The sequence below is a fragment of the Nuphar pumila genome, chromosome 10 (assembly GCF_984573655.1).
Source record: "Nuphar pumila chromosome 10, dmNupPumi1.hap1.1, whole genome shotgun sequence".
Lineage (NCBI taxonomy): Eukaryota > Viridiplantae > Streptophyta > Magnoliopsida > Nymphaeales > Nymphaeaceae > Nuphar > Nuphar pumila.
The window spans coordinates 117,461,602-118,005,152 of NC_143258.1; the positions used below are offsets into that span (position 1 = coordinate 117,461,602).

The window sequence follows — 543,551 nt, forward strand, 5'->3', positions numbered from 1 at the left end:
GGGATGGTTTAGTAGATAAGATTATTTAGAACCTCTCTCTCTCTCTCTCTCTCTCTCTCTATATATATATATATATATATATATATATGTTATGGATCGACATGGATCCTATTCTTTTTGTTTGGATCGATCAGATTCATTTCTTATCATTTGGATCCGTGTGTTTCTAGATCAGGTATTTGGTTAGATTTTAGACTTGTTTGCTTTGGTTTGATTTGCTTAAGACATGGGATTCATCTTGGACCGATCCATATTTTTTTTTTGATCTATTTGTACAAGATTAGATTCACATAGGACCCGATCTGTCCCAAGACTATACATTGGGGACTTAACCAAAATGGAGCATCTTGAACATTTTTTGAGAAATTCTCTCTTCTAAGATCACATTTTTCTTTCTTGCATCTCTTTTGTTTTTTGAAGGTACACTCATCGGGATTGAGGATTTCCTTTTGGTTGAGCCCATTGCCTTTGGAAAATGTGTTTCTCCCTTTGATAGTGACATCTTTTTGACACTTTCTATGATTCTATTTTTATGCCACGTGAAATTCATTCCCAATTTGACTTTTATTTTGAGAGAAATTATTCACTCTCCAAGAGTCTATCAGAAACATAGCAGAATCCAATTCTAGGATAAACCTAGAACTTTTCGTAATTTTATCTATGCAACCTCAACTTCCCTGAACCTAAAATTTTAATGCAAGCTTCCCTAACGTATCCTAAGCCACCTCCTAATTTCTTAGCATTTATTATGTTGTATTTTAGGAGAACCTGAATTGTCTTTGAATCCTGTCAGACCTTACCCTAATTTGTTCAATTAACTTTGACCAAATCCAACCCAAGCTCACATAAACCCTAAAATATGAACTTAAGCCCACTGAAATGCATAAGTATTGGTGGACATTTTCCCAATTAAAAGAAAAAAATGCCCCTTAAATGGTGTTAGATTCTAGGAAGGACTTGGGTGCCCTTAATAATTAAAAAAATCCTAGATTCTCCTTCTTTGGACTTAATTACTATATTGCCCTCTTACTAACCCCAATTCCCCCCTACACCCATATGGAACAATAGATCTAGTTCCTATGAGGGTAAATCCATATCCAAATAAACAAAAACACTAAATAACAATACACACATATGAACAACAAGAATGTCCTAGGTTGGGTTGCTATCAAGGTAATTTGAGAACAAAATAATAATTGATATTTTTTTACATATAAATGCTTTAACCGGTGTCATATTGGATCAAATTATGAAAGTTTATCAAAAAATTATAGATTTTAGCCCTGAATATGGATCTCAAAGTGGATCCAATTGCAAAAAAATGTTTAAATTTTGTATAATTTGAAAAGGATAAGAATTCATATTTTTTATATACAAATGAAAATAACATAAATAAATCGTAAAACCCTAAAGTGCAAGAAAATAAATCATAAATAAACTAAAAATCCTTAAACTACAAGAAAAAAACTATAAAATTAAATATAAAATGCCCTAATTTGAACCCTAATCAAATTAACTATAAGAAGCATAATTAAAGAATTTTGATTCAAAACCGTGATAAAAGAAAATCAAAGAAAAAGCCTTAATCAAACCAAAGAAAGCCCCTAATCAAATTAAATATCAGAAACACTAATTAAAGAAATTTGGTTCAAAGCCCTAGTCAAAGAAATTCAAAGAAAAAAAGCCTTAATCAAATCCAAAGAAAGCCCTAATCAAATTAAATATCAAAACCTTAATTAAAGATATTTGATTCAAAACCCTAATCAAAGAAAAAAAGACTTAATCAAATCAAAGGCAAACTCTAATCAAATTAAATATCAAAAGCCCTAATTAAATATATTTGACTTAAAGCCCTAATCAAAGAAAAAAATCTAATCAAACTAAATATAAAAAATCCTAATTAAAAAGATTGATTCAAAACCTTAATAAAAAAATTTCTTATTCAAATCCCTACTCAGAGAAGAAGGAAAATGAGAGAGAGCAGGCCTTTAGCCGCCGACCGCTGCACATGGGAGAGAGCGGGGTTGAGTTTTTCTTTTTTAAGCAGTGTACCCCGCTTCCCAATTCCCAGCGTAACAGGGGGGGGGTGTGCATTCCAAGGACGCGCCACATCCAGGGTTTGATGGTGATGTCGTTCCGCAGGCTATCAAACACCCCAATATTGTCAACATTATTAATCCAGGGTTGACGTGCAAATACCAGTCAACCCAAGTTTCCAACTGGCCTAGATTACAAGGTCCTTTTCTTGATGACAATGAGGACTCCAGGAGGACAAGGTCAAGTTTTGGGCAGTTGTTAGAATCAAATCTCCAGAATTGGCTCAATGAATGAGCCATCTTAGTTTAAGTTGGTTCACACCTTAACAACAAGCATCACTTATGTCTGTCATGGTCAGCACCCCACTTATTTCCAACCCAGGATGTAGTGCATATACAACCAAGGTAGCAACCAGAATATCAATTAGTGATGACACACAAAGTTATTGACCTCTCTGGACGTTGACAATGCAACCAATGAGATTAGTTGTATGGATAGTTTTGTGGAAAATAAAACGAGTCAAGATTGGTGGTGAGATCATGAGATGACATTGATCCCATACTTGATCGCATGATTCGGTTCCCAAATAGCTTTTTTCTCAAATTTTCTTTCTTTTTGATAGACAAGTTGACGATAATCCTGTGGGATTCAAAACCGAGACTCAACGTCACCTTGTGTTGAGAGTCACGTTGCACGTTCAAAACCCAATGATATAGTTGTATAACTGGTAGGGGTCTGCCAGCTAGACTATCCAAAAAAAAGTTTTTAGGCCCTGTTTAGATGACAAGGGGCAGAACCTGGTTTACCAAAAACCAGGTCTTTTACTTCTTTGGGTGATCAAAAACCTGAAATTCAGGTGTTTGGTCCTTAAAAACCTAATAAAAAACAAAAAACAAAAAAAAATTATGACTGGCTATTTTCCGGCTAGCCACCATCCGGGATGGCGCTGCCCTCACTGTGCAGCACCATCCTAGCCGGTGGCTGACCGGAAAATAGCTAGAATGACAAAAATAAAAGGAAGGAAAAAATAAAAGTCCAGCCATTTTCCAGCCACCACAGGCTGGAAAATGGTCTAATGGTGTCACCTTGCATGGGCGACACCATCCCGGCCATTTTCCAGTCAGTGGGTGGTTGGATGTCTTAAAACCATAAAAATAAAAAATAAAATGAAAATTTGACCCTTAAAATAATGAAATCATGTAAGATTCCAAATATACCTTTACCTGAATATGGATTTCAGTAAGTGCTGAATCGTTCAGATTTTTTTGCTTGAAAGTAGCCTCCTATTTTGACGGTTGTCTTCACTTTCCATAGAGGCCACTTGCTCCACATTAATTGACTTGCTCAGCCTATTTTGAAAAGAGACGCCCACTCATGCTAAAGGTATACAAGCGTACAAGGGATGAAAAGTGTGCAATAGTAGAAAACATCCCTTTCTTTGATTATGCACTATATGTTTTTTCTGTGCATTGCAGATGAAGTTGAAATCTAAGCTGTAGCACAGTAGCAGCAATGATTTCTACTTGGCTGATCATATTGTTTAGATCATACCTAATAACATAACAGAGAAGGATCAGGAACAAAGAAAATTTGGAGATATTGTGGTTAGGATGATACCTAGTTTTTTTTTTTTTTTTGATAGACAAGCTGGGGTTAGGCAGATCCCCACCAGCTATACATCAATACCCTTGGGATTTGAATTTGCAACGTCCCAACACAAGACGTGCAGTAAAAGCTCCTACCAAACAAGTGGAGCCCCGTTGGTTAGCTAGTTTGTTAGAACCTTACCAGCATAGACCAAGGGTCCGGAGGCCTCAAGGTTATATCCCAGATTGCCTAACCAAAAGCAAAAAGAGAAAGAAAAATGTAATACTAAACCAATGCAATAAACCAAGAATCCTGTCTTAAACATAACAAAGGTTCGTGAATAATAGGGCATAAGCATGCATTAAAGGAAAACCTGTAGTGAAGATGGAGACTACGAAACCTCTCCAGCCAAGAAAGTTTGGGTTTTTTTGGGGCCCATTGTAATTTGTACCTTTTGTCCATAATGCAATCATAGGATCAATCAACACCGCAGTAGGCAAAGCTCCGTGTTTGTGACAGAAATAATTGTAAGAATGTCCCTAAAAGTAACAAGAAAATTGTAAGGTTTCTGCCAATTTTCAGCACTTCATCTGTTTCATGTGACCTTGATGGACCCGGGTTGGCCCAGTTTGGTTTGACTCTATTAGATTGGGCTTAGTTGTTTATTGCTTTGTCCAGTTGGAAGCATATGATATATAAACCCCAAAAATTTTACCACCGCCTTTTGCAAATTATTCTCTTTTTATGTCATGGAAGGGAGTGTTTGGACACATACAGAAAAAAGGGAATGGGGTGTGATTGAGAAAAACATAAACACAAAGAAAACTATTGCAGAAAGACAAACAATATAAAGTGTACTTCCATGAATCCTCACTCAAAATTACTTTCTCTTTAGTAGGTTGGATACTTTCAACTATATTTGGAATCTTGATGATAACAGATTTTCTGGATCTACTTTTTGTAAGATCTACTTGGTTTCCTTCTTTATCTATCAAGTTGGATATATCTTTCTCATTCTCAACGACTCCACATTTGGTAGGACTCCACGATTCTTGAGAGTCTTGACTTGATCGGCCTCCTTGCCGATCTTCATGATCGTCACGGTTCCTGTTCACCTTGTTATCCTTATCTTCTCTAACAGCTCCCTTCAAGCTCAACGGGGCTAGATTCATATTGAGCTTGTTGCAAAGAATTTTAAATCGATATGTAATAGTGGTACAATTCTTTAGCCAACAAAATGAATGTATGTTTATTTCAATGTTCTGTTATGGAACATTGGATGAGCTGCAAGGTACGAGGCTCCAATATTATTGCACCACGGTGTCGGAGGACATGAAGAGGTAATTCTTGAAGAAGATGTATCCACATTACTTTAGTTGCAACATTAGCCAAAGCCCTGTAATTTGACTCAGTACTTGACCTTGAAACGGTGGTTTGTTATTTCGAACTCCATGAGATCAGACTTTTTCGACCATAATAGAGTATCCTCCCATAGATTTCCTGTCATCTGAATATCCCACCCAGTTTGCATCTGAATAAGCAGAGATGTTCATATCTTTAGATGCTAGACATAAAATACCATGATCAAGGGTTTCCTTTAGATAGTGAAGAATACGTTTTCCTGCACTCCAATGAATGTCTGTAGGAGTATGCATGAATTGACATACTTTGTTTTCTGCAAATAAAATATTTGGCTGAGTCATAATGGCATGCTGTAAAGCACCTACAATACTTCTGTATAGAGTATGATCCTTGAAAGATGAGTCATTATCGGTTGTGAGAGGAGGAGAGGTAGCCATGGGCGTAGAAACTGGCTTAGCTGCTTGTAAGGATACTCTTTGTATTAGATTTAAAATATACTTTTGTTGACATAGAACCAAAGTATCATTTGTTTGAGTAGTTTCAATCCCCAAGAAGTAATGAGTAGGCCCTAGATCCTTTAGAGCAAATTATGTCCCCAATTTTGGGATGAGCTTTTCAACATGAGAAGATTAGTTCCCTGTGATAATTATATCATCAATATAAACAGATATGAACACAATTATCTCTTTTGATTTATATATAAATAATGATGTATCTCTTGACACCAATGAATTTCAAGAAAAATATGAATGAACTCAATCTAGAGAACAAAGCTCGTGAAGCTTGTTTTAAGCCATAAAGAGCTCTTTGTAACTTATAGACACAATTTGGATGTTCTGAGTCTTAAAACCCTTGAGGTTGATCTATGTAAACCTCTTATGTAAGGAAACCATGCAGGAAAGCATTATGAACATCTAACTCTTTTATGACCCATTGACGACTGATAGCTATAATCAGGATGATTCAAATAGTTGTTGGCTTCACAACTGGACTAAAAGCTTCAAAATAGTCTAAGCTTCAAGCTAACTATATCCTTTTGCCACTAATATGGCTTTGTACCTCTCCAAACTTTTATCTGCCCTGCGCTTGATTTTGTATACTCATTTACATCCAACAACATGAATTGTTGTTTATGGAGGGACAAGAGTTCAAGTGTGATTTTTTGATAAAGCTTGGTATTCAATATTCATAGCCACATCATTTAGGGTTTTGATTAGCTTCCTTGAAGGATATAGGCTCATGATCATGCATTAATATAGAAAGTAGAACTTCAAGAATAGGGTATCGAGTGGACTACTAGATTTTTGGTTTAAGGGTTTCATCTTAAAATCTGGTTACCATGAGATGAGGCCAAACTGGAGGATTAGGAGTGGTCCTCTGATCAATAACATATGGCTCCGTGGATGTCTCTTCTCCAAAGATGAAATCACTATTGGTGAAATCATTTCTTGGTTCTAATTGATCATTGGAGTTTGGTTGAGGTTCAGGAGGGGCAACAAGATTAGATGATTCTATGAGAACAAGAGTGGATATGGGAATGGATACCTGACATGAATGATTTTGTTCAACTAAAGAATGAAAATTATTTTTGAAGGGAAAGTACGAATCATCAAATATAACATGACGTGAGGTATAAACTTTTTCAATTTGCTAATACATATAACAATATCCATGATGTTGTAAAGCATACCCAAGGAATACACACTTGAAAAATTTGTATTCAAGTTTATGTTGCCTATAAGTATGTAAACATGGATAGCAGGCACTTTCAAAAACTTTCAAGAAGTGATAAATTGGTTTTCTTTTGAAAAAAACTTCTATGGGAGTTTTAAAATCCAAGAGTTTTGTTGGGGTACGATTAATCAAATATATTACCATGGAGAAGGCATAAGACTAGAATTTTAATGGAATTCCAGCTTGAGCCATCATAGCCAGTTTTGAGTCAACCATATGCCTATGTTTGCGTTGCAGATACATTTTGCTCATGCACGTGAGGACAAGAGATTCTATGTCCAATTCCACACTCTCATAGATATTTGAACAAGCCTTGAAACTCTCCTCCCCAGTCAAAATGCAAAAATTTGATTTTGAAACCCGTAACATTTTTAACATGGGTTTTAAAGACTTTAAAAGCCTGATTAGCATTTGACTTGGTTTTCAAACAACAAACCCACACATATTTGGAATGAGCATCAATAAAGATGATATAACGTCTAAAGTCATTTGAACTCATAATAGGGGCCGGTCCCGACACAACATAATAAATAACACTAAGTAGCTAATGAACATGACTAGATTTATCAGAAAAGGAAAGCTTATGACTCTTCCCTTATTGACACGCTTCACACACATTATTCAAATAAATACTATGATATTCAAAATAATTTAAAATATGCTGAACTATTTTTGTAGCAAGATGACATAATCTATGATGCCAAATATCAATAGACACTTGTTCACTACTTAGAGTTTCTTTATTCTCGAGTTACCTGACTGATCCATCTTCAATTGTTAGAGCTCATCACGGCTCGCTCCTTTCTGCATAATCTTCCCTCTATGTCGATCCTCTACACACCAAGAGTTAGTAGAGAACTCAAAAACTATATTATTATCCCGTATAAGCTTTTGAACTGATATCAATTTTTTTGTTATCTTAGGGACATGTAAGACAACTTTCATAAGCAATTGATTTGAAATTTTTTAAAAACCAATGTGATTAATAGCCAAAGCTGACCCATCTTCGATCCTGACACCATCTAGTCCCATGTATTTTGAATGAGATGAGAGGTTATTGATGTCATTTGTGAAGTGGTGCGTTACGCCCAAATCTGAGTAAGAATTATCATCGAAGAATTGCTGCCCTTTACCGTTCCCTTGAGTGGTCATGTATTCTTATGGAGAACTCGGATTAGTCTGGAGAAGGTTGGTGTACTGATAGCAAGATTTTGCGAGATGCCCATGCTTATCACATATTTGGCATACGGGATGGGGTCAATTGAAATTAAAGTTTCCATTTGATCTCCCTCGACCACGATATCACCCTTGGAATCCTCCACGATCATCTTTTTCTCAATTATTAAAATTTCTATTTTGATTGGAATTTGACCTTATTGCCATATTCACTGCAGGGCTAATATTTTTCGATCCATTTTTTTCATATTTGGTGAATCTGGCCTCTTGAATTAACATCATTCTATGAAGTTCATTTAGCGAGACCGAATAAACCCTAGTCTCGATCAAAGTCTTGAATGTCATTTATTCATTTGGCAAACCTTTTAATATTTGCACAATCATATCATCCGGTTTCTATGATATAGCCAGTTGATGGGCTATTGACTTTATTTTTTGAAAATATTCATCTATCGATTTTGACCCTTTTTTGATATCTTGGAGTTGAGATTTTAATTGCACCACTTCAGATCTTCAGTGAGGAACATACGATGTCTTTAGGGCTGACCATACTTCAAGCGATGAAGACAAACCAACTATTTGACTGAATTTGCTCAGTCAAAGATTACAGGATCCAACTCCACAGGGTTTGGTCTATATAATCTGGGTTGAGTTCAGTATAATTTTTCTTAAATTTTGGTGGAGCAGGCTTGCTTCCATCAACGAAACTCATAAGATCAAACAAGATCAATATGGGGGTAAATTGTGATTCCCTGATTAAGTAGTACTCTGCATTCAGTTTTATTGACAAAAGATGATGCAGAGTATTCAGAAATTGAAGCATGGGTTGAGAATAATTCATATCGCTAACACCAGAGCTGGAAACGATGCATGATGATGAGGAATTGGCCATTGCTAGAGCACGAGATGAAGAAGAAACTTGAACAAGAACACCATAAGAGGGAGACGATGCTGCAAAACTGATCTGCACATGATGAATGAATCAAACCAGTGATGCTGCACACAGTGGACAATCTGGAATAGAATTGTATGAGAGAAGCTTGAAGGTTGACTAATTACAAATTCTAATACCATGAGAAAAACACAAACACAAAGAAAACTATTGCAAAAAGACAAACAATATAACATAGTTCCGATGACCTGTGTCCATGAATCCTCACTTAGAATTAATTTCTCTCTTGAGTGAGTTTGTAAATGTACATGACAAGATTTTCATCAATCTTTTCTTGCCTATTTTCTATACTTTCAGCTATATTTGGACTCTTAATGATAGCGGATTTTCTGGATCGACTTTTGGTAAGATCTACTCGGTTTCCTTCTTTATCTGTGAAGCTGGATATATCTTTTTCATTCTCAATGACTCCACATTTAGTAAGACTCTACAATTCTTGAGAGTCTTGACTTGATCAGTCTCCTTGTTGATCTTCATGATTCCTGTCGACCTTGTTAACCTTATCTTCGCTAACCTTGATGTGGCAGTGTGCACCACCAATGAGTGTTGTTTGCAAAAAGGTGATGAACAATTTTGGACTTTCCTCTTTTAGGGTTCCTAAAACTGAAGTTGATCCCATTTAAAAAGTTCTTGTTTTAGGTGTGGGAAACCCAACTTTTGGTGCCAATTTGGTAATCTTCTTTACTAGAAGGTGTACCGGCTGAGTGTCTGCGAGGAGATGTCTCTTGTTCCCTTGTCGTGATGTGGAGCTATGGAGATGGGGGCACGCATGCATCATCATATACCTATAATCTGGGGTGGTGGTTGTGTCTCTTCTCACGTGAAAGAAAATAGACTAGCCTGTTCCTTCAAAAGAAAAAATAGACTAGACTGGCTATGTGAGAGGGATGTCTCCTTTGTGTCGCAGTCTCATTCCTTCCTTGCAGTGGCCGCAACAGCTGATGTGCATTTACAAATCAGACACCTTCGGTGTGTAATACATACAGTGGTAATTTTGGGTTTACCCTCGTGGTAAGGAACTCTTTGTTGAAAAAAAAATGTAATGTTTTTTTTAGATTTTTTTTTTGTTTTTTACATCTAACTTTATTGATGCGATCTACTTATTAAGATAATTAGCAACTGATGTTTGAATCATGTTTTCTTTTGAATATATCAGGTTTTACGAGGGTTGAAAAAATCAATAGTTGCAATGTAATAAAATTTCAAACTCAATATATATATATATATATATATAGAGAGAGAGAGAGAGAGAGATTTACATTAAAAACTATAATTCAAGGGTTAATTCTTATTATTTTGACCATGTTGAACACAGGTCAAATTTGGTCAAAACAACCTCTCTCTCTCAGTTTCTTACCCACATGAGTAGCAAATGCTATCACATACACACTAAACAAATTAAATCATCCGTTCTAACAGATGGTCAAAAAAGATTTCAAGACTATATAGTTGAAAAAGCTTTGCATTTCACAAAAAATAACATCTTTTTATCCGCCACATTTAAGAGAAAACTCAAGATGCCTATCTGCATTGAATATATAGATTTAATATATAGAAAAAAACTTCTACACCTTAAAACTGTGGAAAAACTATACTTCATTGTCATGTTAAGAAGTGATTGCATTACATTTTTAATAATCATGTCTGATCAATCTAAACAATTTCAAAAATCAATACAATTTATAAGCATATTTACATTATAAAAAACTTTCGGCCTTAATCAAGGCCCAGTTCAGAATACCATTGCTCATCAAGGACATGAGCAGTTTTCTTGCACCACGTCAATGCAGGTTCCGAAGAGAAATCAGATGACGAGAGAGAGAAACTCTTAAACAATCTTATCTCAGACATCTTAAATAGTTTTAAAAGACAATTTCAGGTCTTTGCATATTCCAAACTTACAAACGTACTTTTAATAACTTAGTTAGTGGAAAGCATGTATTAAATTAAGTATTTTCGGTGTTTAATTGCATATTTAGAGTAATAAAAATTTGACAACTCATATTGCTTGAAAACTTGGTCAAATGCAAATTAAGGTTACTTATCAAATCAATTCAATTTAAAGCATGATTCTTAATGAATAAGCAAAGATGAACAAATCTACAAGCTAGGTTTAAGCAAAAAATTGATCCAATTATATCTTTTTAGAAGCTTTTAAGATGTTTTAGGACATAAATATGAGCTATTCATTACTCCATATATATATCTATATATATCTATATCTCTATATATATATATATAGAGAGAGAGAGAGAGAGAAATGGGTGTAATGTCGAACAACAAGAGTGGACAAAACTCCAGCATTGATTGCAAGCACAATCAATGGTGGAGTTCTTTTTTCCACAAAATGGGCCTTTAGTAGTGGCAAAGACAACCACTAAAGGCCTTTCAGGTGACCACCTGTGTGATGCTATTTTAGCGTTCTATAATACTCTTTCATATATATATATATATATATATATATATATATATATATATATATATATATATATGTGTGTGTGTGTGTGTGTGTGTGTGTGTGTGGAGAGAGAGATGGGGATACTTAGTACATTGGTGCATCTATTACAATACTTGCTTGTAAACACCTCAAATTTTCCTCATTCATTCCCAGACACCCCTTTCAACACATGTCAATCCCCTTAGGTCAGTCCACCCCTATGTCCAGTTTAGTTTAAGTGTTATTTCACCCTTTTTGACAGCAAAATTATCAGTTTACTCCTAGGTCACCTTAGATCTCCGTCAGTCAGAGTCAACCAAACTCATTTTTATTTCAGAACAGTTAGAATGTCTGTCATTTTTAGCTTTCTTGAGCTCACGATGAGTGAATCATGTTCATTTCTGACCATTTCAGCTAAAATCGATTTATTTTCTTAGAAATGAGCTCAATTTTAGCTCAAATCCTAGTGAATTATTCTTGAGTCAGTCGATTCCAGTCAATCTTGTTTTCCTGAGTCTAACTTGAGCTCACCAGAAATTTAAGTGATCCAATTACAATTCAAATTCATTTGTTATAGTCTTAGAGTCTATTTCAGCTCATTCCAACTGAAATTGAGCTAAGTCCAACCAGTCTAGCTAGTGTTTGAGCTCCAAATTTAGTTCATCTCATCATGATTGGTCTCCATTTTATCTCAAAGCCAGTATGTTTCGTAATTCACTTCATTCCAGTGTTCATTTCTCACCATTTCTCTGAGAATTGGCCATCTCTCGATCATCCAGTTTAGGAGTTTAGTTGAGTCAGTATCTTTTTAGTTCATCTGAGTTTAGAAACCCCATGATTCAGTTTAAACTAGTTCAAACCCCATTTTTCAATGTCACTCTCTGCCCTGCAGGGGCAAAATCATTTCTTAGGGCATTTTGTCCAAAAACATCATTCCTATCATTTTTCAAGCTGATACAACTGTCAATATGGGCTTGGATCAATTTCTTTCTGAAAAAATTTAGCTATATCTGAGACCCAATTCATATTTGGATCGGATCCAATGCCGGATCTGATATCCAATTATCAATTATCATCCTCTGACAGGAATTTCCAATTCCTCGTCTTTGCCAGGGGTCCAGGACTTCAAATCTCTCACCCAAGGATTGTATTTGGCATGCCATTTTATATCATTTCATCTCATTTCATATCATTTTATTGTATTTCATGTCATTGCATATCATTTTCGAGATCCAGCACTCTTGTTTTCAAAATATTAAATCGAGATTCAATTTTAAAACCTCTTTTTTAAAATTAATTTAAAAAAGCTGGGTTTTAAATCGACATTTGCCATTTGGCCAATCCTCAGGACTTTATATTTCTTCATTTAAAAGTATCTTCCTTAAAAAAATTATATGGATTCGCTTTGAACTCGCTTTTTAAATCAATTTTCAATTTTCTTATTTTTCTTCAAGTGAGGCCCGCCCTATAGAGGCGCCAACCCTAATTTTTCCATCTTTATTCAATTTCATTTTATTTCACGCCTTACTTATTTCAAATATATATAAAAGCTTCATAGATATAGGTGTTCCTTTTTAAAGCTTTTTGAAAATCTCGTTTTTAAACCCCTTTATTTTTACTTTTTTTTTAAATCATTTTTTAAGATCAAATGAGGTCCACATTAGGTGGCACCACATTTTAAGGTGTTTAGGTTAGTTTAGGTTTAGTTAGAGTTTTAATTAAGTTAGAAGTTTGAAAAGTCAAAAGTCTAATTGATTTTAAAACTCCATTATTATTTTGGCGTTTTAACCATTGTTTTTAAACTTCTATTTAGGGTTTTAAAAACCAAATGTGGGCCCACATAAGTGGTGCCACATTTGATTTTTTTCAGAGTTTAATTAGAAGTCAATTAGGTTTAATTAGTTAGTGTTTCATTTAGGTTAAAACTCCCCAAAGAAAAATTGCCCATTTAGGTTTTAGTTTTTTTTTAACTCTTTAAAACAAATCCAACTATTTAATTAAGAGTTTTGAAAAACTACAAATACCCACCAATAAAGGGTCGACCAAGGCATCTCTCTCTCACCTTCTCTCATCTCCTTCTTTCTCCTCAAGCTCCAAACCCTAGTAGCCTCCATTAATCCCAAGCTAAACTTCTATTTCTTTTTAATTTTTATTGCTTTGTTTATTTTATTTTATTTTATGTTTTTTCATTGAGTACCCCATTGCTGCCTCTTCTTATTGGATCTTCCTTTTTTTTTTCATTCAAAGAAATATGTATATGATTCAAAAAGATGATTCACTGATCATCTAATGTATTTTACACATTTTTGATCCATCAATCATGCTCATATTCTATTTATTTTGTTAAATGCTCGAAAAAGATCGAGATTTGACCTCTCTGTCGGTCTAATCCCTCTTTTAATGGCTAAATCAAATCTGATCCATGCTCCAGTATTTTTTTATTTAGTTTCCATATTATGTTTACGTTATTTTCATCATCTACATGTTCAATCATGATCAAGATCTCTTGATCTCATATTTTTATAATTTTACATACATAAATCAGAATATATCATGATTAGGGTTTTATCTCTAAGATCTATAATTCTGGTCGTCTGATAATGTTGTTGTTTCACCTATTTATGTTCGCAGTTTAAATAAAAAATTGTTATGATAGAATCATGCATCTGTGTATGGTTTCTAATAAAAAAATAGATTTTTTTAACCTCTATAAATCTATGTTCAAAAATCAAAACCGAAGCCTATTTTCTGAACCGTGAAAACACTGTGTAAATCCAAGGTCATTTTGTCGGAGGTATATCTCCCTCATCGAAGATCACTTTTTTGATCTGTAAAAAGCAACGTGCTTGTCAGAGTGTCTAGTTTATTCTGTGAAATTTTTATAATTTTTCATGGTCAGTTACCATTATGTTTTAGCCCAAATCCAAACTTGATTTTTCCTAAATCATCAGGCAGGTGTAAACCCTAGGCCATTTTGCCGGAGCGATCTCTCCCTAACCGAAGATGTTCTTTCCGATCTAAAAAAAGGATTGTTTTCGTCTGAATCTCTAGTTTATTCTATATAATTTTCATAATTTTTTATGGTAGATTGCTATTTTATTTTAGTTAAAAATTAAAGTTTGTGTTTTTGCAACTGTCAGTCGTTACCTAGAATCAAAGTCAACTTACGAGGGTTATCTCTCTAACCAAAAATCCTATCTCCAATCCGTAAAAAGTGACATGTTTGTCTGCATGTCTAGTTTCTCCAGTATGATTTTTATAATTTCTGAAGTTTGTTTGTTATATTTCTTTAACCCAAAATCAAAATTGTTTTTTCTTGAATCGTTATATGTTAGCCAGAATCTAGTTCAACTTGCTAGAGTGATTTCTCCCTAACCAAAGATTGCATTTCTGATCCAGAAAAATGGTTATTTTTTTATCTTTTTAGTTTCTCTTTATTAAATTTAATAAATTTTTATTATTGTTTGATATGTGATTCTGGTCTGACACCATGATAGGTACGAAACTGTAGGTAAAATAACATATATTTCTTTTTTTATTTAATATTTATTGCTTAAATAATCCCCAAAATATATTTTTGGATTGCATTTTATTTTTAAGGTTATTAAAAGTGTCCATGTTGATTTTTATGATTTTTTAAATTCATTTGATGTGTTATTTAGTTATATCATAAAAACAGGATCCCGTGGAGTTTCGAGTCAACCGGAACACGTGCAAATTTTACTCTTTTTGCATATTTCATTTTTTTCATCCATTATTTTCATATTTTTAGAGTTTAATCATCTTCATAATCATGTTAGGGTGTTCTCCATTCAATTTGGCATCGTTTGGAATTCGTTTGATCCCCGAATCTAGCGTATTATACAGATTTTTTATGAGAAACCCTGTTTTAACCCTATTTTACAAATAACATCAGTTTTTTAGGGTATTTTAGTTATTTTTCTCTAAATTCTGAATTTTTAATTTATTTATTTTTATTACTTATTCGGTTATGCATCATCCATTATGTTATTTGGTTGGTTTTATTTTACAGAAGTATGAAAAAGGTTTATATCCTGATAAATTCATCAATTTCCAAATATTATTGGATAAATCCCCATAAGCTGACATTTGTCCACTAACAAGTTTTCTAATTTTGCAGGGAAGCACAAGATTGTATTTTTCTTTATTTTTTTTTTCTTTCTTCAGTTTATTATTAATGTAAATTTTAATATTGAAATAAAAATTTACTTTCCTGCCTAGCTTAGGCTGCATTTGCATATAATTTAATTTTGATATATAACTGCTATATTTGATTATTCATATGCATATTTTAAATTCATAATGGTCAACACGAATGGTACGTGCACCTACTTCTAGAAAGTCGATAAACTTGGCAGAGTTCGTATTCGTGGCCATAGTCAGAATACTAACGATACTCAGATTTATCATCTTCTTTTAAGTCACAAATAACTTACACTCTTGGGCTATTTTCAAAAGCATTGCATATATTCAAAAGCTTTTTCATGTATTTTTCTCTTTTAGAATCAGATGAGACATATTCAATATGTATTCATGGCCTTAGTCAGTGATATAAAATGAATTTATTTCATCTAAATTATATAAGGCACATAAATTCTTTTACAAATAATCTTCTAACATTCTTCAAAAAATCTTTCCACAAACTACATTGAAGCATCATCTCGGTTAGATTGCGTCATGAAAAGAGTTTGACAGAGCCACACGCCCATCCTTTTAACCTATTTCAAAAAAAATGATTTTCTTAAAGTTATTCTAAGCCTTTTTCTTAAAATCGATTTTCTCAAAATCCTTAGCTTTCAAGAAATTTTCAAATCTTTTCTAAGTTCAATTCACGCTTTTTCAAGCTTTCTTTTCTTCAAAAAAATAATTTTCAAGTGTGAAAAATGATTTTCCAAGTATCCCCTTTTTCAAGTATTTTTAAAAATACTCCAAGCATATATCATGATTTTAGTAAAAAAAATTTAAAGTTCATAGCACATGCCTGATTCTTCATGCATTTAAGAATAAAACAACGATTTAGACAGTTGAGCAAAGCAAAGCATAAGATTGATCCTTGGTTCAATTATCCTCTGGTTACGACACCAGGAATGATTGAACCTCGTACCGACAGGCGAGTCTCATTCTACAAATTTTTTTGTATTTGCAAAACGGAGGTGAGTTATTTTCAAAACTTTTTCAAAAAATCAGTTTGACTTACAAAAGTAAAATTTTGCAATGATAACATTGTCATAATTTATTCTTGTACATTCTACATGATTTTGATATTCACAAGCAAAAGGTAACCTTTGTTAGGTTTACCATTTTCATGTGTTGAATTGACTCCAGTATAATGTTTTGGATTATTTCTAAACGATCTCTATCTTCATGATTTGTGACACATCACTCTTACATCATTTTAAAAATTAATTCTTATCGCATATTAAATATAATTAAACTTTGACAGTGGATATATAGACATTAGGTGCCTGCTACCCCTAATAAAGGTTTTTGATATATATATATATATATAGATAGATAGATAGAGAGAGAGAGAGAGAGAGAGAGAGAGAGAGAGAGAGAGAGAGAGAGAGAGAGAGAGAGAGAGAGAGAGAGATGGGGAGACTGTCATTGGTGCACGAGATTTGCTACCTTGGTCATTGACTGAAAAAAAGAACAAGTAAGCCAAAGAAATGATGGTATCGTAGTAACCACCATCAAGGGCAGATGGGGTGCAATGTGATTTACACTTTTAGTGTTGTACTGAAACATTATCATCCTTGCGCTCCAGTCTGTTGAGAGAGAAGGTGTCAATTAAGAGAGATGGGGGAGGCTATCATGAGTGCAAGAGATTTGCTAACTTGGTCATTGATAAAAATGTTAAAAAACAAGTGAAAGAAATGATTGCACATATTAACCACCATTCAATCAAGGGCGGACCAAGTGCAATGTGGTTGCACACTTTTAGTTCTGCTGTATTGAAATATTTGTTATTTTTGCGATACATATTGTCCGTTTTGGGGCAGTGGACCAGGGAAAAATGAGACCCTGCCCCCACCTCGTTCAGTTTGGATCGAGGATGAACATGAAATGGGGATGGAGGCGGGAATGAATGAAAACCCATGTGGAGATAGCGAAGCAAGTTATATGTTCCCCCCCGAAGAAGACGATGACAAAGGCTGCTCCTGTGGCAGCAAACTACGATAAAGGTGTGTGGTCAAAGGGAGCTCCTGTTACAACAGATGATGTAAAAGTCAGAATGTTTGGACTTTGAACAATTAATATCATCCTCGACTTTCTGAATGAAAGACATTTTTGTCCTTTTCTTGAATCGTCGTTCTCCTTTTTTTGAATAGAGGACATTTTTGTCATTTTCTCGAACTATCATTTCATGGCGAGAGTAGCAGGAAAGGATAATTAAGTCTTTGCAACCGCTCTAGACTCTGATGCTAAGTGATGCCGACACACATGGGAATATGAGCCTCACGTGGTGCTCAATCGGACCCCAAACACACACTATAGCAAACAATGCATCTTCGGGGAAGAACACACAACACCCTCTCCATTTTACGATGCCAACTGAATTTTTTCTTGCTCATGAAAACAATTGAAAATAGAATGACCTATCGTCCACTGCCAAAACCAATTAAGATCAATGCCCTGTCTAGGCTTATTCGTACTATGGTCGCAACAACCTTCGATTTTATGTGCATACGTTTAATGTGCTTTGCCACGTTTAAGATGGCTTAATGATTCATACATGTTAAACAGGAAAAATAGAACCAAGGAACATGGCCCATGTGACCATCTCCAGTCATATTGGGTAATACATGGTGAATGATGATGACATTGTTGGTTTAGGTGTTCCATGATTTCTTGAATTCTTTACCTTTTTTTTTTTTTGAAAAAGGCACGATAAAAATAAGTTGGTTGTAAAATAACATAATTTTCTTATTTTTTGTGTATCCCGTTAAGTTTTGCAATTAAAGTCGAGACAATTTTGAGGGGCCTTGACCCCACCACTATAATCAGGCAGCAGAAAAAAGCATTAAAAAAGTTGCAGGTCCATAACTGCCGTTGGTGTAGGACAGTAGGAGTGTCCTATAGAATCACGAGCAGCATCAATGTGCATGGGTCTACTTTACACAAACAGCGCCGGCTATTAAGTTTAACTTGACATGATCCGAGGAAGTGAAGCAGTGCAAACAGGTGACATGAAAAACAGCATTCCAACATTGAAAAAAAGGAGAAGATGACAATCAAAACCTAACGTTGTATAGAAATTTTAAAATAATAAGAAATTGGCAGATCAATTGCACAGTTTTGAGAGACGTCTCTCTCTCTCTCTCTCTCTCTCTCTCTCTCTCTCTCTCTCTTTTGTAAGTTGGTTCGTTTGAAGTGAAGGGAGAAGGATCAAGTCACTTGTCGAAACGGACAAGAGAAGTCTAGCACTACAAGTAAAACCACAAAAAAGAGGAAACACATTAACAAGACAATAACGTTCAACTTCCCCCCGACTACTGGAAAGGCAACAAAGCGTTCCAGAAATAACGCCATGAAATAATTGGTATGGATATCTACCAGAGACATTGATCTAATAATGGTGATATTGAATCTGATGATGATGATGATGGCTTTCTTTAATATCACCACTATTGAGGGACTATTATTAGTCTATTTCTCAGGTATTAGGAAAGGACAGTGCATCCCGAGCATGCATATATTACTCAAATACTAATAACTGTTATGAGAGTATATATTGATGACTCAATTGCTACTATTAATGGAGAGAGGAAGAGAGAGAGAGAGAGAGAGATGGAGTTTTTGGAAGTTAAACATGGCTGTTATTTAAAGGAGAGAGAAGAAAAGTGACATGAAAATTAATATACCAAACACACATCATTTCAAATTGATACGAATGTTTTCCTCCTCTCTTGCTTATTTAAATGGATCATAGAGACAAATACTTGCGTCGGCACGATTCGGTGCTTGGAGAAGTGGATTTTCCTTGTGTCTTTTAGCACCCTTCCTTTGACTACGGGTTTAAATCTCTAATCTGGATCAGCAAATATCCCTTTGACGCTTTCAAATTCAGAGTGTATGGTTGATTTAGTGGTACATCTAATGTACCTTGATGACGTGCATTCCTTGACGAGAAGAAAGACTACTCGTTTTGTTTTTACAAAGTTAATCTTGAGATTGATCAGGGAAATATTTCCTTCCTGCAATTTCCTGCTCTAGTTTTTTAAATGTACAGGCATTACATACTGTTATTGTCCACGAGGTAAAAAAAAACTTGTGAAGTCCTACTGAATAAGCGGTAGAGGAGTGTAAAAGTGTGGTTCCTTTCGTGTTGTCAAAGGAATTTCTACCAATATTGCCAATGGTAGCATATAATCAGAGATTTGGAAGCTTAGTAGTCTTTGTCGGCAGCATGAGCATTTGACCAACATTACGAACCGTGTGGGAAGTTTTGTTTGTGTCCTCAGCACTAAAACTGAATCTCAATTGCTTAATTTCTTGAGCTTTGTCAGAAAAATTATTTTTTCTGTACTGCCATTATGATAGTTGAGATCGTTTATTTTGAGGGACAATGATTATCACTGGGGATTAAATTATTAAGGCGTTTGTTCACAACTTCATGTGCTATATGTGGCCTTGGTTGAATAAATCAATTGTAGGAGGAAGGTCAATGCATACAAGTTTTATCCCAAAGCATTCTTTGCTAAATTTATCACTTCCAACCATCCTAGCAGGCATGGTTTTGGTAAACATGGTCATTTAAACAGCAAGTGTTTTTTTTATAAGATAACAAAATTTGAACCATATATTTAGTGAGTGGGAGCATACGATGGCCATTTTTTTAGGGAAAAAGAAAAGAAGGCGAAACAGAAGTACTTGAATTAGGAACAACAATACGATTAAACATTCCATCACTTCCAAGTATATACAACAAAACCCAATTAACGTCCACCCTTGAACAACCAAACTGTTTGTTGTTGAGAAAAGAAAAGAAAAGAAAAATAAACACCCAAAAAGGGAAAAAAAAACCCTAACCTACATATTGGAGAAGCGCCTCTTCACATCAACCAAACATGCACTTTGGTTGGTAGCCAACTAGCTGTACATTGCTTCTGTATGGTTCATAAATCTAACTTGCCACTTGTCCTGGTTTTATGAAAGGGAAAAAAACAGGAGAAAATATGTGAAACCATAATATCACGCATACATGGAATGCTCATCATGGCATCATGCTCATCGGCAGATAATCGGTTGCCATTAAGTTTTAGCGCGCAAGCCGTGTCATCCCGTTAAATTTTCTACGTAATGCGCCACGTAAATGCACCTGAAACTTCCCATGAAGATCACGAACGTCCTCCAATCTTTTACTATCATTATCATTGAGATAAATGATGATGAGTGTGATGAACCAAAAAGTTTACCTACTCCCCTCTTTTCATAATTTGGATTTTTCTACCGACTTTAGTCGACTTGCAATGACCATAATGTCCTCAATTACTTTCGACGCTTTTGGATTAGAAATTTATTTACTTGACTGGAGCTGCTACTGTTTACTTGCCTTAGAAAACAGCACGCCTCCTTAAGGCCTTACATGCCACTGATTCAATCTGGTCAATAAACTGAGCTTTGAACCAGCGAACTTAGTTCAAGTGATTGGCAACCAAGAGCCATGGGGGCAGTGGGCACTAAATACAGAGGCATTTTAGTCATTTCAACAGCTTGAGTTTAATCAGTCCAGTGGTACCATCGACATTTAGCTGAGAAAAGAGGTTTTGATGGAAAGTCATTCACTGTATCATTTTTATGCATCGTTCCCCGTGACTCTCTCTCTCTCTGTGTTAGCGTTTGTTCGTCTTCCCTCCATTCCTCTCTCGTTCCCTCACCCGATCTGGAACTTAGGGTTTCTAATACGATCCGTTTTTTCCCTAATTAATCGCATTGTATGTATTCTTCTTCTCATATCATCTTCTCATTCTCTTGTGTCTCTGTCTTGTTTTGTTCTATTACGATTTTTTTTGTACCCATTTTCAACGTAGCTGCCGTTTGTTTCAATGCGGGAAGGTTTTCGTTTGTGTTTCCTTTTTTCGGTGATTATTTTTTTCTTTGTTGGTACGAATATTTCGGCTTTGTATTCGGTGACTAGTGACAAATATCGGCGATGGTTTAGATTCAAAACCGTCTAACCCAAGTAAACTTGGGATATATTTCATAGTATCACTTGTTTTTAGAAAAAAATCTGATAATGCCGTGATACTACCATCTTTTTAATATTTTTAACATTTTTGTATATATATATATATATATTTGTCTCACTTATTTTTTTAGTTGTATCTACGCCAAGTTTTTCTCAAAAATCCTTTTCTTTTAAATATCACGAGTTTTTTCTCTCACGGAGAAGTCCCGGAGACCAAGATTTCTTATACTGGTTCAAGGTTGACCGGTTTTATTTTCTGCAAAATTTCGTCAGAATTTTTTGTTCAAGCCGAGATCCTTTTTTTTTGGTTCGATTGGCGTCCGCCCTAATCTAAAAGCATTGTTTTTAGCTGGGTTTGAAAATTGATGCTGAGAATATTTCTGTTGGCAGATGCATAGCGGAGGCGGGAGGCAAGTGTTTTTAACTCGTTTGAATCGATAGGCTTTGATTCGTGCATTTCTTTCGATTTTGTTGGGTTTTGGATCGGGATATTCGGCTGAAATTGAGAGCTACGGCAGTGGTGAAAAGCACTGGTTTTAGTTCCGGGTCTTTTTCTGTTGTGATTTCTGGTGCATTCGATGAGAAAATGCTTGTTGTTGTTTTTTTGTTCGCTAGCTTAGGGCTTGAATTGGAGGGAATGACGGTGGACTCGCCCTCCGTGACGTCGCAAAGCATGGGAATCAGAAGGCCATTGCTGAGTTCTAGTGAAGGGACTCCTTCGCACAATGGAGATGCTGTTTCCAACGGGGATGAGTATGACAGTGATTGTTCTAATTGTTCTAATTTAGCTCCGTGAGTCCCCCCACATTTCAACTCTCTTTCATTTATTAATTTCAAACCTCTGCTTCTTGGTGGACGTTATGTGCTTCCTACTCCTTGATGGATTGACGCATGTTAAATCTTTAGCAGCTTGGTTACCCACTTTTGTAGCTCTGTTAATATGCTCTTGTTTTGAATAGAATTCAAGATTCTAAATTTCTACCGAATATGCCCTAGTTTGACCACAACGCTAACATGCCCTCAGTTCCAATAGTTTGCAGCTCTAGCAACAAAAGATTGTGGGAAATGATTCTGGGTGCATAGGCACACAATCTAGGAGCGCCTTCTTCAGGACGTTGGGTGCCTCCTCTATGGGTAAGCCCAATGTGATACACTGGCAATTGACCTGATCATGCCTGCAACATTCTTCTGATCTCTGTAAGGTTAAAACCGTATTAGGGAAACTACTCGAGGCTAGCCGCTTATCTGACCCACATAATTGGGGTGGATGTCAAACCTATGTGATACTTTGGGATGTGTATAAGCAAATTCTGTCCCTCATATGGTCTTATTTCCATAAACACCAATGATGCTCAGATCACAAGAGTTGCGTGTTGAGGCCTTTCCGTAGACGACACATGGGTTGATTGTAGCCTATGATGTATCCATTGTCAATTATGATATCATGACATTATTCATACATGTTATAACTTGTAAATTGAAAGGGCGTATGCAATTCCAAGAGTGGAGCTGGAATTATGGGGCAGATCTACCAATGAGATGTATACGTGCTAACTCTACTCATGCAACTAATGACTTGCATCAAAATCCTACTGCATCTATGTGCAGGAAGTTTACTGATAAGTACAACAAAAGATTGAAAGTTATATGATACCATATGTGGTGACGGCAGTGCAGAAAAGGTTTGGTGGAAAGTTTTGCTCATTTCTTTCGAGATCTGTTGGAAAGTGGAAGTTTGATGTAATAAGTTCTAATTTGACAATCAACATATGTGATGCATGATGCACCCTCCACTAGTGGATCGTTGAGTTTTCAAGATTGTGATAGACAATAGGTATCAATGTTGTGCAAAGTGTTGAGTCCGTGTGACATAGGAAAGAAGAAAGAAGGGAGTTAGAAGCAGAAGAACAGAAGAAGGGAAGAAGAAAAAGAAGGATGAATGAAGAAGAAGAACAAAAGAATGAGAATGAGAATGAAAATGAGAAGGAGAAGGAGAAGGAGAAGGAGAAGGAGAAGGAGAAGGAGAAGGAGAAAAGAAGAACAAGAACAAGAACGAAGAAGATAATGAAGGAGGGAAGAAGGAAAAAAAAGGAAGAAGAAGAAGAAAAGAGAGAGAGAGAGAGAGAGAGAGAGAGAGAGAGAGAGAGAGAGAGAGAGAGAGAGAGAGAGAGAGAGAGACTTAACCCATCGGGCCTCCCCCCTTCCCCCCTTTTTTATTTTTTATTTTTTTAAAGTATTATATTTGGGTCAAATGGGTTTTTTGACTCCCATTTGACCCAATCAATGCGGCATGCCTCGCCTCGAGGCATACGCCTCAAGGCCTATGAGGTGCATGCCTCGGGCCTTTTGCGCTACACATGCACGCCTCAAGACACAAAGGCCCTTGCCTTGAGGCGAGGCATACTTTTTGCACCTTGAGGTATGTTTTTAACAACATGATAAATAAGTTTGGTTGTTTGGAGGCACAAGAAGAAGAGTTCTGCTGCTTGATGTTGGTTGTCTGTTGTTAAATATTTTAGCTTAACAACCATCCATTTTGTATATGTTCAAGCTAGAGCTTTGATGTCCAATGGTGGTAAATATTTATCTTGAGGCTTAGCTGTTTTAACAGTTAGTGGCTGTGCATATAGATGGGAGTCACATGCCTCAGGACATGCAGCCAATCTTTGAATATTTGAATCCATGCGAAGGGATAGATACTTGAGCTTCTCATGGTTGTTACTTGAGACATATACAGGATAAAAACCTCTTTTGAAATAACAAACACCATAAACATAACTCAATATGATGACAGCTCTTCTGTAAAGCCAGTGGCAGAGGGGGGCGTCGAAGCAAATAAAAGCACATGTAAACATGAAACTTACTTGATACAAAGCATGTTTTCTACTAACTAATTTTTATTGAATACATCTGTAAGTTCAGATCAAACAAACACCAAGCATATGCCTTGTTATGCCATTTAGGATGGTTTAGGACCTACACATTTGTGTGTGTGTCTCTCTCTCTGTATATATATACCTGCATGTATGTATGTATTGCATGCATGTATCTACGTATATATTTATGTGTTATCAATCCCTCAAGTAAAGAATTCTGGCTTTGCTCTGTGAAGTTATGGGTATAGCTTGTACAGTGGTCCAAAGTTGTGGACCAAGCTGTATAAACTTCCACAGATACAACCTGATTCTAAATCAGATCCAAGTCCAAGAACACATACATACTCTTATGCTTCCAACATGCTTTTGTTTTAGCCTTAAGGTCAAAGCAGCCATTTTGAATTTTGGAAATACTATCATGCTTAGGGATGCTAATTGGGAGGATTTGGATAACTTGGATTAATAAGCCGTGCAAATGTAATAAGTTGTTCTCCTTAACACTTCTATGTCTGTTGTTACTTGGTCATGTAAGACTTGTATACCTGTACTAGCATTTGCCAAGCTAATAAAAATCTGATAGGATCAATTTGAACCTCATGTGGTGATTAACTCCAAACTTGTAAATGTATTTTATGTTAGAGTTTGACACATGCATTGTGCATGCTTGAGTTATTGGTTTCCGTACCTGCTGTTGGTCTGTACGTTTACCTTCTTTCCACTTCCTTGTTTGACACATTGCATTTCCCACTGCATGGTGGCAGAAGCCTGTTGATCATACTATCATGTTACCAAGCCTAAATATGCACTCCTTATAACATGAGAAATGATGCTATGCTAGTTTTGATCCTTGTTGCAGTACTCCGAGGTGTCTATCAATGTCCGTACCAGCTGAGCTGGCAGATGCAGTACCTCTTTTAGAGAGGTTTCAGGTGGGTTTTTTTGGCTTGAAGTAAACTAAAGATGACATTTTCTCTCCTTTAGCTTGAAAATATATACTTTTGTTTCCTTGGTAATTAGTCAGATGAGAAGATCAATAATTGAGTCTTAGGTTTAACAATCAATGCAAACCACAGTTGTGTCTCTTAATTTAATTTATTTTATTTAGCCCTGGTTTTGTGATGCTGATGGAAACCACAGTATGGAATTATCAAATGTGTTTGGTTTTACTAGAGAAAGATGTAGTTTTTTTGTGTCTACAGTAAAACTTTTTATTCCTTTCCTTTTTGTAAAACTTGAAGAATCATTTCCTTGTGTTATGCATGTTGACTGATCTCTTTCATACAAATGAAATGACATTTATTTGGAATATGCTATCATTGTGAGCTTTTATTGATGCACATGCTTCTATAGTTCTATTGCTAAGTTAATGCGTGAATTCTGTAGATGCTTTTGTTCCTTGTTTTAGATGGCTTTTTTACATTAGTAATTTCATATGAAAGTTCTAAAAGCCATTATGGAACACATGCCTTGGTGCATGGTTAAGGTTAGCCTCTGGGGGGATAGGGCCTACTAGAATAGTGTTCCATCATAGACAGCAGGAAGAATCAAGATTATAATGTTGCAGTGGCATTAAAAGTTTTGCTCATTATAACATTTGGTAGTGTGACTAGTGTCCTATAATAGGCTGTGAGAAGAATCAAGGTTATAATGTATCAATGACATTGCATGCTTTGCTCATTACGCCACAAATTTTGTGCTGTTATATCATAGTTGGTAATGTTGTTTTGTCATTTTCAAATAGAAGATGGTGTTTGGAATATATCACAACAGTATATTCTGTTGATTTTTTTTATCCAATTTTATGCAAAGTTTTCTCTTAATTGTTCTCAATATTACTTCAAAATTATTCACAAAAGATCCATTCTTGGAACCTTTAGTTCATATCTAGACAAACCTATGCTTCAATTAATTCAGAGGTTTAATTATGGCAGGATGACTAGATCTCTTGAAAGATGTGAGGCGTGCTAGTTATAGTGAGAAATTTATTCCAAAACTGGCTATATTTCATGAAGGATTTTTTGGTTTGCTTGAAACTAAACTTTTGTAGTTCGGAGCCATGTACTTGATTTTGTATGAACTTACTGGAACATGGATTTTTTAATCAGCCAGTTGAGCAATGTGTTTATGATTATTTAGGCCATTGCATTAAATGAACTTTTGCTAATCAACATGAAAATGCTTTTTACTTTTCAAAAGAAAAAGGAAATCAAAATGGTCCTTATGTAGTTATGTTGAAAATGTCCTGGCTGGCCTATTTTTCCTTGAAAAATTCTTTTTAACTTTCTGAAATTGTCACTGCAAAAATGATGTTATGAAATCTCACTAAATTTTATATACAGTGGTCACTCTTTTCCTGAACTCAGTCTGGTTCTTGGCCTATGTGAATGAGAAGTCCCTTATTACTGGTTCTATCATACTCAATGTTAGCTGCCACACAAATGTTTATATTGAAATCTGAAAGATTCTTGAGTTTGGTCTCTTAAATTGGATTTGTATGGTATCTCATCTGTATGATCCCATGTTGATTCAACCTAGCTGCCAAGGTTTGTCTTGAGTATGCTTGCTTTGCTCCTTTGGTTGCATTCAAATGACACCATTATCTTGGAAATACAACATGAACCAAAGACTCATGAAACAACCCCAACTAATCCTCGTAAAATAATGATTTTTTTATTTTTTTTAAACAATTGCAGAAACAAACCCAAGGATCCGGGGTCTCACATATTTAATATACCAAACTACAAACATATAATGCATTGAATCAAAGGAGAATAATCAACTTTATTAATCAATTGAGTAATCTAAAAATTAAAATAGAAAAGAAATAACATAAACCAAATTCATGCATAATTTCAAAAGAATATCACAATAACAATTTATCATAATCAACTTACCATTCAAGTATTTAAACAAGGATGATGCAATAATAAATGTCATGCAAAACATAATAAATATGAATGCATGAACTAATGCGAAATAGTAAAGATGCATGATTCAATGCACATATATGCGTGAATAACTTATTAAATTATTTATCAGAGTTGCTTTTGTATGCATGTTCTTATTAAATACACAAATTGTAGTTTTCACTTTTCTTTAAATACACATATACTCAGACATAATTTCCCGAAGTCCAAGTTAAGTTTTCAGTTGTAGCTTAACACACAATTTGTATTTTATTACTGATTTCCACACTCGTTCCTCGACCGATATCAAGAATCAACACCATCCATTAGAACATTAGAAGTCATCATCTAATGCCGAGACATCAGAAAAATCAACATTCACTGATGTCACTTTTTTGGTATATCAATAACTGCAATTAAATCAATAACACCACTCCTAGGCAAAGTGGCTGAATCTTTCTAAAATCGTGGTTAGGCGGTGAACAACCATATCGGGTTTAGAGACACAATCCCACATGAAGTTTTAGTATCCTCACGGTTTCTCCAAAACCGCCATCCAAGATTCCTACACCTTGAAATGGACATCAAGGAATAAATTAATTACACTATTTGGTCTCTTTTACTTTTTTAAACAAATTCAGGTTCTTTACGTAAGAACCGTTTTACAAATCAACATGCAAAACCCATCTCGGTCTTTGACCCGCCACATTTTAATAGTGCAATTAATTTTGGAAAAACCAATAATTTACAAAAATAAATTTTGCAATGCATAAATAAAATCAATAACATTGGAGCAACACATGCTCCTGCGGGGTTCACATCTGACCACAAAAACATCTTAAAATGATTTATGCATCTTTTTACAAAATTTTAGTGAACATGCAATAAATACCTTTTTCCAAAACATATCCACAATGCACATTCAATCACACTACATGAATGCATATAAATTCCAATGCATACGCATGCGAACAGATGCTTGCAACATACATTGTGATGATCCATTTCATACATAAATACCAACATGCATATGATCATATTTATGCAAACATCAAAATGACTTTAGAATTTTCATGCGTATGATATACACATTTGCAACATAGTATTTGAATGCATAAACATGCACAATCAAATCCAAAACATATATAACACCCTGTGTGCAGGTCTGAACATGACAACATTGTTTAAAAATAACATCCAACACATTGCCAATCTGATCTGGATTTACAAGCACACGATCTATCAAATCTGATCAGATTGCACGTAAAGCACTACTCGACAATTTGATCACATTAAACATGTGCAATCAGTGTCAAATTCGATCAAATTGCATATGCACCAACAATGCCCAAATCTGGTCAGATTGTACACCGTATCTAGCTCGGCAGAAAAATTTGATTTTTCAATGCATAATCCTGCTCAACGACAACAATGACATGCTGTCAAAAGTATGTCGTTGCTGCAGCAATACACACAACAACATGCTGTGAACAAGTTATTGCTGCACAATTGTGCAACACTGTGCTGCCCATATCCGCTCACAAAATCTCATATAAATGCAGCCAAAACAGTCCATACTTTATCAAATAATCAAATTTGCTGATAGACAAATAAACAAGTATATACAAGTCCGATAACAGTTAACATAACTGCATAATTTCAGGTCTGAAAACAGTTACCAAAATAACATAAGATCAGGTCTTATCACAACAACAAAAACACAACATGAAATCTGATTTGATTGCAGCCAACATGATGCCATATACTCAAGTTTGATGACAATCAACATAACATCAAAACAGCTTTGGTGCCCATCAACAAAAACTGCATCAAAACAGTTTCAAAATAGTGTTGACAACAATCAACATAACATCAAAAAAGGGTTTATGACAATCAACGTGACAACATCAAAACAATTTATAATCACTCCACTAACAGTCAAGACAGTAACAAAGAAACAAATTTTTTTCTATAACAGTCCACCGATATAACATGTACGCAACTCGACAAACTATTATCAAATTTATATAATCAGTTTCAATAACAGTCCACCAAAAACACGTGTAATCAAATCAGCAGACTATCATTACATATACAAGATCATGTTGCAAGTCTGATCAGATTTGTACTAAAAAAGAGTCAGCAAATCCAAGTCTGATCAGATTTGCACACCAAGATCAACAACCCGAAATAATTCCTGCAACATGACAAACACAATAAAATGTAACATAGTAAAATGTGATAAGCCATCACATATCCAATATTATATATATATATATATTTATAATCATAAGCATAACAGGAAAATTGTTAACCCATGCTCTCAACAATTCAAGAAAATCGACATGTATTACATAGGTATTTTCAGGATTTGGTACTTTAGGTGTAACGACCTCAACTCATCTCCGTTGAAAAGTGATTTTTTTTAAACAATTGTGGAAACCAAATCCCAAGGATCCGGGGCCTCACAAGCTTAACAACTTCCAAACCACAAGGGATTTATGCATTGAACCATCCAAACAAAATAATTAACTTTATTAATAAAAAATCAAACTTCGAGAACAAAAATAACTTAGAGTTTAAAATCATAGAGTCACATTGTCTAAAAAATAACAAAAGGTAAATCACACAGTCTCGTAGGCTTCTTGTGGTAGTCATTCTCATCACTGAGCTTCAGGTCTTGTGAAAAACATAAGAAGTACTTTGTAAGAATTAAAGATCCTTTGTACGAATTCTTCTAAAAATCCAAATAAGCAAGAAAAATCATAAATCAAATTCATGTAAGTATTAATTAAAAATATAACAACAATAATCTCATAATTCAATTATCATTCAAGCATTTACAAGCAACTATCATGCAATAACAATACCTCACATGAAACAGATCAAGTAAGAATGCATGAACTAATGCAAAACAATAAATATGCATGATTTCAATGCACATTCATGAATAATTTATTAAGTAATTATCAGAGTTCTCTTTTGCATGCATACAACAACAACAACAACAACAACTACGCCTTCATCCCAAAACAATTGGGATCAGTGATATGAACCAAAAAAGAAAATCATTCTGGGTCCTCCACATGAATCCTTCTTCTCCAATCATTTCTATCCAATGCCATGTCCTCGGTGAGGTTCAAAGCATTCATATCCTTTCCTATCATCTCCATCCAAGTCTTCTTAGGCCTACCTCGACTTCTTTTGACTAATATATTTTTCCATTTGTCCATCCTTCTAACTGGATCATCATTGGGCCTTCGTCGAATATGTCCAAACCACCGTAAACGATTCTCTCATCTTATTTTCAATGGATGCAATGCCTACCTTCTTACATATCTCCTCGTTTCGAATCTTATCTTTTATTGTATTTTCACACATCCATCGAAACATACGCATCTCAGCTACACTCATTTTGCATGCATATCTCTTTTAAATGAACACTAGTTTAGTTTAACTTTTCATTAAAACCCACAGATACTCAAAACAGGCGCAACAAATGTTCGAAGTTCAAAATAGGTTTCTAGTTGTATCTTAACACACAATTTGTTTTTTATTACTAGGTTTCACACTTGTTTTTCGAACGATATTAAGCATCAACACCATCCATTAGAACATTAGAAATCAACATCTAATGTTGGAACACCAGGGAAACAACTGTCTCTACAACACCACCACTGACAAAGTAGCGGGAAACTCTTTAAAACTGTGGCCGGGAGGCGAACCACCATATCGGGTTCAGGGGCATGATCGAGTTTTAATATCCTCACGTTTTTTTCAAAACCGCCATCCAGGATTCCCACACTGTGAAAGGGACATTCAGGAAGAAAAATATTAATTACACTATTTTTATCTTTTTATCAAAAATCAAATTATTTACAAAAGAATCATTTTGCAAATCAACATGCAAAACACAACACAAGACCTTGGTTCGTTACAATATTCAACTTTAGAAAGCCAATAAATTTCAAAATGGATTTCGCAATGCATATACACAAATTTTAGAGCAACACGTGCTCGTGGCCCACACGGCCTACAATGGTTCACATCTGACCACTGATGCATCTTATGCAAAAATCCTCACATGTAACCACACAATCATTCAAACATGTCCACAAAGCACGTTCATTCATACACAACAAGAATGTACACATAAAACAAATTGCATATGCACATAAACAGATTTTTGTTTTATGATTCATCTCATGCTTAACATTCAAACATGCACATGATTATGCTAATGCAATATTAATATAACTTCAAAAATTACGTGTTCATGATATGCATATTTATGCCAACATAATATTCAATTTTATGAGCATATGTAAACAATAAACATTTTTGCCAATTCGGGTATGCTCGGGGTACATAACGTAACTACCGAGCCCAAAGCTATGTTGCCCCCGTACACGAGACTATTGGCTCTCATGCATAAGCATCCAGCCAAAGCAGTGGACAACGGGCAGTCTTGCACATAAGTGTGCAACACTACTCTTTCCTATAGCAACCCACATGACACATTCATATAGCACATTTATCAGCATAATAATAGATCATATGGCAGCAATAAGAACACATTAATACTCAGTCAAATCAGCACAGCATACAGTTTTTTTTTTAAACATAATGCTAACATAGATACAAAATCGAAATCTCAAGATTGTTTCGATGTCCGCCCATATGGCAATATCAAACAACTTCATGACGGTCATATCATAGGTGCACGACAGATCTGGACCAGATCTGTGTGTACCACTACTTGGCGGATTCAAATAATAAATTTCATATGTATTTAGACCTGAACACGCTTTCTTAATGAATACAATACATGATAAAATCAGAAACTGCATAAGCATGTGAATCTGAACATGCATAGTTAATTAGAAACGATATATGTTAAACAGAAACAACATATGCATTAAATCTGAATTTGCATACTTAATTAGGAACGATATATGTTAAACAGAAATAACATATGTAAACAAATTTTAACACAGTCCAATCAGCCGTGACAACATGCTGGAAATTGCCTCAGGTCTGGATCTGATCCAAACCAGTCTTTGCATGGTCAGTCCCACGCGCTAACACACATACATATAAATATATATAGTCAGCGCTTGCGGCAAACCTGGTTTGGGGTCAGATCCGATCTCAAACCAGGGTCGTGATGCAGCCAGCCTAACAAAAAAATATATATATATATATATATATACACATGTGTGTGTTCAGGCCATGTGCGTGAACCCCAAATCTATCAACAACCCACAATTTTTAGTATCTACAGGAAAAATTTATTTTTTAATGGTAGTCTTACGCACAGTTTGATAACGATTAAAAATCAGCAGATCTGGACCAGATCTGCACGTATGTGAATATCGACAGATCTATCCATGTGCATAACGGGACAGATCTGTCCACCGGTACTGCCGGACAGATCTGTCTACATGTACTGTTGGACAGATATGTCAACATGTACTGTTGAACAGATCTGTCCAAACTTGTCCACATGTACATATGGCAGATCCGAACTTAATAACATGTACATTATATTCTTTTGTCCTTTTTCTATGCATATACAGGAAAAAAATTTATCACACATCAAATCTGTACATGACAGCAAAACCTCTACATGTTCGATGCATTGGGAAAATCGTCCTTCATAAGTGCAAATCGGCACATATATATATATATATATTCGAAGCTATGAATTTCCACAAGTATATATGTATGTATACTCATAAAAATCAGGTTTCTTTCTTTCTATTTCCACCAAAAGCATCACATAAGTTTAACTTAGGCCGTTTCTCCCCGTTTGAATCGATAGAGGAACCTGTACCTTTGTTTGAAAACGAAACAACAACAACAACAACAACAACAACAACAACAACAACAACAACTACGCCTTCATCCCAAAACAATTGGGGTCGGCGATATGAACCAAAAAAGAAAATCGTTCTGGGTCTTCCACATGAATCCTTCTCCTCCAATCATTTCTATCCAATGACATGTCCTCGGTGAGGTTCAAAGCATTCATATATTTCCTATCATCTCCATCCAAGTTTTCTTAGGCCTACCCTGACCTCTTTTAACTAATATATTTTCCCATTTCTCTATCCTTCTAACTGGAGCATCATTAGGCCTTCGCCGAATATGTCCAAACCACCTTAAACGATTCTCTCTCATCTTATTTTCAATGGATGCAACACCTACCTTCTTACGTATCTCTTCGTTCCGAATCTTATCTTTTATTGTATTTTCACACATCCATTTAAGCATACACATCTCAGCTACACTCATTTTTTGAATATGATGTCTCTTGGCAGCCCAACATTTCGTACCATATAGTAAAGCGGGCCTAATTGTCGTCTTATAAAACTTTTCCTTCAACCGCAATGGCATTCTACGATCGCACAACACTCCAGTTGCACTTTTCCATTTCATCCACCCAACTTTCATCCTATGATCGGAAAGGTTGAAGGGAAAGTTTCATCCACCCAACTTTTCATTTCATCCACACAACACTCCAGTTGAAAACGGAAAAGAACAAAAAATAATGTCGAATGATCGGAAAGGCAAAAATCCTCTTCCTTTTCTTGCTCTTTTTCCTTTCTCTCTCCTCTCCCATGATTTTCTTTCTCTCTTCCTCATTTTCTCTTTTCCTCTTTCTTGCTCTCTTTTTTTTTGAACCTTTTGTAGAGTTGGTTTCCTCTAGAGGGTGGCGCCCCTCTGGAGTGCACATTGGGCTTGGAGATAAAGTTCTCCCCTTGTGGAACTCTATCTCCAACTCTTTCGTAATTTTTCTCAACTAATTAGTTGGCTCTTATTATTATTATTAGTTTATTTTTTAATTATCATATCTACATTTGAGTCCTTCTAGAGGGTGACGCCCCCTCTAGAATCCCTTTTTAATAGGTAATTGTCATATCTAAAATAATTTTTGGAATTAAATAGTTATTAATATTTAATTAATTTTTTATTAAATAATACATTTTTAGAAAGTTCTAGAGGGTCTCTCACCTTTTTGGGAGTCTTTTTAACTTCAAAGTTAATTTAATTTAACCTTTATATTGAATATACAACTTTAAATTGATTGGAATTGGACTTTTGATCTGGATCTAGATCAAAGATTCAAATCCATATCCAATACCCATATGGATCTCAGTATGGACCAGATCCTAATTAATATGGGTATTGGACTGAGTCCAGATCCATATTAGCTTGGGTCAAACGGATCCGATCCGATCCGATCCAATTCCGAATCGGTCACATCGAAGTGGGTCTTCTTTAAAAAATGTGATTTTCAGGCCAATCGTTGCCCGAGTTCAGAAAAATAAAATATCGTTGTTTTCAGAATTTTGAAACACATCTAATGATATATTACTTGAATTTTGCCTCTGAATTTTGCCTGAATTTCGCTCGATTTTAAAGGTAAAAAATAAAAAGTTTTACTACATCTTAATTGGCTCATTTAGGTCTTCTTAATGAGACCTGGGCCAAACCTAAACTCAACTGACGCCACCTAAAATTGAGGATTTATCGATTTTACTACAACACAACCAATTTTTCAGAAACCGCAGAATTTTAACGAAGGAAAAGTACACGATATTATATTAGGAAAATAAAATTTCTTAAGAAATAATCATATATATGTTTATATACTTGAAATCGTTATTATATATATATATATTGAATCCAATTTCCCTATTTCCATCTAAACTTATTCATAAACCAAATTTAAAACTACTTCTGCACGTACGAATCTAGAGAGGAACCTGTACCTAAGATCGGATGCGGGAAAAGATGAAAAAATGGCGGCCGATCGGGGAGAAAGATGGATCTCTTCCTCTCCTTCCTCCTCTTCTTCTTCTTCCATCTTTGCTTTTCCTCTTTCTCTTTTCTCTCTCTCTCTCTCTAGAGTATGATTCTAGAGAGAGATGAGTCCATCATGCTCTTTATATAATGTTTCTAATTTTTTTTCCTTATCTTATTATTTTATTTAAATTTTATCTTAAGAGGTCTCTCTAGAGGGTGATGTCCCCTCTAGTGTTCTCTCCTTTAGAGAATAGAGTTCTACTAAAGGTAGAACTTCATCTCTTCTAGAGGTTGTCCTCTTAATTTATTACATTTTATTTTTATTTATTTTTTTATTAAAGGGTTATCTAGAGGGTGACACCCCCCTCTAGGGAACTCATTTAGGTAGAGTTCTACTTCATGTAAATCTCCACTTTATCTATTAAATAAATTCAGAATTTATTTAATTATTTTATTTTTATTAATTATTAAATAATATATTCTAAGAATATTTAAAAGGGTGTCGCCTCCCTCTAGAAGTCCTCTCATGGTGGAGTTCTACTTCAGGTAGAACTCTACCTATTCATTTTAACTTTTAAATTGATTTTAAAGTTTTAAATTGGTCATATTTGGATTTTGGATTAAAATCCAAATCCAAGATCCATATCCAAAATCTATATGGATCCTACATGGACTAGATCTTAGTTAATATAGGTCTTGGACTGAGTCCAAATCCATATCAACTTGGATCAAACGGAGCGGATCCAATCCGATCCAATCTAGAGAAAGGTAAAAATAGAGGCGGGTCATTTTTGAAAAACACAATTTTCGGGCCAACCGTAACTCGATTTCAGAAAATCAAAGCACCAACATTTTCAGAATTACGAGACACATCTAACAATATACTTATCTGATTTCTGCCTTTGAATTTCGCCTAAATTTAACTTGAATTTTGCTTGATTTTTGCTCTAATTTAAAGGTTAAAAAACAAAATTTTCTCAAATATTAATTGTCTCATCTCGGTCTTGTCAGTGGGCTCTGGGCCATGCCCAAACCTAAATGACGTCACCCACATTTTAATATATTTTCCATGATTTCTAACTTTTTCATTAAATACTTAGTTAAAAATTCAGAATTTTCGAAATTAAAATCATGGAGAAACACACGATATTACACCGCAAATGCCACAAACACGCATATCATCTTCTGTACTTTAGATTTGTATTTGTAGCTTTGTACTATTGCTTGCTGCGATGTGCTGATTCTAGATCTTCAGTTTGTTTGAGTGTGGTTCTTTCATTGCTTTTAGTACCGCTGGTCATGCTTTTGGAGAAAGTATGGTTGTATTTTTATATTGATATTAGAAAAAGTGCCAACATCAACAATATAGATGAACTTCACATATTAAAGAAAGTGCAACCACCAGGACTGTACAATGCCAAAAAATATAATTTTGGTAGATAAGGGATGAAATGAAAAAGATAAGATGTCTATGAATACTATGAAATATGTGCAAGATAGGTACATGAAACTTACATTATATGCATCTTCTACCATGTTTAACAACTGCTTGATTTATTGCATTGTCTAGTAAGTCATGTTATAGTATGCTTTCTCATGCCTTCATAGTTATTTTGGATATATATATATATATATAGATATTTATGTATTTATTTATTTTGACAACTACACCTGCTTTGCTCTAGGTGGAAGGGTTCTTAAGATCCATGCAGAAGCAGATACAATCAGCAGGAAAGCGTGGGTTCTTTTCCAAAAAGTCTGTGGGCTTCCAAACTCGGGAAAAGTTTACATTGGAGGATATGCTTTGTTTCCAAAAGGTACTTCTGATATTCACAAGAACAGCCTCTTTATCAAAATGCCATCATCTGCTGTGATGTTCAAAGTTACTTTCTGTATTTAGATTATTCCAATTTGGCTTTGCATTATTTTTCATTTAGTTTCTTTTATTATTTTCTCATACATGTCAGGATCTTAGCAGGATCCCATTCCAACTTCTTTGCTTAAGATCAATAGCGATTTGGTAAGCCGTGCAGTTAAACTATTTCAAGTAGTTTTGAAGTATATGGAAGTTGATGCATCTGATAGAGCGAGTCCTTTGAGCATGGAAGAAAGAATTGAACTTGTTGGAAAACTTTACAAGCAGACCTTAAAACGTTCTGAGCTCCGTGATGAGCTTTTTGCACAGCTACTAAAGCAGACACGAAATAATCATGATCGGTGAGTATATTCTCTGAACAATTGCGTATTTTTTATAAGATATGATGTTTAAGATATTGGTTAGTTGTTTTGATATTATTTTCTATTAAAAAGTGGTTCTTCCGTGTTTTTGATGATAAGGAATAGTATCTCTACTGTAAAATTCTCCATGTAACAGGGGTACTTTGTTATTTTCTTCTCTGCTTCTGCACTCGCTGGAAAGAAACCCTTTAATGAGTTTTGCATCAAGAGTCTAATTTTGGGAGCTCTCTTGGTACTAAGTCTGCTTACCCCTGAAAAAACATATTGTGAAAAAACATGAGGATATTGCAGGCAATTATTTTTCATTTTGTGGTTCTCATTGATTTGTCAATAGTCCTTGCTGTACTTGGTTTCCAGGACAGCTATTGGCTCTTAATCATTAGTATTATGATTGGACAGTTTATGAAAACTAATTAGCAGGGCATAGTAGTTTTGTGAAGTGTTCTGTTTCCTTTTCTTATGGATTATTCAAATGACTTCTATTAACTTTGGAGACAATCCTTTTCGAAATGAGTAGGAACCATCAACTCTTATTGATTCAGAACCTTTCTCATGTCACTTTTATGTGAAGCTTCCATATATTTTTCTCTTTTGATGAAATGCAGTCAACTCAGATGTGTGTGGATATGTGCAGTCAACTCATGTGTGTGGATATGTGACATATGGATTATGCTATTTGCTTTTGTGATTCATTGGAAGCTTGTGAGTGCCTGCATTTAAATGCTTTCTAATTCTACTGTTATCCTTCTCTGCAGGCACTGCTTGATAAAAGCTTGGGAACTGATGTATCTATGTGTTTCTGTGATGCCTCCTAGCAAGGATATTGGTGGATATCTATCAGAATATGTTCATAATATAGCTTATGGAGGAAATACAGATCATAAAGTTCAGAATTTAGCCTTAAACACATTGAATGCTTTAAAACGTTCTGTGAAAGCAGGTCCTAGGTATACAATTCCTGCAAGGGAAGAGATTGTTGCACTTTTGACCGGTAAAAAATTGACAACCATTGTATTTTTTTTGGATGAGACATTTGAAGAAATCACATATGACATGACAACGACTGTGGCTGATGCTGTTGAGGTATCCTAATGTTTTTTTTCCTCCTTCCTACTTCATTCTTTTTGCTTTCCATATTATATATTATGGTTTAGTGGTTAAGATTTCATGATATCTTGTTATTTAAGCATTTAGAGGGTACTTCATGTCTTTTGTTTTTATAGAGTTGACTAGATGCACTTGGACATCAACTAATCTAGACCACTCTCTCACCTCTCAGTTTTCTGGAATTAGGCGGCTGGATGCTGCTTAATGTTTTGCCAATTTGTTGGCTGGCAATTGCATCTTGGTTACTTGAATTGTTATGTTGGCTTGGGTGGGCTTTGTTGATTATAGCAACTGGGTGAAGGATGTATCTGTAAAACTTAAGAGATATCTGATACGGGTCCGCCTATCCCCAGCTTGCCTTTAAAAAAAAAACTTTGAAAAATATTAAACAGAAATTCTCAAAAAGGCACCTAACTATTGAGTGATATGGTTTAAACCAAAGTTATAAGTATCTTATTGTAACCTGGTTGGACAACTTACTGTTTTATTGACATTTTTAACCTTGTAGTGCACTCTCTCTCTCTCCCCCCCCCCGCCCCCACCATCACCTTCTCCATGTGAAGAGGAGCTTGAGACTCTCAAGCCTTGCATTTACAAAGGGGAACACTCCTATATATACACCACAAAGGGAAGCCACCTTTGGGGCTCCCAAAGGAGTCGTTGGGAGCCCCCAACGACTCTTTTGGGGAGCTTTCCCAAGGTGGCACGAAAAACCCAAAAAAAAAAAGAAAAAAGGAAAAAAGGAAAAAGAGAAAGAATTAAAAAATAAAAAAGAATACAATCATATTCCTAAGTGGAATATGCGTAAAATGGAAAAATACAGAAGTACCCTCTTCGGGTATTATGATCAAAATAAAAAAACTATATATATATATATATATATTAGTATATATGTATAGAGATATGTATACATGTATATAATATATATGTATACGTATCTTTATATATATATACTAATATATATACGTACGTAAGAATCACATTTTTAATGCCCCCCTCAAACTTACGGTGCGATAACTGCAAGTTTGCCCAAAAGAAAATGAAACCGAGGGGAGCAAAGCGCCTTAGTGAAGAAGTCCGCTAGTTGATACTCCGATGTCACATATGGAAGATCGATAATTTTTTTCAAATATTCTTCCCGAACATAATGGCAGTCCATCTCTATGTGTTTCGTGCACTCATGGAAGGTATGATTTTTGGCAATGTATATCGCACTTTTATTGTCGGTTCTAGAATATGAACTCCCATATATTCTAGCAGACACCGAATCCATATTATTTCCATGGTTGTGAATTCCATGGCTCTATACTCAAATTCGGTGGAGGACAAAAAGACTTTCTGTTGCTTCTTACACCTCCAAGAGACCAACGATTTACCTAAAAAGATACAGAAACCAGTGGTGGAGTGACTATTATTAGGGTCACTTCTCCAATCAGAGTCAGTATACACAATTAAATTTAATTCAGAGGATGAAGAAAGAAACTCTCTTATTTGTTGTTCTCTTTATATATCTGATGATTCGAAGTACTGCACTCATGTGAACCGATGTAGGAGCATGTTGGAATTGACTTGCAATGTGAACTGCATGAGATATATCAAGCCTAGTGATGCTAAGATACATCAATGACCCAACCAGTTGTCTGTAAGGAGTAGGATTATCCAAAATAATCCCATCATCGATCCTCATCTTGGATCCAACAACTTCGGGTGTTTCACAAATTTTGTCATAAGTAATGCCTAACCTGTCAATTATCTCACAAGCAAGCTTAGTTTGGGATAAAAAAATATTCTCTATGAGAGAAAGCAACTTCAATGCCCAGAAAGTATGTCAGAAAACCTAAGTCTGACATCTCAGATTTTTCAGTTAGCGTAGACTTAATTTTTTTAATTCCCTTGATATCATCATCTGTAATTAACATGTCATCAACATATAGCAACAAGATTACAATTCGTGCATCAGATTTCTTTACAAATAAGGCAGTGTTAGTATAGCATGAGACAAATCCATTTTCTATCATTAAACTGTCAAATCGGTCATACCAAGCTTTGGGGTCTTGTTTTAGACCATAAAGAGCTTTTCGTAAACTGAGAACTTTACCATTAGGGCAATTCATTCCAGGAGGAGCAGTCATATAAACTTCTTCATTTAAATCTCCATTTAAGAAAGCATTTTTAACGCTCATTTGATAAATGTTTTATTTTTTAATTGATGCGATGGTAATAAGACATCTAACTGTAACCATTCGAGCAACGGGGGCAATACACATACAAGCACTAATACTTCACAAAAGATGTGCACAAAGGCACTCAAACAACACTTGAACAAATACGCACAAAGGTGTAAAATATTGCAAACATGCACAAATGCATGTAACGAGAATATATTGAATGAAAAAGAGGAGCTTGAGACTCTCAAGCCTTGCATTTACAAGGGGGAACACTCCTATATATACACCACAAAGGGGAGCCACCTTGGCGGGCTCCCAAAGGAGTTGTTGGGAGCCCCAAACGACTCTTTTGGGGAGCCTTCCCAAGGTGGCACGAAAAACGACAAAAAAAGAAAAAAAGGAAAAAGAGAAAAAAATAAAAAAGAATACAATCATATTCCTAAGTGGAATATGCGTAACATGGGAAGACACAGAAATACCCTTTTCGGGTATTATGATCAAAATAAATAAATATATATATATATATATATATGTTCTAATATATATACATACATAAGAATTACATTTTTAACACTCCATTCTTTCAGTACAAACTCAATAATACCAACCATTATCACTTCTTCTTTTGCCTATCATGGATCTCTCTGTCTCTGCAAAATTTCCCCTTTTTTCCGATCCATCACCATCTTGTTCTTCACTCTCGTTGCTGACATATCACCACCACCTAACATTCCTCTTTCATGTATTATTGCCCACCAAACACAGCCTTTTTTTTCTTTTCATTTTTTCTCTTATTACTCACATATATTTCGTTCTTTTAGACCTCCCAACCACCCATCAATCTCCATTTTTGCTTCTTCCATTGCCATCACAACCACCTTCACCGTCATTTTTTTCCTTCTACCACATCCATCTTTGCTATTTCCTTTAACTTTCTTTTTCTTTTTCAAAATAAACCTAATGGCTGCAAAAGGACTCCAATAGCTGATAATGTAGGGAGAAAGGCTATGCTGACAGCTGTTGCTTGTTGGAAGTTGGAACAATAAAATTTGGTTATGAGAGAGAGAGAGAGAGAGTGATAATCTATCAAACAGATCATTTTGATTTGGTTAGGTGTGTTTTTTATTATTGCTCTTTAGTTAGATGTTATTTTGAATTTTTCCCTATGTGAAAAGAAAGCATTGGCAATGCTAAGTGTATTCCTATGACAATGATTGCTGAACAAACTGATATGGTCTATGTCACATAAGTGTGGGTGTGAATGTGGGTGCAACACAACAGTTTAAAAAAACTTGTGTGCTGGGGTGTGGATATATATATATATATATATATTTGTGTGTTTGTGCATATACGTATTTATGTATATATTATTAGACAAAACTGGACTTAGATCAAGTTGATTGAGTCTAGTTTTGGACAAAAATGGGTTCCAGTTCTGTTGACAACACCTGACATTGTGTAAGCTGTGTCCAAGTGTCACACCTGCATAGATGCAGGTGCAACACAGGTGCATTGACCTTTTAGAAAAATCTGTGTTACATATGATGTGGTTGAATTCACAAGTGCGATGTCTTTTTGAAAAAGTTGCCATTATTCCTTTAGTCATCTTAAATAAAACTAATGCAAAATCAAGTTCTGGTTATTGTCTTCTCCATATTTTTTAGCAGATTTTGGCATTTTGGTTATTTGTCTTGCTCATTCCTGTGAAATTAAAATTTTGGATTTCAGGAGCTTGCTGGGATTATAAAACTATCAGCCTACTCCACTTTTAGCTTATTTGAATGTCGAAAAACTGTTACTGGTTCTAAGTCACCAGACCCTGGAAGCGGTACTTACTTTTTATTATGTATATATGTAATTAATTTGTTTTTATATGAAATATATTATATTTATTAATTATTTTCATGGCTAATTTTGCATACTGATTTTGTGTTTTTGTTTATAACAGAGGAATACATTGCACTGGATGACAATAAATATATTGGAGATTTGCTTGCGGAGTTCAAGGCAGTGAAAGATCGCAGTAAAGGAGAGATTTTGCATTGCAAATTGTCTTTCAAAAAACGGCTGTTTCGTGAATCAGATGATGCAATAGCAGATCCAATGTTTGTTCAGTTATCATATGTGCAGGTTTGGTACCTTTGTTATTTATGTACTTGAATAAATGTGTATTCTTTGTAATAATAGTTTTAATGCTATACTTATGCCCACTAATTAGGGTATTTTTTGGTAGTTGCAACATGATTATATGTTGGGGAATTATCCAGTTGGGCGGGAAGATGCTGCTCAGATGTCTGCATTACAAATTCTTGCAGAGAATGGATATGTTAGCTCCCCAGAATCATGCACGTTAGTATCCCTTTATAGTGGTTACAGATACTTCTTATAATGGATGTTTCACTGAAAAATCAGTGTTTTTCTGAGGCAAAATCCTTTTTGTAGGGACTGGACATCTCTTCTTGAAAGATTCTTGCCAAGACAAATTGCAATTACTCGAGCTAGGAAAGAATGGGAGCTGGATATTCTTTCACGTTATCGTTCAATGGTAAGTCCCAATTTTTTTTTTTTGCAGAATCATCCAAATTCATAAGTTGGCTGCACCAATTTATGTTGGCTGGTAAGAATGGTGCTCTTGATAACATCTCCTCTAGTGGTTTTGCTTGCAAGAATCTGAAAATCTTGCGTTGTAGATCTGCAAGAACAATGGTGAGAAGAGGGTGCACATGATTAGCTTCTAACAATTCTCTGAGATGAGAGGCAGCATCTCTATATTTTAACAATGTATGAGTGTCTTAATTGATGAATGTTGCGAGGGTGACATTCCAAAATGCAGAAAAAAATTATAATAGTGACAACTTGATTGCCTAAAAACATTAGAAGGCTAGCCTCATGTTGGCCGTATGATATCTCTAACAGAATCTTTCCCTTTTAGACATCCCAATTTCAGAAATTGGTGTCACCAATTTATGTTATAGAATGACTAATGAGGCTAGTAAAGTGTCAAGAAGTGACACGTAATCCAAGACTCAAAATAAAAATAAAAATAATACTGAACAAATGAAATTCAAATGCATTATCAGTGTATTTGATTAAAATCAACAAACATATCGTGGCCATGAATAAGAACCAAGAAGTTAATTTTATTAATAAAAAATATACACAATAATTGCAAGGGAACCTCACTACAATCACACCTATGTCACATTGGTGCGGGGGTGCGGCACTTTCAAAAAACTTGGGTGCGGGGGTGCGGAAAAAATATAAAAAATTATATATATATATATATATATATATATAAAGTTCAAAAGTTGGACATAAATGACCCTGGGTGCGTTGACTGCACCCAGGGTCAGGTTGACCGCATTGGGTGCGGGTGCGGCACCTAGTTGAAGAGTCCCTGTGACATAGAATCACACTCATATCCCCCCCCCCCCCCCCCCCCCATCACTCTCTCACTCTACAAATGCTCACACCCACCAATAAGAGAGAAAGAGAGGGACTATCCCAACTGGCCGTTGGGCTAGTCCAATTGCTAGATTGGTCAACATAAATTGACCAAGACAAAAAATAAAAATCAAAATAAATAAAAGATACAAAATTTTTCATTTAAATAATGACTAAATTAAACAAATTAAAATTCTTAATCTATCCTAATACTATATATTAAGTATACTCGATCCATACAATACCTACTAATGACTAAACACCCAATAGGTACACCAAAGATATACTTAGAATATAGAAAGAAATACAAAAAATATACCAAGTACACCTAAGTATATTTATACATACTGGATAACACATATCTTAATAGTAAATATGGATTGCTGCCCTTGATAACCTAAGATGAAGTACTTCTTTTCCGGTAACTTTACTTGCAAATTGTCTTTCTTCTTGTTTGTATTAGAAATTATATTGCAATATATTGAACTTTTTGTGCCAAGGAACTTTGAGTCTTATGTCAATAGCATTCTCTGCACCATATTCTTCTTTTTGTTCTAGATTATTTCTGGCTGACAGGTAGTCTTGTTGCTGGAAGACGAGATCTTCAACATGAACTCATTTTAATGTTGAATTCTAAGACTTTGGTTTTCGTTATTTTGCAAAATCATTGCCCCGGTTTGGTAATTTTAGATGCAACCATTTAGGTTGATCAGCTTTATCTTTTGTTGAATTTTCATATTTGAAAGATTTTTTGTATCTTATCTGTATGGATGTAGCTGCTTCATAAAATAAAATTCGAAGAATTGGGGGTTTTGTCACGATATTATCTTTTTTAGGGTCTTCTGATATTCAAACGTTCATGCCAAGATCAGATGCTAATCATTGGTTGAATTGTCATAATGTTTTTCAAGAACCAGATCCATAGAAATGGTAATGTGGAGTTGGTGATGGGAGCAATTTGCCCTCTATAGAACAACTGTAGAGCACCTTTATACTATTTTTCTTTAGTTTTTTAAACTTTGGTGCTAATTTAGATTAGCATTCTTTTTGTTTTGAGTCATCCATGTGGTTTTTTTAAAACTTTGTTTCTTTGTTTGTCCTTTAAGTGAATACATGGTCATTGTTTATTCATTCTACATTATTCATTTACAAATTTATCCTTTTGTGGTCCACTAGATCTCCTTGCTCTTTTGCAAGGAGCATAATTATTCCTTTTCTGCATGTAGTTCTTCTAATATGAATACTGTGCTTAACAGATAGAACAAAATAAGTGAATTGGGATTGGCATTGCTTTTGTGATTAGATGTGTAACTCAATTGTTTTATACTATAGGCATGTTTTGTTTGCATCTCATGATTTGAGATCACAAGTTATTTCATTCCATGTGATTTGAATCACTTGAAAAGTGAACAAAATCGCCTCAAATGTGACTTTGAATCTCATTGCACCATTTTCTCACGTTTGCTTGCACATGAAAGTAGAGCAAATTTGAATCTCTTTCTCACAACCATGAGACATTCATTTGCTTCATGCCCTTGATATTTTTCTTTGTTATGCTGCTACATGTTTTTTTAGTCTCAATTCAGAGATTGTCCTATTGCTAGTTTCCCAGATAATTATCTTAAAGGCTTCATTTGCTTGTTTGACAAACAGTTTTACCCATTGCTTAGCCAATTACAATTAATCATCCTTCGGAAACTGGAAAGGAATTGCAATTCGTTATCAGAATAGGTTCTATATGCTTTACATTTTCTAGTCTTTTTTTTTTCTGTAATAGATGCATTCTTTCAGTGGGGAGTGTATCAATTTAACTACGGACATGGAATTGGTAAAATCTGGTGCTTTATTGTTCTCTTTTTTCTTTTTGTTTCTAATCTTACTTTTCACCAGATTAGTCCTATCTTGTTCGTGTATTCTTGCATGACCTATGCCACATATAAATGGCTGTGGATAAGGGGTTATGACCATTTTTATGAATTTTCTCTTATGATGTATAGAAGGGGACATAGCACAGGGGCTAAAATGGAGTATCCAGGTCACATACTACATAACTTTCCAAACTAGGGGCAATAATTTGTGCCTTGGTCACTCTTGATTTGATTCAGCTTTATGATACTATTAGATAGTCATTGGATATTGTTGAACAATGTTTACCGCACACCTTTTCTTGTTATGTTTAAAGTGCATGTATTGAAACACTATTGTGACCGTGTAGGAGCACATGTCAAAAGATGATGCAAGGCAGCAGTTCCTTCGAATCTTAAAAGTTCTTCCTTATGGAAACTCAATTTTCTTTGTCGTTCACAAGATTGATGATCCCATAGGGCTTCTTCCTGGCCGCATCATACTAGGCATCAATAAGCGCGGGGTTTGTCATTACCTTGTGTGCTTTTGATTACTATAATCCTTTTAATGTATTGGCTAAGTGCTTAACATTCTGATTAATTGCATAAATATTTCAGGTTCATTTCTTCCGGCCAGTTCCGAAAGAATATTTGCACTCTGCTGAGTTGAGGGACATTATGCAATTTGGTAGTAGCAACACCGCTGTGTTCTTTAAGATGAGAGTTGCTGGTGTGCTTCACATTTTCCAATTTGAGACTAAGCAGGTAATCATTTGCCTTTATATTTTGTTCTATATGATTCTATATGTTTCCTAGAAATATAAACTCATTATTGTCTATTCTAAATCCAATACATGGCTGTTGTCTTATAGGGGGAGGAAATATGTGTAGCCCTTCAGACACACATAAATGACGTAATGTTGCGTAGGTACTCGAAGGCCCGCTCTGCTGCCAGTGCCTCTATGCAGGGAGATATCTCACAATCAACTAGGCCTCCTGCTGTGGATGTATATGAAAAATGCTTGCAAGATTTGACAAAAGCAGTTGAAGAATCTCAAAGAAAAGCTGATCGGGTAAGTTGGTACTCAAGTCGTTTCTTCAAATCCTTTCAAGGGTTTCAGCATGCTTTAGATCATTAAGTGAATTTTGAGAAAAAGGGTATTTCTGTCCTATAAGCTATTCATAACCACAACAAATGTGCAAGTATATGGAAAACACCAATATATTAGTGAAATATTTATTTGTCACTATATTTTTTGTTGTGGCTTCCTGATCTCCCATTTAATGTAGAATATTGATTTTTAAATTGTTATCTTGCTAGTTCACTTCATATTGTTTAATAAATCAATATGACATGCTTGAATTCCGTGTTTAGTTGCTGAATTCATTTATTGGTTGTTGGCTTGATGAAGAATGACTGCATTTTGGAAGTTGGTGAATCCATCTGATTTATTTTTAGGCAACAAGTAATGATGACCACTTGGAGCACGACCCTATCTATTCATGCTTGTACTATATACCAGAGAATAAATTCATTTTGTTATAGAAAAGTGCACAAATTATGTCTACAATGTATGTTGGAACACCATATGGGATCTGGATAGTGTTGGGTCTGTGATCCAGATCCAATACAAGGTTATGTTTATATTTTTAACTGTTTTATGTTATTGCCCTTTTAATGTATATGGATGTTGTAATTTAGTAAGGGCAAATCTGTAACATCAATTATTGTAACTGCTTTCGTTATATGAAGGAGAATTGACTCACGATTTCCCTGCTTGAGGAAACGTGAGATTGCAGCCTCATTTTGGTCTTCTGTATTTTCTGCTAAAATAACATGGCATCAGAGCATCAGAGGGATCGAGCTGTGCTCGTTGAGATTGGCCTGAAAGCTTAGCTCCTTATTCTTTCTTCTTCCCTTTTCAGTTTTCCTAAACACAATACTCTGATTATATCAGATCAGGGTACGTTTCTTCTGATCCCTAACCCTAATCTCTCTCTCTCTCTCTTTCAGTTGTTTTTACCGCAGATCTGATCATGTCAGATCTGGGCATGTCTCCTCTCAACCAGATACAATTTGACTTCTTGATTTTCTTGGTTAATCAATTTCTCTTTTTCTTGATTTTCTCTACCCCGATATTCAGATCACGTCTTTGATCTGATTTTCTGCCTCTGCCTTTTCTTTTCATATCGTCTCCATCCTCATTTTTTTCAAACACCTACGTCTCCTTTGATTCATATTTTATCTTATCTGGATTTATCTACATCCATATTGTTTGAAGCTTAGATTGCTTCTGTAAGTATTGTTACCTGTTATCAGCCAAAAAAAAACATGGTTGAGTAATTAAAAAAAATGCAGAATATATATATATATATATATATATTTTAATATGGATGCAAACTTCTCTCAGTTCATCTTATCTTCCAATTTCCTTAATCAGTTTGTGTCTGAAAAATTGACCAACTCTTCCGATGTGGAATCCCTTTATTCAGAGCATCTCGATGGGTCTGTTCCAATCCCCCAGAATACCTTATGCAGGAAAAGAAAGATGAGAATGGGGCTGTGCTGTCTACCACTATAGTAAGAATTCTAGAATGTGTTTTTTGATGAGAAGGGATCAAGCCTTAGTGGTGTACATCATATCTACATTGTCTCAGGAGGTCTTTGCTATTCCTGATGATTGCACTGCTGGATAACTGTGGTCGCATCTAGCACACACTTACTCACATATCTCGGAGTCCGGAATCATGGACTATGAATATTATGGAATACCTAAACAAAGCAAAGTCAGTTACAAATCAGCTGGCTTTGGTGGGGTCAGAAGTTCAGGAGAAGGAGATGTGCGACATATCTTTGGATTGGGACCTGAGTATCATGTGTTGTCTACTACCATACATGACCTTCCTGCATTTCCCTCTCTGGACAATATAAGGGCAAAACCATGGTTGTCAGTCGAGGAAGCAGGAGCGGGAAGAGAGGCACTTTCAAAATTTTAGGAAGCGGGAAGCATGGGACGACTTAGAAGCTATTCACGATCCGTCTCGGATGCGAACCAGAAGCGACCTAGGAAGCGAGGGGAAAGCAAAAAAAGAGGGGAAAAATAAATAAAAAAAATGAAAAAAGGGGGAAGCGCGCTTCCCATAAAAGGGAAGTGTGCTTCCCATTTAAGGGAAGCACACTTCTTCAAAAAGGGAAACACTTCCCTGCACGTTTCAGAAGCATGACATTTCGCGCTTCCGAAACACGCTTCGGGGAAGCACGCTTCCCCATACGCTTAGGCGCTTCCGGTAACTCTGGGCAAAACTTCTCAATTATGAGAACACCCGTAGGAGTTTAGCAGAAGAGACAAATCTTGGAGATTCATATGATGTAACACCCTGAAACTTTAACCCAAAATTTTGACAATTTTTTTTTAACACAACTGGAATAATGAATTTCACTTTGGGTTAAACGTCTCAGGTGCATCACCGACATTCATACCAAAGATATCATTCTACATATTTAATAAAATCTAACATAAGATAAAATTATAAGTGCATTACAGGAGTTTAAATGAAAATAATTAAACTATCTAAAAGTTGTCTTGAGAATATCAAAAAATTCATGCATAAGGCCCCTACAACATCCCTCAACCGCTCCGCACCATCTATTTCTCTCCTGAAATGTTTAAATAGTAAAGTCAGACTCGAACCAATCTAAAGAGTCGGATTAGTATGACTATGCATGCGTATAAGGTAACAAGGATGTATAATTCTACGTATATTAGCATATATAAGACATTTCTATATCATGGCATGACTAGATGAATACCACATGAGGCAATTAATTTCATAAATCACATTCAAGTCATATAGATAATCATAGATCAACATCTACATTTTCTGGCATAGTACAACACAAGTTCCACATTAAATAAAATGCACAAATATAATTATTGTATTTCTTTGTTTAGTATCTTGCAGGTACTCGCAAGCCAAGGCAACCATAACAGAAGATATCATTCGGGGGTTTGTTATGCAATGTATTTTGTTAACTCGAATGACTAACTGAAACTGAAATCCAAAGAGAGCGGTATAATCTTCTAAAGAAACTCTTAAAGGCCAAACCAAAAATAGGATGCATCCTTAACTTCTTCCGAACAACTTGGATCTACCACATAGGACAAATTGGTAGTCCAACTCCCTAACTTTGAGGATTGAGGACCAACGAGTCATTGCCACTAGAAGCATGATAACACAATTGTCCTCAGAGTTTTGTACCAACTTATCCTTTCCAAGGTAAGCCCAAGTGTTAATGGTTTTTTTTTTTTTTTAATTTCATGATTAAGGGTTTTATTACCTGATCCTACCATTGCCCAGTAAGTATTGCACCCAATGACTTAATGGTCCAAGTACCCACATAGAAAACGAACCACACTGCTATAGTGGCATGAGCCCAAAGATTCCCACCTCAGGTAGGACACTAAAATTTTCATTTATTTATGTTTACCCATCTAGTGTACTCAAGTACCTTTAAACTAGTAGAGCAACAAGCGCCCTAGTGCCTTTAAATCAGTCAGGCAATATCTCAAATTATGTGTGGAAGTTCCTAAATTTTATAAGGTAGTGCCATTACAACACCCCACTAGTTTGTTTTAAACTCATGCCCAATCCCTGACAATTCCGTATAGGTCATAAAATACAGTCACATCACAACCTGTGCACATAAGACACCACATTGGTACCTTTGAACCCACGCTCACTCACCAGCCAAAACCTGTACAAGCACAATTTATTCGTAGCCACAGGTGTATAGACCAACATAGATGTCACACATAATTATCATGTCATTATCATGTTGCCAATAAAAGTAGCAGACATTCACAACCCCTAACAGGGGTACACTGTAACGCCTCGAAATCATAACCCAAAATTTTTGGAGGATTTTTTTCTTGAGCAGCAGAAACAAATAATAATTCCAAAGTTAGGCATTTCGGAACGATACATGAAGGTAAGAGCAAACCGTACCATTTATTTTTATTTCAATAATAGTGGAATTAAACATCAGAGTTTCCACATTATGAGTCTCAAACAAAATCAAATCTGAAAGTGAGTAGGATCGCCCAGGAACAAGTAAATCAAGTCTCGATCGAAGCCTCATCCCGCAGTCACTCATAAATTCTATTCTTCACCTGAAAAATGATAAATTATAGAAATTAGACTACAACTGTCAAAGTAGGAATTCTTGTAACTTTTCTTGCAGATATATCATGTGTGCCGTGGGTGATTTTCAGCATATACAAGATCAAATAAAAAAATTATACAGCAACAGTAACATGTATATCATTTAACCAACAACCATAACATTTAGCTACACATCAACATGATTCAAACATCTCACATGTTACAATTTCTAAAGTATGCTGCAAGTTTCAATCATCCTACTTAGTGTGATACCTAAAATGTTCTAATTAATATTTATCTTTATTTATCCTGCGGGTACACGTGGGCCGAATCACCCGTAACGAAAGAGAACATTCAGGGGTTTATTATTCATAGGCGTTTTATTAACCCAAACGTTCTAATCGAAACTGTAAATCCTAAGGGAGCGGCCAATGATCGATAGAACCTCCCAAAGGCCAAAACCAAAATAGGATGCATCCCTAACTTCTGCAGAAGAACAAAGACCTACCATCTAGGACATATTGGTAGTCCGGGTCCCCCCCCTCCCCCCAAACTTCGTGGACTGGGGACCAAGGAGTTATTTTAGCTCGAAACAAATAAACACGTCCCCGGAGTTTTTTACCACCTACCCTCTCCAAGGTAAGCCCGAATCTGAGCGAGTTAATCTTTTCATTTATTTGAATTACCCAAAGTACAAGGGCAATTCCCCAAACTACTTCCTACCATCGTAATAGTAGGTCTTCAACCTTAGTCATTTTACCAAGGTACACATACATCCCAATTTTTCTTTTCATATTGATTGCACAAACCCACTCGGAGTGCTCTGGTACCTTTAAACCAGTCAAGCACACACACTCCGGTACCTTTAAACCAGTCAGGTAGGAATATTAAGTTTATGTTTCATATTTATATGAGATCTACAAATTTGAGAGATCCACTCGAGGTTCTCAAGCACCAAACTTGGTATTTTCATGCTCATGTTAACCCAAAACTTTAGCCATTCAATTATGCAGACCCACTCGGCTATTGTAATATGAAATGTTGATCCATGGTAAAATGTACAGTTTCAAGTTTTATTCAGCAATATTTTGAAACACGGTAAGTATTTACAGATCCTTCTGTGATTAGCGCACAAGGACTCTTAAAAGCAACCCAATGGAAATTCATAGAATCTGATTGCATTCCAACCCCGAACACTTAAACAGATAACTCTTTCTTTCGCATAATGGACATCTCACATGCCCTTTTACAAGTAAAACAGAAGTGTTCAATGTTCATACTTACAGAAATTAACATTCAGGACCTTTTTTTTTTTTTAAAGGTTTAAGATATTAACACAAAATTTAGTCCCTCTATTATAATGACTCAGATGAAGGTCTGTCTCTCTCTCTCTCTCTCTCTCTCTATATATATATATATATATATATATAGGGGTACCTTGTCAGTTCAGACCCATCAGTAAAAAGGGAAACACCCCTGTAAAACTATTAAATCAAATGTATGTTGAAAAAAAAGAATTAATATAATTTGCTAACCAAAGTACTTTGCAGAATTCATAAATTAAATTATAACTTTATTTACTATTTCCTAGTCCAAATTTTCATCATGTACTCACTACAAATTCACAACAGGTGACATGCTAATCTGTAATGCATAACTTAATGCACAGGTCAGTGTATTTTGCTAGGTTGAGCTAAGCACATCAAATTTTGAATGGGCTCTAGGGTACATCCCACTCACACACCACAATCGTAGATCTGATAATATCTCTAAAGACCAAAATGCAAGCAGAGTGGAATAAACCTTATAACAAAACAAGCAGATCAGATAACATACATTCTGATTATATTCACATTATGTGTATCCGGAAATCAGATTTACTTCAGAATATTCCCCTGGTCATTTCAAATCTAATTGGACATGCCTATCGTAAACAACCAACGTATACTGGAACATAGAAGAAAAGAGCAAGGTTTTAAAACCCGTGACTCGGAACTTGACTCGTTCTTTATTGACTCGTGACTCGGCGGGTCAACTTGGTGACTCGGACCGGGTTTTGTTAACTTTTGATTTTAAAAGAAAAACAATATATAATTTGTCTGAAACCATGTTTTTGAGTAAACATAGTCTCCAAATGTCTTTAAGAATATAAAAACAACTGCAAAGAGCTATAGAGGTTTGCTTGAATAATTGAATTTGATATCTATACAAGCACTTTGACTAATTCATGACTTGAATTAGAGGATTTGGTCACCATGAGTTCAGTCTTCTACTACCTAAGGTTCCTAAAATGGCCAATCATATATGCTAGCTTGTTTTAAAAGTTTTAATTCCCTCTCTAACAAATCCATAAATGTAAAACAGGGATATATGTGCATATTGAAAGTTTACAGAATGCCCAATATCAACATAAATAAGCAATTTTCTCATGTATAAAACTATGCAGGAAATATATTAATGGCACAACTATAAAAAGACTACTAATATTTGAATATGTACAATGCTTGTTCACATAACAAATGGATGATGAAACCTAAATGTGACTTCCCATAGGCACAGTTGACCCACCATATATAGTGAGAATCATTTCTTTAAAATATTTTGCTAGAATAAGTTGATAACACAGGGTGAACAGTAGTTCGAACAACATGGCGATTTTATTCTATGGATTTAAATGCTTATTTATCTTTAAATGATTTTTATTTTCTTTTTTATACAAAATCTGGGGGTAACCCTTGTTAAAATATATGTACTTATATATTTCGAAACTGTAATTTGAAACTCAAAAAACAAATTTAAAACATCCCAAAACTCGGCCGAGTCAAGCCGAGTCAGGCCGAGTCAAGCCCGAGTCAAGCCCGAGTTTTGGCAAACCGAGTTTGCCTTGCCGGGTTGACTCGCTGGAGGGGCGAGCCGAGCCGAGTCAGCCGAGTCAACGAGTTGACTCGGCGAGTTTTAAAACACTGGAAAAGAGTAAGTTCGGAATCTGGCAAATACCCAAAGTCTACCCTAAACAACAACAAAAAAATCTAATTTCATGTGGATTTGCATCCCACCGTGTCCTACCCATTCAGGTTAGGCAAGTAGGTGGTTCAATACTAACTTCCTAAAACCACAATATCAATTCCCTAATCGGTAGCACAAGGCCAAATGTTTGGCCATGTAGATGAACTGAGTAACACTAAAGCATTTTGAGAGAGTCACAATGCAGAAAAATAGTAAAGCCTACCGCATGAAAAAGAAAGAAAATTTTTACCGCCTCCCTTTCCTTTATTAGAAATCGAAAGCCCCCACTCTAAGCAAGAATCTGAAACCCAAACCCCTCCCACATATTAAAAATCCGAAACCCCCAAATCACGGATTTGGGGTTTTCAATTTAGGGTTTGAGAGCACCCTTCATCGGTATAACAATCTGAAGAACAAAAAAAAAACTTCTTCCGATTTGGGGTTCTTGGACTCCCACCCGCATACATGCACACTCAATCACCCGAAAGCAAAGGCACAAAATCCTACCTTTTTCGGTGAAGAGACTGCGGTAACCACGAGGGAAGGTCTGTAACGCCCCAAAAATCCAGGACTTGTAAGTTTTAGAATAGTTTAGAAAGCTTTGAAATCATACAAAAATCAGAGTTTAAATGATACTTCAGCAGAAAATGATATTTTTGAAAACCACAAGTCAATGGACCTTGAGCGCATTACAGCGTAAACTTTCCTTTGTCAAATCCCGCACAACCATTGAAATCAAATGGTTTAGAAATGAAGTTTCAATAATTGAGAATTCGCTTGTTGAAACCAAGAAGAAGCTTACCAAAACAGTTTTATTAACTCACGGTTTAAAAAGAGAAATTTTGAAACACACTTTATACCAAATTTACCAACATGTCCTCAGGAGCGAAACGTCAGGGAAAGAACTCTATCTTGACCTCATCACGCCATCGTGCCATCGCAGACTGTATTACCTATCCATTACCTGCCCATAAAATGGGTCAGTTTCACTAAAAACTGGTAGGTGCACAGACAGGTCAATATTGAACATAATTAAGCAGAATAATTTAATATGTCAAGCAGACAGACAATTCTATAGCAATTTAATTTCAACAGATTCACAGAGCAACTATCATGAGCACAATGCTAAAATTATTATAAGCATTTTACTGGCACAAGTAGGCGAACTATTACAAGCAAAGCACTGCACAAGAAAGTTAACTAGCAAAATAAAATGCTTCATCAACCACACACACAATTCCATAAGTATTGAACCTGTTGTACCCTATAACTTTCATACGTGCATAACTGAACACATTGTGTGATCGGATTTAAATTATGTTTCAATATTAACTGGCCAAGCGGGTACGCACAAGGCACGACTTTAGAAACAACCTGGACTGATCCGGGGGTTTATTATGCTATGTATTTTATGATAACCCGGATAGCTGACTGAGTCCGCATCTAAGGAGACGGTCGGTGACCAAGAGAGAAATCCCCAAAGCAGCATAAACAATGGATGCATCCCAAACATGGAGAGCTACCACCTAGGATAATTATGGTAGTCCCATTCCCCTAACTCCGATGACTAGGGAAGCCGTGTCTTTTGCTTGTAACTGCCATTAATGGCCTGTCCATCGAAGTTTTGTACCTTCCTCTCCTCTCTCCTGACAGGAGTCAGCGATTCGAATGAGTACATCAGGGGTAGTTAACTGAAGACCCATTCTACATACTCGGGTCTTTCGACCAACTCGAGTATCTTGCCGGTGAAGGCGAAAACATCACTTATTTAGGTGATCACAACATTTTGTTATTTGCACTCATCGAGGTTGTCACAACCTACTCATCCAATCATCGCAACGTAAGAAGACGTACTTGTCAAAAAGTACGGTCGTACTTGTCAAAAGTATGACTACGATGAAAGGGAAATGGTTCCAAAAAAGAAACCCCAACAGATATTATCTGCAAAAGAATTAATACCACACAGCCTGGCAAGATAAGTCTTGAATTCACTTCAACATCATTTTTCATCTTTCATGATGCAAGGGCATCTCGGATCTCTCGTTTGATCAACAAAGTACTTAACATGTTGTGCATGTCTAAAAGTACGTTATACTGAACCAGGGAGGTGTGTGGGCTTCTCAAAAGGAACACCCAACACACAACTTCATAACGATCTAAAGAATAAAGGAGTGCTCATTTGACACGATTCATCCTTAAAAGCCACAATGCCACATTAAGTCATTCACGCAAGGCATAACACTCTCAATCTTGCATCCAAAATTTATCTTAGTATCGACATGTGACACTAGATTGATAAATAAAGAATGGGTCCTTTAACATAACCCCACTCATTCATATGTTCATGCCCCTGATCGGGGTTATTCGAATTGGGTCGCAACACGAATCTGGGTTATAAAATATTTCTCTCAAGTGTGTGGACCTGGGAGGGCCTATATGTGACTTCGAAATCCGACAGGACTTAAAACTCAACTTTGCAAAAGCTGTGCACTTTGAAGAGCCCTGGGTTTGCAGAAGGAAATCCTCTTTAAAAGAACTATAGCGCACAAGTGCAACTTCTAGTGTTTTGAAAACAAGTGATAACAGGAAAGACACAAGACTACATTTATGTAAGTACATATTTACCATGAGTGTGAGCATATGCAGGTTATAACATGTCAACAAACAATTCTCGACTTGCGATGCCGCACATCGAGGGAAAAACACATAAGTAACACACGAGGTGCCAACCCATGCCTTGACCACTTAGATAGGCAGGCACATAAGGTCATAAGTAATACATGAGACACGAAGTCGTACCTCACTCAAAGGAAACGTGCAGACAAAAATATATGCAAGCAAACGAGAGCATAGGTATTGCACGAAATACGAAACCACACCTCAAACTCATAAGCAACTATGCAAAATAGTGATCGAAGAATGAAATTGTACCTCGACCCATGAGCATACAAACATGATAATACGCAATGCAGAAGCAATGTAACTCTAAGCATATCTAGCATGGCATCTTAATCATTTCAACTTAAATACATTCATCAATTTCCCTTTGTGCGACTTTACCCTACCTCAAAATGTTGTGTATTTGCGTATGTCTATGCGTGAGGATAATACGAGGGTCGGGCCACGGAGCACGAACGGAGCCTGTTGCGTAAGCTGCAAAGGTACGTTATTAGTATGCATTTAAATGAATAGGGAAAACGACAATAAAGGACTGGGGTTTCGGCTTCTCTGCAAAACAAGGCAGGCATCAACGGTTCCTGCCGACTCGAAACAGAGCGGGGTAGGGTCCAATGACCCATGCCGGCAAAGGAAACAGGTGCAGGGGCCATCGGCCCCTGCCAGATATTTAAAGAGGGGCAGGGGCCATCGGCCCCTGCCAGACGAATAAGAGAGGGGCCGGGGCCATCGGCCCCTGCTGGGTTTCCGAAAAGGGAGGCAAGAGCCGAAGGCTCTTGCTGGCTGGAAAGGAAGGGTAGGGGCCATAGGCCCCTACCAAAAAGAGGAATGGCAGGGGCCGATGGCCCCTGCCAAAAAAATGAGCAGAGAGAGGGGAGTGCAGGGGCAAAGGCCCCCTGCGGCTTTAAAAGAGGAGGCAGGGGCCAATGGCCCCTGTCGTTCATGGAGAGAAAGGGCAGGGGCCATCGGCCCCTGCTGGTCTTTAAAAGAGGTGGAGGGCAGGGGCCAAAGGCCCCTGTCAGTCTTGGAAAAAAAAATGGCAGAGGCCATCGACCCCTGTCGGGTTTTAAAAGAAGAGGGGCAGGGGCCGATGGCCCCTGCCGGAAGGTAAGAGCGAGAGAGAGAGATCGGGGCGGCAGGAGCCACCAGCCTCCTGCCGACCCCCCTATGCAGGTCAAGGAAGAGGGGAGGGCGATAGGGGGACGACCGACCTCCTGTCGGTCGCCCGATCTCCCACGGGGAAGAGAAGGGGGTCCGCAGGGCCATTGGCCCCTGCCGGCACTCCGACGCACCCCAAAAGAGAGAAGGGGGCGACAGGGGCCCTTTAGGCCCCCTATCGGGTCTTCGATGGGCACAGAGGGAGGTGGGAGAGCGCGGCAGGGGCCGTGCGCCGCCTGCCGGCATCCTGGCGAGGTGACAGAGGGAGATGGGAGGGGGAGGAGGAGAAGGTGGAGGCTGCATACCTGGAAGGAGAGGAGGCGAGGTGGCTGGCGGCTCTGGAGGCGTGCGCAGGGAAGAAGGAGACGCACAGGGGGGGCGAAGGGTTGTGTGCCTTCCCCCGCCCCCTGGAATGCTTTTAAAAGACTCCGGGGGGGTGACGAATGGGGAAACCCCGATGGGTTTCCCCAATCCTTCCGAAAACGAAGGTGGAAGGGGGGGCGGCGCTCGGGAAGAGGATTTAAAATCCTCTTCCTGAGTCGTGTTATTAAAACCCTAATGAAGAGGGGCCCGGGTCCGTCCGGACCCGACTCGGGTCCAATAATTTTTTTTTTAAAGCGGGTTTTACAAGGTCGACCGACCTTGACAGCACCACCACTGGAGAAGAGGTCAACGTCTTCGGTATGGGCTTCGAGCAGTAGGCCGTAGCTCGGAGGGCGATCCAAAGGGTAGAGAGGAGTCAAGGGGGAGATGTAGACCGAGGGTGAGATACAGAGAGAGGAGATGCAGAGGGCGGACGAGGGGCGAACCCCCCTTCCTCCCCCCTTTTTGAAAAGGAGCGACCCCTTCCCCCTCCTTCCAAAAAGGGAGGGCAAGATTTTCCCCCGGCGGCTCCACACCGCACCCCTTTGCTAAAATCGTGTTGGGGTTCTTTTAGAACCCTAACCCCAATTTCCCTCTTTATCGCTACCCATACGCAGCCCGGGTCCGAAACCCGCGACCCGCAACTCGGGATTCAACCGTATGCTGGATCCGGGTCTAGTTTAAAACGTGGATCCACTGTTAGATCCAAAATCCCTACCTAAATATATATATATATATCTTGTATAAGAGGTTTCACTTAGGTGTGGGTTCTGGATCCAGAAATTTGGATCCATGCCCAAATCACCCAATTTATGCCTGAAATCTTAAAATTTTTAAATGGAAAAAATGTGGTTATTACATACACACATCGCTTGCATGATTCACGTAACATTGATAGGTACAAACCATTTATATGCAAGTATCCCAGACACGTTTCACATCGTACACCTGGTACCGTATGCAATGCATATACTTATGACTTGAGTCTTAGCATTGTCTGTAAAACCCGAGATTTCTTATTTGAAATATCTCAAAAAAAAAAAAATTTCAATTTGGGCCTAGACCCACATTACGGATCCAGGACCCATAAAGGGGAGGGGGTAATTAGGATTGATTATTTGAAATCTTGATTTAAAGGGTAATAATAAATAAATGAATTTTTTTTCTAATTTAAATTTTTTATTTTAATTCGAGGATCCACAGTGGATCCATATGGATCCACTTGTGGACCCATTTCGTTTTGGGGCTGGGTTGCGGGTCCCGGGTTCGGACCCGAGCCCCACCCCAAACTAATAGCCTTTTTAAAACAGAAAGGGGCAACCCGATAAGGGTTGCCCGATACGCCCTAGCAGGAAAGGAAAGGGGGGATTACGCAAGGCGTAACCGACCTCCCCCTTCCATCTCGGCGAGGAAGGAGGGGGCCTGGGGTCGATAAAAGGGGGGTGAAGAGAGGGTTATGCCCTCTTCACTCGGGCTCTCTCTTCCCCATCGTTCCCTATCTCTCTCTCTCTCGCGCTCGGTGTGCGCACGCCGGAGGGCAAAACCACCATCGTCAGGCAGCGTGGGCTACCGGCTGCCATTGAGGGTCGCGGCAAGCAGCATCCACCCTCCCTTCTTCACGACAGCAGCCTCCAGCCACCGGGAAACCACCGTGAAAAAGGTACAGGTACCTCTTTTTGATTTCAAATGGGGCATCGGTGGAGGTTTGATTCCATGTAGCAGCCGATGGAAAATCTTGGAGAACAGTTCCACTGTTGCTCCCTTGCACCTTCTGTGCTTTGTTGTATATAAGAACAAAAAAAAAGAAAAAGAAAATTTAGTTGTGCAAATAGAGTATGCTGTTGATTGCTGGCAGCATACACAGGCCCACACTGGGCCTGTGTATATGCTGCTAAGCCCCAACCAACAAGATCGGCTGGGCTGGGGCAGGTGTGTGTATGCTTTTGGACCCAGCTGACAGGGTCGGCTGGGCTGGGTTTCTTCTCCTTTTCAAAAAAAAAATCAGTTCCTTGTCGCAGGTATGCTGTTCTTTTTGACAGCACACACAGGCCCAAACTGGGCCTGTGCACATGCTGGTGGACCCAGCCGACAGGGTCGGCTGGGTTGGGCTGGGTGTTTTCATCTATATAAAAAAAATATATATATAATAACAAAGATGCTTAAGCTGTTGGATTATGTTATGGTCAGTAAGAGAAGGATGGGATTTAAGTTATAAGCCCTTTTGGGCTGATTTGTGTTTTCATGTATCGATATGATAATCATGTTTAATCATGTTTTTTTTTTATAGATAACAAGTCTCAAGTTGTATTTTTCCTTATACATGAATATATCACTATGATGCATCTGTGAATCATACAGTGTATGTTCTCTTTCAAACCAAATCAAGTGAACTCTCTTTGTGATCCATCCTAATCTTCCATTATGAATATAAATATTTTCTTAGCTTCTGATCCATCCTTGTTGACCCATTTTGCGTTTTCATATATCGATATGAAATTTTATGGAAAAACATTTAGATTTATCATGCTGTTAGGCATTCTTATTTTAATTTGAATGGTTGGACAATATTAATATTGTTAAATGAATCGACATTAGATTTATTATGCTGTTAGGCATTCCTACTTTAATTTGAATGATTGGAAAATATTGATGTTGTTTAAATGAATTGGCATCAGATTTATTATGCTGTTAGGCATTCCTACTTTAATTTGAATGATTGGAAAATATTGATGTTGTTTAAATGAATTGGCATCAGATTTATTATGCTGTTAGGCATTCCTACTTTAATTTGAATGATTGGAAAATATTGATGTTGTTTAAATGAATTGGCATCGGATTTATCATGCTGTTAGGCATTCTTATTTTAATTTGAATGGTTAGAATGAGATGATACTTCATCCATGGTTTAATTCTGATATGTCTTAGAAATTAAAGATGGTATTGCATTTGTGATCCCTGTATTAGTGTTCCGGTGATCAAAATGAATCATCGAGGGTTTGGTTAACTCGAGCTGTGGGAATATTTTCCCTTACTCATTTCAATGCATTTCAAAGATCATGCTTCATAAATATTTCAGCTTTATTGCACTGTTCTATATGTTTCCACAGGTCGGAGTCCTGTGATGGCTCTCGCGAGGTAGTTGCGAGCTTTTATTCTTTCTTTTTGCATGTGATGTTGCAAAACTTAAGAAATTAAAATTTAAATAAAAGAAATAATAAAGTACAGTGTAATATACCTTCTGGGATCACCCATCTGGAGAATGGGGATCTTAGAAATCCGGTCTTGGGGAGACTGTGAGGATACAAAACTCCGTGTGCTTAATTTTGGTCCCCTGAACCCGATATTGAGGTTCCTTCTCCTGGCCACGGTTTTAGGGAGAGTCTGCCACTTTACCCGGGAGTGGTGTGTTTGACACAACTGTTGTTTTTGGTACCAAGGAAGTGGCACTTGTGGGCGTGGGGTGTCCCTTGTGTCCCCGACATTAGATGTGGAGGTCTAATGTTCCGAAGGCGATTCGGTCGAGGGCTAAGTTGGAACCCAGTATTAAAATATAAATTGCGTGCTAAGCTACCCTGGGAATCTAACTTAACCTCGGGTTTTGTACCCGTTTGGTGTATCCGCGGGCAACGGTAATTAAAAACAGAAACTTAAAGTTGTATGCATTTAATAGGGCATGCATAAGGAAACAAAAGACTTAAATGAAAGATAATAAAATGATTCATGCATTGCATAAAAGACATGCATTTTTCCTGTTATGCATTAGATCATGCATACTTTAATGGTTTCCTTACTCAGTACATGAGGGTAGATGTTGAATGTTAAATTCTTGTTGCATGCTGAAATTTTAGTAGATGCTACTGCTTTACTGTCTTTGCTTGCTTAGCAATTATGATTGTTGCATGAATAAATTCTCAATCACTATAAACTGTCTTGTATGTATTTCCATTAATTGTTGCATGATATCTCATCTTCATTCTTTATCTCACTTGTTTCATTAAGAAGTAGCTGTGCTCAGGATTTCGATTCTAACACCCTACTTCGTTGGTTTTTCGCAGAAACAGGTGATCAGTGAAGTCGACAGCTACTGCGAGGGCGCGAGAGTCACAACGAGTTTTGACAGTCTTCTTTGTGGACAGAGTGGCTCTTTGTTTTGGTTTTTCAATCTAGTGTTCTTGTTATTTGCTTATTGTTATCAGTAGTTACTTGAGTCAGACACTTTATTTTTTTGGGATTAGTTTTTAATTCGTGAATAAAGGTAATGGTTAGTTATGGATGTTAATTGAAGTTCCTTTGTGGGTTGTGGCTATCCAGTTGGAATTGGAACTGTGAGGACCCCCGGTCTCTGGGAAGTTTTCCGCACTGTTTTAGAAAAAAAAAAATTTCCGCATTTTCGAAGGGGATGAGTTGGGGTCGTTACATTGTCGGCATTAAAATCTCGTATGTGCAAGAATCATAGGTAGCATAAATTTCACACATACTAAACATTAATGCAACCTAATTGTGATAATTTAAACCAACTTCTAACCAAGAAAACAAATACAATATCCAACCCCATTATGACAGAAAAACAAATATCAGTGGAACATTATCTCCGTGGGTGCAGTGAACTCATACTACATATATTTCGCATGTATCAATTCAGTCTAATTGTATTACTTTAAACGCTTTTGATACCCGATAAGAGAGCTACCGAAGCAACCCCATGATAATGTAAAAGTTAGATCAGATTAGGGTGCATAGTGCTTACATGCTGTGCATTCTTGACCGATATTGCCATGGGTTTTAAAGAAACAGCAAGACTTTACACGTCAAGGAATTTGCAGAGTTTTAGGCAGTTTTAAAAATGCATTAACAACCTCGTGTGTTTGGTTTATGAAAGTTCCGATATAAATTGCCTATGCTGAACAAAACCTATCTCGACCATATTACAACAATGAAGGAAAATATATGCTCTAAAGTGTAAAACATGAACTCTTCTAGACTCAATGTGTAACGACCCTAATTGTCCCTCGAAAAATGCAGATTTTTTTTTAAACAATTCCAGAAAACCTCCTAAGGACCAGGGCCACGTTACAAATTATATATTCCCAATCCGTCAGCCATTTCAAACATAGAGACAATTTAAATTATGAATTGAACTTCATTTATTTAATCAAATAAGTCAAGAGAGTTCATAAATTCAAAATCAACTCTATTTCATCCCATGCACATCAGAACCCGACCCACCAGGTCACAAGCCTCTAGTCCTCCAACCGGCAAGTCCCTCTCATCATAGAGACTGAGTGCGTAAAAAACATTTTAGAAAATGGGTAAGAACCAAAGTTCCCATACGAGATCCTTAACTTTTCAATAGTAAGAAAAATAAAATAAAATAAATCAAGCACAAGTTTAAGAGAAATCACATACAACAAATTATCAAGACAACTTACCATATAAGCAATTCAAGCAATCATTCAACAATTTCATGCTAAATCCAATATATCCAACAATTTAGAGATGCATGAAATTAATGTTAAACATCTAAGGATGCACGAATCAATGCAACATGCATGAATAACTTTTCAAGTTAATTATTAGAATTGCTTTTACATGCATGCCCCTATTTAAATGCACACAAATTTAATTTTTACTTTCTTACCAACCCGTAGATACTCAAAACGGATAAAGTTTCTGAGATTCAAGGCAGTTCCCAGTCATAGCTCAACACACAATTTGTATTTTAATTACTGGGTTATACACTTGTTCTCTGACCGATATCAGGAATCATCACCATCACATCCATTGATGCCACTTTCTTAGTATACCAATAACTATAGCTGAGTCAACATCACTTCTATGCAAAGTGGTTGAAAGTCACCTACAACTGTGACTAGGAACATGAACCACATATCGGGTTTTTGGGGAAAACAATTGCACATAGTGTTTAGTATTCTCACGGCCCCCACAACTGACATCTAAGGTTGCCACTCTTTCAAAGTGACACCAGGGAATAAATTATTACACTATTTGGTATCTTTTACTATCTTAATTAATTAAGACTTCATTACACATGAACAATTATGCAAATCAACATGCAATAACAAATTCGGGCCCTTGCCCCATCAAGTTCAACAATGTAATTAATTCAGGAAAATCAATTTCAAATAAAATCATTTTGCAATGCAAAAATCACAATCTAAGATTTCATAAGTAATAAATGCTCACAACCCTCAATGGCTGTCACTGGATCAAACATTACCAAAATAATTTAGCATTGCAAGATTTTTCAATAAACATGAAACACACAAAGAATTAACTTTTCATGTTCCTTACATAATTCATGGCACAATCACCGCAATTTAATGAATGCATATTGAACCATGTATAACAATTTTACCATACTGTCAGAGAAGTCTAAACTGTTAAAATATCACATATTGAATAACTGTTCATGATATATTCTTGCTGCAAACTCTATCAAGATCGCAGACATGCGTATATATATTTTTGTTGTAAGTGTTATCAAGATTGTAAACAACTATATATATACTCTCAAAATCGCAAGGACATATATATATATATATATATATATATATATATATATATATATATATATATGTTGTGAACATTGTAATTATCGCAGCCTGTTGTATATGGATATATGTTGAGATTATTATCAAAATATGCAAACACACACACATATATATATAGATATGTGTGTATCTACCTTGCGATGACTAACAAGATCGCAGACAGACATATTCATGTATGTTGCATTCACTATCAAGGTTGAAGGCTGATGTATTATAATATCTCATATTTTTTCATGATTTTTAAAATTGAAAAATATAATTTTTAAATAATATATTAATATAAATTTGATAAAATCATGGGGAAATAATGAAAATATAGGTGACATCAGCAGGGTCTAGGCGTGGCCTAGATCCCACTTACAACACCTAATTGCGCTAAGAATAATTTGAGAAATTTTCAGTTTTTAACCTTTAAATTCGAGCAACATTCGAGCAAGAATCAGGTTAATATCAAGCGAAGTTCGAAAGCAAAACTCAGGTATGACCACCGTTAGATTTGTCTTAGAATGTAGATCGCGTTGGCGACCTGTTTTTCTGAAATTGGGTTATGGTTGGCCCAAAAAATGCATTTTTAAAAAATGACCGACTTCTATTTTGGAACTTTTTCTGGATTGGATCAGACTGGATCCCCTCCATTTGATCCAAGTTAATATGTATCTGGACCTAGACGAGGATCCATATTGACTAGGATCTGGTCAAAGTTGGATCTATATGGATTTGAATTTGGACCCAAATTTGCATTCAAAATCCATCCATGACAATTTTAAAACGTTAAAATCAACTTTTAAATTAAAGTAAGGATGAGGTAAAGTTCTACCCAGAGTTACCAGTCGAGGAAGCGGGAGCGGGGAAGCGTGAGACTACTTAGAAGAAAATTCTGAACCGTCTCGGAAGCGACCTAGGAAGCGAACTGGAAGCGAAAAAATGGAAAAAATGGGGAAGCGTGGGGGAAGCATGGGGGAAGCACGCTTCCCATAAATGGGAAGCACACTTCCGATAAATGGGAAGCGCGCTTCCCAAAAAGGGGGCGCTTCCCCTCACGCTTCGGAAGCGCGACGTTTTGCGCTTCCCTTTTTACCTAGGCGCTTCCGGTAACTCTGGTTCTACCTTGGGTAGAACTCTACCCCATAGAGATTTCAGAGGGGGGGCGTCTCCCTCTTGAATATTCTTTTGGAATATTAAATTAAATAGTAAAAAATAAAATATTTAATATAATATCTAGAAATTAAGATAGAGTAGACCCAATAAAGATAATCATTTAGAGGGTATAATATCTAGAAGATAAGATAGAGTAGACCCGATATAGATAATCATCCAGAGGGGAAGTGACCACCCTTCTAGATTAAAACACATAATATATATAAAGTGGGTTTTAGAACCTCTCTCTAGAACTCGAGTTCCAGAGAGAGAAAATGAGATAGAGAGAGAGGGAGAAAAAGTGTGAGAATAAAAAAACGTGTGGGAGAGAAAAAAGAAAGGAAATTGAAAGAAAAGAAAGAAAAGAAAGAAAAGAAAGATGAAAAACGAAGAGGGAAAAGAAGAAAAAAATTTATTTTTTTCAAATCATCCATCGATTTTCTAATCTTTTTCACGCTACGATTCAAGGTACGAGTTTCTCTCTAATTTCTCACGAGAAGGAATACAAATAAATCGATTTGGGCATAGGTTTAGAGGGGAAAAAGGAAAACCTGATCTTATATATGTATATATATAGATTTATTTTATTAGAATGTCGATTTCCCGTGTGCATCAAATATAAAAATATGCATGATTTTGATTTCATATATGTCGATTTTCTTGTTCTTGCTTATGAATATTCATGTAGTACATGTTAATGATTTTCTTTGCTTATGCATATTGAATATATATATATATATATATATATATATATTCAGTTTTGTTGATTTTTTTTTGTTTTTGCATAATAAATATATACATATATTTGCATATTGATTTTTGTTGTGTTCTTGCTCACGCAAGTCTTTATATATATACATATATATATAGTTTTTTTCTTCAGGTTGTCGGGTTTCATGCTTCTGCAATATGAATATTTGTTCATGTATATATTTTCAGATCTGTTTATTTCCCTGTTCATGCATCTAAATATACATATCCGATTCAAATTTATCTGTTGTCCATGCATCTGAACATATCTTGTTTGATTCAGATTTGTCGAGTTTTATATACATGCATCCAAACATATTTTCTTTGATTCGGATTTGCCGAGTTATATAATCATGCATCTGAATACATTTTTTATTCGGATTTGTCGAGTTTCATATAAATGCTGATTATATATTTCTTTGATTCAGATTTGTTGAGTTAGATACCCATGAATCCGAATATATCTTTTTGATTCAGATTTGTCAAGTTACATGCTCATGCACCTGAATATATTCAGTTTTTATCGAGCTTTGTACTTATGCATATGTGCAGCCATCATGCTATACACGTGTACACAAGTCTAACTGAGTCATGTACATGATTACGATCTTGTACATGGATAAACCAGTGTGCTGTCCATGTGTGTACATAGGTCTGGCCGATTTATGTACATGATTATGATCAGGTACATTGAGCAGCCTGTGTGCTGTCCATATGAGTTCACAGGTCTGACCGACCCATGTAACGCCCCGAAATCTTAACCCAAATTTTGAGTATTTTTTTTTTCAATACAGCGGAAACCAGTCATACCGTATGACTAAGCATTCCAGAACATTACAGATGGAGCAAGCCCAAAACATTCTTTTCATTTCAATATCAATGAAAATTAAGATCAGAGTTCTCACACTATCCTTGGAACAGTAAATCCAAAATCCTAATCGAAGCCTCATCCCGCAGCCGCTCTTAAGTCCAACTCTTCGCCTGAAAATTTTTAGGAATTAGACTACAACTGTCTAAGTAGGAATTACTGTAATTTTTCTTGCAGGTATATCATGTGTCAAGTATGTGGTGTGGGTGCCGAATGTGATTTTCAACCCATACAACAATAACTAAAGGACTACGCTACAATAGTTAACAATTTATTAGAAGCTAACAGACAAGTAACATCAATAGCAGCATTTAAATATCCGATTACCACATATACAATTTCATGCAACAATTCAGTGGAATGCAATTATGACAATTACATAATTCAAGTAAGCATTCATACCCCATGATACATTCATTAGGCATAAACGAACATCAATCAATATCATGAATTACAAATCAAGTAGAACAGGGCATTTAACATGCATTAGAAGTTAAACATGTATCCATCATACATATAGCAATTAAAGGAACAAATAACATATGCATGTTCTAATGCATAACATGAATATGCACGATTTATGAGCAATGCATGATTTCTTTATTATATTTCCTTAAGGTCTTCTTTTTCCATATGCATGCCCTATTAAATGCATACAATTTAAGTTTCTCTTTTTAATTATCGTTGCTCGGCGGTACACCAAACGGGTACAAACCCCAAGGTCAAGTAGGTTCCCAGGATAGCTTAACACACAATTTGTATTTTATAACTGAGTTTCAACTTAGCCCTCGACCGATATCAGGAAACAACACCATCCATCGGAACATTAGACCTCCACATCTAATGTCGGGGATACAAGGGACACCCCACGCTCACAAGTGCCACTTCTTTGGTACCATAAACAACAGCTGTGTCAAACACACCACTCCCAGGTAAAGCGGCAGACTCTCCCTAAAACCGTGGCCAGAAGAAAGAACCTCAATATCGGGTTCAAGGGACCAAATTTCAGCATACAAAGTTTTTGTATCCTCAAAGTCTCCCCAAGACCGGATCTCTAAGATTCTCATACTCCAGATGAGATATCCCAGAACGTACATTACACTGTTCTTCTTTATTATATTTTTATTAAAGTCAGTTCTTTAAGTTTGCAACACCATATGCAAAAGTAAAATGAAAACTCGCATCCTCCCTTGCGGGGACCCTTACGGGACTCCAGCCTGTATAAACAACTAGAACAGTGTAGTAATGTGCCAAACCATCTTATGTGGTTTAAGTGATGCAGTTAAAAACATATGTGAAGGAGAACCAAACTCACGACTCTCCATGCCGATGATGATTCATTTAGACCATCGATGCATCGCATGCAAAAAGCATGACAATATGCAATGTATGCAATGAGGTCAACATGCTTCCAAATGTACATCCATTCAAACCAATTTAACAATGTGCATGAGTTACCACAATCATATGCATGTGTTCACCATCCATGTGCGAGTGCTTTTACGTAATCACTTAACACATGCATTCATCCATAATTCATAAGTACATGAGGACATTTATGCACGATTGTGCATGCCAAATACACATCGATTTCATGTATGCACACGTACTTGAAAACTGATTCATAAGTGCACGATAATCAAACACGTCGCATAAATGTAGGCACATAAAACTTTTCATTCATAACATATGTTAACATCCACCCACATGTACATAACCCGGACCTAGGAATTGAATTTCAGGGTTGCAGACATTCGTGTCATGTATACACCTGTACCAAAAACCCCAAAGTTTCTCCACAACTTTATTTTCATTACACCCAAGTTAACAACCCCAATACCCGCATCGAGTGTTCAATCAATATCGCCCATTAGGCAAATTTTCCCAAGTGACTGCCTCACGGAAAGGCACATATCCATGTCTCTAAGTGCACCGCCATATATTTAACTCAATGTGACAATCTTAAGCATATGCAGGCTTCTGTATACATTCATAAATGGTGGATTTCATATTAAGTAACGTGTTCTTAAAACAAGCATCATTTTGCTAACAATCTAAATTATGCATGCTATATTTCACGGACTTTGCTAAAATGCACAGACAATCATAATAACATGGCTAGGAACCCTATGCCGAAAAGAACTACATGAATTTCCAATGCAGCTCGGCTACCACACAACATGCTTTGTTTCACAGAAAATAACGGGCACTATTTCAGCAAACATAGCCTAAAATAAGCATGCTGTATTTTCCAGACTCATGCTAAAAATACATGGTCAATAATAGAACATGATCATACCATGCCTAAAAGAAATACATAAATTTCTAATTCAAGATAAACTTCCCAATTTTTTTTTGAAACAAAATATTTGTCAAAGATTTGTTTTATATACATCTAATCCATCACATTCAGTTATACTAGTTTTGCAGGCATTCTCAATACAATATAATATTCATTTGTTGAAACAACATCTACCTGCAGAACATTCACGATTCATTGATTGAAGCATCTACCAGCTGAACATTCAGAGTCATAACAATCACAAGTAATCGCAGACAACGAGCAGCATGTATCATAAATCACCTAACAAGTATTATAACTGTAAACACAACTAAAGGATATACACGGATTAAAACATTAGTAAGGTCAAATCACAACTATAGAGAGAGACTGTTCTCTGACATTTGCTTCAACAAGCTTGAACTTGCCAAAACAAGTACATAAGAAGAAACTGCATCGTCCAAAATGTATTGGCATTGAGAGATGTGATCAGTATTCACTGAAAATAACTTTAATGTACTCTTGGCATGAGCCCCTTTCAGTTGAATCCTGCGAATTTCACAGCTTTCCGCATAGTGCTTTAAGTTGTGCTAAGCCCTCCATTGATTGGAAAATAGAGGATTTCCCTTCAGTTAAGTAATTAAGAACCTACCATTTGAACATTGTCGAGCTTAACATTTTCCCATAATCAAGTTATAGAAAAAGAAAGCTGAAAGATTTCACAAATCGTTGTTAAATTTTTTTTTATTAGAAAAGGATTTCGTAATTTTCTCCAGCTCAAATTCAGTCTATCACATTTGCCGACCAAGGTGAAGAGCTGATGTGAATATAACTACCACAAGAGATGTTGCATTATATACAAAATTAGGTGACAGTAGGTTCCAGTACAAAGGCATGTTCACTATTTCACTATCATTGTTCAGAACATGAACAAACTGATCAACATTAGCCAGTAGGCTGAAAACCTACAACACATCAAGGACTAAATACCTTTGTTTATAAATTTAAGATTTTCATTAAAGACAACAATCTCAATAATAACTGTAACTTCTACCATGGATCATGAGTTCTGAACATTTATTCATTAGAAAATCATACGAGGTTTACATGCGGGAACAAACTGAAATGCTTTTACAAAGAATTTCTGTAAGGTAATCCTTTAACTGTCATTATAGATTTTCATGTATAAAATGTTGATCACACACATTCAGCAGCAAAAAGAAATTAATACAAGAAACACATGCATGTCAAGTCCATCTCCAGGCACAAATCAAATAAATCAACAGTCACAATGTCATCAATTTACCAGAATGTAACAGTAAACTGGTCCAATAATGATATGTATGATAAAACACACAAAATCGTCATATTGCTTTGGTACCAACAGTGTACCCAACAGCGACCCAGTCGGCATGAATCGAAGGGTACCCATTAACAGCAAGGAAAAGAAAATTAATAGGTTATTAGGGATCCGAGAATCCCATAACAGAACTCAACAAAATTTTTTCAATATTCAAAGCCCCCCTTTTCATTACACGAACACACCATAATGTATTTGGACTTTCACCGTGGCCGAAATCGAAAATCCCCTTTGAGGCATTTGTTCTTGTGCGATTTCGGGACTGTATAACAGCCGACATCCCACCCGATTTGCAAATCTCGAAGGATACCCACTACAAATCGATTGATTTGGGGTTTCGGACCACCCACACCCCACACGAGCCGACAATCAACCAGTAGGAGAAAGCACAGAATCCCTACCCGTCCGGTGTTCTCAAGGTGGCTGTCGCGATTTGGATGCAATCACACACCCTTTGTCACTGCGAGAGGAGCCGGTGTCGATGGTCCCGTTGCCGCACACGAGAACGAGAAATCGGGGTGAGAGAAGGACGAGAGGGTGGAAGAGAGGGAGAAAGCCAACGAGAGTGGGAGATGAGGGTTTCGGGGCTCCTTTTTGTAGAGGGGAGCCCGAAAAGGGAGGGTTGTTACCCTCACCTCCAACGGATGCGCATACCTCACCTCCCCTCTTACGAGTTTGCAAGTGTTAGGGTTTTGAACCCTAACATGCCCCTTTTATCGGGCAGCCCCTTATCAGGCTCCTTTTTTTTCGCTTTATAGGGTGCAGGTTGGGTCCCGTGACCCGCTATGCCGGATCCACCTTTTGCGTGGATCCGGGTTAGCCCCTTTAGTGCTAGATCCATAATGAAGTACCGGGTTTTGGGTCCATATGTTGGATCCATTTAGGTCCAACCATGAATCCAAACCCAAATAATTAAATTTTTTTATACTAATTTTATTTTCTTAAAAATACTTTTATTTATTTATTAAATATTGTTATTATACATATATATATATATTGTAATACTCATATATATATATTCTCTTTTTGGATCTGGGTAACAGATCTCGGGTCCAAATGGATAAAACTACTCATCGAATTTTTACGGGTATTACATCCTTCCCCCCTAAAAAGAATTTCATCCCCGAAATTTCTAAGAGACTCTTTATCCTGAATAACTTTCACTTATTCTTATTTCTCGAAATGGCTTTATCCTTTCATAGAAGACCCAACATAACCTCAAATCAAGGTCTAAAATCTCCTACGAAGTGGCCCTTCTATCTACAAAACACACAAACATGTCATTATATCAAGATTTAAAATCAATAATGATCAGATTCTGCTATGACTAAAGGCAAAAGCTATTGATTCATGACAAACTATCTCCATCAATATTGGCAAATCCTCACAATTTACCCTGACTCTTTATTAATTAAAGATTAACAAGATCCGCGTCGGGTCACCTGGTTTGGAAAATGTACAACCTCACACGGAATTACCGCTCTAGAGGGTATACCTGATCTTGGAGAATACACTACATCACATGAATTCACCGTCTTTGCGGCTACCCGCTCTTGGACAATGCACTTCCTCACAGATAATCCTTTGTAGAAAAGGATCCTCAACAGGTGCCAAAATAGTGATACATACAAATGATCGCTTTCAAGGTCGATAGCCACCAATATTGGCACAAACATACATATCCTTAATAGGCATCATCACTTCATATGGCACACAAGTCATAAAATCCCACCTTTCTCCAATAAGGTTCCATGAATCCTAGTTCACTATCGAACTTAAACATATATCACATGCTTTCAAAAATTTCAATTCATGTGGCATTTCAATCCTATCATACAGAAGCATATTATCCTATGCATCATATCATTGCCACCAGAAACATCGTATTTCCAAATTTAACCTCGAAGCATGTGTAACCTGTAGAAGGGAGCAGCCACCTGTGTAGAGAGAGAGAGAGAGAGAGAGAGAGAGAGAGAGAGAGAGAGAGAGAGAGAGAGAGAGAGAGAGAGAGAGAGAGACGGCTGCATAGAAAACTAAATCACGTTAACTTAGATTAGGCCTTCTCTCTATATTAAATAGAGAGAGGCAAAAAGGAAAAATTACATCTAAGTCCTTATGAGAACAAAATTTCAGAAAACCTCTAATATAAGAGAACTTAACCTAAAACCACCTATTCTCAACACTCCCCCTCAAGCTGGACATAGATATCAATCATGCTCAGCTTGTCACAACATTTTGAGAAATTTGGCCTAGCAAGAGGCTTTGTAAACATATCTGCAACTTGGTCTTCCGACTTTAGGTATTTGGTTGTGATATGACCAGCTTGAATCATATCTCTTACATAGTGGCAATCAACCTCAATGTGCTTTGTTCTTTCATGAAAGACAGAATTGTTTGCTATATATGTTGCCGCTTTGTTATCGCACATCATGGTCATTGGAGAGGAAACCTTCACTTGGAGATCATGAAGAACAGTGCGAACCCATTACCAATTCAGCAGCTGTTTGGGCCATAGCCCGATAATTTGATTCTGCACTCGACCTGAAAACCACATTTTGTTTCTTACTTCTCCATGAAATCAAGTTGTCTCCCAAAAACACACAGAATCCTGTGGTAGACTTTCTATCTACTACAGATCCAACATAGTCAGCATCAGAATAGGCTACTATCTCCAGAGTTCCACCTTTCCTGAACAATAACCCATTTACAGGAGAGGATTTTAGATATCTCAGAATCATTATGGTTGCATTCTAGTGTACCTCAGTTGGTTTGTCCATAAACTGGCTAACTTCGCTTACTGCTAAAGCAATATCCGGCCTAGTCACAGTTACATATAATAACTTCCCTACTAGGGAGCGATAACTTTTGCTATCAACTGGTTTTGACCCTTCTTCAAACAATTGAACTTTATGGTCCATGGGAATATTTGTTGGTTTAGCTCCCAACATGCCCGTTTCCTTTAATAAGTCAAGAACATACTTCCGTTGAGACAAAACCATCCCTTCACGGCTTTTAGCAACTTCTATACCAAGAAAATACCTGAGTGAACCAATCTCGAATCCTGGAGGTTGTTGCATGTAAACGGTCTCAGATAGATCCTCATATAGAAATGCATTTTTCACATCTAATTGGCACAAGCTCCAACCATGCTGAACAGCTACTGAGAGAACAAGACGGATGGTACCCATCCGTGCAACAGGAGAAAAAGTTTCAAAGAAGTCAATTCCATACGTCTGAGTATACCCTTTCGCGACTAATCTGGCCTTGTACCTTTCAATAGAACCATCAGATTTGTACTTTATTGTATATACCCATTTACATTCAACAATGTCAGCATCTGCTGGGGAATCAACTAGATCCCAGGTATGCTGAGATACTAAAGCTGTCATTTCTTCTTGCATAGCCAGCTTCCAGCATGTATCAAGTTCTGCCTATTGATAGTTCAGAGGAATAGTTTCAGCAGATAAGGCTGAAATAAAAGACTTCATCTGATGTCCAATTCTGGCATGGGTGACAAAATGAGATATGGGATATAAGGTACATTGTCTTGTCCCCTTTCGTAGAGCAATAGGCCTGTTATCATCATCCTGAAGATCACGATTGTCAGTAGAACTTACCTCAGGAGAAGAAGAAGATGAAGGCTCTTGCGGAAGTGGAGCTCTACGCACATATACCAATGGAGGATTATTAAATCTGGAAGAGGATGAAGTTTGGTTCGGTAATGAGGGCACAGATTCCAAAGGAAAAGGAGGTATAGGTAATGGAAAAGACTCAGCTGGATCAACCTGCAGCGGGGAACCGGAAATAGAGTAATATGGAGAGGATTCCAGGAAAGATACATCCGCATTGACATACTCTCGGCGAAAATTAGGATCATAACATCGATAGCCCTTTTGATTTTTTGGATAACCGATAAATATGCATTTTGTAGCTTGAGCGGCTAATTTATCACGGTCAGGGCCAAGTTTGTGTACAAAGCAAACACATCCAAATATTTTTGGTGATAAAGAAAAAAGGGGAGCATTAGGTTTTAGGATATGTAATGGAATTTGATCACCCACAGAAGACGAAGACATGCGGTTGATCAGATAGCAAGCAGTGGTAATCGCATCACCCCAGTATAACGCAGGAACATTGGATTGAATCATAATGGTCCTGGCAACATCAAGGAGGTGCCGATGTTTTCGCTCAGCCACCCCATTTTGTTGAGATAAATAGGCACAGGAAGTTTGGGGTTGGATGCCATGATCTTGGTAAAATTGTAACAGACCTTTTGATTTAAACTCGAGAGCATTATCAGTGCGAACAATCTTGACAATAGATTCAAACTGAGTTTTTATTTCAAGAATTAGGGATTTGATAATACTTGGAACTTCAGATCGTTCTTTTATTAAAAATACCCATGACAACTTAGAAAAATCATCAACAATAAGATAATAACGACACTGAGTCCTAGTAGGAATCTTACTAGGACCCCATACATCTGCATGAAGAAGTTCAAAAACTTTATTACTAGACTGACTCTGACTCGAAGGGAACGAACTTCGATGATGCTTGCCCAACTGACATGCTTCACATTGAAATGATGTGGTGGAAGGAATCTGAGGGAAGACCGACCGAAGCGGGTTGGGTCCCGCGACCCGCTATGCCGGATCCACCTTTTGTGTGGATCCGGGTTAGCCCCTTTAGTGCTAGATCCACAATGAATGTGGATCCATACCGGATTTTGAGTCCATATGTTGGATCCAACCCCAAATAATTAAAAATTTTTTATACTAATTTTATTCTTAAAAATACTTTTATTTATTTATTAAATATTGTTATTATACATATATATATATATATATTTATTAGAATTTTGGAGACAAACATTGGAAGTTAAAATTGTTTTGATTGATGAGTCTAGAGCTGGGGTTAATGATAAGTTAGAATTATGGAGACAGACATTGGAAGCAAGAGGTTTTAAGTTCAGTAAGAGTAAGACAGAATACATGGAATGTCGATTTAGTAAGCAACGAAATAGAGATGGGAGTGTAGTGAAGCTTGGTGAGCAAGAAATACCGGTGGATGATTCTTTCAAGTATTTGGTATCTATCATTCAAAAGTATAGAGAAATTGATGGAGATGTAAATCATAAGATAAAGGTTGGGTGGATGAAATGGAAGAGTGCAACTGGAGTGTTGTGCGATCGTAGAATGCCATTGCGGTTGAAGGGAAAGTTTTATAGGACGACTATTAGGCCCGCTTTACTATATGGTACAGAATGTTGGGCTGCCAAGAGACATCATATTCAAAAAATGAGTGTAGCTGAGATGCGTATGCTGAGATGGATGTGTGGAAATACAATAAAAGATAAGATTCAAAACGAGGAGATACATAAGAAGGTAGGTGTTGCACCCATTGAAAATAAGATGAGAGAGAATCGTTTACGGTGGTTTGGACATATTCGACGAAGGCCTAATGTTGCTCCAGATAGAAGGATGGAGAAATGAGAAAATATATTAGTTAAAAGAGGTCGGGGTAGGCCTAGGAAGACATGGATGGAGGTGATAGGAAAGGATATGAATGCTTTGAACCTCACCGAGGACATGGCATTGGATAGAATTTAATGGAGGAGAAGGATTCATGTGGAAGACCCAGAATGATTTTCTTTGTTGGTTCATATCGCCGACCCCAATTGTTTTGGGATGAAGGCGTAGTTGTTGTTGTTGTTGTATACATATATATATTGTAATACTCATATATATATATATATATATATATATATATATATTCTCCTTTTGGATCTGGGTAACAGATCTCGGGTCCAAATGGATAAAACTACTCTTCGAATTTTTACGGGTATTACAGATCAGCCAGTGTGCTGTCCAAGTGTGTACAGGTCTGGCCGACCCATGCACATGAATGTGAACATGTACCTGCATAAGCCAACATGCTATATACATGTGTGCTTTGGTCTGGTTGACCCATGTTTGTGGTATGACTGACATATATACCTGATTTTGATCATGTACCAATATGCTGTTAACATGTATATTTTCAGTAACCCCTGTACATGATTTTGATCATGTACATGGATCATCTCCAACTATTGGCTTGATAATCAGACTAGCTATGATATGTTTATGGTTGAGTGGTCGATTCATGTACATGAATCTGATCCGTGGATTGCACTTCTCTTGCTATGGTCGATACATGTACATGATTCTGAGTATGAACATGAACCAGACCATCTCTTGTCAATTTGTTGCATAGTTGATTTGAGTATATGAAATTGGTCATGTAAATAATTATGATTGGAATATATATTCTTTTTGAGATGATACATAAATCTGATCCTAAATGGATCAATTTGCAATTGTGCATGTCATACGCATGTGTCTTAAAATAATTTGATGTTTGCATAACTGTGATCATATGCATGTTTGGTTGATTATATGCATGAAATTGATCATAAATGCATGCATATTTGCTTGGCTTAATGTTCCTTCATATTTTGTATTTTGAATGTGCATTGTAAACATGTTTGGAAACTGTGTTGCATGTTTAATGAAATTTTGCACACTTGCAGAAATCACTTTTGAGATGTGTTGATGGTCAGATGTGAACCACTGTGGGCCGTGTAGGCCAGGCCGTGTAGGCCAGGAGCATGTGTTGCTCCAATTGTTGTTAATTTAATTTATGCATTGCAAAATTTATGTCTGAAAATTATTGGTTTTCCAAATTTAATTACATTCTTGAAATTGTGAGGGCCGGGGCTCGAAATGGTGTTTGCATATTGATTTGCAAAACGGTTCTTGTGTAAAAAACTTGAAATTTATTTGAAATATTTAAAGAGACCAAACAGTGTAATTAATCTCTTCCTTGATTTTCCTTCTACAGTGTGAGAATCTTTGATGGCGGTCTTAGGGGACCATGAGGATAATAAAACTTCGTGTTTAATTGTGCCCTTGAACCGATATAGTGGTTCACCTCCTAGCCACAGTTTTAGAGATATTTCAACCATTTTGCTTAGGGGTGTTGTTGTTGACTCAACTGTAGTTATTTCAAAAATAACTTTTGAGTTGGTGAATTCGGATGTATTAGGACCTTCTCCGGTAAAGGGTGGTTACTCTTATCATGTTGTTTTCCTTGATGACTTCACAAGATATGCATGGGTTTACTTTCTTAATTTAAAATCAAATGTTTTTTTTTTGAATAATTCCGTGTGATGGTCAAAAATCAATTTCAAAGTAATATTTATATCCTTAGATCCGACTCGAGTAGGGAATACATGTCAAATGAGTTTCAAAATTATTTAAAAAAAATATGTCATTAAAGATTGCACCTTAGAACTCCTCAACAAAATGGGTTGGAAGAAAGAAAGCTTAGGCATATCATGGAAACCATTAGAATATTACTTGTTTATAAAAATGTTCCTAAAAGGTTTTGGGCCAAAGTTATTTTAACTTCAATATATTTAATAAATAGAATGCCTTCTTTGGTTTTGCAAAATATTTCTCCATTTGAAAAGTTATTCAAAATTACACCCGATTTCAAAAGATTACGTATTCTTGCTTGTAAATGCTTTGTACTTTCTTATAAGAATGATAATGTCTTCAAAAGCAATTGAACGTGTCTTTATTGGATATGGAGAAACACAAAAAGGATATAGATGTTTCGATTCTAAGTATAACAAACTTTTTTTGTCCAAAGATTTGGATTTCTTATAAAAAGAAAATGATTTTGATAAAGAAAGTAACAAAGAAATAGACTATGTGTAACGTCCCAAAATTTTAACCTAAATTTTGAAGAATTTTTTTTTCATGATAGCGGAAACAACCATGTCATTGGGTTAAGCATTCAGGTACATTACATGAGTAATCAAAACAATAACATTCATTTTATTCCAAATAGATTTATGACATCAGAGTTTCAAATAACATGAATACTAATAAATTGAAATTTAATATGAGATATTCCGGGAACACAATAAATCAATATTTCGATCAACACCCCATCCCGCAGCCGCTCATTGTACCCTACTCTTTATCTGAAAAACAGTAAGATAATTGGAATTTACTACTGTCTGTTTAGGTAAATACTGTGATTTTTCTTGCAGGTATATCATGTGTGAAGTATATGATGTGGGCGTCGTGCGATATTTTCAGCATATACAAAGAAAAAGAGTGAAGATCTACACTACGACAACAATTATTAAAAAACTAACTAACAGGTGTAATCAATAGCAGAATTCAATATCTCACATCCATACAAAGTTATTGCATGATAATGTAAATGACTACATATTAAAAGTAACAGTTTAAGTGTAAAATTGCAATCCTGTCATTATCTATTCAAATGTGATACCTAGGATGTTCTAATTTAATGTTTTTCTTTAATTATTCTGCGGGTACACGCGGGCCAAGGCAACCGTAACAGAAGAGAACTTATAGGGGTTTATTATTCATAAATGTTTTATTAACCCGAATGTTCTAACTGAAACTGTAATCCTATGGGAGCGGTTAGTAACCGAGAGAACCTCTCAAAGGCCCAAATAAACAGGATGCATCTCTAACTTCTACAGAAGAACGTGGAGCTACCGCCTAGGGCAAATTTGGTAGTCTGAGTCCCTTAACTCCGAGAACTGGGGATCAATGAGCCGTTGCCGCTCGAAGCAAGAACACATGTCCCCTGAGTTTTGTACCACCTACCCTCTCCAAGGTAAGCCCGAAAACTGAGTGAGTTGATCTTTTTATTTATTTATTTTTCAAATTAATGGAGTATTTCTCCAAAATTGATGTCCTACCACCAGTAGACTCAACTTTTTTTACCATACAAAGGTATACAAACCAATTTCTTTTTATTTGATTGTGCAGACCCACTCAGAGTGCTCTGATACCTTTAAACCATCAAGCACGGTTGTCCCGATACCTTTAAACCAGCCAGACTCATAAGAATTAACATTTAATTTTCTCACCAGTGTAATTTAGCCCGCCCAAGTACCCGCATCAGGTATTCAACTTATATCACCCATTAGGCAAGGTTTCCCGAAAAACCCACTTACAGAAGGGGATAACAATGACTAACTTGATCATCTACCCATTTAGGTTACCACTGTATATAGTTTTTTTTTCAGTTGAACTCTAACATTACTGGTGTGTGATTACAGTCCTAACTGCAAAGGAAGGCACATATCTAAATGTCACTTTGTGCACAGTAATGTGTGCTGAGTGTGTTTGAAACCCATGTAACAACCTTAAGCATAAACATACTTTTGTGTATGCTCAGCAATGGTTTATATGGTCAGTTGTCACGTGTAAATATGCCATAAAATAGGAAATTGGAAAAGCACAACAATGTATATGCATCAATTACAAAGTTGGCTTCTTCAAGGTAATGTCATATTCAGCTAGTGCTACTCTTAATATGCTACATCAGATTAAACAATATACTTCAACGTCGACTATTCATATGATAACCAAATGAATATGCACGGAACCTAATCATGCATCTAACATTGATTAATCAGATAACAAGAATTATCACTAGACTAATACAAAACTCAAGCATGGCCATATGTTCTCTTTAGATTTAACTGGACCCTCATCTTCCCACTATTTACCGCATCATAGCTAATTGATAAAAATAAGACACCCACAAGTTAACATACAAGTAGATACAATAATAAAACAAAGAATCCCCTTTTTTTTAAAAAAAAACTACAGGCTTTACACTTACGAAGTGTAGAATCTATTTAAGCTAGTTTGCATATAAAAATCCCAAATGAAATCCCACTGAGAGAGTAAACAGTATCCTGTAATACACACAGACATAGGCTTCGTGTTTAGGCAAGCACAAAAGAGTCCATTTAAGATATCTATTCTACCTTGGCATGTAACATAATTAGAAAAGGAACGAACTACTCAACCATCAATATATTTACTCAAGTTATTGAACATGGTATTGAAACAGAAGAAGAATCAAACAAAACAAAACTTGATGTACAGAAATATCATGAAGACAACATGCTGTATTTCCCTCAGGCTGCCTGAATTCAAACCCCCATGTTGCATCAAAACCTAGAATCGGGATGTTGCATACTACCAAACACTAAAGCAGTCTGTGTACACAATAGGGTCAATCGAACCACAACCACCGATGCATGAGTAACACCATACATCCCACAATAGAGTACCCCCAGCCCATGCTCGACCCATAGAATACCCAAAAGAAAAAAAACAGAAAACCTACCTGTTCGGTGCTTCTCCTCTGAGATGCCATGGTTGGAGGTGCAGCCGACCACTCCTGCTCCTCTAGAAGTTCGTCGGCGACGGTAGTCGAACGCAGGGAGAGAGAGAGAGAGAGAGAGAGAGAGAGAGAGAGAGAGAGCAGGGGAAACCGAGAGGGAAAGAGAGAGCGTGAGAGGAAGAGGAGTGTGGGAGGAGTCTTTGTAGGAGGGTGCCGCGAAACGGAAGGAGGTCGGTTACCTCCCTTCACCTGGTGGCTACGCACATACACCCCCCCCCCCTCTCTTTCCCCTTTCGACTGCTCAGAACCCTAACGCCGCTTTTATCGGGCCAACACAACTTTAGTGTTGTGTTTTTTTTTTTTTGCTTTTAACGTACCTCTTAACACTGGGTGCTGCCAGGATCCGAGACCCGGGATCCAACCGCGTGTTGGATCCACGTCTCTCCTGCGATGTGGATCCACTTGATAAAAATTTATATATTTATTATATACTTATTATTATATTGCTATTATTATTATTCCTTTTTCTAATATATATATATATATATATATATATATATATATATATATATATATATATATATATATATATGAACCCTAGTTGATATGGATCCTTGATTCGGAACATGGATTCCAGGCCCAAATTTCGAAAATTATGTATCATGTTTAACATAAATTCAAATAATTAACAAAAAAATTAAGGTTATTACACTATGCTTTCTTGTTTTATTTCTTGCCAAGTCATAAAATTGATTCTCATGATTCAAATGATCATGAATTAAGTCATGATATCTCTTTGAATGATACTTGTTTGTATGATCAAAATCCCGATAGTGGTAATTTGAAATTATTCCACAATAATGATAATTTCATTGAGAACCCCTCAAAATATTCAAGTTTATACCCATCGTATACTTTCAGGACCTTTCGTTAAATGAAACCCTTAGTCAAGATTTGTCAAATAGAGATACGACTCTTAGAAAATCCGATGGAACTTCCGTTCCACTTAATAGGTTTGTATCCTACGAATCTTTCTCACCAAACTACAAGACATGCCTTCTAACTATTCATTCATATCATGAACCCTCTCATTTTAGTGAAGCCAAAGATTGTCCTCATTGGATTGGAGCTATGAATTTAGAGTTTGAAGCACTTTGTAGGACCCATAGTTGGGAAATAGTGAATTTACTTGTAGGAAAGAAATCTATAGGATGCAGATGGGTTTTTAAAGTTAAACTAAAAGTGACGGAACCTTAGAGCGATACAAAGCTAAGTTAGTTGCTAAAGGCTATTCACAAGAATATTAAATTGATTATGAAAAGACATTTGCCCATGTAGGATGAATACTGTTAGAATTCTCTTAATTGTTGTATCCACCCAAAATTGACCTATTTACCAATTATATGTGAAAAATGCATTTCTCAATGATGATCTTAGTGAGCAAGTCTACATAGATCCTCCGCCGGGTTTTAAGGCTGAACAAGGAAAATTTTTAAAATAAAAAAATGCTTTATATGGTCTTTAACAAGCTCCTAAGGCTTGGTATGACTGATTTAGTACTGTTATGTAAAATTCAGATTTTCGATCATGTTATATTGACATTGCTCTCTTTGTTAAGAATATAAGTATAGATATTGTGATATTATTGTTATATGTTGACAACATGATAATTACAAGAAGTGATAAAAAGGGAGTTAGTTAAATTAATTGATTTTCCAGTTGTGTAGTATCATCGTAGACTCGTAGTGTAGTTTTATGAATTTGTTGCCAGATTTGCATTAGATATCCAACCGACTTGAAGTCAGGCTTGGCAAAAAAATTCAGATCCGATTGTTAAGCGGGTTGGATTTCAGCATGGCATCATAGAATTCAATCAGATTTAGCTCTGGATTCTGTATTTGCATTAAGACATTGATATTTGGTTTAAACTGCACATGTGCGCCTGGATTGACTTTGAAAAAAAGTGGTAACCGTCATCCTCCTTGTAACTGAGCAGCATTAAATAGTGCTTGACAACATCAAATAGTAGATTAAGTTTTAAGCACTAAAATAATAATAATCCACTAACCCGACTTCATGAGTACCCCTCATCCTCCTTGAACTGACATCAGCATTAAATAGTGCCTTGACACCATTAATTAGTACCTTAATTTTAAATGCTAAAATAATAATAACAACCTGCTAACTCGACTTCAAAGTAACCGTTGGAGCAGTAGTAACTCGATTTCACATGTAATGAATCTAATCCAATCTGATTACAGTCAAATAGCTGTTTCCATTCTTATTTTCAATCTCGTATTTAGTTGAAGGAATTCTGTGTTTGACTCCAATTAAGGCGTAGTAGATTAAGTTTTAAGCACTAAAATAATAATAATCCACTAATCCGACTTCAGGAGTACCCCTCATCCTCCTTTAACTGTCAACATCATTAAATAGTGCCTTGACACCATCAATTAGTACCTTAATTTTAAATGTTAAAATAATAATAACAACCTGCTAACTTGACTTTGAAGTAACCGTCGGAGCAGTAGTAACTCGATTTCACATGTAATGAATCTAATCCAATCTGATTACAGTCAAATAGCTGTTTCCGGTTCTTATTTTCAATCTTGTATTTAGGTGAAGGAATTTTGCGTTTGACTCAATATCTGATTAGTTGGATTTAATAATGTATACATCCTAACTGGATCCAACCCGTTTACATCCTACCATGGGTTCATGTGAGCTGGTTGAGTCAGTTGTGGTGCTTATTTTTTTCCATGTCTACTCAAACTATTTTGCATCCTGCTTCCATCACTACTCTGTCTGTTACTGACATCATCATCATCATCATCATCGTCATCATCATAATTCATAACACTTGATAAATGTGCCACCATCATCATTGGTGTTTTGCTTATGTGAGTATCTAGTTATTGATGCATTAACATCATTGTTCAATAATATTGATAGGGACACCGCCATTGCAGCCATACTCTATTTTATATGACTTTTTTAAACATGCCACTTAATCAATTTTATAATGTGTTTTACTGTTTTTGGATTTTGTCTGATTAGATAGTGCCTGTCCTTATGTCCTTCCCTTCAATTTGGTAGTTTCTTGAAGAACTACAAGAAAAGCAAAAGAACGAACTAGAAATGAAAGAGGAGTTGGAGGGATTGAAAGATTCTCTACAGTCAGAGAGTCAAAACCTCAGGGATGTTATGGCTGAGCGTGATAGATACAGAATTCTCTGTGAAGAAAAGGATTCTGCATTGCAGGTAATTTGGGTTCTAGCACCTAAGCATAGGCTTGACTATTATGTACATTTATCTTGTCATGACAGTTTCTTTTATACTTGAGAAACTATGGTTTATATTTTATGTTCTATGTTCTTTTCACATGATGTTTTGACCATGAAGAATAACATGCAGCTGAGGGTAGAAATGGATTTTTGCAATGATTCAGTTTCAAAGAACAATGATGGTGTAGTTTTGCCTGAAACTCATGGCCGTGTTGGTGAAACTCTTTTGTTGTACGAGGGACGTGGGAAGAAAAACAGATGTGACTTGCAGGTATATCAATGCTGATATGTCATTTTAGTATTGACGCTTTTATCATTGTATTTGATTTGCAACTAAAATTGATTGTTTGACTGATCTTGGTCTTGAAATTCAGATGCATACAAAACTGGAAGAGGAATTGAGGGCACAATCCAACCATCTGCATACTGCTGAGGAGATGGCTAAGAAAATAGAAAATGAAAAACAGTTGCTGGAACAAAAAAATTGTAGGCTAGAAAAGAAGAAATCTGAGGTAGCCATCCACTGCTTTGTGGCTTGTCATGGAACTGATTTTTCATGCCTTGAGAGACTGACGTGGTATTCTAAGAAAAGTTATTTATTGTGCTTCTATAGGATTGTAGTCATTGATGTGTCTACATATATGTGATTTTGTATACCTTATCGAAAGAGAAATGCAATTATCCTTTAGCTTTGTTTCTTTTCTAGCAGTCCAAATCTGTTTTGCTTATTCTATCAAAGCTCTCTGTTGGAATTGCAGTATATATATATCTTATGGTTATTCAATTACAGATGGAAATTCTTGAGAAGAAATTTGAGCAAGAACGAGGGGAACTTAAACTTCAAATATCTGAATTGGAGAAGAAATTGACTGTGGCTACACAGGAGCTGGGTGTTGCAGAATCAATGCTAACAATGAGGAATGATGAGTTAGATACACTACAAAGTAGTTTAAAAGAATTGGAAGAACTTAGAGAGATGAAAGAGGTATTGATCTTTTTTGTTCATATTGCATGATACTGAGTGCAGATGCTAGTATGTGAATCCTGATTTCTATTCCTTCACATATTAAAGACATTTTCTTTCTATCAGGACATTGATAGAAAGAATGCACAGACTGCTGAAATTTTGAAGAAACAAGGTGCACAACTCGTTGAATTGGAAGCACTTTACAAGGAGGAACAAATATTAAGAAAGCGTTATTTCAATGCAATCGAAGGTTAGTTCTTATTTGTGAAATGCATTCTTTGTAGAGGAATCATATTTGTCTGCTTGCTATATAGCTGAAGGACTTTTATATTATTTTTTGGGCTCTTTGTGTCCAAATTCAAACAGATATGAAGGGAAAGATACGTGTCTATTGTCGCTTGCGTCCCCTCAGTGACAAGGAAATTGCAGATAAAGAAAGATGTATTCTTACAAGTCTTGATGAATTTACTGTTGAACATCCCTGGAAAGATGAAAAAGCAAAGCAACACATTTATGATCATGTTTTTGATAGCCATGCCTCTCAAGAGGATGTTTTTGATGATACGAAGGTCTGCTTTTGACATTTATTTTATCCTCTCAAAATATCTAATTTTGGTGTCATTTTTGGCTGTTATCCACCTTTTTTTTTGTAGTTTTTTGTTCTTAAGCCACTTTTTGCTCTTGGTGACTTACCCGTAGTTCCTGTCCTGTCTGAGCAGTATCTGGTGCAGTCAGCTGTTGATGGATATAACGTGTGCATTTTTGCTTATGGTCAAACTGGTTCAGGAAAGACATTTACAATATATGGGTCTGATGATAATACAGGCCTGACCCCTAGAGCTACTGCTGAATTATTCAAGATTTTGAAGCGTGATGGTAAAAAGTTTCTGTTTTCTCTAAAGGTAAATTTTTTAGTCTGATTTAGAAAGTGGTTAACAGCACAAGCCTCTTTTCATTCAGTTGTAGTAGCATTCTGCATCATCCATTTTCTTGAAATGGATCAAGAGCTGCATGCCCGTACTAGTCAGCAGAGAAATGTTTTAGAAATAATCTAACAGAACTCAAATAAAGAGAAAAAAAGTTGAGTCAGCTATATCTGGTGAGCCAAATGTAAGTAAAAAAATGTGGATAGGAAAACCTATAAGTAAAACCCTCCTCCCATTTCATCCCAGAGGGCTTCCCTGTGTTTGCTGAAATTTTCCTGATACCCACATTGTGTAACACAACAAACTTCCCCAACACCTCCAACCCACAAACAAAGAAAGAGATGCCAAGGGCGGGCTGTGCTCTCATGAGAGCGATAACTCACCAAACTAGAAGCAAAAAATGATAAAAAATGGGACCCATGCTAATTCTGACAAAAATTATATACATTCACCTGTATTCAGAAATCCAATGGATACAGTTCATGGAAGACAAATGCATTGGAGCTTGTAAAAATCAGCTCTCCAGCAGCTTCGGTTGTTATGAACCTGGCCATAATTGATTGGATCAAACCCCATGGATGAATGGACCTGACCATGATGACAGACACAAAGACCAAACTTTGGAGCATTATCGACCATTTTGTGATTTGAACAGAACAGATCATGGGGTCCAAAAAATGTAAAGGGGTTTAAGTCCATTTTGAGAAAAGCAAATACGGATCCTTATTTTGTAAACTGGGCAATATCAGGATTAGTCTTAGGTTTGATCTTTAGTAGGTCAATATCTAGGGTCGATAGATAGATTGGATGTCTTGAATCTTGAACAGTATAAGAAGTTGTACCAATGAGTAAGTGGTTTTGGGTCTTTGGGTTTCGATCACCTCTCTAGATCCCCAACCCGAACTACAACCATTATTTCTATCGGGTTTAGCATGTGGATTGGATCCGACAAATCCAATCCAATGAGCCAAGAGTGGCTCAAGATTAGTATGCTTCACTCGTGGAAAGTGTAGTCCATGAAGGTTATATGGAAATTAGCTAAATGCATGGGGAATGAGTCATGAATGCCATGCACATGAAGAGATGAAATAAGATGAACATGCATGAAGATGGCAAGAATAGAAGACTTCTATGGGAACAATTGACATGAATTCTCTAAAGGGATGCTTGGAAAGGAAGTCAAGATAGGTTCATAGGGAAACACTAGGCATTAATTGTGCGCACTTATGCTTGTTTGGGGCATAAGCTATGGAGGTCTATAAAATGAGAACTACTCCCCTTATGTGTATGTTTTTTGAAATCAAGAAGAGCCTAAGGGCTTAAGGAGGCTGGCCTCTTGAAGTGGCTTGCTCTCTCTCTCTCTCTCAACCTTTAACCTTCCCTCACTCATTCTTGGCCTTACCTCATCACCATCACTACCTCCTTAGCCTCTCACATCTCATCCCTCTCTCAAATCAAGTCCTACTACATTGCTCTCTTACTACTCTCACCTACACTTCCCTCACATACACATATCAAAATTACTGGAAGCTTCTTAGATTGGTGGGAAACGTGCTTTTCGTAAACTCATTTCAAAAGCATGATCCTTGTTTTCGAAACTTGTTAAGAATCTCAGTTCTCCCATGCTTATATGTTTTTCACATGCTTTGTTTTCTACTTCCTATATGTTCTCTCGCTTCTTTTCATGTTTTCTGTTACGACATGATATTCAAGAGACGCCTCAACGCCACCTCATGCCCATAAGAGACGATTTCAGCTTCTGTATGGGGTTCATTATGTTGATGTAAAAGCTTATGTGACTGAATATAGTGTGAAAAAGTCAAGAGGCACATGTCCTTACCAGAAGAAAGGAGAGTTTGACACATGTTTCACATTAGAACCAAGGAGAGCCACCTGGAGGGCATCTAATTAGAGGAAGAATGTGGGACATCCCCCCCTCCCCCCAACTCTCTAGATGTGTCTCAACTTAATTAGGTAGAGTCTAATTAGGTTTTATTTCTTAATTAATTATGATTTTAAATTTGGAGTCATGATTGAGGTAAGACTCTAGAATCCTCTCTTTACTCTAGTTCTTGTTTCAAAGTAGGACTCTTTTGTGGCTTATGGATTAGTTGTTTAGTTAATACTTTACTTCAGACCTTCATGCTATAAATAAAGGTCTGAAGAACCCCTTTGGATTATGGATTGAACCTGTCTAGCCGTCTCCCTCTCTTACCTCTCTTCAGATGTCTATGCCCCCATTGACATCTCTTTCTCTCTCCTCTCTCACGTCTTTGAGCTCACGTGTGGATTAGAGTCGTGGATCTGATCGCTCATCTCTACTAAGGGCCTAGACCTTTCTCGTATCCCTGAAGTGCGGCAAAGTGCCTCCTTGCCTGTGAAATCTAGCGTTGGAAGCCTGTCAGCCATGGTTCTGATGATCAATCATCCTCCCTACTTTGTTTAGGTATTTATACCAAAGTTACTGGAAGCTTCTTAGATCGGTGGGAAGCCCGCTTCTTGGAGAATCACTTTGGAAGTGTGATACTCACTTTCGAAACTTGATGGGAATCTCGATTCTCTCATGCTTCCCCTATGCTTTTCACGCACTTCATATATTCTTCTTATATGTTATCTCACTCTATTTTTCATGTTCTTATGTGTTTTCTCTCTTGCTTCTCACTCACTTCTATATGCTTTCTCTAAATTGGCAATCGTCATTTTTAAATTTTGTTAAAAATTTACTCTTATACTAAAAAATCATGAAATTTAAGAATAATCACTTTTGTTTTAGTTTTTATTTTTGAATCCCATTCAATTCTTTTATTTCTTTTTTTATTCCTCGTTTCTCGCTTCCTATACATTTTAAAAATATATCGCTTATGTAACTACCCTATCTTATCCTCATGAAAAGTAGATTTTTTTTAAACATTTGCGGAAACCAAACCCAAAGATTCGAGGTCTCACAGATTTAATAATTACCAAACCACAAGAGATAGTGCATTGAATCAATCGAAGGAATAATTAATTTTATTAACCAATACAATGAATGTCATAAAAAGATAAATAAATAAAGTTTGTATTATAGAGTCACTCTGTCAAGAACATCAGAATCATGTCATGCAAACTCGCAGGCTTCTTTGCACAAATTCTTCTAAAGATTCAAACAGAAAGGAAAGAACATAAACCAATTTCTTGCATAAATTCAGAGGAATATAACAACAATTTCATAATCAATTTACCATTTAAGCATTTAAAATAAGTATCTTACAATAACAATTTTCAATCGAGACAGGATAAGTATGAATGCATGAACTAATGCAGAACAGTAAAGATACATGATTCAATGCACATGCATGAATAACTTATTAAGTTATTATCAAAGTTTATTTTGTATGCATGCCTCTATTAAATGTACACAAGGTTAGTTCCACTTTTCATTAAATTGGCGGATACTCAGAATGGGCACAACAATTCTCGAAGTCTAAGTTAGGTTCACAGTGGTAGCTTAACACACAATTTATTATTTATTACTGGGTTTCACACTTGTTCCTTAACTGATATCAAGAATTAGCACCATCCATCGGAACATTAGAAATCAACATTTAATATTGGGACATTAGAAAAATTAGCATACAATGATGTCACTTTTTTAGTATACCAATAACAATAGTTGTGTCAACACACCACCCCCAGTGTAATAGCATGCATTTTTATACTTAGTCAAATTTAAACACTTCTAAAAATTTGCCTAAGTGTCGAAGAAAAATCGATAAACCTTCGATATTCGGATTGTGATATTGGAGTCTGGGCTTGACCCCAAGTCTCATCAACAAGACCTAAACAAGCCAATTGAAAGGTGATAAAAAGTTTTTTTTTTTACTATTAAATTCGAGCGAAATTCGGGCAAATTTTGAAGGTGAAATTCAATATATATACTGTTAGATGCGGCTGAAAATTCTGAGTTCAACGTTGTTTTACTTTTTCGAATTCGGGCTACGGTTGGCCCAAAAATCGTAATTAAAAAAAAAAGCTTGCTTCGACGGTTTGGGTCCGAATTTGGATCGGACTGGATCCAATCCATATGATCCAAATTAATATGGATCTGGACTCAGTCCAAGACCCATATTACTTAGGATCTAATCTAACTTAAAATCTAAATGGATTTTGGATACGAATTTGGATCTTAGATTCAGATCCAAAATCCAGATCCAACTAAATTACAGTTTTAAATTTAAAATACAGGTCTAATTTGAAGATATTTAAGGTTAAAAAGACTCCTAGAGAAATAAGACACCCTCTGGAAGGTTTTGGATATTTAATTATTAATAACTAATTAATAATTAATTTAATTAATATTAAATAGTAATTAATTTCGAATTTCAGAAGTTACCTAATGGTGGGTCTCTAGAAGAGTCTACTATAACCATAAGATAAGGAGAGCCACACAAATATGTTGGACCGATGTGTTCATACATGTGCAGATCTGGCCCAAATCTACTATAGTGTTGTGTTAAAAAAAATGTGTAACAGATGTACATGGGGGACCCATCCAACTGCTGGCTGGGCAACCTCATGTTTGGTGAAGCCCAACCGACTGCTGGCTTATCATCATCATCATCAAATGATGGCCAGGGCGAGCCCAACCGACATCTGGCTGGGCAGTCGCATGATTGGTAAAGCCCAACCACTGTCGGCTGGGCAAAACTGAGTTTGCAAAAAAAAAATAATGTAAAGTTGATTTTCCTTTCTCTTTTCTCTCTCCCACGAGTTTTACTCTTTCTCCTCTCTCTCCCCTTCTTCTTTCCTTTCCTTTTTCCTTTCTCTTTTCTCTTCCCACGAGTTTTACTCTTTCTCCTCTCTCTCCCTCTCTCTAGAATATTGATTCTAGAGAGAGGGGAAAAATCTAGCCCTTAAATAAACTTTCTAAATTTTATTTTATTTTCCTTTTTTTTGTTTTATAACTAATTTGGGATCCATCTAGAGGGTGACAATAAATAAAGGAAAGGAAATAAAATGTAGAGTTCTACCAAATAAAGGAAATAAAATGTAGAGTTCTACCAAATAAAGGAAATAAAATGTAGAGTTCTACCCCCTCTAGAACCCTTTACTAGGTAGAGTTCTACCAAATATAGAACTCCACCTTATCTAAATAAATAAAATTTTGAAATTCATTAATTAATATATTTTTATTAATTATTTAATATTTAATTATTAAATAATAAAATTTAAGAATATTCCAAAGGGTGTCGCCCCCCTTTGGAAGTCCTCTCTACGTAGAATTCTTACTCAATTTAACCTTTAGATTGAATTTAAAGTTTAAATTGGTCACTTTTGGATTTGAGATTCGGACTCAGATCGAAGATCCAAATCCATATGGATTCTAACCTAGATCAGATCTTAGTTAATATGAGTCTTAAACTGGGTCCAAATCCATATCAATGAAATATCAATGTTCTCAGAATTACGAGACACATCTAATGTATGCTTACCTGGGTTTTGCCTTCGAATTTCGCATGAATTTAACATTAATTTTGCCTGATTTTTGCTTGATTTAAAAAGTTAAAAACAAAAAGTTTTTCAAATATTATTCGCTTTGTTTTGGTCTTGTCAGTGGGCGGCCACGCCCAGACCCAGCTAACATCACCTATAATCCAAGTTATTTTCCATGATTTTTACCAACTTTATAAAACACAACCAAATTTCACAGCTTTCAAATTTAAAAAGCAATGGAAAAATACACGATATTACAACTTGTCTCTTTTGCTTCTCGTATCGTTTTTCGCTTTTGCTTCCTAGTTTGGCAACCTTGATTTATACACTCCCTGAACCTCTATCATACCTTAGGACCAATCCCTAACCTTCCCTAATGTAATATCGTGTATTTTTTCAAGATTTTTAAAATAAATAAATATAATTTTAAATTGTATAATTATTTTAAATTGATAAAATCATGGAAAAATAGTTGATTTTATAGGTGACGTGAGCTGGGTCTGGTCGTGGCGCATAGCCAACTGACAAGACCTAGTTGAGCTAATCATAATTTCAGAAATTTTCCGTTTTTAACCTTTAAATTCAAGCAAATTTCGGAAGCAAAATTTAGGTATGAACATCATTAGATCTGCCTCAAAATACTGATCGCGTTGGCGACCTGTTTTTCCCAAATCAGATTACGGTTGCCCCGAAAATCATACAACAACTACGCCTTCATCCCAAAACAATTGGGGTCGGCGATATGAACCAAAAAAGAAAATCATTCTGGGTCTTCCACATGAATCCTTCTCCTCCAATCATTTCTATCCAATGCCATGTCCTCGGTGAGGTTCAAAGCATTCATATCCTTTTTTATCACCTCCATCCATGTCTTCCTAGGCCTACCCAGACCTCTTTTAACTAATATATTTTCCCATTTCTCCATCCTTCTAACTGGAGCATCATTAGGCCTTCGCCGAATATGTCCAAACCACCGTAAACGATTCTCTTATCTTATTTTCATTGGGTGCAACGCCTACCTTCTTACGTATCTCCTCATTCCGAATCTTATCTTTTATTGTATTTCCACACATCCATCTCAGCATACGCATCTCAGTTACACTCATTTTTTGAATATGATGTCTCTTGGCAGCCCAACATTCCGTACCATATAGTAAAGCGGGCCTAATAGTCGTCCTATAAAACTTTTCCTTCAATCACAATGGCATTCTACGATCGCACAATACTCCAGTTGCACTTTTTTATTTCATCCACCCAACCTTTATCCTATGATTTACATCTCCATCAATTTTTCCATACTTTTGAATGATAGATTCCAAATATTTGAAACAATCATCCACCGGTATTTCTTGCTCACCAAGCTTCACTACACTCCCATCACTACTTCGTTGCTTACTAAACCGACATTCCATGTATTTTGTCTTACTATTACTCAACTTAAAACCTCTTGCTTCCAATGTCTGTCTCCATAATTCTAACTTAGCATTAACCCCAACTCTAGACTCATCAATCAAAACAATATCATTAGTAAACAACATACACCACGGCACATTTTCTTGAATTGATCTCGTAAGCTCATCCATCACTATAACAAATAGGAAAGGGCTTAAAGCAGATCCTTGATGTAACCCAACCGTTATAGGAAAATTGGTTGTCACCCCTCCACAAGTGCGGACATTGGTTACTACTCCTTCATACATATCCTTAATTATACGAATGTACTTGAGAGGAACACCTTTTTTCATCATTGTCCACCAGAGAACGTCCCTAGGTACTCTATCGTATGCCTTATCCAAATCAATAAAAACCATATGCAAATCTTTGTTCCTCTCTCTATTTCTCTCAATAAGTTGTCTAAGAAGATATATAGCTTCCATAGTTGATCTTCCAGGCATAAAACCAAATTGATTCTCCGATATCATTCCTCAACCTAGACTCAAGCATCCTCTCCCAAAGTTTCATAGTATGACTCATGAGTTTTATACCACGATAGTTTATGCAATCTTGTATATCACCCTTATTCTTATATAGAGGCACCAAAGTACTCTTCCTCCACTCATTAGGCATCTTATTTGTCCCTCAAATCTTGTTAAAAAGATTTGTCAACCATTTTAAACCTTTCTCTCCCAAGCATTTCCAAGCCTCGATAGGTATACCATCTGGGCCAATTGCCCTTCTTGATTTCATTTTCTTCAAAGCCTCTGCAATTTCTTTCTTTTGAATCTTGCGCATGAAGTCACGATTCATCTCATGAAAAGGAATGGACAAGTCTCCAAGATCTTGCGCATGACTTTCATTAAATAGCTTATCAAAATAATCTTTACATCTCTCCTTAATCTCCTCATCTTTGACTAAAACCCTTTGCGTTTCATCTTTGATACATCTAACCATACCCAGATCCCTCGATTTCCTATCTCTCATCTTTGCAAGCCTATAAATATCCTTTTCGCTCTCTTTGGTATCCAACTTGTCATAAACCTCCTTATATACCTTATCCCTCGCGTTCCGAACTACTTTTTTAGCTTTCTTCTTTGCTATCATATACTTCTTCAAATTCTCATTATCACGACTCTTACTTAGATTTCTATAACACTCTCTTTTAACCTTAATAGCTAATTTGACATCCTCATTCCACCACGATGTATCCTTTCCTAGCCGTGCACGGCCTTTAGACTCACCCAATACCTTCTTAGCCACCTTTCTCGTGCCACCCGCTATCTTATTCCACATTGATTTTTATTCCTCCTCGAGACACCAATCAGCTTTCTTAACTACCTGCTCTACAAACATTCCTTGTTTTGCTTCTTTTAGTGCCCACCACTTAATTCTAGGATCTATCCTATGTCTATCCCTTTTGTGACATTGTCTAATTCTAAGATCTAAAATTAAGATTCTATGTTGTGTAGCTACACTTTCTCTCGGTATAACCTTACAATCGATGCAACAACCCCTATCTCTCTTTCTAAGTAGGAAAAGATCTATCTGATTTGTATTAACCCCACTTTTAAATGTTACTAGGTGAGACTCTCTCTTCCTAAACTAAGTGTTTGCTAAGATCAGGACAAACCAAAATCTAAAATCCTTTCTCCACTTTCGTTTCTTTCTCCTATACCATAGCTTCCATGGATACTCTCAAATCCATCCCTATTAATGCCTACATGCCCATTAAGGTCACCGCCGATGAAAAGCCTTTCTCCATAAGATATCCCTTGTACTACTCCATCTAAATCTTCCCAAAATTGACGTTTAATGAAATCATCTAAACCTACTTGAGGTGCATAAACACTAATAATATTAATAATCTCAGAGCCTAATACTAATTTAATAAGTAAAATCCTATCACCCTTCCTACGGACCTCAACTACATTATCTATAAACTCACGACTCATAACAATCCCTACTCCATTCCTATTCCTATTTTTTCCTATATACCAAATCTTATATCCCCAAGGTTCTCACTTTTGCTTTCTCGCCTACCCATTTGGTCTCTTGTAAACATAAAATATCAATCTTTCTCCTACACATAACATTTACTAACTCTACCAACTTACCAGTTAATGATCCTATGTTTCAAGTGGCTAACCTAATTTTATGGTCTTGGACTAAGTTCTTTACCCCCACCTGTCCAATAAAGTGAGGGAACCCTTGCTTATTTGACACCACACCCGGGCGCCGGTGTGACGCGTCGCTTCCGGGCGACGACCTAGCAACCCTTGCCCATTTATCACTGCCTCTGGGCCTATAGAGTACATCGCGTCGCTCAGTAGGGAACGCCCCAACGAAATTCTCATATTGGTTCATATTCATAGGGTATGACTAAGTTTTTTTGCTGGCTGTCACAGGCCTACTACAACCCTCCTCCTTTATCTGGGCTTGGGACCGACAGTGGATAACTAAACAGTTATACACAGGCGGAGTTTGCCCCGAAAATCATATTTTAAAAAAAAATGACCTGCCTTTATTTTTTACTTTTTTGGATTAGATCCGACTGAATTTGCTCCGTTAGATTTAAGTTAATATGGATTTGGATCTAGTTCAAGATCCGTATTGACTGGTATCTAGTCTAGGTAGGATTCATGTGGATTTGGATATGGATTTGGATCTTGGATCCAAATCCAAAATCCACCCATGGTTATTTTAAAACTTTAAAATCACCTTTAATTTAATGCTTTCCAAAGGGGGTAGCACTCTTTGAATATTCCTTTGGTATAATTAATAAATTAATAAAATAATTAATGAAAATAAATAAATAATTTTTTAATTAATGAGATATCTAGGAGAAGTAGAGTTCTACGTTAAGTAGAACTCTACTCTCTAAGGCTTTCTAGAGGGGATGTCACCTCCTTCTAGATTAGATCAACTTAGAAACAAAATAAATAAATAAATAAATTATTAAAACATTATTAAAAGGGGTTGGTCTCTTTTCTCTAGAACTCGTGTTCTAGAGCGAGAATTAGAGAGAGAGAGAGATGAAAAAAAAAGAAAACCCCAAACTCGTGTGAGGTGAGAGAGAAAAAAAAGAGAAAATGAAAGAAAGAAAGAATGAGAAGAAAAAAAATAGTTTTTCATACATCCATCAAATTTTTTTCCGATCTTTTTTCGCTTTCCGATCAAGGTACAAGTTTCTCTCTAAGTTCTTTTAGGAAGAAATACATATAAATCAATTTATGTATACGTATTAGATGGAAAAGGGAAATCTAATTAAAAAATAATGTATATATTATTATATAAAGTGACGATTATATATATACATATATATGTTTATTTCTTGAGTTTGTCGATTTCCCTAGAGTATCGAATCCTGAAAATATGTATGATTTCGATTCCATAGGTGTCAATTTTCTTGTTTTGAAACTGAATATGCATGTAATACATTACATGTTAACGATTCTTCCTGAGCATATATATATATATATATATATATATATATATATATATATATATATATATATATATAATGTGTGTGTGTGTAGGTCGATTTTCGTGGGTTTTCAATGCTCATGCGAATCTCTCTATTTATATATATTCAGGATGGTTGATTTTTTTAAAGCTGGACCTATATGCATGTTATGGAATTTGCCTGTTCGAATCAAATTTGTGAGTTATATACATATTCAAAAAAGCTGATTGTATTTAGTTGATTTAGGCTGTCGAGCTCACATGCATACAGCTGATCTTGTTTTGTTGTGTTAGATTTGTTTGCTTCGCTTGCACGTGCATTTGAATTTTTTTTTTCTATTTCATATTTGTTGAATTGCATATTTGTGTACCTAAACATTTTTTTTTATCTATCAGCATGTTGTTTAGTATCAGATCTACCGAACAACATGCATATGCTGTTTCGAATCAGATCTGCTGAAGAACATTCATATGCTGTTCTGGACATGTGCCAAGTGCACATATTGACAGATCTGGTCCAGATCTGCTGTATGCATAAGTTCATAAATCTGGTCAGATCTGATGTACATTTGAACACGCAGATCTGGTTCAGATCTGTCGAGTGGATACTCGGGCAGATCTAGTCTAGATCTGTCGAGTACATGTCCTTTTAGTGTTTGATTTAGACCTGTCCTGTTACTTGCCTATACATCTGAATATTTTGGGTCTCGATTTAGATTTGGTTAATTATATGCTCATGCATCTAATGCAATGATTTGATCAGCTAAACTACATGCTCATGCATCAGAATGCTATGTTTTGAATTACATGCTCATGCATCTGCATATTATTATTGGTTTTAGTTGTATTGTTGTATATATGAGGCCAGCATGTTGTGCAGGCTGATATATGCATGCTTGATGGTCTGGCCGACCTATGTACATGATCTTAAACATGTACCTGAATCATCCAATACATGTTATAGGCTGTAATGAGCATAGTTATGGGTTTGGCCGACTCATGCACATGATTTTAATCATGTACATGGATCAGCCATCATGTTGAAAACATGTATTTTCAACATTGGCCGACCCATGTACATGGATCAGCTTAGTAAGTGGTTCGACAGAAATTTCTGCATAGTTGATTTATTACATGAATTTGGTCATGTACATGTTTAAGATTGATGTATGCATTCTTTTTGAAATGATACAAAAACATGATTTTGATTTGATCGACTTGCATTTTTGCATATCATGCACATGAATTTGGAATTTTATTTGATGTTTGCATAACGGTGATCATATGCATGTTTGGTTGTTTATGCATGATGCACATGCGTTTGGCTTCATGTGCATTCATTTTATGATTTTGAATGTGCATTGTGAACATGTTTTGAAACAACTAGTATGTTGCATGTTCACTGAAATTTTGCAAAGATGCATAAATCACTTTTGAGTTTTGCTGGTGGTCATATGTGAACCACTACAGGCCGTGTAGGGAGCATGTGTTGCTCCACCTATTGTCTTTAGAAATTATTGGGTTTTCCAAAATTAATTTCACTCTTAAAAATGTGTCGGGCCAAGGCTCGAGATGGGTTTTGCATGTTGATTTGTTAAATGGTTCTTGTGTAAAAAACCTGAATTTGTTTAAAAATGTAAAAGAGACCAAACAGTGTAATTAATCTCTTTCTTCATGTCCCTTTCACAGTGTGAGAATCCTGGATGGCGGTTTTTAGAAAATCGTGATGATACTAAAACTCTGTGTGATTGTGCCTCCTGAACCCGATATGGTGGCTCACCTCTCGACCACGATTTTAGAGAGATGTAGCCATTTTGTCTGGGGGTGGTATTGTAAACTCAACTGTAGTTATTGGTATACCAAAAAAGTGGCGTCAGTGGATGTTGATTTTCATGATGTCTCGACATTAGATGTTTTCTAATGTTCCGATAGATGATACTTATTCCTGATATCAGTTGAGGAACAAATATGAAACCTAGTAATAAAATACAAATTGTGTGGTAAACTACAACTGAAAACCTAACTTAGACTTCGGGATTCTGTGTCCGTTTAAGAAAAAGTGAAAATTAAATTTGTGTATATTTAATAGGGACATTCATACAAAAGCAAATATGATAAATAACTTAATAAGTTATTCATGCATGTGCATTGAATCATGCATCTTTACTGTTTAGCATTAGTTCATGCATTTATGCATATTGGTTTTTTACATAATATTTGATTTTGCATGATATTTTCTTTAAATGCTTGAATGGTAAGTTGATTGTGTTAAATTCTTGTTTGTGATATTCTTTTGAATTTTATGCATGAATTTGTTTGTACTATTTCCTTGAGTGTTTGGATTTTTAGAGAATTCGTACAAAGAACTTCGGTTCTTACCCATTTTCTTAAAATTGTTTTACAACCACGAACACTAAGTGATGTCCTGATTGTTAAATTGTATCTCGTCTTATTGTACACACATATTTATATATATATATATATATATATATATATATAAAGAGATACATATATATATGTATATATATATATCATTTTCACATCATGTAAACCCCAAGGGGTATTTTTGTATTTTCCTCTTTTTTCGCATATCCACGTTAGTGTATGTGTTTGTAATTTTTTTTCTTTCTTTTCCTTTTTCTTTTTCTTTCTTTCTTTTTTTTTCTTTGTTGACTATAGTCAACTTGGAGGGGTTCCAAACTATACGTTGGACCCCTCCAACGGTTAAGATTTCTAACCGTTGGAGGGGCTCCAACGTCTAGTGGGAGCCCCTCCAAGGTTCTCTCTTCTTATAAATAGGGGTGAACCCCCTTCTTAAATGTCATTCAATGCTTGGAGCATTGTTCTCCATTGTTCAATAAAATTCTTTATATTTTTGCATTTGTGTTCTCTTTTTGTACCTTAAGTACATCTTGTTCTAAGTGTTCTTGTGCCTTTGTGCACATTTCCCTTTGTGGTGGTTGTGCTTTTTATGCATGTTATCTCTTTTGAGATATTTTCACATGGTATCTGAGCAAGGTTAAAGCTTGAAGATCGTGTTATTCCTCGTATTTGCAAGTGCCTCGAAAAGCATGCCTTTGTTGTCTTGGTGAAAGGCTTGGGGGCTTCTCTTCCTTCAATATTTTGGAAGTTTTTTGCGTCAAGTAAGATTTGAAAGACCCATAGTGGTACGTATTTTTTCTCCACTCTTCCCTCTCTAATGGGTGAAAAAGAGTCTCATTTTTCACTTGGTTTTAAATTAAATGACTCCAACTACCATGTTTGGGCCGGGAATATGGAAGATCACATTAAGGGGAAAGGTCTTTGGGGATACGTCAAAGGAACCATTCCTGAATCCGAACCTAAGATCACCATTATTGAGAAGGGTGAAATAAAAGTTCTTGATGGTGAAGAGAGAGAAAAAGCCTTTGAAGAATACAACAAAAAGCATGAAGAATGAGAGATGAAGAACGGCAAAATTCTTTCATGGTTCTTTTCTTCCGTTGAAACGAAAATAAATGCCAATATTTTGAAGTTCAGAAAAGCCTTTCAAGTATGGGAGTATCTTGAAAGAATGTATACTTCAAGAGATTTGTCTCATAAATATTATTTCCAAAAGAAGGCTTTAACCCTTCAACAAGGAGAAATGTTCGTTAGAGAATATTTTGCTGAGCTATCTACTATTTGGGATGAACTTGGTCTCCAAGAACCTAAATGGAGTGGAGAGGCTATTGAATTGAGGGCCAAACAATTAGAAGATCATTTTTTCAACTTTTTAAATGGGCTTAGACCCGAGTTCGAACAAACTAGATACTCCCTCTTGTCTTCTTTCTCTTATCCTCCGTTGGAAGATGTGCTTACCAAATTAAGTTAAAAAGAAACTAGATTGGGGATGAATAAAACCAATCTAAGTGTGTTGGCCGTTCTCTCTAAGGATGAGGATGAGGGTGCTTATGCCGTCTCAAGACCGGGGAATGTTAAAACTTATAAACCCCTCATTTCAACAAAAATCAAGAAGGAAGAGAAAATGGTGGGCATTATGGAAGAAGAGATTATAGTAAAATCATATGCCACTTTTGCAAAGAACAGGTATACATTTAACCGGTATGCCCTAAATAGAAAAAGATGGTGGCTATGTCTACAACTTTCCAACCAACCAAGGAGGAGGGACCATCAACTTCCAACAATGCTACTTTGTCTCTAAATCAAATCATGGAAGCTCTTCAACCTCTACTCAAGGGATCCGTTTCCGGAGTTGCCATGACCACCTTCTCTCATCCCGGTAAGACTCTTTGGCTCTTAGACTCGGGTGCATCCTTTCATATGACTCCAAATGTTTTTGCACTTTCTAATTACTCAAAAAATTTGTCACCCTCTTTTTCTCTACCGCGGATGGGGCTTCTCTTGAAATAAAAGGAATTGGTGATTTTGAAAGACAGTTTTTTTATTCCTAAAGTTAGATTTATCCCAAAACTAAATTTAAGTTTGCTTTCCGTCTCTCAACTATCGAATAATGGGTGTGATATCAAATTCTCATCAAATAAATGTTGGATACAGGATCGCCGGTCGTGGAACTTGATTGGGAAAGGCTCTAGGAAGGGAGATCTTTATCTTATGGAATTTCTTCAAATTTCAAAACCCTCTTTTTGTAATGTTGCCCAACATAAAGATATAAATGTTTGACACAAACGCCTTGAGCATCCAAATATTGTCAAGCTTTCTTATTTACATATTGCTAAAACTTTATGTAAAGACAAAGAACTGTGTTTTCAACTAAGCCTTTTGAAATTGTGCATTTGGATGTTTAGGGACCGGCACCCGTAGTGTCTAAGGGAGGATTTTCGTATTATGTTATTTATGTTGATTTCTCAAGATATAGTTGGATATACTTCCTCAAACATAAACATGAGGTCTTCTCTACTTTTTAGGTCTTTCATATGATGATACAAAATTGATTCAATAGTAAATTACAAATTCTTAGAACCAATTCTAGGGGAGAATATCTCTCAAATGATTTCAAAAGTTATATTGAAAATAATGGGATTGTTCATCAAAGGTCTTGCCCCAAAACACCTCAACAAAATAGGTTAGTCGAACGAAAACATAGACATATAATAGAAACTACAAGGACTTTGCTCATTTCTCAAAAAATTCCAAAAAGATTTTGGGCCGAAGCGGCTCTTGCATTGGTTTACTTCATAAACCGACTTTCATCCAAAAAATTGAATCAAATATCTCCATATGAAACCTTGTATAAAAAAGAACCCGATTATAATAGGTTAAGAATTTTTGGTTGTAAATGTTTTGTCCTCACCGACAAGAATGATAAACTATCTCCTAAAGCTATTCCTTGTGCGTTTTTAGGATATTCGAAAATACAAAAATGTTTTAGGTGTTATGATATTAAAAATGATAAACTATATATTTCAAGAAACGTAACCTTTTTAGAAAACATCAGTGGTTTTTAAGAACACAAAACTCATGAAGATAATGCCGATTACTCTTTCTTGTTTGAACTACTATCTAGAAATGAGGACTTTTTTAGCGATGATGAATTGAATGAGAATGAGGATATAAGTGGAAGTATTCCTCAACCCATCCAACATGAAGAAGAAATGATTGTTGAACCAATTACCTATACACATAGAGATAAAAGCACTTTTAAAAGTGCGATAGAGAAATATAGTGACCCTAGTGAACCTTCTAACCACTCTCGAAGAACTGAAAGATCTAGGAAAAATCCTTCTAGATTTATATCCCATGAGTCTTTTTCTCCAAAACATAGGTTATGTCTTAGTGTCATTCACTCGTATCAAGAACCTAGAAATTTTGAAGAAGCTAAGGAAGTGATAGAGTGGAGGGATGCCATGGACAACGAACTTAAAGCTCTCAACAAAGCCAAAACTTGGGTCTTTCAATGTCTTCCAAAAGGAAAGAAAACAATAGGATGTACATGGGTTTTTAAAGTCAAAACCAAGAGTGTTGACACTCTTGAAAGATATAAAGCCCGCCTTGTCGCAAAAGGATATAGTCAAGAATACGACATTGATTACGAAGAAACCTTTGCCTCTGTTGCACGGATGGTCACTGTAAGATGTTTGATCATCATTGCATCTATTAAAAAATAGAACATTTACCAAATGGATGTTAAAAATGCTTTTTTGAATGGGGACCTTATTGAAAAAGTTTACATGAATGCTCCTCCTGGCATGGTCGTGCCAAAGGAAAAAGTTCTTCGCTTGCGAAAACCGCTCTATGGTTTAAAACAAGCTCCTAAGGCTTGGTATGATCGATTTAATGAAGTAATGGTTCAAGATGGTTTTACATCTTGCTACACTGACACTACTCTGTTTGTCAAAAAGTCTGATGCAGGTATTGTGATTTTACTGTTGTATGTTGATGATATGTTGATAACAGGCAGTGGCATAAAAGACATCAAAAGTATTAAAAACACTTTAAAAGAAAGGTTTGAAATGTCAGATATGGGATATCTGAAATACTTTCTTGGTATCGAGGTAGCCTGCTCTCATAGAGGCTATTTTTTGTCTCAAACTAAACTTGCATGTGAGATTTTTGACAAATCAGGTATTATGATAAAATCTGTGAGACCCCTGAAATGGTGAGATAAAAAATGAAGATCGATGATGGGACACTTTTGGAGGATCCCACTCCTTACCAACAACTTGTGGTGTCCCTAATGTACCTTAACATCACAAGGCCAGACATCTCACATGCCGTGCACACTGCAAGCCAATTCCAGCATGCCCCTACATCCGTCCATATGGGCGCCGTTCTACGCATTGTCAGATACATAAGGAGAACTTCAAACAAGGGAGTTTTTCTTTCCTCACCTTTTGAGTTAAATTTAATTGCATATACTGACTCTGATTAGGGAAGTGACCCAAATAATCGTCACTCCACTATAGGTTTATGTATTTTTTTAGGTGAATCCCTGATCTCATGAAGATGCAAGAAACAACAGAAGATGTCTCTATCATCCACAGAAGCAGAATATCGAGCCATGGCTTCAACAACCATATAAATTGTGTGGATTCATCAACTACTACAAGACCTGGGGATTCAAGTCCAATGACCCACAAAGTTATCTTGTGATAATAAGAGTGCAATCTATATTACTAAAAATCACAGGTTTCATGAATGCACAAAGCATGTTGAGATGGGCTGCCACTACGTTAGAGAAGCATATTTGCAAAATGTTATAAATCTTCCTTACGTCACCTCAGAATATCGGTTGGCAGACTTCTTCACCAAAGCGCTTTGCTCACCACGATTCAACTTTCCTCTCGGCAAACTCTCGGTCATTGCGCCCTAAGTTTGAGGGAGGGTGTTAAATTTTATCTCGTTTTATTGTATATATATATATATATATCATTTTCACATCATGTAAACCCCAAGGGGTATTTTTGTCTTTTCCTCTTTTTACGCACATCCACATTATTGTATATGTTTGTAACTTTTTTTTTTCTTTTTTCTTTTTCTTTCTTTCTTTTCTTTTCTTTGTTGACTAAATTCAACTTGGAGGGGGTCCAAACTAGACGTTGGACCCCTCCAACGATTAGATTTCTAACCGTTGGAGGGGCTCCAACGTCTAGTGGGAGCCCCTCCAAGGTTCTCTCTTCTTATAAATAGGGGTGAACCCCCTTCTTAAATGTCATTCAATGCTTGGAGCATTGTTCTCCATTGTTCAATAAAATTCTTTATATTTTTGCATTTGTGTTCTCTTTTTGTACCTTAAGTACATCTTGTTCTAAGTGTTCTTGTGCCTTTGTGCACATTTCCCTTTGTGGTGGTTGTGCTTTTTATGCATGTTATCTCTTTTGAGATATTTTCACACTAACTAGCTGGCTGGAGACTGCGAGCCTTGTGACTGGTTTCTGGGTTTTGACAAGGTGGCTCTACTGAGTTAGACGATTTTTGTGTCTTAGACTATTTGATATTTCATTAAATTAATAAAGTTTGATCTATTCATCAATTGATTTAATGCACAGATGGTTTGTAGTTTGATATATTAAATTTGTGATGCCTCGGATCCTGGGGTTAGTTTCCGCAATTGTTTTTAAAAAAAATCACTATTTTTACGAGGGTCAGTTGGGATCATTACACCTAAAACCGCTTAAGGTGTCTAGACCAGGACCGCATCCGTAGAAGTAGTGTAGTCTCATTTTTTAATGCTTCAAAATTTTAACCCAAAAATTTGGCCATTTTTTAATGTGAGGTTTCATTGATGGCATTGCTTAAACCGAACTATGCTCTAAGGAGTCAGCTTGTACGCAAGTTCTAGCGTTTAATAATCCCTTATAACAATTTTCGACAGAAGACGACCAATGACAAGTCCAAACAAGTTTAGGGAATTAAATGTTCCAAAATGTCAAACTAATTTCTAAGGCTAAATAAGGAATTCTAAAATCTTGGTTCGCTGGCACCACCATCACATCCCTCGATCGTTGTTTCTCTGGTCTTTTGCACGTTACCTGACCACACTTGAATGTTTTGACCCCTTTAAGACCTCCCTAGACCTACTACACTACCTCTTGAACGGATCCCAACCTTAGCTATGACCTTACTCATATCGAGGACCCAAAACACCAAAACTGCACCCTGCCTATTCGACAAAACATGTAGTTTTGCCGGTTTGACCTCATCAACCTTTTGAATGACCCAACCTGACCTCTCTAACCCCTAGCATCTATATCAGACTCTCAATACACGACCTAGGTCCCTCTAGAAGCCCTGAACCTTTATGATCTGAACGAGAATCCCTTTTTGATTCACATATCGGGCCTAGTTTTGACCTACCCGATTTAGCCGTTCTGACCCGACATCATTAGAGGCCTTACACCCCTACTACATCGTGTCAACTAGGGTACAACCCCCCAGACACGTCAGCCACAGGTGCAAAGGGGCCGAAACTGTTAAGATATATATATATATGGGTATTTCGGTCATTTTATTATAATAGGCGTTAGCCCATTAGGGGCTGACCACCTTTTATTTTCTTTATTTTTTTCTTTGTACTTTTCTCCTTTTTTTTTACTTTTCTCTCCAACTAGTTGTTGGAGCTGCTCCCAACGCAGTTGGGAGCAGCCCAAGAGCTACTTTGGGCTGCTCCCTTAAGGGCTCTTGTATTATAAATAGGCCATTAAGGCCTATGTATTTCTTACTCTCTTGAAGAGGTTTTCCCATGCAATAACAAATATATTTTGACCCTTGTGAGGGTGGTGTGACTTATTCAATCAAGAGCTATGTCACATGGGTGCGGGTACGGGTATTTGACACTTCCAAAAAACCCGGGTGCGGGGGTGCGGCAGGGGCAAAAATGTATATATATATATATATAATTTTGAAGTTTTAACAGTTAACATTGTCATAATATCATTCATCATGCATGGAATATATCAACCTAAATATCAATCAAATAAGTAACGCAATTAAATAAATCAACCTAAGTATCAATCAAATAAGTAAAACAAAAAAGAACTAAATTACATACCAAAGTATATCCTGATGAAGTAATTAATCTTAATAATTTTCTTTATCATCAAATGCGTCATTAGAAGGAATACTGGGCTCAGCTAAATCCATGTTTGTTATGTTGAAATCATGCTCTCCCTCGAAGTCACACTCTTCTTGGTTTACATCCTAAAATTTGGATGTTCCTTGTCTGCGTTACAAACCCAATTTGAAAATGTTAAATACAATACAAGTATATTTAAATGAAAAACTAAGAAATAATCAAATAACTAAGAGAGCAAATTATTGGTTCGCGAAAGTAATCGAAGATTTGAATGCACATATACTAAATCCTTTGCACGCTTGCTGGTGAGTTTGTTTTTCTTCATGTTGTGGATTTGAGAATATATGCTCCAATTTCTTTTACAACAAGATGAACTAGCAGGTTGTGATAGCAATCTTAATGCAAGACGTTAAAGAAAAGGTGTTTCTGATCGAAATGTTGACCACCTTGTGATATGATCTATATTATCTTCTTCTCTCGCGGATAATGTCGGTCCATATAATCTCGAACATGAAAATTTTTCAAACTCTTGTGTGACTTGATGTAGAAGATATGCTTCTGGAAAAAGTCTTGTCATACACATATTTCTATGTCTTGATAACTTTGGGTCTAAATTTGGAGGGACACGACCAATACCACCAATCCGCCACTTATTTGCATAATATTTTGGATTAAGAGAATGTGCCATGCAATGCAAATGAGTGTTGCTCTTATCCCATCTTCTGACTAAAATTGAATGAATATGATTAAAAAAATTTTAATCATCCAATACAGGATTTTTTTCTTCATGCTTGAAAACTATAGCTTGTATTTTTTCAATCATATTATCCCACATTTCATAAACTCTGTGAAGCATAGGCTTATCCTTATCAACTTTTCTTAACATTTTCCAAATAGGTTGCGTAAATTGAAGAAAGTATACCACTCTGTCCCAAAACTCATCATTAAAAATGAATTTTTTAATTTCTTGAGCCTTGATATCATCATCAGCACAATAAAATGTCCAATTTTCATCGGTCACCATGTTAATCAAAGCATTCTGTACTCTTTTAATCCTCTTCACCATCACAATGATGGACGCAAAACGTGTTTCAGCGACCTTCAACAATTTCAAGTCAGAATGCCTATTAAATATAGCATTAGCACGATGGTGGTTAACAATAAAATTCCTAATGCTTTTGACATTTCTTTCTAAATCTTCAATCCATGAACATAAAGCATATGCTTGTGAATTTTCTTCTTCTTTGGGGTTGCAAATGCTCTTTAGGGTCAGATTTAAGCTGTGTGCTACACAAGGAGTCCAAAAAATATGAGGGTACTCACTCTCCAAATTCAATGCTGCACTTTTACAAACTGGAGCGTTCTCTGTAATGATTTGTACCACTTTCTGATCACCCACTTCTTTTATGACTTCTATAGACAATCTCTTCAAATACTTTGCATTTTTATATTCCTTAGATGCATTATATTGGGTCACTAAGCGAACAAGCAATAAAATTGATCAGTAAACACCTTTCAATATCTATCCATCCATCAGACACAATAGAAACTTCATTTTGCTTCCATGAATATTTTTTAATCTCTAACAACCTATCCACATTTGCCCTCTCTTCTGCAAGAAGTGTGGTTCGTATTTTTTCTGAACTTGGAGGCACATAACCACTCAAATTACAATTTGCCAAGGATGTTACTAAATCCTTCCAATAAGGATTTCTAGCCGCATTAAATGGGAGTGAACCAAAATAAAAATACCTCGCAACTTTTCTATCCAATTTTTCTCTTCCATATATATTGAATGTTGCTTGTATCGTTTCTCTACCTCCTACATTGACTTTTCTTTTTTTTTCAGCATCTTCTTGGTGGCTTGCAAATGACACACTAACTGCACAAGAATCGGCCATTGCCTTTCGCTTCTCATATTCGTCTTGTATTTTCTTGTATTGTCTTCGCATTGCCTCATCAACTTTTCTGCATCCTGAGATGTCATGTCCTGGTATCTTCAACAAATAAGCCTTCACTCTTGTGTAAGACCCAACAAAATTTCTTTCGCAGAGCTTGCATCGAAATCTCTTATTTCCAACACCTCCTTCTCTAATTTTTGCAAGTTTATATACATGTACCCATAGTGGGCCCACATCATCAATCCCACTGCAACCATAAGCAAAACTAGCAGCAGAACTCACATGTTGGGATGAGGATGACGCAAGTCCTTTCTCTTTATCCGTCATTTTTATTCTAAAAACACAAAAAAAAAATACATTCAAAATTTTAAATCAATTATACTCGACCCCCTCCCCTACCGAAAACAGAGGGAGCAGGGGGGGGGCTGAAATGAAATGGGGATCTTCGAAACACGAGCTTTGATTAACAAGAGCAAGTGTCAAGAATGACACTAAAGCATAACCCTTAAAAAGGGTATAACTGGAAACAAAATAAAAATAAAAATGTATTCTTTATTGATATGAAAAACCAATTGCTTAAGAAGCATTGGAGTGAAATACAAGAGGGGCTGCACCCCTTTATATACACAGCTGAAAGAGGACTCAATAGAGCTGTTGGGCACAGTCCAACAGCTCTATTTAGAGCTGTTGGAATGTGTCAGTCCAACAGCTCTATTGCTAGTCAAGTCTGGACAGGACTTGACTAGCAACAGTCATTCTAGTTCAAACTGAACTAGATGACATAAAGACAAAAAATAAAAATAAAGAAAAAAAAAATACAGAAAAGAAAGAAATTAAAAAATGTATTTATATATATATATAATAATATAATATTATTATATATACATATATGTACAGTTTTACATTTTAACACTCCCCCTCAAACTTACGGTACAATGAGCGAAAGTTTGTCTAAGAGAAAGTGAAATCGGGGAGCAGCGAGAGGCTTTGTAAAGAGGTCTGCTAACTGATATTCTGAAGTGACATATGGCAGATCAATTATCCCGTGTAGATATTCCTCTCTGACGTAGTGACAATCCATTTCGATGTGTTTGGTGCGTTCGTGGAATGTTCTGTTACTGGCAATGTAGATCGCACTTTTGTTGTCACAACACATTTGTGAAGCCTTTGTTGCTTCAACTCCCATGTCAGCAAGCAGTCGTCGGAGCCAAACTACTTCCATGGTCGTGGTTGCCATGGCTCTGTATTCAGCTTCGGTGGATGAGAGAGATACCTTCTGCTGCTTTTTACACCTCCACGAGATTAATGATTCCCCTAAAAAGACACAAAAGCCAGTGGTTGAGTGTCTGTTATTGGGATCACCTCCCCAATCAGCATCAGTATATGCAATTAAATCAAGAGAAGAGGAGGAAGATAAGAAAAGTCCTCGTGAAAGAGAGGACTTGATGTATCTGATAATACGCATGACTGCTCCCATATGAACAGAAGTAGGAGCATGTTGAAATTGACTTGCTGTATGAACAGCATGTGCTATATCTGGTCTGGTAATGGATAGATAGGAAAGTGCCCCGACAAGCTGTCTGTAAGGAGTAGGGTCTGCAAGAAGTTCTCCATCATCAATCTTCATTTTAACATTAACAACTTCTGGAGTGTCAACTTTCTTATCATCAGTAATACCAGACCTGAAAACAATATCAAAAGCAAATTTAGTCTGAGATAATAAATATCCTCTAGGAGAATAAGCAACTTCAATGCCTAAAAAATATCTCAACAAGCCTAAATCAGTCATTTCAAAATGAGATTTAAGAAGTGTTTTGATTGTTTCAACTCCCTGTTTATCGCTTCCGGTGATGATCATATCATCCACATAGAGAAGAAGCACAATGATCCCTGCATCAGAATTCTTAATAAACAAAGCAGTGTCAGTTAAACAGAATTGAAAACCAATATCAATCATAACACGACTAAACCTATCATACCAAGCTTTTGGTGCTTGTTTAAGTCCATAAAGAGCTTTTTCTAAGCGAAGGACTTTACCCTTAGGAATACTTAGACCAGGAGGGGGTTCCATATATACTTCTTCAACTAGCTTTCCATTTAAAAAAGCATTTTTGACATCCATTTGAAAAATAGACCATTTTTTGATAGAAGCTAAGGCAATTAAGGTTCGGACAGTAGTCATACGAGCCACCGGAGCAAAGGTTTCTTCATAATCAATCCCATATTCTTGGGCATAACCTTTGGCTACTAAATGGGCTTTATATCTTTCAAGAGTACCATCACTCTTGGTTTTAATTTTATAAACCCATCGACATCCTATAGTTTTCTTCCCTGGAGGAAGATCTTGAATATTCCATGTAGAAGCCTTTTCAAGTGCATCTAATTCAACTTTCATGGCTTCTATCCATTTGATATCATTTTTTGCTTGAAAATATGTGGATGGTTCTTCATATGAGTGAATTAATGCAATAACTGCCCTATATGTGGGTGAGAAAGACTCGTATGATACAAACTTTTCTGGAGGCCTCGAGATTCGGGATGATTGTCTAGTTGGAATGTTAGAATATTTCTCAAGTGCACATGGAGTATTAGACTCTTGTCGCCTGGAATATTGAATACTAGTATCTCTATGAACTTCTTCATTTTCAACATTAAGATCAATAATTCTTGGATCATCATCAAAGTTACAATCAAGGTCATATTCATCAGATGTTGATGTTAGATCTAGCAAAAAGGAGTACTCAGTGACGTCTTTTAATTTTCTAAAATCAAAGAAGCTCTCCTTTTCAAGAAAGGAAACATTTCTAGACACATATAGTTTATTATTTTTGAAGTCAAAACATCTATAACCTTTTTGGTTTTCAGCATATCCTAAAAAAGCACAGGGAATCGCACGAGGGGAAAGTTTATGATTTTTGTCAGTAAATATGAAACATTTGCACCCAAATATTCTTAATCTAGAGTAGTCTGGAGAAATGTTCATAAGTTTTTCAATGGGAGTGATATTTTGTAACGAAGAAGATGGCATCCTATTAATGAGATAGGTGGCAGTTAAGGCAGCTTCTGCCCAAAAGTCTTTAGGGACTTGATTTGCTATTAATAAAGTTCTAGTGGTTTCTATAATATGACGATGTTTTCGTTCTGCCAGTCCATTTTGTTGAGGTGTATAAGGACAAGATCTTTGATGTGTGATGCCATGCAATTTAAGATAATTTTGAAAATCTGTGGATAAAAACTCTCCCCCTGAATCTGTGCGAAAAATAGTAATATCATTTTGAAATTTGTTTTTAACCATATTATGAAAAGTTTGAAAGTATGAAAATACTTCAGACTTATGTTTGAGAAAGTACATCCACGTATGTCGGGAGAAATCATCGACAAAAATAACATAGTAAACAAATCCTCCTTTAGAAATTACTGGTGCAGGACCCCAAACATCCGAGTGTATTAATTCAAGTGGTCTTGAAGAGAAAAAGGTTCTGTTCTGAAATGGTAATCTTTTCATTTTGCCGAGAATACAATCTTTACAATCAAATGATTCAGAGTTACAAAATTTCCCTAGATTTGGAAAATGTTGGATTTTGGCTATATGTGGGTGACCAAGTCTCTTATGCCACAGTTCCAACTCTATTTTTTGAATATTATAACAAAAAGCTTTCTTCGGCATTTCCAAAAAATCCATGTAATAGAGTCCTCCTTCTCTATGGCCTTCCCCAATCAGCTTGCCTGACTGGCGATCCTGTACCCAACAACCATGAGAAGAAAAAGAAATATTACACCCATAATCAGAAATTTGAGATACAGATAAAAGATTTAAATTTAATTTGGGAACATGTCTAATTTCTGGAATAAAAAATTTTTTTGTTTTATAAATTTTTTCAAAATCTCCTATTCCTTCTATTTCAAGAGAAGTCCCATCAGCAGTAAAGACCTTTGACACACTTGTTTTATTTTTAACACATTTGGATAGACTTTGATTATTTGGGGTCATATGAAAAGATGCACCAGAGTCAAGAAGCCAAGAAATTTTACCTAAATCAGAAAAAGATGAGGCTGCTGCGCCGGTTGAAGCTTCAGATGAGGAAGAGGCACCTTTGATGAGAGGCTGAAGGATCTCCATTAGTTGGGCCAGGGAAACTGGTGCATCCTGATCTTTAGGCTCCGATCCAGCAATTGCAGCTCTTTTTTCTCTCAGCTCCTTAAGTTTGGGACATTGTGGCCTGTAGTGTCCCGGTTCATGACAGTGATGACAAATAACTTTCTTCTTATCATAGTCACCATTTTGTCGGTTAAAGTGAGGAGGCCTATATGATCGAACATGATTCCCTGGTCTAGACACGGCTAAAACAGAATCATCTTCAATTTTTGAAGAACCTTTCCGGAGACGATTTTCTTCCATTGTTAACTCTTCAATAGTTTCAACAATAGAAGGAATTTTTCCCCGGTGAAGTAGGGCCGATTTAGTGGTTTCAAATTCCGGCCTTAATCCAGTGATAAACTGGTAAAAATGTTCAACATCGAGTTGTTTCTGACGAAGCTCGATGTCTTCGGCACAATGCCACTTTGGTTCTAAAAGGGAAAGTTCTTCCCAAAGTTCGGACAACCCATTGTAATATTCACGAATAGTTTTGTCTCCTTGTGTCATCATTCGAACTTTTTCTTGGAGGTTGCACACGTGTGCAATATCTTTAAGGGAATACATATTCTTAAGGTATTCCCATGCCTTATCGGCATGATCAAATTTGGCAAGACTTGAGCATTTTTTAATGTCAACGCTATTGATAAGCCATGACATTATCTTCGCATGAGATATTCTCCATTCTTTCCATTTCTTCTCGTATGAGGCAATAGCCTTGATTTTCTCTTCTTCCGATAGAGGAACGTCTTTATCTCCCTCCTTTTTAGTAAGAGATAGCTTAGGTTCCGAATCGGAACCATCCACAATCCCCCATAAGCCTTTTCCCCATATATGGTGCTTCATGATTGAAGCCCATGTTACATAGTTCGTATCGCTTAGTTTCATAGGCATGATGGTGACTTTATCATTGTCATCCATCGATTACAAGGAGAGAAAGAATAGGGATAGAAGAGAAACAAGAAGGAAAATGAGAAAGAAAGAAAAAAAAACAATACAACAAGATGTGAAATCTTTTCCAATGAAGTGATAAAACACTTCTCTTCAAGTGGCGAACACTTTTGCAAACGGGCACGGAAACCGAGGCAGCTTTTCCTCAAGATTTAGTACTTCCGCGGCTCTGATACCATGAAATGAAATGGGGATCTTCGAAACACGAGCTTTGATTAACAAGAGCAAGTGTCAAGAATGACACTAAAGCATAACCCTTAAAAAGGGTATAACTGGAAACAAAATAAAAATAAAAATGTATTCTTTATTGATATGAAAAACCAATTGCTTAAGAAGCATTGGAGTGAAATACAAGAGGGGCTGCACCCCTTTATATACACAGCTGAAAGAGGACTCAATAGAGCTGTTGGGCACAGTCCAACAACTCTATTTAGAGCTGTTGGAATGTGTCAGTCCAACAGCTCTATTGCTAGTCAAGTCTGGACAGGACTTGACTAGCAACAGTCATTCTAGTTCAAACTGAACTAGATGACATAAAGACAAAAAATAAAAATAAAGAAAAAAAAAATACAGAAAAGAAAGAAATTAAAAAATGTATTTATATATATATATAATAATATAATATTATTATATATACATATATGTACAGTTTTACATTTTAACAGGGGCTCAGCCCCTCTCCTGCCGACCCAACAAGAGAGCGAGAGGGGGGAGCCTGTCTACCCAAAAAGAGAGCGTGAGGGGGGGCTCGGCCCCTCCCGTGCCGAAAACAGAGGGAGCAGGGGGGGCTCAGCCCCTCCCCTACCGACCCAACAAGAGAGCGAGAGAGGGGGGGGGGGCTTGGTCCCTTCCCTATCGACCCAACAAGAGAGCGAGAAGGGAAGGGGGGGCTCGGCCCCTCCCCTACCGACACAAGAAGAGAGCGAGAGAGGGTACGTACCTGCGAAAGGAGAGGAGGAGCCTAGGAGGTGGAGCTGGGGCATCGGTAGGAGAGAGCTCCAGCTGAGGGGGAGAGAGGAGAGATTAGGGGCAAAAAAATGTTTTTGCCCTAATCCTCCTTTTCATTGGGGATTTTTTTTAAAGCCAAAAAGTGGACGAAAATGACCCTGGGTGTGTTGACCGCACCCAAGGTCATGCTGACCGCACCCAAGGTCATGCTGACCGCACCCGGTGCCGCACTCGCATTGCGTCACGTCGACGCGGGTGCGGCACCTGTTTTGCCTAGTCCCTGTGACTTAGATCAAGAGCTTTTCTTGATTGTGAGTGTTCTTGCAAGTCCATAAGTGACGTCTCTTTGGATTTAATCCAACCATAGACCCGACCCTTTCGCTTCCGCCGGGCTCCCTTGAGGTCCAAGTTCATAATCTTTTCCTCTTTCTTCCCTCTTGGCGTTTCAAGCTAGTAGGCATTAGGCTTAGGCCCTGCCTTGTTGCCACATTCCAAGTTTCGTCCTTTGTTACCGTTTTGAGTTGAAAACAGTAGGTTGTGTGTTCATGTTGATCGAAACGTTCAAGCACGAAGCTTTGTTGTGATCCATCTAATGGCGTAACTATCTGGAATTAAAGCTCTTGAGTAGTACAACCCCATGGTGTTAGTCGAATGTTGCCAAGTGGGTTGTGTGGACAAGAGCTGCAATCACATTGACCTCTAACCACTGACCCCAAAATTGAAAAGCACACCCTCCATCAGGCGTGACTCTCGCAATTGTGGTTTGACTATGCTCAGATCTACTCTCAAACAGAACCTTGAGTAGCGCCTCCCAGAGGTCATGCTAACCTCTGTTTGAGTGGAGTTACCGACCACTGAGCATGAAAAAAATGCCATGACCTAAGCTCAAACCGGTTTCCTCAAACCAGCTGACCACTAAAAATGGGGGTTGCCTTTATTTAATCTCTTTTTCACATTCTATTTCGTATCTGATTAGCATAGTTTGCTCCTTCGTTTTCCTCTTTTATTCATTTCAGTCAAGGGTGTTAAGGAGTTCAGTGCACATGCAAATTGAACTTTTTCTTCTCAATGATGCAGAATATAGATTTTATCTGCTTTAAACTGACATAAGCATCCAAATTCTCATCTCAGCTTGTTTAGAGCTCTATTTTGTTGGATAACATTAAACTGACATAAGCATCCAAATCCTCATCTCAGCTTGTTTAGAGCTCTATTCTGTTGGATAACATATGTCCAGACTGCACAGACTATATCTTTTTTCTTTTTGCAGGCTGTGGGTGTCGTGGTTTCAGTGGCTAACCATGGAGAACTGTCTGAAATTGCAGAAATTCAAGCCAAGAATCTCTAGATCTTTCCATCTGCAGATCCCCACAAAAACAAAGAGTGTCATGAAGATCAATGCATAAAAACTAGGGCAAAAATGGGAAAGAGTACTGGTAGCGTCTCAGAATAGAACCCAAATTCAACTTCCTATCATGTGACGTTGCTTCTACAAAATAATAGATATTTGGGGACAACAATAAACACAAATACGGTTCTGCAGAGAACTCTTGATAACTTACAGGTCGCTGCAGTAAACTGTTAGAATTTATTTTTCAAACGCATGACCTGGTCAAGAAATCATTCAGTGACGGAGCAGAGGCCTTTGTATGATGTATTGATAGGCATGATGATCAAAAGATAATTATGATTTCAGGGTATTGGTTCTGGCTGACATCTTGTTCCATAAGCCCTTCCACATTGGATAAGCTAAATGACTGAATCTGGTTTCAGATCTTCATACCATACCCCTACTGGAACCTGACGTATACTCCATTTCTAGTTATGGTAAAATGCTAAGCCCTATCTGTTTTGGGGTTTGAATTTGAATCTGATTTTTTCAGACACATCAGTACTTATTTCAAACTCTTTATACTGCTGGGAAAATTTTCAGAAGTTATTTGGAAACACCCTTCAACTGTGTGTGTGTGTGTGTGTGTGAATCAGCCCTACTGTGCCAACCACGAAACACTTGCAGAAGCTCTAAGTGGGAAACAACAACTGCATTCCCCTTGGCCTTTGTTTCCCATAAATGATTTCATTCCATTCAAAGTCAGTTCTTATGACAACTGAGAAATGTTGTTTTAATTGTTGAATTCAATGACCTAAAAAAGCTGTTTACAGATTTCCCTTCGCCATCTTGAATGGAATCATAAGGATCCCGGCCTCAAAATAAAGGGGGATATGACAAAATTGGTAGATGCTATGGACTTGATTGAATTGAGACTTGGTATGGAAACCTACCAAGTGGTAAACTTCCAAATTCAAAGAAACCCTGGAATTAAAAATGGGCAATCCTGAGCCAATTCCTGTTTACAGAAAACAGGGATTCCTTTTCCTAGAAAGAGAGAATAAAAAAAGGATAAGTGCAGACTGAATGGAAGCTGTTCCAACGAATGAATGGAGTTGAGTTCTTTATTCTTGTAAAAGGACGTGTTCTATTGAGGTCTTGTGTATTATTCAGCAATCTCTCCCTGTGTGGCTTGGTCACAATCTCTGTTCTCACAAGTTCTAGTTTTCCAGGTTCTGTGCACCTCACCCCTTACCTTTCTTGATGACTTAACAATGAAGCTCAAGCACTTAGATTTCACAATCCATGGTAGCCCCCAATTAAAATTGGGCAACGTTCTTTAGAAGCAACTACACCAAAAGACTTAACATGTTAAGAGTCAGTTTCCCTTGTACTATGACTAAATAATACACAAAGTGCAACTATATATATGCACAAAGACACACTATACATAAATGGTAGAATAATGTGAGAGTAGAAGAACGCTCTTAATACATGCTAATACAGAAATTGCTCAATGGCCAAGCTAACAATTTTGCACATGAAATAGCGTGTAAATGGCTGCTTCTGTTATTTATGATATGTTTTTTTGCTATATACATCATCTACTATCAAACTGTTTGATGAGATTCCAATTTGATTTATTCTTTTATTCCTGCCTACAGTACTGGAGATAACATATTGATCAAATGTTGCAGGCATACATGGTTGAACTATATCAGGATACGCTCATAGACCTCCTTTTGCCAAGAAATGCGAAACGTATGAAACTTGAGATTAAGAAGGATTCTAAAGTAATGTTCATATCCCCTTCTATGTTCTGCATGTTTTGGTGGCACATTTGAAGTCTACTTTTTTTCCTTTATACTACAAGAAATTAGTTTCAAAAGACTGCTGTTTTCCAACAGAAGAAGAGCACTTTATTCTCAAAAAATAAATGAATTTTTTGAAGGATTCTTTTCTTCTTTCCCATATTGAATTACGATATTCACTGTTCCTATCTTTACAGGGGATGGTTGTGGTAGAAAATGTGACAATTATTGCAATCTCAAGTCTCGAGGAGTTGAACACAATTATTTCTAAGGGATTTGAGCAGCGGCATACATCTGGAACACAGATGAATGATGAGAGCTCAAGATCACATTTAATATTTTCAGTTGTTATTGAAAGTACTAATCTGCAAACCCAATCTCAAGCAAGGGGAAAGGTAGGCATTTGTGCTTGGCTTTTGATCAATTCAGGTTCATTTCAAGTCAACTGATGATTAATTTGTTATAGTAGACAGATTTCTGTTGCAAGCTGCTTTTGAATCTGATAATGCTTTTTTGTTTTGAAAATTCAATAAAATATTATATTAGGTGAAATGTCAAACGTGAACTGACTACTATGTGTTAGTAAAGCTATATTCATTCAACGTCAATATAAGACATGCTTGTTGTTTTTGTTTCTTAAAAGCATGGAAATTTATAAGTAATTTTTATTTAGTAATATTGTTCTTTACTGGATATTATAACTTGGTGACACAATCTTCTTCCACCAATTTCACCTGTATTTTCATTGTTTTGTTTAAAGATGCTGAATTTGATTGTCTGTTCATGTTGTTTCTTCTCTTTAGGCATTTGAACAGATTTTTGTTTTCAAGTGGAAACATTGTGGTCACATTTAAATATTGCAAATAGGACACTTGGACCTATGTGGGAGATATTCTCCACTTCTATGGCTGCTAAGAAGGTTTTATTATTATTTTTCTAATGTAACTGAGAGAGAGCTTATTTTGCTATAAATTGAAGTTGATGAATTGGATAGTTTCACATTTTTCTTGTAGCACTACAGAATTTGATTGGTAAGACTCGTTCATTTTATTCATTCTTCTGTATGATAATATTCCCTATATCATTTTAATAACCTAATAATTTTTTACTTTTATTGAATTGTTTTATTGTGCAGTTAAGCTTTGTAGATCTTGCTGGTTCTGAAAGGGTGAAGAAATCTGGGTCTTCTGGCCATCAACTCAAAGAAGCACAGAGCATAAATCGGTCACTTTCAGCCCTTGGAGATGTGATCAGTGCATTATCTTCAGAAGGGCAGCACATTCCTTACAGGAACCACAAGTTGACAATGCTTATGAGTGACTCTCTTGGTGGCAATGCTAAAACCTTGATGTTTGTAAATGTTTCTCCTTCTGAATCCAACTTAGACGAGACCCATAATTCTCTCATGTATGTGTGCCTGCTGTCTTCTTTTGAAATAGTTTCCCATTAATTTGACATTTGTGGTTTGCTTTATGTGTTCGTTTATTTTATATCTATTCCAATAACCAATTTGTGATTGTCAAAATAACAAAGAAGGCTCCTTTATTTCTAGGTTAATTTTAAATGTCACTTTTATTTACTGCTTCATATTGGTCTAGTATAGGTTATTTCTGACTCCACACCATGGTTGTGAGGATGCCCATATCTTTTCATATCTTGAATTTGAGAGAAGGAATATGCTTATTTTTCACTAAAAATCCTCCACATTAGATTTCATATGCATATAGTTGAACTTGAAATCATGCATGCTTACAAAATCTGTGTTTAGTAACTGGATCCCCTGATATAGATGATATCACCAGTCCCAATCTGTGCCTTGTTGATGGTGGAAAAATTTTATGATCATTTTCACCAAGACCATAGATGAGGCAAAAGAGGAGTGCCTTTATAATAATGTGGTTCTCCTCTTCAATGGATACAATTCTCACAATGATAGGGCTATAAACCAACATGGTTGGTGTCTTGTTGGAGGTTAGCATATGCCTGTGTTTTGTTATGCTGGAAAAGTGAGATAAATATTCACACAGACACGTGCGCTGCAGACAGCACATATGATTTTAAGTATAAGACCTTTATATTGATGTTTGGTTGTTTACTTGGCATAAAATTACCAAGCATGGCATTCTTTAAGATTTATTGTTGCTTTCAGGTGTAAAACGAATTCAATTTTAGTGAACTAAAGTTATTAAACTAAACTGTGGTACATTTTGTATATCTTATTTCTCTTTTACTTTTTCCTCTCAAAGAAGATCTAGTGTTCCAATAAAAGCAACAATATTAATTTCAAAATTGCTACACCTTCGAGGTAGTTTGGTAATTCTATGTTGGATGTATGGTTTTTTATTAAGAGCCACGGTTAGCATGAATTCTTCTTGTTTTTTTTTTTACTGTTATGTGTTATGCTGTTGCAGGTATGCCTCAAGGGTTCGCTCTATTGTGAACGATCCAAGCAAAAATGTCTCCTCCAGGGAAGTTGCTAGACTGAAGAAGCTAGTAGCCTACTGGAAGGATCAGGCAGGCAGGAAGGGAGACGAAGATGAATTGGAAGAAATCCAGGAAGAGCGACCTGCTTCAGCAAAAGAGCACCCTGACAACCGGTTCTCCATGTAGAAATCATGCTTGATGGTACAACTCTAGTCAGCGAGACATTAGCTTCTTTTTAGGCATGCCTCTTAGGCGTGTTCATTTATTGGATGGATTCTGCTTCTCTTTGCATCAGCATTGGTCCTTCTTGGTGCCATATGAGAAGATCAACACAAACTGGAGATCCGGACCTGTGGGTGGTGGTTGTCATCTGAGTGCATCCACAAAGTCCCATACTTGTATATTTGAAAGGTATCTACTTATCTGCTTATTAGTTATTGTAATTTTGTTAGTCCTTGTATTTTTTTCAGGTGGTTATTTTATGCAAAATGCATAATTTGTAAATAAATGCAATATCTTTCTTTCACTATTTCGTTTTTTGTCTGGTGCTTAACCAGCCTTGGAATTTCAATGTATTTGAAATTCTACTGTGGTCTACTTGTATTGGTCTGTAAAAGGGTTTTTTGTTGCTATTTTACTTTTTAAATGAAAAATTCAGTTAGATGAGAAGTATTGCGCCGAGTCCTTCAGGACTTGGTCTAGCTTGACCTAGTCAAAAATAAAATCCTTGTGTCTGAGAGAGAGAGAGAGAGAGAGAGAGAGAGATCCCACACACTCTTATCGATTCTAATGGTAACTTGTTTACAGGTCTTATTCATTTTAAAATCTCCATTTTTTTGGAAGGATTCAGAAAATCAGACTGAACTGAATCGGGATGAATTGTTCCAACCGCTCTCTTTGGGAACTGGTAGCTGGGATGGAAGCTTATGCATTTGGTAGAAACTTGGTCAAATTGCCTTGGTGGTGGCCATTCATTTGGGAGAATCACGTTGGGAGTCGTTTATGCATTTGGGAAAGGTCTCCCTTTTGTATTGCACTAAAAACTGGATTTGGTAACTACCACCTTCCGGTGGTAGTAGCTGCCAAATTCAAGAATTGGAAGCTGGCGCTTTCCAAATGCATAAACTCCCTCCCACTGCCAGTTCACAAACAAAGTATTCAATGGTGCTAATAACCAAACAGTTAAATAATTCATGCTTCATGAAGATTAGAAGTATAAAGCATATGTGCACGAAGATTTGAAAACCCCACTGGATGAGATGAAAGGAAACGCTACACGAGAGAGAGAAGCAAAGATTTTCAGGTTTAGATCGTGAAGAGCACGAGATCTATGTCCTTGCTGTCAACTTGCCCATTTCCCACATAATTCAGAAAATGATTGCTTCGCCTGAAGAAAAGCTGCTTTTGGGGGCCTCTCAAGGCCTGGGTCCCACTGAGCATTGACCTTCACAGATACGAGGGGCATCTCTTAGGTGAGTCCCACTTAATTCTTCAGAGCTGAGCTGCTGAGGTGGTGCCTCAGGTTTCTTGGAGTTTAGATCTGGGTCAATAGGAATTGAGTCCATATCAAATGCTTGGACCTCTGAACTTGGGTCTGGGTCTTTCTCAATTGGGTCTGCATAGAAACACTAAAACTTAACATCCCTAAATGAAACTGTAGAGATTGTGATTCAGCGAACGGCCAAAGAAAAAGGAAAGAAAACGAGTGAATACCATGACCAAGTGGGGCATTTGGAGATGAGATTGTCAGCGATGATGAATTCCTAGACATTGAGCACACCCTTCTCCTTGAAAGCCAAGATCTTCCTCGACCCCTTGATCCTTTCCACGGTTCCCTAGAATGCCTCATGGATCTTCTACGACAACACCATTGGCTTGATCAAGAAAGAGCTTTAAGCAGATGAGTAGAGAAGATTTTTGAGATGAGATGGGCTTGATCAATTTGCATGTATTTGGATCGCTCTCAGAATCTTTCCCTTCTCGTTTGATTTGCTTCTCGTCTCATCTCACTCATTCGAGTTACGACATCGTAGATCTAAGGTTGATCACAGTGCTGCTTGCTTGGGGATGATAAGAGAGATCACGAGCTGCCTCCTCAATGATAGGAGAGCTTTCTCCTTAACGATTAGAGTAAAAAATGTAATCAACAACCATCTTGATGCTTCCTCTATGCGAGAGAACGAATGAGAGTACTCAGAGCGAGTGAACGAGAGGGAATGAGTGGGAGAGACCTTAACGTGAGATAGGGTATTTTGTTGGGTCGGATCTCTCGTCTCACTTCTCTAATATGACTTGTATCGTCCTGTTTTTGTTTTATTTTGGTAGAACCTACAGCGACGTGCAATGACGTCTCTATTGTTCAACAATGAGTGGAGACGCGTCACTACTTCCCCCTTTTCTTGCAGTGTGTCAGGTGCGGCAGCACACTAAAAGTGTGAAATCACATTGCATCTGATCCTCCCTCTACTTACTGTAAAAATACCAACTCACAGCCTGACACGTGTGTTGTAAGGAGTTTAACGGTCCCACTACACAATACAGGTGTTGCTTCTAGGCTAGGTTGATGCTTTACATAAGGTGTTCTGCCTGATCTGTTCCCTACTGTTCACAAAATACTCTTTTATGTAGCACGGAGGTGCAAGTTGAGATGCAAATCATCTCCAACTTTTATGGAGTTAAGAATACCTCTCTCTCTCTCTCTCTCTCTCTCTCTCTCTCTCTCTCTCTCTCTCTCTTGGGCTAAGGCGAGGCCCCAGGTGTAATGTGATTGCACATTTTTTGTGTGCTGCTGCACCTTCTCATCCTTCATCTTTTGTTGGGCCCCACAGCTGACAGGCTGTGACCCAAACATGGAGGGTGATCAGGTGCAGCAGCCAATAAAAGTGTGCAATCACATTGCACCTGATCCTCCCTCTGTTTTAATTGCCATTTGTTCTTCTAATCTAATCATCTCATGTAGGAAACGAGGTAGAGTTTATAAGCAAATCTCCATTTGCATGTACAAATCCCGCAGCAGCAGCTGGCACGCCACCGGATGAACTTTCGTCATAAAACAAACGGGGCAAAACGAAGCCACCTTCTTCAGGACAAACTGTGACAACTCTGAATATGCTTCGGTAGAGGGGCTCATTAAAACGTAAAGAATGGGCCTCCAGGCTGGCTTTTTTAGCTTGAAGAAAAGGCATGATCTTGTTCGAGTATAGGCACCCAACTAGGCCAACTTGACTACTTTGCTCACCAATTCCCAAACCATGAATTAATGTGTGATGCCTTTTGGAAAGTTTGTAGGGTCCACACCTTATCTGGAGCAAAAGGCATGAACTTTACTTGCATATTAATGACTTCAAAGGCTCCATGAACGCACGATTTCCTCATGAAAAGTGGCCACTGCAACTCTCTCTCTCTCTCTTTCTCAAAAATTACAACTTAGTCAAGAGTCACAAGACATGATGAGCAAAAGAGAGGTTCCACCCCAATGTTTGAAGGAGATATCCAACCTACTTCACCTAAAAGGTTGTCCCTACTCTGAGCCTGGATCGACCTAATCACCTGGAAAGATGTACTGCAGGTTTACTAACAGTTGATGCTAAGCGTCCAAGGAGACCCTTGTTTTGGCTCATTGATTACGATAGGAAACAGAAATTTTTTAAGTTTCAAGTACCGTGCACAGAATATCCTGCAAGTTCAACTCTAGGGCGAGTCTGCTGACGAGACAAGGGTTGATAATGATGATGATGACAAGCAGAAATCTATATAAGAACGTATACTTCCTTGACAAGTTTCATTGTGCATTTAGGCACTCCACAATGTGTTCGTTGTTGGCCACTTGTATACCTGCAAGACCAGGAGTTCAAGGGTGTTTAAATCATACAGTTTAAAAGTCTACAGTTATTGAAAAAGACAATGGAACAACCTGACTCCAACCACCAGCCATAAAAAAATTGACCCAATGACCCTAAAGTCCATTACTACTAGGGGCTTCTTAAAACTTTGGAAACTCGCTCCGGGAAGCATGGAACCATGCGCTCCCTTCGTGATTCCAAAATTTTATAAAAAAACTCTGGAAAACTTTAAACCTTTTTTTTTCCAATATGAAAAATGAACTTCCTTGATATAGTAAAAATCTTTCACGACCAGAATAAAAAATAGCTCTAAATCAATATTCACGAGGAAAGGTAAAATTGGACCATAAGGACAAAAAGTCACACCTATTATTAAATATCAACTGGTAAAAATATCGCATAACGTACTTTTCCCTTATCCACGGCCCTTCATTTTATTGGATATCAAGTACTTCTATCCAAAAACCATTGGTTGTAAATCTTACATAATTCCAACTTGGTGCAGAAGATGAAGATTTTCATTTCACATTCTCAAAATGAAAGTAAACATACGAGCAAGTTATATATATATATATATATATATATATATATATGGGAAATAATATAAGGTGGTTCTATATCATGATACCATACAGTGACACACTCTTGTTTCCATGGATCTAGCCACCAAATTGTAGATCTAACCGTATAGATGTGTTTAGCATGGTTTATTTACCATGCTAGAAGGTTTATCATGCCTAATACAAAATAAGATCTTATTTTTTAGACTGTGAAAATCAATGGATCACAATTCATGAAAATAAGGGTGGTTTAAAAATAGTATAAAACATCATATTTCAGTCAATATATATCCTTATATCCTTATTTTCTTGAAAAATGATGGCCCACGAAAATGTGGAAAATCAAGGCCTCAAGAATCGTAAAGATCAGATGGCTAACATCACAAGCTCATTTATTAATGCGCATTAAAAGCATGCTCATCCATGTGAACATAGTCCTTTTTATATGAGACATTAGTTTGTTTCAAAAAAAAAAAGCATTAGTTGAGGCAGCATAAAGTCCCTGTGGGATAATAATAAGAAGACGACAGGTCTGTCACTTTATCCGTTGCACACCAATCATGTGAATGCATGAAAACTCCATGTAACTTAAAATCGAGGCATTGTAAAATCATTCCCCCTCCAAATGCATGATAAATTCGAGCACAGCAAAATTACCATTAATTAATTTGCATTCGAAAAGTTTCTAATTAATTTTGCAAGCACGTGATGGATGTAGTCATGTGTTTTCAAAACTTAATTAAGTTGGGATGAATTGAAACGTGGAGCATAATCAACATCACCTAGATGACTCGAAAATTGCAATATGTTCAGAACATAAGCTATTTAGAAAATATTATGATTTATAGTCCTATTACAATGAAAAAAAAACTTTTGATATTTAATTTCCTGCATTTTGTAGATTCATATGTATTTCTATATTTTTTAAGTTTTTACTTTGTGCCCTCTATGCATTCAAGGTTGCATGTGTGCTTATCAACATTTTCAAGAAATTAAGACAGATTTTTAATTATCATGTGAAGTTCCTCACGCCAAATATTTTTCGAGATTGAGATTTATGATATTGACAATTATCTAACCTTAATAAAATACGAGAGTGGAGAAGCTCAATCTTTTTTTTTTTTTACATATTTTCCCTAACATGATTTTTTTGCTTTTATGGAAACTTAAATTACTAGAGACCACATGATCCCTGCTACTTCAGAGTTTTAGAGGACCACATACAGTTGCATCATGCAAAAAACCAAGCCTAGATAGTCACTATTCACCGCGCGCGACAATGAACCATGAGAAGAGCAGATGGAGCACTCGGCCGAGTACCTTTAGCCGAATGCCTGAATGTCATGCGTCTGAGGATGTGCAGCATCCAGTCACCGAGCCCAGTACCTTACGACGTACTCAGCCTGATCACTGGATCTCCTCTCCTTGATCAGTGATAGAGCATGCATAATAATAGATAGGGCTGAAAAACAAGCTGAGCTGCTCATCGCGTGTCTCATGTTCGGTTCATAAAGAGCTCGTTCAAACTCTTAAAATAAGCTCAAGAAGATAATAGGCATTCAATTCAGCTCCATTCGTATGTGTTCGTTTAGTAAAAAGATATATTTTGCTGTAGAACATATGATTGAACTATTTGGCTTGCAAAAAATAGGTTGCTTATTACTCCTATCTATGAAACAATGCATTTTAATTGGAAAACGATGTGTTTTCTTAAAAACCTCACAATTTGCTAAAATTGGCTCGATGACCTAAACCGCAAATAGCCAACTTCGTTAGGACCTTTTTATCATTTGCATGTACGAAACTCATGAAGTTTGCGTGATATATCGCTTCACTCGTTGAGTATCGCAAACACCCACTTAAAAGGAGGTCCACACATTTTTGTTTTTGACCTCGTGAAGCACGCAAAAATTTGTGTTATTTATGTGATCTTCTCTATTAATCTTAAAATCACAAATACCTTAGTAAAATCCCATATTTTATACCAAAGTCACAAAAAACGGTGTGACTTTATCCTTTTTTAACATTCATTTAATTAATGTATGTTAACACATTATTTTAGGGTCTTTACAAAGCATGTAAAAAAAAGTTTAGCAAACCTCCTTATGATAGTAACTTTGCAAATAGCTTAGCAAAACCGCATATATCTGGTACCTATAGAATGTGATTTTTTGTGATATAAAAAGCTATTATCTAGACCCAGGGTTATTTTCATATTTTCTTGGGTTTTTGTGTGGTCCCCAACTTGCTTGATCTTCTGCAAACAAAATCCATTGATTTTTTTGGCAACTCTTTTCTGGTGATTCATCGATGACACTTCATTGTTATGTTTTGATGAGGTTGCGGCCCTGGTTAGGTCAAAATATGAGTTTTATACAAATAATATATATGCATATTATTTTGTTTTCATTTTGAACTTTTTTCTTTTTTGTAGAAATGAGCATTATCTAGGCCCATGTGTATATGTGATTATTTGCTTGTCCTGTGTTTTATTTAATTTTTTTTACGTGATTTATCATTTAGGATTTACTATGTTTGTGTTGTAAATGATTTATGTATGTTTGTTTGTCCTTTATTTAATTTTCGATGTTTCTTTGTTGGTGTAATAGGGCTATGGTTGACTATGTTGGTGTAATGTGTATTTTTTCTATGTAGGTATTTAATGATGTTTTGTCATCTATGTATATCTTAGGTAGTTTACGATGAATAGTTATAAACCATTCCAGAGACGTCAAAACAAAAATTCATTCAAACCCCCATCCCCAGCCCCAAGCAATGAAGCAATTGTGGTGCTCGAGATATTTGTAAAGGTTGGTAAGGAAAGTCAAAATATATCAAAAGAGTATGAATTTTATGAAGATACTTTGATGGCAAGTGATGCAAGTATTAGGTTTGCACATTTATTTGTTTTTTCTTTTGTTATGTTTTTATGTATACTCAAATTAATCTAATATGAATGTACCACATGTGTAACATTTAGCAAGATTCATATAAACACTTGAAAAAGCTCACAACCGAGACATGGAAAAAGGATATAATCTTCTCAAAACCGTTTACCTTACTCTTTATTTCTTTATAAGTCTGAAAATCAATGTTTATGTTGTTTTACTACCGATTAACAAAAACTAACTTGTAAACATTGATTGATCAGAATAAATGCCCACAACTAAAGGACAGAAAGAGGGGTTGTTGGATGATTGGATATTGACGACAACATGCCCTATGTTTGGTCAAGGTATTCATTGGACAATGTTGTGTATGTAGCAAACATAAATTTGGGTATCCAAAGTGACCTTAAACTCAATTTTTGTTTCTGGTCTTATTTCATGTCAATTGGGGCAACGAGTACTGAGTTGTTTGGGAAATAAACCTGAAGGCGAAGGAGTTCAAGTTGTACAAGTCAATTTGTAGCATAGCTTGCGACATAAGAACATCTACAACATAGTAAGTTAAGATTACTTATTGAAACATGATTTTATTGCTCCATTGTACTCAACAAGTTTAATGTTTTCTTGCAGACTTAATATAGCGTGGATGGGCTACAACTATTACTCTGAGTGGATGGTCTCACTTGTGGATGATATTACTCAGTAAGAAAATGAATAATTGCTTTGCTTATATATTTGTCAATTCAATTAATGCTCTATATATGTTGTTGACAAGAATGGTTACAACTATGATTGTGGTATATTTGTCTTTTTGTACATGCAATAATTAGGCAGAAACAAAGAATTGACCTACACCCAGGTACTTGTTTATATGTCCTTATTTATGATATTTATGGGAGCTAAGCTATATTTGTTGTTTGCTAATAATCTTTTTTTTCAGAATTATGTCACAAACTGCAAGAATCGTATGATCTTATTCTATAAGAAAATGAGAAATAATGCTAAGGCACAAAAAAAAGACCGCAGCCAAAAACAACAGATAACAAAAAGGTCAAGGCTGCAGTGACGGATGTTGTGAAGACAAAATATACAGAGATGGAGACTGCAATAACAAATGCTACATAGATGAAGGCTACAGAATTGTGGTGAATTATGGGGACTATCTATTGATTAATATCTAATTTATGAATTGTTAAACTTTAAGGATGTAAATTACAAGTTTAAATATATTCTCTAAATATTTTATGTTTAATTGGGGCCAAAATAGCTTACTAAATTTTTTATATTTTTTTTATAGTCTCAATTTTTCATGTTTAATGAGTATAAATTTGTCAAACTTTAAAGATGTAAATTATAAGTTCCGTTATTGTTCTTTAAATATTTTAGGTTTAATATTTTGCAAATTTTGTATGTTTATAAAGGATGTGCAAAACATAGAAAATTAGCATAATCATCATTGTTTGCATATATTCATCATTTTTTACAAAATTTTATCGTGAAAGTTTTGAAATTACTTATATTGGCAAAATCGCATAGGAGGAAAAATACTTATTTAGTGATGTGAATGTCTCCAACTCTTTGTTCACGAAACTATTTTTTGAAAGTCGCAAAATTTCTTTTGTTCACAAAACTTTTTTGCAAAGATTCGCATCCTTGCATTATCCTTGCTATGAAAAACTTTGGTTAAAATCACATATCTTGTATTGAATTGCATATGAAAAAAATGCTTATTTTGTATTGTGGATGTCCCAAACTTCTTTTAAATCACATATATTCATTATTGTTAGCAATAATTTATTGCAAATTTTTCAAAAAATCACAACTCTTTCTTCACAAAACTTTTTCCTGAAAGTTGCAAAATTCCTTATGTTTGCAAAATTTTTGGTGAAGTTTCGGATCCTTGCATCATCCTTGTTGTGAAACACTTAGGTTAAAATCACATATCTTGTATTGAAATCACATATGAGAAAAAATGCTTATTTTGTGTTGCAGATATCCCAAATTTCTTTCAAATCGTATATATTTGTCATTGTTCAAAATAATTTTTTAAGGATTTCCTAAAAAATCATAACCCTTTGTTCACAAAACTTTTTTTTCCAAAGTCGTGAAATTCCTTATGCTTGCAAAACGTTTTTGCAAAGTTTTACATCCTCACTCCATCCTTGTTGCAAAACTACATATTTGGTATTTAAATCACATATGGGAAAAAGTGCTTATTTTATGTTGCAAATGTCCCAAACTTCTTTCAAATTGCATATAATCGTCATTGTGCGCAATAATTTATTACAGATTTTCCAAAAACTTGCAGTTCTTTATTTGCAATACTATTTTTTGAAAGTCGTGAAATTTCTTATGGTTTTTTTTGAAAGGCAAGATGGGTTTAGCAAGACCCCTACCAGATTACTCTTAATCCCCATGTGGCAGAGGGATTCGAACCTAAGCCTTCAGCTTGGCACAAGACCCTGCTTACCACATGAGATACCACCTCGGTGGTATGAATTTTTTTATGTTCACATAAGTTTTTTGCGAAGTTCTGCATTCTTGTACCATCCTTATTGTGAAACACTTAGGTTAAAATCGCTTGTCTTGAATTGAAATCGCATATGAGGAAAAACACTTATTTTGTGTTGCAAATGTCTCGAATTTCTTTCAAATTGCATATATTCGTCATTGTTCATAATAATTTGTTGCAGATTTTTCAAAAAAACATAATTTTTTGTTGTAAAACTTTTTTTCTAGGTTCTGCATCCTCGTATCATCCTTGTCACGAAACAATAAGAAAAAACACTTATTTTGTGTTACGAATGTCCTGAATTTCTTTTAAATCGCATATATTCATCGTTGTTCACAATAATTTGTTACAGATTTCTCAAAAATTGCAACTCTTGATTATAATTTACAATAATTATTTGTGAAGTTCCCCAAAAAGAATAAGCTCTTTCATACTCATACGTATATTCATTCGTTCATTCATTCATTCATTTAAAACGGAATCTGTTCATACATTCATTCATTTGAAATGAACCTACTTATTCATTCATTCATTCTAAAATAAACATGCTCAATCATTCATTCTAAAATGAACCTACTCTTATATATAATCATCGATTTATTAAAAAATGAACCTACTCATACATACATTCAATCATTTATTAAAAAATAAACCTGCATATTCATTCATTTATTTAAAAATGAACATGTTCTTACATACATTCAGTCATTTATTCAAAAATAAATATGTTCTTACATACATTTATTCATTTATTAAAAATAAACATACTCTTACATACATTCAATCATTTATTAAAAAATGAACCTACTTATACATACATTCATTTATTAAAAAATGAACATGTTCTTACATATATTCATTTATTTATTAAAAAATGAACATGCTCTTACATACCTTCATTCATTTATTAAAAAATGAACTTACTCATACATACATTCACTCATTTATTCAAAAATAAACTTGCTCATGCATATATTATTCATTTTTTCAAAAATAAACTTATTCATACATATATTTATTCATTCAAAAATAAACCTGCTCTTACATATATTCATTCATTTATTCAAAAATGAATATGTGCATACATACATTCATTCATTTATTCAAAAATGAACCTGCTCATACAAACATTTATTCATTTATTAAAAAATAAAATGTCTCATATATACATTCATTCATTTATTCAAAAATGAAAATACTCACTTATAGCTCCTCATGCATGCTTGTTGCTCCGCGATAACCCTAGCATAGTTATCGATAAGCTCAACTTGATTTTATATAATAAAATCTTTCGCAACAAGCATAGCCTTCAACATGCGGTTTTCGTCCAGTGCAAGAGCCAACTCTGTAGTTGCTCCACTTGCAGTTCTTCTGTGCTTTTGACTCTTATTAGAGGGACTACTTATAAAATGTTTGGATTGAGCAGTCCCATCCTCATTATCGCTGACAAGTACCATAGAGGACAAGCCGATGTATTCACCATCGTTGCACCAGTTTTCAAGTTCAGAGAAGAATAGGTTGGGTAATCTTGTGCCCTATCCTTTATTGTCAGCGATATAGTTTTGCTAACTGCACCAAGACGACCGGTTGGTTGTTCAACATAGCGAAATTGCTGGACCACTCAGTTGGTCTTTTGATACTCAACTTTATTAATGTTGTGCAACCAAATGTCCATTCTCGTGATGACCATTGCTTGCACAACTGAATCATGATTCTCCTCCTCCTTTGCGACTTCATAGGGGCACCACTTTACCTACATGATGAGCATTCATTCATGGTTAGTCCTATATTGCATTACTTATAAACAAGTATGATGTATTATAAAAATTAATTATATTTTCCTTGGTCATTATTTGTAATAAGTTAATATAACGGAAAATAATTATACTATATGACAAATATGATATATTTTCCAAAAAAAACTTATAATTTTCCAAAATTCGCCTATTGACCAAAGCCACGAATGTTGGGTGTTAAAATGAATATTTTAACCTTCGTATGTGTGAACCTCCTGAGGATATGCAAATTTTTTATGTGATAGACTTTACTACTGATTTTTGACCCAAAAATTTAAGGATTCTAGAGAAACACAAAAAAAAAACTAAACAAAAAAATATTTTTAACGATGTTTGAATCACTGAAAAGTGATAAACAGGAGCTGAGTTACAACCCTGACATTGTTCCAAAAAAAAGATGATGAACTAGCGTGATTGCGCCAAGCCTGATTATTATATGCTATTTTTTGGTTACTTGCACTAAAAATCTGTAAAAATAATAAAAAGGACAGACAGATTGGCGTATTAGCTTTCCAACACCATCAAGATTGACTTGATCTGATGAGCAGTTTGGGAGAAATGTCTTCTGAAAGATAAACTTTTTGGATTTATCACACCCTATAACTAAAAGGTAGATTCACATAATTTTTTTTTGCAAACCTAATGAAGTGTGCATAAAATATAGGCAAAATGACCAATATTTGTGATGACAAGGATGTTCGCATAAAATATAAGTGAGGATGTGTAAGTCCATATATTTTATGCAAGGCTGAGAAAGTCCACATATATTTTATACAAACTTTGTGAGGTCTTCCTCATAAAATATATGCTGACTTACTGATCCTTGCATAAAATATAGACAAACTTTCTCTTCCTCGCAAGAAATATATGCGAACTTTCTCATACTCGCAAAAAAATATGCAAACTTCCTCATCCTTGCACAAAATATATACGAACTTCCTCGTCCTCACAAAAAATATATGTAAACTTCTTTATCCTCACACAAAACATATGTGAACTTCCTCATCCTTGCATAAAACATATGAGGATTTCCTTATCCTCGCACAAAATATATGCGGACTTCTTTATCCTCACACAAAATATATGCGAACTTTCTTATCCTTGCAAATATTGGTCAATTTTTGCTTATATTTTATACAGACTTCCTCATCCTTGCTTATGTTTCATGTGGACTTCGTGAGGTCCGCAAAAAAATTTGTGTGAATCTATCTTTTAGTTATATGGTGCAATACATCTGAAAAGTCTATCTTTCAAAGATCATTTCTTCCAAACACTCATCAGATCAAGGCGATCTTGGTGGCATTAGAAAGCTAACATGTTGATCTGTCTGTCCTTTTTATTATTTTTGGTGCAAATCATCGAAAATAGCATACAATAACCGTGCTTGGTGCAATTGCACATGTTCATCATCTTTTTTTGTAACACTATTAGGGTTGTATCTTAGCACCCGTTTATCATTTTTCAATGATTCATATGTCATTGAAAAGATATTTTTGTCTAGTTTTTTTTGTGTTTCTCCAGAATTCTTAAATCTTTTTTTTGACCAGATGCTCTTCAATCAGCCCCCTCTTTGTTGCTTGACCGACTCCATATTGCAACACATAAAAATTCAGGAGTGTGACATCTCAAAGGCCTTTCAATAGATATGTGCTCTCATATCCTTGCAAGAATTTATAAAATGATTAACACATTAATATACAAAATATTACATAAAAATATTAAATAATATTTTAGTTTAAATCAATAATTTAGGTACAAATGATGGAATAATTATCTTTAACAACACCAACATGTCAATGATGTTTATTTTTTTAGTCACGCTACACAGACTTCCACATAGTTGTACAAGTGGGATAGTTTCCTATGCGTATTACTCAGCGTGATTCAAGTCTCTTACCAATTCAATATACATATTATGGATCGACTTCTCACCAGTGTCGATGAATACGCATATGCCAAAGAAGTAGAGTAAGAATGATCTCAGTTCATCATCTAAGATATTACCAGTGTCGGCCTTCCCTCCAACCCACGGTAGTTTCTCCTCCATTCTCCTCGCCCAGCTAGTGTCAAAGTAATTTCTCAACCATGATAACTTCAGTCTTTCTCCTAGGAACACATCATCCTTTGCTCCCAAATAAATATCACACATATTTTTCAAATCTCTCCACCGATGTCCACTCACTGGCTCCCCATGACACTTAAATCTAATGATTCATGTCATGTCCGACATGATGGTTATCTCAGTATCTCTGAACTAGAATGTGTTGGTTGCCACATTCCAGAATTGCACAACGACCTCTATAAGGGGATGACAGATGTTTTATGGTGTGATCTTCAAGAATTTTCAAAAATGCATACAGTCAAGCATATCATTCACATCATTCGATAGAGATAGAAACCACTATTGTTCTTGGAACCAGTAGAATCAGTGCATGTGGCTTGTACGATCAGTCTCCATGCCTTGCATCTTCTATAATATATATATATATATATAATAATTGAATATAAAATAGAAAATAATTGCAAACATTTTAGAAACATTTATATACAAAATAGCAAATGACCAATATACTTGTCCAAGAGTACTTGACCTTTTTTCCTGCTTCAATCTCTTCCTCGAAGCTTGCAATTTCTTCTCTTCATCCTTTTCTTGTTGAGGTGTCCTTTTCTTTTTTACAGAGTTTCTCTTTATCTTGCTGAGGTGCCTTCTCTCATTCCCCTTGTTGAGGTGTCTTCTGCCCTTGGTAAGGTTTCTCCTCTTTTTGTTGAGGAGCCTTCTCCTATTCTTATTATTGAGGTGCCTCTTCTGCCCCTCTATCATCCATATTCTCCATGGTTATATCTCTATCTTCATCTATCCAGTCATTGAGGTTAGCAACAACCTCAAAGTGAGTGCATTGATCAAACTTCGTGTTTGCTGAGTCTCCCTCCACCTCCCCCCTCCTTATATGCTTTCAAAATGATATACATGATTGTAGCAGCAAACTCTTAATCCTTTTTTGCACATTTTGCTTCAGTTTTGTGCCACTCATGAGTTGTTAACTATAATTTGGACAATATTTCAGGTGTTTTGTGCTGCTCCTTTTGGGTCAGCTCATAACTGTGGCTGCATTTTTTATGGTAAGTATCAGATAACCAGTAATTTGGCCACATAGCAGGTTCCCTCTCTATCTGCCCATCAAGTTGATGAAGTACATCATAGTAGATAGGATTACTTAGTACATAGTTTTTCTTGATATTTTTTTTTGTTCTCCAATATTAGTAGATGATGTGGGTGTGGGATCCTCAAACACAGACTTCTCAATCACCATATTGTATCAAACTTTGCAAACTCAATATTAAAGTATATACAACACTAAGAAGTATAAAATTTATTCATCAATGAGAATAAATTATTAGTTGTAGCTACCATTACTACACCAGTTACAACAACACTATATACAAAACAACTTAAAGGAAATTAAGCAGGGAACTAAGTTAAAAACATGAGCCTTAAGCCACTAGGATTTTGAAGATAAAAGTGCTCATAGCCATCAAACAATGTTTGTATGTAATCCAAAAAAGCTAAACTAAAAAACATGCTTAAAAATCGTGAAACAATGTTTATTTATCAAATAAAAAAATTTGCAATGCCTCTAATATTGCTATGGTTTACAAGAAAACTCATAAAGAAAGGTACAAGATAGAAGATGCAACAACTTAAGGAAAAGGGTTACTGAAAAACTTATCGAAAATACTATACTTACTAAAAAAATTCATCGTTAAGAATGTGCTTACCAAAAAACTCATCGTCGATGAATCTAGAAAACTCAACGATGAAGTGATGCCGATGAATCACCGAAAAAAAGTGGCTGAAAATAGTTGCTGAAAAAGTCAACCAATTTTTGTGGAAGATCATGAAGGGGATCACAAAGAAATCCTAGAATATGCAAAAATAGGCTTGGGGTGCGGACAATCGCTTTTTATACCCTTGAAGAGTCTCATTTATTCTATGTTAGTTTGCACGGTTTTCAGTGACTTTGGTGTCAGAAATATGTGATTTTGCTAAGGTATTTATGAAGTTATTATCATAAGGAGGTTCACAAAACTTGTTTTTGCACACTTCATAAAGACTAAAAGCAAATGTGTGAACATACATTTAAGTGAGAGTTAAAGAAAGGAGAAAGGATGTTTGCACAGTTTCTTAGAACTTTGGTATAAAATATATGATTTTACTAAGTTACTTATGATTTTACGATTAACAAAGAAGACTACATAAATAACATATTTTTTATGAGCTTCATGAGGTCCATAAAAAAAAGTGCAGACCTCATTTTAACTGAAAGTTTGCAATACTCGATGAGCAAAGTGATATATCGCATGAACTTCATGAGTTTCGCACATGCAAAGGGTAAAAATGTCCTAATGAAGTTGGTTATTTATGTTTTGGTCATTGAGCAGATTTAGCAAATTGTGGGATTTTTAAGAAAACACATATATTTTACCGTACAGTGTGGTCATCTTCCATTTTTTAATTCTATTTTTTTAAGGATTTTTTAAATTCTGTTTCTTTCAACTCTAAAATATTATAGTTTTTTGCAAACAAATATGCTTAAACTTGTAACACAACGATAAGAATCAGTAGCGATGACTTTTCTCTTTGCTATTGCCCTATTTATCACCGCTATAGGTATATAATGAGGACAAAAAATGGCTGCCAATTTTTGGCCTCAATTGAGTAATGATTGTGACATTTATAGGTCATCGTTAATGTGTGACCCAACATCGGTGAAGAATCTTCGTGGAACTAAGAACACCAATAGCGACAACCCAACATATAACTGGGACATTTTGTGTTGCCTTTATAGCCTGTAACAGGAATAATTAATTCATTGTTATAGTTAATAACAGTGAGAAGTAAGTTACCATTATAGGCTATGAAGGCAATAACTAAGTCATCGTTATAGGTTGCAACAATGACATAAGGTTAAGGCCAATAACGACAACACAGGAATGTTACTTTTATAGGCCTTAAACTTGTAAAAATAAATTTTTTATATTAGTTTAAATGTTTCACATATACACTTCAAACATACATCTATTCAAATATAAACATATACTTCAAACAATAATTCAAATATAAACATACACTAGTGTTTATACATCCTAAAACATACATTCAAATATAAACATACATTTCTCCAACCTCTTCAAATATTCATCCTCTCCAACCTCCTCAAACATCCAACTTCAAACATACATTCAAATATAAACCATCCAATATTTGAAGAATAGTTTGAAAATTTATTTACTCTAAAAATTTAAATATTTATTTACTTATAAATATATATCCAATATTTACAGTCCAATAGTCTCCGATAAAAAAGTTGCAAATCCCTTTCCACACTTCAAAGTCGTCTCTCTAGGGAGGATGTTTTATTACTTCATCATGGTTTTCAAACATCTTGTAATGTTCATAAAAGCCTTCTCATACCCTTGAGTATGATAGTTGAAGTTGTTTGTCTACGATAGCACGATGTTCAGTTATATCCTTATTTAAATCAAACTCGGTTTGCACCAAATTATCAAAATATAGTTAGTAACATTTTTTTATGGATTAATTTATTTATCAAAATATAGTTAGACAATATACTTACATAAACTATTACAACACCATCTTTTTGTTCTTTGCGACATTTATCTATGACTTGTGAGTAATGTTAGCTCGCTCCCTGACGATGCATGAAAGCCTCCCAGAGAATACAGAGGCACCCTCGCTCATGACTCCTTGTGTCTCAGGATTGATAGTTACTGAAGCCTTTTGTTGCTTGATTTGCTTTCGGTGGGCTATACATTTGTTTTTCTTATGTTTGTGCTTAGAAGATTCTGCAATTGCTAATTTATTGTAAGAAACAAATATTAATATGAATGACAGTAATAATTTATAATTATACTAAAAAAATACTGGATTAATATTTACATGAGGCCGTTGTAGATGACTCTAGAGTTGCAGTGGCCTTTGGTGTGTGGGGGGATCTCCTCTTCTTCCTTTGAAGTATCATTCACCTGTGATTTGAAGTCGATCCTGTCTAGGTGTTCACCTTGGCTGGTAGGTGGTGAACTGATCCACGGGGAGGAAGAATGCCCACCTTCTCATCGTAAATGATATGTCGACATCTGTTAATTTTATGCAAACAATATTAGCTCAGACTGCACTATATAGAATTGAATCATACAAGAATATTCATTATCATACAAGAACAACATTAAATCAAATGAACAACAACAAGATCATGGTGTTAAGATAGTACATAATTATGAAATATAAACAAGGGTCATTTTCCTTTTTTGAACTCATTTTTAAGTGAAAAGAAGAACACACAGGCACTTACATTACACTTCATTTTGTGACCATAGATGCTTTGTCAACTCTTTAATAGGTAGATATCCAATTGTACTTATATCAATTTTTGGGTCTAGCCATGTGTCCAACCAATTAGGACTTTCAGGCAACATCTGCATGGTAAGAATTAAAAAAAACTATAATTAGATTATGATGATTGGCATGCCATCAACTATATCTTCTATATAACATATTCTACAGTCCAATCTTATATAAATGGGTAAAGTTGAGCCACACATTAGGTTTAGAATACTCAGATAGATCCAAACAACTATAGGTCACATCACCATGTCATAAGAAGATTAATATATTACACACACTACTATTGGTAAATCATGAATGTAATACTCAGATTCACAAAATTTGGTGTAACATGAAGTTGTCTTGATACAAAAAATATGTACATGATCATAAGAATGTCCATAATAATCCTCATAATAAAGTGATGTTCAACGCATCAAAATATTTTTCAATCATCCTCTGATAGGTATTTGTCCTTACGTATGCGTCTATTATCAAACCATTGAGTTTGGATATAGGCAGTTTGCTCACACACACACACACACACACACACACACTATATATATATATATATATATATATATATATATATATATATATATATATATATATAACCACCTGCAACACACACACACTGTATATAACCCCCAACTTCCACCAAATGACAATTTCCAAAATGATATGCACTTCAAATATAACTTGCAACACATGTGATTATGCATTAGCATCATTTCTCATGCATTAACATCACTTGAAATATAATTAGAAAATTCTTCATTCCAAGAAAGCATCAGCCAATGAAGTTGCGAGCTATATTTAAAGTGCATCTCATTATCTAACCATTTAGAGATTCAGTTGCGAAAAGCCAGGACTATACCAAAAATGATTAAAGGATGCACAACTTGTCTGGTATTCTAGAAACATCGGCCAATGAAGGTTTTATTTGGTTTAGTGACACCAAAAAGATGAACGTAACAACCTTGGACAAACTTTTTTTTTCTCCAACACTGGTAAATTTCTAATCACTCTTTAATTGTTTGCTTCTAGCGGCTTTCTTGATCAGTCTGTTGAGTTTGTCCTCTAAGGTGAGCAAGATCGGGGTTTCTAGCTCATTTAGTGTTTTACTTGTAAATTGAAGGCATCAGCAGGAGCTTCACCTTCTAAGCACTACATATCTATGCATTTTATGTAAGAATGAATTAAAATGACCCATTGGCTCACTTTGTGTGTCCTTCATGAGACTGGCAAGTATTAGAACATAGACCTCAGAAAAATGGTTTAGACAATGAGCTAGGGAAATTGAATCACAAGACAAAGAAAACTGGAAAAAAAAATAGGTTGAATACCTCACTGGCCATGGGGGACTAACTTTGACCCCTTTTATCCTTTCCCTCCACCTACAGATTTTTCTTTACACTTACTGATCATTCTGAGATCTCTTCTGAAACTAAGATTCTTAAATTTGCTTATGTTGCCATAACACTGGAACCAAAACATCTGTAAATTCTAGTCCATTATTTGGTCTCTGAGTAACACCTTTTGCATGTTGATTAATCACAAACTTGCAATTGTTATACATCCTTTATTTGTTTTTTTCTCTAAATAAAGAAATTGTTTCTGTCACAAACCAAGAAAAATTCTAGGAACATCTTTGGAATTTTTCAGTTGAACGCTAAACAATAAAATAGACAAATAGAAAAGTTTTGCATATAGCTAACAATTTTTGTTGAATTAACATGTGAGTTGATTTCTCTAAGAAAGTTATATGAAGATTCACCTAGGAGAATTGGAAACTTGTTTCAGCAAGCAGTTTCCTCATGTATAATGGATGAGTCTAAATTTTAAGCAGGTCTTGTAAAATTTGGGAGCTATAGAGCCGAACCCAACCCTTTGAGCTGGGTTCCACACCTGCGACAACGACGAGAGGAGGAGGAAGGAGGAGGAGGAGAAGAAGATGAAAGAGAAAAGGAGGGGGAAGAAGAGAGAGAGATAATTTGCGCTTGCAGTCGGGGGAGGAGAGGAGGGTTGATCAACATTTGGAGATCGCAAAGAAAGAGGAGGGAGCAGTCACTCCGATGGCGACGGTGTTACCCAAGCCGAAAGGAGAGAGTAGGCACTCTGACAGCGGCCGACGGTGGTTCGGCGAGAGTGCGGAGAGATCGCAAAGAGAGAGACAAATAGAGAGAAGGAAAAAGAAAAAGGATTCATTGAGCCCTTTTAAAATACTATGCTATAACGGTGACATAAATGTCACCATTATAGAGAAAAGTAAAGGTTATAAAAGTGACTGACGTGTCGTCGTTATAGAGAAAGGCTATAACTATGAGTTTTTTTATCTCGCCATTATATATCAATAGCGGCGATATTATATGCATGTTAAATATTGCCATAAAAGTATTTTAACGATCATATAATGTTGTTGTTATAGAGAAAGGCTATAGCGATGAGATTCATATCTCACCATTATATATCAACAGCATCAATATTATATGTCCATTAAATATTGCCATAAAAGTTTTTTAACTATAATAATTATCAGCCATATAATGTTGCCATTATAAGCAAACCTATAACGATGATATCTAAAGTTGTCATTATAAATATTTTAGTAACAGTGACATACTTAACGGCCAATTTTAACATGATTTGGTCCTCTTCTCGTAACTGGAAGAGTTCTGCCTAACCCCAGCCTACCTATAAAAAAAAACGTGCAGTTTCGACTCCTTTACCAGTCTTAAGATAATGTCAATAGGGTTGTGTTTGAGAACATCGTATCGGAGTCCATGGTTGCTTTTTTCGGAATCACCAATGCACTCCAATGTTTGGGAACACCATTTCGGCAAATCTTGGGTGATGGGGAGGGTTTTGGCATCCAATGTTTGGGAACACCATCTCGGCAAATCTTGGGTGATGGGGAGGGTTTTGGAGTGCAGTGGTCTGACACCAACTTGGAGAGGCTAGTTTTGTCGATTCCATGTGTGAATTCCCTGCTCGATTCCCTAGGCAACCATCTACCGTCTCCTTGCAATCTCATCCCCTCCCCCACCTGGAAAAGTTTGCATGGCCATTTTTCGGCTGGTTACTGGCCGAAAATGACCAGAACTTTTTTTATTTTTCAGCTTTTAGTGCAGAGCCGGCCATTTTCTGACTACCCACTGGCCCAGATGGTGTTGCCCGGCCATTTCTCGGCTGGTGGGTGGCTAGGAAATGGCCAATTGAAGGCTTCTTTTTTTCATTTTTTGGGTGGCCTGCCGTTTTCGGTTAGAAAATGGTCGGGCCGGTGTCCCCCGACATGGACGGCGCTGGCCCAGCCATTTTTCAGCCTGTGACTGGCCCAAAAATGATCAACCTTTTTTTTTTCTCAAGTTTTTTTTTCTAGGTTTTTTCTTTGGTAGATACAATAAAGATGAGAGGCGGAAAAGCTTGTTAGGTAGCCAATACCAATTCCTTGTATTGGCAAAACCACATGACAAATAAAGAGAGTTCCCAAACAATTTATGGAATTGGCACTACCATAATTTTTCAAAAACATGTTTTACTAACCACTTCTCCCCTCTCCATGCAGCCTAATGGCAACCACGCATGGCGTTATGTTATGCTGATCCGTCTATATTGCCCTCGTCGTGTAGACTTAGACGAACAAGCATTGCGGGCCCAGCACAGAAGAAGTGGTTTGAGGAGTTTCTGCAGACACGTTTCACGTGGATGAGATAGACGCCCATGGTAGCAAACATGCCACGTTGCAGGATCATCCGCACGAGGGAGACGCGCTTTGGGCCTATTGTTTTCGCTGTAGAAGGGACGAGAACATTTCGGAAAAGTAACTCCAGTACAATAGGAGCGCAGTTAATAATTACGAGATCTTTTTTTTTAGTATTTGAATGAGTTACGAAAAGCAGCCCAACTACTTCCATATTACACAAAAGCATAACCACGGGGAAAATAAGCAGCAGTTAAAAGCAATAACTAACAAGTTGGGGGTGCATGTAATTTACGCTTTCTTTTAATTCGCAGAAGAAATATTCTCCGACAAAAATTAATGAAAAAACTTTGAAGACGGTGAAAAAAAGTCACACTTTTGTGCTCCCGTGGAAAACGACCGCACGGCACCAATGTCAAGAGGGGCGTCCAATTGGAAAGACGAAATGTCAAAACTGCCCAAGACCACAAGTAAGGTGCTAGTGGTGGCGAGTCGATTTGGTTCGTCCAAACTCGGTTCCGCAGTTGCACTAGTTTACCTGAAAAAAAAAAACTTCACTTTATTGCCATCAACATATTGTTAATGGAAAGCCCATTTCATGAACATGAAAGACGGGAATTCATTTGCCAATCCAAGGCAAGTTATTTATGAAAGTGTTGATAAAAGTGTGAATTAAATCCAACAATATCTTTGAGATGTTCTTTGACTACCATATTCCTAATACATTATCATATAACTGTATACAATAGTTAATCTTATATGTACTTTCTTCTCATGTATTACATATAAGGTGATTAAATATTTTAGTAAAGCATTGCTAGTAATAGCGTATTGTTGAGCTTTCTCTTTAAAAAAAAAATGTTGAGCTTTCTCTTTCAAAAAAAAAAAGAAAAGATATTGTTCAGCTTTGGGATGTTTGGTGGCCTTAGATGTCACAAGTGAAATTCCCTTGGGGGCAAACTTGTGACAATTGTAGAGCAGCACTGCAGGGCCGGTCTACTCTTCATAGGTTTGCTTACTATAGGAAATGACTAAAAAAACAGAAAATGACCATATTGTCTTTTCAAAATGACACATTTCCTAAAATGACCCACAATTTGCAAAATTGGTTACATGTCCAAAATTATGGATGCCCAACTTTTTAGGACATTTTTATCCTTCACACTAGCAAACCTCATGAGGTTCGCACAAATATAGGTATGCTACCTAGATATCGCGAACTCTCACTAAAAAGTAGATTTGCATGATGCGGACCTCACAAATTTAACATAAACAAATTTATGAATATATATAGTTTTTATCCCAACAAAGTAGATTTGCACATCAAACATGTGCATCTTCTCTGTTTCGCAACACCCATGCGAACTTGCTCTGATTGAAATGTTCTACTTCAAAAAGTTTGCCCCATGCATTTGCAGATCTAGAAATTCAAGCATAGGTCATGCAAAACTCCTGTAACTGAAAACCTGTGCAGATTCGCAAATATAATACGACATTCGCATATATAATATGACTTTTGTGAACCACTATGTGAAAAACTCTTAAGTAACTAATCCTCTAGGAGATTTGCAAATGTGTGGCAACATTTTCTTATAGATGTTGCAAAAGTCCATGAATGTCGCACTCTAAAACGAACTTTGCAAACAATGTGATAACCTCACATATAATGTATGACCTTCGCAAATCGTTCTTGCGAATCTCACTAGATGAAATTCACCTATTGTTGCGGTTGTCGTCATGACTTTTGCATTTTTCATTGTGGATATGCTCTGTATATGTGAAACTACTAACTAAAATGTAGAATTGTCGAACATTTGCAAAACTTAAGACTGACTGCAATACAATTTTTTTTTGCTTTTGCAAAATTTTGTACGAGTATTAAATGTGATCTTTTGATTAAAATTGATGGCTTGCACCTCAGGACAATTTCACTAGAATTTTGTAGGCAAATTGTAAACACCCCAAATTTTTCTCGTTCATCCTTAGACACTCTCTTTCAGCGGATGCCAATCCCCTTAGGAGTCAAACCCAAAGTTTGTCCTCGTTTAGGTGTCATTTTGTCAGTAAAATTCCTATTTTACCCCTAAGCCACAGTCAATCAAAGTCAACCAAGCTCATTTTAAGTTCAAAACAGTTAGAATGTCTATCATTTCTAGCTCCCTTGAGCCCACGATGAGTAGACATTGTTCATTTCTGACCATTTCAACTAAAATCGGTCTATTTCTTAAGAAATGAGCTCATTTTTAGCTTGAATTCTAGCCAATTATTTTTTAGTAAGTCAATACTATTCTCTTGAGTCTAACTTGGGCTCACCATAAGTTCAAGTGGCTCGGTTATAGTTCAAATCCATTTTTCATGCTGTTAGAGTCCATTTTAGCCTATTTCAGCACATTTCAGCTGAAATTAAGCTAACCCTTGTCAGTTGAGCTAGTGTTTGAGCTTTAGAATTAGTGACCTTCATTCGAGCTCAAACTTGATACATTATCGTGACCCACTTCACTCCAGTGTTCATTTCTCACCATTTCTCTAAGAATTGCACCATTTCTCAATCATTCAATCAGGGAGTTTGTTTGAGTCAATGTCATTTTAGTTAACCTGAGTTCAAAAACCTTAGGGTTCAGTTTAAACCAGTTCAAACTTTATCTTTTAGTGTCACTCTATGCCTTCAGACATGAATTTCTAATTCCTTGTCTCTGTTAGAGGTCTAGAACTTCAAATCCCTCACTCAGAGTTTACATTTTGTAATCATTTCGTATCATTTCATGTCATTTCATATCATTTCTTGTCATTTCATGTTATTTCATTGCATTGCATGTTATTGAATGTCATCTTCGAGATTCCGTACTCTGGTTTTTCAAAATCTCTAATCCAAATTCAAGTTTTAAAACCTTTATTTCAAAATCAATTTCAAAAACCTGGGTTTTAAATCGACATTTGTCATTTGGCCAACTCTCTAGGGCTTTATATTCGTTTATTTCAAAGTATTTTCCTTAGAAAAATGTTCTGGATTTGTTTCAAACTCGCTTTTTAAGCCAATTTTCATTTTTATCAACTTTCTTTAGGTGGGGCCTACCTTGCAGGGGTGCAAACCCTAATTTTTTCATTTCTATTCCAATTCATATCATTTTCATGTCTTACATATTTCAAAAATAAAAAAATATTAGTGAGTCTAGTTGTCCTTTTGAAGTTTTTCAAAAAAAAATGTTTTTAACCCTTTTATTTTTAAGTTTTTTAAATCATTTTCTGAAAAATCAAATGGGGCCCACAATAGGTGGTGCCACATTTGAGGTTTTTTCAAAACAATTAGGAGTCAATTAGGTTAGCTAATTAGTGTTTGGTTTAGGTTAGATGTCCATGTAGAAATCACCTCCCTTAATAAAATCAATTAAGAAGAGTTTTGAAAAAACCAAAACTCTCTAATTAACCCTAATTAATGTTTTTTTTAAATCTATAAATAGGACCCTGTAAACACCCCAAAATTTTCTCATCCATTCTCAGATACACCCCCTCGTGTAGTGCCAACCTTCGTAGGTTAGTGTAGGAGTCCAACCCTGAGTCTGTCACAGAGAATTATCATTTTATCCCTTTTATTAGAAAATTTACCATTTTACCCCTAGGTAATCCTAGAACCCAGTCAGACAGAGTCAACCGAGCTCATTCTCCAGCTCAGAACAATTAGAATGTTAGTCATTTCTAGCTTACCTGAGCTCAAAGTGAGCAGCCCAATTTCATTTTTGACAATTCCTGCCAAAACGGGATCGTTTCTTTAGAAATAAGCTCATTTCTCACTCAAACCCAAGTCAATTGTCTCTGAGTCAATCATTCGTATTCCTCTGAGTCTAGCTTGAGCTCACCAGGAGTTTAAGCACTCCAGTTTTAGTTCAAATCCACTTCGAAGTGTCTAAGAGCCCAATTTAGCCCATTTCAGCTCTTTCAGCTGAAATTAAGCAGAGTCAAGCCAGTTGAGCTAGTGTTCGAGCTTTAATTTTAGTTCATTTCAGTGTTACTGATCTTTGTTTCAGCTCAAACTCAACCCTGGTCTGTAATTCACTTCACTCTAGTGACTATTTCTCGCCATTTCTTTAAAAATGGCAGTTTTTCTTGATAATTCAGTCTGGCAGTTCAGTTGAGTGAGTGTCTTGTGAGTCTAATTGAGTTCTGAAACCCTAATACCCAGCTCAATATAGTTCAGTTCAGTTCAAACCCTAATTTTCAGTGTCATTCTGGCCCGATAGAGCCCGAAAACCATTTCTCAAACCATTTTGCGATTTTTATCAAAAATATCACTTTTTGAACTGGTACAATTGTCAATCGGAGTCTAATATCCAAAATTCTTCGTTCATCGCTAGCATTTCGCATGGCATTTTATATCATTTCTCATCATTTTTTATCATTTCATAACATTTCATTTCATTTTCGAGGTCCAGAACTCCAGTTTTGAAAATTTCAATCCAGATTCGAGTTTTAAAGTCTTCAAAAATCAATTTCAAACCTTGGGTTTCCAAAATTGATATTTTTACCCCCAGGATTCTAAATTTGGAAATATTTTCTCAAGAAAAACAATCTGGATTTCTTTCAAACTCAAATTTTCAAATTCTAAACTGGATTTGCTTCGCACGGGGTATGAAATTTCAAATTCGGAGCTTGTTTCAAAAACTGCCAAAAATAGCCCATTTCATCCAAAGAATTTTTTGATAAACCATTTCACCCCTTTGGTTTCCAACATTGGCTTTCAAAATAATAAATGGGACCCACTCTAAGTGGTGTCACACTGAAACCTTTTTGGGTTTTAAAGTTTTTTTTTTTTTAGAAATCGTGTGGGCCCACTCCAAAGTGGTGCTCACTTTGAAACCATTCTTGAAAAAACCATGTGAGCTCACCCCAAGGTGGTGCCACATGTAAAAATATATATATATATATATAAAATAAAAAATAAAAATAAAAATCCAGATTTTTCCTTTCCCTCTTCCTTTTTTCTCCCTTTTTCCTTTCCTTTTCCCCTTTTCCTTTCTTCTTTCCCCTCTTCTTTCCTTCTTTCTTTTTCTTCTGCCCTCTCTTCCTTCTTTCTTTCCTTTTCCCTTTTTTCCTTCTTTCCTTTCTTTCTTCCCTTTCTTTCCTTCTTCCTTTCCCTCCCTTCTTTTTTTCCCCTTTCCTTGGTCCATCCCATTCACGTACACCCCTCCTCTCTATCATTAGCTATTCTCAACCTTAGCCCTAATGCTATTAACACCTAAGTTTTTTATTTTTGAAAGAGAGCATCCAACCCTATCACACGGCTGCCCCCCCCCCCTTGGGCTCTCTCTCTCATCTTCTCTCTCCCTCTCTTGGCTACCTCCATCTTCAACTCCAGCACCATTAACAGCAACCATTGCTGACACTGGTCCCTTGCCTTCTCAAACTACAATCCAACTTGCATAACAGCCACCACAGTCGGCACCTACCTCCAGCTTACTCTAGCCACAGCAAGCTGGTGCCATGGCTGAAGCCACCTCCTCCACCTTGAAGCAACACCCCAGCTCCATCAAAGTAGCAGCACGTTCTCCATTTCCTTGAAGCAACCACCTTGAAGCCGCCTCCAACAAGTAACTGCAGCATCCCCAACCGGTGCAACCTTTTCCAATAACATCTTCAGTTGCAGCTTCCCCCATTGCAACAGCTCTTGTGGCCACAATAGCGTACCAAGATTCATCCCCTCCACTGGGCAGCAATCTTCATCCTCAATCGTGGTGATTGTATCCCTAAGGCACGATTCTTATTTACGTTTTTTTTTATCAATCTTTAGATAGTTTTCTTTTGATCGTATCATGGTAAAAGGCTACATAAAGCGGTGATTCATCCTTTCGATGGATTGAATCCCTCCTTACAATGGTCAATACTAAATCCAAGTTGTACCTCTGATCATTTCTTTTAGTTGGATCATTGTTTCTAATAAACTCCTCTATCATCTCCCAGAATTTTAGAATTTTTAAAATTCAGATTCCTATTTTTCCATATTTTCCAAATTTATTATTAAATTTCCTATTAGTTAGATTTTATCAGAATTAGAGGTCTGATAACCCTCTGCGTCCATCCAATCCATAGGTCCAATGCAAAAATTATCAAAATAGAAACTATTTCTCTGTGTGTCAAGGATATTTGCTCATAAATTCAAAGGTTTTGGCCTCTGTTTTATATTTTCCCCATAATTTTTCCCGAAACCTGTCAGTCTGTCATAAGTTCTAGAGTCACCGGATTCCGATCTGACTTGCCGGAGCTGTCAAGCTCCGACCATGGGTGAAATCCCAAAACTGTAAAAGTAAAAAATCTTTGCCTAACTGTCCTCTATCACCCCATAAAATTTGGGGAATTTCAATGGTAGGCTATTACCCAAAATTCAATTTTTATTAGGTTAGATTTAGAATTTTAGGCAAAAATCAGGATTTTCTAGAATTTTTAATTAATTTCTATATTTAAAAATGACAAAAATATTAGTTTTAGAGTTCCATTCTGTTTTTAGGGTTAGTCTAGGTGTACATGCCAAATTTGAGCTAATTCCAAGCTCATTTGCCTTTTGAGTTAATTTATTTTTAAAATCAAAGGCGAAATTCAGCAATTTTATGATATTTTTGCATTTTAGGGTTTTTAATATGCATTTCATCATTTAATATCATGTTATATTTGATTTCCATATCATTTTCATTCATTTGAATTTTAAAACTTGCACTTTTACAAAAATTATTTCAAAAAACCCTGATTTCAAGGCCATAGTCTTGCAATCAGAGACATTTTGGTCATTTTACCTCAATTTTGAATTTCCAAACTTTGATTTTCATATTTTCAATCATATCATATCATATCATATCATATTATGTTTGATTTATTTTTATTTGAATTTCAAAATCCCATTTTTACAAAATATCTTTCTCAAACACCCTAATTTCAAGGCCATAGTCTTGTTATCAAGGACATTTTGGTCATTTTCATCCCAATTTCGAATTTCGAAATCTTATTTTTGAATTTTAATCATTTATTTCTCATGTTTATATCAGGGAGGTATGAATTGGGTTTATATCTGGATAATATCCGATAATTTCTAATATTTTTGGATAAATCCAGATAAACCTACATTTTTGTGCTAACTTGTTTTCTAGTTTTGCAAGAATATTCAAGAAGAAGACTTAGCTATTTTATTTTGTTTTCTTTTATTCAATTCAAATGTAATATCAGATGTAATAATTTGGAATAAGAGTTACATTTCCTGCATAGAATAGGACTGCATTGCATATAGTTTAATCCTGCAATTTCAATATCTGATGTATGATGCATGCATATTTCTTTCAAATTCACTATGGTTGACACGAATGACATGTGCACAAGCTCTTATGGAGTTGACAAACTCGGTGGAATTTGTATTTTTGGCCATAGTCAGAATACGAATGAAACCCAGATTTGTGATCGTCGTATTAACCACATTCAGCCTACACTCTTAGGCTAACTTCAAAAATGCACTGCATTTCTCAAAACTCGAAAGGATTTTTCCAATTCCTCAAAAAAATATCTTTCAAATTCATTCATTCATTCAATTTACATTATTTTCTAAGTCATTTTCTAATTCTATTTCTATTTCAGAGAAATTGATTTTCTTAGAATTTTCTAAGACTTTCTCAAAAATTGATTTTCTCAAAAACTCTGAGTTTTCGAGTGATATTTCAAGTATTTCCCAAGTTCAAATCATGATTTCCATATTCTTAATTTCAATTTCAAATCCCAAAATTTATTTTCCCAAAGTCCTTGAATTACTTATGAAATTGATTTTTCTCAGAATTCTCAAATCCATTTTATCAGAAAAGTAGTCCAAATCTCAAAATCGATTTTCTCAAAGTTCAATTTTTTCTGAGAATCCATTTTTCATTCAAGATTCATTTTCCAATACAATTTCTAATTTTCAATGAAATTCAATTACCTCTAGTAGAGGCGCCAAGAACGGTTGAATCTCGTACCGACAGGCGGATCCCATTCCACAGAATTTTCTTGCAAATTTTCAAAATGGAGGCGAGTAATTTTTAAAAACCATTTTCAAAACTTTGGTCGAGTTTGACTCGCAGAATCGTTTCTCTTTCTTGTAGAGGGAGGGAAAATTTTGTGATGATAACAGACCCTCTAGGATTTTGACCCACACAACATCTTATTTCCCTCTCTCATTGCTCTTTCTTCCTCCTCAAGTCCATTAGCCTCCATTGTTGCAGCCCAAGGTAAGCATCCCTTTTTCTTTTTCTTTTTCTTTTTTTATTGTTTTTCAATTATTTCCACCATTGTCACCCCCTTTTATGCATGTGTTTCTCTTTTTTTCATTCAAGGCCAATGCTCACGACCCAAGATGATGATCTAAAGATCATCCATGGTGTTTTACATGATTTTGATCCGTTAAAATCATTGATAATACATTGATTATGCTAAATGCTCGAAAAGGATCGAGATTTGACCTTTCTATAATTTGAATACCTCTTTTAACAGCTAAATCAAATTCTCAATCGTGCTTCCCTTATTTTTTTTGTTTATTTCATCATATTCATATTTATTTTAGTTGTTCAAACATCAAATCATGATTTATTGCATTATTTACATATTTTTTAATGTTTTTAGCATGAATAATCATTTTTTTTTCATTCTAGGGTTTTAGACTCATTATTTATAAATCTGGCAATCTATTAATGTATTTATTTTGCCAGTTTATAATTGTTAATAAAATCTAAATTTTTTATGGTGAAATTATGCATGTGTCAACGATTTTCAATAAAAAATTAGGGTTTTTAGTGGTCTGTAACCCTGTGTTCAAAAATCAAAGTCGAAACCTATTTTTTTAGTTGGGAAAACGCTATGAAAATTCAAGAGCATCTTTCCGACGTCATATCTCCCTCGTTTGAGATCTGATCGACGATCCATAAAAAAAAGCATACTCCTCATGATGTCTACTGCAATATTTAATATTTTTATAAATTTCTATGTTAGATTTCTATGCTTTTTTTATCCAACAACAGTGTTTGTATTTCTTGAACTGACAGACCAGATTCAGGGCCTGGGTCAACTTACCAGAACAATTTCATCCTAACTGGAGATTGTATCGATAATTCGTAAAAAGCCACAGATTCATCTGCATGTATACTTTTAGTGGTATAAATTTCAGAAATTTTCACTATAGATCTCTATTTTCTTGAGGCTTGCAATCATAGTCTATACTTCTTGAGTGAAAATCTTGATTTGAATAGTGGTTCAACTTGCAGGAATGATCTCTACCTCACCGGTGATCATTTTTCTGATCCATAAAAAGGGTTTTTTCTCTTTAATCTTGGCTTTGTATTAAAAAAAATTTAAAAATTTTGAAGACTATTTGCTATATTTCTTTGCACCCGAAACTAAATCATTCTGTTTCACATTGTTACGTATAGGCCAGAATCAGGTACGTATTGCCAGAATCATATCTCCCTAACCAAAGATGTTTTTTCCAATCTTTAAAAAGAATTATTTATGTTCATCTATATAGTTTTCATCTGTCAAATTCTATAAATTTTTATGGTCATTTGATATCTGATTTGAGCCTGACACAGTGACAGGTACGTGACCGCAGGTAAAATCATATATTTTTGTCTTTTTATTTAATTTTTATATCAAAAAAATCACAAAAATTATATTTTTCGATTGCATTTTAATTTTAGGTTTATTAGAAGTATCCATGTCAATTTTTATGAATTTTGGAATTCATTTGATGCATTATTTATCTATTTCATAAAAATAGGATGCCTGTGAAGTCGTGATTTAACTGAAATACGGGCAAAAACTGATTCTTTTTCTAATATTTCAATTTTTTCATGAAAAGATTTATATTTTTAAGATTTGATCATATTCATAATCATATCAGGGTGCTTTTCATCCGATTTGGATTTCTTTTGAATCCGTTTGATCCCCGGTTTAATCAAATTACAAAAATCTTTTCTGAAAAAAAAAACCTTGTTTTTAACCCTGTTTTGCAATAAGGATCAATTTTTAAGGGTATTTTGGTCATTTTTATCAAAATTATGAATTTTAAAGCTTTTTATTTTCATTATTTATTCAGTTATGCATCATCCTTTATTGTGTTTTCATTATTTCGATTGTATGTGTCTATGGTTTTCAATAAAAAAATCCAGGTTTTTAGAGGTCTGTAACCCTGTGTTCAAAAATCAAAGTCGAAACCTATTTTCTGAGTTGAGAAAATGTTATGGAAATTCAAGAGCATCTTTCCGAGGTCAAATCTCTCTCGTTTGAGATCCGATCGACAATCCGTAAAAATAAGCATACTGCTCATGATGTCTACTGCAATATTTAATATTTTTATAAATTTCTATGGTAGATTTCTATGCTTCTTTGATCCAACAACAGTGTCTGTATTTCTTGAACTGACAGACTCGATTCAGGGTCTGAGTCAACTTACCAAAACAGATTCTCCCATACCAAAGATTGTATCGATGATCCAAAAGAAGCCACTGATTCATCTGCATGTATACTTTCAGTGGTATAAATTTCATAATTTTCACTATGGATCTCTATTTTCTTGAGGCTCGCAATCATAGTCTATACTTTTTGAGTGAAAATCTTGATTCGAATAATGGTTCAACTTGCCGGAATGATCTCTACCTCACCAGAGATCATTTTTCTGATACTTAAAAAGGGCTCTTCTGTTTGTAATCTCTAGTTTGTCTTTGTAAAATTTTATAATTTTTGAAGATTGTTTGCTATATTTCCTTGCACCCGAAACTGGATTTGTCTGTTTCACATCGTTATATATAGTTCGGAATCAGGTACGTATTGCCGGAATCATATCCCCTAATCGGAGATTTTTTTTAATCTATAGACAAGATTATTTCTGTTCATCTCTCTAGTTTTCCTTAGACAAATTCTATATATTTTTATGGTTACTTGATATCTAATTCGAGCCTGACATTGTGATAGGTACGTGACCGCAACTAAAATCACATATTTTCATCTTTTTATTTACTTTTTATATCAAAATAATCCCAAAAAGTATATTTTTCGACTGCATTTTAATTTTAGGGTTATTGGAAGTGTCTATGTCAATTTTTATGAATTTTGGAATTCATTTGATGCATTATTTAGCTATTTCATAAAAATAGGATGCCCGTGGAGTCCTGATTTAACTGAAATACGGAAAAAAAAATTGATTCTTTTTCTAGTATTTCAAATTTTTCATGAAAAGTTTTATATTTTTAAGATTTGATCATATTCCTAATCATATTAGGGTGCTCTTCACCCGATTTGGCTTTCTTTTGAATCTGTTTGATCCCCAGTTTAAACAAATTACAAAAAAAAATTCTGAAAAAACAAATTTTTAACCCTATTTTGCAATAAAGATCAATTTCCAAGGGTATTTTGGCCATTTTCCCCAAAATTCTGAATTTTAAAGTTTTTTATTTTCATTATTTATTCAGTTATGCATCATCGTTTATTATGTTTATTTCAGGGAATAATGGGAAAAGGCATATATCCGGATAAATACCTTAATTTCCAATATTATTGGATAAATCCTAAAAAACTGACATTTGTCCACTAACAAGTTTGCTAATTTTGCAGGGACACTCTTGATTAGATTTTTCCTTTTCCTTTTCTTTATTTTATTCCAATTATTGATATAAATGTAAACCTTGGAATAAGAATTTACTTTTCCTGGTTAGATTAGGGTTGCATTGCATATAGTTTATTTTTAATAAATATTAATTGTGTGATGAATGATGATTCATGCATATTCAAATCCACCATGATCTACACTAATGACACATGCGCTCGCTTCTAAGGAGTTAATAAACTCGATTGAGTTTATATTTGTGGCCATAGTCAGAACACGAATAATATCCAGATTTATGATCTTCTTTTAAGCCACAAATGACCTACACTCTTAGGCTATTTTCAGAAATCATTGCATATTTTTAAAGTTTTTTTCTAAGTATTATCCCCTTTTAGAATCAAATAAACTATACTCAATACATATTTGTGGTTATAGTCAGAGATCTGTGGCAAATATACTTCATTTAAATTCTATAAGGCACAAAAAATTCTTTTTATCAATGATTTTCCATAAATTCTTCAAAAAATATTTTCTCAAAATTATATTCATGCATCATCTAGGTTTAGACTGCATCATGAAAAAATTTCACAGAGCCACACACCCATTCTTTTGATCAATTCAAAAATCCTATCTTAGAAAAATCGATTTTCTCAGTCACCTGAGTTTTTCTCAAAATCGATTTTCTCAAAACCCTTGGTTTTCAAGAAATTTTTAATCTTTCTAAGTTCATTTCATGATTCTCCAAACTTTCAATACTTCTCAATTTCAGAATTCAAGTTCAGAGAAATCAACTTTCTCAGAGACATTTGAATTTCCTTCACGATCGATTTCCTCAAAACATCAGGATTTCTTCATAAATCGATTCTTTTTTCTTTAAAATACTTTCCCAATGGGATTCACAATTTTTAAAGTATCTTTTTTCAAGAATTTCCAAGCATACATCATGTTTTTAGTCAAAAAATTTCAAAGTTCATAGCACATGTCTGATTCTTTGTGCATTTAGGAATAGAACAAACGATTTAGACAAGTTGAGCAAAGCAAAGAAAAGCATAAGATTGATCGTTGGTTCAATTATCCCTGGTTATGGTGCTAGGAACGGTTGAACCTCGTACCGACACACGAGTCCCATTCCTCAAAATTTTCTCGCATTTTAAAATAGAGGTGAGTTGTTTTCAAAATCTTTTTCAAAGGTTAGTTTAACTTGCAAAAGTAAAATTTTGCAATGATAACAGGCTTGGCGACGGAGATGGGACCTGTCTTCGCCTGATCAATCTAGTGTTTTGCTCTATTCAACTTGTTAAAATTGTGTTCTATAATGTCAGCTCTATTTCATGCGAACCTAGAAGCCTAAATCAAACTCAGTTGACATGGATTGCATGTAGACTTATGCATGATTTGGTAGGACCGATTAAGGAGACATTATTTATGCTCACTTAGACCTAAGCCAAATACAATCCTCCTCAATCTAGGATCTAATTGAAAACAATATTTGCTTCTCATAATTTTTCAAAAACTCTACTTTTTTTAGGTTATTAGAGCCTTCTGCTTTCTTGCATGTTGATCATATTTCAAAAACAATCCCACCTACTTTTACCCGGCCACCACATTGCTGGGCGTTCTTCCAAAACTATAGTTTGGGACAAAGTCTCATAATTGGGCCACCTATTTGGGTTGATCTTCCCTGCCACGTATCGAGGGTCATAGTCCAAAGTTTATCGGCAGGCGCTCAAGAATGCTAGAAAACATGAGCCTAGAATTAGAGAAAACTCTTTTTATGACATGTATATCGAGCCTCGACTCGAGTATATTTGCATAGCATGATTGGACACAGATGAACAGAACCTTAGAGTTAGGATTAGGGTCCTACAGCCATTTCAAAATTTTGTGCATTTAGAATCAGCCTTTTAGGGAATGTTGTATGCGCATACTTGATTATGCAGGATGTGATTAAATGTATTTTAGTTATTTTCTTTTATTCCTTTTATTTTCTTATATTTTTCCATAATTATCTAAAAATTCTGGATGATTTTTCAAAAATACTCTATTTTCCTTCAAAACTCTAGGTGATTTTCCATCCTTCCTTTTCTTTGGATCTCGAATTTCCAGCTTTATTTTGATCCTACCTGCTATTTTTCTTAAGAAAAATCATGTGTTTTTCTCATGGATCTCAATCCTGGTTTTAAAATTTATTCACCTTATTTTTCAGTAAATTTCATGATCATGGCAGTGGGAAATTATCTCTTTGCCTTCCCTTTTGGGTTTATTTTAGTTGCATACTTCTTTTATTGAAGTAACACCACAATTATCACAATTCCAGTGATGACCCAATCCCTGGTAATGGGATATCCTTTTAGAATTGCCAACCTGATCTCATCAGATTTTCCTCTTCTCCTTTTCATTCAAATTGTTGCCCTCAAAAAATTTTTTCCATCCTGTCTGAGCTTTTTCTCAATCATTCAAGAAACTGACAATGCGCCAATGCTTTCCCAGTTTTCATCTTGCTTTTGTCATTTTGAAGGGATGATGTAGTCCCATTTTTTTTCCTTGATTTATCATTATTCTTTCAATGCATCAATAAATTTATCAATTTTCCCCATGGCTTGGCGCCACCTTTTGTATTTCTCCATCTTTGCAAAATGTCTAATGTCTTCTTGTGAGGAGTGATCTCTTTCAGGGTGCCTCTCGAATCAATTAAGAAGTGTATCACCTTGCTACCTTCAGAGAGCGTTCTTCAAATATCAATTATTTATCCGTTTGTTCAATATCTTATTCCCTAGTTACATTGGGGCATCTTTTGAAAATTTATTTTTACCTCAAAATGTCTTGTATGCAAGCAGGATCAAACAAAATCTCTCACCATTCATTTACATTCATTTGCCTCTATTTGCATTCATTAGCATCAGTTTGCATCAAATTCATATACCCATTCAGGATAAGGGAAAATCCTGAGACTCCTGACAGTTGTCCAAGTCTTTGCGAGGGTGAAAATTAAAAATCTCTTATCACAATCACTAAGCACTTGTAGAGTACTGGTCTTCTCAAAATCAACCCTCGGGTTGAGTATCCTTTCAAATCACCAATCTTTTCAAATTTGACTCTACGGCCTAGTGTTTTTCTCAAAAACTAGGCTTACCGCTTCCTTGTGATTGATTTCTTTTTAAAACCGGTCTCCTTTTCAAAACTCAACCCTCGGGTTGAAATCTTCTTCAAAAACCAACCTTATGCTGGACTTACCTTCAAAATCCAACTTTCGAGTTGGTTTAGTTTTCCTTTGAGATTCGGGTCCCGACTCAAACTTTCCAATTTTCCTTTGAAGATTCAAGTTTCGACTTGAGTTTTCTCTTCTTCAAATCCAAAGAATTGGTCTAGTTTTTCCTTCAGAGATTCGAGTTTCGACTCAAATTTTCTTTTCTTAAAACCGAATTGGTTTAGTTTTTCCTTCAGAGATTCAAGTTCTGACTAGAATTTTCTTTCCTTAAAATTTGAATTGGTCTAGTTTTCCTTCGAAGATTTGAGTTTCAACTCGAATTTTCCAATTTTCTTTGATATTTGAGTTCCAACTCAAATTTTCTTTCCTTAAAATTTGAATTGTTCTAGTTTTCCTTCGAAGATTTGAATTTCGACTTGAATTTTCCAGTTTCCTTTGACAATTTGAGTTCCAACTTGAATTTTCTTTCAAATCCAAGAATCATTTTAGTTTTCCTTTGAAGGTTTGAGTTCTGACTCAAACTTTCTAACTTTTCTTTAGAGATTCGAGTTTCGACTCAAACTTCCTAAATTTCCTTCAAAAATTCGAGTCCCTACTCAAACTTTTCAGTTTTCCTTTGGAGATTCGAGTTTCAATTTGAACTTTCAGTTTTCTTTTGGAGATCCAAGTTCTAACTCGGACTTTCTTTCCAAAATTAGACTTTCAAAGTTGATCTTTTATCAAATACTGAGTCTTTTCAGGGCTCAGTCTAGTCACATATGTGTCAATTGGATATCATGCAATTTCTTTCACCAAAGATTTCAAGAATATTTTGCCAATTTGAAATAAAAACTAGTTGTTGATCTCAAAACTTTATAGCACAAAATCTTACCTCAAATTACCTTCAGTATTTTTTCTAAAAGAACAAGGCTCTTGCAAAGAAAGAAGAAAATTCAAGCTTTTTTTGTTGGTCAACCAAAAGGATGAAGAAAAATCCTTGATATGACTAACAAAGGAAAAAATCAATATTGTTGAAAAGACATAAGTGAACTGATATTGATTATAGATATGACACATTTTTAAAGACCATTCTTCTTGTAATAGGGCAATGGAAATATCCTGAGCATAAAAAGAATCCACTCAATTTCAATATCTCTTCAATCAATCAAGCTGCAATTAACTATCTGCAAAAGGGATCTCTCACCTATCGTCAAGTTGAAGATGGATGGATGAACTAGACCCCCAGGGCCAAAGAAGACACGGATCATCTTCGAGTTGAAAGAGCATGTGATGTGTCCTTCCAGGGAAAGTTTAAATCATCGCCAAGTTGAAGGCTGATGTGATGAACCTCCTGACAATCCCTAAAAGATATTTGATTTATCATAAAAAGATTTTCAATTCAAGAAACAATATAATCAATCTAATTCTTGAGACTAAAGAAGACTCGGATCATCTCCAAGTTGAAGGAATATGTGACACATCCTTCTAGGAAAAATCATAACATTATCGAGTTGAAGGTTGATGTGATGAAATTCTTGCCAAACCGTAGGAAAAGCTCAATCCATGTGTCTCAAAAGAGTGCAAAAAGATCATCATGGGTAAACCTTAGATATCAAACTACCAAAACTACCAAGAATCTTCTTACTTGTGTGAAATTCTTTTATCAATATCTTTTCATAAAACGCTTTTATGAAACTAAGAATATCTTCCTTTCTTTTCATATCAAGAAAATGGATAGCTTCCTTAAAGAAACTCAACAACAATAATTTGATCTTGCTTTTGTATTCTATGGAGTTAGCCTAGTTGGAGGTAATACTCTAGGTAGAAGAGGGAATATCTTTCAAACAAATGTGCTTACTCTCAATTACTTTGAATCAACTATAACTTTTATCATTTTGGCAAAATTTTTTAGCTATCCTGACATGAAGCGAGAGCTCGATGTCCATTTTGACACATCCTGGCATCACCTTATACCTCTTCAAAAGAGTCACCCTATTTGTCTTTCGCATTGTCAAAAGAATCACCCTACTCATCTCTAAAAGGATTGCCCTACTCATCTTTCATGTTGTCAAAAGAATTGCCTCACTCCTCTTCGAAAGGATTGCCCTACTCGTCTTTCGTGTTGTCGAAAGAATCGCCTCACTCCTCTCTGAAAGGATTGGCTTACTCATCTTTCATAATGTCGAAAGAATTGCTCTACTCTTCTTCGAAAGGATTTCCCTATTCATCTTTCGCATTATCGAAAGAATTACCTCACTCCTTTCTGAAAGGATTACCCTATTCATCTTTCGCGTTGTCGATAGAATCACCCTACTCCTCTCTGAAAGGATTGCCCTACTCATCTTTCACGTTGTCGAAAGAATTCCCTCACTTCTCTCCGAAAGGATTGCCCTATTCATCTTTCACGTTATTGAAAGAATTGCCTTTGTAATGCCACAAAATCCCAACTTGGAAAATCCTTAGATTTTTAGAGATTTTTTTTTAAATATTGTGCAAGCGAAAAAAACCATAAGGAAAATCAGTTGCAAATTTTGAGCAAGTTACAGAATGAACAGTAAAAAGAAACATTTCATTCCACATTTGATTTATAAAATGAGACCAATAAAAAAGTACATCAATTCATTTACAAAAAAGTCGCTCGAACCAGAAATAGAAGATTTTTCCCAAACCATCTGCCAAGACTGTGTACGTCCAAAGTATGGGTCTAAAGCCTCTGTCGTGCAGCCAGCGTGATTGCACCTCTATCAATCATCACTTGTATCCCCATGAAACAGGGTTAGTACTCTTGCGAGTTGGTGAGATAATATCCACTATCCATTTATGCAAAACATAAGCAGTAATATCATGGTGTGCAATAACTAACATGGCTATTTAAATTAAAAGCACAAGTAAATCTAACATGATGAAAAAGTTAGAAAGATTTGCACTAATAAACAAGTACAACTATAAGCAATTAAAGAACAGTAAGCAAGATAAGCAATAGGCGATAATATTAATTAGCTAGCATGGTAAGACAACTAAATTAAACATTCAATCAATTAAGCAATTTAAACAACTAAGAACTAGACTATGACATAAGCATCAACTCATAAGTCAATAGTTAGCAAGTTAGTTTAATTGTTCTATCTTGATTACACATTTGGGTACATGAAGGAACCTCGTATTCTGTAAAAAATACAGTCAATGTTTATTATTCTATGTTATGTGATAACCGGGTACCTACAGACTAAGTAAAATTTCATGCGGGTGGCCCGTGGCCAAGAGAAAACCTCACATAGGTGACGGATTGCAATCCACACTACTGCAGTAGTTGAGGCACCTCAATAGGTCACCTTGACCTCCCTAACTCTGAGTGACTGGAGGTCAAAGGACGCCTTTGCTCCTTAAAATATGTCACAAAATCGATCGGTCACTCAAGGTTATACCATCCACCCTCTCCAAGGTGAACCGTTCTGTGAATAGGCAACCAGACGATTTATCTTTTTAAGGCTCTAGTTAGTCAACATTTCCCTCATTTTGAGGTACTTAAGCCCATTTGGCCTTGTGTTTCCCGCAGGACAACACAAACAACACACACAAAGGTCTAGCACGCCCATTCACTAAGATGAGCACTTCGCTGGTGAAGGCGCCATCATCATCATTCATTTTAGGAGTGTAAGCCATATCTTGAACACGTGAACTCAACTCACGAAGTGGGTCCATCACCCACACACGACTCGCTGTGGAGTTTTCAACATTCAAACAAGTCTCAAAAGATAAGATTACCCCTACATTGTGCCCCAAGTCCCTTTTGCATATTTCGAGATAAATCAAGTGTCAAGTGTGCATCATGTGTCAAGTGATAATGCACATGAAATTATTCAAGCATGCATTGCATGCTAAGAAACACCTTTAAGCATAAGACACTTGATTTATAAACATGCTCAATTCAACACTTTTAGTTTAGTGACATAATGTGCCAAAGTGCATGAGAACTATCAACATCATCAATCATGTTGTCATACATTTCCATTGTTTTAATGCATGCACTACATCAATTTTGAGCAAGTCATATCCATTTTACGTATGCCTTTATGGCCAATGCGTATCTGTATCATGCTTGTGCGAGAAATGCGACATGCTGTGAAAATTAAACATCATGCTCATAAGGTAGAATTCACAACAGTGACAAGTAGTGTACTTCATTAAGCATAATGTGAAACATACAAGTGTTCATTCGAGACATTTATGCAAGCAGTAACATTGCACATTCATAGCTCGACTATACGCATAAGGCACTTGACTATAAGCATGATTTGTTTAATCCAGTTGAGTTCAGTAACATGATGTGCAAGTGGCAAGTTTTCATTCATGCTATAACATTGATATTTTCATGTCATATGTTCATTTGTATACTTGAAATCGTGTCAAGATGTGCGACAAGTGCACGTGACATGGCACAATTTATTAAGCAAAATGAGAAATTATTGATACTTAAACATCTTGCTCATAATGGAAATTCATGGTCGTGCCCAGTAGTGTCTGTTTTGTCACATTCAAGCATGCTACAATTAACAACTTTATTAATTTCGAATTAAGACATTCTAACTTCCAAACTTGAATCTTATGCGGAGAGTTTGACAATAGTAATGTGTTGTCCGAACTATCCTCAACTTGCTGCCATAGCGGCAGCCGAAGGGCATGCTCAACTATGCCAGACGGGTGCCAAAAGCATAGGTGAAAATGCAGCAAACATTCTGCTATCGTGCATGCACATCTTTGCGATGTAGTGGCAGCATCCTTTCCAGCATGATGATAAAGTGGCAGCAAGCATGTGCAGCCAACCAACAAAATTTTTGCATGTACTTGGCAAAAACTATGTGTTGTTGTCCTGCACAAATGGTTGAAGACAATGTGTCTGTGCAAGTTGTTCGGGCCTATGCGGCTGGAACACCCAGCAGTTGAACTTGACAACTATGAGTTGTTGTCGCAAGGGGGGGCTGACACAGTCTGGTCAGCTTGCTGACCATCTAGTCCTGACTCACTCGATCAGCCCACAAACAAGGCAAAAATCGAAGTAGAGTCTATGCGGTTTATATTCTCATTTCTTTATCTTATTATATATTTTTTGAAACAGTCGATTGCAGCCTACTTCACTGGTAGGCCTGCGAACTGAGCTCATCCTCAAGCCATTGGTCTGGCCTAGGACCAGCATGTTGGTGCACCCAACTCAGCCCGACCGAGTGGTGCATCTGCCAAGTAGCAGCTACCCAAACTGAGACAACTAGGCACCCTGATCTGAACCGAAAGGATTCAGACATGGGTTGTGCTAGTTCAAATGGTTCAGACCCTGGTCTAAGCCTCCCAACTAAACCCTAAGGTCTGAGAACAACGGAAATGAGGCTACCGAAGGCACATGCATATCTTTTCTTTTTTGAAGAAATGGTTTGACTTGGTTATGATGTGCTTTATAATTCATTATATTCTTTTTTTTTCATATGCAAGTAGGTTTGTTCCTGGGCAAACCCCAGGTTGTTGGGTTGCCTCAAGGTCCACCTGGGCTGCACCCAACTCGGCCTAACCGAGAGAGTGCACCTAGCAAGTAGCCGCTTGGTCAGTGGCTAAAGGGGTTCAGTTGGACAAGAGGACGCCCAGGTCTGTTCCACAGTGGACTTAGACTTGGGACATGTTCAGTTCTGAACAACATCAGGGTACTGGGTTGCTCCAGAATGCACCTAGGCTACACCCAACTCGGCCTAGTCGAGTGGGTGCGCCTGCCAAGGGGCAGCCACCCAGTGGTTAGGTGAGGATGCGGCAGAGCAAATAAGCGCCTAGGTCTGATCCAAATGGACCAGACCAAGGGTTTGCAAGCCTGAGTTGGCTAACTAGGTCCGAACCAATTGGTTCATACACTGGTCAAGGTCCTCTAACAACAATCGAAAAATTACTAAAAGAGAAAAAAAGGACAGGAGCCATATGCTTTTTTTTTAATGTAGGGTGTTGGAATGGAACCCCTTGCATCCATGGCTGAAGGAGGTGCGGTCCAGCCACCATGATGTTAAGTTCCCTAGGATTGGGGTCCATACGACCATGAAGAGGTCGTGGGTCACCCAGCCAAGGTGTTAGCCGAACTACAAGGCACACAAAAACAAATATCACATTATGTGGTGTGTGCAACAAGCTTGGTGTAGCATGCAAGGAAAAACTTAAAACAAGATGCCATTTACATTCTAATCCACCGAGTCACCCATGCATTTCATAAAATGCCTTATGGGACTCAATTTCATGATATAACATTGAACTTAAATATTTTCAACATGGAGTTCGAATAAAATCTCACCTTGAACCACACGGTTTCGAAAGAGTGGAGGAGATGGTATCCTCCTTGGCTTAGAGTGTAGGGAATAGTTCCAACATTGGCACCCTCTCCTACACAATAGCAGCAAGGAGCATTTCGGTCCTCACACAAGGCTCACGAATTTGGTTGGGAGAGAGTGAAGAGAGAGAGAGAGAGTATAAAAAAAATCCTCTATAGTTCTCTCTCTTTCCTCTCAAATGCTTAAGTAGGGTTTTTTAGATGTGTGGCTGAGATTTGATTTTAGAAAAGGAGTGGCTAGGATGTGTTTCACACCCACCCATGCAATGGCATACTTGAAATATCTCAAGTATGCCTCCCACGCCCCCTATAGGATGCTCTCATTTGAATTCTTTGAAAAGCTTTTCAAATATACCATTGACTAAGGTCCTTTATGCCCTTCATGGTTTTAAATTTTTTCAAAACATGTCACAGAGTTGTCACCCCTTGTGACCAATAGGCTTTCATCCTACATTCTTCTTTGTTTTTCTTTCAAAATTGCCATAGGGTTGCTACCCCTATGGCCAATGAGCTACTAGCTCCTTTATAAAACTCTGAGTTATTTACAAATGGGCCACCGCTCAGCTGGTCAAACTCGCCTAGCTAGGGTCTAGGTTCGAGCTCTCCGAGTCGAGCTTAACCAAACCCTAAAAAAAAATTGGTTCTTTTTGTATTAAAAATTACACCGGAGATATATATATTTGAAATGCATAATTTAAATTTTGATAAAACTTAAGAATTCCTCAAACCTCAATTCTTTGTCAATTTACGTAAAATGAATGGGTTTTTAATCATTTAAAAGTCTTGACGGTGAAATTCAACTAATTTTATGTAATTTGAATGAAATTTAGGGTTTCGATGAAAAATACATTTCAATATGTATACATATATATTGATTTCAATATATATATATGTGTGTGTGTGTGTGTGTGTGTGTGTGTGTGTGTGTGTGTGTGTGTGTGTGTGTGTGTGTGTGTGTGTGTGTGTGTGTTCGTATTAGGGTTTCTCATATATATATATATATATATATATATATATATATATATATATATATATATATATATATATATATATATATAGATCACACACACACACATATATATATATATATATATTTATTTATTTATTTTTAAATTTCATCGTGTATTAAAATTTTTTTCTTAAAAAATTTATGGTCCTTACAGCCTCACTCCTCTCTGAAAGGATTGCCCTATTCGTCTTTTGCATTGTCAAAAGAATTGCCTCACTCCTCTCTGAAAGGATTTCCCTACTCATCTTTCGCATTGTCGAAAGAATTGCCTCACTCCTCTCTGAAAGGATTGCCCTATTCGTCTTTCGTGTTGTCAAAAGAATTGCCCTACTTCTCTCCAAAAGGATTGCCCTATTCATCTTTTGTGTTGTCAAAAGAATTGCCTCACTCCTCTCCAAAAGGATTGCCCTACTCATCTTTTGCATTGTTGAAAGAATTACTTCGCTCCTCTCCAAAAGGATTGCCTTATTTGTCTTTCACGTTGCCAAAAGAATTGCCTTGCTCCTCTCTGAAAGGATTGCCTTATTCATCTTTCGTGTTGCTAAAAGAATTGTCTTGCTCCTTTCCAAAAGGATTGCCTTATTCGTCTTTCACGTTATCGAAAGAATTGCCTTGTTCCTCTTCAAAAGAGTCACCTCATTCATCTGTCGTGTTGTCGAAAGAATCACCTTTTCCCCTCTTTGAGAGAGTTGCCTCATTCGTCTTTTACACTAAAAAAAAATCCTTATACTTCTTCGAAAGAATTTCCTTATTCATCTTTTGATTTGCCTTCTGCAATCTTATTTTTCTTAACTTTTGCAAACCCCTCTCGAATCTATTGTGCAAAATCTGAAGGTTCCATCATGGTTTCTTTATTTGAGGATTCCATATTATCCATGCCCGTTCAGGTTAAGGGTTACACCTGAGCCTCATTTCATGAGGTATTATCTTCTTCCCATTCAAGGGCCAAGCCTCAGCCTCATTCTGATGAGGTGAATCTTCTTCTCTGTTCTTCATTCCATGTCTACCATCCCGTAATATTTCTTTAGAGCTAATTCTTTTACATCCAGTCATATTTTTCCAACTGGGGCATTTTATAGCCCAAATTTGGTGTGTTTTTTTTGCCATTAAGCTCAGCTTTCAATAGGCTTAGTAGCAAAGAAGGGCATCTGTAAACACCTTAGATTTTCTTTGTTCATCCTCAGACACCCCCTTTCAGCGGATGCCAATCTCCTTAGGAGTCAAAGCCTAAGTTTGTCCTCGTTTAGGTGTTATTTTGCCTTTTTGTCAGTAAAATTCCTATTTTACCCTTAGGCCACTATCAATCAGAGTCAACCATGCTTATTTTAAGTTCATAACAGTTAGAATGTCTATCATTTCTAGCTCCCCTGAGCCCATGATGAGTAGACATTGTTCATTTATGACCATTTCAGCTAAAATTGATCCATTTCTAAAGAAATGAGCTCATTTTTAGCTTAAAATCTAGCCAATTATTCTCGAGTCAGTCAATATTTTTCTCTTGAGTCTAACTTGGGCTCACTAGAAGTTCAAGTGGCTCGATTCTAGTTCAAATTCATTTTTCATACTGTTGGAGTCTATTTTAGCCCATTTCAGCTGAAATTGAACTAACCCATGTCAGTTGAGCTAGTGTTTGAGCTTCAAATTTAGTTCATCTCAATATTACTGGCCTTCATTTTAGCTCAAACTCTATACATTGTCGTGACCCACTTCACTCCAGTGTTCATTTCTCATCATTTCTCTGAGAATTGCACAATTTCTCAATCATTTAATCGGAGAGTTTGTTTGAGTCAGTGTCATTTTAGTTCACTAGAGTTTAAAAACCTTAGAATTCAGTTTAAACCAGTTCAAACCTCATCTTTCAGTGTCATTCTATGCCTTCAAACAAGAATTTCTAATTCCTTGTCTTTGTTAGAGGTTCGGGTCTTCAAATCCCTTGCTCAGGATTTACATTTTATAATCATTTCATATCATTTCTTGTCATTTCATCGCATTGCATGTTATTGCATGTCACTCCATGCCGTGCAGGGACAAAATTATTCCTCGGATCATTTTGTCTGTAACAATATTTTATCATTCCCCTAGCTAGTATAATCACTAATCGGAGCTTGGATTGGTTCCTTTCCTAAAAATCTTAGATATATTCATGACCCAATTCACATTTGGATCGGATCCAATATCGAATTTGAGGTTCAATCATCAATTTTTGCCTTCGGACATTAATTTTTATTTTCTTGTCTCTGTCATAGGTCTGTGACTTCAAATCCTTCACTCAGAGTTTATATTTTATAATCATTTCATATCATTTTATATCATTTCATTGCATTGCATGTTATTACATGTCATCTTCGAGATCCCGCACTTTGGTTTTTTAAAATCTCCAATCCAGATTCAAGTTTTAAAACCTTTATTTTGAAATCAATTTTAAAAATCTGGGTTTTAAACCGACATTTGCCATTTGGTCAACTCCCCAGGGCTTTATATTCCTTTATTTCAAAGTATTTTCCTTAGAAAAATGATCTGGATTTGTTTTGAACTCGCTTTTTAAACCAAATTCTATTTTTATCAACTTTCTTCAAGTGGGGCCCACCCTGCAAGGGTGCAAACCCTAATTTTTTCATTTTTATTCCAATTCATATCATTTTCATGTCTTATATATTTCAAAAATACAAAAATATTAGTGAGTCTAGGTGTCCGTTTGAAGTTTTTCAAAAAAAAAATCATTTTTAACCCCTTTATTTTCAAGTTTTTAAAATCATTTTCTGAAAAAAACAAATGGGGCCCACAATAGGTGGTGCCATATTTGAGGTTCTTTCAAATAAATTAGGAGTCAATTAGGTTAGCTAATTAGTGTTTAGTTTAGGTTAGAAGTCCGTGTAGAAATCGCCCCCCTTAATTAAATCAATTAAGAAGAGTTTTGAAAAAACCAAAACTCTCTAATTAACCCTAATTAATGTTTTTTTTTTAAAATTTATAAATAGGACCCTCTAGGATTTCGACCCACACCAACTTTTCTCCCTCTCTTGTTGCTCTTTCTTCCTCCTCAAGTCCAACAACCTCTATTGTTGCATCCCAAGGTGCGCATCCCTTCCACTTTTTATTCTTTTTATTTTTTTATTGTTTTTCTATTATTTCCACCATTGCTGCCCCCTTTTGTGCATGTGTTTCTTTTTTTTCATTCAAGGCCAAAGCTCACGACCCAAGATGATGATCTACTGATCATCCATGGTATTTTATACGATTTCGATCCTTGGGAATCATTGATAATGCTTTTATTATGCTAAATGCCCGAAAAAGATTGAGATTCAACCTTTCTATAGGTCGAATCCCTCTTTTAACGGCTAAATTAAATTCTCAATAGTGCTTCTCTAATTTTTTTTGTTTATTTTTATCATATTCATATTTATTTTAGTTGTTTAAGCATCAAATCATGATTCATTGCATTAATTGCACATTTTTTTTATGTTTTTAGCATGAATAATCAATTTTATTTCATTCTAGGGTTTTAGATTTGTTATTTACAAATCTGGCCGTCTGTTAATTTATTTTTTTCCAGTTTATAATCATTAATAAAATCTAAATTTTTTATGGTGAAATTATGCATGTCTCTACGGTTAAAAAAATTAAGGTTTTTAGAGGTCTATAACTCTGTGTACAAAAATCAAAGTCGAAACCTATTTTCTGAGTTGGGAAAATGCTATGGAAATCCAAGAGCATCTTTTCGAGGTCATATCTCCCTCGTTCGAGATTCGATCAATGATCCGTAAAAAAAAGCATACTCCTCATGATGTCTACTGTAATATTTAATATTTTTATAAATTTCTATGATAGATTTTTATGCTTTTTTTATCCAACAATAGTGTCTGTATTTCATGAACTGACAGACCAGATTCAGGGCCTGAGTCAACTTACTAGAAAAATTTCTCCCTAACCAGAGATTGTATCGATGATCCATAAAAAGCCATGGATTTATCTGCATATATACCTTCAGTGGTATAAATTTCATAAATTTTCACTATAAATCTCTATTTTCTTGAGGCTCACAATCATAGTCTATACTTTTTGAGTGAAAATCTTGATTTGAATAATGGTTTAACTTGCAAGAATGATCTCTACTTCACCGAAGATTATTTTTCTGATCCGTAAAAAGGGTTCTTCTTTCTGTAATCTCGAGTTTATATTTGTAAAATTTTATAAATTTTTAAGACTGTTTGCTATATTTTCTTGCACCCGAAATTGGATCTGTCTGTTTCGCATCGTTATGTATAGGCCGAAATCAGGTACGTATTGCCAGAATCATATCTCCCTAACCGAAGATGTTTTTTCCAATCTTTAAAAAGGATTATTTTTGTTCATCTGTATAGTTTTCCTCTGTCAAATTCTATAATTTTTTATGGTCTTTTAATATCTGATTTGGGCCTGACACTGTGACAGGTACATGACTGCATGTAAAATCATATATTTTTATCTTTTTATTTAGTTTTTATATCAAAATAATCACAAAAATTATATTTTTCAATTGCATTTTAATTTTAGGGTTATTAGAAGTATCCATGTCAATTTTTATGAATTTTAAAATTCATTTGTTGCATTATTTATCTATTTCATAAAAACAGGATGTCTGCAAAGTCTTGATTTAACTGAAATACGGGCAAAAATTGATTATTTTTATAATATTTTTATTTTTTCATAAAAAGTTTTAGCTTTTTAAGATTTGATCATGTTCATAATCATATCAGGTTGCTCTTCACCCGATTTGACTTTCTTTTGAATCTGTTTGATCCCCGGTTTAAACAAATTACAAAAATCTTTTCTGAAAAAAAAAAAACCTATTTTAACCTTGTTTTGCAATAAAGATCAATTTCCAATGGTATATTGGCCATTTTTCCCAAAATTCTGAATTTTAAAGTTTTTTATTTTAATTATTTATTCAATTATGCATCATTTTTTATTGTGTTCATTTCAGGGAAGCATTGGAAAAGGCTTATATCTAGAGAAATACCTTAATTTCTAATATTATTGGATAAATCCTGAAAAGCTAACATTTGTCCACTAACAAGTTTGATAATTTTGCAGAGACACTCAAGATTAGATTTTCCCTTTTTCTTTTCTTTATTTTATTCCAATTATTGATGTAAATGTAAACCCTAGAATAAGAATTTACTTTTCCTGCTTAGATTAGGGTTGCATTGCATATAGTTTATTTTTAATAAATATCAATTGTGTGATGAATGATGATTCATGCATATTCAAATCTGCCATGGTCTTCACGAATGGCACGTGCACTTGCTTCTAAGGAGTTAATAAACTCGATTGAGTTCATATTTGTGGCCATAGTCAGAATATGAATAATATCTAGATTTACCATTTTCTTTTAAGCCACAAACGGCCTACACTCTTAGGCTATTTTTAGAAATCATTGCATATTTTTAAAGTTTTTTTCTAAGTATTTTCCTTTTTTAGAATCAAATGAACTATACTCAATACATATTTGTGGCCATAGTCTGGGATATGTGGCAAATATATTTCATCTAAATTCTATAAGGCATAAAAAATTCTTTTTATCAATGTTTTTCCATAAATTCTTCAGAAAATATTTTCTCAAAATTACATTCATGCATCATCAAGGTTTAGACTGCATCATGAAAAAATTTCACACGGACACACACCCATTCTTTTGATCAATTCAAAAATCCTATCTCAGAAAAATTAATGAGAAGGGAAGAGAGCTAATGCAAAATCGTGAATGAGAAAATTGGAAAGGTGTGAGGGTCTTAAGGTGTGGACTGGACCAAGGAGGGAAAGAGAGGAAGGAGGGAAAGAAAGGAAGGAAGAAGGGAAAAAAGAAAAAGAAAGAAAGGAAGGGAAGAGAGGAAGAAAAGGGAGAAGGCTGGTCGACCAAGGGGGAGAAGGAAGGAGGAAGGAAGGAAAGAAGAAAAGAAAAGAAAGAAAGGAAAGAAAGAAGAAGAAGAAAAGGAAGAAAAAAAGAAAAGAAGAAAGGAAAGAAAAAGAGGAAGGAAAAAGGAGAAAGGAAAGAAAATGAAAGAAGAAAAGGAAAGAAGGGGAGAGGGGGGTCGACCCCTCTTGTGGGTCCCACATCTCCTAGGTGGAATAAATAAAGAAAATAAAAATAAGATAAAATAAATAAATAAAAAAAATATTTTTTATTTTTTATTTTTGCTTTTTTGAAGACTTGAAGTATGACACCATCTTAGAAGTGGGTCCATATTCAATTTTAAAATTCAGTTTGAAAGCCATAAGGGTAAAATGGTCTCTTAGAAAATTTCTAGACGAAATGAGCTATTTTTGGCAGTTTTTATAATGAGCTCAGAATTTGAAGTTTTGTACCTCATTGCGAAGCAAATCTAGTTTAGGATTTGAAAAACCAAGTTTGAAAAGAATCCAGATTGTTTTCTTGGGAAAATATTTCTAAATTTAGAATCTTGAGAGTAAAAATGTCAATTTTAGAAACCCAGGGTTTGAATTTGATTTTGAAAAGCTTTAAAACTCGAAACTGGATTGAAATTTTCAAAACTGGAGTTCTGGATCTCGAAAATAAAATGAAATGTTATGAAATGATGGAAAATGATAAGAAATAATGAGAAATGATATGAAATGCCATGCAAAATGCTAACTCTAGATATTGGATCCCGATTGATACTTGTACCAATTCAGAAAGTTGTAAAATTGATAAACTTGGGCAAAATGGTTCAAGAAATGATTTTTGTCCCTGTCGGACCTGGAGTGACACTAAAAATTTCGGGTTTGAGCTGGATTGAACTGAGATAAACTGGATTGATCTAGATTTTAGAGTTTTAGAACTCGAATGGACTGACAAGATACTGACTCAACTGAACTCCCAGACTGAATTATCAAGAAAAACTGCCATTTTTAGAAAAATGGCGAGAAATGGTCACTGGAATGAAGTGAATTACGAATACAAGCTGGGTTTGAGGTGAAACAAAGATCAGTAATATTGACATGAACTAAAATTGAAGCTCAAACACTAGCTCAATTGACTGGACTCAGCTCAATTTCAGCTGAATAAGCTGAAATGGGCTAAAATGGGCTCATGGACACTTGGAAGTGGTTTTGAACTGAAACTGGAGCACTTGAACTTTTGGTGAGCTCAAGCTAGACTCAGGGGAATAGGATTGACTGGGAATGACTGACTCAGAGGCAATTGACTTGGATTTGAGTGAGAAATGATCCTATTTTGGCAATAATGATCAGAAATAAAAATGGTTTGTTCATTGTGAGCTAGAAATGACTGACATTCTAACTGGTCTGAGCTTGAGAATGAGCTTGGTTGACTCTGACTGACTGGGGGCTTAGGATGACCTAGGGGTAAAATGGTATTTTTTTCTAGTAAAAGGGGTAAATTGGTAATTTTCTAAGACAAACTCAGGGTTGGACTCCTGTACTGACCTACCAGGATTGGCATCCACACGAGGGGGGGGGGGGGGTCTGAGAATGGATACGGAAAATTTGGGGTGTTTACAGTGTATCACTACCATCAGCCAACAGTGGTGGATTGCGAAGCTTATGGGATATGACTTTGAGATCTAATACAAGAAAGGCTTGGAGAACAAGGCAACTGGTGCACTATCTTGACAATTTAAAGATGCACCGAATTTGCACACACTTATCATGGTTGAATGTAATGTTTAAAGTAAGGTGCATAAGGCCCAAACATGCCATAGTGGAATCCAAAAAGTGGTGTGTGAGTTGGGTAAGAACCCATAAAATCACCCTAACCATACAGTTAGAGGTGGGGGTCATGTTCTATAAAGGACAAATCTACTTTCTGCCATAAAGCGATGTGATCTAGAATCTTTTGTATGAGGTGCATGACACCCTGAGTTGTGAACATAGAGGTGTATCTAAGACCTACCAGAGGTTGAAAGCTCTCTTTGTGTCTGAGAGTATATGTGACAGTGTATGGTCTGTCAGGCCAACAAGTATAAGGTGATGAAACCACTTGGGTTGTTATGGTCGTTGTTGATTCTCAAGCGGGTGTGGCAAGATATATCCATTGACTTCATTGAAGCCTTACCCTTGTGTAAGCATAAGAAAGTTATTATGATCATGGTGGATATGTTTTTCAATTATACTCATTTTATCTTATTGCCACAAGAGTATTTTGTTGAGTTGGTAGCGAAGCAATTTGTAAGTCACATGGTGGAACTCCATGGATGCCCATGAGCATAGTGAGCGATCATGACTCAATCTTCTTGAGCTGTTTTTGGATCACCTACTTCATGTTAAGTGAGACAAAGCTGAACTATAGCATCGCCCACCACCCTCAAACGGATGGACAAACAGAGATCGTGAATAAGGCAATAGAGACTTACCTTTGTTGTTTCGTAGCAGACCACTCAAACAAGTGGCACCACTTTTTTGACATGGGTGGAGTATGACTACAATACAAGTCAGCATTCTTCTCTAGATATGACTCTGTTTAAGATGTCATATGGGTTTCCTTTCTCATCGATGGCTATATATGAGCACGAGAGTGTTGTATCGCTCGAGGTAGACAATGATTTAAAAACATGAGATAAAATTCTTGCCACATTAAAGAAAAATATCGCGAAGGACCAGAAATGCGTAAAGAAGATCTATGACCAGGGTCGTTCTGATCGAGCATTTGAGGTAGAAGATTGGCTGTGGTTGAAGCAGAGGTGACTCTCTTGGAACAAGACTGTCATAAACTCTTACCAAAGTACTATGGATTGTATCGGGTAGGGAAGCTAACCTATCATCTCACACTCTCCGAAGAGGTAAAAAATCATCATGTCTTTCATGTATCTCACCTCAAACGATATCATGGTGAGCTTCCAACTATTTTGAATACACCCCATGAGGAGGATTGTAAGCCCCAACTTACTGCCATACTGAAGACCAAAAGGGTGTGAAAATATGATCGAATGATACATAAACATCTAGTTGAGTAGGATCAAGGTAGAAAAGATTCAATAATATGGGAATGAGAATTCAACCTAAAACAGTGGTTCTCAAACTTTGGACCTTAGGGGCAAGGTGTATCGGAGTGTGGTGGAGCTTTTATGGTCCAAAATCTAGGGGGGACGTTAAATCCATTGCTCCAGGATCCAGTTGCAACCTCATCCAGTCAAGGGGCTTCTCAAGTCAAAGTGGGGCCCAAGGACATTATGTGGTTGCTGACATAGCTCATCTCCTATAAGAAAAGTCAATGGATGAATGTCCACACTAGAGTGAAGGAGAAGAAAGGTAAGTCAATGGGGCCCATAGGGGGTCAACTTAGAAAGAGAAGGAGAAAGTAAAGTGTGGGGTGTCCCCCCTTTCCAATTTGGATTTCCCCCTTATTTTCTCCTTTCCAAAAGTGAGGAATATCGAAAGGAGTCCAACCAAGGTATTATTTATTTTTTTAATTTATTCTTTTGGTAATAAAGTCAAAATAATTAGGATCTGGTTAGAGAGAGACTCCACCTAGTCCAACTGGCCCCCTTCCTAGTCTACTTCTAACTATCATATGGGCTTCGTTTTGGTAGTTAGAGGGTGTGATGCATTCCTGTTTCGTGGTTGTATCCGGGTTAAGAATTTTTAGGCTGGGGTAGGCTTGGTTAGGTCTAGGTCTAGTCAATAGGTTAAAATAGGTAGACATGGTGATTGGTTTTATGGGGTTTTAATAAAGTTTCGGGAGAAAATTTAGATCTCCTAATCTACTACACAGAAAAATCTCAAATTTTAGGGATAGACTCTAGACACGTGGAAAAAGGTCCTGTTAAAATTTTAGGGCCTAAATTTGTTGGGTTTGGGAGATATGAACTTCATAATAGGCATTAGGGTTTAGGCTCTAGACCAGGTCAGGACAGACTGAGTTTGGTTCTTGCAGGGTGTTATCGTCGCGAAATTTTTCCCGTCTTCCCTTCCTTGCGAAAGAGAGAGGGAAATGGTTTCGCGCTTCAAACTTGACCGGATTTTGGAAAATGTTTTGAAATACTCGCCTCCGTTTTGAAAATTGCGGGAAAATCCATAGGATGGGGCTCGACCTGTCGGTACAAGGTTCGACCGTTCCTGCCGCCTTTAACAGGGGTAATCGAACCAAGGACCAAAATTGTGCTTAACTTAGTAAAATCATTGAAATTGTGTTCTATCCTAAATGCACAGAGAATTCAGGCATGTGCTATGAGAATTTTGGAAAATGTAAATTGAAAAATATGATTTATGATTAGAAAATATTTGGAGTTGAAAAGCGTTTCTCAGGAAAAGATAGAAATCAATCTTTCAGGAAAACTCAGACGAAGAAGGTTTGAAATCTCGAGAAAATTTATAAAGATTTAGAAAATCTTGAAGAAGGGAGAATCTTGAGAAAATCTTGAGAAAGTTTATAAAGTCTTTGTAAAACTATGAAGAAATGATACTCGGGAAAATTTTGAGAAAGTTTAGAAAGACTTAGAAAACCATGAATAAGTGAGAATCTCAGGAAAATTTTGAGAAAGTTTAGAAAGACTTAGAAAACCATGAAGAAATGAGAATCTCAGAAAAATTGAAGGAATTCTTGAGAAAAGATGAACATTTGAAAAGGAAAGCACTTGTTGAGAAAATGCAGACTTTGAGAATTTTCTTAAGAAAAGGATAGGAAATTTATAGGAAAAATTCATTGGAGAAGGAAATTTAGAACTTAGGAAATTGAAATCCTGAGAATTTTATCTTTGAAATTTCTGAAAATCAGCTTTTTATTCTTGAGAAAGATGAAAATTCCCTTTTGAAAATGGATCTTAAGAAAATAACTTTTTAAGGAAAATCACGGGAAAACTTTGATTTGGGAAATCCAACTCCGAATATCATCATAGTTTCTTGAGAAAATCGATTCCATGAAGTGAAAATCTTTTGAGAAAATCATGAGGAAAACGAATGATGCAGATGATTTGAATGAATGAATGCACTTTGAAAAACTTTCTGAAAAATTTGTTGGAAAAATGTGGATTAAGCCAAAGTAAATCCTTCACATATTCTGACTGTGGCCATGAATATGTTCAGAATTTATTTGAGTTAATTCACAATATTTTGAAAACATTGGAAATATGAGGTCATTTTCAATATAGCCTAAGAGTGTAGGCTCAATGTGACTGGTAGAGAGATGATGGATCTGGGTCTCGTCCATATTCCGACTAGGGCCGTAAATATGGACTCCACCGAGTTCATCAACTCTCTAAGAGTTGGTGCACGTGCCATTCGTGTTCATCCACGGCGAATTTTGAAAGATTGAGATATATGCATCATAGAATCAGGATATTACTGAAATCAAACTATATGAGATGCGACCTAATCTAAGCAGTAAAAGTAAATCTTATTCCAAGGTTTACATTGGATTGTTACATTGCTAACATAAAGTAAAATATATATATATATATATATATATATATATATATATATATATATATGACTCCACGTAACAGCATCATGGGTTTTATGAGAATCTAGATGACTATGATTCTTGAACTGGCCATCATCCTCCTCTGTTTGCCCATCTATAACAGGAGATTCAGCATTTTTGCAGGACATAGTTCCTGCTTGAGATCGCAATTGATTGATCACCAACTGGAAATGGGTATGGTTTAATGCATACATTCATCTGTAACTAACGCATAGTGGGATGTATGTAAAAAAAAAAATCTGTAATGCACTAAGTGCAGGAATTAGCATGATGACTTACAGATATCAAATGCTCTGTCATACTTCAATGCCACGAATGTAACTATGTTTTGTTAATGAACCAAAAGCCAATTGATTTTAAAAATCATGAATAAACTGAAATTTTACCTGTTCTTGCTCCTTTCAAAATCTTACCTTATGCTGAAACGAAACCATAGAGGTACATTGTGGGTCCTCTGCACCAACGAGAAAGATGAATTTCCTGCAGCTGGGCTAAAGGAAATGTGGAACAGGCCTTGCTGAAGACAATGATGGCTGGACTCCTGTAATCAGCGATGAAATAGCAGCAACCTGCTGGTGGGCTGAAGAAAGGGGGGTAGCAATTTACGTCTTACTGTTGTATCTCCTGCTGGTAGACTGAAGAAGGGTGAAAACGCTGATGGATCTTCCTGCTAATGGGCTGAAGAAGGGGCTGGATAGCAACTGACTGGTGGGTTGAAGAAGGACTGAGCAGCCGTTGGATGGGCAGCCTCATGTTTTGAGAAGAAGAATCCTCTTTCCTTCGACAAGGCTTCCCCTCTTCTCTTCAGCTGATAGGAAATAGCTCCACACCTTGGTGAATCTCCCTGCAATATTCAAAAAAACTCTCAATCGGCCAGTTTTTCCTCCCCTTTTTGTGAATCCCCTGCCTTAAGCCCCAAAAAGCTTTCTCTCTCGTTCAATGGTTGGTCTTTTTTAAAGACCTTCAGCCCCTTGAAGAAAACGCAACCTTGAGCTTCCGTTACACATTTTGAAATTTTTTTCAAATTGAAACTTAATGCTGCCGTTTTCAAAAGGGCGCATCTTGTGATTTTATTTTTTTTTTCAAATGTTTTATTTCATTTACCTAAGTTCTAGGTAAAAGATGAAATTTATTTGTTTTTTTTATTTTTTTTTTGGAAGTTCGGCTGTGGTGGGCACGTTTAATGCTGCTTCCTTCTTAAAAAATATATATATATAAAAAGGAATAAAATAAAAAAATGAGTATTGAAATAAATGAAACTTTTATGGAAATTCCACCTCAACCTACTTTTAAAATCCTTTTGGAAAATAAAGTTTTATTTTGTTTTGCAAATCTTTTATTTTCAAGTGGGGTGCCACATGTGTGTGGGCCTGCTAACTAAAAACAAATAAATAAATATTGAGAATTTAAGAAAAAATTGCAAATTGGTATGAACTTCGGGTAGGTCCCGCTTGAGAATAAACAACTTACCTGAGAGTCTGAGTATGATGCTAGTTCAAAGGCGGGTCCCGCTCCATTTATTTGAAGATATGAGATAAAACATTATTTGTTTTCAAGAATTTGGAAAAAATTGGTTTTTCAGAGCAAAATATGGATAAAGTAAATGTAAAAAATTTTGTAAAGAGATTTAAAGTCTTTTTGCAAAAAGTTTTTGAGATAAAATCTTTAAAATCAATATCCAAATATCCAGATTGTTTTTCTTGAGAAAATTTTTGTAATTCAAAGTCCTGGGGGTAAAATGGGAAAATTTGGTAATTTTGAATACCCAGGGTTTTAAAAATCAATTTGAAAAGGTTTAAAAATCAAATCTGGATGGACAATTTTGAAAATCAGGAGTTCTGGATCTCAAACTGACATGCTATGCAGTGAAATGATGCAATGCTATGCAAAGACATGTTCTATGAAATGTCACTCTCAGCTTGGACTTGGAAATTCTAACTTTTTGTCCAGAAAGAGGATTTTGAAATTTTGCAATTTGAAGATGTTTCTGAACCTAAATATAGAAATTTGGAGGCTCAAGAATGAAATTTTGGACCTTCTGCAAGGTTCAATCTTGGAAAATAACCATTTTGCCCTTCATTGCTTCTGAAGAACTGAAATGTGCCGATTGAGGGTGATGTCAAGAAGGTGAGTGAAAATTTGGGGTGTTTACACAAGGCTTGAGAGAAAAACTCAATTCTCCCAAAAGGTGTAACAAAAAACTATGAAATTTTTTGGAACTTGTATTAGACACTCTAGGGATGGTTTTGTCAAAATTTCAAGTCCAGAGGCCATGAGAACAAGGAGCTACGATTTTTAAAAGTTTTAGGGGAATGTGAGACTATGCAGGAACATGCTAGGTTTGGGTACCAGTGGACTGGATTATAAAATCGAGTTCTTAGTATTGGAAACTCAATAAGTCCATAAATTTAAGGTGTAGGTTAAGGACACATTGAAGAATCTACCATTCATGTTTCAGACCTAGATTCATCACGGTTTGGGCTATGTGATTTTTTGAAGTTTGATGGGTTTTGTGTTTCTACAAGATTCAGGTTGGACACACTTAGGTTTAGGTATATGACTGAGATGCTTGAGGATTAGCTTGGTTCTAGTTGGTATGGTCCTACACTATCAGCATAAAAAAAGAAACTAGGATCCAACAACTTGTCCATTTTTTTCTTAGTTCATTGGGGCTGGATATGCTTTAATCCTCTAAGATCAAATATGAATCCAAGAGAGTTCTCACCAAGGCTTTGACAAATATGAGCAAAGCAATTTTTCCACTCCCCACAATGGCCACATGGGAAATGATTCACCCACCTCAACAATTGTTTGAACCAAAGTAGCAGCTGCAATAAGATTGTCTGCTCTTGTTTGAGTTTTGAAGAGATAAAATTCCCTTTCCCAATGTTAAACATGCTTTTGGGGCTCAAGTTGCTGATACACACATTTGATGTACGACACTATGTGTATGGGTCTATGCTGCCACTGCGCATAGGTGAAGGTTGTGATTTGCAACCCTCTTTAATCTACAAGACTTTCCATCATGTGCATGCTTGGACAATTCAAACAAGATCCAGCATTCACATAACTTTCATACCAGCAGAATACACTGCAATAGGGATGCGCATGCACATCTATCAGCCTCCTTCCATGCTCAATAGTTGAAGCCTTACAACAACCAATGGAACCATGGTGTTGTAGCTTTATCATTAACAAAGACAATAACTTTGTCTTTGTCCTACTATTCGACATAACAAAGTGGACTTGGTGTTGTGCACAACCACAAGGGCTTGCGCTTTTTGTGACCTTTTCACATGTTGTGATTGTACCTTGAGAAGGTACATAGTGAAGACTAACCATGTACAACATTTTGAAGTCTTCATTGTATAGGGATCGTATGCGTAATGCCTGTGATTTTTTGGTAATTATTAAATTATTATTTATATTTTAAATTGATGTAATTAGAGATTTATCTGATTTTCAACTTGAGATTGAAATTATAAATTGAATTGAGTCAATAGTTGAAATATAATTTAATATTGAATTTAATTAGGCATGAAATTAGAATTTAATGATACATAGGAATTTAATTTAATTTGATAGAAATTTAAGATGGATTTGGACCCTCATTGGGATGTGAGTTTATTAATTAAATATGAATACATATCTAATATGGTTTACTCTTATTGGATCGAATCTTAATTGGATTTAAAATCGAGTACTGAAATCTAATAAAATATCCAATTAAGGATAAATCATGGATTTTAATTAAAAATAAAATTGGTATAATTATGGGTGTCGAGTCCCATGGTCTGGACGTCCATTGTGGACTGCACATATGATTACGCCACTTAAAAAAAATTTATATGATAATACAAAAAAAAAGAGATAAAGAAAGAAAAAAAAAATTTTTTTGTTAATAGAAGATAAAGAAAGGAAGAAGTCCAAATGGTTTGGACTCTTGAGAGGTCTATCCACAAGGGGATGTCCCCCATAGTGGGCCCTTTTGTGTGGACTTTAATATAAAGTTAAATTTAGAGATATATGTCATATATATTAAATATAAATCAAATTATGATATATATACATATATATTAATTAAATGGTTGAAAAAAATATGTAATTAAAAAGGATAATGTTTAGAAGGTAGTATAGAGTCCTACACAAAGTAGAACTCTATATACCTAAGGCCTTCTAGAGGGGATGTCACCCATAGTGACAAATATCATGAGATTTATGAAAATCTTATGATAATATCATGAGAAATTGCCTGAAAGTTTACAACGGCAATTTCTCGCGAGATTTTCAAAATATCATGAGATTTATGAAAAAACATAAATACCACAATTTAAACACGATATTTACGTTTTAAATAACTATTTATTGTAAAAAAATCATGTATTTTTATTTTTAAATAATTTTTATTAATATTTTCTTATATAAAATAATTTTTTATATTTTTTAAATGATTTTTTTATTGTCGAGATTTTGCCAAAAAAATACGATATTCATGATTTTTTTTTTATTTCTCACGAGTTTTTGAAAAATGAGAAATTTTCGATAAAAACGTTTGTCACTATGATGTCAACCCCTTCTAAATTAAACTAAATTAGAAGAAAAAAATATAGCAAATAAAATATTAAAAAATTTATAAAAAGGGGCTAGCTTCTCTCTCTCTCTAGAACTCGTATTCTAGAGAGAGAGGTAGATAAATCTAGAAAGAGGCACACAACCCCCCTTGTTTCATAGTCTAAGGAAAAAAAAGTGAGAAAAAAGAGAGAGAAAAAAGCGCCTACATTTTTACCTTCTTCCTCACATCTCCTTTTTTCAAACCATTAAGGTAGTCCAGACCTCCATTAGAGACCTGCAACTATCTTGGTGAAAGTCTAATTCAGCCCGAAATGAGGTATGTGTAGAGGAAAAAGTGATGGTATCATTGCGAGAACATCTATGGCTATTTCTAATTTTATGGTGTTCAATTTTGGGTTGCATTAGCATACCCTCTTTTTTATCCAGAGCTTGGATCTACATGTAAACTATGCCTAGAATATCTATGGCTATTAGATCTATATGAAAAATATTTGGTTTTGAGAAAACGATTGGAAAAGACTAATTTTGAAACCTTGAAAAGCAATAATCGTGTGAATAGTTAGATTTGTATTTTATTGGATTGTTTAACATGTATAATGAATATAAAAGGATTTTTTTTTAGTTTTTTTCCATAGATGTTGATTTTGTAAATTTGTCTCTTGCCTAGATCTTGGTTAAAGATGCGCAAAAATCATTTTGAAGAAGGTTTTGGCAAAAATGTTTTAGTGTTTTGATGTTTTATATTAAAGAAAGTTGATCTGAGCATAGATGGTAGATTAGTACATGTGTAGCATAATTAAACAGCATTTTATTGCATAAATAAATCATAATTTCATGTTCTTTAAGGTTTTTTGTGATTCTTGCATATATGAAATTGTATTTGAGATATTTCATGAAGGTTTTATGATTCTTGAATGATGGATGTTAATGTTTTAGCAAGATTAGCATGAATATGATCAAAGATGTGTTGTATGATGTTGTACATATGTTTAAAGCATAAAAAAACATGATTATATAAATTTTATCATGATTCTTGTTCTTGCTTAATAGATCTTGTATGAGTTTGAATATTGATTATCTTGTCCTCATTTTTTATTCTAACCAGTTTTAGAAAAAATCGATATCTCTATGAAACAAAGTCAATAAATTAAAAGCAAAATGTTGAGTGTTTTACACATCCAAGGCTTGAATTTAAAATCTTATTTTGTTCTGTTTGATTCAGTTTTGAGGCTAAAATGCCCATTGCAACAGAGCACAATTTTCTGCTCTGTCAACAGGACTATTTTGATCAATGATTTTGAAAGTTCTAAAACCTTAATCAAAATCAAAATAAATTATGAAAAATCTGGGTGAAAGGTAATATGTATAAGAATATTCTGTAAAAAAGGATTTTATCAAAAAAAAAATCTGTAAAACTTAAGAAATTCTCAAAATCAGGATAAATTTCTGCAATTGACAGGATTTGTCTGATATTTTTCCTAAACAGGGTTCAGCCCCAGAATATTCTCAATTTTATTACGATGAATTTTGCAATTCTATTTCTTGGACTGTGTTTCTGAGATGTTGGGGCAATTCCAATAAAATATTGAGAGTGAAATTCGGTCTTTGTGATTTTTGGTGGGTTTTTCAAAATCGGGTTAATAGGGATCCAAACTTTTTTTTACAGTATGACATGGGTTGGTGCCTAGTTGTATTTTACTTTGTGCAACATATTTATTGATGCTTAAATGCGATATTGGGCTGATATGCATGTTAAATGGAAACATTTCATTATTGATTGAATTAGGCATGCATAAATATGAATAATTAGCCTACATTGACTGTGTAAATACATAATAATTGCATTATTATATCAATTATATGATAGAGACTAATTGAATACATGCATAAAGTGCTATGAATAATGTTGTATATAAACTCTGAATGTGGTTGTATGTTTGCATTGGCACGATTAATAAGCGAGTTAATTAAGAAATCAAAATAAAATCAATTCTCTTATGGTTTATTGAGAGAGTAAGCCTCATATTGATGGTTATGTGGGATATTATTTTAGCATGAAAGGTTGCTTTTGCCACCCATCTACATGACTCGTAACCGGTGGAACTACCATGATTTATTCACGGTGTAGTAAGTAAGATTCATAAGGAAAATCTGATATATCGGGTTGCAAGAGGTTGGGAACTCTCTCTAAAATTATAATTTCTTCTCTCGAGTAGTTACAGTTGGAGCATCATGTGGGCTAATAAGATACAATTGCTTGAAAATAAAAACCTGGGTCCTACCTCCATACTAGAAGAGTTTATATTGTACCCACAACCAGATATTGGTAAGTGAAACAAGAATGTGAATTACATATAGATAGAATATAATATGCATCATTTAAGCAAGAAAAGAATAATTGAAGATAAAAACTTATTCATGCATAAAAGACTCGCAACATTGAAATGGTAAGTTCATGCATTTTGTAAATATTCATACATGTATATAAATTATTGTATTGATGCAAATCTTGGCATGAATGAATGTGCATTAAATTGAACTGTTATTTTGTTAACAACATGATTTTTATGTTATGTCTGCTAAGATATGTGTTACATAATTAATATATGAGGTTGTGTTTGAACGTATTGTGATATCACGCATTATGCGAGTATGTTATTGCCTACTCAGACTCGGGTTATCTGGTTCCTTTACTTATAAATTTTTTAGGTTATAAGAAGGTCGAGTGATCCTACATTCTTCAGATGTTCTTGGACTTTGCACACTGCCTTTCGAGGTAGTGGTTTTGATTTCTTATGTTTAGAGGGTTTGGTTGGCTATGACATTGGATTTAGGAATGGTTCCATAACTGGATGATTGGATAATTTAAACTTTATTTTAGTTTAATTCAATTGATATTGATGTACTCTAATTTCTGCATTTTAGTTAGTGTATGGTTTGATATAGTAATTGTGATAATCCCGATTTGTATATTCCACTGAGTTTTAAAAAAAACATTTACGAGAAAAATCGATCTATAAATCAGGGTCATTACAGTATGTGATCAAGATTTCCTCCTGGGTCGAATAGGGAGTTGAAACATACGTCATCCCTTTTTACAATTTGAAAATTATAACATTTGAATTTTGAAATTTGTCTATTTTAGTTGTCATTCACGAAAAACCCTTCAACAAGGTAAACTTCACATAATGTTGGTTTGTTTGAGCAGAGAAATTAAGGTAATAACTTGACCCTCAACTCATCACTCATCGAAGGAAATGACTCAGCCAACTCCCCTTTTAAACTAGGGAACACTAGACTTTTATTGTCCCTTTTGCCCAGATGTGCACTGGCTGCTACAACTTCAGAACTCAAGATTTTTGCTTCTTTTTGTGAAGTTACAAAGTCCATAGGAAGGGTGGTTGCGACCTCCTTTGTGGGCTGCAGGTTGAGGTAGTGTGCACTGGTTGTGGGGTATGCATCAACAAGGAGATCGAGGACTGCCTCTAGATTTCAATCTATGAGAATTTGATCCATCCTCATATATTCATCGAGAATGGTTACTTGCACATCCTCCTCCTTCCAATTGTCTTGTTCCTCCTTATGAATGTCAACACCTCCGATAGAAGATTATAACTCCTGTCGGACGACACATATACCCATTGAAGTTGCATCAAGTCAAAGTTTTATTGAAGGTTGGCTTCAAAATCATCCTTGCAAACATAACCGACTTTGGTGTTGGTCCTCATGGTGAACTGGTTGGCGATTTTGCGATCCATCACTGGAGTTGATTCCCAAATTGTAGAGGAACAAATGATTGTTCATTGTAATACCAATTTGTGTGTTTCTGATGTGTGGGGGCCATCTTTAAACTAGGTTGCACAACCTTCCAACACAAAAAATAAGGAAAGTCACCCCTCATGTGGGCCAACTAGGAAAGTTGGTCCTCCTTGGTTACTTTGAATTTAGGCCAAATTCGATCTGTATAAGGACACCAAAATGGGTTAGATTTTATTTTTGGATTGGAGCTTGACCTAAACCCAGGCCAAACACTATAAATAGAGGTCTGGGTCCCCTTTTAAGATTTATGTAGTTTGGATTTTAAAGTCCATCTCTCTCTCTCTTCTCTCTTTGGTTCACATGAGAACCAGGCCCCTTCGATTGGTTGATTGCCTTTTTCAAAAGTCCATGCTATTTGGCGGCAAGATCTGTACGATCTTGATTTTTTGGGCAACGTTATTGCATTGTAGATCTTGTGTCAGTACTCTAGAATGTGTCAGACACTTTTCCAACATACTACAGACCTCTATGTGACCCTAGACCCTGATCCAAGACTTAGCCAAGCTCTCATCTATTTTTTGGGATTGAAAACCTGAAACTGCACCCCATTGTTAGACTGGACTACTCGATTGAACTATTTTAGTAACCCTAGACTGCCAATAACCTTTCTCATAGTCCAAAACCTATCCCAGACCTCTTCACACGTCTTTAGACCTTCCTAGTTTCCCTAAACTAGGTCCTGCAAAATTTGGATCAATACCCTAGACTGAACCCTTCATTGAGCTCAAATTGCACCTACTTGGCTAGCTAATTGACCTAGTTTTTTTCTGTATCTCTTTTTCTGCAATCACGAAAAACCTATGACCTCTTCCCCACCATGTCAGCAAGGGTTTTGATCCTAGGACACGTAACCCATAGGCCCTAAAGCCTAAGTCCAGCAGGTTCAATCCGCTTGAGTCTGTCTAACTCTGCTTAACGTACTCGTCTATCGCAAGTTTGGATGTTCTAATCGGGCCCTCTTTTGGTTTCAACTCTGGTTCGACCAACCCAAACTCTAAAAATCTGAAGGGTACAACAAAAGCTAGTCTGAAAACTACCTTCAATAACCCTAACCTTTATTCAATGCTTGCGCACAATCAACCTTATCCCCCATCACACTAATTAAATGCTTGTACGCAATCAACCTTAACCCCATTATGTCAACACAAAACCACTAAATATTATATAAAGGACAATCAAACAAACATAAATCATCTATAATACCAACAAATATATGTCTATGAAAAAACCTAAATAAAGTAAACCCTAAATGATAAATCTGGTGCCCAATTTTAAATAAAATATAAGAAAGCATACATAAAATATTTACAACTATAAGGTTATTAAATGCTCATATTTATAAAAAAAACTTGAGAATAAAGTATATATTTTTTGTATTTGTGTATATTACACACATACATACTACATATATATTGTTTGTATGAAACTCACATTTTGACCTAACCTGAGAAGTCAATGAAAAGCATACCACAACTATTAATGATACTGGAGAAGTCGTCGGAATGCTTCAAAAAGATTTCATGAGAATCGCTGCATGGAGAGAGGAAAACGAGCTAGGGTTTTAGAGGAAAAAGAGTTAGGGTTCTAACCAGGAACAAATGAAAAAACCAAAAATTATAACTACAATGACTTTATATATGAATCAACAAGATTGTGAATGTATGTACATCCACAACAGAAATTTGCAGGAATTTTATGCGAACGTCTTAGATCATTTGTGAAAGTAGTACCGTATTTGCACCAGTCATATCATAGTATGAATGTCGTCATACATTTGCTAACCTCCTTGATGACCAGTCACCTAAAATAGCTTCACATGGGAGGTCGCGAATGCTGTATTATATATATATGTGGATGTCTCCACACATTTGTGAATATCACTTACTTAAAGGAGATTCATGTGGTAGCTTGTGAATGTCTTTTTTACAAGCTTGCACATCAAATTCAAACATTGAACTTAAGCAACTTGATTTGATAGGACCCTTAAGTTAGGGATGTCACTGGATGGGGTCTAGGCTGGATACCAAGCAGACTGACTCCTAATTCCGCAAATTCAATAGGTCCCTTCAAGATGTAAGAGGCTTAATTGCATAAGCTCATGTTTGGTTTTAACCAATATCATAGATATTGGCATAGAGATTTTTCCAGAAAGGGAAAATCATGAAAAAATAAAAAAATTGGTTTTTTAGGAAATTTAGATAAAAAATTAATATCATATATAGAATTTAAAAATATGTAAATATGAAAACAAAACGTAATAAAAAAATGTTGTTAACATAATGATAGAAAATGACATCTTAAGAAGGGGTGATATTATGAAAACCTTTCAATTTTCCAGGATTGTATTAATCGTCTTCCAAAAATTATCACCAATAATTGTGACTGTGGTTTTTAACATATCCAACTCGGACGAAAATCCCTGTATCTGATTAAGATGTAAATCTGTCCGTGTTAAAAAGTCAGACCCAGCCGGGTTAAAAGAAAAAAAGAGTCGGATTCGAGCTGATCAACTCCGGCCCGTGCCGCCCAGCGATTGCCCACTTCCAATGATGTCCGAACCGTTTACATCTCCGAAGCCGAGTTAACCAGCACCTACCGATACGTTTTGGGTGTCTCGAGGCTCGTCACAAGCACGAGTCGGTTGATATGGCTGGCACATCGTAATTTATGGACATAATGAGGGGACTTCAGCACATCCCGCCCGCGCGGCAAAAGGTGAAACAAGAGCCCGAAAGGCCCTCCACCACCTCTTTCTTGCATGCAAGACCAAGCGGGGATCGAAGGAACGGCGGAGGTGTCTCCAGCTAGTGGATCCGACGGCCAGCGTTCATAGCCAATGAGTGAGAGTTGGACTATTTAGCTACTCTTCGTTATCGCTTCTCAACCCTGTAGTTTAGCTAAAAGATCGCACACACACACTCTCTGTCTCTCTCTCTCTCTCTCTTTACCGCTATTCGTTTCTTCGTCTCGAAAGAAAAGCAGGAGGAAGACGTCGATTCTCTCTGTTTCGGGAAGAAAGAGTCTCTCCGCGACTACGCTCTGTAAGTACTTCCGTTTCTTGAGGAAATTGGTAAAATTCTCGCTAGATGAAGCTTGATGGTAGTAGAGTGATAAGATTCGAGTGTTACGTTAGTGGAAACGGAGAATCCATGAAGTAACTACGAGAATTCCGAGTTTTCCTATCGGAATTTAAGTTTTCTACGTTTCGTTTTCGGAGGAATTCCTGATTAGTCATGCTATTTCCGGAGTTTGGCGAGAATTCCGTTATCCCGATGCTTTTCCTGCATTTCTCTACTTGTTCTTTCGTAGGATTCGTCTTAGCACATGCTTCAATTTGAGGCTAGTTTTGATTATGAGCTCCATCTTATGTGCGATCTTCGCATTATCTTTTGAGAATCATAACGGCGAGTGAACGAAGTATAGTTGCTTCGGATTAATTAGGTGACCTTCTACGGCATTTTAGGTTTCTTTTATGGACTTCGATCATCTTTCCCATGATTTCAATTTGTCTCTTCTATGCGGATGTTTTTTTTTTGTAAGTTTGCTTTGGGTAGAGTTAAACGTGAGGTTGATTACCAATAATTTAGTTTCATTTTGAAATTCTCTGTTAAATCTAAAGTGTCTTCCCTGATTACTTCCGTAGAAAGGCTAGAGTTTCACTTTAATTTAGTGTATCTGATTTTTTTACCTTTTCCTATAACATGTATACTTTTAAATCATTTTAAAAGTTTTTTTTAATCTTTTGATGATCTCATTTGCTAAACTGTCGGTCGCAGCGTTCTTATGATATACTTTAGTCTCATTTATGGGATTAATGACTATTCTTTGTAGAGTTATCTAATTGTATGCTTCAATTGACACGCAGCTAAACCTGAGTAGTCTTCTCGATTCTTTTCAAAATTTCCTGCAGCATTTGGAGATTCTTGCCTCATTTTCTAAATCATTAAATGGAAAAATTCCAATGAAACTTTCTGAGTTTATGCATTTAGGTGTTGCCGGTCTCTCACTTGTCTTTTCCTGTATCAAGAAGCATGGTTTCAGCCTCGTTCTGGTCACAATCTTAACCTAGGGAAATGTGTTGATATCTTTCAATTAGAAATTAGATCAGAAGTTCATCCTCATTCTTCTCAGAAGAAATTTTGACAGTTGGAATTATTTTAGCAGGAAACCAGTTTTTCTCTGATCACTTTGAGTAATCTTATTCATGATTTTTTGGCATTTTATTTTGCACACTTGAAATCATTTCTGAATTTCTTTAGGTCTGTCTGACTAGTGGATCAAATCTGGATGGGCCGCCACTAAAAGAAAAAGAAAAAAAATCTAGTGTCAGAATAACTCTATGGCCAAAGCTTCTGTGCAAGTTTTACTGCAAAGTATCAAGTTTTAATTATGCTGGAGACATGATATAATTTGTCAATGGAAGGATCGCAATGTTTGAACATAAAATCATGAAAATATATTTGCTGAAACATTTCCAGACCAGCTAAATTTATCTTTGGTATGCTAGGAATATTGATTAAAGTTTATTTCATAACCTGTTTCAAATTTCCAGAGTGGATGTTAGCTCTTGATTTTTTCGGTGAAAGAAGTTGGTCAGAAAGTAGTGCCTGAATCTTTCCCTTACCTAAACTAATAACAAAAGAATGGTAAGGGAATCTTTCTTTGGTTGTGAAACATGAGCACATATGAATATTACTATAACTTACAAATTAGATAAATGAAACAAGAAAGAGTCCATATCTTCAAGTCAATTTTGTAATTGTGAGATATAACATGTACCATATTCAGTTGGTGCCTTGGTGCAGTTATTGTAGACATTATATATTCTTTTGATTGCATGTTTTTCTTCCCTGATAGTGACATGATTGTAACAGGTGGAACAACTGATCCTAATTGAAAAGCTATTATTTGTTTCTGTAGGAATTTAACCATGCTTTGAGACTACAAACCGGGCTTGGAGCAAATTAATATGGACCCTTTAAAACCGAGGCCTTTGAATTCTTTTGGGGGCACATCTTATGAACCATCAAAGAAGGATCTGTCTGCTACTATTGACCAACGGAAGTCAATTGAAATCTTCAATCCAAAGAGAGAGTTTCCTTCAGATTCAGGTAATGATTCATCAATTTCAAGCTCATATGTATATCCAGGGGAAATTGTTGAAACTACAAACCTTTGTGGTACGCTTGAGGGGGAGCAAACATCAATGTCTGGTAGATTCAGGGAACCTGTTGATAGGTGGATGGCATTTTCTACAGAAACCCATCAAAGCATGAATGAAAACCCAATAAAGGATCAGATGGATGATACTCCTTATGGCAAAGGTTTTGTAGAAGGGGAAAATGGAGGTGGCTTTGGGCAGACATTCAATCGCCTTCTCTCTCAGGTAGAGGGTGGCAGTATCTTAAGCGGAGCTGGCATGGCTGAAAGAGCTGCAGAATGGGGATTGGTTATTAAGACGGATCAAACAGTAGGTGTCAGTCAGAAGTCATCTGGGGAGGATTTTCAAACCACAATAGAAAAACCAGTAGATTCTAGCAGGTCATCTAGAGAATTGAATCAGGGAGGAGAATCAAGCTTCTCTACTGTCCCTAAAGAGTTAAAGGATGCCTTATCCTCATTACAACAAACTTTTGTTGTGTCGGATGCAACAAGATCAGACTGTCCAATAATGTATGCCAGTGCAGGATTTTTCAGTATGACCGGTTATTCACCAAAGGACATCATTGGGAAAAACTGGTAATTACTTTATTGATTGAATCTAACAGATTTGTGCTAGTATTTTTTCGTAGAAGGATATGAATAAATATATTCTCTTCATACTGAAAATTTTCTTTGCACTTGACAACACCCTTCATGCATGTTAATAATATTTGAAATACAGAATATCAATGAGATAGTCTTCATGCCTTTTTCTTTTGTTGAATTTTTGTACTTTTATGTGGACTTCAAGACTTCACAACATCTTCCTTAAGGATGTACATGTTCCTACATCTTTCATCCTCTGTGAATGTCTTCTTTGTGAAAAGATTCTTCACATAAACATAGTTGGTGGTAAAGTGTATGCTAGAATTAGTGTCATCCACAAGTTTAGAAACTGAAATTAAATTCTTTTTTATATTGGAAACTGTCCTTTTTCAAATCCTTGAACTCTGATGTGTTCTGGTTTCGCGGCTTGGCCTGGGTTAGGAAAATTTAGGCAATGGGTAGGCTCGGTTAGGTTAAGGACTAGGTTCAAGTCAAAACCAGGTTAAACTTTGTCAGTCAACTGATAGGTTTTGGTAGCAAAATTGGTACACCAAAATGGAGTAAAGGAAAAAATCCCAAATTTGGAGGGATGCTTCCAAACACCTTAATGGAGGTACGAACCAAGTTTTAGGCTTAGGCGATACTGGGACATGTCTGTACGAATTTAGGAACGGGACAAACAGGCAAGACAGGGCAGGGTATGGTTCAGCTTGGTTTTCACAAAGTTCGGGAGAAAATTCAGTTCTCTCAAACTAATGCACAGAAAATTATCAAACTTTAGGGCAAGGCAGTAGACACATGGAAGAAGGTCCTCTTAAAATATCAGGGCCTAACTTTATTGGGTTCAGGAGATACGAGCTCGAGAACATGCGACAGAGATTAGGGTTTTGCACTGGGTCGGGACTGTGTTTTGGCTCAGACAAGTTTGGTTATAAAATCTGGATCTCACAATTGGGTTGGGGTAAAATACTGATTTTTGAAAGGTAGGCTGGGAACACGCAGAAGAACATAGGGTTAAAGTTTCAGCTTTAGATCAACTCTGGTTTGAGAGATATGACTGACGCAAGTCAGGCTGAATTCTGAAGTTAATTGCAACAAAATTCTGACCAGACTTAGAGGCTACTTAGGACAAGTGGGTTTGGGCTAGGTTCAGTGGTTGAGATTGATTTACTATGCTTGGGCTAGGTTGAGCTAGGTCTGCTACAGGTTCTTGGTCAGTTGAGGAAGGTTTGGGCTCCACGAAATGGACTAGAAACACAGGGTATGCCATCGGGGTTGATGCAGTCCGCCCAAGGTTGCCAGACTAGGACGCAAAAGCGGGAAATGATGTGGGAAGCGAGAAGCGATGCATTTTAAAATGTATAGGAAGCGAGAAGCGAGGAATAAAAAAACAATATGAGAATTGAATGAGAATTAAAATGGAACACAAATAAAAACTAAAATAAAAGTGACTATTCTTAAATTTCCTGATTTTTAGTGTAAAAAATTAATTTTTAACAAAATAAAAAAATTATGACTTCAAATTTAGAGAAAGCACATGGAAGTGAGTGACAAGCGTGAGAGGAGACACATAAAAAACATGAAAAGTAGAGTGAAAGAACATATAAGAAGAAAAGACGAAGTGTGTGGAAAGCATAGAAGAAAAGACCCTTGGGCTTTTGAAGCGAGCTTCCTACCTATCTAAGAAGCTTTCGATAACTCTGAGTCCATCGAATGTAGGTAGATCTTGGTTGCGGTCTTGGTCTACGTAGTGAGCTTCACCACAAGGGTCCAACCACTGAGTTGGTTCAGGAACAAGCCTGGAGAGAGAGGAAGAGATGAGTCAGGGGTAGGACTCGCAATGGGGGAGAGAGAGACAGAGAGAGTGGGCCACGCCCAATAGAGAGAGAAGAGACACCTAAGAGAGGGTGTGAGTTAGAGAGAGGGATGCAATCCATGATTTTTCATTGATTTCTTGATAAGGCTAGAAATGAGGCCTATATATAGGTACAAGAGAGGCTCTTAAAGCCTTCACAAATTACAAAGATGAAATATAAATGCAATCCAACTTTTAGATACAACCTACTAAACTTAAATCCAAATTTAGGTAACACCTACTTGAGACTAAGCCTAGATTAGAAAACACCTACATAGCACTTAACTTAGGCTATTATTGGACATCACCAACTTTTAAATTAGCTACACATCTTCCCAATTCCCAGAAATAGGAAGTCACCCCCTATGTAGGCCCCACCAACTTCTTCCCTTAAATCAAGAGGGGTGCCCCAACTGTGGGTACCACTTGAGCTTCAATGCCATGATGAAACGACACACCGGTTTTATTTTTTTGGCTGCAGAGATGTTCACTAGATCTGTGTGCCACATACCAGAATAAATAATCTATGGCAAAAAAAAAATGATTTCCTTCCCTTTTATTCTTTTTTGGAATCTCCTTTTGCTTCCGTTTTTTAGGAGATCTAGGGCAAAGATAGGGAATTCGATGGGGTCAGATCTGATGTGTTCCCTTGTTTTTTTTTGGTACATCAGATCTGATCAGAGAAAGAAAGAAGTATATATGTAAATGAGAAATAGAAAAAAAAGGACGTCCTTTTGTGTTTCAAGATTCACAATTAGATCTGATCTAATATTGATCAGATCTAACACAACATGGATAGATAAGAAAGAACAAGGTCAAAATGATAGATAGAGGAAAATAAAAATGGGTAACGACTTTTTTTTTGGAAGAGGGAAAACTGGAACAATAAAGACGTGAAGGCGAAGAAGAAAGAAAACGATGAAGAAGGCTAAGAAGAACCTGTATGGAATCAGCAGCCTTGATTCGAGAGGGTCTTATCCTTGCCCCGCTCTGATACCATGCTAGAAATCGATCTGGAAGACGTACCCTGCTATACACGTTAGAGAGGAGAAAGTCGGAGAGAAAAAAAGGAAAAGCAATAGGGTCGTGCTCTCTAGGTCACGCCCAAGTGAGATTTTATATATGAAATAATCCAGGGGACACAAATTCCACTCTATACAGCCGTGAAATACAAACATGCCATAATACAGAACAATTACAGAAATGCCCCTGGGACGTCTATTCTTAACATTATCCACGTGTATCTCATACGTCTTCTTCCTCTAGATGTGACTATTTCCTGAGTGTGGTTCCTTTTTAAATCCTCCATCTCATCTTGCATTGCTTCTCTCTAATTCATATGCTTCATGGCCTCATCACACATCTATGTATTGGGTTTGACTCAGAACTTTGACCACAAAGGCCTTAAGTGGAGGTGTAAGTTACAGAATGACAAAGAGGGTGAGAAATGTAAAGTCTCTTTCCTTTTCTGAGAGTAATTGGATGATCCAGAGATAAAAACACTTTTAGTCTAGTTTTCATCATGACTAGTGTTTGGGCCCGGTTCTAGAGAAATATATTCAATCATGGTAGTTAGAGGATCTGGCATCACAACAATCTTTTCATCCCTTGAAAAGATTTTGACTTGCTTAGACTTTTCTACTCTACAACTATCTTGATGTTCTTAACTACTAGTTGTAGTTGTTAATGGCAAACATACACTAGGATTAAGCACACCTTCATGGGGCTTCTCCGCACTACTAAAATATTTCATTTTTTTCGAATAATATGATAGTCATATATCTTAACTTCTTCACTGGATCTTAACACTTATATCTTTTCTGGGTAGGAGAGCACCCTAGAAATATTCACCTGACAGCTCTAGGATCAAGTTTGTCTTTAGAATGAACAAACACATGCACATATGATAACACAACCAACGATTTTAAGGGTAACATGAAACATCTTGATTTTACTGTAATTATAATATGACTATATTGTGTTGTCATAATATACATTGGTAACAGCTAAATGCTACTGTGGATCTTATTTCTCTAATGACACATGCTACCTTAAGTAAGTAGTTTAGAATATGAGACTGTGTATTAACTATTTTTTCTATTTCCTTCAATGTGTAAATTGTAATTTTCTCCAGATCTAGCACTGTGCAACAGGTTTGAGTGAATGGAACATATGATTTAATTGTCCAATGTCCTTCATAGCTTGTACTCAAAATAAAACAAAGAAACAGTGATGGGAAATGTAAGAGGCATCCGTTGCATGGTGTTTTCTTGTTTTACTGCAATAACTAAAGCATTCGGTCACTTTGTCCTCGAAAATATGTACTAAAATGCTATTGCATATCATTGGTTTTTATCTTAGCTTGTATGTGGGTATCCGACATAGGGAAACTACCTCCTATTTTTCATGTTACAAAGTGAGTAATAATATCTTGTTAAATTCATCACATTGCATTTGTATGTCGATACGTTATCATAGAGCTGTCTCTCTTTCCTTGCAGTCGTTTTCTTCAGGGGCCAGATACCGATCCCATAGAAGTTTCAAAAATAAAGGAAGCTTTGAGGACAGGGAGAAGCTACTGCGGGAGACTGTTGAACTACAAGAAGGATGGCACTCCTTTCTGGAACCTTCTAACAATCACACCTATAAAGGATGATGCTGGGAAAGTTATTAAGTTCATTGGGTGCGTTTGAATTAACTGTATGTGTCTTAGTATTCATTCATTTTCTTGAGCCATCTGCTAGGGCAAGATGTTCCTCATAGTCTGTTCAGTTAAGCTGGGTTATTTCACAATTACCTGCTACCTTTGGTGCATCTTACGTATCAAATTTGTATCTCTAGATTCATACAGGTCCATCTAGTCAATGGATGCTCTTTTTAAACTTCACTTCAAACTGTGAAATTTGACCTTGAGTACATATAAATAATATATGATACATATGGGCGGTACACTAATTGGACACCATGTCTCCTGCCAACGAAGTTCAAACAGTGATCTTTGTGTATATTTCAGTTCATGCTTAGAGATGCAGTTTCTTAGTCATTTCTAACGTAATAGATAGATGCATCAAATGAAATTGCTTGAATTAATCTACATTTAGTTCATATCTTAGTTATTGAGTACATCATACATAATGTCAATTAGAAAATGATTTAAGATATCTTCTAATAATCGTTTTTCAAGTACTTGCATACTTCCTCAACATTGAAAGTAACTTTCTTTGGTATATAATAAACAGGAACCAGCTCGGACAACAGAATGGAGAATAACCACAGTTTCAGGCTTGCAGCTGTTGGCCATGTTTATAACTTGATGTTGAGAACATTTTTCTCTTAAAGACTTGGAAGAAATTTAGGTGTCGTAGGATACATATAATTGTGCTTATAGATACTGGTTAGGAGTATGGTTTATTTAACTAGAACCTTTTCCATATTTAACTGGAACTTGAAATTGCATTATGACACATATGGTGAGTCAATTCTCTTGAGCCCTATAGTCTGTGATGTTGTGGGCCATTACTTGCACATTTTCTACTTTTTCTTGAGGAAAGTGAGGGCGCATTTCTGTTCAGAATTTTGGAGGGTCTTATAGAGATAGAAGATCCAATGGTTTTATATCTTGTGGGAGATTCATTGCTATCATGGTTTATAGTTCTCTTCTTTTTGCACTGTATTGTATCAATCAGGCTGATATTCATGTTCCCATGAATCTAGAGTTTCACGATTTGACAAATCAATTGATATTGATTTTCATCATGTTCTCTTGCTGTACTTATTTGAGATCATGTTTTTTGCTTACCTTTGCCACCATGGAATGGCTCATTGAGTTGTTCACCAGGACTGAAGAAGCTCATTGAGTCATTCACTAGGACTGAGTTCTTGATGTTTTCTGGTTGGTGCCTTTAGAGTTTCATGGGGAGTCTGAAATGCTTCTTCTCTCAATAATGGTCATGGTCATGTTCTGTGAGCTTATGTTTTCAAATGGATCTACATGCTAGCAAGAACATTCTCATTACTTTTTTGAACACAACATACTGATGGAGAACAAAAGCTGTTCTGGTCATAGTGCATGTAGCTATTATTTCTCTATCTAGGGCAAAGGTGTCTCCATATCCAATATCACAACCTGAACTGAACTTCTGATGAAACAAACAATATGTCAGAATTCCTTTCAGCATAATCATTTCACTCCATTAAAAAAAGAAAATGATTAAGCATGTCATTGAATAAACAAAACACAAATTTTGATTCATATCATGATCTCTGTGGATCGAGGGTTGAATTATTCTAGTCTTTCTAGATAAAAATGTGATGCTTTTATATTATTCTACTTTTTTTCTTGGCTTGTCTATTTTGGAAATTTATTCATGGCGGATACCTTTTGTTTTAAGATTTTACTATTTATATTGATGTCAAAATGCTCAAATTGTGTACGCAATCTTCAATGCAGAATGCAGGTTGAGGTTAGCAAATATACAGAGGGATTGAATGAAAAAGCTTTGAGGCCAAATGGATTGCCTAAATCTCTTATTCGTTATGATGGTTAGGATTTTTTTTGGAAACTATTTATTATCATTTGTAATTGTGTTACCTTTAATTTTATCTAAGAGTTATCCTTTTTCTTGCCTTAAGCTCGTCAGAAAGAGAAAGCCCTTTCTTCAATTACTGAGGTTGTCCAGACAGTGAAGCATCCTCGTGCTCATATACAAACAGTTGATCATGAGGTTGAAACTAAAAGTCAGCTTCTTGCGGATTCATTTCACATCGATTCAGTAGGGAAAAAACCAATGGAGGACATAAAAGAAATTAGCCCACAGAACAACCAAACTGACATCAGCCCTGATGCATTCAGAAGCAGCAGCAACATTAACAAGAATTCTAGAAAATTAGAGAGAGATTCCCTAAAAGGGTAATGCCATTCTGGATCACTCTGCTTTTTAATGCTTCTGCTGTTGAGTTATCTGTCTAAAGATTTTCAACAATTGAATGCATCCAATCATTTTCCATGCAAAAAATTTTCAACAATTGAATGCATCCAATCATTTTCCATGCAAAATCTAAGGTTAGTTTCAACTTGGAGAAGCTTAATTTCATTATTTGTTATTAAGATCTAACTTTGTAAACAAACATCCTGATTTTATCTCATAATCTTTACTTCCGATACTCAAAAGGGTGCTATGGTACTTTGACATACATTATCTACCAGTATCTAAATTAATAAAAATCTGCGGAGTTCATCTTTAAGCTGTCAATTGCTGAAAAAAAGGTGGTATCATATGATCCCAAATCTTATTCTCTGTTGGTATATTTCTGTTTTATTTTATGGGTTTCCCTGAACTTGTTGGTGGCATCATGAACAAAGGATATAAAGAAACATTGTGCCAATAGAACCTGTGGGTTTCAGTAACTGCCACCCTAGTAATTCATTAATATCTGCCCAGAAGATTGCCATTTGGCATTCAACCGATTGTTCTTGCATATGTACGAATTCTACAAGCCTTAATCAAATTCCACGTGTAAAGAAGTAACTCTAAGGAAGAAGAGGGAAGAACATGTTGAAAAGCTGCCTACACTCATAATTGTTTGTGGGACACCTTCTATTGATGGGTGTTATATTTAGTGTATTATTGCTATGCATACAATAATATCTCTGCAAATATTACAATTTACAATGTAAACTAAATGTGTGTGAAATTACAATATGGCCATTAATGAGTCCCTTTTAATTTGAATGACCAATATTCCCTTTCTAATGAGTTGAATGACAGAGCTGCTAGTTGGGTATCACTTCCTATCAGTAACTTGCCACAAATTTCAGAAAATGTTGTTTTGTGCTACATTGTGGATACAATTTATGTCATGAAAAAGGGACCTGTTACTTATTGCTATGGCTTTTCCGCCTTTAAAAATGACGTGGACATTGTAAATCAAGTGCAGGATATCTGTCATTATTTTATCCAAAATAATCTCTCTCTGGGCTTATTCTTGTGGGAGATACATAAGAGAACTAAACGTTCTGCATGCATCTCTTCATTTCTACAGAGCATCTTTAAAATTCTAAAGAAAATGCAGGAAAGGTTATCAAGAATGATGTGGCATTTCCTTTGAAAGGGATCTTGTGGTGTTAGGTGTATTTGGTTTACTGGAGACAAGTCACACTTCCAATTGATCTAGGTGGTCTTGGCATTATTAGGCCAAATCTTATGAATAAAGCCTTTCTTTGCTAAATGGTGGTGGGATCTGTATGCGAAAGGTAAACCATGGACTACATTATTAAAACCCAAATACGATGTTGGATTATTACTAATATGTGGAATCACTGTTGATTTAAGAATAATGGTGTAGGTCCCTTTCAAGGATCTTAAGGATGAAGAATTTACAGACTGGTTTGACATGTTGAGCAAATTATCCCAATCAAAACTTGAAGAGGCTGATGATGGATTGGTTTGGAGATGCAACAAGTTGGGAACCATCACAGTAGCTTATTTTTATCATACACTGATTGAACTGAGCGGTGCATGGTTTCCTAAATATTCCATTTGGACATTTGGACCATCTCCTAGAGCTAAAATATTTGATTGGATCCAACTTGAGAAAAGGGGTCTTCAATTGGCTAATTATTGCATAATGTGTTTCTGAGAGGATGAATCAACTGCTCATGCTATGTCTGTGCCCCTTTTCTCAGTGCCTATCTAAGCTTGCCTGGCATGAGATTTGCTTTTCGAGAATTTGGATTGTTAACTGGAATGTCCTAAAGTGATCTGTAAGAATAAGAGATTGTGTTTCATATAGAAATGGTGGTTTCCATGAGCCTGGTGGTTCACTTAGTTGGGGAGGATTTGGAGTATATTGAAAGAGAAGCATTTGAAGCTTGAAAATATTCATGGACTGATTCAATCTGTGTTGTTGGATGTGCAACTGTGAGATGGCCTAATTTTGGTTTAGATTGGATAGGTTCCTGTAAGATTAGAGGTTATCTAATCTGACATATCTATTGTATTTGTGAAATTATGCATTTCCATTTGTTTCATATAATTTACTTTCTGTCCATACACACACACATACATATATATATATATATATATACATACATATACATATATATATACATACATACATATACATATATATATATACGTATATATATACATACATATATATATATATATATATATGTATTTCATATTTTCATTTTTTTTTATAACCAATGATATTATTATAATGGGTATGCAGGTTTCAAATCTAATTTGTTCAGTTTTTTTCTTTCTTAGTTAGTGACTTCATTTTTTTTCAAATTACTATGTTGTTTGTTTAGGGAACCATTTAAAAACGGGGGTCTTTATTTTTGCGTGAAATTGAATCACTTTTTAGTTATCCACTACCGGTCCCAAGCCCGGATAAAGGAGGAGGGTTGCGGTAGGCATGTGACAGCCAACATAAAAACTTAGTCATACCCTATGAATATGAACCAATATGAGAATTTCGTTGGGGCGTGTGAACACCTCAAATTTTTCAAAGTTTTGTAAAAATGACCCTTTTGCCCCTAACCCCGTTTTCTGAGAAAATCAAGTCATTTCTTCAGATTCTCTGAATTAAATTCCATATTGATGTATTCAAAATCAATTCCGGATCCAAATCCAGTGTTTTAAAATCCAAATTTCCTCAAAATCCGGATCAAAGCCCATTTCTGAAATTTTTTTTCTCAAAATAGCTTTTGAATTCTCAAAAAAAAATTCTTTTTGTAAATATTTTTGCAAAAACACAAAAAAATTATTTTTAAATCTTTATTTCCTCGTAAATCCTATGATTTTATTCTAAAAATACAAAAACATGGAAAAACAACACACAAAAAAAAATTATTAGAAAATTTATGTGAAAAACGAATGGTTTGAAGCCTTTTTAAAGTTGATTTCCCTAAAAACCTCATCTTAAAACATTTTACAAAAATTTCCTAAAAATAAACCATCCTTTTGAAATTTCCAAAAATTCCAACGGTTTGCCGTTGCAAGGAACCACAGGGAAAGGCGATGGAGGGCATTGCCTCGATCCTCTTCCTCTCCCGTCCATCTCCAAACCGCCCTCTCGATCCTTCTTCTCGAGTTATATAAACAGCACAAGGGTCGAGTCCTGGGAATCAAGTTTTCATCCCTCAAAAGTCCCCTCCTTCTCTCTTGCCTCAGTTTTCCTCTGAAGAAGACTCCCACGATCAAACTTCCTTCCCTTCCTCCTTTCTTCATCAAGTGAGCTACGTCCCCGCAAGCAAAGGGATCTCTTCCAACTCCCTTGAAGGAGCATCACCTCTCTCTTTCGTCCAGATTTTCACAGAGATCCGGAAATATGTGGAAGATATCATTATTTGGGGTTGTACATTTGATTTTATCCATTGTAATAGTTAGGTTGGAATAAGAATTTACATTTCCTGCTTTAGGTAGAATGAATGAGCATTATAAAATATCATGAAAATGTTTGTTTTCATGCCTTTTTGCCTTTATTTCTCAAAATTCCCACAATGGTGAAACACGAATGGCACGTGCACCATTTCATAAGAGGTAAGTTAATTCTAAGTTGATGATTTACACCAACGGCCATAGTCGGGGTGTAAACAAGACTTAGTATTTTTATCTTTTATAAAATAACATTGGATCTACATTGGATCCTTTTCAAAAATCATCATATTTTTCAAATATTTCACCTTTTATCAGAGTTTAGCTTAGAATTGATTCAATATATATACCAATGGCCATAGTCAGGGTATATTGAGAATTAATTTCATTTTAAATTCTATAAAAGCACCAAAAAAAGTATTTCATTCTCCATTTGAATTTAGATATGACTATTATATAATACATTCAATGACCATAGTCAGGAGTGTATTATATCATTAATCTTATTTAAATTCATTTGAAGAATGAAATATGATTTTCAAATCCAATTTCAAATTTATTCAAATTCATTCATCATATAGGATAGAATTGCATCATATTTTCAAAATTTCCTTTTCAAAATTCCAAGTGATTCTTCTTTTTCATTTCTCAGATCAAATCTTATTCTATCTCATTTCAAGATTCAAAAATTCAATTTCAAAGTCCAATTTGACTTTAAAATTCCAAAATCATTTTATATTCAAACTTCAAATTTTCAACCCGATTCAAAATTCAATTTCAAAGTTCAAATTAACTTTGAAGTTTCTGATTCATCTTCAAATTCAAAAAAATCAAGTTTATCTTCTTATCTTCAAATTCAAGTTTGAGATTGATTTTGAATCTTGACTCTTCTTAAATTTTAAATTCAATATGGGTTTCCAAAATCCAGATCCATCTTCAAAAGTCCTATTTGGACTTTCAAAACCCAAATCCAAAGTTAGATCAACTTGGATCCAGATTTCCAAGTATGAATTCAATTCCACTTCGGATCTTAGACCTCAGATCCACACTTCATCTTAGATTTCAAACCTCAGATCCAATTCCATCTTTAGGATCCAGAGTTCAAATCCACCATTGGGTCTCAGATTCAGATCCAAATTCCAATTCTAGGATCCTGAACTCATTCTACATTGGATCTTAGATTACAGATCCAAATTCCAATTCTAGGATCCAGAATCCAATTCTACTTTGGATCTCAGATTACAGATTCAAATTTCATATAGGATCCAGAATCCAATTCTACTTTGAATCTTAGACTTCAGATCCAATCCCATTTAGGATCCAAAATCCAGACTTCTACTTTGGATCTCAGATTACAGATCCAAATTTCATTTAAGATCCAGAACCCAATCCTACATTGGATCTCAGACTTCAGATCCAATTCCATCTTAGGATCTAGAGTTCAATCCTATCTTGGATCTCAGATTTCAGATCCAAATACCATCTTGGATTCCAAATCTTGAATCCAATTCCATTCAAAATTCCAAAATCCAAATTCCACTTAGGATCTAGATCCCCATTCTACTTTGGATCTCAGACTTCAGATCCAATTCCATTATAGGATCCAAAAATCCAACTTCATCTTGGATTTCAAATTAAAGATCCGAAATCCATTTAGGACCCAAAATTCAACTTTACTTTGGATCTCTGACTTCAGGTCCAAATTTCATCTTGGATTCCAAATCCTGAATCCAATTCCACTCAAAAATTCAGACCCCAAATCTCATCTTGGATTCTAAATCTTGAATCCAATTCCATTCAAAATTTCAGATCCAATTTCATCTCAGATCTCCAATTCTTAAATCCAATTCCATTCAGAATCTCAGATTCAAATTCCATCTTGAAATTCCAACTTTTAAATCAATTTCATTTCTCAATTTTATTCAGATCTTTTCTTCTGATTTCGAACTTCAAAGTTAGAATTCAATTCCATTTTCATTTCTATTTTGATTCGAAGTCCATTTATGACTTTGAAAATTCATTTTTTCTTCTTTTATTTCAAAACTTCAAAATCATTTTCCAAATCCAGATTTATTTTCCCAAGCTCTTGATTATTCTAAAAACTTAGAACTTTAATCTTAAGTTCTAAGTTAGAGAACATTTCTTCACTTTATCTGATTCACTTGGAAATTCTTCAAAATATTTTCAAAAAAAGAGCATACATCTTTTGCATTTGCACAAGCATGATTCATTGTGCATTTTAGACTTAGGATAAATACTTAGATAATTTCTTAGCAAAGCAAAAGGCATTAATTCGACCCTTGGTTCGATTACCCCTGGTAAAGGCGTCAGGAACGGTCAAACCTCGTACCGACGAGCGGATCCCGTCTCCCAGTTTTCCCACAAATATTTCAAAAAACGGAGGCGAGTTATTTCAAAAATATCTTCAAAATTAAGGTCAAGTGAGACCCGCAAAAGAGTTCCTCTTCTCTTCTTTCTTTTTTCTTCTCTCTTTCTTTCCGTCTTTTATCTTTCTCCCTTCAAAAAGGAGGAAAATAAGAGGTTGAAAGGAAAAGAGAAGGAAGAGAAAGAAAGAGAATATTACGAGAGGAAAAATTTTGCGATGACCACAGGGCGTTCCCTACTGAGCGACGCACTGTACTCTATAGGCCCGGAGGCAGTGATAAATGGGCAAGGGTTGCTAGGTCGTCGCCCGGAAGCGACACGTCACACCGGCGCCCGGGTGTGGTGTCAAATAGGCAAGGGTTCCCTCACTTTGTTGGACGGGTGGGGGTAAAGAAGTTAGTCCAAGACCATAAAATTAGGTTAGCCACTTGGAACATAGAATCTTTATCTGGTAAGTTGGTAGAGTTAGTAGATGTTATGTGTAGGAGAAAGATTGATATTTTATGTTTACAAGAGACCAAATGGGTATGTGAGAAAGCAAAAGTGATAGAACCTTGGAGATATAAGATTTGGTATACAGGAATAAATAGGAATAAGAATGTAGTAGGGATTGTTATGAGTCGTGAGTTTATAGATAATGTAGTTGAGGTCCGTAGGAAGGGTGATAGGATTTTACTTATTAAATTAGTATTAGGTTCAGAGGTTATTAATATTATTAGTGTTTATGCACCTCAAGTAGGTTTAGATGATTCCATTAAGCGTCAATTTTGGGAAGATTTAGATGGAGTAGTACAAGGGATATCTTATGGAGAAAGGCTTTTCATCGGCGATGACCTTAATGGGCATGTAGGCATTAGTAGGGATGGATTTGAGAGTATCCATGGAGGCTATGGTATAGGAGAAAGAAACGAAAGTGGAGAAAGGATTTTAGATTTTGGTGTGTCCTATGATATGATCTTAGCAAACACTTGGTTTAGGAACAGAGAGTCTCACCTAGTAACATTTAAAAGTGGAGTTAATACGAGTCAGATAGATTTTTTCCTACTTAGAAAGAGAGATAGGGGTTGTTGCATCGATTGTAAGGTTATACCGGGAGAAAGTGTTGTTAGAAAGTGACTTGGAATACATTGGGTTCAATAATGAACCCATACTTATGCACGTGGAGTGCAAATATACCCATTAAAGGGAAACAACATAAGCACATAATGTGCTAACACATAAAACCCATAAAAAGGGAAAAATATGACATAACGTCATAAGTTGCATATCATTGAAGAATAATGGAGAAGGGGTAAAAACCCCATTACAATGGAGCATAAGCTCCCTCTAGGATAAAGAAATACAAAGGGGGAGACCCCTATTTATAACACAAGAAAGGAGCCACCTAGGGGGCTCCCAAAGGAGTCGTTGGGAGCCCCCAACGGTCACATTTGTGACCGTTGGGGGCTCCCCAACGACTCTTTGGGGAGCCACCCAAGGTTGCGCAAACCACGAAAAAGGAAAAAATAAAAAATAAATTTAAAAGGAAAATTACAAACATATTCCCAATAGAATATGCGTAAAATAGTGAAATGTCTAAACTACCCCTATGCCTATAAATAGAAAAATATGTATTTTATATATATAATTAGGATAATACATATGCATATATACCATATATGAATATGTATTATGCTTTATATATATAAAATATATATATATTACAAATGTTGAATGATACATTTTAACACCCCCCCTCAAGCTTTGCGTGGGGGAACAAAAAGATTGAAGACGGCAAGAAGGAGAATCTCAAAGCTTCAAGAGCCTTCAGTACGAATGCCATTGTAAATGTCTTCCTCCAATGTCTTTATCGATGAGCACCTTCTATCCAAGGTACTTCTTTTCCTCTTATCTTCAGGATCCTGAGAAAAAACAACAAAAGAACAAGTAAACAATATCTTTGCACTTTACTCAAAAAAGAACATTCCTAACAAGGTGCAAAAATTTATGCATAATAAGATGGTTACTTTAGCATGAACCGAAGAAATTTAGAAAACCAAAAGTTTCTAAATCATACATCATGTTAAAACAAAATGAGCGGAAACAAAAAATATGTAAAAGTAAATTGCAAGAATGCATAATGCATTCATAAGGTCCACCATTGGACAAATATAACCCCATAATGGGGAATAACAAAATGGTCCACTAAGGGACACCACAATAAGCCTACGAAGAGGCATGATATACATAAACATTATTGAATGAGGGCCCAAAAAAGCCATAAAGAGCATATGCATATACTTATCATGAAATGAATTAATACTCAAAGAACTCATTAATGATCATGCTTCAAACATGTAATGAAGTGCCAAACAAGAGAAACAAAGTCTCCAAGCATACTTTAGGCAAAATAAACCCAAGAGTTCACAAGGTTTTAAAATCATTTATGAAAGACATACTTAATACACATTTTGCATATAAGGGTGGAAAAAACAATAAGCACTTAATATATAGATTAAATGCTAAGAAATCAACTTGATATGCATATCAAAAATATGATTTGCTTAAAAAACACAAGTCATGAATGAAATTTTGCAAATTTCAACAATAGTTTATCCATTACAAACATCTTCCTCATTAGTCCTCCAAAACCCATAAATCAAGTGTATAAGCTACTAGATCAAGAATATAAAGCCATTAAAGGCCAAAGACACACACAAAGGTGTGTAAAAGAACCTCTTGTCTACATATAATAATACTTGAAATAAGTGCATCTACAACAAGAGCAAGAGAATACATGCCAACATGGACTAAAAAGTATCTCTTGTCTACGTAAAAATACACTTAAAACCAAGTATGTTCAGCTACTAGAACAAGAGTAATAAGCCAACCATGGGCTAAAACACAATCATATCTTGTCTACATAAGATGACACTTGAAATGAGTGAAATAAGCCAACCATGGGCATACATCTAAGCGACTAGAACAAGGACACAAACGCCAACATAGGCTAAAAATCACACACCATGGTGTGAATCAACGTGCCTTGTCTACATATAAAAACACTCAAGTCAAGTGTGTTCAGCTACTAGACCAAGAGAGCAAAAGCCAACAAAGGGCTAAAAACACACGAAGGTGTAATAAAATTCTTGTCTACATATGATGACACTTAGATAATGGGCATAAAAGGAAAAGACTTTTGAGGTAATAAACTTGTAATGAAAATAAACCTCGAATGAAACAATATTCCTTTTAAAAAAAGAATACTCATAATAACATTTTGGAATAAATGCAAGTAAAACGTATCTTCAACAAGATACTACAACCGATAAAATAATATTCTTTAGAACAAATGTGTGAACATACACACCAAAAACACTTATGAAAAAACACAAGAACACATGTGCACAACGAGCACAAAATACGGAATCACAAATGTGCAAATGCACTCATAAGATTCATAAACAAATAAAAGGTTGGGCTATAATCCCAAAACATCTTGATTTTAAATGTACCTTAAAGCATTTAAGGTTTCAAATACCATATGTCCATCACATTTACATAGAAGCATCCATAATATCAATGGCATAAGAGAAAAAATGAGTGTCATACTCATAATTAGAGATCAAATAACAAATCATTTGAGTCCCAAGGTGCCCATAACTCACCTTAACAACCATCTATAATATGGAAGGTGGACAATCTAAAAATGATACAACACGAGGTGCCCATAACTCACCTCGACAAACATCTCTAATATAACAATACTAAGGCCAAATAAATGATGCATTAAATAACATGTGATGGACAAACATAAATGCCACAAAAGGGCAATAAACACATAAGGAATCATTTTCCAAATAAAAGTTTTTACAAAGAGGACCGATTAACCAATTGAATCAAAGGTCCAATATAATCCATCAAAACAATTTTGCATAAACACGAATTATGCTTAATCTTCAAAAGAAGTCTTGTACCAAAAAAGACTTATTAAGCAACAAACACAACAACATAAAGAATTCATCAAGACAATCAAGCTTTTAATCAAAGAAATCATAAGAACCGTAATGGTTCACAAAGAAGGCTTTAACACAATACTCAAGGAAAGAATATTCAAAAAACACTTGAAAATTTATAGATTTGGAATTAAATCCCATACAACAATTTTAAAATATTCTTTGATTGTGATGAGATATGCGGACACATACAAAGTGCTATAAGCACTTACAATGATTTAACAAGAACTCAATATCTAAATTCATTATATTTTTCACAAAAAGAAATGTGCATAAAGGCTCCATAATGCAAAAAATGTCTACGAAGAGACAATACACATGTAAGCACAAGACTTTATAAAAGATGTGCACGAAGGCACTCATACAATACTTGAACAAATACACACCAAGGTGTAAACAAACATGCACTAAGGCATGTATATCATAAAAAAGAGGGAATGCATACAAGCGCAAAATATTTGAGAAGCAAATGTGCACAAAATACAAAAATACACAAAAGTGAGTAAGTATGCACTTTATAAAAAGAGCAATGCTTGAAATTCTCAAATTTTAATTATGTAATTACATGCTTGATAAGTGCAATTGAGGACAAAGAAAACCATATTATGGCCAATGTAGGCATCTTTAAAGATATTATTAAGAGGTTTCGAAACCTTATGAAAAATACAAACCAACAAGATTATAAGGATGAAAAATGAAATCATTTATACCAAAAAGGATGTAATAGATGAACTATGCACTCTATGTGGGAAATTCCTTTTAAAACAATCTTTCCTAATGGTTTATCATAGATAATTTTTCAAAAAAAGAAACATTGAAAAACTTTTTAGGAGTTCTTATAAGTCATCATTAACAAGAACTACTTTAGGATTCAACAAAGATTTTAGATGTGAGAGATTCTCATATAATGATTATATCAAATTTTTCAAAAATGCACTAAAATCCATAATCAAGAGGGGAACTCGAATCAAATTAGGGTTCATATGAGAGTTAAAAAATTTTAAGCAAAGATCATTATTTTAGCAAGAAATCATATATATAATTTTTAAAAGTTAACTTATAGGTCAATCATGAAATATTTATATAAGAACTATAAATCTCACATAATTGAAGGTAATTTTTAAAAACATAAATTACTATTATATGCGATGAGTAGTTCGAAAAACACAAATTTTATATTTGGACGACAAACAATTTCACCAAATTTAAAAGGAGATATTTTCAAAATATATGAGCACACGAAATGTGAAAAGAAATAATTCAACTATCATGACCATTAAATGAACAAACTATATGCAAGAAACATATTTTCAAATGCATAATACTTTTAAAAAAAGGGATACATACCGAATAACTTCAAAAGCATAATACTTTAGGAAGAACAATGAATACTTCACCATTTCTTGAGCGACACGCTTTCCGTTGCACCAAAGGACAACCCCATCGTGACCTCGCTCTGATACCATGTTAGAAAGTGACTTGGAATACATTGGGTTCAATAATGAACCCATACTTATGCACGTGGAGTGCAAATATACCCATTAAAGGGAAACAACATAAGCACATAATGTGCTAACACATAAAACCCATAAAAAGGGAAAAATATGACATAAAGTCATAAGTTGCATATCATTGAAGAATAATGGAGAAGGGGTAAAAACCCCATTACAATGGAGCATAAGCTCCCTCTAGGATAAAGAAATACAAAGGGGGAGACCCCTATTTATAACACAAGAAAGGAGCCACCTAGGGGGCTCCCAAAGGAGTCGTTGGGAGCCCCCAACGGTCACATTTGTGACCGTTGGGGGCTCCCCAACGACTCTTTGGGGAGCCACCCAAGGTTGCGCAAACCATGAAAAAGGAAAAAATAAAAAATAAATTTAAAAGGAAAATTACAAACATATTCCCAATAGAATATGCATAAAATAGTGAAATGTCTAAACTACCCCTATGCCTATAAATAGAAAAAAATATATTTTATATATATAATTAGGATAATACATATGCATATATACCATATATGAATATGTATTATGCTTTATATATTTAAAATATATATATATATATATATTACAAATGTTGAATGATACATTTTAACAAGTGTAGCTACACAACATAGAGTCTTAATTTTAGATCTTAGAATTAGAAAATGCCACAAAAGGGATAGACATAGGATAGATCCTAGAATTAAGTGGTGGGCAGTTGGCTTTGAAGAAAATGAAATCAAGAAGGGCAGTTGGCCCAGATGGTATACCTATCGAGGCTTGGAAATGCTTGGGAGAGAAAGGTTTAGAATGGTTGACAAATCTTTTTAACAAGATTTGGCGGACAAATAAGATGCCTAATGAGTGGAGGAAGAGTACTTTAGTGCCTCTATATAAGAATAAGGGTGATATACAAGATTGCACAAACTATCGTGGTATAAAACTCATGAGTCATACTATGAAACTTTGGGAGAGGGTGATTGAGTCTAGGTTGAGGAAGGTTCTCATTATATCGGAAAATCAATTTGGTTTTATGCCTGAAAGATCAACTATGGAAGCTATACATCTTCTTAGACAACTTATTGAGAGAAATAGAGAGAGGAACAAAGATTTGCATATGGTTTTTATTGATTTGGAGAAGACATACGATAGAGTACTTAGGGACGTTCTCTGGTGGACAATGATGAAGAAAGGTGTTTCTCTCAAGTACATTAGTATAATTAAGGATATGTATGAAGGAGTAGTAACCAATGTCCACACTTGTGGAGGGATGACAACCAATTTTCCTATAACGGTTGGGTTACATCAAGGATCTGCTTTAAGTCCTTTCCTATTTGCTATAGTGATGGATGAGCTTACGAGATCAATTCAAGAAAATGTGATGTGGTGTATGTTGTTTGCTGATGATATTGTTTTGATTGATGAGTCTAGAGCTGGGGTTAATGCTAAGTTAGAATTATGGAGACAGACATTGGAAGCAAGAGGTTTTAAGTTGAGTAAGAGTAAGACAAAAGATATGGAATGTCGGTTTAGTAAGCAACGAAGTAGTGATGGGAGTGTAGTGAAGCTTGGTGAGCAAGAAATACCGGTGGATGATTGTTTCATATATTTGGGATCTATCATTCAAAAGTATGGAGAAATTGATGGAGATGTAAATCATAGGATAAAGGTTGGGTGGATGAAATGAAAAAGTGCAACTGGAGTATTGTGCGATCGTAGAATGCCATTGCGGTTGAAGGGAAAGTTTTATAGGACGACTATTAGGCCCACTTTACTATATGGTACGGAATGTTGGGCTGCCAAGAGACATCATATTCAAAAAATGAGTGTAGCTGAGATGCGTATGCTGAGATGGATGTGTGGAAATACAATAAAAGATAAGATTCAGAACGAGGAGATACGTAAGAAGGTAGGCGTTGCACCCATTGAAAATAAGATGAGAGAGAATCGTTTACGGTGGTTTGGACATATTCGGCGAAGGCCTAATGATGCTCCAGTTAGAAGGATGGAGAAATGGGAAAATATATTAGTTAAAAGAGGTCGGGGTAGGCCTAGGAAGACATGGATGGAGGTGATAGGAAAGGATATGAATGCTTTGAACCTTACCGAGGACATGGCATTGGATAAAAATGATTGGAGGGGAAGGATTCATGTGGAAGACCCAGAATGATTTTCTTTTTTGGTTCATATCGCCGACCCCAATTGTTTTGGGATGAAGGCGTAGTTGTTGTATTGAATCACTTTTTATGTATAAAACTGAACATTGGATTTATTTTTTCAAGTAAATGGGTTAAAAAAGGATTTTTCATAGGATTCGGAATTACATCACTGCTCATGCGACTTTGATTCCTTTGAAATTGTTTCTTGTCGTCATTCAAACCCTTTTGAGTTTGAGTAATCTATTTATGTCTATATCAAATTCATCACCATAACCTTAAAATGGCATATAAATCCAGTCTATTTGGGTTTGGATATAGAATTAAATCTGAGCTAAAGAAAGTTTGGATCTGAGTTGAAACAAATCCCCTTTCATGTAATTCAAAACAAACTTGAGAAACTAATTGATAGGATTTCAGACTGTGGTTCATTTTCCTATGTGTTTCAACTTTCATATGTAAAAAAAAAAAGATCATTTTCCTAATGTGCCCCTATTGTATGCAGTGACTTAAAGGTGTTGAAACTTCAAATAAGAATATCATAACATTTGCTCTATATGTAAGATTTTGAAGGTACAGTTACTAGGTTGTGATTTGGGTAATCTGCTGCTTATGCAAATCAGCTAAGTCTTATGATTGTTCATAGTTTAGTAACTTTTCTTTTAATTTTAAAATATTTTCACATTATTATGGAGGTGCAGGTCTAAAAGGAGATCTTCAATTCTGGCCAAAAATCCTGAGACTGACTTTAGTGTTGAGCCAGAGATTTTGATGACAAAAGACATAGGACGCTCTGATAGCTGGGACCATCTGGAGAGGGAAAGAGATATCCGTCAAGGAATTGATTTAGCTACAACTCTGGAGCGTATTGAAAAGAATTTTGTCATCACAGATCCCAGACTTCCTGACAATCCAATTGTAAGGGCTAGCACTAAACAAATTAGATTTATTTTGAAAAAATCTAAGAGGCTACTTGAATGTCTTTGATTATTATGATAACCATGTAGACCTAGCACCACAGACATCCTCAGATTTCGATGCTCATGTAATTGCATTGCATACATCCTCAGATTCCTAAGTTCATGTAAATTCTCCTGTACAATGTATGCACTTTATCAACTGATGATGGAATGCCCATAGTCTAAAAGATGGCCTTCCTAGTGAGTATTCATTGCCTTCATTGTGAAAGTATGGACAGTAAAGTATTAGGGTATGAAATCACGGTTTGTTCCTTAATCCATTAGAGATGCTTCACCTTTCACCTTTTATTTTCTTCTCATAGATTTCTTTAAATTATGTTATCTGATAGCTAATTTTATTGTGATTTTTTCTATTTCATATATATATATATATTATAACAAGTTATTGAAGAGAGGCATGAATTGTTTTCAATTACTTCCCTCTCAAGTGCATTTTACCACATTCAACTTACATATACAACATTTAACCTATTGTGGGTGCTCTATTGGGCAGATATTTGCATCTGATAGCTTTCTTGAGCTGACAGAGTATACTCGAGAAGAAATTCTTGGAAGAAACTGCCGGTATGAAGTCCCTACTTGTTGCTGCGAGCATGTATATTTAAGTTATTGTTCATATATGACAAAATCCAACTTGCCTCTCTTAAATATATATTTCTTCCTATGATTTTAATTGATAGAAATACTTGGTTATATTCCAGAAATAATTGCTTAGAGAGCAGAATTCTCGGGCATTTATAGGTGTTCTTCATTGAATGGTTTTAATTGTTTGATGTAACTACAAGTTCAGCTCAATTCCTAAAACAGTTGAACATTTGAAGAACAATAAACTAATTTTGTGACTGTTTTTATACTTCTTGGATAACTCATGACTGCCACAGATAGCTGAAACGGTTGAGCATTTAAATTTTTTTTGACTATTTTTGTATTTCTAGCATAACAAATGACTACCATATGAAGGTGTGTTGAAAAGAAGACCTTTCTGTGACTGCTTTAAAAGAAAGGTTGTTCATACCTTTATGAAAAATAGCTTCTTGTAGAATCTGTTATTTCTCAGATTGGCATGGTAATCTGAACAAGGAGATGACAAATCACTTCTAATTTTCTTAAATCAGACCTTATGACTGAGAAAAGAAAATTGATATTTCAAAACATTAGAGAACATTGAAAGTTGCATTTTAAGTCCCTTTGCTTTCATAGGAACCTCCAACATGTTCATGGAATACATTTTTTCCTAATTAGAGTCGAGTTCTTCCACTAGTCAAAGGGGTGGCTTACAGTATTGGTTAAATCCTTTTTCATAAGAAAAATGAAAAACACAGTGCTATAATCTCTTCTAGTAGACAGAGTTTTCCTTGGATCAGTTTCAAACTCTGCTTGGTTAAGGGCATATGATCTAGTTGATATGTCACTCTAGACAATAAATACAAGCTTGACCATATTAGAGGATTCTGTTTTTTTTTTTTAAGAAAAAAAACTAGAAGGCCACAACCCGTGGAATAAAATTGTCAGTGGTAGCAAAATTCTGCCACTCTGATGAGCCGTTTGAAAGTTACTGAAATCAAATATGTTGTTCAGTTGGTTTAATTGACTCACGAATTACAGAGGTGGTCCAAACATCTATAAATCTCTCTAAATCAGGTCAGACTTTAGGAAGATTGGGATAGAATGGTTTGCTTCTCTTGTACTCACTCTTATTCATAGCCTAATAACAAATATTGGGAATTTATCGTGATATTTTCAAAACCGGATACAATCTTCAAAAACTGTGATGTTTTAAAAAAATCACCCATGTTGAAAATATCATGATTTTTTTTAATATTTTTATATGTTAATGTTTTTTCATATTTTTGTATGTTAATGTTTTTTTCATTGTATTATATGTATATATTCTTATATGTTTTTAAAATTTAAATACGCCAATATTTTCCAAAGTTTTTTCTAAGCAAAACAAGCTTTTTTTTTGTTAAATATTGTGAGATGACCCCTTGCCGAGAAAATCCCGAAACCAACATTTGTGACTATGAACTATAGTTGCTAGATAGAGGAGTTTAATTCAAGATAACTATATACTAATAAAGATAAGGCCTATCTAGGATTAGATGTAAACTATCAGAGTTGTTAATCCTTATCAGGTGGTGTTTTTTCTTTATTTTTTTTTTAATCTTTACCTTTATTAGATCATGTTCTTAACCATTAGAGTTGTTTTATTGCTTTTTGAAATTTATGAGTTGTCGCATTGCAGCAATGTAGAAATTTGGGCTTATGAAGCTTGAATGACTTAGATTCACCTAGATCAAGTGGTGACAAATTCATTAATTGATGCCTTTCGGAGGCTTGTCATGTTTATGCTAATTAGCACTAGTTTTGTAACGCCCCCAAATCCCCAACTTGTAACTTTTTAGGAAAAATTTAAAAGCTTTGTAATCAATCATTTTCAGAGTTTAAAATGGCAATTCGGCGGAAAATGGTGTTTGAAATAAGTCAACGGACCTTGAGCGCATTACAGCCGAACTTTCCTTTACACAATGGATTTATATCTCCATACAATAATTGAAACCATATAGATTCAAAATGAGGTTTTTAATAATTAAAGTTTACACGAAAAAGGAAAATTTAAAGAAACCCTTATACCAAATTACAAAATATCCTCAAGAGCGAAACATCAAAGAAAGAGTGGGATCTTGATATCATCATGTCATCGTGCCATCGCTGGCCGTACCGACCCAATAATTACATGTACCCCATAAAACGGGTCAGACTTATAAAAATTTGGTAGGTGCATAAATATCAAAATTAAGAACAAGACTAACATATGTGTTGTTCCTTTCGTGATGTACAGTTTAGAATAAGTAAAGTGAGCATGATAATCTTGTTTCGATAATTACATGTCCTGAGGGTACACATAGGAAAAACGTAGAAACAACTGAGACTGCCCGAGGGTTTATTATTCTATGTATTTTAATACCCTGGAAAACTAGTTGAAGTCCACTCCTAAGGGGACGACCAATAATCGAGAGAGAATTCTCCCGAGACCACTTGTTCAAGGGGATGCCTCCGAACTTCTGCAAAAGTCATTGGGATCTACCACCTAGGATAATTTTTGGTAGCTTAGTCCCCTAACTCCGATGACCGGGGACATCGAGTCATTGTTACTCGAGGAGCGTAGTTGTTGACACCGAGTCCCCTAACAGGATGCTGCAGCTGAAGGGACCCGAGGAAAAAAGAGGGGGCAGGAGGGTCGCCCCTTTTGCCTGCGTAAATAGAGAGAGAGAGGGCAGGAGGGTCCCTCCTGTTAGAAAGAGAGTTGGAATACATTGGGTTCAATAATGAACCCATACATATGCACGTGAAGTGCAAATATACCCATTAAAGGGAAACAACACAAGCACATAATGTGCTAACCCATAAAACCCATAAAAAGGGAAAAATATGACATAAAGTCATAAGTTGCATATCATTGAAGAAACAATGGACAAGGGGTAAAAACCCCATTACAAATGGAGCATAAGCTCCCTCAAGAAGTGGAAAATACAAAGGGGGAGACCCCTATTTATAACACAAGAAAGGAGCCACCTAGGGGGCGCCCAAAGGAGTCGTTGGGAGCCCCCAACGGTCACATTTGTGACCGTTGAGGGCTCCCCAACGACTCTTTGGGGAGCCACCCTAGGTTGCGCAAACCACGAAAAAAAAAGGGAAAAATAAAAAATAAAATAAAAGATAAAATTACAAACATATTCCAAATGGAATATGCATAAAACTGGAAATGTCTAAACTACCCCTATGCCTATAAATAGAGAAATATACATTTTATATATATAATTAGGATAATACATATGCATATATACCATATATGAATATGTATTATACTTTATATATATATAATATATATAATATTACAAATGTTGAATGATACATTTTGACACCTCCTGCCTGCGCAAACAGAGAGAGAGAGAGGGGGCAGGAGGGTCGCCCCTCTTGCCTGCGTAAACCAAGAGGGAGGGCTGGAGGCTCGCCCCTCTTGCCTGGGTAAACAAAAAGGGGGCAGGAGGGCTGGCGCCCTCTTGCCAACGTCAATTCGAGAGAACGGAAGAGGGCGAGGGCAGGAGGGTTGCCCCTTCTGCCTGCGTAAACAAGAAAGGGGGCAGGAGGGCTGGCGTGCTCGGTGGTCCGGCTGAGCCTGGTCGGGCCACCATTCAGGGCGGGACCGAGCTCAGGCTCAGTCCTCGAATTGAAAAATCCGGCTGGGCTCGGTTCAAAGCAAGCCCAACTCGGTATCTTGCTTTTAGGAGTACGAGAGAGGGCTGCCCTTCCTGCTTGCGACAACAAGGGAGACGAGTGGAGGGCAGGAGGGTCGTCCCTCCTGCCCATTGTCAAAAGAGAAGGAGAGGGGGAAAAAAGGCAAGAGGGCTGCCCCTGCTTGCTATAAGAGAGAAGGGAAAGGGCAGGAGGGGCGTCACCCTCTTGCCTAAGGTTCAGAGAGAAGAAAGAGAGTGCCCTCATGTCGGTGTTTAATCAGAGAGGGAGAGATAGCAGGGAGGGGCGACACCCCTCCTCTGCTAGGTTAAATTAGAGAGAGAAGGGAGGGGCGACGCCCCTCCACAGTTGTAACAAGACAGGGAGATAGAGGAAGAGGAAGAGGGTGGGGGAAATGGCGCTTACTTAAGCGGTGGCGTCTCCGACGAGCTAGAGGTGTAAGGAGAGGAGGGAAGCGCAGGGGATGTCAATGAGAGGGGGTGGGTCGACAGCTCCAGCGAAGGGGCTGGCGGCTCCGACGAAGGGAGAGGGAGTGCAGGGAGGAGAGAGAGAGAGCATGCAGGGGGAGAGAGAGCCTTCAAGGGGAGGGAGCTCGAGGCTGCACAGTGGAGTTCGGTGTGAGGAAGGGCTTCAGCGAGCGTCAGGGTTTTCAGCCGTGCAGGGCCTTCGTCGAAGGTTCGAGGGGTTTGGCAGAGAGAGGGAGAGAGGAGGGTGCGCCGGCAAGTCGGGTCTTTGGGGTTTAAAAAAAAGAAACCCCCCTGTGGGGGGTTTAAATAGAAACACCGGGGGGGGGGGGGTCTGCGTGGACTCAGATCCGGTCGAATCCAACCGGGCTTGTAACGACTCCAACTCATATCCTTGAAAACACAAATTTTTTTAAACCATTGCGGAAATCTTTCCAGAAACTCGGGGCCTTTACAGTTCAACTCTCAATTGGATAACCAAACACACCACAAAAACTCTTACATTTATTATCCTTACCAACACAAATTTTTATTGAATAATAAGTGATTAGTCTCGAGACAATTGCATAATTGAAATTCCGAGTGTATAGAGAACCAAATGTAAAAGAAAAATAAAGAAGACTGAGCCACACTGTCCCTCTATGAACTGTCTAGCAAAAATGTCACACCCGTAGCTCTCCCAGAGGCTAGTTGCTTCACTGATCTTTTGCGGCTGCGAAAAACCATAAAAAGAGGGTGTCAGAAATTCGAAGAATTCTGCTTACGAATCTCTCTAATGAAATAACTGAGCATAAAGAACACATAAGATTTCATATAATAGTTCAGAGGAATGCAATTATGACAATTACATAATTCAATTTAGCATTCATGCAATATGAAACATTTATTAAGCATGAAAGAACATTAATCAATAACAAGAATCATAATTTAAGTAAGCAAGACATTTAACATGTATTAGAACTTAAATATCATGCTCCACCAACATGTAATAATTAACAGAACAGGTAAAATACGCATGATCTAATGCATAACAAGAATATGCATGATTTATGTGCAATGCATGAATATTTTATTATCTTTTCTTAAAGTTTTCCTTTCCATATGCATGCCCTATTAAATATATACAAATTAAGTTCCTCTTTTTAATTGCCGTTGCCCGTGGATACACCAAACGAGTAAAATTTTTCGAGGCCAAGTTAGGTTCCCAGAGTAGCTTAGCACACAAGTTATATTTTATTACTCAGTTCCAAACTTAGCCCTCGACCAAATCATCTTCGGAATATTAAACCTCAACATCTAATGTCGGGACACTAAGTACCTCCACATCTAATAGTGTCACTTTCTTGGTATACCAAAACAACATATTTGTCCAACACACCACCCCAGGTAAAGTGACGAACTCTCCCTAAAGCCGTGGCCAGGAGAAAGAGCCTTAATATCGGGTTCAGGGGTCAAAGTAAAGCACACAAAGTTTTTGTATCCTCCTGGTTTTCCCAAAACCGAAACTCTAAGATTTCCATTCTTTCGATGGGAGATCCTAGAACGTATATTACACTGTTCTTATTCATTATCTTTTATTAAAAACCAATTATTGAGTTTTGCAATTAAGCATGCAAAAGCAAAGGCAAAAGCTCGCATTTACCCCTGCGAGAACCATCACGGGACTCCCGCCCGTAGAAACACATAGAATAGTGCAATCAAAGTAAATGTGATTTTTGCGATGCATTTAAAATACATAAAGAAAGAGCAAACCAACACTCGAGGCCCATCAGGCCCATGATGATTCATTTCGATCATCGTTGCATCGTATGCAAAAATCATACAATATGCAATTTATGCAATGATACCAAAATGATTCCAAATGCACATTCATTCATACCAATTTAATAATGTGCATGAGCTACCACAATCATATGTATGTGTTCACCGTCTATGTATAATTGCTTTCTTGTAATCACTTAGCACACATGCATTCATTCATGATTCATAAGTACATGAGAACATTTATGCAGGATTGTACATGCTAAACACGCATCAATTTCATGCACATGCACTTGAAACCAATCCATAAATGCACGATAATTAAACATGTCCCATAAATGTAGGCATATGAAACTTTTCATTCATAACATCTGTTAACATCCACACACATGAACATAACCCGGATCTAGAAATTGAATTTCAGGGTTGCACACATTCATATCATGTATGCACTTGTACCAAAACAAACTTTTCAATAACATGTTAACATGCATGCATTCATATCTAACATGCTAAATTCAAACTAAAGCATAAGAAGAACTCTATTCATCAGATTAAGTCCACCATACTTAGCAAAAATTCTGGAAAATAATCACATGACTAGGCACGTTCTTTTTAAGTGTACACGAGCACTTGGAATCACTTGAGATAGTATGTTGCTAATGCGTATCGTATCAATCCCGAGCATATGAAACCAGACCCCATTCTTTTATACACAATAAGCCAACTTTAGTTTAATTAACAAGTCTTGAAAAAATTTAAAAAGCATAACTAAATACCCATTTTTTTTTAAGACCCAAATAGGCCTAGCTGACCAGGATCGGTTGGGTCTGGTCTGGGCCTGGCAGCGGACTGCCAGGCCTATCCTAGTCTGGCCGAAGGGCTGGACTGGGTCTGGCCAGTCCCTGCCAGCCCGGGTTAGCCGAGCCAGCTCATGCACAGGCTCAGCCCGGGCCTGTGTGAGTGCTGTCAGGGCTGGACAACCCAACAACAATAATAAAAAAAACCAAACAAATAAATATATTTATTTCATATATATGTATTTTTTTTTAAAACCAACTATACCCGAATGATGCACGTTTCCATAAAGGAAACTTAATTGTAAACATTCACAGGCTTGTTCAAACATGTATGTACAAATTTTAAGACTCAAACATGCAGAGTCAAACATGTTCACATTCACGTATGATCGTAAACAAATCAAATCATGTGTGTGTTCAAAGGAATCTAACATGAACTGTAACAAAAAAATTTGTTTTGGTTCGGGCCGGATCCGGACCCGACCCGGACCCGACCCCGACCACCGCCTCTCGCTGTCTTTTAAGACAGCGAGGCAGGCGGGAGGAGGGTTACGAAACCCCCTCACCGCCTCACGCCCTCTCGTCTCTTCCCGACTCCCTCTCTCGCTCATCCACCGCAAGCGACGCCGGCAACTCTCGACAGCCGCCGCCACCGACGTCGACAACCCCTCCTTTCTCTCCGGCGAGTTTCCCCCGAAGACCACCTAGTACGCCACTGCTTCCCCTTTTCCCTCTCAGTTTCTTTTCTCTTTCTCCCTCACTTCTCTGTGTGGCCATGGGAGGGGACAAACCCCCTCCCTGTGCCCCCTTTTAGCAGGGGTGGAGCATGACAGGCCCCTCTTTGCGTCCGTTACGGTAGGGGAGGGGCCGAGCCCCTCCTCCCTGTTCTCTGCTACTGCAGGGGAGGGGCCGAGCCCCTCCTCCCTGCCCCCTTCTTGATATGCCAGCAGGGGCCGATGGCCCCTGCCTTTTTTATTGTGCTAGCAGGGGCCGATGGTCCCTGCCTTTTTGATATGCCAGCAGGGGCCGATGGCCCCTGCCTTTTAGTTGTGCTAGCAGGGGCCGATGGCCCCTGCCTTTTTGATGTGCCAGCAGGGGCCGATGGCCCCTGCCTTTCTGTTGTGCCAGCAGGGGCCGATGGCCCCTGCCTTTTTTTGTTTGCCAGCAGGGGCCATAGGCCCCTGTCTTGCTGTTTGCCAGCAGGGGCCATTGGCCCCTGCCTTTTTGTTTGCCAGCAGGGGCCGATGGCCCCCTGCCCTTTGCGCGCGGGCCTATACCCTTGGCCAACAGGCCCGAGAAATCTTTGGAAGCTACATCGTGATGTGGACAGATCATTACAATTGTTGGTCTCCAACGAGGAATTTCTAGTAAACGTGAGTCATCTGCTCGCATTGACTACATCCCCCTTTAGGCGGCAAGGCTCATTTGGCCCTGCTTTATCTTTTTTTTCGAGTCATTTGGGACGGTTGGCCCCAACCCTATGTATCGGAGAAGTCGAGTCTTTGCCTTGCTTTTGCTTTTGTCTGGGTTTGCATGTTAATATCGCATATTTGCAGCTACGACGGATCCCACTCGCGCTCCGCGACCCAAGCCGTCAATCGTGCACATCCGCAGACGTCAGCAAGCTCGTAACCCTCCAAGGTAGGGGAAGATTGCACAGAAGACTTGGACAATTGAATTAAGTTCAATTAACTAAAAAGGGACCATTAAATAAATATATATATAGAAATATATATATTTATACTAGTACGCATTTAACTCAAGGACGCTATTTCGCGATCCTTGCCCTTTACCTCCTGTCAGTCTTTACTTGCCGTCGCGCATCGCGTCGAGGTTTCGCGTTGCACTCCTGCTTACAACTTTTACTTGCCGTCGCGCTTTGCGCCTAGACTCTTGCTATTGGAGATGACGTGCAGGTTCTTGCTCTTTGCGGATGCCTTAAAGGCATCCTCGTGGAGGATGCAAGGGGCATTTACCACTCTCCCTCTTGCGACAAGAGTTTTGTCGGGAGCGAGCGAACTTCTTAGCGGGTGTTCTGTTGAGAAACCCGTATCCCGTCTATCGAGGCCGGTATCAAGTCATGCGAGATATGTAGATACCCCGATAGCGGATGTGATTCGAGATAATCACATGCATAATGTTGGCACAAGGTACTGCTGTTTCAAAGGATAAAGTAAAGTAGATAAACTTTACATCTTTGTGAAACACTCCTGTTGAAGCTTCTGTTGAGGAACTATACCCCCCTTCATCCTAGAGTACTTGTAGTCGTGCACGACACGTCTAGTACTGCGATGATCGGATGAGACGGTTGTGCGACCTCGATCAGTGCTAAATGCACAATGCTGTAATCATATAAATGGCCTCACATTCGCCTTCACAGGCAAGATGCTCGAGTGGTTTAAAGACCACAACATAGAATGGGTCGTTAGTTAAGCAACCCCTAACGTACCTATTCACTTCTATGTGTCTGTCAAGGGAGAGGACAGAGTGGTACAAACTCCAATGGACAGGTTGTTAACAACCACCCTACGGGCAACGATCCGGCTTCCCCAGTCATTGGAGTTAGGGGAAAGGGGCTACAATAGTTAGCTCAACACTTCTGCAGAAGTTGGATGCATCCGTGGCACTGCCTCCTTTGGGGAATCCTCTCTCGGCTAAAGCCGTCCCTTTGGAGCGGACTCAAGTAGCTATTCGGGTTATTGAAAATACATAGAATAACAGACGCCCGAACTAGTTTCAGTTGTTTCTATATTTTGCCTGCCCGTACCCGCGGGTTAGTAATTATCGAAACATAAGGTCTGTCTACACTTGTTGTAGGGTCGTTTGACTCGCTTGCACTACTGATTCGCTTGCACTACTGACTCGCTTGCACTACTGACTCGCTTGCACTACTGATTCGCTTGCACTACTGACTCGCTTGCACTACTTGTTCGCTTGCACTAATGCGTTTGCACTAGTTACCTGTGTGCATTGCTTACCTGTTTAACTGCATATCTGCTTTAAACTGTGTAACCTACTGAATTAAATCTACATAATTCAGTTCCTTGTAGTCTCTCTTGTGTACCTACTAGTTTTTCGCGAAACTAACCCATTCTATGGGTACAGGTGATGATTAGGTACACCACAGGCGATGGCAAGATGGCTTCAAGACACTCTTCTTTCTGCTCTTAGCTCGCGTCCTGTTGTTTGGGGTTTTGTAACGGATTTTCCTTGGGATATCCGAATTTTGTACTATTTGGAGAACTTCTTAAATGAAAGTGGCTTTTCCAAGTGTTTGCAAGTGGCATGGGTTGTGCGTTTTGGTTCTTTTAGCTAACGCGCCCAAAGTTGTCAGCTTGCCTTTCTGAACTTAGCAAAAGTATAGTCTTCCGTTGATTTCGTAAAACATCTCTGAGATGAAGAGATTCCTTTTTAGTCTCTTGTCCGTTTTTCTGAAAGGTTTGCAAGTTTGAAATTTTGGGGTGTTACATGAACATTAAGTCTATTTGTGTATACTTATTCAACAATACATATATATTCAATGGTTTCAATAAGTACACCATTATACACATATTTTCTGAAAAACATATGTATACAACATGATTTCAATGCATACTTTCATGCTTTTACACACCCCATATCAAAATCCACCATTGGAAATCGATAACAGGTAAAGGGCTCCTAAAAGAACCCCTCCTATCAAGAATAAAAATTCTGTTATACTAGTACAAAATTTCTATTTCATAAAAAGGGTAAAATATACAAAAAAAAAGCCCAACCATGGAGGACGATCCATGGGTCATCCTCCATGGGATATTTAAGAACACATACTCTACGTTTTTTCCAACCAAAATATTACATGGAATTACACCGACATTCGATTTCTCACTTGAAATCAAGAAAGAAGACCCATACCTTTGATAAAAATTGAAAAATAGAGAAGAATGATGGTGGAACAAGGGTTGTTGGAGAAGAGGAACCCTCTTCCTCTCTCTTTTCCCTACCTCGGGAGGTTGCGTTGTCCCGCGTGTGTACGACTGTAGGCGATATAGGACACGGGCTGCGGGGCACGAGCGGGATCCGGCGTGTGAACTGCAAACCAACAAACAAACATGATTATTAACACCCTGCAAGCATTGACGAAGTTGGGGTTCGAACTTGCAACATCCCAACACAAGGTAACGTGCACTAACTGCTCATGCCAGACGAGCGGAATTCTCGCTGGTTCCACCATAAGAGAATCAGGCAGAGGCATCGCCCTTGCTGGCGGCCAGAAAAGAGAGGCGGTAGGAGGGCGAGCCCCTGCCTATCGAGAACAGAGAGGCGGTAGGGGCATCACCCCTGCCTGCCGGAATCATAGGTGGCAGGGGGCGAGCCTCTGCCTATCAAAAATCGAGTGGCGGCAGGGGACGAACCTCTACCTGCGGGCAACAGAAAGGGAAAGAGGGGTGAATGAGAGAGAGAGGGAGAAGGCACGACAGGGGGCCGCCGACCTCCTGTCGACCTTCCGGCAACCAGAGAGAGGGGGAAGGCGCAACAGGGGTCCGCTGACTTTCTGTCGGCCTTCCGGCAAACAAAGGGAGAGAGAGGGCATGACAAGGCTGTCGGCCCTCTGGCAACAAGCAGAGGAAGAAGGAGGATGTAGTAGGGACCACTGGCCTCCTGTCGACCCTTCGACAGACCCAAACAAAGAGGGGAAAGGCTCGGCAAGGGCCGCCGCCCTCCTGCCAACCTTCTGGCATACCCAAGGGAAAAGGGAAGGGCGCAACAGGGGGTCGTCGGCTCCCTGTCGGCCTTTCGGCGTACAATGAGAGAGAAGGGGGCTACGACAGGGGACTGCCGGCCCTCTGGCGACACAAAGAGAAAAGGAGGGTGCGGCAGGGGGCTGCCGGCCTCCTGTCGACCCTCTGACAGACAGAGGAAGGATGGAAGAAGACGAAGAAACAAAAGAAGAAGAGAGGGTAAGGGGGTTACCTGAGAGTCGGCGGGCATCGGCATCGGGCTCCCTTAAGAGGTGTCGGATGCGAGGTCGTCGGCGCTGAGGTGCGGTCGCCAGTGGCGGAGCCACGGGTGGGCATGGGTGGGCGGTCGCCCACCCTATAATTAGAAACCGAGTCGATTTGGGACTCAGCCGAGTCAACTTGACTCGGTTTCCAACCCCGAGTCTATTGAGACTCGGCCGAGTCAGGAGTCGGGACATTTCAAAAAATTAGGGATTGAGGTTTTCCATTTCATTTTCACCGTTTCATTTGGGCTGCTGCTTCACCCATGCCCACCCCAAGCATCACCGTCGTCTGCCGTCATGCCGAAACGCCGGACCGCCGGTTGAAGGCTTGAAGCTGGTCTGTATCTCTCTCTCTCTCTCTCTTCCCCTTCTTCTTCTTTTTCTTTCTTCCGTTCTCTTTCATGTTTTCTGAACGGTCCCTTTTTTGGGCGTTTTTGAATTTGTTATACGTAAAGAGCTAAACAAGAAATACACAAACACCATTTAGGCCGGATGGTGTTTGTGTATTTCTTGTTTATATTCTTCTAAATTTTGAGACTGAAACCCCAATCTCCCTATTCCATCCCGCTTTCAATATAAGCATCACTCATGCCTCTGAAAACTACCACTCTTTTTCCTTTGATTCTGGGTCTCTGACGTGATGGATCCTCTTCATTCTGCTCCAAACATGGATTTTGCATTGTGGGTGTCTATGTTTCTGCTTGTATTCTCGGTTTTTGTGGGATGGTATGAGAAATTTCCAGAGTACAAATCAAGAGCTTTGTTTCTAACAGGAGAAAGCTATGCAGGTCTTGAACACTATAAATTTGTAGTCTATGTGATGTGATTGTGTTTCTTGATCAGTTCCTCACTAATGACTACTAATAGGGCACTACATACCTCAGTTGGCAAGTGTTCTGCTACACCACAATAGACATTCATCTGGGTTCAAGTTCAACCTCAAGGGCTTAGTTGTGAGTTAACCAGTCTCATTGACATGGCACATGATAAATTACCAATCAATGAAGACCTTGCAAGCCATAACAGAATTGTCAAATATACTGAAGCCCTGAGCCAATAAGTAGTTGGCATTTGGTTTGACTTGGCATGAGTTCGTATTTTCATTCAAGTTGGCAATGCCAATTTTTGTATATAAAGGTTGGTCTTCTGAATTTAAGTTCACTATTTTAAATTTTGGTTTCTTTCTGATTATGTAGATTGGCAATCCTCTTCTCAATATGGCTGTAGACACTGCTGCTACTTATGAATATTTTTGGTCCCATGGGTTGATTTCTGAAGAGACTGGTTCAATCATCAAGAAAGAATGTGATTTCAGCCACTGGTCCAAATAAATGGATCGCCCTTCAAGACCATAGCATTGTCCCCGAGACCCGAAGTCTGCCCACCCAACGAGACTCTTCTGGCTCCGCCACTGGCGGTCGCACGCCGGGAGTGAGAGAGAGAGGAGGAGGGAGGTGTAGGCAATGGAAGCCCTCCTTCCCCTCGACGTGCCTTTAACGGGGATCGGGGAGGAGCCCAACAGGGAAAACCCGAAGGGTTTCTTGTTTCGTTACGTGGAGAGGGAAACACAGAGGCAGGGGGGAAGTTCAGCGCACGGGGGGGGGGGGGGAGGGGGTTAAAAGAAACCCTCATCCCCAATAACCCTAGTGGGTCCGGGTCTGACCCGGCTCCGATTTTTTTTTCTCGAAAAACATGGGTTTTACAGGGATCCAAAACAAAAATTAAATTTTTGTTTGAAAAGCACGAGCATTACAATTTATACCTCTGTATGATATAAGACATTAAAAAAATGCCCCATCATCACTATGTTGACTGCTTATAGTTTATAATCCTTTTTGTTATGTTCATCTGCACCATAGACGATTTGTTGAGATTTGGTTGTTGCTTTGAAAGGAATTGCAATTGTCTATTGCTTGGTGTTTTTGTTGGAAAGAATGAATCTCTATCTTGTACATATTTTTCTTTCTCTAAATTCACAAGCTTTTGCAATTAATAAATTTCCTTGCCTTTAAATTAATTTGAACATTATTAGTTAGAACCATGCTGTGGAAAATGCTTTCACAACCAACTCCAAATAAGCATAATCCTTACACATGCTTCCATGGAGAAAAATGGTCATGTAAAATACTATAAAGTAATTGTCATGTAAAATAATATGGAAGTAATTGTTTCTATTATTATAATAAATTTTATCTGTTTTAGAGAACAAAGTCATACAATAATTTTCTGGTGTAAACTGGATTATGCAGATTTCTTCAAGGACCTGATACTGATCAAGAAGCTGTATCCAAAATAAGAGATGCCATTAGAGAACAAAGGGAGTTCACTGTTCAGCTGATTAATTACACAAAGAGTGGTGAGTTTTTGATGATTCCACAGGTTAACACATGTCATGGGATGGATGGTTTTTGGTTAATTGTAGTTTTTGAGAAATTTGGCTTAGTTTTATGCTTAAGCTTTTGAGTTTTTTACACGAATGATCCAACTGAAGATATGTAAAATTTCATTATTTGGGGATACTATGTTTTGTCTTTGTGCATAGGAGCATATCTTTTGACCATGAATTATGGTCTTGCAGGGAAAAAATTCTGGAATTTATTTCATTTGCAACCCATGCGTGACCATAAGGTGAAATATGGGATAGTCTCTTAATAATTACATTTTTATAATTTTACTATCAATTTTAGCAAATTTTGTGCTTCCTAGGATACTAGTCGTAAGTCATCTTATTCCAACTCTTGTATAGAATCATATGATTGACTGCAACTCTTTTTATTAGGGTGTGCTTCAATACTTCATTGGTGTTCAATTAGATGGAAGTGATCATGTGGAGCCCCTTCAAAATCGTCTTTCAAAGACATCAGAGTGGGAAAGCGCTAAATTGGTAGGCTTTTCTGCTTTCTTCCTCTTGAAGAAAATAGCGGAAAAAAATCATATGCAATTTAAGAAAATTATTGGTTTGGGAATTAAGAAAATGCTACAGTATCACGACATTTTTCAGAAAATCCCTGGACTTTCATTTCATGGTAAACTATTTTAACATCACTCTAGGAAAAACCAACCATTTTCATGAACTTTTAAGATATCAGATATATTTGTGCCTATTGCTGGATGAAGGAAAAAAGATTCAAACAGTTTTTTTGAATTTTGGTCCATAACAAAGCATGTCATATTCAGTGAGTAGCAATAAGGAAAATGTTTAGAGGGAGATGAAATCTTTATCCATGCCATTTATGAGAATTGACAAACTAAGGACATGATCCGGTTTTATAAGCAAAAAAGGGAACAATGGCAAGAATTGCTTCAATGCAGCAGATCGACCTCTTTTGTGCTATAGATGGCTGCAAAACAGGGTCTGCTGAAGTATAAGAGGAGAGACGGAGAGGAGAAGAGAAAAGTAAGAGAAGAAGAGTAGAAGACGTTGGAGAGGAAAAAGCATCTGGGTCTCTCGACCCCTTTCCTTTTTACTAAAAAGCATTGTAGATACAAAATGGGGAATGACAAAAATAGCCCCCAGCAACATAAGTATGTCTAAAATAAGTTCAGCAAAGGTCCAAAAAACAGTCAAGTCTATTGGGCACCTATCTTTTTTCTCAACACAATGTTTCTCTCGCTCTTCTTTTTTCTCTGTATCGGGGACATGAACCCAAAATCCTTTGACTGTAGTAGACTAGTATTGTGACCTTATCCATTCTAGTTATCTTATTCGACACAATGCGATTAGTGATCATGTAAATTTGAGAAGTATAAAGTAAATGAAAAATATATAACAAGCATGGGAAGAGCTCAAAAAGGCACCCTTATCAAGATAAACATAAGCAACTAGGGATTTACTATGCTACTACAGAAACTAATATGGTTATAGGTAGACTGCAAATGGTTCCATTGTCCTTTTGAGTACAAGTGTTATCCACTGCAGATTATCATATTTTGAAATGGTGACAATAAGTCATGCCACTCTGGCAGGCCTAGACTACTGGCAGATTGTAGATTGGTACTGGTCCAACTAAGCTAGTACAATGGGCTGTCCTCATTTAGGATTGGGCCTCATTCCAAAGGCCCCTCAGACCTTTTCCTATTATTGGGAGTCGATTTTATCGCAATATTATTTGATCCTTTTTGGTTCATGAAGTAGGAGCAATTAGATGTCAATAGAATGTGATATTTACCTCATGCAATCCTTTTTCTTATGCTTCACAAGATTCATAGATGCACATTATATTTATGAAATATTAATGCACCTGAATTGGCTATAGTTATGGATCTTATCAAATTTTAGAAGTGAAATCTAGGCACCAGTAAACAACTAAATATTGCTAGTGAAAAGATCATGCTCAAATGTCCTGAATAATATAATATAGGTAAACTAGTGCATTATTGCAATGTTGGTTGATGGAAAACGTGCTTATTAACAATCTGTTGTTGTTCAGGTCAAAGCCACAGCTGAAAATGTCGATGAAGCAGTTCGTGAACTCCCAGATGCCAATTTGGTAAGGTACATGTTTCTTGTGCTGGAAAAGATTTTTGTAGCGAGTAGAGAACTGTTTGCCTGTTTTCTGTTTTTGCATCTTTTTATTTATGCTGGGTTTCTGCAAAAACAATGAACAACTTGCAACATAGAGAAGGAAATCCATACCCATTTTCAACTAGGGAATAAAGCATTTATTAGTTAATTCTTTTGAGATAAAAATGAGCCATCAAACATGGTAAATCATCATCAAACTCATGTTACTGCAAGACATTACAGTCTATTGGTGAATAGTTCAAGGATGAAGCCACCATTGGTTTTAAACCGCTTGGGAATATCAGACAGTAGATATGTGATTGTACTTAACATCAATGATATTGGAAAGGACTTTCTATCTTTTATTCTAAAGATTACTGGCCAAGGAAAAATTGGCATGCCTTTTATGTTTCTTACACGATACTTGATATTTAACCCAATACCATTCTATGTTTGCCACTAGAAGTTGATGTATTTTAAATCACCTCATTTTCTTTTTTTGGTAATTATATTTTTGTAGTTATACATCATGGGCAAGACAGATCAATGCTTACCATAGTAACAAGTCGGTTATATTTTGAGTTTTACATATTTTTGTTGCAATACGTGAGTTCCACCAAAAGGTTATGATAACTTATCAATTGTTTTTGAATCACACATTATTATTTTATTTGTCTATTTATTGTTTTAAATTTAATTTATTTTTATTAAATAATCAGTTTTTTCTTGATATTTTCTCCCAGATCAAACATTTTCTCAGCCAAAATGTCATGAACATGTTAGCATCTATGTCACATAGGTGTGGGTGTGGGTATGGGTGCGGATGTGGCGATGCGACACTTTAAAAAAACTTGGGTGCATGGGTGCGGGGAGTATATATATATATATATATATATAATTCTTAACACTTTTAAGTTAACACTACGTGTATTTGTGTGCATTTATGTATTTATATGTATAATATAGATAAAAATGAACTTGATTAGGGTTAAATGAATATACTTTTGGATAGAAATGGACCTCAGTGTGGTTGACTTCACCTAACACAAAGGAAGTTGTGTCCAAGTGTCGCACGTGCTTGGGTGCTGGTGCGACGCGGGTGTGGTGCCCTGTTAGAAGAGTCCGTGTGACATAGGTTAACATCTGAAGTCCATGGACATTGACAACAACAAAAATGTATAGATATATAAATTTTATTATGTATGTATATATGCATGCATGGATGCAGTGTAATGAAATGAGGATCTTCCACGAAAGCACAAATGCTTGTAATCGGTGTCCATTAAAGACACTACCATCATGACCCACAAAAGGGTATAAAAGGAATAACACAAAGATAAAATAATAAACTTTATTTCATTCACATGAAAATGCTTAAGAAGCATTGATACATTGAGGAGGGGGAACACCTCTATTTATATACATTGAGAGAGTGAGAGAAGGGAACATAAGAGGACTAGCTCCAACGGCTAACTCAAAACTAGTCAATGGTTTGACTAGTTTTGAGTCTAGTTCAATATGAACTAGACAAGCTAAAAAATACAGAAATAAAGCAAAAATAAAATAAAAGAAGAAAAATAAATAAATAAAATAATTATATATAATATAATATATAATAAAATATATTATATTATATATAATTATATACACTTTTTAACATGCAGGCATGTATGTAATATGTATTTATGTATGCACATATGCATGCATTTTTGCATGCATTATATGCACATGTTTGTTGTACAACTTATGATAATTCTTGGAGAAGGAAGAAAGAAGATGAGCCTTGTTGAGAGAGAGATCTAGTCCCAACAGATTCTTCTTAGAGTGGAGGGTGCACGTTTTCTCTCTTATTAATATAGGAAGCCTTAATTAAGGCAACATCAAAAAGTTAATACTATTTAGGTATTGTGACAAATTGACAATGCCACTCTAAGTAGTGTCACATAGGAAATGTACACAAGTGAAATAAACAAAAGAAATATAACACGACAAAGTAATCAAATAATATAAGAAGGCATATGAAACAGCCAACGCATATCCCTAGGTGCTTTGTGATGTAAATGATGAAAATGGCATTGTAGTTCAATGTACTCGGTCTAATACTTCCCCTCAAGTTGTGTATCTCGCTCCAACATGCACAACTTGCCTTTCATAAATCTAAATTTGTCTAGAGTGTCCTTTTGCGAATATATCCACTACTTGTATCTTTGAACTCAATACTCTGTCTTGAGTTATTCATTTTCCACTTTTTCATGTATAAAATGATAGTTCAATTTCAATATGCTTACATCTATCATTGAACACTGTATTTACAACTAGGATGATGCACTTTTGCTATCATAATAATGGCTCACTCATATTCTAAATCATGTAAAATATTATTAGTCTGCACAGTTTTTTATATTATCCCTGATAGAGTTATATATTCTGCTTCTATGATTGATGTAGCCACACCCTTTTGCTTCTTACTATTCCATGATATTATGTATATGTTGTATGCCCCATGAATATGCAATAACCAAAAACTAATCTTTGTGAATCGGGATTTCCTGCCTGATCTGCATCAGAGAAGCCAAATAGTGAGCCTATTTTCATGTGTCTCAACTTAATTTCATGATATATGAGTCCATGTGATACATATTTCTAACCACAGTCACCAATATCATCGATATTTTGAAAATATTGCGATATTATTAGCATTTTCAGCTGGGCTGATAATATCAATAAAATATCACAATCTTTCCAAAATATTGCAATATTATCGTGATATTTTTGTGATATTACAAAAAACTTATTTTTATATATTTTAAGTTCAGTTTTTCTATTTTTTGGTTTCTTTTGTACTTTAAAAACTTGTTTCTTTATATTTTTTTGCAAGAAAAATAATAGAAAACCTATTATTTTTCTATCTTTCTTATTATCATTTATATTTTCTTTATTTTTAAAGCTTCCAAGATTTTCCTGAGAATATTCATTTTTTTAGAATATCTCCGAGAAAAATCTTTGCTAAGAAATTACCTTGAAGGATACAGGTGACTATGGTTCTAACGTATCTCAATATCCTCTTCAAAGCTTCTAGGTAAAGGTTTGTTGGGCAATGCATAAACTGACATGATTTCTTAACTGCATAGGCAATGTTAGTTTTCATAATAGTTAAGTGTTGTAAAGCTCTATCCATATTCCTAAGCAGTGTTGCATTTTCTAATTCTTCATCATATCTAGATATATTTTTTTTAGTGTAAGTAGGTGTAGATGGTCTTGAAGTTATTGAAGTTAAAACTTTTAGTATATCCAAATTACCTTTTTTTTTGGTGGGAGTCCCATGCTTCATTTTATCCTTACCAATTTCTATGTTGAGGAAATATCTCAAAGTTCTCAAATCTTTCATCTTAAATTTTTTTACATAAAAGGGCCTTAATTCATCAATCAATGCTTTTATATCTCCATTACATATAACAGGATGAAGAAGATGATCTTAACTACATGATATGTGAAGAGAGCATTGTCTAAAATGGATCTTTTGAAATCTATATCTTTCATGGCATTGTGGATCCTTTGGAAAAATTGTGTGAGACTCATTTTGATCCATAGATAGGTCTTCCCAATTTGTACACAAATATTCTCAGGTCTGCCTGATAAAATTCCATTAGGTTGTTTTATGTACACTTCTCTCTTTATCTCTCCATGAAATAATGCATTTTTTAACATTGAGTTGATACAACTTTTAGCCAACAAATAATGCTAATGATAAACCAACACGAACAATAACTATCTAAACCACAAGGCTAAAAGTTTCTTCATGGTCCATACCATATTTTTGGTTGAATCCCTTGGCTACTAATTTAGCTTTGTGTCTCTCTAATAATCCATATGATTTATACTTCACGTTGTGGATGTATTACTCCTGTCTATACTTCTACCATGTGGTCTTGGGACTATTGTCCGTGTGTGATTGAGATGAACGGGTTCTATTTCCTCAACCATAGCATCTAACTCATGTTTGCCTGATAAAATTCCATTAGGTTGTTTGATGTACACTTCTCTCTTTATCTCTCTATGAAATAATGCATTTTTTAACATTGAGTTGATACAACTTTTAGCCAACAAATAATGCTAATGATAAACCAACACGAACAATAACTATCTAAACCACAAGGCTAAAAGTTTCTTCATGGTCCATACCATATTTTTGGTTGAATCCCTTGGCTACTAATTTAGCTTTGTGTCTCTCTAATATTCCATATGATTTATACTTCACGTTGTGGATGTATTACTCCTGTCTATACTTCTACCATGGGGTCTTGGGACTATTGTCCGTGTGTGATTGAGATGAACGGGTTCTATTTCCTCAACCATAGCATCTAACTCATGTTTGCCTGATAAAATTCCATTAGGTTGTTTGATGTACACTTCTCTCTTTATCTCTCCATGAAATAATGCATTTTTTAACATTGAGTTGATACAACTTTTAGCCAACAAATAATGCTAATGATAAACCAACACGAACAATAACTATCTAAACCACAAGGCTAAAAGTTTCTTCATGGTCCATACCATATTTTTGGTTGAATCCCTTGGCTACTAATTTAGCTTTGTGTCTCTCTAATATTCCATATGATTTATACTTCACGTTGTGGATGTATTACTCCTGTCTATACTTCTACCATGGGGTCTTGGGACTATTGTCCGTGTGTGATTGAGATGAACGGGTTCTATTTCCTCAACCATAGCATCTAACTCATGTTTTATCATTAACTGCTTGTTGATAAAAAACTGACTCTTGAAAATGTGTTTTAAACTCGTGGATGAAGTGTAACAACCCCAAACTGACCCTCGAAAAATGCGTATTTTTTTACATTACGAAAAATATCCTAGGGACCCGAGGCACATTATAGATTTAATTTACACTTCCCAACAATAATTCCAGACATAATATAAATCAAATCATGAACTGAAATTGAATTTTTTTAAATCAAATAATCCCCACTAAGGGTTTATATAGTTCCCCAAAACAAAAACAAAATATCTCCTATACGTCAGAACCCTAGCTACCAGATCATAACCCTTGTGTCTTCCAGCCAGCTCGTCTCTCCATCATAGTGCCTCAGTACTTGAAAAAGATTTTTAAAAATTGAGTAAGAACCGAAGTTCTTGTACGAGACCCTCTCCAAATTCAACAGTAAAGAATTTAACATTGATCAAATCAAACATAAGTTTAAGAGGGCTCTACGAACAACACTCATTCAGAACAACTTACAATTTAAGCAGTTCAAATAAAACAATTACCAATTTCATGCTACGTTAAACAATTAGGGATGCATGAATAACTTTTTAAGTTCAATTATCAAAATTGCTTTTGCATGCATGTCCCAATTTAATGCACACAATTTAATTTTCACTTTCTTAAAACCTGTAGATACTAAAAAATGGGTAAAATTTCTAAGGTTTAAGAAAATTTTTAGTGGTAGCTCAACACACAATTTGTATTTTATTTATTGGGTCCTACACTTGTTCCTTGACCGATATAAAGAATCATCACTATCAATCGGAACATTAGAATTATCACCTAATATTGAGACGACAATGAAATTAACATTCATTGACGCCACTTTCTTGGTATACCAATAACTACAACTGAGTCAACAACACCATCCTCAGTCAAAGTGACAGAAATTTTCTACAACCGTGGCTGAGAATACAAACCACACATCAGGTTCTTGGGGGCAAAACACACACACACGGTGTTTAGTATCCTCATGGTCCCCATAACCCCACTCTATGGTTTCTACCCTTTTAGAGGGACGCCAAGGAAGAAAATTATTACACTGTTTGGTCTCTTTTGCTATTCTTAATTAATTAAGGGTTCTTTACACAAGAACAATTATGCAAATCATCATGCAATAACAAATTCGGGTCATTGCCCTATTATTTCAACAATGTAATTAATTCAAAAACAATACCAAAATCGTTTTGCAATGCATTTATAATTTACTATTTCATGAGCAACACATGCTCCTGGCCTCCAAAGGCCCATAAGTAGTTCACACATAATCACTATACAATTGAACAACAATTTAAATGACATTGCAAATTTCAATTAACATAAATCACAAAGATATTGAGATTGGTGTTCACAATGCAACATGAATGCATATTCACAGCAAATAAATGAAAGCAAATTGAACCAAGCTTAACAATTTTACCATGTCCACAGGGAATCCAAATCTTTTCAACCATTCCAATATAACTGGGAAATCAAAACATCTAAAATCTTTAGATTTACTAACTGTCCAAGGCAGAACAGTTTTAACATTTTCTAATGGAAAGCAAAGTTCTGAGCATCTGAAAAATTTATAGTCCAATTTGATTTTCCAAACAGATTTCTTTTACATGCCAGAAATCAGATTTGTATGACGTTGTTATCGTCGCGAAATTTTTCCCCAGTCTTCCCTTCCTTGCGGAAGAGAGAGAGAGGAAAACGCTTTCGCGCTTCAAACTTTGACCGGATTTTGGAAATTGTTTTGAAATACTCGCCTCCGTTTTTAAAAATTGCGGGAAAATCCATGGGATGGGGCTCGACCTGTCGGTACGAGGTTCGACCGTTCCTGCCGCCTTTAACAGGGGTAATCGAACCAAGGACCAAAATCGTGCTTGACTTAGTTAAATTATCAAAGTTATGTTCTATCCTAAATGCACAGAGAATTCAGGCATGTGCTATGAGATTTTGGAAAATGTAGCTTGGAAAAACATGATGTATGCTTGGAAAATATTTGGAGTTGAAAAGATTCTCTTAGGAAAAAGATGAAAGTCAATTTCTCAGGAAAACTCATCTGAAGAAAAGGGTTTTTGAAGTCACGGGAAAGTTCATGAAGTTGTGGGAAAATCCTGAATGGTTGAAAATCCTGGGAAAATGGAAGTGATTCTTTAGAAAAGATGAACCTTTTGAAAGGGGAAACACTTCTTAGGAAAACTTGGACTTTGAGAGTTTTCTTAGGAAAATGATAGAAAATTTATAGGAAAACTCATTGGAGAAGGAATTCAAAACTTGGGGAATCGAAATCCTGGGAATTTTACCTTTTTAAATACTTGGAAATCGGTTTTGGATCTTGGAGAAAGATTGGAAAACTCTTTTGAATCTCTTAAGAAAATATCATTTTCCAGGGAAAACTGCGGAAAACTTTGTCTTTGGAAAACCGATTTTTGAAAAATCCTTAGAGTTTCTTGAGAAATCGATTTCTTGAGAATGAAGTTTTCTTGAGAAAATCTTGAGAAAATCAATGATTTCATGATGCAAATGACATGAGTAAATGAATGCACTTTGAAAAGATTTTCTGAGGAATTGGTTGGAAAATGTGCATTAAGTCCAAATAAATCCTTCACATATTCTGACTGTGGCCATGAATATGTTCAGAATTTAGTTGATTTGATGCACATGATTTTGAAAACTTTGGAAATATGATGTGCATTTTAAGATAGCCTAAGAGTGTAGACTCAATGTGACTAGTAGAAAGATGATGGATCTGGGTCTCGTCCATATTCCGACTAGGGCCGTAAATATGGATCCCACCGAGTCCATCAACTCCCTAAGAGTTGGTGCACGTGCCATTCGTGAACATCCATAGTGCTTTTGAAATAAAATGCATGAATCATAGAAACAGGATATTGCATAAAATCAAACTATATGATATGCATCCTAGTCTAAGCAGGAAATTAAATCTCTTATTCCAAAATTTACATTATTACATCACTAAATAAAGGAAATAAAAGAAATTTGCAGACTTCAGCTCCTTCTTTGGAATGTCCCTGCCAAGCTTGAAATAAAGTTAGCTCAAATATGTGGGTTTTTCCAAGATTTTCCAATAATATTATGAAATTATTGGATTTAATTGGATATAAACCCTATTCTCATGCTTCCTTGATATTTTGAAATGATGAAAACGCTAGAAATTCAGTGAAAAACAATTTGAAATTCGGAATTGAGGTTAAAATGACCAAAATACCCCTAATTATAAAGTTATACCTTTAAAATCAGGGTTTTTGAAGGAAAACTTGGTAAAATTGAGATTTTGAAATTCAAATTGAATCCAATGATGATGAAATGCAGTAAGAGATATGATGACATGCTGCTAGACACATTAAGACTGTAAAATCAGAATTTGGTATTTTGCAATTTATCAAAAATAACGATTTTCGCTTGTTTTTCGCTTGGATCCGGGTCCTGCGGGACCCTGTTTTGGTATTATGGATGATCCAAACCTCAAATGGATTTCAAATTGCACCAAATTCGGTATGAAGCATCTAAACACTCTGATAAACAACCTAGAATGCTAAAAATCACGAAATGATATGATTTAAATGCTAAAATTTAAGGAAAGTCCTAAAATGATGGATTTTACCTATGGATCCGAACCAAATGCAATGCCTAATATGATAATGCAAGATTCATACCATGGAAACTTCTGATATTTTGCAGACTGCTAAAAGACCCGAAATGGAACAATTTTGGTTTTTATAGCCTCGGGATTTGAGCCATGGTGAGTTCAATAACAGGGATTTAGTTCAGACAGAGGTAAAAATCACACTAATCTGATGTAAAATGTTAAACAAATACAAAACGGCCATGAAAATTTATGAAATTAATCAGAGTTATGCACGACACCTACATGAACAACTTTTATGTTTATGACTTCGGCATTTGATCAACGGAAACACAAATAAAAATATAACTATTTCTGCCTAAACTAACAGAACAGACAAATGTAGCAAAACAAGGGGCTGACAAAAAAAATCCGAAGCAGGGGTCAACACTGTTCTAAAAATCACAGGCTTTCAGATTCAAACAGAGGACATCTCGGACACCACTTTCACTTTTTACAGTTTCGGATTTGGAGCAACACACAAAGAGAAACCATAGACCTAAGTCGATCCAAGATCTCAGAGGCCCAAATTAGGCTCTGACACGTGTACCGACATCTCGGATTTTTTTCAGACATTAAAAAAAAATCAAAAAAATCTGATAAAATCATGTTAAAAACTAGACATTTTTCCGAGTTCAAAACATCTTTCGGATCGGAAATCGGATCTCCCATGAGGGATATCTCGATTTTACAAGTCGGAAAATGACTTTCAAAACGTATCCCGGGTAACAAAACCCGACTTGCCATTTTGAACGTTTACCACAGTAAACAAATTCAAATGCCTCCGAATTTTTGGCAAAATTTCAGGGACACCTAAGGGCGCATTCCGTGATTTTTTTGGGATTTTTAATAAAAAACAAATGCATGAAATGACGTGTGGACTGACTGACAAAAACAGAGACCTACTGAAAATAAGCAGAATTGAAATAAAGGCTAAATTAATCCTAATTAATTCATGAAATATGCTAAATGAATGAAATAAAATGCAAATTAAACCTAGCTAACTATATGAATGTTAAAATCATCAAGGAAGCATAATGAAACATTTTTATATATGTCGTTTTATGAGAATAGCTCAATCCATCCCTCGGATGAGCTTTTTCTTAAAACGACTCCCGATTCGGATTATAGAATCACATCAAGGGGAAAAGAAGTGCACCTTGTTTCGTTACGCAGCGTAGGAGCTCTTGAAATGGGCAGCTATCACGAGCTTCCTTCGTTCTTCGCTCCGAGCTTCGGATGGTCCACCAAAATCGAGCTCTGTTGGAATCGGATTGGCCACAGCACGAGCTCTACTCCACCCTCTTCAATGCACCAAAGGGGGCACGATTTCCAAGGTTCAAAATCTAATTCTAGGAAGGCTAGGTCGGATTTTCCAAGTTCACCAGAGCCAAAAAAAATGATCTCCTATGCTGGACATGGAGCCTTGTTTTTATAGATTTTCTGAAAAAAAATTGAATTTCAAACAGGCTGGATCTGAGCCCTCCATGTGGCGCCATCTCAGGGGGTGTCATCTGAGGGGTTTGAAATTCGAATTTGTCTTCTGCAGGGAGCCCTCAGGTGGCGCCACCTCAAAAGGCTATTTTGATTTTTTTGAGAAAAATAAAAAATGGAAATTTTGTGGGTGAGACACCTCAGCAGGGGGAATTTGGAATTTTTCAAAAGTTAGCTTGATTCTCTCTGCAGGGAGCTCCCAGAAGGCGCCACCTCAGAGGGTGCTCTCTTGGAATTTGAAATTCAAACTCACCTTTTGTAGGGAGTCCTCAGGTGGCGCCACCTCATGGTGGGCTACCTTTATTAAAAATAAAATAAAAATAAAAATGGAGCCAAGTGGAGTCCTGGAATGGTGCCACCTCAAAAGGTGTTTGACACATGTCAGAAAGACAGAGCAGTGGGCTCAGAAGGCGCCACCTCAGAGGAATTTGAATTTTGCTTTTTCTGGTGAAAGGAGATCTGGACATGTGGCAGTCCAGGATGGTTCCAAGTGTCAGCCTGCTGGAGGAGGTTCTTCAGATGGCGCCACCTCAGAGGAGAATTCGAATTTCAAATGGAGGTTGGCCCTGGAGGAATGGAGGATGGACATGTGGCGCCACCTCAGGGTGGCTCCTACAATGCCATGTGGCAAGAGGGAGGAAAAAGAGGGCAGTGACATGTGTCTCCTACTTTTCTGAAAGAAGTAGGGAGAAGACATGTGTCAGGCTACTTTTTCTGAAAGAAGCAGAGAATGACACGTGGCAGAGGGGAGAGAAGGTGGGCCAAGCCATGTGGCGCCATCTCAGACAGGATGAAAAAGGTAGGAGTTCTTGATTTTCGCCACCTATGGGAATTTTTGAATATTTGAATTCTAGCTTTTCTGAAGAAAGCAGAAAATGACACATGGCACTTGCTTTTTCTGAGGAAATGAGAGCTTGCCATGTGTCCTCTGCAGGAGACACTCCAGATGGCGCCACCTCAGAGGAGACAAGCCTACTTTTTCTGTAGGAATTTAGGAGTGACACATGTTTCCTACTTTTCTGAAAAAAATAGGGAGAGGACATGTGTCGGGCTACTTTTCTAGAAGGAAGGAGGGGTTGACACGTGTCCCCTGCAGGAGACACACTTCAAGTGGCGCCACCTCAGAGGAGACAAACTCCACTTTTTCTAGACAGGACAACCTATGACACTTGGCATCTCCTGGTAGTCTTTGAAATGACACATGGCGCAGGATGGATACTGACACATGGCAGACATGTGGCGGCTTCTTAAGGTAGCCCCACACTGACACTTGGCAGAAGAGGGAGGGTGACATGTGGCACCGACTCTAGGTGAACCCTATGCTGACACATGGCATGTAAATGGGAGGAGAGAGAAAAGACAAGTGGCACCAATCCAGGGGACAAGGCTCCTATATTTTTGGGTTTTTCAAAATTCAAATTTTCAAAAGAAAAGCTTGTGTGACACCACCTCAGTGTGGGTCCCACATTGCTTCTTTATTGAAATAAGGATAAAACAACAACTTCTTTTTGGAATTTTCATAAAATCTGGACTAATGGGCAAAACAGGAATTTTGGAAAGAGTTGGCCCTTGTGGGGCGATTTTGTAAAAGAAAGATATTTGAAATTGTCAAAAAGGGCAAAATCTAAGGTGAAGTGACTGAAATCCATATTGAAAACTATCCAGATCGTTTTCCTGAGAAAATATTTTGAAATTCAGAGCCCTAGGGGTAAAATGGGAAGAATTGATAATTTTGAAGACCCAGGGTTTTGAAATCAATTTTGAAAATAGTTAAAATTCGAATCTGGATTGAAAATTTTGAAATCAAGAGTTCTGGACCTCGAAATGACATGCTGTGCAGTGCAGTGATTTGAAATGCTCATGCAATGATATGCAATGTCATGTCTTATGAAATGGAATCTTGAACCAAGACTTGAGGATTCCTGTCTTCTGTCAGGAGTAAGATTTTGACTATCTGAGACAAAATAGAGAAATTTTGAGAGTTGCAGATGAAATTTAGACTTTTGCAAGGTCCGGGCTCAGAAAATGACCATTTTGCCCTCCAGCGATTTCAGAGGCTGGATGTTGATGCTTGGTGGAAATGTTGGGGAGGTGAGTGAAAATTTGGGGTGTTTACAGACGTACCAAAATTCAGTATTTTCTTTTATAATATGTCAAACTTACCTTTAGAATCATCTTTAATTAAATATTCAAAACTCAACTTAAATACGCAGCATGAACATGATTTAAAACATGGTATGAACATGGATCTAAAACTTGACACGATATGACGAAAAACCACATAAGCGCGCATCCAAGTATCATAAATCAACACATGCGTGAATCAATAAATCTAAGCTTGACAGATTAAAAATTCTATCCTAGACATATATATATATTCAACACTTATAGAGGATTTAATAAATCAGATTTTTATCAAACAAAACTAGTTTTCATGTGACTAAAGGATTCAATATATATTTTATTTGTTGAACAGGGACAAAACTTCCATAATTTGTTGTCATTATATATATATATATATATATATATATATATATATATATATATATATATATATATATATATATATATATATATATATATATATATATATATCCTAAGGTTTGATCAGCTGGCAGGAACTACTCGACACCCACCAAAATCAGGTTTCTGATTTACATACATACCAATTTTGGTTGCATCTCAAACACTCGTTCCTGGCAGAAATCCAGGTTCAAATCATGACCCAAATCCATTCTTAGTCTTACAAGGCATGAAACGCAGATCTGGACTCTTTAGAGATCGGGGTGGTTATATATACAGTGATGTTCAACTAATGTAGAAACCAAATACATATAAATGTGTATCTAAACAACTATTTATGTCAACTAGATCCCCATTTGATTGGTAGTACCCTTTTTATCTGTAAATGAACCTGACAAAACCAGATCCAATCATGTTGGGTTTATTAGTGCATACCTCTGAACCGAGTCCAATCTGTTGCATCTGTTGTCATTCTTAGCTGCAGTCAATAGGATCTAAACCTTGTTGGATCCATGTGTATTAGGGTGCTTCCAACAGGGTTCAGATCCAACATAATACCCAACGAGTTCTTGTTTATGACTTTAACATACGTGAGCAAGAAATTAAATTTCCAACCAAAAACCAGCTGAAACAAATAAACTGAACCCAAACCAGGAAAAAAATGCAGATTAAATTTAGTCCAATAAATCTAATCCAAAAATCACAGCAGGTTTCTTTTGTATTATCATTACCACACTTTTTAAATTTCTAGGCCCGGATTAAGGACAATCTGTCAAAAATCTTTTCCTTTTCTTTTGTGAGTTTTGAATACCCACAACCACACCATATCAGTCATGTCATATACATGACTGATATAGGTGCATGTATGCAGGCACATGTACCCTGACGCCATGTATAGAAATCAGTTTTATGGACTCAAACATAACCTAAGTATAGGTTAATGGATCAACGTGAACTCGATTCAATAAACATAGATTTAACAGATCAGCCAAATAAATCTGATCCAAACACAGATAATAACAGCAACCTTAATATTATGACTGCTATAAATTTTTATGCTCAGGCCCATCAAAAACCGGAATCAAGAATCAATATTCAACCCAACTAACATAGTTCCAGATTTGACAGAATCGATAAATCTGTATGTATATATGTACAAATTTAATTCTTCTCTCAAACCCATATTTGATTCAGAGCATGAAAAATTCTTCTGCTTATCGGAATAGAGAGAGAATCGCGTACCTTATGTGATTCGAGCAAATTCATAAAGAAGAGGAAGATAAAGGAGGCGTTGGAGAAGAAGGGGAGAGAGAACACGTCAGCCAGCAACCTACCTCCCACTCATTGCTCTCTCTCTCTCCCTTCTCAATTCAGCCTCCTCCCTTTTTCTCTCTTAACCCCCTCTCTCTCTAAACATCTTGGTGTGTTTTGAGAGAGAGCCTCACGCCTATTTATGAAAGAACTAGGACTCCTCTCTCTAGAGGGGACGTCCTTTTCAGAAGTAGAAAGAATTCTACTTCCTTAAGGAAATAGAGACTCTTTCTATTCCAATATATATCTAATATATATATATATTTTAATACTTATTTATCCTAAGATCTTGGATATCGTCCCAATGGGTCCAAGATCCATATTAGGATCCAATTAACATCTGCCACTTATCCATTCCACTACAATTGGATATTGGATCTTGACCCAAAGGGTCCAAGATCCATATCCGGATCCATCTACTTCATATGGATCTTAGATCTTGACCTTAAGTGTCCAAGATCCATATCTTGTTAACCACATATATATTATATATTAAATCCATTTAATAATAATTTTTATTTATTTAATAAAGATAACATTTCTTAAAATTTAAATTAAGCAAAAATTCATGAGATATTACATGAAAGTTGTAAATGTTTGTTGAAATCAGTGTTATGAAAAGCGTTGAAGCGTAGCAAGGTGCTTCACCAAAATCTCAGGCGAGGCGTAAAGCGTAAGCCTCAATTTTTTTTTTGAAAACTTAAAAAAAACTATAAAAAATATCTAAAATTATAAATAAATAAAAAATGCTTTATTGGTGAAGCAACAACCAACAAGAAATAAAAATTCTCAAATAAATACTAAAAAAATATGAGTTTCACATGTAAAAGTAACATTAATGCAACAACTTGATCTACGTAAGTATCTAAGAAATAAAATATGAACATTCATTCAATAAAAAATTAACATTAACAACGAAATGCATATTAGCATTAACAACATCATGTCATAATTAGAAAATGCATGTTAGTATTAAAAACCAAATGTTAATTATTTGTCCCAAACTCTTCAAAATGAGTGTTAACATTCACAAGTGCAAATGAAATACCCCAAAAAACATATAAATGCTCATAGCCCTATCATATGAATTAGGTGAAAAGAAGTCGTTTCTAGGTCTTGAACCCAAGTCGGGTCTGTGCATGGTCAGACCCGATTTCTGTACAGGATTGGATCCAGATCCAAATGATGAAAGTGTGTTGTAATTATGTATATTATTAAAGGGTAGTTTTGTACCCTAAAATTATGTATTAGTTATATACTCAATCTCTAATACAATGAAAACACGCTGGAACCATTTAACGTGTTTTGCAGACTCTTCTTCAATTTTCGTTTCTTCTTCCCTGCACATGTGAATGTGGAGATCTTCACGTTTTAACATGGAATCAGAGCGGTGTTAAAAGTTGGGCCTGAGACTTCTTTCCAGAAGGAATGTCCAAGGAGATAATCTGAGTTTTTTTTTTCAAGTCAGGAAAATATCTCTATTCAACCCGATTTCAGTGTACCTCTTCTTCCCCTTCTTTCTATTCTATTTCGGCTCTGGTAAGAACCCGATTTTTGGGTACGTCTCCTTCCTCTTTTTCTTCTCTTTTTGGATTTGGTAAGAACCCATTTCAGCGTCTTTCTTCTTTCCCTTCTGTTTTCTATTCTATTTCAGTTCTGGTAAGAACCCGATTTCTGGGTACGTTTCCTTCCTCATTTCTTTTCTTTTTTGGATTTTGGATAAGAACCCTAACGTCTCCCTTTTCGTTTTATCTTCTTCTCTTCTCGTTTTGACGTCATCGTGTTCTCCTTATCTTCTTTAGATCTGATTCCTTATCTTCTTCAGATCTGATTCTCTCAGAATTAGTTAACTGATCCCAAAGGTGATTCTCGTTTTTGGATTCCTCGATGTGCATATTCAGTTGTTAAAATTAATGCTTGTGGTATTTCCTGTTTTTCGAACTATTCATACCTCTGTTTCATGATTTATCAGATTTGGAACCACTTCTGTGTTAATATTCATTATTAAGCTGTTTAACTCTGAATATTATACTCTCTGAGATCAACATTGTGCTGCTTCAGTCTGCAAGATCTTGTTTCACGTTTTCACATTGGCACTGATTTAATTTTTGATATTCAGGTCTTGCTTTGAAAACTGTTTAATCAGTTACTTTTCTGATCATACCTGAATATAATACATCTGCCTAAAAAAAAAGGCAGGATATTCAAGTGACTGAATTTTTTGTTTGGTTCAAGCTTTTCCTTTTTTCTCTTCCTTTCCACTATCTTTGCAAATGGACTCACCCTTCCCACAGTCAGGTCCTTCCTCTAACTTTCTTAGCCAATTGGTCTCTGAAAAGCTGAATAATTCCAACTTCTTGACCTAAAAAAGGCAGATTGTTCCTTTTATAAGGAGTCAGGATCTCTCTGGTCATCTGGATGGATCGGTCTCAACCCCTCCAGAGTTCACCTCGCAGGAAAAGACAGACGATAAAGGGGCACAATCCATTGTTCTTCTAAAAATTCCAGATTATGTTGCTTGGATGAAAAGAGATCAAGGATTAGTGGCATACATCACCTCAATGCTCTCATAGGAAGTTCTTGTTGCCATTTCCGATGATTGTTCAGTCAAAGAGCTATGGGACAAGTTAGTTCAGACATATTCGCAGATCTCTGAAGCAAGAATTATGTTTCTCAAACGAGAAATTCAAATGTTGAAGAAAGATTCAATGTCTATTATGGAGTACCTGAATAAAATGAAAGACATCAGAGATCAACTGGCTATTGTGGGATGTCTCGTCAGTGATAAAGACAAAGTACAGCAGACCTTGAGTGGATTGGGGCCAGACTATCATGTTCTGGTGACATCTTTGTTGTGTCTCCCATAGCTTCCAAAATTTGAAGATCTTCGTGCAACGCTACTGTGGTATGAAATGACCCTGAAAGGGTTTTCTGAGGACACCCATGTTCATTCAGGAACTCAAGATGTGCTAGCTACGAGACTGACTTATGGTAGAGGCAAAGGAGGAAATTCTTTTCGAGGAAAGGGAGAAATGCTTTTGGTGGTTGTGGTATACTTCCAACGCCCAATATACAGGGACAAAGACCTATTCCTACCTGTTTCCTATGTAATAAGAAAGGGCATATCAAGGCAAATTGCTGGTTCAACCCTCAAAATAAGGGAAAAACTTCACAAACAGAGGCTAAGAAGGATGGAGAAGTAAAAGAGTTGCTATTGGCAGCCTTAGCAGGCTTGAATATGAAACAAAATGATAAAGGCATTTGGTACGTCGATTCCAGAGCAGCGACACACGTCTCGGGTGATGCGGGTAAACTCTTGAATCTTACTCATTATGTTGGTAAGAATAGTCACACGAGATGATTTTCATCACTCCATCTCACATACTGGAAATGCAAATACCCATGCCCAAGTCTCCTCTTAATCTTTCAAATGTTATTCATGCACCTAATATCCAGAAGAACATTGTTTTTGTCTCAAAACTTCTTGATGATGTTGATGCCTCAGTTGAATTTACTCCCTCTTCTGTTTATGTCAAGGATCTTTGCACGAGGGAGACATTCGCCGAGGGAAAGAGACGATGCAACATGTACATCTTCCAAGAAGATCCCTCCTCTGTTCATTCTGCTGATTCACCCTTGAAGCCTCATCATCATTCATCGTTTGTTCCTTCTAAATATGTGTTTGCCATCTCTGAATGTAATAAGCTAACTCTTTGGCATAGTCGTTTGGGTCATTGTGGTCGACATTTTATTGAAAAACTTGTCTCGAATAATTTCATTCCTAAGTCCAGTCTGGGTTCAGAAGCCAGTGAAATAAAGTGTCCTAGTTGTCATTTATGTAAGAGTCGTGTTTTGTCCTTCAATTCAATTAATAAGAGAGCTTCAAGGCCTTTTGAGATCATATGTTCTGATGTCTGGGGCCCTGCCCCAATTGCTTCTATTTATGGTAGCAAATATTACCTCATTTTCTTTGATAGTTATTCATGTTATACTTGAATATTCTTCATGAAACACAAATCAGAAGTTTTTGGATTGTTTCAAATTTTTCATTCCTTTGTCAAAAATCATTTCTCTAACAACATTTTCAATTTCCAATGTGATGAAGGAGGTGAATTCTCTTCTAGTGATTTTGTTAGTTTCCTTCAACATAATGGGATAAAGAGAAGAGTGTCTTGCCCACATACACCTCAACAAAATAGAATTGCAGAGAGAGTATCGACATATTGTTGAGAGTGCAACGAGCATGATGCACAGGACTAATTTACCTATCACTCTATGGACAAAAGCTTTCCACTCCACAGTCCATGTGATAAATCGATTGCCCATGACCATTTTAGAAAATAAGTCATCATTTTTTTGTCTATTTGGGATACACCCTGACTTCATGAATTACGTATGTTTGGATGTGTTTGCTATGTTCACGTTGACAACTCATTGAGAAATAAGTTTCAGGACAAAGCCTTGAAGTGCAGGTTTGTGGGATATGCTGAAGACTATAAGGGGTATAGGTGTTATGATCCATTGAGCAAACATGTCAAAATATCGAGGAATGTCGTTTTTGACGAGATGAACTTTGACGATCAACCAGTTGTTTCATATTGCTAGTTCAAGTCCCAGTGTTGAGGTGTGCGATCCATGGTTAAATTCAGAACTCTTCTCCAATGCTAGAGAGGATTGTCCTACAGATTGCAGCCAGAAGGAGATATGTCAGTAGTCATCAAATGTATCCCAATCAGAAGAGGTTACCAGACAAAACCTGGAGCCAGTAAGGTATAAGGGTGTTGTATACATCCGGAGAGAGAAAGAGCAAGAGCCCTCATCCATTTCTTGTGATAATGATTTTGGTCCTTCTACTTACTCTCCACAGATGTTGGACATCAGAAGATCCACTTGGACCCGACATCTGCTTGACAGGTGGGTAAGCTATAAAAAAATTTCATTGTATTTTCAACTGTTCCTAACATCCATAAATAAAGAGGATGAGCCTCTCACATTTTATCAAGCTGGAAACTCTAGAAGATGGATCGAAGCAATAAATGAAGAAATGGAAGCTTTACATGAATGTGGTACATGGAAAGTTGTGCCTAGACCACTAGATAGAAATGTAGTCAGATCAAAATGGGTATACAAGATAAAATATAAACCAGATAGGAGCATTGAAAGGTATAAAGCTAGACTTGTAGCCAAAGGATTCACACAAGAACAAGGACAAGATTTTGATGAAACTTTCAGTCTTGTCGTTAAGATGGGAACCATTCGTATTGTGTTGGGTCTAGCCATTGAACATGGATGGACGTTGAGCCAGTTAGATGTAAAAATTGACTTTCTACATGGGGACCTAAAAGAGGAAGTCTATATGGAACAACCCACCGGGTATGCAGAACAAGATGCCAATCACTATGTATGCAAGTTAAAAAGAGCTCTCTATGGATTGAAACAAGCTTCTCGGTCCTGGTTCGAGAGCTTTTCGTTGGAAATAAAGTACGGTTTCTCTCGGTCTCTTCTAGATCATTTATTATTCATCTACAGTGAACGAGATGTGACCACTCTTCTGTTAATATACGTCGATGATATTATTATCACAGGGAACTACAAAAGCCATATTGAGGAAGTAAAGAAGCTATTAAATCAGAGATTCAAAATGAAAGATCTAGGTGATCTGCGATATTTTCTTGGAATGGAAGTTAATAAAATGTGTGATGCACTTACTCTTACTCAACACAAATACACGATGGATATTCTTAGTAGGGTAGGTATGAAAGATTGTAAGCCATTGGCAACTCCAAGCATTGTCCATCAAAAATTGAGCTCTAAGGAAGGGGATTTATATGAAGATCCCACTAGATATCGTAGCATAGTGGGCATGTTACAATACCTGACTTTTACTAGACCCGACATAGTCTATTTGGTAAATCAAGTATCTCAGTTTATGCATAAACCTCATACATCGCACATGGAGGCAGTTAAGCGAATACTTCGTTATCTAAAGGGTACAGTTGGTGATGGGCTGGTGTATAGGAAAACTGAGTTAAATAAAGGTGGCCATGAAATCATTATCTATGCTGATGCTGATTGGGCGGGTGACCCAGATGAACGACGGTCAATATCTGGTTATTGTAGTTTCATTGGCTCGAACATGGTCTCTTGGAGTAGTAGAAAGCAAAAGGCGGTTGCTAGGTCGAGTACAAAGGCTGAATACAGATCGATGGCTGCTGCCACTGCTGAAGCTACGTGGATAAGACATCTCCTAACAGAGATGGGAGAACCGATTGTTCGATCACTTCTGTTGTGTGATAATCAAAGTGCCATCAATAATATGCCTTTTAAGAGATTGAGCCTATGTTTGTGCGAACTGAAGAGCAAGTTGCAGATATATTCACCAAAGGACTGACAAAGGACAGATTCTGGTTTCTAAAAGGCAAGTTGTTCATGGTCTAGGACCATGCACAACTTGAGGGAGGCTGAAAAGAAGTCGTTTCTGGGTCTTGAACCTAAGTTGGGTCTGTGCATGGTCAGACCCGATTTCTGTACTGGATCGGATCTAGATCCAAATAATAAAAGTGTGTTGTAATTATGTATATTATTAAAGGGTAGTTTTGTACCCTAAAATTCTGCATTAGTTATATACTCAATCTCTAATACAATAAAAACACGCTGGAACCATTTAACGTGTTTTGCAGCCTCTTCTTCAATTTTCGTTTCTTCTTCTCTGCACAGGTGAATATGGAGATCTTCACGTTTTAACATTAGGGCCTAGGCTCTTCTTGTGTCTAGTTATCATCAATATCTAAGTCTTCAATGTCATTATCTGATGAATTCATATAAATAAGTTCTCCTTCATCCTCATTCTTTGACTCTTCATCATATGCACTCTCTTCTTCCACATCCTTGGTCACTTCTTTTGCTTTTCTTTTTTATTTAATAAAAAATCATGTATTAAATACTTATTTTATCTAATTAAAAAAATACATTTATATTCATAGCAAGGTAAAAGGAATATGACTTTACCTTGATCTCTTGAAGACCTGTCTTGCCTAGAACCACTTTGTGAATCATGAGGTGAAGTGACTTTTTCAATAGGCACATGCTCAATGACATTTATGTCAAAGTTCGGATCCACCATGAATCCTCCAACCAATTGGGATCACTAGGAAACACCAGATCTTCTTTCTCCACAATCTACTCATCGTCTAAGTCTATATGATCCAGATATATAGGGTCTTTGGTAGCCCTTCTCCTCATATTTCTCTCTCTTAATTTCATATTATACATTACAAAAACCAATGCATTCATCTTCTCTTGTTCAAGTCTATTCATCTGTTTTGTATGCACCTATAATTTCAATTCATTGATAATCAATTATAAGATAATTCACTTATAAAAATATATTTCAAAAATAAAATACAAAGTCACAAACCAATGAGAAAGTACTTCAATTCCTCTCACAGCTCGATGCACTGCACATCAAACTTAAAATTCGAATTGCAAAATTCATCAATTTAGGATTTTCGTGCCCAAATGAACTCCACCAATCAGTTGCATTCAAATAAAACAATAAAAAATTGATAAAAACATTAAGAATGTCATAATTAACAAAAACATAAAGAAGATATTAACAAATAACAACATAATTGTAAACTTACTATGACTTTTTAATTTTCTTGTTGTAACAGCTGCCTCTCTACCAAACAACTCCTTTGCCTTTTTAAATGCATCGATTTATGTTATAATTTTTAACCAAACATTTACATCAGAAACCAAATTTTCAACACAATCATAAAAGCCACTCATAACTTCTTCATCCAGGTTGAAGTTGTCAGCATAATGGAAATGAGAATTTAAATAATAGGTAGCTGCATGCAAAGGTTTATGAAGTTGCAAGTCTCATCGTCTATCAATGATACCCCAAATAGGTTTATATTTTTTTTTAACCTTGTCAAGGTTTGAAGCAATTTCCTTCTTTGCTCTATCCATTGCCTCGTACAAAAATCACATAGCAGGCTCATCTGCATCTACTAATCGCAACACTTTCACGAGAGATAGTGTAGCTTTAATTGCATATGATATGGCAGACCAAAACTTATGATCATTAAGAACAATATAAGAAATGTTCTTAGCATCAGATTTCTTATAGTAATTGGATGATCTAAAATTTGAAGACAAGAACATCGACTTCAACTTTTTCTTATAATATCCAATACTATGAAGCGTGAGATATGTTGTGGCAAAACAAGTGACGGCTAGACGTAGAAGTTCTTTCTTCTTTGTAAACTTTTACATCAAATTTAATACCCATGCATGACTATAGATATATCTTGTAATTTTTTTTGCATTTTCCACTGTAATATTTTCAATATCTTCTAACATCAGATCCAAGCAATGCGCCGCACATGATATCCAAAAACATGTTTTTCCTACTGTTAACATATTCCTAGCTGCCACATAATTTGATGCATTATCTGTAATGAATTCACCCAACGTTTAAAAACTCGCCGAGTCAACTCGTTGACTCGGCTCGGCTCGGACCTCCAGCGGGTCAACCCGGTAAGGCATACTCGGGTGGCCAAGACTCGGGCATGACTCGGCTCGACTCGGCCGAGTCACGAGTCACGTAGAACTCGGGTGAAGTCTGTCGTTTTCGGATTTACATAACTCGCTGGAGGACTCACGCGACTCGGGACGAGTCATGGGTCAACAATAATCGAACAACTCGGACGGTACTCGGTAATGGCATTTTAGTAATATTATTTCTTTTAACCTTTAAATTGTTAACGAAAAGTTGAAAACCCTTTAGGTTTTCACTGTTCATTGTGTTTAACCCTCGACTGATGAGAGGAAAAGCCGAGAAGGTGCGACTGCAGCTCCAGCCATCCGACGAGAAAAGCGATGCCGGAAAGGAGTTTCCGGCGTGAACAGTGACGCCGATGTGAATAGTGACGCCGGTGTGAACAATGTTTATTTTTTTTCGTTTTGTATTTGCATCGCGAACATTAACTCCGGCATGAACAGTGACGCCAAGTCGCCGACGAAGGCACATCGACGGTGAATATAAGGCATTGTCGCGGCTCCGACGTGTCTTCTCCAGCAAAAATAGTGCATCGACGACATTTTTCGACGCCACCAGGTATGTTTTTTCAAATTTTCCCCTTTTGTGTTTCTTTCTGCCGCTGCGATAATTTCCGGCAAGATTTTCCGACCAGTTTTGTAACGGATTCAAAGTGGTCCTTCGGCTGCTGCGACCTCGCCTGTGAGGCGTACACCTCAGTATTTGAAGCGTACGCCTCACAGGCGATGCGTACGCCTCAGTACTTGAAGCGTACGCCTCACAGGTACTGAGGCGCACGCTATCGATACTGTCTCAAAGATGCTAATTTATCATGCCTTTTGCTTTTGATTCGATGAAATTTATCTTTCATCCTTCCAAGAGATCCAAACTAAAGGTGCTCATTTTTCCAGCACGTTCTTGCTTTCTCCACACCAAATTCTGATGACTTCAGGAGCTGAATTGTTATCCTTGCACACTGAAATACACATTGAAAACTAGGCACAAACACACAAATACTGCAAGTCAAATTCCTCAGCCTTTAATAAATATATGACAAGTTCACTGGATTTTTGCATGGAGAACTTCCACATGGTTACATAAATTGTACATCACCAGGGGTACTTTTTCCATTTTGAATAGCAGCCTGTCAAATATATAAATATCGTTATTGTAACGCTCCGAAATTTTAACCCAGATTTTTTTGAGGATTTTTTTTTTAAAAGCGAAAACAACTAATAATTCCATGGGTTAAGCATTTCAGAATGATACACTAAGGTAAAAGCAAATCACACCATTTATTTTTATTTCAATAATAATAGAATCCAACATCAGAGTTTTTCACATTATGAGTCTCAAGACAAAAATTCAATCTGAAAGAAAGTAGGATCGCCAGGGAACAAGTAGATCAAATCTTGGTCAGCGCCTCATCCCGCGTCGCTCATAAAACTACTCTGTGCCTGAAAATGATAAAACTTATAGGAATTAGACTACCACGTCTAAGTAGAAAAACTATAATTTTTCTTGCAAGTAGATCATGTGTCAAGTATGTGATGTGGGTGTCGTGTTTGATTTTCAGCCTATACATAAGCACATAAAGAAGTCGATGCAACGACAATAACAAACATATATCTAAGTAGAGAAGTAGATTATGCAACAGTTATAATTAAACAAGTGGAGCATTTTATGCAACTACAACAATTAAACAAGTAAGGTATTAAACAATTAAAGCATATTTTGCACATTTTAGGATGTCGTTTCATCACAAGCACCGAATATAAAGCATGCTGAAAGAATATGCAAATGTCTCTTTAATGACTCCATCAAAGTGATAATTGATGTTTATCTTTTCTTATCCCACGGGTACACGCGGGCCAAGGCAACCATCTCAGAAGAAAACGTTCGGTGGTATATTATTCAAGGGTATTTTATTAACCCGACCATTCTAACTGAGACTGAAATCCCAAGGGAGCGGCCAGTGACCGAGAGAAACTCCCAAAGGCCAAAACCAAAACAGGATGCATCCCTAACTTCTGCAGAAGAACAAAGAGCTACCACCTAGGACAAATTGGTAGTCCGGGTCCCCCAACTCCGAGGACTGGGACCAACGAGTCGCTTTACGCTCGAATAATAAACACATGTCCCCGAAGTTTTGTACCACCTACCCTCTCCAAGGTAAGCCCGAAACTGAGTTGGTTAATCTTTTTATTTAATTTATTTCCCGAAGTACAGGGCATTTCCCCAACTTCCTTCTACTACCACGGCCGTAGAATTCTCAGCCTTAGTCAATTTACCCAGGGTATAGAACCGTCCCAATCCTTTGTCATATTGATTGCATAACCCACCCAAAGTGCTCGCACGAATGCTAATATTTATGTGGGTATTAACCTTTTTAACTTTAGTGCCAAGGTGAAACCTTCAAGTACCAGGCTTGGTGATTCACATGCCAGCCTTAAATCATAACAATTACACATAAGGGAAAATTACTCTTATTCATCTATCACTACCATGGTTTTCTTAAACTAAAAGAGTGGTTACAACTTTCTTTGACTTGAATCATCATTAACTTAGCTCGGCCCTTTATAAGGATCAATGGTGATAAAATTTATTAAAATGATAATTGGCACATCCACAAACCCACTATTAATAGTTCATTAATAGTAACTTAAGATTCTTTTGCATTCTGTTTACCAAAATGTAAAGGGGAAGTAGGCATCTCCTAAAGATCTTGAAATATTTACAATTGTCGAAACTAACATATGCAGTGTCCTATGTCACATGGGTGCGGGTGCGGGGATTCGGCACTTCCAAAAAACCCGGGTGCGGGGTGCGGCAGGGGCAAAAATGTAATATATATATATATATATATATATATATATATATATATATATATATATATATATATATATATATATATATATATATATATATATATATATAAAGGGGGTCGCGGAATAGGTTTTTTTTATTTATTTTGCAGCTGACAGACAGCTGCTGTCAGCAGCTGACAGACAGCTGCTGCAGCTGTCCGCAACAGCTGTTCTGTCAGTTGCTGACAGCTGCAGCAGCTGTCTGTCAGCTGCTGACTCAGCATAATTTTTTTTAAAAAAAAATTCGAGAAGCCCATTTGGGCAATTTTTTTTTTTTAAAAAAAATGGACCTTAATGATCCTGGGTGCGGTCAACGCACCCAGGATCGGGTTGACCGCACCCGGTGCGGCACCCGCACCCGCACCCGCGTCGAGTCGCGTCGACGCGGGTGTGGCACCCTTCTAGCCGAATCCCTGTGACATAGGCAGTGTCTATAACCAATATACCAAAAACATAATCTTTTGATGTGTATCACAATACAGGCCGAAAATAATAGAGACTGTAAACCCATTCTACCTATTTCAGTTATACAACACAGGAAATTCAATGTACCAGATCACGCAGTCATTACAATGTATTTTTTTTTTGAATAATTAAGTATAGCATAGCATGCTGAGTTACGCAAGAAACCAATAAACCCCACTAGACTCTATTCAGTCATATGAACTAAGTATTATTTAACATTTCAGTTCACTAAAATACAGCATGTACAATAACTATCGGTTCAGCCATTTACTGTACTTTACAGACTAAATAAGTATCCAATAACATGCCGTGTTACGCAGGAAAACAAAGAAAGACATATTCCATACGGCCACATGCACCCAAAACTGTTAATAGTTTAGCTACCCTACAACCTATACAACAAGCAATTCGATTTAGCTTTAAGAAGAACTTCACACAAGAACTGTACAATATGCCATAAACCTGAATTTACCCTGTCTCTATAAGAATAGGTGCATGATCTAGTGAAACGTCTGCTGCCCGAGGTACACCACACAAAATATCAGGAAAATGACAAGAAGAATATTGCAATATTGTGTTTCATGCAACTAATTGAGTGCAATATTATCTGCAAGGATTTGGAAATTTATGAAATACATTCAGGATGCTAATATATTTACGAAGACCAGAAAAATGTTCACACCACACTTTGAAAATCACAGGTAAACACAACCTACCCCGAACTTGATGGACGATGCCTAAACCTTTAAAACACCGAACCATACTTCGGTTTAATATATCACATAAACTTTTTTTTTTTATTTTTTGTACAACCCCCACACACTTCACGCTCGATCCCCAAAAAAAAGAAATCTGAAACCCCCAAATTAAAAATTTGGGGTTTTCGGTTTGGGGTTGACAGACAACCCCAACATTAGAGATTTCCCCTCCCCCTTGCAAATCGACCGATTTGGGTTTTGGACAACCCACACCCCACCAAGCCCATGCTCAACCTGAAAAAAGTTTACAGAGACCCTACCATATTCTGGCGAAGATACTGCGACAGCCAAGAGAGGAGGTCGGTCGGCCTGGACAGCACCACCACTGGAGAGGAGGTCGGCGTCTTCAACGAAGGCTTCGAGCAGCAGACCGCAACTCGGAGGGCGATCCGAAAGATAGAGAGGCCGAGGAGAGTGAGAGAGGGAAAAGAGATAGCGAGAGAGGGATGGAAGAGGGGTTCGGGGTCCCCATTTGTAGGAGGGTGCCCCCCCGAAAAGGATGGAACCCCCCCATCCCGGCGGCTGCGCAGTGTTCCCCGCTCCTCCCCATCTCTCTCACTCTCAGCGTGTTACGGTTCAAAAGAACCCTAACGTGAGATTTATCGGGGGAGAGGGTTTTCTCCCTCTTATATTTATTGGGCAACCCATATCGGGTTGCCCCCTTTTATTTCGTTTTACAGGGTGTGGGTCGGGTCCGGGTCCGAACCGAGACCCGCACTCGGGATCCAACAACGTGTTGGATCCGGGTCTTATTTAAAGACGTGGACCCATAGTTGGGTCCAAACCCCACCTAATGATATATATATATATTATTTATTTTCTTATTTACGTATATATGGATATTTAATAGGTTTATATGTATAAGGGGTATTACTTAAGTATGGGTTCTGGATCCGAAACTTGGATCCGTGCCCAAATCAGCCTATATTACGTATAAAACATTAAAATTTTTAATAGAAAAATTTGCGGTTATTACAGTTGTGAACATTTCTATTATCTATGTTTGTATAAGAGATGCAGTTCTATTTTTTCTGCTTGTGTGTATATCAATGTTGTAGACCACTTCTTTTTCTGTGGACATTTTTCTTTGAAGGCTTTTGTTTATTTTTTTCACCATCATATTCTGGAGAAATTCAATGTGGCTATTTGGTAGTTTGTAAATAAATCAATAGCATTGCATATTTCTTGTTCTTATCCTTGATAGATGCAGCCAAGATTGGGTTTGCTTTATTCTCACTGTTGAAGATGTAGGCTGCTGAAGTTGTGAAATAATATGCCATCATTTCTTTCGCTATTTTAACCAAACAAATTTGACAAAAAAAATTAGCATGGATCCATTATTTATTTTTTTTGGCAACGAAGCATGCACTAATGGTTTTTTTTGTTGTTGATAACTTGATCGTGCTAGTGTTAATAGTAAAAAAAAATGATAACTTGCTTATGTTGATGAGCATATACAATGTTCAGTTTGTGTGCATTGTGTAGTGTACCATGTATAGTTTTAGTTTTATACTTGTATGACACTATGTTTTTAACTTTCCTTGGTGGGTTTGTGCATAATCTGCTAACCGTAAGTATGTTTTTAACTTTTCAAATTTAAAAGTTTTAGATTTATCAAGTCATCAAGAAATGTCAGAAGAAGGATCTTCAAGGACTTCAATAGCATTCACTAAAGGAAAGGACCCTGTGTGGGATTTTGGTTTACCACTTGATAAGAAAAAGAAGAAGGTACAATGTACTTGGTGTACAAAACAAATGAGTGGTGGCATTAATAGACTTAAGTATCATCTTGCTGATATTAAAGGAGAGGTGAAACCATGTGACAAAGTCGAAGAATCTGTAAGAAAAAAAATTCGTAAGAATTTGGAGTCATTTAAGAAACACAAATTATATAAGAGAAATATTGTAAATGAGATTGGTTCCTTTATTGAAGTAAATGATAATGAAATGGACTTGTCAGATGAAAGTGATGAGTCTTCTGAGAAAAGATATATAAAGGAAAAAAAATTGATGAATGATGCCCCAAAGCATAATCTTGATGCTTTTGTTAAAGTGAAAGCAGGGTCTCCATCAATGAAACAACTTGGAATAAAAGCAGCTTTGGATAAAAAAGCTAGAGATGGGTTATGTTCAGCTATTGCGAGATTTTTTTATCATTCAGCCATTCCTTTCAACGCAACCAATTCTCCTTACTTTACGAAGATGATTGAAGTTTGTTCCTCAGTAGGAATGGGATTGAAGCCGCCTTCTTCATTTGAGATTTCTGGAAGATTGTTACAAGAAATTAAAAAAATTGATGATTATTTCAAAGAATACAAGGAGTCTTGGGCTGAAATGGGTTGTTCTATTATGCTGATGGTTGGAAAGATGCAACACAAAGGACATTGATAAATTTTTTGGTTCATTGTTCAAGGGGCATTTACTTCTTGAAATCAGTTGATGCAACAAGTATCGTGAAGAATCGAGGAAATTTATTAAAATTATTTGATGAAGTGGTGGAAACAGTAGGTGCAGAGAATGTTGTTCAGGTATATTATTCTGTTCTTTTGTAATTTTCTATTAAACATTGATATTTATAATTTGTCTAGTATGTTAATAATGTTTTGAAATTAAAAAATGACAGATAATCACAGATAATGCAGCCAACTATCAAGCAACTGGAAAGATGTCGGAGGATAGGAGGAAAACCATATTTTGGACTCCTTGTGCAGCTCATTGCATAGATCTCATGCGTGAAGATTTTTCTAAGATAAAAAGCATAGCTGGATGTGTGAAAAAAGGAAAAAGGATCACGAAGTTCATCTACAATCATACTTTTGTTTTGAACCTAATGAAGACTTAATTTTCTAATAAGAAAGAAATTCTAAGACCGGTTACTACAAGATTTGCCACTAATTTTATCATGCTTCAATCTTTGCTAGAACACCGAAGTGGTCTTAGAAAAATTATGGCATCAGATGAATGGAACAATTCAAAATATTCATCATTTGTTGAGGGAAAAGAGATGGAGGATATTATATTGAATAGTAATTTTTGGAGAGTCGTAGAATCAACTGTTAAAACTATAGAACCTCTGGTCAAAGTTTTGAGAATGGTCGATGGAGAAGAAAATCCTACAATGGGTTATCTTTATGAAGCTATGGATAGAGCCAAAGAGGCTATAAAAGAAATTCATGACAATGACGAGAAAAAATATAAACCTTATTAGAAAATAATTGACAATCATTGGGAAAATCAACTTCATCACCCTCTTCATGCAACAACATACTATCTCAATCCCAAATACCACTATAGTCCACAATTTTCTAAGGTATGTATTTGTTTATATCTTTTTATTAATTGTTTTAAATTTGGAATATGAACTTTCTTTTATCAATTACCAATTTAATGTATTTGACTATTTGCACTATTTCATGTAATTCACAAAGCATCCTGAAGTAAGGCGTGGTTTAATTCAATGTATTGAGAAGTTAGCCAAATATTTCAGCTAGAGTAAGAGCATGCAAGCAACTTGAGTTATTTGAAGACGCAAGTGCAGATTTTGGTACTTCTATAGCTGTTATGACTAGAGATGAGCATAAGCCAGGTGATTTATCTTTAACATTATTGTTGTGTTGTGCAAAAGAATATTTCTTTAATCAACTTTTCATTTTTGTGTGTTTTGGCTTTATGCAGCAATGTGGTGGAAAATGCATGGAATATGTGCCCCCGATCTTCAAAAAATTGCTATTCGTATACTTAGTCAAACATGTTCTTCATCTAGATGTGAACGAAATTGGAGTACCTTTGATCAAATTCACACTAAGAGAAGAAATAGATTAGCTCAAAAGAAACTTAATGACTTAGTGTTTGTCCATTATAATTTACGTCTGAGAGAAAAGCAATTAAAGAGAACACGTCTTGACCCATTTTTTTTGGACAATATATATTTGCAAACACAAATGGATGAATGGGTCATGCAAGAAGGAGTTTTAGATGGAGATGAGGTCAAACCGTAAAAGTTTGTTTGATATTTTAACTTGATTAAAATTTTTTTAATTTAGTTTTTTGTCTTTCTCTATTGCATGGATTCTTGTGGAAGACCCAAAATGAATTTCTTTTTTTGGTTCATATCGCTGACCCCAATTGTTTTGGGATGAAGGCGTAGTTGTTGTTGTTGTCTTTCTCTATTGCATGTTAACTCAAATGTGTCATATTTTATTGAATGAAGGATTTCTTAAGAGACTTGGAGATGGAAGTTGAAAACATTGAAGAAGCTAATCTTATTGATGACGAAGGTGGTGATGGAGTTGAAGATGAAGATGCAAGGGAAAATGCAACCACTAGTACTCCAAATCAGCCTTTAATTTCTACTTCCAACTCAAGAATTGATTCAAATGAAGTTCCAAATAATAGCACTTCGCCTCTATTTGAGATTTGAGTCATTGACTCTTGACTTGAGAATTGAGATATCATATTTTGTAAAAGTGGATGAATTTTGGATGTTTGAAATTTGATTTTGTCATTGTGTTATGATCATTAACTTTATATTTATGAACTTTGTAACTTAACTTTACTTTAGGGCTTATTTTTATTGAAATATTGAATTATTGTTTTGCTTGGTTGTTCGATTTCTTGATATTAGATGAGTAATTATAAGTTAGATATAGTTTTACTTGATGTTATTTTAATTATTAATCAATTACATTAGTAATTAAGTCATTCTACAAACTTTTATATGTTTAAATGATAATTTATATATTGTTTTTCTTTTAAAATCAAAAGTTAACAAAACTCGGTCCGAGTCACCGAGTTGACCCACCGAGTCACGAGTCAATAAAGAACGAGTCGAGTTCCGAGTCACGGGTTTTAAAACCTTGATTGCACCACATTATTTTCACCAACTTCTTTAACAACTTACACAAATTTGCACCAGTTTTTTCCATGTCGTTGATGTCAACGGACTTAAAAAATACTGTCCCAGATGAGTTGTTCATAAGAAAATTAATTAAGTTTCTTTCTTTTTTATTTGTCCAATCATCTACCATAATGCTACAACTAACTTTTGGCCATTCCTTTTTGAACTCTTTTAAAATTTCATAAGTACAATCTACCTCGTCCTTCAAAATCCACGTTCTGATCTCGTGGTAAGAAGGCGGTTTGAACCCTCGCCCATAATTTGCAACAACTTCTACTATTGCACCAAAATATGGACTGTTGCAAAGATCTACCAATGACACGACATACGCTTTTTCTCTCATCTCTTTTGAAAGCAATGTTTATTGTGGTTTGTCATGCTTTTTTGTTCACAAAGAAGTCTATGGGACCACATGTGCTTGTTTTTGCAACACTACATAATCCACTGGTTTCTTTGTTCATATTATCGCCTGTTGATGATTCGAAATAAACACTCCCGATTTCGAACTTGTTTTGTTCCTCCTCTTGTTTCTTTTGCTTTTGATCCTTTAGATGATTCTAAAAAAACCTTTTCACATCAGGTGAAACCGCTTCACATATGCTTACACCCTATGTCACATGAGTGTGGGTGCGGGTGCGACACGGGTGCGGCGCAATTTTAAAAATTTTGGACACGGGGACTCGGCTATATATATATTGAAAAGAAGTCGTTATTGGGTCTTGTACCCAACTTGTGTATGTACAGGACCCAACCCGATCCATGTACTGAACTGGGTCAAGATCCAATTATTATGTAATGTAATTTAAGATGTTGCTAGAGGGTATTTTCGTACCCTAAAATTATATACTCAATATATTATTAATACAATGATAGACGCAGATAGAGACTCCAACGTCTTTTCTTCCTGCAACCTCTTCTTCTATTATTTCGTTCTTTCTTTTCCTACACAGCTGAACGTGAAGACTCCTTTTTCTAATATATATATATATATATATATATATATATATATATATATATATATATTTAAAAAAAAAATGCACAATCTGTGATTGTGCACACAACACAGTCTGCACTGTGCACAGCACAGCACAGTCACTGTGACTGTGCACTGTGCACTGTGACTGTGCACTGTGCACTGTGACTGTGCACAATGTAGTCTCTTTATATATATATATATTTTAAAAAAAATATATAAAACAATCAATTTTTTTAGTTTTTTCGCCTTAAAAATGGATGAATATAGACTCAGTCAACGTTGACCAAGTCCAAAACGAGGACGGACTCAGCCTCGATTCGTTGACCGAGTCTGACTCGTCGTTGACCGAGTCCGGACCGTGTCCTAAGCAGCGTTCGTGTCCGCACCCGTGTCAGGGCGTGTCGACTTGGGTGCGGAGCCTCCCTAGCCGAGTCCGTGTGACTTAGCTTACACCATGTTTCGTGCCAGCTAAGTGATGTTTTAACCTATAGATGCCTCCTGTATTCTCCTTATGACAGTAATTGCAAATTACGTGTCCTACGAGTTTGGGATCTTTAGTGGGATTCAGAACTTTAGCTCCATGATCCCATCCTACATCTCTTCCCATTGTTCAATTGCAAAAATACATATAAGAAAATTATATTAACATAACAATTTACATTCCAAATACCAATATTTGATAACAAACACATTCAAAATCCAGATAAAAGAACATTTACAGTTCTATGGAATCATTCTCATGGACCTGAATCATTCAACAACAAAGGAAAAAGACCCAAATACTCAAATGTGTATCAACAACTTAAAACACTACCAAATATGCAGCAATCAAAATTGTATCAATTATTTAGATGAAAATAACATGTATACATCTATTGAGAACGTTGCATCTATGAAGAAATCAATATTAAAATCTGATAAGTGAAAATCAATATTAAAAGTATATCATGTCATTAGTATTGTGATCTATGAAGAAAATTCAGGTCATCTTACAACACCTTAGGATGATTTCTCATTCAAACAATAAATAACATCCAAATGTGATCTCAATGTCCAAACGAATATTCTAAATCTTAAAGACCAGTGTGCCTTGTGTTGATGTCACCTACATTTAGATTATCATGTATAAGGAGGAAAGAGGATACATACATAGCAACATATAATTTAATGCAACAGAAAAAGATTTAAAATATGATTCAATCGGACATCACTAAAAAAGAGTATCAAGCATGAACCATGCTGCAGAAAAAGGAAACATACATCACAGAATATTAATCATACAGATTAAAAGAAATAAGCCGAAGTATGACTAAAGATTAATAAAGGAAATCACATGGAAAAAGTGAATCACGTAGAAGTTTTTTGTTTAAATAGATCAATGGGTGCCAACTTATGTTCTTTTATTTAGACATCCCATTTATACAGTTTTTCCAGCAACCAATAGAAGGTGAAAAAATTGACCTGTGAAAGTGATATTGCTGAAACTTGAAAAGAAAAATATAAGGTTAAAATATGATCAAGAAAAGTTTCATGCATCTGATAGACATGAAAGGAATTAAGTGACTTGTACAAATAAACAATTCACAGGAAGTCCATATTAAAAAATTAAGAAAAATAACAGAAAAGAAAAACATATACAAATTCTTTCGTATCTTTATTGAGAAAAGACATAGAATGCAAGATTAATTCAAATACTAGTAGATTATGAAATTTTGTAAATGAAGAGGGGGGAGGAGCATTACCTAAATGAAAACGCCCTCTGGATCGCAGGGGCGAGAAGGAGAGGTTGTGTGGCCGAGAGGTTCTTCAACAAATGAGGAGGGGGCTCGACCACGAGAGAGAGAGAGAGAGAGAGAGAGAGAGAGAGAGAGAGAGAGAGAGAGAGAGAGATGAGGGGGAGAGAGACTGCGTGAGAAAAATATGAGAGAGAGAGCGACTGCTTGAAAAAAGAAAAAATTAGGGCCCCTGACCCTAATTAGGGTTGGGGGCCCTTTGTTTAAACCCTAATTTTTGGTCAAATGGGGGCTTTGACCCTCATTTGACCAAAAATCCGAGGAGTATACGCCTCATCTTGAGGCACGCCTCGCCCCAAGGCATGCACCTTAAGGCGTATGAGGCGCACGCCTTGGGGCTTTTGCATTTTATACATGCGCCTCAAGGCATAAAGGTCCTCGCCTTGAGGTGAGGCACATTTTTAATAACACTAGCTGGACCACAGGAGTCAGAGAGAGAAACTAAGATACCTTTACAAAGTAAGTCAGTGTTCTCTGTAACCTTTAGAATGAGATTATGAAAGTGGCAAAATTTTACAAGGAACTTGTAGTAGACACTAATAGAGAAACAACGGACCCTCAAATATGACCAAGAGATGAATGCCACAGTGCAAGACCTGTCACTTACCTATTAATATTTATTATTATATGAAGATATTTGTGTGGTGCATATAAGCACTGTATTAAATGTCTTACAGTCTTGCTGTTTATTATTTTATTGAAATTTCTTCTTGTTTTGTTTGAAATGCATATTATGAGCTAGATCATGGGGTGATTGATGTGAATTCGGTGTAATGCTACCTGTAGAATCCTGAAGATTTATGGGCCATTCATTCCAAGCCTGTGTTTCCGAAGCCACACAAAAGGAATACTTCTTCTTGGAAAGCAATTCAGAAGGTAATATTTCATCAATATCAGTAGTTGTTTTGTAATATAATGTTTATGTATAAGAATTGGATATTCTAGAGAAGTAATATTATATCTAAAATTTAATATAAAGTTCATAGAGCATTTTGAAGTTCTTCACTTGACATACTTTTGCTTTAATCATAACTTAACCATTTACTGAATCCGGGGTCGGATGCGATAGCTGGGTGGTTAGGTCACACTATCATAATAAATGGGTCTTCAGGTTGAATTACATGGGGTTTATACTCCAGCTTGCCTATTTCGAAAAAAAATAATGCACTGAGACGGAGTTATCAATTGAATTGAAAATTCAATGGATTTTTTTATTACCTTCGTCATAGATTCTAGGTACTTATATCCTCTATGTTCTGGGTCTTGTTTTTGTTAGGGGAAAACTGAACTGATGATTCTCATGGTCTGTACTCAAGACAACTCATATAGGTGAAATATAGATGGAACCCAAAAGGGCGAAGAATATTAGATCTGTAGTCTTGAGCTAATTTTTGGAAGAAAGTTTTTAATGGATACAGATGCATGTAAGCAATGGGTATCAACCCAAGTTTAGGCTGATGCTGTTTTCTACATCATGCATTTATATGTGGGGGCATATTGTTACAGATATGCCAGGTAGTAAATCCTTCCTAGGCTACCTAGGCGCAAGCTCCTAGGAGCACCTAGGTGCCTAGGCGAGTACTTAGGTGGGGGAATGAGGTACCATGGTTAGTATTTTACACTTTTTTTATAACATTTAAGACAATTATGTCTTGATTGTGTATTTTGAAATATTTAAGTTTTTCAGTTTTTTTCTTATTTTTCTGATTTTTTATATTTTATGTCAAATAATCTTGCTTTATGGGTCTCCATGCAGCAAAGCTAAACAAAATTTGTTTACATGGATATGAATGTTAAAAATGTAATTATGTTCTAATTCTTTAGTTTCATTCATGATTTTTTTTAAGTTCCAGTTATTTAACTTCACAAATTGTGTTAAATATGTTTTCAATTATTTTTAAGAATTTATTGTAATTTTTCAAAATGATTTTCTTTTTGGTTCATATCGCCGACCCCAATTGTTTGGGATGAAGGCGTTGTTGTTGTTTTTAATTTTACTAAATTTTCTTTTTTTATCCTGACTAGTCCCGCCTAGGCACCAGCTAGGCCTTTTGAGGGACTAGAGCCTAGGCTCAGACTACCTCTTTTGACTACTTATCACATGTGGTCCTGATTGTTCAAATCTCTCTCTCGCTATAGATTTGCTACAACCAATTGTACCTACAATCTACTTTGTAATACTCGATATTTTTCTTTTTTTGCTTTTTTGGTAGTTCTTAAATTATAGATGTGATCTATATGCTCCATTTAGTGGATTACTGCTTGTGGATGGTCAGAATATGGCGTATGTACACGTTTTTTTTGGTGATGCAAAAATCGACGACCATAAATGCACTAAATTTTCCTGACCAATAAAATATGTTTTTTCATCGAGAAAACATGATTCAAGGGTCAATTCCACTTAATTGACCATTCTGAACACATACACAATGTTTGAGTCAAAACAACTTGCATCCTGAGATCCCAACTAGATTGTAGGTACAATTGATTATATATATATATATATATATATATATATATATATATATATCACATACACATGTACACACACCACATGCATAGAGGGAAGAGAGATTATAAAACAATTACAAGCTGAAACCAAAGATAAAAGTATGTCTTAATAACATGGATGGATTAACTTGGTTCAGTTATTGGTAAATGTGAAGAGCCAATGATATGTGTAATGAAATATGTGGAAATCAAAGTACAATGTGCACAAACACAAATATAAATCCACTAAGGGATAATACAAAGGCAATAAGACACTACACAGGCACAAAGTGCATACAATGGCTACAAAGAGCCGCCTAAATGTGCATAAGCACAAGTCCTCAAAAGGACAACACCGAAAGCGTCATATGGCATGGGGATGTAATGAAATGGTAGGCTCCATGAATGCACTTGAATCTACTCGAAAGGAAGTATCTAAAAGATACTTTAGACAAGACCCATAAAAGGGTATAAATGGAAAAACATAAAAATAAATAACACTTTATTTATGAGAGAAAAATGCTTAAAAAGCATTTAGAGGAATAGTTTACACAAGGGGATGCACCCCTATTTATACAAGAGTATTAAGGAGAGCTCATAATGAGCTCTCCCTTTCTAGCTGTTGGAACTTCCAACAACTAGAATTCTAGCCGTTGGACTAGTTCCAACAGCTAGAAAGTTGGTCAAGTTTCAACTGGAACTTGACCAAACTAGATGTATCTAGTTCTAATAGAACTAGATACCAAAAACAAAAAGAAAAATTATAAAAAAGTATAAATACAAAAATATATAATAATAATATTATAATAATAATGTTATTATATACGTGTTTACATTTTAACACTCCCCCTCAAACTTACGGTACAACGAGCGAAAGTTTGTCTAAGAGGAAGTGAAATCTGGGAGCCGCGAGAGGCTTGGTGAAGAAGTCTGCTAATTGGTATTCTGACGTCACATACGGCAGATCAATGGTTCCATTCAAGTACTCGTCTCTGACATAGTGACAATCCATTTCAATGTGTTTGGTGTGCTCATGGAAAGTCCGGTTGCTTGCGTTGTGGATTGCACTCTTGTTGTCACAATACATTCGTGAGGCTTGTGTTGCTTCAGCTCCCATATCAGCGAGCAGTCGCCTGAGCCAAACAACTTCCATTGTGGTGGTTGCCATGACTCTATATTCAGCTTCATTGGAGGAAAGAGAAACCTTTTGCTGCTTGTTGCACCTCCATGATATTAGAGATTCACCTAAAAATACACAGAAACCAATGGTTGAGTGCCTATTATTAGAATCACCTCCCCAGTCAACATCAATATAAGCAATTAAATCTAATGATGACGATGCAGACAAGAATAGTCCTCGTGAGAGAGAACTCTTTAAATATCTAATAATACGTAAAACCGCTCCCATGTGAACAGAAGTGGGAGCATGTTGAAACTGGCTAGCTGTGTGTACAACATGTGCTATGTCTGACCGAGTGATGGAGAGATAGAAAAGTGCTCCAACAAGTTGTTTGAACGAAGTGAGATCATCAAGACACTCTCCATCATCAATTTTCATTTTAACATTGATCACTTCTGGAGTGTCCACCTTCTTATCATCTGTAATGCCAGACCTGGAAACAATATCAAAAGCAAATTTAGATTGAGATATCAAATTGTAATGAAGTGTCAAATGAAAAGAGCAACGTCTCCAAGCGAAAGCACGCACATACACAAGATGCCACTAAAGGGCAAAATAAACCACAAAAGTGGTCAAGCACAAAAAGAAGATAAAAAATATATCTCACTTCATGGAATGCTTCAAGAGAAGCTTAGTAAATACATGGGGCTGTGCCCCTTATTTATACACAGCAAGGGACCCAAGGAGGGGCTCCCATAGAGTCGTTGGAGCCCCTCCAACAGTCATATTTATGACCGTTGGAGGGGTCCAACGACTCTATGTGGACCCCTCTCAAGTGAATAAAAACAAAAAAAGAAAAAAGCAAAAAAAAGGAAAAAGAATAAAGGAAAAAGAAAAAGAGAAAAGCATATCAATGATATGCGTGTACAGGGTGAAATTACAGAAATACCCCTATCGGGTTTTACAAAATAACTATATATATTTATATATATAGATAGACACATAGACATATATATATTATATATATGTGTATGTGTCGTAATCTATGTATATATATATATATATAAATATATATATATAAATATACATCATATTTTAACACCCCCCCTCAAACACATGGTGAGATCACCGAGAGTTTGCTAAGGAGGAAGTAGAAGCGAGGCGAAGGCAAAGCTTTGGTGAAGAAGTCCGCCAACTGATATTCGGTAGGAACATATGGGAGTTGAATGGTGCCTCGTAAAAACTCGTCTCGAACATAATGACAGTCCATCTCAATATGCTTCGTTCGTTCGTGAAAAGTGTGATTGCTAGCGATATAAATGGAGCTCTTGTTGTCACAGCATAGCTTTGAGGGAGTTGAGAATGAGACACCCATATCTTTAAGTAAGCTTCTTAACCATATAATCTCAGTTGTGGTAGTGGCCATCGCACGATATTCGGCTTCAGTAGATGAGAGAGAAACTTTACGCTGCTTTTTACACCTCCAGGAGATAAGTGACTCCCCAAGAAACACACAATAACCTGTGGTAGAAATACGATCATCGGAGTACCCCCCCAATCAGAGTCAGTATACTCAAGTAAAGTAAGAGGTGAAGAAAAGGATAAGAATACTCCCTTAGTTATGGAATCTTTTAGATATCTGATAATCCTCATTACTGCTGCCATGTGAGTGGTGGTAGGAGCAGTCTGAAATTAGCTTGCACTATGAACAGCATGGGAAATGTCAGGCCTGGTAATAGATAAATATGTTAAGGATCCAATCAATTGACGATAAGGCGTGGGATCTGCTAAAGGAGTGCCATCATTGGCTCTCATCTTGGCATTGATCACTTCTGGAGTCTCTACCCTTTTGTCATCTGTTAGCCCAGACCTAGCAATAATATCAGAGGCAAGCTTCATCTGAGATAGGACATACCCCTTGGGAGAGTATGCAACTTCAATTCCTAAGAAATACCTCAAAAAACCCAGATCAGTCATATCAAAATTTTTCTTAAGAATATTTTTAATAAGATCAATACCTTTCTTATCATTACCTGTGATAATCATATCATCAACATATAATAACAAAATGGTTATGTATTCATTAGAGGATTTAACAAACAAAGCAGTATCAATGTAACATGAGGAGAAACCATTATCAAGAACTACTTTGCTAAAAAGATCATACCAAGCTTTTGGCGCTTGTTTTAACCCATAAAGAGCTTTGTTTAATTTTAGAATATTGCCTTTCCCAATTTCAAGACCTAGCGGAGGATCCATAAGAACTTCTTCACATAAAGTTCCATTTAAGAAAGCATTTTTAACATCAAGTTGGTATATAGGCCATTGTTTGATGGATGCTAAGGCAATTAAGGTTCGTACACTAGTCATTCTGGCCACGGGAGCAAAGGTTTCTTCATAATCAATCCCATATTCTTGGGCATAGCCTTTTGCTACCAAACGAGCTTTGTATCTTTCAAGAGACCCATCACATTTAGTTTTGACTTTATATACCCATCTACACCCAATTGCCTTCATCCCTAAAGGTTGAGGAATAATGCTCCAGGTTTGGGCCTTGTTAAGAGCCTCTAATTTGATTTTCATGGCTTCAATCCAATGTGGGTGATCTTTAGCTTCTTTAAAAGAGGAAGGTTCGTGATACAAATGTATTAACATAAGACAGGTCCTATAATTCGGAGAAAAAGATTCATAGGACACAAACTTTTGTGGTGGCCTACTGGTACGAGAAGATCTCCTAGGTAGATGGTTGTCAGTAGATTCTTCTAAAGAAAAGTCTTGAGAGTATCTGTCAATAGCAGGTTGATGTTCATTTCATATCCGCCGGGTATAGACATTTATATCATTAAGGTTTTCATTTTGGGAGGTATTATCATGTTGTTGTATATCATTATAATGTGAAATCCCATCACAACTAGTATCACAAGAAATAGCCTCAGGAGACTCAATTCTAGGAGCTAAGTCAAATAGAAAAGAATAATCGATGTCTTCCATAGATGTGTGGATATCAAAACCATTTTGTTCTTCAATAAAGTTTACATTTCTTGACACATATAATTTATTGTTTCGAATATCATAACATCTATAGCCTTTTTGATTCTCACCATAGCCAATGAACACAGATTCAATAGCTTTAGGTGACAACTTATCTTGTCCTAGACTAAGTACAAAACATTTGCATCCAAAGATTCTTAGTCTATTAAAATCGGGAGTAATTTTAAATAATTTTTCAAAGGGCGAAACATTTTTTAAAGAGGAAGAGGGCATACGATTCACAAGATATGTTGCAGTAAGAAGAGCTTCGGCCCAAAAGTTTTTAGGAACACATTTAGACACAAGAAGGGTTCTTGTGGTTTCAATTAAATGCCTATGTTTCCTTTCCGCAAGACCATTTTGTTGCGGAGTTTTAGGACAAGATCGTTGGTGCAAAATTCTATTTGTTTTAAAATAATTTTGGAAGTCTTTAGACATGTATTCTCCTCCTGAGTCAGATCTAAAAATGGCTATATTGTGTTGGAATTGGTTTTGAACAAGAGCGTGAAACTCTTTAAAATTAGTGAAGACATCGGATTTATTCTTGATAATATAAACCCATGTGTATCTAGTAAAATCATCAATAAAAGAAACATAGTAAGAGAAGCCTCCTTTGGACATAACGGGTGCCGGTCCCCATACATCGGAATGCACAAGTTCAAAAGGCCTTTTTGACACAAAATTGCTATGAGAATATGGAAGAGAGTGAATTTTCCCAAGAATACAATCATTGCATGTAAAAGTATTTGTATTACAAAATTTTTCCAAAAATGGAAAAAGGTACAATTTGGAAATACTAGGGTGCCCAAGTCTCCTATGCCAAGTCTCAATATCTTTGGATTGAACATGATTACAAAATGATTTGGATGGCAAAGACAAAAAATCCATATCGTAAAGGTCCCCTCTTCTATGGCCTTGCCCAATCCGCTTCCCGGACCGGAGATCCTGCACATAGCAATGGGTTGGTGAAAAAGAGACATTACATTCAAAATCGGTAATTTGAGAGACGGAGAAAAGATTTAGATTGAGTTTTGGGATGATTCGGATTTTGGGAACAAAAAATTCTTTGTTTTGTCATAAATTTTCTCAAGGTTTCCAATACCCTCAACATTTAAAGAAGTTCCATCGGCGGTGGATACATATGATTTAAATTTATTGAGAATTGGTTTTGACAAAAGCGATGCATTTGGAGTCATATGGAAAGAGGCACCCGAATCAAGAATCCAAGAAGACATACCTGGGAATGAAGAAATGGCGGCACCGGAAGTGGAAGGTGATGATGATGATGTAGAGGCGTTCATCTTCATAAATTGTTGGAGAGTTTCGGTTAGATGAGCGATGGAATCCTTTATGTCACCATCCTTCTTTGAATCTTCATTGATGATTGGAGGAGTTTCTCCCACGGAAGCTACCTTCTTCTTGAATTTAGGGCAATCGGGACGAATATGGCCCGGTTCATTACAATTATGACAAATGATTTTTCTTCCTCCACCATTATTCTTTCAAAAATGTGGTGGTTTATATGATCTTACATTGTTGCCGGGTCTAGACACGGCATGTACTTCATCAACATCCCTTTTCAAGGCCAAACGGGTTTCTTCTTAACATAAATCGGCCAAAATATCGCTTAGAGGAGTAGAGGCTCTATGAAGTAGAGATCCTCTAAGTTGTTCAAATTCGGGACGAAGCCCATGAATAAATTGAAAGAACCTCTCTTTTTCCATTTGCTCTTGTCTCATAGCAATAGCACTTCCTTCCCATTGCGGTTCGAGAAGGACAAGTTCATCCCATAAAGAGGATAGGGCACTATAATAGTCCCTAATGCTCATATCACCTTGCTTGGTAGCTCTTACCTTTTCTTGAAGAAAAAAGTGTCTAGCAAGGTCTCTTTGAGTGTACATACCTTTCATGAAAAACCATGCTTCATTAGCCTTCTTGAATTTTGCAAGATTTGCACAAATCTTCAATGCGACGTTATTCATGAACCATGCTAAGATTTTAGCATGTTCACTTTCCCAATCTTCCATTTTAGAAGAGTAATCAAGAATAGCCTTTTCTTTTTCTTCTTCATTCAAGGCTTTTTCTTCACCTCCTTCAAATTTAGTTAACTTTAGTTGTGGTTCCGGAATGGTTCCACATACATAACCCCAAAGCCTTTTACCTTTGAGATTATTCTCCATAGCGGCCGCCCACATGCGATAATTGGTCCCATCCAATTTGAATGAGAGATCGATTTTTGCATCTTTGTTGGCCATTAGAAGAAAAATTTATAAGACAAGAGAGTGGAGAGGTATTACTTGTCAATGGAGGATCCAATGAAGTCTTCTTAGCCAAGGCTCTGATACCATGTAATGAAGTGTCAAATGAAAAGAGCAACGTCTCCAAGCGAAAGCACGGAAGCACGCACATACACAAGATGCCACTAAAGGGCAAAATAAACCACAAAAGTGGTCAAGCACAAAAAGAAGATAAAAAATATATCTCACTTCATGGAATGCTTCAAGAGAAGCTTAGTAAATACATGGGGCTGTGCCCCTTATTTATACACAGCAAGGGACCCAAGGAGGGGCTCCCATAGAGTCGTTGGAGCCCCTCCAACGGTCATATTTATGACCGTTGGAGGGGTCCAATGACTCTATGTGGACCCCTCTCAAGTGAATAAAAACAAAAAAAGAAAAAAGCAAAAAAAAGGAAAAAGAATAAAGGAAAAAGAAAAAGAAAAAGAAAAAGAAAAAGAGAAAAGCATATCAATGATATGCGTGTACAGGGTGAAATTACAGAAATACCCCTATCGGGTTTTACAAAATAACTATATATATATATATATATTTATATATATAGATAGACACATAGACATATATATATTATATATATGTGTATGTGTCGTAATCTATGTATATATATATATATATATATATATATATAAATAGACATCATATTTTAACACAAATACCCACGAGGGGAATAAGCAACTTCTATTCTTAAAAAGTATCTCAATAATCTTAAATCAGACATTTCAAAATGAGTTGTAAGAAGAGTTTTGATATTGATAACTCCATTTTATCGTCTCCAGTGATGATCATATCATCCACATAAAGAAGAAGGATGATGATACCTGCATCAGATTGCTTAGTAAACAAGGCAACGTCAATAAAAAAAGAATGAAATCCAATATCAGTCATAACATCACTAAATCTGTGATACCAGGCTTTTGGTGCCTGTTTGAGGCCATAAAGGGCCTTCTCAAGACGAAGTGTTTTACCCTTAGGAATACTAATACCAGTCAGAGCTTCTATGTAGACTTTTTCAACAAGTCTCCCATTTAAGAAAGCATTTTTGACATCCATTTGAAATATATGCCATTTTTTGATGGAAGTCAAAGCAATTAAAGTTCTAAAGGCCACTCGTTCAAATGTAGAAACAACTGAGACTAATTTGGGGGTTTATTATGTCATGTATTTTCAATACCCCGAATAGCTAGCTGAGTATGCTCCTAAAGGGACGACCAATGACTGAGAGAGAATTTCCTAAAGGCCACTCGTTCAAGGGATACATCCAACTTATGCAGAAGTCAATGGGATCTACCACCTAGGATAATTTTTGGTAGTCCCGTCCCTTAACTTCGATGACTAGGGACACCGAGTCATTTACTCGAGGGGTGGCTGTTAACAACCTGTCCATCAAAGTTTTTTACCATCTCATTCTCTCCCTTGACGAAAAACAGCGGGTCCAATGGGTGCGTCATGTTTTATTTAATTGAAGACCCATTATGTATGCTCTGATCTTTCAAACCAACTCGAGTATCTTGCCTGTGAAGGCCAATCATCACCATTTATGTGATTTCCATTTCATCATTGTGCCTTTGCACGTTACGAGGTTACTATAAACCTCTTATCTAATCATCGTAGTACTAACATGCCGTGCATGTCTGAAAGTACCGCTACGATGAAAGGAGTATAAGTTTCTCAGAAAGAAACCCCAACTTTAATGTGTTGTGAAAGAAACAATGTAATCATTTTAGTTTACACTTGTCATGCTTTGGTCCTTTAAACCAACATGAGCATCTTGCCTGTGAAGGCGAAACATCACTATATAAATGATTTCCACAATGTGCCATTCACACGCTTTGAGGTTACATGAATCTCTCATCCAATCATCGTAGTACTAACATGACGTGTATGTCTGAAAGTACCGCTACAATGAGCGGGGTATAGGTTTCTCAAAAGAAACCCCAACTCAAAGTTTCGTAAAAGAAACAATGCAACAAATATTTAGTTTGACGTGATCTAGTCCTTTAAAAACACTTGTACATTCTTGTGCAATTTGTACAATATGAGATCGCCACAGATCTCTTATCCATTTATCGCAGTATCAGCATGCTGCGCATGTCTTACGATACTGTGCGATAAATAGGGTATGGGTTTCTTAGCAGAACCCCACCCAAACATATGCTCATACCCCCAACTGAGGTTATTTGAGTCATCAGAATCTTAAACCGAAGTTGTAAAACATTTCCCTCAAATGCGATAACTTGGGAAAACTTAGTTGCAATTTCGCAACTTAAAAGCGAGCAGACTTTGCTTTGCAGAACTACGCAATTGGAAAACTAGATTCTCGTAAGAAATCCCTTTTTTTTTAACTCTAGCACCCATGCGCAAAATCCATATCTTTGAAAAAGAGCAAATGGGAAACAGGTAGAAAAGAATATGCACTTGCATGTCGTAAGCAGTACATGTATTACATAATGCGGCCTGTGCACATTGTAGCACGACGACAAGAATATAAGCAAATAAGTGTGTAAGCAGTGCACGTGGTATAAAACCGTACCCGAGCTAAATAAATGCGAAAGCAGTAGCCTATGCACTAAAGCGCGACGACAAAGTAAATAACAGAAAGAAGTAAATGCGAAAGCAATAGCCTGTGCACTAAAGCGCAACGACAAAGTAAAAGACATGAAGCAGTAAATGCGAAAGCAGAAGCCTGTACACTAAAGCGCGACGGCAAAGTAAAGACAAAAAGCAGTAAATGCGAAAGCAAAAGCCTGTGCACTAAAGCGCGATGACAAAGTAAACATAAAAAACAGTAAATGACAAAGAAAAGGACAAGGATTGCAAAACTGCGTCTTTAAGTTAAAAGCTTATATATATATGTTTACATATCTATTTGTTCTTTTCCATTTAAGTGTTAATTACTTAATTTAGTTTGTTGAGAAGCAATCACTGTACATATGCATATGCATATGGGTAATTTGGTAACTACTTAAGAGGTTAGGGGCATTATTGTAAACAATGCTTTAGTCTATGTTAAAATGTAAGCTGTAATATATATATATATATATATATATATATTATTTAATATTATTATATTTTCTTTTATTATTTTATTTTTCTATTTTTCTTTATTTTCTTTTTTAGCATCTAGTTCAATAGAAACTAGATATTTGATCCAGTCAAGTTCCTGTTGGAACTTGACTGTGCAAATAGCTGTTGGAATGTAGTCCAACAGCTATAATAAATGATGTTGGACTATAGTCCAACAACTATAGTAATAAATGTTGTTGGACTGTAGTCTAACAACTATATTAAGAGACGTTGGAATCCAACGTCTCTTTTGGAGAGCTCAAAATGAGCTCTCCTCTCTCTTCCACTTTTTTGTATATATAGGGGTGAACCCCTTCAATGTAAATTACTATGCTTCTTAAGCATTTTGTTCATGAATAAAGTATTATTTATTTTTCAAGTGTTCTTCCTTTTATACCCTTTCAAGGGTCATGCTTGTAGTGTCTCCAATAGACACTTGTTTGTGAGTTATTTGTGCATTTGTTGAAGACCACCATTTCATTACAGTCTAATCTCTCTATTTAAGTGAGATTAGACCTAATGAGCATTAACGATTCTTCCTCTCTCTCTCTCTCCCTCTTTATTTTTTTCTGATTTGCTAGAAACCCTAGCCGGCTTCAACATGGTATCAGAGCAGGATGTAGCTCTGGGCATCTGACGTGAACGATCCACACGCTGATCAATCCACAGGCTGATCGGGTGGTGCTGTGTACATCGTGAAGAGCGATCCAAACAACGACAAAGTTGATCGCTGTGTGCAACGATTACAACGATCGCTGTGTACAGGGTGTAACTTCTCCAACCAACAGGAACATGATCTGAACAACGTGGCGCTGTGTGATCTGAACAACACGGAACTTCTCCAGCCAACAAGAACATATTCTGAACAGCGTGGCGCTGTCTCCAGCGTGAACCGTGATCTGAACAACGATTAGCCTCTCCAGCAGGAATGCTGATCGGGCGTGCATTGTGCGTGTAGTAGCAGGTATGTGCGTGTAGCAGCAAGGAGACCCTGACCGTGTTGATGGCGGCTGATGATGGTTGTGTGGATGTCAAAAAGGCCTGTAGTCTCCATCATGATGCAGTCGTGGTATGCAGGTTGTCAGATTTTTTTGTGGCAGTCGTGGTATGCAAGTTGTTGTAGTTTTCTTTTAAGATGAATAGTTCAAATTTTATTAGGGTGATTAAAATCTGGTAGAGTCTGCTTCCTAGTTGGAAGTTGATGTGCACGTTAGTGTTGGATCTGAACAACGTATTACAAGTTTTTATATATATCGGATTTTATCAGTATGATTAAAATCTGATAGAGTCGGCTTCTCAGTTGGTAGTTGGTGTGCTCGTCAGATCCAAGTTTTCAGCAGCTGGTAGTTGCGTGTGGTTGTATCTCCATGGCTGAAATGCAGAAGTCAGACATGAAGACCGAAACCGTGTCTGATTATAAAGCCTTTGCAAACCCTTTTTCATATGAATCATTTGTAAAGTTGGATGAGACTAACTATGCTAGATGGTCGTGTACGTTCATGATGTCTGTTTCAGGGCATCGTAGAAAATATATTTTGTTGGAAAATGAGCCTATGAACAAAACTGAGAAGTATGCTACATGGGAAGAGGACAATGATATTGTCATGTCTTGGATTATGAATAGTGTGCAACCTCACATAGCTGACAGGCTTATTTATTGCACCTCTGCAAAACAAATGTGGGATAATTTGCAAGACACTTATTCACAAGAAACTAATGTTAGTCGTATTCTTCAAGTAGAACAGGTGATCTATAAATTGCAGCAAGGAGAGCAAATTCTAGCCCAGTATTATGTCTCCGTGAAGGCAGCTTTTGAGAGACTAAATGCTCATAGATCGTTATGTTGTGACAAACAAAAACTACACCAAGAGCATACCATGGTAGCACGGTTCCTGACTGTTAGCTGAATTCTCCGTTGCCAAAGTTCAGATGTTGACAGGCTCAGATATTCCCACTCTTGCTGAGGCATATAATCGATTGAGCAAGCTTGCTATGTCTCTTCCTTCATCTCAATCAGAATCACAAACCTCTACTCTGTCTGTCTCTTATGGCCGAGGCCGAGGTTTTCTTCCTAATTCTCGAGGTCGTGGACGTGGTCGAGGCACGGGAGGATGAGGCAAGCTCCAGTGTACCTATTGTGGGAGATTTGGGCATTTAGAAGATAGATGCTTTGACAAGAATGGTCGTCCTCCTGCATCTTCAGCTAAAGTTGCTCCTACAACACAAGTGGCCAAATCCGAGTCCCCCACTGTTCCTCCTAGTGATTCAGTCACTCTCACTCGTGCTGAGTATGATGATTTGTTGGCACATCTTCCATCTAGTTCCCCGTGGCTGATATTACATACTCTGCAGGTGATGAATTTTCTTGCCAAGGTAGTCATTGGATTATTAATTCAGGGCATCCAACCATTTATGTGGAAATAAATGTGATTTTTCGAATTTGTATAGTGTTGCTAATCATAAAAAGGTGGTTCTTGCCGATGGGAGTTCCTCTCCCATTGTTGGTCAGGGAAATATCTCCATCTCCCCTACTCTTCAATTATCAAATGTTCTCCATGCTCCTTCATTCCCTCAAAATTTGTTATCAGTTAGTCGTGTTGCAAAGGAGTTGAATTGTCGAGTAATATTTGATCCTGCCTATTGCACTTTTCAGGACTTGCTGACGGGGAAGACGATTGGTGGAGGCTATGAGGAAGGTGAAGTCTATTATCTACACCAACCAGTTGGCTCTGTTCATTCAGCAATTGAGTCCTCTTCTAGTCCGCTGCTTTGGCATCATCGTCTTGGTCATCTTTCGTTGCTTAAATTGCATAGAGTTATTCCTCAAATCTCGCCATCCACTACTCTGCTGTGTGAAGCATGTCAGCTTGGAAAGCATCATAGGAGTTCATTTCCGTCTTGTCAGAGTCCTTTAAGTCAAAATTTGTTTGATCTTCATGTTGATGTTTGAGGTCCAAGTAGAATTCTTAGTCGTTCTACGTGTCGTTATTATTTAGTCATTGTAGATGATTTTTCCAGATTATCTTGGGTATTCTTGTTAAAAGATAGGACTAAAGCCCTTATTATTCTTAAATCCTTGATTATTGAAATAAAAATTCAATTTAATCCTTGCGTTCAAAGTGGTTCGCACTGATAATGCTCTTGAATTCAAATCATCTGAATTATTACAATTTTATAAAAATCTTGGGATCCAACCTCAGACTTCTTGTCCTCATACCTCGCAACAGAATGGAATAGCGGAGCGCCGACATAGACACATTCTAAATGTTGCCCGTTGTCTTCTGATTCAATCTAATATGCCTGCGTCTTACTGGGGAGATGCGGTTCTAACTACTGGATATCTAATAAATCGTATGCCTTCAACTTCTGTGAGAGATCATATTCCCATTCAAATTCTTAGACCGGAAGCTCCTCTTTTCCCTATCTCTCCAAAGGTATTTGGCTGCGTGTGTTTGTTCATAAACTTGGTCCCAACCGAGATAAATTGTCGCCCCAATCTATAAAATGTGTTTTTGTTGGGTATCCCAAGCACAAAAAAAGATATCGTTGTTATGATCCCATATCCCAGAGAGAGTATGTCAGTGCGGATGTTTCCTTTTTTTAGTCTATCTCATATTTTTCTAGTACTTCACCAAGATTACATGCCAGCCAAGGTGATTCCTTTCCTCTTCTTGTTCCTCCTTTTCCATTAGAATCTGTCAATCTTGAGCTTCTTGTTCCGAGTCTGATTCCGTCTCGTTACAAAAATCCTCCTATGGTGTACACACATCGAGCTCCACCCAACTCTATGCCTGTGTCATCAGCTTCTCCAGAGGTGAGTGTTCCTGACCCTACTGACGATCCTCTTGTTAATGGTGATTTACCTATTGCTCTTCGGAAAGGAAAAAGACAATATACACTTCATCCTATTTCTTAGTTTGTTTCCGAGGCACGACTTGGTAAAAATATGAAGAATTTTGTATTCACCTTATCTGCTGCATTAGTTCCTCTCAATCATCATCACGCCCTTCTGGACCCCAAATGGGCGAAGGCCATGCAGGATGAAATGGATGTACTGCTTTCTCACAGAACATGGGACTTGGTTGATCCTCCACCTGAGGCTGATATTGTTGGTTGTAAATGGGTTTATACTATTAAGTATAACTCTGATGGATCTATTGAAAGGTTTAAAGCTCGCCTGGTTGCGAAAGGCTATACTCAAACTTATGGGGTGGACTTCTTTGAAACCTTCTCTCATGTTGCTCGTCTTAAGACTATTCGTCTTGTTTCGTCCGTCGCAGTGCACCATGGTTGGTCTCTATGTCAGCTTGATGTGAAAAATGCCTTTCTGTGTGGAGACTTGGAGGAGACAGTTTACATGCCTCAACCTCTGGGGTTTGAGGTTCAAGGGGACTGTCAGAAGGTATGCAAGTTGAATAAGGCAATCTATGATCTCAAATAGAGTCCCCGTGCGTGGTTCTCCAAGCTGGCTGAGGTCATGTCAGCATTTGGGTTTGTCCGATCTGCTTCTGACCACTCTCTTTTTATTAAAAAGACTTGCACATGAATTGTGGTCATGATAGTATATGTTGATGACATTATAGTCACAAGAATCAGTGAAAAAGACATTTCTGAGACAAAGTCCCATCTTCAAAAACACTTTGTGACTAAGGATCTGGGACCACTCAGATATTTCTTAGGCATAGAGGTTGCAAGGAGTAAAGAAGGATTGTATCTGTCATAGCAGAAATATGTCTTGGACCTGCTGAAGGAGACAAGGATGTTAGGTGCCAAACCTGTAAAGATTCCTATGGATCCCAAGTCTCATCTGTTTGATGAACAATCCGAGTATGTGGACTGTAGCCGTTATCGCTCCTTTGTTGGCAGGCTATTATATGTGACTGCGACCAGGCCTGACATATCCTTAGTCGTGAGCAAGATAAGTCAATTTATGGACAAACCTATAAAGGCTCACTGGGAGGCTGCAATGATGATTCTCAAATATCTAAAGTTCTCCTTTGGTAAAAGACTATGGTTTAAACAAAACCCCTCTTTAGATGTTACTGCCTATTCAGATGCAAATTATGTAGGGTCAATTATTGATAGAAAGTCCACAACTGGATTCTGTGTGTTTGTTGGAAGGAATCTGGTTACTTGGAGAAGTAAGAAACAAACTGTTGTTGCCAGGTCGAGCGTTGAGTCAGAGTATCGAGCTATGACTCAAATTGCTGCTGAGATGATGTGGGTTAAATCTGTGTTGACTGATCTCCAAGTGAAAGTCTCATTACCTATGGAGATGATATGTGATAATAGAGCTGCTACTTATATTGCAAATAACCCAATGTTTCATGAACGGACAAAGTATATTGAGGTGGATTGTCACTATGTACATGACCTGGTCCAGACTGGGTATATTTGCACCAAGCACATATCTTTAGAGAACCAAATTGCCGATGTCTTCACAAAACTCCTAGCGAGTTCAAATTTTTCAAAATGTTGTGACAAGCTGAGCCTTATTGATATATATGATCCGGCTTGAGGGGGAGTGTTGAGAAGCAGTCACTGTACATATGCATTTGGGCAGTTTGGTAACTACTTAAGAGGTCAGGGGCATTATTATAAACAATGTTTTAGTCTAATCTCTCTATTTAAGTGAGATTAGACCTAATGAGCATTAACGATTCTTCCTCTCTCTCTCTCTCTCCCCCCCTTTCTTTTTTTTGATTTGCTAGAAACCCTAGCTGGCTTCAACATAGTTCATCCATTGTCCTTTGTGCAACTTTCTCCTACCTCAGGGAGTGTCAGTTGCTGACGTCTCTGGGTGAAGGTGACAAAAGGCTTGGGCCTCAGGGTACGAGTGAGATCTGTTGCGCGAGCTGCGAAAAAATAAAAAGGCAAAAACTTAACACAATATACTAAAAATGCTCTGAATTAAAGGGGTCGAGTCCCCAAACAGGGTAGGGTTGTGCCCCTGCTCGCCGATCAACAGAGGAAGGGGCAGGGGCGCAACCCCTGCCCGTCGACCTGCTGGAGAGGGAAAAAGGGGGAGAAAGGGTATGGGGCACAACCCCTGTCTGCCGACTTGCCAGACATCAACAAGGGAGGGGGCAGGGGCCGCGCCCCTGCCCGATAGCCAGGAAAAGAAGATGGTGGCAAGGGCGTCGTCCTTGCCTGCTGGCTGAAAAAGAGGAGGCGACAGGGGCGTCGCCCCTGCCAATCGGCAGAAGAAGAGGAAACAGGGAGGCGTCAGCCACCCTGCCTGGAGGTCAGAAAAAAAGTGGGAAGGCAGGGGGCGACGCCCCTGCCCTCCTGGCCAAAAAGAGAGACAGGCAGGCGTCATCGCCCCTTGTCTGTCGGCCGGAAAAGAGAGACAAGCAGGGGGCGTCGGCCTTGCCTATCGGCCGAAAAAGGAGAGACAGGCAGGGGGCGTTGCCTCTGCCTGTCGACCGGAAAAGAGAGGGACGACGATAGGAGGGGTCGAACCCAGCGAGAGAAAAAGAAGGGGAGAGGGTGAAGCTCACCTGAGGGGGGCTTGGGGTCGTCTAGAACTCGCCGACAAAGGCACATGTAGAGGGGAAACACAAGCTCAAGGTCAGGGGAGGAGAGGGAACGACGAGGGCTCGGGGAGAGAGCAGACGGTGCGAGAGGTGGGCGAACGGGGGGTCACCGGCGTCACGGGGCCGAAAAAAGGGAGAGAGAGCGGGAGGAGAGAGAGGGTCGGGGGTTCCCTTTTGTGTAAAAGGGGACCCCCCCGCCCCTCGGTGTTTAAATAGAAACACAGTGTGGGGGCAGGTCGGGTCCGGATCCAACTCTTTTTTTTTATTATGGGTTTTACACTTTCTATATAGAATTTTGTTGTTTTGAATCTACATGGTTTCAAACGAACGTAGAGAGATACGAACCTAAAGTGTTGAAAAGGAAGTTTGCCTGTAATCTGCCCAAGGTCCATCGACTTGTTCTTTTCAAATATTATTTTTTGTTGATCTATCATTTTTAACTCTAAAAAATAATTGATTGTAAAGTTTCAAAATTTTCCTAAAATTTTACAAGTTCAGGATTTTGGGGGCATTACACCAACTTCTTGATGGTGATAGAAGAGGAAAAAAGAGGGGAGAGAAGTAGAAAGTCCAAAAAAAGGTAAAAGGGTGGGACGCCCCTCTTGGGGTCCCCCTTTATGGATCTTTGGGCTGAGCCAAAGTTTTCATAATCTCTCTCAACAGTTGCTTTCTATATGTATATTTAAACAAAAAACTCTAACAATTGTTGACGTTTTGAAAAACTTTCTTAACTTTACAAATTCCAGCCACTACCATACTTACTATTTTATTTGTCCTAACCTCTTTGACTTAACAAATTTTACCAAGGATGAGAATGGTGGGGACGTCCCACCTAGTTGCTCCCTATAGGCTTATAAGATACATTAAAAATATTATTATTATTATTATTTTATATATTAAGCTACATATAATACTTTATTTTCAGATCTTAAACAAGTAGGGGCACCCCGTGTCGGTCCCTCTACTTGCTTTGTTGGCCACATGAGTCCAACTTGGACTCATGTCTCTCTTGCTAAGACTTACCTTCTTATTGTTTTTTGGTAAGTTTTGACAATCTTTTTTTTTCTTATGGGATTTCAAAAGAATTAAGATTTTTGGTAAGTAGTATCCAGCCAAGGGGGTGTGGGCCCACCTAGGGGGCGTCCCACCCTCTTGGTTTGTTTTTAAGCTTTATTTATTTAGCTAATATCACAAATTTCCAAATTAGATTTTTGAACCAATTTGAACCTTGGATTTTATACCGAATCCAAATCCCATAAATTTTCAAACCCAATATGGATCCAACTCCACTTACTAAGTCCAAATCCAAATTAAAATTCTATTTAAATTACAATTTTCATGAATTTAACCCCGAGTTAAATTCAAATCTCAATATAACTTTAGTTAGAATTCCAATTCAAGTGGGATTTACTTTTCAAATCAATAAACACAATTAATTCTCATTCCAATGTATACTTGAATGACTAATAATCCTTAAGTTTGACATAAAAATCATATTTATTTATTAAAATAATTGCCAAAAAATTACAGGTATTACATGAAGTACCGATTACATAGGTGCAAATGACCAAAATGCCCCTACATGGGCAAAACCTATTACAATAATACAACAGTTAGAAAAATATATAATATATACATATACACTCATATATATATATATATATATATATATATATATATATATATATGAATCAATACATTTTAACAATAAGAGTGACAAAATAGTTTATATTCAACCTGAGGACAATCAAACCATCACAGAATGTGTAATATGATTAGGTTGCCACATTTTATCAGACAGATAGCTGCCATTGGATTCAAGTACAACATTTTAAAGCTCTTTTGGCTCTTTTTTTTCCTGGTTCTTATCGCTGTCAAACATGTAAGTTCGTATTTTTTTCTTTCATAGATTACTGAACGTGGTGAGCAGATTACTCTGAAACATTTCAAGCCTATAAAGCCACTGGGTTGTGGTGACACTGGCAGGTAATATTACTATTTTAGAAGTTGGTTAATTAATCTGAATACCTTTGCTCTTTTATATCATGTATTTTGGTACATGATCACCATTGCATTCTTTTGTCCACATATTCTTCAGTTTTCTGTAGAACAGATCTGAAGTGTATCCATCTCATTGCTAGTGGCAGAATAAATATAATAATTATTTATATTGCAAGTCATACCTTTACATAGGTTATAGCTTTATATGGATCATAGTTGTACTTGAAATAATTGATAGATGTTTCTATTTTGCATACGGGGGATTTTCTCCCTGATCATGAAAAATGAATCAGCTTTGTCTTCTTAGACTCAGATTCAGGCTAGGTGCATGGCACTTGCTTCAACTGGAAATTCATTGTTCCACTTTTATTTTAAGCATCATCTTCCTTCTATGATTATCTACTATCTTTACTGTGGTGGCCCTATATATTCATCTTGTTTGTGTAAGCTTTTGACATCATATTTTCTTTAACAAAACATGAGAAAAATGGAGCTTCAGATCTTAGATGTCCATCAGTTTCTTAATTACAGCTGCTAATTGAATCCTATATCCATGGATCTCATGGCTTTTACAGGAAGGTTGCCCTGTATCTGAAATCTTCTTAAATCTATTTGTATGATGTATAGTGATTTCAATGGTATGGGCTCGGGGTCAGGCATTCAAGTAACCTGGATCCTTTTGGTCTGTTTGGCAAAGTCCCTATTGGGTTTGGTTAAATAAATGACTGAGCCTTGTAAGGGAAGATCATTCCAGAAATGTCTGTTTTGAATGTGGATCTTGATCCAAATATGCTATTTTACATGCAAACTGAGATCTAGTAAGGGTATGGAGACAGTCCAAGCATGATCCAGATCGAACAATGAGAGATTGGATTAAAAACAAAAAACTTTATCTGAGCCAAATTCAACTCTTTTACATTGATGCCTGCTGATCTTGAACACAAATCATCTTCTTCTAGGATAAGTTATATCTATAACTAATTGTTTTGCTGAACTCGTCTATATCTCTAAATGGATTGTCCTATTACACTAAATTTGTAGCTAAGGTTTGATAAATGTGAATCTTAAGATAACCCAACTATGTAGTGAAATGAACCCATAAGGGCTCCACCTTCCTGGCTAGGAGTGACTGTGATTTGTCACCTGATATGGGACAACCATGATTGGAAAACCTTGGGAGGCAACCCTTGCTGTAAGGTTGAAGCTGGGTGTACTCCACGGTGGGCATGAGGGACATCAAGGGCTTTACCAACAGGAGGCCTGCCGATGTGCATTCAGTGATGTATTGAAGTCTTAAGAGAGAAAGAAGAGAAACATACAATAAAAGGGGAAGGAATTAACAAGTAGAAAACTTCATTCTATTTCGTGAATGAGAGTGTACCCTCTTATATGGGTCAACCTCTCTAAAGGGTTAGAAAAAAAAAGTAACATAAAAAGCTATTTTACAAGTTTACCCCTTACCTATGAGACTATATACAAAAGAATAAAGACTAAGTAAAAGCTAAATTACATATATGTTTCAATACTCTCCTTCAAACTTGGAGTGATGTAAGGGAATCATTCCAAGTTTGGAAAGGAAAGTATTGAAATGCACAAGAGCCAAACTTTTTGTAAACACATCTGCAATCTGACTCTTCGAGCTCACATGATTCAAAGCAATGATTCCATCTTCATAAGCCGTTCTCATATATTAACAATCTATTTCAATGTGTTTGGTTCGCTCATGAAATTTTGGATTCCTTGCAATATGGATATCACTCATGTTGTCATAATACAATTGAGTTTTGTTCGCAATGGAAATTCCTAACTCACTCAATAACCATCGTATCCAAACTATCTCAGTTATGACTTGACTCATTGCTCTGTATCCTGCTGGAAATGAGCAGAGACAGGGGCTGAGGCCCCGTCTGCTCGACAAAAGCAGAGAGAAAAGGAGAGGGGCCTGGCCCTTCCCCTGTAGCGGCGGAACATAGGGAGGGGCTCGGCCCCTCCCCCCGCGAAAGCAAGGTAGCAGGGAGGGATCTGGCCCCTTCGCAATGCCAATGGGGCTAAGAAGAAGACAAAGGCAGGGGGGCGGAGCCCCTTGCTGGCCGAAGAAAAGCAAAGGCAGGGGGCTCCGCCCTCCTGCCAGACGAAAAGAAGACAGAGGCAAGGGGCGAAGCCCCCTGTTGGCCAGAGAAAAGCAAAGGCAGGGGGCTCTGCACCCCTGCCAGACGAAAAGAAGACTGAGGCAAGGGGTGGAGACCCTTGTCGGATAGAGAAAACACAGGTAGGGGGCTCCGCCCCCTGCCAGACGGAAAGAAGACACGAAGAAGAAGAATAAAAAGAAGAGGGAGAGGTTACCGACAACGGGCTGCCGACGTCAGGGCTGTGGTGGCCGGAAAGGCAAAAATGAGAGGGGAAGAGATGGGAAGAGAGAGAGAGAGAGAGAGAGAGAGAGAGAGAGAGGCGATGGCGGAGGGTCGCCAGCGACAACAACCAGGGGTGCACGGAGGTCGCCGACGACTTCGGTCGTCGTCGACTGCACATAAGAGGAAGAAGACGGGAGGTAGAGAGGAGATGGAGAGGAGGTCAGCATGGTGTAGCCGACGGTGGGGCTGGGGGGTCACTGGCAGCTTCGGTCGCCCGTGGCTGCAGAGAAAAGGGAGAAGATGGCAGGCGGGGAGGCGAGGAGAGAGAAAGTGGTGAGGGGTTTTGCGCCTCGCCCCTCTCAGCTTGCGTCTTTTAAAGATGCAGGCCGAAAGTTCGAGAACCTGGGTCATGGGTCCGCGTCGTGCCTGGATCTGATCCGGGTTTGATACGGCAGACCGAACCTGACACATGCTCGACATGTGTCCGACACATGCCCGACACGTGTCCGACACTTTTTGTTTTGTTTTTTAAGTGGGCTTTACATCGAATCCAAACAGGGATGTCGACACTCCTTGTCGACATCTCCTCTCTTCTCCCCTATTTAAACCCCCAACGGGGGGTTTTCTTTTTATGTTGAGCTCTCCCTCTCTCTAAACTTTGATGCTCCCTCTCTCTCTCACTGGTTTCTCTCTCCCTCACCTTCTCCTTTTCCTCCCTTGTCACCTCCTGGCGAGCCTCGTCGGAGTCCATGCTGGCCTCTATAGGTGAGTGCTCTCTCTCTCTCTAACAACCTCAACTCATCCCCGTTGAAAAGTTCTTTTTTTTTAATTTTTTTTTAAAAACAATTGCGGAAACAAACACAAAAACTCGGGGTCTCACAAACATAGCACATTCGAAAGCCACAAGGGATCTTACATTAACCATCAATTAAACCAAATAACTTTATTCATCATCAATAATTAAAGTTTGAGAACAATAATAAAATAAATGTTAATAAAAATGCAACCACATTGTCCCAAAGAATATGTCAAAGTAGTCACGTAGTCCTTGTAGGCTCCCTATAGCAGTTGGTCTCATCACTGGGCTTCAGAGGCTATGAAAAACATAAAGAATACGTGGTCAGAATCATAGATCCTACGTACAAATTCCTCTAATAATTCAAATAATGAAGAAAAACATAAATCAAATTTATGTAACATTTTAGAAGAATACAACTACAATCATTTCATAATCCAAATAACCATTCATGCATTTAAGAATAATTATTATGCAATGTAACGACCCCAACTCATATCCCTTAAAAAGTGACAAAATTTATTTATTTTTTAATTGTGCAAACATTCTCAGAGACCCGAGGCCTTTACAGTTATAACACATCCACAACCACAAGAAATCTTATACCCATCTTCCAAAACAATCCAACTTTATTAATTGAATTCAAATAGTCTAAAAGCATGTGCAAGACAATATAAATAAAGCAAAAGTGTGGAGCCACGCTGTTTCAAGAAAAGTCTGTCAAATAGTCACGTAGTCCTCGTAGCTCCTCGCAAAGCAAGTTCCTTCACTGGGCCTCAGATACTGTAAAAAACACAAAAGTAGGGGTGTCAGAATCCAATGATCCTGGGTACATGTCCTTCTAATGAAACAAATAAGCAAAAAGAACACAAATAAGAATCATGCAACAATTTAGAGAGATGCATTTATAACAAATTCATATTTCATTTAACAATTCATGCAATAGGGAAAAATTGTTAAGCTAGAGAAAACAATTATTATCAATAGGAAACAAAAATTAAGCAATAAAAACATTTATCATGTAATGAGAAGCAAATATCATGCAATCACCAATACATTACAAGTAAGAGAACAAGTAAATATGCATGATCTAATGCATAACATGAATATACATGATTTCAGTGCACATACATAAATAATTATTATATTTTATCAGAGTTTTCTTTTATATGTATGTCTCTATTAAATGCATACAAACTTTAGTTGCTTTTTTTATTACTGCTACCCGTGGATACTCAAAACGGGTAAAATTTCTCGAGGTCAAGTGGGTCTCCAGTTGTAGCTTAACACACAATTTGTATTTTATTATTGAGTTCCACATTTAGCTCTCGACCGATATCAGGAATCAACACCATTCTGTTAGATTTTGAATCTCCAGGTCCTTCCACGCGTGAGATCTGAAAAACAGAGAGAGAGAGAGAGAAAGGGAGAGAGAAGTTGGGAGAAACCGATACCCCTTTTAGCAATTGGGTCGGCTGCTGTGTATTCCTTCATATTAACAAGTGATTACAAAATTTTAGGGTACTAAAATACCCCTCATTACAATAATCAATATTACATAATGCCATTAATGAAGAAGTGGATGTCACGGGTCCTGGATCTTCAGATCCATGACCCGTAACCGAGAAAACACTTCTTTTCACCCTCCCTCAAGTTGTGCATGATCTTGAATCATGAACAACTTGCCTTTTAACATCCAAAATCTGTCTTTTGTCAATCCTTTTGTAAATATATCCGCCACTTGATCTGTAGTTCGAACAAATTCAGGCTCAATCTCTTTCTCTTCTACCTTTTGTCTCACAAAATGCTGGTCTATTTCAATATGTTTGGCACGACTGTGATGGATTGGATTAAAAGACATACTAATGGCGCTCTGGTTGTCACACAGAAGAAGTGATCGAGATATCAATTCTCCGACTTCTGTCAGTAGATGTCTAACCCAAGTAGCCTCAGCAGTGGCGGCTGCCATTGACCTGTATTCAGCCTCTGTACTGGATCTGGCAACAGCCTTTTGTTTCTTACTACTCCAAGAAACCAAATTTATCCCAACAAATACACAATAGCCTGATACTGATCTGCGTTCATCTGGATCTCCCGCCCAGTCCGCGTAAGAATAAATAGTGATCTCATGTGCACTTTGCCCATTTGTCTTTCGCTTATATGTGAGACCATCCCCAACCGTTCCCTTCAGATATCGTAGTATCCGTTTAACTGCTTTCATATGCCCTTCACATGGGGCATGCATAAACTGAGAAACTTGATTCACTGAGTAGACTATATCAGGGCGAGTAAAAGTGAGGTATTGTAACATACCCACTATGCTACGGTACTGTGTGGGATTATCAAATGGATCTCCGTCTTGAGAGCTAAGCCTTTGATGAAGAACGCTAGGAGTGCTCAAGGGCTTGCAGTCTTTCATACCCGATTTATTGAGAACATCAATGGTATACTTATGTTGAGTGAGAGTCATTTTTTCAGAGGAACTGTCGACTTCAATTCCAAGAAAGTACCGTAGTTTGCCAAGGTCCTTCATTTTGAACCTCTGATTCAAGAGATGTTTGACTTCTTCAATGTGCTCATTGGAACTGTCAGTAATGATAATATCATCCACATATATCAACAACAGAGTAATTGTGTCTTGGTTCTTAAATATAAATAAGGAGTGGTCAAGAAGAGATTTCTTAAAACCATACTTTTGTATTTCAAGAGAAAAGCTGTCAAACCAAGATCGAGATGCCTGCTTCAATCCATATATCGCCCTTTTTAGTCTGCAGACATATTTTGTAGGATTACCTTCTGCGTAACCTGTGGGTTGTTCCATGTAAACTTCTTTTCTCAAATCTCCATGAAGAAAAGCATTCTTCACATCAAGTTGGCTAATGGTCCATTGGTGTTCAATGGCTAAAGAAAGTATGACTCGGATTGTCCCCATCCTCACAACTGGACTAAAAGTTTCATCATAATCCTGTCCTTGCTCCTGTGTAAAACCTTTGGCTACAAGTCTCGCCTTGTATCGCTCTATAGTCCCATCCAGTTTATACTTTATTTTGTACACCCATTTCGAACCAACAACGTTTCTGTCAGGTGGTCTTGATACGACATCCCACGTACCACATTCATGTAGAGCTTCCATCTCCTCATTCATTGCTTCAATCCATCTTCTGGAATTTGATGCTTGAGAGAACGTTGTGGGTTCATCTTCTTTATTCAAGGCTGTTAGAAAGAGTTGAAAATCTAATGAGAAATTTTCATAACTGACCCACCTTTCAATTGGATGGCGAGAACGTGTGGATCTTCTAGTATCAACAATGTTGGATGTTGAGGATGCGTCCATGTCTGAATCAACTATGGTGGGTGACTCTTTTCCTCGTCGAGTGTAGACAAGACCTTTATACCTTCCTGGATTCAAAGTTGAGTCTGTATTTTCATGATCAATCATTCCATCAGTAGACACAAGTTTCTTATCCTTTTGAATGCAATTTGAGCAAGCATCACTAGCTCCTGAGAGAAGTTCATAATTCAACCAAGGATAATAAGCCTCAACTCTATGTTTTGATTCTGAAGAACTAGTACATCGACAATCAAAATTCAATTCATCGAAGATGACATTTCTTGATATTTTGATGCGCTTGCTCACCGGATCATAGCACCTGTACCCTTTATAGTCATCAGCATAACCCACAAACCTGCACTTTAAAGCCTTGTCCTGAAACTTATGTCTCCTTGAACTATCAACATGAACATAACATAAACATCCAAAGACATGCAAATCATAGTAGTTGGGGTGTATACCAAAAAGAGACAAGTAAGGAGACTTGTTTTCCAAAATAGTCATGGGCAATCGATTTATCACATGAACTGCAGAATGAAAAGCCTCTGTCCATAAAGTGATCGGAAGATTACTGTCATGCATCATGCTCATCGCACTCTCAACAATATGGCGATGCTTCCTTTCAGCAATCCCATTCTGTTGAGGTGTGTGTGGGCAAGACACCTTTTTTCTTATCCCATTACTTTGAAGAAAGTTAGTAAAGTCAATGGAAGAGAATTCACCTCCTCCGTCACATTGGAAACTTAGGATGTTTTCAGAAAATTGGTTTTTGACAAAGGAATGGAAGTTACGGAACAACTTGAAAGTCTCAGATTTATGTTTCATGAAAAATATTCAGGAATATCGAGAATAACTATCAACAAATAAAAGATAATATCTAGTTCCAGACATGGAAGCAACTGGAGCAGGCCCCCAAACATCAGAACAAATAGTCTCAAAAGGTCTTGAAGCTCTTTTATTGATAGAATGAAATGGTAAAACATGACTCTTACATAAGAGACAACTAGAACATTTATTGTCATTGACATTTATTCCTAGACTTGACTTGGGAATAAGATTATTCGAAACAAGCTTTTCAATGAAACTACTACTGTAGTGACCTAGACGACCATGCCAAAGATTTGGCTTATTGATTTCAGAGACACTAAAAACGCATGTAGGATTTTCAGAAGACAACGATGATTGGAGCTTCAAGTTTGGATCTGCAGAGCTAACATGTGCTGAAGGATCTTCTTGAAAAACATACATATTGCCTTGTCGTTTTCCTCTAGCGAACGTCTCCTTCGTGTAGAGATCCTTAACAAGAACAGAAGGAGTAAATTCAACTGAGGCTTTGACATCATCAACAAGTTTAGAAACTGAAACAATGTTTTTCTTGATATTAGGAGCATAAAGAACATTTGAAAGATTGATGGAAGATTCGGGCAAGGGTATGATGGAGTTTCCAATATGCGAGACAGAGTGGTGTGATCCATCTCCAGTAACTATACTACTTCTACTAATGTAAGGAACAAGTTTTAGGAGCTTACCTGCATCACCAGTAACATGAGTCGCTGCGCCAGAGTCCACATACCAAGTACCTTGCTCATTCTGTTTCAGATTCAATTCTGCTAAGGCTGACAACAACAACTCTTTTACTTCTCCATTGGTCCTTGTACTGTCTGTGCCTCTTTTTGCTTCAGTTTGTGTTGATTTTCCTTTATTTAAGGGATTGAACCAGCAGTTGGCTTTGATGTGCCCCCTTTTATTACACAGAAAGCAAGTAGGGATTGGCCTCTGTCTTTGTGAGTTGATATATGAGTTGGGTGTAGGCAATAATCCACGACCGCCATGGCTACTTATCCCTTGTGCTCCTTTTCCCTTGATATCATAGCTTCCTCGTCCTCGTGCATAAGTAACCCCTGTAGCAAGAACTTCTTGTGCCCCAGTTTGCATAGATGATTCTTCAGAAAATCCCTTTAGATTCATCTCATATTGTAACAATTTTGCGCGCAGATCTTCAAAGTTGGGCAGCTCAGGTAAACATAATAGAGAAGTGACAATCATATGATAGTCGTGTCCCAATCCACTGAGGGTTTGCTGTACCAAATCTTTATCAGAAACTGTACTTCCAACAACTGCTAACTGATCTGTGATAACCTTCATTTTGTTCAAATATTCCATGATGGACATGGAATCCTTTCTTAACATTTGAAATTCTCTTTTAAGAAACATAATCCTGGCCTGAGAAACCTGTGAGTATGTCTGAACTAGTCTGTTCCAAAGTTGCATGGCAGTGCAGTCATCTGGAATGGCTACAAGAACCTCTTGTGACAGTGTTGATGTAATATAAGCAACAAGCGCTTGGTCTCTTTTCATCCAAGCCACAAATTCAGGATTTCTAACATATACAGTAGTAGCTTCCCCTTTGCTGTCCCTTTCTTTTTGTGATAGGAACTCAGGAGGAACTGGAATAGATCCATCCAGGTGTCCAGAAAGATCCTGACTCCTAATGAAAGGTATGATTTGCCTCTTCCAAGTCAAGAAATTACCATTATTTAATTTTTCAGACACGAGTTGACTGAGAAAACTGGAAGAAAGAACTGATTGACTAGGAAGTGAATTCATGTTTCACAGAATTAAGAAAGTATTCAGCACAATCTGCTTACACCTGCAGTTTTTTTTTTTTTTTTTGCAGGAACTAACTCAGATCGATGTTATCAGACTGCAAAAACTAATTTAGATTGCTGATATGAAACAGAAATTGAATGTCAATCAAATTTCTGATTTGATATGAATGAAACAGAAAATGAATGTATCGGCTTGATTAAGGATGCAGCTGAATCAAAATAGGACCCTGCGTGATTAGATCACGCTGCTACCAATAGCAATAAACTAGGTATTTGGGTCGAAAATCTGGATTGAGTTATTCAAGGGATAGAAAGAAGGCTGTGGAGTCGAAAATCCAAATCTGGATTGAGTTACTCAGGGGATAGAAAGAAGGTTGTGGGGAAATCGAGATTCAGCCACCACCGAGGTAAAAGAAAAATAGAAAGAGGCGAAAAGAAGACTGTGAGAAGAAGAAGCCAGATCTGAATCAGATCTGATTATCTTCAGATCTGATTGATATCAAATCTGATAGCGAAGAAAGGGATGTGGGGAGACAAAAATGGGTCGTTCGTGAACCCAAAAAAAAATGAAAATAGGGAACGAAGTGATATGTTCTTGACTTAGAAGAAGAAATCGAGAAGGATAGATCTATCGGACGTACCTTTTGAGATCGATTCCAGTTTCAACTGAAGCGTGGCTCTGATACCATGTTAGATTTTGAATCTCCAGGTCCTTCCACGCGTGAGATCTGAAAAACAGAGAGAGAGAGAGAGAAAGGGAGAGAGAAGTTGGGAGAAACCGATACCCCTTTTAGCAATTGGGTCAGCTGTTGTGTATTCCTTCATATTAACAAGTGATTACAAAATTTTAGGGTACTAAAATACCCCTCATTACAATAATCAATATTACATAATGCCATTAATGAAGAAGTGGATGTCACGGGTCCTGGATCTTCAGATCCATGACCCGTAACCGAGAAAACACTTCTTTTCACATTCATCGGAACATTAGAAATTAACATCTAATGTTGGGACATTATGAAAATCAACATCCACTAATGTCACTTTTCTTGGTATACCAAAAAAACAACTGTATCTACACACTACCCCTAGGCAAAGTGGTAGAATCTCCTTAAAACCGTGACCGAGAGAGAAACCTCTATATCGGGTTCAAGGGCATAACAACGTACATGGAGTCTTAGTATCCTCACGGTTCCTCAAAATCGCAATGTCCAGGATTCTCATACTATAGAAGGGACATCAAGGAAGCGTAGATTACACTATTCTTTTCTTTTCTTTTCTTTTATCTTTTTATTAATTTATTTTCTTTAATTTGCAATTCAATATGCAGAATTAATAATATAGGTTCACAAATCAATATGCGAAGCTCTTCACGGGACCACAACCCGTGGCAACATTGAACACTGCAATTAGAATAATAATATCAAGTTCGATTTTTAACATGCATGAACAATTAAATGAGCAACACATGCTCAAGGCTCACACGACCCACGATGATTCATTTTTATCATCGATGCATTCATATACAAAAATCATAAATAACATGACACTATGTATTCATTTCACATGCTTTTCAATGCACAATCATGCATGCTAATTTAGAAATGTGTGTGGAACAACAATATTCATATGCATGTGTTCACATAATCATGCCAAATACATGCTTTCATTCATGAATCATCTCGATTAAAACATGTGAACACTCATGCAATTATCTACAGGCAAAGACACACCCATTTCACGTATACACACACACAAGAAGGCAACCTTACATTAATACTTTGATTTAGCATAGTACAACAAGTTTAAGCATGTGAACATTTCATTCTTTTGCATGCGAAAAGCCAAGTCTAACATGAATAGAAAAAATCTGAAAATTAACATGCCAAATTACTCTTTTGTTCCAGATTAAATCAAACACAAGAATATACAAAATTGAAATTCTTAATGTACTATTTTGGCCTTTGTCCAAGTACAGTCTGATTTGCCACATACAAATTTTTTGTATTTTAACTGCACCCAGCCGACTCGGTTAGCTAGGGCTCGGCTCTAGCCCAACCGAACTCAGTCGGTTGGTCTGGCAGCCCCTACACATACCAGACCGGGACCTGTGTACACGCTGCGAGTCAGCCCAACAACCACGAAAAAAACTTTTATAAATCTCTATATGTATTTTTTTTGTTCAAACTCGGCTGGGCCTAGCAGGCTCGACAGGCCTGGCAGACCAGGCCAGTTGAACTCGGTTTAATTGGGCCTAACAGGCCTGTCAGCACGTGGCCAAGTCTGGCCAGGCCTGGCCAGACCAGACTATACCAAACCCTTTTAATATTTCTTTTTTTTTTGTAAAATATTCTCTCTTTTTTTTGTTAAAGCCTGGCAAAAGCTGCCAGGCCTGCATCTGCCTAAAATTACGGATTTAACTATTAAATATTTATACATATGAAAGTCTAAAATCAGGTATGCATGCATTTACAACTTTATATCTCAAACATGCATGTATAGGCAACCTGCATTCAGGTATGCACATGTTAATGATCAGGTAGGCTTGCTTATCCATTTTTTCTAAAACTCTAAAGTTGACTTTTCAAAACTTCTTTCCTAATTCCATTAAACTTTCTCAAACCTTCTTCAGCCCTATATAAGGACTCTCCTAAAGTGTTCCAACTAATAATCAAAAAGTGAAATTCGAAATTAATTAATTATTAATTATTTATCAATAATTAAATATATAGAAACTTCCAGAGGGTACCTTATCCCTTTGAGAGTCTTTTTAACTCTAAATAACCTCAATTTAATTATAAAAAGTAAATTTAAAGTTGGATTTTTGTTGGGCATAGGTTTTGGATATGGATCCAGATCCAAATCCATATCCAAACCCCAATTGGGTCCTAGACTGGATCAACTCTAGATTAATATACAGAGTCCAGATCCATATTAACTTGGATCAAATACATTGGATCCAGCCCGATCCAACCTTTCTTCAAAAAAATGAGATTTTTGGGCCAACCGTAGCCCGAATCTAGAAAAGTAAAATATCGTTATGCTTAGAATTTTGAAACGCATCCAACGATATATAACTTTAATTTCTCTTCTGAAATTCGTCCGAAAATAACCCAATTTTCGTTCGAATTTTGCTTAAATTTAAAGGTTGAAAATAAAACTTTTTATCACCTTTCGATTGGCTCATCTCGACCCTGTCGATGAGACCTCGGCCTAGCCTAGACTCAAAGAACATCGGTCTAAACTCGAGATTCTACTGATTTTCTTCTATACTTGGCCAAATTTGCAAAAAATCTTAAAATGACTGTGTGAAAAATACACGATATTACATACAGTGTAACGCCCCAAAATTTTAACCAAATTTATGTGGATTATTTTTTTTTTATAACAGCGGGAAGACTAACCAACATAGGGTTAAGCATTTTGGAACATTACTTTTGAGATAAAACTCAACACATGTATTTCATTTCCTTATGATATGAACATTTAACTTACCATAAACCCAAGGAATCACTGGAACAGTAAATCAACAATCGCGATCCAATGCCTCATCCCGCAACCGCTCATAAGGCTACTCGTTTACCTGAAAATGGTAAAAATTATAGGAATTAGACTACGACGTCTAAGTAGGAAAACTGTAACTCTTAATGTAGGTATGTCATGAATCTAGCATGTGATGTGGGTGTCAAAGATGATTATCCGCATATATCTAAACAAGTAAGCAAATTATGCAACAAAAATCAACAATCATAAACCTGAGCATGTAAGCAGTTATACAACAACAATAACTGAGAAAGCAAGGCATAATATACAACGTTAACAAGCAAGTGAGGTATGTTATGCAACAACAAATAATAATAACCTCATAACTTTCATGTAATAGTTCAATCATCTCGTATCTGCACATTTCAGGATTTCAGTTCATTACAAATTCAGAATATAAAGCATGCTGAAAGAATATGCCAATGTCTCTTTAATAACTCCACTCACTGTGATACCTAACTGCACTAAATTGTGTAATAATCTCAATTTTTATAATTTTTTATTTGAAAATAATAAGTATTTTTTTAATTTTGGGCCTCGGATCCGTTATCGGATCCATAAAAGGATCCATAAATAACCCACAAAAGGGCGTCAAATTATACTTATAATAGTAATTTTTAATTAAACAAATAATTAATAACATTTATAAGAAGAAAAATAAATTAATTTTAGTATATAGGGGTCGGATCCATAGTTGGATCCACTGTGCAGGGGCGAACCAGAACCATTTTTGAAATGGATCTAGTATCGCGGGTCAAGGGCTCGGACCCGGACCCGATGTCACTTATTAAGGGGGGGCGTGAAACAGAAGCCCGATAAACCCTAACAGAAAAAAAAAAAGGAAAGGGGGGGTTACGCTGGGCGTAACCGACCTTCCCCCCCATCTCGGCGTGAAGGGGGGGCCTGGGGCCGATAAAGGAGGGGAGTGGAGAGGGGCTCTCACCCTCTTCACTCAGCCTCATCACTCTCTCCCTCGTCTCTCTCGTCTCTGTCTGCGTGCGCGCACCGGAGGAGAGGAGGTCGCCGGCGAGATTCGGCCACCAACAACCACGACAGCAGCCGTGAGTGGAACCTTGGCCACCAGCCACCACCGAAGGCCATGGCAGCCTCCGATCGTCGGAAGAATCGTCGGAAAAGCTCCAATCAGGTACGGTGCTCCTTGGAATCGGGTGAGGAATCGAACATGGGTTCGATTCCACGTGGGGATTTGAGGGTAGGACTTGGGGTTTATATTAACCCTAAACCTAAAACCCCAAATCTGTGATTTGGGGGTTGGGGATCTTTCCTAATGAGGGTTGCGGGTTATCCGAAACCCCAAATCAGTGGATTTGGGGGTTTTCAGTTTTTCAATTAATGATTTCAGACTTTTGAGTTCCTGAGTTCTCCAGGATGTGCTTATGGATTTTATGTTTAGAAGTTTTAATCAATGCACTTAATTTCGATGTATTATAAATTCAGGTTGCAGAAATGGATGATCTGTGGATTGTGTTTGGTTTTTTCCTTTTAAAATCAGAAAAAAAATATAATAATATCTCCTCTTTGTGCAAAAGGATACAATTCCAAGTGATTAGGATCAGGGGCAACAATATTGAGGACCGTCTAGGCTGGTCCTTTTGTTCTGAAGAAACTTTGGGGGTTATTATGGAAGCCTAGGTATATATAAGACTGTGGAAAAAAAAATTGTGTTGTTTCATGTTGCAGGCCACTAGTGCGTTGGTAGGAGGCGACAGGCCCAGCCGACCCAGTCGGCTGGGTGCTATGTTAGCAGGGCCCCAGCCGACCCAGTCGGCTGGATGCTCTACATCTTGTGGGCCGGGCCATAGCAGGCCCAGCCGACCCAGTCGGCTGGGTGCTGGCCTGTGACTCGTATGAAAAAAAAAAACTGATTGTTTGCTAATTGGGAATTTAAATGAAAACTCTCTGGCCCGATCCATTCCTTTAGAAAGAAAGAAATTTTCTGTGCAAGTTAATGAGCCACCCTAGTTTTGCTCATATTGAAGTCTGTACATTTGTTTGGCTTCTGCTCTTGCTGCTTCCATTTGTGGCATTAAGCCTCAGAAATCTATTTCAATTTTTGTCTTGCCATATCATACTGTGATGCGCCAAATTGAAGAACAGAATTAGTAGATACACATAGCCGACCTCCATTCTTTTGTACAGTCCCCATCCATACTCGGCATATCATGTAAACAGTACATATTTGTATCATTAGTTCACTGAATTGTTGTTGTTGCAAGTTCTTATTGAAAGTTCGACGGTTTCAGTAATGTGTTCTAAGTTATCCATTTACAGAAGTATTGGTTATTCACACTGATAATTCAGGTTATTCATTAACGAAATCGTGAATGGGTTCATTAGTATTTTTCTGTTAGGCAATCTATTGGCATAAAATGAATAAAATGAAGCATGACTAGCTAGTTATACTTGTTAGTAATCATTAATGGGTCAGTTGAATATCCTGGTTTATGTTAAATTTTGGTTTAGTCATGTTATGTTCTATGAATATGATTGAGTTTCATCAGTCTGTGTTCTGAAAGTTTATGTTGAATCGAGTTTTGGTTTGAGAAGGTGCAATTTGATGAATTAAAGTAAATTGAGTTGTTCTAAAGTAGCTCATGCTGGTTCTTGAGTGGGGATAAGCTCAAAGTTGGTAAGATGTAGCGTGGTATCATTGCAACATAACCTGAAAATTTTTAGTTGTGTATAATAGTGCTCAGGCTGCACTGTTTAGGGAGGATGGATACATGAAATTGAAATTATACATATGGAATGTATCTTGCTTGTAGGTCTCTAGCTGGACATTATATTTCTGTCTAGAGTCCATGTGTTATTTCAAAGCTTGGGTATTGGATTGCATGGAAACACTTGTCGTGGAGATTTATGTTTTCATTTGACTGTTATGATTATGGTACTCATGGGTGTGAGCATGATTCAGTTATTAATAACTCTTCTTGAACCTGTATGCTTGATTATTGTGTGCATTGGTACATGTACACTCACACACTTAAAGAAACCATGAATTTGGTTAAATATGTGATGTAGGTAACACACACATATTGAAAATGATATGAATGAATTATGACATGCATATGTTTGGGTTTATATTTACACGAATATACATATGCTTTTGGCATTTTGGCCAAGTGTTGTAGATGAGACACTACTTGGTTTTATTATGTGATGCACTGATGGCCTATTGGGACCATCACCGGCCTGGAGAGCCGTGGGTTGGGTTTTCTTTTATATATGTTTCTAGATGCATCACTTAAACCACATAAGATGGTTTAGCACATTACTATACTGTTCTAGTGGTTTATACGGGCTGGAGTCCCGAATGGGTCCCTGCAAGGGAGGATGCGGGGTTTTCACTTTACTTTTGCATATGTGTGGCAAACTTAAAGAATGAACTTTAAATAAAAATAATGAATAAGAACAGTGTAATATACATTCTGGGATATCTCATCTGGAGTATGAGAATCTTGGATATCCGGTCTTGGGGAGACTGTGAGGATACAAAAACTCTGTGTGCGTTGTTGCCCCTGAACCCGATATTGAGGTTCTTCTCCTGGCCACGGTTTTAGGGAGAACCCGCCACTTTACCCGGGAGTGGTGTGTTAGTCACAGCTGTGAGTTTATGGTACCAAGGAAGTGACACTTGTGGGCGTGGGGTGTCCCTTGTGTCCCCGACATTAGATGTGGAGGTCTAATGTTCCGATGGATGGTGTTGTTTCCTGATATCGGTCGATGGCTAAGTTGGAACCCAATAATAAAATACAAATTGTGTGTTAAGCTAACCTGGGAACCTACTTGACCTCGGGGTTTATACCCGTTTGGTGTATCCGCGGGCCACGGTAATTAAAAAGAGGAACTTAAAGATGTCTGCATCTAATAGGGCATGCATATGAAAAGATGAAACTTAAATGAAAGATAACAGAAGAAATCATGCATTGCACATAATCATGCATTTTTCTGTTATGCATTAGATCATGCATGTTTGAATCATTCCTGATATCATGACATCATTTGGTGGTAGCATACGCTTTACTGTGTGAAATCATGCTGAAAGGTTTAGTTATTTAGTTATTGATTGTGACCTTGCTTTACTGTTCTTAACTGGTAAGTATATGCAACTGTTGGTGGTTATATATATTTGAATGTTGAAAAATTTATATCTGTACTCAATCAAATCACTGCATGAAATCTTATTCATGTTCTTTCTCTCACCTGTTTCTTTAGAAGTAGCTGTGCTCAGAATTTCGGTTCTGACACCCTACTTTGTTGGTTTTTCACAGGTAATGGTGAACAGTGAAGTTGGACATGCATCTGGGGATGAATGAGTTACACTTGGGCTTGTCAGCTTCGGTAGAGGATAGATTGGCTTGTTCTTTTGTCATTCAGTTCTTTTATTTTCTGCAATTGTTACTTTACTTTCAGTTGAAGAAAACCTTGTCTTTGAAATTTTCTTACTCATTAATAAAAGAGTTTTAGTTGGTTGATTTAGATGATAATTGCAACTTCGTTTGTGGTGGATGGGCTATCCAATGGAAAGTGGAACTGTGAGGACCCCAGATCTCTGGGAAGGTTTCCGCAACTCTTAGAAAAAAAAATTCCGCATTTTTAAAAGGGTGGATTGGGGTCGTTACAAAATTGTGTTTAAATTATCTTACCTCGCGGGTACACACGGGCATAGGTGACCATCTCAGAAGAGAACATTCGGGAGTATATTATTCAAGAGTATTTTATTAACCCAAACATTCTAACTGAGACTGAATCCCCAAGGGAGCGACCAATAGCCGAGAGAATCTCCCAAGGGCTCAACTCAAGACAGGATGCATCCCTAACTTCTGCAGAAGATGTGGAACTACCACCTAGGACACATAGGTAGTCCTGGTCTCTAACTTCGAGGACGGGGACCAACGAGCCGCTTCACGCTCGAAACACAACACAAGTCCTCGAAGTTTTGTACCACCTACCCTCTCTAAGGTAAGCCTCAGAAACTTGTTTCATTGTTTAGTTATTGTTCCGAAGTTCAGGGCATTTCCCCACTCTCTCTTACTACCTTAGTAGTTGATCACAACCTTACTAATTTTACCAATGTTCATAAAACAGTCTCAATCATTTATAGTATTGATTTCATAAACCCACTTAAAATGTTTTAGTGCCTTTAAACCACTCAAGCACCCAATATTTACACTTAAGTTTTCATCATTTGATTGCCATAGCACAAGCTAATAGTCTAAGTACCCGCATCGGGTAATCCATTCATATTGCCCATTTTTGGCAACGCACATTTCTATATGTCACTAAGTGCACCTTCCTATATTTGAAACTAACATAACATTCTCATTCCTCAAACACAGATAACGTGCTGTGTATGACCAACTCACATCACAAATTGTCTGACAAAAAAACAGTGTAAGAATTTATGAGGAAAAAGCTTATATTGATTTTTCACAATATCATGCATACAACTTGTATAAGATTATACATGATTACATGTGTTCAGATTTGATATCATTTGTTAAACCAACATTGAAACAGATTTGATATAGGCAGTAAAATGACATAGTTATCTTGGATATCAGCCAACCTAATAATATAGAAATCCGATTTGATGACAAAACTCTAGATATCGTATAATCACATCTAATCACCGTCAACCAACTAACAGGAAAACAGATTTGATACAATCCACAAAATTATCATATTACTCAAGTATTTAAACTGTCGTCAGACCATCATATAAACCATAAGTTTCCATTGTTTTTATGTTTGTGGCATTTTCCATATTTAAAGCTCCTAAGTCAGATATGTATCCTCATTCAGGAGTTTTTTCTGGTCATCTACTTAGTGGGGTGTGCAAACTTCACTGCCATATTGTCCATAATGGACCAGACTCAACCTGCTAACATAAGCCAGTTTAAAATTTTCAGAATGAATAGACCCATTCAGCTAACAAAAATTCACCTAAAACATGGTAAGTTTTACTAAATGAGTCAAACCCAGATTAGGCTAACAAGAGGTTACATAAACATGCTATGTACTACTAAATGAAACATACACAAAAAATCTACTAACGGATGTTAAAATGAACATACATGATACCGATGCACAATAGGCTAACAGCAGACCCATTTAGCTAACAGAGATTTACTTAACATAGTAGGATTGGCTAAATGAAACATACATAGGGTTAAATCCAGAATTTAAGTAAACATGCTAATGTACTGTTAAAGGAAGCAGATATAAAAAAATCCGATAACATAATTTAACATAGGCATACTGCGTTTCTCAACATAAATTAAACACGAATCTGCTAACATCAAGTATTCAACCGTAACCCCAACACAGGGCAATCAGACAGGTACCTTTGATTCCAAGATTTCTGAACATCTACCCCTAAGAGAAAAATCAAAATGCTCTCATTTGTAAGTTCGAGAAAATACCAACACTCAATAATTGAATACAGTTGCAGGTCCTCCGAAAATCCCCAAACTTAACAAGATCGGTTGTGGTTTCTTTCCACAACACCCGAAATCCCCAATTTGCAAGATCGGTTGGGGTTTCTCTCCATAACACCAGAAATCCCCAAATTAGCAGATGGATTCGGGGTTTCTCAGAGATATCCAACATAGTATGCAAACCTAAACCCCACAAATTAAGAAATACTTCCATGATTCTTACGGCTCGGATCTTGTAGCTACCGAAACCCTCAACTCAGATTTGGGGTTCTCTGACAGCCAAGAATCGAGTCAAACACTCTGTTCCTTTTTTCGTGACAGACCCATTCACAAACCAATGTCATTCGATACCTACAGAAAAAGCACAGGATCCTACCTTTTTCCGACGACGGAAGGAGGTTGATGCAGCGAGAGGAGGTTTTCCGGCGTTAGTTCCTCGTTGTGAGAAGGAGGTCGCCGACGACATTGGTTGCTGGCGTCGGCGGCAGCAGGTGGTCGGCTTCCTTCGGCGTCGGTGCTTCTACAAGCAAGTGCAAGATCGCCGCCGACAAGGAGAAAGGCTCCAGCGAGGTGGGAGGGAAGAGTCGAGAGGGAGGCGAGCGCGGTGGGTTAGGCGAGGTCCTCTCCTCTCGGTTTCGTTTCTGTTTTTTTTTTCTTTACAAGAATCGTGCCAGGCACGATTCTTATACACAATGTTTATAAATATCGAACCGGGTCCGGGTACGGGTCCTGCGACCTGCAGTGCCGCTGTACCGGATCCACTCTAACGTGGATCCGGGTCGATTCTCGGATGCTGGATCCACAAGAAACGTGGATCCGGGTCTGAAGTGGATGGTGGATCCACAGGTTGGATCTATTTGGGTCCAACGTGGGTCCAAACCCAACTCATCCACATATTTTTAATTATAATCTTTTGGATCCGGGTAACGGATCTCGAACCCAAAATGCATAAAATTTTGGGTTATTACATACAACATCCAATATATCATATATAAAGAACAAATAAGAATGCATGAACTAATGCAAAACAGTTAATATGCATAATATCAATGCACATGCATGAGTAACTTATTAAGTTATTATCAGAGTTTTCTTTTATATGTATGTCCTTATTAAATGCACACAATTTTAGTTTCACTTTTCATTAAAATCCGCATATACTCAAAACGGGCACAACAAATTCTCGAAGTTCAAGTTAGGTTCTCAGTTGTAGCTTAACACAAAATTTGTATTTTATTACTGGGTTCCACACTTGACCCTCGACCGATATCAGGAATCAACACCATCCATTAGAATATTAAAAATCGACATCCACTGATGTTACTTTCTTGGTATACCAATAACAACAGTTGTGTCTACATATCACTCTCAGACAAAGTGGTTGAATCTCCCTAAAACTGTGTCCGGAAGGTGAACCACCATATCGGGTTGAAGGGCACAATCACAAACGGAGTTTTAGTATTCTCACGGTTCTCCAAAATCGCCATTCATGATTTCTACACTGTGGAAAGGACATCTAGGAAGAAACATTAATTATATTGTTTTGTTCATTTTATCTTTTTATCAAAAAATAGGTTCTTTACACCATATTCGTTTTGCACATCAACATGCAAAACACAACACGGGACCTTGGCCCGTGACAATATTTAATAGTGTAATTAGCTTAGAAAACCAATAAATTTTTATGGATTTTGCAATGCATTTAACAAAAACTTAAAGCAACACTTGCTCGTGGCCCACATAACCTACAATGGTTCACATTTGACCACTGATGCATCTTATGCAAAAACCACAGTGAACATGTGATTACATAATTATCCACTCATGTCCGCAAGTGCACATTCATTCACACACAATACGAATGTACAAATCACATGTGCATATGAATACATGCTTGCAAAATACATTTTTATTTTCATGATTCATTTCATGCATAATATGCAAACATGCATGTGATCTTGCTAGTGCAACAACAATGTAAATTTCAGAATTCACTTATTCACTACATACATATGTATGCAAACAACATATTAAATCTCATAAGCATGTAAAATCAACAACTTTTTCTGTCATTTCGAGCAAGCTCAGGGTAAAACACGTACCCAACAAGTCCAAAGCCATGTTGCCGGTGCACATGAAAGAACTGGTAGTCACATAAAAATATTTCAATGCTCATATGCAAACATGTATAACAGTCCAGTCATAAACATGCATAATCTGGACATGGACAGGCACACAAGTCTGCATACTACACATGTATAAATCTATACATTCAACATGTACAAAGTTTGTACTTTTAGCATAGGTAAATCTGAACATAAATAGGAGCATTTGACATATGTAAATCTGGACATAACCATGAGCATTTAACATATTAAATCCAGAATATAATCATAAGCATTTAATAAGCATACACATGCACATGTAAATCTGAACATACATATAAATCGGAACATACATAAGCATGTAAGTCTGGACATTAACATATATATATATATATATATATAAAGTGCCCAGATTTATTTTTGTCTGAATCTGCCCAGCCCAACTGCAGGTTGGCTGGGGCTTTAACAGTATGTAACACTGCCCAGCTGACCTGCAATTGGCTGGGGCTTTGCAGAATATAACTTTGCCCAGCCGATGCAGTCGGCGGCTGGGGCTTAACAGAAAGTAACTTTGCCCAGTCGGCTGGGGCTTGACAGGAAATAAACATTGCCCAGCCGAAGTAGTCGGCTGGGGCTTGATCAGAAAAAAATAACAGTGCCCAGCCGATGCAGTTCGGCTGGGGCTTTATCAGAAACAACAGTTCTTACACTGTACCAGTCTTTATATATATATATATATATATATATATATATATATATATATATATTTCTGAGTCTGATTCTGCCCAGTCGATGCAGTCGGATGGGGCGTTAACAAACTTCAAATCTGCCCAGCTGAACTGCAGATCGGCTGGGCTCATTAAGCTCCCACATACTTCGATTATATATATATATATATATATATATATATATATATATATATATATATATATATATATATATATATATATATATATATATATATATATATATATATATAATGCTGCAGCAGACCGGGGGCCGCGATTCACATGGACAGCATCATATATATATATATATATATATATATATATATATATATATATATATGTGCATGAATCATAAGTAAAACATGTTTTTGCTATGGAATCAATTCTAAATCTGAAATACACATAAACAACCATGCATGAATCGATTTTTTTTATAAGTTGAACAAGGGAAAACAAATTTGATTCATGGGTTCCTTCAAAAACATTACCTAAATCTGATTTAGGCCATTTTTCCCCATTCGAATCAAAAGAAAAACCCGTATCTTTGTTTGGAATTAAAAAAGATTAGAGCAAACGTCGGATGACCGGAAAAGAAGGTGGATCTCCTCCTTCCTCTTCTTCTTTTTCTTTTTCTTCCTCTCCCACGGTTTCTTCTCTCTCTCTTTTTTTTTTTTTGAAGTTTTATAATGAGAGAAGCCTCTAGAGGGTGACGCCCCCCTCTAGGGTTTCTCATTGTGGGCTGGAGATAGAGCTTCCCATATGGGAGTCTATCTCCAACTCCCTTTCTTAATCTCATAAGATTTCCTTGTTGACTTTTTCCAACTTCTTTCTTTCTTTTCTTTATTATCTTCTTTGTTTATTTAATTTTTTTCCTAATTATCTATTGTGTTCACCGAGGACATGGCATTGGATAGAAATGATTGGAGGAGAAGGATTCATGTGGAAGACCCAGAATGATTTTTTTTTTTGGTTCATATCGCCGACCCCAATTGTTTTGGGATGAAGGCGTAGTTGTTGTTGTTGTTGTTATCTATTGTGTTCTTCTAGAGGGTGACCACACTCTAGAAACCCTAATCACTATTATCTGAAAATCTCGAAATTTATTAATTTTTAATATTAAATAATTAATTATTAATAATTATTTATTTATTAGTTAATAAATACCCAAAAATTCCCTTATCCCTCTGGGAGTCTTTCTAACCTTATATTTCTTTAATTTAACCCTGTATTTTAAATTTAAAGCTTTAATTTTGTTGGATCTAGATTTTGGATATGGATCCAAGATCCAAATCCATATGAATCCTAAGCTGGATCAGATCCTAATTAATATGGGTCTTGGATTGAGTTCAGATCCGTATTAACTTGGATCATATGGATCGGATCCGGTCTGATCTAATCCAGACCTGGCCCCATCGAAGCAGGCTTTTTTAAAAAAAAATGATTTTCGTGCCAACCATAACCCGAATTCAGAAAAATCAAATACCGTTGAACTCAGATTTTTGAGGCGCATCTAACGTTATATAATTCAATTTTTGTCTCCAAATTTTGTCTGAATTTGACCTGAATTTTGCCTGAATTTTGCTTGATTTTAAAGGTTGAAAATAAAAGTTTTTATCATCTTTTAATTGGGTCGTTTAGGTCTCATTGATGAGACCTAGGCCAAGCTCGGATTCACATGTCGTCACCTAGTATCAAGTGTTTTACCGATATTTATACAACTCTTAGCCAAATTTTTCAGAATTTCTAAGTCTAGCATAATATAAAAACACACGATATTACACACACACACACACACACTATCTCTCCCTTTTGCCTCTCTCGTCTCCCTCTGTTATCGACAGGAGGGCGTTGCCCTCCTGCCCATCTCATCTCTTTCTATTGACGTTTTTCTCTTTTCTTCTTTTTTCTCTTTTTTTTTCACTTTCCTCTCTCTCTCTAAGGGACGATTTTAGAGGGCAAGTCTCTCTTTCCCCTTTTTATAATTTGAGAGGTTCTCTAGAGGGGGGTGATGCCCCCTTCTAGATGAATATGGGTAGAGTTCTACCCAAGGTAGAACTCTACCTCTACCTACCTCTGACCAACCGTTATCTTCTATTTTTTTTTATCTTGTGGAATATTCTACACTAAGGGGAACACCCCCTTCTAGATAAGTACAAGGTGGGGTAGAATTTCACCCCAGGTAGAACTCTACCTTATCCTTTCCTCTTTAAATTCATATTTCACTTATATGTTTTTTTAAAGTTTAAATTCATTTTGGTTTTTAAAAAGGTATGGATAGATTATGGGACCGGGTTGGACCCATGATTCAAATCCATATCCATTTCCAATTAGATCTTAACCCAGACCAGGTGCTAGTCAATATAGATCATGGACTGGGTCCAAATCCATATTAACATCAGTCCAATTATAAACGGAGCGGGTCGAGTTCGATCTAGATCGAAAAAGATCAAAAAATAGAGTTCTATCAAATAAAAAAAATGCATTTTCTGAACCAACCGATATCTGAATTTGATAAAACAGATGTCCTATGAGATCTACATTTTGAAACAGATATAACTATGGTCCTAGATCCATTTCGCTCTTGAATTTCACTTGAATTTAACCTGATTTTAGCCTAAATTTTGCTTGAATTTAAAGGTGAAAATAAATAAATTCGCAGATTTTTCTTACCATATATGGATCTTGTCAATGTGCCCTAGACCATGTCCAGACCCATGTTGACGTCAGCCAATATTTAAATATTTTTCACAATTATGTCATATTAAATATAAATATTTAATTAAAATTATATTTTTGAACTTAAAAATTATGGAAAAACTACGAGATATTACACTAACTTCTTAAGAGTTCTATACCATGTCTCAATTCATGAGCTTCCTTCCAGGTTTCTGTGTTGTCACCGCTGTAGTCCATTGATGTAACCTCAAATGTTGGATTACTCATGTAAACTTTTTAGACACTTCAATTTTATACCTCTTAACCAACAGTTTGGAAGATATCGCAAGAAAAGGTTTTTAAGAATCAGTTTAGCATTTTCAATTGTAAAAGTTGTAACATTTTATAACTGGCATTTAAATCAAGTATTATGTGTGACAGTGTCCACCTGGTGGAACTTAAAGGTACTGGTGAACTGTATGCTATGAAAGCTATGGATAAATCAGCAATGTTGAATCGTAATAAGGTATTTGTTTTGTTGCTTTGCACGTGCTGTCTAATGCATGTTTACTGTGAATTTTGTGCAAAAGTTTGAGGAGCTCAAAATTACTTCTAACCTTTTATGTTCAGTTCATTGACAAGGAAATATCTTCTTAATTCCACACTTGAAATATTGTCTTTGCTGGAAATATCAGGTCCATCGAGCTTGTATAGAAAGGGAGATAATATCTATGTTGGATCATCCTTTTCTTCCAACACTCTACACTTCTTTTCAGGTTATTCCATCTTCCTCTCCAATTTGTTATTTATCTTCATATTGACTGCCACTGAAGCTTAGTGACTTAAATGAATTGAACTTTGGTCAAATAATTATTTTATTATAATTGGACATGGGGCATTGTTTAAAATATACAGATTTCAGAACCAATTAACTTTTATAACAAATGGGATAATTTTGAGGGTTTAATTTTCAAGGTTTGGTGCTTTCTTTATTTTTTATTATTTTTCGTGTGAAACCACAGGTTGAAACATGTAGATGGCCACACTTTATCCTAAAATTTGCATGCTGTTATCATTTTGAATGATGCATAATGTGGATGATATGAAATATAATACATATAAGTTGTGTTCACCAAGATCAAGAGCATGGCAGTGTAAGGCCAAAAAGAAATTTGCTTAGGGCATGTATAATGCACACACATATAATGATACAGTGCTTCTCATGCACCTAGTCCCCTATCTTAGCCATACCATTAGGTTGGATTTAGGTTTGACCCATAGTTAACGGAAGCACTACTATAAGATGGGAATCACGATTCCCATGAAGCGGGAACCGAAAACGGTGTGGAATCACACTTCCTATGCATGGGAATCACGATTCCCCAACAAGGGAATCCTGATTCCCATGACTGAGTTTTTATTTTCATTGGAATTATAATTCCCAAGATGAGGAATTTAATTCCTCATACATAGGAATTCTTGTTCTTCACTCTTTGTAGTGTGTTTTTGTCTAGTGCAGCCACAAGCCCCTCTTTTTCTCTTGTTCATCTCAAATAAATTCACATATTTACATAGTATATAGGATATATAAATGCACATAACTTTTGACTTTAGTCTTATTGTTTTGATTGCAAAAAAAATTTCTTTTATTTATTTTTCAAATTACCATATCTAGTTTGGTATGTCTTTCTATATGCATGTTGGATCGTTGTGCTCTCTCTTAATTGCAGTTGTTTGTTCTTTGTTTCATAATATAAGCTACATTTGTTCAAAACTTCAAATTGCTGAATTCTTGAACAAAGGACAAATAGCTTATCAGCCTAATTTGTATTACCTTTTGCACAACTCAGTAGCTTTTATGTATATGCAGCTTTATTATATTACAATTACTATTAAGACTATATCATAAAACTGAAGTTGGGTCTCTAATATGGATCGGGTTTTCTGTTTCTGATGTAATATGTAATTTTATCATATTCGGGTATGGATCCAAATCATAATTGATCCAACCCACTTTCTGTTTTTTGTATATAAATACACACATGGGATAGGGCATGACTTCTAAGAGAAGAAGTCCCCTCTGCTGCCGCAGCCCTCTTCTTCATTCTGTCTTCTTACTTTCTGCACTGCATATATATGGTGATCCATTCTAACATGGTATCAGAGCACCAGGCCTATGTGTATTGAATCGTCTCCAAAGGTGTCTAGTGAGATCGATGTTCCAGGTAAGTGTTGTCTTCCAGTTTTCTTCTTTCTCTCCCTAACGTTATCTGCATCTTTTCTGAATCCTTTCCCAATCCTTCTATTGCTCATCAATATTTTCTGTTTAAGGTCTTGTTCTTCGCCTATCTCAATATATTTTTTTATACTCTCGATCGGAACAGATCTGATCCCAGATCTGATCGTTAGATCAGACCTTGCGCGACTGCAGATCTGTTCACAGATCTAATCGTTATCTAATCTCAGACCTGTTCGTGAGATCAGATCTTGCGTGACTGCAGATCTGACTCCAGATCTGATCATTAGATCAGATCGTGCGTGATTTCTTTTATCAGTTTTGGATCTGATGATTCTCCAGGCTTAAATCTGTCCAGGCGTGTTTTCTTTTATCAATTTTGAATATTCTATTTTGTTAAGATCTGAACCCAAATTCAGATCAAAATTCTTCTTCTAGTTTTATTCCTTCTATCTCTGTTACTATTCCCTTTCATATTTCTTGTACATTCTTAATTCCATCCGTCAGACTCTATCTTAGATCTGACGTTAATCTTTGAGTATTTGACAACAGTCAGACAAATTCGTTTGTCATATTTCCTTTGTCGCAATTTCAGTTTAATGGATTCTCCTACCCTGCCATCTAGTTTTCTAGGTCAACTTATCTCTGAAAAATTGAATAACACCAATTATTTGACCTGGAAAAGGCAGCTATTGCCTTTTATTAAGAGTCTTGATCTTTATGGACACCTAGATGGAACGATTTCTGCACCATCAGAATTTATTGTGCAGGAAGTCATGGATGATAAAGGAGAGGTCTCTAACAGGCTGATTCAAAATTCTGAATTTACTACTTGGAGAAAACGAGATCAGGCTGTTGTAGCCTACATTACCTCTACTCTTTCACAAGCGGTTCTTGTAGGTATTCCAGATGAGTGCTCAGCGGCGAAACTATGGGAACAACTCGCAAAGACATATTCGCAAATTTTAGAAGCAAGAATTATGCATTTGAAAAGGGAGTTTCAACTCCTAAGAAAGGAGAGCATGACTGTTACAGAATATATGAACAAGGTGAAGATCATTACAGACCAATTAGCTATGGTGGGTTGTATGATTTCTGATAAGGATAAAGTTCAACAAGTGCTAAACGGGCTTGGGTCAGATTATCACATGCTGGTTATATCTCTCTTGTGTCTTCCTTCACTTCCTAACTTTGAGAATCTTCGAGTGAAATTACTACAATATGAAATTTCCATCAAAGGCGAAGATGTAGGCAACAATTCAGGAAACCAAGAAGTACTGTTTGCAGGGACAAATTCAGGGAGAGGACGTGGTTACTTCCGAGGAGGACATGGACAGATAAGGAATAATCAAGGGGGCGTGGATTGTTACCCATGCCTAGCACACCGAGCTTTTCTGGAAATCACAATTTAAAAAATGTTCCAACATGTTATTTGTGCAACAAAAAGGGGTATATCAAGGCAAATTGTTGGCACAACCCGCAAAACAAAGGTCAAATGAATGCGACAGGACCGTCAAGCAAGGGAAGAGCTGGAGGAAATCAATGGGATGAAGACAGTGTCTAGAATCTTTTGATATCAGCTTTGTCAGGATTAAATTTTAAACAGGGTGATCAAAGAACTTGGTACATTGATTTTGGAGCTGCAACATATGTGACAGGCGATATTCGTATGATTTCGAAACCCATCCCATATCATGGAAATGCAGGTATTAAAACTGGAGATGGAGCTCTCCATCCAATAACTCACACTGGAAATGTGAATATTCCTCTTTCCGATGGTTCCCTAAAATTGTCCAATGTTTTTCATTCTCCTAATATTGTCAAAAACATCATTTCTGTTTCTAAACTAGTTGATGACATTCATTCTTGCATCAAATTTACTCCTTCTGTCTGTGTCAAGGATCCACTCACGAAGAAGGCCCTCGTTGAGGGAGAACGAAAGGGAAACATGTATATCCTAAAAGAAGCTCCTTCTTCTGTTCGTAGAGCTGGACCAAAATCGTCCATTGGTCAACCATTCAAGTTGGATTCATCTAAAGATTGTTTAAGTCTGTCCTCGTATAATAAGTCAAATATTTGGCATCGTCGTTTGGGTCATTGTAATAATTCCTCTCTTGCGAAATTAGTGTCGAGTGGTCTTATTTCAAAGTCAAGTCAGTGTAATAAGGTTGATGGTTTCCTTTGTTCTAGTTGTCAGTCGTGTAAGAGTCATGTGCTTCCTTTTAATTCAATAAATGAAAGAGCTTCTTTTCCTTTTGAACTTGTTCATTCTGATGTTTGAGGACCTGCTCGACAATCCTATTTGTTTGGTAGTCGTTGTTAACATGTATCATTCAATCTTTGTAATCTTATATATATTATATATATAAAGGATGATACATATACATATATGGTATATATGCATATATATCTTCCTAATTATATATATAAAATATATATTTCTCTATTATTAGGCATAGGGGTAGTTTAGTCATTTCCCCTTTTTACGCATATTCCATTTGGAATATGTTTGTAATTTTCTTTTTCTTTTTATTTTTTTCATTTTTGTGGTTTGCGCCACCTAGGGGGGCTCCCCAAAGAGTCGTTGGAGAGCCCCCAACGGTCACAAATGTGACCGTTGGGGGCTCCCAATGACTCCTTTGGGAGCCCTTTATGTGGCTCCTCTCTTGTTATAAATAGAGGTCTCCCCCTTGTAATTTATTCACTCCTTTGGAGGAGCTTTTGCTCCATGTAATGGGTGTTACACCCTTCCTCTCTTCAATAATATCAACTTATGCCTTATAGGCATTTTTGCCCCTTTGTGGGTTTATGTGTTAGCACATTATGTGCTTGTGTTTTCCCCTTTAGTGGGTATATTCACACTTTATGTGTATGTGTATTGGTTCATTATTGAACCTAATATATTCAAAGCCGTTTCCTTACATGGTATCAGAGCAAGGTTGGGATCGAGTTGCTCTTTGTTGCATTGGGAAGCATGCTATTCAAGAAATTTTAAAGAAGAATGGTGAAATTCTCGTTTCTCTCTTTTGCTTCTTAAAATTATTTGGTATGTATTATATTTCTTTAAGTATTATGCATTATAAAGAATTAGATATGTTTTTGCATATGTGTTTCTCTCTTTTGCTTCTTAAAATATTTGGTATGCATTATATTTCTTTAAATATTGAGCATTATAAAGAATTAGATATGTTTTTGCATATGTGTTCTCCATGTCATTATGAGTTTGGATTCTTAACAATTCCATTTCTTGAAAAATAAGTTTTTTAAAGAAAGTTATGTTAGAAGTAAAATGTTTGTGAGAGATGCTATGTCACATGAGTGCGGGTGCAGGTGCGTGTGCGACACGGGTGCGGCGCAATTTCAAAAATTTTGGACACGGGGACTCAGCTATATATATATATATATATATAAATATATATATAGAAGCAATAACATAGCAATAGAAAAAATTTATTAGCAATTTCATTGTCATTTATCAGTACATGAATATATAAAAATATCAAGTTTTTCAGTAGAGAAAATATGACTTGCATATGAAAATATACATCTTACAGGAGGAGGGCACATTCATGTTTCAGTTACCTTTGCTCTGGCTAAATCCTGCTTGTATTGTATTTATATTCCTTTAAATTGATAAATTGAAAGATATTTCAAGAATATAAAATTATGCATATACAACTACTAAGTATTGGTCCTGAACACTAAGAAGCAACTTTCTAGTAGGCAGCTCACCCTTCGTTGGAGGAATCACGCTTCCCCTTAAAGATCACACATCCCCAATCAAATGGACTGCAGTTGCATAGACTGTGCAATGCAGTATGTGACTGTGCACAGTCACAGACTGTGCAGTTGCAGTTGCACAGACTGTGCAGTTGCAGTTGCACAGTCTGTGACTGTGACTGTGCAACTGCATTGCAGTTTGGTTATATATATATTTTTTAAAAAAAAGTTATATAAAAAATGATTTTTTTTGTTTTTCGTCTTAAAAATGAACATTTTTGGACTCGGTCAAAGTTGATAGAGTCCAAAATGTGAACGGACTCGGCCTCGACTCTTTGACCGAGTCCGACTCGACGTTGACCGAGTCTTGGCCGAGTCCGAAGCCGCACCCGTGTCGGGGTGTGTCGACTCGGGTGCGGCGCCTCCCTAGCCGAGTCCGTGTGACATAGGAGAGATGTAACATTGCTCACATACTCTCATCATAATTATTTCATATTAAAGGTATGTGTTTACCCTCTAAAATGTCCTATATGAGGTTTTTTCATAATAACATGTCTTTGAAAAATGATGTTTTATTTTCCTACCTAATGAGTTTTTTTTCATACGAGCAATGTTTGATTAAGAAGGCATTTTTATAATATTGATTGAATTAAGTTTTAAAAATGATCTCATAAAATATGGTTATTCTCTTTTCATTCTTCAATTCAATTTCAAGAATATGTTTTATTATAAGATTTATGGTCTTCATTAATGTTGCATACTTATTACATATGTTTTAAATATTTCATGTTGTGTTTATTTAAAACATATTCATGCCATTGATTATAATCTATTAAGTCATATAATATTATGAATTTTTGTTTATAGATTTATGCCATAACGCAATCCTAGTATTCTCTTTGGGATTTTTTCCACTTTAATAGTTTTCCCTCTTCCTTTCATATGTACCCTCATTTGAAAATTTTGTTTGTTGGATCTCTCTTTGAAAGGCCTTTTGATCCTTGTGAATCTTCTTATGAGTATATACTCTTTGAGAAGATTTCATGATTGTTATAAGCTTTTTTTTAATATTGGTTTTTTATGAGATTTTTTAAATATTACCATCTTTGTGAAAGATTGAGAGTCTCAAGCATTTTCTCCTTTTATAAAATACATGCATTATTGCATGTTTGCTATTATTATGCTTTTTGCGTATTTTGTTCAAGTGTTGTGAGAGTATCTTCGTACACTTCTTTTATAAAGTATTCATGCTTGTATTCGTATTGTCTATTCATAGACATTTTCACATGGTACTCTCTTTTCAATAAAAAGATGATATATATTGCCTTCCTTAGGGCTTGTTTTGTCCCTTAGTGGACTTGTGAGATTGTTTCTTTTATCATTATAAGTGCTTCCGCAATATCTTGTTACATGTTGCCTTAAATTTGCTCATTTAAGATTATTGCCTTTCTACATCTTGGTATGCATATAATTGCAATTTATAAAAGCTTGATTTGATTCTTGGATTATTCCAAATCCATCCTCACACATGACATTGCTTAAATATTTCATGTTGTGTTTATTAAGTCTTTTGATAATGATCATGATTTAACATAATTTCGTATTTATGTAAAATTATTATAAGGCATATTGTTGTGATTAATTATGTTGGACCTTTGAATCGACCCTCTTTGTAAAATCACATATTTGGAAAATGATTTCCCTAAGTGTTCATTGCCTTTTTATGAGATTTATTTTTATCTATCACAAGTTATATGATGCATCAATCCTTTTTGTATGGCCTTATTGTTATATTAGAGATGATTGTTGAGGTGAGTTAAGGGCACCTTGTGTTATGTCATTTTAGATTGTTCAATTACCATATTAAAGATGGTTGTTGAGGTGAGTTATGGGCACCTTGGGACTCTAGAATGATTTATTATATGATCTCTAATTATGAGTGTGTCACTCGTTTTCTTTTGACCATTGATCTTATGGATGCTCTTATTTATATATAAATGTGATGGATATATGGTGTTTTGGAACCTTAAATGTTTTAAGGTATATTAAATTCAAGGGTGTTGGGGATTATTGCCCAACCTTTTATTGCTTATAAATCTTATGAGTGCATTTGCACATTTGTGCTTTAGTATTTTGTGCTTATGTGCACAAGTGTTCCAAGTGTTCTTGTTGTGCGTATGTGCACATATTTATTTTCAAAATATTGTCCAAGGTTTTATTTATATGTTTGTCATTACAAGTTTTATTGCCTCAAAAGTCTTCTCCTCTTATACCTCTTATCTAAGTATCATCATATGTAGACAACACATATTATTACACCATCGTGTGTTGGTAGCCCTTTGTTGGCTTTGTTCTCTTGGTCTAGTAGCTGAACACACTTGTCTTGAGTGTTATTATATGTAGACAAGGTATGTTCATTCACACTATGGTGTATGATCTTTAGTCCATGTTGGCATTTGTGTCCTTGTTCTAGTCGATGAGATGTATGCCCATGGTTGGCTTCTTTCACTCATTTCAAGTGCCATTTTATGTAGATAAGAGATGTATTGTGTTTTAGCCCATGGTTGGCTTGATACTTTTGTTCTAGTAGCTGAACATACTTGGTCTTGAGTGTATTTTTACGTAGACAAGAGATGCTTTTGGTCCATGTTGGCGTGTATTCTCTTGGTCTTATCGTTGATGCACTCATTTTAAGTATTATTACACGTAGACAAGAGGTTTTTTTTCACACCTTTGTGTGTGTTCTTGGCCTTTAATGGCATTATATTTATGTTCTTGATCTAGTAGCTTATACACTTGATTTATGGGTTTTGGAGGACTAATGAGGTAGTTGCTTGTAATGGATGAATTATTATTGAAATTTGTGAAATTTCATTCATATTTTGTCTTTTAAAGATACAAGTGAATCATATCATTAATATGCATATTTTAAAATCAAATTGATTTTTTGGTCACCTTTTATATTTGATATGAAAAATGAGTTTTTGTAATTGCAATCATTTGAGTGAGATGTTCCTAAATGTGTAAGGTTCTCTACTCAAATAACTCTCATTATTTTGCCTCTTAAGTAGACTTAAAACCTTTTGAACTCTTGTGTTTTATACACTCTTTTTTTATGCTCTTGAGCATTTCCTTCTTGAAATCGTTTTCAAAGGACTTGTTAAAATCAATAACACTTGTCTTTCTATCTTATCGGCTCATGTAATATTACTTGACTAAAGTATGATTGGAGCATGATCATTAATGACTCTTTTAGGTGTTGATTCATTTCATGATATTGTATGCATATACTCATTATGGCCTTTTGGCCCTCATTCAATAAATTATGTGCAACTTATGCATCTTCGTAGGCTTCTTGTGGTGTCCCTTGGGGACCATTATGTTATTCCTCGTTATGAGGTTATGTTTGTCCAATGATGGACTTTATGAATGCATTATGCATTCTTGTAATTCGTTTCCGCTCCCTCTTCAACATGGTATATGATTATGAAAAATTGGTTTTCTAAAATCATTTTGCATACATAAATAATTATCTTGTTCCATCAAATCCTGTGATGAATTATGCATAGAATATCTTTTTGCACCATTACTTTTCGATGAATTATATGATATGATTTTTGGTTAATTCATCTTATTTGGAATATTTCACTTGATTAAAGTGCAAATATATCTTTTACTTGGACCTCTTCTTGATTTGTTCCACAGGATCTTGAAGATGAGAGGAAAAGAAGTACCTTGGATAGATCATGAAATGTGCTCATCGTTAAAGACTTTGGAGGAAGACATTTGCAAATTTCAATGGCTTTCGGACTGAAGGCTCTTGAAGCCTTGAGATTCTTCCTCTTGCATTCTTCAACCTTTTCGTTCCCCCACGCAAAGTTTGAGGGGGGGGGTGTTAAAATATATCATTCAATCTTTGTAATCTTATATATATTTTATATATATAAAGGATGATACATATATATATATATATATATATATATATATATATATATATATATATATATATATATATATATATATATATGGTATATATGCATATGTATCTTCCTAATTATATATATAAAATATATATTTCTCTATTATTAGGCATAGGGGTAGTTTAGTCATTTCCCCTTTTTACGCATATTCCATTTGGAATATGTTTGTAATTTTCTTTTTCTTTTTATTTTCTTTTTATTTTTTTCATTTTTGTGGTTTGCGCCACCTAGGGGGGCTCCCCAAAGAGTCGTTGGAGAGCCCCCAACGGTCACAAATGTGACCGTTGGGGGCTCCCAATGACTCCTTTGGGAGCCCTTTATGTGGCTCCTCTCTTGTTATAAATAGAGGTCTCCCCCTTGTAATTTATTCACTCCTTTGGAGGAGCTTTTGCTCCATGTAATGGGTGTTACACCTTTCCTCTCTTCAATAATATCAACTTATGCCTTATAGGCATTTTTGCCCCTTTGTGGGTTTATGTGTTAGCACATTATGTGCTTGTGTTTTCCCCTTTAGTGGGTATATTCGCACTTTATGTGCATGTGTATTGGTTCATTATTGAACCTAATATATTCAAAGTTGTTTCCTTACAGTCGTTACTATGTCACATTCATTGATAGTTATACCAGATACACTTGGATTTATTTTATGAAATACAAATCTGAGGTATTTAAATTCTTCTGTTTATTCCATGCTCTTGTTGTCAATCAATTCTCGACAAATATTCAACATTTTCAGTGTGATGGAGGGAGAGAGTATCTATCAAAGGAATTTACTGAATTTCTTCAAAATAATGGGATAAGGCGTAAAATATCTTGCCCACATACGCCACAACAAAATGGGGTCGCGGAAAGAAAACATCGTCATATCGTCGAAAGTGCCCTAAGTATGTTGCATGACACTCAAATTCCTTTAAGTCTTTGGACAGAAGCATTTCACACTGCGGTTTATGTAATAAATCGGTTACCAATGAGGTTGTTAAATAATTTAACTCCTTATTTTGTATTGTTTGGTACCCAGCCTCAATACAGTCAACTGCGAGTGTTTGGATGTGTATGCTATGTTCATATTGATAGTTCCCAACGTAACAAATTTTATGATAAAGCTTGTAGATGCAAGTTTGTTGGGTATGTTGATGAATATAAAGGATATCGATGCTATGATCCAGACACTCAACGCATCAAAGTCTCACAAAATGTTGTCTTTGATGAGAATAATGTTCAAGACTCCAACAAGGAAGGAAAGACCACTAAGGAAGAAGAAGGCTATCAGCCGTGGCTTGCAAATGAGTTATTTGATCAGCTGGAGATGGATAACTCTGCTCCGTGTCATACAGGGATAAATGAGTGTGAACCCATGGGAACCAATGCAGGATCTAGAGGGAACATGTTGACAGCTGCTCAGGAATCTGTTATGTCTCCCACTGCAGATGACAGAAGGTTTAAAGGGGTAGTATATGTCAGAAGAAGCGATACACCCCACACAACTGAGCAGGTCAGACGCTCAGAGAGGATTAGACACCCAATTGAAAGATGGGTAAGTTACGAGAACTTTTCCACAGAAATGCAGTTATATGTTGTGCAGGTTGAAAAACAGGAAGAACCCATTGATTTTTCTCAAGCCTTCTTGTCATCAAATTGGGCAAATGCTATGAATGAAGAAATGGGAGCCTTGCATGAATGTAGGACGTGGAAAATAGTTCCTAGGCTGCCGGATAAGAATGTTGTAGGGTCTAAATGGGTATATAAGATCAAGTACAAACCTCACGGATCCATTGAAAGATATAAGGCAAGACTTGTCGCTAAAGGCTTTACACAAGCATATGGAGAAGACTATGACGAGACTTTTAGTCCAGTTGTAAAAATGGGAACCATACAACTTGTGTTATCCTTAGCGGTTCAACATGGATGGCCTCTAAGTCAACTTGATGTTAAAAATGCATTCTTACACGGTGATCTAAAAGAAGAAGTCTACATGGAGCAACCTCTTGGTTATGCAGAAAACAATCCTGAGACACATGTTTGTAGGTTGCGATGAGCCATCTATGGACTGAAGCAAGCATCACGTTCATGGTTTGACAGTTTTTCTATTGAAGTACAACGATATGGATTCATTCGATCTCAACTTGATCATTCATTGTTTATCCTTCGAGAACACCAAGTCAGCATCTTACTCCTCATATATGTAGATGACATTATTATTACAGGAAATTCTTGTAAGCATATAGAGACCACAAATCTCCTATTGAGTCAGAAGTTTAAAATGAAGGATCTGGGTGTTCTACGATATTTCTTGGGGGTTGAAGTGGATCGACAAAATACTAGTCTCTTGTTGACCCAACACAAGTATGCTCTGGATCTTTAGGAGAAATCAGGAATGAAGAATTGCAAGCCATTGAATACTCCTAGCATGTTAAACCATAAACTCAGTGCTCAGGATGGGGAGGCATATAAAGATCCAAAATATTATCGTCGATTAGTTGGGATGCTTCAATATCTTACTTTTACAAGGCCAGATATTGTGTATGCAGTGAATCAAGTCTCTCAGTTCATGCATGATCCATATACAGAACACATGAATGCTGTTAAAAGAATTCTTAGGTACTTGAAGGGTACTCTTGGAGACGGACTTGTTTATCATCAATCAAAGACAAAAGGAGAACATAGACAGCTTGAAGTGTATGCAGATGCAGACTGGGCAGGAGATCCAGACGATAGAAAATCAGTTTCCGGGTATTGTGTTTATGTTGATGGAAACTTAATAGCATGGAGTAGTCGGAAGCAACGTGTTGTTGCACGTTCCAGTACAGAAGCTGAGTATCGATCCATGGCATCCGCTACTGCTGAAGTTACATGGTTAAGACATTTATTAACCGAAATAGGAGAGAGGGTGAACACTGCAAATCTGTTTTGCAATAATCAAAGTGCCATACAAATTGCCTTCAATCCTATCCATCATGGTCGAACAAAACACATAGAGATCGATCAACATTTTGTTCGACAGAAAGTTGAGGACAAAGAAATTATCCCAACTTATGTACCAACAGGATATCAGGTTACTGACCTTCTTACCAAAGGACTTACGAGTGCACGATTTTGGTATCTCAAAGGCAAGTTGTCCATGGTATTGGACCATGCACAACTTGAGGGAGGGTATTAAGACTGTATCATAAAACTAAAGTTGGGTCTCTAATATGGATCGGGTTTTTGTTTCTGATGTAATATGTAATTTTATCATATTCGAGTATGGATCCAAATCATAATTGATCCAACCCACTTTCTGTTTTTTGTATATAAATACACACAAGGGATAGGGCACGACTTATCCCATTATTTTGAAGAAATTCAGTAAATTCCTTTCTGCACTGCATATATATGGTGATCCATTCTAACAATTACTATATTCATGCCTACATTAATATGAAATCATTAGCAATGCATAATTAGTTATAGATTGTTAGATGTTTGTTTTGTTAAGACACTCACACACATATATACATATATAACATTGTCCACTCTTCTACAAGGTATCATATAATAGTTGATTAGATTGTTAGGATTAGTTGAAGTTTCTTAGAATTGTAATATGTGATGAATTACTCATCAATTGCTGCACAATTTTTTTATTGTATCAATGTTCAGTATCCAAACTCTGAAATAAATGTATAAACTTGCAGTTTTTAAAGGTATTGCCTTTTTATTGATTACATTTGTTATTTAGTTCTCCTATTAAATGATCTTAGGTAGTTTTTCTAATAAGATGATATAATTGTCAATTGTGGACATCATTTCTTAATTATTCATTTTGACATACTTCTTTTTTCTTCAAAAAACTTCATTTTTTAAAAGTTGTTTTCTTATATTCATCATTGTATCATTATTTCTCATAAATTCTTATACTTTACCCTACTTCTTATTCACTTCCCGCTTGCCGAATCCTCTAAAGTTTTGGATTCACTGCTTCTGGATTCAGATTCTCGTACTGCTTCCCTTTTTCGATTCCTGTTCTGGCAACTACGGTTTGACCAAATGCATTGCAACAAGTTTTTGGGTAGGATGGAAGTAGGCGAGGATGAAGTCTAAGTGAAGCCCATTCTTAGTGTCTAAATGATCTGGCTTAGGTGCATGTGGGTGTTTATTAAGTTTGAATCAATTGACATGAATTGATTTTTGGATTGGATTAGGTCCCAAGTGGGTTCTTGTTGGATCCAAGTCAAATACATTCTAAAAGTCTAGCCTGGACCAAGATAGAACCAAGTTAGATATGGATTTTAATGGATGTTTCCTTGCCTCAAGGTGTCTGCCTCGAGATGTAAAAGAAGCACAAGAGAAGAGAAGAGGATGCAGCCAAAGGTGATGCCTAGGCAGTCCACAACAGGCTTAGGGACGTCCATTATCTCTCTCTCTATATATATATATATATGTGTGTGTGTGTGTGTGTGTTATCAAAGTAAGGCTATTTTTGTTCAAATCCCATTGACCAACCTATGGTATTTGACTTTCTACATCTTTCTTGCAATGGAGGGCATTTTTTGCCTTTTGGGATTTTAATATTGTTATATTAAAAGAATGAGGGTTAGGCCTTGCTCTCCCCTGCTTCTTTCCATCTTCTTCTACTTTCTTTACCTCTTATGCATATCTATAAAGATCAAGGGATAAAGTTAATATGGTCTCAGAGCTACCAACTTATGTCAGTTGCTAACCTCACTTGGTTATGTGAGAGAGATGTAATTTTTGGGTACGATAGCTTCCACCTATTTGGCGTTTTAGAGGATTTTTTATGAAAATTTTCAGATTTTTTTTGGTGAAGGACTTGGGAGCTACATATTTTTCAAATATTTTTTGGCTGTGGTGTCATGTTTGGAATTTTTCTGAACCAATAGGGGAATCCCAATTTATCGGGGCAAGCTTAAGTGTAACGCCCCAAAATCTTGAACTTGTAAATTTTAGAAAAATTTTGAAACTTTAAAATCACTCCTATTTTAGAGTTAAAAATGATAGATCAACAAAAAACAATATTTAAAAAGAACAAGTCGACGGACCTTGGGCGAATTACAAAAAACTTCCTTTTCAATACTTTAGGTTCGTATCTCCATACATTTGTTCGAAACCATATAGATTCAAAACAACAAGAATTTATATAGAAAGAGTTATTAGAAAGGAACTATTATACAAAATTATAAAACGTGCTTAGGAGCGAAACAACAAAGAGAGTGGATTCTTGATATCATCGCGTTATTGCCTGCAACATCATCTTAATCGTCACCTGTATCCCATAAAATGGGTTAGACTCATGAAAGTCTGGTAGGTGCATCGATATCAGACGTCAAAACAAGACTAACATATGCATTAATACATTTTACAACATGCAGTTTCAAAACCAGTAAAGTGAACGTGATAATCTCGTTTCGATAATTACGATATGCGGGTACTCATAGGACAATACGTAGAAACAACTGAAACCATTCAGAGGTTTATTATTTCATGTATTTTGATACCCCAGGCGACTGGCTAAATCCGCTCTAAAGGGGACGGTCTAATGACTGAGAGAGAATTCTCTAGAAGCAACTTGTAACCGGGGGATGCATCCAAACTTCTGTAAAAGTCAATGGGATCTACCACCTAGGATAATATTTGGTAGCTCAGTGCCCTAACTTGGATGACTGAGGACACCGAGCCATTGCCACTTGAGGAGTATAGTTGTTAACAACTTCTCCATCGGAGTTTGTACCTCATATTTTCTCTCTTGACAGAACCAAAGGATGAATGGTTACATCAGGTCTTATTTTATCTGACAACCCATTCAATATGCTCTGGTCTATTAAACCAAATCAAACACCTTGCCTGTGAAGGCGATCATCTCTGTTTATGTGATTTTTTTTTAACGTGGTGCATTGTCGTACTACGAGGTTATCATAAACCTCCAGTCTATTCATCGTCATACTAGCATGTTGAGCATGTCTGATAGTACTACTACATTGAGAAAGATATTGGTTTCATAGAAAGAAACCCAAACACAACATTGGAAATCACGATATCCCGTGCCTTAGGCCGAAAAATATTCGAGTCATTTCGGATACAGAAAAGAAGGACTTGACGTACGTACCATCGAAGGCTACATAGTCGAAGCCTTTTTGTTATGTTGGTTTGAGGAGAAAACTCAGTTGCGAATTCCTAAGTCATATCAATCTCAACTTATTTTAAAATTTAAACCAGGTTGGAAAAGTGTTTAGAAGGACCCTTCAACGCTACGGAGTTTTGCTTTATACTTTTGATAAGCTATGTATATAATTGCTGGACATTGCGAATATGTGAACACAAAACACTTGTTTTGCTTTTCGAGACATTAGGGCATGCAAGCTTAAAACCTCGCTTATAGATTGTAACGCCCCAAAAATCCAGGACTTGTAGCTTTTTGAATAGTTTAGAAAGCTTTGAAATCATAAAATAATCAGAGTTCAAATAGTACTTCAGCGGAAAATGATATTTTTAAAACAACAAGTCGATGGACCTTGAGCGCATTACATCGTAAACTTTGCTTTGTCAAATTCCGCACAACTATTGAAATCAAATGGTTTCGAAATGCATTTTCAATAATTGAGAATTTGTTCATGGGATTTTACAACTCGTTATATTTGTTGAAACCAGAAGAAGTTTACTAAAACAGTTTTAGTAACTCAAGGTTTAATAAAAAGAGAAATTTTGAAATACACTTTATACCAAATTTACCAACATGTCCTCAAGAGCGAAACGTCAGGGAAAAAGCTCTATCTTGATCTCATCACGCCATCGTGCCATCGCAGAGTGTATCACCTATACATCACCTGCCCATAAAATGGGTCAGTTTCACTAAAAACTGGTAGGTGCACATACAGGACAATATTGAACATAATTAAGCAAAATAATTTAATATGTCAAGTAGACAGACAATTATATAGCAATTTAATTCCACCAGATTCACGGAGCAACTATCATGAGTACAATGCTAAAATTAGTACAAGCATTTTACTGGCACAAGTAGGCTAACTATTACAAGCAAAGAACTGCATAAGAAATTTAACTAGCAAAATATAAGGCTTCATCAATCACACACACACAATTCCATAAGTATTGAACCTGTTGTACACTATAACTTTCATACGCGTATAACTCAACAAATTGTGTGATCGGATTAAAATTATGTTTCGATATTAACTGGTCAAGTGGGTACGCACAAGACACGACTCTAGAAACAGCCTAGACTGATCCGGGGGTTTATTATGCTATGGATTTTAAGATAACCTGGATAGCTGACTGAGTCCGCACCTAAGGGGACGGTCAGTGACCAAGAGAGAAATCCCCGAAGCAGCATAAACAATGGATGCATCCCGAACATGGAGAGCTATCACCTAGGATAATTATGGTAGTCCCTTTCCCCTAACTCCGATGATTGGGGAAGCCAAGTCTTTTGCTTGTAACTGCCATTAATGGCTTGTCCATCGAAGTTTTTGTACCTTCCCGTCCTCTCTCCTGACAGGAGTCAGCGGTTCGAATGAGTACACCAGGGGTAGTTAACTGAAGACCCATTCTACATACTCTGGTCTTTCAACCCAACTCGAGTATCTTGCCGGTGAAGGCGGAAATCATCACTTATTTAGGTGATCTCAGTATTTTGTTATTTGCACTCATCAAGGTTGCCACAACCTACTCATCCAATCATCGCAACGTAAGAAGACGTACTTGTCAAAAAGTATGTACGTACTTGTCAAAAAGTACGGACGTACTTGTCAAAAAGTACGGACGTACTTGTCAAAAGTACGACTACGATGAAAGGGATATGATTTCACCAAAGAAACCCCAACATATATTATCTGCAAAATAAGTAACACAACACAATTTGGCAAGATAAGTCTTGAATTCATTTCAACAATATTTTGCATATTTCCTGATACAAGGTCGTATCGGATCTCTCGTCCGATCAACAAAGTACTTAACATGTCGTGCATGTCTAAAAGTACGCTACGCCAAAAAGGGAGGTGCGTAGGCTTCTCAAAAGGAACACCCAACACACAACTTCATAACGATCCAAAGAATACAGAGATGCTCATTTGGCAAGATTCATCCTTAAAAGCCACAATTCACACAAGGCACATCACTATCAATTTTGCATCCAAAATTTATATTATTATCGACATGATTCGCACGACACGCGACACTAAGTTTAATAAATGAAGAATGGGTCCTTCAACAGAACCTCACTCGACCACAGGCTCTTGCCCCCAATCGGGGTTATTTAAATTAAGCCGCAAGTTGAATCAAGGTTATAAAACATTTCTCCCAAGTGTGTGGACTTGGGAGGGCCCAAATGTGACTTCGCAATCCTGCGAGACTTAAAACTTAACTTTGCAAAAGCTGTGCAATTTGAAGAGCACTGGGTTGGCAGAAGGAAACTCGCTTTTAAAGAACTGCAATGCATAAGCACAACTTCTAGTGTTTTGAAAACAAGTGAAATCAGGATAGGCACAAGACTACATTTATGTAAGTACATTTTTACCATAAGTGTGAGCATATGCAGGTTATAACATGACGACAAGCACCTCTCGACTTGCGATGCCGCACATCAAGCGAAAAGCACATAAGTAACACATAAGGTACAAAAAACATACCTTGTCTACTTAGATAGACAAACACATAAGGAAATAAGTAATACATGAGACACGAAGTCGTACCTCACTCAAAGGAAACGTGCAGGCAAAAATGTATGCAATCAAACAAGGGCATAGGTATTGCAAGAAGTACGAAACCACACCTCAAATTCATAAACAACTACACAAAATAATAATCGAAGAATGAAATTGAACCTCGACCCATGAGCATGCAAACAAGAAAATACGCATTTCAGAAGCAATATAACTCTAAGCATGTCTAGCATGGGCATCCTAATTATTTCAACTTAAATAGGTTCATTTATTGCCTTTTGTGCGACTTTACCCTTCCTCGGAATGTTGTGTAGCTGCGTACGCCTACGCGTGAGGATAATACGAGGGTCGGGCCGTGGAGCACGAACGGGGCCTATTGCATAAGCTGCAAAGGTACGTTATCAGTATGCATTTGAATGAATAGGGAAAACGACAACAAATGACTAGGGTCTCGGCTTCTCTGCAAAACAAGGCAGGGATCAACGGTCCCTGCTGACCTGAAACGGAATGGGGTAGGGTCCAATGACCCATGCCACCAAAGGAAACAGGTGCAGGGGCCATCGGCCCCTGCCAGACGACTAAGAGAGGGGCAGGGGCCATCGGCCCCTGCTGGGTTTCCGAAAAGGGAGGCAGGAGTCGAAGGCTCCTGCTGGCTTTAAAGGAAGGGTAGGGGCCATCGGCCCCTACTAGAAAGAGAAATGGCAGGGGCCGATGGCCCCTGCCGAAAAAATGAGCAGAGGGAGGGGAGCGCAGGGGCCAAAGGCCCCCTGCGGCTTGAGAAAGAAAATGGCAGGGGCCATCGGCCCCTGCTGGGTTTTAAAAAAAGAGGGGCAGGGAGACAGGGGGACGACCGACCTCCTGTCGGTCGCCCGATCTCTCACAGGGAAGAGAAGGAGTAGACAGGGGCCCCGTAGGCCCCCTGTCGGCCTCAGATGGATACGCAGGGCGCGGCAGGGGTCGTGCGCCGCCTGCCGGCCTCTCTGCGAACCCCTAAGAAGGGGGAAAAAGAGGGAGGTGAACAGGGAGGGCACGACAGGGGCCACCGGCCTCCTATTATGCCTTTTGGCGAGATGACAGAGAGAGAGGTGAAGGGAGGACACGGCGTACCTGGGGAGAGGATTGTCGGCGGTGGTTGCAGCAACGACGGCGATCAGACCAGCAGGAGGAGGCGTCGGCAGGCAGACGAGAGAAGAAGGAGCGAGGGGAGGTGTCGGTCGGGGCTGCCGGCGAGGCTGTCGCCCGTAGGGAACGACGAGGGGGAGGGCGGTGTATCGATCCTCCCCTCCCGCAACGCTCTTAAAGAGTTCGGGGAGGGGCGATAAACGAGGAAACTCTCAAGGGGTTTCCTTATTTTGCCGAGGGGTGGAGTGGCGCGGGTGAGGTGCGGCGCAGAGAGGAGAGGATTTGTTTTTAAACTAATCCTCCCTCTGTGTCGGGTTTTAAAACCCTGCCGATAACGGGCCCGGGTCGGGTCCTGACCCGATCCGGCTCAGGTCTTGACCCGACTCGGCTCGGGTCCGATATTTATTTATTTATTTATTTTTACGTGGGTTTTACATAGATTCTTTAGAAATCGAGTTACTGTAACGCCCCAAAATTTTGAACTTTATAAACCTTTTGAAATAGTTAGAAAATTTCTTTTCTTTACAGAGTTTATTTCTAAAATCAGTGGAAATGATTTCTTTAAAAGAAAAAGGGCAAGTTTGACAACTTTGGGCACGTTAGCGAGAGGACAAAGATTTACCATGGTCGATCTGCAATTATACTTATGAAACCATTTCTTCTATTAAAAGAAAGTGTCAAGTTTGTAAAAAAATCGAATTCCTCTAGGGAAACCGTAACAAAAACCCAAAATGTCCAGGAGAAGAACTACGAGCGGAAATAGTGGATCCTAAGGCCATCTCACAGTCGCGTCATCGCCAATTATGTACCTATTCATCACCTATACCCATGAAATGGGTTAGTTTCGCGAAAAACTAGTAGGTGAGCACATGAACAAAAAGAACTGAATAAGGCATAAATAATTAATGCAGCAAATAGTAACTAAGCAGTTAAATATATGAGACTAACATAGACATTATACATATCAGGTGAAGAACTAGCAAGAAGATGCATGAATGATCATAATCAGGTAGTAAGCTGAAAACTACTGAACAACTAGCAAGTCTTGTGCTAAAATTAACTGCTAAATCTAACACAACACAATTTATCAAGAAGTGTGAACATGTTAATTTAAGTTTTGATATTAGCTGGCTTACGGTACGCGCAAACGCGAATCGTAGAAACAACTGAGACTAGTTCGGGCGTCTGTTATTCCATGTATTTTGAATAACCCGAATAATTAGTTGAGTCCGCTTCAAAGGGGACGGCTTTCAGCCGAGAGAGGATTCCTCAAAGGCTGGAAAGTGGCAATGGATGCATCTTACTTCTGCAGAAGTCCATGTGATCTACCACCTAGGATAATGTCTGGTAGTCCCATCCTCTAACTCCAATGATTGGCGAAGCCGGATCTTTGCCCGTGGGTGTTTGTTAACAACCTGTCCATTGGAGTGTTTGTACCGATCCGTTCTCTCTCTTAACAGACTACAAGAAAAGAATGAGTGTGTCAGGGGTAAAATAACTGACGACCCATTCTATATGCTCTGCTCATTTGACCAAATTAGCATCTTGCCTGTGAAGGCGATCCCATTTTATGCGTTTTCAGCAATGTGCGCAAAGCACTAATCGAGGTCATAAGACCATCTCCTTCAATCGTCGTAATACTAACATGCCTCGCACGTCCAAGAGTATACTACGAGGAAAGGGATATGGGTCCTTAATAGGAGCCTCAACAAGGTGTTTCGTAAAGATATAATGTTTTAAAAACTTATTTTAACATTCTAAATCTTTTGAAACGATCAACAACTTGCCTACATATGGCATGCGATTTTCTCGAATCTCGCATCCGATAACGCAGTGTCTGCATGCTACGTAAGTCTCAACACTGGTCTCGGTAAACGGGTTTCGCAAAAGAACCCCCGCCCATCAACTTGATCTTGCCCCAGATTAATGATTCCCCGAAACATATCGGGTATACGAACTAGCAGAAAAGGTACTCCTCCCGAATACGTTGAGTAGGGGAGGCATAGATGCAATAGCGCATCACACAAAAAGGGGGCTTAAACTTTACCGGCAGAACTGCACAATCGAAGAACTGGGAACCTCGCAAAAGACCCAATTAACTTCGAGGTTGCGTCGTTTAAGCCTTAAATCCACCATGGTTGCGAGAGCGAGAGTGGTGGAGGCCGAAGCATATTCCATGAGGTCATAACCATGGAATTCTACGTGAAGAATGCAACAGGAAAAAACATGTGCGATGGCAAGGCGAAAACGAAAGACAGTAATGCGAAAAGCAAGAGCTTGGGCACGAAGTGCGACGACAAAGCAAAATGACAGAAATAAGAAATGCAAAAGCAAATGACAAGGATCGTGAAACCGCGTTCTTGAGCAAAAGACAGAAAGCAGTAAATGCGAAAGCAAAAGCCTGGGCGCAAAGCGCGGTGGCAAACAGGAAACAGGAAATGCGAAAGCAAAGGACAAAGATCGTGAAATCGCGTCCTTGAATTAAATGCGTACTTATATACGTATATGTATATAAATATATAATTAAGTCATTTCGATCTTTAATTATTTAAGCTCGATTCGATTATTTAAGTATTTGTGCAACTTCCCCTACCTTGGGGTATCGCGAGAAAGAAGACGTATGCGGGCGTAAGTGATTGTCGGTTCGGGTTACGAACGGGTTCTGTTGCGCAACTGCAAATGCGCGAAGATTAGCAATTTAGAAAACGAGGAACAGAGAGCTGGGAGAAGGCTCGGCCTCTCATAAATACAAGGCAGGGGCCGATGGCCCCCTGTCGGTTTTTTAAAAGGGACGGTGGCTCCTGCTAGTTTGTAAAAGAGGGTCTGGGGCCGATGGCCCCTGCCGGCTTTTTAAAAAGAGGGACAGGGGCTGGCCTCTGCCGGAAATAAAAAGACGGGCAGGGGCATCGAACCCTGCCGAAAATAAAAGAGGGGCAGGGGCCGATGTTCCCTACCAGATCGAGAAGGAAGGGGGGGGGGGGGGGGGGCAGGGGCCAAAGGCCTCTGCAGCTCTTAAAAAGGATGAGGCAAGTGCCAATGGTTCTTGTCATCCTTGAAAGGAAGCGGGGCAGGGGCCAATGGCCTTTACCGACTTCAAAAATATCGGGGCAGGGGCCAAAAGCCTATGTCGGAAACTCCAAGACAGACGGAGGGGGGGGGGGGGTCCTGACCCCTTCCGTCGGCCCGCTGAGATAGAGGGCAGAGCGAGAGAAGGAGATGGGGGGAAAAGAAGAAGGGAAGGGAGGAGACGTACTTGGGGGAGGAGAAAGGGAGAGGGAGACAAAGAGAAAAGGGGGCGTCAGGGGAGCCGAGTGGGAAAGAGAGAGGAGACGGGGGGGAACTTTGAATGCTTCCCCCTTCCTCCCTTGCGTCTTTTTAAAGACGAAGGGGGCGGGCGCCCCTCGATATGCCTCGGGCGGCCCACCGACAGCCCATGATGGGCTTGAATCCGGGTCGGATCCGACCCGGGTTCAGAAAATTTTTTGTTGTTTCTTTCACTGGGTTTTACAGTTACAACAAGGATGCACAAATCTGCGTCTTTAAATATATACTGGCGTAATTTAAAGTAAGCACGAGTACGCAAAATTGCGTACCTTAAATAATTATATATGTATATAGGATACATATATATTAAAGCAAAAGCCTATATACATTACAGCACGATGACAAAGTATATAGCGTAAAGCAGGGCCCGGTGTGTGAAACTACACATCAGGTTAAATAAATCGCATAAGCAATGCCTATTGTACGAAACCGTACATTGGGCTAAGTAAATTGTGTAAGCGAGGCCCAATGTACGAAACCATACATTGGGCTAAGTAAATTGCGTAAAGCAGGAGGCTATGCACATTATAGCGTGACAACAAGGTAAATACCATAAAGCAGGGCCCGATGTACGAAACTATACATCGGGCTAAGTAAATTGCATAAAGCTGAAGCCTGTGAACATTACAGTGCGACGACAAAGTAAATAACGTAATTAAAATGGGATAAGGATACACAAAACTGCGTTCTTGAGTTAAAAGCACATATATATGTGTATATTTAACGTAAATATATATATATATATATATATATCTATATTAGAAATGTTTCTTTGTCAACATCGAGTGCAGTTTTCCCCTACCTCGGAGATGGTCCGAATCTCTGACGATTATGAGCGTAGGTTATTAAATTGTCCATGCTTTGGTAACCATGTTGGAAATATGGAGTCTCGTTCGTTGCGCCGATGTGGTGCACTACAAATGGTTTTTATCGTACTGTGTTAAGTTCTTAAATTTAGCAAAAGTGGTGATGATCACGTCACAATGGTCGAACTTGAACCCAATTCGAGTCGAACTCGGTGGCTAGCCAGGTTAAGCCATGGAGAATCGAGGGAGCGGGACAGAATCCGATCGAGCTGGCTTGGTGGAACCGAGTCAAACTCGACACACCCGAGCCGGCCCAGGGGAGTTGGACCGAATCAAGTTGAGCTCGGGTTTAACCGGGTTCAGCTCGGTTCGACTCGACTCGAGACAACAACAAAAGTAGCTGCTGTTGCTCGGGTAAAACAAGAGGTCGGGGGTTGAGGGCTCGGCAGTCAGGTTGAGACACACCCGATCCCAAACCGGGATAGGATCGAGCCAAGCTCGGTCCTCTAACAAGAGGGAAAAAGGGTGAGAGGGCTGACAACCAGGCCACTGCCAGAGGCAGTGGCTGCCGCGGCTCGCTGACAGAGTAAGGGAAAGGGGGAGGTCGGCGGCCAGGCCACTGCCGAAGACAGTGGCCGCCATGGCCAAATGACATCGCAGGGGGAAAGGGGAAGGACATCGACAAGGCCACTGCCGAATCCGGGTTGGATCCAACCTGGATCCGTCCCAACTTTTGGGTTGGGAACCCAAAATTGGACTGGGTTGGGTCTAGTAGGACCCAACTCCGTCTCCACTATTAAAATTATATATATATATATATATATATATCTAAAAACTAAAGAAACAGTGTTTTGGATTTGGATCTTTCGAAGATCCAAACCAAAACAGCAACAACCTTAAAGAAGGGGAGGTTTTTAGGTGGATCTCCTACTGAGGTCCATATCCAAAACGCGTTTGATTTAGCTCTAACCCTTTTTAACATCCAAAAGTTCATCGATTTGTCCATGGTTGATGAATTTCGTAAAAAATACCGGAATTAAACATAGAAAATTTGTGGACTTTACATTAAGAGAATTTATATTAACTTAAAGAATGTCTTTGGCTATCATCTACATCCATTTACCATTTTTCATGTCTTAATGCTTGATTTGATTTATTCAGATCCATTAGATAGGGATCCACTTTTTGAGGAATATGAGTCAAAGCAATAACAAGAATATTTCTGGTTGAACATATTTCACATTTCCTTGGGAGATGGTTAACTAAAGATCAAAAGATAAGTAATTTGACTCATTCACATACAGATACATGAGTCTTCTGAAAGTGCCCATGTTCTATAGTTGCAGCGCTTCCATTTCAGTGGGTGAACAAAAAGCAAATATTGCCATCTTGCTCCTCAACATCCTAAATCTTTCCCCAACTCCCCCTAAGCACCTCCACTAGAGGGATTTTAACCTAGATCCCTACTTGAATCTCCAACCATCAAAAGCATGCCTTATAAAACTGCCTTGAAGTCTTATTTTCTAGGTCTATAAACTGTAGGTATTATTTTCATTATATTGTCTTCCATTTCTGTTTCTAAAGGCTTGTTGAATAGTCAAATTCTCTTTTTGATGTTTCATAGAGAGTTTACTTCTATTATTTTCCATATTAAATGTTCCAGACTGCTACACATGTGTGTTTGATAACGGACTTCTGCCCTGGTGGGGAGCTTTTCACATTGCTTGACAAGCAGCCTATGAAAATATTGAAGGAAGAAGCTGTGAGGTAACAAATGTTTTTCACAATTTGGAATGCTTTCATCTCCTCCAATGTAAATAAGAATATTTTGTAAGTTGCAGACACTGCTCTGGTAATATGAACATTTTGCTTCTGCATTTTAATTTAAATCAACATATTTGAACTTGTTTGCAGGAATTACTTTTTGCTTCCATACGTGGTCTTTTTTGACGTTGCACTATTACCATCTTGGCATTTGTATGGTTTGTGGTTCTCTGAATCCACCCATATAGGTTTCTGGTTGTTACATACAAGAGTTTCTCTATTAATGCAAACTCTTTGTGTGCACACAATAAAATTTATACTTCTAAAAGTAATAATTCTTATACATGATAGCTCTGATATCGTGCAATAACATTGAATGAGTATTATGGCTAGAACCCTCTTAATTATATTAACATACATCTGGACATCATGAACAAGTCAGACCTATGTCCCTTCTTGATGATTATCCTAACAGAAACATGCTAGTGGATCCACTATCTTAATCCACTTGGTGTTATCTGCTCATACTTTGACTCAATTAGGATTCATGTCATATTTTATTTTTGGCCTTCATCATTTCTTAGACTTTTCTTTGTCTCTTCTTTCCTTCGTATTGAGATACAAATATTTATATATGCCTCATCATAAGAAACTATCCCCATGAAAAACAGCTTACAATAAAAGTAAAACTATTTCATGGTAATTTGAAGAGCAACATATAATGTTCTGTTAAAAAGTATAACTATACAAACAAAACAACAACAACTACGCCTTCATCCCAAAACAATTGGGGTCAGCGATATGAACCAAAAAAGAAATTCATTTTGGGTCTTCCACATGAATCCTTTTCCTCCAATCATTTCTATCCAACGCCATGTCCTCGGTGAGGTTCAAAGCATTCATATCCTTTCCTATCATCTCCATCCAAGTCTTCCTAGGCCTACCCCGACCTCTTTTAACTAATATATTTTCCCATTTCTCCAACCTTCTAACTGGAGCATCATTAGGCCTTCGCCGAATATGTCCAAACCACCGTAAACGATTCTCTCGCATCTTATTTTCAATGGGTGCAACACCTACCTTCTTACGTATCTCTTCGTTCCGAATCTTATCTTTTATTGTATTTCCACACATCCATCTAAGCATCCGCATCTCAGCTACACTCATTTTTTGAATATGATGTCTCTTGGCAGCCCAACATTCCGTACCATATAGTAAAGCGGGTCTAATAGTCGTCCTATAAAACTTTCCCTTCAACCGCAATGGCATTCTACGATCGCACAGCACTCCAGTAGCACTTTTCCATTTCATCCACCCAACCTTTATCCTATGATTTACATCTCCATCAATTTCTCCATACTTTTGAATGATGGATCCCAAATATTTGAAATAATCATTCACCGGTATATCTTGCTCACCAAGTTTCACTACACTCCCATCACTACTTCGTTGCTTACTAAACCGACATTCCATATATTCAGTCTTACTCTTACTCAACTTAAAACCTCTAGCTTCCAATGTCTGTCTCCATAATTCTAACTTAGCATTAACCCCAGCTCTAGACTCATCAATCAAAACAATATCATCAGCAAACAACATACACCACGGTACATTTTCTTGAATTGATCTCGTAAGCTCATCCATCACTATCGTAAATAGGAAAGGGCTTAAACCAGATCCTTGATGTAACCCAACCGTTATCGAAAAATTGGTTGTCACCCCTCCACAAGTGCGGACATTGGTTATTACTCCTTCATACATATCTTTAATTATACTAATGTACTTGAGAGAAACACCTTTCTTCATCATTGTCCACCAGAGAACGTCCCTAGGTACTCTATCGTATGCCTTCTCTAAATCAATAAAAACCATATGCAAATCTTTGTTCCTCTCTCTATATCTTTCAATAAGTTGTCTAAGAAGATGTATAGCTTCCATAGTTGATCTTCCAGGCATAAAACCAAATTGATTCTCCGATATCATGACAACCTTCCTCAACCTAGACTCAATCACCCTCTCCCAAAGTTTCATAGTATGACTCATGAGTTTTATACCACGATAGTTTGTGCAATCTTGTATATCACCCTTATTCTTATATAAAGGCACCAAAGTACTCTTCCTCCACTCATTAGGCATCTTATTTGTTCGCCAAATCAAGTTAAAAAGATTTGTCAACCATTCTAAACCTTTCTCTCCCAAGCATTTCCAAGCCTCGATAGGTATACCATCTGGGCCAACTGCCCTTCTTGATTTCATTTTCTTCAAAGCCTCTGCAATTTCTTTCTTTTGAATCTTGCGCATGAAGTCACGATTTATCTCATGAAAAGGAATGGAGAAGTCTCCAAGATCTTGAGCATGACTATCATTAAATAGCTTATCAAAATAATCTTTCCATCTCTCCTTAATCTCCTCATCTTTGACTAAAACCCTTTGCGTTTCATCTTTGATACATCTAACCATACCCAAATCCTTCGATTTCCTATCTCTCATCTTTGCAAGCCTATAAATATCCTTCTCGCCTTCTTTGGTATCCAACTTGTCATAAACCTCCTTATATACCTTAGCCCTCGCGTTTCGAACAACTTTTTTAGCTTCCTTCTTTGCTATCATATACTTCTCCAAATTCTCATTATCACGACTCTTACTTAGATTTCTATAACACTCTCTTTTAACCTTAATAGCTAATTTGACATCCTCGTTCCACCATGATGTATCCTTACCTAGTGGTGCACCGCCTTTAGACTCACCCAATACCTCCTTAGCTACTTTTCTCATACCACCCGCTATCTTATTCCACATTGATTCTGAATCCTCCTCGAGACACCAATCAACTTCCTTAACTACCTGCTCTACAAACATTCCTTGTTTAGCTCCTTTCAGTGCCCACCACTTAATTCTAGGATCTATCCTATGTCTATCCCTTTTGCGGCATTGTCTAATTCTAAGATCTAAAATTAAGACTCTATGTTGTGTAGCTACACTTTCTCCTGGTATAACCTTACAATCGATGCAACAACCCCTATCTCTCTTTCTAAGTAGGAAAAAATCTATCTGACTCGTATTAACCCCACTTTTAAATGTTACTAGATGAGACTCCCTCTTCCTAAACCAAGTGTTTGCTAAGATCATATCATAGGACAAACAAAAATCTAAAATCCTTTTTCCACTTTCATTTCTTTTTCCTATACCATAGCCTCCATGGATATTCTCAAATCCATCCCTACTAATGCCTACATGTCCATTAAGGTCACCGCCGATGAAAAGCTTTTCTCTATAAGATGTCTCTTGTACTACTCCATCTAAATCTTCCCAAAATTGATGCTTAATGGAATCATCTAAACCTACTTGAGGTGCATAAACACTAATAATATTAATAATATCCGTACCTAATACTAATTTAATAAGTAAAATTCTATCACCCTTCCTACGGACCTCAACTACATTATCTATAAACTGACGACTCATAACAATCCCTACTCCATTCCTATTCCTATTTATTCCTGTATACCAAATCTTATATCCCCAAGGTTCTATCACTTTAGCTTTCTCACCTACCCATTTGGTCTCTTGAAGACATAAAATATCAATCTTTCTCCTACACATAACATCTACTAACTCTACCAACTTACCAGTTAAAGACCCTATGTTCCAAGTGGCTAACCTAATTTTATGGTCTTGGACTAACTTCTTTACCCCCACCCGTCCAACAAAGTGAGGGAACCCTTGCCTATTTGACACCACACCCGGGCGCCGGTGTGACGCGTCGCTTCTGGGCGACGACCTAGCAACCCTTGCACATTTATCACTGCCTCCGGGCCTAGAGAGTACAGCGCGTCGTTCAGTAGGGAACGCCCCAACGAAATTCTCATATTGGTTCATTTTCATAGGATATGACAAAGTTTTTATGCTGGCTGTCACAGGCCTACCGCAACCCTCCTCCTTTATCCGGGCTTGGGACCGGCAGTGTATAACTACACAGGCGGAGTTAAAAAAAAAAAAAAAAAGTATAACTATATATATATAATATTTATTTATTATATTTTTATTTTTATTTATTTCCCTTTTTTATACTTTTACTTTTTGACTAGTTCACATTGAACTAGACTTTTAACTAGTCAAGATCCAACTAGATCTTGACTAGTCAATATAGTCGTTGGAGCTAGTCCAACGGCTACAATTAGAGCCGTTGGATTAGCTCCAACGACTCTATGGAGCTTCTTAGAAGCTCCTCTTTCTCCATCTCATTTGTGTATAAATAAGGGGTGATCCCCCTCTCCATTGTAACAATGCTTTTATGCATTTCATATGAATGAAATAAAGTTTATTATTTTTATCTCTTGTGTTCTTCCATTTATGCCCTTTTGTGGGTTATGGTTGTAGTGTGTTCAATAGACACTCATTACAAGCATTTGTGGAAAATCCTTATTTCCTTACATGGTATCAGAGCTTGGAAGCTTTTAGATCTTAGAGAGTTTTTACCTCGTTTTCCGTGCCTCCTTAGCAAAAGTTGTTTCATCTTCTTGTTCGCGATTATGTCACCATAATTGAAGAAAGAAGACGTTTGGAGGATCGATTGGCTAGACAAAAATCGTGATTGTACTCTTGTCTCTTCCTCCATTTTTTTCCTTTTTTTCTCTTTTTTTCTCTTCTCATCTACCTTTTTTTTTTCTCACCCTTGTAAAAATAGTTGACAATGATAAAGTCACCATCATGCCCATGAAATTAAATGATACTATGTGATGTGGGCTTTAATCATGAAGCATCACATTTGGAGAAAAGGGTTGTGGAGAATAGTAAATGGTTTCGATTTAGAACCAAAACTAATTCTCACAAAGATTGAAAATGAGAAAGAAGTACCTCTCACGGAAGGAAAGAAAAATAAAGCATTCACTACCTATAAGAAAATGTGGAAAGAATGGAGGATGGGGCACGCCAAAATTATGTCATGGCTAATTAATAACGTTGACATCAAGAAATGCTCTAGTCTAGTCAAATTCGAGCATGCCAATAAAGCTTGAGAATATCTTAGAAATATGTATTCTCTTAAGGACATTGCACACATTGCAATTTGCAAGACAAAGTTCTGGCTTTGACTCAAATGGATAAAAGTATTAGAGAATATTATAATGAGTTGTTCGAACTTTGGGAAGAGTTGACTCTTCTTGAACCAAAATGGCATTATCCAGAAGATATTGAGCTTTGTAAAAAACAACTCAATATGGAACACTTTTAGCAATTTATAAATGGTTTAAGGCCGAAATTTGAAACAACCAAATTGGCTCTTTAACATAGAGGAAAAGTTCCGTCTATCATTGACACTATTGAAAAACTAATTATAGAGGAAAATAAACTCTAGAAGAATACTCCAAGGAATGAAGAAAATTCCATTCTAGTCGAATCTAGACCGGAAAATTATATGCGCACTTATAGGATGCCTCACTTTGGTAGACAAAACAATGATTATGACAAAGAAAAGTCATTTGCCGTCATTGTCATAAATCAGGGCACTATAGGCCTCGATGTTCTAAGTTGAAGAGAAGAGAAGAAAAGAAAGTTGCATCTGTTGGTTCAGAATCAAAATATCAAACCAATCAAGATGCACCTGTATTTATGGCATAATTAATGAAAATCCTTCAACCTCTTCTCAATGGAGCATCCTCCTCAACTGAAGCCTCAACCGGAGCAGCTGTCTCATCCTTCTTCGATCCCGATAACTTTTCTTGACTCCTTGACTCTGGTGTTTTTTTTCATATGACCTCAAATATCAATAGTTTGTCTGAATGTCTTAACAATAACTCAAGTGTATCAAAAGTTTTCAAAGCTGATGGTACATCTCTTGACATAAAACGAATAGGAAATTTTGAAAACCTTCAAAAATCCAAAAAATTCTTTATCCCAAAAGTTAGATATATTAAGAAACTGTATTTAAACCTTTTATATGTTTCTCAAATATCTAATTATGGGTGTAACATCTCATTCTCTTCTCATAGTTATCGGGTATAGGATCGCCAGTCAGGAAAGCTAATTGGAGAAATCCATAGAGAATGAGGACTCTACTACATAGATTGTTTGGAATTACCTAAGAATGTCTTTTGTTATAATGTTCAGCAATTGGGTTGGATCTATGGCACAAAAGACTTGGCCATCCTCATATATCCAAAATCCAACACTTTCCAAGTTTTGAAAAATTTTGCAATTCTGAATGTTTTGCTTGTAAAGATTATATTATTGAAAAAATGAAACGATTATCATTTCATGATAGATCTTTTGTTTCATCTAGACCACTTGAGTTAATACATTCAGATGTTTGGGGTCCCGCACCGGTCATATCAAAAGGCGGATATGCATATTATGTAATTTTTGTTGATGACTTCTCTAGGCATACTTGGATATACTTCCTTAAATATAAATCAAAGGTCGTTTTTCATTTTCAAACATTTTACAAAATGGCTAAAAATAAATTTCAAAATGCTATTTCCATTTTTTGCACTGATTCATGAGGGAAATATTTGTCAAAAGAATTTAAAGACTATCTCAATTTTTATGGCATTGCATATCAATGATCTTGTCTACACACACCTCAACAAAATGGTTTGGCCGAACGAAAACACCGACACATTATGAAAACCACTAGGACTTTATTGATAGCAAATCAAATTCCAAAAGAATTTTGGGCAGAAGCAGCCCTAACTGCTACCTATCTCATTAACTGAATGCCATCTTCTTCTTTGAAAAATATAACTCCAATTAAAAAACTTGTCAAATTATCTCCTGATTAGTCCAGATTGAGAGTTTTTGGATGCAAATGTTTTGTCTTCATCAACAAAAATGATAAACTCTCCCCCTGGACCATTTCTTATGCCTTCTTAGGTTATGCGGATAATAAAAAAGGCTATAAATGTTATGATTTTAAAAATGAAAATTTGTATGTGTCGAGAAATATATCCTTCATTGAAAAAGAAAGTTTTTTTTTTGAAAAGATCAAAGAAATAACCGAATATTCCTTTTTAATAGATTTGACTTCAAAATCTAATGAATATGACCATGAACACGACCTAGACGATGATCAAGGTATTGTTGATTCTGAACATACTGTTACTAATGAAGAGCAAACTCATAGGGACACCAGTTTATAGTACTCTAAACGTAGAGAATCCAATCTTCCATGTGCATTGGAAAAATATTCTGAAGCACAAACTAGAAGGTCATTCTGAGTCTTTAAACCTCTCAGAAAATTTGTCGTACGAATCTTTTTCACCCACATATAAGGCATTTATTGCATTAATACACTCGTATATAGAACCTACATCCCATACTCAAGCCAAAAATCATAAAATGTAATATCGAGTATTTTCATAAAAGTATAGAAGAAAAATCATTTGAACTTTGTTATTAGACCGATGCTTTTGATTCTAGGCTTGGCTCAGGTCTCATCGACAAGGTCGAGACGAGCTAATCGAAATGTAAGAAAGAGTTTCATTTTCGGCCTTTAAATTCAAGCAAAATTTGAGCGAAATTCAGAATTTATATTTATATTATATATTGTTGGATGCGTCTCGGAATGCCGAGCGCAACGATATGTTACTTTTCATAATTCGAGTTCCAGTTGCCCCGAAAAGCGCTTTTTTCAAAAAAGGAGATGTTTGTCGGTTCGGATCCAGATTTGGATCGGACTGGATCCAATGGATTTAATCTAAATTAATATGGATCTGGACTCTATACAAGACCCATATTAATCTGGATTTGGTCTAGTCTAAAATTCATTTGGATTCTGGATCCGAATCCAGATCCAAACCCATTCCCAACGATTTTCTAGCTTTAAATTCAATAAAAAACTTAAAATTAGTGTTAATTAATGTTAAGAAGTCTCCCAAGTTGATTTGGCAACCTTTAGAAGCTTCTAGATAATTATTAGTTATTTAATATTTAATAACTAATCAATTAATTTTATTTAATTCTGAAATTTATTTTTAAGGTTGTCTAGGACTTTTAAATAGAGTCCTTATACATACCTAAAGAGAATTAAGAAGGTTTGAGAAAAGACTTTTAAAAATAGGAAACTTTGAAAAAGTCAAAATAAGAGAGGTTTAAAATTTTTGGAAAGGGACAGAGAGAGTCCTCAAAAGAGGAAACTCTCCTTCTCCAGCCCTTCTAGAAGGGCTGGAGAAGGGGGGGGGGGGGGGTATCACCCCCTCTTTGGCTATTTAAACCTCGAAAAAAAAGAAAAATAAAGAAAGAAAAAAGAGAAAAGGGAAAAAGAAAAGGAGATAGAAAGACAAGAAAAGAGAGGAAGGAGGAAGAAGAATAGGAGCCTTCTTCTCCAGCCATTCAGATTTTTTCACCATTATTTTCTTTGTTTCTTTTCGATTCACGTAAACATACGGGTTTTTCTCTTGTTTTGAATAGGGAAAGGAGCATGGATTCATATTCTATGCAATATTTTAGTAAAAATACATGAGAGAGGAGTAAATCTGGGTATTTAATCTAATAAGGGTTTGATATCCCTCTTTTTCGAAGTTATTTTGGGGAAAGATACATGTATTGATGCTTGCTGCAAGTGAACTCTTATGCAGGAATGGTTAGATCTGTTTCACTGTTTGTGTTTAAGCATGCCTGCAGTCGTATCTGACTGCTCACCTTACCGAGCTGCCACGTGAGAGTTTCATATGTGTTTTAAGCCTCTGCTATAAGGCTGATATATCTGCATTCCATTTGTTGTTTTAAGCCTCTGCAATAAGACTTATATATAGGCGTTCCAGTTGTGCTTTTAAGCATCTGCAACTAGATTGTCAAATATGGGTTTTGGGGTTGGGTTTCATGCCCCAAAGATTGGGCTATCAAGTGTGGGTCCTATTCCTACGATCATGGACCCCTATGCATTGATTGCTTGACACATGATGACTCTTATACGTGAGTGGCATAGAGTTGTTTAACAATTAAGTTGGTCACGCCTTGGCTTTACGACTGCCATGTTTAGCAGAAATCATGGTCGATAAGGAATTGCTTTCAATGTTTGCTTTAATAACTATATGTGATGGGTTTAATGAGGGATTAGCTATGCCTGTTGTATGAACTGTTCACATTAGCATGCTGAATTTCAGCTTAACCTAGGGTTGTATTTAAGTTGTTTATTAAAATGGCAGAATTATGCCTATTTGATGTTACATATGAGCTATTCTTTGGCAAGGGGTAGATCTGTCAGCACATGGTTGTGCTGACAGACCATGTCGGGTCCAGCTGTTTGGCTGGGCAGATTTATAAAAAAAAAGTATAATAGCTTGGTTGCAACCGGGTGCCTAGCAACCCAGTCGAGCTCGGCTGGGCAGGCCATGGCCCTTCTAGGCCAGCCGGCTGACCTGTCAGATCATGGTGGCTGATACACAGACCCGAATTGGGCCTGTGTTGTAACGACCCCAACTCGTATCCATGAAAAAGTGGTAATTTTTTTTTAAGTGCGAAAACATTCTCAGAGACCTGGGGCTCTTACAGTTAAAAACAACCACTACCACAAGAGATCTTATACTCATCTTTCAAACCAAACAAAACTTTTTTTATTAAAATGCAAATAGTCCAAGACATAAGCAAATAAAATATAAATAAGCAGAAAGAAGAGTCACGTTGTTCGAAGGTATCTGCCAAGCAGTCATGTAGTCCCCTCGTAGCTCCTCTCAAAGCAAGTTGCCTCACTGGATATCTGAGATTGCGAAAAATACAAAAGTAAGGGTGTTAGAATCCAAAGAATTTTGTGTACGAATTTCTCTAATGAAACAAATAAGTAAAAAGAACATAAATAAGATTCATGCAATATTTTAGAGGGATGCAATTATAAAAAATCGATAACTCAATTAACTATTCATGCAATAGGAAAAAATTATTAGGCATGAGGGACAATTTAATAAACAATAAAGACCACAACTTAAGCAATAAAGACATTTAACATGCATTAGGGAACAAACATCATGTATTCACCGATATATCATAATTAAGAGAATAAGTAAATATGTATGACCTAATGCATAGCAGGAATATGCATGATTTCTATGCGATGCATGAATAAATTATTATCTTTTATCAGAGTTTTCTATTCATATGCATGTCTCTATTAAATGCACACAATTTACGTTCCTCTTTTTAATTACTGTTGCCCACGGATACTCCAAACAGATAAGAATTCCTGAGGTTAAGTAAGGTTTCAAGGATAGCTTAGTACACAAGTTGTATTTTATTATTGGGTTTCAGACTTAGCCCTCAACCGATATCAGGAATCAACACCATCCATCGGAACATTGAAAATCAACAACTCATGTCGGGACATTATGAAAATCAACAACCATAATGTCACTTTCTCGGTATACCAAAACAACGGTTGTGTCTACATACCACCCTCAGGCAAAGTGTGTGTGTGTGTGTGAGGTGTATGCGTGTGCGCGCGCGCGTGTGTGTGTGCGCGCGTGTGTATGTGCATGTGTGTGCGTGTGTGTGCTTGAATTTTGCTTGAATTTAAAGGATAAAAATAAAACTTTTTCTCACATTTTAAGTGGCTCGTTTAGGCCTTGTCGATGAGACCTGATACCAAACCTGTAACGACCCCAACTCATACCTTTTGAAAATGCGGAATATTTTTTTTTTAAACAGTGTGAAAAACTTCCTAGAGACCCAGGGTTCTCATAGTTCCAATTCCAATTGGATAGCCCAACACCACAAACAAACTTACAACCATCACCCGTAAGAACCAAAACAAATTCTTTATTTAAGAATTAAGAGTAAATTTTAAAGACAATGTTTTATTCGACTGAAAATAAAGCAACAACTGAAAAAGCAAGAAGATCTGAAACAAAAGAAAAAGCCACTTTGTCTCCTGCTGAAACTGTCAAGATCCAAGTATGACTCTCATTCATTCCCAGAAGTCAGTCTAACCTCACTGCTCACTATTTCATGTGAAAAACCAACAAAGTAGGGTGTCAAAACCGAAATTCTGAGTACAACTACTTTTAAAGAAACCGGGTGAGACAATGAACATGGATAAGATTTTATATAATGATTTGAGTGAGTGCAGATATAAAAATTTGCAGAATTTAAGTAACCATACATGCAACCAGTTACTTATGCTAAGCAGGAAGAAACAGTAACGTATAAGCATATACAAGAACTAAGTAACAAAGTCATTCAATCATGCATTTAGGAAGTAAATAACATGCACCCACCATTCTATCATGATTTAGAGAACAATTCAAATATGCATGATCTAGTGCATACCAGGAAAATACATGATTATGTGCAATGCATGATTCCTTTTGTTATCTTTCATTTAAGTTTCCATTTCCCATATGCATACCCTATTAAATGCACGCAACTTTAAGTTCCTCTTTTTAATTACCGTTGCACGCAGATACACCAAACAGGTATAATCCCCGAAGTTAAGTAGGTTTCCAGGGTAAATTAGCACATAATTTATATTATTACTAGGTTCCAACTTAGCCCTTGACCGAATCACCTTCGGAACATTAAACCTCCACATCTAATGTCGGGGACACAAGGGACACCCCACGCCCACAAGTGTCATTTTCTTGGTACCATAAACAAACTCACAACTGTGACCAACACACCACCCCCAGGTAAAGTGGTGGACTCTCCCTAAAACCATGGCCAGAAGAAGAAACCTCAATATCGGGTTCAGGGGACAAAATTACAGCACACAGTGTTTTTGTATCCTCACAGTCTCCCCAATACCGGATCTCTAAGATTCCCATGCTCCAGATGAGATATCCCAGAACGTATATTACACTGTTCTTATTCATTATATTTTTATTAAAGTCAATTCTTTAAGTTTGCAACACCATATGCAAAAGTAAAGTGAAAACTCGCATCCTCCCTTGCGGGACTCCAGCCAGTGAGGACAATGAGAACAGTGTAGAGTGTGCCATACCAACTTGTGTGGTTTAAGTGATGCAAATCCAAATATATATGGAAGAAATCAAACCCACGGCTCTCCAGGCTGGTGATGGTTCATTTAAACTATCGATGCATCACACAACAAAACCAAAGTAGTGTTTTATTCATAACACTAAGCCAAAGTGCCAAATGCATGTGTACTCATGCAAATATAAACCCAATCATAAGCATGTTATTTCTCAATCATATGCATCCTCACTATGTGTCTTACCTACATCACATACGTATATCCACCAATGCATGTCTCCTTTGGGTATATGAGTATGCACATAATTTACACATACTTCCAAAATGCACATCCATTCAAACCAATTTAACAATGTGCATGAGCTACCACATGTAATGAAAAGAGGCGGAAGCACCAATAGAATTGTAACACCCCAAAATTTCAAGCTTGCAAACCTTTCAAAAAAAAACAGACAAGAGACTAAAAAGGAATCTCTTCATCTCAGAGATGGTTTACGAAATCAGCGGAAGACTATACTTTTATTAATTTCAAAAAGGCAAGCTGACAACTTTGAGCGCGTTAGCTAAAAGAACCAAAACGCACAACACATGTTACTTGCGAACACTTGGAAAAGCCACTTTCATTTAAGAAGTTCTCCAAATAGTACAAAATTCGGATATTCCAAGGAAAATCCGTTACAAAACCCCAAACAACAGGACGCGAGCTAAGAGCAGGAAGAAGAACGTCTTGGAGCCATCTTGCCATCGCGCCATCGCTTGTGGTGTACCTAATCATCACCTGTACCCATAGAATGGGTTAGTTTCACGAAAAACCAGTAGGTGCACAAGAGAGACTACAAGGAACTGAATTATGCAATTTAATTCAGTACATTACGCAGTTCAAAACAAATATGCAGTTAAACAGGTAAGCAATGCATGCAGATAACTAGTGCAAACGCGTAAGTAGTGCAAGTGAATAAGTAGTGCAAGTGAATTAGTAGTGCAACGAATCAGTAGTGCAACGAATCAGTAGTGCAGCGAATCAGTAATGCAACGAATCAGTAGTACAGCGAATCAGTAGTGCAACGAATCAGTAGTGCAGCGAATCAGTAGTGCAACGAATAAGTAGTGCAGCGAATCAGTAGTGCAACGAATCAGTAGTGCAACGAATCAGTAGTGCAGCGAATCAGTAGTGCAACGAATCAGTAGTGCAAGCGAGTCGGTGGTGCAAGCGAGTCTCACGGCTCAGCAACCAAGGTGAACAGACTTTATGTTCCGATATTACTGGCCTGCGGGTACGCGCAGGCAAAACATAGAAACAACTGAGACTAGTTCGGACGTCTATTATTCTATGTATTTTCAATAACCCGAATAGCTAGTTGAGTCCTCTCCAAAGGGGACGGCTTTAGCCGAGAGAGGATTCCCCAGAGGCTGAAAAGCAGTGCCACGGATGCATCCAACTTCTGCAGAAGTGTTGAGCTAACTATTGTAGCCCCTTTCCCCTAACTCCAATGACTGGGGAGGCCGGATCTTTGCCCGTGGGGTGGTTGTTAACAACCTGTCCATTGGAGTTTTTGTACCGATCTGTCCTCTCCCTTGACAGACAACCAGAAGCGAACGGGTGCGTTAAGGGTTGCTTAACTAACGACCCACTCTATGCTGTGTCTTTAAACCACTCGAGCATCTTGCCTGTGAAGGCGAATGTGAGGCCATTTATGTGATTACAACAGTTTGCATTTAGCGTTGTTCGAGGTCGCACGACCGTCTCATCCGATCATCGCAGTACTAGACGTGTCGTGCACGACTACAAATACTCTAGGATAAAAGGGTGTATAACTCCTCAATAGAAGCCTCAACAGGAGTGTTTCACAAAGATGTAAAGTTTATCAACTTTACTCTATCTTTTGAAACTGCAGTACCTTGTGCCAACATGATGCATGTGATTATCTCGAATCACATCCGCTATCGGGGTATCCACATGTCTCGCATGACTCGATACCGGCCTCGATAGACGGGATACGAGTTTCTCAACAGAACACCCGCTAAGAAGTTCGCTCGCTCCCGACTAAACCCTTGTCGCAAGAGGGAGAGTGGTAAATGCTCCTTGCATCCTCCACAAGGATGCCCTTAAGGCATCCGCAAAGAGCAAGAACCTGCACGTCATCTGCAATAGCAAGGCAATACCAACACATATGCAAAAGCAAGAGCCTAGGCGCAGAGCGCGATGGCAAGGTAAAGGGCAAGGATTGCGAAACCGCATCCTTGAGTGAAGTGGATACTCGTATAAATATATATATATATGTATATATATATATATATATTCATTCAATGGTCGTTTTTAGTTCAATTGAACTTAATTAAATTATCCAAGTCTTCCGTGCAATTTTCCCCTACCTTGGAGGGTTACGAGCTTGTTGACGTCTGCGGACGTACACGATTGACGGCTCGGGTCGCGGAGCGCGAGTGGGATCCGTCGTAGCTGCAATTATGCGATATTAACAAGCAAACTCTGACAAAAACAAAAGCAAGGCAAAGACTCGACTTTGCAAATACATAAGGTTGGGGCCAACCGTCCCAATTGACTCGAAAAGAAGATGGGGCAGGATCAAAAGACTCTAGCTGCCAAAAGAGGGATGTAGCCCATGCGAGCAGATGACTCACGCTACTAGGAATTCCTCGTTGGAGACCAACAATTGTAATGATCTGTCCCCATCACGATGTAGCTTCCAAAGATTTCCCGGGCCTGTCGGCCAAGGGTATAGGCTCGCGCACAAAGGGCAGGGGGCCATTGGCCCCTGCTGGCAAAACAAGAAAGACAGGGGCCCATCGGCCCCAGCTGGCAACAAAAGAAAGGCAGGGGCCGATGGCCCCTGCTGGCAAAAGAAAGACAGGGGCCCATCGGCCCTTGCTGGCAAGAAGGCAGGGGTCGATGGCCCCTGCTGGCAACAAGGCAGGGGCTGATGGCCCCTGCTGGCAAACAGAAAAGCAGGGGCCATAAGCCCCTGCTGGCTGGCAAAAAGAGAGGCAGGGGCCCATCGGCCCCTGCTGGCAACAAGGCAGGGGCCGATGGCCCCTGCTGGCGACAGGGCAGGGGCCGATGGCCCCTGCTGGCAACAAGAAAGGCAGGGGCCATAAGCCCCTGCTGGCTCGCAAAAAGGAAGGCAGGGGCCCATCGGCCCCTGCTGGCACACGGAAAGGCAGGGGCCAATGGCCCCTGCTGGCGCAACTAAAAGGGACAGGGAGGAGGGGCTCGGCCCCTCCCCTGCCATAGCAAAGAACAGGGAGGAGGGGCTCGGCCCCTCCCCTACCGTAACAGAAGCAAGGAGGGGGACTCAGGGAGGGGGTTTGACCCCTCCCGTGGCACACAGAGAAGTGAGGGCGAGAGAGAGAAGAGACAGAGAGGGAATTGAGGGAGAAAGAGGAAGCGATGGCGTACCAGGGGGTTTTCGGAGGAAGCTCGCCGAAGAGGAGCTCGCCGGGAGGAAGGGGGGTCGCCGATGTCAGTGGCGGCGGTTGTCGGGGGTCGCCGGCGTCGGTGACCGTGGACGAGCGAGAGAGGGAAACGGAGAGACAGAGAGCGAGTGGCGGTGAGGGGGGTTTCGTAACCCTCCTCCTGCCTGCCTCGCTGTCTTTTAATGACAGCGAGGGGCGGTGGCCCGGGTCGGGTCCGGGTCGGATCCGGATCCGGCCCAAACCAATTTTTTTTTTTGATATTACAAGAATAAATGTCACTCTTAAAGAGTGACCACTAAAGCCAAGAACACAAGCACCAAATGTGCACACACAAAAACTCTCAAATATGGAAATGACTTAAAGTCATAAGTTGGATATTATTGAAGAAGAGAAGAGAGAGGGGTATAAAACCCATACATAAGAAGGAGAACACCTCCTCTATTTATAGAGGAGGGAGGCTCTAAAGAAGAGACTACAAGGGGGCTCCCTTGTAGTCGTTGGGAGCTCCAACGGTCAGAAATATGACCGTTGGGGCCCCAACGACTACAAGAGTGGGGCCCCTTGTGGTCATCCTAAAGAGAAAAAATAAAAAGATAAAAAAGTAAAAAGCAAAAAGGAAAAAAGGGAAAAGAGATAAAAAAGAAAAAGAAAAGTACATTGACAGAATTACAATAATACCCCTATCGGGTATTTCAATAAAATAGAATATGTATATATATACATATATGTATACGTATACTTGTATATATACGAATGTATATATATAAGTATATGTATATATATATATATATATATATATATATAGATATATATATATATATATATATATATATATTTTAACACGCCCCATCAAACTTTACGGGGAGAAGACCGAAAGTTTGCTAAGGAGAAACATGAATCGTGGAGTTGGGAGCGCCTTGGTGAAGAAGTCCGCTAGTTGATGCTCTGAAGTAACATATGGTAATGAGATAGTCCCTCTGAGGTATTCGTCTCGAACATAATGGCAGTCCATTTCAATATGCTTGGTCCGCTCATGAAAGGTGTGATTACTAGCAATGTAAATCGCACTTTTGTTGTCACAGCAGAGCTTGGTGGGAGTAGAAATGGGGACGCCCATGTCAGCAAGGAGACTTCTGAGCCATACGATTTCCATAGTTGTCATTGCCATGGCCCGATATTCAGCTTCAGTGGATGACAGTGAAACCTTCTGCTGCTTCTTGCATCTCCACGAAATGAGGGATTCACCTAAAAAAATACAAAGACCCGTTATTGAGATACGATCATTGGGATTTCCTCCCCAGTCAGCATCAGTAAGGGCAGTTAAGTCAAGAGAGGAGGAAGAGGATAAGAAGAGTCCCTTGGATATAGTATTTTTGATATATCTGACAATTCTCAATACGGCTGCCATATGAACCGAAGTAGGTGCATGCTGAAACTGGCTTACTGCATGAACCGCATGAGCAATGTCTGGACGTGTGATGGATAGATAGGTGAGAGATCCGATTAATTGACGGTAGGGGGTTGCATCCTCAAGAAGAACACCATCTTCAAGTCTCAGTTTTGCATTAATGACTTCAGGAGTCTCAACTTTCTTTTCATCAGATATTCCTTATTTGGCACAAATTTCTGCAGCTAATTTCATCTGAGATAAGATGTATCCTCGCGGGGAATAAGCCACTTCAATCCCTAAAAAATATCTCAAATAACCAAGGTCAGACATATCAAAAGTTTCTTTTAACATGGACTTTACATTATTTACTCCCTTTTTGTCATTTCCAGTAATGATCATATCATCAACATACAGCAGAAGCATAATAATGGAGTCACCTGTCCTTTTAACAAAAAGAGCAGTGTCAGTATAACAAGAAGAAAAACCTAAATTTATTAATACATTACTAAACCTATCATACCAAGCTTTAGGGGCTTGCTTAAGACCATATAAGGCCTTTTTTAATTTCAAGATTTTTCCATTTAAATCCATACCCGGAGGTGGTTCCATATACACTTCTTGTAATAATCGCAAATTTTATACAATTACCTAGAAAATTTGTGTATATACATATTTTTTTTTAACATGATTTGGGCTTAGGATCCGTTACCCGAATCCAAAAAGAAAAAAATATGGGTGTAATAGCAAATAAACTGGTCGAATCCATCATTGGACCCAAGTGGATCCAACCCATGGATCCACTATTGTTCACACGACTCAGATCCACATTTTTTATTCCCCGGATCCAAATCGCTACCGGGTCCACCGTCGCGGGTCGCGGTTCGGACCCGGACCCGGCCCACACCCTGTAAAAAAAGGATACAAGGGCTGCCCGATAAAAATAAAGGGGGAAACCCCCCGATAAGTCGCTGGTTAGGGTTCTTTTGAACCCTAACATTTGGAAATGGGAAGGGGGGGGGGGGGGGGAGGAAGCCGAAGCCGCCGGGCTTCCTTCCTTTTTGGAAGGTCACCCACCTACAAAGGGGGACCCGAACCTCTCTCTCTCTCTCTGTTCTATTCTCTCTCTCACTCTTTTCTACCTTTCTAAAACTCGAAGCTCCCTCCAATCCCAAGCCGCAGCTCGAGGCCTTGCAGTGAGGAGCCAACCTCGCCGGTGGTGGTGCTGTCCAGGCCGACCGACCCCTCTAGTGGATGCCGCAACAACCTCGCCGGAAAATGGTAGGGTTTCTCTAAATTTTCTTCAGGTCGATCATGGTAGGGTGGGGTGTGGATTGTTCAAAACCCAAATGGGTCGACTTGCAAGGGGGAGAGAAAATCTCCAATGTTGGGGTTGTCTGTCACCCCAAACCGAAAACCCCAAATTTTTAATTTGGGGGTTTCGGATTTCTGTTTCTAGGGATCGAGCATGTAAGGGGGGGTTCAGATTATTATGAAAAAAAAAAAACATATAATAAAATAGATAAAAATAAAGAGGGAACTGTTTTCTTTTTTCTTTTAACCGATTGGGTGTTTGTTGATGATTCATTCCTCATTCTCGGATTAGTGAACTAGTATGAAATTTAGATGTTAAATCTATATCCTTTTCAATCGAAAACCCTAGTTCGAATTGTGTTTTTCTTGACCTTGGTATTGAAAGCCCTAACTAAGAGTCTGTGTGTTTTTTTTTATCCTTTCAAGCCTGAAATGTGCATGACCGTTTCAAATTATGTCTGATGTTGTATGAATCATCACTAAAATTGTTTTGGGATACTTAAAAGATGAATATATCATACCTTCAAATAATCGTTTATTTATGTTTATCAATTCGGTGTTATGACCGTGTGCACCTGATATACTTAGGGGTGGTGATTGCCCCTACGATTTAACCTGTGGAAGAACTTAATAGATAGTTACTTTCGTTTTTTGGGGGGGTTCAGCTGAGTTATCTTGATCATACCATAGGTTCGGAATGAATGTCTAGTTGTTGTTTTATTTCTGTATAACACAACATGCTGTTTGATATTTAACAATACTGTAAAATGCAGTAGAATGGCTGAAACCATTGTTTGATGTATATGCTGTATGGTGGCTGAACTGAAACAAAAAAAAAATGTGTTTAGTTCATGCTGCTGAATGAATTCTGGTTCCTTCTTTTATTTTCTGTGTAACCCAGCGTGTTGTGCATCACTTAGTTAACTTGTGGGATACAGTAGAATGGCTGAGTGGTTCATGTTGGATTTTAGAATTTCAATATGCTAGCTGAATAATACCTAGTTGTCACTTCTCTTGTGCACGAAATTTCTGTGTTTGTATTACTGTAATAGGCTGAATGAGTTTACAGTCTTTATGATTTTTGGCTTAGATTCCACATAAAACTGCAAGTTCTCTTACATTCCAACTTCCGCCTTAGAGTAGCAGTTGTACACCAATGATAGTTTTAAAGTCTTAAGACAATTCCTTGATCTCTTCATGTAGAAAATGAGTGAGACATATCAAAGAAATGTTGTGTATTGACATTGTATATTGCCCGTGTTCAGAGTATGTGAATTTCTTTTCCTTGGAGCATTCTGAATTGAAAGGAAATAATCTAGTGGTAACCTAAATGGGCAAATGATTAAGTAAGTCATGGTTATCCCTTTCTACTAGGGGTTTGGTTGGGAAACCTTGCTCAATGGGCGATATGGGTTGGATACCTAATGAAGGTACGTGGTTTGATTCAATTATTTTGGTAAGAAAATTAAAGTATTAACTCTTGTGCTTGACTGGTTTAAAGGCACCAGAGCACCCTGAGTGAGTTTATGAAAACAACATGGAAAATGATGGGGTTGATTCATACACTGGGATAAAATGACTAAGGTTGGAAATCTACGACTGTGGTAGTAGCAGGTTTGGGGAAAAATGCTCCTACACCCTGAAAGGTTAACTAAATGAAAAGATTTACTCACTCAGATTCGGGCTTACCTTGGAGAGGGTAAGTGGTACAAAACTCCGGGGACATAATTTTAGTTTCGAGCTAAAGTGACTCGTTGGTCCCAGTCCTCGGAGTTGGGGGACCCGGACTACCAATATGTCCTAGGTGGTAGTTCCATGTTCTTCTGCAGAAGTTAGGGATGCATCCTGGTTTGGTTTTGGCCTTTGGGAGTTTCTCTCGGTCACTGGCCGCTCCCTTGGGATTTCAGTCACAGTTAGAAGGTTCGGGTTAATAAAACAACCTTGAATAATATACCCCCGAACGTTCTCTTCTGTGATGGTTGCCTTGGCCCGTGTGTACCCGCGGGATAAGAAAAGATAAACATTAACTAGAACAGTTAGGTATCACGGTGTTGGAGTCATTAAAGAGACAACTGTTTACTTTTTCATCATGTTGTATATTCGGTGCTTATGATAAAACAACATCCTAAACTGTGCATATATTAGTTAATTGAATTCATATTATGGATGTTATATAAATGTTATTCATGTTAGCGTAAGTTCTGTTTTAATTGCTTAATACCTTGTTTAATTGTTGTAGTTGAGAAAAATGCTTTTTGTGCTTAAGTATAAACTGTTACATAATCTACCTTTCTATTCAGGTATATGTCTATTATTGCTATTGCATCGAATTCCCTATGTGTTTATGTTTAGACTGAAATTCCAACACAACACCCACATCACACCTGACACATGATCTACTTGCAAGAATAATTACAGTTTTTGTACTTAGACGTGGTAGTCTAATTCCTATAATTTTATCATTTTCAGGCTCAGAGTAGTTCAGGGGCGAAGCAGGATGAGGCGCTGACCATGGCTGGATTTATTTGTTCCCTGGCAGTCCTAATTGTTTTTTGATTGAAATTTTTGTTTTGAGACTGATGATGTGATAAACTCCCTTTGAATTCTATTATTATTGAAAAAAAAAATATAAATGGCGTGGTTTGCTTTTACCTTCTTGTATCGTTCTGAAATGCTTAACCCTAGAATCATTTGTTGGTTTAAAAAAAAAAATCCTGAAAAATCTGGGTTAAAATTTTGGGGCGTTACACTTCTTCATTTAAATTACCATTCAAAAAGGCATTTTTGACATCTAGTTGAAAGATTGGCCATTTTTTAACTGCGGCTATAGCAATAAGAGCTCGAACACTAGTCATTCGAGCAACGGGGGCAAAGGTTTCATCATAATCTACCCCATACTCTTGGGCATATCCCTTGGCTACCAACCTAGCCTTATATCTTTCTAATGAACCATCACTCTTAGTTTTAACTTTAAAAACCCATCTACATCCAATGGGTTTCTTGCCATTGGGAGGATCAATGATTTCCCAAGTTTATGCCTTTTTAAGAGCATTAAGTTCAAGTTGCATAGCATCATTCCAATGAGCATATTGCTTAGCATCATTGTAATGAGATGGTTCATGAAAAGAGTGAAGGGCAAGTAGACATGCTCGAAAATTAGGCGAAAAAGAGTCATAAGAAACAAATCTATTTGGTATTTTAGAAATCCGATTTGACCTTCTTTGAGAAGTCTCTTCGATGGACTCATTTTGGGAAAATCTTTCAAGGGCACAAGGAGGATTCCATTCATTCCTTTTAGAGTAGACTTGTATTTGTCTTGAAACATTTTCTTCTAAGTTTTGATCACCGCTTGGATGTTCAACAAGATCTTCACTAAGGGATTCATTAGGATCAATATGATCATCTTTAGGCAATAAGTCAAATAAGAATGAATAATCAATATTTTCATTTGGTTGGTGCGAAAAACCACTTTCCTCTTCAAGGAATGTGACATCTTTAGAGATATAAAGCTTGTTTTTAAGTATGTTAAAACATCGATATCCTTTTTGTTTTTCGCCATATCCCAAAAAAATGCATTCAATAGCCCTAGGGGAAAGTTTATCATTCTTGTGGGTTAAAACAAAACATTTACATCAAAAAATTCTTAGTCTTTTATAATCGGGAGACATATTGTAAAGTTTTTCAAATGGAGAAAGATTTTTCAAAGAGGACGAAGGAGTTCTATTGATAAGATATGAAGAGGTTAGAACCGCTTCGGCCCAAAAAGATTTTGGAATGTTTTTTGAGATTAATAATGTTCTTGTAGTCTCTATTATGTGCCTATGCTTTCTTTCCGCAAGACCATTTTGTTGCAGAGTGTTGGGGCAAGAACGTTGGTGACAAATTCCATTTTCTTTCAAATAGGTTTGAAAATCATTGGACATATATTCGCCTCCCGAATCGGATCTAAGAATAGATAGATTTCCCAAAAATTGGTTTTTGACCATTGCATGAAATTCTTTAAAGAAGGAAAAAACTTCGGATTTACGACTTAGGAAGTAAATCCATGTGAATCGAGTAAAATCATCAATAAATACAACGTAATACGAAAAACCACCTTTAGACAAAATAGGGGAAGGTCCCCACACATCAGAATGAATAAGTTCAAATGGCCGAGTGGTAAAGTAACTTCTTTGTGGAAATGGAATAGCTTTAGATTTCCCAAAAATGCAATCTTTACAAGGCATGTGATTGTCTTTACAAGTATTGTTCAAAAACGGAAAAAGAGACATTTTTACAAAATTTGGATGGCCAAGTCTCTCATGCCATATTCCAATACTTTTGTCTTTTACAAGATTGCACGATGGCTTAGATGGAAGAGTAAAAAAATCCATGAAATAGAGGTCACCCCTTCTATGGCCTTGCCCAATCAGCTTCTCTGACTGGAGATCCTGCACGGTGCAATCCTTGGGTGAGAAAGAGACTTGGCATCTATGATCGGTAATTTGAGATACGGAAAAAAGATTTAAATTTATTTTAGGAACGATTCTTACTTTAGGAACAAAAAAATTTTTAAAATTAAGAGATCCAATACTTTCAATTTTTAATGATGTACCATCGGCCGTTGAAACACACGAAGATATAGGTTCGGAAAAAATATTTGAAAGAGAATTTTTATGAGATGTCATATGAAAAGAAGCACCGGAGTCTAGTATCCACATACCTGGAGGAGATGAAGAGTAGGCAATGGCGGCCCCAGATGTTGAAGGAGAAGCCTTGAGTAGATGTTGGAGAACTTCGGAGATGTGATTTAGAGTTTCTTTGATATCTCCTTCTTTGGTGCTTTCTTCCTTCTTTGGAGAATCTTCTCCAACCGCGGCAACTTTTCCTTTAAGCTTTGGGCAAACCGGTCTTATGTGCCCCGGTTCATTACAATAATGGCATATAATCCCCTTTCTAGGTCCATAGTTATTTTTGTTAAAGTGGGGAGGTCTATATGCTTTAACATTTGATCCGGGCCTAGTAACGGCCAAAACATCATCACTCTTAATGCTCAAACCAAGCCGAGTTTCTTCTTGACATATCTCGGCAAGGGCATCTTCAATAGGTAGGGCTTTGCTTCTATGGAGAAGAGATGCCCTTACTTGTTCAAATTCCGGGCGAAGTCCATGAAGGAATTGAAAAAAGTGCTCCTTTTCAATTTGTTCTCTTCTTAGCTCAATATCTTGTGGAGCAACCCACTTAGGCTCAAGAAGAGCAAGCTCATCCCAAAGGGGGGTTAGAGAGCTAAAATAGTCCCGGACACTCATGTCCATTTGTTTGGTAGAACGGATTTTCTCTTGACAAAAAATTTGTCGAGCAAGATCCTTTTGGGTATACATACCCTTAAGGAAAAACCAAGCCTCATTGGCCCTTCTAAATTTGGCAATGTTAGCACAATTTTTAAGATCTACATTGTTCATCAACCATGCCAAAATTTTGGCATGGTTACTTTCCCAATCCTCAATTTTGGATTGATGTTCATTAATGGCTTTGATGCGCTCATCGCCATCTAAAGCCTTCTCAATCTCATTTTCAATTTTGGTGAGAACAAGAGAGGGTTCGGGAGTAGTTCCCATAACAAAACCCCAAAGTTTCTTACCTCTTAGGTGATTTTCCATAGCGGAGGCCCACATGAGGTAGTTGGACCCATTTAGCTTAAAACAGAGCTCCACTTTAGAGTCACGTTCCATCGGCATCAAATATTCTTCTTTTCTTCAAAAACATTTGAGAGGCACGCGTTCCAAGATGACAAAAGAGAAGCCCAATCACCAACCGAGCTCTGATACCATGTAATGAAAAGAGGCGGAAGCACCAATAGAACAAATGTCACTCTTAAAGAGTGACCACTAAAGCCAAGAACACAAGCACCAAATGTGCACACACAAAAACTCTCAAATATGGAAATGACTTAAAGTCATAAGTTGGATATTATTGAAGAAGAGAAGAGAGAGGGGTATAAAACCCATACATAAGAAGGAGAACACCTCTTCTTTTTATAGAGGATGGAGGCTCTAAAGAAGAGACTACAAGGGGGCTCCCTTGTAGTCGTTGGGAGCTCCAACGGTCAGAAATATGACCGTTGGGGCCCCAACGACTACAAGAGTGGGGCCCCTTGTGGTCATCCTAAAGAGAAAAAATAAAAAGATAAAAAAGTAAAAAGCAAAAAGGAAAAAAGGGAAAAAAGATAAAAAAGAAAAAGAAAAGTACATTGACAGAATTACAATAATACCCCTATCGGGTATTTCAATAAAATAGAATATGTATATATATACATATATGTATACATATACTTGTATATATACGAATATATATATATATATATATATATATATTTTAACACCACAGTCATATACATGTGTTCACCATCCATGTGCAAGTGCTTTCATGTACTCACTTAACACACATGCGTTCATTCATGATTCATAAGTATATAAGAACCTTTATTCAAGATTGTACATGCCAAACACACATAGATTTCATGTATGCACATGCACTTGAAACTCATTCATAAATGTGTGATACTTAAACATGTCCTATAAATGTAGACACATGAAACTCTTCATTCATAACATTTGTTGACATCCGCACATATGAACATAACAGGGATTTACTATGGAACTCATTCCACTTAGCTTGGCAGTTTATTACTATTATAGGGTTTAATTTAGTACTCATGATATGGGGTCGAAAAATGCATTGGAAACACACACTATATGCAGTTTACTACCTTAAACCAGGAATTCCATCATTTACCACATAGTGACCCCCACCAGCCGATGCGATGGGATTTATACACGCAGCCGACACTGTAATGGTTTTATCACTTATTATAAAAGTGACAACTGAAAAATATCAATTTTTAATACTGTACATCTCGAACTGCTCTCCTATTGTTACAATATGAATACAATCTGATCAGGGAACTTACGGGGTGTTACTTTCCAAATTCTGTAGCCTTGAGCATAAAAAGAATGCACTTACAGAATGTAAAAATAATGTATATACTGAAACCATTCGGTGTGACTGGAATTTAACCTGCCATTGAAAACCCTTCCAAACTTATGAAGGTATACAAAAACCGGTACATTTAACTTGTTTTCATGGATCCCCTAAGGTTATTAACACCTAGTGATATAATTAACACTTAGTAACATATTATGGATTAACACAGTGTTATTAATCTACAGAAGTATGATGTTACTAACACCTAGTGATGAAATATTCATTCACACGTCCCACAATTTACCTGTGTCACAGTATGCACCATTTTACGATAAACCATCAGATCGTTTTAAAGAGTTTTAACCAGAGCCAACAAAATACATAGGAATGTACAAATGTCCAGTCCATACCTCCTCCTCTATAAGACGACAAAAATAGTACAGTCATGCGATCAGAATGCTTATGGAAGTTATGTTAAAGATTTCTTCATACTATTTTAATGATGGCTGCAAGAATCCTCATCTCTCAGTAGAAGGCCTTAGAAGCCCAACAAGAAAATGATATAACTTCAAGTTCTATGTAACCACGATTCTCAATAGATCACATCTACCAAACCCCCTTTAATCGCAAATCGACCCTACTCTTCCGTATTTACTTTATAGAGTCCCAAAAATAGGAAACCCCCAAACTTGGGGTTATCCATTTCAAGAAATCGGAAACCCCACGACTGGGGCTATCCAATACCTCAGCCGAACCCCAGATCGATTTGATTTGGGGATTTTGCAGGTTAGGGTTAGACAAGAAAATCCCCAAATCGATTGGGTCTGGGATTTCCGGTTTAGGGTTAGGCAAAGAAACCCCCAACCCCAGGTCACCGCTACCGGAAAACCCTGACTCACAAAGTTGGGTTTTCCAGCATCCAAGAAATGCATTGACATGCTCGTAATGTACGGAAAGAATAGGTATGCCCCCCCCCTCTCGATTCTTGAAGAAGAACAACCCTCTAAGGGCGTTCCTTTGATTTTCATCACAAATCCATACACGGAACCGAATCCATATTCGATTCCTCACACAGTTTCAAGAGGTGCACCGTACTTTTTTGGTGATTTTCCGGCGATCGGAGGCTGCCGTGGTGGAAGCAGGGTCGGCTAATGTCAAATCTCTCCGTTATCGAGCTTGGGTCGAGGGGGGAAAACAACAAGGAGGTGGAAAAGGGGCTTCTCTCGTCGAGGGTGGAGCAGGTACCCAGGTGGGAGGTCGTCGGCGACGATGGCTCCGGATCGACCGACGGCGGCGGCTGTTGCAAGGCGGGGAGCACACGAGAGAGGGGGAAGAAGAGGGCCGAGTTAAGAGGGTGAAACCCTCTCCACCTCCTCCTTTTATCTCACCGACCCCCCCCCCCCCCCCTCCATCTTCTCTAAGAGACGCGGGGTCGGTTACACCTTCTGTAACCACCCTCTCCTCCGCTTCAATATAAGCAAAGATCGTGCCCTAGGCACGATTCTTGTTTCCCCTTTTACTTTATAAAGCACGCCTCGGGTCCGGGTCCGAACCCCGTGACCCACGATACCGGATCCAAATTGGGATTTGGATCCAGGGCTAATTAAAAATGTGGATCCTGTTATGCAAATAACGGTGGATCCACGAGTTGGATCCGATTGGGTGCAACTGTGGATTCAACCGAAAAAAATAAAGTTTTTATTTATTTATTTATTTATTTCATTATGATTATATATATATATATATATATATTACAATATATGTATATAGATATATGGATCCAGAAGGTGGATCCCGGACCCATCTACACACTATCTTAATTAGTTATCAGGTGAATAATTCAATTAATTTAAATTATTTCACTTATATATACATATAAGTTTATACGCGATAAGTATACGTAAAGATCCGAAATTTGGATCCCAGGCCCAAATTTAGAAAAATACCCATTATTTTCAAATAAATTTAAACAAATAATTGTCAAAAATCGAGGTTATTACACCAAACCCAGACTCAAAAGCATTGGCGTAAAATTTACCAATTTTTCTTCTATACTTAGCCAAATTTTTGAAAAATCTCAAAATATCTAAGTGTGAAAATACGCGATATTACAAAACTGATTATGTACATGGATCAGACTAGCTGATTAACATGTTTGCTCAGGTATGACCGACCCATGTACATGAATTTGATAATGTATATTGGTCAGACCAGCTGCATGTACATGAATCAGCCCAGCTGATGATTTTTGGCAGCAGTTGATACATGTACATGATTTTGATCATGTACATAAACTAGACCAGCTCTGATTCGTGGATTTGCGTATTTTTTGATATAGTCAATACATGTACATGATTCTGATCATGTACATGAATTAGACGAGCTGTGGATAGCTTTCTGATGGTCGATACATGTACATGAATCTGATCATGTACATGGATCTGACAAGCACATTGATATATTTTGTTTTGCCGATTTGTGCACATGATTTGATTTTGCACATAAATTTGACTGGCACATGATTCTGATCATGTACATGAATTAGACGAGCTGTGGATAGCTTTCTGATGGTCGATACATGTACATGAATCTGATCATGTACATGGATCTGACAAGCACATTGATATATTCTGTTTTGCCGATTTGTGCACATGATTTGATTTTGCACATAAATTTGACCGGCACTTGAAAATTTTATGCATAACCGATATATGTGTATGAAGATGATCATGTACATGTATCTGATCAGAATATGTATTTTTTGGTTTGGTACATGAATCTGATCCTAAACCGACCAGTTTGCAATTGTGCATATCATAAACATGAATCTCAAAATAATTGGATGTTTGCATGATTGTGATCATATGCATGTTTTATTGATCGTATGTATGAATTGATCATGAATGGTGTCGTCTGCAAGCTTTTATTCACATGTGTATGTGCTTGGCTAAATGTACATTCTTTTGTGTTTTGAATGTGTATTGTGAACATGTTTGGAAACTGTGTGTGTTTATGTTCACTAAAATTTTGTAATTGGCATAAATTACTTGTTGAGATATATTAGTGGTTAAGTATGAACCACTGCAGGCCTATATAGGCTAGGAGCATGTGTTGCTCCAATGGGTTGATTTTATTTATGCATTGCGAAATGACTTATGAAAATTATTGGTTTTTCAAATTTAATTACACTGTTAAACTGTGAGGGTCAGGGCCCGAAATTATTTTTGCATGTTGATTTGCAAAAGGGTTCTTGCGTAAAGAACTTGAGATTTGATTTTAAATGATAAAAGAGACCAAAACAGTATAATTAATCTCTTCCTTGATATTTCACAGTGTGAGAATCTTGGATGATAGTCATGGGGGACCGTGAGGATACTAAAACTCCGTGTACGATTGTGCCTATGGTTTTAGGGAGCTTTCAGCTACTTTGCCTGAGGGTGTTGTTGTTGATTCAACTGTAGTTATTGGTATACCAAGAAAGTAGTGTCAGTGGATGTTGATTTTCCTGATGTTCCGACATTAGATGTTGATTTCTAATGTTCCGATGGATGGTGTTGATTCCTTATAGAAAAAAGTGTGTTAAGCTACGACTGAGAACCTAATTTGAACTTCAAGAATTGTGCCCATTTTGAGTATCCGCGGGTTTAAAAAAAAGTGAGAATTAAATTTGTGTGCATTTAATAGGGACATGCATGCAAAAACAATTCTAATAAATAACTTAATAAGTTATTCATGCATGTGTATTGAATCATGCATATTTTACTGTTCAACATTAGATCATGCATCTTTATATATTTTGATTATGCATGCTATTTGGTTGAATGCTTGAATGGTAAGATAATTGTGGTAAGTTATTGTTTGTGATTTCCTCTGAAAATTTATGCATGAATTTGTTTGTCATTTCCTTTACTGTTTGGATTTTTACAGGAATTCGTACAAGGACTTCGGTTCTTTCCCGTGTTCTTAAAACTGTTTTACAGGCACATATGTTCAGTGATGTCTTGGACTGGCTAGCTGGAGGATACGAGACTTGTGATGGTGTTTGGGTTCTGACCAGATGGCGTGATTTGATATAGAGTTATTTTGATATTCTTAAACTTTTTGACTTATTATTTAATAAATTAAGTTGATTCAATGTATGGAATGGTTTGTGGTTTGGTATATTAAATTTGTGATGTGCCCCGGGTCTTTTAGGGGATTTTCGTAAATGCTTTAAAAAAAATCACTATTTTTTCTGAGGGTCAGTTGGGGTCGTTACATTTACAACATGGATAAATATACTAGTGAATATACTATCTAAAACAGGGCAAACTTGACTTTCACAACTTTGACTCTACTCACTTACATATACAACAGTATAATACATACAATATTTAATCTTTACACTACTGAGGATAAAGACCACATAGAAGTCATATTACAAAATTATAAAAAGATTATTATTGAAAAAATAAAAGTCAGACTTACGAGCAAGGAAAGCCTTCAATATGGGCTAAAGATTTACAGGTTTCACTTTTAGATATTTTCTTTTTTCCCTTCTTATAAAGCCTGCCTAACCTAATTCACATCTGTTGGCTTTAGCTTTATACACCAGTATTGATCCTATATTTTTATGTACCTGTTGATTGAGAAACATATGATCAACTACTTGCATGTTTTAAAAGTGCATGCATGCACATGGAAAACTTGATACAGTCATATATCAAACACAAAGATTGTTCTTCAAGGAATTTGATCAACTGGCTCTAGTGGAAATCTTGCATTTGCAGAAGAGTTACCTGTTTTTAACATTGGTTCCATATCTTTTATTTTGTGCACTTTATTTACTTTCATTGTTTGTCCATGCTTATATTTTCAGGTTTTATGCTGCAGAAGTTGCTATTGGCTTGGAATATCTTCATTGCCTCGGTATTTCCTAGCTGAACCTTTTACATGCAAATGCTGGAATGTTGAGTTAGTTTTCATTATGAGAGTTCATTTGTGACACACAAACAGTGGAAGCACTTAATCAACCCTAAAATCCTAAAGTGATCCTGTCCATTGTTGTGTTTATTGTTCGATATGCAAGACCATGTATTACCAGTTATTTTTTATTCATTGTTATCAAGGATAACATTTGCTTTTATCCCATTTGCACTTCATAAAAACAAAGTCAATTAGATCAACAAGTCTTTAGGCATATGCTTGATTTTCATATCTTTGATTCATCCCATTCTAGAATCGATCATTAATAGTTGATATTTGAAAGTTCGATCTGTTTTCATTAATCCATTTAGGTTTTTTATATGCCTTTCCATCAAATTGTTTGGTTACTAAATAATTGGGAATTTTTTATTAGTAGTTCTTGGTTGACACCTCAACTATGTTTTGTATATCATTATCCATAGGCTTATTGAATCACTATCATCAACACTGATATTATAGAACAATGTTAAAATTCTCCTTATCTGACGTGTGAAAAAGGGCATATACACACACATGCCTGTATTTTTGTATCGAGTGGGTGTATGTGCTCCGAAGCACCCTATCATTACTCTACATATATGAGTAATTATAGGATGCTTTGGGAGCACCTACAACCACCTAGCAGAAACTATAGCTTCCATAATTCAAGTTCTTTTGTCAATCACACCCTACAGATATGATCTATGTTTACATCCAACAAATATGATTCACGGCATGATTCCTATCAAACAAAATACATTGAATACATCTATGAGGTCTGATTGACAAGATGCAACCTGCACCTATGGCTTCTATTAGGTGGGTGTGGGTGCTCTAGAGCACCCTGTTGTTACTGTCTCTCTCTCTCTCTCTCTATATATATATATATATACATATTTGTGTGTGTAATAAGTGGGTACTAAGAAGTCTTATCTCTTAAACTGTACTAAACAACTTCAAAGGGCAAAGTTTTGAGTGTTTGCTTAATTTGAACTTACAGATGTATCTTCTATAGGTTAGCAGAAAACATGCATTATATTAGGCATTTTTTTATGTTTGGATGTGTTTTTAGAGCGACAATAAATCAACAACTTATGTTGCATTAAAACTTGATAAAATAAGAAATCAATTTCTCCCATTAAATTGATTCAATCCAAAGAATGATTTTTGATAAATAAGAAATGATAAACACATCTTGTCATGCTCCAGAACATATCCTGAATCATAAAGGGTATGGTTATCAGACTGTTCATTTATGTTTCAGGGTTTTTATGAATAAAATAAAATCAGCTTTGAATAAAATCAAGAATATGAAAATTACGAAACATAGCATACAACTTTGTTCAATAACTCAACTTCTATTAATATCCTCATTAGAAGACAAATTATAACCTTCAGATGATTACAATTCCTTTTAGAAAAACTAAAACTGACTAATTGACAACTCAATTGTAGGTTAAGTCGCTTTATTTTCCATACCAGTATCCTCAACAAAGTATACTCTAATTGTCTTTCAAATTCTTTGTTACCTCTATCAAAACTCACTCCAATAGTAAAGGATTCATGTGCTACAACACTCTGTAAGAAACTACTTAAAACTTTAATAATTAAAAGTTTTGATGATTCAAGATAAAATCATAATAACCTGAACATGTCTTAAATCACTTTGCAAATTCAAATTGAATCATGAAACCTACTTTTTAGATGCAGTATAGGTTCAGGTTGACAATTTGTGAAGATTCATTGGAGTGTGTTGCTGAAGAGAGAAGTTTCTTTTCTCTATATGTGGGGGCTGCACACACATTCTTATATTAATAAAGTCCCAATGGGGCAGTTCAGCAAAGTCAACATAACTTTTACAATTATAACAGTGCCACTTAATTGGGCTTAGCACAAATAGCAAAACATTTGATAACAGATATCCAACAACTAATACGACCAATCATCCAAGGAAATAAACTAATAAAATAGGAATCGCCATGTGTATAAGAAAAAACTGAAGTATGAAATGATGATATTTACCTTGGTGCAGATGATGCTTAATCCTTAATACAGGTTAGAATTTTACAAAAACATTCTTTAGAAAAAAATGGTTCTTATTCCATCCAATTTTTTTTTGGGCCAATATAGCTCAAAATTCATTTGGTTGATAAAAATCCCTCTGATATATCTTATGGGGTTGATAATACAAACTAGTGAGGAGTCTAAATGTAACAATACATAGCCATATAAAGAGCTTCAAGAGGCTAATAAAATTTCCTCCCCTCCCCCTTGATAACTCTAGTGAGTGACATAAATGTTCTATACCCCTTTGTCAACATATAAGTTTGATGCATAGTCACCTGTAGTCTTCAAGGTAATTTCTTGCTGAGGGTTTTTCTCAAAAATATTTTGAAAAAATGGGTTTTCTTCGGAAAATCTCAGTTTTAAAATTTGAAAAAATATAAATAATAAGAAAGAAAAATAATAGGTTTTATCATTTTTTTTTGCAAAAATATAAAGAAACAAGTTTTAAAAGTTTCTAGAGTACATAAGAAGCAAAAAAATAGAAAAACTAAGCTTAAAATATATAAAATTAAGAATTCTTTTAAGAAATGTCACAAAAATATCATGATAAAATTGCGATATTTTCATTTTAGAAATATTTTGAAAATATTGCAACATTTTTCCAATATTATTGGTCTGCCTCAAAATGGTGATAATATTGTGATATTTTCAAAATAGCTCTATATTGGTGACCATGGAACCTTGATGGTCTGATTAATACTCCAAAATCTATGGGCTAAAAATCTCCTATAAGGTTGTAAGAGGGTCAATATATAATTTATCTGTCAGTCCACTTGCATTTTGTGAATAGGACATACTTTAAAAGTATAGGTACCTTTGTTCAATAAGAATAATCATATATTACAAATATTTTAAAGTGGGTTTTCATTGTTAAATGAAATCTGATTTTAACATGATTTCAATTAAAAAAAACAAAATCAAAATTAAAATGGCATGCACATATAGTTAAAATCTAGAAATCAATTTAACTTGAAGGAAGTCGTTTAACCAAATTTGATAACAAGATTTTGTGATTTATGAAAAAATAGTAATTCGAAGATAATCCATAATAAAATTTACTTGATTTTATTACTGATTACCTACTTAAGAAAAATATTAACTTTTAAACATTCAAAACAGAAGTTATACAATTTACGAACCCTGATTTGCAATTCAGACTCTAAAGTCGATTACTTATAAGAAACTAATTTATGACAAAATGTATCCTAATTCCTAACTATCAAAAACTATAATTATAATTCTCATGAAACTAACTTAATAAAATCTAGCTATAACTGAGTGCTTAGTTAATGACTGCATAACTTCTTGGACCTTCTTTGCACCCATCTTCCTTTCTTTGTCCTTTCTCCACCATTTGGAGGCATTTATAGAGGAGGTAAAGTGGCTAAGTAGGTACCTAAATCGACTCCCCAGGTTGTATTAAACTTGGGACCTTTGTACCTAAAGGGCATGATTAAAATTTCAGTTTTATTGTGTATACTATATTGTACATATGTTCTATTAGTGTTTTATTTCTTTTTTTTGTTTATTGTATCATTAAGTTATGATATGCAATACCTTGGTAAAACATCAAATGGACATAGATGTCCAAAATGTATCAGGAAGTCAATCCAATGAGTTGACCATGTTTTCATGTAACGAAATGAGGAACCATTGCAGCCCTTTCACTATGTTTATTAGACCCATGAACTTATAAAGTTTGTTTTATCTCGTATTTGCATGAAATGTACTTTTTTTGTTAGCTCTTGTTTGATGTGGATTGGAATTGGAATGCAGGAGTTATTTATCGAGATCTCAAGCCTGAAAATATTCTGCTTCAAAGAGATGGACATGTTTTGTTGACAGACTTTGACCTTTCTTTTTTGACATCCTGTAAACCACAAGTATGTCATTTCCGTATCTGAGAGTAGTTTGTCATTCTTGAATTTAAGTTACATAGCAGATGTTTCCTTTACACATCATTTTAAAAATTACTGATCTATTAGTTATTTAAGTAGTATTTCCTCATACTTGTGAATTGCCCGTGTTTGAACTATTGAATTTCAAGCACCTTTATATTCACTGGTGTTTGCTAGGAGGAATGTGTTTAGGTTACAAGGTGCTTTGCTTGCTCAGTCTGTGAGAAAACATTAACTGAATTAAAGAGCATTGGCTAGACATATTTTATTGCAACTCATAGGTCGTGTGTTACTTATTGCAATCTTCATCCATCATTCATACACTAAGCTCTTGATTGAAAAGAAATATTCCACTGAATACTTGTTGAAAAGGAGCTTCAGGTTTTTGTGAAAGTTGATCTCTGCTCAAACTTGACAATGATATACAATGCTTTATTGAGAAATGGAAGTTGCTTATACTGCAAGAATACAATATTTTTTGAATTCTGAACTTACAGAGGGAACTATACAAGAATATATAGGTTGCTAATTATGTTTTTTTTCATTTTCATTATATTGTGCAAAGTTGTGCTTGAATGATGGCTATTGAGCATTAACTAGAGTTATTTCTATATGTACCATTGTGAATGTGGGCTATTTTTTAATCCATTCACATAAAAAAACATGGTTTTTTCACTTCCGAATATTCTAGTATTCAACTCTTGAATTTTCTTAAGCAGTGATGATCCTACTCCAGTCTGTGTTGACATCCTTCAGAGATCTGTCTTTCGCGAAAATGTGTATCCCCTGAGATTAGGATTTCCTACTTGATCCCAAAAATGTTTCATTTCTACTCCTGCAACATGCACACTTTAACCATCATGGACAGTGCTATTTGTCCTTGTAGATGACCATGGATACTTGGCATTCAGTCCCACTTATCTCAATTCGCCATGGGTAGAGGCACTGACATTTCTCTGGCGAGGGTTGGTTTTCGAAGAGACTTAAAAAACCTCATCAACTTCCTCTTGCTCTCCTATCATTTGAGCAAAGTGAATACTAGAATAGATAACTCCTTTTGAACCAATCTGTTCAACCTGAAGCCAATCAGACATTTTTTTTTTCCTCTTTGACTTTTCTATTCTTTAAGTGCTTGAAATGATGATGGTAATTTTGAAGTGTCTCCTGTTCTCTTGTTGGTTTTAGCTAATAGTTTTGATTCACACATACTTCTTGGGAAAATTTTGTTCTTGCAAAAGAAGTCTCAGGGCCTTCCAAAAGCTCTTATATAGTTTTCGCAAAACTAGAACTCCTTCGGATTAAGAGATTCCACTAGCTTTATCTCCTGCTTTCCATGATACATTTGGTGCTCCTTGTCCAGTTTGTTGACACTACAGAGTGTGCTCTGGCTTCTTTTCTTTGAGTAGATAATCTTGTTGATATTGGCTTCTCTTCTTGACAGCTTGTATTTTGCTGAAGTATTAACTTGAGAAAATTTTAAAAAGATGCCTAACATATCCCCTATCTACAGATAGCTGTTTAATTTTTCAGTTATTACAATCAACTGCTTTTTTGTTTTTGTGAAAAAGAGACCTAGTTCTATATTCATTCAGTTGACCATTATTTAGTGAACTAGATGTCTAAATGCCTTTATAGTTGTTTTATAATAAAACATTGGGTTGGTTAATTTATTAATGGAGAAAATTAATTTCATTACATAGGCCGAGGGTGTTTGAGACAGATTTAAAAAGTCAGGCAGTTAAATTCATTAACTGAAGACTTAGACAGTTACATTAAAGGTGATAAGTCTGGCAGTCTTTTGTAACGTATTAACTTTCTATTCCATTCATTAACATCTGCTCAGAAGACCAAGATAATCAATTGTTCTGATTGTTTAAATACTGTCGTCAAGTGTTAGTAATTGTTTATTATTATGTGTTATGAAGAAAAGTTGCAACATCGTATTGGAAAAGTATATAATATTGCTGCCTTTTTAATTCATAAGCTTAAATATGTATTAATTGTCCAGATTATAAGAAATTCATTGAAGGCAAAGAAAAGAAGGTCAAGAAATGAAATTCCTCCAACATTTCTTGCAGAGCCAACTACACAGTCAAATTCCTTTGTTGGAACAGAAGAGTACATTGCTCCGGTATGGTTTCTTCTTCCCTACATCATGATTCTAGCTAATGCTTTTCCTCCAATAATTGGCTATTTGGCCAGTTAATATGTTTTATTTGCTATGAAAATTTATGATAAATTAAAAGGGTATGTTTTCCTCCAAAAGAATAAAAGAAAGGTGTGATGTGTTAGTTGTCCAAATATGAGTATATGTTCACAAGCTCCTTTTGAACCTCCAGAATAGCTTGTCCTGAAATTATTGTATTTTAGAAAAAGCATTCAGTGCTTTCTTTTTAAACTTTCCAGTCATTGAATATTGATATATAAGAGATTATATTTAGGTGGATGACCATGTGAAAGAATGTGTGAGATGCAGAGTTGGAATGCTAACTAAATTTTGTTTAACTTATATCTGCTTTTCCGAAGTACTTAAACTCAGTCAGACATCTTGGGTAATAGGGAAATAAATAATTCCATAGTTTGAGAACTTGCATACCTGCCTATATGCATATCTACACAAGATAGATATCACATAAGCACCTTCATTTCAAGTTCCTTGACAATATGATATTTTCCCTCAGTGTGCTTCTCTCTAGATGACATGCAAGTTCCTCCACTGGAGCAATTACAGCTTCCTTTCCGAAAGATTCTTAGGTGCACAGTTGGGCTATGCTCAAAGCAATCAAATAGGATTTAACACGTAGCAACCTTCAGTGTTAATGATGCCTGGTCTTCCATAAGAAAAAACTGTGTATAGCTTAAAACATCAAAAGACAGCCACATCTGCACATATAAGCACCTTTAAACCATACGTGGATGCCATGGCTTTGACAGCTTCTAGCAAAGATAGGTCTAAGGTTACTTTACATGCTTTCTAAGATGATTACAAAGAATGTCTTTTGTTTTTCAATTTACAACACTAGCTTCGAACCCCCAAAATCATATTATGTGTATTGAACTTTGTTGTTACCATTGCTTATGCTTATTTAAGTCCTTTTCATAATGATATAGGACATACTTGCTATTCTGCAAGGTTTGTCTGTGTTTTTGGACTGATAATATAACCTTGAAATGTAAATCTATGCTGCATTTGTTTTCATCAGTGCAAGTATGTCACATAAATGTCCCTTTTCCAGGAAATTATTACTGGGACTGGCCACAGTAGCGCCATTGATTGGTGGGCTCTTGGTAAGAACGTCACTTGACATTTTCAGAATTGTTTCATGCTATCCCATTTCTTCTATTTTAGTTTGACTAATATTTATAGTGAAGCAGATACTACCTAGTTGAATATCATCCTGTTTGTTATTATTGAATTGCTTCTATTATTGTCCAATGAAATTCATACAATCATTTCTTTTGTCAATCAAAAAATTTACTAGTAAGTTTTTTTTTGGAATCCTGTTTTTTCTTGTATTGGCATCAATGATTCCCTTAATATTGGTTCCATTCCTTGAGTATCAGACTTGTTTTTGCTGCCAAAACAAATGACCAACTTCACTTGGAGGGCATTGTGTGCTTAATCTGAAGATGATGCACCAGATGTTACTGTTTGTCATGCAATCTCATATAATTATTTTTTACTTATTTCTCCTAAAAAAATTGGGAGCTCAATTTGGAATCTGACCCAATTGTTTGAACATTGTCTGTATCTAGTTCTGTTTTATATTAATTTTCTTAGTATGTTATGTGTAACGCTCCAAAATCCCAAACTTGTAATCTTTTAGAAAAAATTTAAATGCTTTGCAATCAATCCTTTTTCAGAGTTTAAAATGGCAGTTGATTGAAAAAATAGTGTTTGAAATAACAAGTCAACGGACCTTGAGCGCATTACAGACGAATCTTCCTTTATACAATAGATTTGTATTTCCATGTAAACATTGAAACCATATAGATTCAAAACAAGGTTTTTGATAATTAAGGTTTATACAAAAGAGGAATTTCAAAAGAAACCCTTATGCACAATTATAAAACATGCTCAGGAGCGAAACAACATAGAAAGAGTGAGATCCTGTTATTATCACGTCATCACATCATCGCTTGCTGTACCGACCTAATCATCATCTGTACCCCATAAAACGGGTCAGACTTATAAAAATCTGGTAAGTGCATAAATATCAAAATTCAGAACAAGACTAACATCTGCGTTGTTTGTTTCGTGATGTGCAATTCAGAATAAGTAAAATGACCATGATAATTTTGTTTCGATAATTAACTGTCTTGAGGGTACACATAGAAAAAATGTAGAAACAACTAAGATTGTTCGAAGGTTTGTTATTCTATGTATATTGATACCTCGAACAACTAGCTGAGTTTGCTCTTAAGGAGACAACCAATAACCAAGAGAGAATTCCCCAGAGGCATAAATGGAAAAGGATGCATCCGAACTTCTGCAAAAGCCAATGAGATCTATTACCTAGGATAATATTTAGTAACCCAGTCCCCTAACTCTGATGACCAGGACACCGAGTCATTGCTACTCGAGGAGCGTAGTTGTTAACAACTTGTCAATCGAAGTTTTTTTACCATCTCATCCTCTCTCTTGACCAAACCAAAGAGACAAATGGGTATGTCATGTTCTATTTTAACTGATGATCTATTCTACATTCTCTGGTCATTTAAACCAAATCTGTAATATCGCATATTTTTACACTTAGTTAAATTTGAAATTTTCGAAAAAATTTGCTAAGTATAAAAAAAAAATCATTAGATTCTCGATTTTAGGCCGATGACTTTGAGTCTAGGCTTAGCCTAGGTCTCATTGCCATGGCCTAAACGAGCCACTTAAAACGTGAGAAAAAGTTTTATTTTCGATTTTTAAATTCAAGTGAAATTTGAGCAAAATTTAGGATTTATATTTATGTTATATATCGTTGGATGCGCCTTAGAATTTTGAGCACAACGATATGTTACTTTTATGAATTCGGGCTCCGGATGGCCCGAAAATCGCATTTTTCGAAAAAGGAACAGTTTGTCAGTTCGGATCCGAATTTGGATCGGACTGGATCCGATGAATTTGATCCAAATTAATATGGATCTGTGCTCTATCCAAGATCCATATTAATCTGGATTTGGTCCAGCCTAAAACCCATTTAGAATTTTGGAGATGGAGATGGAGATGGATTTGGATCCAGATCCAAATCCAAATTCATGCCCAACGATTTTCCAACTTTAAATTCATTTTGTACATTTAAATTGAAATTAATTAGTGTTAAGAAGCCTCCCAAGTTAATATGGCAACTGTTGGAAGCTTCTAGATATTTATTTATTATTTAATATTTAATAATTAATAATTAATTAATTTTATTCAATTCTGAATTTTATTTTTTATGGTTGTTTAGGACTTCTTAATAGAGTCCCTATACATGCCTAAGAAGACTTAAGAAAGTTTGAGAAAAGACTTTTAAAAATTGGAAACTTTGAAGAAAAAAAAGTCAATTAAGAAGAGTTTTGAAATTTTGGAAAAAGAGGGTGTGAGACTCATCAAAAGAGGAAACTCTCCATCTCTCGGCCATCTAGAAAGGCTTGGAGAAGGGGGGGGGGGGGGGGGCGTCACCCCCCTCTTGGCCTATTTAAGAAAAAAAAAGAGGAAGAAAGGGGAAAAAGAAAGAGGCGAGAGAAGGAGAGGAAAAAAGAGGAGGAAGAAGAAGGCTTCCTTATTCAATCATCTGTCATTTCCATCATCAAATCCATATTTATTTTTTATCTACACGCATGGTACGGGTTCCTTCTCTTGAGTCTAAGCATACTTAAAAGAAAATTTTTATGTTCATACTTAAATTTTTTTGCAGCCTAGCAGTCAGTTGAGTGTTGTTGGGTTGTCTGCCAGGCCCTGGCAGATCACACACACGCCCGGGCTGGGCCTATGTATGGATTGTCAGGCCTAGTTGGCTCGGTCGACTGGGCTGGCAGGGTCCGGCCAGGCCCAGTCCAGCCTCCTAGCTGGATTGGTTCAGGCCTAGCAGTCTCCTACCAGGCCCAACTCTGGTCTAACCAGACCAGACTCAGCCTGATCTGGACCCCAGCCGACTGGGTCGGCTAGGTGTTGAGACCTATATAAAAAAAATAATAATCTGAAACAAAATTTTTTAAAAGAAAAAAAAAATAGTTTTGTTTGGCGACAGGCGGGTGGCTTGTTGCACCCATCTGATTGGGTTTAGCTGGGTTGGGCTTGAACCCTAGCCGACGTGATCGGCTAGGCTTCAGTGTCTTATTGCAAAAAAAAAAAAAAAATTGACACACTGCAGTTGCTTAAATCTAGAAATCAATTTGAATATGTATATAAATTTTCAGATCTTGTTAGGTGCATAAATTTTGATTTTTATACATGTTAAAAATGGAATTTTTCACATGCCTTGACTTGATATGACATGCTTGAGCAATATGTTATTTCAAAGTTGTTTCAAGTGCATGTGCATACATGAAATTGATGTGTATTTGCATGTACGTAAATGCATGAATGTTCACATGTTCAAATTGAGAGGAATCATGAATGAAAGCATCTATATGGAATGCTTATCTAAAAGTACATGCACATGAATAGTGTGAACAGATGCACGTGAATGTTGTAGTTCTTGCACATTGTTAAATTGACATATATGAAGGTGCATTGGAAAGCATGTGACTTCATTGCATATATAGTATATTATTATGATTTTTGCATATGATGCATCAATGATCACATAATAGATCATTGCGGTCTGTGTAAGCCTTAAGCTTGAATTGCTCCTTTATTTGTTTCAATGCATCGCAAAAGTCACATTGATATTGTTTCACTATATTGCACTGTTCTATGTTTTTCTGCGGGCTGTAGTCCTGTGATGAGTCTCACATTTGGGTATGCAAATTTGTGTTACAAAATTTTGCATGTTGAATTGTAAATTAATGAATGGGTATTAATAACAAGCTAAAGAAAGAGAACATTGTAATATATCACCTTAATACATTCAGAAGGACTCAGGAAAGTATGATTTCTGAACCACTATTGGCCCCCGAAAGGTATAAAGGCATTGTTTACTCTCCACGTGAGAAGGAGATACTTCCTAGCTCTAATTAGGAGCTGAATTCTTCTTCTGTTTCTACTCTATCACCTGTTCACAGAAGGTCTACCCGGCCTCGACATCCCATTGATAGGTGAGTTAGTTATGAGAACTTCACGATGGATTTTCAACTCTTCTTAAACTCTTTAGGTAAGCAAGACCAACCCACAATGTTTTATCAAGCAATAAATTCTAAGAGATGAATTAAATCCATGAATGAAGAAATGGAGGCTCTTCATGAATGTGGTACTTGGGATATTGTCCCAAGACCACACAATCGAAATATAGTGGGGTCAAAGTGAGTGTACAAGATAAAGTATAAGCTGGATGATACTATTGAGCGATACAAGGCTAGACTGGTTGCTAAGGGCTTCACACAGGAGCAAGGACAAGACTATGATGAGACCTTCAGTCCGGTCGTGAAAATGGGCACTATCTGCATCATACTATCATTGGTTGTTGAGCACTAGTGGACTCTCAGCCAATTGGATGTGAAAAATGCATTTCTGCATGGAACTCTGAAGGAAGTATACATAGTGCAGCCCAATGGGTATGCAGAAGGGAACTCTAAAGAATACGTGTGCAGGTTAAAGATAGTTATATATGGTCTGAAGCAGTCATCTTGATCTTGGTTTGACAGTTTCTCTCTTGAAGTAGAAAAATATGGCTTTAGTCGGTCTCTTCTTGATCATTCTCTTTTCATATTCAAATGCAAAGATATAGTTATCCTGTTATTGATATATGTTGATGACATTATCATTACAGGTAACTCTAATGAACATATTGAACATGTTACAGAACTTCTGAACCATAGATTCAAGATGAAGGATCTTGGTAAACTACGATACTTTCTTAGAGTAGAAGTTGACAAGACTCTTGAAGGCATGACACTTACTCAACATAAGTATACCGTTGATGTTCTTAGCAAGGCAGGTATGACAGATTGCAAGCCTCTAAGCACACCCAATGTACTTCATCAGAAACTCTGTTCCCAAGATGGAGATTTGTATGAGGACCCTACAGGATATGACAGGATAGTAGGAATGCTTCAGTATTTTACCTTCACTCGGCCTGACATTGTCTATTCTGTCAATCAGGTATCTCAGTTCATGCATGAACCGCATATTGGGCATATGGAAGTTGTTAAACACATTCTTCAATATTTGAAGGAAACTATTGGAGATGGTCTTCTGTACAGAAAGAGTATGCATGGCCATCACATGCATGAACTTCTTACTTATCCGGATGAGCGTAGGTAAGTCTCAGGATACTGTTTTCATTGGCCTAAATCTTGTCTCCTAGAGCAGTAGGAAACATAAGGCCATAGCCAGGTCGAGCACAGAAGCAGAATATAGTTCAATGGCAGCTGCTACAACCGAAGTAACATGGATCAAACACCCGTTGACAGAAGTAGGAGAATCGATTTTTAAAAGCATTCTCTTGTGTGACAATCAAAGTGCTATCAACATGTCATTCAATCCTATCTACCATAGTCGTGCCAAGCATATTGAAATTGATCAACATTTTGTAAGACAAAAGGTCGAAGAGAAGAAAATTGAGCCAGAATACGTTCGGACTGCTGATCAAGTTGCTGGCTTGTTTACAAAAAGACTTATTAAGGATAAATTTTGGATGTTAAAAGGCAAGTTGTTCATGGTTGAAAGCCATGTACAACTTGAGGGAGGGTGAAAAGATGTCGTCATTCACGATTGGGCTTGGATCTCAGGATCCAGACCCAATTCATTTTATTTAAACACATGCTCATTAATGGCATGTTGTAATTTTAACATATTATGTAATGAGTATTTGCGTGCCCTAATTATTGTACCTGTATATACTTAATGAGAAGCAAAACCGCAAACCCTAATTGGGGATTCTTCTGCAACCGTCAGAGTCTCTCTCTTCTCTCTAACCATTTTCTCACAGGTTTGACCTAATCGAACTTGGTACCAAAAAAGAATTTGTCGAACTAAGCTTGACTGAGCCAAGTAAGAGGCAGCCTTAAGCTGCCTCTTGATCGATCCGGGTTCGGGCAAAGAGGGGAGTGAGGGCTCGACGGTCAGGTCGAGCCGCACCCAGCCCGGGATGTGACCAAGTTTGGCTCGGTTCAACAACAGGTGAAAAAAGGGTGAGAGGGTCGACGTCCAGGCCCTTCTGTCGTAAGGTGGCTGGCCCTTGGCCGTGCCGGGCTTGGTTGGACACATCTGTGCCAGGTTCAATTGGACTTGATCCAAAATATAAAAAAATGAAAAACTGAGTTGGGCTCGATATTGATCGAGTTCAACTCGGTCGGGCCTACCAAACATGGCCGGGCCACTGCCTACGCCCACAGCCAAGCCATGATCGATTCCTGAGCAAGAGAGAAAGCGAAGGGAGGCAGTCTGATGGTCCATCTCTCTTGTCCGATTAGGTAATAGGGAAAAAGGAAGGAGCAGAGGCAGGGGCGGCGGTGGTGCATCTGCTCGTCCGGCTGAAATCAAGGCCCACAGAGAGAGGGTGTGTGTGTGTGTGGGGGGGGGGGGGGGGGTCGACTGCTCAAATGCAGAGGAAGGAGGAAATTACAAGGGAGGAAGGTGGGTGGCGGCATCAACCGCCCCCACCTGGTCGGCACCCAAAGGTCACACTGGCTGCTGCTTTCCTTTGAGAAAACAGGGGAAGAAGGAGAAGAGGAGAGGGTGCTCGACACCCTCTCTCCTCGTGAGCCAAAGCCACCATCACTAGTGGCTTTGGTTTGCCGGTGAAAAGCATGGAAGAAAAGGGAGGGCGGCGCCCGAGTGGTGCCGCCACCTCTAAAAAAAAGGGAAAGAGTTGTGCGTGAGAGCGAGAGAGAGGGACAGAGTGTTGGGGCTCGGGAGTGGCTCCGGCGTGGGAGAGGATCGGGGTCGGGTGCTCCGGTGTGGCTCTGACGTGAGAGGGGAGAAAGGGAGTCGGGAAGGAGAGAGACGAGAGGCTCGGGGGGCTCGGCGGACTTTGGGTTTTGTAAAAAGAAACCCCCAGTAGGGGTTTAAATAGACCACGGGGGTCTGGGTCGACATCCAACCCGGATTCGGGTTGGATCCGACCAGGATCCAAACATTTTTTTTCCAAAAACACAGGTCTTTACATTATGATTGTAGCCAGAAATACACCTTTCTTTAAGCTATTGTGTGTAAAGTATTTTCTTTAAAAGAAAAATGAAAGTGTGCAATAAATTAAAAAGAAAAATGAAAATAGGATGATCATGATATTATCAGTGCATTTTACCTGAGAAACTCTACTAATACCATTTGCATTTGTAAAGAGAACAACCTTGTTCTTTTTTTAACTTGTAAAAAGAAAACTTAATTGAAAATCCTTCCATGTCAATTCTATTATGAGATTGATATTTTTTACTATGGTTATGACATATAGTGCAAGTTGCACCACTATTATGTGGGCATTGTCTAGTCTGCATATAAACCAAATTCATATATCAAGGGTATGTTTGGATACATCTTAATCTTGCAATATTAACCATTTTTCTTAATTTTGGCATGTTTGGTTGCTTTTTTATGAAGAAAAGGATTATCTTTTTTTCTATAGAAATATCCAAGTAAAGCCTAAATATTTGCAATGGAAGCCTAGAATATGGAGAAGAGCCTTAAAAATAGGAAACTACATATTTCTCCCGTTCTCCTCTTTCTTTTGACATTATTGTTATTCCAGACTCCCTTTACACATTGCACAACTCTCTTGAGGAATGATAGCTTGCATCTTTTGTCATGAGCCACATCAAATATATTTAACCAATACTAGATCTTCACTTTAAAACTGAAGTTAATAACTTAAAGACTCTGCTTTGTCTTGCTTTTGGGGGAACATCATTTTCCACATCTTCATATAAGTTTTTTTTTCCTTTTTTGGGAAGAAATATTCATATAGGCTTTGATCTCATGGTAATAGTGACATCAGAAATTCCATAAAACTAGAGTTCTACTTCTTAGGTCATTAACTTGTGCATGTTTTTGTTGTGATTAAAGTCATAGGAGATATTGCACATGATGCAAGTCACACAATGCCAATGCCAATGCCAATATATACCAGTTCAGATGTTTTAATGAGGCATCTTTTCACATATTCTCATCCATCTAATTCATCTTTTCATATTTATTGGAATCTATCACTCAAACTTTCTGTCTCTGTTGATCTGTGTCCTATAAGTACTGCAATGGAAAAAAATGGACTCCTGAAAGGGCTTTTTTTTCAAATCACTGATTAAAAATTTGAGAGAAGCAATGGTTATTCACATGTTTATCAAGAGAAACATTGTCTGAGACTCTCATCTTGGATATACATCCAAGAATGGAATCAGAAGCAGCACCCATTAGTCATTTCAGACTAAACCCACTGAGAGTAGACTTATGCAGAAGCCTAACTTTGTCATCTCAATTTGAGAACAAGCTGTTCTTTTATTATTCGAGTATGTTGACATCTTCAGTTGCAATAATCTTAATGTGTAGATGCTAAATGATAATTCCAACAGAGGGAGTCCTACAAAGTGGTAGCTATATTTGTGAAGCAGAAAGTGAAATTGGCATGTGATACAAATATTTACTATCTAGTGCCAAGCTCTACTCTAACCACCACAATTCATACCCCTTAAAAACGCGATTTTTTTTAAACCATTGCGGAAATATTCTCAGACACCCGGGTCCTTTATAGTTTCACTCACCATTGGATAACTCAGCCAACCACGAGAGATCTCATACTTATCATTCAAACTACATCAAACCAAATTTTATTAATTAAGAAATAATAGTCATAAGACAATTGCATTAGAAATCAAAATGCATATACAATTAAATGTAAGAAAAAAATAAAGAAAAGCAGAGCCACGTTGTCCATCTGTGAAGCTGTCTAGCAAATGTGTAGCACTCGTAGCTCTCCTAGAAGCGAGTCGCTTCACTGATCCCCTACAACTGCGAAAACCACAAAAGTAGAGGTGTCAGAAATCCGAGGAATTATATGTGCGAATCCCTCTAATGAAATAAATAAACATAAAAAATATATATAAGATTCATGCAATAACTTAGAGGTATGCAATTATGACAAATTCCTAATTCGATTAAGCATTCATGCATTAGAGACAATTATTAAGCATGAAAGAACATTTAATAAATAACAAAAATCACAATTTAAGCAATACAATCATTTAACATGCATTAGGGAACAATATTATGCATTCACCAACATTTTGCAGTTAAGGAAACAGATAAACATGCATGATCTAATGCATAGCAGAAATATTCATGGTTTCAGTGCAATGCATAAGTAAATTATTACCTCTTATTAGAATTTTTTTTATATGCATGTCCCTATTAAATGCACACAATTTAAGTTTCTCTTTTTAATTACCGTTGCCCGCGGATACACCAAACAGGTAAAATCTCCGAGGTCAAGTTAGGTTTCCAGGGTAGCTTAGCACAAAATTTGTATTTTATTACTGGGTTCCAAACTTAGCCTTCGACCGAAATAGCCTTCAGAACATTAGACCACCCATCTAATGTCGGGGACACCAGGGACCACCCATTCACAAGTGTAATACTCGTGATTTTTATCAAATAAATAAACTTAAAATATATGTCCTTAAACTGGTACAAGGATATTTTTATTATTGTATGTGTTATTTGTATTCAGATATCAGATATTTTGTTTGGATCTTAGAGATTGGATCACTAAAATTGATATTTAATAATGGATTTTGGATCTTTGGTATTGGATCCTCACTACCAAGATCAAATTTGATATTGGATCCAGGATGAATAAAGCAGATCAATAAAGTTTAAATCAGATTCTTAATAAGAAAATTTCTATATCGGATCTATAACACTTTATTGGGATCAGTAATAGCCTAGGCGATGTTTGGATCCACATTACTTTGTTTGGATCCTGGACGTCGAAGATTTAAATATAATATGGATCCAATTAAAAATTTTAATGTTTGGATAATTTGTTGGAATCCACGATAGAGTCTTTTGGATCCATGAACCTTAATTTGGATCCATAGTTCAAATTCATAGTATAAAGAAAACCTTGGATCCTTAGATTCAGATCTCTTGTAGGGATTCATAAATAGATTGGATCTAGGATCCATATCAATTAGGGTCCATATATATATATATATAATATCATATATATATATATAATAAAATAAAATAATAAATAATATAATAATAAAATATATTTGGATCCAACCTGTAGACCCGCATCGCAAAGGTGGTGCAGGTCCAAACCCGCGGCTGGATCCGGGGCCGCGCCCCTTGTTAAGAGTCGTTAAAAAAAAACAAAAAAACAAAAAAAAATAAACAAAACAAATTACTCGATAAGGGGCTGCCCGATAAAGTGGCGTGTTAGGGTTCAGAACCCTAACACGCCAAATCGTGAAAGTTAACATGGGGGTTTTGGGCGCAGTTGCCGAAGATGAAAGGGGGGGGGGATAACTGTAACGACCCCAACTCATCCCCTTTGAAAATGCGATTTTTTTTTTTTTTTAAAACAGTGCGGAAAACTTCCCAGAGACCCGGGGTCCTCACAGTTCCAATTCCAACTGGATAGCCATAAACCACAAAAGAACTTGCAATTGACATCCATAAACTAACCATTACCTTTATTCATGAATTAAAAACTAATCTCAAAAATAAAGTGTCTGACTCAAGTAACTACTGATGACAATAAGCAAATAACAAGAACACTAGACTGAAAAACCAAAATAAAGAGCCACTCTGTCCACAAAGAAGACTGTCAAAACTCGTTGTGACTCTCGCGCCCTCGCAGTAGCTGTCGACTTCACTGATCACCTGTTCCTGCGAAAAAACAATGAAGTAGGGTGTCAGAATCGAAATCCTGAGCACAGCTACTTCTTAATGAAACAAGTGAGATAAAGAGTCAAGATGAGATATCATGCAACAATTAATGGAAATACATACAAGACAGTTTATAGCAATTGAGAATTTATTCATGCAACAATCATAATTGCTAAGCATGCACAGACTGTAAAACAGTAGCATCTACTAAAATTTCAGCATGCAACAAGAATTAAACATTCAACACTTACCCTCATATACTGAGTAAGGAAACCATTAAAGTATGCATGATCTAATGCATAACAGGAAAAATGCATGTCTTTTATGCAATGCATGAATCATTTCATTATCTTCCATTTAAGTCTTTTGTTTCCTTATGCATGGCCTATTAAATGCATACAACTTTAAGTTTCTCTTTTTAATTACCGTTGCCCGCGGATACACCAAACGGGTACAAACCCCGAGGTTAAGTTAGGTTCCCAGGGTAGCTTAACACACAATTTGTATTTTACTACTGGGTTCCAACTTAGCCCTCGACCGAATCACCTTCGGAACATTAGACCTCCACATCTAATGTCGGGGACACAAGGGACACCCCACGCCCACAAGTGCCACTTTCTTGGTACAAAAAACAACAGCTGTGTCAAACACACCACTCCCGGGTAAAGTGGCGGACTCTCCCTAAAACCGTGGCCAGGAGAAGGAACCTCAATATCGGGTTCAGGGGACCAAAATTAAGCACACGGAGTTTTGTATCCTCACAGTCTCCCCAAGACCGGATTTCTAAGATCCCCATTCTCCAGATGGGTGATCCCAGAAGGTATATTACACTGTGCTTTATTATTTCTTTTATTTAAAATTTAATTTCTTAAGTTTTGCAACATAATATGTAAAAGGAAAGATAAAAGCTCGCATCTACCTCGCGAGAGCCATCACAGGACTCCGGCCTGTGGAAACATATAGAACAGTGCAATAAAGCTGAAATATTTATGAAGCATGATCTTTGAAATGCATTGAAATGAGTAAGGGAAAATATTCCCACAGCTCGGGTTTACCAAACCCTCGATGATTCATTTTGATCACCGGGACACTAATACAGGGATCACAAATTCAATACCATATTTAATTTCTAAGACATATCAGAATTAAACCATGGATGAATTATCATCTCATTCTAACCATTCAAGTTCAAATAAAAGATGCCTATTAACATGATAATTTTGATGCAAAACTTTATTAAATAATATCAACGTTATTCTGACTATTCCAGTTCAAATAAAAGATATCTATCAACATGATAATGCTGATGCAAAACTTCATTAATCAATATCAACTTATTCTAACCATTCAAATTAAAATAAGAATGCCTATCAGCTTGATAAATCTGGTGCCAAATTCCATTTAAACAATATCAATTTATTCTAACCATTCAAATTAAAATAAGAATGCCTAACAGCATGATAAATCTGATGCCAATTCATTTAAACAATATCAATTTATTCTAACCATTCACATTAAAATAAGAATGCCTAACAGCATGATAAATCTGATGCCAATCCATTTGAACAATATCAATTTATTCTAACCATTCAAATTAAAATAAGAATGCCTAACAGCATGATAAGTCTAAATGTTTTTCCATAAAATTTCATATCGATATATGAAAACACCAAATGGGTCAACAAGGATGGATCAGAAGCTAAGAAAATATTTATATTCATAATGGAAGATTAAGATAGATCACAAAGAGAGTTGACTTGATTTAAGTTGAAAGAGAAACATACACTGTATGTATCACAGATACGTACATGCATCATAGTGATATATTCATGTATTAAAAATACAAATTGAGACTTGTTATTGCTAAAAAAAAAACATGATTAAACATGATGTGTAGAAAAACAAATCAGCCCAAAAGGCTTATAACTTAAATCCCATCCTTTTCTTACTGTCCACAACTTAATCCAACAGCTTAAGCATCTTTGTTATTATATTTTTTTTTTTTTGGTAAAGATGAAACACCCAGCCCAACCCAGCCGACCCTGTCGGCTGGGTCCACCAGCATGTGTATGCTGTAAAAAAGAACAGCATACCTGCTACAAGAAACTGATTTTTTTTAAATGTTTTTGTTGCAACTCTGCCCTGCCCAGCCGACCTTGATGGCTGGGCTTAACAGCATATACACAGGCCCAGTGTGGGCCTGTGTATGCTGTCAACAAGAACAGCATAAAAGAAATTTTATTTACGCACACTACCTGTTAAAATTATCATGTGTATTTTTTTTTTTTTTGAAAAGGGGAAGAACACCCAGCCCAGCCGACCCTGTCGGCTGGGTCCAAAAGCATACACACAGGTCCAGTTTGGACCTGTGTAGGCTGTCAAAGGTGACAGCAAACCCCCCCCCCCCCACAAAAACTGGATATTTTTTTTTTGTGAGAGCACACACCTGCCCCAGCCCAGCCGACCTTGTTGGCTGGGCTTAGCAGCATATACACAGGCCCAGTGTGGGCCTGCGTATGCTGCCAGCAATCAATAGCATACTCTATTTGCACAACTGAATTTTTTTTTTTTTTTAAAGATACCCAAACCAACCGACTGCATACCTGGGCCCCAAATCATGCAGGAAAAGTTTTAAATCTGTTTTTTTTTCTTCAATACAACCATAGCACAGAAGGTGCAAGAGAGTGACAGTGGAACTATTCTCCATGATTTTCCATCGACTGCTGCATGAAAATCAAACCTCCACCGATGCCCCATTTGAATAAAAAAGAGGTACCCGTACCTTTTTTGAAGGGTATTCCGGCTATCGGATGATGGGGACGCGAAACCACGGTCGGCTGGGGTTGCCCCTGCTGTTGCCGTGACAGGGAGCTCGCGGGAGGGCTCTTGATGGCTGTCGCAGCTTTCCGGCGACCTCCTTCCTCCGACGTGTGCGCACCGAGCAAGCGAGAGAGATGGGGAAGAGAGAGCCCGAGTGAAGAGGGCATAACCCTCTCTTCACCCCCCTTTTATCGACCCCAGGCCCCCTCCTTCCTCGCCGAGATGGGAGGGGGAGGTCGGTTACGCCTTGCGTAACACCCCCTTCCCCCCTTTCCTATCCTGTTAGGGCTTATCGGGCAACCCTTATCGGGTTGCCCTTTCTGTTTTAAAAAGGCTATTAGTTGGGGTGGGGCTCGGGTCCGAACCCGGGACCCGCAACCCAGCCCCAAAACGAAATGGGTCCACAAGTGGATCCAAATGGATCCACTGTGGATCCTCGAATTAAATTAAAAATTTTTAAATTAGAAAATTTTTAAATTAGAAAATTTTTAAATTAGAAAATTTTTCATTTATTTATTATTACCCTTTAAATCAAGATTTCAAATAATCAATACTAATTACTCCCCCTTTATGGGTCCTGGATCCGTAATGTGGATCTAGGCCCCAAATTAAAAAAAAATTGAAATATTTTAAATTAGGAAATCTCGGGTTTTACAATAACCACCTCCTCCTTCCTTTTCGGGGGTCGCACCTCCTACAAAGGGGGGTCCCGAGCCCTTTTCATCTCTCGCTCTCTTTCCCTCTCGGTCTTCTCTCCCTGTTTCCCTCGCCTTCTCGTTCTCCCTCTCGATCCGTGCACGACAGCAGAGCCTTCGACGTCGGCGGCGCAGTCGAAGCCGGCGGGCCTCTCCTCTCGTGGTAGCAACCCCCATCTCGCCGGAAAAAGGTAGGATTTCCTGTTTCTTTTCTTAAGGGTTCCCATATGTCGAGCGATGTGTGTGTGGGTTACCGTGAATAGCGAAACAAAAATTTTGTTTTGGGGTTTTTTTTATTCCGATTGTGTGGTTGCTGGAAATACTCGACGAAACAGAGGGAGACTTGGGGGATGCTGTGCCAAAAACCCCAAATCGACAGATTTGGGGATTTCGGATCGATGATTGAGGTAATGGAGGGGTGATTTTTGTCTCGGATTTCTGCATTGAAGGGGTTTCAGTATGCTGTTAAGGAGGGATGGTCGGGACTAAAGAGCTGTCGGGAATCCCAAATAGATAGACTTGGGGATTCCGACTGCTGAAAATAAAAATAAAATATAAATACACTTATTATGGTCGGACTGAAGGGTTAGAGTCTGAGCTCGGTCGCCAATGGGCTTGTTGCATGCCATTCTTTCTGTTATTTTTATAAGTTTTTGAATAGAATTTCCCTGTTAAGGTACCGTTTGGATTATGCAAATTGCTACTACACTCTGTTATCGACTGATGACCTATTAAGTTCTGTTCGTTTCTTTGTATAATGTGATTGACTGAATTGTTGTTTATTGATGCTTCTCACATTAGTGACATTCTGGTGGTAAGCATTACTAGTTTACTGAAAGGTAATGGTTTAATTAAGAAACTCTACCAGGATTTATGATCACTTAAACCAAGTTAAGTTGGCACACTGAGTTGGTCACTCTAATATTAGGTAACGACTGAAAACAATAAAATATAAACGGACTGTTCTTGGTTTGTTTGATTGTTCTTCGGTCTATATTTTTCAGCTGCTGACGTAAATTTCAGAATGTTTAATTGTAAGTTTCATATACAGGAATGCTTCCGATGCAGAAAGGAATTTGATTATTAGTTAAAACTGCATTACCATAAAGCTTTACGAAATTGTTATTAAATCTAAACAAAGGATTAGATATCACAACAGGTCATTCGAAACAAACCAAATCCTGTGTACTGAATGTTCAAATTCATGTGCTGGAGCATATTCAATATTGCTGGTATATAAAAAAAGGGGGGGGGGGGGTTGCTAATCCAGGCTTAGCGGTTTTCTTGTTAAATTTCAAATTTTGTTACGTCATGTATATATAGGAATGAGGTGCGAATGTGTGAACCCCAAAGTGAGTAACAATGATATCTCCTTGTGCATTCCTAAGAATCTAATCATATGATTAGTCGCATGGTTCATTTAATGTTAGTGAAGACAATTAAATATTTAAATAAATCTTAATAAAGATGAAATGTCCAGCTTGCACCAAACTAGAATTGTAATTATAGTCTTCCAAATACAATTTGTTGCAAGACTTAAATTCTACTTAAGTGAAACTATTGAGCCTGTTTGTGTTGTCGATTAATGTGTCTTGAAAATAATGGGATTCAAACACATATTGTAAGTGATGCTCCTATTATGAAGCACTACTACTGAAGATCTGAAGATCATGACGTAGCTAGTTGGTCATCTAACAGGTAGCAAATTTTCATTTGATCTTGTCATATTGACAATCATGTAGGCTCATATTATTTTTCTTGATTTATTGTGTTAGTCGGTGTCATGGGGATGCAATAAATCATGCAAAATATGTTGTCATGCAAATGCTAGAAGGTTGATGTTTCATTTAAACATGAATATGCATATTGGACGGGTTTGTTCACATGCACACACATTCAAGGGAGTATGTTTGGCACGCATACATGTGAGATTATGCATGATCTCACTTAGCAAAGATGCATATACCTTTAGAAAGCACATGCTTATGAATAGTCTATTTGCGTATTGATAAGGCATTGCATTTGTGTGTGCATATGGAATATGTGATTCGATGTTATTGCTTTGGTACAGGTGCATACATGATATGAATGTGTGCAACCCTGAAATTCAATTCCTAGGTCCGGGTTATGTTCATGTGGGTGAATGTTAACATATGTTATGAATGAAAAGTTTCATGTGCCTACATTTATGGGACATGTTTGATTATCTTGCATTTATGAATCAGTTTCAAGTACATGTGCATACATGAAATCGATGTGTGTTTGGCATGTACAATCATGCATACATGTTCTCATGTACTTATGAATTATGGATGAATGCATGTGTGTTAAGTGATTACATGAAAGCACTTGCACATGGATGGTGAACACATGCATATGACATTGGTAACTCATGCACATTGTTAAATTGGTTTGAATGGATGTGCATTTGGAAACATGTTGACCTCATTGCATATTGTTATGATTTTTTGCATACGATGCATCGATGGTCTAAATGAATCATCACAGGCCTGGAGAGCCTTGAACCTTGGTTTGCTCTTTCTTGAATTGTTATAATGCATCACAAAAATCACATTTATACTATGGTTTTAATTATGTTGTTCTATTGTTGCCACGGGTGGTGGACCGTAAAGAGTTGCGCATGCTGATTTGCAAGCTTATGGTTGCATGCTGATGTGTAAGCCTATGTTATTAATTTTGCATGTTGATTTGCAACTGTAATTTTATTGTTCTATATTGCACTGTTCTATGTGGTTCCGGAGGCAGGAGTCCCGTGATGGTTCTCGCAGGGGTAGATGCGAGCTTTTGCCTTGCTTTTGCATGCTGAATTACAAAACTCAATAATTGGCTTTTAATAACAAGATAATGAATAAAAACATTGTAATATACGTTCTGGGATCTCTCATCTGGAGAATGAGGATCTTAGAGTTTCGGTCTTGGGGAGACTGTGAGGATACAAAAACTCCATGTGCTTTACTTTTGGCCCCTGAACCCGATATTAAGGTTCTTTCTCCTAGCCACAGTTTTAGGAAGAGTCCACCACTTTACCTGGGGGTGGTGTTTGACACAACTGTTGTTTTGGTACCAAAGAAGTGACACTTGTAGGCGTGGGGTGTTCTTTGTGTCCCAACATTAGATGTGGAAGTCTAATGTTCCGAAAGTGAATCGGTCGAAGGCTAAGTTTGAAACCCAGTAATAAAATACAAATTGTGTGTTAAGCTATCTTGGGAACCTAACTTGACCTCGGAGATTGTATCCGTTTGGTGTATCCGCGGGCAATGGTAATTAAAAAGATGAACTTAAAGTTGTGTGCATTTAATAGGGTATGCATATGGAAAAGGGAACTTAAATAAAAGATAATAAGAGGATTCATGCATTACACATAAGCCATGCATTTTCCTGCTATGCATTAAATCATGCATATATTATCTGTTCTCTTGATTGTTATATGTTTTGTGGATGCGTGATATTTAATTTTTAATGCATGTTAAATGCCTTGTTCTACTTGAATTGTAATTCATGGTACTGATTTATGTTGTTTTATGGCTAATAGATGTATCATATTGTATGAATGCTTACCTGAATTATGTAATTGTCATAAATGTATTCCTCTGAATTATTGCATGAATTTGTATTTGTGGCTATGAGATATTTAAATGTTGCTAACGATGTTACCTGCCAGTTAGATTCTGATAAATTGTTGAATGACGTAGCATAGACCTTTGCTTATTCTTGTATATGCTGAAAATCACACTCGGTACCCGCACCACATATTTGACACATGATATACCTGCAAGAAAATTTACAGTATTTTCTACTTAGACAGTTGTAGTCTAATTCCTATAAATATATAATTTTCAGGGAAAAAGTAGAGCTTATGAGCGGCTGCGGGATGAGGCATCGGATCGAGATTTTGGATTTACTGTCCCAGGGATAGTTCGAGAAACTCTGATGTTAATTTTCATTGATATTGAAATGAAATAAATGATTTTGGTTTGCTCCCCACTGTAATGTTCAGGAATGCTTAACCTTATGATAGTACTTGTTTACGTTGTATTGAAAAAAAAAAATCCTCAAAAATCTGGGTTAAGATTTCGGGGTGTTATAACAAGTGTCACTTTTCTTGGTATATCAAAACAACAACTGTGTCTACACACCATCCTGAGGCAAAGTGGCGGACTCTCCTTAAAACCGTGGCCAGGAGAAAGAACCTTAATATCGGGTTCATGGATAATCAATAAAGCACATAGAGTTTTTTTATCCTCGTGGTCCCTTAAAACCAAAACTCTAAGATTCTCATTCTAACGATGGGAGATCTCAGAATGTATATCACACTATTTTTTTATCTTTATTTGTTTATTAATAATCAATTCTTTAATTTACAATTTAACATGCAAACAAAGGCAAAAACTCGTAAATTCTCCTGCGAGAACCATCACTAGACTCAGCCCAACCAGGCTTGGCAGGCCTGTCAATGCATCATAGGTCTGGTCAGACCTAGCCAGCCGAGCCAAACCCGACTGGTTTGTCGGCCAGACCGTGAGGCCTATACCAGCCCATTAAAATATAGTTTGGTTTTTCAAAAACAAACTATACACGTATTATGCACGTTTCCATAAAGGAAACACATTGTAAACATTCCCAGGCTTGTACAAACATGTATTTATAGATTTAAGACTCAAACATGCAGATTTTAACATGCTCACATTCACATATGATTGTAAACAAATCAAATCATATGCATGTTCAAAAATCTAACATGAACATCAAGCATACTTGTGTATACTTATTCAACAATACATATATATTCAATGGTTTCGATAAGTACACCATTACACACATATTTTTTTGAAAAATACATGCATACAATAAGATTCCACATAAAAATCGATATTCCTCAAAGAGGGTTCTAAAAGAATCACTCCTACCACCAACTAAAATTTTGTTATCACGTACAAAATTTTATTTAATGGAAAGATGAAAGAAACATCAAGCATACAACCATGGGAAAAGATTCATGTACTTTTTTTTTTAAAATCATCACATACACGTTTTCCATGGATTTTTATCCAAGATATTGCATAAAATCAAACCGACATTCGATTTCTCACTTGAATCCAAAAGAAAAGACTGTAAAAAATGAAAAACAATGAGGAGCAATGGTGGAAAAGGGGCTGGATGGTTGGAGAAGAGGGTCCTCATTCTTCTTCCTCCTTCCTCTCTTTCTCTCTCTCTTTCTTTATCTTTCCCTTCTTTCTTTCTTTTTTTTGTTTTAAATAAAGAGAGTGAGAGGGGGTGACGCCCCCCCCCCCCCCCTCTCTTTCTAAAAGGGCTGGAGAAAGAGATTTTCCAAAAAATGGAACTCTCTCTCTAGATTCCATTTTTTTTCAAAAATTCCTTTGTGTTGACATTTTCCACATTTGGTATTTTTTTAACTTTTCAATTCTTTTAAAAGTCTCTCTTAACCTCTCTTAAGTAAGAATAAGGACTCTTTTAAGAAGTCCTACTCAGCCCTAAAATAAAATTCAGAATTAATATAAATAAATAAATAAATTATTAAATATTAATTAATTAAAATTATCTAAATGCTTCCAAAAATAGCCAAATTAACCCAAAAGGCTTATTAACCTTATTAAACTCCAAATTACAGTTTTTTATTGAATTTAAACCTAGAAAAATGTTGGACTTGGATTTGGATCCGGATCCAACTCCAACTCCAACTCCAAAAACCCAAATAGATTTTGAATTGGACCAAATCCAGATTAATATGTGTCTTGGTTAGAGTCCAGATCCATATTAATTTGGATCAAATCTATTGGATCCAATCCGATCCAAATCCGGATCCAATTCGACAAACTGCTCAATTTTTAAAAAAATACGATTTTTATGCCAACCGTAGCCCGAATCAAGTAAAATAAAATATCGTTGCGCTCAGAATTCTGAGATGCATCCAACGACATATTACACGAATATCAAATTCTGAATTTTGTCTGAAAATAACTTGAATTTCGCTTGAATTTAAAAGTAAAAAATGAAACTCTTTATCTCACTTCGATTGGATCGTTATGACCTTGTCGATGGGACCTGGGCCAAACCCAGACTTAGAGACATTGGTCTAAAAATCGAGCTCTAAACGATTTTTCTCCCAGACTTAGCCAAATTTTCGAAAATCTCAAATTTAGCTAAGTGTGAAAATACGCGATATTACATCTACTCCCATGCATAAGGCCATATATCCCTTTCTTAATCAAGAATCTGGACCATGGGCATGGATAGACTGGGACTGGGTAGAGATTCTCTATATACCTTGTGAAAATATCCTTCGAAAGAGCATTCTTGATGTTTATCTGGTACCATCCTTTGTGGGTCGAGTAAGATGGTGACCTGGATAGAGTTGCACTATCCTAACCCAAATCCTTGGGTTTGAATCCCATTGGGACATTACCTAGCTTGGTTATCTCACACTCCCACTGCCCTAAAAGAAGAAAAAGAAAAGCAGCAATCCTTTACAAATGCTTCCATAATGAGAGATTTAAGTATACTGGAGTTAGTGGTGTCAATGGGTCGGGACCTGGACCCAATCCATACCAACCCATAATGTATAGGGTCAGGGTTTGGTCATAAAGAAGGAGGTCCGTTTAGAATCCAGGTCAAGACCTAAAGGGTCTGATTAGTATATGGAGCCTAGTATGATTTGTGAAATTTCATACCCGACCCAGTTTTGACCCGATTTCCGATTAAGATCTGCAATTGTCAATATAAAAAGATAAAATTTATTTTTTTACTGGGTATGGGCCGGGTCTGCTTCATGTAAGCCTTATATTGCCCTGGTGTAGTTTTTCTTATTGTGGGTCAGTCAGATCCCGGTCCGGACCCAGATCTGCACCTCAAAGTCTATCTGGGTTTGGACCCACCTGGGTCCAAACCAGGTCTGATCGGTTGACACCCTTAACTGCAGTTACTGGCGTATCTTCTTCAAGAGTTCCACATAAGTTGGTGCTAACCTTGAAGATTTATTTACATTATCTTCATTCCCTATAAGAAGAGCTGGAATGTATGCTTGATAATATCCTATTCCCATGTTTCCCTGCATGCTGACTGTACAGATACAGTTCTTGAGAAATTATAGGGCTGTTTGAGATAATTATAAGAGATAAACCAGTCTAGAAGAGTATGGCAGAAAAAAAAAGAGTTAAGAGTACCGAAGGCAATATTATCTATGGTCTAACATGGGATAATAATCTTTTGACCATTAATTTGATTTTTCTGGTATCTATTGAATTCCACCCTTATATATTGGCCTAATCATGTCTGTCATGCGAGGGCGGTGTGTCTCATGCTTAGTTACAATTAACAAGGCATGCATAGAAAAAACCGTAGAAGATTCCGGCATCAATCCAAAAGCTTTCGTGTGAAAGTGATATTTTACTAAGAGCATGGATGACATTTTGAATAAACTATATTGAGAACTACCGCATATCAAAAGCACCTTGAAACAGTGTTGACAATAGCAAAATGCTCCTCTCAACTCCACTTTGTTGTAGAGATGTGGAGTGAATATGGTGCGATGTATTTTATGCTTTGAATTCCAATTAAATTTCTTCCAGTCTTTTATTTACACAATTCATGATGTCTCTCTCTCTATACACATGCATATATATAACTCGGTTTATACATCATATCTAAAATTTTCCTATAACTATTTTTTCTTAACATCTTTTATAATCTCAAATTATTTTCAAATGATTTGGAACTCTAAATTAATTGAGATTCCTAATTTCCAAGTACATCATATGAGGAAAATGTTGCTGTGGGGAACATATTCTAAAAGAAATGATTATTAAGATATTCATGCTTTTGCCATTTCTGTTAGTTCTTTACTGAGCTTGTTATATTCTGAACGTGCAGGTATTTTGTTGTTTGAGATGCTTTATGGCCGAACACCTTTTAGAGGAAAAAACCGGCAGAAAACATTTGCCAATATCTTGCACAAAGACCTCACTTTTCCTAGTAGCATACCTGTAAGAGAAGATGTTTTGACTATTTCACTTTATATAATACTAATGCTGTGCTGACTTCTTAATGTCTATTGTGTGCTTAACAGTTCTTGTGCCTTCATTCTGTGACTTATTCAGCATTTACCCTTTGGTTATGTATTTATTTCCCTTGCTTTCAGGGATATTAGAGTTATTTATATCATAGTTTTGGAACCCAGTGACTCGCAACTCGAGTCGGCATGGGTTGACTCATGACTCACCGAGTCAACTAGCTGACTCAGCTGAGTCATGACTACTTTATATTTCTATAAAAAAATATGTATATAATATGTTTGTATACATTATTCAACTAATTGTTACATATAAGGGATAGCATTTGCTACCCTCGTGGGTAAGGAACCCCCCAGTTACCACTCATAGGGGAAGGTTGTTTTGACCAAATCTGACTTTATGAATGTGTTCAGCATGGACAAAATAGTAAGAATTGACACTTGGATTATAGTTTTTCAACAAAGTATGTTTTTTTGAGGTTTGAAAATTGGGTAAATTGTTGGCTGTTGATTTTTCAAGCCTCATAAAATCTGACAAATACATCATAAAAACATGATCCAAAGGTCAGTTTCTACTGAACTTAATATGTAGATCACATCCGGAGGGCCAGATATGGAGAAAAACTGAAATATATATATATATATATATATATATATATATATATATATATATATATATATATATATATATATACACACACCTTTTCACTAGGGGATTCCTTACCCTCAAGGGTGGCAAACATTGCCCCTACAAATAATATGTATTATAATATGCATACTATGTATATATATATATATAGAGAGAGAGAGAGAGAGAGGGAGAGAGAGAGTAAAACCCGGAAAAAAAATACTTAGATTCGGGTCGGATCCGGACCCGGACTCAATGGAGGCACCGCCTCACTCGCGCCCTTTAAGGACAGCGAGGCAAAGGGGGGAGGTTTTTCGAAACCTCCTTCCCCTCGTCTCTCTCTCTCTCTCTCGTCCCCGACTCTGTCCCTCTCGTTTCTTCGCGCCGACAACATCACCGCCACCGACGACCCCCTCCGACAAGCTCCTCTCCGGCGATGCTCGCACGCCGGCGACCCCTAGGTACACCTCTTCTCCCTTTCTTTCTGTCTCTCTTTCTCCCTCACCTCTTCATTGCGCAGGGAGGGGACTGAGCCGCCTCCCTGTTGCCCTAAATCGCAGGGGAGGGGCAAAGCCCCCCTCCCTGCGACTCCTTTTAGTGAGGGAGGGGCCGAGCCCCTTCCCTGCGTCGTGTTTGGTAAGGGAGGGGCCGAGCCCCCTCTCGGTGCCCTCTGGTTGCAGGGGAGGGGTCGAGCCCCTCTCTGCACCCTTGTAGGCAGGGGAGGGGGTCGAGCCCCTCCCTGCTCCTTGTTACGGTAGGGGGGGGGGAGCCCCTCCCTGCTCTCTTTGACAACAGGGGAGGTCGAGCCCCTCCCTGCATCCTCTATTGGTCAGGACAGTGGCAGTGCCCTTGACCTTCTACTTTTGGTATTAGCTTGCTAAGATCGTCGCTTTTGCAGCTCGTACGACGGATCCCGCTCGCGCTCCGCGGCTCGAGCCATCAATCGCCTACACCCGCAGACGCCAGCAAGCTTGCAACTCCCCAAGGTAGGGGAAGATTGTACGGAGGACTTGGACAATTGAATTGAGTTCAATTAACTAAAAAGGACAATTAAATAAATATATATGCATATATATATTTATACGAGTACGCTTTTAACTCAAGGACGCGGTTTCGCGATCCTTGTCCTTTACTTTCTATCAGTCTTTACTTTGTCGCTGCGCTTTGCGCCCAAGCTTCTGCTTTTGCAAATGTTTCGTTATTGCCTTGCCATTGCAGATGACGCTCACGTTTTCACTCATTGCATGTGCTATAAAGGCATCCCCGTGGTGGATGCAAGAGGCATTTACCGCTCTTCCTCTTACGACAAGAGTTGAGTCAGGAGCTTAACGATACATCCTCGTCTAAAGAGAGGGATCCCTAGCAGGGATCCTAGCTTTTCGAGTGAGCAGTCCTGCAAAGTAGACTTGAGAATTCAGGGAGCTGCACAAAAGCATCAAAGATTGCCCAAATCGAAGTATTTGGAAGGATGTGATTGGCTGGTTCTGTTCGTCTATCCGATATATCTTGGGTAACCCCGAATTGGGGCTTGAGCGAATTTCTTAGCGGGAGTTCTGTTGAGAAACCCGTATCCCATTTATCGAGTCCGGTATCGAGTCATGCAAGACATGTAGATACCCCGATAGCGGATGAGATTCTAGAAAATCGCATGCCAAATGTTGACATTGAAAAAAAGAAACCCTATCATCGAGAGAAAGAGAGATTCCAGAGGAAAGGGGGTTCAGTCTATGGTGACTACCCTCTCATTCTATTAATAATAAGTGTGTAAAACACTAGGGTACGAAAATAGCCCTTAATAGAGTGTTAATTTACATTATACATGAACTGGGCTTGGACCCGATCCATTACATAAATGGATCGGGTCAGATATATACACAATGAGGATGATGACGACTTCTTTTTAGCCTCCCTCAAGTTGTGCATGGTGTTAGACCATGAACAACTTGTTCTTTAGAAACCAAAATTTATCCTTTGTCAACCCTTTAGTGAGGATGTCAGCAACTTGTTCTTCAGTTGGCACATACATAGGCTCAATCTATTTGTCTTCAACCTTTTTCCTAATAAAATGTTGATCTATTTCAATGTGCTTTGCTCGACTATGGTGAATGGGATTGAATGACATGTTGATGGCACTTTGATTGTTACACAACAACAGTGACCGAGCAATCGGTCCTCCCATTTCTGTCAGGAGATGTCTTATCCATGTACCCTCGACCATGGCAGTGGCCATTGATCTGTATTCAGCCTCAGTGCTTGATCTAGCAACCGCCTTTTGTTTTCTACTGCTCCAGGATACCAAGTTTAGCCCAATGAAGCTGCAATAACCGGATACTGATCGTCGTTCGTCTGGATCACCCGCCCAATCAGCATCAGCATAAGTGACGATCTCATGGCCCCCGCCTGGATCTAATTCTTTTTTTTTGTATACCAGCCCATCACCAACTGTACCCTTTAGGTAGCGAAGTATACGTTTGACCGCCTCCATATGTGACATACGAGGTTCATGCATAAACTGGGATACCTGATTAACCGAATATACTATGTCGGGTCTAGTAAAAGTCAGGTATTGCAACATGCCAACTAAACTGCGATACTTAGTGGGATCTCCATATATATCCCCTTCTTGTGGACTCAATTTTTGATGAATGACACTTGGAGTTGTTAACGGCTTACAATCTGTCATGCCTGCTCTGCCGAGAATGTCCAACGTATATTTGTGTTGAGTAAGGGTAAGTGTATCATTTCTGTTATCAACTTCTACCCCAAGAAAATATCGCAGCTCTCCCAAATCTTTCATCTTAAATCTCTGATTTAATAACTTCTTCACCTGCTCAATGTGACTTTTACAATTCCCTGTGATGATGATGTCATCTACATATATCAACAGAAGAGTAGTGACTTCTTGTTCATTGTGAATAAATAATGAGTGATCCAGAAGAGACCGAGAGAAGCCATGTCGTTGTATTTCTAGAGAAAAACTGTTGAACCAGGAACGAGAAGCTTGTTTCAAACCATAGAGTGCTCTCTTTAATTTGCATACATATTTTTTGGCGTCTCGTTCTGCATATCCAGTAGGTTGTTCCATATAGACCTCTTCTTTTAAATCCCCGTGCAGAAAAGCATTTTTTACATCCAGCTGGCTCAATATCCATCCATGTTTAATGGCTAGACTCAACACAATGCGAATGGTCCCCATTTTAACTACAGGACTAAAAGTTTCATCAAAGTCTTGGCCTTCCTCTTGTGTGAATCCCTTGGCTACAAGTCGAGCCTTGTACCTTTCGATGCTCCCATCTGGTTTATACTTTATCTTGTACACCCATTTTGACCCAACAACATTTTTGTTCAGTGGTCTAGGTACAATCTCCCATGTCCCACATTCATATAAGGCCTCCATTTCTTCATTCATTGCTTCTACCCATCTTCTAGAGCTCGCAGCTTGATAAAACATGAGAGGCTCATCCTCTTTACTTATGGATGTCAAGAATAACTGAAAATCCAATGAAAAAATTTTATAACTTACCCACCTGTCAAGCGGATGTCGAATCCGTGAGGATCTTCTGATATCCATTTGCTGCGAAGCGGATGATCCAGATGGATCCATATTCGTACAAGGAATGAATGAGGGCTCTTTCTCTCGCCGGGTGTACACAATACCCTTATACCTTGTTGGCTCCAAGTCATATGTAACAGTTTCCTCCGTTTGAGTCTCATTGGCTGAATCCTCATGTGACTCCTTCTGACTGAAATTTTCTGGACAGTCTACTTTACCATTGGAGAAGAGTTCTGAATTTAACCATGGGTAGTATACCTCAATGCTGGAGCTTGAGTTATCAGTATCCACCGTAGTTGAATTAGTATCCTGATCAGCAAAGTTCATTTCATCGAAAATAACATTCCTTGATATTTTGACACTCTTACTCAGGGGATCATAACACTTGTACCCTTTGTAATCTTCTGCATATCCTATAAACCTGCATTTTAAAGCCTTATCTTGGAACTTGTGCCTGAGTGAGTTGTCAATGTGAACATAACAAACAGACCCAAACACACGTAATTCATGATAATCAGGTTGTGTGCCAAAAAGAGAGAAGTATGGTGACTTATTTTCTAAAATACTCATGGGCAATGGATTTATCACATGAATTGTGGAGTGGAAGGCCTCAATCCATAATGATACAGGGAGATTGCTCCCGTGCATCATGCTCATTGCAGTCTCAACAATATGTCGATGCTTCCTCTCAGCAATCCCATTTTGTTGAGGTGTATGAGGGCAAAACACTCTTCTCTTTATCCCATTATGTTGAAGAAAATTAACAAAGTCACTCGAGGAGAATTCACCTCCTCCATCACACTGGAAATTAAGAATGTTGGTAGAGAAATGATTTTGAACAAAAGAGTGAAATTTCTGGAACAATCCAAAGACTTCTGATTTGTGCTTCATAAAAAATATCCAAGTATAACGTGAGTAACTATCAATGAAAATAAGATAGTATTTACTGCCAGAAAAAGAAGTAATTGGGGCAGGACCCCAGACATCTAAACAAATGACCTCAAATGGCCTTGAAGCTCTTTTATTAATGGAAGCAAAAGGTAAAGCATGACTCTTACATAAATGACAACTAGAACATTTTGTATCAACGACTTCTGAACTCAGACTGGACTTAGGAATAAAGATTATTCAGGACAAGTTTTTCAATGAAATGACGACCACAATGGCCAAGACGACTATGCCAAAGTCTTGGCTTATTACTTTCAGAAACAGTAAATATAAAATCAAAATAAAAAACTTGACGTTGGTGAGGCTTCAAGGATGAATAGTTGGAATGAATGGAGGAAGGATCTTCTTGAAAGATGTACATGTTGCCCCATCGTTTTCCTTCAGTGAATGTCCTCCTCGTGCGAAGATCCTTGACATAAACAGAAGAGAGAGTAAATTCAACTGAAACATTAGCATCATCAACAAGTTTTGAGACAGAAACAATGTTCTTTTGAATATTAGGAGCATGGATGACACTTGGAAGTTTAAGAGAGGACTTTGACATGTGTATGATGGCATTTCCAGTATGTGAGATTGCATGATGGGATCCATCTCCTGTGACTATGCTATTCTTTCCAACATAAGGTGTAAGAGTCAAAAGTTTACCTACATCACCCGTAACATGAGTAGCTGCTCCGGAGTCGACATACCAAATTCCTTTGTCATTTTGCTTCATATTCAATCCTGCCAAGGCTGCCAACAACAACTCTTTTACTTCTCCATCCTTCCTACTTATGGAGCTTTCCCTTTGTTTTGAGGATTAAACCAACAATTTGCCTTAATGTGCCCTTTCTTGTTGCATAGGAAGCAGGTGGGAATGGGTCTTTGTCCCTGGATATTGGGTGTTGGAAGTATGCCACGACCTCCATATTTATTTCTCCCTTGGCCTCCTTTTCCTCGAAAAGAACTTCCTCGTCGTCGACCATAACTCATTCCCATAGCCAGCACATCTTGTGTTCCGGAATTCCCATGAGAGTCTTTAGAGGATCCTTTCAGATTCATCTCATATTGCAATAATTTCGCACGAAGATCTTCAAACTTTGGAAGTTCTGGTAAACATAGTAAGGTTGTCGTCATAACATGATAGTCTGGCCCCAATCCACTCAAGATTTGTTGTACTTTATCTTTTTCACTGACAAGACACCCAACAACGGCCAGGTGATCTGTGATGCCTTTCATTTTATTCAGGTATTCCATAATAGACATGGAATCTTTCTTCAGCATTTGAAATTCTCGCTTAAGAAACATAATTCTTGCCTCAGAAATTTGTGAATATGTTTGAACTAACGTATCCCACAGTTCCTTTGCCGAACAATCATCAAGAAGAGCAATAAGGACCTCCTGTGAGAGGGTTGAAGTGATGTATGCCACTAGCGATGGATCCCTCTTCATCCAAGCAACATATTCTGGATTCTTGTGAAGAACAACAAATTGTTCTCCTTTATCGTCCGCCTTTTTTTGCGAAAGGAATTCTGGAGGCGGTGGGACCGATCCATCCAGATGACCAGAGAGGTCCTGACTCTTTATAAACAGGATGATGTGTCTTTTCCAGGTTAAGAAGTTGCAGTTATTCAGTTTTTCAGAGACTAGTTGACCGAGAAAACTTGAGGACAGACATGATTGCCCGTGAGTAAAATCCATTTGATGAATATGTTTGAACTGACACTTAGGTATGAAAAACAAAAAACAGAGGGCTCGGCTAACAGAACACTGCTCGGCTAATATATATGTAGATGATGACAGAACACTCGACCAGTCAGAGTACTCGGCTGACAGAACCAACGAGACCAGAACCAACAGTGACTAGCAGGGGATACTCGGCAGACAGTTCTTTTCAGAACCAACGGAAACATAAATATTTTAAGATGAGGAAAAACAGATGGCAAGCGAGAAAGTAACAGTGATTAGCAGGTGATACTCAGCAGGCAATTCTTTTTAGAACCAACGAAAAACAACAGGGAAACAACAGGGATTAAAAAAAAAGAAAAACATCATATGATCTGAAATGAAATCCACGCAGATTCATGTTTCTAACCAAGTCGAGTTTCTCACAGAATCATAGCTGTCGAGTCTTTCACAGAATCACAGATCAAGAAAGAAAGGAATCACAGATGTCGAGTTTTTCACAGAATCACAGAAAGAAAGAGAATCACAGATAGAAAGAAGATCGAGTTTTTCATAAAGGAAAGGGGAACCTGTACTTAACGTTTCCAGATTTACGCTGATAGATCCACCCAGATTCACGCTAATAGACTCACGCTGATAGATCCACACAGATTCACGCTGGCATCCCTTCACTCCCAGATTCACGCTGCTTTGAGATCCACGTTGTTGATAGATCAAAGCAGATTCACGCTGCTGATAGATCAAAGCAGATTCACGCTGGCAGCCCTTCACTCCCAGATTCACGCTGCTTTGAGATCCACGCAGATTCACGTTGGCAGTCCTTCACTCCCAGATTCACGCTCTGATACCATGAAAGAAAGAAACCCTATCATCGACAGAGAGAGGGGAGAGAGAGAGAGAGAGAGGAAAGGGGGTTCAGTCTATCGTGACTGCCCTCTCATTCTATTAATAATAAGTGTGTAAAACACTTGGGTACGAAAATACCTCTTAATAGAGTGTTAATTTACATTATACATGAACTGGGTCTGGACCCGATCCATTACATAAATAGATCGGGTCAGATATATACACGATGAGGATGATGACGACTTCTTTTCAGACATAAGTTGTTGGCTGTTTCAAAAGATAAAGAATGTCAAAAGTAAAGTTTGAGAAACATTACATCTTTGTGAAACACTTTTGTTGAGGCTCCTATTGAGGAACTATACCCCTTTCATCCTAGAGTACTTGTAGTCGTGCACTACACGCTAGTACTACGATGATCGCATGAGACGGTCGTGCGACCTCGAACAGTGCTAAATGCACAATGCTGTAAATATAGACTGAGTCGTCAGTTAATTTACACCTGACACACTCATTCGCCCTTGTGTTTCTGTCAAGGGAGGATGGATTGGTACAAAACTCCAATGGACAGGTTGTTAACAACCACCCCACGGGCAAAGATCCGACCTCTCTAGTCATTAGAGTTATGGGAAGGGATTACTAGACATTATCCTAGGTGGTAGATCCCATGAACTTCTACAGAAGTTGGATGCATCAGTTGCCAAGTACCTGCTTTTGGGGAATCCTCTCTCTGCTAAAGCCATCCCCTTAGGAGCGGACTCAACTAGTTATTCGGGTTATTGAAAATACATAGAATAACAGACGCCCGAACTAGTCTCAGTTGTTTCTACGATTTGTCTGATCATACCCGCAGGCCAAGAATTATCGAAACATAAAGTCTATTCACATTGGTTGATGGGTCATGAGACTTGTTTGTTGTGTGGTAGTTCACAGCTTACAATCAAATGAATCGTCATCCTGCATTTTGACAGTTGTACTGCTTATCTGTTTAACTGCATATCTGCTTTAAACTGCTTAGCATGCTGAATTAAATGCTCTTAATTCTGTTTCCTGTAGTCTCTCTTGTGCACCTATTAGTTTTTAGCGAAACTAACCCATTCTATGGGTACAGGTGATGATTAGGTACACCATGGGCGATGACAATATGACTTCAAGATTTCTTTTTTCCTATTCTTAGCTCGCATCTTGGACGTTTTTGGGTTTTGTAACGGATATTTCTTAAGATATTTGAATTTTGTACTATTTAGAAACTTTTTTTAATGAAAGTGGTTTTTCCAAGTGTTTTGCAAGTAGCATGGATTGTGAGTTTTGGTTCTTTTAGCTAACGTGCTCAAAGTTGTCAGCTTGCCTTTCTGAATTTAACAAAAGAATAGTCTGTCTTCCTTTGATTTCATAAACAAACTCTGAAGGAAAGAGATTTTTTTTCTAGTCTCTTGCTTGTTTTCTGAAAGGTTCGCAAGTTTGAAATTTTGCAGTTAATGGAAATTATCCACTGAAACTGCAGTGTTTCAGAATTCAAATTCCTCTTGGTCAGTGATGTTAAACAGGAAAATGATGAATTGCTTCCTTGTTTAAATGTTCATGAAACTGTGGTTGCCAGTTTCTCTACTTCTGGCCACAACCATGACCTGTGAGCTGTAGACTGCCAGTATTTAGTCTATTTTTCTCCATATCCAGTAATGCAACAAATTGTATTATCTATCGTGTATGTGTGTGTGTGGACACTTACTAATTTTTATTTGGTTTGACAAAACAGTTATTGAAAACCAGTAGGACCAGAGACGAACCTGCTCAGTAAACTCATTTACTTTTTCCTTTTATCCTAGAAATGTTAAACTTGTGTGTTCTATTAACAACTCAACTTAAAAAAGCACAATTAATTTCAAAACTGTTAGTAACTCTCAGTTCGTGCATCTGCATTTCATGTTTAGGAATGACAATTTAGGTTCATACTATAAGGCTAATCAAAGTGGTTGTATTAGCTTTGGGGCTCAACCGTGAGGTCTTGTGTTCTAGTTCACTATTTGTGTAGTGGGTTACAAGAAAATCCATAGATAACAAATTAAAAGATATCAATGCTTTGAATGAAAAGATTACGCTAGCCTCGTTCATGAACTTTACTGTAGCTATATGATTTCTATCTGATCATTGACTAGGATTTGTTATGGAGTTTTGACTTTTGTTCAAATTGTTATGTTCTTTTGATGTGAACTGCTAGTCGGTGGTTATTTGGAAACTCTTCTTTTTCTTTTTCTTTTTCTTTTTCTTCTATTGGCATTGCTTAAACTTTTGAAGATTTAGGTAAGATGTATTTAATAGGATTTATTTCTTCTCAGGTGAGCCTTGAAGCAAGGCAATTAATTCATCGCTTATTGCACAGAGATCCTATAAACCGTTTAGGATCAAATGGCGGTGCTAATGAAATCAAGCAACATCCTTTTTTCCGTGGAATAAACTGGCCCCTTATCCGATGCATGGTAAGATAACTGGCTCTTTGTACCTGAATAAACAAAAAGGAAAATCTGCAGGTTTGCATTACTCTGTAACTTCCAACTTGTGAGGTCGTAGGCCTATCCTTTGAGGCATATTTAAAGGTACTATGTGTGTGATCATGAATTTTGGTAACTCACCTTGTTAATTGCAACATTTGAAGCATAGTTTAAAGGGTCTAGATGAACAGTGCGAACCAATGCTGCTCATAAACTTTTTGTTCTTTCTAATTATCAAGCGGTCAGGTATTGTTTATCCAGATTTTAAACTTGTCAATGCTAGTTTTTAATAGTCTTCGATACACATAATGGAAGTGTTAATGAATGAAAAAAAGAATTGACGACTCCTGGAGATCTCTCCTTTTTTTCTCTCTATTTAATCTCACCTCTTACTTTTGTGTTTCTTTTTCTTTTTGTCATACCCTACTTCAACATGGTTCAGTGAAGTAGGGGACTGTGAGGGAGGTAATCCAAAAATCCTAGCACATGGTACCCTAGGTTCTAATACCATTAAATGGTCATAAGGATGACAGAGCAAATTTACCACATTTATTTGCTCTAGAGAACAGAAGTTCAATAGCCGTCTATCCCACAGCAAAATGACAGCTCCTCTGAGAGAGAGAGAGCATACTCAGCATTGGCCCTAGCTCTTTTCAACATTTTCCCTTTTCCTGTTTTCTTTGGAGCTGCAGCTTCACTTTTTCCTCATGTTTTTTTGTATTATCACCTGGGCTGCTTCAACATTATTATTTGTAGTGACCTAAAATATCATATTATTGATGGTTGTTTGCAAATGCAGTCACATTTGGACTGAAAATAACTGATGCTTGAAAAGATTTGTATTGCTTATTATCTTTTTTTATGCAGATCCCACCTCAGCTAGATGTGCCAATTAAAATGATTGGGAAGGATTCAGATTCGGATGCCTTGGATTTACAGTGGGAGGATAATGAGACAATGGTTTTCCAGACTTCTCAAATATTTTGAAGGTCTGATCACCCCTCTTTCATTTCAGCCATTGGGGATATGAAAAACTAAATTAGTAAAAATATCACACTGTAAATTGCATCTTCTTTCACTGTATTTTGATAGAGTTGGTTATACTGCTAAAGAATGATCCATCATTGTCGTTGATTAATAGATGTCAAAACTTCTTCCATTAAATCATAACCACAAAAGCTTTTTCTGTGTTTAAATCATAGGCTAAGCAGAAACCTCGGTAGCTCATTCATCCTGAAAGTAACAGTTTTATTCAGATTGCCAAGTTTTGCTGCGTATGCCAAGACCTTGTGCAAAACCAATTTGATTTTTGTTTAATGCAGCAGAACAGAGAATGTTCATGAAGTCAGCAGTTGCAGGTGTGCAAGTGAGCGGTGGCGACTTTCTGTAAATGATTGTGCTATTACTGATTAACAGCATGTTTCTGCAGAAAGAAGGGCATAAATAAGGACCCTTGGTAGTCCACCGAAGATGTACATTGGCAACTTTTGAGATTTGAGGTGTAGCATCCACGATTTTAGAGATGATAGTACTTGAAAATGTTGTGTTGAGTATGTAGCATTAGTTCATCTTCAGCATCCCAGTTAACGAAATAAATTGTGAAAGAGTCCTATGCATGATAAATCAGATCTTAGATTACATGAATAAAGAAAATGTCCAGGTGTTATTATTCTTTTCTTTTCTCCTTTTGTCCTCTTTTCCCTACTTATGCCCATTGTTGCATCCTAGGTGCTAGACAGCATCCAGGTTTTTGCTTCCAAATTTTTCCATGTAATTTATGTGATTGAAACTCTCTTGAATCTCCTGGAAGCCATTGTTTTTATCCTAAAAAAATAACTAGCATCACAGATCCGAAAACACACACACATTAACCAAGAATGGTTGAACCACATAGGCTTCTTCACTTCATTGTATATCTTTACCGAATTGTATTAGAATCAAAAGATGCCGACTTAATTGGTGCATAGGCTTGTCTGTGCACTGTGATTATCGTTCTGGAAGTTGAGCATGAAAGAACTGAGAGGGATGTTATCCAACGAACGGTTCTATAACTTGAATGCACGCAATTTTTACTTTGGATGTTGAATCTGCCTTGAGAGAGAGAGAGAGATCCAAATCCAATTAAGCTAATTACTGCAGGACGTTCCATGTATTTATCAATGACATGTTAAATGACAAAAGTACCCCTAGAACAGGGTGATATAATACATACATTCCCGTTTGTGTGCTGTAAAAGAGAGCTCTCTTGCCCGCGGAACATGAGTCCGGCCACCCCCCTACGGGAAGTATTACCATGGAAAAAGAGATTGGAAATTGTTAGAGATATAATCTTGGAAGGATGGATCACCACAACTCCTTCCCAAATGGACTCTCAAGGTAGTGTTCATATGAAAGGAAAGTCATCTAATGAATCTAATGAAGATCATGATAGAAGGGAAAAGTCGTTTGATTACCTAATCCTGAAGATCTTTATAGAAAGTAAAGATATCCGGCCAAGATTTGAATTCCCAATTCTAAAGCTATTTTAAATCTTTTCAAATGTGTTAAATTAGACTCTTATTGTAATTTATATAAAGACAAGAGAAGAGTTCCTATTGAATAGAGAGACTATGGTGGACGTAGGTATTTACCGAACCACATTAAATTGGCTGTGTATGTGAGTGTACTTAGTGCATTGAGTGTGTATGGTTCATATTCATGGTTTCATCATCAATGGCAAGTTCACCATCGTCTACCAGCAATACTCGACAGCCTGTCAAAAGCTTTAGGTATTCTCAATATAATTTTACATTAATCGAATTTTCAATTCGGGCTTCATCATTTTTTGACCACCAAATTAATGGTCGACAATTATTTGTTATGAGAATCACAATTTCTTCTTATCTTAAAATCATATGACCTTATTGGTCTTGTTGATGGAACAAAGCCATGTCTATTGAAATTCAAAATGGACTCAAATGAAATCAATCCAGATTTCATATTATGGTATGAGCAAGATCAACTTTTACTTAGTTGGATTCTTTCATCGTTATCAGAAGCGGTTCATATCCATGTTGTGGGACTCTCAACGTCCTATAAAGTTTGGACTTCGTTGAAGCTTGCTTATGCTGCCCAGTCTCAGGCCCAAATTATAAAGTTGAAAAATCATCTATTTGAATTAAAGAAAGGCTTTCAAAGTGTTGAGGAATATATACAAGATACAAAAAAAAAAATTGTATCAACTTGCTATTGCATCCAAGCCAATATCTGAAGATGACTTGATGGCGCATATTCTTTGTGGTCTGTCTTCTGAATTTAATTTGTTTTGTACGGCCAATGAAACTCGTACTGAACCTATCACACTTAATGAACTTCATGGACTTTTTGGTGATCCATGAAGCATAACTAAGTAAAAATGAGTTGGTTCTTGATTTGACCATGTCCATGGCTAATCTTATTACCAGTCAAATTCATAATCAAAATTCAAACTCAAATTCATGTAGTGGCTATAAAGGCAAGAATAATAATGGCAATCGAGGCGGTTATAGAGGAAGAAATAGAGGATATTCTCCAAACTATAATTAACCTTGAAGTGAACAAAACTATGGAGGTAATGGGGAATCAATCAAACATGGTTGTTTGTCAAGCATGTGATATACCAAGTCACACGACAATGAAGTGTTTTCAATATGCCTTATTATATCAATCAAGTTTTTCGCAAGCTTATCATGCTGCTCCTATGATGCATGGTGATGATTCTTGGTACCCTGACTCTGGCGTGACTCACCATGTCACCAATGATCTAAGCAACATGTCTCTACATTCTGAATATCAGGGCAATGACACCTTGAAAGTCGGCAATGACTCAAGTTTGCAAATTTATAATATTGGTATGATTCGTTTTCCTAAAGCTCACCTTCTTCTTAAAGATGTGTTGCATGTTCTTCATATCACAAAGAATTTGATGTCAGTCAATAAATTGACCAGAGATAATAACTTAGTTGTTGAGTTTCATCTGAATTATTGTTATATCAAGGACAAGGCTTTGAGGAGACTTCTAGCCAGCGAAAAGAGTGATGGAGGATTTTATCGTATTTTTCTTCATGCGAGACGAAATAAAGAAGCAATAGTGGGTGAACACACCATGTTTGATCATTAGCACCAACGCCTTGGTCATCCTTCATCTAAAATCGTTCAACATGTGCTTCATCATTTTTATTTACCTTTTCAAAAATGGTTTGAAAATAATGTCTAATTGGCAATAGTCATAACTTGTCTTTTGTTTCTTCCTCTCATCGAATTTCTAAACCTTTGGATTTAATATTTTCTGATGTTTGGAGACCAACCCCTATTTCTTCAGTTAATAATGAACGTTATTATGTCAGTTTCATTGATGCCTATTCTAGATATTGTTGGATTTATATGCTACAACAAAAATCACAAGTGTTTGGTGTTTTTAAGTAGTTCAAGGTGCATGTCGAGAATGTTTGTAATGGAAAGATTAAATTTCTTCATACTGATTGGGGCGGTGAGTATCGTAATATTTCTACATATGTACAAGCTTGTGGGATTGTGTAACGACCCAAACTCATACCCCTTGAAAACACATATTTTTTTTTAAATCAGTGCAGAAACCTTCCTAGAAACCTGGGGCCTTTACAGTTCCACTCCCAATTGGATAAAACAATCAACCACAACAGAGCTTACAATTATCATCTACACCAAACCAAACCTTTGTTGAACTAATGAGTGATATGTCTCGAGACAAGTGTATAAAGAAAATTCAGAGTGCAATAACAACTAAATGAAACAAAAAAAGAAATAAAAGTAGAGTCGCGTTGTCCATCTGTGATCTGTCTAGCAAGTGCTTAACACCCGTGACTCTCCCAGAAGCCAGTCGTTTCACTGATCACCTGCGGCTGCGAAAAATCATAGAAAGAGGGGGGTCAGAAATCTAAAGAATTCTGCGTACAGATCTCTCTAATGAAATAAATGAGCATAAAGAACACATACATGATTTCATGCAATAATTTAGAGGAATGATATTATGATAATTACATAATTTAATTGAGCATTCATGCAACATGAAACATTTATTAAGTATGAAAGAACATTAATTAACAACATAAAGTATCATTTTAGTAAGCAAGATATTTAACATGCATCAGAAGTTAAACATCATGCATCCACCAACATGTAACAATTAAAGGAAACAGGTAAAATATGCATGTTCTAATGCATAGCAGGATTATGCATGATTTATGTACAATGCTTGAACACCTTATTACCTTTCATTAAAGTTATCCTTTCCATATGCATATCCCTATTAAATGCATGTAATTTAAGTTTTCTTTTTTAATTACTGTTGTCTGTGGATACACCAAACGGGTAAAATCCCCAAGGTCAAGTTAGGTTCCCATGGTAGCTTAGCACAAAAGTTGCATTTTACTACTGGGTTCCAGACTTACCCCTCAACCGAATCACCTTCGGAACATTAGACCTCTACATCTAATGTCGGAGACACTAGGGACACTCAACACTCACAAGTGTCATTTTCTTGGTATACCAAAACAACAGCTGTGTCAAACACACCACCCCAGGTAAAATGACAAACTCTCCCTAAAATTGTGGCAAGGAGAAATAACCTTAATATCGGGTTGAGGGGTCAAAGTAAATCACATGGAGTTTTTGTATCATCGTGGTTCCCCAAAACTGAACCTCTAAGATGCCCATTCTTTTGATGGAAGATCTGAGAACGTATATTACATTGTTCTTATTCATTATCTTTTATTAAAAGTCAATTATTCAGTTTTGCAATTCAGCATGCAAAAGCAAAGGCAAAAGCTCGCATCTACCTCTGTGAGAACCATCACGGGACTCCCGCCCATGAAAACACATAGAACAATGCAATATAGTGCAATAAAAATAAATATGATTTTTGCGATCCATTTAAAATACATAAAGAAAGAGGAAACCAAAGCTCGAGACTCACCAGGCTCATGATGATTCATTTCGACCATCGATGCATTGTATGCAAAAATAATAACAATATGCAATTTATACAATAATACCAACATTATTCCAATTGCACATTCATTCATACCAATTTAACAATTTGCATGAGCTACCATAGTCTCATGCATGTGTTCACCATCCATGTGAAATTGCTTTCATGAAATCACTTAACACACATGCATTTATTCATGATTCATAAGTACATGAGAACATTTATGTAGGATTGTACATGATAAACACACATCGATTTTATGTATGCACATGCACTTGAAACCAATCCATAAATGCACGATAATTAAACATGTTTCATAAATATAGACATATGAAACTTTTCATTCATAACATGTATTAACATCCACACACATGAACATAACCCGAATCTAGAAATTGAATTTCAGGGCTGCACACATTCATATCATGTATGCACCTATACTAAAACAAACTTTGCAATAACATGTTAACAAGAATGCATTCATATCCAACATGCTAAATTCAAACTAAAGCATAAGAAGAACTCCATGCATCAGATTAAGCCCACCATACTTAGCAAAAATCTGGAGAATAATCACATGACTAGGCAAGCCTCCATTAAAGAAACATATAGTAAATATTCCCAGGATTATGCGTACATGTAGTTACAAATTAGGGACTCAAATATGCAGGTTTAAACATATGTTTATTTCTACATATGATTGTCAACCAATCAACCTATATATGCATGATAAAAAATCTAACGTGAACCTTAAACCTATTTGCACATACCTATTCAATAATGCCTAATCATCCAATGTTTTCAATAAGCATGCCATTACATATATGTTTTCTGAAAAATATATGCATATAACATTATTTCCATGCCTATATGCATGCATATACACAACCCATATCAAAATCCACCATTGGGAATCAATATTTAACATAGGGGTCCCTCATAGGACCACTCAAAAAATCTGTTATACATGGACAAAATTTTTACTTCATGAAAAGAGGTAAAAATACGCAAAAAATCAGCCATGGAGGACGATCCATGGATCATCCTCCATGCGTTCAAAGGAAAACATGCATATACATGTTTATCCCATAGATTCCATCCAAGATATTACATGAAATTGAATCGGCATTCGATTTCTCACTTACTTTCAAAAGAGGAGACCCGTACCTCAGAATCGATATAAGGGCGAGTGTGCTCTGTTACGCCAACTGTGAAAAAGGAAATCAATTAACCATTTGAAAGGAAACTGGAGGAGCGGGTGGACTCATCTACGAACCAGACCTAACTCGGCGTTAAATAAGATAGACAAAGGCAGGAGCGACTCTTGCCGACCTGCTGAAACTACAGGGGGAAGCAGAAAGCCCCAGCCCTTGCCGAACAGCAAGAAAGACAAATAGCAGTAGGGGCCAAGCCCCCTATCGACCTTCTGTTATCGCAAATAGGGGCAGTGAGCTGTCTGCGGAGCAACAAAGGGGGCAAAGACATGGCAAACGTCAAGCCCCTATTGGAAACAAACAAGGGAAGCAGAGAGGCAGAGTTCCCTACCGAAACAGCAAGACAGAGGCGATGCCCCCTGTCGGAATATAAAGCAGGGGGCGGAACCCCCTGCTGAAACGAAAGTTGCGACGAATTAGCGATATAAAACTATCCATCCCTAAAATTGAAATTAGTTACAAAATTAGCGACGAAAAAATTTTGTCGCAAACACCATCATAAATTTGCGATAGATTAGCGACAAAAAAATTTCGTCTCAAAGTCTGTTTGCAACAAAATTTTTTTGTCGCAAAGCCGTCGCTAAATTTCTCGTAAAACCCTAATGCGAGCCCATTTCTTTTCCCTTTCTGTTTCATCCCGTCGCCTGCCACCCGTCTCTCACTGCCCATCGCCCGTCACCCTCTTCTTCACCTCCTCCTTCTTCCCTTACTCCATCACTCTCGTCGCCGTGTGCCACCGTCGATGACCCCCGAGCACTCTCCCTCTCGTCGCATTTCCCGACCTGCTGTCGTCGGTGAGCACCGCCACCAGGGGACAGTGCCACCATCACTGCTTCCTGCTCCTTCATCCGCTTCTTCTGTTTACCAGGATCGACGTAGGCAACCCTCTTGGATGCCTCCTTGCCTCCCTTGTGTGCTCTCACCGGTGACCCTTGTCGGGTAACCCGCAATGCCAGCTGCCTCCGCAGGTAACCTCTTTCCCCTTTGCATGTCTTCTTCTTGTTGTCCTCTTTTTTCTTTCCTGTCGATCGGCAGTGGTTAAAACCCTGCTTGTCTATCTTTTTTGGTAGCCATGGCCATTCGGCAGGGGCTGAAGCCCCTGCCAGTATTCCATCAGTTCGGCAGCCATGGCAGTTCGACAACCTCTGCCAATACTCCCTGCACTCCCCCTCTCTCATGTTCAGCGTGCCTGTGCCATCGGCTTGCTTGCTCACTCATTTGGCGGTTGTGCTAGCTAGTGGGGGGACCTTCAGGCCTGTTGTGCATGCTTTGGGCATGAGTGGGGTTGGCTTTGGTACCCAGCACCGTCATGGCTATGCGTTGTGCTTTTGCCACGAGGTGCTTGACCCTCTTCCTGTCTCTAAACAGAGTCCCTATTCCCCTTTGATTTATGGGATTGGTTTCCCATTTGATTTGGAGAAATGAGTTCTCGTTTATATATTTGTGCTTTGCAGGTGCGTAGCTGAGCTAATTACGCAATGCTTAGTGCTAAGCATCACATGCAACTAAACATGCCATGCAAAAAGAAATAAGAAAAATGCAAAGGCAAAAGCATGCAAATTGGGGAAATACCCGTGGTGAGTAAGTGATGCAGACGCATCATAGGTTATTTACTTTCTTGGATGCAACACTTTTCTGTTCACACACTCACTTAATTATGGATATCTAGGACTGCTTTACTAGAGTGCGGAGATCATGCTGAGCATGATTTGAATGTATGAAAATAGAAGTGCTCTTATTTTGGAGTTTGGATTCCATGCTAGTCATGGTAGTAGTTAGCGGGATATTGGAGTGTGCTTGTTGCAAGTATATGTTTGACATTGTTGTGGTATAAACGATTGATTGTATTTCCATATTTGATGTGACTGTATCCATACTTGCATGAAGTTATTTTCAATTTGATTATGCCTTTCATGTGAAATTGTATCATGAAAACATGCTTCAAATGAATGTATCGTGTTGATGAATGTGATTTCATCATTCTAAATATCCTTGTGCTGAGTGTAAATATTAAGTTATCAATGCATGCATAATAGTTCTTATGATTAAATGACATCATATATATGTGTGTGTGTGTGTGTGATATATATCAAATCATTACATCCACCATCAATGCATGATAAATTAGATATTTTATTCATTATAGCATTATTATGATTCTCTTTTAACTGATGAAGATAATATCCATAACATCATAAGATAAAATGGCTGCAAACCGTGAATGGATGTATCGTATGATAGTTGATAATAAGGTGTCACTTGAATATATGTATAGTGTTGACAGTTTTATTGAATTTACAACGGCAAGTGTCAGTACAATGGATCCCATCGGTCGGATCAGGTGCCCTTGCACGATATGTAAGACCAATCGATTTGTAAAACCTCATCGCGTTAGACATCACCTATACAGGAAGAGTTTTGTGAGTGGTTATCAGAATTGAACACTTCATGGTAAATAATTTTAGAATAATTTTGACGTACGGGTGGATGTGGTGCACAATAATCCATATGTGAATTTAATATTTGATGTCGCAGGACTAGAACTGGGTTCTGCTATGGGTTCTAGTGATGTACTAACTGGGGTAGAGGAAGAAGCACCAAACGATGCAACTAGTAGATTTTATGACTTACTTAGAGATGCTGATGAGCCACTGTGGAATGGTTGCGAGAGTCACCCTATCTTGTCTGCAGTTCTTCAACTATTGAATTTGAAGTCAGAGTATAATTTGAGTCAATCATGTTTTGACCGTCTGTGCTCTATTGTAAAGACTATGTTGCCCAAAGATGAGAAATTGCCACAAAATTTCTATTGTGAGAAGGTTGTGGTCAACGCTCTAGGTATGGGATATTAAAATATAGATGCTTGTCTAAATCACTGCAAGTTGTATTTCAAAAATCAAGAAAATAGCAGATCATGTCCATCATGTGGGCATCCTCGGTTCAAGCCAAAGACAATGGGCAATGGTAGCACGAGGTCAAAAGAAGTGTCATACAAGTCACTCTTCTACTTCCCTCTCACCCCTAGATTGCAATGACTGTATATGTCTTCGGGGATAGCTAAACACATGAGATGACATGTAAATAAAGTTTGACATGATGAAGACAAGATCACGCATCCTGTTGACGCGAAAGCTTGGAAGCACTTTGATCGTACTCATCAGACCTTCACAATGGAAGTGAGAAATGTTAGGCTCGGTTTATGTACAGATGTATTCAATCCATTTGGGGGTAGATCAACCCCATACTTGTGTTGGCCAGTATTTTTCACCCCATACGACATTCCTCCAAGCTTGTGTATAAAGCGTCAAAATCTTTTTTTGTCTCTATTGATCTCTAGTCTGACCTCTTCGGGCCAAAATCTTGATGTATATTCAAGGTCATTGATTGATGAGTTAAAAATATTGTGGGATGACGATGTTCTCACATACGATGCTAAAAAAAAATAAAACTTCAATATGAAGGTTGTTGTTCTATGGACAATTAGTGACTTCCCTGTATATGATATGTTATCTGGTTGGAGCACACAAAGGAGGTTGGCATGTCCGTACTGCATGGAGGATACAAAATCTTTTAGATTGATGCATGGAAGGAAGCTGTGTTGGTTTGATTGTCACCATCGATTTCTACCCAATGACCATCCGTTATGACGACAAAAGAATGCGTTCCGATCAGACACAACTAAAATAGAATATTCACCTACACGGTTGTCTGACATAGAGATTTTAAGACGATTGCGATACTTTCCATATGGACTGACAGATGCCCGTAGTCCGACGCCCTTCTTTGGATTTGGGAAGGAGCACAATTTGACAAAGAAATCTATATTTTGGGAACTACCATATTGATCGACCTTATTGATCCAGCATAATTTGGATGTGATGCATGTGGAGAAAAATGAGTTTGATATTGTGTTCAATACGATAATAAATGTCAAAGAAAAAATGAAGAATAATCCAAAGGCTCGTATGGATTTAAAACTAATATGTAAAAGACTAGAATTGGAACTCCAAGAGTACAATGGCAAAGTACTGAAACCAAAGGTAAGATACATGCTTGGATCAGATCAAGTAAAGCAGGTATGTCAGTGGTTGAGACAGTTGAGATTTCTAGATGTGTTATCGTTGCAAAATTTTTTCCTTCCTCTATGAGAGAGAGAAACGATTCTGTGAGTCAAAGTCGATCAAAGTCTGGAATTTGTTTTTGAAAATTACTCACCTCCATTTTTGAAATCTGCGGGAAAATTCTGTAGAGTGGGACTCGCCTGTCGATACGAGGTTCAACCGTTCTTGGCGCCTTTACCATGGGTAATTGAACTAATAATCAACATGTTCTTAGCTAAGCTCAAATATCTAAATCATGCTCTATTTTCTAAATGCACAGAGAATCAGGCATGCGCTATGAGATTTTTGAAAAATGCACATTTTGAAAGATATGATGTTTGCTTCTATTGCTTGGAAAATACTTGGAAAAATGATGATTTTGGGAAAATCATGAATTGCATTGAGAAAGCATTTCTGAAGAAAAGAAAGGTCGATTTCTAAAGAAATCATGAGATTTTAAAAAATTAATTTCTGATAAAATCTCATTGATTTTGAGAAAATCAATTTCTTGGAGCTTTGAACCTTGAAATTGAGGATGTTAGAACATTGGAAAATCATGATTTGAACTGGAGAAATATTTGAAACATCATTGAAAACTCAGAGTTTTTAGAAAATCAATTTCTGAGAAAGACTTAGAAAATTTTGGGAAAATCGATTTTTCTGAAATGGAATTGGAAAGTAAGTCAGAAAAGGGGCGTGTGGCCCTGTAAAAGATTTTCATGATGCACTCTAACTTAAATGAATGAATGCTACTTTGAGAAAATATTTATGAAAAATTTAAATATGCAATGGTTTTTGAAGATAGCCTAAGAGTGTAGGCTGAATGTGGCTTATACGAAGATGACAAATCTGGGTCTCATTCGTATTCTGACTATGGCCATAAATATGAATTCCACCAAGTTTGTCAACTCTCTAAAAGCTCTTGCACGACATTCATGTCAACCATAGTCGATTTCAAAAATACATGAATTATCATACTTCAGATATCAGAATTTACGAAAGCAAACTATATGTAATGCACCCTATTCTATGCAGGAAATGTAAAATCTTATTCCAATATTACATATGATATTACGTCAAATAATAAAAAGAAAAGAAATAAATAGATAAAGTCTTCCACTTGAATACCCCTGCAAAACTAGAAAATGGATTAGCACATATATCTAGGTTTTTCTGGATTTATCTGATAATATCGAGAAATTATTGAATTTTATCCAGATATAAACTGAATTCATACCTCCCTGATATAAATATGAGAAATAAATGATGACAATGTATGAAAATACAAAAATAAAGTTTGAAATTTTGAAATTAAGATGACAATGACCAACATGCCCCTGCTAACAAGACTATGACATTGAAATCAGGGTTTTTAGAATTTTTTTTATAAAAATGAGAGTTTTGAAATTCAAATGAATGTAAATGAGGATAAAATCAAACCTAAAATGCTATGATGTGATTATATATATGCTAAAACCCTAAAAATGCAAAAATATCACCGAAATATCGAATTTTGCTTGTATTTCGCCCGAATTAAACCTTTTATTGTGACAGTTTGGCTAACAAACATGGTAATTGAGCTTAAAATCACACCAAATTTGACATTGACAACTATATTAATCTAAAAAATGGAATAGAATACGAAAATCAATTTTTATGGCATTATTTTAATATGAAAATTAATGAAAAACCCTAAAAATGTATGATTTTGCCTACAAGCCTATATCTATCATAATGACAACATGATTTCGAGTACTAAATTACCATAGAAATTTACCAAATTTTACAGGGTGACAATAGATAGTTAGATGAAGATTTTTGCTATTTACAGTTTTGGAATTCGACCTATGGTTGGAGAATTACAACTCTGGCAATACCTATCAAATTTTGGTGAATAAAAAACCAATGGAAATAGCAGGCTTTTGTCTAAAATTATGAGAAATATAGTAAATGGTAACCAAAAACTCTAAAATTTTAGGAGGATATTGCAAACAAACATAGGATCACATCCTTTTTTTACAGATTAGTCATTGAATCTACGGTTATAAAAGACACACTGCAATAACAGAGACCTGCATCTAATGAAATTGTAAAAATAGGAAAACAATAGATCTATTTTAAAAATCTAAAAAAATTAAAAATATGAATTCGAAAATCCTGAAATTCTGAAAAATGATAGAGGAAATCATGAGGATCAATTCCTATTTTAACATACCAAACATCCAACCTACAGGTTGTGAGCCACGATCGACCTAAGTCGATCAAAGGCTCTGGCGAGCCTGTAACAGGTGCTGCAGAAGGATCCGAAAAGTTTGATTTATGGAAAATAGCAAATGATAATGAAAAATTCCCGTAAAATCATGTTAAATACTAAATCCACCTAAGACCACCCTTTATTTTTTGGATAATTAATTGTATCTTCCATGAGGGAGATCTCGATTTAGTGAATCAGAGTTCAAGATAAACAATATATTCACAGTGCCAAAAATAAGATATGATGATCTAATTTTTACAGATGGTTGTGTACTAAAAAAAAGCCAAAATTTTTACAGGAAATTTGTAACAGAAAACACATCCATGGTAAAAATCTCAAGATTTTAGGTGAAGAATTTCTGCATAAAATAATGGATGTACAGTGCACATAAAAAATACTAAACCTATTTTAATGAAACTAAAGCAATACCTAAGCAAAACAATGAATCTAACCAAACATGATGCTTAGTATATGCAGCCAATCACGAAAAACAATAAAAATGAAGAGGATCAAGGGGGGTATGCACCATATTTTGATGTGGCTGTGGGAAGGGATGATCTGATCCACGCATCGGATGGATCTTCTTCCCCCACATAGCCTCTCTTCTCATTATAGCTCATGAAATAGAGCTTGTTAGTTATGTGAATCCATCTTTAAGCTGGATTCATATACCAGATTTATAATAATGATAATGACAGCATGTAAACACCAAAAGGGAAGAGCCTTTTTACCTTGGGAGGGGATCTGTTAGGATCAGCTGAAGGAGGAGATAGAAGTAGCACCGGCTAAAGGGAGCTTGGGAGTTTGGAGGGGGCAGCTGCACTGTTGGAGGAGGAGGTGGTCACCGGTTGGAGGGAGCTTGGAAGGGCGGCAACAAGGGGTTATTGTGTTGTGGCTGGAGGTGGAAGATGGTGGCTGTCAAGGGGGAGAGAAAGAGGGGGCTTAGGCGGGAATGAGAGAGAGAATTAGCAAAGAGAGAGAGTAGGAGAGAATTCCCTGTCGTGTCATCTTGTTGGTAGCCATTTAGAAAGGGGAAGTTAGGTTTTAAAAAGAGAGGTTGGCGACAAGGAGGAAGGGGAAAAGGAGGGAAAGAAAGAAGGAAAGAAAAGAATGAAGGGAAAGAAAAAAGGAAAGAAGAAAGGAAAGAAAGAAAGAGAGGGAAAAGAGAAGAAAGGAAAGAAAGAGGAGAGGGGGAAGAAGGGAAAGGAAGGGAGAGTAGAGAATTGAAAAGAGGTGAGAGGGGATGTCGACCTCCCTAGTGGGGTCCACTTCCACCCTCTTGGCTGGCCTAAAGCAAAATAAAATAAAATAAAAACTTGGAAAAAGAAAGCAAGAAGAAGAATTTTTTTGGAATTTTTTTAAGGGTTTAGGAAAGAAGAAAGAAACAGAGAGAGGGGGTCGACCGCCTTGTGGGGTGCACTCCCTCTTGCTAGGTGGAATAAAAGAAATAAAAAAGGTAATAAATAAAAAATAAAGAAAAAGAAAAGACTTTTTATATATATATATATTTTTAAAAACTCAAAGTGTGGCGCCACCTTGGAAGTGGACCCACACATGATTTCGAAATTCATTTTGAAAACCCAAAGGAGTAGAATGGTTTCTCAGAAAGATTTTTGGATTAAATGAAAGACTTTGGCAATTTTGAAATAAAAATCAAAGTTTAAAATTTCATACCCCTTTGCAGAGCAAATCCAGTTTAAAAATGTGAAAATCAAGTTTGAAAGAAATCCATATTGTTTTCTCAAGAAAATATTTCGAAATTTAGAGTCATGGGGGTACAAATGTTAATTTTGAAAACCCATGGTTTGAAATTGATTTCGAAAAGCTTTAAAATTCGAATTTGGATTGGAATTTTCAAAATTTGAGTTCTGGATCTCGAAAATGAGATGAAATGCAATGAAATGATATGAAATAATGGAAAATGATAAGAAATGATATGGGGTGTCATGTGAAATGCAAACCCTGGATAAAGAATTTTAAGTATTGGACCCCGATTGACAGTTGTACCAGTTTAAAAAGTGATAAATTTGATAAAAATGAACAAAATGATTCAAGAAATGAATTTTGTCCCTACAGGGCCAGGAATGACGCTGAAAACTGGAGTTTTAACTGGTTTGAACTAAAATGGATTGGGTTTTAGGGTTTCAGAAATCAAATGAACTGTCAAGACACTAGCTTAACTAAACTCTTAGACTAAATGATCGAAAAATGATATCATTTCTTAGAGAAATGATCACTGGAGTGAAGTGAGTTACGAACAAAAACTGGGCTTGAGCTGGAACAAAGAACAGTAATACTGAGATGAACTAAAACTGAAGCTAAAACACTAGCTCAACTGACTGGACTTAGCTCAATTTCAGCTAAAATGAGTTGAAATGAGCTAAAATGAACTCCTAGATAATGGAAAATGAATTAAACTGAAACTGGAGCACTTGAACTCCTGGTGAGCTCAAACTAGACTCAAAGGGATAAGATTCACTAGGAATGACCAACTCAGAGACAATTGGCTTGGATTCGAGTTAGAAATGAGCTCATTTATGAGGAAATAAACTCATTTTCGCAGGAATGATAAGAAATGAACATGTTATGCTCATTGTGAGCTTAGGTGAGCTAGAGATGACTGACATTCTAACTGTTTTGAGCTTAAGAATGAGCTTGGTTGACTCTGACTGACAGCGATCTAGGATAACCTAGGGGTAAAATGGTAATTTTCTTGGTGAAAGGGGGGGGGGGTAAAATAACACTTAAACTAAGACAAACTTGGGGTTCGACTCCTATACTGACCTACCAGGGTTGGCCTCTGTAAGAGAGGGGTGGGGGGGGAGTGTCTGAGAATGGACGAGAAAAATTTGGGGTGTTTACAGATGCTCCTCTTTGCTACTAAACCGGTTTAGGGCTGAGCTTAGTGGCACTGAAAAACATATCAAATTTGGGCTATGTATAAAAAAAATGCCCTAGCTAGAAGGATCTGACTGGTTATAAAGAAATTAGCCTTGATGAGTATGAAATAGAGAATGACGAAGAAAGATTCAATTCATATAAGTGAAGTTCAGGTTTTTTCCCTTAACTTAGATGAGACAAAAAATACCTCATGTAGAACCAAGGCTCAGGTTTGACCCTTAACCTGATTGGGAAATGAAATACCTCATCAGAATGAGGCTCAGGTTTAACCCTTAACCTGATCGGAAAATGAAATACCTCATCAGAATGAGGCTCGGGTTTAACCCTTAACTTGATCGGGAAATGAAATACCTCATCAGAATGAGGCTTAGGTTTAACCCTTAACCTGATCGGAAAATGAAATACCTCATCAGAATGAGGCTTAGGTTTAACCCTTAACCTGATCGGGAAGAAAATGATGGAATTCTCGAAAGAAGAAACCATGATGGAACCTTCGAATTTCGCACAATGAATCCGATAGGGATTTTGCAAAAGGATGAAAATGGGGGTCCCTAAAGCTTGAAAAGGGATTGATCTTGGGTGTCTCATCGTTGAGACTAAATAACTTTTGAAATTGATGGCCTTTTGTGAGAAAATTATTGGTGGCTCGATCTCAAATCGAAATTGAACTGTCTATGGTGGAACAATGGGGAACATAGGGAAGTGTGCGAATCTGAGAGCCCGGGCGCTCAGATTACAAAAGGAAGGGAAGGAATCTTGAAAACTTCCGTTATCAAGTCCTAACAAGGAATGACAATGATGCCAGGATGTGTCAAAGCGGACATCAAACTCTCACTTCACTTCAGGATAACTAGAAAATGTTGTCAAAATGTTGAAAATTGGTTGTTGATCTAAGATAATTGAAAATGATGCACATTGGTGCAAAAATATTTCTTCTTTTCTACCTGAAGTATTATCTCCAATTGGGCTTAACTTCGTAGAATCAAGATTCAGATTCAAATTGCTTACGATTAGCTTTATTTCAAGAAAGCTATCAATTTCCTCGATATGAACAAAAAGAAAAATATTTAATATTATGAAAGCAATTGGTGAAAGGGTATTGATAAAAGAATTTCACAAAATTAAAGAAGATTCTTGGCAGATTTGGCAGTTTGATATCCTGGGATTTTTCTCATGATGATCTTTTTGCACTCTTTTGAGACTTAGAAATTGAGCTCTCTTGGTTTTTGGGGGAGAAGTTTATTACATCATCCTTCATTTTGGAGATGTCCTGACTTTTTTTTTTTTGGGAAGGGTACGTCATAAAACCTTCAACTAAGAGATGTTCCGAGCTTTTTTTGTTTCAGGAATTATACTGACGGTATTGTCTCATTGGTTAAAAGTCTCTTGATGATAGAATAAATCAAATATCTTTTACGGTTTGTTGGGAGGTTTATCGCATCCGTCTTCAACTTGACGATGATTTGAACTTTCCCTGGAAGGATTCATCACATACTCCTTCAACTTGGAGATGTTTTGAATCTTCTTTGCCCTCGGGGATCTGACTCGTCAACCGTCTTCAACTTGACGATATTTGAGAGATCCCTTTTGTAAATATTTAATTACAACTTAAATGATTGAGGAGATACAGATTGGATGAATTCTTTTTATCACGTAGGATATTTCTACTGCCTCATTTTCACAAGAATGGTCTTTAAAATGTTTTATAGCTGTGATCAATATCAATCACTTATGGCTTTGCAACAACATTATTTTTTTCCTTGTTGGCCATATCGAGGATTTATTCTTCATCCTTTTGGTTTGGCCAATAGAAAGAATTTTGATTTTTGAATCTTTCCTCGCAAAAGCTTTTCCCTTTTGGAAGGAATGCTAAAGGTATTCTGATGTAAAGGTTTTGATATAAAGGTTTTGAAATCAACAAGTATTTGATGACAAATTGACAAAATGTTCTTGAAATCCTTGGTGAAAAAAATTGCTTGAGGTCCAATTGACACATCCGTGGCAAAATTGGGCCCTGAAAAGACTCAATATTTGATAAAAGATCAACTCAAAAGTTGAGTTTTGAAAAGAAAGTCTGAGTTAGAACTTGGATCCCCGAAGGAGAACTAAAAAGTTTGAGCGGAACTCGAATTGGTTTAACTAAGAACATCCTTGGTTCACTTAAGAAACTTAAGAACAATCATAGGTTTGTTTAAGAACAACATAGGTCTGCTTGGAACAACATCAATTTGATTGGGGCAACATTAGTTCGCTTAAGAACAACATTGGTTCAATTAAGAACAACATGAGTTCACTAGAAACAACATTGGTTTGACTAAGAATGACATAGGTTCAATTAAGAACAACATAGGTTTGCTCAAGAACAACATAGATTTGACTAGGGCAACATCGATTCAGCTAAGAACATCACCGGTTCATTGAAGAATAACATTGGTTCAACTAAGAACAACATAGGTTCAATTAAGAACAACATAGGTTCACATAAGAACAATCATAGGTTCGCTTGGAACAACATCAGTTCGGCTAAGAACAACATAGGTTCACTTAAGAACAATATAGGTTGGCTTGGAACAACATAGGTTTGGCTAAGAACACCATAGGTTCACTTAAGAACAACATAGGTTTGCTTGGAATAACATAGGTTTGGCTAAAAACAACATCGGTTCAATTAAGAACAACATTGGTTCCGTTAAGAACAACATTGCTTCGGCTAGGAACAACATAGGTTCACTTAAGAACAACATAGGTTCGCTTGGAACAACATAGGTTCGACTAAGTACAACATTGGTTCAATTAAGAACAACATTGGTTGGGTTAAGAACAACATTGGTTCGGCTAGAAACAACATAGGTTCACTTAAGAACAACAACAATTTTAAGAGAGAAAAAAAGGGATCAGTACGAGGACTGGGTTTTTAAAAAGCGTCGGCACAAACACTGGATTTTGAAAATGTACCAGTACGAGCCCTAAAGATATTTAAAGATTGTGATGGAAATTTTCAACTTCGCCTTCGTGATTGATTATTATAAATGGCTGTCAGGGTCTCAGGATTTATCCCTTATCCTGAATGAGTAATAAATTTGATGCAAACAAATGCAAATGAATGCAAACAAATGCACATGAATGCAAATAGATGCAAATGATTAATGAAAGATTTTGTTTGATCCTACCTACATACATGATGTTTTGAAGTAGAAACAAATTTTCAAAAAAAAAAAAAGAAATGCCCCAGTATAACTGGGGAGTCAGATGTTGGATGAAAGGATAAGTTATTGATATTTGAAGAACGCTCTCTGAAGGTAACAAGGGAAAGACTAACAATGAGCTTCTTGATTGATTTTGGAGGCACTCTAAAAGAGGTTACTCCTCGTAAAAAGACATGTTGCAAAGAAGGAGAAAGAGCAACAATATATAAAGAATATGGTGCCAAGTTATGAGAAAAAGAGATAATTTTATTGATGCATTGGAAAAGAGGAATAACAAATTGGTAAGAGAACTGGGACTACATTGCCCATTTAAAATGATAAAAGCAAAATGAAAGAAGTGATATAGCCTTGGCATCGTCAGTTTCTTGAAGAAGCTCGATCAGGACGGCTGACTGGTGTCTTCTTTATCTTCAACAAGGAGATTCTTGTCAATGCAATCTTGAACAATGTTCTTAAGGAAAAAGCAGTTCTCTGTGTCATGCCCTACAGCTCAGTGAAACTTGCAAAATTGTTCTTTGAATCTACCCATAATTGCTGAGGGATCAGTGGCTTTAGGCAAACAGATCATATCTCTTGGGAGCATATACTCTAGAACACTCTCGAGTGTCTGGTCTAGAGGGTTGAACTTGCGATCAGTACTCTAGTCCTTACGCTTTGGTTTTTCCTGATCTTTCTCTTTGTGCTGGGGACTAGATTGGAGAGGCTTTTCCTTTTGGCCTTTGAATCCCTCTGAATTGTTATCGCGATTATTCTTGTTACCTTTGTTATTGTTGGCAGAAAGAGTGAAGTGAGCCTTCTTCTTGGCATCTTGGTTGCTTATTTCAATGGTAATGTCCTCATAGACCCCGTTTTCCATCCCCATCTCGAGTCATTCGGCTCGCTCTATTAATTCGACAAAGGATCTCACCGGAGAAATGGAGATCAAACCTCTTAGAGGTTAGGAGAAATTGTTCAGGATAACTGATAATGCATGCCCTTCTGATATTGGATCCTTCATTCGGTTGCAAGTGGATCTCCACCTGTGGATGAAGTCTCTGGCCTTTTCGTCCTCTTTCTATTTCAGATTGTATAGATAATTGAGCGTTGGCAGTGCTTCAAAATTGAAGAGGAATCGTTCGATGAACAAGTTGACCATCTTATTGAATTCTTGCAGCTTGATGGGATTTGTATGCTGTGAATACCATTTAGCTGTCGTTCCCTTCAGACTGCAAGGGAAGCAAATGAATAAAGCTCGATTGTCCCTTTTGAACTTGGCACATTCAGCGAAAACATGGCGAGATGTGCCTTAGGGTCGCCAGAACCATCAAACTTGATGAATTTTCTGGGGAGATTATCAAGATTGTCATCCCCGTCTAAACCATCATAAAAATCTTCACTTGTGAAAACCCTCTTTCCCTTGTCGCGAGCTTGCATATCTTTGACCATTTTTACCACGTCTTTGAGCTATGACTGGTCAGGGTCATCAACTGACTAATTTTTGGACTTGTAGGTCGACCTTTGCCCCTGAGTTGACTTTCGTAGTGCATGCTGAATCTCATATTCTTCGTCGGTATCGCCCATTGATCCTGCTTCATCAGATGTGTCTTCATGGTGATTCCATCTTTTGGATATCTTCACCTGCTTCTTCATTGTTCGACCCTTAGCCTTTTTCTTGTTTTCCGCTGAACTAGCCCTTGTTTGCTCAGTCAACATTTTCTTCATCATTTTCTGAAACAAAGCATACATCTAGGGATCAACATCATCGTTGTCTTGCTGGCTCCGACCCTTGGAAGATCGTGCAGACAACATTTCCTGCTCAGACGCGAAAGAGTGATCGACATGTTGGATAGATGCGATCTTTTTGCCGGACCTTGTCTAAACCATGAAGGATTGCAAATGCTCTTTGCAGGGCAAAAACTGATGGTTAGGTTCTGAGGATGATTTTGAATGGGAGAAAAATATTTGCTGGGAATTTGGTAGACAATTGGAAGAATATCCCATTACTAGGGATTGAGTCATCGCTGGAATCATGACAATTTTGTTGTCATTCTTTGCAAAATAAACAACTGAAAATGTGCCTTGTTACCTAAGCGAGGTCATCAAACCATGCTAGAATAAAAATTTAAGGAATTTATTGAAGAAAAACATGATTAATAATAGACTTGACAAAGAGGGGGCAGACAAACAATTTGCCACCACTCATGATAGTCCACAAATACTTTAGGACCTGAAAAAAGAGTAAGATTGACAAAGGAATCCCAGCCATATCTAGAAGAATGGTATGCTTAGGACCACTGTGATGATGCAAGATCGAACTCTGGCATGATCCCTGATAGTAGTCGAGCTTCTACGCGCTTCTGTCTCTGAGAAAACTGTCTGACGCATCACTCTGGATGGTAGTGGACACATAAGAATGGGCCAAGTAGCTTGAATCGCTTGCCATATGCATAAGTGTATTTGGGAAGAGATATCCGACGATCAAAATAGTCTCATCCGACCTCTCATTCTTGGAGGTTGTCGATCAAGAATCAGTATCGGATATCTGGGAGAAGTTCTTTGCCATTGTACTTGAATGAGCTTGCTCTGGTCGGCACATGCTGGAAGAACCAAGACTGTAATGCATAGGTGCACTCTTCTACTAGAATTGATTCTCCGAGTGTGAAACGAGTCAACCCTCGGTACAAGAAAGCGAGTGCGACCATGGCTATCGAGAGGCGGCTGGTCTGTCGGCTTCCCCACCTTTGCAGGAGTTGAACTATCCGGATATCTATGTAGTTCTATCCATCTGGAAAGAAGGTCAATCCTACAGTGCATAAGACCATTGTATGCTGAATTTTCTCTCAAGTTGTTCGAGATAATGAGATGACTTTTGTGAATGTCTCATACTATCGATAGATCTCGAGCAAATCTACATAATCATTTCCTTCTACTTCGATCAGTGGCCAAGATCTACGTTTTGTCATGCGGGCTAAGGTGTCTCGGGGATCCAGACCCTTGACATTGATCAAGAACTATTGTTCCAATGAATCTCCAGGCTGACCGGCTGGCTCGGGTAATCCCATGATCTCTGAAAATTCATACATCAATAGGGTCATCTCTCCCTATAGGAACCAGAAGGTATAAGTGCGCGGGTTCCACTGTTCTGCCAGTGCATGGATCAAGTTGCCATTGATTGTTTTCTTTCCCATCGCTGATGCCAATTCTAACCCACAATCGCTCAGATGGTCCAAAAACATACAGAAAAAATTTTTGAGCCAAGAATAATACCACCGAGAAATAAAGGATCCGGTGCTAAGAGTTTGATGATTGGGAAGACTTTGCCACACCTCGTAGGAGATGTGGCCCTCGGGAAAGACTGAGTCAAGCTGACTGGATGCCATTGTACTGAAGAATAGGGAATTTTTTTTTGGAATGATACTTAGGAAAATACAAGAATTTTGAAAAATTGCAGGCATGATAAAATGAAGCTGGAAATCCGAGATCTAGAGGAACGGAAGGATGAAAAATCACTTGGAGTTTTGAGAAAAAGTAGATAATTTGGGAAAATTGTTTAGGGTTTTGAGAATTTTTTTTTACAAAAAGATGGAAAATGAGGTATTTTGAAAAATTATCCAGTATATTTGGGAAAATTTATGGAAAACATGAGAAAATAAAAGGAAAAATGACTATAAAACAATCAATCGCATTCTGCACATACAACACTCTCTAAGAAGCTGACTCTAAATGCATCAATTTTGAAATAGTTGTAGGACCCTAATCCTGACTCTAGGCTCAGATCATCTGTATCCAATTATGCTATGCCGATATACTCGAGTCGAAACCCGGAGTACGTGGCATAAAAATTCATCTCCGGTTCTAGGCATGTGTTTTCTCAACATCCTTGAGCGCCTGCCGATATACTTTGGACTATGGCCCTTGGTACGTGGCAGGGGGGCGTCAACCCAAATAAGTGGCCTAGTTGTGAGGCTTTGTCCTGAACTATGGTTCTGGAAGAAAGCCCAACAACGTGAAGACCGGGTAGAAATAGGTGGAGTAGTTTTTGAAATATGAGCACATGCAAGCAAACAGAGGGCTCTAAGACCTAAAGAGATAGATTTTGAAAATTTTAAAGAAGCAAACAATGTTTACACACAAATCCTAGATTGAGGAGGGTTGTATGAGACCTAAGTCTATGTGAACATGAATAATTCCTCCTCAATTTGGTCCTACCAAACCATGCCTAGTTTATATGCAATCCATGTCAGCTGGGTTCAAGTCTAGGCTCCTAGGTTCACATGATATCAAAAAGTAAAAGCTGACATTTTGTAGAACATGATTTTGATAATTGAGCTAAGCTAAGACATATGATTGATCAGACAAAGACAAGTCCCATCACGATCGCCAAACCTTTTATCGTCGCAAAAAAAATTTCTCCCTCTACAAGAGAGAGAAACAATTATGCAAGTCAAACTCGACCAAAGTTTGAAAATTGTTTTTAAAAATTACTCGCCTCCGTTTTTAAAATCTGTGAGAAAATTTCGTAGAATGGAACTCGCATGTCGGTACGAAGTTCAACCGTTCCTGGCGCCTTTACCAAAGGTAATTGAACCAAGGATCAATGTGTGCTTAGCTAAGCTCAAATATCTAAATTATGCTCTATTTTCTAAATGCACAGAGAATCGGGTATGCACTATGAGATTTTTGAAAAATGCACATTTTGAAATATATGATGTTTGCTTCTATTGCTTGGAAAATACTTAGAAAAATGATGATTCTGGAAAAATCATGAATTGCATTGAGAAAGCATTTTTGAAGAAAAGAAATGTTGATTTTTGAAGAAATCATGAGATTTTAAAAAATTGATTTCTGATAAAATCCCAATGATTTTGAGAAAATTGATTTCTCGGAGCTTTGAACCTTGAAATTAAGGATGTTAGAACATTGGAAAATCATGATTTGAATTGAGGAAATATTTGAAACATCATTGAAAACTCAAAGTTTTGAGAAAATCAATTTCTGAGAAAGACTTAGAAAATTTTGGGAAAATTGATTTTTTTGAAATGGAATTGGAAAGTAAGTCAGAAAAAGGGACGTGTGGCCCTGTGAAAGATTTTCATGATGCACTCTAACTTAAATAAATGAATGCTACTTTGAGAAAATATTTATAAAAAATCGAAATATGCAATTGTTTTCGAAGATAGCCTAAGGGTGTAGGCTGAATGTGGCTTATACGAAGATGACAAATCTGGGTCTCATTCGTATTCTGACTATGGCCATAAATATGAATTTCACCAAGTTTGTCAACTCTCCAAAAGCTCTTGCACGACATTCATGTCAACCATAGTTGATTTCAAAAATACATGAATTAACATACTTCAGATATCAGAATTTACGAAAGCAAACTATATGTAATGCACCCTATTCTATGCAGGAAATGTAAAATATTATTCCAATATTACATATGATATTACGTCAAATAATAAAAAGAAAAGAAATAAATAGAAAGTCTTCCACTTGAATATCTCTGTAAAACTAGAAAATGGATTAGCACAGATATGTAGTTTTTTCTGAATTTATCTAATAATATCGAGAAATTATTGAATATAAACCAAATTCATACCTCTCTAATATAAATATGAGAAATAAATGATGCCAATGCATGAAAATACAAAAATAAAGTTTGGAAATTTGAAATTGAGATGAAAATGACCAAAATGCCCTTGATAACAAGACTATGGCATTAAAATCAAGGTTTTTAGGAAAAAAAATTATAAAAATGAGAGTTTTGAAATTCAAATGCATGTAAATAGGGATAAAATCAAACATAAAATGCTATGATGTGATTATATGTATGCTAAAACCCTAAAAATGTAAAAGGAACCCTCTTTTCAGGGAGAGCTTCGACAGAGGCTCGCTTTTCTTGTGGCTTCCCCAATTTTCATACTAGGCCATTTCATCATGAAGGACCCTCTTTTCAGGGAAAGTGTGATGGACTTGTTCCTTCATGACAAATTCACCGACCTCACCATTACCGCCCCCCTTTCCATAAGAGAAGCCTAATGTTGGGAAGTTTTGACGAAAGTTTAATTTCTCTTCGAAAGTCTGTTTTGCAAACACCTCCTCTTCATGGAAGAGAGGAGTATTTTCTATTTTCCATTTGTTATCATCGCAAAATTTTTCCCCCTCCCTCTGCGAGAGAGAGAAATGATCCTGCAAGTCAAACTCGACCAAAGTTTTGAAAATTGGTTTTGAAAATTACTCGCCTTCGTTTTGAAAATTTACGGGAAAATTCTGTGGAATGGGATCCGTCTGTCGGTACGAGGTTCGACGGTTCCTGGTGCCTTTACCAGGGGTAATCAAACCAAGGATCAAATGTGTGTTTTGACTAAGTTAAATTATCTAAATCATGCTCTATTTTCCTAGAATGCATAGAGAATCAAGCTTGTGCTATGAAATTTTGAAAATAATGCAAGTTTGAGAAATCTGATGCTTGCTTTAGAAAATTGAGAGGTACTTGGAAAATAATTGAAAAAGTGCTTGAAAATGGAATTCCTAAGAAAATCCATGAATTTCATTGGAAATCAGAAATCTGCATTGCAAAATGAATTCTAAGGAAAACTTGAACTTTAGGAAAATCAATTTTGAGATTTGGATTGCTTTTCTGAGAAAATGGATTTGAGAATCTTGAGAAAATCGGTAAATTCATTGGAAAATGACTTTTGAATGGAAAACAGATTCTCAGAAAATGGAAAATCTGAGACAATTGATTTTCCTGAAATTGAAATTGGAAAATGAGTTTGAAAATGATGCAAATTGAATGAATGAATATGAATTTGAAGAAGATTTCTTTGAGGAGTTGGGAAAACCCTTTTTGAAATCTTGAGAAATGCAGTGCGTTTTGAAATTAGCCTAAGAGTGTAGGTTGAATGTGGCTAATACGAAGATCATAAATCTTGGTTTTCTTCGTATTCTGACTATGGCTATAAATACGAATCCCACCAAATTCGTGAACTTCATAAGAGCTTGTGTACGTGTCATTCGTGTCAACCATAGTGATTTTGGAAAATGTGCATATGCATCATACATCAGATATTTAAAATTTCAGAAATTAAACTATATGCAATGCAGTCCTATTCTATGCAAAAATGTAACTCTTATTCCAAATTGTTACAACTTGATATTACATTGAATTGAATGAATTAAGCAATTAAAAGTCCTCTTCTTGAATGTTCCTGCAAAACTAGAAAAAACATGTTAACATAGAAATGTAGGTTTATCTGAATTTATCCGAAAATATTGGAAATTATCGAATGTTATTTAAATATAAATCCAAATTCATATTTACCTTGATATAAACATGAGAAATAAGTAATAAATTTCGAAAATAAACTTGGAAATTCGAAATTGAGGTCAAAATAACCAAAATGCCCCTGATGACATTGAAATCAGGGTTTTTTGAAAGAATTTTTGTAAAATTTGGAAATTTGAAAATCAAATGAAATAAAATCAAACAAAATATTATGAAATATGATGATATGCATGAAAATTTAGAAAATTGAAGTTTGGAATTTCGAAATTTAGGTCAAAATAACCAAAATGCCCCTGATAACAAGACTATGGCCTTGAAACCAGGGTTTTCTGAAATAAATTTTACAAAAATGAGAATTTGAAATGCAAATGAGATTGAAATTAACCCTAATATGATTCTATATGCTTATTTATATGATAAAAACCCTAAAATGGCAAAAATATCACAAAATATCCAATTTGACTCGATTTTCGCCTGATTTTCGCTTCTTAATTTAAAAATAAACTAACATACAAAGCAAATGAACTTGAAATTGAAATAAATTGGGCATGGATACCTAGACTAACTCTAAAAACAGAATGAAATTCTAAAATCTATTTTTTTGTATTTTCTTAATATGGAAAATGGATAAAAACACTAAAAAAACCAAAATTTTGCCTAAAATGCTGATTCTAAATGAGATTTCGGATAATAAAGTTCCATAAAAATTTCTCATATTTTATGGCATGACAGAGGACAGTTAGTAAAAGATTTTTTCCTTTTACATATTCTGGTTTTGACCTATGGTCGGAGCTGGACAGCTCCGGCAAGTTAGATCGGAATCAGGCGACTCTAGGATTTAGGGCATACAGATAGGTTTCAGAAAAAAATATGGGAAAAATAGCAAACAGCTAGGAAAATGGCTAGAATTGTGAAAAAATGTCCCTGACAAACAAAGTCAAATTTCATATTTTTACAGCATTGGGATTCAGATTACGGTTTGGAAATGAGCACACTGTTATCAGAGACCTGGATCTCTGGAATTCTCAGGCATGAGAATCTGTCAGACAGAAAAGATAATCCAGGAAAAATATGTAGACTTTTCCAAAAATTCCCAAATTTTGGGAAATGACAGGGAAAAGGGTTAAAACAACTTTTATGTTAAGAGTTTTTGCATTCGAGCTGTGGGTTGAGTAGACACATCACATTAGGGTCGGTCTATACCGTGACAAAGAAAATTGTGGTTTTCCCAATGGTCTAGGAAAAATGATTTTTAACAGATGTCAAATCTGTTTATAAAAATCTCAAAATTTTTATAAAATTAGTAAATTTCACCGTGAACCTACTGCAATTTTTAGGGGGAGATTCGGATCTCCCATTTAGGGGATTTTAGGCTGACAAGTCTGCTAAAATAGAACTTGGAAATTCCAAAGTATAGAAAACTCGATTTAGAGTTTGGTTCATTTAATAGAGTCCTAAAATTCGAATGGATTCAAAACTTTTGACATGATGTCACAGATAAGATAATATAACTATCCTAATTTTTTTAGAATTTTATAAATAAAAATCATGCATGAAATAATGATGGGGCTGAATATCTAAAACCAAAACTTATAAACCAATAACTTTATTTCAATGAAACTAACTAAGTAAATAAAACACGTACAAACTGATAAAGCAAGACTAAAACATAGAATCTATGCCTCAAACAAAATTTCAAGAAAATCTCAGGGAGGTGTGAATAATATTTATTTATTTTGGCTACAAAGATAGAAGATCCAATTCATAGAGTGAATGAATCTCTTTCATCTATGTAGCATTAACGTATAACATAGATGGATCCATTATCTTTTAACATTTAAACCCTTGAAGCAAACCTCTTATTACTGCAAATCCACACCTTGAATACACTTAACGTTGTCTTCATGAAGTAAGGCTTAAAGGCTTCCTTCTCATGGGCGTCAAGGATGATCATCGCACGGCTTTAACAAAGTTAATATAAAGTGATGAAATAGAAGAGGACATTTACCTTGGACCAGCTGGGGGGTTGGGGTCGGTGATTCGGTACAACTGATGGTTGAAACAATGAAGATGATGGAGGTTACTGTTAATGGAGGTGATCGGCTGCTGGAACTGTTGGAGGTTGGCTACTTGGAGGTGGCTGGAGGTGCACTTGGAAGAAGTGGCGCCAATTGGAGATGCTACTTCAAGGCTGCCGTTGTAGTGATGGACTTGCTGTGGTGGTTGCACCAACTTGAGGACACTGCAGTAGCTGGTAGATGCTGCCAAGGAAGGGCCTTGGAGGGGCTGGTAGAGGTGTAGCAATGAGGGTTGCAGCCAAAAGAGAGAGAGAGAGAGAGAGAGACGTGAATCTTAGAGTCTTCCTCCCTTTTTGGTTTTTTAACTTAGGGCCAAATAATATTTTCTTCCTAAGTTTTTAATGGAAAAAGATTTCAACGAGAGGGAAGAAAAGGGTTTACATGAATGGGTTGGGGCAATAGGGAAAGGAAAGAAGGGAAGGAAAGAACAAAAGAAGGGGAAGAAAAGAAAGGAAAGAGGAAAGAAAAGAGGGAAGAAAGAAGAGGGAAAGGAAGAGAGGAAGAGTGGAAGGAGCTGGGTTTGGGCTAGAACAAAGGTCAGTAATATTGAGATGAACTAAAATCAAAGCTCCAACACTAGCTCAACTAACTAGACTCAGCTCAATTTCAGCTGAAAGAGCTGAAACAGGCAAAAATGGGCTCCTAGACACTTGGAAATGGTTTTGAACTAAAATCGGAGCACTTAAACTCCTGGTGAACTCAAACTAGACTCTGGAGAATATGACTGACTGTGAATGACTGATTCAGAGACAATTAACTTGGATTTGAGTGAGAAATGAGCTCATTTCTGAAGAAATGATCCCATTTTGGCAGGAATGGTCAGAAATGAAAATTGTATGTTCATTGTAACCTCAGATGAGCTTGAAATGACTGATATTCTAACTGTTCTGAACTGACCAACGAGCTTGGTTGACTCTGACTGACTGGGGTCTGGGATGACCTAGGAGTAAAATGGTAATTTTCTTAATAAAAATGGGTAAAGTGGTGATTTTCTGAAACAGACTCGAGGTTTGACTCCTACACTGACCTAACGGGGTTGACACTGCACGAGGAGGGTTGTCTGAGCATGGATGAGGAAAATTTGGGGTGTTTACACCATTTTGAATCTTCTCCTTTGGGGAAATGAGAGGATAATTTTTGCAACAGATGCATTGAGTCGTGCTTCAAAAGCTCGCTTTCACCAAGGATTTCAAGAACATTTTGCCAATTTGTCATTAAATATTTGTTGATTTCAAAATTTTTATTGCACAAAATCTTTACCTCAATATACATTCAACATTACTTCTGAAAGAGCAAAGCTTTCACGAAAAAAGATTCAAAATTCAAAATCTTTCTATTGGCCAACTAAAAGGATAAAAAATAAATCCTCGATATGGCCAGCAAAGAAAATTCAATATTGTTGCAAAGTCATAAGTGATCGATATTGATTGCAGTCAATGACACATTTTTTAAAGATCCTTCTTATAAAGATAAGGCAGTCGAAATATCCTGGGTGATACAGAATATCCACTCAATTTCCATATCTCCTCAATCATTTAAGCTGTAATTAAATATCTGCAAAAAAGATCTCTCAATCATCGTCAAGTTGAAGACTGGTAGATGAGTTAGACCCCCAGGGCCAAAGAAGATTTGGATCATCTCTAAGATGAAGGAGTTTGTGACGGATTTTTCCAGGGAAAGTTCAGATCACTACCAAGTTGAAGGCAAAGGCGACAAACCTCCCGACAAACCCTAAAAGATATTTAATTTCTGCTATCATCAAGAGATTTTCAACCAATGAGTCAATATCATCAAGATAATCCCTGAGACAAAGAAGGATCAAAACATCTCCAAGTTGAAGGAGTTTGTGACATACCCTTCCAAAAAAAAGAGAGAGAGAAAAGTCAGGACATCTCTAAAATGAAGGATGATGTAATCCTCAAAAACCTAAGAGAGCTCCAATTCTGTAAAAAAAAGCGAGTTGTGATCATTGCAAAAAAAAAATCCTCTTTGTTCCCTCTTATCATTCTTTTTTCTTTTCTAGCCTCTATTTTCTTTTTTGAAGGGGAATTAAAAGATAGAAAAGAAGAGAAAAAAGAAGAAAAAGAAGAGAGAGGAAACAAAAGGAAATTTTTTGCAATGATCACAATAAGATCCACCTGCAATAACAAAACAACACTTTAATGGTACTCGCAATGACATACGTTCTTCAACAATAGCATGAGACATAGAATGGTACTTACGATGCCTTAATGGCACTTGCTAGAATGTTTGTGCATCATTGTTCTCTTCCATAATGCCTAACGACAACGAAAAAGAAGAGAAGATTGTAAAAAAAGATGGTTGACAAATGCCCCTATGACGCCCACCAATGATCGAACCAGTCGATTGCAAACTCGGGAATATTTTGTAACACAAGGCAGAAACGAGAAGACGACAATATGTTGTAACACAAGCTAAAAACCAAGGCGGGAACCTCAATTCGAGACGACGACAAAGGCTACTACTCCAGTGGCAGCAAACAACGATAAAGTTTGTGTCGTCAAAGGGAGCTCTTGTTACAGTAAATGGTGCAAAAGTTTACTGTTTAGGGCAAAAACGGAACGTTTGGACTTTGAAGAGTTAACATCATACTTGACTTTCTAGAGAAGGGATATTTTTGTCCTTTTCTTGAACAATCGTTTTCTTTTTTTTGAATGAAAGATATTTTTATCATTTTTTTGAATCATCGTTTCACGGCGAGAATAATAGAAAAGGGTACTTAAATCTTTGCAATCACACCAGACTCCGATGCTAAGTGATGCTGATAGACACGAGAATATGAGCCCCACGTGCTTATATACATAGTGTGCACGAAGGGTAGCAAACATTGAGTCTTAGGGGGGAGAACAGGCAACACCCTCCCCTAGGGCAGGGTGGTTGAGTTCCCACCGGGGGGTTTCCTAGCTTGGGCAAGGGTTCCTCGTCATAAAAAGAAAAAAAAAAGACACTTAACCATAGTGATCATTACTTCTCTGCCAGATAATAATCGATACCAATCCATCACATGGGCCTGCTCATGTCTGACCATGGCATATTATGATTGTTAGGTTGTCCTTGGAAAGTACAATTGGTGGCTTCGTTCTCTATCCAGAGCTGCTAGCATCATCGCCAGTGACCACCAATCACCGTGCCCATCATCATCATGTCTTCATTAATCATGCTTTACAACAAACAAAACAACAACAACTACGCCTTCATCCCAAAACAATTGGGGTCAGCGATATGAACCAAAAAAGAAATTCATTTTGGGTCTTCCACATGAATCCTTTTCCTCCAATCATTTCTATCCAACGCCATGTCCTCGGTGAGGTTCAAAGCATTCATATCCTTTCCTATCATCTCCATCCAAGTCTTCCTAGGCCTACCCCGACCTTTTTTAACTAATATATTTTCCCATTTCTCCAACCTTCTAACTGGAGCATCATTAGGCCTTCGCCGAATATGTCCAAACCACCGTAAACGATTCTCTCGCATCTTATTTTCAATGGGTGCAACACCCACCTTCTTACGTATCTCTTCGTTCCGAATCTTATCTTTTATTGTATTTCCACACATCCATCTAAGCATCCGCATCTCAGCTACACTCATTTTTTGAATATGATGTCTCTTGGCAGCCCAACATTCCGTACCATATAGTAAAGCGGGTCTAATAGTCGTCCTATAAAACTTTCCCTTCAACCGCAATGGCATTCTACGATCGCACAGCACTCCAGTAGCACTTTTCCATTTCATCCACCCAACCTTTATCCTATGATTTACATCTCCATCAATTTCTCCATACTTTTGAATGATGGATCCCAAATATTTGAAATAATCATTCACCGGTATATCTTGCTCACCAAGCTTCACTACACTTCCATCATTCATTAATCATGCTTTACTATCATAAATATTGGAACAAAAAAAACCATGTTTTTCTTTTGTCCTCAAGGAAAATATAAGCAGAAGAAAAGAATATAGAAAAAAAAAAACTATGGTCACAAACTAGTGTTTCTTCCACAAAAGTCGTCAACTCTACAGAAGACGGATCTACAGAGAGGACAGGTGAGGTGATTGCTTTGAAACCAACCCTTCAAGCAATGGTCATGGAAGACGTGGCTGCAGCTCTTGAGCACCATCACCCTCTCCTCACCCTCGAACTCCTTCAAGCACACAGAGCACAGGGCCTCGCTCCTTGGACTCCTCCCCGAGTACTCGTCGTACCTCATCAAAGGGTTCTCTAACAAGCTAGGACCATCATCACCACCACCGTCCAAATGATCTTCAAAGAACTCCACGTGGAAGCCATCTGTCGGTTGTTTGCAGGAGAAGATCTCACTCAAGAACGTGGAGATGGAGTCCCCGATGCGAAAGAGAGGTAAGAGTATGCACGTGTAGAAGATGATGCCAGGGACGTGAAAGCCTGAACTAGAAAGAACAAGACACAGCATCTTTCTTCTTCCTTCCTTGATGGCCTTTTCAGAGAGCGAGAGAGAGCAACAGCAAGATGCAGGAGGGTTTGCGTCTCGAGGGGTGACTTAGTTAGCTCCTTCGGTATCTATAATATATTTTATAATGGTGAAACCATGGGATTTTACAAGAGCATCTTAGTTATATATATCTTTCCCTCTTTAATGCTGCCATTATTTTTCTCTTCCCATTTGTTATTTGTTTATTAAAGGGAGAGTGTCAAGCTGCTCACCGACGTACTACGTTATCCTCGATCCGGATTCCATGCTTAGCCATTTGACCCCACCACCATATTAACAAGTCAGCAACTCAAAGCCAACCAGGCCAAGTTGTGTCCAACTGATCTCACACGTGCCTTCTTTTGTTTTTCCAGGTAAACTCGTCACCGACGGAATATTGGCAGGCCTTCGGTTGGTAAAACCCTTGAGGTCCCCCTTATCCGTCAGGGAGTACACCAAGTTTGGACCTTACAGCCATGGGTTTCGTTTGTAAGTAACCACTACAACATGAATGGATCCCTCCTGAGTCACACACGTATATTTGAAGATGAATAAAAGAAAAACAAACATCGAACGAGCAGGATGCTCAGAGTTGTGCCAAATCAGAGTTTTTTTTTCTTTGTTCTTTTTTTTTTTTTAATTTCAAATTTTGGGAGCCGAGAGCCACTTTGAAATTAAGACCTACGAGCCTATGACGACAATATATAGTAGTAGGCATTTTTTAAAGAAACTCGAAATCCGTGCACAGATTGATGCCTCCCATGCAGTCGGGATTTCCGGGATCATGACCTCACTGCTCCTCACCTTATCCTCGCTCTCAACAATCTGGCTCTCTCTCTCCAATTTGTTTAATCACTTCCCAGTCCCTACTACGTCGGTGTTCACCAAAAAAGATTTAGAATGAGATACGCTGACCGACCTTAGGATCACAAGATCCAACAGTTGGGCATGAGCTCTAATGCATCATGCACTGTAAAGTATCTCCCTCTTTAACTTCAAGAAAGATATGTTGTTGTGTGGGTTAATGATCTTGAATTGATATACGAATATAAAACCGTAGACCTTACATTCGTCTCATTCTACATAAGCAGTGTAGCGACTCACCCTGGTTGACCTAAAGTGCAACTTGGGAGCAAAAAAGCTGACAAAAAACGCACGTGAGAGTGGGGTACCAAGACTGTCCATTGTAAACTGAGAACTGATTAGCTATTAAGCTTAAGAGTCGCATATCAAATTGAATATTCAATAAAATAAAATTGAGAGGATGACACGCTTGGCTCTAAATTAATGGTCTAATATCTTTTAAGATAATCATCATTACAAGGCATTTCCAGCCCAAAAAGGTGTTGGAAAAATAACTCATTAAGTATATCAACTGAGCTTCAGCCAGGTATGGGTGGACCCATGCGTTAGATGTGTACCTTTCAAGCGATGGTCAACCCACATAGGACTAAGTCTTTAGTGCAATGAGTATTCATGCAACTTTGCTCCTAATATGCAACCGAGATTTTGCCTACTCACAAAGGTCGGCTCATGCCCTGCACTGGGTAAGACCAAACAACTCGACACAAATCACATTTTGAATAACCTCTTGACTCGATTAGGTAGACTCTAAGCTCAATTTAGGCAAAGCCTTAACTAAGTTAATGTCTGAAATCACTAAAGAGATAAACATGAAGAGCACTAGGAAGAGACAAAGCTCATATAAGCTAGAAAGTATAAGAGAGCTAGGAGAAAAGAGAACACTTGAGAGTAATCAGAAGAATAAAAGAGGGATGAGGCATATATAGGCTTCTACCCAACAACTATCAATAAAAAGGCCTTAGCTAGCCATAAAGGACAAAACGTCTAGGAAGGATCATGCACAGACCAGGAGTGAAAAATATGGTCAATAGGTCTAAAATAGCCCTAGTAAGTACAAACAAGTTTAAATAAGAGGGCCCAATCAATGATCAAATGGGCTAAAATAAATAAAGTGACCTATAGATGTTGGACCATAAAAGTTCAAATAAGAGCATGCAGGAACACTGAACTAGGTTAAGGGCAACTCCAATATTAGGGTTGAGTAGGTCTTGGTAAAAAATGAACTATCAAGGCTTATAAATGAGTCAGTTAAGGTCTTAGGGATAAAATTGTCTTAAGAGACAAAAGATTGGTCAAAGTCCAAGAATAACCATGACCAAGACCAAACCAAACCAAACCAGATCTGACTGCACTAAACTGAAACCTAAACTTAAATCCAAACCCAAATCCAAGTCTCAGACCAAAGCTAAAGCCAAAGACAAATTCGAAGTCAAATCCAAATCCAAAGTCCAAAGTTGAATTGACATGCCCTCAATGGGCCTTACCTATAAATGCAACTCTACACTATTTAAACCATGTAAAGTTTTCTCAACTCTTCAATCTATGACTAAATTTTTTAAAATAGTGATAAACTCACTTAATTACTGTAGGAGAAATAAATAGGCAAACCTAGGTTTCAACTCAATAATTTTGAGACGAAACCTGAACAATCATCCACATGGATCAAAATTATAGAAAACTCAAGAGGCTATTCGCAAAGATCAAGTGTATAAATTAAGGTACATTTTAGGTTTGAACCTCTGTATTAATATTACTTAGTCATAGTCAGCTTGGGACCCATTAGCGTTAGTTTTAAATTAAAAATCCTAATTGACTTTTCAGATACAACATACACATTCACTTCAGGTGATTATAGTATGTCTACTAGTATATAAATGACATATATTAAAAGTCATGTGTTATATCCCAATTTTCTGAGTGCGCTAGAATCATAGCCCAAGTATCATAGACGACAACCTCCATCTTTATATTCACATATGTGAATCCATCAAGGGTATAAACATATTTGAGACACCCCAATCATATGGCCTATAAATCTCACTAAGAATTCAGTTTGAACTCAACCTTTGTACACAAGTTTCGAGCATGAGAAAACTATATGTGCTCAACCCAATCACTCAGTGACTTGTTCCTTTTATTGAACCATTAGATTTGGTTTGATACATATCATGTGGTTGGGTTTCTATCAGAACTGACTATTTAATAGGCATTAACCACATTTCTCTCATTGTCTTAAAGATAATTTTTTACAAAAAAACTCTTTGTCAATTAATTCCCTAAAATTTTGATAAGACTTCACACACTTAATAGAGATTACTCTTTACTTGAGTAAATTATTTGCATAATTGTGTTTGAGAGTGATATATCTACATTTTTCTCCATAAATATTACTTTTTATTTTATAAATAGTCATTTAACTATCAAAATGAATAGTTATCAAGGGTGTGACTTATTTTCTAATGGTATCTTTATCAAGAGATTTGTTTATCATTCAGCTTCTATACTAGTTTCAGCTAGTGCTATAAATTGTGCTTTTATTATAGAATGGGTTATCATAGTTTGCTTCTTAAATCTTTAAGCAACTACTCTAGATCGAATGGTAAATATCATTTCTCTTGTGTATAATGATTCCTTGGAATCAAAATTTCAGTTTACATTATTGTACTCTTCAAGTACAGTGAGTTATCTCATAAAATATCTCATAGTATAGAGTTCATCTCAAGTACTTTAGGACTCAATAGATAACATCTCAATGCTTTGGTCCTGGGTTACTAATATATCAGTTCAACTTGCTCATGTAAAAGACTATGTCTAGTCTAGTTTCAATCATATCCTGCATGAGTTTGCCAACAACACTCACATACTATAGTTGATATATAATTCTTCTAGTGTTAATCGATGACTTAACACTATGATCAAATGGAGTAGCAACAAGCTTATAATTATAGTGATTATATTTTCTCAAAATCTTTTCGATATAGTGAGATTGAGTTAATCTATATTTATTCTCAAGTCTAGTCGATTTAATTTCAAGAATAACTTCAGCTAAGTCTATATCTTTCATGTCAAATTTGGACCAAAGAAAATGTTTGGTATTATTTATGAATTCTATATTATTGTTCATAATTAGCATATCATCTACATACAAATAAATGATTATAACATTTTTACTCTCTACTTTTCTATATATGCATTTATCAAAATCATGAATATGAAATTTGTATGTTATAAACACATTATCAAATTTTTTATACCACTATCAAAATCATGAATATCAAGTTTTAAAATTGATGTCAAAACAATCATGTTCTAATAGATGCAATCATACTTACAAGAATATAGGTGACAAAATAATCAAGATTAGGTCTCTTTTTAAAACTTTATCAACAATCTAGATTTAAATTTCTCAATAGAACCATCAAGTCAAAGTTTTTTCTTGAAAATTTATTTGCATTTCAAAGGTTTAAAATCATGGGGTAAATCTACCAAAATCCAAGTTTTATTTTTTATGATAGAACTTATTTTATTTTCTATAGCCTCTTCCCAAGAAGCAATATCTAAAGATGTCATAGCTTCTTTAAAAGAAACTAGAACTTTATGTATTATATAAGGATAAAAATCAGGATCAAAATCTTTTAGTTTTATCAATCTCTTACTTTTTTGAATTTCAAGATTTTTGGCACACAATTTTTCTTGAAATTTTGCTCATTTTCAATATCTTTTATTATTTTTTTGCGATTTTAAAGTTAAATCTTCTCTAAATTCAACTTGAATAAATTCTACAATCACTTTGGTTTCAATATCCATAAATATGCAGGTTTAGATATTTTGAAAATATTCAATGAAAACACATGTTCGAGTTTTTTAACCAAGTTTAGTTATTGTGAACAATGATAAATATATGTGATTTAAATTTGAGATGTGATTTCAACACAAAATATGTGATTTTAACTTAAATATTTCACAACAAAGAGTTGTGAGAATGTGAAACTCCGCAAAAAAGGTTTTGCAAACATAAAAAATTTTGACACTTTTGCAAAACTATTTTCGAACAGAGAGTTGCGATTATGCAGAACTCTACAAAAAATTATTGCGAACAATGGCAAATATATGTGATTTAAAAGAAATTTGAGACATTCATAATACAAAATAAGTGTTTTTCCTTGTATGCAATTTTAAGACAAGACATGTGATTTTAACCTAAATATTTCACAACAAAGAGTTGCGAGGATGCAAAAATTTGCAAAAAAGTTTTACAAATATAAAGAATTTTGGTACTTTCACGAAATAGTTGCCGAACAAAGAGTTACATTATGCGAAACTCTAAAATAAGTTATTGTGAACAATGATGAATATATGTGATTTAAAATAAATTTAGGACATTTTCAATACACAATAAGCATTTTTCTCATATGTGATTTCAACACAAGATATGTGATTTTAACCTAAATGTTTCACAACAAAGAGCTGCGATAATGCGGATCCCTAAGAAAAGTTTTGCAAACATAAAAAAATTTGGGACTTTTGCATAATAGTTTTACGAAGAAAGAATTTTGATCATGCGGAACTCTATAAAAAATTATTGCAAACAATAACGAATGTATGTGATTTTAACCTAATTATGTTAATTTTCTATGTTTTTCACGTCCTTTTTAAACATACAAATTTATAGAATATTAAACCTAAAATATTTGAAGAACAATGATGAAACTCATAATTTATATCCTTATAGTTTGACAATTTATAAAGTTTAACAAATTTAATCTCATTAAACATGAAAAATTTAATCAACTATAAGTTTTGGCCCAGTTAAACATGAAGGATTTAAATAACACATTTAAACTCATAATTTATATCAAGTTTAATAATTCATAAATTATAATATTAATCAACATATAGTACCCAGAATTGCCCACATCTCTGCAACATATGTCTCCGCATCATCCATTTTCGCAGCCTCTGTCTCCATAGCCTCCATCTCTATAGCCTCCATCTTCGTAGCCTCTACCTTTTTGGTCTCTGTTGTTTTCTGTTGCAGTCTTTTTTTTGTTCTTTGCCTCCTTTTTAACAGTCTTTCTCATTTTCTTATAGAATGAGGTCATACGATTTTTGCACTTTGTGACATCATTATAAAAAAAGATTATTAGCAAATACTTAATATATCTTACCTCCCACAAACATCACAAACTAGAACATATAGACACATACTTGGGTGAAGGTTAATTCATCATTTTTGCTCAAGTATTGCATGTATAAAAGAACAAATATACCACAGTCATACATGTAACAATCATATTCCAAGTCGATAATATGTACAAAACATTAATTAAATTAACAAACATATAAATAAAATAACTATTCAATTTCTTATCGAGGAATACCATCCACAAGTGAGACCATCCTCTCGAAGTAACAATCGTAGCTCATCCATGCTAAAAAAAATTAAGTTTACAACAAAACAGTAAACCTACTGAGTACAAGAGAGCAATAAGATTATATTTAAATAAATAATTTTAACTTACTTTGTTGTTGATGTTCTTATCTGCGCAAGTTGTGCTACGAATTGAATTATGCAGCTTGAACTCATTTGCCTTCAGTTTCATTTTTCAAAGAACCCAGTGCTTGTCTCCCTAGTTAATAGGGAACCAAAGATACGACATGTCATCAACATCCAAGCATCCACAAGCCCCCCCCCTTTTGCTACCCTTTAAATGTGAGTATTTGTTATGACCAATCAATATTTTTTTTAGTCGGTAGTAAAATAATAGAAACATTATTTTTTCACACTCACAAAGAAATAAGGCATAAGGTAAAGGGTCTTTGGCATATTCTTTTTTTTCATTCTCGATTGTGGGATTTTTCAAGTCTTTTTATGAATCTTGCTAAATGACGCATATATTGTGCATTCATATTAGATTCATTTGAGTATATATATAAACATAACAAAAGAACAAACAAATGAACATGCAAACCTAACACTTATGTCACTTGCCATCAAAGTAACTTCATAAAATTCATACTCTTTTAGCTCACTTTAACTTTTCTCACCAACCTGTTCTTATCAATAATTAAAATTGAATATAAACATGTACATATTAGAACCGCTACTTGAAATTAAATATAAACATATAAACATAACTTGGGACATTTACAAGTACATCATGCATCACGATTGCTTCCTTGCTTATGGCTGAAAATAGAGTTTTGAACGATTTTTTGTTGCCATATTTTTTTTTTGGGTTTATCAGTATTTATCGCGAACTACCTAAGATATACATAAAAGACATAAGACATTGAAGCAATTCATTAAAAATGATTACATACAAAGAATAATTTCATTAAACAACTCATAATGAATACAGGTTTCGCAAACCATCAGTACTCTAACATACTACTATTTTTGCTTCCTTCCACCAGTTATTTGTGCTTATGCAAACCATTAATACATATTTGTGAACAATGACGAATATATGTGATTTTAACCTAACTATACTAATTTCCTATGTCTTTTTTAAACATATAAAATTTGCATAATATTAAACACAAAATATTTAAAGAACAATAATGAAACTCATAATTTACATTTATAAAGTTTGACAATTCATAAAGTTTGTCGAAAGCTAATGTTTTTGGAGACCACTAAAGATCTTCAACTACGATCATCAGTACCATGTAGTTTAACAAATACTAAGGTCATCATTAACTACCTATGCAGAAAAGAAAAAATATGCATTACTCCAACACAGTCATCAACCGTTAGTCCCATTACACCATTTTCAACATGAAGAAAAATACTGTTGTTCTTGCTTTGACATAATAATGCTTTTCTCTTCCATTGGAGTAGCAGCAGCACACTTTTAGTAGTGGTAGGCTTGAATGGGGCCAACAAAGGAGAAGCTGAGTAGAGAAATTAGAAAGATATCAGGGGCAGCTCAATTTGTCAGTGGACTAGGAACTGGTAAAGGTAAATGCTTCAAATGTTTTTTTTTTCTTTATATTTCTGGTTCCTTTTAAGGCACATTTGCATGTCACAGAATAGGAAGCCGTGGCACCTCTTCGCGGTTTCCTCTTCTGTGGAAACAAAATTGGAACCCCCCCCCCCCCCCCCCCCCCATGGGAACGCTTTCCACAGAAAAGGGGGTTCCAGCATGCAGTTTGTCATGCCCGTCGATGCAAATCCACCATCCCCTGTTTGTTTCAGCATTTTGGGCCTGCAGAAATGCACACCTATTGTCGATGCGTTTTCACAAAAAAGGGAGTTTTCTGTGACAAGCAAATGCCACCTTAGAGAAATCTATCTTTTCTTTTTCCAATACCCTTTAACCCCTGATGAATTGAAAACTTGCAAAATCGAGTAGCCTGTTATGTAAACAAATGAGCATTAATAGTGTCATTTTAGAAAGTTAAATACATCACCTAGTTATGGGTCATACATGAACGGAACCACATGTCCACATAGGTCATCCGTGTGCCATAACTCGCACACCTCTCACTTGGCAACCCAAAACTTCTACGGAAAATGACCATACGATAAAAATGATGTATTTTCCTAAATACCCCACAATTTATCAAAATAAAATTTGATGACCAAAACCGCAAATAGCCAGCTGCGTTAGGATATTATTACTCTTCACATATGAAAAACTCACAAAGTTTGTGCGATATATCGCTTCACTCGTTATTGCAAACTCCCACTTAAAAAGAGGTCTACACGTTTTTTTTTTTTCTTGTGGTCCTCAAAAAGCGGTCTTTTTTTTTCCTTGTTCTACAGTTGAGTGTTCACTGTTCAGTCTAATAAGTTGGTGGGCCCAATAAATGTAACGTCAGCCATCTGCATAGAACGTTGGTTTAGATAATCTTTCACTCATACTCAGGAATCATCAAATTAGATGAGTCCTGGTGTAACAAAATACTCTAATGGTCCATAAATAAAGATGTTGCCGTGACGATCATTCGATTGTTGACATCTTTCTGTGGTTCCAACGTCCATTGAACTATCTATCCCTTGATTTGCATAACACCATAAGAATCAAAAGGAAAAAAACAAGAAGAAATGTTCACAACTTTATGTTAAAAGTTCCCATGACCACATGGTTGATGAACAAATCCATGCACCATTAAGAAAACGAAAAAAAACAAAAGTCATGCCTAGTGTTGCTTGAACAGAGAAAAAAGCCCAACGCGAGGCAGCAGCATGGCAACCAACAATCTTGAGAACTGATGCAGAAGCGGAGCAGAAGACCCAGGTCCAAAAAAAGGGTTCAACTGGATCCATTTTGGTTATTTGGATTTCTTGTATTTATTTAATTTGGATCTTAGTTTAGGATCTTGTTTTGGATTTTATGTCATATCGGATCTATCTCAGATCTATATTGATTATTGAGTTGTGTTTGAGTTATGGTTTTGGATTGGATCTATCTTAGATCCAAATTAAATAAATACAAAAAATCCAAATAACCAAAATGGATCCAGTTGAACCCTTTTTTTGAACCTGGGTCTTCAGATCCACTCCTGCATCAAGAGCCCATCAAACAACTTAACTGTTAGGTGATTGGAGCAAGTTGCCTAACAGGTACCTTGCTTGCTAATTTTGGCTACTCCAAGAATTTTGCCATGCCAGTAAACTATAGGCAAGAGCCCTTTTTGTCTGCAGAAATAAGAGAAAAAGAAGCAAGATCTTAGCATCTAGTGAAAAATGTCTATAATAATTGGACTTCACCAAAGGTCTGAAAATTTTTAGGGTTAGCATGGCCATTTGCTACCAAGTGTAGTTAGTTCTGAAAATGCAATAACTGTAAACATGGCCTAAAAATGGCACCAGTATATGGCTGCTACCATGTGTGCACTATCAACAGTTCAACAGTATTTAAAGCACTAATAAAGATGAGGACATCCTTTGAAAGTTTAACTTCAAAAGCGGCAGCAGAAAATCATAGGACTTTGTTTTCCAACATGACCATGCATAGTGCGTCATTTTCCAATAAGAAACTAAATACCCATAAGCTGTGGATGTTAAATGATGTTCTCCTAAGATACCATTAAAATTACAATATTTTCTTTTTTTTTCTAATGACGAGGAACCTACCGGGATTCGGCCCTAATTGGCCCCACCCTACAGCGGTAAACATACCTGTCACAGGTTTGATCCCAGGGGAATCGAGCTCATGACATACGTGCCACTGGACATCCTGATACTCGCCCTAACCAATTGAGTGACCCCATCAATGGGGGCACAATATTCCCTTTTATTGCCAAAATGACATGCAAGTCCCAAATTGCAATAAAACTTTAGATTCTGGAAATTATGCTTATGAAATTCATATCACCTTTGTTTTTTCACTGGTAAAGGACATATTTGCGCATTTGTCTGCCGATTGGACACTCCTGGTGCATCCATTGGGCGTCCGCAGTTATGCCCAATCCCAGATAGCATCATAAGTAAGATGATTTTAGAGAATAAAAAGATATCTAAGATGCCTTTGAAATTGAAAAGGAAAGCTATCTAAGCCACTTCAGACCTATAGATTCCTCATGTTCCTGTTTTGGTGTGCTCCAGCAACGAGTTGAAACTGATACAGGAAGAGCAGAAATGATGCCAAGATGAAAGATAAGTGGCAAAAGGTGAAACATTTGAAGTAAACATGTGCCCAGATTGGTGTAATGTTACTGTGTTTACGGTTAAAGAGCACTCATATAGCCTCATACCTACAACAGAAAATATGCCATGACACAGCAAGCATAAATATATAAAAGTACATAGTTAGTAACTACATTGTTATTCTAAACATCTCCCTGAAAGCTGTACGATAATATTATTCAAGAATAGGTTGCTCTTTAAGCACCATTGGCATGCATTCAACAAAGCAGTTTCATATATATGTTCCAAAGTATTTCACCATTGACAATACAAATCCATCTCTCAAAACTCAATCTTTCGTAGCACAAGATGTTGGTCATCTTTAATTGCTTCTTTCTCTCCCCCAAATGTTCAATATTATTGTAAATGGAAGTGCGTAGTCATGTCATTAAAGTACGAGATCAAATCAAGAAAATGAAGATCTTTGACACCACGAATCTTCAACCAAATCAACAGCTACAAAATTATCCTCATAGCTCACGCAAGACCAACCTATGTCACACAGACACTTAGCATGCATATTTCGTACTGATATGACACAACTCTCAGACACGACATGACACTTCATGGATATAGTCAAACCAGTTTCTCACACAGTCAATATTGTCTTTAACTTTATCTATTTTCTTTTACGATCTTCTTTACTTATTTTGTATTCACTTGAGTTCCTAATTATAGTGATTTAGAATTGTTGTTTTATACACACTCACACATACATATATCTATTTTTGTACGGTTGTGTCCCCATATCCTAATTTTTTTAAATCAATGTCTCATATCAAGCTTATCCGCATAGTGTCTTGTTCCTGCATCTGTATCCATGTCATGTGACGGACCAACTAATAGTTTTTCATGTTCCTTCTGTTACTCCAAGAAAATGATACCAATGTAATACACAATAGACGAGCGAAAAGAGAGAATTATGGGGTTCCCTACCCAAGCAGCATTCAAATAAGCAATAACAAGAGACAGTGGCCAACATGTAGATTGGCTGGTTTGAAGTGAACAAGCCATCATTGGATTGAGGATTTGGTTGATGAGAAATAATTTTGATGCCCACCATATGTGTTAAAACATATGTAATAATACCATAATACCCGATAGGGGTATTATGGTCTTTTCACAAAGTACCGAATAAGGGTACTCATTTTATTTTTTTATTTTACTGTTTTTTATTTTTGTTTTTATTTTTTAAAATGTATTTTTTGGATACCGAAAAGGGGGCCCACAATGGAGTCGTTGGGGCCCCCAACGGTCACATTTGTGACCGTTGGGGGCTCCCAACGACTCTATTGGGAGCCCCTTTGGTCTCCTTTTCTTATAAATAGGGGGAACCTCCCTTGTATGTTGTATTGCTCTCTAGAGCTCCTCTTCAATAATAGTGATATTATTTTTCATGTGTGTAGCCTTTTTATAAGGCCCTTCGTATATCCCTTAGTGGATTTTCTCTCTTGTGCTTGTTGCACTTGTCCGTGTGGGACATAGTGAATGCTTTAGCATTCTTGGTTTCTTCTGCATATTTCATTACATGGTATCAGAGCCATACGATCTTCTAAAGGTAAAATCGTGTCTCTCTCTACTTCCTTTCTTTCTCACATCTTCATTGTGTAGCAATGGAAGTCAAGATCGATCTATCATTCAAACTCAATGGGAAAAATTACATGATGTGGGCATCCGCAATGGAGAATAATCTCAAAGGCAAGAAGCTTTGGGGTTATGTAATGGGAACCGTTCCGGAACCCCAACTTAAGCTCACAAAGATGGAAGGAGATCAAGAGAAAGCACTTGAAGGCGATGCTCGTCTCAAGGCCATTGAAGATTATAATCATCAAATGGAAGATTGGGAGAGCAACCATGCAAAAATCCTAGCATGGTTTATGAATAATGTCGAACTCAAGGTATGTGCAAATATTGCAAAATTCCGCCGGGCAAATGAAGCTTGTTTTTTTATGAAGGGTATGTTTACCCAAAAGGATCTTGCAAGAGCTTATTTTTTGCAAGAAAAAGTAAGAACCACAAAACAAGGTGACATGAGCATACAAGATTATTATAGTGCTCTAAATCCTTTGTGGGATGAATTGGCTCTTTTATAGCCTAAATGGGTGGCTATGGAGGATGTGGTACTAAGACAAAAACAAATGGAACAAGATAGATTGTTTCAATTTTTATTTGGGCTTCGTCCCGAATTTGAACAAGTGAGATCCTCACTTCTCCATAGATCCACGTTTCCTCCCTTAGAAGAGGCTATTGCCGAGATTACTCAAGAAGAGACTAGGCATAGCATGGCTAAAAGCATAGAGGAAGTTATTGCCGCATCTAAACCCAGCAATCATGTTAAAACATACAAACCACCTCATTTTGGTAAGCAAGGGAGTGGTGGAAGAAAAATGATTATATGTCATCATTGTTATGAGCCGGGACATATTAAACCCGTTTGCCCAAAGCTAAATGGGGCATTCAAGCCAAAGGTGGCTTCCGTTGAAGAATCCACCACCAAAGAAGATGACGGCAAGAACGGGGATCTCAAAGATACTCTTGGACAAATCTCCTTGACTCTCCAACAAATTCTAAAGGTCACTTCTTCCACCTCCGGTGCCGCCATTACCTCATCATCACCTCCCGGTACGTACTCTTGGATTTTAGATTCTGGAGCCTCTTTTCACATGACTCCTCATGAAAATGCATTAATCAATGTGCACACCAATTCAAAATTATCTTGTGTCTCTACGGCCGATGGAACTTTTCTCAAAATAAATGGTATTAGAACTCTTGATTCTAAAAATATTCAAAATTTTCTTGTTCCAAAAGTTAGAATAGTTCCTAAATTAAATCTTAACCTCTTTTCCGTTTCTCAAATAGCCGACCATGGATGTGAAATATCTTTCTCATCCCAAGGGTGCTTTGTGCAGGATCTCCGGTCCGGGAAGCGGATTGGGCAAGGCCATAGGAAGGGAGACCTTTATTTTATGGATAACTTAACACTTCCAAATACCTCATTTTGTACTTATGTCCAAGACAAAAATATTGAAACTTGGCATAAAAGGCTTGGACATCCAAGTTACTCTAAAATGTATCTTTTTCCTTTTGGAAACAAGTTTTGTAAAGAAAAAGATATCAATTGCAAAGATTGCATTTTTGGAAAAATGAAGTCTACTCTTTTTCCTATTAGAACCTTTGTGACAACAAGACCTTTTGAATTGGTGCATTCCGATGTATGGGGACCATCTCCGGTTTTATCCAAAGGTGGTTATTCGTATTATGTTACATTTATTGATGATTATACTAGATACGTATGGATTCATTTTCTTAATGTTAAATCGGAAGTTTTTAACTTCTTCAAAGAATTTCATGCAAAAGTTCAAAATCAATTTCAAAGTCAAATATCCATTCTTAGATCCGATTCGGTGAAGAGTACTTATCAAATGATTTTCAATCATATCTAAAACAACATGGCATTTGTCATCAAAAAACTTGCCCAAGAACTCCTCAACAAAACGGTCTAGCGGAGAGAAAACATAGACATATTTTAGAAACCACTAGATCCTTACTCATTTCTAAAAATATTCCTAAAAATTTTTGGGCCGAAGCCGTGTTAACCTCCACCTATTTAATCAATAGGATGCCATCTTCAAAATTAAACAATATCTCTCCTTATGAAAAACTTTTTAATATAACACCCGACTACAATCGTCTTCATATTTTTGGGTGTAAATGCTTTGTTCTTTTGCATAAAAGAGATAAATTGTCACCTAAAGCAATAGAATGCGTATTTTTAGGATATGATGAAAATCAAAAGGGCTATAGATGCTTTGACTATAAGAACAATAAATTATTTGTCTCCGAAGATGTGACCTTTTTAGAAGATGAAAATGGATTTGAAACTTTGGAACAACCAAATGAAATTGATTATATGTTTATCAATGATCTTTTAGAAGACTCAAATGATGATCTTTTGAGTCATCCGGAATCTTTAGAAAATATTCATGATAATGGTGTATCACCAACTAATGGTGACAATCTCCAAGTATACACTCGGCGTGAGGAAGCACAACCTATTAGTGCTTTAGAAAAATTCTTGCGGCTTAATGAACCCCTAGAAGAAACCTCTCTTAGGCGTTCTTCTAGAGAGTCCATTCCACCAAATAGGTTTGTCTCATATGAAACTCTCTCACCTAAATATAGAGCTTGTCTAATTGCCTTGCATTCTTACTATGAACCTTCCCACTATAATCAAGCAAAAAATATTCCTCATTGGGTTGAAGCAATGAAAGTTGAACTAGATGCTTTAAATAAGGCTAAAACTTGGGAAATAGTTCATCTCCCTCCAAATAAAAAAGCTATAGGATGTCAATGGGTCTACAAAGTCAAAACAAAAAGTGATGGTTCCCTAGAACGTTATAAAGCTAGATTAGTTGCTAAGGGATATTCACAAGAATATGGCATCGATTATGAGGAAACTTTTGCCCCCGTGGCTCGCATGACAAGTGTTAGAACTCTAATAGCAGTAGCATCATCTAAAAAATGGCCTATATTTCAATTAGATGTTAAAAATGCCTTTCTTAATGGTCAGTTGAATGAAGAAGTATATATGGACCCTCCGCCGGGAATTAATGTTAACCAAGGTCAAACTCTTCGGTTATTAAAAGCTTTATATGGTCTTAAACAAGCCCCTAAGGCTTGGTATGATAGATTTAGTGCTATCATGTTAAAATTGGGATTTCGTTCATGTTATACTGACACTGCCCTTTTTGTTAAACATGCAGGTAATAGTATCATCATCCTTCTGCTTTATGTTGATGATATGATCATCATTGGCAATGATGAAAGTGGTATTCTTAATGTTAAAAATATGTTAAACATAATTTTGATATGTCTGATCTAGGTTTTCTCAGGTACTTTCTTGGTATAGAAGTAGCATACTCTCCTCGAGGGTATATATTGTCACAGATGAAGCTTGCTGCAGACATATGTTCCAAATCTGGGATCTCAGATGACAAAAAGGTAGAGACTCCCGAGGTTATCAATGCTAAACTACGATTGGAGGATGGAGTTCTGTTGGATGATCCTACGCCCTACAGGCAACTCATAGGCTCCTTCACCTATCTGACTATCACCAGGCCGGATATTGCTCATGTTGTGCACTCTGCAAGCCAATTTCAGCATGCTCCTACATCTGTGCATATGAGTGCTGTGCTCCGAATCATTTGATACATCAAAAATACTTTGACTAAAGGGCTATTCCTATCCTCACTCTCATCCTTAGATTTACTGGCTTATACTGATGCTGACTGGGGAGGAAACCCAAATGATCGAATCTCAACTACTGGCTTTTGTGTTTTCCTAGGAGATTCGCTAATTGCTTGGAGGTGCAAGAAACAGCAGAAAGTCTCGTTGTCTTCTACTGAAGCAGAATACAGGGCTATGGGAACTACTACAATGGAGCTTATGTGGCTTCGAAGTCTTCTTCAAGATATGGGAGTCGAAATTACCGGTGCTTCGAAGCTTTGTTGCGACAACAAAAGTGCTATCTACATTGCCAGCAACCACACCTTTCATGAGAGGACTAAACATATTGAAATGGATTGTCATTATGTACGTGATGAATATCTTCGTGGGACAGTTACAATGCCATATGTCACTTCAGAATATCAACTTGTAGATTTCTTTACCAAAGCATTGCTTGCTCCTCGCTTCTTGTTCTTTCTTGGCAAACTTTCGGTCATTCCCCCGTAAAGTTTGAGGGGGGTGTTAAAACATATGTAATAATACCATAATACCCGATAGGGGTATTATGGTCTTTTCACAAAGTACCCAATAAGGGTACTCATTTTATTTCTTTTATTTTACTGTTTTTTATTTTTGTTTTTATTTTTTAAAATGTATTTTTTGGATACCGAAAAGGGGCCCCACAATGGAGTCGTTGGGGCCCCCAACGGTCACATTTGTGACCGTTGGAGGCTCCCAACGACTCTATTGGGAGCCCCTTTGGTCTCCTTTTCTTATAAATAGGGGGAACCTCCCTTGTATGTTGTATTGCTCTCTAGAGCTCCTCTTCAATAATAGTGATATTATTTTTCATGTGTGTAGCCTTTTTATAAGGCCCTTCGTATATCCCTTAGTGGATTTTCTCTCTTGTGCTTGTTGCACTTGTCCGTGTGGGACATAGTGAATGCTTTAGCATTCTTGGTTTCTTCCGCATATTTCATTACAATATGATCAGCAGGAGCACATGCATTGCATGACTTCACTTAGAAGGCATTTGATTATGAGACATCTCCTTGAAACATTTTCCCATAAAGCCTTTTTCCCTTAACAATATTTCCCATGGTTGATGTAAACAATAGTGGGACAAAATAGCCAATTCTTTTGATTAGTGAGCCTCACCTACGGCAACGAAGTGAGACAAAGTTCTAAAAGAAACATACCCTCATGAGCTGGGACTACGTTTCCAGGAAAAGAATGCTTTGGAGACAAATATGCTTGACAAAATATTTCCACCGTTCAATCTGCCACTAATGTCATACGATATATCATTTCTTGTCTATGAACCCAACTATGCAAGAAGAGTTCTCTGCACTCTTAACTGTAAAACGAATGTTCTCGTTGCAAAGCTGCACAAGGGTAAAGAAGCTTCAAAAAGAACAGAAAATCTGCTAATATGTAAAAGTGCCTCCCTCTTGCTTGTACATTCTCTATACTAGCAGATATGTGATAGGAAATTTCCTAAAAAACAAAAAGTGAAAGGGAAAATCCATATCAGCGGAATCCGCTACTTCAAATCACCTTCTCTATCAGCAGGAGCCAATAAAGCTTTACAATTGCCTCTTCTAAAGGACTCTATAGCATTACATCCCACTTGATGCATTATGCATTCTTGGACCTTACAATTAATATCCATCACTCAACTTGCAAAATTGCTGGTATCCAACAGAAGTCTTCAAAATATCGGATGATCTTTTTAAGAGCGGTTCCTCTTGCAAGCCTATCTTTTCCCTCTCTAAAAAGTTCCCAAATGTGTGGCTCAAACTATTCCACAATAAGAGCCCCATTTGACACTAGCATATGTGCTTCCAAGCCCAAAGACTCCAAAAAAGCCTAGTTTCCATGATCATACTTTCCACCATCAATTCCCCCTTTAATTAAAGCCACTATTTTGTATTCATTACTCAATTACCCACCCGGATCTTTCAAATACCAAGACCCCCTTATTGGCAGCAAGGTTTGTCAAATTCCAATTTGCTAAGGGTACCATATAGATCCATGAAAAGAACCAAACACCACAAATACTAGAAATCTGGTTGACCAACAACAAGAAAATGGACACTAATTCCAAAATTCCACTCTCCGTCCTTCATCCTTAAGAATCTGAAGTTCTTTAGTCATTTCTTCTTAATCCATCAAATTCATAGAAGGAAATGAAAATGATTTCATCCTATTCACAAATTGTTAAACTTCATCAGTATAAAATATGCATACAAAAAAAAAATAGTCAACGCATACAGTACACTGCACAGAGTTAATGACAATATCATTGACCATTGCCACATATGCAATTTAACTTCATCCCATTCTTCTACAGCTCCTAAGTTTGTGTTTACTTGCTTGGTAGTTGTGAATTGAAGAAAGATCAGATCTTGGACCAAACCATCATAGAGTATTGGTGCCTCCTAACCATTTTTAGAGAGCAGCTCACAATCCCATTAAGCCCTGCATATGCCAAAGTCCTCAAAATCAAGTTTCAAGGCATTTTGGTTAATTGTGGATGCAAGCTCTTCTTCCTGGAAAAACTAACTCTCAGTTGGATTTGAAATGAAATTCCTTCCTCCCTTTCCCTAGAGCACACACCCTCCATCCATACACTATCATCATGTTACCAGCCCCATCATGGCTTGGGCTAAATCCACTTGGATCAGAACACTTTTTTTCAACAAGAACGCTGGGGGTTTGCCGCTAATTTATACTAAAGAAATATGAATTTACAAAAGATCACCATGAGAGGGTAGCCAATCCGGTGGCTTGTCTTTCCAAAGCAAATTATTACAAGACCGAAGCAAGAAAGGCATGTAGCCCATGATCTTGTAATTGGGTCTTGGGTTTGGGATATCCTTGTATTAAGATCTATAATCCATGTGGAGGGTGTAAAAGGGATACAATGGTATTTTGGTCTTTTGGGAAGCTTCTTTGAAAAGCCATGTAATAGAGGTGTTGTGCAGCTTTTAGAGGAAGCATTGACTCTAGTCTATAAATAGGACCTCTAGCCTTCATTTTGTAATCTTTTGAATAATTAATCAATTGAGCAATCTTCTTGAGTTCTCTTGGCTTATTCTAGTTCTCTAGTATAGGATTGGCTCTAACCTAATGTTAGAGAGGCTCTAGAGCTTAGAGCTATCTAAGATCTAGAGATCATCTCATACTCCTCCATCACATATGTTTATCTTATTCCATTTAAACCTCTCATGATCCTAGCCATCCTACCCCTTCCCTATTTAATTCTTCCTCATTTCCCTCTAATTTCACCTAGATCTAAGGATACAAGCTTGAGGCATATATCATTTGGTATCAGAGCATAGAGCTACTATTATGAGCATTAAAAATACCAAAAAAGCCACTTAGATTAAAAAAAAAAAAAAAAAACTTGTAGCTAATTTTTATGTGAAGATTGGAGAAATTTGTGTGCTGCTTTATAATTCATGAGAGATCTACATATCGTGTTTCGTAGAGAACTACCAGATCAGATCGAAGAGGACTCAAGCCGATTCATCAAGATCAATCTCATTTGGCGTGAATTTGGCTTCAAATTTGTGAGATTTTCCTATTTCACCATGAAATTCAATTAGATCTTGTTTCTTCAAGGCAGTTCGGCCAAATGAAGTGTGTAGAAGTTGAAATATGATAGAATTAAAGTGAATTTTGGTAGATCTGGTGATTTGAGACAAATAGAGTGGAAATTGAAGTTGTAAAAGTTAAATTCCGCACATATCCTGCTTTTTACAGTGAAGCTATTGTTGTATTAATTGATCAGAGTAAATCAAAGTGCTCTCCTGCCTCTACAAGGTGAGAACGAGCTTCCGTATCGTAGATCTATCATACTTCACATCTGGTGGAGTGAAGACACCAAAATTTGGGACATTTGTCAGCGGAATCTGACAAGAAAGTGACCGTAAAAGTGTTTTAGAAGTTTTTTTGCAGCAGAAAATTACAGAAAACACATCCCAGAGATTGGATTACTGAGAATTGGTTGTGTATCTTCTGAGGCTGAAAATTGGAGGATAGATTTTTCAGTTATTGAGCTTCAATTTAGAATTCATTTCGTTCAAACTGGATTTATGATTAGCCTCATAAGTGTGATCAAAGTCAGTATAGATTCAGATCTAGTTTTTGTTTCTGTTAATTATACCAAAACTTGATCCATTTTGAAGATTTGAGTTCAGAAGGAAAGATTTGTGGTAAAATCCTAAACTTTGGACTGAAGATTGTTGAAGAAGTCTAGTTGCTGCTAGAGTTTTGAATTTTTAAAATTGCACTTCTGTAGCTGCTGAACTATTGGATTCATTAAACCTTGTCCTGAACCTACTCTATCCCAGAACTCTCAGAACCAAAAATTCCCTAAACGTGTACAGTTGTGGAAATCCTAACCTAATAATAGAAAAATCCCAAAAAATTTGCAGATAGTTAGTTCAAACCTCACAAGAATCACCTCAATACCATTTCCAGATCGTGAGATATTGTCATTTGCCCAAGACTTGTTTCTGGTGACTGATAAAACTGTATTCTGTCACAGAAACTGAACCCTGTAGTATACCGATTTTCACCTATTTAATGGTCTCTTAAAATCCCCAAAAAAACCCAGAACCTAGCTAAGACCTTGAGGAAAGTGACTAAAGCAAAAAATTTGAAGTTTCACTTCAGAAAAGCTTAGATTTGGTTGGCCTCTTACAGCAGTAGAGCAGATTTTGCAGCAGCAGAAAATTGTGTATCAATCTCGGTTTTTAGTACAACTTTGTGCAGTTGTCGTGACCAGTCGATGTGGAGTTCAGGTGTGGAATTTGGTTGCTGGATAGATCTCTGTGTCTACTTTCAAATGCCACTAGTAGCACCGCCATTGGAATTATGGATTGGGAGATCTAATCATTTTTCAAAAGATCGTTTTCATTCACTATTATTATAAAAGTTGAACCATGGGAATCTAAGCGTTTGAAACTCCTACATGAGGCCATTGAACATCTCCATTATACACTCTGATGCAGATGTTTTGAAACGGGATGCATTCATTTTATTGTTCATGGAGGACCTAAAGAAGATGATGGCAAAATTCTCAACATGTGAATGTGCATGGTATGATTGGATATGGGAAGATCGAAAGGCACAATGGGTCACAAATCAAGTACCAGAAGATGTGGACCATACTTATTTGTGGGGCCATTTGAGATATGCTTAGATATGGATCAGATATTGGATCAAGTCAATCTTATTTCCTTCTTTATGGATCCAACTACGGAAGAAGATGAAGAACATGTAAAGTCTTCCCTAATTCTACAAATTGTAAATTTTGTACATACAAAAGAAACATATAGTGAGCACTATAGGCATGATCTATGCTCACTTTGTAATATGAATTGGCAACCCAACCACCATGGTGACCTCATGTACACAACTATAGCGGAAGATTATAAGAGAAAAAGAGAGGAGATAGAGAAGAGACTTACAATCTCCTACCTTATGAGTGTCGGGCCATATCAAATTTATGTGGCCAATAACAAGATTCATACTAAGGCCAGTCAATTAAAGACAAATAAGCCAGATAAGCGCAAGATTGTACCAAAACATTTGCAAGGAACCACCAACCAGAGAAATCAAACATGGGTGTGGTGATGAGAGAAGGGTAGAAAGTGGAAGAAAACCATTTCTAATCAAAATTCCATACTCATGCATTCCGGGGATTTGCACCTAGGAATAGTGGTGACACTCTAGTAGAGTATAGAAATAAAACAATCATATGTAGTTCGTAATAATTCTTATATGTTGGGTGCTTGAGAATATATGTAAAAAGATACAATGTTGGGTTTCCTTATGATGTAATGAGTTTGAGAACCAAAGCTTCACTTCACCCAATTAAAGTGTAAGTTTGGTTGAAACCCTAATTGTAACTAGGTTGATCCATGTAAATGGGTTGGATATTATGATGAGGGTCGCACACCATAATTAAAGATGAGCTTGGATCCAAACAAGACTACACGAGAAGAGACACTGGGAAGACCTAAAGAAAACCTATTTGAGTACATTTGGATGCAAGAAGGCTACAAGCACAATCAAGGAAAACTACACTTTTACGTTCCAAAGTACTTGCTTTGAGGACAAGGATGTCAACGGGTCGGATCTAGGCATTACCGAATCTGACTTAATTGGATCTGACCTAATCGGATTTGGATCTTATACAGAGTCGGATGGAAAAAGATAGAACTGAATCCGGATCAAACTAGTCCAAAACCCGATATTTACACCTAATCGAATTCGGATCTTAGTCGGATTCAGGTTTTAATCGGATTCGGATTTCAATTTAAAATTAATATTGAATCCAAATCGGATCCGAATTTGGCTACCCAATCGGATTCGGGTCGGATATCAGGTTACATCAGACCTGTTGACATCCCTACTTAGGGACAAGGCAAATCGAAGTGTGGTGGATTGTTACAAGCCCCATGGCTTGGGCTAGATCCACTTGGATAGGACCACTTATATTTGAACATGGGATATGTATTTGGGTCCATTTAGCTTGTAAATAGGTTAAATGATCTTGTAATTGGGTCTTGGGTTTGAGACATCCTTATATTAGGATCTATAATCCATGTGGAGGGTGTAAAAGGGATTCAAGGGTATTTTGATCTTTTGGGAAGATTTTTTGAGAAGTCTTGTAATAAGCACGTCTTGTATAGCTTCTAGAAGAAGCCTTAGCTTAGAGAGTTTATAAATAGGACCGCTAGCCTTCATTTTGCAATTTTTTGACAATTAATCAATTGAGCACTCTTCTTGAGTTCTCTTGGCCTACTCTAGTTCTCTAGTGTAGGATTGGCTCTAACCTAGTGTTAGAGAGGCTCTAGGGTTTAGATCCATCTAAGATCTAGAGATCATCAACTTATACTCACCTCTTCATCATAGTCGTTCATCTTATTCCATCTAAACACGTTCTTAGCCGCCCTACCTCTGCCTATTCAATTCTCCCTCATTTCCCTTTGATTCCACCTAGATCCAAGGTTACAAGCTTGAGGATTGTAACACATCACCAAGAACTTCCTTGTACTTTCTTGCTAGTGCTCAATGTGAGGTGGTATGTAAGAAACTATGACTAATGAAAAACTAGAAAGTAAACATGGTTTTTATGAGAGAGAGAGAGAGAGAAATATTTTTTATAAATGGATTCAAGGCTACTCGAAATTTCTTTTCAGATATCATTAGTGATTTTGATTGCAAGGAAGATAAATTTCTTTAAAACCATATGGAATCCTTGCTTTTCCCTTGTTGTGTCAAACACAGGTAGAAAATTTCCCAGAGAAATTCCTCTCAAGACCCTTTTTTGTTTTAACCTCAAGAGGTCAGGATTTTTATTCTAAAAATTTGTCTCTCTATTGTCGTGTTTCACCCGAAGGCCTACTAATTAAAGTTAATAATTGTCATCCTTATACTATACATAAATTATGGCCTACATTCTTGAAGCAAAAAGCCTCATGCAAAAAAAGCCTCAAGGAGAAAAAAAAACAAAGGTACAAGTGGTTTCTTCTGACATGCAAGCACTTGAATAGTGCTCGCCTATGCTTTCTCTTTGTAATGTTAGTGACCATCACATCAACACTTTTGTAAGATTCTTCTATGGTGGCAAACACCTAGAGCATTAATCTCATCAATCTCTAGATGATATAACCTATTAAGTGTTATTTTGCTTCACAATTATCTCCACCAGGCCTCATTACAAAAGTCCAACTCCTTCAAATATTGCAATCAGAAGAGATACCCAAGTTCATGCAATTCTTATTATCTTGTAAACTAAACTCATTACCATTCTCCAAATAAGGATGATCATCGGGCTCAGCAGCCCAAACCATCTGGATTTTGGGCAGTCATTTTGAGCATTGACCCATCCCAATCCGGAAGGCCAGGCTGGGCATGATTGACCTGTGGCCCATTTCTCATCAACTGGCTGGTCAACCTAGACAAATAAGAGCCAGGTTGAGCCAGCTCAGCCTAGCTTCTTGCCTACGCATTCAAAGCTATCAAGGAGCCCCACCTATCTGGGTCGGAGTTTGGGCCCTTGGCCTACCTTGGACTGGGATTAGGCCTGGCCTGGCCCTTTGGCTGGCTGGGCTTGACCAGGGCAAGATCTTTCCAAATATGGGTTGGGCTGGCCTGTTGTCAACCCTGTTTAACATAAAATGAAACAACATTATGACAGATAGAATACATGCATATGGTTCATGACTCAAAGATATTAACTTGGTAATTGAATATCCATGATAAATGAAGCTCCATTACCTTGATCATCCAAATAAAAAAAAACTTCAAACTTCTCATGGAGGAATGTTTTCATAGTTCTTCCTTTTCAGAAAAGGGAAGTAACTATATTCAACAAATAAAGTGAAGCAACACAAAAGGTGATGAGGACACATCAAAGGAACACACAAAAACCAATAAAAAGGGAGAAGTGCTAATGTCCAGTGAACTGATACTAGCTAAATCCATATTGGGTTAAGGATATCCCTTTGTGTACTCTAATATGATTGCACCACCTCTTTGAAGAGGCCCTTTTTGAAGAGGCTCAGATTACACACCAAATCATGCTAGAATTAATCACCATCTCAAAATCATTCTCCATTCTTCCCCTTCTCCTTGTCCATGAGCGTAGATAAGATTCCTTACTGTGATGCTATGATTCCTCTCCCCTTCGGAACATGCCGAGTGGAATCATCTTTTAACAAGGCACCGCTAGGAAAGGGTGTTGGGACAGTTCATCAGCGATCAGGTGGCAATGTACTGCTGCTTTCTACATATTTGGGTCTGACTCTACTTCAAGGAAACCAGCCAGACAAACACAATGGCCCTAGGAAGGGGTCAGGGGCCCAAAGCAACCTCCTTGGAAAGCAAGCACCCAGCTCAAAAAGGGTCAGCTAACAAGGTTTTAACAGGAAAGAGAAAATCCAACAGGAAGCAAAGATAAAATCACAGAAATATTTACTGATAAAATTGTCAATAATGACAGCTTAAAAGAAAAACTGACACCGAGTGCACAAGGAGATAAGATGCTAAATTCAGTGTAGTATCACCATCAAAATAATAACATGAATGTCATGAAGGATTCAGCAAGGAAATTTTGCACAGCAATACCAACAGTCGCGTACTTTTACAAAGAAGATGTTAACAATTATAACCCAGATAGAGTAAATAACACAATGAGCTCAATTCGAAAAGGAAATTTGATACTAACTTACCATAAAACACAAAAACAAAAGAGAACAGATCCAATTGATCGCAGAGCCATTTTGGGTTGGCATTAATCGAATCGAATTCATAACAGGAAAGGAAAATAAGGTTTTTTTAACTTCTGAATTAGTCTAACAGCCAAAGTCTCTCTTTCAACATTCCGATGAGCACATACCTCGCAACAACCGAATTTTTACATGCAAGAAAAGCGGTCTAAGGTAGTGCCTACAAGGTTCTCTTTCCAAATATCACTTCCCGAATCCCCTTGGAAAATGGTCCCTTCTTATCCAGGTGCTCCCTGATACGCTTCTCATCCAAAGCAAAACCCTTCTCTCTCAATCTCCCAATTACACTCTCCACCTCGCCCATCCTATTCTGCTTGCAGTAATCATCGACCAACATAACGAACGTTGCCACATTCAGGTAATGCCCACCTTCGAGCATCACCAGACAGTAATCCAAGGCATCGTCCAACTTCCTCCCCCTGCACAATCCCTGAATCATCACAGTATAGCTGTACGCATTGGGGACGATCCCATTGGATTGCATCTTCTTGAATACCCTCTTTGCATCATCGAATTTCATGCCCTTGCAGAACCCATCAACAACGGCAGTGTAGATTACGACTGCGGGGATCGTCCCCTTCTCCCGCATAAGCCCGAAGAGCTTCATGGCTTCCTGAATCAGACCATCTTTGCAGAGACCATCGAGCATGGCTACCGCGTTCGGGACCATTCCGGTCTCTTTCATCTTATTGAAGATTTGTTGGGCGTCCGCCGCGGGTTCAAGTTGGGGTTCGACGCCATTCTCGGTGGCTTCAACACGAGAGGTTTGTTGGGTATTCCCTGATTCTTCTGCTTCTTCTTCTCCTTCGTCTTCCGTGAGCTTGAACTTGAGGAATAGGTCGCTGGCTTTTGGGGATTATTTGAGTTTTCGCGTTAGTCTCTCTGGGAGAGTGCTGAACTGGGGGTTGTGTAGAGAGCGGGAGGGAGATGATGAGAGACGTGGGAGAGATGCAATGCATGGTGGATTGAGGGGTGAAGGGTTTTGATGTAATGAATACGTTAGTGGATTCAATAGAGCTCTTAGAACTCTCGCTCGCAGAGTTGTGTGTGTGTGTGTGCGTGTGTGTGTGTGTGTGTGAGAGAGAGAGAGAGAGTTTTAGGTTTGGAAGCAGGGAGTTGGAACCCACTGAGTTTCTGTGCGTTGTGTGTCACCACCGGAAACTGCTTAAATCCTCGAAAGTTCGCTCTCCAAGCGTGAGGGAGATCACTGTTTTTTCACGTTTACCAAACTTCACAAGAAAAGCCTAAATAAAAAAATAAAAACCTAGGATCCTTGTTCTCTCACTTACGTAGGAACCTTCGAGTTGATCCTTTTTTAATGGACAAACCAGAGTTAACAAGAAATGAAATGGATACGAGAAGTGCGTGAAACGGAAACATAAAAAAGCCAGTTAAAAAGCAGTATAAATTGGGAATTAGGATACTGTTGTAAAGAGATCATGCAAGTGGATGTAAAATGAAAAGGAAACACATAAAAAGCAATATGACGCATAGGCAAAAGCCAATAAAAGATAGCATAAACATAAATATAAATTGAAATAGAAATAAAACAAACATGCAAGCTTGTTATAAAATAATTATAATTTTTTTATATGAAAAACATATGAAGTGAAACGTAAGAGAGTGAAAAGTGACAAGAAGTGAGAGGAAAACATTAAGAGCCAAAATGAATTGATATGGAGAACGACCTTCCTACCAAAAGAATTGAGTGTCACATAATTCAGGAACGAGTGGTCCAAAGTTTTCTCCCTTTTTTTGAAAAGTGAAAAGTGTCTGGCTTTTGAAGCAAGCTTCCTCATGTAGCAAGAAGCTTTCGATAACTATGGGATTAATTTACATAGCCCTGTATTTAGGGGTGGGCAATGGGCTGGGCGGCCTGATGGGCCAACCGACCTGGCCTGCCATGAGCCGGGTTTGGGTTAGGATTTTAGGCTAGGGCAGAAACCGGCTTGGTCCATTAGCGAAACAGGCAGGGCCTGAGTTATAAAAAATAAAAAAAGTAAAAAGTAAAATTTTATGAAAATTAGAAATCACATAGTAACTTGTTAATTGTTTTTAATTACCTAATTAATTACACTAATTTTAGGAGAAAGATAATTAATTACACCAAATCACATTAATTGCACACAGCTGGCTATGATTTTTTGTGCAGAAATCGTCTTATTTGAGCCCGCTCAAGCCCGTCTGGACCCGGCCCCGCTTCACATTGGTCCATTGGGCCAATGGGCTGGTCCATGGGCCTCTCTTCAAACCCAAGTCCATTAAGAATTGAGCCAAACCCGGTCTAATAGTAAATGGATTGGACCAGCCCGATGCCCACCCTACTTGTATTATAGTAGGAGTCTGTGTAGCCTCAGATAGCTATTCCCAAAAAAAAACTGTTTTTATTTATTAATTAATAATTAAAAAAAACATTTCTCACAATAAAACATTAACCTCTATTTATTTACCAGAGGATATACTTGTACAAGCTGCTTATGTTCACCTTAAAGAGCTTGTTTGAACTTGTAAAATAAGCTCAACAAATCCAAAACCAACAATGAATGTTCAACTTAGGTCAGCTAGCATAATCTCAATAACTAATAATAAATATGAAAAAATGATCGTATTGTCCTTCAATACATGTTCTCGCAAATGTCTAAAAATATATCACAATTCTTTGCATACCCAAAATCATCAATTTCTAGCTTATTTAGGATCATTTTATCTTTCACATGCAATTTCCACAGGCTTCCTTCTATTCACACAAATTTCTTGTGAACCTCCGAAAGATTAAAATCAAACCAAAGAGATTCACATTGTAACACCCCAAAATCCAGAACTTATAAATTTTAGAAAAAAAATTGAACTTTTAATAATCAATCACTTTTCATAGTAAAAAATGATAGTTCAACTCAAAAAATATTTGAAAAGAATAAGTTGGAGAATCTTGGGCTGATTACAGGCAAAATTTTCAACCAACAAATTGGGTCCCCAAATATCTTGGATTTGGGTTTACATTTTCATACACCCATGCAAAACTATGAAGATTTAAACAAGGTTTTAGACAAAATTAGCGTTATACAAAAGTCCTTATTCAAAATTACAAAACATTCTCAAGAGCAAACAACAGAGACAGTGGGTTCTTTATATCATTGTGTCATCACGCCATTGCCTGTAACATCTGTTTAATCGTCACTTGTATCACATAAAACTAGTCAGACTCATGAAAGCCTGGTAGGTGTAACAACATTAGATAAGAGAACAAGACTAACATATGCACTATCATATTTCATAACATTCGATCATAATTGATTGGAATGAATCGTAGATTGATATAAGTTGTGTATCACTTCTAGTTCAAAGAAGCATAGTGAACATCATAATCTTGTTTCGGTAATTATCGACATGTGGGTACTCACAGGACAAAATGTATAAACAACTGAGACCGTTCGAGGGTTTATTATTTTATGTAAATTTATAACCTCAATGACTAGCTAAGGTCGCTCTAAAGAGAACTGTTTTGGGATCTACCACTTAGGACAATATTTGATAGCCATGTCTCCTAACTCTGATGGCCGCAGACGCTGAGCCATTGCCACTCGAGAAGCATAGTTGTTAACAACATTGTCTATCAAAGTTTGTACTTCATATCCTCTCTCTTGATATAACTAAAGAATGAATGGGTGTGTCAGGTCTTCTTTTATCCAACGACTCATTGTAAACACCCCAAATTTTCACTCACCTTCTTGACATCTCCACCAATCATCACATTTCAGTTCTCCGGAACCAATGAAGGGCAAAATGGTCATTTTCCAAGATTAAACCTTGAAGAAAGTCCTAAATTCCATTCTCGAGTCTCAAAACTTCTCTATTTAGACTCATAAATGTCTTCAAACTTCAAAATTTCAAAATCCTACTCTTGAAAAGAAGCTAGAATTCCAAATTCCTAATTCCTAATTCAAAGGGACATTTCAGGAAACATGCCTTTGCATAGCATCGCATGAACATTTCACACCACTTCAATGCACAGCATGCCATTTTGAGATCCAGAACTCCTGATTTCCAAAATTGTCAATCCAGATTTGATTACTAAACTTTTCAAAATTGATTTTCAAAACCCTGGGCCTTCAAAATTACCAATTCTTCCCATTTTACCCCCAGGACCCCGAGTTACAAAAGTTTTCTCAAGAAAATGATCTGAATTGTTTTGATATTGATTTTTTAATTTTCGTCAGTTGAAAAAAGGGGGACACAATTTCAGATTCATAAGACCTTATTTCAAACTTTTACAAAAGGACTCCGAATTTCTCCGCATCTTTCAAAATTTTGCCCTGAAGAACCATTTTCTTCCAAGTTTTGAAATCAAACCAAAATTCACTTCGTATTTTCTAAACTAGCCCACTATTGTGAAAATTCTAAAATATCTCATCTGGCTTTTATTTCAAATAAGTGACATGGGACCCGCCTCGAGGTGGTGTCACACTCAAATTCTCAAAAATTTCTCTTATTTTCAAAACAGTGCCCATTCGGAGGTGGCACCGATTTATAAAAAAAAAATTATTTATTTAACTCAATTTTAATAAAATAATTAGTGGGCCCACGTAAGTGGCGCCCCTCTAAGACTCCTTGCCAAGAAAAGCAAACTCTTTTTACTTCAAAAAGTTTCAAATCCAGTGAGGTGGCACCACCTTAAAAAAAAGGGGGGGGGGGACAAAATTCTTTTTATCACTTTTTTTTGTTTTTTTATTTATTACTTTTCAACCCCAAATGGAGCCACCGAGAAACCCTACCCAAAATCCCATTTTACCTAAGTTTTCAAAAGGTCCTCTTAAGAGAAGGAGTCGTCCCCTCTCAAAACGGCGAGTTTTGTTCAAAATATTTCAAAAGTTTGTTTTAAAAGATTATTAGAATTCGGCTAAAAGGGGAGGAAACTCTCGGATTTGGGGGAAAAAGCAGATGGGCTAGCTATTAAGAAGGGGGAAGGGCCAACGAAAAGGGGGTCTTCGTGTTTTTTTGAAATCGATCTCTTCACTCTCCCTTTTCACCACTTTCCCTTTCGGCTAGCAGGAGGTCGATCCCATCAGCGATTTCCCCTAACCCCTGTTCTTCAACTCATTCTCTCCCCTTTTCACAAGGTCTGCCTTCATTTCCCTTCAACCGAATAGGCCAAGAGGAGCTCCCCTTTTCTCATCGGCTTCCCCCTTTTTCTCGAAGAATCCCAAGAGCTTCAGCAAAACCTGTAAGGTACACAGTGAAAAAGCCATCTTCCTGCAATCGGGCCTGAGCATTGCGCCTCTTGCTTTCAATAAACTGGTCTTCAAGAGGTGGCATCTGAAAGGGGTACATTTTAAGAAATCAGGTGAGGAATCATCTTGTATTTATAACTTCTGTGAATTAAGCAGCATATTCATGTCATGTACAGTGTGAATTCGTTACATTTATTGGCGTGATTCACATCCACGGTTGGTTGCATGCGTTGAGAATCGATGATGCCTCGCAATGGCATCATTGATCCCTCTGAAGAGTCAGTTTTAGCTGAATCATCACCTTTCCCATAAGGTTTTTGCTTGATTGTTTCAGTACCATTAGCCTCATAGGATAAAGTTTCTTTTCAATCCAAGGTTTTATGATTCATACTTAGGCCATGTCACCTTGCATATCATCGACTTCGTTAATGTATTAAACTTTTTTAGAAATATTGGTTTGATTAGTGGTTCAGCCTCTGCATATACAAAGAATGAGATTTTACATAACATCACCTTCATTATAATATTTTGATCTTACCACATTCACAAGTCCCCTCTGTCTTCTTACAAATTTTTTTTTTCCTATTCTTAACGTTGCCTAACTCCCCTGCATCTTACTGTTTTCTGCATACATACCTGGTTTGAGCATATATTTGCATTCCATCGCATCAAACGATACCCGCAAGGGTGTATCGTACAATAGATAGTGCACTTAACTTATGCACGACAGTTTAAATCCTCTCCGTTTACATCCATTTTCTGGGTTTACCGATTTCCTGCATTTTATCTTATGTTATATCTTATTGCATTGTTGGTTATATCAGCATGTCTATAGCCTTTCCATAGCTCTAAACTAATTGCAGTAACGTCCACATTAGCTAAATGTTTATTATTAGTTCATCACAAGTGTCAAGATTGCTGATGTTGCAATTCAAGAAGCATAATCACTTATTTCCCATTTGATTCATAGTCATTACTTGTAAAACCCAAATCTGGACCTCTACTGGGTTTCACAGGAAATTTCTGCTGGAATAGGGATGACACCTGATGTGGTCACTGTAATATTCTATTTCATGGTAACTAACTCTGGTTTTCCCTTAATTTTGCTGAAATCGATGCCACCCTAATATCTTGGTGGGTATTTAATCAAGTGAAGCTTCGACGTTCGTAATATGCCATCATGTTTTAATACGTGTAGCTCCTAAGATCTGTACATAACAGATCAAATTTATCCTCTATATGTTGTCTCTGTATATTCATCATTTACATTGCTTTTCTTCATTTGTATGTTTTACCCTCACTGAGTGCATTGGCTGCATTTGTTATTTAATCTCATAATGCCTACGTGATTCTCACAGTATCACACATTTGATTTATCTTCAACCTAGATGCATTTGTCTGTATTAACATTATTAGCAATGGTTTTATGTGTATATATAAAGTCAGGACTAGAAGCATTAGTTGTTGGGTGAATCTGAGTTATGGTGACTCACGTGGTGTAAACACAACAACTTGTGTGGTGTTGTAATATTGTAGCCCCTATTATTATAGTGTTATACTGATTGCATTTTAGTTTTATCCCCAAACAAGATTCTCCTTTTCATGCATGTGCATGTTATAATAGATGAGACTAAGATCTAAAGTTATTTTGAAATTGGTCGTTCATTTGCGTTGCTGCCATTAGTCTATTGTGTCCATGGCATTTTTTTTTTATAATACACTTGCGTCTACACATAGATGGGATAGTTTTCATAATTCAGGTTAACTGCTTTACCTGATGACATATTGTATAGAGAATATATTCTCCCAGCTTAGGCCTAACCCCTTTGCATACACTATATTTCAAAAAAAAAATTTACCATCTCTTCCCCTGATTTTCTGCGCCATATTCTAGTTCATGTAGGTGACTGCATTCTGAACAATTTTACATTTTCATCTAAGGGGATTCCATCTGATTTCAGCTAGCTCTTCGACTCTAAGTAATCGACACCTGTAATTTAGTTCCAGCTAGCATATATGTACCATCCGTCTAGACATGATCTCTTCATATTTAAAATCTGCTGGCCTGTCACCATTCCATCCATTTTTTTTGTTGTTCCTTAGTCCTGTTACCCATGATGTAACTTATAGGCCATTCCCATTTGTATTCAGTTCACTAGTTCTACTACATGTCTTTATCCTCCAGGGTCGCCACCCCTTTGGCATTTGTTTCATATTGTATATTATTTGTCAACTTCCACACTCACGGTAGGTCCAATAAATTTACTTCTGTTGTGCGTATATCTCATGGCCATATGTCCATCACCATCGGTTACATTTAGATATGTATTTTCCTGTATGTTGTTCTATATAAACATTAATATATATATATATATATATATATATATATATATATATATATATATATATATATATATATATATTGCAATGCATTTAGGTAGATACATTATTATACACTCAAATACACATACTTTCGCATGTATACTCCATTCAGTGCCACTTTGATCATTTAGGCATATATGTATATATTCCTCATTTCGCTTAAGCACGACATTCAGATATTCTCATAATCATTCTGTTCATATTCTAGACATTACCTTTTATTAACTCCCATGTTTCCACTACAACTCAAGTATAATCAGTGACACATTGCCATTAATGTGAGACCGTCCCTTCCCTGTATATTGTATTCCTGGTGCTAAGTCTCATTTGCAGGAAAATCTGGAGGATGCTGATTCTTTTACACTTATGCACTTTTTTTTTATTATTTATGTCAGAGATGTAATAAACAAACTTGGAATAATATTTACTTTTACTGCTTAGATTAGGATGCATCTCATGTAGTTTGATTCCTGCAATATCCTGATTCTATGATTTATATATCTCATTTTGCAAAATCACCATGGGTGTACACGAATGGCACGTGCACCAACTCTTAGAGAGTTGATGAACTCGGTGGAGTCCATATTTACGGCCTTAGTCGGAATATGGACGAGACCCAGATCTATCATCTTTCTACTAGTCACATTGAGCCTACACTCTTAGGCTATCTTAAAATGCACATCATATTTTCCATTTTCAAAATATTGTGAATTAACTCAAATAAACTCTGAACATATTCATGGCTACAATCAGAATATGTGAAGGATTTACTTTGGCTTAATACACATTTTTTCAATAAATTTCTCAGAAAATCTTTTCAAAGTGCATTCATTCATTCAAATCATCTACATCATGGCATTATCTGCTTTTCTCATGATTTTCTCAAGAAAATTTCATTCTTTGGAAATCAATTTCTCGAGAAACTTCTAAAATTTTCAAAATCGGATTTTCCAAGTTAAGTTTTCCCGTGATTTTCCCTGGAAAATGTTGTTTTCTTAAGATTCTTTTCAAAGGGGATTTCTCATCTTTCTCAAGAATCAAATTCAATCTTCAAATATTTCAAGTCTAATACTCTCAGGATTTCAGTTTCTTGAGTTTTTCTTTTCCTTCTCCTAAGAGTTTTCTGATAAATTTCGATCATTCTTCTGAGAAACTTTTCAAAGCTAGAGTTATTCTGACTAGCCTTTTCCCTTCCAGTGTTCACTTTTTCTCAAAAATTACTTCTATTTTCCCAGGATTTTCAACCATCCATGATTTTCCCAAAACTTCATAAATTTTCTCGAGATTTCAAACCCTTTTCATCTGAGAAATTGACTTCCACCTTTTTCCTGAGAAATGCTTTTCAACTCCAAATGTTTTCTAAAGCATACATCATATTTTTCCAACTTACATTTTCCAAAATCTCATAGCGCATGCCTGAATTCTCTGTGCATTTAGGATATAACACAATTTCGATAATTTCACTAAGTCAAACACACATTTTGGTCCTTGGTTCGATTACCTCTGTTAAAGGCGGCAGAAACGGTCGAACCTCGTACCGACAGGTCGAGCCCCATCCCATGGATTTTCCCGCTATTTTCAAAACGGAGGTGAGTATTTTAAAACAATTTCCAAAATCCGGTCAAGTTTGAATCGCGAAAGCATGTTTTCCTCTTTCTCTCTCGCAAGGGAAGGGAAGAAAAGGAAATTTTGTGATGATAACACTCATTCATTATGCTCTGATCTTTTAAACAGAATAGAGCATCTTGCCTGTGAAGGCGATCATGTATGTTTACGTAATTTTTCTATAATATAGTGCATTATTGTACAATGAGGTTTGTGATAAACTTTAAATTCATTCAACGACATACGAGCATATCGTGCATGTCTCATAGTACTACTACAATGAAAATATAATTGGTTTCTCAGGAAGAAGACCAATCACAACTCTGAAAATTTATGGTTTCCCGTACCTTAGGTCGGGGGCACATCTGGGTTATTCCTAGATTTAAAATGGAAGGACTTGAAGTAAGTACGATCAAAGTCTACGTAATCGAAGACTTGTATTTTATTAGTTCAAAGAGAAGACTCAGTTGTGAATACCTGAGTCGTGTTAGTCTTAACTTATTTAAAGTTTGAACTAGGTTGGAATAGTATTTCGAAGAACACTCTAACACTTGGAGGTTGTTTGATCAAGATAGATGTAAAAACTTTGATGCATGCGAGGGTGGAAGCCTTGTCGTATTTGTACGATATGTGACGCATGTGTACACCAAATATCAAAAACATTCGAACGTAAAACACTTATTTTATTTTACATAATGTCAGAGGCATGTAGACTTTAAAAATCTCGCATGAAATATCTTTTGAAATTGAATTAAAGCAGAGGTGCGCAAAACTGCAACTTTAAATAAATACTCGCATAATTTAAAGTAAGATTATGCAAAATTATACACTCTAAATAAATACGCGTGTAATTGAAATAGAGAAAGAGCATGCAAAACTGCATACTTTGAATAATTATATACATATATATAATACATATATACAAAAGCAGCATCCACCAAAAAGGCCATTGTAAATAAAGCAAAAGTACATAAAACTGTGTACTTGAAATAAATGCATAATTTAAATAAGACAAAAATATGCAAAACTACATATTTTCAATAATTATATACATATAGAAAATACATATATATTAAAGCAACGTCTACCAAAGGGCCATCGTAAATAAAGTGAAAGTATGTGAAACTGCATATTTGAAATAAATATGTAATTTAAATAAGACAAGAATACACAAAACTACATATTCTGAATAATCATATACATATATATAATACATATATATTAAAGCTATGTCTACCAAAAAGCCATCGTACATAAAGTGAAAGTACCTGAAACCATGTACTTGACATAAATGCATAATTTAAATAAGACAAGAATATAAAAAATGATATTTTTGAATTAAATGTGTAATTTAAATAGAACAAGAATACATAAAATTGCATCCTTGAGTTAAATACGTAATTTAAATAGGACAAGAATACACAAAACTACGTCGTTGAGTTATATATATTAACCTTATATTTATATTTAACATAAATATATATATATATATATATATATATAATGTTCAGTTATCGTCATCGTATGCAAATTTTTCCTGCCTCAGAGATGGTCCAAATCTTTGACGATTCTGAGCGTATATTTTTAACTTATTTATATCGCGGTATGCGTGTTAGATATACAAAGTCTCGTTCGATGTGGTGCACTCAAAAAGTTTTTATCACTTATTCTTATTTTGTGGAAGAGGTGACAATTACATCACAGGGGTTGAACCTGAAATTAGTTTGACCAACTGAACTGAGCCAGGTTCGCTTTGGAGTAAAGATATGAACTTGGCTCGATTTGGGGGAAAATTGAGACAGGCTCGGTAAAGATGAGCCGAGTCAAGTTCGGTTTTGAGAAAGCTGAGTTTTGACTCAGTTTAGGTAGAACGAGATCCATGATCGAACAGGGGAGAGGGTTGGGGCCCAAGGGCTGAGCCAGCTCGATCCTAAGAAGAGAAAGAAAGGACCCTAGGGGCCCACGACCGAACCGGCTTGGCAGGAACTAACCGGGCTGCGACTCTGTTAAGGGGGGTGTGACCGAGTAGGGCTCGGTATAACTGAGCAAGGCCCGGTCCCAACCCAAAAGGAGACAAAGTTGGGCTCAACTTTAGCTGAGCTTAGCTCAGTTGTGTCCTTCGAAAGGCAACAGGGTCTGATCGAGTCAGGCTAAGCTCGAACTTAGAAGAGCCCAGCTCAGTTCTAGCCCGACTCGAGACAGCAGCAGCCGCTGCTGCTACTCGAGCGCAGGAGGGGTGGGTTGAAGAGATACGACGACGCAGGTGGCACCACCATGATCATCAGAATGAGAGAGGGAGCAGGTCAGAAGGTGGGGGACCAAAGCCACCACCCTGGTAGCTCTGGTTCCTCGATAGAAGTAGACAGGAGGGGAGAGGGGTCAGAGGGCCAGCGTGGGCAGCTGAGGCAAAAAGAGAGGGATGACAACAGGGGAGGGAGTGGCATCAACCACTCATCCCGGCCGTCCCACCAAGAGTAGCAACAACCTTTTCGTGAGAAAATAGAAGAGCGGGTGTTGTGCACCCTCTCACCTAGAGAGCCATAGCCATCGCTTTCTTTCTCTCCGAGAAGGGGTTTTTCCTCTTTTTGGGCAATCAGATACCACTGAATGATTCTGGTGATGTCGGAGCCTGACATGAACTTGCCGGATTGGTCACTGTTGTAGTTGCTTAAGGCAGACATCGAGGAGTGTGTCTTCAGCTCGTCGAGGTAGCTACAGATGGATGTTACAAAGCTGAACAACTTGGAGTTTACATCAGCAGCGACCTCCATCTCGTCGAAAATACTAACCACAGAAAAAAAAATCATTGCATGTTTTTTTTTTCGTTCTGCAGCCAACACACTTCGACAACTCCGTCGGGCTCAGCCGACCCTCTGTGATTTCCTCCCTCTGCAGCCACTACACACAGGCAGCACCTTCAGACATAGCAGTCATTACTAGATTTTCCAACAGTGGTTTCATCCACATGGCAGCTTAGGATCGTCTGGAGGCAAGTCTCTGCACACACAAGTAACCTTACTAGAATACCACTATAAGAAATTTAGGATCAAGGATCAAGGTGTGCACAATGAAGATGGAGAAAATAGAGAGACAAACAGAGAGATAAAAGAGGAAAGAGAATAAGTGATTGGGAAATCACCTGTATCAAGAGAGATCAAATTAGGCATCTACATTTTGAGCATATGTGCTGGAATAAATAGTCCTTCCTTGGTATAGTTGCATTCATCTCAGACTTTATTGTATTTTTAATGCATGTTTTTTGTGCATTCCATGAGTTAGGAGCCCACCATTTTGTGTGGATCTTTGGATTTCCTTGTGAGCCTATATGGCCATATTGGATATGATATCCAAATCATAGACTGAAGTATGTTTCGTACTTTTTAAAACCAAAATTGCATAATAGATAATGCAAATGCAACTTTCAAATGGATGACTACACATTTCCAACTAGGACTAGTAGATAAGCCGAACAAACTAAGCTTGAAGTATTTAAGCTTGACTCATTCTTGTGGTTTGAGCGGGCTTGTTTAAAGAAAAACTATATTGTTTCATAGCCGAAAGTAACAGGATTGCAAAGCAATACATTGTCTCATAGCTAGACACAACAAGATTTTATCTCTAGACCTATTCTTTGCAAACCAAATACATCAACCATTTGTTGTACACTATATTATAAGATGTCACAAACCACCTTGACCTGTCAAAGGGGGAACCTGATTTTCATGACTCATCCGGATCTGCCCATGTGTCCTCGACAGACTAGGACTGGAGGACACCTACCCTTTCGGATTCCTATTTCTTTGGATTCTCTTTCTCTTTTGGACTCTTTATTTTATCAGGACTCTTGATTCTTTTAGACTATGAGGTTGGACAACATATAAGTGTTTGTTCTTGATTTATTCTTGAATAAAGTTTATTGAGTGGATATTTATTTTTCAATGTTGTTAGTGATTTTCAACCCCAAGTGAGCAAATATTCTCCTTCCATATGCCCCTACCACTTTTCCAGTGCAAGACGCCATTCAGGAGGGAACAATTTTTTTTCTCCTTCCTACTGACACCCCCTTCTAAGATTCATGCCCAAGCTTCTCCCATCACTGGATCTATCAGAATTGTCCCTCCTTAAGGTCAGGTTCTGATATTTGGTATTAGAGCAAGGTTTTTTATAGGGATCAAGAATGATCAGATCTATATTTTTGGAGTTAGATGAGATTCTTTTTTGCACCAACAAGGGATCACACCCTTCTCAGTTCTGACTAGGTGTGATCTAAACCTTTTCTTGTGATTCTTGTTGAGTTTAGTGCTTAAGTGTCTCCTAGGATTTTTTTTTTTGAGTACCGAACATTCTTTTTTCAATGATGTGCTAGGTGTGAGGCTAATTCTTTTGCAGCCCGCACAAAGATTAGATTCTTCGTTCATTGCTTTTTTGAGGGTTTAACTAACCCAGGCATGTGGCTGAAGTCATCTTGTGGCCCTGACGATCAATCTTGTGAGCACAAGCCCTATGCCTAGTGGGTCGTAAACATGAGGTTTTCTTGTTTGGTTGCAAGTCTACGGTACATGTTTCATGAATTTGTATCTTTCCTGAAAACTCCAAGCATGACATGAGCTCATAATCAAATTGGTGAGCTCTGCACAAATATTCAAGCTCGTGATAACCACTTTAAGGAAATGATTAATAAGATGAATGGACACATAAATGCATTAAATAATAAGCAGGATGAGTGATTCCAGCAAGTCTTTATGATCTTTGACTCTATGCAAAACTGTGGAGTCCAGGGTTGCTCCTTAGGGCATCACAAGGGATAAGGCGCAAGCGATTCAAAAACAAGATCTACCTAATGGCCCTACTCTATCTGCCAGCCCAGCTGGACTTTTCGAAGTTCATCAGTGATGACCCCGCTAGCTGGGTATTATGCACTAAACAGTACATCAAAATCACCAAAACATCAAAGGAAGATCGGGTCACCTTTGCTTCGATCTACCTATAAGATGAGGCCATCCACCAATACCACTAGCTAGAGACCTAGATGGGTACGCTTTCTTGAGAGGCCTTCTCCCGCACCTTGGTGATACGATTTGGCCCCTCTACCTATGCCAACCACCATGTTAGGATGTCCAAGATCTGCCAACAAGGCAACATTATACAGAGATTGAGTAGCTAAGCAACCTGATGATGGGATGGTCCCAGGAATCATTGGTTGGTATGTTCATAGCCATGCTCAAATTAGGCCTTCAGATCAAGGTCACCCAAGTCTTTAACATAAGGGTTCGAGTTGGCACGCGTGGTCAAGGAGAAGTTATCCTGGTTGAGCTCATGTGGGCCAAGAACAAGGGGACTTCTAGTCAAAAGTACACATCCCAAGGGAACTGGACCCTTAGCAGGGCAGCCCGTGGACCTGCACAGGAGATTGAGCATGATCGACTTGCAGATCAAGCCAAGGATCGGTACCCTCTATCGAAGTGTAAAAGAGCACCATGTGGTACAAGTTAAATGGCACACACATAAGTAAATGGAGGAGCATCACTATTCTTCATTCTTGTTAATGATTTTCAACTTTGAGGGATCGATATTCTCCTTCCACACGCCCCTACCACTTTTTCAGTGCAGGACATTGGCCAAGAGGCCATGAAATTTTTACGTTTTTAATCAATAAAAAGCAAAGCTTTGAATATTTTAACATTAAAATAAATTTTTATTAAACAAAATCAAAATAATAAAACATTATTTAAAAATATTAAAATAATGTTGTACGTGCTGGTGTCCAGGCTCGTGTTGGCTTAAATGGTCCCCTTGTGGACATAGGTATGATGAACATGGCACATCAGGTCAACTCGTAAACGAGATCGAGTTGGGCTCGGCTCGTGATGAGCTCACAAGAGGGGCTCGAGCAGGACTGTACCCGTTAACGAGCCAAGCCCGAGCAGCTGGAGCTCTACTGCTTCTGTTCGTTTACCAGCTAGTCTACCTACGGTGCCGTCCATAAGCCGGGAGGCATTAACTGAGGGGGGCCGTTACTGGCATTTCAGAATTTTCTTGACATTGTTAACGAGTCGGGCAGTCATCGTTAATATAGAGGGGGGCATCTTTTGTCTTTCCGCCGAAAATCCCCATTTCTGTAACGAGGAACACGTAGGATAGGATAAGGCAATAAGAAGCAAGTGTTGCCTCTCGTCTGCAGCAAACCCACCAAATTATTCAGCTTGAGATAAGGAATGAATTCCTGAGCCATACTTGTCTGTCTGCGTTTGTTACTCCAAGTAAAATCCATAAAAACTCTCGGCGACGAATACGAGCAGAGCAGAGCAGAGCCTTGAATCCATCCCATCTCTCCAGGTAAGCATTTTTGACGTAGTTCTTCTCTTAATTTCTCCTCAAAACTACCACCCTTCCATGATAGCATTCACGTTTCGAATTTTAGTCCGAAAAATCGGGTCCATAAATGTGCCTCCGGGTCATTCTTTCGCAGGAAATGGAGGTCGGGAGCGACCAAAAAGGAAGCATAAGCATTCTTGGGTTCCTCAAAGAAAAGGGCTTTGATGACAAGAGCATCAGTGAGATGCTCAAGAAATGCAAGCGTTTGGAAGGAGTGCAGAGAGAGAAAGCAAATGAGAACTGGGACTACGTCAACAGTATTGGGATTCCGCAGAGGAAGCTCGCTGCTATTGTCCTCAAATGCCCAAAGCTGCTAGCTTTGGGGCTGGACGAGAGACTCAAGCCCACGGTGGAGTGCCTGAAAACATTGGGGAAGAAACCCGATGAAGTGACCATGGCCATAATGAAATTCCCCCACATCCTCTCTCACAGCATAGAAGAGAAGCTGTGCCCATTGCTGGCCTTCTTTCAGTCGCTGGGTATCCCTGACAACCAACTTGGGAAGCTCATCATGCTTAACCCCAGGCTGGTAAGTTACAGCATAGAGTCCAAACTCTTACCCATTGTGAACTTCCTTGCTGGTTTGGGCTTCAACAAAGAAGGGGCCGTGGGCAAAATTCTGGTGAAGAATCCTTACATCATGGGTTACAGCGTCGAGAAACGGCTGCGGCCGACCTCGGATTTCCTGCGATCCATCGGATTGAGAGACCACGACCTGCAACGAGTGGCGACAACCTTTCCCCAACTTCTGTGCAGGGACGTAGAGAAGATATTGAGGCCCAATCTGGAGTTCCTCCGAGGCAGCGATCTCAGCTCTTTGCAGATTGCCAAGTTGGTCACTGGGTTTCCACCTGTTCTGATCAAGAGCGTAAAGAATTCGCTGGAGCCGAGGATCAAGTTTCTGGTCAATGTCATGGGCAGAAGGATAGATGAAGTAGCAGAGTATCCGGAATTCTTCCAGCATGGGCTCAAGAAGAGATTGGAGTTCAGATACAACCTGATAAAACACAAGCACAAAGAGTGCAGCTTGGTGGATATGTTCGAGTGTACCCACAACAAGTTTGCGTTGCGTTTCGGCTTGAATGACATAGCTACAGTGTCTCGCTGAATTTGCTTCTCTGCAATCCCTTTTGTAGAGGTTAGAACTTAGGCATCCGAATTCAACACCTTGTCCTCGGCTAATAGCAAAAACATTACCCCCCACCTCTCTCTCTCTCTCTCTGAAGAATTTTGTTCTGTACTTTGATTCAGTTTATGAATGAGATCTAGTTCATTTCGCTGCACCTCTCTAGCATCCTTCCCTAGATCTCCAATGACTCCTTTTTGCAATATTGTCAGTATCGGCCCTGAATCTTTGGCCAACGATTCAGGGATTCTCAAGTGAATCGGCTAAAAAATAATTAAAAAATATTGTGTCAATCAAAACGTGACATATGTTAAAACCATTAAAATAATATTAAAAAAAATTAATTTTAAGCATTTTTTTTACATTTATTAAAAAATTGCCTTGCGTAAATTGAAACTTCCGTTTCAACTCATAGCACAGAAGGCACATCCCAACCAGGAGGCAGGAATGCCTCTTCCTCGTTTGTTCATGTGATTCACAACAAAATCTTTGATTCCATAGAATGGATTTTTAATTTCTATGGGATGCTTTATATATTCTTTGCATTGCCCTTGTAAAATTTTAGTCATCGTCAGATGTGCGTTTGGTCCAAATCTTGCTGTCACAATTTGAACATGAAAAATTGAAGCACTATATAGTATATCGTACGGTGGTCGTTTACAATGAATACATTAAAAGGACGTCATAGATTATAAATCATCTTTAGGGACTACATCCTGAAACACATGAACCAGAGGACTGGCAAATTCTGCGTCCTTGATCTGTAAAAATGAATAATCTATGCTGGAACACGGCAAGCAGCAGTCGAGCACTTGCTGATGACCTCTCAACTCAGAAAATTAATAGCTCACTGACTTCATCCCTTTGCAAAAAACAACCCAACATTTTCAAATTATCACCTCAATTCTTTCAATCGTCCTCCATGTTTTCAGAAGCTGCTTTCTCTGGGAAGAATTCCTCACCAGGGTACATCTCCTGAAACAGCTGCAACACAGAATGAACAAAGACACTCCATTAGCACAAAACACTATCTTACTGGTAATAGTTTGCACAAGCAAAGAGCATACCGACCGGAAAGACCCTCATTCAATGAAAATTTCCTCTCTCTCTCTCTCTCTCTCTTCAAAAGCTTTTATGGGACAGGCTATATTATATTTGTACGGAACATGGCATTCTTGTATCTACAATTTCGCCCCCATCTAACAAGTTTCCGCATTCACTTGCTGCATAAAAAATTATTAGCAACCGAATGTGGGAGTTTATTCATTATGAAGAAAATACCAAAATTAGAGCTAGCAAAGGAATCATAAAATGGAAAATATTGATTTTAAGTACATAGCATCCAGAGATTTTGGCAGGGTAATGTTTCCCAATTTAATGAATCTTCCACTTATTTAATTTTTTTTTCCACCTCTTTTCTCGTTTCTTCTCTTTTTCTTTAAAACCCGTGTAAATCGAGGCCTCTTGCCATTTTTGTGCCATGCTTGACCGTTTATCATTTTTGTGAATGCTAACAAGTTCATCATTTTTGTTTACCCCTACAAAACATTGAATTGATTTAATTAAATTATTAATTAATTATCATTATGAGAGTAATTAAATAAATTTACAGAAAGTAAAATAAAAACAAATCATTCATTTACCTTGAAAGAGCCATTGTGGAATTTCAAAATTTGTCAACAGAAGAATATTTGAACTCTCTCTCTCTCTCTCTCTCTCTCTCTCTCTCTCTCTCTATATATATATATATATATATATATATATATATATATACACACACACACACACACACACACACACACACACACACACACGGGTGTGTGTGCACACATGAAGAGAAAAAGGGGAAAAAACACAGCTAGAGAATATTAAACCATTGATTGAAATCAAGTTTACTTTTCTATGTAAAATCAAGTTAACCAAAAATTTCCAAATTCTCCCAAAATTATCACATGATTTTTTCCCACATCGACCCACATCTACTTGATATATTAACGATAAACATGGAACTAAAAAGAAACTACATTCGACTAAAATGTTTGATTTGAATACTCCGCTTAGCAATACAAAAGACAAGACATGTAGAAAATCAAGTGGGTAAATAGAAAAGTTAAACTAAATAAAGCAGGCAAGGAGAAATCAATGAACAGTTTGCCCATTCAAATGTATAAAAGGATCCTGATAAGCACTTAGCGTGTTTTGGAAATATATTAAATGGTTAGCATTCACTTGCAACATATATCTAGACAAGCAGAGAAAACAAATTGAATGATCAAGAAAAGTGGCAGTAAGTAGAAGAAAAAGAAGATCACCTTCATTGTTGATTGCAGAAGATCCTTGTAGTCCAGTTTCCCATCAGGCGAGGGGGAAGAGACAATGCCCTTGGTTGAATGACCCTGCATTATTTGGAAGATCACAGTCAGGAAACCAGATAATAAGCAAGGTGCAGTTTCAAAACTCAGTGTATAGGCTCCCAATACTAACCAAGTAAAAATGCAAACTGATACAAATATGAACCATATAAGTACCTGTGTTAGCTCTTGAACATATGTTGCATGCCACATCAGTATTGGCTTTCTGTCCACATTTCCTTCACTTTGTAGTGATATATCAGTTTCAGAGCTGTCCGAAACAGGAAGCATGAAAAGAGCATCTACAGCTGCATGCATCGCATCTTTTCCTTGTGTCACATTGTCACATAACATTGAAATATATACAACAAACCTGAGAAGAGATAAATTTAAAATGCTTAATTAGGGTTGAACTTTAAAGTAGAACTTCCATATCCATGAAAAAGCTGCATCTCCTCATTAATATCTTAGAGCAGATATGTATCAACATATCAAGATAATGGTTGCGACTTACAAATCTGGTGGACAAACAGCGGCATTACTACCTAACTGAAGAGCTCTAATGCATGCCACCTGTTTCGGGTATAGTGCTGCAAAAGTAGAATATAAGATCATAAATGTAAGTTCAAATCAAGAGACTTTTAATCATCAGAAGGTTGGCCAAAACAATCTGTTGTCAGCTAACAGGCAGAAAAAATTCAGCATCAACAAGGTATCTCATACTTTTTGGAGGAATAACCACCAGGAGGTTTGACATTTCTCGGCGTAATGAGTTCCTTGTTATGCATATTGCTCGGGCAACTTTCTGCATGGAACTTTGAATATTTTCAACTTCTTCTGCACTTGATCTTCCATCCCCTTTATCCTGGTTGTCTGAGGACAGGTTCAAGAACGATGGACCCAGAACAAGCTGTTTGCTGAATACATGTTGCCCTGACGCTATTCTAATACCTTTATAATGCTTGCTTCCCTACATATTTTTAGAAATAATCTGTGATTAAAAAAAAAACCATGGTAAATTTTCAGAACTTGCAATTCATCAGTAGCAATATATTTTGCCAAGCTGTATGTCTTATCTTTACCAGCGTGCTCTTTGAAAGTGGTGAAGCTAACAAAAGGGCGTAGCAAGAAAATTTACAAATCAATTCCAAAAATCATGACAGGAAACCAAAATTTCTATTGCCAGAAAATAGATTTGACACAAAGTTACCATGAACAAAATGCTAAAATCACAAAATTTATCTGCAGGTATCACCAATAGAACTTGAATGGCCAAACATGCTTCTGCTCCAGACTAGGTTTTGGAATCAGTATACAAAGAAACAGTACTTGTTCTCCTCAAGTAATTGCCTAAAGGGATGCATCTGACATCAGTTAATGAACTCCATCACCAAGAAGCAAGGATGACCTTGTTCAACTATTTGAATTTGGATGATGATATTCTGTTCAGAGACAATGGACTACAAGATGATGCATTTAATTTGATGAAGAGAAACCCTTCAATCCACATCTTTTACTAAATATAATATTGCAACTGGATAATCAATTTCAGTTAATTAAAAAAATGCACGGATTACTTTAATATAATTAAAGCGGATTAATGGATATTTCAATCATCCTGGAACAAGAAACATGAACTAAATATGGATTAAAAATCAACAACCTTCCTAAGCAAGTCACAGATGCTGCCAAATTTCATCTCACAGCATGATTTATCAGCAGGCAACCATTTGTATGCATATTCCTTTTATTGAATTCTTTTGGAGAAAAAAAGCCTTTAATGCTTATTTTCTGAGAAAAAGTAATCCACACACCCTATTTTTTGAGTGCCATTTATTAGCAACACACTTAAATCCTTGAAAGTAGGGGTATGAAATGGCTTCATCAAACTCTATACGGCTTTCCTACACTGACACAGAGTGCAAGACTCTCGAATCTTCTCTGATGAAAATTCTCATTTGAAAAATAATCAGAAAAGCAAGATGATAATTATATATTGTGGAACAAAATGAAGGATTTGTCCCATCAGCAAGACCAACTATCCCTGCATTGCAACTAAGCATGCCAGTTCAGGACTGAACTCGTTCTCCATTTTTTGCCAGGATTTGGTTGGGTAGGTGGTCCAAGTCCTATGTGCTTTGGGAATTCCAGGATACTAGAATCCTGCTAATGCCTTTGCTAACTTCTCTATTAGTTTTTCCTTTTTCTTGAGTAAGAAAATTTATTATCAAAGAGAGCATACAAAATGACAAGCTCACCTGCACAAAAACAAAGGAACACTCAAAGAAAAGAAAAAAGAAAAATCATTTCAATAGATGTCCACTTCCTGGTAAACTGATCCAAGAAAGTCTTAGCTGCACTGCAAATTTCTCTCCATACACAATAGGAGGTTCTGAGTGAAACATGATGGCCCGAGCAATTTTTTGCAACATCCTCCAAAATCCTTGAACTCCCTCTTATGCCAAACAAACCACCGTCCTCAATACAACCACTACTTCTAGACCATAAATCAACTACTTGGCCTTGGCCAATGAGGCTAAAATAATCAAATCTAGAATCTGACAATGTCAACAAGGCTTCATGCCAGCTCAGCCAGAAAAGGTGTGACACTCTTCTGAAAATTGGGAATGTTCAGAACATATCCATTGTGCATTCTACCATACATAGTGGAATGAGCATCAACTTACCATAGGGAGCCTCCACATTTCAGGTTTAGTTGAGACCAATGTTGTAAGTATTGGAGCATATCGCGATGGTTGTATCAGGTGTATCTTATGATACACCCTGACAGTTGGTGTATCTTACGATATGCAATCAACACAATGTAAGTTGCACCTAATTCGATTTTTTTTTCCAATTTTGAAACATGTAAGGCCCTTGAGGGCTTGAGGGTGATTTCGTACAAGAAGATGATGATGATCGACAACATTTAGTTAGTTTTTCTTTCTTTTAATTTTGAAAAAACTTGGTTATGTAAAATTGAAAAACACATTGTGTTTTTATTTATGTTAACACACACTATTGTTAATTTTGTCACTTGTTAGCTTAGTTTTGTTGTTTAAATACACATTCTTTTATAGTTTGCATTTGTCTTGTGAAATATGCATGCCATCCATATCATATCATCTTGCTTATTAAATATTCAATGTTTTATGTAGGATGTAATTGTTTGATATGTAATAGTATGGTGATTGTTTCTAGCATTATGAAAATTTTAGAAATTTTCCTAATTTTTTTAAATTTTTTATTACAAATACAATTTTTTATGATATGATAAGGTATATATTATATTTTGGGCCCAGCAGATACAGTTACCAATATTCTCTTTACAACCTTGGTTGAGACGAAAGGTCCACCATACAAATAAGACACATGAAGTGTGTGGCCAAGGATTAGGACAATGTCCTCCAAGGCAAGCCTCAGAAAAGAATAAAAAAGGGTTAAAGATAAGATTTATAGTAGGTGGAAAAGAATCATCATGAAGGTGAAGAAATCCACATATCATCTTAAGAGACATTTAAATTTGAACGATACAAGTCACTATGTTTCTGATGCATTTAAATTTGTTTCAAGTAGCCATATGAAAACAGGGATTATTTATGAAGTTTCTATATCCTGAGCACATGTGAAGAACTTCCATAAAAGGAATGGTCAATAATCAGCTAGGCTGATCATCAAGCAGCCTTATGATTCAACATTTTTACCACTTTCAGGAAATCTGGTCCTTGCTTTCATGGTTATAGAATCAGATGTTTTCCATAATCTTTACAGCATTTGTTGTGGTAAGACTATTACAAAGACAAATATTGTGAAAACACGTGAGAGAGAGAGAAAGAAAGAGAGAGAGAGAACTCTTCTTGAGAATTCGACAGCCCAAAACTGTCTTGGTTGCTGCACTAGTGCTTCATTAGTATAGGGTTACAATTATCTTTTACAAGGACAAAAGTGCCCCTTATAAGTAACGCATGTTATATTATAATACAACTAAAGCAAAACTCGTGAATGGATATGGATCCGATATCGGATCCATATCCAATCCATATTCCACATTCTAATACCCTCCCTCAAGTTGTGTATAGGGTTGAACCATGTGCAACTTGTTCTTCAGATACCAGAAACGATGACTTGTAAGACCTTTTGTAAACATATCGGCAACTTGGTCTTCTGAAGGCACATAAACTGGTTCAATCTCTTTGTCGGCTATATTTTGTCTGATGAAATGTTGATCGATTTCAATATGTTTAGTCTGACTGTGATGAACAGGATTGAATGCAATTTGTATAGCACTTCTATTATCACACATAAGTGTCGAATTTGAGATATCCTCTCCCATCTCTGTAAGAAGATGCCTAATCCAGGTCACTTCTGTTGTGGTAGCTGTCATAGATCTATACTCTGCCTCTGTGCTAGATCTTGCCACAGCCTTCTGTTTTCTGCTACTCCATGAGACAAGATTTCTCCCAATGAAAACACAGTATCCTGAAACAGACCTTCTCTCATCTGGATCCCATGCCTAGTCTGCATCTGTATAGGCCAGTATGTCATGTTTTGGTGATTTCCATGAAGATTGAGTATATGTGAGTCCATCACCCACCGTTCCTTTTAGATAGCGAAGGATGTGTTTGACAGCATCCATGTGACCAGTCTTTGGTTCATGCATGAATTGAGATACTTGATTGACAGAATACACAATGTCTGGTCTAGTGAAGGTAAGGTATTGTAGCATACCTACTAAACTCCGATACTTGACTGCATCAGGATATAACTCACCATCACAAATACTGAGCCTTTGGTTAACAACACTGGGTGTGGGTAGAGGTTTACAATCTGTCATTCCTGCTTTAGCCAGAAGATCAAGAGTGTATTTATGTTGAGTTAATGACATTTTATCACCTTGTTTGTCTACCTCTACTCCAAGAAAGTATCTCAGCTCCCCAAGGTCTTTCATTTTGAACCGCATACTCAATAGAACTTTAATTCGCTGAATGTGGTCTGGAGCATTACCAGTGATAACAATATCATCAACATATATGAGTAAGAAAACCATAGTGGTACCGTTCCTATATATGAACAGAGAATGGTCAAGTTGGGAACGAAAGAAACCATGTTTATGGATTTCTAAGGAAAAGCTTTCAAACCATGACCTAAAAGCTTACTTCAATCCATACAAAGCTCTGGTTAACTTGCATACATATTCTTTTGGGCTTCCCTCTGCATAACCTTGAGGTCGCTCCATATAGACCTCTTCCTTTAAGTCCCCATGAAGGAATGCATTCTTAACATCAAGCTGACTGAGGATCCACCCATGTTCAATTGTCAGGACAAGTATAATGCGAATAGTTCCCATTCTCACCACTGGGTTGAATGTCTCATCATAATCCTGGCCATATTCTTGAGTGAAACCCTTGGTCACAAGGCACGCCTTGTACCGTTCAATGCTACCATCCGGTTTATATTTAATTTTATAAACCCATTTGGAACCAACAACATTTTTGTCTGGAGGACGGCCAACTATCTCCCATGTTCGGCATTCATGAAGTGCCTCGATTTCCTCATTCATCGCTTCAATCCATTTGTGGGATTGGATAGCTTGATAAAAACCAAGTGGTTCATCGTGTTTTTCAATCTGGGATAGAAAAATCTGAAAGTCCATAGAAAAGTTGTCATAACTAACCCACTTTTCAATAGGATGCCTTATCCTGCCTGATCTTCTTGGTGCTTCTCTGTCATTAGACAATACAATGTGTTCTTCAGCAGGTACATTCGTTTGCTCTCTAGATCTCCTGGTATACACATTTCCTTTGTATCTTAGACACTCTGCTTGTGATGCATCATCTAAAACTGCCTCACCATATATGCTTTCAGGAGATAGAATAGTATGCTCGACAGCATGTGAAATAAGTTCAACACTAAGTCATGGATCATACCAATTAGCAACTGCACCAGTAGGTTCACGATTGGCCTCTGTTTCTTTTCCCAAAAAATTATTTTCATCAAAAACAACATTTCTGGAAATTCTAATCTTCTTATTGGTAGGATCATAGCATCTGTAACCCTTGTGTTCATCTGCATAACCTACAAATTGGCATATAGAGGCTTTGTCTTGAAATTTAGTCCTCATGGATTTGTCAATATGAACATAATATGTGCATCCAAAAACTCGTAACTCATTATAATCGGGATGTGCACCAAAGAGAACATAATAGGGAGATTGATTTTCAAGAATAGGCATAGGAAGGCGGTTTATCACATGAGTGGCAGTGTGAAAGGCTTCAGACCAAAGACTAATGGGTAAGTTACTCCCATGCATCATACTCATTGCACTTTCCACAATATGTCTGTGTTTACGTTCAGCAATTCCATTTTGTTATGGAGTGTACGGGCAAGAAACTCTACGATGAATCCCATTATCTTGGAGAAAATCTAAAAATTCTTTGGAGGAATACTCACCACCTCCATCACATTGGAGAATTTGGATATCTTGAGAGAATTGATTTTTAACATAGGCATGAAAGTGACGGAAAATGGAAAAGACCTCTGATTTGTGTTTCATAAAGAATATCCAGGTAAAACGAGAGAAACTGTCAATAAATGATACATAATATTTACTTCCAGAAGAGGAAGGATTAGGAGCTGGGCCCCAAACATCTGAGCATATTATCTCAAAGGGTATAGAAGCTCTTTTATTTATTTGATGAAAAGGAAGTACATGACTTTTGCAGACCTGACAACTGGGACATATTTTATTCCTCAATAAAGGTGAAACAGACTCCGAAAGAAGACCATTGGACACTAACTTTTCAATAAAGACTTGACTACAATGACCAAGACGAGAATGCCAGAGATCTGACTTATTACATTTGGATATACTTAGGACACTTTTGGAGATGAGATCCGACTGGGGCTTCAAGACACTAGAGGTTGGATCTTCATTAAAGACATACATGTCTTCACGTCGCTCTCCTTTAGCGAACATCTTCTTCGTTTGAAGATCCTTGACAAAGACAGAAGTAGGAGTAAATTTCACAGAAAAATTGGTAGAATCAACAAGCTTGGAAACAGAAACAATATTTTTCTTTATATTTGGTGCATGAACAACATCAAATAAAGGAATAGATGACTTAGACAAAGGAATGACGACATTGCCTATGTTTGAAATAGGGTGGTGAGTCTCATCTCCGATTACAATATTAGATTTTCCAAAATAGGGAGTCGGAGTAGAGAACTTACCTGCATTACCAGTGACATGGGTTGTTGCTCCAGAGTCAACATACCATATTCCATCATCATTTTGCTTCAGATTCAAGTTGGCCATAGCAGATAGAAGGAGATCCTTAGCATCTTCACTGACTTGAAACGTACCTGCAGTTCCTGATATACCAACATTTCTGGTGTTTTGCATTCTATTCCGATTTTGTGGGTTGAACCAGCAATTGGCCTTGATATGACCTCGCTTGTTGCACTGATAGCATGTGGGAACATTCTTTGAAAAATTGGTATTAGAATTTGGTGTAGGTAGTATCCCACGTCCACCCTGGATTGGATTTCCCTTGCCTCTGCCACGCCCTCTCCGTGTACGATCAGCAAACGTCCCTGTGACAAGAATCTCATGCGTAGATGATTGCCCTGCTGAAGCATCAGATATGCTTTTCAAAGACATCTCGTATTGGAAGAGTTTAGCACGTAATTCCTCAAAACTGGGCAACGAAGGCAAGCATAATAAAGAAGTGACAAGTACATGATACTCTGATCCCAGGGCATTCAGTGTTTGTTGCACCTTTTCTTTATCGGACACTGGATATCCAACAATGGCTAATTGATCTGTGATGCTTTTGACTTGATTTAAAAATTCAATAATGGTCATTGCTCCTTTCTTTAAAAGCTGAAATTCACGCTTGAGAAACAGCACCTTAGCCTCTGATATCTGAGAGTAGGTTTGAGCTAAAGTTTCCCACAATACTTTAGATGTGCAATCATCAGGGATAGAAACCAAAACTTTTTGCGACAGTGTGGAAGTGATATACGCGACGAGAGCCTGATCACGTTTCATCCAAGCAGTAAATACATGATTGCGAATGGTGCTTGACATTTCTCCATCCTTTTTTTCTTCGGTGGTGACAAATTCCGGAGGTATTTGAGTGGAGCCATCCAAGTGACCTGAAAGATCTTGACTGCGAATAAAAGGGGTAATCTGCCTTTTCCAAGTCAAATAGTTATTTGTATTCAGTTTTTCCGAAACCAACTGCCCCAGGAAATTGGAGGAAAGATCAGCATTGCCTGAAGTATCCATTTGTAGGCTTATGACAGAAATGTGGCTGAAAACAAAGAATAAAGTGACGCAGCTTATGACAGAAATTGGTACCAGAAGAAACGAACTCAGCCTTTTTGTGTAAACTGTGAATGAATGAAGAAGAAGAACTGACCAACTGTGAATGAATGAAGAAGAAGAGGTGACCAGCAATTGTTGTGTGTGAATTAAGAAGAGGAGATGAAGTCAGCCTTTTTGTGTAAACTGTGAATGAAGTCACGAAGAATAAAAAAAAAACTACAGCAGTTGCTGTGTGTGAATTAAGAAAAGAAGATGAAGTTACGAGGAATAAGAAGAACTATAAGAAACAAGGTTGTTAAATGCGATGAGGCGAAGCGAGGCGTTGAACCTGCGCTTCGCCTCTCACAACTGGTATGGAAGTGAAGCGGTGGGAGGGGAGGCAGTAAGAGAAGGACCATGCCCCAGCTGGTACGGAAGCGAGGGATATGTCGGTCGTCCGGTGGTCGGAGAAGACTGAGCAGCAGCTGCAGCACAGCAACTCCGGTGGTCGATGGTCACAACTGGTCGGAGGTTGATGAGGGGCGCATCACAGCAACGCCTCAGTACCTTGAGTGTGCGCCTCGCCTCTGACGCGTACGCTTCAGGTACTAAGGCGTACGCCTCTCACAACACTGATAAGAAAAGAAGGTGAAGTCACGAGGAATAAGAAGAACTCGGCCCCCTTTTTTGAGTGAACACAAAAAATTTGTGCATAAAACACCCTATTGTGCATAAAACAGGGTGTAATACAATAAACGAGTGAAGATCTAAAATTATTTCAGATTAGTTAGAACACAGACAACAAATCTGAATGTCTTGCAAATCTGCGATATAGATAGCTATTCATTGCTGGAAAAGAAAAGGTGAAGGGGACGAATCATGTAGCCGACGCTGACAGAAAGAAATAGGGGAATAGGAAGACAACCTGATTCACGTGAACTAATTCGCGTCGCTGAGGAAGACCAGATTCACGTGTTCTGAAAGGAACGAGAACTCGGCTTTTGCTGCAGCAGAACTTGGCTAGTGCACGTAGACTGATGTGGAGAAAGGGGATTTGGCTTTTCACGTCCCTGAGGAAGGTCCTTTTTTCACCCAGAAATACAGCGTGCTCTGATACCATGTGAAAACACGTGAGAGAGAGAGAAAGAGAGAGAGAGAACTCTTCTTGAGAAATCGGCAGCCCAAAACTGTCTTGGTTGCTGCACTAGTGCTTCATTAGTATAGGGTTACAATTATCTTTTACAAGGACAAAAGTGCCCCTTATAAGTAACGCATGTTACATTATAATGCAACTAAAGCAAAACTTGTGAATGGATATGGATCCGATATCGGATCCATATTCCACATTCTAATAAATATAGTCGCTACAAAGGAGAAGAAGAGAGAAGAATGAGGAGCAACAAGAACAGCTTTTTGCAAAATGAGATAAAGATACAACACAAAAGGGGGTGACACCTTAGGGTTACACATAAGACAAAAATAGTTGACTATATTACAAAGATACCCCTATATAAAGTAAGAGTGTACATAAAGCTATTAATAAAGAGGCTATCACACAAACAAGTAATAAAGCATTTCCTCGACATAGACCATGCTAGACTAAAAAGAATTTAAGCCTACAACTGCAGTCTTCATAATTGGAGTAGGACAATGTTTATGATCAAACAATTAAAGTGTAATGCTTGGTGTATGAACATGCACAACAGCACAAGCCTATTATAAAAGAAAAAAAGTCCAAGGATAAAATCAACAAGTTGAACCTTTCTAAGGGAGAAAATTAGTCATACCTTGTCAATAATTAAATCTGTTACTTGCATGCGAAGGATCTGCACCAAGACCGAATTTGGATATGTTATGTATGCCAAGTTCCCATACACATGGGGAACAAAAAAGTAACAGGTTTTGAAATAAAATATCATAAGAAATATTCAGTAAAATATCAGCAAAAGATTTGCATAGAGGCAGAAATGTTTCAATCTGGTATCTGAACTTTACTTGCACAAAACCCCAAAGCAACCTTCTATGTTTGAAAGAAAATATAAACAAGGACTCAGAAGCAGCAAATACCAACACGATTTATTTATATGTTATATCCTTAATGTGAAGGTCATGCATTTATCAAGCACATCTCCAAATCAGTATTTTGATGAGCGGTTTTCAGGAAAGGAAGGTAGATAAAACTGGTGCTCCCTTCCAGTCCTGTCAAAACCTTGAAACAAGTTCTAGATATCACAATTTGGATTTTGGACCACCATTAGAAGAATACAGCAAAGGCAGCTACACAGCCAGAGAACAAGGACCTAACATTAAAGACGAATCTGAAAACAAATGAACCTACGAACTACCAATTACCAGTTTAATTAGAATAAAGCCACCAACATCCTTTATCTAAAGTTCTAAAACACAATGACCACAACTTACATAAATAGCGCCTTTTACTGCAGCACACCGACAAAATGATTGAGGTAGCTCTCCCTGGCCATAGAGTGGATAGATAAATGATCCCAAAGCATTAGAAAACCTAAAGCAAGATTTTCTAAGATCAGATCTCATAAATTAAATTTAACCAATTAGCATGCTACCAAATGAAAAGGATAATAGTTCATTAATTGCATTGAAAGGTATATATCACAAATATTCTTAAATCTAAAGTTTCACCAAACATCAAATAACCTAAAGGCTAAAAACAGAACTTGCCCAGGAAGAAAATGGCTCTAATCATGCAACAGGTTAATAATATTCCATGGCCTATAAAATATTTAAGGTTTTTTTGCTTTATCACTAAAAGAGTCCAAATAATGCAAAAATGGAAGGATTTTCTCCAATAAAATGGAGAGAGAAGGCATCAATTATAAGATTAGTTTTAGTAATAAATGCATTAACCTCCATGCATACAATAAACCTGCTCATCTAGAACTTATTGATGGTCAAGTACAAAAGTTTGTTACAATGTGAAGTCATAGATACCCTTCAACATAATACACAAACAAATAATATACGGGGTAAAACAGGGATTTGGATCAGATCCAGGATCCATAAACACCAAACATCACACGTCAATACATATTCCTTCATTTTATTAGAAGCATAAACCCTACCAACATGCTGATTCAGTCCACCATGTCCATGTTATAAGCCAACTGTCCAATTTCCTACATGTAGCCTCTCTTTATTCGACCACTAGGTTAGGTCGCCCACAAAATAAAGTAGTAAAGTATTGTATCTACATAGTAGTAGAATCAAGGTTGTAAGTATTGTATCGTATCGTTACCCGTATCGGTCGGGCCCAAAGTAACACCGTATCGTATCGTATCATAAACATATCATAAATTTTTAATAAAAAAAATTTCAAAAATAAATCTAGAAAAATCAGAAAAAAATTAGCATAAATTATAAAAAACTCATATCACATAAAACAATTATGAATTGCACAAAATACAACCATAAATTCACATATGAAGGAAACTACATAATTTAAATTAATAACAAACCATGCAACTGATAACTGACAATATAAATAAAAGCCAACTACATAATTTAAATTTTAAACACAATTAAAGCCTTACATTTAACCAATAAGAGTTTATGATAACTAAAAATATTACATTTAACCAACGTCTTACATGCCAATCTTCATCTCTAAAGTTCTAAACTATAAAGATCCGAAAACTAAATTATCTTCTAGAGCCTATCTGTCAAACATCAAGATAGTATTTCCTCAGTTCTGCATCTAACTGTCGCTCGATAATCTTTTTATGTTGGGCCACTTTTTTAGCAAGTGGGTCATCATCATCATCATTTTCAGAATCTGGAACAATGGTTGGAAGTCCATCTTTGCATTTTTGCAAAATTATTCTTCTTTGAATTTCTTCTATTTCAGCAATAACATCAGCACAAAAAGTTGCAGGAATAGATGGAGAATCACATGGACATACATTTTGATCTTGACCTGCAATATCTTGTTTAAATCTATGCAGCCCACCTCTAATAATAGCATCACAAAATAAACATCTCAAATTCAATGGTAACCCTAGTCGTGGTACATCGTCAATGCTTCTGCAGTATTGCCATGCAGGATCATCTCTAATATGACATGAATGTGAAGACGACATCGAAGGATCTAAAATAAAACAAAACTAATTAAAAAACTCAATAAGAAGCAAAAAATAAAAAGCACCAAAGACACATTTCCCGAAAAGCACTCAATAAGAAGCAAAGAATAGAGATTTTGTACCTTAACCCACTTCCTCGATTGAAAAAATGGTGAAAATACACTCTTGATAAAATCACAAAAGCCCTCTCTCTTGCGCATGAATTGCCTCCCAAATCGATCTCACGAAACTTAGAGTGTGTGGGTTCCCTTCTAATGGACTCTAGACATATGGAGAACTCAGCCCTCAAGAGGCCTTTTAAACCCAAAATGAAAAAAATACAACTTTCGGCCTTTTTTTAATACGCTAAAACTGTATCGTACGATACATCACGATACATGAGTGTATCGTACGATACACTCGATACGGATACAATACACTCGTATCGCAATACAAGTGTGTATCGAATCGCAAAACACAAAAGTAACGATACGTATTGTACTATATTGTACGATACGTACAACCATGAGTAGAATGACTCCCCTTTTGAAGGGTAAAGAAGGAAACAAATAAATAGGGATCGTTGTTCCTCATTGCAATATCCATAATGATATTAATGTTATGGTAAGAAAGGGTTCATCAAAATGAAACAGAATATTTTGGAGGAATGAATTCAATTAAAATAAATAAATTTTCTATCATTACTAGGTGAGTTGCATTGATTTTCTGGATACGAACTTAGGCGTAATCTCCTATTTTTCCTATGCATCCCAAAACAGGCCTCACAAACGTGCATTTCCTTATTGCATCCTGTTGCTTCATGTGAATAGGTTATACAAAAGGGTGAGTTGGTTATATACTCTTATGCATGTTCCTTTTTCAAACCTTTTGGTATGTATTGCCCCCTCAAACTATAGATCGGATCTCCATTCTACACACTGTTGTTGAGTCGCCTGACTTATCCACCAAGAGATTCATGGAATTTCTGTTTGTGGATTGCATTGGAGGAAATCTACTTTAATATAGGCAGATAGATAGACTCCTCCTTTCTCATTGTCAAGGGAGAGCAAGTAAGAAAAAAAAATTCTTGTCTTTTTATCGGCACCCCTTTTTGGGTATGCAGGTACTAAAGGTACGTTTGGTTCATTCACATGAGATTCACTTCCTAATACACTTTAGAAAGTGAATCTTATTTGAACACTACCCCAAAAGCAACCAAACATAAAACCTTTTTTGGCACAGAACCCAAAAAACAAGCCTCATAAAAACTGAGTTGACACAAAACCCAATAGTGAGATTTAGAAAGTGAATCTCATTTGTGTGAGATTCACTTTCTCATGAGGCCTCATGAGATTTTGAAATTGAATCTCTCAGTATTTTCACTTTTCAAAAACACAACCAAACTTACCCTAAGAGTCCTCTCACTATCAACCAGCCAGCAAACATCCATTTAGGAAACTATAGTCATCTTTTATTTTATGGAAGCACAAACCCTAATGTCCATTTGAATGTTCACACATTTAGCAAAGAGGACACGACAACTTTCAAGAATTCTTTCCCCTCTTGTCTATATCAAAATGCTGATTTGGTCCATGTTATAAGTCAACGTTTCCTCTCAAAGGCTATCCAATTTGTTAGTTCGAAGAGATGTATCACCAAGATCAGTATACCCTCTTTCCGTAACCTCCCAAGCATGAATAACCCATGAGCAGATAATTCCTTAAACATATATATATGCTAATAGCTTTAATTTGATCTTTCTTTTTTTTTCAGAACTAATTTGCCCTGAATATCTATTAATCCACATTTTACTACCTGGTATAGCCATCAATTTGAAGCACATAATATTTCAGATTAGTTTGCCATATTCAATGAAATCAATTTTTCACAAAGTTCTACCATATCAATGTGACAAAGCTTCCCAATTTATGTTCTCAAGTTCATTAACTGGAAGTCAACCCTTGAATAAGTTCCATAACGATTATTTTCTGTGCACTTTCACTCGCTTTAGGAAGGACAACTAAAAAAAGTGTACAGACTGCTTCAAACAAATTAACCACATAAAAAAAGATTAATAGCAGTTTCAATTGTTAGACAAAATTTTGCTAATAACTAAATATAAATCACCTGCCTATAGACGAGTGATAAAGAAACAAGTTCTCTATCCCCTCTTTTGTCTTGATCAGATCCAGTGCCTTTGAATCCTCTTGATCATAATCCACCATCGCTATCGCATATAAAATAATCCTACAACAGTTTACCCACATAGCAACACATCAGACAAGGAGTATATCATGGAGATCAGACGTTGATCAACTCAAATGTAGCAATATAACGTTGTATAACGAAGTAGGAAAAAAAGAACCCAAATTCTTCCAAAGAAGCCAATGATCTCACTATCAACATAAACTAATTTCCTTACTTCCTTTCCCTCTACAATAGAGAAATTCACAACTTCCCAATTCAATATTCAAGAATGCAGAAAAAATAATCTCACAAAGAAGACAATTTGGTGAGTGCTCCATTTAGTATCATAAACAAGAAATTGCGTATGATCAGTTTCTTCACTTATTTTTTTCTACATAAAGAAACCCTGTACTTCATAATTAACATGAAACATAAGGGTTTAACAAAAAAACGGAAAAATTTCAAATACCCACCAAACTTTTCAGTTTAATTCACGTGCACACCAAAAGTTTGAGAGTTTGCAAATTCCCACCAAAGTTTTTACTTGGGTTAATCAAATTGCCCCAATCATGAATTGATAATGGGTTGTTCTTGGGTTAACACTAATTCATGTTTTGAAGTTACCATTTTACCCCTGTAACTCATGAGATAGAATTACTAGTTTAGCCCTATTCTAGAAGTTTGAACAAAGTTTGAACAAAGTTTGAACAAAGTTTGAACAAAGTTTGATCGTAGGGCTGTCAACGAAATGTATTTAATGTAAAAAAAGGTTTACTATTTGCAATGATACTTAAACCCTTTTGACTTCCAAAAAAAAACAAGACACTAACCACTACACAAATGACTAATTGTTGGCAATTTTTAGATAAAGTTTTATATAACTATTTTAAATTACAACAAGCCAATCCACCCAATAATGACCCGACCCACTTATAGCACATTCGGGTGTAACGACCCCAAACTGACCGTCGACAAAAAACGAAATGCATCCCTCTTAAACCTATGTTTGACTTGATTTATGTCATCTTCCTTACTGTTGGATTTCAATAGAGTCTCGTACGAGAACTTCGGTTCTTACCCCGTTTTTAAAAACCTTTCTCAGGTACTGAAGCGCAGTAATGGCGGGACCAGCTTGCTGGAGGGACCGAGGGTTATGATTTGGTAGACCGGATTATGACTGTTTTAGGAGTTTATGGTTTTTTGAGAACTTGTTGAACCTAAAATGAGGACTATTCAATTAATTTAAATTTATGGTTTGAATAATTCTATGTTTGGAGTGTATGTCGGTTTGTAGATATGAAATCAATAATATGCCCCTAGATCCCTAGGATATCTTTCTGCATTATTTTAAAATCATTTATTTGTTTTAAAAAAAATATGTTTTTTTCGAGGATCAGTTTGGGGTCATTACAGAATTGATATCAGAATCAACACCATAAATCATAAACTCACACTTCCGAAGCAATCTCTTCATCACTGGTAAAAAGTATTTTGTAAATTTTGTTTCATTACTTTTTCTGCAATTATGAAAATTGTTATGATGTAATGTAAATTGTTTCAATTAAATTAATGTAGGATGATTAAATTTATATGGTTAATTGTTTCCCTTTAATATAGTGATCAAGCCTAAGGGGGTAGGTTTGATCTATGGGAATAGTTTAATAATAAATTTGGTTTGAATTAATTTTTAAATATATACTCGTGCTCAAGCAAACGCTCCTGAGAACTGGCAGGAACAGAAGGACTTCCTGACGAGTGCTCTCAACAGCCTAACTGAGACAGTCACTAACCATATTCAGGCACAGACTTTTCAGCTCGCACTAGTCGCAACCCCTAACCCTGGAGTGATGACGTATGAAAAGTTTCTGAAGTTTGATTCACCAACTTTTTGGGGGAAAGTCGATCATGAAGTCATCGAGAGTTGAGTCGAGGACATAGAAAGTGTCGTTCGTGTCCTGCCATTGCCGGATGAGAGGCAAACAGACTTTGGCACCTTCTGTCTGAAGGGCGATGCCAAGAAGTGGTGGGACATGGTTCAAAAAGTTTAGTTCGTTGCAGTGAAGTCCATATCGTGAAAGGCTTTCTGAGAAGAGTTCTTGGAAGTTTACTTTCTCTAGTTTGTTAGGAAAATGATGCAGCAAAAGTTCCTCGTGTTGACTCAGGGGAACATGAGTCTGATGGACTACACTACCAAATTTCAGAGTTTCAAGTGTTACTGCCCCAACATATTTGTTGATGATCAGTCAAGGGCATCAAAGTACGTGCGAGGAGTCAAGGACGGGTTACAGGTTCGTGTGATGACTAGCCGCCCTACTACATTCAACAATGTGATTAAGGTAACTTCTGTTCTGAACAAGGAGTGGAAGCGATTCAAGGGAAGTCAATCCAAGAAGACAGGTGGCAATAGCAGTGGCAACTGGCAACGGCAATGGTGAAGCTCGAAAGCATTCACCTACTGGTGGTAAGGCACAGGGTGGGGAGGCTAAGAGGCAGAAGACCAACTGGGGAACCACCAGAATCGCCATCAACAAAAGCAACCGCAACAGGCGAAGACTCAACAAGCATGTCGGAGGTGCAACAAGAGTCAACCTTGGTATCTAGTATCTACTATCAGTGTAAGCAGCCCGGGCACATTGCACAGTATTACTCGAACAAGCCAAGAGCTCGGGCAACCAGCAACAGTCGCAGCAGCAGCAGAAACCTTTATAGTAGCAGGCGCAGAGAAAGACCAACGAACATGTGTACGCTGCTGCAGAGCGAAACGATCAGAGCGATCTGATGGAAGGTATTATAGTTGACACGTGTTATGTTCAATTTGAGTGTAACCCATTCTTTTATTTCTTTTTCTTTTGCTGGATTGCTTGACATTACACCATCTAGCTTAGAGACCACGCTAGAAGTTATGTCTCCTTTGGGTGTGTCGACCTGGTGTGCTAAGTATCTTCCCACATTTAAAGTGGTCATTAAGAGACACGAGTTGTCTGCCGATCTCATTTTACTGCAGATGACATTTTACGATGTCATTTTGGGCATGGATTGGCTATCACATCATAATGCGACTCTTCAGCGTTGGGGTAAAAATGTGAGCTTAGAGCGACCCAATCTCTCATCATTGGTTTTTCAGGCGACTAGGTCTGTTGACGAGGTGAAAATTGTATCTGCATTAAAGATCTCGAAGTACTGCAAGCAGGGGTTTACTATGTTACTGGCTAGTGTGTCTACAACTGATAGCCAAGAGTTATCATTAAAGCAGTTGGACGTAGTCCAGAAGTTTTTCGACGTATTTCCAGAGGACTTACCGAGATTACCGCTTCACCATGAGATCGAGTTTTCAATTGAGTTAATGCCTGCAATGGCACCAGTGTCAAGAGTGTTGTATTATATGGCACCTGTCGAGCTCATGGAGCTGAAGAAGTAGTTGCAGGAGCTTCTTGACAAGGGGCTTATCAAACCGAATGTGTCACCTTGGGGTGCATCAGTTTTGTTTGTTAAGAAAAAGGACGAATTCATGAGGCTTTATATCAACTATCGAATGTTGAATCAGGTAACGGTGAAAAACAAGTATCCTTTGCCCAGAATAGATAACATGTTTGATCAGTTGCGCACAACAAAAGTATTCTCGAAGATTGACCTTCGATCAGGATATCACCAGTTGCAAATTAAGGCAGAGGACATCCTAAATACGACTTTTCGATCCAGATACAGGCATTATGAGTTCTTGATAATGTTTTTTGGACTCACAAATGCCTTAACATCCTTTATAGACTTGATGAATCGAGTCTTTCGGTTATGGTTTGATCAATTTGTGATAGTATTCCTCGATGATATCTTGATCTACTAAGAAAGTGAGGAGCACAAAGAGCATTTGAGGATCGTGCTGCAAACACTGAGGGAACATAAGCTCTACGCTAAGTTCTCTAAGTGTGAATTCTAGCTAGATAGTGTTATATTCCTTGATCATATCATCTCAGGCAACGGTGTTGAGGTAGATATGGCGAAAGTGAAAGCGATGTTGTCTTGGAAGCAACTTAAGACGATTACAGAGATCAGGAGTTTCTTGGAATTGGCTGGATACTATAGATGTATCCAAGACTTCTCTCGTATAGCTGCCTTAGGTTTGGGAATGATTTTTGTCGAGTACCTGACCCAAGTATTTTATATGTATTTTTAATAAAAATAAAATTATGAAATTATGCGGGTCTAAGTTTGGGATTCCAGTTTTGTGACCCGCAAAAACCTGAACCCGACAATTTATTATTTGGTCAGGTAAGAGTATACACTAATGTGCTAAAGCCAATTAATATAACAATGACCGAACCGACAGATAGCAAGACCAAGTCAGTGTTTGGAAACTTGAAACTCGTTGTGCAAACAACAACAACAACAACAACTACGCCTTCATCCCAAAACAATTGGGGTCAGCGATATGAACCAAAAAAAGAAATTCATTTTGGGTCTTCCACATGAATCCTTTTCCTCCAATCATTTCTATCCAATGCCATGTCCTCGGTGAGGTTCAAAGCATTCATATCCTTTCCTATCATCTCCATCCAAGTCTTCCTAGGCCTACCCCGACCTCTTTTAACTAATATATTTTCTCATTTCTCCAACCTTCTAACTGGAGCATCATTAGGCCTTCGCCGAATATGTCCAAACCACCGTAAACGATTCTCTCGCATCTTATTTTCAATGGGTGCAACACCTACCTTCTTACGTATCTCCTCGTTCTGAATCTTATCTTTTATTGTATTTCCACACATCCATCTAAGCATCCGCATCTCAGCTACACTCATTTTTTGAATATGATGTCTCTTGGCAGCCCAACATTCCGTACCATATAGTAAAGCGGGCCTAATAGTCGTCCTATAAAACTTTCCCTTCAACCGCAATGGCATTCTACGATCGCACAACACTCCAGTTGCACTTTTCCATTTCATCCACCCAACCTTTATCCTATGATTTACATCTCCATCAATTTCTCCATACTTTTGAATGATGGATCCCAAATATTTGAAATAATCATTCACCGATATTTCTTGCTCACCAAGCTTCACTACACTCCCATCACTACTTCGTTGCTTACTAAACCGACATTCCATATATTCAGTCTTACTCTTACTCAACTTAAAACCTCTAGCTTCCAATGTCTGTCTCCATAATTCTAACTTAGCATTAACCCCAGCTCTAGACTCATCAATCAAAACAATATCATCAGCAAACAACATACACCACGGTACATTTTCTTGAATTGATCTCGTAAGCTCATCCATCACTATCGCAAATAGAAAAGGGCTTAAAGACGATCCTTGATGTAACCCAACCGTTATCGGAAAATTGGTTGTCACCCCTCCACAAGTGCGGACATTGGTTATTATTCCTTCATACATATCTTTAATTATACTAATGTACTTGAGAGAAACACCTTTCTCCATCATTGTCCACCAGAGAACGTCCCTAGGTACTCTATCGTATGCCTTCTCTAAATCAATAAAAACCATATGCAAATCTTTGTTCCTCTCTCTATATCTTTCAATAAGTTGTCTAAGAAGATGTATAGCTTCTATAGTTGATCTTTCAGGCATAAAACCAAATTGATTCTCCGATATCATGACAACCTTCCTCAACCTAGACTCAATCACCCTCTCCCAAAGTTTCATAGTATGACTCATGAGTTTTATACCACGATAGTTTGTGCAATCTTGTATATCACCCTTATTCTTATATAAAGGCACCAAAGTACTCTTCCTTCACTCATTAGGCATCTTATTTGTTCGCCAAATCAAGTTAAAAAGATTTGTCAACCATTCTAAACCTTTCTCTCCCAAGCATTTCCAAGCCTCAATAGGTATACCATCTGGGCCAACTGCCCTTCTTGATTTCATTTTCTTCAAAGCCTCTGCAATTTCTTTATTTTGAATCTTGCGCATGAAGTCACAATTTATCTCATGAAAAGGAATGGAGAAGTCTCCAAGATCTTGAGCATGACTATCATTAAATAGCTTATCAAAATAATATTTCCATCTCTCCTTAATCTCCTCATCTTTGACTAAAACCCTTTGTGTTTCATCTTTGATACATCTAACCATACCCAAATCCCTCGTTTTCCTCTCTCATTTTTGCAAGCCTATAAATATCCTTCTCGCCTTCTTTGGTATCCAACTTGTCATAAACCTCCTTATATACCTTAGCCCTCACGTTTCGAACTACTTTTTTAGCTTCCTTCTTTGCTATTATATACTTCTCCAAATTCTCATTATCACGACTCTTACTTAGATTTCTATAACACTCTCTTTTAACCTTAATAGTTAATTTGACATCCTCGTTCCACCATGATGTATCCTTACCTAGTGGTGCACCGCCTTTAGACTCACCCAATACCTCCTTAGCCACTTTTCTCATGCCACCCATTATCTTATTCCACATTGATTCTGAATCCTCCTCGCGACACCAATCAACTTCCTTAACTACCTGCTCTACAAACATTCCTTGTTTAACTCCTTTCAGTACCCACCACTTAATTCTAGGATCTATCCTATGTCTATCCCTTGTGCGGCATTGTCTAATTCTAAGATCTAAAATTAAGACTCTATGTTGTGTAGCTACACTTTCTCTCGGTATAACCTTACAATCGATGCAACAACCCCTATCTCTCTTTCTAAGTAGGAAAAAATCTATCTGACTCGTATTAACCCCACTTTTAAATGTTACTAGGTGAGACTCCCTCTTCCTAAACCAAGTGTTTGCTAAGATCATATCATAGGACAAACAAAAATCTAAAATCCTTTCTCCACTTTCATTTCTTTCTCCTATACCATAGCCTCCATGGATACTCTCAAATCCATCCCTACTAATGCCTACATGTCCATTAAGGTCACCGCCGATGAAAAGCTTTTCTCCATAAGATATCCCTTGTACTACTCCATCTAAATCTTCCCAAAATTGATGCTTAATGGAATCATCTAAACCTACTTGAGGTGCATAAACACTAATAATATTAATAATATCCGTACCTAATACTAATTTAATAAGTAAAATTCTATCACCCTTCCTACGGACCTCAACTACATTATCTATAAACTGACGACTCTTAACAATCCCTACTCCATTCCTATTCCTATTTATTCCTGTATACCAAATCTTATATCCCCAAGGTTCTATCACTTTTGCTCTCTCACCTACCCATTTGGTCTCTTGTAGACATAAAATATCAATCTTTCTCCTACACATAACATCTACTAACTCTACCAACTTATCAGTTAAAGACCCTATGTTCCAAGTGGCTAACCTAATGAAACTCGTTGTGCTATTCGAGAAAAAAACATTGTATGAAGAAAAGGGGAAAAAAGAAAGAGATCCCAATAAAACAGAAGAATTTGTGCGATTTGCTTAGCTGGCACCATTAAACAGAAGGAAAAAATATTAAAATCCCATCCTTGATTGATTTCTTCAAATTTTCAAAAATACACGCACAAAGAAAATGAAGTTCACATTCTTACAAGCAATTCAGAAAAATAAAATCATTCATTTATTCCTAAAAAAACAAAAACCAGACATTCTTACAAACAAAAAGAGAGGCGAAATCGATTTGTACGGTTTGATCGATGAGGGCAACCCCTGCTTGGTCATGAATTCGATGAATGGCCTTTCCAGATCCTCGTCGGAGATCTTATCCGTGAACTCGGGATCGAAATGTGCACGGACAAGCTTGAAGAAATGCATCAGACGGTTCTTCTCCATCAACCCTAAACTCCGATCCTGGAAGATGGCCTCTCTCGAGTCCGGGACGGGCCTCAGTTCCCCTCCGACCCAAAGGAAGGTTGCATCGACGCTCTTGAACTCGAGGTGGTGGCTCGCCCACGACCGCAGGATCACATCCACCATGGAGTCTGAGCAGAACAGAACCCTAGGGCCGGCGAGATCCAGACTGAAGCCTCTGGGTGGCCCGAGAGAATCCGCAGCTGCGCCGGAGATCTCGATGCCGGAGTAGAGCGGCCGGGTCCGCAACCCCACCGTGAGGAACTCGACCTCCTCGTCGTTGCCAGTGACAGGAGATTCCTCCGGCGAGGACGGAATATTCCGGTGGGAATCGAGGAAGGAGGAGAGGGCATCGAGCGGGAGGGAGGCGGTGTTGGAGCCGTAGAAAGAGGAGGGATCGAGGTGGAGGACGGATTTTCCGGCGGCGGCGGAGGCGGCGGAGAGGATGGATTCCGACAGGCCGGTGCCGATGACGATGAGGTCGAAGTGGGAGGGCTCGATCTCAGGGAACTCCGACGCCATCGTCTTTTGCTTTTTCCCACCCTCTCGCTCGCGGAGGGAATTGCGGAGAACGCAGAGAAGAAGAGGTCTTCAGTTTCTTGACTCTGTTTGGCTTTCCTTGGACTTTGAAAGGCGGAATTTGGTCACCCGTTTGGATTCGGAGTGTTGGACCCAGTTGCTATGTAACAGGTCGGCGATCCGGATTTGACCTGACAAAGATCGGACTTGGATCCATGAGAATTTATCCCATAATCCGTACTTGGTTTGATGATTAGATGGATTCGGACCTGATTTGGGTGTTCGTAAACCTTACTCGAGTCTGACCTGTGATCCAATTATACGTTTATTTTTAACAAGAAAAAAAAAGGTGTTATGTCTAACTAACCCAGCTCTAGCTTTCCGATCCAGATGTGGACCATCACAAGTTATGTGTCTGGTACCTCTGGTTTGAAGTTAATTCCAGACCTTGATCCAATTGGATGAGTAGCTCAAATCTGACCCATTGACGACCTTAGTTTGGTAGGCTGTTGGAAAAAAAAATGAAAACAAACTGACGGATCAAGTCTTCCCCACAAGTGTAAATCGATGAAAACAATGCAACGATGTCAGTGGAAGAAAATAAAAACAAAACCAACAGTGCCCACAACGATTTACGTGGTTCCCTCTCAACTGAGATATGTCTACGACGACCGATAGGTCAACACCTTCCACTATCTTCTTGCAAAGATTACAAAGTGGCCAAAAAGCATAAGCCTTACAAACACACGAGGTGTAACAAATAAACAAGAGGATATACCTCACAGAAGAATAAGGAACAAATGATCTGAAGAACCAGCTTGACGAAGCTGTCTTGAAAGAAGTGTAGCAGCACTTCTTGCTCTTGTTCTCTCTGCACCCTTTCGGTGCCCTAAAAGTGTTTATCACTCTCTCTCTCTAATGTTTTGCGTGCACCAGACGACGCTCTATTTTCCCGCTCATTCATCCCTTAAGTAAAGATCTGGATGAGACCCGCAATAAATGTGAAAAGACTAAACGTCTTGCACAGCTTACGAAGCGCCAGGAGCGCCAATTGATATTCCAGCAATACCTGCAAATCACCATGTTGCGATGCCACAAATCGCTATCCAGCGATAACCACAAATCGTCATGCGGTGATGTCACGAACCGACTTCCAGCTGAAGCCACAAATCGCTATCTAGCGATACCCAAATCGTTGTCCTGCTGACAACACAAATCGCTATTTTCGCGATAACCATAAATCGCTATTCAGCGATACTCCAAATCGTTGTCCTGCTGACAGCACAAATCGCTATTTTTGCGATAACCACAAATCGCTATTCAGCGATACTCCAAATCGCTGTCCTGCTGACAACACAAATCGCTATTCAGCGATACCCACAAATCACTATTCCAGCGAATATGAAGTCGACTTACGCAGCTCCAACCCCAAACCACAAATCGTTGTCCAGCGAATACGAAACTGTCCTCAACAAGATCAGGTGACGTGCTTGAAAGAGACTGCAGCGAACAGGACTTGGAGTACGGCGAAGCTGAATAAGGAGAGAAACCCAACAATTCTCCCCCTTCTCGACTTATGTGGAAGCTTCTTTCATTCCTGCTAGGAGTCGACACTTCTCGTGCTTATCCTTGGGCAATGACTTAGTCAGCATATCTGATGTGTTGTCATCAATATGCACTTTCTCCAGATGCATCAATTTTTCATTCAAGACATCCCGAATCTAGTGATATTGAACATCAATATGTTTTGATCTTGAATGAAACGAGAAATTCTTGCTCAAGTGAATCGCACTTTGTCTATCACAGTGAAGAATATACACTTCTTGCTTCAAGCCCAACTCTTACAAGAATTTCTTCACCCACAACAACTCCTTGTTGGCTTCTATAATGGCGATGAATTCAGCCTCTGTAGTGGAAAGAGCTACACACTTCTGTAATTTCGACTACCATGCATCTACTCCCCCTGCAAAGGTAACAAATACCCAGAAGTAGACTTTCTACTGTCTACATCACTAGCCATATCAGAATCTGTGAACCCTTCAAGAATAGGTTCACCATTTCCAAAGGACAGACTCATCTTCGAAGTGCCCTGGAGATACCTGAGAATCCATTTCACTATTGCCCAGTGTTTCTTCCCTGGATTTGACAAAAAATGACTGACGACTCCAACAACATGAGCTATGTCTGGTCGAGTATAGACCATAGCATACATCAACGATCCTACTGCCGAAGCATAGGGAATTTTCTGCATCTTGATTCCTTCTTCATCATTTGTAGGACATTGCCCTGAGCTGAGTTTAAAGTGGTCTGCAAGTGGACAATTAATGGGTTTTGCCTTGTCCATGTTGAACCTCTCAAGAACCTTTCTGATATACTTCTCTTGCGATAACCAAATCAGCCCATGTGATCTGTCACGAACTATTCTCATCCCAAAAATCTATTTTGCTAGACCTAAATCCTTCATAGCAAAGGTCCCACTCAGCTCCAGCTTCAACTTGTTTATCATGCCGATGTCTTGGCCCACAATCAGCATATCATCCACATAAAGCAAGAGAATGGTAAAATTACCATCTAGAAATTTCTTCACAAACACACAATGGTCTGTGTAGGTTCTTGAATATCCATGCTCAGTCATGAAGGAATCGAATTTCTTATACCACTGCATTGGTGCTTGCTTTAATCCATACAAGCTCTTCTTCAGCTTGCAGACAAGGTGCCTTTTACCCTTGTCAATAAAGCTCTCAGGTTGCTCCATATAAATTTCTTCCTCCAAGTCATCATGCAGAAATGCAGTTTTCATATCAAGTTGCTTAACTTCCAAATTCATGCTTGCAGCTATACCGAGTACAGTTCGGATGGAGGACATCTTCACAACTGGCGAGAAGATCTCATCAAAGTCAACTCCCTTTTTCTGAGCAAAATCTTTCACTACAAGTCGTGCCTTGTATCTAGGTTGGGAGTTGTTGCCGTCAGTCTTCTGCTTGAAGACCCACTTGTTCTTCAACTCCTTCTTCCCTTTAGGTGTCTTTACCAAATCAAAGGTGTGATTCCCATGCAATGAATCCATCTCTTTTTTCATTGCCTTAAGCCACTCAGCTTGGTTTGCATCCTTCAAAGCTTCTTCAAAAGTTTCTGGCTCACCTTGATCTGTAATCATCACATACTCATTTGATGAGTATTTTCTGGATGGTTGTTTCTCCCTGGTAGACCTCCTTATCGGAGTCTGAGGAAGTGAGTCTTGGGGTGCTGTCTCCCTCTTAATTTCTATCTCAGCACTTCTTTCCTCTGCATTATCTTGAGGAGGTGGCATCTCCTCCACAAAATCTTGAATAGTCGGTGCATCAATGAGATCTATGTCAACAAGATCACCTTTACTGGACTCTGATGGCTCAGACTGACCAATGTTTTCAATGGTCTGATCTTCCAAGAAGACAACATCTCGATTTCTGACCACTTTCTTATAAATAGGGTCATACAGTTTGTAGCCAAACTCTTCATGTCCATAGCCAAGAAAGATGCACTGCTTGGCTTTTGGATCAAGCTTAAACCTCTCTTCCTTCAGAATGTGAACAAATGCTCTGCAGCCGAACACTCTTAAGTGTCCATAGGAAGGTTCTTTCTCAGTCCAAGCTTTCTCTGGAACATCTCCTTTTAAAGGAATAGAAGGAGACAAGTTGATGAGATCAATTGTTGTCCTCATTGCCTCACCCTAGAAAGATCTTGGCAATTTAGAGTGAGACAACAAACATCTGACTCTCTCAAGAATGGTGTGATTCATCCTCTCAGCAACCCCATTCTGTTGAAGTGTCATCCTCACGGTCCTTTTATGCTTGATGTCGTGATTGGTGCAGTACTGATCAAATGGCCCAAGGTATTCACCACCATTATCTGAGCGAACACACTTCAACAGCTTGCCAGTTCCTCTTTCAACCATGACCTGAAAATGCTTGAATACCTCTAGAACTTGGTCTTTAGTTCTCAGAGTATAAGCCCAAACTTTTCTTGAGTGATCATCAATAAAAGTCACAAAGTACAGTGCACCACCAAGTGTCTTGACCTTCAGGGGTCCGCATACATCAGAATGTACAAGATCTAGAACATGAGATTTTCTAGATGCAATGCTTCTATGGAAAAAAACTCGATTCTGTTTACCATGGAAGCAATGGACACATGGTTCCAAAGGTGTACCTGATGCACTTGTTAAGAGCTCTTTCTTGACCAGAACTTGCAGCCCCTTCTCGCTCATATGGCCGAGCCTTCTATGCCATAACTCTATGGATGGGCCAGTCTCCACAGCATTCACAACACTCTTACAGATCTTCGCTTGCAAAGTGTAAAGGGAACAAGCCTTTGTCCCTCCGGCTACCGCCAAAGAACCCTTGGTTAGCTTCCACCTTCCATCACTAAAGGTGTTGTAGCCCTCATCATCCAACTTTCCGTCAGAGATCAGATTCAGTCGGATATTTGGTACATGCCTCACGTCTTTCAGCAACAACTTGCAGCCAACGCTTGTTTCCAAGCAGATGTAGCCTATGCCAACAATCTTTGACACATCTTCATTTCCCATTCAGATATTACCGAAATCACCTTGTGAATAGGAAGTGAAGAAATCAGTCTGTGAGGTAACATAAAACAAAGCTCCAGAGTCAATCACCCAATCAGTCTCCTGACCGATCAAATTTATGTTGGTTCCATCATAGACAACCATGAGCTCTTCTTCTGTGACTGCGACTGTGGCACCCTGCTTCTCTTCTGGGCTTTTCTCTCTGCTCTGCTCCTTGAACTTAAGCTTTCTACACTCCCTCTTCATATGCCCCTTCTTGTGGCAATAATAGCACTCGACGTCCTTTTTCGAGCTCAAATGTGAGTGGCCTCTGAATTGGCCATGGAAGTGAGAAGTCTTGCTCTTACTCCTGCCTCTCCCCCTGTTTTCAACCACAAATGCCTCGGAGGTAGAAGCAGCACCTGATGACCTTCTCCTGGTCTCTTCATTCAGCAGACTGTTGGTAACTTGACTCATAGTTACCCTTCCATCAGGTGCAGAGTTACTAACAGTAACCACCAAGGTTTCCCAACTCTCACGAAGGGAACTAAGGAGCAACAAAGCTTGTAGCTCATCATCAAAAGCAATCTTCATTGTGGCCAGCTGATTCACAATGGTTTTGATGTCGTTCAAATGCTCTGCGATAGAGCTACCCTCTTTATACTTGAGGTTTACAAGCTTTCGAAATAGAAAAGCCTTGTCCACTGCCGTCTTTCTATTGTAAAGACTTTCTAGTTTGGTCCAAAGACCATGCACCGAAGTTTATGTAGAAACATGATGAAAGACACTGTCGTCTATCCACTGCCGAATGAAACCGACCGCCTTTCGGTCTAGCTTTTTTCATTCATCGTCTTTCATCTCTTCTGATTTGTCGCTGACACCCTCAATGGGTCCATCCGGATCTTTACAAACTAAGAGGTCTTTCATCTTAGTTTTTCATGTCATCCAGTTTGTGCCATTCAAACTGATCATACGCCCGACAACGTTGTTCTCCATGACTTCCCACACGAATATACGAACCAAAGCTTTGATACCAGATGTTGGGGAAAAAACGAAAACAAACCGACAGATCAAGTTTTCCCCACAAGTGTGAATCAATGAAAACAATGCAATGATGACAGTGAAAGAAAATAAAAACAAAACCAATAGCTCCCACGACGATTTACGTGGTTCCCTCTCAACTGAGGTACGTCCACAACGACCGATAGGTCAGCACCTTCTACTATCTTCTTGCAAAGATTACAAAGTTTCCAAAAGACATAAGCCTTACAAATACACGATGTGTAACAAATAAACAAGAGGATATACCTCACAGAAGAACAAGGAACAAATGATCTGAAGAACCAACTTGATAAAGTTGTCCTGAAAGAAGTTTAGCAGCACTTCTTGCTCTTGTTTTCTCTGTACCCTTTCGGTGCCCTAAAAGTGTTTCTCACACACACTCTCTCTCTCTAATGTTCTGCGTGCAACAGACGACACTATGTTTTCCTGCTTATCCATCCCTTAAGTAAAGATCTGGATGAGACCCACAATAAATGCGAAAAGACTAAACGTCTTGCACAGCTTACGAAGCGCCAATTGCTATTCCAACAATACCCGCAAATCACCATGCTGTGATGCCACAAATCACTATCCAACGATGACCACAAATCGCCATGCGGTGATGTCACGAACTGACTTCCAGCTGAAGCCACGAATTGCTATCCAGCGATACCCAAATCGTTGTCCTGCTGACAACACAAATTGCTATTCAATGATACCCACAAATCGCTATTCCAGCGAATACGACAAATCACTATTCCAGCGAATACGAAGTAGACTTACGCAGCTCCAAATCCAAACCACAAATTGTTGATCCACAAACTCTGAACAGCTAAATCGTCATTAAGCTGAGAAGGACTTCTACAAATTGTTGTCCAGCGAATACAAAACCGTCCTCAACAAGATCAGACGATGTGCTTGAAAGAGACTGCAGCGAACAAGGCTTGGAGTTGGGCGAAGCTGAATAAGGAGAGAAACTCAACACAAACCAACTCAACTCGGTCAATGGATGAGCTTGACCTGGGCAATGACAGGTTAGTTTGGTTGAACCCATTCCGTTGACCAATCAGGCTGGATCTAAGCCCAATTCAGGTCAGGTCGCGGCCTAATTCCCAGCCTATGGTCCCGCCCATTTATTTTTATTTATTTCTATTTAGAATACTATTACTTTAAGTAAATTGGTTTATGAAGGTTACTAAGTAATTTAAGTGCATCGGAAGCACCGTAGCATTACTCTTTAAGTAATTAGGTTTAGCTTTACCAACTTGATTACCCATTTACCATAGTAAAAAAAAAACTAGGTCATGGGCTGACCCACAGGCTTAAATGATCTCAATTTTCTTTTTCTTTTCATCAAACAGGCCCACGGGCCTGACTGTCAGCCCAATGGTATAGCCCGACTGAGTCGGGTAGGGTTGACATTCAAAATCTGACCTATGAGCAAGACTGTGAAAGGGCTGGGTATAATGCAGATCATTGTAGATCCAAATTCGAACATTAATATTGTTGATCAAGTACAAATCTAAGTTAGGATCAGAACTTTTGGTCGAGGTTCAGATTTTAAATAAAAATACTGGATTCATTACAGAAGGTTAAAGACTAGCGTTTTGCATTGAGAGGTACAAATGGATCAGATCATCTAAGTTTTTGTTCGAGATCCAAATTTTGAATGAAAAAGTGGTAGATGTGCAACCTTTAGGTGTGCAGCTACCTCCGCAACTGCGCTGGCTAAGGCTTGATGGACAGGCAGTGCAAAAAACACTAAAAAATGCTAAGACGCTCTATTTGCACATTTTAGCATTTTAGTGGCTGTCTAAAATGCACTATTTGTGTATTTTTGCTCTTTTTTTATATTTTTTTTGTGACCATCCATCTCACAACGCAATTGTGCGGGTAGCTGCACACCTAAGGGTTATGCAGCTACCACTCATTAGATATATAGAGAGCGAAATGGGTAGCTGCAAAATTGATATGTGCTAAATGGGTTTTTTTGCCCTTTCTGTGTTTTCTTCATAGTTTTGACCCTATAAATGTATTGGGCAGGGTCAATTTACGAGAAATCCACACCTGAATCATGTGTTTTTGATGAAAAAATGATATTTGGATCCTAAAAAAATTACAAAAATTTTGAACCGTTCATTTTTCGAACCTTATAAAAATCACCTATGTGTCAAAATCAAACACTTCAAGATCTAATCCCTATAAAATCAATTACATAGAACACAATTGTATGATCATAATTTAAAAATAAAATAAAATAACCCTGAAAAACTCATTTAACACTTACTCAATACTTGGATTAGTCAAAAATTTGAAGCCTCAAAATAAGTTAGATTAAAAGAGTTATTTCTTGTTCATGATTTTATTTTTCTTTATCTGCATCAGATGATCGCATGTCAGCTACAAAATTGGGTGGAGCTGAGAGATTTCCTACTTGGAGCTCTCATTATCCTGAGTCAAACATGCCAACACCTCAATAATGGAGACAATGACAATGAAAATAATGAAGGTAACCAAAACGAGAACCAAGAAGGATGCTAAGAGTTGGTGGGAGACCATTTGAAAGGTCCATTACTCGTCAGCTCAACGACAAGCTTTGACGTGAGCTCACTTCACAAAGGTGTTTATGGAGACATTTTTTCTAGCATGCTCGAGATCATAAGATGCATGAATTTCTTGATCTCAAGTAGTGTAGTTTGGGTATAGCGGAGTACACAATGAAGTTTAGGCATTTGGAGAAATATTGCTTGAACACATATACCATGAAAGAAGCTCGTGCCCAGAAATATGTCCATGGTCTTCAAGAAAGTTTGACGAATAGGGTTCTTATGAGCAAACCTAAAAATCTGAACAAAGCTATTAAGATGGCTACCATGTTGCAGAAGGACTACGAGTCTTATAAGAAGAGTCAACCCAAGAGGTTCTAAAAAATGGGTGGCAGTGAAAATAACCCTCATAAGTTTTTTGGAGGTAAGAACCGAGCACCGCCGACCAAGAAGCTATGGGTCCAGCAAGGTGGAGATGCATGACAACAACCACATACCAATGCTTTCCCAAGGTGCAGGAGGCACCATCCAAGGGGTCAGTGCTACAGAGACCCCAGAGCGTGTTTGCATTGCAGTGAGATAGGACATTTTATCAAAGAGAATGAGTAAAATATATAACATGGTGGTCAACCTCAGCAGCAAAGACAACAACAAGGCCAGAAGTGGACCACGAGATGCGTTTACGCTATGACAATGACTGAGTTGCAACATGATGTAAATGTCATCGAAGGTACTATTCCTATCGCGAGTCATAATGCTAAAATATTGCTTGACACAGAAGCTACCCATTTTTTTGTGTAACGTTTACTCAGTTTGCCAGAATGATAGATTTATCTCATATTACTTTATGATATATACTTGAGATTATTGCACTTTCAAGTGATAAGACCATCACTCATAACTATTTGCGTGAGGTAAAAGTCTTGATTGTGGATCAGAATCTTTCTATTAACTTTATTCTTCTTGACATGATTAGGTATAATGTAATTTTGGGCATAGAATGGCTATACAAGCACTACGCTTGTGTGCATTTCCATGAGAGACAAATATTTTTTTTTTGCCCTGACCAACCTATTTTGGAGTATTAAGTCCAATAAAGTAGTAAAAATGAGAAGATGATTTTAGCACTAAAGTCTCAATGTTATATTAAGCAAGGATTTGAAGCCTTTTTGGCTAGTGTTTCCTTAGTAGAATCCAGTATAATCCTTTGGAAGACTTGGCTATAGTGAGATAATTCTCTGATGTGTTTCTCGATGAGCTACCTAGATTACCCACTGTGCGCTTGCTGTAGAATTGGTGCATGGGATTACTGTGATATCTAAAGTTTTATATTGAATGGCACTAGCAGAATTAGAAGAGTTAAATAAGCAACTTTAGAAATTAATGTACAAAGAGTTTATTCAGCCCAGTGTGTCACCATTGGGTGCTTCAGTCTTGTTTGTCAAGAAAAAGGATGAATCAATGCACCTAAGCATTGACTATGAGATGTTGAACCAAGCGACAATCAAGAATAAATATCCGCTACCACAGATTGATGATTTGTTTGATCAACTCTGGGATGCTAAAGTCTTCTCTAAGATAGATTTTAGTTTGGATTATTATCAACTGAGGATTAAGAAGTCTGATGTTCAGAAGACAGCTTTTCGAACTCATTATGATCGCTATGAGTTTTTGGAGATGACTTTTGGTTTGACCAATTCACCAACAACCTTTATGGATTTGATGAACAAAATATTTCAGCCATTTTTTGAATCTTTTTATAATCATTTTTATAGATAATATTTTGATTTATTCAAAGAGTTTGGCAGATCACCATACCCATGTTTGGATTATTTTGGAGACTCTTAGAGAGCATAAGTTATATGCCAAATTTTTTAAGTGCAAGTTTTGGTTGAATCGAGTCAAATTTTTTGGGTTATATGATTTCCAAGGATGGTGTGACAGTAAACCCAGCAAAAGTAGAGGCAATTATGGCATGAAAACAACCGATTTTTTTTTTTTATATATTCATAGCTTTTTAGGGCTCATTGAATACTATGAGAGATTTATCCAAGAATTCTCAAAAATTATGACACTTATGACCAAATTACTTTGCAAGGGTGTCAAGTTCGTGTGGACTCAGTAATGCAAAGATAACTTTTAAGAATTAAAAGGAAGGCTTACTATAGCCTCAATGCTCACTCTTTCATCAGAACATAGAGGTTTTGTAGTGTACAATGATGCTTTAGGTATATGTTTGGGTTGTGTTTTTATGCAACATGAGAAAGTGATTGCCTATACATCTCGTTAGTTAAAGATATATGAGCATAATTACCTCACTCATGATCTTGAATTGGCAATAGTAGTATTTGCTTTTAAAGTATGACAACATTATTTGTACAAAGTGCAGTTTGAGGTTTTCTCTGAACATAAGAGCCTCAAATACATCTTCTCCTAGAAATAACCCAATATAAGATAACGTAGGTAATTAGAATTTCTTAAAGATTATGAGTTTTATATCTTATATCACCTTGGAAAGGTAAATGTTGTCGTTGATGCCTTAAGCAGAATGGCAAGTAGTTTGACATATGCCATTAGTAATCAATAGAAACTTTTGAAAGACTTCATCGAATGGAGACCATTTGGATCTGAGCAATGCATGGTTAGAATAGCTAGTATGGTTGTTAGAACCGACATCATGGAGCAGATCATACCAAAGCAGAATAGTGATCCCAAATTTTCTAAATTGATAGTAGCTTGTCAACAAAATGAGTCAGCTCTACACTTGGAGGAGTATTGTAATATCTGGTTTGGGTAGAGAGTATGGGTGTCAGAGGATTCAAACTTGAAAAGGATTTACTCGATGAGGCATATAAATCCAAGTACATGATTCACCCTGGCAGTACTAAGATGTTCAAGGATTTATAATGAAATTTCTAGTAAAATGAAATGAAATATGAGATTGCAAAATATATTTCTAAATGCTTGGTATGTCAATAAGTCAAGATAGAGCACCAGAGACCTGGAAGGATGATGCAAACTCTAGAGATACCCCAATGGAAGTGGGAAGACATTACCATCGATTTTGTGGTAGGTCTGCCTAGGACTAAACATCAATATGATGCTATTTGGGTCATTGTCGACCTCCTTATGAAGTCAGTGCATTTCTTGCCGATTAGGAAGAACCAGACATTAGAAAGTCTTGCAGACTTGTACTTGGATCAAATTGTTAGATTACATAGTTTTTCGTTGTCTATTATTTTATATAGAGATCCACAGTTTACTTTAAAGTTTTGAGGGCAATCACAAAAGACTTTAGGAATGAAATTCAAGTTCAGCACAACTTTCATCCTCAAACAGACAGGCAATCAGAAAGGACAATTCAAATATTGAAAAATATGTTGCATATATGTTCTCTGGATTGGGCTAGTGACTAGAGTAAACATATGAAACTAGCAGAATTTGCATATACCAATAGTTACCAATTAAGCATTGGTATAGCAACATATGAGGCTTTGTACAGATGACCTTGTAGATCCCCAGTTTGTTGAAGTGACATGGGTAATAGAACTGTGAAATCACCAATTATACTCCAACACTATACTGATCAGGTACAGTTGATCCACAAGAGGCTTTTGATAGTTCAAATTTGTCAAAAGAGTCATGCCGATCAGAAACGGTGGAAACTTGCCTTTGATGTAGGAGATTAAGTGTTTGTCAAGGTTTCACCAACGAAGAGTTTTTTCTATTTCGGTAAGAAGGGAAAACTTCGCCCAAGATACGTAGGACCTTTTGAAATCCTCGATAAGATAAGAGGAACAACATATAAGGTGGCACTTTCTCCTTAGTATTTGAGTGTTTACAATGTGTTTCATGTCTCTATGATAAGAAAATATATGCCTGACCTGACACATATGATTAAATCCGAGGATCTGGAGGTACAGAAAGATCTTACGGTCAAAGAGTGATTGGTAGAGATTCTTGATAGACGATTACAAGTATTGTTGAAGAAGATGATTCTATTAGTGAAAGTACGATGGCAACACTACAAAATCAAGGAATGTACATGGAAGCCAGAGGAAGAGATGATAGCAAAATACCCAGTTATTTGGTATGTAACCGTAATTGATTTTCACCAACTAATTAGCTAATGTGTTAATAGTTTCTATTACATGTAAGAGTCCTAATTAGCCTAGGATTTCATAAATTAACATGAGATGTAAGGTAAATTGAAAGTAGGTAAGCTAGATAGGAGTTTTCATATGGGATTAGAAAACCCCACATGGAGCTATAAAGAGGCTCCTATGTTTACTCCTCCCACATGCCCGCTTGAATTTGCTCTCTCCTGAGTTTTAGATCCTAGGTGAAATCAAAACCAAAGTCGTACAAATCAAGAAAAATATAATCCAACCGACCTTTACACGCTAAATCCACAATCTTGAGGAGCCTCAGTTAAGGGAGTAGGATCCCACCATGATCACCATTTTGTGAATACGTGAACCAAGATGTCTCATCATTTTTGCCATTCACTTTGGATTGGGTAGGTTATGACAAGGCTTTTGGGTTTAACTTAATCCAGTTTTTTATAGAAGATATGGGATCCCTGCTTTGCAAGTCGAGCGTCTTTTCTTCTCTGGTGAGAAGGGATCAATCTCACAAGGAATGTCAGCCCCCTTGATCTTGACTTTAGTGTGCAAATTAAAGTACCTCATACGCGAAAAAATCATAAAACAAGCATTATGGAGTCAGTTAGATAAATCTACACTTAATTAGATGAAAAGCAAATAAAATGAGAGAAATACATGAATATGAGTCTCACCTCAGGCTTAACTAGTTCTTTCTATAATGGTGATGAGCGCGGCGACAAACCGGTAGAGCTTTAACTAAGTAGGAGCTCTCAAAGGTTGGGTGAGATAAGGATCTAGATCTAGACTCCATGTATGTGTGCAACAAGCTGAGGTCAATCCGGTAGAATCTGAGTGTTGAAGAACTTAGATCATAGATGCAGAAAATAGGGGGCTAGATCCCAATGTATAGGTGTAAGACTGGGTCTTAGACCTAGGTTTGAGACTTTTTGGGCCAAAAGATCCATATTTAGATGCCATGCATGTGCTTATATCTAATTCACCAGAAGAATGATGGGTTTGGCAGGATGAGGGTTTTGAATTTTGGAAGGTTGTTGGGTAAAATTTAAGGATTTTTGGTAGGTTTGAGGGCTCAAAATACATTTCCTCACGTGAAAATGAGTCCAAAATGACAATACTAAGTCTAGACGATAATTGAGCCCTGCACGACAGTCTAGATTATCATTTCATAGGCTCATATCTGGTCCCACTCATAGGAATGATAGTTTAGATTGTTGTCCTATAAAGTTCAGGTCTAGGCCCACTCATAAGATCAACAATCTAGCTTGGATCATACCCAAAACGCCTGAACTGGATCTGGATCCTTTAGCCTAAATGATAGTCCAATCTGGATCCAATCCAAAACTTAGATCTAGATTTGGATCCTTTAGCCTGGATGACAGTATAAAGATTAGCCCCAACATTCAGATCTAGATCCATTCACAAGAATGACAGATGAAGCCAAAATGATAGATGAAGGTCCATTCAGATTTGTATCTAGTTCCAATATAGGATGACAAATCTTATTTTGGCCGTAGCTTTTGATCCAGGTGTTTGTTTGAGGTTATTTTTCGTGTGTTTGAAAGCTTATGATGTCCTCTTCGACTTTCCTTTTAGATAAAAAGCTTGAAAACATCATTTTCGAGGCTAACATTCACTTGAAGTAGATCCAGTTATTTTGCACGTGAAATATCAGTGTTTTGAGAAAACAAACGTTTGGACAAAACCCATAAGGTTATGATTGGTCAAAATTGGGGTGTCTAATTTTACTGATCCAACATTTGTTAACAGTCTCCTTGCATTCTTATATTTTGTTCTAGAATCTCAAGAATTTAAATGATGATGCTAGTCTGATGCTTGGGGAGTTGTTTATAATCAGTCCGAGATAGGGGTGGACACTAGGTTGGGTACTTAGCGTGCCAAAAGTTGGGATTGGGCTGGCATTTGACAAACCAACTCAAAAACAATCGAACTGAGCCCAACCCAATGTATTAATGGATCAAACTCAGTGTTCACAAAACTTTTACGAAAAATGAAATGCGCTTACCTTGATTTTGCAAAATTTCTTTCCAAATCCATTTAGAAGATGTGACACTCTTGTTTCAAAGCGCGGTCGCCCTTCGTGAGAAGGTGAAGCAATGGTATGTTTGATCCTCATAGCTCAAAATCCACTATATGGAAGATCTTAATCCAAACTCTCAGGAAACAATACTGCATGCAGTTCAAATGAAAGGATGTATAAATACTTTTGTAACGATAACAAAAATAAAAATGAAAGCTCAAATTGAAGCAAAAATGGTCGAATGGATTCAGATATTACCATTTTTGAACTCAAGGTACGCTTAGCCTTTTGTGCTTTAAAATGCAGATTTATTCCGGTAGAGACCTCTAGGGCACGGTTGGTGATCTAAGAGTCGCTTACTCATGATCTGACAATGCCTCTATGTAGGTAGGATGGTTTGAGTTGTGTATTTAGCAGCACCTCTGCATAGAGATATAGGATCGAGGCAAGAGAGGCTTGGTAAGGACAGGATTAGGTGATTTTCTCTAGAGTTAACGCTGAGGTATGAACTTCTTAGATCTTTAGATGGTTTAGGGGTTAACCTCTTTTTATAGGTTTCAGAATCATAACCAACTATAGAAAAGCCAATTCATAAAGCTATGGCAACTCCAAGTATGAGCCATAACCATTTACAAGGGATAACTAGTACGTCCCAAATACCCGACAAAGATCTCCATAGTTTCACCAAAAAGAAGGGCAAGCTCAGCATTTTCTCCTTGGAGGAGACCTAGAACGATGCCCATGTGGAGACCTGCAGAGGCGATCACTTACAAGGATTATAATGAGGATAAACGGCATTGAAACGTCACAGTTCAGTGCGGACCTATAAAGAATAGTGATCATGAAAAGAGTGAATAAACAGACCTTTTGTTTGGTCAGTAAAAACCCCAAAGTGCCATTAATTAGATTGGTTTATTTTGCTCCTTAACCCCAGGTAAAAAAGAATAAGAATGTGATTATAATCACAACTTTTGGACATGAAAAACCTCCGTCCTAGCATTGCAAACTATCATATTTTACCAAGCATGTCTCTATCGTGTCCCTAGTAGCGTCTAGCTACATTTTTGTTCTTGTGTTCATGTATTTAAAACATTCGATTTGACAGGGAAATTTATTTTTTTACTTTTATCATTCTATTTGTTTCTTAAGTTCATGATCATCATGGGGCATACATTTTTTTTGTTCTAATTTACGATTTTGACTTGTTATCATCGCAAAATTTTACTTTTACAAGTCAAACTGACCTTTGAAAAAGATTTTGAAAATAACTCGCCTCTGTTTTAAAATGCGGGAAAATTTCGTAGAATAGGACTCGCCTGTCGGTACGAGGTTCAACCGTTTCTGACACCTTTACCAGGGGTAATTGAACCAATGATCAATCTTATGCTCTGTTTTGCTCAACTTATCTAAATCGATGTTTTATTTTCTAAATGTACAAAGAATCAGACATGTGTTATGAATTTCTGAAAATGCAGGTTTGAAAACATGATGTTTGCTTAAAATAACAGGAATACTTAGAGATTTCTTGGAAAAAATAACACTTTGGAAATCGTGAGTCAGAGTTGGGAGAATATTCTGAAAAAAATGAAAATCGATTTCTGAAGAAATCCAAGCGTTTTAAGAAAATTGATTTCTGAAAAATTTCAAATAACTTAAGAAAACTTGATTTCTCTGAATTAGAACTTGGAAATTGAAAATGTTAAGACTTGGAAAATCATGAATTGAGCTTAAAAAATACTTGAAATTCCACTTGAAAGCTCAGAGTTTTGATAAAATCATTTTCTGAGTAAGACTTAAATTTTTTTTTGAGAAAATCGATTTCTCTGAATTGGAATTGGAATTTGAAAATTGAATGAATATGGATTTGAAAGATATTTTTTTGAAGAATTGAGAAAATCTTTTTATATTTTTAAGAAATGCAGTGCATTTTGAAGTTAGCCTAAGAGTGTAGGTTGATTGTGGCTAATACGAAGATCACAAATCTGAGTCTCATTCGTATTCTGACTATGGCCATGAATACGAATTCCATCGAGTTTGTCAACTCCCGAAGAGCTTGTACACGTGCCATTCGTGTAGACCAAGGTGAATTTGAAATATGTGCATGAATGACAAACATCAGATATTGAACTTACAAAAGCAAACTATATGCAATGCATCCTATTCTATGCAGAAAATGTAAATCTTATTTCAATATTACATTTGAATTGAATAAAAGAGAAATAAGATGAAAAGCTAATTCTTCCACTTGAATAATTCTGCAAAACTAGAAAACATGTTAGCACAGAAATGTAGGTTTATCTGGATTTATTCAAAAATATGGGGAAATTATCAGATATTATCCAAATCTAAAATCAATTCATACTTCCCTGATATAAACATGAGAAACATATAATAAAAATTAAAAGATAAAACTTAGAAATTCGAAATTGGGGTCAAAATGCCCCTGTCAACAAGACTATGGCCTTGAAATCAGGGTTTTTCAGAAAGATATTTTGTAAAAATGAGGTTTTGGAATTCAAATAAAAATAAATCAAACATAAGATGATGTGGTATGATTGAAAAGATGAAAATCAAAGTTTGGAATTTCGAAATTGAGATCAAATGACCAAAATGCCCCTGATAGCAAGACTATGGCCATGAAATCAGGGTTTTCAAAAAATATTTTGGTGAAAACTTGGGATTTAGGGTTTAAATAAAATCAAATAACAGCTAAATTGAACATGAGGCATCCTAATATGATTCTAAATACAACCAAACCCTAAAATTATGAACTCATGCACAAAAATCCAGAAATATCATGAAAATCATGATTTTGGCAGTGTTTCGGGATCCTACGGGCACCCTATTTTGCAATTTAACTCATTCAAGCATCAAATGAGATCCAAAACTACTAAAAATCGATACCTACACTTATTATAACTCTAAAATTAGATTAGAATCAGAAAAATATATTTTTGACATTATTCCAATTCAAAAATTACATTAACACCCTAAAATATGCTATTTTTACCCACAAGCACGTACCTGTCATGGTGTCAAATCTGAATCGGGGGTCAATTCACCATGGAAATCTCTGAACTTTTACAGAGACATAATAGACATAAAAAATGAGACCTTCCTATTTACAAATCAGAAAAATCATCTCTAGTTAGGGAGATATCATTCCGACAATATTTGATCAATTATAACAAATATAAAATTTATCAAAACAGATGCTTCCGGTTTTAAATACAGAAAAAAATAGCAGAATACAACAGAAAATTTTAGGATTTCAGTAGTGAATATAGGACATGCAAACAAGGAACTTTTATTTTTAAAGATCATTGATTGGATCTCCGGTTAGAGAGATATAATCAACACAAGTTGAGTTAGGGTTTTAACAAATCATAACAAGTTCTAAAACATGGATTTGACTCTCTGACAAAGGAAAAATAGCAAATAGCGACAGAAAATTATAATAAAATTACTGTAAATACTAGACCCTAATATGAATCTACTCCAATTTACAGATCCAGAATTGAATCTAGGATGGCAAAAATAACATCAATGCAAGTTATACCTGAACATGAATAATGATTTTTAGCAACAGGAATCCCGATTCGACTTTGTGTTTTTTTAACAGGGTTCCCTAATCCCAAAACCTCTGATTTTTTTACAGAGACTCAATGACATATCCATGGACTACATATAAAAACATTAGAAATTTCTAACAAATATTTAAATACGAAGCAATACGATTTCCATGGATCTAAAATCAAAACACACAAAAATCTAAGAAAACCTTAAAAAAACATGAATTATCAATGAAAAAAAAAAAACCTAAACAGCAAAACAAAATTTAATTTAATGCTGAAACTCATGAAATAAACATTAAAATGACAGAAAAATAAAAAAAATACAAGGAATCTATGATGGAAATTGATTTTACCTTTGAAAGGATGGATTTAACCCATTTAACGGGTAAATCACATGTTTCGTCAGTTAAGAACATAGAAAATGTACCTCTCATCGATTCTAATGGATTAGAATCCTTGAAAAACCCATCAATTTGAGTTAGATCACTTTCTTGGGTCAATTTTAAGGTTCTTGGTCCAAAATCATGGTTGAATCCATGAACTCAAGGGACCATAATGGTTAAACTCATGATAAAAAGCATAAACAATTAATAAAAACATGAAAGAAAATATAAAAATCTTACCTTAGGTGGTTGCAGCTTCAATGGAGAAAGGAGAGGTGTTGGAGAGAGGAGAGAGGCCACAAAAATTTGAGAGAGAAAAGAGCCCCCTTTGGCCTCTTTTTGGTTCCTATTTATAGAAATAAATTACGTTTAACTAAAGAGTTCTAAAAAAATCAAATTCTTCTTAATTGGGCTTGCTAGGGAGAGGGGGCGCGATTTTCCTGAAATTTCCTAACCTACATGGACGCTAGCTAACCTAATTAAACCCTAATTAGACTTCTAACTAACCTAAAAGACTCCAAATGCGGCGCCCCTAATATGGGCCCACATTTGTTTTTAAAGCTTCAATTTAAAACCTTTAAAAACCACTGGCTAAAAATCTAAACAAAATGGATTTTCAAACTTGGTTTTGACTCCTCTAAACCTCTAAACTAACAAGGACACTGACTAACCCTAGTCTAACCCTGACTTCTTCAAATATGGCGCCACCCCGAGTGGGCCCCACTTAAATTTTCAAAAATGATTTTAAAACTTAAAAATGAGCAGTTTTTCAAAAGAGATTCAAAAGTGAACTTGATATTGAAAGTTTTGAAATGATACAGAGTTCTGACTGGGTCAGAACTCCTCCAGATATGACACCATATGAGTCAAGCCCACATCAGAGTTTTGAAAAATTTGAAATAAAAACTGAAAATGGTTTTGAAAAGGGGTTAAAATCAATAAATAAAATTCAAAGGCTTGAAAATAGAGTCCTAATTGAACTGGAACTCAGAGCTAGAGTCTTGAAATTTTAGGACTCTGAGATTTTAAGATTTTGAAAGCCGGATGAAAAAGGTTTTTGAAAGATTTCATCAAACTGGTAAAATAAGTCAGAAAACGCAGTCAGGGTTAGAGTCTTAACTCAATTGAAACTTCGAAATAGGGTCCTGAATTAACTGGACTCTGCAAGATGACCTAATTTTTGAAAAACAAATGAAAATGAATAAAAATGGAGGTAAAAACAAACATAAGAATAGACTCCTAACTGGATTAGGACTCTGGGACAGAGTCCTGATCGGACTGAAACTCTAGATTTTTTTTGGTATTTTCTGAAAAACAAATGAAAGAACTTGTGAAAATAGTAAAAATAACAAGTATTGAAATCAAATAGAGTTCTGATCCAGCTGGGACTCTGAGGACAAAGTCCTAATCGAACTAGGACTCAGATTTTTTGATTTTTTTGAGAAAACAAATGAGAGAATCTTGAAAAACAGGTGAAAATAAGATAAAATTGAAGTCTGGTTCAGAGTTGTGATTTGATTAGGACTCTAAAGAAGAGTCCTAATTCGACTAGAACTCTGAGAATTCTTGGTTTCCCAAAAAGCAAATGAAGAGATTTTAAAAGAATTTTTGAAAACCAATGAAAATGAAGTGTGAAAATAAACTTTGGATAGAGTCCTGATTCGATCAGGACTCTGGGACACAATCCTGATTCGATCAGGACTCCGGGATAAAATCCCAAAATTTTGAAATTCTATGACAAAGATGTAATAATTTTGAAATTTGGAAAGATAGATAAAGAGATTTTGGAAAGATACTTTCAAAATTGAAATCAGGATCAGAGTCTTGATCCAACTAGGACTCTTTGAATAGAGTCTTGGTTGGACTAAAACTCTGCATTTTTAACTCATTTCGAAAGTTTTTAAAAGATTTGATTGAAAATAGCTAAAATAGTCATGAAAGATAGAGTCCTAATCCGATTGAAACTCTGAAGAAGAGTCCTAATCCGACTAAGATTCTTGAAAAAGAGTCCTAATCCAACTAGGACTCTAGGGTTTTGGCCAAAATGAAAGATTTTGAAAGGTTTTCTCAAAAACAGGTAAAAAGGGTAATAAAAGGTAGAATTCTGATCCGACTAGGACTCTGAAAAAAGAGTCCTGAACCAAATAGGACTCTAAAATTTTGACCAAAATGACAAAAACGTGCAAGGGATATGACCACAACTGGTTTAAAATTAAAAATAGAGTTTTAAAAAGATTCAAAAAGATAAAGATACAGAGTCTTGATCCAACTAGGACTCTAAAATTTTTGAGATTTTTGATAAATAAAGGAATCCAGAAGTGATACCACCTAAATGGGTCTTATCTGAGAATTGAAATCAATTGAAATTGAGTTTAAAATGAATCCAGTTTATTTTCTGAGAAAAACATTTAAAATATAAGTGTCCTGAGGGTTGGCAAATGACAAAATATTGATTCAAAACCCAAATTTTGAAATTGATTTTGCAAGAAAAGTTTTAAAAACTCGAATCTGGATCCAATATTTTGAAAATAGGAGTTCTGGATCTCGATAAGGAGATGCAATGACATGCGATGCCATGAAATGATATGCTAAATGCATGCAATGATATGCAATGGCATGAAATATAAACATTGAATGAGGGTGAAAATTTGGGTTGTTTACAAATGCCCCTTTTTACTACTAAGTTGGTTGAAAGCCGAGCTTAGTGGCAAAGAAAAATATATCAAATTTAGACTATAAAAATGTCCCAGTTAGAAGAATCTGATCGGGTATGAAAGAATTGGCTTTGACGGTAATGATAGATATGGAATGGAGAATAAGGAAGAAGATTCACCTTATCGTAGTGAGGCTCAGACTTAGCCCTTAACCTAGATGAGACAAAAATACCACATGAAAGAACGAGGTTTAGGCTTGACCCTTAACCTGAAAGGGGACGATACCTAGTAGAAAAACGAGACTCGGGCTTAACCCTTAACCTGAAGGGGGGCGATACCTCATGAAAAAATGAGGCTCATGCTTAACCCTTAACCTGAAAGGGGACGATACCTCATAGAAAAATGAGGTTCAGGCTTAACCCTTAACCTAAAGGGGGACGATAAACGAAATCCTTGAATGAAGAAACCATGATGGGACCTTTGAATTTTGCACAATAAATCCAAGAGGGGTTTGCAAAAGGAAGAAAGGGGGTTCCCTAAAGCTTGAAAAGGGATTGATCTTGGGCGTCTCATTGCTGAGACTGAATGGCTTTTAAGACAGATGACCTTTCGCAGAAACAATCCAGGTTTAACCCTTACCCTGAACGGGAACTGTCTATGGTGGGACAATGGGGAACACAGGAAAGTGTGTGAATTTGAGAGCCCAGGCGCTCAGATCGAAACAAGAAGGGAAGGATCTTGGATAACTCCTGTCATCCGATCCTAAAAGGGTTAACAACAACGCCTGGATACAACAAAATAGACATCAAGCTCTCACTTCATGTCAGGATAACTTGAAAAGATTGTCAATAAGATAAAAATTGTAGTTAATTTAAGAATAATTGAAAATAAGCACATATATATGAAAAATATTCCATCTTTTTTGCCTAGAGTATTACCTTCATCTAGACTTAATTTCATAGAATCAAGATTCAAATTCAAATTACTTGCAATTGACTTTTCTTTCAAGGAGGCTATCAATTTCCTTGATATGAACAAAAAAGAAAGAATTCTCATTGTGAAAGCAATTGGTGAAAGGATATTGATAAAAAAAATTTACAAAATTAAAGAAGATTCTTGGTAGATTCAGCAGTTTGATATCCTGAGATTCTATTCTCATGATGGTCTTTCTACACTCTTTTTTTTTTTTACAGAATTAGAGCTCTCTTGGGTTTCTGGGGAGTTTATTAAATCATCCTTCATTTTGGAGATGTCCTTGGTTTTCTCTCTTTTTGGAAGTGTACGTCACAAACTCCTTCAACTTGAAGATGTTTTGATCCTTCTTTGTCTCAGGGATTATATTGACAATATTGGCTCATTGGTTGGTGGTCTCTTGATAACAGTGAAAACTAAATATCTTTTAAAGTTTGTCGGGAGGTTCATCGCATTCGCCTTCAACTTGGCAGTGATCTGAACTTTCTCTGGAAGGATCCGTCACAAACTCCTTTATCTTAGAGATGATCCAAATCTTCTTCGGCCCCGGAGGTCTAACTCATCCACCAGCCTTCAACTTGACGATGATTGAGAGATCCCTTTTACAGATATTTAATTACAACTTGGGTGACTGAGGAGATATGGATTGGGTGAACTCTCTTTTTTATCGCTCAAGATATTTCCATTGTCTCATTTTTACAAGAATGATCTTTAAAAATGTGCCATAGCTTCAATCAATATCAATCACTTATGGCTTTGCGACAACATTGAATTTTCTTTGCTGGCCATATCGAGGATTTATCTTTCATCCCTTTGGTTGGCTAATAGAAAGAATTTGGATTTTGAATCCTTCTTCGCAAAAGCTTCACTCTTTTTGGAAGTAATACTAAAGGTAATCTGAGGTAATTCTTTTGTACAATAAAATATTTTTGAGATCAACAACTATTTTTCATGACAAATTGGCAAAATATTCTTGGAATCCTTGGTGAAAGAAATCGCTTGAGGTCTAAATGACACATCTGTGGCTAGATTCTCCTCTCCTTTCTCCAAAGGAGAGACTCAGGCTTGACCCTTACCTGAACGGGTAACAAAAAGATACTCCTCTCTTCCCTAAAGAGGAGCTGTTTGCAAAATGAACTTTCGAAGAGAAATAAAGTTTTCGTCAAAACTCTTTATTTCTAGACTTCTCTTATAGAAAGGGGGCCACTAACAAAGGTTGGAAAGGATATCATAGAGGAGAGAGTTTATCACACTCTCCATGGAAAAAGGGTCCTCAATGACGGGGTGGCCTAACAAAAGATATTTAGGGTTACAAGGAGAATGAGTTGTCGTTGAAACTCTCCCTAGAAAAAGGATTCCTTGTGTGACAATAAAGATTGTTTTGCAAACTGTTCGTAAAGCACGAGTCCCTTTAAAATCTCCTTAGAAAAGGGGTTCAATAAACGAACAATAAAGACATGCGAAAAGAACGAGCTCCCTTGAACTCTCTCTGGAAAAAGAGTCACTCACAAGAGAAATGATTGATAATTGATTTTGGACGAATTCGATACAAAGGTCGAATCTTGAAAGACTATGATTGCCAGATACGACTCGAAGGTCAGACAAATATAATTGACTTTGATAAAATTCGATAACCCAATGGTTTGCTTGATAAAATCGATGACCAAAGGTTTGACAAAATTGGTGACCGGAAAGTCAGATTGATAGGCTTGGGTGACCCGAAGGTTTGATTAACAAAAATTGTTGACCCAAGGGTCGACTATACAAAAATTGATAGACCCGAAGGTCAGATTGACAAAAATTGATAGACCCGAAGGTCAGATTGACAGAACTGGTATTGATTAGAATAAAGATTCAATTTGAAAGGACGACCAATACAACTATAGGATTTGGTAAAAGAACCAATGCGAGGTTATATTTTGCAAAAGGACCAACGCAAAGTTAGATTTTAATGAAAGGACCAATGTAAAAACTGGATTTGGTTAAAGGACCCATGCAAAACTGGGTTTGAAAGGATCAATGTTAAACTAAGTTTGGAAGGACCGATGCTAAACCTAATTTTGGAAGAAAGATCAGAATTCAAATCTTCAAGGGTAAACTAAATGAATTGGGTTTTGAAAGAAAATTCGAGTCGGAACTCGGATCTTCTAGACCAATTACTAAATTGCAGAAAAGTTTGAGTAGAAGTTCAAACCTTTAAAGGAAAGCTAAGCGAATTGGATTTGGAAGAAAATTCAAGTCGAAACTCTAATTTTCTAGACCGATTCTAGACATTTGAATTAGATTTGGAAGAAAACTCGAGTTAGAACTTTACTTTTCTAGACCAATTCTAGACATTTGAATTGGATTTAGAAGAAAATTCGAGTCAGAACTCTAATTTTCTAGACCAATTCTAGACATTTGAATTAGATTTGGAAGAAAATTCGAGTCGAAACTCTAATTTTTTAGACCAATTCTAGACATTTGAATTGGATTTGGAAGAAAATTTGAGTCAAAACTCTAATTTTCTAGACCAATTCTAGACATTTGAATTAGATTTGAAAGAAAATTCGAGCCGGAACTCTAATTTTCTAGACCAATTCTAGACATTTGAATTAGATTTAGAAGAAAATTCGAGTCGGAACTCTAATTTTTTAGACCAATTCTAAACATTTGAATTGGATTTGGAAGAAAATTTGAGTCAAAACTCTAATTTTCTACACCAATTCAGAAGGAAAAGAAATTTGGGTCGAAACTCGAATCTTGACGGAAAATTATATCACTGTGGATACTGAAATTTTAAGCATACCAGTGCGAACACTGGATTTTAAAAATGAACCAGTATGAGCGCTGAATTTTTAAAGGAAATCAGCATGAGCACTGGATCTTGAAATGAACTAGTGTAAGAACTGATTTTTGAAATGAACCAGTACGAGCACTGGGTTTTAAAAATGCATCAGTACGAGTACTGGATTTTGCTCGAGACTCGAAGTTTGAAAAGACATCGACATTCAAAAGATATTTAAGAATTATGACGGGAATGATTTGCTGGGGTCTCAGGATTATCCCTTATCCTGAATGAGTAATAAAAAGATGCAAATTGATGTAGATGGATGCCAATAAATGCAAATGAATGCGAATGAATGCAAATAGATGGTAAAAGATTTTGTGTGATCCTGCCTGCATATAGGATATTTTGAAGTAAAAACAAATTTTCAAGAAAAATGCCCCAGTGTGACTGGGGAGTAAGATGTTGGATGAAGGGATAAGTAATTGATACGTGATGAAAGTTCTCTGAAAGTAACATGTAAAAACTGACAATGAGCTTCTTGATTGATTTGGGAGGCACTCTGAAATAGGTTTCCCTTTGTAAGAAAACATTAAACATTTTGCAAAAGTGGAATATAAAAGATGGCATCAGGACATGAGGAAAATTGACAAATTTATTAATGCATTGAAGAAGGAAATAACAGATTGATAAAAGAACTGGGACTGCATTGTCCCTTCAAAATGACAATATGATGAAAGTGACATAGTCTTGACATTGTCAATTTTTTAGAAAATTTGCTCAGGATGGTTGACTGGTGCCTTCCTTATCTTCAATAAGTATATTCTTGTCGATGCAATCTTGAATGATATTCTTTAGGACGAAACAATTCTCAGTGTCATGCCCTACTGCCCGATGAAATTTGAAAAAGTTTTCCTTGAATCTACCTATGATTGCTGCGAGATCAGCTGCTTTAGGTAAATGGATCATATCTCTTGCGAGCATGCATTCCAGAACACTCTCAAGTGTCTGGTCCAAAGGGGTGAATTTTCGATCTATACTCCAATCCTTGCGCTTTAACTTTTCTTGATCTTTCTCTTTATGCCGAGGACTAGATTGAAGAGGTTTATCATTATTGGAGAACTTTCCTTTTTGGCCCTTGGATCCCTCTGAATGGTCATCATGATTTTTCTGGTTACCCTTGTTAGTGAAGTACACCTTCGGAGGTCTAACCATATCTTTTGTGAGCATGTATTCCAAAAAGCTCTCAAATATTTGATCCAATGAAGCCATCTTGCGGTCCTGGTTTCGATCATCACGCTGTACCTCTTGCTGAGTACTTAATTTCTGCTGAGGTTTGTCCAAGACAGTTGACTGACATTCTTTCTTATCCTCAACGAAGAAATTCTTATCGATATAATCTTGGATAACGTTCTTAAAGACAAAACAACATTCAATATCGTGCCCTGTTGTTCGGTGGAATTTGCAAAATCGATCTTTCCATTTGCTTTTTGTGACAGGAGGATTAACAATCTTTGGGAGTTTAACCATTTCCTTGACTAGCATGTATTCAAGGATCTTTTCGAGGGGCTGATCTAGAGGAGTAAATTCACGATCGTAACCTCAACTGCCATGTTTTATCTTTTCTTTCTGTTGACTCAATTTTTTACTCCACTTTGAAGACTTTTCTTTTTGACTTGTATGATTGCCCTTGTTATCTTTGCAATCACTGCGGTTGGCATCGACGAAGAAGGTGAAATTTGTCTTCTTTTTTTAATCTTGATTATTCTTGACGGGGATGATGCCATCATAGAAGTCTTTGCTCTTGAAGACCTTCTTGCCCTTGTCGCAGGCTTGCAAATCTTTAATCATCTTGGTCATTTCCTTCAACTGTATTTGGACTGGATCATCCATTGCTTGATTTTTCAATTTATAGGTTGTCCTTTGTCTATGAGGGGGTCTTTGAAATGCTTGCTGGACTTCATACTCTTCAACCGTGTCACCTACCGATTCTGATTTGTCAGATGTATCCTCATGTTGGATATGCTTCTTGGATATCATCAGTTGCTTCTTCAGTGTTTGGCCCTTAGTCTTCTTCTTGCTAGATATCTTGCCGAAACTGGCCTCTGCTTGCTCTGCCATCATCTTACTCATCATCTTTTGAAACATGGCATACATCTGGGGACCAACATCATCATTGGCTTGCTGACTTCTGTTTCCGATACATCTTAAAGAGGTCATTTCCTGTTCTGTGGCTGGAGAGTAACTGATACGCTGGACGGGTGCAATTTTTCTGTCAGACCTTATCTGATCCATGTAAGGGTGAAAATACTCTCTACATGGCAAAATCGAGGATTAGCTGCTGAAAATGGTTTTGAATAAGAAATATTTGTTGGATATTTCGATAGACAATTAGAAGGATATCCCATTACTAGAGACTGAGTCATCGCTGAAGTCACGACAATTGTGTTGCTATTCTTTGCAAAATAAACAACTAAAAATATGCCTTGTTACCTAGGCGAGGTCGTCAAACCATGATAGGGTGAAAATTGAAGGAATTTTATTGAAGGAAAAATATGATTTTATTAATAATAAGCTTGGCAAAGAGGAGAGGGACAAACAATTTTCCACCACTCCTGATAATCGGTAGACACTCAAAGACTAGGAAAAATAGTAAGAGTGACAAAGAAATCTCAACCATATCTGGCAGAATGGTATGCTTCGGACCACTGATCTGATGTGAGATCGAACTCTGGCATGATCTCTGATAGTAGACGAATTCCTATGTGCTTCTGTCTCTGAGCGAACTGCCTGATACACCGCTTTGGATGGTAATAGGTGCAGAAGAATGAGCCAAGTAGCCTAAACCGCTTTCCGTATGCATAAGTATATTTGAGAGGTGATTTCTGATGATCAAAGTAGTCCCACACAACTTCTTTCTCTTGGAGATTTTCAATCAAGAATTGGTATCGTGTAACTGAAAGAAGCTTTTTACCATTGTGTCTAAATGAACTAGCTCGGGTTGGCACATGTCGGGGGAACCATGACTGTATAATGCATAGGTGCACCCTTCGACTAGAATCGATTCTCCGAGTGTGAAACAGGTCAACCCTCGGTACAAAAAAGCGAGTGCGGCCATGGCTATAGAGAGGCGGTTGGTCTGTCAACTTTCTCACCTTCGAAGAAGTTGAACTATTCTGATATCCATGTAATTTTGTTCATCTAGAAAGAGAGTCAATCCCATAGTGCATAGGACCATCGCATGCTGGATTCTCTCTCGAGTTGTTCGAGATAAGAAGTTGACTTCCACAAATGCTTCATACTGTCTGTAGATTTCGAGTAGGTTCATATACTCATTTCCATTTTCCTCGATCAGTGGCCAAGACTTGCATCCTTTCATGCGAGCTAAAGCATCTCGGGGATCCAGACCCTTGACATTGATCAAAAAGTGTTGTTCCACTGGATCTCCAGGCCGACCGGCTGGCTCAAGTAGACCCATATTATCCGAGAATTTGTCCAGTAGTAGAGTCATCTTTATCTACGAAAACCAAAAGGTACAGGTACATGAATTCCACCGCTCTGCTAGTGCATGGATTAAATTATCGTTGACTGTCTGTTTTCCCACTGCGGATGCCAGTTCTAACCCATAATCGCTCAAATGGTCTGGAAACATATGAGAGAAGTTCTTGAGCCATGAATAATACCACAGGGGAATGAAGGATCCAGTGCTAAGTGTTCGATGTTTGGGAAGACCTTGTCGCACCTCGTAGGAGATGTGACCCTCCGAAAAGACTGAATCAAGTTGACCGGATGCCATCAGACTGGAAAGCATGAAAAATTAGAATAAGACTTGGGAAAATACAAGAATTTTAAAAACTTGCAGGCAGGATAAAAATGAAGCAGGAAATTTGAGATCTAGAAGAAAGAAAGGATGGAAATCACCTGGAGTTTTGAGGAAAATAGAGGAGAATTTAGAAAATCGTTCAAGGTTTTGGAGAAAATGCAAAGAAATGCTTTATAAATTGGAAAATGAGGTATTTAAAAAAAATCATCCAATATTTTGAAAAAATTGGAAAAATATGACAAAATAAGATGGAAAATGAATACATCACATCCTGCACAAACAATTATGCACATACAGCTTTCCCTAAAAGCTGACTCTAGATACACAAGTTTTGAAATAGCTGTAGGACCCTAATCCTAACTCTAAGGCTTAGATCATCTGTGTCCAATCATGCTATGCCTGTATACTTGAGTCGAGGCTCAATGTACGTGACATAAAATCAATTTTTCTGGTTCTAAGTTCATGTTTTCCAACATCCTTGAGCGCCTGTCGATATACTTTGAACTATGGCCCTTGGTACGTGGCAGGAGGCGTTAGCCTAAATAAGTGGCCCAATTGTGAGACTTTGTCCCGAACTATGGTTTTGGAAGAAAGCCCAGCAACGTGAAGACCAGATAGAGATAGGTGGGTGGTTTTTGAAAACATGAGCACATGCAAGCAAACAGAGGGCAATAAAACCTAAAGAGATAGATTTTTAAAAATTTTGAAGAAGCAAACATTGTTTTCATACAAATCCTAGATTGAGGAGTGTTGTATTTCAGACCTAAGTCTATATGAGCATGAATAATTTTCCTCAATTAGTCCTACCAAACCATACTTAGTCTATATGCAATCCATGTCAGTTGGGTTTGAGTCTAGGCTTCTAGTTTCACATGATATCAAAAAGTAAAAGCTGACATTCTATAAAACACAATTTTGATAACTTGAATAAAGCAGAACATTAGATTGATCAAGCGAAGACAGGTCCCATCACGGTCGCCAAACCTGTTATCATCGCAAAATTTTACTTTTGCAAGTCAAACTGACCTTTGAAAAAGATTTTGAAAATAACTCGCCTCCGTTTTAAAATGCGGAAAAATTCCATAGAATGGGACTCGCCTGTCGGTACGAGGTTCAACCGTTCCTGGCACCTTTACCAGGGGTAATTGAACCAAGGATCAATCCTATACTTTGCTTTGCTCAACTTATCTAAATCGATGTTCTATTTCTTAAATGTACAAAGAATCATGCATGTACTATGAATTTCTGAAAATGCAGGTTTGAAAACATGATGTTTGCTTAGAATAACAGGAATACTTAGAGATTTCTTGGAAAAAATAACACTTTGGAAATCGTGAGTCAGAGTTGGGAGAATATTGTGAAGAAAATGAAAATCGATTTCTGAAGAAATCCAAGTGTTTTAAGAAAATTAATTTTTGAGGAATTTCAAATAACTTTGGAAAACTTGATTTCTCTGAATTAGAACTTGGAAATTGAAAATGTTAAGACTTGGAAAATCATTAATTGAGCTTGAGAAATACTTGAAATTCCACTTGAAAGCTCAGAGTTTTGATAAAATCATTTTCTGAGTAAGACTTAAATTTTTTTTGAGAAAATCGATTTCTCTGAATTGGAATTTGCAAATTGAATGAAATGAATGAACATGGATTTTAAAGATATTGTTTTGAAGAATTAAGAAAATCTTTTTATATTTTTGAGAAATGCAGTGCATTTTGAAGTTAGCCTAAGAGTGTAGGGTGATTGTGGCTAATACAAAGATCACAAATCTGAGTCTCATTCATATTCTAACTATGGCCATGAATATGAATTCCACCAAGTTTGTCAACTCCCTAAGAGCTTGTGCAAGTGCCATTCGTGTAGACCATGGTAAATTTGAAATATATGCATGAATGACAAACATCAAATATTGAACTTACAAAAGCAAACTATATGCAATGCATCCTATTCTATGCAGAAAATATAAATCTTATTACAATATTTCATTTGATATTACATTTGAATTGAATAAAAGAGAAATAAGATGAAAAGCTAAGTCTTCTACTTGAATAATCCTGCAAAACTAGAAAATATGTTAGCATAGAAATGTAGGTTTATCTGAATTTATCCGAAAATATGAAGAAATTATCCAATATTATCCAAATGTAAACTCAATTCATACTTCCCTTATATAAACATGAGAAACATATAATGCAAATTCAAAAGCTAAAACTTAGAAATTTGAAATTGGGGTCAAAATGACCAAAATGCCACTGTTAGCAAGACTATGGCCTTGAAATCAGGGTTTTTCAGAAAGATATTTTATAAAAATGAGGTTTTGGAATTCAAATGAAAATAAATCAAACATAAGGTGATGCGGTATGATTGAAAATATAAAAATAAAAGTTTGGAATTTTGAAATTGAGATCAAATAACCAAAATGCCTCTGATAGCAAGACTATTGCCATGAAATCAGGGGTTTCAGAAAATATTTTGGTGAAAACTTGGGATTTAGGGTTTAAATAAAATCAAATAACAGCTAAATTGAACATGAGACATCCTAATATGATTCTAAACACAACCAAACCCTAAAAATATGGACTCATGCACAAAAATCCAGAAATATCATGAAAATCATGATTTTGGCAGTGTTTCAGGATCCTACGGGCACCCTGTTTTGCAATTTAACTCATTCAAGCATCAAATGAGATCCAAAACTACTAAAAATCGATACATGCACTTATTATAACCCTAAAATTATATTAAAATCATAAAAATATATTTTTAATATTATTATAATTCGAAAATTGCATTAAAACCTTAAAACATGCTATTTTTACCCATAGGCACGTACCTGTCATGGTGTCAGACCCGAATCCGGGGTCAATTCACAATGGAAATCATTGAAATTTTACAGAGACATAATAGACATAAAAACTGAGATTTTACCTTTTACAGATCAGAAAAATCATCTTCGGTTAGGGAGATATCATTCCAGCAATATTTGATCAATTATAACAAATATAAAATTTATCAAAAATGATGCTTCCAGTTTTAAATATAGAGAAAAATAGCAGAATACATCAAAAAATTCTAGTATTTCAGCAGTGAATATAAGACATGCAAACAAGGAACTTTCCTTTTTACAGATCGTTGATTGAATCTCTGGTTAGAGAGATATAATCAATACAAGTTGAGTTAGGGTTTTAACAAATCATAACAAGTTCTAAAACATGGATCTGACTCTCTGACAAAGGAAAAATAGCAAATAGTGACAGAAAATTATAATAAAATTACAGTAAATACTAGATCCTAACACAAAGCTACTGCAATTTACATATTCTGAATCGGATCTTGGATGACAAAAATAACATCACTTCAAGTTATACTTGAACATGAATAACGATTTTTAGCAACAGGAATCCCGATTCGACTTTGTATTTTTTTAACAGGGTTTTCGAATCCCAAAACCTTTGATTTTTTTACAGAGAATCAATGAAATATCTACATATAAAAAAATAAAAAATTTCTAACAAATATTTAAATATGAAGCAGTATGATTTCCATGGATCTCAAATCAAAACACACGAAAATCCAAGAAAACCCTAAAAAAACATGATTTATCAATGAAAAACAAAAACAAATACCTAAACCGCAAAACAAAATTTAATTTAATGCTGAAACTCATGAAATAAACATTAATATGATAGAAAAATAAAAAAAATACAAAAAATCTATGATGAAAATTGATTTTAACTTTGAAATGATGGATTTAGCTCATTTAACACGTAAATCACATGTTTCGTCAGTTAAGAACATAGAAAACAGACCTCTTATCGATTCTAATGGATTAGAATCCTTGAAAAACCCATCAATCTGAGTTAAATCACTTTCTTGGGTCGATTTTAGGGTTCTTGGTCCAAAATCATGGTTGAATCCATGAACTCAAGGGGCGATAATGGTTAAATCCATAATAAAAAGCATAAACAATTAATAAAAACATGAAAGAAAATATAAAAATCTTACCTTAGGTGGTTGCAGCTTCAATGGAGAAAGGAGAGGTGTTGGAGAGAGGAGAGAGGCCACAAAAATTTGAGAGAGAAAAGAGCCCCCTTTGGCCTCTTTTTGGTTCCTATTTATAGAAATAAATTACGTTTAACTAAAGTTCTAAAAAAATCAAATTCTTCTTAATTGGGCTTGCTAGGGAGGGGGGGCATGATTTTCCTTAAATTTCCTAACCTACATGGACTCTAGCTAACCTAATTAAACCCTAATTAGACTTCTAACTAACCTAAAAGACTCCAAATGCGGCGCCACCTAATATGGGCCCACATTTGTTTTTAAAGCTTCAATTTAAAACCTTTAAAAACCACTAGCTAAAAATCTAAACAAAATGAATTTTCAAAATTGGTTTTGACTCCTCTAAACCTCTAAACTAACAAGGACACTGACTAACCCTAGTCTAACCCTGACTTCTTCAAATATGGCGCCACCCCGAGTGGGCCCCACTTAAATTTTCAAAAACGATTTTAAAACTTAAAAATGAGCAGTTTTTCAAAAGAGATTCAAAAGTGAACTTGATATTAAAAGTTTTGAAATGATACAGAGTTCTGACTGGGTCAGAACTCTTTCAGATATGATGCCAACTGAGTGGGGCCCACATCAGAGTTTTGAAAAATTTGAAATAAAGACTGAAAATAGCTTTGAAAAGGGGTTAAAATCAATAAATAAGATCCAAAGGTTTGAAAATAGAGTCCTACTCGAACTAGAACTTTGGGCTAGAGTCCTAAAATTTTAGGACTCTGATATTTTAGGATTTTGAAAGCCAAAAAAAAAGGATTTTGAAAGATTTCATCAAACTGGTAAAATAAGTCAGAAAACGCAGTCAGGGTTAGAGTCCTAACTCAACCGAAACTCCAAAATACAGTCCTGAATTAACTGGACTCTACAAGATGACCTAACTTTTGAAAAACAAATGAAAAGGAATGAAAACGAAAGTAAAAACAAACTTAAGAATAAACTTCTAACTGGATTAGGACTCTAGGACAGAGTCCTAATCGAATTGAAACTCTAGATTTTTTTATTTTATTTTCTGAAAGACAAATGAAAGAACTTGTAAAAACAGTGAAAATAACAACAAGTATTGAAATCAAACAGAGTTCTGATTCAGCTGTGACTCTAAGGACAGAGTCCTAATCAGACTAGAACTCTTAGATTTTTTGGATTTTTTGAGAAAACAAATGAGGGAATCTTGAAAAACAGGTGAAAATAAGATAAAATTGAAGTTTGGTTTAGAGTCTTGATCTGATTAGGACTCTAAGAAAGAGTCCTAATTTGACTAGAACTCTGAGAATTCTTCGTTTACCAAAAAGCAAATGAAAAGATTTTAAAAGAACTTTTGAAAACCAATGAAAATAAAGTGAGAAAATAACCTTTGGATAGAGTCCTGATTCGATCAAGACTCCGGGATAAAATCCCAAAATTTTGAAATTCTATGACAAAGATGTAATAATTTTGAAATTTGGAAAGATAGACAAAGAGATTTTGGAAAGATACTTTCAAAATTGAAATCAGGATCAGAGTCCTGATCCAACTATGACTCTTTGAATAGAGTCCTGGTTGGACTAAAACTCTGCATTTTTGACTCATTTCAAAAGTTTTTAAAAGATTTGATTGAAAATAGCTAAAATAGTCATGAAAGATAGAGTCCTAATCCGATTGAAACTCTGAAGAAGAGTCCTAATCTGACTGAAATTCTTGAAAAAGAGTCCTAATTCAATTAGGACTCTAGGGTTTTGGCTAAAACGAAAGATTTTGAAAGGTTTTCTCAAAAACAGGTAAAAAGGGTAATAAAAGGTAGAGTTCTTATTCGACTAGGACTCTGGAAAAAGAGTCCTGATCCAAATAGGACTCTGAAATTTTGACCAAAATGACAGAAATGTGCAAGGGGACCACAATTGGTTTAAGATTAAAAATAGAGTTTTAAAAAGATTAAAAAAGATAAAGATATAGAGTCTTGATCCAACTAGGACTCTGAAAATTTTAAGATTTTTGATAAATAAAGGAATCCAGAAGCGACACCACCTAAATGGGTTTCATCTGAGAATTGAAATCGATTGAAATTGAGTTTTAAATGAATTCAGTTTATTTTCTGAGAAAAACATTTAAAATATAAGTGTCCTGGGGGTTGGCAAATGACAAAATGTTGATTCAAAACTCAGGGTTTGAAATTGATTTTGTAAAAAAAGTTTAAAAAACTCGAATCTGAATCCAACATTTTGAAAAAAGGAGTTCTGGATCTCGATAATGAGATGCAGTGACATGCGATGCCATGAAATGATATGACAAATGCATGCAGTGATATGCAATGACATGAAATATAAACACTGGATGATGGTGAAAATTTGGAGCGTTTACACTTTTCTTTGGATTTAATGTCATGACATCTAACAATGTCAAGATATTTTATCTATCGCTATAATTTATAATTTCTGTTACATTTTCTTGTTGATGTTTGATGATGACTTGACATGAGCGAAAATCGTGGCCACCATTTCGTCTCGGTGGCACTTAACGCTTCTCTAATTTTGTCAAGTTTTAAATGAAAAAAAAACTATTAAAAAATAAAATGTAAGGATCCAAAAAAATCCCTGCTTTTCGGGGTCCCTCTCGTCTCTTTCCTGTTTCTCTTCTCACTTGCCTGCCATTAACGAAGGAAGGTGGATGAAAGTTATCGCCTTTAGTGAGTCAATGGGGGCATCTCCCATAACAGCTTGCCATTAGTGCCATGCTTGTGGTTATAACCATTCAGATGTCGCTGGAGCTCTGCTGCCAGATCCGACGAGTGCATCTTCTTTCGGACGAGCAAGTTTCTCCAGCAGGTAGATCCGTGGTGACAGTTACCACCAACTTTTTGCTAGGGCAGTGGGTCGAACGGGTTGACCTTGATGAGGACCCAAAGGCACTCAACCTTGACAGCTTCTCCCTCAATGCCATTAGCCTTCTTGTATGAGGGCATGGGATTGAACTGAACTATTTTACCAGACGACTTACAGACCAAAGCAGCAGAGGCATTTGAGTCTCGTAGATGTTGCTGGTGCGCGTTAGAGAGGCTACTAGACTCTGTTGTGAGCCATGGCGGTGAGCGGGGGCATGCTTTATTTTTTATTAGTTTTTTCCATTCAAAACTTGACAGAAATGCAACGCTTGGCATTCATCCAAGACGTGTAATTGTTTGCCACGATTTTCGCATGAGCAGAAGGCTCATGTTTTCAAAGCTTTTCAATTGACAATGTCAGAGTTGATAACAAAAGAAAAAGATTCCAACATCATGATGTGATAAGTTAAGTATCGTTTGCATAATACTAAAAACCATGTTGAAAACCCAGTTTTGAGTGTCAAACCAGGTTTTGCACCTAAACCTGATGTAGCGGAGCGGTTGTTTGGGTGCCACCAAACCGAGTTTGGTAACTAGTTTATGTGCAAAACTGGTTTATCGAGAGGGAATTGGGGGGGGGGGGGGGGGGGGGGGGGTCCCCTTCCTCCCTTTTTCTCTTACCTCTCACCCTACCCCTTATTGTGTAGTCTGGCAATTTTCTTCTGGCCACTGGCAGGAAAATGGCCGAAACGATACATCTCGGCAAGGGCAGCACTAGCCAATCATCTTCTCGTCAATGATCGGTTCTCGTTTTCATGGTTGGCCGGCCATTTTCGGCCAGCCACCAATCGGGAAAATGGTCAACCATGGTGTTTTCTCATTTTTCTGATGTTTTGGCAAGGCCAGCCATTTTCTAGCCAACTACTGGCCAGGATGGTATCACCTTGCAGGGCAACACCAGCCCGACCATTTCCTGGCTAGTGGCTGGCCGAAAAATGATCGTCATATGATTTCATTTTGTTGACGTTTTTTTTTTAGTTTTTAAGCATGGCTCGCCAAAAAATTGCCAACCTTATTTATTTGTTTATTTATTTAAAGTTTTTGGTCACGCAAACAACCCAAAAATTTAGGTTTTGGCAAACCAAGTTTGTAAAAAAAGCTGGCTTTCAGTATAAATATGGTTTTTAGCCAACCAGGTTTTGCCTTTTGTCATCCAAATAGGGCCTTAGGCACCATATAACTTGCATGAAATCCTATTTTCCAAACAGGAAGAAGCACATGAAAATTGATTTTCATTTTGTTTTGAGAAAAAGTGAACTAATGAAATAGAAGAAAATGAGTTGGCAGATATGTTGATTAAAGCTCTCCTAGGGCCAAGGTATTGTCATCTAAAAAATAAGATCAATCTCAACAACGTGGAGATTGGATTGCTAGGGCAAGTTAAGATAAGTGATCTAGATCAGCATGATCCAAATGACTCCTCTATCCAAGAAGACTCTAGAAGATAAGGTTCTAGGAAGGCATTAAGTGTTTGAAACAAAGAAGCCCAACTTGAGAAAGCAGGTCATCGTGATCTCCAACGTGAGAAAGGAATCCAACATGATCTCTACAATTGTGGAATGATTTGTTTTCTAAACGCTGCAAATTAGTTACAAAATCAAAGAGAAAACTTTAGACAAAACCAAAGAGGAAATTGTATCAAATCCTATCCCAGTCCTAAATATTATAAAATGGACAAGGGTAATAGGTGTCAAAAATTAGATGCTTCATTACTTTTTCTAAATTAATATTGTTGCATTGTTTTTTAACATTGTTATTCAAAATTTATTTGCCCTTTTTTTATATGGTTTTCCAAAGAAGAGAAGGTCTTATTTACATGACATATTGCATTTTTTCAAAAACTCGAGTTGCCATCTCCCTCTCTCTCTCTCCTAAAATATCTCTACAAATCACACCTCTCTCCTTTTCATTGGCCATAAAAAAGAACTTATGCATGGGGTTGGCCAGCCTCATGCATGGCATTCCCAACAAAATGTGTTTGAAAGGAATATTGTTTTTTGTGTTTTTTTTTTTAAATTTATAACCCAAGGAAACCTCACCTCGGTATGAAGACCTGGTAGTGCTGTCTCAGCCTGCCATATCTACAGTCATTGTGCCCTAAAACTCTGAGACTAGGACCCCTGCCCCTGGGGCCTATGCTAGGCATTGGCTTGTGCAGAGGGACAACACCCATGAGAATTGAACCTTGACTGCCCGTCTAGCAGCCAAGGCCTCACCCCACTACGCTAACCCTCCTTGGAAAATTTTTATGTGTTTGTTTATCTTATTTATCATACAAAATTAGCATAATCTATATTATCATAATTTTTATGCCAAAATTATCTAGGCCCATCTATATGGATGGGTCATTATGTTTTAAGCTAAATATATATTAAGAAATATAAAGGGGTATTTATTTTCTTTAGTTATTTAGCTGTATTTTTGAAAAATAAGTTTTATTGTGTTTTAAACATATACATATTTATATGCCTTTATTTATTTATCATAAAAAAATTAATATGGACATGATTTATCTAGGGCCGGCGATACGGCCGGGCCTAAATATCTAGTCTGTATATATACTAACAATCTATTTGAATGAGAAATAGAGATAGAAACCTGACATATATGTAGACTAATATTGACCAAATTACATAAAATCTGTTTCTTTTGTGATTGTGAATTTTGTATACTTTCCCCACAAATCCTAGTAGTTGGGGAGCATAATTAGACACAAATTGAGCATTTCAACTTTGCAATTGGCCATTGTGGGCAAATAATAGTACTTGTGTCTCATTGTCTGCTGATACACGTCATTTGCCTCATCTATTGGTGAAAGACCCTCGTTAGTCAATGAATGTATTAAACTTTGCTAAAGCAACTTTCAGAATATAAAAAGGGAAGCAAAATGTAAATCAACCTCCTACCACCCATTCCTTTCCCTACCCTTGATAAGGTTGGACTTGAAATGTGAGCCTTGGCAAGGAGGATTTGGTGTGATGTGATTGCACACTTTTAGTGTGATGCCGTGATCAGGTTACATGCCTTGCTTCTCACATTACATGCTATGCTTCGCACATTACAAAAAAAAAAAATCAAATTAGCCTTCTTCATTTGTCAATATAATGCATTTGTGACACGGATTCTTGGGCTCTCCTTGCGTCGAAATTGGCAATACTACTATGATGATTTGGCAATCCAATTTAGTTGGAGTGGGGTTGAGGCATGCCGATCCATAAGACTTTGAAACCAAATGCAGTGCCTCTTATGAAAATCCGGTCTTCTTTTCTCACGTGCTAATGGATAGGTGATCAATTCTTTAACGTTCTTTAGTGATATTTTTGCATGGATGGCGAGGTGTTCAAAAGCCATTTGGTGGCTTTTCAGCATTGAATGGACTCTTCTCCTGATGTCACACACATCGAGCTCTGCAACAAACACCTTAGAAACTTCGAGTAAGGCAATCACTGGGATCTTGCACATGACTTGCTTAAGCTCTTCGAAATCGAGTTTGGCTCCTTCTAACCAAGTGAAAGTGTTTCCCTCCAACCTTGCTTCGAAGAGGCAATCATGTTTTCATCACTTTACATCTTTGACCCTCCACGATGGGTCCAAGGATCCTTCTCAAGGCCTCGAGGGATACAAGCTTATGCCAAGAGAGCATGGTGGTCTTATTTTATTCTACATCATGGTGATGGTAAGACATTAGAGATTATCCTAAGTTATAGGGGACTCATAGGGCCATGAACTTATGTTGTTTAAAGGGGGTACGAGGATATTAAAAACCTTGGGTTGTCAAGAAAGATCCCTCAAACGTGACAATAACCTCCTTTGTTTTTTCGTTGCCCGCTTAATTCTTCGCCTTGAATATGTCAAGGAAGATCCACTACAAGAAAAATGTTAATTAGCGACGGAAATTTGCGACGGATTTTTTCCGTCGCAAATTAGCGACGGATTAGCTAGAGAAAACTTTCTTCATGAATCCGTCGCTAAGTAGCGACGGATTAGCGATGAAAGTTTTCTCTAGCTAATCCGTCGCTAATTAGCGACGGATTAACGACAACAATTGTTTCGTCGCTAATTCTCAATACCGAAAAAACATTTTAGCGAGGGATTTAGCGACAGAATTTTTCCGTCGCTAATCCGTCGCTAATTAGCGACGGATTAGCGACGGAAAAATTCCGTCGCTAAATCCCTCGCTAATTTTCGATTTAAACCAAGCGCGAAATTTTCCCTCTCTCCCTTTCGAAATTTAAATCGATCGCACTCGATCTCTTTCTTTATTATTATTATTCAACAGATCGCTTTCCTTTTTGTGAAGTGAACGAGGGCGGACTCATCGGCGTGTTGCATTCAACGAAGCAGGCCGCGGTGTTGAAAAGCAGGAAAGGGAAGGAAATCGTGCTTGACGCCCACGAGCTTCTCCATGAGCTCAACACCACGCAAAATCGCCTCGTCACGACCGAGGCCCATCTCTCCGAGGTGCAGAACCAGCTTCACTCCTCCAACACCCTCCTCGAGAACCTGCTCACGGAGCTGGCTCGACTGAAGGAGTCGCTGCCGGAACGGGGGAGCAATAGCGGCCAGAACGACCCCGTGGTCCTTGAACAATATGATGGTGCCAAGACAGATCACCTGGCTGGTTGGAGCCCCGATGTCCCCGACGAGGTGAGGAACGTGGTGGGTCCGCACAAGCTGCCGCTGGGTTTCTCGCCCACCTTCGGCTCCGAGGAGATCTACCCACCGGTGGGTCACGCCTGCCGACGGTTCCAGGAGGAGCTGAAGCAGTACATGTCGTACGACATCGGGGGGACGTGCCAGGCGGACGACATCTTTGCGCAGCGGCTGATGATCAAGGGGTGCGATCCCTTGCCCCCGAAGGCGGTGCCACGCAAGGTCTGCCTTCGGCGTCGTCGTCCTCCGGTTCACGGAGGACGACGACGCTGGTTCACAGAGGACGACGATGCCTGTCGGGTGCGGTATAAGTCCGGCTTATTGCTGCCGGAATACCGCCCGACAGGGATCATTTTTTTTATTTTTTATTTTTAAATTTAGCGACGGATTAGCGACGGATAATGTCCATCGCTAATCTGTCGCAAATTAGCGACGGAATTAACGACAAATAAGTTTTTTCGCTAATTAGCGAGCAAAAATTCGCGATGGCCTCTATCCATCGCTAATCCGTCGCTAATCCGTAGCTAAACTGTTTAGCGACGGCTTAGCGATGGATTAACGATGGATATAAGCCGTCGCTAATCCATGATTTTCTTGTAGTGATCCCTCAAATGGATCTAGCAGCTGCGAGAGCCTTATTCGATCCCACTTAACCTACTTCTACCATTTGGGTCCTCTAAATGAATTTGGATTTCACCTTAGAGGTGACTCATAGATTGGCTTCCTCCTCTTTGTTTGGTAGGCGATCTTTCAACCATGCATAGGGTCGATTAGGTTTTTTTATGAAGGTTGACCTTTTTAGTCGTTCCTCCTCTATCCCATACTTGGCAAAATATCCTTCTAGGGTTTGGGGGTTTTAAGCCATGCGCTCAACCTGAATTTTATCACCAGACTTTTCTTTGAATGCGTTAACCGAGGTGGGTTTGGGCCAAACCCCACTGATGGTACACGAGCATTTGCCAAACGAGGATTCCAACTCCCTTAGGAGTTCTTTCTTTAATGTGACCATAGTGGATCTTTCAAGACAATGCCCATACCACTGGTTCCACTTTAAATCCTCGCCATTGAGGTGTTCTAAGGCGCATGCTAAGCTACTTGCGTGAAGATTCTGCGGCTTATAGATCACCTTTTTACATCACATAACTCATCATGTGAGTTCATTTTGTAGAGAAAGGGAGGAAGATAAGGAGTTTTCTTCACTTGCTAAAGTGAAACACCATCTTGTTGTGACTCTGGATTTGTTGGTGTCTACTCCAACAATCCTTCAGGAAGCACATCGACCTTGGG

General features: G+C 37.0%; 5 protein-coding genes across 11 annotated transcripts; 3 read left to right on the forward strand and 2 right to left on the reverse strand.

Annotated features, from left to right (window-relative positions):
* Nucleotides 1–22,002: 22,002 nt before the first annotated feature.
* Nucleotides 22,003–120,672, forward strand: LOC149828055 (kinesin-like protein KIN-14I). Its single transcript, XM_090019845.1, has 24 exons — nt 22,003–22,018; nt 22,119–22,290; nt 25,231–25,303; nt 36,778–36,909; nt 37,071–37,309; nt 38,086–38,413; nt 42,334–42,433; nt 42,554–42,735; nt 42,839–42,954; nt 43,048–43,150; nt 46,265–46,417; nt 46,512–46,658; nt 46,766–46,966; nt 84,554–84,718; nt 84,872–85,012; nt 85,116–85,253; nt 85,532–85,726; nt 85,832–85,958; nt 86,075–86,277; nt 86,428–86,610; nt 117,482–117,577; nt 117,793–117,990; nt 118,731–119,002; nt 120,007–120,672. The coding sequence occupies exons 2-24, from the start codon at nt 22,136–22,138 to the stop codon at nt 120,203–120,205; spliced, it is 3,846 nt and encodes a 1,281-aa protein (XP_089875971.1). The 5' UTR covers nt 22,003–22,018; nt 22,119–22,135; the 3' UTR covers nt 120,206–120,672.
* A 65,884-nt stretch (nt 120,673–186,556) lies between these two features.
* PHOT2 (phototropin 2) lies at nt 186,557–435,752 on the forward strand. Of its 7 annotated transcripts, none has more exons than XM_090019848.1 (24): nt 186,557–186,715; nt 188,595–189,413; nt 193,778–193,960; nt 195,728–195,819; nt 195,910–196,186; nt 210,383–210,599; nt 211,155–211,225; nt 225,177–225,283; nt 225,506–225,555; nt 225,707–225,811; nt 227,358–227,417; nt 262,264–262,353; nt 281,923–281,999; nt 307,035–307,119; nt 307,289–307,369; nt 332,120–332,223; nt 362,094–362,143; nt 366,023–366,129; nt 368,153–368,275; nt 369,381–369,432; nt 391,528–391,640; nt 401,640–401,780; nt 402,660–402,781; nt 435,642–435,752. In XM_090019848.1, exons 2-23 carry the CDS (start codon nt 188,644–188,646, stop codon nt 402,777–402,779), a joined length of 3,075 nt encoding a protein of 1,024 aa, XP_089875974.1. In that variant the 5' UTR covers nt 186,557–186,715; nt 188,595–188,643; the 3' UTR covers nt 402,780–402,781; nt 435,642–435,752. The 7 variants fall into 7 exon arrangements, with proteins under 7 accessions (XP_089875974.1, XP_089875973.1, XP_089875972.1 ...); XM_090019847.1 differs by lacking the exon at nt 435,642–435,752 and adding an exon at nt 403,115–403,464; XM_090019846.1 differs by lacking the exon at nt 435,642–435,752 and adding an exon at nt 403,118–403,464.
* A 24,527-nt stretch (nt 435,753–460,279) lies between these two features.
* Nucleotides 460,280–461,267, reverse strand: LOC149828057 (Pentatricopeptide repeat (PPR) superfamily protein). Its single transcript, XM_090018630.1, has one exon. The coding sequence runs from the start codon at nt 460,985–460,987 to the stop codon at nt 460,463–460,465; it is 525 nt and encodes a 174-aa protein (XP_089874756.1). The 5' UTR covers nt 460,988–461,267; the 3' UTR covers nt 460,280–460,462.
* A 14,459-nt stretch (nt 461,268–475,726) lies between these two features.
* On the forward strand, nt 475,727–477,088 carry PDE191 (Mitochondrial transcription termination factor family protein). The gene is made up of 2 exons (XM_090018631.1): nt 475,727–475,853; nt 475,987–477,088. The coding sequence occupies exon 2, from the start codon at nt 475,990–475,992 to the stop codon at nt 476,998–477,000; it is 1,011 nt and encodes a 336-aa protein (XP_089874757.1). The 5' UTR covers nt 475,727–475,853; nt 475,987–475,989; the 3' UTR covers nt 477,001–477,088.
* A 537-nt stretch (nt 477,089–477,625) lies between these two features.
* REP (Rab escort protein) lies at nt 477,626–502,300 on the reverse strand. Its single transcript, XM_090019853.1, has 9 exons — nt 501,547–502,300; nt 493,896–494,015; nt 490,099–490,198; nt 489,465–489,503; nt 480,093–480,339; nt 479,884–479,959; nt 479,547–479,742; nt 479,331–479,414; nt 477,626–478,002 (listed from the first exon to the last, which is right to left on the reverse strand). The coding sequence occupies exons 1-9, from the start codon at nt 502,230–502,232 to the stop codon at nt 477,928–477,930; spliced, it is 1,623 nt and encodes a 540-aa protein (XP_089875979.1). The 5' UTR covers nt 502,233–502,300; the 3' UTR covers nt 477,626–477,927.
* Between the last annotated feature and the right edge of the window lie 41,251 nt (nt 502,301–543,551).

What these genes read in the sequence shown, in the direction of transcription:
- PHOT2 (XM_090019848.1), top strand. Translation starts at nt 188,644, where the DNA reads ATGGACCCTTTAAAACCGAGGCCTTTGAATTCTTTTGGGGGCACATCT. An exon ending in ATTCTTGGAAGAAACTGCCG is followed by an intron (nt 211,226 to 225,176) that starts GTATGAAGTCCC and finishes TGGATTATGCAG; the next exon opens with ATTTCTTCAAGGACCTGATA. An exon ending in GGCCCCTTATCCGATGCATG is followed by an intron (nt 401,781 to 402,659) that starts GTAAGATAACTG and finishes TTTTTTATGCAG; the next exon opens with ATCCCACCTCAGCTAGATGT.
- LOC149828057 (XM_090018630.1), bottom strand. Translation starts at nt 460,987, where the DNA reads ATGAAAGAGACCGGAATGGTCCCGAACGCGGTAGCCATGCTCGATGGT.
- REP (XM_090019853.1), bottom strand. Translation starts at nt 502,232, where the DNA reads ATGGCGTCGGAGTTCCCTGAGATCGAGCCCTCCCACTTCGACCTCATC. An exon ending in TATCACTCGTCTATAGGCAG is followed by an intron (nt 490,199 to 493,895) that starts GTGATTTATATT and finishes ATCTTGCTTTAG; the next exon opens with GTTTTCTAATGCTTTGGGAT. An exon ending in CAGATTTAATTATTGACAAG is followed by an intron (nt 480,340 to 489,464) that starts GTATGACTAATT and finishes AAAAATATGTAG; the next exon opens with GGAAGCAAGCATTATAAAGG.
- PDE191 (XM_090018631.1), top strand. Translation starts at nt 475,990, where the DNA reads ATGGAGGTCGGGAGCGACCAAAAAGGAAGCATAAGCATTCTTGGGTTC.
- LOC149828055 (XM_090019845.1), top strand. Translation starts at nt 22,136, where the DNA reads ATGACGGTGGACTCGCCCTCCGTGACGTCGCAAAGCATGGGAATCAGA. An exon ending in CTCTTTTAGAGAGGTTTCAG is followed by an intron (nt 25,304 to 36,777) that starts GTGGGTTTTTTT and finishes GCTTTGCTCTAG; the next exon opens with GTGGAAGGGTTCTTAAGATC. An exon ending in GAGACCCATAATTCTCTCAT is followed by an intron (nt 119,003 to 120,006) that starts GTATGTGTGCCT and finishes ATGCTGTTGCAG; the next exon opens with GTATGCCTCAAGGGTTCGCT.